The sequence below is a fragment of the Bufo gargarizans genome, chromosome 10 (genome assembly GCF_014858855.1).
Source record: "Bufo gargarizans isolate SCDJY-AF-19 chromosome 10, ASM1485885v1, whole genome shotgun sequence".
In the NCBI taxonomy this organism is placed as follows: domain Eukaryota; kingdom Metazoa; phylum Chordata; class Amphibia; order Anura; family Bufonidae; genus Bufo; species Bufo gargarizans.
Window position 1 is genome coordinate 120,015,751 of NC_058089.1, and position 500,341 is coordinate 120,516,091.

Here is a 500,341-nt window from a genome sequence, read left to right on the forward strand (position 1 = left end):
TCCCTGCTCCACAAAGGAACCTCTCCCTACACTGGCAAAAGACTGAATGTACAATTCCTGCCAGATTGGGTTCTTTTATAGGGTGGGGGTGTGTCCATGTGCTGAAACGTCTCCTGTCCCACCTGATGTATGTGTCATGGCTCAAAGTTCGGCGCAATGCAAAAGAATATGGCGCCGTCGGACATCGCCATATGTTTGTATGTTCAGCTCATGGTGATGGCCACTTTAAGACTGAAATGAGCAGAAATGTATTCAGTGGTGGATATTTTAATCATTTGTCTAATCAATGTATAATGACTGGTCTTTCATAAAAATACAATTAATAATTATTTATTTTTATTAAAGTCTTGAATCGATTTGTATCAAATTAATTAAAAGGTCGGTGCTTCGTCAAAATTTGCTGCATTTTGGATAATCCTGAAATCAGAAAATGAAATCTACACTTAAAGGGGTTGTCACTTCAGCAAATGGCATTTATTATGTAGAGAAAGTTACTGCAAGGCACTTACTAAACTATTGTGATTCTCCATATTGCTTCCTTCGCTGGCTGGATTCATTTTACCTCACATTAATACACAGCTCGTTTCCATGGTTATGACCACCCTGCAATCCATCAGTGGTGGTCGTGCTTGCACACTATAGGAAAAAGTGCCGGCCTTTCTGGCGGCTGAGATCTTGAGAGCACACATAGGCTGGTGCTTTTTCCTATAGTATGCTCGCCCGGCCACCACTGCTGGATTGCAGGGTGGTCGTAACCATGGAAACAAGCAGTGTATAATGTCATAGAAAAATGAATCTAGCCAGCGAAGGAAGAAATATGGACACTCACTATACATTAGTAAGTGCTTTGTAATAACTTTCTCTACATAATAAATGCCATTTGCTTAAGGCCTCGTGCACATGACCGTATGTATTTTGCAGTCCGAATGGAACAGCTGGCCCCTAATAGAACAGTACTATCCTTGTTCATAATGCGGACAATAATAGGACGTGTTCTATTTTTTTGCGGAATGGAAATACAGACATACCGAAAGGGAATGCACACAGAGTAACTTCAGTTTTTTTTTGCAGACCCATTGAAATGAATGGTTCCGTATACGGTCCACAAAAAAAACGGAACGTACACAGAATGAAAATATCAGGACAGAAAAAAAGAGTTGGACGCCACCTACTCTGGATACAATGTAGCAAACTCTAAACAGGAAAGGGCCATGGGCTGGAAATTATATGAGATTAAGGGTGTGTGTTATCAAAGTGGAAAACTGGCTTAGTTGCCCATGGCAACCTATTAGATTCCACCTTTCGTCTTCCAAACCCGCCCTGAAAAATGAAAGGTGGAATATGTTTTGTTGCTATAGACAACTAAGCCAGTTTTCCTTTACACCACTTTGATAAGGGCTCTTTCCCAAGCGGGAATCGCTCTTCGTTTGGGAGAGGGATTGTGTGGTCTAGACTACAGAAGCTCACGAGAAGCTACAAGAGCCGACATGCAGTTCTCTAAGGCTACTTTCACACTAGCGTTTTCCGGTAGCATTTTCTCAATACTGGAGAAAAACGCTTCCATTTTGTCCCCATTCATTGTCAATGAGGACAAAATGGAACTGAACAGAACGGAGTGCTCCAAAATGCATTCCGCTCCCTTTGGTTGCGTTCCCATACCGGAGAAAGCAAACCGCAGAAATCTCAGTCATGGGATGCGGAGCAAAACGGATCCGGCATGACTCACAATGCAAGTCAATGGGGATGAATCCGTTTTCTCAGACACAATAGGAAACAAATCTGTCACCCACTGACTTTCAATGGAGTTCATGACGGATCCGTCTTGGGTATGTTACAGATAATACGGACCGAGATTGTTGTATTATCAGTAATGGAAGCTGGACCAGGCAAAAACGTAAGTATGAAAGCAGCCTTTGCTTAGTGGAGCAGGCAGAAGCGGGAGCCGCACAGAGTACCCATGTGCTATGCCAGGAGCTAGTAATCCTCCGGGGGGCACGGGCAGGAGCAGCAATGTGCGCTCCTGCCTGTACTCCCTGCGCTGCTGTGACCCCATTCATAAATTTCACAGCCCGTACTCTGTACACCGCCGAGCCGTCAGCGGTGCACAGAGCAATGAGTTTTAAGTGCACAGTGAATAGTGTGCTTTAGGGACTAAGAGACTAAGAAAAATCCAATATTAGATAAACTTTGATTAGGGCATTAGGGGCATCATAATACAATTTGTTACAAAAGCTTAGTAACTCTTTATAGAATTTTTTTTTATAAATAGCGCTTTCCCGTTGCGCAGCTGAGAACATCAATCAAGAATAAAATGACTGTAGACAAATAAACCAAATCCTAGAATAGTGCACCAATAATGGTAGTGGGCATACCTTCATTGTTCTCCTATGGAGGATGCAGTAAAAAACAAAACTCTGCAGTTACAAAGTGGCACAGCGATGGATAATTAAGTAAAACATGTGCTGTGCAGTCAACGGGTGATGAGTATTGTGAGGCATAAAACTTTAATGCCATCAATTTGGGTAAGAGAAAGAATAGAGGCCCCGCTAGAGTGTCGCCCGCTGTATTTAGGACATCATGTGTAAGTGCCGCCTGTCAATGCTCTACAAAGAGATGCTCAGGAATTTGCTGTGACAAAAACATATTTCCTTCCTTAGACCAAATGCACTTCTGTTCTCTTTGTGAATAGCCCTGGTGATTTATTACCCTTTCAATATTAGTACTGGCAAAAGTGGCTGAAATTCAAGTGAGAGGTTCTTCTCACTGTTAAGGAAAAAGCAAATAAAAAGATGCAGCAAAACCCCAGGGCGCTAAGATATCTGCAAACAGGTAATGTGAATTATTTTACATTGGATTACTGCTATATTGTCATGGATGAAGTTGCAGATAGCTGGAACTTATAAATAAACGACCGACTGGCTTGATCCCAAGCTAAGCAGCATATAGTGAGCCCTATAAAACCCTAAGAGCTCTCCCTGACTGCTATGCACATGCAAGGGTCTCAATGGTAGACGATTGCATGCCCACGTACCTAAGACTGTGTGACATCTGAAAACCCTATAATAGTGAGGGGCCACGACCACCGGCTCCCTGCACTTAATATGTCAGGGTCACCTAGAATCAAGCCAGCAAGGAAACACAATAAAGGAAAAGACTTATCTTGAGCAAACAGCAGCAGCAGCCTCCAGCAGTGAACACTTCATCCAGGAAGTAGTATAAACCGCAAAGTGAGGCAGTATGGGAGGGAATATAAAGGAAGATGATTAGTCTAAATAAGTGACACCTGGCAGAAGGAAAGGAGATGACAAAGTGTAACCAAAACAAAGAACGTCATACAAGAGGTAGAGAAGAGCGTCTGCCAGACCTTATCACAGAACTGGCGATGACATATATTTACTATACTTATATATTTGAGGTTCTTGGGCAATCACAAGGCACTCTCAACTCGGATACTTAAAGGGGTTGCCTCAATTCAGCAAGTGGCATTTATTATGTATATAAAGCAGGGGCAGACTGGGAACTTAAAGTGGCCCTGAAAAAAAAACTAACTAAAAGGGGCCCCATTTTGTAGGCAGGTCCAAATTAACAGAAGACGGGGAAACACAAGTAGGAGGGGTCAACAATACCATCCCAGCGGAAACAAATAACACAGTGTAGCACAATATATTGCCCCAAAAGCTGTCCCTCTGTGGTGGACATCAATAGCTGCCATCATCTTCTGTCCTCCTCCTCCAATTGTCTATGGAGCAGGGAGCAAGTCTGCCATTGTAACCAGTCTTCACTCAGCAATTTATCAATATCTAATATTTAAATGTCTATTTGGCATTCCTGAAGATCTACTGGAATTTCTGCCTCTCAAATTAACACCAAAATATGGGATTTTTGGATGGTCCTTTGGGAGTTTTGGATCACCAAAACCTAATTTGTACAGACATGTTCAAGGGGATTTCCATCAAAACAAAGACATAAAATGACTGAGAGTCCTGCAAGTTAATCCATGCAGCACCTTAAAAATGAATATGATATCTCCATAACTGCCCATTTTGGTGAAGAGTGACCCAGGGGTGGACATACCACAAGTATCACCTATACATCTGCACAGGGCCCCACCTTGAAAAAAATAATACTGTTCTGTTCTGTCTGTTAGATCACATGTAAGTGTGAATGCTTGTTCTCAACCATGCCTCCATAAAAAAAAATTCTCAAAAGCCATGAGTGAGGTGATCTATGGCTAGCACCATTGGTCATCAAAAATTGGTTTTCAATATAAGGAACCCATATATTGTTACTGCATGAGAACCTTCGCTTGTCATTGCCCAACCTTGTGTAGCTACCTCTCCCTTGAAAGCAAAGAATGCAACCCTTCACCCTTAGTAGGGTTCCCAACGATCAGTAGGGTTCCCAACTAGTGGACCTTGGCTGAAGACTCCAAAGATTGTAGTCTTCCATAGTACTCTGCTTTTGGACTCTCCAGGTGGCATTTGTGAAAATATGCATCAGGCATTCTTATCCTGTTACTATAGTCTTCGACTACTTTCACTTCTCCAACTAGCTGAAACGAAAAGGTGTTTGGAGATACGGAGGTAATGCCATTAGGAAGACAAATATTGTATCATAAATGCTGTCTCTCTAATGTAATCTGTGTATCATGAGTCCCACGGGTGAAATTCTACGGAAAGAATGAAGTCTCCCTGCATAATAATAACGGAATATGTTGCTTTTAATGTCACGACCTTGATTTTTCCCAGTTTCGTCTCTTTCATTTTTCTCTGAAATGCATCCACTTTGGAACATTTACAGTTTGTAATTTTTGTCCCTTTTCTGTAGGCTCGTTTAATGCATCATTAGTTTGTACAAATGCAAAGCCTTATTACTGTCGGAAATAACATTCGGTTATAACGGGAAGGAGAAAAGGGGTCATTTGAGAGACAACCAGCTTGTAACGCTTCTAAGAATGTAATAAGTGTGAGACTATTGTACTAATTCACTTGCAGCTCAAATTATAAGCTCCACTGGGCTCAGAAGCCTTCTGACACAAACCTGCATTTTAATGTCTAGACAGTAACTTCAGCTTCAGAAATAAGTTGTAGATGGGAAGTCTTGGCAACTTTTTAGGTAACTTTAAAAGGAATGTTTTAATATTACTGGGACTGGGAGCTGAGGAGGCCTACATGCTCTTCTACCTTATGCACACACAAGGGCTTTTGGTGGACCCTCATGTAAAGTTGTCCATGGAGCTTTTGACTCTTACCTGGTTGATTAGCTAAACAACTCATTGTGTGGCAACCTCAAGCCCGTGGACCAACAAAAGTTTAAAGCCTCCTGCACAGGGCCAGAATTAAAGCTCTGCTTTGTATCGACTGCTTGCAGACCACTGGCGTACTGTAAAGTTGTCTATACACCTTTAAAAGCTGTTAAAAGGGTGTTCGGCCGACACCTGTTGCTCTCATGGTAAGCCCATGGACCCTAGGCAGTCTAAACCTTCCTGCACAAGGCATTGTTTTGTATGGACTACTTGCAGACCACTGGTGTACAGTTATGGTGCACAAATACTTTCAAAGGCTGTTTAATGAGTTTGGCCGACAGCTGTTCCTCCAATATGCAAGCCCACAGACACAAAAAGTCTAAAGCCTCCTGCACATGGCCAGTATTACAGCGTTGTTTAGTATGGACCGTATAGACAGACCACTGGTGCACAGTAAAAATGCACAAATACCTTCAAAGGCCGTTGAATGAGTGTTCAGCCAACAGCTATTCCTCCAATAGTCTACATTAATTTTTAATGGGAAGAGAGGAGAAAGCCGTTGTCAAATACCGGCAATGGCTCATCTCCTGCCAGAAAGAAAAGGATCAGGTGATGAAATTCAACTTCCTTGATAGTATTTTCCACCAATTTTCATCCCTAGTGGGAGAATTGGGTTTTGTCCACAGGTAACCATGATAAAAATGCTTTAAACCGGTCAATTATTGTGTTCTTGAGATCTGGTGCAAAGTCACCATTTTGACCATTAGAGGGCAAAACTAAGCAACAGAAATGAAGATCCTCGAAATATGTGACACGCACCAAAGGTGAAAATCAATCCAGCGGTTGGGGACATCAATATTAATGACTAAAGTTAAAATTAGAAAGAGAATATTACGGGGGTATTAGTGGCGGAGAAATCGCTAAATACTTTGTGTGTATTATTAAATTGAAGAGGAAATTGATACGGCAAATAGACTTAAAGGAGCGAGCAGAGGAATTAATCTCCTCCCTGAGACCAGGCTGGGTGCACAGTGGCGTTCATCACCGTCACTCAATATCCTTAACCCGATGCTGACAGTGGATATCGGAGCACAGAGGCTGCAGTTAATGCTATTTCCCCAGCGATGGAACATTTTATATCATTACAAGACTCATTGTTTCTTTAGGAAACTTTTTGTACAATAAGTTTTAAGAGAAAATGTATATCTTCTGTTCTTAAGGTGTCTGTACCGTATCCAAAAATTTGAAGAGCGATCCTCATGAGTGTAGGATCAGACTACACACAGGGTTTTTTGTTGTTGTCTGTAACCATGAAGACAGTTTCTTTTTTTCCAAAAATGACTCCACATTAGGTATTGGTTGGGTCTGGTATTGCAATACCACAACCTGTGGACGAAAGGGTCACTCTTTTTGGAAGAAATAGCACTGTTTTTGCAACAAAAAAAGCTGTTGATTTTTGCTAACCTTCTACAAACCCCTTAATAAATATGGAGTTTGCCTTGATAATTGTGGCTTTTAAAAAGGTATGTATGTTTTTGCAACCATGTTTTATTGCCCCAGTACATATAAAATATAAATGAAGCAATTTTGAAAATAATTTTAATGTACAAAAAAAAGTCATTGTGTATGTAGCAGCTATCCAGACAAATGTTTTTGATTATAGTTAAAAGGGAATCTGACACCAGCAATCTCCCTATGCAACTGTTTGCATAGACACATTGCTGTGTTTTTCTTTTGTTGGTCCAAAGCTCCATTCCAGAGTTATGATACTTTTTCTTAATATGCAAATTAGGTATTTGTTGCAACGAGGGTGTCACCGTTGCACTTGGTACAACCAAACTCCATTCCTTTCGGTGGCCAGCATTAACCTACAGATAGTAGATGAGGGATCTTCATGACTGCAGGATCAGACTACACACAGGGTTTGTAGTCTGTCACCATGGAGACACAAAGAAAAACTTTTTTTCCCCCAAAAATGGCTCCTCACTTGTATATGGGTTGTGTCTGGTATTGCAGCACAACTCTTCCTTTGCAGCTTCACTGAAGTGAATCAGGCTGAGCTGGGATACCGCACACAAGCTGCTGACAGGTGTGATGCCGTTTCAGGAAGAAAGCAGACAATTTTTTTCTAATACTCTACAACCCCTTTAATAACAGTTCCGATAAAAAAAAAAAAAGTATATTACGATAGTGAAGTCGCCCAATAAGCAGAAATTACAAGGTAGAATTCTAATATTTTTATTCCATTTCAACCCGAGAATAATGAGGCCAGAGATTTTAAAAAAAAGAAAGAAAAAAGAAAAAAAAAAGACAATCAGACAAATCTGCCTTTTTCATCTTATCTAATTAAAGTTAGTCTTTATTAATCACTTGTGGGACTGGTAACGTCAGTGTTATTCAGAACTCAGAGGAGGGGGACGCCACTTAAGTGCTGAAATTGAATTGAAATTGATATCTAAGCTCTTGGGACCCTACGCACAATCCAAAAATGAAGTTTTCACTGCAGAATTTCATTTACGGAAATTAGATTTTAAAATAAGGATGAGAATGAGCAACGAGTGCCGGGATATGATATGATGGCAGAGGGCACTGGACAAAGTGGAGATTTGGAAAATAATGTGTCCAACGCAAAAACAACAAAACTGGTAAGTGGAAAGACAAATCTGAACATTTATCTGTCTTAATTGGACAGCTAAAGCTAGACTTACACAGAAGATCAATGTCGGACAAACGATTGTTACAGCCGACAGCTGTTTCTCCTAATCCTCCTATTCATATGTAAGGAAAGGTGAGGTGCAAGTGAATAAGGGTATTTTTTCAATTTTAGAACATTCCAGACCTTCAGAAAATTTTCTGGATTCCACAAAACCCTTTTTAAAATACACTTAAAGTTTTCGGAAATGAATAGTATAGATAAATAAGAAACTTTGTAATATATGTTATTAAAGAATTATTCTTCCTCCTGGGCTTCTCAGGGTGCTTTCCTCCTCTTTCTCTTTATTCAACCTCTTATCTCTAGTAGCTCCTGTCTCCATCATCACACACAAAAGTCTATGGAGAGAGGACAAGGAATAAGAAGGCTGCTGCCAGCTAGTAAATGATTTGTTACCTCACTTTAAACACAGGTAGAGCCTTATCTTACTAGATATAATAGAGTCAAAAGTGCCAAGTGTAGCAGAACTAAGAAACTGCAGTTTGTGTGCTTCTCATCCTGCACCTACTCCTCCCCCTCTTAATAGACATCGGTGATAAAAGGATGAACGAGCCTGATAAATGCAGATAAAAGCATTTTCATTAACAAGATATATTACAAAGTTTCTTATAGTCACCTGCAGTGATGGCCAGTTCGCAGTGTTCGCCAGCGAACACATGCGAGCTGCCATCTTAACTCATAAGTCCGGCGATGCACAGGTAACTCCTTACCTGTGCCTGTGCGCGAGCTGATCTGAAACAAATGCAGTTACCGGGAGCAGGCACTTTCAAGAACAGCCAGGTGAAGGCCCCCGGCGGCACTTCCTGCTCCCGGTGACCACATTTGTTTCAGACCGGCTTGCGCACAGGCACAGGTAAGGACTTACCTGTGCATCGCCGGACGGGTGAGTTAAGATGGCAGCTCGCATGTGCTCGCTGGCGAACACTGCGAACTGGCTATCACTGGTCACCTGTACTGTTTGTTCATGGAACATTGCTTTGTAATTGGTGGTACACTTTTTAGGCTTTATCATTTTCAGTTATGAGTGTTGGGTCAACTAAACCTACAAGCGGTTGAAAAACTAGAACTCCCAGCATGTTCAACGGACAGGGAAATCTTTTGTTTTCCCTCCCAGCGTCTGGGGTATCCCTTACCCTTTTAAGAGGTTTTTATGATATATGTCCCTCTGATAGAGAAAGTTGTTGTGACACCAGTTGCATTTCTGCAACGAGGACATGGAGTCCCCTTTAAGTATAGTGGTGTTGTTACCCAGGTGTAGGACTGCAAGAGTGGTGCCATGGCTGCCTAAAGTGTCCCTTATGTGTGGCTTTTGCACTTGTCACGGTGCTCCTACATAGATATCCTTGGATCCCAGACATGGTCGTCCAAAGCAGTGATGCAAGGGGTGATTAACTTGGATGGTGAAGGAATAGTGGAGTCCAGACTTTATTAACATTGAACACGGCTTTACTTGGCATAAACTTGCATCAAGGTACAATCTTCAGGCTTTATCTTGGTTATCAGCAGACTTTGACTTAACTTTTGGCAGGCAAATGCAATCAGCTCTGCTACATCTGAACTCTCTCAGCTCTGCTATGCTGGCTGGATTAAATATGAATTTTTCCTATTCTGCTGTGGGCTGCAACCTAGCTTTCTGTAGTCTGACTCTGTCGTTATCTTGATCTGTATCGTCTTTATCTGTCTTTATTTCAAGGAATCTGTCTTCCTGACTTCAAGCTCACTTAGCTTGGCTTTTAGGTAATGCAATCCCAGGAGGGGACATGCAACCATTAGGAACTCACAGAAAGGGCCTGTCCAGACAGGACAAGGCCTGCTTCCTTCCCCAGCAGGGGATGAGCTGGACCTCAACCTCTCCCCACGAGGAGTAAGCTGGAACTCGCACATAACTTCTCCCCAAGGAGGGGGAGGTTAGACTGCCCTTTACTAGCTAGATTGAACTAACTCCTCCCTCTCTAGAAAGGGCTGGAATGGAACTAGAACATTGTGGTACAATTGTTCAGGTAGTGGGACTGCTACACTCATAAAGCCTATGCACTAAGGGAAAGGGCTGCCAAAAATGACAAGGAAGAGGCACTCCAATACACCCTTTGTTACACATAAAGGAGGGCATCATACACACCCTTGAAAAATTATGATTGATGGCTGCTAATGACCCGCTAAAACATTAGGGGCGAGGGCCTGCTGCTGATCTGACCATCTAAAAAATTAGGGTCGAGGGTCTGCTGCTGAGCTGACCATCTAAAAAATAAGGGGTGAGGGTCTGCTGCTGAGCTGACTATCTAAAACATTATGGGCGAGGGCCTGATGGTGACCCTCTAAAACATTAGGAGTGAGGGCAGCCTAATAAGCATGTTGATATGATGGAGGAGGAGGAGGATGAGAAAAGGAAGATTGAACCATATACCCATTTTGTGGTGGAAGAGGGGTGCATGGGAATAAATGGTATTCAATACACCATAAAAGCCACATTTAGAGTGCCTTTATGGCAGGTGCAATCCAGGCCTTGTTCATTTTGATAAGCGCAAACCTGTCAACATTTTCAGTTGACAGGCGGATGCGCTTATCTTTTATAATGCCACCAGCAGCACTAAATACCCACTCAGACAAAACGCTGGCGGCAGGGCAGGCCAACACCTCCAAGGCTCAGAGTGCCAGTTTGTGCCACGTGTCCAGTTTGGACACCCAGTAGTTGTAAAGCACTGAGGGATCATTGAGGACGCTGACACGGTCTGCTACGTACTCCTTCACCACCTTCCAAATTTTTTCCCTCCTTGTCACAGTAGGCCGCACATCAGGGTGAGGGTGCTGGCGGGGTGTCATTAAACTTTCCCAGACTTTGGAGAGTGTTGCCCTGCCTCTGTTGGAAACTGTTATGTGTTCCCCTCCCCTCCTCGGTTGTCCAAGGAACTACGGACTCTGCCGCCAGCGTTGTCAGCTGGAAATATTTAGAGCAATTTTTCAACAAGGACCTTCTGGTATTGCACCATTTTGCTCGTCCTCTCTACCGGAGGAATGAGAGATGAGAAGTTCTCTTTGTAGCGGTGGTGGAGAAGGGTGAACAACCAGTAATCCGTGTTGTCTAAAATGCGTATAATGCGTGGGTCGCTGGAAAGGCAACCTAACATGAAGTCAGCCATGTGTGCCAGAGTCCCAACAGGCAAGACTTCGCTGTCGTCATTAGGAGGATCACTCTCAATCTCCTCATCCTCTTCTGCCCACCCACGCAGAACACATGGAGTTAAACTTCCATGGGTACTACCCTCTGTAGCGGAGGCAACCGTTTCCTGCTCCTTCTCCCCCTCTTCATCGTCCAATTTGCGCTGAGAAGACGAACTGAGGGTGGTCTGGCTATCACCCTGTGTAATGTCTTCCCCCTTTTCCACCTCTTCCACATGGAAAGCTTTGTCCTTAATTGTGAGCAGCGAGCGTTTGAGTAGACACAGAAGTGGGATGGTTACGCTGATAATAGCGTTATCGCCGCTGACCATTTGTGTTGATTCCTCAAAGTTTCTTAAAGCCTCACAGAGGTCAGATGTCCATGCGCACTTCTCGCTTGTGAATAGCGGAAGCTGACTGGAAAGGCGACAACCATGTTGCAGCTGGTATTCCACTGCTGCCCTCTGCTGCTCACAAAGCCTGGCCAACATGTGGACCTTCGAGTTCCAGCGCGTGCTCACGTCGCACAACAGCTGGTGAGCATTGACAGACCGGCTAAAGCTGTCGATGACTTGTGGAAATGTGCACACACGCGGCGCACCTTCACCAGTAGCTCAGGCAAATTGGGGTAGGTTTTGAGAAACTGCTGAACCAGTAAGTTGAACACGTGCGGTAGGCATGGGATGTGTGTGAGCTTGCCGAGCTCCAAAGCCGCCACCAAGTTACGGCCATTATCAGACACAACCATGCCTGGTTCTAGGTTGAGTAGCGAGAGCCACAGCTCAGTCTGGTCTCCTATCCACTGCCACAGCTCTGCGGCGGAGTGCTGTTTGTCACCTAAGCATCAGTTTCAGTACGGCCTGTTGCAACTTCCCCACTGCAGTGCTACACTGCTAATAGCTACCGACGGATGACTGACTGGTGCTGCATGCGGATAATTCAGAGGTGTAAGTGGAGGAGGAGGCGGAGGAGGAGAAGTGGGGGTTGGAGCTACTAAAGTAGGTGCTGGCGGAAACCCTGATTGACGGAGGGCCCGCAATCCTTGGCGTCCGTAGCGCCTGTGCCATCCCAGGGTACGAGTCGCTCCTGGTCTCCACAACATTCCCCCAGTGTGCTGTCAGGGAAATGTAGCGTCCCTGGCCGAATGCACTTATTCATGTGTCCGTGGTTAAGTGGACCTTCCTAGTAACTGCGTTGGTCAGGGCACGTGTAATGATACGGGACACATGTTGGTGTAAGTCTGGCATGGCACACCTTGAAAAATAGTAGCGGCTGGGTAGTGCGTTATGTGGGACGGCCGCCGACATCAGGCTGCGGAAAGCTTCAGTGTCCACAAGCCTAAATGGCAATTTCCAGGGCCAGTAATTTAGAAAGCAGCGCATTTATTGCTATGGCCTGTGGGTGGGTGGCTGGGTATTTGCGCTTGCGTTGAAATACCTGGGGTAAGGACATTTGGGCGCTGAGCTGGGACACCAAAGTGGATGTGGTTGCTGATGGTGCTAGCGAATGTCCAGGTGCAGAGCAGGAGGCAGGGGACAGGGGATTGGCCAGCATGTAACACCGGGGAAGAGGAGGCAGTGGTGTGACCCGCAGACACAGATTGTGGACCCAGGCATTCGGCCCACCTATTACAATGCTTTGATGCCATGTAGCGGATCATGCTCGTGGTGGTGATGTTTCTAGTGTTCACGCCCCTGCTCACTACAGTTCTTTTGTCGTCTGCACTTTCCTAAAAAAAGTGCCAGACTGCGGAATACCTACCCCTTGGCAAGGGAGATTTCCGCAAGGGGGTGCTCCGTGGAACAGTTTCGGGCCTGTTTGATGTGGCCCGCCTTCTCCCTTTTGCCACCCTACTGCCTCTTACAGCCTGTTATAATGCTGCAGATCCCTCCCCCTCTGTACTGCGGTCCTCGCTCGGATTTCCACCTTCGCATGTTGGGTCAGTGACTTCATCGTCCACCACCTCCTCACTCTGCTCATTCTCCTGACTTGTTGACCTAACCACAACCTCAGTGATTGACAACTATGTCTCATCCTCTTCATCAACCTCTTGAGACAGTAATTGCTGTTAAGTTATTGGCAACTGTGTCTCATCATCATCCACATCATTAAACAGTAATTTCCGTTCCCCAACCGTCATCTTCTTGTGACTGTAAATGCTCAAGAGTTTGGAAATCAGGGCACAAGATCTGTCCCTCTTCAAGTGTGCTTGGTGAGAGGGCCAAATCAAGGAATGGCGAGGAAAAGAGGTCCTCGGAATATCCGAGTGTGAGATCACTTGTTTGGCCAGACTCTCGATGGTGGGAGGAAGGAGTATCAAGACTGGACTTGGTGGAAGACAGGGTGGTACTTAAATGACTGGAAGCATTATCTGCTGCAATCCAACCGACCACCTGGTCGCACTAGTCTGACTTCAAGAATGGTGTCCTGCGCCGCCCTGCAAACTGGGACATGAAGCTAGTTATCATGGATGAGTGTGTTTCTTGTGTTCTGGCAGCAGGCACAGTTTCACCACGCCTAAACAATTGCGCTAAATGTCACAGATATTTAGGATGCGCTAATGTAACACAACAGATGCAGCAGAGGTTGTGTCACTGTCAGCAGCGGCCAAGCAATTGCACGCAATTTAGCGCAGGTTGCGCTTATAATATATATAGCAGCCAGATAAAACAAATAGTCCTTAAAAGGACTTTTGGGTCTAACACCTTGAAACACTAAACAATTCCTGTCCCTACACTATCTGTCCCTTCTGCTGCAGCTCTCCCTGACTAAGACTGAGCCGAACCATGTATAGCACCCGATGATGCGTTCCGGCCAGCCAATCACTGTAATGCCAGTAAATAACATGGTTACGGCATTACAGTGCGTGCCAGTACTCCCCCGCACGTTTATTGGTTGTGTAAGGGTCAGCCCCTAGAATGACCAAGTTGCTAGTGATAATGTTTTACACAGACTGTGATGACTTCTTTCAGCTACAAGAGGCTGCTGTGTCTTTGAGAAAGAAAGAAATGAAGTTGATTGTTCCAGAGGATGTAGGAGGAGTTTCAAGCTCCCGGGCTTTGTCTGGTGTGTCTCTCTTCCTGGCTGGTGGTGAGATGAGAGTCTGGCTGCAGTTGGACAGAACCGCAGAGACTAAAAAGTGATTCTGAGAAGAGCGAGATCGTCCAATTGAGAGACTTGTGACAGGACACGGGGCCCGGCTAACGTGCTATAGGATAGCGGGACTGTGTCAGAGGACGGGGGACTTCTGGCAGAGCTGAACTGATGTGGGTTCCTGTACCTGCAATCTAGAGAGAGAGAGGAAAAGACAACACGCTGGGACAAGCAAGCAACTGTATCATTCCCCGGAAGAAGCCAGCGTGTCTGGCGAAATGGCGTCGGGAGGCGGCGGCTGATTAGCCAGCACACGGCGGGTATTTACTACATTTATGTTTCTCCACATGTCACTTTTGCTCTTTTCCTTGGTTTTGTCCGGGAGCTTTATGCACCTTATAGACAGGTAAATGTGGATGCCTGCTTTTTTCATGCTGTTCACAGTGTCCTGCATGTGCTGACCCCTCAGCCTCCACCTTGGTTTTGTGTCCTCCATTTACTGTACTGTATTGTAATATTTTACCTTGAATAAAGTTTGTATGTACCACTTTCTCACCGAAGTGTGGCGTTGCAATTTGTTTGTGTATCAGGAGCCAGACAACACCTGCCCCCACGTACCAGACCACGACAAGCAACTACCTCATGGGAGAATGTGACATGACTTATCTCTGCCCAGCTACCTACAGAACAGTGAGTGTGCACCAGTGCTACCCTGTGATAGGGCATAGAGCAGGAATCTTTAGTCAGAGCGTTGTAGCAACATGTCCTGAGTAGCAGGGGTCAGACAGGAAAATATCAAAGGAAAGTAGCCTGTATTTTTATGTGTTTGCTGGTTGAAACACATTTAGTATATCACGGATCAGTTACCCTTCCTTTAAATTTGTGTAAACTTGTTAACATTGTTCCTGTCATTTGTCAATTGCGCCCCTGGTGCATCGGCACAAAACTGTTAAACCGGCCGTTATATTTTGTTATTTAATAAAGCCGGTATCTGCTTCAGCCTCCTTGTCTGCTGTACTGTATTTGAACCCTGCCCTGCGGTCTCTTTCTCCCCTGACCGCAACAGCTGCATAGCAGCTAACAAATGTGCGGGGAGGGGACTCGAGCATTGCGCTCGAGCACACGCAGTGTTTGGCCGAACATCGCGATGTGCTGGGCATCGCAATGCTCGAGTGAAAATGGTGTTCGGCCGAGCATGCTCGACGAACACTAGTTAACAGTTGTTTCATAGCAAATACATACACATTATGCAGAACATGGAAACAAATATATATATGAGATGACACAGGATGCACCATTGAAGATAGTGGGGGCCAGACAAATGTGGTAATGCCACTCTAGGGCGTTACACATGCATCGACAGCCTGCAACTTTCAGGGCCTGCTGGGATTTGTAGGATTGTAACAGCTGGGAAGCCACGAGTTGGAGACTACAGATATTAGACAAGTGTAGGAAACAAAAGAACAATCGTCTTTTCCCCATGCCTTGTGTAATTAGCACAAACTGTAACGAGGCATTCATTTATCTGTAAAACATTGGAATGTGTGCGGGGGCGGCAGATATGCGGACAGCCATTATCTTGTATTGCAGCCTGTACTATCTGAACTCCTGTTTCCTCTGACTGCCTGGCGGAGATTGCAAGGTTCACTAACAGATTTGTAATAGGCCGGCGTCTCCTTTAGTTAATTTGCATTGCAAAGCTAATTGATTTTGTTTTCCATGAACGTCTTCAAATCTGATAAGGGCTGGTTTTGTTTTCTGCCACAGACCTCTTGTTCACCTTGTTAGTGAAAGTTAATTATCTGGATCGTCTGCGGTGAAAGTGGAGGGTGCAAGATTAGAAAAAGTTACAGTCAGGGAAGTAGTGAGATATTATTAACGTTAGGTTACAAAAATTTACTAATTTCTCCAGGGAACAGCGCCACACCTGTCCAAAGGGTTGCATCTGGTATTGCAGCCCCTCTACTTACAGTACAAGCCCTAGATAGCTAGACCGCATGCTATTTAAGTGCAGAGATGGACAAACAACAAGGACAGACAAACACAATACCAGAGTCATACGTAAATGGGTCAGAACTAGTGTTGAGCGAACGTGCGATTTGCAAGTTCGGGTTATCTAAGAATTCCGTAATGGATTCTGTTACCATGGACCATAATGGAATTCTATGATGGCATGCACCACGGAAGTCTATAAGAGGCATTCTGTATTGCATTCCATATTGCGGTCCTCCAGGACACGCCCGCTGTGGGCTAAACACAGAGCATTGCGTCCTATTGCTAAGGATGCTGTTATGTCACCAGGGGGCGTGGCTTAGCAGTGCATCTCTCGAGGCTGAGGATTGAGCCGTTGGAACCCGGACAGGTAAGTATGTAACATTAGCTCAGTTGAATGTAATGTTCTCTTTGCGATCTGTTGCTTCATTCCGGAGAAAAAGTATGTTATGGACTATTGAAACAGCATGGATACTTGTTTGTTTTATACACTTGCATCACACTGCTCAGACACCGCTTAGTAGAAAAATCCTGCTTCCCGGATGTACCACCAGGCACGCACACAGCTTTCCCACAATCTTGAAGATGGGAGGGGGGAAGGAGCGCATTCCAAAGCCCTAGGTACATGTCAGTGAGAGGGGGCTGCGGAGCTGCACTCCTAGCTAATTTCTTAAGTCAGTCTGATGAAAAAGAAGTGTAGGATTAACCCATTGAATGCTTGCTATTGCTTCCCAGTAACCAATAAAAATGCACCACATTTAGTCACCTCCCACCGGTATATTCTGTGTGAACGCTTACAATTAAACTAGAGATTTTACTTTGACTCCAATGGGTTTGAGTTGGATTTCTCCATGCACGTTAAAGGGAACCTGTCACCAGGATTTTGCGCATAGAGCTGAGGACATGGGCTGCTAGATGGCCACTAGCACATCTGCAGTACCCAGGTCCCATAGCTCTCTGCGCTTTTATTGTATTAAAAAACTGTTTTGATTGATATGCAAGTGACCTGATATGAGTCCTGTATCCGGAGATGAGTCCAGCGGAAAGGAGCCCAGCACCGCCCCGCGTCCTCCGAATCTTCTCCTTGCTGGCTGACATCACAGAGCTGGAGCGCCGAAATCTCGCGATGCGCGAGCTAGCGCATGCGTAGTTCGTTCCCTGTGCTGATGCCAGTACAGGGAATGAACATGATGCCGACACTGCGCATGTGCTAGCTCGCGCATCGCGAGATTTCGGCGCTCCAGCTCTGTGACGTCAGCCAGCAAGGAGGAGATTGGGAGGACGCGGGGCGGCGCTGGGCTCCTTTCCGCTGGACTCATCTCCGGCTACAGGACTCATATCAGGTCATTTGCATATCAATCAAAACAGTTTTTTAATACAATAAAAGCGCAGAGAGCTATGGGACCTGGGTACTGCAGATGTGCTAGTGGCCATCTAGCAGCCCATGTCCTCAGCTCTATGCGCAAAATCCTGGTGACAGGTTTCCTTTAAGATAATTTTCTACTAATTTGGAGCAGTACATTAACCTACCTGGTACCCTGACCAGATCTAAAACAAGTACAGGACAAAGCAAAAGTCTGGACATACCCTTTTAACTGATGTAATTTGTAGAAAATTGACTTCTAATATGTGAAAGTATCCATTTAGAGGGAGACTGCATTATTTGGTGGAGGAAACTTTGTCAGCACAGATATTTCCAAGGGCTGAGGTAACTGTACACGCGTTCTGTACACTGAAGACCTTTAGGTGGGGCCAGGAAGCTAGAAAGCAGAAACCTCTAGGTATGTAACAAAGAGCTGAGCTCCAATGTGGACATCATCAGGGTAAGATTTGTCTTGTGACTACCACCTCTCTTTGTATCACTTGGCCAGATGCTATGTTGGGAACTGGTCGATGGGGAGCTCGCTCATTTGCTCACGGCCTAGGTGACTGTTACCTACTTTATTCTGTATATAATCTGTTTGTATATATAACTTCTGTACATCTATCTATCTTCATAGTTTGGCAAACTTTTTATACGTCCAAGGCCTGTCAACCCTATCTTATTCCCGGGCCTCAGAATTCATGTTGTTAAAACATCAGGTAAGCCATACTAAGTATTTTTTATGCATACACATGGGGCTTTAAATAACCTCAGAGATAAAAGCCCAATGGCGATGAACTTTTGGAATAAACCCAATCCAGTGCCATCTGTGTCCAGTAGAGTTGAGTGAGCATGCTCAGCCGAACACAAGTTCGGCTCGAGCATCGCCGAATACCTCGTGTGCTCGAGCGCAATGCTTGAGTCAGTGTATTAAAATCCAATTTAGCCTCTATTTCTGAAAAGTTTATGCTGGGATTTGAACTCACAACCTTCTACATTAGAGGCAAGGACTTTAACCACTCAGCTATAAAGCTGAATGATAAACTGTCAGAAAAACCTCATAGTAGTTTGTCATGTCATAAGTATTCCTATACAGCAGAAGTATCATTTCATACAGGTTAACATGTAGCCGTATAGTGTAGTGGTTAAGATTCTTGGCTCTAATGTAAAAGGTTGTGAGTTCAAATCCTGGCAGAAACTTTTCAGAAATAGAAGCTAAATTAGATTTAAATACACTGGGTGTCCCCAAGCACTGACTCCATATATGCACATAGCTATATATGGAGTCAGAGCAGGGACTCCTAATTCGTGGACTCACACTGGGGGATTCCCTCACTGTACAGCGATCTTCTGCATAGACCTCAGTGGGACCCGCCACCCTCCCCTCTTCAGAGCAGGGGGTGCCTGGTTTAATGCTCGGTTTCTTCCATTGTGCTCGGGTGCTCTGTAGAGCACCCGAGCACTTTGTTGCTCGATCAACACTAGTGTCCAGCCACCCTGGTTAAAGATTCTTAGGCACTGGATTGCGTGTAGGAGGTCCTACAGAATGGCCCCCAAGGTCACTGCACTTCATGGCTTTGGATTTTTATCTTTGGGGGTTATTTAAAGTCCCTTTTGTATGCATAAAAAAACAAAAAACAATATGGCCCATCTGAAATTAGCGGTTAAGTGCAGGGAGGGCAGGTCAAAGCCAATCTGTGCACCCTTGCTCCTTCGGCTTTCTCTGCAAGCCCCTCCTTCTCCTTCCAAGCAAGTTGACCATGCATTAACCTGTGACTCTGTCAATTAAGAAAGAGAATGAGGAGCTGGCGGAGGAGCCAAGAATGGCTTGGACCTGCCCTCACTGAACTTAACTGCTCATTTGCATATGGATTAAGAGTGCTTTATCTCCAGAACTGTCACGACCATGTTTATGGCCGTGACTCCTTGGGAGCCGCATACAGTTGCCCGCGGTTTGGGTTATTGTGTCAACCGCAGCTGGAGGCATTTTGCTGTTTGCCTCAGGTGCGGTTGCCGCGGACAACAGGTATGTGTGCGGTTGCCTTGGAGTTGTGTGCGTGTATGTATGCACTTTTGTATGTCTGGTGTGCACTCTGTTTTATGTTTGGTGTGCACTGACATCTTCCCTTCACTGTGGTTGCCCGTGGCAACGTTTGGTTGGATGTGTACATGTGGCGGCAGTGTCCCGGCCTTCGGGCTGACTCCCAGGACATGGTTGCCACCCATGTCGTTGCCTGCGGCAACAGCCACAGTGTGTTCTTGGGTTGGACACTTCTCCTTTAAGTGTTGTTTCCCTTCCCTGGTGCTGGAAGGGTTAACTCCCTTCCCAGTGTGTGTGTGCTCTGGGTGTGTTTGTTGGGTGTGGCTACTTCGGCCTATAAAGCCTCTGTGTTTGGCATGGCTCAGGGGGTTGCTTCAGCCATACTTAGCTGGAGCAGCCTCCTGTGTTTTCCACCTGCCAGTGGGGGCCACCCTTGTGGTCATAAGATTTATGTCACATTAAGTTTATGTCAAGTTTATGTGTGATGTCTATTTGATGTTTTCCTTGTTTTTCTGTGCAGCTATGGATCTGGGTCTCTGTGTGTGGATGCGTTGGGATCTTCAGCTTGCCACCACAGGGATCCAGTCAGCAAGGCTGTGGCAGGTAGGTGGAACTGGTTCAGTTCACCTGCCATATCCATAGATCTGTTTGTGTTTCCCCTTTTCCCTGCAGCTTGGCCAGTGAGACCGCTGTTCCTCCGTGTCCAGAAGGAACAGGCCGTCTTACCCTGACTCCTAGTCCAGGGACCGGTCGGAGGGTGAGTTAGGGATCCGAGGTTCCTGAGCATGGGTCCTCCTACCTTAAAGGTCGGCCCATGCAGCTAGGAGTTAGGGTCAGATTAGGGATGCGATTAGGAGGTGACCTGCTCCCTAATTCTGTCGTCCTGGCCGAGCAGGGGCTAACATCATCTGGCATCGCACGGCTGAGGGTTTTCCCCATCCTCAGCCGTGACAAGAACGAAGCAATGGTTCGCTAAGTGTAACGCAATATTGCATTCAGCTGAGCTAGTCCTACAAGGCACTGTGCTTGGTTTATCAGTGACTTTCCTGCTGACGGACTCCCTGTAATTGCTTAATCTGCTGTGTGCAATAAATATGCAAACATTTTCATAGAAAATTGAAGGAATTGTCCAAGATCAGAAGAACTTAGATGCTTTCTTTCAAAAACAGCCTCACACTTGTCCACAGGTTGTGTCTTGTATTGCAGTCCAACCTCATTCACGTCAATGGAGCTGAGCTTCAATACCAGAGATAAGCAGTTGTACCTGGAGTTTGGCCATGTTTCTCTAATCTTGGACAACCCCTTTGAAGTATATGCACTTTCCCTTTGATTCACTTACTAGAATCGCCTCCTACCAGCCTGGCTACCATGTGCACATGTCTCCACGCAGATCCTCCAGAGCTCAGTTCCTCAACACTTCAGCCTCCTGCTTTTTCGCATCAGACGGATTCGAGTCACTTTGTCTCCACCATAAATAATAAACTCTCTCTTTGCTTCAGATTGCTGCAGGATTTCATGGAATCAATGCTGGGAATTAGAACGGAGAACGCCGTTTGTTTCTTCTTGCTTTCCGTCTCGGTTATCATGTAAATATATTCACTGGGAAGCCGCCAGGGACAGCATCTTTAATACTTATGACTGCAGAAGTGGTAATACATTTTGATTTCCAGAGCATTGCGAGTGCAAGGAGCTGCATACACCCGTGTCCTCTCCTCACGCCGTCGCCCCTCCCACACGTATACCGCTTCCATTTTTAAGAACCTGTAATAAATCTCAGGCAAATTGTCTCATCTTTGACTCAGCGTCTCACAGGCTGACAGCAATTTCACCATTTTCGAGGTGAAATCTATTAAAGCGGTGGAGAAGAGATAACTTTGAATGGCGGAAAAAAACTTTAAATCAGAAGGTTTGCACGGTTGTCATCTTCGCTAATCGCCTCTTGTATGGGCATTAGCAATACAAGTCCTGTTCGTGCAGTTTTCACATTTGAATAGAACTTGGAAGAAAGTTTCAAGGTTACTTTAAAGGTATAGGTCCATCTTTATTTAGCTCCATTGAGGTCCGAGCTGGGTGTTTCCGAAACAGCGCTCTAGATCCTCTGAATAGACTTAAAGCTAAATTGTTAAGTTCTAAGGGGAGCTTTAGGCTCAGTCTATGCATTGTATACAGTTAGCTCCCTCTAGTGGTTGTGGCTGGAAGACAGAATTTCATCACTGAGTTACTGTTTTCTCTATTCACATCCAAAGCTGCTTCTTAAAAATTCTTCTGGTTGTCCTTGAAAACCCACAACAGTTCATCTCCGGGCCACTGTCTTACCTGTGACCCTAGAGCTGATCTCTGTGTAATCACCACCTGATCTCCCAAAATGCAAAGCTTTGGTAACATGAATCCAGCCTACCCCGAACATTAGAACCTCTAATTATGGAAAATTTTAAGAGAACCTCTGCCCTCTCCCGACATGTACGTTTTAGTAACTATTGCATTCCCCATGTAATAACAATTCAGGAGCATCTATTCTTATGACTTACGTTGTATCATTCCTTTATTATTCCTGGTAAAAATTCTGAATCAATTACTAGTAGTTTGCAATAAAGGTCCAGATGGGTATTACCAGTTGGCGGTGTGTCTGACAATACCCAATCAGTGCTGCAGGCACCGCCCCAACTGGTAACACCCATCTGGACCTTTATTGCAAACTGTTAGCAATTAATTCATAAACTTCTAGTAGGAATAATAACGCAATGGCACAACAGTCACAATAGATGCTACAAAATTGTAATTACATGGGGAATACAAGTAGTTACTAAAATAGACATCTCAGGAGAGGTAGCCCCATTAAATCTTGCCTGTTTCCCCCAAGAATTACCCAAAATAAATCAATTGTATGCAAATATTCCCAAGCCCTGTCCCATTTGTTAAACGTGCATAAGAAAAATAGGTGTCATGGAAACCAGCAAAATTCTGATTTTAGCTTTGGGCAGGATTAGAGAAGAATTGTCATGTAACTTAAACTGATCGGTAAATCAAGGTACATATGGTGTTCTCCAGATATTGATGACTTTTACTCAGGATAGGTCATCCATATCAGATTGGTACAGGTCCAACACCTGGCACCCCCATGACCAGTTGTTTCGGGCTGCCACGGTGCCAGAGACAACTACTGTATGGAGCAGAAGCGGAAGGCTCCATATACTGTGCTTTCTCTGGCACCGGCATAATGAAATTCATCTCCTATTCACTTGAATTGGAGCTGAGCTGCAGTACCCTGGCACTGCCACAACCCAGTATACGGCACCGTCTGCCTCCAGCTCTGTACACTGTAGGGTCTCCTGCTCCGAGGCAGCCAAGTACGGCTGATGGTATTGGTGGTGGTGGTGGGGGGCAGGTGGTTCGAGTGAAGGACTCTCGACTATCTGATCTTGATTACCTATCCTGAGAATGGGTCATCTATAGCCTAGAGAACCCCTTGAAAGTCATTTAACAAAAATTATGGTTCAAAAGGAAGGTTTTCAAAAATGATCAGGGACTATCATCCACTAGCATGCAACCTGAAACAGCAAATAGTTCTCTGTGTCAGACTCCACTGTAATTTAGGCATTATTCTCATAAACAAGGAAGATATACAGTGTGAGATGGGGAAACGGCTCTCATTGTCTGAACACTGTTTGTTTAAATGAAGTCAAATTATTTGGACTGACATTCTGCTGTTTGGCCACAAGGAGCCGCTGTTTCCTAAACACAGCTACAGATTGCATATTGTTCCATATTCATGAGAGGTGGACTTACAAGAGCCTAGAGAGGAAGAAAGGGAGCAGCCATCTTAGAGTAAGCTGAGACTGAGAAACTGTGTGAGCAGAGGATCCGTTGACATCCAGGTGTGAGAGCATACCTCAGTGACCAGAGCTGCAGCTAAGTGAAGCTGATCATGTCTAAGACCCTGATCCTGTCCAGAGGAACGAGGATTGCTTCCAGGAACGCTGATGAGAGCTGAGGAGCAAAGCAACATACATTGCGGTACCACATGCTTGTTGGAGAGGTATTTGTTCGGTTCACAGTCACCAGTGGATGCAGAGCAGACACGGGTTGGTAAGATCGTGCACGCACCTCATTACAGTTGGCGCCTAGAATCCTAGAGACTAAGACCAGGCCTGTAGTCAGTTAGATTGGGTCTCTGTTTGTGTCAGGCCACAAGTGTTGCTACAGTTCATTTCAAGGACTCCACATTTTAAAGGGACATTTCACACCAGAGAGTTGATGGGGAATTCTGTAGAGCATTGTAAGATTGTAAGCTGTTGTGCTGCACCGCAAGCTAGCCCGCACCACACACCCAAATAATTATTTTTTATTTTTAGGGTAATAATAGGTAAGGCGTGGCTGTTTAGTTGTGCCCGCCAGTCGGTAAATTACCGCACTTTTCTCTGGCTTCCATCGGAGGGCGCCACGCTGTGCAGCACAAGGGTGTCAGCCTTCGGGCTGGGTGTATGTAAATTTTATGTATGTTCCCAGCATTTGTGGTTGTGTTCATTACCCAGTTCAAGTAAAATACTGTTTTGGCAAAAGCTGGTGTTGGGGTTGCTTTTCTCGTTCGTGACTTCGCTGTATCCTGGGGAGCCCACCCCGGTACACGGCTTACAACAGTACAGGGCTATGGGTTACTTCTACACCATATTAATGCCTAATCTTCCAAACACATGCAGTAACTTTTAATTAAGACTTTTTTCACTCCGAAGGGCTGGGATCGCTTTGCACTTGTCGACCCATCTCATAATGCTTTTACTTCTGAAGCGAATACATCCAGAAGGCATCTTGTTTCCATCAGGTTACAACATAAAGTAATTAGCTTCCAACTCCCAGACACATCTCTTTGTGTCTATTAAGGAGGAATGGAAAATTACAGAGCGATTTCCATATGGTGCTCTGAGCGAGGAGGGGGTGGGTGTGGGGCTCAGGTACGGAAATCTGAAGCTATTTAAGCTTTCGTAGTAGATGATGTTTATGGCCTAGCAGGAACCCAGCTGCTGACCAAGAAGTCTTCTAGTACAGTAGATTAGGGCCTTGGATACAGTTATTAGGCTTATTGATAACTGGGATTTACTTTGCTACACTTTGCATTTTGCAATTACCAGTCATAATTTAGTCGGTGCCACTCTGGACATGTCTCATATTTTATGAGCACAAATAAAGCAAGACCTCAGCTCTGATCTCTAAACACCAGTCACTTCTCATTTAGCAGCAGCAGAGAAACCAACAAGATTTTACCCGATCAAGATAATTGAAGTGGGACAGTTAACCCTTTGTGTTCTCGTATATGATGAGTCAGATGCCAAAGTGAAGCTTGAAGCTCTAGGATAGAGGTAATAGCTACTGTTGCTGAAGTGGATGTAGATCTGCTGGGCCACTGAACAGGGTTGCTTTGGGGCTACTCCACAGGACATTATGTAAGTGGTCTCCTTGGTCTTCACTCTTTAAACTCTATACAGGAATCTGGACGCAAGGGAACCACCAGGTTTCTACCTCTTGGAGTAGTCTCTGGTCAGTGGCTGGTGACCCAAAGGGCCGAGAGACACTGGTGCGAAGCACCAAGGGATTAGGTTACACTGCAGAAAACAAGCCAAGATCAGAGAAGACAGCATTTGCGCAATCCAGTAAACAGTCCAAAGGTCAGGGAAAATAGCACATAATCAGTTCAAGGACCAGGAAGAGGTCAGGTCAGGCAGCAAAGTTTAACAGGCAGGAGTCACTACATGAGCAAACCATAATAGGAAACTAGCAATTTGAACCTATTGCTCAAGCACCCTCCCATAGGGGAGCATGTCATAAATATCCTAGGGAGGCTAGTCATAGACTAGACAGATTAGGCTGCATCTGCTGCCCTTTTAGAGCTGGAGTAAGTCAGCAGATGGGCAGACAGAGACACTGCAGGCGAAGAGCAGTACACAGTCAATGAGCACGGATCACTGGAGTGGGGAATTGGGCAAGTGGTCCTGTGTCCGTGCTCTTCGAAGCAAAGGGGCCTGTGCCAGCCACTAATTGCTGGCATCACATGTATACCTGGATTCACTACTGAAAGCTAACCCTACTTCTTAAAAAATTGACAAAAAGACTCAGGAGCCTAACCCAGCCATAGGAGAGTCCAGGGGCGTAGCTAAAGGCTCATGGGCCCTAGTGCAAGAGTTCGGCTTGGGCCCCCCTTTGTTTTGTGGCCAGGGAAGCACAAACCTTTGTGCTGCTCAAGGCAAAAATTGAAACGGCACCCCCCCATGCCAAATTCTTGACCTCCAGACAGAGGTGTGACTTAACCAGCATGCACTTTCTATAATGCTGGTGTCTTCTTATACCTCTGCACCCCCTATAGCTACGCCCCTGGGAGAGTCCCAGGTCTAGATGTTAGACACAGTCTATTAATAATATGAATAACGGGAAGAATATACTCAGGGAAGAGTACTGCATCTTATTGAAGAGATCCATGGTTGCATGGGGACGTGTTATCAAGGAAATGCTTTATGGGTAAAAATGTATGCAAATTAGGCCATGTCAGCCAAACCAGAGACACTTCCCCAAAAAAAGAGCAACTCATCTGTAGACAGTTGTTTTGGAGTTCTCGTCCCTAATCAGTACAAAGCAGTATACTGGTGGTTGGCAGGATAAGGCGCACTGCTCTAACTGCATTTTAGGCATCTCATCCAGCCAAATCATTAAGGACAAGAACCCTGAAATGGCTGCCTACAGATGGTGTCTCTGGTTTGCCTGATGGGAGTTAATTACCATACTTGTTTCCCGAGGAGGTTTGCCTGAAAAAATAGGTCTCCATACACTGCTGTGTCTGCAGTAAGAAACAATACCTTCTTTCAGCCGTATCAAAGGCATAATCTCATCCAACCAACCAATATCCTGCTGCTGAGAGGTAAGAACCCCGAATAGGTTGCTCTTCTTTAGGGGGGAGGTTTTGCAGACACTTGCTAATTTGGGTAGAGCTTTCCATAGACAAGCCAAGTTCTTTGCCTGCTCCAATAATGGGCGATGATTTGGCTTTCCTAGGGGAATGGAGGTGGTTTCAAGAGCATAGTTGTCTAATGCTCAAAAATGAAGTTATTCATATTGGTCAAAAGCAAGTTATATCAAAGGGGTTGTCTTATGACATCAACTTTTAAACTTTTATAACATGTCAACCAGACTTGATACAAAACTATGAACATTGGGGGTATGACCTCTGGGACCCCTACAGGTGCTGAGAATGAGGGACCCTTTGTCTCTGACCTTGGCTGAAGAGCAGGATGACCATGCCTTTTTCCATAGCCTTAAATGAAGGCACCAAATGGCCCAACACCATCTTAAAATACTATAGGTGAGGTTTGGCTAAAGGGAACCATTAAGAAATATGCTGGACACAGTTATGATTCTGGTGTACCAATTATGGGAGTCCTCCCCTCTCCGTTCACTGAATGACAGACTACTGTTTATGCAGTTAAAGTTAGGGAAAGCAGTGGGGAGCCCTCCTCCCATGAACAACACGCTACTATGTGTTTGGTGTGTTCCTTATTCACGCCTTTTAGCCAAATAGCCCAATGTTTTTGTATGCTATTTTGGCCAATAGTAGACCTTTCTTCTGTGGGTCAGCCTAGCCTACTGGTCGATCTGCATTATTTCCTAGATTAGTTGTCTCCACTCAACATGCTGAAGAGCTACAGATTGCAGACCAGTACCTTATACACAGCATCCACAGTTTCTCTAAAACATCATCCTGGAGCCCTCTATCTGACACCATCATCTACAACTTTGACCATTGCCAACCAACTGTTATGATCTGCAACCAGAACTGTGCAAATATCTTGTACAACATTTGTTACTTGTCATATCATGCAAGAACATGATATAAAACAAAGTTTTGGCAGACAAGACAGCCACTTCCAATTTGGAATACACCCACAAAAACAATCCTATTGAGAGGGTTCATTACAAGTATCTGTAAATGCCATGCAATTAACTGACTAATTACTGGATATGTTGCTTAACTAAGACCCCTGCCAGCTGCCTCCAAAGGGAGCTTGGAATGAATACTTCCAGGTATTACTCTGAGCACGCAATTACACAAATGGATTTGAACTTGAGAAGCTAGTTAGAACTTTGGAGGACCAGTTGATTTGTCTTTACGCCATGGTTTATCCCCATGAACTTTGCAATACATTTATAAGTCTTGGTGTCTCCTCCTTATGGATGACAGACTTACGGCGAGAAATTGTATGAAAACTAGGAGGATGCATTAGAGTGGACAGAAGATATATGTAATTGTTTTCGAATGTAATGTTTTTGAAAGATAAATTCCACCTTGGACAGGCTCTTTAAAAATCAATTTGCACTTGCTTCCTCTGTAAAGATTTATACTAGTGAAAAAAATCCATTAGTATAAAAGTGCTTAAAAACTTGGCACAGTTTCTCTGAAGGCATCAGTTTCTAGGACTAATTGCAACTAATTATTCACTCAGCAGTTGCACGTTGTGCACGGTCCCCAGAGGGTGGAGATGGTTGTCGCTATCTTCAGAGCAGCGTGGATTATACTGTATATATTTGTTTCTAAGTTTTCATGTGCAAACATTGCAGCAATAAACAAATTCTGCCTAGCCATGATAACATCTGGGTAACAGTTTGAAGTTGCTAATTGCAGTTCCAGTGTCGGCCATTAAAATATTAACAGAGATATTTTTATGAGGAAATTATTTAATCTGTTTGGTCTAAATTAGAGGGGAAGTTTAGCCATGTAAGGCACATGCGTCTCTACTGAATTCACCTTGTTAAGTCGTGAGGACCATAATAATCCAGGATTGACTTTTGGAGAAAGCACAGATGGTTGGGGCTACATAAAATTGATTTCAACATTGGGGGTGTATACATTACGGGAGGAACAAGTGAAACCTAAATTCGCACTTCTGTTTCCGCCTACTTGCATGATTGCCCTAAGCCGTGGACCACAACTGTTCGACTGTCCCTGCTTATTTATGTGCTGGGGTTTAGCAGGGAAAAGCAGAGGGAAAAAAACAATAAACAAAGCTATAGGCTGGCACAAAGCCAAAAGAGAACCATGAAGCCAAATCAGAAAGCAGATCACTAAACAATACCAAGCCAATGTCATACACAAGAGGTCAAGTCCAGGTCCAAACACATCAGGCTGAAGCCAGTCCAAGAACCAAGCCAGGGTCAAACCAGGAGATGCAGAAAAGCCAAATCAGAATCCATGAATCAGGGTCAAAAGGAGTACAATACACAATCCAAAGCTCTGTGATTGCCGGTTTAATAACCCCACCCTTCCTGGTCACGCGATGCACTGCTGCGAGTGTCGCATGACCCATGACATCAGAATACCTGAGATCAGACTGTCTACATGGCAACCGTACAAGGGGAATCGCGTCTGTTGGCGTTGGTAGTGACAGTATAGAATTGAACAAGTCTCCTTTCTTGGTGCCAGTTCATGTTGTGAGAGTCCATGCCTCGCAGGAGATAATGTTGATGTGAGTCTTAGATTAGTAACCTCTTAATTTTGATTTTCTGTGGAGAGGTGGATTCAGGAACAGGTTCTTTGTGCTAGAGAAAATTACATGATAAAAAAACGGAGATCTGTAAAGAGCAGGAAGTGGGCAGATCCAGTTTAAAGGCAGGATCCTGTGTTGTATGTGCCAAGCATGGAGCAGAGGAGAGGAGAATAGTGTGGAACTAGCTATAGGATAAGGGCAGCCACCTGGTTCATGCATAGTGAGCTCCAGACCTGTGAACCCTAAGTATTAGTTTCATTTTCCCATCAGTCAGGTCACAAAGGCAGGTCCAAGAGCTGCACGAAGCAGCCAGTTGGTGTGAGAAAGAGTAGAGCTATTGGTGACGTGTGTCTGTAGAGGAGTTCAACAAAAAGCAGGAGGCACAGAGTACATCCACAATATGATTAACCAAGACATCATTGACTATGTTATTATACTTGACTACAAAAGAGTTTGTTGTGTCAAGAAATGCCCCTGAGCAGCGCAGTGCCTTCCAAAGAATGACTTGTGTTCTAAACCTACAACATTTTCAGCCAGTCCTACCCTCTTACATTGCCACCATACTTCATTCTTTGTTTGTGCACCCCAATGCCTCGTAGTAGAAATAGTTTGGGTGAATTTTGGATTGGGTGTACTCTTTCAGGATTCTCATACAAGTTCTTGCCAGCACATCTCATCCTTTGTCTTCTCCATCTCCATCCCGTGTCGAGAAAGGGTTGGTATTGGCCCAGACTTGGTTCTCTCCTTCAATTTAATGTCGGGATACCTCCATGTGCAGTGGAGGATTTCCACACCTCATTCCTCGTCTTGTTCATACCCACCCCTTGTAACAGCGGGTTAATGTGAACCTTGCATTAGGTCTGCTTTTCAAGGATTCTCATACAAGTTCCAGATGCCACCACATCAGATTTCTTGTCTTTTTGACAATGGTTGTGTTTCCTGTTAATTTTAGAGGGTTTGTCCAGGATGTTTCTTTTAAATGGCCCCTCCACACACCCAGAAACACATGCACCGCTGTAGCCAATAACTGGTCACAGCAGCCATGTCCCCAAGGAACACACGGCCCAGCAGTGACATGCAGTTTGGGGACGTGTCACATCTGAGGCCAGTCATTTACTGCAGTGTTGTATGTGACCAAGTCCATGTGGAAATTGACAGATGGGCACCGGAAGTCCAGTGAAGACACCTTGGAGCCACAGACGTGCAATGACACAGAGGGGAGCAGATAAGTATAGATAGGATTTAACAAAAAATTCAAAAAACGTACCAACTATTTAGAAGTGCATTTTTCAGAAAATTGTCATACGGGTTCTTGGCACCACACCTCGTTTTACCTTATTCTCCCCATCTCTTGTGTAAGAGAAGGTTGGTCTAAACTTGGGTTCTTCGCTTTATTTGAATGCTCTAATGTCTGTAAAGATGAGGACTGGCATAGGACCATGCGAACTATGGAGTTAGGCAAGCTTCCATCGAATCTCTCTCCAGTGGCTCCCATGGAAAATGCATAGGCTGCTTATATAACTTCTATACATTTCTTCATGCATTCTAGATGAACAGATATCATTTAACGCACCAAGGGCTGATGGTGGGGAATGCTTTATTATAGACAGATCAACAAGGTTTAATGGTTGCATCAGTCACACGGTCTACAGCAAAATAAACGTTGTAGTCTGGTTAGCCATACCTCACTGATCCCCTGCCACCGCTCTGCTGACCCTTCCTGGGTCCCTTGATGCTGATGGTCTCTTTCGACACAAGAAATCTGAACATTCAGCCAATTAGTGGTCATACGTACCAGTGACTCACATCAACCAGACGTTGGCTGAGTGGTTACACTTCTGTGTCAAGAGGGAATAAGAAGTAGACACTGAAGGGGGACTTACAAAGAGTTGGAACAGGAGGGAAGGAATCAGTAAGGCAACCATGGTTATTTTCTCGGTTTAAGCCTTTTCTAAAACCATATACCAGTCACACAACGCCTTTAAGGCACCTTCTGGATTTAATTGTGTTCTGATGTGAACTACAAGTTTTCTTTTCTGAGATTATACATAGCAATTTAATGGTGTCCAAAGAGCCTTTCCCAATCTCCATCCCCTGGACGGTGTCTGTATGGCAATTTCCACAAGAATGCCCTTTGGTCACTTGTGTAGGACACCAATCACACTGCCACTCCTTGGAATAGATGCTCCGGGTATACAGGGACTGATAAAGATGAGACGCAATGTTTGTTTGGCAGACAATACAACTATTCTGCGTTCTGCAAAACTCCCTCTAGAAAATGTCTTTTGTTCTCGCAGTTTTGTTCATTAAGGAACACGCTTACTCTCCACATTGAAGTTAAATGTTCTGGATCAGGCCATATTGTGAATGGCTCATTTACTTTTTGTTTCTGCTAAAGAAAAACCAGTGATATATCGTTTAATTACATTTCCAGGCTTCAAAGTTCAAACCTAATACAGCCAAGGCAAAAAGCTGAACAACGACTGAACTGGATGATTGTATCAGCTTCTGTTATATGGCGTGTGGCATTGCATCTCACCCCTGACTCCTTTACGTGCCATACATCAAAGGTGCTTGCAGCCAAACTGGCCGTAGACAACAGAGATTGGCATGGATGTAACTTCTAAGATAACAAGCAGTTGCTCTAGGGGGTCTAGCAATTTAGAGGGTTTATCTGCTATGCGATGGGTTCATGATGGAAAGTGAGGTTAGAAATGAAAGCTGATCCCTCAGAAACCAAGCAAATAAGGGAGAGACACCACCGGAACAGCAGAGACGTGGAACAGCGTGCCTCATGATTGAACCCGTAGAAATTAGCGGATTATATAGATTTCCATTGGAACTTCCCATTATGTATTGTCTATAGGGTCCTCGCACAATCTTCCAATATCTGGCACTGGTGGAAACAAGACAATAGGCTTGAGTCTCGTTGAATTTCAATGTACCTGTTAAAAGGAGTTGTCCACTTTGGACAAACTTTTTGCTAGTATTTACTGCAATAATAAGCATTAGCTGGAGACTATAGCTAGCAAGACAACCAACTAAGATAAGTAGGTGGTCTACATTGAGACCATGTTGACTACGCTGCTACTATTACATGAAAAAATGGTAGTAGACAGGGGATAGTTATGCTGGCATCCATTGTCCGCCACTGCTTCACTATCCCGCGTGAGCGTCGCTCCACTTACCTTGGGTGCATTGGGGCTAGTGCTCAGTGAACTTTTCTGCTAGAGTTAATCTTTCACTCTTGCTCTCCATCCAGCTGCTGACTAAGGTGCTGATAAAATCTCCTTTTTATACAGGACTTTTGTTTATATCCCTTTGCCTGAGCGTTAGGTATTCTAGTGTTTGTTGGTCCTAGTGAAGATGTGCTTTTTCATTCTATCTACCTGTTTACAGACTCTGATCCTCTGCTGCCTGCCCTGACCTGGGATTTATTTTACGGATATGCACAAACTATGCCTGCCCTGATCCCGGTATGTCTCCTGACTTCCAATATTGTCTGCTCATTTGGTGCTTTGCACCATTTTGTCTCTGAACCCTGTGGGTCAACTACACCGGGACTATTCCAAAAGGCAGCAACCTGGTTGGTTTCCTGCAGCGAAGTCCAGATCCTGGGGTTAAAGGATGAATACCAGGGGACTGCCAGGATAATGCCCGTAGTTCTAGCCCTAAGCTAAACCAGTTAGTAGGCACAGTGGGTCCATGCCCACTGTCTATTACAGGGTGTTTCATGTTTCTGCACAACTTAACATTCTTGATAGGTAGGCTGAACATGATAAGGGTAGGTGATCCTCCTTCGCACATAGCCATCAAAAGGATTCAGAGGTAAAGTCTGAGACATGATGAGATAGAGTAGAAAAAATCCTTGACCGGCTAAGACTACCAGGCAGTAAAATTAAGGAAGACCATGCTGGTTTATAACACCAGTGCAAGAGATATAGTGACTAAATTATTGAACTTGTTGGATGTATTGTCTTATCAGCAAGACGATAACTTTGCATGCATATATGCAATACAAATATCCATACATCCACTCCAGCGTCATGTGATTAATGCAGGTCTGACCAGAAGTGACAGGACACGAGTTCCTTGGCCTTCACATGACATCAGCAATCACCACATCACACGTGTCAGGATTAGAAGTAGCGCATCTCTTATCTCGTCTTCACCAGAGCAGATGTAATGTCAGAAGAATTTCAGAATTAAGATGCTATATCAGTGCCAATTATGAGGCAGATCTAGCACTTTAATCCCTTTTCAGTTAACATTTTACTAGCACAGACATATTTCATGCCCATCCCGAATAAGAACCCTAATGAAAGAGGCGAATATTCAATTTGTGCTCTTTGACTTGAGAATTAAGACAAAATCCAGTCTTAATGCCACCACCGCTGCGTGTTCGAGATAAGGTCACCCCAGCGGTGACCTTCGACAGGGATTTTGAGTCGCATTTGCCGACTGTAACTTGTTAATAATGGATAAAATGTGATTTCAATAATACATCTGATACATAATTCATCGTTTCTAGCAGAACAGCGTGTACGATCCCCCTCGCACTGATCCGTGTATATGAATATCGCATAATTAAGTCATTTCCTCAGACAGGCATTTTATAATGTAATCAGGATATTAATTAGTGGACATTAAGCAGACAAAACACCAGGAGGATGAAGATCACCCCAGCAGCACGAAGGCAGGTCTGCGCTGTTATCATAGAGCAATGTGAAAAAATATCAGGGCATCTGGGAGATTATGAAAAGTGACGCAGACATTTTACCTTATGCCCCGAGACGCACCCTGATCGGTCATATCTGAATCATTAATAGTCCATAGGACTGCCTTCATACTCCTAAATACAGACACCAGACCAGACCCCCAAGCGGAGAACTACTGTAAAGTAATGCAGACCTGCTTAAGGAGAGAACTTAGACTCCCTAAATAAATACAGACACCAGACAAGACCTCTTACACAAATACAGACCCCCGAGAGACCTAAAGTAGTGCAGACCCACTAAGGTAACTGAAAACTTAGACTCCCTAAATAAATAAAGACACCAGACCAGACCTCTTACACAAATACAGACCCCCGAGCACAGACCCGCTAATGTAGAGAACTAAGACTCCCTCAAATACAGACACCAGACCAGACCTCTTACACAAATACAGACCACCGAGAGACCTAAAGTAGTGCAGACCCACTAAGGTTATAGAGAACTTAGACTCCCTAAATAAATACAGACCCAGAAAGTCTTACTGTACATACCCCAAACCACACCTCGAAAGCAATACAGACCCCAGACCGCATCCCAAAATTAATACAGACCCTAGATCAGACCACCCTAAACAAACACAGACCACAAAGCATCACAGACTCTATACTAGACTCCCTAAAGTAATAGACTCTAGACCATAATAAAAAAAACACAGATTAAAGCCATTCTTGTGTTACACCAGTAGGAACCCACTTAAAAGAGTCCATCCTGATGCAACGAGTGGGCCTGTGCATTTTGATCGAAACGTACACAAAAGAGCCTCCAGTTTATGTATAGATTATGTTTCGTAGCAATAGATCAATGTATACCATGTGGTTATGTGATCGTATCTTTTTTTTCTCCCCCACAGACAATGCAGGCCCCAAACCAGACCCCCTAAGCAAATACAGATCTCTGACCAGGCCCAGTAAACACACGCCCTTTCATAGCAGACTTCCTAAACAAATGCAGACCCCAGACGTAATGCAGAGTAGACCCTCTAAAGTAAAGTTATAGAGAACTCCCTAAAGAAATACAGACCCCCTAAAGTAATACAGATCCCATACCACCCAACCCCCACAAATATAGACCCCAGAGTAGAGATCCAAAAGAAATTTGGAACCCATAATAGAGAAAAAAGTCCCTTAAACTACCCTGATAGCCTAGCCTGCAGTCCTCTCGCCTTGTCCCTGAAAGGCACTGAGTTTTGACCATAGGAGAGGAAGGAAAGACATACAATTGATAGTTCGCAGAGCCCTGCAGTAGCACAGAGTATTTCAGGAGAGAAGTGCACTCATTTCTTCAGAGGCATTGACCTGAAATTTGAAAGGACCAGATTGCAAGTGACAGAAGCAATTTGTTGGCGACAGGAGGGGAAGAAAAGGGAGTGGAAAATGAACCCTACAGGGGCACAGAGTATTTCAGCAGAGGAATACACTGACTTTATGGGAGGCAGTGACCCATTTACTCTCATAATTATGTGTCGCTACACGACAACAATACGTAACAAAGAAACAGTAGATCTTTTGCCAGTCGCCCTGCACTTTGCGAGTGATCCCCGGTGAAATTTCCTTGGCAATGAAACATGCACAATGTCTTAAAGGAAGGGTTCATGAGTTGTAAAGATTTGGTGAACCGCTATATTCAGCCTTCTCCCCTCTCTCTGCTTTTTGTTTGTCTATGCCTCTTGTCACTCTGCCAATAGTCGCGCGGCTGCTTTCAGCTGCTAAGAATTTCTAATGATCTTGCACGGCAGCCATCATTGAATGATAATGCTTTCTGAATAGACGTGCTTCCCCCTAATAAATCATCCTTATCCCAGTCATCTCTATTACATTGCTCCTTGCGTCATTCCTGACAGTGACCGATGGGCCCGATCCTTTATTTTTCCTTAAAATGTTAAAAATTTGCATTTACTCACCGGAAATATTTTTTTTATGAATATCCTGAGTGACTTGATGTCTCGCTGCACTCTTGGATACTAAGCAGTAACCCGTGCGCGTGGATGTCTGTATATCTCAGTAATAAACCTTGCTAAATACAGACCCTTTAGAAAAGGGTTAAAGGGGATGTATCGCTCTGAAAATGCAGTCCAATCGGTAGGCAGCATGTTATAGAGCAGGAGGAGCTGAACAGAATGATATATAGTTTTATGGGGAAAGATTCTGAAGAACTTGTCATTTACTCAGTTAAAACTCTGCTCATTTTGAGTGTAGGCGGCCATATGCAGTGCTGCTGCAGTGTAGGACCTCCCACTGGACTTGAGCACAGGTTTGAATGCATAAATTATTCGTTCTACAGATTTTTTCCTCCATAAAACTATATATCAAACTGCTCAGCTCTTCCTCCTCTATAACATGGTGCCTGCAGATTGGACTGCATTTTCAGAGCGATACATCCCCTTTAACCCTTTTCTAAAGGGTCTGTATTTAGCAACTAGGACTGCATTGTGAATGCTAGGACTGCATTGTGAATGCTAGAAATTCCCTTTAAAGTGAGGATGGTACCAAAAAAGTAGCCTAGACCGTTTCTAGATAACCTAATGTATTTCTTTGGCTTCATTTAACGCCATACCCTCCAAGAAGATTTTTTCGCACACAAATAGCTAATGGAGATTCTAGCGCCAAATTCATATATGGCATCTGCTGTTACCTAGGCCTCATGGTACCAAATATTATCCATCACGACATAGTCGTAAAAGGTAAAGTACCTCATCAAGGGCAAGAAATATAATATCAAGGCTTTGCAAATAAGAATAGCTGGGGCCGAGTGCTTGACTACAGCAAATACATGAGTCATAGACTATGTAACTGCCATAATACGTATCTGGGAGACTATTGGGACTCCAGTGAAACTTCTCTGTTGTTAACCCTATCTGGCCACTGTGTCACACAAAGAGCCAGTCTGTTGTACAATAGTTACTTGGCAACATGTATCCAAATAGTGGTCACCCAGGTCAGAAGTCAGGTGGTTGCTAGGAAACCAGAAATCACATACATATTGAATATTCTAAGAATAAAGATGCACAAATAGGTATTGCCCAAGGAAAGAGAACCATCTTGCTAGCGTCACCTGGTGGATGTGGATCCGTACGAGTCCAAATCTGACTTTTTTTAAAAGCCTTGGGACAAGAAAAGGGAAAATAGCCAAACAAAATGTCAAAAGGCCGCATTTTGGTTCATAGGGAGCCACTTCCACAAGATAGCGCTAACAAGATGGTCTCCATACACTGCTGGTGTCTTTAAGGAGACACTGCCTGAGGATAAAGATGAAAAAGAGAGAAGATATGGGAGAGTTCCATAGGACTGAGTTGCAATACCAGACACAACCCATGTGGCACTTAGTTTTTCTAATCCTGGACAACCCCTTGAAGATGAATTCTCCATGGCCATCTATTTTGGTAGGAATAACTTGGTATAGGGCAGGTGGGACTGGGATATATTAGAAATATACGGCTGCGCTGCCGTCTGGGTGTATTTTTGCTTCCTATAGATTATATTACATTATATATATATATATATTATATTACACCTGTTGGCCTTCTGATTCTGCACGGTGGCGTCTCCCAGTACACAGAGGACAGCACAACATATAATGCAACAGCTCTCTGCCAACCAAATAAAGTACAAAAACATATTGTAATGCTAATGCTATGCTAATAAAGTAGAGATGCTTGGCAAATACATTTTGTGCAATATTATTTGAGCCTGTCTGCCGTACATCAAGGCGATCTCTGCAAGACGGGAACCTAACACTAAGTTCTACCTGACAATGACCATCAAATTCAGGGGGTGTAGGTTCCACATGCATGCTGGGTCCCCTTTGTTTTTTTATCATTTTTGGTGCCAAAATGGCCTCCATTGAATGCAGGGGATGCAAGTACCAACATGCATGCCGAGTCCACTACCCGCTCCATACCTCTCCTGGTGTCAGGGGCTTCCAATGAGTGGGGAGGAGCAGGCTAAGCTTTATACTCATGCTAATTAAAATCAGCCTATGAGGCAGACAGGCTGGTCAGAAGTGCACGACCGACTGGAGTCAGCCACACCTCCAGTGCAAAATGCAAGGGAAACTCAAAAGGGGTTGGTCAGCACATCCCAATGCGCAGGTGCGCGCTGCTATGACTAAAAACACAAAACAACACAACATATAATGCAACAGCTCTCTGTGACTGCAGCTCTGGAGTAGAATACAGAATATAATTCAAGATCAGTACAGGATAAGTAATGTATGCACACAGTCCTCCAGCAGAATAGTGAGCACAGCTCTGGAGTATAATACAGAATATAATTCAAGATCAGTACAGGATAAGTAATGTATGCACACAGTCCTCCAGCAGAATAGTGAGGGCAGCTCTGGAGTAGAATACAGAATATAATTCAAGATCAGTACAGGATAAGTAATGTATGCACACAGTCCTCCAGCAGAATAGTGAGCACAGCTCTGGAGTAGAATACAGAATATAATTCAAGATCAGTACAGGATAAGTAATGTATGCACACAGTCCTCCAGCAGAATAGTGAGTGCAGCTCTGGAGTATAATACAGAATATAATTCAAGATCAGTACAGGATAAGTAATGTATGCACACAGTCCTCCAGCAGAATAGTGAGGGCAGCTCTGGAGTAGAATACAGAATATAATTCAAGATCAGTACAGGATAAGTAATGTATGCACACAGTCCTCCAGCAGAATAGTGAGGGCAGCTCTGGAGTAGAATACAGAATATAATTCAAGATCAGTACAGGATAAGTAATGTATGCACACAGTCCTCCAGCAGAATAGTGAGCACAGCTCTGGAGTAGAATACAGAATATAATTCAAGATCAGTACAGGATAAGTAATGTATGCACACAGTCCTCCAGCAGAATAGTGAACGCAGCTCTGGAGTATCGTTCCATACAGCATTTACCTAAATACAAGTACAATAAAACAAAGAAAAAAAAGTAATATCTTAATGCATCCCTTTAAATCGTCCTTTCTCCCTTCCCTGGAGGCACCAGAATTGTTTATCAAACAGACAAATTAAACTTTATCGGTTTCTTAAATGCCAAGACCTTTAGTGGTGAATGAGATACAACAGTGAAATGACTGCAGCAAGTAAAGCAGAAGTAAAGTGCTGGGATCACTTCTGATTAATCCTGTGAATTCATTCTTAGGTGCACGGCTATGAAAATATTTAACATTAACCTTTCCATTGAACTGCACGGTGTGCTTAGCATGCAGAGCATTATTTGGTGGCTTAGATGGAGGCTCGGCGCGCTGCTCCTCCACTTCATCTCCATCATCAGGCAATCTGCAGATTCATCTCAATGTTAAAAGATAGATTTTAGCATCATTTCTTATATGAGATTCTGTATCTAAGGCCAATAGTACGTATTACTAGACAAGGTTCAATCAGTACGTATTTCGGAGAAGGAGGAAAGCTACAAAGGCCATGGCCACTACGTCTAATATGCTAGTGATTGAGGGATGCATCTCCATGCTCCGAAATATTTAGTTAATGGATAGTATTGAGCAAAGGATCACTAAACACAGAATTTAAAGAAAAGCAAGAACAGCCCACTTAACTTAATATAATTTCCTACAGACCATGAAAATTAAAACAGAAGCGCAGTGTATTAGTTTCTCAGGCGGCAGCCATGTCTTCTCCCCCCTCCCTCATCCTCTCAGAAGCTAGTGCACGTGAGCCAGGAAGTTTAAGAGGAGGGGGCTTGGTTTAGTCATGATATGACAGTGAGCATGTCCATTTTGCTGCAAGGAATCACCTAGTTACTAATAGTACAAAATAGATTTGGCAACAGTAGTGCCAAAGATACCAGCTGTCAAATTTCCATTGTGCCAGCCATAGTTCCAGTAGTCCCAGCGTAGTACAGTGCCTAGAAAAAGTATTCATACCTCTTGAACTTTTCCCCTTTTTTAACATTACAACCACAAACCTAAATCTATTTTATTTGGACTTTATGTGATAGACACAACACAAGGTAGAAAGTATGTGTGAAGAGAAAATAAAAGGATACATGGTTTTCAAAAATTTTAATAAATAAGAATCTGGAAAGTGTGGTGTGCATTTGTATTCAGACCCCCTTAGTCAATACTTTGTAGAACCACCTTTCTCTGCAAGTCTTTTGGGGGATGTCTCTACCAGATTCGCAAATCTAGAGTCTAAACTGTTTGCCCATTTTTCTTTGCAAAATAGCTTGCATTCAGTCAGATTGGATGGAGAACGTCTGTAAACAGCAATTTTCAAGTCTTGCCACAGGTTTTCAATGGGATTTAGGTCTGGACTGTGACATTCTAACACATGAATATGCTAAACCATTCCATTGTAGCTCTGGTTGTATGTTTAGAGTCATTGTCCTGCTGGAAGGTGAACCTCTCGTCCCAGCCTCAAGTCTTTTGCAGCCTCTACCAGGTTTTCCTCCAGAATTGCCCTGTATTTAGCTCCATCCATCTTTCCATCAATTCGACCATCTTCCCTGTTTCTGCTGAATAAAAGCATCCTCCAGCATGATGTTGCCACCACCATGTTTCACGGTGGAGATGATGTGTTCATAGTGATGTGGAGTGTTAGTTCATAGCACCACATAACGTTCTGCATTCAGGCCAAAACATTCTACTTTAGGGCTCATGCACACTGCTGAAGCCCGGCCATGCCCGTATAGTGTCCCGCAAACAGTGCACAGAACGTCCGGCACGCGTTCGTTAGTCTCATCTTATCAGAGCACCTTCTTCGACATGTTTGCTGTGTCCCCTACATGGCTTGTGGCAAAAAGGACTTCTTAGGGCTTGCTTTCAAAAATGGCTTTCTTCTTGCCACTCTCCATAAAGGCCAGATTTGTGGAGGACACGATTTATAGTTGTCCTGTGGACAGATTCTCCCACCTGATCTGTGAATCTCTGCAGCTTCTCCAGAGTGACCATGGGCCTCTTGGCTGCTTCTCTAATTAGTGATCTCCTTGCCTGGGCTGTCAGTTTAGGTGGACAGCCATGTCTTGGTTGGTTTGCAATTGTGCCATACTCCTTTTTTTGGATGATGGATTGAACAGTGCTGCATGAGATGTTCAGAGCTTGGGATATTTGTTTTTATAACCTAACCCTGCTTTACACTTTACACTCCACAACTTTATCCTTGTCCTGTCTGGTGTGTTCCTTGGTTTTCATGATGCTGAATGTTCACCAACAAGCCTCTGAGGCCTTCAGAGAACAGCTGTAGTTATACTGAGAAAAATTTACTATATACTAATAAGGTGACTGCTGAAAGTGATTGGTCACACTGGATCTCATTTAGGGATATCGGTGCAGGGCTGAATACTAGTGTTGGGTGCAAATAATCGTATTGTGAATTTTAATCGCGAATATCACCACTTCGAGAATTCTCGAAAATTTAGAATATAGTGCTATATATTCGTATTTGCAAATGTTCTAGATTTTTGTTCATCAGTAACCTCCCTTCTTGCTTGCGAGCCAATGAGAAGGCTGCAATGTCTTTGTCTGAGCTTAGCTACATCCCTAGCAACCAATAGGAATGTTGCCTACCCCTTACTATATAAGAACCTCCCCAGCAGCCATTTTCTATAGTTTTATGGAGTTCTGAGAGAGAAAGCAGTATCTATGCTGTGCTCTGTGCTTTACTGTTTAATTACATTAGATATTTAGTTAGCTCATGTATATAATACAGATAGTTAGTGGGAGATAGTCAGTGTAGGTTAGATAGTTATATGGTGATAGGTTCCAGTGCAGGGTGTTAGGTAGTGTGATAGGTTCTGCTGTCCATACATACATGCTACAGAAATTGTGCTGTGATGTCACAAGTTCACAACTATACTTAGTGCACCAATCAGCAATAAAGTAGTCAGACCTGCTAAAATGTGAAGTTGCATGTATTGCACATAAATATGTGCATCATTATTTGCCAATTTGCGCAGTCGCAAATATATTGGAGCCCTCTATCTGCATATAAAGCTATTGTAATATTCTGCCGTGCCAACCATTCTCTCCAGTCTCAGGAAACTTCTAGCAGTTTGAAAATGTAGCAACAGTGACCCACGCCTGTTTTGCGCGCGCAATACGCGCATATTACATTGTCGATTTTCACAATCAAGAAAATAATCTATATATATGATGAATATACTCCCAAATATTCACGAAATAGAGAATTCGAATATTGCCACTGCCACTAATCACTACTAAATACAAATGTACGCCGCATTTTCAGATTTTTATTTATAAAAAAATGTGAAAACCATGTATCCTTTTCTTTTCGATTCCCATGTACTTGCTACTTTGTGTTGGTCTATCACATGGATCAGTAACCTTCAGCACTCTACCCGTAGTTCTGAGCGGCAGGGGCAATATTCAAATTAGCGATATTTCGCGAATATTTGTCATATATTCGAGAATTCGTGATCTCCAGTCATTATTTTCTTGATTGCAAAAATTGGCTATCGTAAAATTCGCGATAAAAAGTTGCAATACGAAAATTCACGCTCAACACTACTCCTAAAGTCAAAAATATTGCAGCCTTCTCATTGGCCAACAAGCAAGGATCAGTGAGGGATCATGGGTACTGATGAAAAAAAATCTAGAATATTCGCCATTACGAAGATATAGCACTATATTCTAGATATTCACGAATTCTCGAAATGCCAATATTTGCAATAAAAATTTGTGATTAGAATATTCGAGATCAACACTACACTCTAGCTGCTGTAAAACTACAACTCCCAGCATGCAAACTTACTCAGCTGGTTTAGTAACTCCCATAAAAGTGAAAGGAGGATTCTGGGAGTTGTAGTTTCAGAATAGCTGGAGTGCTGGAGGCTGATCTATCACATAAAATCAGAATCAGAATAAAATATATTTAAGTTGGTCAGTGTAATATGACAAAATATGGAAAAGTTCAAAGGGTATGAAAACTTTGTCAAGACATTGTGTGTAGTACTAGTACCAGCTGTAATACAAGTATTCCATTAGTCTCCAGTGGACCTCCATTACCCAAGAATGATAATATCTGCTACATGGAGGAGCCCTTTTTCCATCTGGTGGCTTAAGATCTGAGAAGTTCATGAGAGCCTAGTCTTGTCCATGGCTGTGTCGCTCATCTACAGCACAGCACATGGTCCCAGATGAGTGGAGTGAACATCTAGTGAACACGGGGAAACACAATTAAAATATCTTTAATGCAGTGATGCAGAAGTGCGGTGTGAGCAAATACTGGGACCAGCGATTCATCTCCATGGAGCATATGTTCTGTCCCAGATCCTTCTCATGTCGGCTTTTAATATTTTTTTTTTACGGAAACAGATGTAAAGAATGTAATGATTTTTATGCAAACGAAGGTGATGTTATTACTTTTGCTATGCTACTAAATGTCCCATGTCGACATAAGGCAGGTGTTTGTACAGGGAAACATGAGCATCAGTGACTAATCGGGAGAGGACCCAAGGGAGCCATGAACACAGCAAAGCTGCATGTAGGGACCAGTACAACAACACATGGAGGTCCTACAGCTCAGTATTATGGACTAGATCCTCTATGTTCACACATACAAATGTAATTTTTGAAAATCATGTTCAGAGAAAGTTGCAGGGAAATCCACAGCTGCAAATCCACACTGAAATTGCACAGAAACTGCAGTAGATTTTCTCCCCCCAAAAAAATTGTAACTTGTCATAAAACTCATTGGGGGATGGAAGCCATACTAGGTTTTGTCATGACACTCTATGAGATTTGTGTACTCGTCTCTACTTACCTTTTATTTCTAACAGCGTACATGTATGTGGTATGAGATCATTATACAGAGCAGGTCACTAGGCTTCAAGTAAATTGCATGGATCGGTAATAGTCTCTACCAAAAGCAGGGTCTGTAACAGGGACCCACAAGCTTCTGCCTAGGGAATATGAAAAATGTCTCTGCTGTGTACATGAGTATTTAGGTAGTAATCCCAGGTTAACCTTTTGTGCTAGGATCCAGAACAAAAGAAATGAGAATAGGACACAGTCGTGGCCGCCATCGGTATAAATAAGCTCTCATCTCTTTGATTTGCTTTCTTATTAGGATGTGCTTTTTTGTTTTTGTTAAATTTTGGTAATTGAATAGACAAATTGCATCATGGTCCTGAATACAACACTGCTGAATGATTTTTATTGCAGAAAGTTATACATAGACTTTGGAGAGGCTCTTAAATTTCTCCCATAATTAGCAAAAATTTCACATATTAGCAAAAGAGGCATCAAGTCACAGCAATGAAAGAGGGCGGTGGAGGGGGAACTGGTCAAGTTGGCGCAAAAGTAGTCCATGGGAGAAATTATGGAACAGGATACTTGCTGTGAGGAACAAAACAAATATCATAATCTTTGCCAGAGTCAAGAGAGTCAATGGAAGCCAAATCAGTAGACAAGTGATAAATCCAGAAACAAGCTGAGAAGTCAAAGTCAGGAGAGAATCAGGGGAAACCAAAATCAGTAGACAAGGGGTAAATCCAGAAACCAGCTGAGAAGTCAAAGCCAGGGGAGAGTTAGGGGAAACCAAATCTGTAGACAAGGGATAAATCCAGAAACCAGCTGAGAAGTCAAAGCCAGGGGAGAGTTAGGGGAAACCAAATCTGTAGACAAGGGATAAATCCAGAAACCAGCTGAGAAGTCAAAGCCAGGAGAGAGGCAGGGGAAACCAAATCAGTAGACAAGGGGTAAATCCAGAAACAAGCTGAGAAGGCAAAGCCAGGAGAGTCATTGGAAACCAAATCAATAAAGGTTTAATACAGAAGCATGCTGAGGAGTCAAAGCCAGGAGAGAGTCAGGGGAAGCCCAATCAGTAGACATGGGGAAAATCTAGAAACAAGCTGAGAAGTCAAAGCCAGGAGAGATTCAGTGGAAGCCAAATCAGTAGACAAGGGGAAAATCTAGAAACAAGCTGAGAAGTCAAAGCCAGGAGAGAGTCAGTGGAAGCCAAATCAGTAGGCAAGGGGAAAATCCAGAAAAAAGATGAGAAGTCAAAGCCAGGAGAGAGTCAGTGGAAGCCAAATCAATAGATATGGGTTTAATCTAGAAACAAGGCAAGTTCAATACCCAAGAAGATCTAACTGGAATGCAATGCTAACTGAACATAGAGTACAAACTGGAGCAAGGAATCAATCAAGTATTATTTCGATCCCACCCTTGAGGTTCTACTGAACCAAACTGACAGCACCATTAGGATCTATTAGTCTAGGTTGTACATCTGGAATATGGCCAGGTAAGCCAACATAAAACTGAGCTAGAAGGGCTCAGCTGCATATAATAAATCACCTAAATTGCCCATCAGAAGTAGTGAGCCATCCTCCTGACTCTCTAGCCATAGCAAAGCTTTCTCTTAACCAGGGCAACGGATCGGTCCTCCTCCCTAGCCCTGAATCTAATTACCCAGTCAAAGTGGCTTGGTGGCGCCCCCTCCTGGCACTCGTCATACAAGATGCATGGTGTGTTATCCCCAGCTATGACCTTGCTTTGCAGGAGGGGATGGGGGTGGATGGGTGAGGGGGTGAGCGTATAACAGAATCCAGAGGTCCCCAGGAAAGGTATTTGCTTAGATAAAACAAGCAAAAAAGAGGTTAACGGCAAGGTTGGAAGAAGTTGAACACCATGTACCTATTCACTAATCGACTCAAGCACTACTCCCACGTAACTTCCTTGCATCTGATGTATTGATTTCTAAGAAATGGAATAGAATGACTGACACCGTGGACTAAAGCGGTTTTCTGGCTATAATTGCTCAATCACGCTTTTACCTCTGACTATTTGCATATTATTCAATTAATATTCTTCCTGGGGATTATCTGCTTTTCTGGCGTCTTGTCATGCATATATCAAGAAGGACTACAATGCTCAACATCACGTCTGATTTAACAATGTGACTAATCCGTGAGTTCCTTAAGGAGGTTTTATAGATCATTTTCAAGAAGGTGAATTATTTGCATCAATTTTTTTATTTTTTTATTTTTATACACCCAGAGTCGTGACTGTATTTTAGGAATTTTCCTAGTTGCAGTTTCTAGAGAATCCTTTAAAAAGAACCTGTCCTCTTTTCTGACATGTCTGCATTAGTAAATAATTGCATTCCTCATCAACTAATAATTTTGGTCTGGAGCATCTTTTCTAATAACGCTACACTGTGCAGTTCCTCTGTTATTCTTCCTGAAAATATATGACTACATTGACAACTGTGTGTCACCAATTGGTGGGGTGTCCCTACAGACATTCACTATATCCAATCTAAGCTGACAGCGACATACACACCCATTTGACAAGGGAATGGTATCATCCAGTTTTCAATTTATTCGTGGATGTCTAGGAGGAATATCAGAGGAACAGCACAACACAGAGTTCTAAGTGACAATAGAGTCATTGTAAATGCAATGCAATGAATAGTTATTATGGGAAATACAAGTATTTACTAAAGCAGATCTGTCGGGGGAGCGGGCTGCTCCTCTGTAAAGAACATAACTAAGAAAAGGCTGAACAGGACTTGTAACACTTTATCTAAAGAGAACCGCGGCTGTGAATACTTTTGCAACCATTGTAATGTTCCAATGTATCAAATATGTAAACACCACAAATTTGTGAACAGTCTTAATTAAAAAATCTACTTTTTTTGTTTACAGCTTTTATGCTGAACAATGCGTCTCCGTGGTTACAGACTACAAACAAACCCTGTGTAGTCTGATGTTGCAGTCATGTGTTATTTCCTTCCGTTTAACCCTCTACTGTCTGTAAGTTGTTAAGAAGAGATCACAGAGGGAGTAACAGATAGACCACCAGCAAAGCCTGCCTAGTCTTACCTTTAATGTTGAGTTTTGGAGTACCGCACACCTGTATAGTTCACTGGTGCCTGCAAGGACTTATTCAGTCACATATAATAATAAAGAAGTTGCAGCACACAGCTTTTATTGTTGCTATTAAGGTTTAATTTCACATTTTTTCTTTCTTTTCACATTTTTTACATGATTAAGGTTCCGGTGCTATATTTCACAGTAATGAGAAGAAAAACGACCAGACGTTTCGGCCTTTTCATGGCCTTCCTCAGTGGTCTAAATCTAAAAGAATAATACATATTTATGTCATATATATATTGGTACCTTTACTACATGAAAAACAATGTTTTAGGAAAGAAATTATATGGATATCCTCATATGCGGTTTAAACATAACAAAAAAATTGTAGAAAACATTATAGAAAAAAATATTATGTACAAAGGGTATAGTATAAAAACAATAGATAGCTTATTGTCGTCTGTGAATACCTCAGATTTATTAGCGATTATAGTCAAAATATTATGCTAGTCTCAATAAGTGGGGTATAGGCTGTGGTGCCTCTCAGTGTCATGGTTGCATTCCTGGTGGTTTTGCCCAATGTAGAACACGTTTGCATTATTGTAGTTGTATACTATATGGAGGATCCACTAAACATCTATTGTTTTTATACTATACCCTTTGTACATAATATTTTTTTCTATAATGTTTTCTACAATTTTTTTGTTATGTTTAAACCGCATATGAGGATATCCATATAATTTCTTTCCTAAAACATTGTTTTTCATGTAGTAAAGGTACCAATATATATATGACATAAATATGTATTCTTTTAGATTTAGACCACTGAGGAAGGCCGTGAAAGGCCGAAACGTTTTTCTTCTCATTACTGTGAAATATAGCACCGGAACCTTAATCATGTAAAAAATGTGAAAAGAAAGAAAAAATGTGAAATTAAACCTTAATAGCAACAAGAAAAGCTGTGTGCTGCAACTTCTTTATTATTAGTCTTACCTTTAGACACGTACGGGCGCACTCATATTCTGTGGATTTTGTTGCAGAAATTTACGCAACTGAAAATCGCTTCCATTCTATTGAATGGGGTGACAAGTACATGGATTTATGCAAGCCTCTATTCAGGTGAATGGAACAAATTTTCAGTCATGGACATTTCTGCAGAAGTCTGCCTAGGAGCTTTATTCACGAAACAGTGCGAGATTTTCTGTGTCAGAGAATTTTCTCTGTACATGGCCCTTTTTTTTTTTTTAAAGAAACCAAGGCCCCTTTCACACGGGCGAGATTTCCGCGCGGGTGCGATGCGTGAGTTGAACGCATTGCACCCGCACTGAATCCTGACCCATTCATTTCTATGGGGCTGTTCACATGAGCGGTGATTTTCACGCATCACTTATGCGTTGCGTGAAAATCGCAGCATGTTCTATATTCAGCGTTTTTCACGTAACGCAGGCCCCATAGAAATGAATGGGGTTGCGTGAAAATCGCAAGCATCCGCAAGCAAGTGCGGATGCGGTGCGATTTCCACACATGGGTTCTAGGTGACAGTCTATTCACTGTATTATTTTCCCTTATAACATGGTTATAAGGGAAAATAATAGCATTCTGAATACAGAATGCATAGTATAATAGTGCTGGGAGGGTTAAACAAAATAAAAAAAGTTAACTCACCTTATCCCCATGATCGCCTAGTTCCCGGTCGGTCTGTTCTTTAGCTGTGGCTAAAGGACCTGTGGTGATGTCAGATCACATGCTCCATCACCATGGTGATGGACCATGTGATTGGAGCATGTGATCTGACATCACCAAAGGTCATTCAGTCCACAGCTAAAGAACAGACCGGGATCTACACGATCATGGGGATAAGGTGAGTTAACTTTTTTTTATTATTTTTAACCCTTCCAGCACTATTATACTAAGCATTCTGTATTCAGAATGCTATTATTTTCCCTTATAACCATGTTATAAGGGAAAATAATACAATATTCAGAACATCAATCCCAAGCCCGAACTTCTGTGAAGAAGTTCGGGTTTGGGTACCAAACATGCGCGATTTTTCTCACGCGAGTGCAAAACGCATGACAATGTTTTGCACTCGCGCGGAAAAATCGCGGGTGTTTCCGCAACGCACCCGCACATTTTTCCGCAACGCCCGTGTGAAACCAGCCCAAGGCAACCAATGCAGCCAGCCACGTGACCATAGTTTATAGACCCCAGATACTATCTCGCCTTTATAACAAGGGGATAGTTGCTAATACTCCTCCTCCCCGCCCCCAATATCCAGGCCAGAATATTCTATAAAAATTAAACTACTGCATTAATATCTTGTTTGGGTTTGGGTTTCTATATCTGAAACAGGAATATAAAATTCATGGAGATCTACCGTTCAATATCATGAATAAAATATAATCCCCAATTTGATAAACCCAGTGGATTTTATTCATCGGACTGGCCATAATTGCAGCAACAGCCCCCTCCCCCGCCCGCACTGTTTGCCTCCAGGCTGTATATGCTATCTCCTTTTAGTAAGACATTCTCTTACACCATTTATGTGTTCACTCATGTTAGCACCTTATTATTTTTTAAACATTCTCCTTTGACTCTTTCAAGATATGAAAGCTCTTAAATTATTAAAAGTGACATTAATGTATTGTGTATGTGTATTACAAAGCTGAGCATGGCAAACAACGCACCTGAATCTATATTCAGTTACAGATTGTGCTATACTCCAGAGCTGCACTCACTGTAGTGCTGGCATAGTCACTGTGTGCATACATTACTTATCCTGTACTGATCCTGAGTTACATCCTGTATTATACTCCACAGCTGCACTCACTATTCTGCTGGTGCAGTCACTGTGTACATACATTACTTATCCTGTCCTGATCCTGAGTTACATCCTGTATTATACTCCAGAGCTGCACTCACTATTCTGCTGGTGCAGTCACTGTGTACATACATTACTTATCCTGTACTGATCCTGAGTTACATCATGTATTATACTCCAGAGCTGCACTCACTATTCTGCTGGTGCAGTCACTGTGTACATACATTACTTATCCTGTACTGATCCTGAGTTACATCATGTATTATACTCCCAAGCTGCACTCACTATTCTGCTGGTGCAGTCACTGTGTACATACATTACTTATCCTGTCCTGATCCTGAGTTACATCCTGTATTATACTCCAGAGATGCACTTACTATTCTGCTGGTGCAGTCACTGTGTACATACATTACTTATCCTGTACTGATCCTGAGTTTTACAGCAAGACACGGAGGCTCCTATTGCTATCTCCTTCTTTACTGTCCACCAATAGCAGCAAAGAAAAAATTTTTACATCACATAACGTAACCATAGTAACATCACCCTCCCCTCACAGTCCATATAACAGACGGCTCCTCCTCTCAATCCTCCTCTTTCTTTGCTGCTGCCACCAAGATAAGTACATGTTTTTTATGGCAGCTCATTTATGTTTAATCTAATTGTGCCTGTTCTATAGTTTTGGCTTATTTTAACGTGTTTGTGATTTTCTGCACGTTCCCTGTGCAGTTATTGTGTTGTGGCCTCTTGAGGGTTTCTTACCCTGGGGCCGTTTTTATTTCTGGAGGTATTTATCCTATTTATCGTTTATGGTTTGATCCCTCGGTCTCCCCCCCTTTTTTGTGCCGCTTGCGGTGTCTCCGTTCTCCCTCTGTTCCCCTTCCAGTGGATTTTTTACCTGTTCGGGCGCATCGTTCCCGCGCTACCGTCTTCTCTATGGCCGCGAGATCTCGCGAGATCTCGGCGGCCATCTTGGTACCCCTTTTCGGCCGCCTCCCGCTTGTTCTCGCGGGATTTCGGCGGCCATTTTGGTTTTAGTTCAGTGCTTGCCGCCGGGTCTCGCGAGACTTCGGCGGCCATTTTCTTTCGTCGCATTCCTCCGGCTGTGCGGTCGCATCGTTCCGGAGCTCCGGTTTGACGGGTGACTAACCCTGCTTCCTTGCCCTGCTGTCGGCCCATTAGCTTGCCTACCCTCAGCTTCTTGCCCCTGCTCCCTCCTATACCCTGAGGCTAGTTAGCGGTCCCTGCAGTCACCCTATATATATATTACTACATCCCTACCATGCCGCTCTCAGACCCTACCCCTGAGGCTGCAGCTCCTTCATCCCCTGTGAGGGATGTTCAGATTATGGATGACACCCAGGCAGTAGCGCTGCAGCGCTCTGTCTCTGCCGCAATTTCTGCTGCGATGGACTCAATGTCCTCTGTGCTGTCGCAGTCGATAGCACAGGCACTGGCTGGCCACCCTGCTTCAGGGCCTGTGCTGCCTGCGGCTCCTTTGGCTCAGCAACCTCCAGTTATGAAACCTCCTGTGCCACAGGACCAATTGACTGGTGCGCCTCCGGCCACCCATGAACACGCGCATAGATTCGCGTAAAAGGGCCTATCCACGCCAGGCAGAACGGGCGCGGTCTTGGAAAAGCGCTAGAGCGCAATTGATTAGCGATTCTGACGCCGAACTTGGGTCAGATGAGGAGGCTTTTGCTGGAGCCAGTGCAGGTTCAGAGGAAGAGGCTCATTCGGGGCCCAGTAACGCCCCTTGCCCTACCCCTTCTACTTCCCAAGTGAAGGATGCCTCTTCTGTATCTGTTCCTGCATCTTCCCTTATTGACCCGTTGGGAGAACCCATGTTTGACCCTGACGTCCTCCACCATCCCAGATCGGCGGAATGGCTTCCTGCAGATCATGTGGGGAAATATCTGGAGTATTGGGTCCGCCGCCCCCTTAGTAAGGAGGCGCGCAATAAGATGAGGGCTGAATGCCCCAGGCCTATCGTGCCTAACAAGGTGTGTGACACACCCGTGGTTGACCCCAAAGTCACCCAATTTCTGGCCAAGTCGGGCTGGAACCCCCGCAAGGGTCTGGACTCAGCTCTCCGTAGCTGTCAGGATAAGCTCCTGGATATCTTTGGTCCCCTGGCCAAGTTGTTTGAATTGGCGGAGAGCGCCAGATCGGATGGGTCCCAGATTGACCCGGAAGAGATGAGGGGCTGGGTTCAGCGTGCGATCTGCATCGCTGGGAATACCAACACATCTCTATCAATAGAGAGACGCAAGTCCATCCTTTTAAGGTGGATCCCAAATTGGCCAACCTGGCTCTTACTGAGTCCGGCGCAGACGCCCAGGGTCATCTGTTCGGCGACTCCTTTATTAAGGACCTGAGCCGCTTCGTAGGTGCTTTTACGGCCCTAGATAAGGCCCAGTCCTCCATTAGGAGAGTGTTTCAGGGACGGGTCTCCACCAGGGCCGGCAGTACTAGGGGCCGTCTGTCCGGCCGTTCCAATTTCCAAGCCCGTAATGCGGGCAGAGGCTCCTACCATCAACGTCCCGCATTTCAGGAACAGAAGTTCCCATCCCCCTTCTTCCCGGCCAGAGGTGGACAATGGCGTGGCAGGTCCTATCGAGGAAATCAATCTTCACGACGCCCTTACGGTAAGTCCTCCCTCCTCGGGGGGTTCTTTGGATCATTGCATAGGGGGCAGACTCCGTCGTTTTTCCCCCGCTTGGGCGGAGATAACGTCCGACCCTTGGGTGTTGTCCACGGTGGAAGGTTTCCACGTGGAACTGGTGGGATCTCCAGACCTTATTGCCCCACCTCCCACCTCCCGTTTCTCCCACCCCGGCACCGCCCAGGTGGATCTGGAGCTCCTTTCCCTCTACCACAAGCGGGCCATCGAAAGGGCCCCGCGGGGTTCACGGGGGGTGCTCAGCTCCATGTTCTTGGTCCAGAAGAAGGGGGGTCAGATGCGCCCGGTCATCAACCTGCGGGCTCTGAATGCGATTGTCCGATATCGCCACTTCAAGATGGAGGGCATCCATCTACTTCGGGATCTTCTCCTGCCGGGCGACTGGTTTGTGAAGCTGGACCTCAAGGACGCTTACTTGACGGTTCCTATTGCCGCTCCTTCCAGGGACTTACTGCGTTTCCTGTGGAACGGGGAGATCTGGCGATTCACGTGTCTCCCGTTTGGCCTGTCCTCGGCCCCGTGGTGTTTTACGAAGTTGATGCGTCCGGTAGTGGCATGGCTCCGCAGTCGCGGGGTCCGCCTCATAATCTACCTGGACGACATGCTTCTCATGCATCAATCGGCCCCGACCTTGCTGGTCCATCTGCGCTGGACGACGGACCTGCTCTCCCGTCTTGGGTTCCTGATCAACCACGAGAAATCGTGTTTGACCCCGTCTCAGAGGATGGAGTTCTTGGGCTTTACGGTGGACTCCGTACTGACCTCCCTCTCTCTACCCACGTCGAAATTAGTCTCCATTCGCAAGGAACTCAGACGTGCCCTCGCCATACCGCAATTATCCCTCCGCCATTTGGCCAGGATCATCGGCCTCCTTGCCTCCTCGATCCAAGCGGTGTTTCCGGCCCCTCTTCATTACAGGGCTCTTCAACGGTTGAAGATCGCGCACCTCCGTGCTGGCGCTTCCTTCGCAGACACTCTGATCCTGGACCCAGAATCAAGGGAGGAGCTCGTGTGGTGGATCGACAACCTGAGGGCGTGGAACGGCAGGGCGATTTTCGGTCTCCAGCCAGAACTCACGATCGAGTCGGACGCCAGTCTCCACGGCTGGGGGGCCCACTGCAATGGAATCTCCACAGGCGGTCGGTGGTCTGTGGACGAGACTCGGCTGCATATCAACGCGTTGGAGCTCCTGGCCGGTTCGTTTGCCATTCGGAGTTTCACCAGTGGTATGGCTCACGCGTGCATTCGTTTGCGGATGGACAATGTCTCTGCCGTGCGATACATCAACCGATTGGGAGGAACACGCTCGGCGACTTTGGCCCGGTTGGCGAAGGACTTCTGGTCGTTTTGTCTCTCCAGGGAGGTCATGGTTCAGGCGGAATATCTCCCTGGCCTTCACAACAGGCCGAGCCGATTGGGGCTCTCGCTACCTGAAGGACAGCAGCGATTGGATGCTGGCGCCAGAGACCTTCTCCGTGTTGTCCGGATACTGGGGTCCGTTTGGGATCGACCTGTTTGCCTCACGCCTCAATACCCAACTCCCGCGTTTTTTCAGCTGGCGTCCGGATCCGGCGGCGGAGGCAGTGGACGCGTTTCTCCAGTCCTGGTCCGGGTTCCTGATGTACGCATTCCCCCGTTCGCGATGATCCCGAGGATGCTGTTGCAGGTGCGTCGTCAGCTGGCCGAGTTGGTGGTGGTGGTCCCCTTTTGGGGGACTCAGGCTTGGTTCCCGTCTCTCCTGGGTCTCCTGATCGATGTTCCTCTTCTTCTTCCGACTCGGGCGGATCTCCTCCAGGACCCTCAGGGTTTTCACCACCCTCTTCTGTCGGACGGGTCCCTGCGCCTGGTGGCATGCCGAATCTCAGGACGCCTGGAGAGGTCGTCGATATTTCTGAAGCAACTAGACGCCTTTTGGACAACGCGTGGGCTCCCGGCACCAGAAAATCTTATCGGGCAGCCTGGCGATCTTGGGCTGTTTGGTGCGTGGAACGGGACTTGGATCCCGTTTCGGCCCCTGTGATTCATCTTTTGGACTTTCTTACTTCTCTTTTCGAGGCGGGGAAGGCCTATCGGACGATTAATTTGTTCAGGTCCGCGATTTCGTCCACGCATCAGGGTTTTGAGGGCGTCCCTGCGGGACAGCATCCTTCTGTGTGCCGTTTGCTTCGCGGTTCCCGCATGTCTCGTCCTCCCCGGCCTCGCTTCACCACGACCTGGGACGTGTCGGTCGTCTTGTCCTTTTTGTCCAACTGGCCTGGTAACCCTGATCTCACTTTGAGGCAGTTGTCGGCCAAGTTATTGGTTCTTTTTTGCCTTATTTCCTGCAAGCGGGTTTCCGATGTTCGAGCGCTTGATCACGACGCCAGGTCCTTTACTCCGGAGGGGGTCACCTTCAATATTTCCAGACGTACGAAGACCAACATTAGGTCGGTGTCTTATCCGTCTTTTCCTTCTTCGCCGGCTCTTTGCCCGGTGGCTTGTTTGAAGGAGTACGAGTCCCGGACGCGTGCTTACCGGTCGTCTTCGGTTCCTCAGCTTTTCTTGTCCATTCGGCATCCGTTTGGTCCTGTCTCCAGCCCTACTTTGGCTCGCTGGATGAAGTGGGTTATGTCGTTGGCAGGAATTGATACTTCCATATTTACTGCTCATTCCGCTAGAGGCGCGTCGGCTACCGCTTTGGCTGTTTCGGGTGCTCGTTTGGAGGATATCCTACGTCTGGCGGACTGGTCTTCGGCGTCAACATTCAGGGAGTATTATTTTAGACCGCCTCCTCATTTGTTTTCTGCTGTTATTGCTCAACTTTAAACTTAGCAATAGGAGCCTCCGTGTCTTGCTGTAAAACTAGGTGATTTTCCTAGTCTATGACGGAAAGTCATGGTTTTATTAAAGACACGGAGGCGAGTATTGCCCGCCCTGGGGTTCCCTCCCTTACTATGTATTTCTGTGGTTTGCAGTATGATTTGCATGCTATGTATGCTGTGTCGACTCGAGATGTTTATTCTGGCAGGATCGCGTTTGACTTGCGATGTTTTATTCTGCCCATTACTTAACCTGTTTATTGCTTTCAGGAGGAAGTTGATTCGCTTCGGGTCTCCATTGACTCTGTTCCAGTTATAGCCATGTTGGCTTTCGTTGAAAAGAAGGATCCGGTGATCCGAGTTGCTGGTTTTCGTTGGGATGTTCCGGTGGTTCCGTGCTGGTCGTTTCCCGTTCCAGGTTCCGGTTTCGTGTTCGGTGGTTCCGGTCATGGTGTCAGGCTCGTAAAGAAAGAGGAGGATTGAGAGGAGGAGCCGTCTGTTATATGGACTGTGAGGGGAGGGTGATGTTACTATGGTTACGTTATGTGATGTAAAAATTTTTCTTTGCTGCTATTGGTGGACAGTAAAGAAGGAGATAGCAATACTCGCCTCCGTGTCTTTAATAAAACCATGACTTTCCGTCATAGACTAGGAAAATCACCTAGTTACATCCTGTATTATACTCCAGAGCTGCACTCACTATTCTGCTGGTGCAGTCACTGTGTACATACATTACTTATCCTGTACTGATCCTGAGTTACATCCTGTATTATACTCCAGAGCTGCACTCACTATTCTGCTGGTGCAGTCACTGTGTACATACATTACTTATCCTGTACTGATCCTGAGTTACATCCTGTATTATACTCCAGAGCTGCACTCTCTATTCTGATGGTGCAGTCGCTGTGTACATACATTACTTATCCTGTACTGATCCTGAGTTACATCCCATATTATACTCTAGAGCTGCACTCACTATTCTGCTGGTGCAATCAATGTGTACATACATTACTTCTCCTGTACTGATCCTGAGTTACATCCCATATTATACTCCAGAGCTGCACTCACTATTCTGCTGGTGCAGTCACTGTGTACATACATTACTTATCCTGTACTGATCCTGAGTTACATCCTGTATTATACTCCAGAGCTGCACTCACTATTCTGCTGGTGCAGTCACTGTGTACATACATTACTTATCCAGAGTTACATCCTATATTATACTCCAGAGCTGCACTCTCTATTCTGATGGTGCAGTCAATGTGTACATACAGTACAGACCAAAATTTCGGACACACCTTCTCATTCAAAGAGTTTTCTTTATTTTCATGACTATGAAAATTGTAGATTCACACTGAAGGCATCAAAACTCTGAATTAACACATTTGGAATAACAAAAAAGTGTGAAGCAACGGAAAATATGTCATATTCTAGGTTCTTCAAAGTAGCCACCTTTTGCTTTGATTACTGCTTTGCACACTCTTGGCATTCTCTTGATGAGCTTCAAGAGGTAGTCACCTGAAATGGTCTTCCAACAGTCTTGAAGGAGTTCCCAGAGATGCTTAGCACTTGTTGGCCCTTTTGCCTTCACTCTGCGGTCCAGCTCACCCCAAACCATCTCGATTGGGTTCAGGTCCGGTGACTGTGGAGGCCAGGTCATCTGGCGCAGCACCCCATCACTCTCCTTCATGGTCAAATAGCCCTTACACAGCCTGGAGGTGTGTTTGGGGTCATTGTCCTGTTGAAAAATAAATGATGGTCCAACTAAACGCAAACCGGATGGAATAGCATGCCGCTGCAAGATGCTGTGGTAGCAATGCTGGTTCAGTATGCCTTCAATTTTGAATAAATCCCCAACAGTGTCACCAGCAAAGCACCCCCGCACCATCACACCTCCTCCTCCATGCTTCACGGTGGGAACCAGGCATGTAGAGTCCATCCGTTCACCTTTTCTGCGTCGCACAAAGACACAGTGGTTGGAACCAAAGATCTCAAATTTGGACTCATCAGACCAAAGCTCAGATTTCCACTGGTCTAATGTCCATTCCTTGTGTTCTCTTCTGCTTGTTGCCTGTCCTTAGCAGTGGTTTCCTAGCAGATATTCTACCATGAAGGCCTGATTCACACAGTCTCCTCCTAACAGTTGTTCTAGAGATGTGTCTGCTGCTAGAACTCTGTGTGGCATTGACCTGGTCTCTAATCTGAGCTGCTGTTAACCTGCGATTTCTGAGGCTGGTGACTCGGATGAACTTATCCTCCGCAGCAGAGGTGACTCTTGGTCTTCCTTTCCTGGGGCGGTCCGCATGTGAGCCAGTTTCTTTGTAGCGCTTGATGGTTTTTGAGACTGCACTTGGGGACACTTTCAAGGTTTTCCCAATTTCTCGGACTGACTGACCTTCATTTCTTAAAGTAATGATGGCCACTCGTTTTTCTTTACTTAGAATTTGTATTATGGCAAGAAAAAAGCAGCTAACAGTCTATTCAGTAGGACTATCAGCTGTGTATCCACCTGACTTCTCCTCAACGCAACTGATGGTCCCAACCCCATTTATAAGGCAAGAAATCCCACTTATTACACCTGACAGGGCACACCTGTGAAGTGAAAACCATTTCAGGTGACTACCTCTTGAAGCTCATTAAGAGAATGCCAAGAGTGTGCAAAGCAGTAATCAAAGCAAAAGGTGGCTACTTTGAAGAACCTAGAATATGACATATTTTCAGTTATTTCACACTTTTTTGTTATGTATATAATTCCACATGTGTTAATTCATAGTTTTGATGCCTTCAGTGTGAATCTACAATTTTCATCGTCATGAAAATAAAGAAAACTCTTTGAATGAGAAGGTGTGTCCAAACTTTTGGTCTGTACTGTACATTACATTACTTATCCTGTGCTGATCCTGAATTACATCCTGTGTTATACTCCAGAGCTGCACTCACTATTCTGCTGGTGGAGTCACTGTGTACATACATTACTTCTCCTATACTGATCCTGAATTACATCCTGTATTATACTCCAGAGCTGCACTCACTATTCTGCTGTTGGAGTCACTGTGTACATACATTACTTCTCCTATACTGATCCTGAATTACATCCTGTATTATACTCCAGAGCTGCACTCACTATTCTGCTGTTGGAGTCACTGTGTACATACATTACTTCTCCTGTACTGATCCTGAGTTACATCCTGTATTATACTCCAGAGCTGCACTCACTATTCTGCTGTTGGAGTCACTGTGTACATACATTACATTACTTATCCTGTACTGATCCTGAGTTACATCCTGTATTATACTCCAGAGCTGCACTCACTATTCTGCTGGTGGAGTCACTGTGTACATACATTACTTCTCCTATGCTGATCCTGAGTTACATCCTGTATTATACTCCAGAGCTGCACTCACTATTCTGCTGGTGGAGTCACTGTGTACATACATTACATTACTTATCCTGTACTGATCCTGAGTTACATCCTGTATTATACTCCAGAGCTGCACTCACTATTCTGCTGTTGGAGTCACTGTGTACATACATTACATTACTTATCCTGTACTGATCCTGAGTTACATCCTGTATTATACTCCAGAGCTGCACTCACTATTCTGCTGTTGGAGTCACTGTGTACATACATTACATTACTTATCCTGTACTGATCCTGAGTTACATCCTGTATTATACTCCAGAGCTGCACTTACTATTCTGCTGGTGCAGTCACTGTGTACATACATTACTTCTCCTATACTGATCCTGAGTTACATCCTGTATTATACTCCAGAGCTGCACTCACTATTCTGCTGTTGGAGACACTGTGGTTTTGTGTGTGGTATTTTGCATTTGTTAGAGTTGGGTTTAGGGTGAAGGTTGTTGGGGTTGTGGACATGGGTTCTGAGTATCATTTCGAAGCTAGGCTGGATTCTGTTAGGAGCCCACACTTTCTAAGCACAACCCAGATCCTCTGAGGTATGTCCTGGGCTATAGGGTGTGCAGTTTTGGGGTTGGTTCTGCTCCGTTAAAGAAGATCATATATAAGGAATGCTCATTTCTGGGGACAGTGTGCCTCTCCAAGATGATAGGTCACAGATGGCCTCGTTCATTAAATCCGAAAACACATTTACCTGACTTATACGCAGATCTGAATGTGAACTTTGCAGCTAATGAATGTTAACTGGAATTCAAATATAGTTTTGCAATTCGATTTCCACTAGATGATGACCTTCATTCAGCATAACATTTGTCCTTCGATTTATCGTAATCCAAAATAAAATAGGTTTCTGATCTGAAGGGACAGGATTGCCCAATTCTCCTCTTGCGGAGTGTTAGGACACGCACATCTGCTGGATACATAGAATGGGAATCTGTCTGGCTAATTATTGTGAATATTTTATATAATTGTACGGCTAAATCCATTAGACATAGCTTTTATCAGGATTATTTTTACTATCTGATTGTATAGAGGAGAACATCACATTGAAAGACAATTAAAGGGGTAGTGCAGATGAGGCTGGCTTTAGATGTGGTGGATTTTCAGGATGGATTCCATAACAGGTTACAGTATGATACAAGTGGATGCAGGTTTTAGTGAAGTGCTCTTGATTTTAATTTCCTGGGCAGTAAACATGCTCCCCATTCACTATAATAAAGAATGACCATGAATATGCATCACATGCTTGGAATGGTTCACCTGGCAGCCCCATTCTTGAGATTTGTGGGGACATCCAACATGCAAGTGTCACGGATGATATTGCAGATAGCTGGAAGTTATGGATAAACATCCAACTGGCTTGATCCCAAACTTAGGAGCATAAAGGTGACCCCTGTAAAACCCTAAGAGCTCACCCTGACTGCTAAGCACATACAAGGGTCTCAGAGGTAGACGATTGCATGCCCTCGTACCTAGACTGTGTGACACCTGAAAACCCTATAATAGTCAGAGGACCCGACCACCGGCTCCTTGCACTTAATACGGAGGGAGTGAGGGTCACCTAGAATCAAGCCAGCAAAGAAACACAATACAAGAAAGGACTTATTTGAACAAGCAGTAACAAAAGTCTCCAGCAGTGATCACTTCAATTCAAGAAGTAGTATAAACCGCAAAGTGAGGCAGTATGGGAGGAAATATAAAGAGGGGCAATTAGTGTGAATAGGTGACAGCTGGGAGAAGGAAAGGAGATGACAAAGTGAAACCAAAACAAAGAACATCATGCAAGAGGTACAGAAGAACGTCTGCCAGACCTTCTCAGAGAGCTGGCGGTGACCGCATGCCATCTCCAGTCCATATACCAGCAATGTAAACCCCTGTCCAAGAGTTAGGCATGTTCAGCTAACTCTTAAATAATCTATAAGGAGCTAGTGGGATTTCATATTGAAACTCAACAGGTGTGGACCCACTGTGTTCCGGAACAGATTGGCTTAGGTCTGCTTGTAAGGGCATTATGCATGTGGCCCCCCTGGTCTTCACTCTATCACCCATATACAAGGAACTGGTCTTCACTGCAGGGAAACCACCAGGCTGCTACCTCTTGGAATAGTCTTCATTCGGTGACAAGTGACCCAGGCAGGTTATGAGACACCGGTGCTTGGCATCAGACAAGCAGAATAGTAGTCAGTGGCCAAGCTGAGATGAGGGCAGGCAGAGTTAGTTCAATCCGTAAAACAGGCCAAGAATCAGGGCAGGTGGCTTAGGGCCAGTAGGATATACAGACAGAGGTCAGGGAGTGTGGAATAGATTGAACATGGTCAAGAGGCAGAGGTCAGGCATGGAAGATCAAATGACACTAAACACCTTTGCAGGAAATAGGCAAGCTAGGAAACTTATCACTCAGGCACCTTCCCTTATCACACAGGCAACTTAAATACCCAGTGAAGGCTAGTCATCGGCTGGGGGCTGAATTAGGATGTGCATGCTGTCCATTTGAAAGGAGGAGAGAGCAAAAACCCTATGGACACAGATAGAAGGAGAGGTAACAGAGGCTTAACATGGAGCAGGCAGAATTACATGTGCTCCAGCGGAATACAGAGACAAAAAGTTACAGAACAGGTGAGAATTCAAGTGGAGTGGGGAAATGCTGGAGATACACATGCACATATGTGTTAAGTTAATACAGATTGCTGAAATGCCTTTTCATAGTCATACCAACATCCAGGCAGAATTTTCTATGAAGAGTCACTCAGCGTGACCAGGTATTCAAGTATTTGCTTTAGGTTCATGTTGATTGGATGTATGTTTACTTAAAACTATTGGGATTTCTTTGTAAGATGCGCAGAACATCCGATAAATGGGGGAAGCAAGGAACACAAACACATCCCATTCTTATCTGTGATAGAATCAGGACGGGAGGCTCCATCCTGCTGATTGCTACTACAAAAATATATTCAACTTTTTTTTTTTCTAAATAGGACCAGACTGATGGATTTGTTTTATGTCTCTTGTCTTGGTGACTTCAGACTTTTTGCTAAACCTGGCTCCCAAAGACCAAGTTGTCTCAAAAGCTTGACATTCGTGATCACTGATCATCATTTCAAGCAGTCATTAAATGGTATCAACTACTGAGAGCTCAGGCTTCATCTTTTCTATCAACTGGATAACATGGTAAAATGGGTATGATGCTGGTGATGCTGGATGACTTTGAAGTGATATAATATCACTGATTACCATCGATGAAATGCAAGGGATTGTGCTCATGAGTCCATGGTGTTATCCAATCTGAAGTATAAAAAAGCAACAACTTGGATTGGGCCACTAAACAGTCTCTATTTGCCCGTGGGGTAGACAGAAAGAAAGAAAAGGTCTTTGTGTACTTTGTAATAAACAGAAGATATGTAACTACTGGCGTGGATTTTCTGGTGGATATAACATATTGCAAATTTAGAAACATTGGGTTCCAGTGTCTGTGGTGGGATACATAGACGACATCTTTTTTCTATACATGGTCTGTATAGCCTTTTTGTCCATTAAAAGGAGAACGTCACCTGCTCACAAATCCAGATGAAAAATCTGCATTTCAGATACCGTACATGTGCGGATAAATCTATGCATAATAGTTAGTTGGCCAAATCCACTGACTAGTGTGTATGGGAGTCACCTGATGGTAGATTAGGGAAAAATGGATTGAGATTTCAACATGACTGACCTTTTGTTCCTACGGTAGAAACAGGGGTTGCTAGACCACACTTTCCATCCTTCTAAATGAAAGGCACATACAGTATGTATGATGCCATCAAATAAGCATTAGGTCAGTCAAATAAGCATCAGGTCAACAGCGTATATACATCTGCTAGGAGAAACTTTAATCTGTGGTGATTACAGGATACAGAACCCCATGTCCAAAGACATTTAAACATTCCCTCTAATCATTACAGCACCTTGGAACCCAGTCAATATACAGTGCATTCAGAAAGTCTTCAGATCCTTTCACTTTTTTTGTGGTGAAATTATAAAAGCTCATTTTTTCCCTATCATTCTGCACTTAGTCCCCCATAATGAGAAAATGAGAACAGAATGTTCAAGATCTTTGCTCATTCAGACCCTTTGTTGAAGCCCCTTTGACAGCTATTACAGCCTCCAGTCTTCTTGGGGATGATGCCACAAGGTCTGAACACCTGGGTTTAGGGATTTTCTACCATTCTTCTCCGCAGATTCTCTCACGTTCTGTCAAGTTGGATGGTGGACAGCCATTTTCAGGTCTCTCCAGAGATGTTTGGATGTTTGTTAACTCTGCTATATCTGTAGTTCAGTTGGGAAGCCAGGTCTAGGAAGAGTCCTGGTTGTTCCCAACTTTTCCATTTAAGAATTATGGAGGCCACTGTGCTCTTGGGAACTTTCAGAGCAGCAGAATTTAGTTTGTCTACAGGCAGTTCTTTCCTTCTTATGACTTGCTTTGATCTCTGATGCAGTGTCAACTGCGAGACCTTATATAGACAGGGCTCTGTTTTTCCAAATCATGTCCAATTAACTGAATTTACGACAGGTTGACTCCTATCGAGGTGTAGAAACATCTCAAAGATTATCAAGAGAATTGGGAGGCCCCAAGAGCTAAATTTCAAGTGTCATAGGAAAGGGTTTGAATACTTATGTCCATGCAAAATTTTAGTTTTTCCTTTTTAATACATATGCACCCATTTCTAACGTTCTGTGAAAAAAGTGAAAGGTTCTAAAGACTTTCTTATTGCACTGTAGATATTCCCCATTGTACAGCGGCACATTTGTACATGGGCTCTGTCTGGCATCACAGCTCCGCTCCATTCACTGCACACTTTTAGGGCACTGCCGTCAATCACATTTCCTGACTTACAGTTTCACCCTCGGCGTGCTGCTTAGCAGTGTAAAGGTGCCTTCACTCGCAGCAGATTTTGCTGCAGAAAGTTTTTGCAACTGAAAATCAGTTCCAGTCACCCGAATAAGGCTTTCAGAAAACCATGTGTTTTCTGCCAAAATAACCCCATTCAGATGAATCTGTTGTAAAAACATTTCGGAAACAAAATCCGCTTAGTGTGTTTGAAGACACCCTACACATTATGGTTGCTGTAGTCCTTCCTCTATAGATCTTCTTGCATACAAAACTCCTCATTTAACTTGCTAAATGGAAAAAAAATTGCGTTTTCCTTCAAGACTCATCTAGTTATTGTGCAGATATTATAAAATGTATGGAAAGTCATCCATATTTAGGTAACATTTTTTAGGAAATGAAAAGAATTAAAAACAAAATATTCCTTTAATATGCTGGCTTCCTCTCCCACTTCTCTACATATTACTACAAGCATAAATCACTTACGACACTCACCGATAAGAGATATATCCCCCGGACAGCTGATCTGATTACAGTGCCAAAGGACAGCTTTGCCTATTTGTAGAGTCACATTTTGTGAATAGGGAACAGTTCTATGGTGATGGGGGAAATGAGGAATTAGAAGGATTACTGACAACTACTTTTAGCAGGTTTTCCCAGCAGAATTGAACATTGTCATGTAAGGTCAGGAATAAATTAGGGATGTAGAACATGGTGAAGGCTGAAGAAGGCTTTTTAACTCTTCTTTGTTCTATTCATTTTTTAACCAAGGTTGATGAAATCAGGAATATTCATTGAATAGCTAAAACCCACAAGTTAGTGGATATCTAGCCTCCCTGGCATGGTATGCCATCTAGTTATAGTAGGACCTATTGGTGAATAGTGTTGATCACGACTATTCGAATTGCGAATTTTTATCGCGAATATAGGTACTTCGAAAATTCGCGAATATTTAGAATATAGTGATATATATTCTAAATTTTGAATATTTGAGATTTTTTATAGCAAATTTTCATAATGCAAATTTTTATCGCAAATTTTTCAATTGCAGAGTAAAAACATGATTCCTCCCTGCTTATTGCTTGTGGGCCAATGAGTCATTGGCCCACAAGCAAGAAGCAGGGAGGAATCATGACTTTAAATGGGAAAAATGATGAATATTCTAAAAAATGAATATATAGCACTATATTGAATATATTTGTTTTTCGAATATTCGTAATATTTTAAAACAAGAATATATAGCAATATAGCGAATATTCCCAAAAAGTGAATTTAGAGCAATTTAGCTAATATAGTGCTATAATCTTCTTTGTCTGATAGTTGTAATTTTTTTCTCATCTGAAGTTCAGGTTGGAAAAAAATTACATCTATTAAAAAAAAAAAAAGATTATAGCACTATATTAGCTAAATTGCTCTATATTCACTTTTTGGGAATATTCACTGTATTGCTATATATTCTTGTTTTAGAATATTACAAATATTTGAAAAAACAAATATATTCGATATAGCACTATGACTTATTGGCCCACAAGCAAGAAGCAGGGAGGAATCATGTTTTTACTCGGCAATTGAAAAATTTACCATAAAAATTAGCATTACGAAAAATCGCATATTACGCGATCATTACATTGTCGATTTTTTCGAGTAAAAAAAAATCGTAGAATATAACGATTATTCGAATTCACAAATATTCTACGAATATTCAACGAAATATTTGAGAAATATCGCGAATTTGAATATGATCCCTGCCGCCCATCACTATTGGTGAACTGTGGTTGAGGTCAAGACCAATCCGAGACAGAAGTGGGGATCTGGTTGGGTACAATAGAGGAAAGAATTTCTCCTTCAGCTCATGAAGTATCTCCTCTCAATTGTACTGTTAGTCACCAATGCTAAGGACTTACAGTATGTGACTCTCCATCCCCCTGCAGAATTTGGAGTAGGTGATCCGCTTTCTATATTCGTACAAAGCCTATGTGATTCTCTCTACAAACAGTCTTCTGGGTGCTTTTCTCCTTAACTACAGAACTCATTGGATGTTTTCTCCCCTCTCCACATTCTAAAATGTTTTGTACAACCTCCTTCCCCTCCCTGCTGCTATTTTTGGGAGAAGATAAAGGAAGAGAAGAAAACAGAGAGTCATCAGAGATAGGAGCAGTGGCTGATTTATTATGCCAGATTCAGGGGCACGCACACACTAGCGGAAGCAAAATGGTAGGAAAAACTTTTGGTCGCTTCATTTTGCACTTAGTTAGCAAATATTGGGGAGTCGCTCCAGCATCTAAACCACATAACTCCATCCATTATTCAGGTGATATAACTGGTTACTCCAGCACTGCTCCCATTACCTTCAATGGGTACTGTCCTGCAGTCACCAGCTCCATCCACTACACAATGGATAGCACTGCGTATTTCCGGTGCTACTTGACTGATATTGATGACTTCTCTCATGGATAGGCCATCAATTTTTTTTAAATCCTGGAGAACACCTTTAAGGTCTTTCACCAAAGGACAAGTCAGAAGATAACAGTGAGGACAGAACCATAGCTAGACTTTATTTCACTTCGAGCAAAGTTCCGGTTTGCTGTCCTAGCCTTGTACCCAAAAAGCCATGGCCACGGCAAAGTGACTTGTTGGCACCCCATTGCCCCCCTAATTGTGCACCTGGAGGGGAATGGTTTCACGATTATTCCCCTCAACCCATGTCTTCCACCTCCCCACCCTGCAGCTTGCTAATCTAGGGCAGTCAGATAGGAGGACTTCTTGCAAGAAATTAATCTCCTGGTCATGAAAATATGAGGGTGGAGGGGAGAGACCGTGGACGAACAATGGAAGAAGCAGGGAAGGACCTTACCTCTGTACAACAAATTGGGGGTCATTTATGAAGCTGAACTAGGCCTATATTAGACGTATTTCAAGCGCAGATAGCGGCACAAAGGTTAGTTGTGTTGCAATGTGCAATATTTCCCCGCTTAGGCCAGGTCTAAAAAAGTGGGCATGGTGTGGTCGGGGAAGGGGATGAGCCGGCTGGCCCGTCTCATTTACCACGCCTGTTTCAGGTGTAGAAAAAGGTCTAAATGTAAGACAGCAAGGAAGCTGTATTACATTTAGAAGCGGCAGAGAATCCGCTAAAGTTATGTAGAGGCATAAATCCGGCAGATCCACTGCCAGGTAGAGGGCTTATTAAGACTGGCGTCTAATAAATGACCCCCAATGTCCATGCAAGGAACATATGAATGCTAGTGATATTGCTCCCTCAATTCCTTCTGAGGCAACGACTTCAGGTTACTACACAACTCGCCTCTGCTCTACCATAGGGACAATTATTAATTCTCAGCAGGAAGAAGATATAAATACAAACAAGTCACAAATAACCATAAAAGATGGAAAAAAAAGAATTGTAAATTCTTTTCCTTTAAAATTTATTTCTGGGCCCGCAATAAAGCAGCGAGGAAATGACAAAATGGCCGCAATACTTTAACTACGTGAATTAAAAAGTAAAGCGAAAAGTTACCGAGTCATTTATAGAAGAAATACAATTTGTCACAAGTGCTAATTAAAAGTGCTTGAATAATAACCTCAGCACAGATTCTAAGAAGTTTATTCCAACATTCAGGATATTTATAACTGGATAGAGCCAAAGTGCACGGCAGCGGGGAATGTATGAGACACAACCACCCTCTGACGCATGTATATGCCAATTAGGATTTCTCTTAAAATGAACCCACCGCCAAACACAGGGCTGGCTCCAGGTTCATGTGGGCCCTTGGGTGATAAATCTCAGTGGGCCCCCTTGTGGCATTTGTCAAATGTCGCCACGGCATCTGAGAGTGTTAAAAAACGGAAGCGCGGGCTTTCTGCTAAGACGCACCTTCCCCCAGCGGAGATCGGGGAATGCACCCTGTTCTAAAAATGAGCCGCAGCCTGTACTAGGCTTCAAGGCTCATTGTTAGTATATTCCAGTTCAGGCCACTAGGTGGCAGCACTAGACTGTGATATAGTGATTTCTATAGAGAATAATGGAGCAATTTCCATTAGGCCTCATGCACACGAACGTATTTTGTTTCCGTGTCCATTCCGTTTTTTTTTTCCGGATAGGATGCAGACCCATTCATTTCAATGGGTCCGCAAAAAATGTGGACAGCACACTGTGTGCTGTCCGCATCAGTATGTCCGTTCTGTAGCCCCGCAAAAAAAATAGAACATGTCCTATTCTTGTCCGTTTTAGGCCTTGTTACAATGTATCCGCAAAAATTTTTTTTTCAAATGGATGGCATACAGATGTCTCTGCTTGCACTTAGTAGGTTAGGGACTGTCACCCAGTTGCGCTCCGTCACCTAGGGCAGGTGGTGCAAGTAGGCAGGGACAGGGGACCGGGTGGCAGCTCAGGGGGTGCACCTCCGCTCTATCTTGATTCCTGTGACTCTCCCCGTGACAGTTAGTGTGTCTATTTTAGCCTCTATTTTTGAAATGATTATGCTGGGATCCAAACTCATAGCCTTCTACATTAAAGTCAAGAACCTTAACCACTGGGCTATAGAGCTTCAGGTTAACCTGCTGTACATATATTATGGCTAAAGACCTCAGTAGTAGTTTCCCACATATTATGCATTCATATATATCAGAAGTATAATTTTATATATATATATATATATATATATATATATACACACAGTACAGACTAAAAGTTTGGACACACCTTCTCATTCAAATAGTTTTCTTTATTTTCATGACTATGAAGGCATCAAAACTATGAATTAACACACGTGGAATTATATACATAACAAACAAGTGTGAAACAACAGATATATCATGTCATATTCTAGGTTCTTCAAAGTAGTCACCTTTTGCTTTGATTACTGCTTTGCACACTCTTGGCATTCTCTTGATGAGCTTCAAGAGGTAGTCACCTGAAATGGTCTTCCAACAGTCTTAAAGGAGTTCCCAGAGATGCTTAGCACTTGTTGGCCCTTTTGCCTTCACTCTGCGGTCCAGCTCACCCCAAACCATCTCGATTGGGTTCAGGTCCGGTGACTGTGGAGGCCAGGTCATCTGGCGCAGCACCCCATCACTCTCCTTCATGGTCAAATAGCCCTTACTTTCAAAGTTTTCCCAATTTTTCGGCTGACTGACTGACCTTCATTTCTTAAAGTAATGATGGCAACTAGTTTTTCTTTACTTAGAATTTGTATTATGGCAAGAAAAAAGCAGCTAACAGTCTATTCAGTGTCAGCTGTGTATCCACCTGACTTCTCCTCAATGCAACTGATGGTCCCAACCCCATTTATAAGGCAAGAAATCCCACTTATTAAACCTGACAGGGCACACCTGTGAAGTGAAAACCATTTCAGGTGACTACCTCTTGAAGCTTATCAAGAGAATGCCAAGAGTGTGCAAAGCAGTAATCAAAGCAAAAGGTGGCTACTTTGAAGAACCTAGAATATAACATATTTTCAGTTGTTTCACACTTTTTTGTTATGTATATAATTCCACATGTGTTAATTCATAGTTTTGATGCCTTCAGTGGAATCTACAATTTTCATAGTCATGAATGAAAATAAAGAAAAAGAAAACTCTTTGAATGAGAAGGTGTGTCCAAACTTTTGGTCTGTACTGTATATATATATATATATATTTAGTAATTACACATTTATTTTGTGCCATACATTTTTTTTACAATTACTAAAAAACAAAAAAACAAAACTAAAAAACTATTATACTTCTGCTGTATAGGAATACCTAATGCATGAGGAACTACTATGAGTTTTTTCTAGTTAGTTTAGCATTGAGCTTCATAGCTCAGTGGTTAATGTTCTTGCCTCTAATGTAGAAGGTTGCGAGTTCAAATCCCAGCAGAAACATTTCAGAAATAGAGGCTAAATTAGACTTAAATACACTGGGTGTCCCCAAGCATACTGATAATGCTTGGGGATACCCCCTTCATGTTCATAGCATATATGGAGTGAGAGCAGGGACCCCTAAGCCAGGAACTAGAGTCCTGACTGTTCAGTAACACTGGGGGATTCCCCGTACAGTGATCTTCAGCATAGACCTGAGTGGGCCCCCTAGGAGCAGTGGGCCAGGGTTTGCCGGGTGCTGATGCGGGCCCTGGCCAAACATCTGTTCTGTTGGATTTACAGATATCAGGTATCAGGCTTTGTGCTGCGTGCGTTTACTGTTACAGTATGGTTTCCACACTGAAGCAACTTGTGATCAGTTATGTAGCCAATCACATTGTCTACAGAAATAGGGATTGTATGAGCCAATAAAATAGCATCACGTAGAAGATCACGTAGCACAAACAGATAGACGTCTAATAGGTAAAAAAAAGGTCTACAGACTATAGTTGTAATTAGATGGAAAACTGGCTTAAGGTCCGTGTCCAGAGAGTTGTGGTCAATGATTCAGAATGGTCCTGGGTGACAGAATTGGTGACCTCAAGGTTCAGTGCTGGGTCCTCTGTTATTTAATTAATTTATTAATGATAACGGATGGGATTAATAGCACCATTTCTATTTTTGCAGATGACACTAAGCTGTGTAGTACTGTGCAGTCTATGGAAGATGTCCATAACCTACAAGCTGACTTGGGCACTCTGAGTGACTGGGCATCAACTTGGCAAATATGAGGTTCAATGTGGATAAATGTAAAGTTATGCATTTTGGTAGTAATAATCTCTGTGCTTCAGATGTCCTAGGGTAGTAATAGCTAACCTATGGCACTCCAGCTGGATCTGGAGAAACTATGACTCTCAGCATACTTCATTCAATTTTATGGAGATTCAAGAACAGCAAAGCAAGTGTACATCTTGGGAGTTGTAGTTTTACCACAGCTGGAATTCCGGAGATTAGCCATCACAGTCCTAGGTGATGTAACACTGGGAGAGTCATTTATAGAGAAGGATTTGGGTATCCTTGTGGATGGTAGATTAAATAACAGCACACAATGTCAATCAGCTGCTTCTAAGGCCACCAGGATATTGTCATGCATTAAACACGGCAGAGACTCGCGGGGCAGGGATGTAATATTACTACTTTACATAGCTTTGGTGCAGCCTCATCTGGAATATGCAGTTCAGTTCTGGGCACCAGTCCATAGAAAGGATGCCCTGGAGCTGGAGAGCGTACAGAGGAGAGCGACTAAACTGATAAGGGGCCTGGAGGGTCTTCGTTATGAAGAAAGATTCAAATAATTTAATTTACTTAGTCTTGAAAAGGCACATGATTAACCTATACAAATATATAAATGGGTCATACAAAAATACGGTGAAAAAATGTTCCAGGTAAAATGCCCTCAAAAGACAAGGGGGCTCTGCCTCCGACTGGAGAAGGAAAAGTTCAGTCTCCAGAAGCGTCAAAGTTTCTTTACTGTAAGAACTGTGAATCTGTGGAATAGATACCTCCGGACGTGGTCACTGCAGGAACAGTGGACAGTTTTCTAAAGGGTTTCTTAAAAATAAAACACATTAATGCTTATGAAAATGTGTAGAAATCTGAGTCTCACTTCCTTCTGGGATTCGTGTCCCCACCTATCCCTTGGTTGAACTTGATGGACTTATGTATTTTTTCAACCGTATTAACTATGTAACTATGATAGTACTGTGGAGTCACATGGTGTACCATTTTAGTCAGTAGCTCTAAAAGGAGTCATGTGTCATACGCTTCAAGACTCCGCATAGCAGACTACACTTTCAGAGCCTTGGATTGGTTGAGACGGATCATGTGACTCTAAAGAACCAAGCAACGCTTTCCTCCTCTTTGGACAAACCCTACATGTTATAGGAGTCCCTTGACAATAAGCTGATCACAAAGTGTCTCTCCACTGGGATCTCCAGTGATCAACTAAATCTGTGGGGAAATCTGGCAGTGTTCAGTGTCTCTGCAGCACCATCACTGGGAAAATGAAGCATTACATGGCGCCCATTTAAATTAATGGGTTGGCTGTATAATCAAGGACAGGAAAGGTCCTCCGGAGCCAGGGACACTCTTTGTCTTAGCAATTCGATCCTGAGCAGAAGATCCCCTTGTATTAATTCAGAATTCCATGAAAGGGTAGACAAAAAATTTGCTTTCTAAACCGGACACCCCCTTTAATGAGCATGATTCTGTTAATTTACCAGACTGATGTCCTTATTTTCATAGGTCTATCATAGAGACAAGTTCCCTTTAAGAAAAGAAGCTACCGTTATGCAGCATGGGTCTCTAGGTAGCGGTATTGTTGTGGTTGCACCTAATGAGTAGAACTATAAACGTTCTTCCATTCACTGGAGATCATGTAAATTTTATGTACGATCAATCAATTTCATCCACAGCATGTTTTATGTTCATCACTGATCATCTCGCTCATTTACACAGAACGATTATCATTACCACCACTTGTAATCTGAAGGATAATCATTGTAAACAGGACTTTAAGCGCACCCCCGGTATAATGAGCACTACAGAAAACTGTGGGATATGTGACTAGATGCCGTCTCTCAATATATACCACAAGACATTTCTGAAGTTAGACCAGAGTATAGAAGGGTTGCAAAGAGCTCATCTCACTCCGGAGAACACTATTACTATGTGCCACACAAAGGGCACTATTAGTGTCGTGGGCACAATGTACAGACACGGATTGGGCAGGTTTACAGGCATTGCTTAAAGGGGCTTTCTAGTTATACAGAAAAAAATAAAAAACACCAGCATCGAACCTTTCTGCTTTAGATAAATAAGATGTTTTGACTCCTCCAGTGTAATTGTGATTTGTGACCCACACCTTGTGTCGACAGCCCTGTGCAAGACTCAGGAGGAGTGTCTGTAACATCAGGTCTGTGCCTCTCCTCACCTCCCAGCAGGACTGGCAGCCTCTTTAGTATCCACTTCAGTGCAGTGAATACTAATGAAGCCGTGTTGGATATTGGTTGGGGGGAAGCACATTTACTTTTAGTAAAGAAATTATTTAACAGCTCTTCATCAGGATTTGAACCACAGACCTTCTGTATAGCAGACAGAAGAACTACCATTAAGCTACAAACCTGCTCTGCTGGAAGGGCTGACTTTTCGGTGCTTAAAAATCTATTTTCTTCACAGGTATGACACTAAATAAATAGTATATTACTGAAATCAAGGGGAAGATTGTGAAATTCAATAATTCGGTATTATATTCTTTTTTGCGAAAATCGGCAATGTAATATTCGCGTAATGCACGCGAAATACCGGCATGGGTCACTTATGCTACATTTTTCAAGCTGGTATAAGTTTCCTGAGACTGGAGAAAATGGTTGGCACGGCAGAACAGTAGAATAGCTTTATATGCAGATAGAGTGCTCCAATATATTTGCGCTTGCGGATTTTCGGCAATTAATGATGCACATATTTTTTCGCAAAACGTGCAACTTGTGACATCACAGCACCATGTATGTAGCATGTATGTATGGACAGTAGGGCTGCAACGATTAATCGATGTAATCGATTATATTCGATAACTGGATTCGTTGTCGACGAATCCAGTTATCGAATAATCGCCGATTCGTTGCTATGCGGGCGGTCGCTGCATCTTTATTTTACCTTTTCACAATGACGCTCCTGTAACAGCCAGGCAGAGCGGACGGCGGCGTAACGTCACTCACTCACGTGACACGCATGCTCCGCCTCCTTCATTCATGAGGTGGGCGGAGCAGGTGCGTCACGTGAGTGAGTGACGTTGCGCCGCCGTCCGCTCTGCCTGGCTGTTACAGGAGCGTCATTGTAAAAAGGTAAAATAAAGATGCAGTGATTAGTCCGACTTATAAGCATCGGGGCCGGGGCTGTTATGGGGAGGGGGGAGGATCTGTCTATGGCACTGCTATGGGGAGGGGGGTCTGTGTATAGCACTGCTATGGGGAGGGGGGAGGATCTGTCTATGGCACTGCTATGGGGAGGAGGGGGGATCTGTGTATAGCACTGCTATGGGGAGGGGGATCTGTGCACTGTTATGGGGAAAGGGATCTGTGCACTGTTATGAGGAAAGGGATCTGTGCACTGTTATGAGGAAAGGGATCTGTGCACTGTTATGCCCATAACAGTGCACATATCCCCCTCTCCATAACAGCGCCACCCACAGATCCCCCTCTCCATAACAGCGCCACCCACAGATCCCCCTCTCCATAACAGCGCCACCCACAGATCCCCCTCTCCATAACAGCGCCACCCACAGATCCCCCTCTCCATAACTGCGCCACCCACAGATCCCCCTCTCCATAACTACGCCACCCACATATCACCCTCTCCATAACAGCGCCACCCACAGATCCCCCTCTCCATAACTGCGCCACCCACAGATCCCCCTCCCCATAACTACGCCGTCCACAGATCCCCCTCTCCATAACTGCGCCGTCCACAGATCCCCCATAAGTGTCGTCCACAGATCCCCCATAAGTGTCGTCCACAGATCCCCCATAAGTGTCGTCCACAGATCCCCCATAAGTGTCGTCCACAGATCCCCCATAAGTGTCGCCCACAGATCCCCCATAATAGTGTCGCCCACAGATCCCCCATAATAGTGTCGCCCACAGATCCCCCATAATAGTGTCGCCCACAGATCCCCCATAATAGTGTCGCCCACAGATCCCCCATAATAGTGTCGCCCACAGATCCCCCATAATAGTGTCGCCCACAGATCCCCCATAATAGTGTCGTCCACAGATCCCCCATAATAGTGTCGTCCACAGATCCCCCATAATAGTGTCGTCCACAGATCCCCCATAATAGTGTCATCCACAATTTGTTTTAATATGGCCTTTGAACATAATTTTTCAAGTAAGATCATATAAACCTCTGTTTTGTAATTTTGTCGTTTTTCCCGATTAATCGATTAATCGTAGAAATTAATCGGCAACTAATCGATTATTCAAATAATCGTTAGCTGCAGCCCTAATGGACAGCGGAACCTATTACACTGCCTAACACCCTGCCCTGGAATCTATCACTGATATAGTGCTAAATATTCGTAATGACGAATATTCGTTTTTGTTTTTTGTTTTTTTAACACAGTACACATCAGGTGATCATTGATCACCTGATGTGCACTGTGTTAAAAAAAAAATTATAATATTCGCGAATTCTCGGAGTGCCGATATTCGCGATAAAAATTTGTTTTTTAAAATATTCGCGCTCAACACTATTCATTAATTCTTATTAGCAATAACTTTGCAGAAAATTGTAACTTTTAACATAAAAGAAAAAGGCTGAAATTAAAAATTCCATTTTAATAACATAACCTTTTGTCACGATAGGTAGGTAAGCGGGGAAATAACCAAACACGGGAAAACAAACTGAACAAACAACTAGGCCCAAAAGCTAGGGAGAAAAGGGTCACCTCCTAGCGATCCCTAAAAGCTTTCCCTAAACTGCTGTGCCCATGTCCATACCCTTAGGGTGGATATGCACATGCCCTCGTGCCTAAACCTGAACACCCTGTGCAAACCCTAAGCATCAGGGAAAAAGGGAAGAGGCAACCTGCTTCTTCAAACCAGGAAAAAGCAAGCATCTCCCTAGAGGCCTAGATAAAACACAAAGGGAAATGAAGAAGAGGACTTATCTTGAGCAGAGGTGGAGCAGACGATCCACCACAAATCAAGAGCTCCCAGGAAAGAACTATAACCCGCACAGGCCACTGGAGGAAGGAGGGATAAATAGCCTCACTAACAATGAAACCCAGTACACCTGAGGGAAGGTGGATCCAGCTCAAACCCAAATCAAAACAAACAAAAAAGTCAGACGTGTGCAGCCAGTCTGACATATCTCCGCACATTCACAGGGCAAGGAGTGACACCTTTATATGCCTGTAAGATTTGAACCCCAGACCTTCTGTACGATAAACTTACCTTACCCACTCAAAAAAAATCTAAAAGCTCTGATGTAAAGCGTCTGTGATGTATCCCTGTAATTATAAGAACTGCTACAATATTTTGAACATATTATTTATGGTGATTGGTGAACAGCATAAATTAAAATGGGGCACATGTTTTGCCTGTATGGAGCCCTGAAGTCCCTGATGGAACTGGATCAAAGCCTGCCTGAAGCCCAACCTAAGACATGACATCATTGCTGACATCACGCCATCAGGGCAGAGTCCAGAAGAATAAACAGAACATTGCGCTGATGTTATTGTGTCTACAAGGCAGAGTCATATAAGCCTTGCCTCAGATGTCGATCAGGATAGGGAAACCAACATCGTGGAAAATGGTATATAACCACGATGGAGTGCAGGAGAACAGGGCATTACAGATAATCACTATTAGTGATAAAGTGTTGCTTCCAGTCAATTGATGCTGAAAATTGCAAAACCGGAATACCCCTTTAAAAAGAAAAAAAAAGTTTATGTTTTTGAGGATGAGTAGAGTACATACATGCAGAATAACTTCCAAATTTCTGCCAAGAAAATAAATGGGGTCGTAAGATTTGATACAATGATAAATTCCGAGGACTAGAAAGGGAAGAGCCAAAGACGTTCCCCATCAGCCATAACGTCACTTGGACTACAGCTAATGCGCTGTTGGTTTAGGCTGGTTTCACACGGGCGTTGCGGGAAAAGATGCAGGTGCGTTGCGGGAACATGCGCGATTTTTCTGCGCGAGTGCAAAACATTGTAATGCGCATGAGAAAAATCGGCATGTTTGGTACCCAAACCCGAACTTCTTCACAGAAGTTCGGGTTTGGGTTAGGTGTTGTGTAGATTGTATTATTTTCCCTTATAACATGGTTATAAGGGAAAATAATAGCATTATTAATACAGAATGCATAGTACAATGGGGCTGGAGGGGTTAAAAAATAAATAAAAAATAATTTAACTCACCTTAATCCACTTGTTCGCGCAGCCCGGCTTCTCTTCTGTCTTCTTCTTTGAGGAATAGGACCTTTGATGACGTCACTGCGCTTATCACATGGTCCATCACATGATATTTTACCACGGTGATGGATCATGTGACGGACCATGTGATGAGCGTAGTGTCGTCACCACAGGTCCTTTTCCTGTGCACAGCAAAGATGAAGACAGAAGAGAAGCCGGGCTGCGCGAACAAGTGGATTAAGGGGAGTTAAATTATTATAAAAAAAATGTAACCCCTCCAGCGCTATTGTACTATGCATTCTGTATTCAGAATGCTAATATTTTCCCTTATAACCATGTTATAAGGGAAAATAATAATGATCAGGTCTCCATCCCGATCGTCTCCTAGCAACCATGCATGAAAATCGCACCGCATCCGCACTTGCTTGCGATTTTCACGCATCCCCTTTCACTTCTATGGGGCCTGCGTTGCGTGAAAAACGCAAAATATAGAACATGCTGCGATTTTCACGCAACGCACAAGTGATGCGTGAAAATCACTGATCATGTGCACAGCCCCATAGAAATGAATGGGTCCGGATTCAGTGCGGGTGCAAATGCGTTCACCTCACGCATTGCACCCGCGCAGAAAACTTGCCCGTGTGAAAGGGGCCTTATGCAGTTTTCTTAACAGCAAGTACAACAACCATTAAGTAGTAACATTTTATGAGCAATGTTATCAGATGGGAAATGGCTGTGACCATATAGATTTGACAAACGGCTTTTCTCATACGGAATTCATAGATGCAGCCTCCTCCTGATACATGAAGATCTACGGCCGGGCTTCTATCCAGCTCCATTTTGGGTAGGACTAGTGAGGGACAATGAGTACTTTATGGGATTCACAAAACAATCGCACAGTTTTATGTTTGGCTGAGAGACATCTGTTCAGCATCTACTGAAATGTAACTTTTTTTTTTTATCTCTTTGCTTTGGGGAAACATTAATACACTGCTATATGGCATCATTTCATTTTTTAAAAGACCCATAAAACAATGTAAAGTGTGAAGTGTTCAGCTTGTGTTATTCCTAACTAAAGGCTATCTTGTGAAACTCAGCGTTCCGGGGCAGAAATATATAACATCTATGCGACAATATACAAGCGAGTCACAAAAGATGTTATCTACAGTATGAAAGTACCTGACAGGGAGACAGCAGGAAATGTTTGAGGACTAAATATTTGCAGCCTCACAATGCATTCCAAATACTTTAGAATGGAATATGTTGTTTTTTTTTTTTACTGTCATGCAGTGCCTTGAAAAAGTATTCACACCGCTTGAATATGTCCAATTTTTTTCACATTACACCCACACACTTTAAGAATTTGGACACCTTGGTAAAAATAAATAAATAAATAAATTACACTAATTTATTTATTTTGTGGACAAAATAATTTCTCCAATTGGTTGTGTTTATTTTTATTTTTCCGTTTTCCTTCTACAGCCTGCTGCTCTCAGTGAGTTTACAGAGGATCTGTCATCTCTTCATCTTGCTCCACACGGGAGCGCGCGCTGTCTCTCTCCTCCTTCAGGGTGGCAGAGTGGTGCAGACTGTCAGCGGTAAGGCCTCTTTCACACGCGCGTCGCGTGTGAGGGCCGGATAGGATGCGGGTGCGTCGCTGGAAAATGCGCGATTTTTCCGCGCGTGTGCAAAGCGTTTTGCACGCGCGTGAGAAAAATCTGCACGTTTGGTACCCAGACCCGAACCTGGACTTCTTCACAGAAGTTCGGGTTTGGGATCAGTGTTGTGTAGATTTTATTATTTTCCCTTATAACATTCTTAATACAGAATGCTAAGTAAAATAGGGATGGAGGGATTAAAAAAAAAAAAAAGAAAACTCACCTCATCCACTTGTTCGCGCAGCCCGGCTTCTCGTCTTCCTTCTTTTTTGATGACCTGGGAGGAAAAGGACCTGTGGTGAAGTCACTGCGCTTATCACATGGTCCATCACATGATCCATCACCCAAAAAAATATGGCTTTCAGAAAATGGAAAAAAAAAAATTGTGTAAATCCCCCCCCCCAATTTTTTTTTACATATTAGGTATCACCGCGTCATTACGACCTGCTCTATTAAAATATCACATTATCTACTCTGTCAGGTAAACATTGTAAAAAACTAAAAATAAAAACTCTGCCAGAACAGCCATTTTTTGGTTACCTTGCCTCACAAAAAGAGTAATATACAGTTAGGTCCATATACAGGGGATATAAAAAGTCTCCACACCACTGTTAAAATGTCAGGTTTCTGTGACGTGAAAAAATGAGACAAAGATAAATAATTTCAGAACTTTTTCCACCTTTAATGTGACCTATAAACTGTACCACTCAATTGAAAAACAAACTGAAATCTTTTAGGTGGAGGGAAGAAAAAATATAAAAATACATTTATATCGTTGCATAAGTGTGTACAGCCTTAAACTAATACTTTGCTGAAGCACCTGTTGATTTTATTACAGCACTCAGTCTTTTTAGGTATGAGTCTATCAGCATGGCACATTTTGACTTGGCAAGATTTGCCCACTCTTCTTTGCAAAAACACTCCAAATCTGTCAGATTGCGAGGGCATCTCCTGGGCACGGCCCTCTTCAGATCACCCCACAGATTTTCAATCGGATTCAGGTCTGGGCTCTGGCTGGGCCATTCCAGAACTGTACTCTTCTTCTGGTGAGGCCATTCCTTTGTGGATTTGGATGTATGCTTTGGGTCATTGTCATGCTGAAAGATGAAGTTCCTCTTCATGTTCAGCTTTCTGAAGGTTTTGTGCCAATATTGACTGGTATTTGGAACTGTTCAGAATTCCCTCTAGCTTAACTAAGGCCCCAGTTCCAGCTGAAGAAGAACAGCCCCTTGGCTGCCACCACCATGCTTAACTGTGGGGATTGGGTTCTTTTGGTGATGTGCAGTGTTGTTTTTGGTGCCAAACATATCTTTTGGAATTATGGCCAAAAAGTTCAACCTTGGTTTCATCAGACCAGAACACCTTTTCCCACATACTTTTGGGAGACTTCAGATGTGTTTTTACAAAATGTAGCCTGGCTTGGATGTTTTTCTTGGTAAGAAAGGGCTTTCGTCTTGCCACTCTACCCCATAGCCCAGACATATGAAGAATACGGGAGATTGTTGTCACATGTACCACACAGCCAGGACTTGCCAGATATTCCTGCAGCTCCTTTAATATTCCTGTAGGCCTCTTGGTCCCTCCCAGACCAGTTTTCTTCTCGTCTTTTCATCAATTTTGGAGGGACGTCCAAGTTCTTGGTAATGTCACTGTTGTGCCATATTTTCTCCACTTGATGATGACGGTCTTCACTGTGTTCCATGGTAATATCTAATGCCTTGGAAATTCTTTTGTACCCTTCTCCTGACTGATACCTTTGATGCTTTGGAAGCTCCCTGTGGACCATGGCTTTTGCTGTGGGATGCGGCTAAGAAAATTTCAGGAAAGACCAACTAGAGCAGCTGAACCTTATTTGGGGTTAATCAGAGGCACTTTACATGATGGCCGGTGTATGCTGACTCCTATTTAACAGGATTGTGACTACTATAATCCTGCTATGTACAAGAATATAACTACTATAATACTGCTCTTATGTACAAGAATATAACTACTATAATACTACTCCTATGTATAAGAATATAACTACTATAATACTGTCTCCTGTGTACAATAATATAACTACTATAATACTGTCTCCTGTGTACAAGAATATAACTACTATAATACTGTCTCCTGTGTACAAGAATATAACTACTATAATACTGCCTCCTATGTACAAGAATATAACTACTATAATACTGCCTCCTCTGTACAAGAATATAACTACTATAATACTGCTCCCATGTACAAGAATATAGCTACTATAATACTGCCTCCTTTGTACAAGAATATAACTGCTATAATACTGCTCCTATGTACAAGAATATAACTGCTATAATACTGCTCCTATGTACAAGAATATAACTGCTATAATACTGCTCCTATGTACAAGAATATAACTGCTATAATACTGCTCCTATGTACAAGAATATAACTGCTATAATACTGCTCCTATGTACAAGAATATAACTACTATAATACTGCTCCTATGTACAAGAATATAACTGCTATAATACTGCCTCCTATATACAAGAATATATCTACTATAATACTGCTCCGATGTACAAGAATATAACTACTATAATACTGCCTCCTATGTACAAGAATATAACTACTATAATACTGCTCCTATGTACAATAATATAACTACTATAATACTGCTCCTATGTACAATAATATAACTACTATAATACTGCCTCCTATGTACAAGAATATAACTACTATAATACTGCTCCTATGTACAATAATATAACTACTATAATACTGCCTCCTATGTACAAGAATATAACTACTATAATACTACTCCTATGTACAAGAATATATCTACTATAATACTGCTCCAATGTACAAGAATATAACTACTATAATACTGCTCCTATGTACAAGAATATAACTACTATAATACTGCCTCCTATGTACAAGAATATAACTACTATAATACTGCCTCCTATGTACAAGAATATAGCTACTATAATACTGCTCCTATGTACAAGAATATAGCTACTATAATACTGCCTCCTATGTACAAGAATATAACTACTATAATACTGCTCCTATGTATAAGAATATAACTACTATAATACTGCTCCTATGTACAAGAATATAACTACTATAATACTGCTCCTATGTACAAGAATATAGCTACTATAATACCGCTCCTATGTACAAGAATATAGCTACTATAATACTGCCTCCTATGTACAAGAATATAACTACTATAATACTGCTCCTATGTATAAGAATATAACTATTATAATACTGCCTCCTATATACAAGAATATATCTACTATAATACTGCTCCGATGTACAAGAATATAACTACTATAATACTGCCTCCTATGTACAAGAATATAACTACTATAATACTGCTCCTATGTACAATAATATAACTACTATAATACTGCTCCTATGTACAATAATATAACTACTATAATACTGCCTCCTATGTACAAGAATATAACTACTATAATACTGCTCCTATGTACAATAATATAACTACTATAATACTGCCTCCTATGTACAAGAATATAACTACTATAATACTGCTCCTATGTACAAGAATATAACTGCTATAATACTGCCTCCTATATACAAGAATATATCTACTATAATACTGCTCCGATGTACAAGAATATAACTACTATAATACTGCCTCCTATGTACAAGAATATAACTACTATAATACTGCTCCTATGTACAATAATATAACTACTATAATACTGCTCCTATGTACAATAATATAACTACTATAATACTGCCTCCTATGTACAAGAATATAACTACTATAATACTGCTCCTATGTACAATAATATAACTACTATAATACTGCCTCCTATGTACAAGAATATAACTACTATAATACTACTCCTATGTACAAGAATATATCTACTATAATACTGCTCCAATGTACAAGAATATAACTACTATAATACTGCTCCTATGTACAAGAATATAACTACTATAATACTGCCTCCTATGTACAAGAATATAACTACTATAATACTGCCTCCTATGTACAAGAATATAGCTACTATAATACTGCTCCTATGTACAAGAATATAGCTACTATAATACTGCCTCCTATGTACAAGAATATAACTACTATAATACTGCTCCTATGTATAAGAATATAACTACTATAATACTGCCTCCTATGTACAAGAATATAACTACTATAATACTGCTCCTATGTACAAGAATATAACTACTATAATACTGCTCCTATGTACAAGAATATAGCTACTATAATACCGCTCCTATGTACAAGAATATAGCTACTATAATACTGCCTCCTATGTACAAGAATATAACTACTATAATACTGCTCCTATGTATAAGAATATAACTATTATAATACTGCCTCCTATGTACAAGAATATAACTACTATAATACTGCTCCTATGTACAAGAATATAACTACTATAATACTGCTCCTATGTACAAGAATATAACTACTATAATACTGCTCCTATGTACAAGAATATAATACTATAATACTGCTCCTATGTACAAGAATATAACTACTATAATACTCCTTCTATGTACAAGAATATAACTACTATAATACTGCTCCTATGTACAAGAATATAGCTACTATAATACTGCCTCCTTTGTACAAGAATATAATTACTATAATACTGCTCCTAAAGATCCAGTCAGATGACTATACTGGAAGAAATCAGGAGAGGTAGTACAAGCCCAGAAGGCTTCTAGAAACACGGCAAGTTGTCACTGTATTGTCAGGTTCAGACCAGACACTTACAAGTGGGAAAGATCAAGGAACATGAATTAAAGGGACAGGTGCTATTACCAGGCTATGCCACATTTAGAGAGGTGACATAGAGAAAGACCAGGCAATAGAGATGAAAACAACGACAGATTGAGCTTGAAGATGGAACCCCTCCAAATAATAGGTCTGTCTGGAGGAATAGGACGCCAGGTGCACAGCTCCTTTAAGATCCTGCGTTCCTGCACAGACCATTCCTCTGCACAGTACATGGGGTGATTAAGCTGATATCGCCCTGTCAGTGGTAATGTATTCACTGTGTTATTAATACTCTGCCCTTTGCGCTAAGTTCGCCCGTACATCTGTTCTCGCCCGCTATACCGCGGTGGCATCACTTCCAGTGAGAAGAGCGTTCATTAATCAGTGAATAAGGGCAATCGTCCTTCTGTGGACGGGAGAGCGGTTTTCATCACACTTTGTCTTGTACACATTTACCATGTGGCGTCCCACGCCGGAACGGAGCCATTTCATAAACAGAAGGGACTCTTAAATGGGACATCAAAACGCGCTACAGATCTGACATTTCGTCACTTCTCCGACAGCTGCTGGAACATTTCCTATGACATGCTGTCCAGCTGCCGGCTTATGCAGAACGACTGCAGCATTTCAAGAAGCAAAAACTTCATGCTGGAAGAAGGAGCCTACGGACACATGCACACAAACTTATTTTTGTTTCTGGGTCCGTTCTGTTTTTTTTTTTTTTTTAGCCCATATGCGCAACCATTCACTTCAATGGGTCTGCAAAAAATGGAAATGACATTAAAGGGGTATTCCCATCTTGAGTTTTCATACTTACCTTCGTCCAGCGCGACATCCACTTCCTGGATTCGGCTGGGCTTGAGTGACGTCTTCTCCCGGCCAGGCCGCGCGAGAAGACTGAAGTGTTTCTCCCGGCCGGGCCGCGCAATGTCCTGAAGGCGCACGCACGCCGCGCATGCGCCATGGTGACTTATTCCTGGCCTGTATAGTACAGAGCTGGCGTGCGCGTTCGTGGCTCTGTACTATACTGGCCAGGAAGAAATCATCATGGCGGATGCACGGCGGCGTGCGCGTTCAGGACATTGCGCGGCCCGGCCGGGAGAAACACTTCAGTCTTCTGCCCAAGCGCGGCCTGGCCGGGAGAAGACGTCACTCAAGCCCAGCCGAATCAGGACATTGCGCGGCCCGGCCGGTATAGAATCCTCAGTCTTCTGCGCAAGCACGGCTCGGCGGGATTCGACAGGAGAGGTGGCCGTAACCAGGGGAGATGAAAGACAACAATCAGTTAAGAGGGGACTTATTTTCTCAAAAAGGGTGGGAATTGGGTAATAAAATGTATTTAGAAAAATGATCACTGTCAAATCATTAACAGATTTAACAGTGATCATTGTGATGGGAAAATTCCTTTAAGGCTGTAATCACACCTGCAGTTTTTTTTTTAGTTAAATCCAGAATTGGATTAAAGGGCACCTGTCAGCAGATGAAACTGTCTGACCTGTTACATGTGCACTTGACAGCTGAAGTTTTAATATGTAACACCCCTTTGGGCCGCCCTCGGTAGGCAGGGTGTATAGTGGGTATCACCCCACTAAGGTGCAGTGCGTGCAGCCAAATCTTGCTTGGAGATCTATAAGATTGCATGAGGGACTTCCTTTTCTGCCAGGGGCCGATTTGGTAAACCCCTGCCCAGCGCAGTACACTTACCCTAGGAAGGAGTTAACTGATCAGATTTATTTGGGAAAAGGTAAACAATTATGAAGAACATAAAGATAATACTGTCACGCTTCGGTGTGGGTGGGAAACACCACACCAAGCATAGGAGGGAAGGGGAAAACAGGGAATCAGGCCTGAGACCTAGGGAAGGAAGATGGACACTCCTAGTGAAAACCCTAACCAAAATCCTGACAGACTACCAGTATAAACAGAACCCAACGGTAGGTGAGTTCATACGCAGGAATACCTAGAGTCCTATCAAGCCCTATAGGACCTTGGTACTAATGGCAGGGACGAGACTACCTGTTCCTCCAAAAGGAAGGGCGAACAGGAGTCTCCTTCAGGCCTAATACAAACAATAGGGAAATGCAACGCACAGAACCCAAACAAAATACAAAAGGGAAAGGAAAGACTTAACTTGAAAAGGAGCAATGGAAGCACCAGGAACTCAGCCAAGATCCAACCACAATCTATCCAAAGGTCCAAACAGAAGCTATAAACAGCACAGCATTGTGGGAGAAGCAACTATAAAAATAGAATGTTAAATGACCCTAATAGCCACGCCTGGAAAAAGAAGGGGCGGCAAGCACTAGAAACAACACAGACGTCATTTGATCCAAACTGAAAACATGTCAGATCAAACCACGTGTTGCCAGTCTCACCGATCTCCTGCCGCAGGAACGTCCGTGACAAATACAATAAAAGGAACAAAGCACAGATTGCAATTCTGTCTAAGAAAAATCCCTAGTGAAGGGGGTGGGCTATCTCCTTTGGAAGATAAAGACAGTATGCAAGTGGGCAAGATCCTTCTGGGATGTAAAGAAGCAACTGAGCCCTTCTTACACACAGGAGCTGTCTGTGCTGTAGGGTTATTACAGCAGCGGAGCTCTCTCTTCTCACACAGGAATCACAGGAGCTGTCTGGGCTGTGCTGTAGGGTTAGTATACAAGTGGAGCTCTCTCTTCTCGTACAGGAATCACAGGAGCTGTCTGTGCTGTGCTGTAGGGTTAGTACAGAAGTGGAGCTCTCTCTTCTCACACAGGAATCACAGGAGCTGTCTGTGCTGTGCTGTAGGGTTAATGCAGAAGTGGAGCTCTCTCTTCTCACACAGGAATAACAGGAGCTGTCTGTGCTGTGCTGCAGGGTTAATGCAGAAGTGGAGCTCTCTCTTCTCACACAGGAATCACAGGAGCGGTCTGTGCTGTGCTGCAGGGTTAATGCAGCAGCGGAGCACTCTCTTCTCGTACAGGAATCACAGGAGCTGTCTGTGCTGTGCTGTAGGGTTAGTACAGAAGTGGAGCTCTCTCTTCTCACACAGGAATCACAGGAGCTGTCTGTGCTGTGCTGTAGGGTTAATGCAGAAGTGGAGCTCTCTCTTCTCACACAGGAATCACAGGAGCGGTCTGTGCTGTGCTGCAGGGTTAATGCAGCAGCGGAGCACTCTCTTCTCACACAGGAATCACAGGAGCTGTCTGTGCTGTGCTGTAGGGTTAGTACAGAAGTGGAGCTCTCTCTTCTCACACAGGAATCACAGGAGCTGTCTGTGCTGTGCTGTAGGGTTAGTACAGAAGTGGAGCTCTCTCTTCTCACACAGGAATCACAGGAGCTGTCTGTGCTGTGCTGTAGGGTTAATGCAGAAGTGGAGCTCTCTCTTCTCACACAGGAATCACAGGAGCGGTCTGTGCTGTGCTGTAGGGTTAGTGCAGAAGTGGAGCTCTCTCTTCTCATACAGGAATAACAGGAGCTGTCTGGGCTGTGTTGCACTGTCAGCGTAGAAGCAGGGCTCACTTCTGTCTGTGGAGATCTCTTAGTCTCTCTCCAGGCAATGCTGCTGTCTCTAAGATGGCTGCTCGTCCTTCCTTAGCCTTTTCCCCTGGTCCCCCTACTATTGGCTGCAGGAAGGAGCAAGTGCTCATGGGATTTGTAGTCCACTTCACCTCAGAAGAATCAGCCCTAATGCTTGCTGCTGTGAGTCCCTGCTTGTAACTGACAGCAGCAGCATCCACTAGACCCACTGCTTTCTCTGCAGGGCTTATAAATGTATGCGAATGAGCCTCTAGGAGCAATGGGGATGGTGCTATTACACCTAGAGGTTCTGTTCTCTCGGCAACTGCCTTCTATTGACAGGGCCAGGCAGTGTAAACGTGATCACGCCTGAAATATAAAGGAAGGACTTCTTCCTGCTGGAGCCATAGCTGGCTTCTGCTCCAAAAATCTACAACATAAACTGCAGTGCCATTGTTCCAAAATTTTAGTACTGAACCCTGAATCCATTATTCCCCTCTCTGATTTTTATGACGTGCGCACATTTTTCAAGTTCAGGACCTGAGACTTACTTCAAAATGTCTGAGGAACACGCAGAGACCAACAACGAGGAAGTCCCCTTATACAAGAACCATCTGTGGGTCCTCTCCTTTCATTGACACACAACCCAAGAACATTTGAACACACTTCTCACCTAGTTCATATCATACTAAAGCAGCTTCTGGCACTCCAGCTCTGGTGCAACTACAACTCCCAGCATGCTCCATTGTGTGTGAATGCTGAGTGCTGACCCATGCCATAGTTACTCGCTCACAATTTAACAGCGCTAACCCCTGACAAGCAGAATACAACCATAGCAAAACCACAGCCGCAAAATTAAACCACACTCCCACTACGAGGAAGGTTACTCCTAATATCCAGACCGCGATGCGGATTGTACACCCCCTCAATAACTTGGATGGTATGGCCCTTACTCTGCTTGGGGACCCCATGCAGCTGAACTTGCTGGACAGGCAGCATGTCTGCCTCTTTGAACACTACACTCTCATAGGTGTTATGAGTCTTAAATTTGCCACAATTGTCTAAACGAGACAATCCTGGCAAATTTGGCTTATTCTGACTCAAAAATGCATAAACCCCACCCACAAGTGGGTGTTTCCAGGCCCGTTTTATTGAGGTTTTTTAGAAGTGCAATATTAATGATGCATCCTCAAGATAGGTTACCAATATCTGATTGGTGGGGGTCCGGTTCATAGCTCCAAGTACAGCGCTGTACATTGCATAGTGGCTGTGTTTGGTATTGCAGCCCAGGCCCTTTCACTTGAATAGGACTGAGAAGCAAATAGGTCATGTGATCGATGAACATGGCATCCCTGTCCTCTTCAAAGAGCTGATCTGTGGGGGTGGTGAGCGTTGGACCCCCACTATTCAGATATTGTTTGGAAGAATGCACTGTAATATTAGAGTAAACGGGGGTGTAGTGAGGGGATGGGGCAGCTGGGGCACATGCCCCAGGTGCAGAGGCTGGGGGGTGCACCCGCCATGAATGGTGAAGCAGGGAGCCGCCCGCTTCCAGCTTCACTGTTCCGCAGCTCCCCAGCAGCCGCACACCGTGCGGCTGGCTGTGTGGGAGGAGCGGTGAAAATCCGGGAATCACAGCACAATGTGTGTGAGCTGATCGTGCTGCTCTTGCAGAACACAGGATGTACTGATCAATAGGGAAACAGATAAGCATTTGTGTGCATTTTTTATGGAGCTGGAGAGGGCACTAGGGGCCAAAGGGGGCCACAAGGTAGGCATAACTATGGCAAAGGGGTGGTGAGGTGGGCACAACTGCGGCGAAAGGGACACAAGGTGGGCACAACTACTGCAAATGGGCCACGAGGTGGGCACACCTACTAGAAATGGGCCAAGAGGTGGGCACAACTACTGCAAACGGGCCACGGGGTGGGCACAACTACGGCGAAGAGGCCAAAAGGTGGGCACAACTATGGCAAAGGGGTTGTGATGTGGGCACAACTGCGGCAAAAGGGACATGAGGTGTGCACAACTACGGCAAACAGGCCACAAGGAGGACACAACTGTGGCGAGGAGGCCACAAGGCGGGCACAACTACTGTGAAGGGGTCACAAGGTGGGCACAACTACGGCGAAGAGCAGGGGCGGACTGGGAACTTAAAGTGGCCCTGGAGAAAAAAACTGGCCCCATGTTGTGGGCGGGTCAGGCAGCGTAGGCAGGGCCAATAATACTGTAGTGCAGAACAAAATTTCACCCCAGCAGAACCAGATACCACATTGCAGCACAAAATATTGCTACCTGCTCCACAGTATGAAACTGTATTATGGTCCTGAGGACGTCAATACATTGAATTCAGGAGGGACCTGCGGCCACTGGCCAGGTGCATAAGTGCCTGATGCCCCTACATTAATTAATGCTGAAAGCATCAGCTCTGTCTGGCGGCCAAGAGGAGGGCTTAGGCAGCGCTCTGGGCATCGGCCCACCTGGAAATTTCCCAGTAGGGTCTATGGCCAGTCCACCCATGGCAAAGAGACCACAAGTTGGGCACAACTACTGCGAAGGGGCCACGAGGTGGGCAGTACTACTGCGAAGGGGCCACAAGGTGGGCAGTACTACTGCAAAGGGGCCACAAGGTGGGCACTACTACTGCAAAGGGGCCACAAGGTGGGCACTACTACTGCAAAGGGGCCACAAGGTGGGCACTACTACTGCAAAGGGGCCACAAGGTGGGCACTACTACTGCAAAGGGGCCACAAGGTGGGCACTACTACTGCAAAGGGGCCACAAGGTGGGCACTACTACTGCAAAGGGGCCACAAGGTGGGCACTACTACTCCAAAGGGGCCACAAGGTGGGCACTACTACTCCAAAGGGGCCACAAGGTGGGCACTACTACTGCAAAGGGGCCACAAGGTGGGCACTACTACTGCAAAGGGGCCACAAGGTGGGCACAACTACTGCAAAGGGGCCACAAGGTGGGCACTACTACTGCAAAGGGGCCACAAGGTGGGCACTACTACTGCAAAGGGGCCACAAGGTGGGCACTACTACTGCAAAGGGGCCACAAGGTGGGCACTACTACTGCAAAGGGGTGTCACAAGTTTGGCACTACTACTGCAAAGGAGTGTCACAAGGTCGGCACTACTACTGTGAGGGGGCACAATGAGGGCATTAGTACAGTGTGGTATCACCACAGTGACCTTTTTCCAGATTTAGTGGACATCACGCCAGCGACACCCTGGATGCCATAAGACCAGTTGGTCCTTTCATTTATTGGGTAAGTGGGACTGGGTGAGTATAGTTATGCATTGGGCAGAGTTAGAGGAATTGCTTAGTGGAAAAACAATTTGCTACGCATGAAGTTCATTATGTAAATTTGAGTGGCAACATGGGTGGTAAATGCCCCCTCGGGCCTTGACACAGCCACCTTCAGAATGGCCCAAGCACTACGGGAAAAGTTCTACAGACCAGGCCGCATGTAGAAAGTGGTGGTCCTTTATTGTCAAAGAGCAGTTGCCGGGGGAATGATCGGGTACTTCCACCACTTTGGGCAAATCTCATTTGGCTCCAGAATAGTCCTTTAAATGTATGAAAGAACCTACTACAGCATTGAATGGACCCCCAGCAATCTTGAGAACATTTCGAGTGACTTTCATCCTATGTGAGATATCTAAAGAAATCAGATCTCTGGCTGGGTTTTGAATATTTTAGCCATAAGGCTATGCTGCTCTAATTTAAATACCATTTCAATAAACATGAGAGATGAGATGAGAGATGCTCCATATGCCTGGTTCTCCATCGGTTCCTCACCAATGACAGGTATCACTCACGGAGCGTCTATCTGCCGTCAGGTCGTCTCCGGGATGGTAATGAGGCGACATCTTGTCATTATTTATTATTCAAAGGAGACAACTAATGAATAGAATTGAAGAATTGATGTCAGTGAAGATATGGCGGCTTCCTCACCACGCAGCCCAGGGAGCGGAAATAAATCAACATATATTAGCCCGGCGCTCGCCCCTTCATCGTCTGGGTCCAAGCAACAGATTACAAAATTATTCTTAATAATCCAAACAGCATCTATTCCTGCTGGGAATGAGGATGCTCTGGTGTGCCCAAGCCAATTGGGTGTCTACCTAAAATTTCCGTACACAGGCCCCTTCTATACAGGCCGAGGTTGGGTCACTGTCGCGACCTGCTATTGACTGCTCCCCCCCCCCCCCCATGTGACTGGAAGATGCAACGGTGGCCGTGCGGGGATCCGGAAGGACGCAGGTGCCAGGCAACTGGTACGTATCATCTATAGGAAGGGCATTGTGGGGGGTATTTGTACTATTGGATAACCCCCTTAAGGCCTCACACACATGAGGATATTTTTGTATCAGTTTCTGATCATTTTTTTTTTACGGATTGCACTCGGAAGGGAATTGTGTTGTCTGCAGGGGTGCACCACCAATGTGGCCAGGTGAGGCATCAGGTAGGGGCAAGAGGAGGGGCAGCCGAAGGGAAAGGATTAGGTTATAAAATTGGCTTTGGGAAGGAAGGGGGGGGCGGCGCCATTTCAGTTTTCGCCTCAGGCAGCAGAAAGGCTAGGCGCACCTTTGGTTGTCCGCGTATGTCCATTCCGCAAAAAGAACATGTCCCGTTCTTGACCACAAAATGCGCACCACTGACTGCCAAAAAAATAAAAATGACGCAACACAGATGTCACATGGACCGCAAAATGGATACAGTTGTGTGCATGAGGCCCAAGGTGTTAGGGGCCCCATTTGCCCATGATCAGACTTGGATCTATTTTTAGGAATCAAGTTGTTCTAGTTAGGGCTCACGCACACAGCAGTAGCCGTTTTTGCGGTCTGCAAATTGCAGAACCGCAAAGCATGGATCGTCCGGCCCATAATAGAATAGTCCTATCCTTGTCTGTAACGTGGCCAAGAATAGGACATGTGCTATTTATTTTTATTTTTTTATGTGGCTGCCACGAAAGGAAGCCCTTACACATACGGACCAGCGCTGGCGATTATTTTCTATATCTATGTGACATTTTTGCTGTTGTCCTGGCAGTGCTGTTTTTGCAATCGTTATTTTGCTTTTGTCGTATGACTGTGTCTTTTTTTTTTTTGTTGACCAGGACTATAGACATTCCCTTTAGGCCCCTTTTACACAAAGCAGCTTCTTGCAGGCTATTAGATTGCAGGTGAGGGACTGAGCTTCTAATTAACAAAATCCGTACCAGGGCCCACAACATCCACCTGCATTCTATTATTGGTGTCTTCGTATGTTCGGTATGGCAGTACTCACGGTTTGTGCTGGGCGTCCCCCCCATCACATGTATCTTGCACAGTCCAGCTCTGCAGCTTGGTATTTCCTGCTCCACTACATGGGGGGTCCGGGGGAGGGGGCCTCTCCAGATGACCAGCGAATGTCCACCTAGTCGTTGGGTCAGATGGAACATTCCCTTCCTTCCCCAGTGGTCATGTTTGGAATAGCACAATCACTTCCTTTCCGGGTGGTGCCAAAACCATGGCTTGGATTGTGTCCCAGTGTGACAAGGCTGGTGCAGGAAAATCTTGAGGTCCTGGTCATCATACAAGGTGCTTACAGCTTCAGTGATGGACCAACAGTGGTGAAACTATGACTCCCAGCATGCTCCATTCATTTCTATGGAGTTCGGAAAACAGCTAAGCAAGTGTACATCTTGGGAGTTGTAGTTTTACCACAGCTGGAGCGCCGGAGGTTCTCCACCACAGATCTAGAGCCTTACATGTATGTTCACACATGGAGGATACACTTGCGTTTTTGCCTGATCCGGCAGGGCTCAGCAAAAACGCTTCCGTTACTGATAATACAACCGTCTGCATCCGCTATGAACGGAACTGGTTGTATTATCTGTAACATAGCCAAGAAGGATCCGTCATGAACTCCATTGAAAGTCAATGGGTGACAGATCCGTTTTCTATTGTGTCTGAGAAAACGGATTCATCCCCATTGACTTGCATTGTGGGTCATGCCAGATCCCATGACGGAAAGAAAACCGCAGCATGCTGCTCTCCGGTATGGGAACGCAACCAAACGGAACGGAATGCATTTTGGAGAATTCTGTTCTGTTCAGTTACGCTTTGTCCCCATTGACAATGATTGGGGACAAAACTGAAGCGGTATTGAGATCCTATGACGGATCTCAATACCGGAAAAGAGAAACGCTAGTGTGAAAGTAACCCTAATTAGAACAAAAGCTCCAAGAATTCCTTTAAAAAAATAAAAAAATAAAAATAAAAAAACACTGGCACTTGCATTTTTTGAAGCAGGAAAAAAAATCCACTGTTAGTTTTATGGGACCAAAACACCACAAAATGAGGGGAAAATGCTAGATCCCGAACAAAAAAACGCCACTGACCTAAACATGCACCTTGGGGTAAAAAAAGAAAAAAAAACACTACTAAAACTGCCTGTTTGCCCATCCATACCCTGAAATTGCCTATATTTTTATTCCTTTTTTTTTATTTTTTATATACGCCAAACGAACATTAGAAGTGAGGTGTGAACAGCTACTAAGGCCTGTTTCACCATTGCGTTGTGAATTCTCTCTGACGAATCTCAATACCGGAATTAAACGGATCCGTTTTGATTTTGCACATCAGGGTGCATCCGTTCCGTTCGGATACGGTTGTGTAAAATCAAAACGGAAAAAAACGGATCCGTTGCTAAATACATTGAAAGTCAATGGGTGACGGATCTGTTTTTTTTTTAAGGCTCCTAAAAAAACGCATCCATCACCATTGACTTACATTGTTTTCAGTCACGGATCAGTTTTTTTTCCGTTTTTATGACCGGACACAAAACCGCAGCTTATGTTTTTTCCCGGAATTGAGATCTGGCACACAACAACAACAACAACAACTCAAGAGTGAAAGTGGCCTAATGCTGATTTGGCAATCAGAAGACCAGGAAAGCTGGGTGACAACCCTTTATGAATAGCGTCATGGAGGACGTATAGGGACGGCTGAACAGAGCGCTCGGTGGAGGAGGCTGAGGCGACGTGGATGTGTCTGCGCTGCTTTGACTAATACATACATAAAAACAACAACAGAAATAAAACGGCATAAATCTGATCATCTCCGACGCCGGGGTGATCAGCTTCGTAATTGTTCCATCAAAATAGTAGACGAGATCCAGATGTGTCCCTAGAAGATCATTATTCTCTTCTACCCGCTAATCATAAATCCCGCGGCCATTACTTGGAGGCAGCTGCCATCAATAACCATGTCCTAATAATGAAGGAAGGAGAAAATCTTTACCCCATTTGTAGCCGCCTATTATTTGCATTGATATTGAACTTTATTTAAAAAGGCGCTATGGTAATTTGCAGCGGAGAAATGAGTGATAGAGAACGCCTGTGAGACGACCGCGAAGTGAGTGATGCCTCCCAACGCGGTGGATAAACTTGTCACTGTTATTAAAGGGGAACTTTTATGAATAAAGTTTTGTCTTTCAAATTGTCCTTAATTCCCTCACTGCTAGTGAATATCAAAACAACATCATCTAGGCCAAGGCTGGCCGACATGCGGCCCTCCAGCTGTTGTAAAACTACAACCCCCACCATGCCCTGCTGTAGGCTGATAGTTGTAGACAGTCTGGACATGCTTGGAGTTGTAGTTTTATAACAGCTGGAGAGCCACAGGTCAACCATCCCTGATCTAGGCCATGGTTTTTAAAGGAACTGAAAACCTCCCCATGACTAGGGTGGCCAGACGTCCGGTTTTAGGCCGGACAGTCCGGTTTTCTGGCTCCCTGTCCTCCGTCCGATGCAGGGCCTGGACGGACACAGGGATGTCCACGCTTGCAGTAGCTCACACTCAGACAGCAGCACTGCGCTGTCTGAGCGTGGGCTGCAGCAACTGATTAAGCTTCACCCCCAGTCAGTCACTAGAGCCGCAGACATGGCTCCCTGTGGCTGACTGAGGGGGAGAGAAGCCCCCAGCTCACCTTCCATTCAGAAACTTCTTCCCTTTCCTCCCCCCATTTTTTTTGCCCGGCCGGAGATGGGGGCGTGGCTTCACGGCGGTGGGTTTACCGGTTTAGGGGCGTGGCCGATGAGGTCCGGATTTCTGAGGCGAAGCCAGTGTCCACCCTATGCATGACACAGGGATTCTGTCTTTAGTGTCATGCTCCGCCCCTTCAGGTCCTGCAGTGGGCATAATATAGAGGGGAAGTGGGGTAGTCTTTGTTGCCCATAGCAACCAATCACAGTGCAGCTTTCATTTTGTATTTAAAAAAAAAAGGAAATCTGTCCTCTAATTGGTTGCTATGGGCAACTAATATAGTTTTGCTTTTAAAAAGTAGTCATGAATCTCCCCCATTGTGTCAGTTTTGCCAAGGGTGTTCCTTAAAGGGGTTTTTGGATATTTTTTTTAACTGATGAACTATCAGGTCATCAGTATCTGATCGGTGGGGGTCCGACACCCAGGACGGCCGCCAATCAGCTATTTGAGAAAGCAGCGGTGCTCATAGTAGATCCAAGGCCTTCTCTCAGCTCACCAAGCACAGCGCCGTCCATTTTATTTGTGGCCGTGCTTGGTATTACAGCTCAGCCCCATTTGCTTGAATGGGGCTGAGCTGTGCCTAAGTCATGTGACCGATGAATGTGACATCACATGGTCTAGGCAAAACTGCGAGAAGGCAGCGGCACTACAGTGAGTCCCTCTGTATTCTCAAACAGTCAATTGGCCGATGTCACAGATGTTGGACCCCCACCAATACGATACTGATGACCTATCCAAAGGATAACCACTTTAAAGGGGTTGTCCCATTACGACAACTTATCTCCTATGCGCAACAGGGGAACATGGGCCCCTATTTATGCTCAACAGCAGACCCTCACCCCTTATGTTTTAGAGGGTCAGATCAGCAGCAGACCCTCACCCCTAATGTTTTAGAGGGTTAGCTCAGCAGCAGACCCTCACCCCTTATGTTTTAGAGGGTTAGCTCAGCAGCAGACCATCACCCCTAATGTTTTAGATGGTCAGATCAGCAGCAGACCCTCACCCCTAATTTTTTTTAGATGGTCAGATCATCAGCAGACCTTCACCCCTAATGTTTTAGATGGTCAGATCAGCAGCAGACCTTCACCCCTAATGTTTGAGATGGTCAGATCAGCAGCAGACCCTCACGCCTAATGTTTTTGAGGGTCAGATCAGCAGGCCCTTGCTCCTAATGTTTTTAAGGGTCACCAGCAGGCCATCAATCATAATTTTTCAAGGCTGTGTATGATGCCCTCCTTTATGTGATATACAGGTTGTATCGGAGTGCCGGTTCCTTGTAATTTTTGGCAGCCCTTTCACTTAGTGCATAGGCTTTATGAGTGTAGGAGTCCCACTACCTGAACAATTGTACCACAATGTGAATGAGGCCCTCCTTTATGTGATATACAGGTTGTATCGGAGTGCCTCTGCCTTGTAATTTTTGGCAGCACTTGCACTTTATATACAAGTAAATATACAGGAAAGAATGTTTCCTAACAATTTTTCCTCTAAAATCGATTTTATCTTCAGTTTTGTGCGTATTATTGTCAGTCTGTAAAAGTGGCGTACTACTCGGACAACATCGTTCCCAGCAGCGACCTGGGAGTCCAAGATGCATCCAGACATCCTCCCCATGCTGTTTCCGAACCATTTCAGTGGTGTTTCCATCAATTTCTGACCTTTTCCTATGAGCCAGACACCCTCCCCTCTTCAGAGCAGGGGGTGCCGGGTTCTCCCATTGACTTCCATTGTGCTCGGGTGCTCTGTAGAGCACCCGAGCATCCTGAAGTGTTCTACTCGAGACCCCGAGCGCTCGATCAACACTAGACAGCACACGTATGCTTTCTGCATCTTATGTCGCCGCATTGAAATGAATGGGTCTACATCTGATATGCAAAAAATGCGGATCAGATGTGGACCGAAACTATGGGTATGTGCATGAGGCCTTAGTCTAAAGTTAGGGGCTGCCCTGTGGTTGCATAGTGAAAGAGAAATCGTGCACCCCTATTTCTGGATGGTTATGTGAAAGTCAGCTAGAGAAGTGCAGTGTGAGGAAAATTGCTTTAAAGAAACATTTTGGTCTTTTAACTGCAGCCATGTAACTTGTGGAAACTGAACATTGTGTAAGAACTGTGCCTAATGTACCTGAACTTTATCAGTAAAGATTTGTTAAACTGTTGACCTGGTGTCATCTTTGCCTGCACCGTCACACTGCCTGGCATACCATGCCTTGCACCTCGCAATTCATCATCATCAAGGGCACCCCGAACCACCATCAGACAGGAGAAACCCCAGAACCATGATGTTCCCGAAAGGAAGAAAGGTGCGCCTTCCTATCACCGCACAGCCTAGTCGAGCGTCAGAGTAAATATCAGCTACATCCACCATTCTTGCTACTATCACCCCTATCCTCTTCTCTCACATCTCCTCCTGTCGCTGCATAGGGCATGTCACAATATTTTAGGCTGGATTCATGCACTGTGGCCACACTTTTCCAAAAATGTAACCTGATTTTGGAAAACCGTGGCAAAATAATGTGCCTGTAAAGCAGCCGCAGCATGTCAACCTAGCCACAGAGTTGGACATGATCAGCCTCTTTGTATTCTTGTTTCCATTCACTGCCAAGAGTACAATTCTTGAAAATGCTCAGAAATTGAAGAGGAAGACCTTGTTGATACAGCAAGTCAATCGGGGCTTGTTTAAAGGGTATTACAACATCATAAAAAGATTTCCCACAGGCTACACATGCTGTAAAATAATAATGACAGGGCTTATACTCACCGATCCCCTGCTGGTGCAGATGGTGCCCGGTTCCCCACTTCCTGCTCCTTTCCTAACATGCCAGGAAATGTCTCGGAATGCCACACAACCAATCACTGGATGACTCGGGACATCGCTGCAGATATTGATTGGCTGAGCAGCATTCATAGCCATTTACTGCCATATCGAAACAGGAACAGGAAGTGGAGTAAAGCAGGGTCCTTGTCACAGTTTAAATGGAAGTAACGGGGGATCAGTGAGGTGAGTAGGGTATATGTTATATCATGTGTTTTTTTGTATGTGTAGCCCATGGGAAAACTTTTTTTTATATGAGTGTATTACCTGTTTGTAGGGGTTGTCAACGTTACTGCTTGGTCACATGCCATCTGGGAACATATCACTGATGAGGCCAGAGTTTGATTGCAGTGGTGCATGTGAACCTGTCCATCTGGGTGTTGACGGCTGAAGGGAGCCGGAATGGAGAGGTGGCGAGCAGGTGAATATGAGTTTTGCTACAGAAGATCTGATATTGGTGGCCTATCTTGAGGGTAGGCCATCATGATTTTTTTGTCATTACAAGATGGAGTGTCAAACCCCTGCTTATCTGATATTGGTGGTATATCTACCATCAACGTAAAAAAAAATTGGACAGCCCTTTTACAAAATAGACCATTGTGGCAAGTGATTGTCTCCAAAGCCACCACCAAAGAGGGTTGCCTCCTGCTGAATTTTTTTGGCCAATTGTATGAGAGCCTGGCCCACTGGAGGATCTTCTGGTGGACCATTCCACCCTCCGACACATATCTCTACCTACCTTCCACATCTCCGAGGCTGGATGTAAGCAATCATCTTCGGCTACTAAAATTACAAAAAAATATAACTCCAAAAATAGCACCTGCTGTGTTTGATATTCATCATGATAAGGATCCATATAAATGTGTGGATCGTTTCCGGCTTAGATTCCAGGATTATATCTTCTAAAGCCGGGGATGAATAGAAAGACGGAAATCCAAACATGCTCAGCTTGTGAAGACACGTTTTATCCACAATGAAACAAAGAAAGGTCATGGCAGGTAACACATCCAGTCACCGTGCGGATGATAAGATGTTGTGCCCAGACAAAAGTAATCTCAAGGCGCACTGAGGCTTAAACATTCGGCTCCCCGCTGCCTGCGCGTTTCAAAGCTCTAGAAGTTTCCAAATGTTACCTTGATTTCAAATAATTCCCAGTCAGGACTGCAAGAGACTAGCTGATAACACAACTTCATTACAAGGGGGGTGAAGGGCAACAGCTGTTTTAGTCTTTACTGGGAGCTTGGATTGTTGGGAGCGAGTCGTGTGTGACAGGAGCCTTCAAGAAATGCTTAGAGAACCTTTCAGGGCTATCTCTGTAGACCATCAGTTAATGTGCCGAGAATCATCTAAATTTAAAGGAATAACCAGGAAAAAACTATTGTACATTGTATTATACCTAGGGCATGGCTTATCTTTAGCAAATCCATGTGTCATGCTTCACCCATCAGACTCTGGACTAGGCATTCCACATTGTATAGGTTTTTCCATTAACAATAAAAGATGTAATAGGGAAAGGGTAGATTTATAGGATGTTCTCAGCTATATTATGTGCTTTAGTCATGTGTGCTGTAAAGAGCTTGACTAAATTGTGAGAACTCTCCATGGGCAAAGTTACTTCAAGGGGTTGTCCAAGCCCTTTCTTTTCAGTTGGCAAGGAACTCATTGTGGACCTGACCCATCATTATCAGCTCTAATTTGTAGAAGAACTGCTTAGACTTGTGATGTATTGACACCAACGGTCTAAGGCCGGATATACGTTCTGCTTTGGCCAATGGAGGTAGGCGCCCGGTTTTACCTTCATGTTCCTCAATTAGGTTATCTAATGTGAACCAATCCTTAACGGGGTTGTCCAGGTTTTTACAACTGACGGCAGGACAGGCCATCATTATCAGATCAACAGCGATCCGACCAGGGGCGTAGCTAAAGGCTCATGGGCCCTGGTGCAAGAGTTAGGCTTGGGCCCCCCTTCCCTCAGTGCTTTGTGTGTCTTCTTATGCAGCACAAGGGTCTTTGGGCCCCCTCAGGCTCCTGGGCCCGGTAGCGACTGCTACCTCTGCACCCCCTATAGCTACGCCCATGGATCCGACACTCTCCGCCACCACCACTGATCAGATGTTTGAGAGTAGCTTTGGTGCTGGAAGTAGGTTTTGGACGGAGCTTGTTACCATTTACTTCAATAGGAGCAGAGCTGTAGTTACCAGCTGTGTCCACTACATGGAGCTGTGTAGTTCCAGCGCCAGAGCTACCGTGAAACAACTTTCATGGACAACCCCTTTGGGGCGCCGATATGTTCCCCTTGCTTTATAATGGGACAGATAGCACTTTTCATATACTAATATTTATACTGTATATAGTATTATGACAGATGGAGCCACAACTTGAAGCTAGACATAGTCCCTCCATCATATCCTATACTGTACCATTTATCATACTATTGTGTACCCCATAGGCGTCAGGACATCTCTTCTTTTCGATCTACGGACTATTTGTTTTCAGCCCCAGTTCAACTCCTCCGTAAACCAGAATCCTACCTCATTTCTTCAGGTGAAACAGTGTTTTTGCGAGGAGTTGAAGATTACAGATAATATTGCCAATTTATTGCTCTAGTAAAAAAGTATGTGCCCCTTACCCAACCCCTGACCAGCCAGCCTTATAAGGAACCTGATCGAGGGGTTAATTAGCAGAGCTTATCTGCGATACCGATGGCAGACTCTTCAATTTCTGCAGCAGCAAAAAAAAAAAAAAAAAAAGCACAAGAGGAGCTCGTTCCAGCCTCAAAATGTCTTTATTAGTCATATATAAAATGGAGCTGTTACTTTTGACCTCTTCCATGCACATTAGGAAAGTTATAAATTATTCTGATTATTTCCAAATCTCTAGTCTTGGAATGAAAAGTTCGTTGGCAATATCGGAGAAATTATGCAGTAAAGTTCTTGGAGATTTCTAAATCAGGAACGCAGTGCATAATTGTAAGAGCTGTAAGTCCTTGTAAAATATACACTGAATTCACATTACGGTGTCTGTATGCTGTCCTATCAAGATTTAAAGGGCACATGTCAGCTGGATCGACACTATTAAACTAGGCATTCTGCCCGGTAGGGTAGATCCTGCTGATTAAAATGATACCTGTCTTTTGAAAATTGGTTGTGGCGTTTCCAAATAAAAAAATAAATAAAAACTTTTATTCTTTGTGCAAATTAGAGCATCGGTGCACTGAGGGGTGGAGCCTAGCCTTTCCAGTCTTGGCCACGCCCCTCAGTGCAATGAAACCCAAATTCTTACGAACAATAAAAGTCTTTTTTTTTTTGGGAATGCCAGAAGTGATTTTCACAAGACAGGTATCGTTTGAATCAGCTGGATCAACACTTTCAGGCAGTATGCCTTGTTTAATAGGACTGATACTGCTGACAGGTGCACTTTAAATTGATTTTATGAGCTTAGACATGGTATCTGCTTTTATTTTTATTCAGAAACAACATCTCACATGTCTAAAGGTTGTGGCTGGTATTATTCTTGGGGAGCCTCTGGTGGAGGATAACTCTTCTCTATTCATTTAGGACACATACATGTTCAACCAAACTGAACATGCGTGTATATGGGAGACATCTACGGTATATGGCCAGCCTTAGTATTTCTCCATAAGCAATACTAAAATAACTCAAAGTATCTCATGCTGCACATAAAAAGGACCCCTTAGCATCCTATCAGTGATCTCCAGGTGGTAATGGTAGATGAGCAGCCAGCAGGTGGCGTCACCTCCCTATGAGGTCCAGCTACGTGATCACAATGTGAAGGTGCGTTGCTGTAACCAACATCTATACAAGCATCTGATTGCTTTCTGATCCCCAATTTACAGATTTACCAATCGTAGAACCTCCAAACGGCAGAACCTGGGACCATCAGAGATCAGGACTAGAGATGGGCAAATTTCAGGTTATGAAATTCGTTCATGCTTCGTTTACTTGTAAAATGATGAATTGCGTTATGGATTACGTTACCACGGACCATAACGCAATTCTATGACGAAATGCCTTTAGAGGCATTCCGTTATTCATTCCGTCATAGTAGAAGTCTATGGGCTGCAAAACGGATCCGTCCCATTTCAGTTATGCAGGGAAGGACTCCCCTGCATAAAGGAAATGGGACAGATCCGTTTGGCAGCCCATAGACTTCTATTATGACGGAATGAATAACGGAATGACTCTAAAGGCATTCCGTCATAGAATTGCGTTATGGTCCGTGGTAACGGAATCCGCAACGCAATTCAGCTTTTTACCAGTAAACAAAGCGTGAACGAATTTCAAAATATAAAATTCGCCCATCTCTAATCAGGACACACATTTCACACGTCGCAAGCACTAATCTGCTACTTCGATGCGCTTTACGGCTTTTATTAGTTGAAGTGAAGCGTTGAGATTTATTGCCCACCAATAAACCAGTGGTCAGGGCGGCATCTGAATGATAATGCACATGAAGGTGACCTCGCAAAATGAGTGTACACTACAATATGTTATGACGTCTGGTAACGTCTGCCATATCTGGAGATTACAGTTACATGGGGCGCAGGAGGCTGAATCAGTTCCAAGGGGTCGTAGACCATGGACATGTATTTAACATTTAACTGCAGATGGATAATTGGGGGAGGATGAGTACCATAGCAGGAAATTCAATGGATGTCCACTAGGAGGGGTCGGTCATGTTCTAACCAGGTTCCATGTCAAAGGGCATTAGAAAAATGGGGCCTGTAGACGGCAAACTGCATGCCTCCTTCCTCATGACTGGCATTGGGATAAAGTCTTACACATTTTTGTGATACCTGCATGCTGCCATGACATTCGGAGAGCACCTTGCACCCTCTTCTATTATCTGCAGGGAGCAGAGGAAGTGAAGTAACACTTTCTAATGGTGCCTGCTAGACACTGGAGGTCAGAGCTGGACTTCACCTATAGCAGTCGCCTGTCCTAGTTCCTTACAGCATCTCCTAGTGCTGAAAAAACTTCCTCGATTTACAAATTGTCTAAAAGCAGGACAATCAGGAGGATAGTAACATTAAACATGTATCACAGCACTACAGGGTAACAAGGTATATAGACACACCAATGGATGACTGGAACAGGATGGTGATGATAATCAGAAGGTGGAGGAGCGTGACATGGACCCATGGTGCCTCATAGTAAAACTTGGGATGAAGTCCTACACCACCATGACCACCTTCGTTGGCATGAATAGGAGAAGCTTAGGATTATGTTGGTTTTCCTAATGCACAGGTATAGTGCAAACAGTGATGCCACAATGGTGACATAATTTGCACAATGATGTCACAGTAAAGCAAAAAGGCTCACAGTCAGGTCACAATAGTGTCATAATGTGCATGGTGATGTACAGAAGGGAATCAGTGATGTCAAAGCACAGAAATAATGCAAAACATAATCCACTCCTCCATTATCCATTCCATATGTCTGACTGGAGTAGGGCCCTCTTAGTTATTGGGGCCCCATAGCAGCTGCTATGCCTGCTACCCTGGTATTTATGCCCAGGGATGGAACAAATGTATGATTATTATGATCAGCTAATGAAGCAGATGTATGGTGTAATGAAAGATGAACAGCTAGTCTAGCTTTCACCAAATCTTTCCCTAGATCTATCCCTGAACAATGACCCACATGCCAAACACAATGACTGTTATAACCAGAGTGTGAGAACCCGCTGCCCCACGTGACCAACTTCCTCTGAGGGCAAAGTCTTAGCACACCCCTTGTTCTTCACACGATACCTCTGATGGTGAGAAGAGACTTTCCCGAAGGGAGTCCTAGTACTACCTCAGAGGGGAATCAGAACATGAAGGAATCGGGACCAGAGTGTGAACCCACTGGACTGACCTCCAAGTGACACAATACACCCAGAGGATGCTGGGACGACAGAGGCTGATCAGACGGAAGCCTAGTCAGGGTACGAAGGCAAAAGTCAGGGCAGGCGGCTGTCACAGTCCCTCAGGTGATAATGGCCAAGGACTGGTGTCCTTGATTTCTCCTTGATTTCTCTTTATTCAGTGTTGATAGGGTTAATGACCACTTCCCTTTTCTCAGCTGTTGCTCAGTGGTCATCACTTCTACCCTTTATAGTCCGACCCAAGCCTTCTGACTATGCGGTAGATAGCTTCATTTGGGTTTGGCTGAGCTGGTGTGAGGTCGGCCATCTCTACAGAAGTTAAGTGTCAGATTTGTTTGTGTTAGTTATATTCCCTGTTGTTGTTCTGGGCCTGAGACAGAGACTTCTATTCGACCATCTGGGGAGGAATAGGTTGTCTCTGGTCCTAACCTTATTCCAGGGCCTTACAGGGAAATAAGGGCCTAGGTTTCCTGCATATGAATATTCCTACCTTCAAGGTCTATTCATATTGATAGGTAGTCAGGGCCCGGATTAGGGTTGTCTAGATGGTGACCTATTTCTTCCCTAGTTTCCAGGCTCAGTTACTGTTTCCCTTCCCTCCTGTGTTCAGTGTTGAGTTTCCCCCCCACACTGATCGTGACAGCGGCAGTCAAGCAAAGTCTGTAAACGTAGATTCGGGTCAGGGCAGACGGCAATCAAGCAAAGTCTGTAAAACGTAATCCAAAGTCCAGAACACCTTATCTCAAACAGGAAACTAGACAAGCTAGGAACCTAAGTTGCTCAGGCGCCTTTCTGTAGAAGGAGGCACCGCTAAATACCTCCTGCAGAACAGCCATAGGCTGGGGAAGATGGGAGATGTGCACAGGCTGCCTCACAAAGGGAGGAGATACACGCCCGCACACACCCTAAATACACACAAGGAACTCTGAACCAGAGTGCTAGACACTTTGCTGCAAAAGTGTGCACACCCTTTAAGCAGATCAAGGCCAACATCTGCATGGAGTTTGGATATTTCTCCCCTTAGTGCAGGGGTAGGCAACCTCCAGCACTGCAGCTGTTGTGAAACTACAACTCTCAACATGCATACTTGATTTGCTCTTCTCAGAACCCTCCTTAGAAATAAATGGAGCATGCTGGGAACTGTAGATTTACAACAGCTGAAGTGCTGAAGGTTGCTGACCGCTGCCCTAGTGGATGTTGGGGATGCACAACGACACTGACTCCCCTGCTCCTCAACCATCCCTGCATTAATTTTATAAAAAGTGTATTATAAATGTAGAAATGCAGAGTTTGTCCTTTGGCACCAACAATCTGGTATTACATAGATATGATTGTCTTCAAGGGTACCATTTTTAACAAACTGGTTCTGTTAAAGTGACATTTTAGAAGTTTGGATCGGTGGGGGCTTCAGTTCTGAGAACCACATGATTGATGGAATAAAGGGGCACTTTAGCTGAGTTCTCTTCCGTCCGGCTCTTCATGGCTCTCCAGAACTGGCGGAGCAGAGCCAACTAGAAATAAAAGGACCCATTTCTTTATGGAATTTAGGGTTCTCATCAACTGGACCCCCACTGATGAAAACGTCTACCCTGCCACCATGACATGTCATGACTAGGATGGTAGGTAGTGGGTACCCTATAGCTAAGGGAGTTAACTGACAAGCCTTGCCCAGCAATGAGGGAGAAGGGCTCAGGCACTTTCATTACACTTAAAGGCATTCCCCTGTGGACTTGCACTAGACATCGAAAAGTCTTGTAGAAATATGAAATATTAACCATAACTTAAGTAAAAAATCTCAGGTTCAGCAGAGAATCACATTATCCCATATCTTTGGAATAAAAAACAGAATAAAACACAGATTAGTAAAAAGAGCAATTAGACGAGTGGTATTCACAACCAGCAAAATCAGACGGCTGTCCATGGTGCCAAAAAGTATCTCCTACCAACCGGGGCAACTGCAACTGCACTAACACTACAATTCTCTGTAGGCGTTGACAGCTTGCATTTGTTGAAGCATGTTGGGAGTTGTAGTTTTACAACAGCTAGGGACAGCTGTTCGATTTCTCTTGTCCACGTCGACTGCTCCTCTTACTGTTGCGATCGGATCAGTCTTGCAGCTTGTCTGTTGCAATCGGATGAGTGATAAGTACATTTAAAAAGGGCTATCCATTCACACATTGGTGGCATATTGCTAGGATATGCCACAAGGTAAGATAGGTGTGAATTAGTGTTGAGCGAGCATGCTCAGCCGAACTGCTTTTCGGCTCGAGCATCGCTATGCTCGGCAGATCCGAGTGCTCAGCCGAATAATTCAGGTGCTCAAATGCAATTTAATACAATGGAAGTCAATGGGAGAACCCCAGGCACCCCCTGCTCGGAAGAGAAGAGGGTGTCTGGTTCATAAAAAAAGAGAAATTGATGGAAACCCCTTTAAAATGGTTTGGAAACAGCATTATGAGGATAGCTGGATGCATCTTAGACTTCTATTATGTACGACATACAATAGACAACAACACAAAGGCTATATGCCAAAAGCCAGGTATGTACCCAATCTATCCATGAGACAGATAACAGCCAGCATAACTTACAATGGCAGCCTTGTGCACTATGAGATATCCCAAACCAGCTTTCATCTGACTGAGAACCAGTTATTTTGCATCTGTTGGATGGCTTGGGTAGACCTGCACACCTAGATCAATATCATTAGGGTGACAAAAAGTTTTCTGATTGTCCTAACATATTATTCAATAACCTTTCTATACAGTTTTGTCATGTAAAAACATATTTGCATAAACATGGGTATATGGGAAGGACATGCAAATGAGCAGAATCTCTCATGAACAGCGCCCTCTATTAGTTGCATAGTGTTATGACAAGACTATTCTCTGAGATCATATTCGCTATATTGTAATATATATTCGTAATATTCTAAAAAATGAATATATAGCAATATAGCAAATATTATGTAATAATTATGTAGTAAGTCAATGATAATATCTGACACTGGAAAAGCTGGGTTATAACTCAGTGTAGATCGCGAGTTATTACCCAGCTTTCCCAGTGTCAGATATATTCACTGAGTTATTACCCAACTTTCCCAGTGTCAGATTTTATCATTGAGTTATTACCCAGATTTCCCAGTGTCAGATATCATCCTAGTGTAGATCGCAAATATTCTAATCGCAAATTTTTATCGCAAATTTTCTATGCAAAAGGCTACACTAATAAGCTTGTCATAAGACTCAGTCTAATATTCTTGTCAGAAGACTATGAAACCAATAGCTGGCGCTATTGAGTTATGAACAGCACCCTCTTTTGGTTTCATAGTCTTCTGACAAGAATATTAGTCTTATATATAAGCAAATCTTCGTGGCACTCTGCCGTCTGTTTGCTGCTGGAAGTCGGGTTCCCACCCCGTCTTGTAATAAATATAGAAACTCCAGCGATTATGATGCAAGAAAAGGATTTTTTTAATTGGTGTCGCTGCTGTATGCAATGTGACGTTTCGGCCACACATTGGCCTTCATCAGACTACAGTAAAAAAAATTATTATATAATCATATAATAGATATATAATTTAAATATACCATGGCAAATGAAAAAATGAAAAAAAAGGGAAAAACATGATACATGATAAATGAGATCCAGAAGATTCTGTAATCATATCCACATGTCAATCAAGAGTCAATCATCAATCATAGATCCAGGAGTACCGGTCGGGTGCCATAATAGAGGTACATCAGCTGGAATCATGTTAAGGGAGATAATGTCCAGATGAAAGAAAGTCCACAACGTACAAAAATAGTCTGTGAATATCAGCAACATCACAGAGGCATTATCATATTCATACATTGTCATTTTCTTACAGTATATTGTCATTTTGTCACCGGCTGAGCTGAGCTGGAGGTCGACTTATCCATATTAGTGGAACATGGATGTAGATGTATAGAATAGGAGGGACAAGTGAGTAGGCGAAAAGGGATGAGCGGATTAATATACAAACTAGCTGATAACAAAAGGACATGTGGAGACAGACAGCCTCCTAGGTCTATATATGGGGGTATACAGCAGGCATGTGTAAGAAACTATCTGTAATGGTGGGTAGAAGCAATTCATACCTTGTGCCTCTTTGTTAAATGAATATCCAAGTTGCGGGTGTCAGGACAGAAGTGTAATAGAACTGAATTGGAAGCGTCTGTGTGGGGAGGGACGCGCGCCCTTATTCAAGGGAGCGCTTCCAGTGTCAGAGGATGTTGCGCATGCGTAGGACACGCTGTTGCATGTCAAGCCTCTCTCTGATTGAGAGCGATGACCAGAGCGCTCCCCGGTCTTAGCGCTGTGAACAAGGCAGGAAGGAAGGGGAATAGTAACAGATAGGACGTACTGGTGCTGTAAACAAGACAAAGAAATAATAGGACATAAAACATAAAACATACCAATAGGATAAAAGGATACTATGGATGACCCCAGAATGTGAAGGGCAGTGATATTAATTCATCTAGAAAGAAAAACGAAATAATAAATTGTGATGGAAGAGTATACATATACATATATACATACATATATACATACACATATGTACACACACACACATATATATATATATATATATATACACACACACATATAGAATATTAGTCTTGTCATAAGACTGTGAAACTAATAGAGGGCGCTGTTCATAACTCAATAGCGCCATCCATTGGTTTTCATAGTCTTATGACAGCTAAAAATCAAGGCAGATTCTGCTCATTTGCATGTCTTTCCCATATGCCCATGTTTATGCAAATTAGTTTTTATATAACAAAACTGTATAGAAAGGTTATTAAATATTATGTTTGGACAATCAGAAAACTTTTTTTCGCCCTAATGATATTGATCTAGGTGTGCAGGTCCACCCAAGCCATCCAACAGATGCAAAATAACTTTGAGGTTTACAGGTTCTCAGTCAGATGAGAGCTGGTTTGGAATATCTCATAGTGCACAAGGCTGCCATTGTAAGGTATGCTGGCTGTTATCTGTCTCATGGTTAGATTGATGGCTTGCACATACCTGGCTTTTGGAATACAGCCTTTGTGTGTTTGTCTATTGTATGTCATACATAATAGGAGTCTAAGACGCATCCAGCTATCCTCTTAATGCTGTTTCCAAACTATTTTGATGGGGTTTCTATCAGTTTCTAACCTTTTCTATGAATCAGACACCCTCTTCTCTTCCGAGCAGGCGCTGCCTGGGGTTCTCCCATTGGCTTTCATTATACTCGTGCCGAGCACACGAATATAGCAATGTGTTCGGGCCGAACACCCAAATACTTTGGTTCTCGATCATCACTAGTGTGAATACCACCTATTGGTAAAGGATGTGATGTTGCCAGAAGCTGGATTTTCAGAAGAGCCTGATACGATCGGGTTCCTGAGACAGTTCCAGGCAAATTTGGAATGATAAGTATATTGCAAACTTTCTTCTCCACGTAATTTAAGGGGTTGGCCCATGTCAGACATTGATGACATATCACTTTTTGATCTCCAGATCTCCTATCTCCAGAGCGAGGCCCTTGAAGTGGAGGCGAGCAAACTGTGCATGCGTGGTGTGCTCTCCATTGATCACTAAGGGAGTTCCAAAAACATTCAGAAGTCCCATAGCAGTGAATTGAGAGCGCACTGGGCAAGCAGGCCACCGCTCCATTCACCAGCCAACTGCCAAAAATTGCTGAGTTTGCACTCGTCTTTTTTCAGAGCCCTCATAGTGGTGAAAAAAGGGTGGCAGTCCATGTGCAACTGTTTTCTGCTCACTTCATGGTCCTAGATCTGGAGATATAAGCAGGTCCTACCAGTGGGGCTCACACCTATCTGTCATTGATGGTATTTCCTAGCGACATGCTATCAATGTCTGAGATGGGCCAGCCCCTTCAAGATGGTTCCAGGAAGATCTCTTTAAAGGAACCATTAGCCTTTAGCACTAAAAATCACAACTAAAACCAAATCAAGGTTAGAAAAAAGTCTGCTCTTTTTTTTTGCACAAACAGCGCCACTCTTATCCATGGCTATGTCTGGTACTGCATCTCTAATTTCACGAATCCAATAGACATTGGGTGGTAATAGCCCCTTTAGCCATTTTGCATTAGTCGTGACAGAACCATGGTTCCGGTACCTCAGCGAATGACCTTGGATGAGTCCCATCACCTTCATTGCTACATCACTAATTCCATGCCTAATAGACATTTCATGCCTATACAGTGAAATCGACAAATGACCGCAGAATCTGAACTCCTTTTGGCGGTATAATTTACTGTCAAGATGAGCTGCAGCCTTGAAAAAGGAAAATGAAAATGTCTCCTAACGTCGGGGTCTTGGAATTAGGAAGCCCAGACGGGATTATTTCACAGAGTCACATTGAGCGGTAAAAACACGCCGCACATTTTACTGTGACCATTTTAATTCCTGAGACTGAAAATGGAAAAAATAAATTAGCCGAACCTAGAGGTACTCAACCAAGCCTAGGTCTCCTGCCCAGTGTGCTGCTGTCAACAATTAATGCACAATTTTCTGCAATTTCGAGGGCCTCTAGAGCCCGCGATGATTAAGGTGCCAATGGTCTGGAACCTTTCAGAATCACTGAATGTCTTGGCAGGTGGTAGATGTAGTGAAGCATATTCAAAATGTGGTAGAAGTTGATAAAATGGCTATTTTCAGCGAGCACAACCTAAATAACAATTGGATTTACAAGTTTTGGAAATCAGTCACAGGCTCAGAACGAATGTTCTCTTCAGGAGCTGCAGAGTCGTGCGCGTGTAGTTGTCAGTGCCAGGATCCTCTGCCATGTTACCCATGCTAACATGCTGCCGTGCTCTATGAGCCATTTGTGGAACATTGGAAATCACTGTAACACAGCTGGAGTCATCGCCGTAGATATGAAGGTCTTAAAGGGGACTTGGTTTAGTCATACCGTTTTTGCATTATTGTAGAGTAAACTATAGGAATAGCATCATTATGTTCTTCATGGGTGGGGCAAGGCAGCTCATGGGTGTGACTATGTGTGACTATGCCATTAGGGGAGTGGTCATTACATTATGGAGAGACCAATCAGTAGTGTTGAGCGAATCAAACCTGAAGAAGTGGAATTTGATCTGAATTTCAGGATAAATTCGATTTGCCCCAAAGCCGAATTTCCTTGTGCTGAGTGGTAGCAAATCAATTTTACCTGAAATAGTGTAAAAAAAACAAAAAATTATACTTGCTCGTAACAAAATTCAGTGCGCGGTGACGTATGACGTCACCACGGTGGTCGGTGTGATGTCATCTCGGGCCGTGCAAGATTTTGTGCCATATCTTTAATCAAGATGGCGGAGGCCAGCCGGTCGCGAGCAAATGGAGGAGGTAAGTATGATTTAATTTATTTCTGGTAATTTTACACTGTCTATGGTGTAGATGTCCAGCTCTCAGGTGGAAGGAATAATATCCTACTTCAGCTTGGATCTGGAGTTAGTTCAATCTCCTCAACGTAAATAGGAAGGTGATCCAGCAGGTAAAATCCAAGATTACTTTATTTCTCCATTTTAAAAGGAATACAGCAAATATTCCCATTTCTAACGCGTTTCAACCAGTTCAGGTCTTAATCATAGATTCTATGACTAAGACCTGAACTGGTCGAAACGCATCAGAAAATCATGGGAATATTTGCTGTATTCTTTTTAAAATGAAGAAATAAAGTCATCTTGGATTTTACTCGCTGGATCACCTTCCCCTTAATTTTACATTGTGTTTTTACTATCAGATGCCGAGATCATGTATGATCTAAGGCAGGGATGGCCAACCTGAGGCTCTCCAGCTGTGCTCTTCATGCTCTTCATGTCGAAGTAATTTGTCTCGAAGCAAATATTTTTTGTAAAATTCGGTGAAGCAGCCGAATCAAATTTTCCAATTCTTCTCTCATCTCTACCAAATTATACAATAAATCAATTTTGTGCTATTTGAGAGGTCAGGCTATGTTCACATTGTAGAGATGAGCAAACTGATTCTAAACAAGTCGGATTCGACACAAATTTTGCAAAAAATTTGTGTTGCATCCGAATCTGAAGTCCTAGGAGACCAAAGAGTATCATACGAAAAAAAATTTAGGCCACATTTTTTAGATTCGGGTAGAATCGATAGGGACTTGAATCAAATCAGTTGACCCATTCAGCCGAACCAAACCTGAATTGGATTTGGCTCTATTTGCTCATCTCTATTCACACATTTAAAAAAAATCTGATATGGATTGGCCAAAATCCAAGGCTTTCTGTTGCCGTATGGGTGAACCACACACCGATTAGTCCCTTTTCATTGGGGCTAATCCATGTGCAGCTAAACAACAGATTTCATGCCGATTCCATGTCAAGAAGTCCCATGTGACTTATTTTTTTAAACTCCAACCCATATTAATTCTTCCATGGATTCCCATCTAATTCAATGGTTTGATGGATGCACACATATTTCACATGGATGTTGGTGTGGACTGGGGGTCAGACTCCACGTTCTTCTGCTTTCTCCGCCAGCCACTCTTTCTCCTTCTCGATCGGCAGGGCCAGGAGAGATGACTATGCAAATGAAGAAGGAAAGGGAGGGGCTAACAGAGGAAGCAGGAAGAGCGAGGGTGCACACAGTGGCTTGCACTTAACTGCTTATTTTCATATGGATTTAATTCGATTTTTCTCCAGAATGAAGCATCAGATTGATAAGCAAAAGGTATCATTACACTCAGCTAAAGCAGCCCTACATGTGCCTGTCAGTGAATTTCCTGCTGGTAAACTCCCTTTAAGCACAGATTTCTCTCATGGATGGAATATGGTAGATACTGTCACATATTTTCAGAATTCAGTATAATAAAAACCCATAGTCTGAAAGGCGATTGCAGGAGGGACGTATACCATAGGAGCATGTACGGATAGGATACACAGCCGGATGATTTCAGCACCATGGACAGCTGTCTGTTTCCTGGCCGCTCTTGAATCTTTGTCTTGGCAGCTGCCTCTTTCTTTGCCGCGGGCAGATCGCTTTACCTGAGCCGGATTCTTGACTATCTCAGTTTCTCTTGTCATATCAAATAAAGGAGAAAAATGCAAGTCAAACAGTGATCGCCCCGTGCGTTATACACAACGCGCAAGCCCGGATAAAAAAAAAGATCTTAAATAATAGCAATCATGGAACTTGGGTTGGAAAGTTGAAGTGTTACAGTATATTTACGGAATCGCTTTAATTGCAGTCACACAATACTTCCTTAAAAGAGCCCTATATGCTGCAATTAGAATGGGATGCAGCCTATCTACGCCTGGTGCCAAGTCTACCTGATCAAGTACAAGGCACGCCTATGCACCTAGGAGAACACTTTCATGACTAGGTGCCCAGGTCCTGCCCTTCTATTGCTCCACTCTTGTCACCTCCTGACACATGATGGGAGCAGGGAGGACGAAACAGAACAGAATGTTGGGGTAGCATTTTCTTCATGGGGATGTCCCATAATCTCCTCTTTGGATTGGATTGGGAGAACCTGGCTGTTTTCTTGCAGAAGGAGCACCACACCTTTCCTGAGGTTGTGTCTGGTGCTGCAGCTCAGTTCCTTTGAAGTTCCTTTGAAGTTAATAGAGCTGAGCTGTAGGCGTAACCCATGGATGGGTAGGAGGAAAGCAGCCATGTTTTTCTAACCCTAGAACCCCCTTTTACAAAGTAGAATCTGATACCGTTCTACAGCCTCGTCTTGTTTCTCCCTCCCTCCCTCCACAAGAGTTAGGTGCAGAATCAGAACAGGACACAGGAAGACTTTCTTTTGAGGGGTTACCCCATGATTAATGGAAAAAAATGAAAATCACATAGCACATGACAATCTCTAACAAAGCCAGAACCAGCCGTGTACCTCACATGGATCCAGGGATCTTCTCATTCATTGCTCTGCTAGATTTATATCCAGCTGACAGTTCAAAGGGAGTGTCTTTTATGCTGCATCTAAGGGGGCGTGTCCATGCTCTTCCTATCACAGCTCAGGGGGCGTGTCCACAGCTCAGGGGGCGTGTCCATGCTCTTCCTATAACAGCTCAGGAGGCAGTTGAAGGATGAAACTGAGCATGTGCGGCCTTCTCAGTGAGCAGGACAAAGAAATAAGAAAAAGAACAAACAGCAGGTGGCGCTCTACAGACACATTTTATTGAATAACTCAGTGGTTATGCTAAATTTTTAATTACATGCAATTACAAAAGTATTCAGATCCAGAAGCTGGTTTGAAAACTGTAGAATATTTGTCATGGGACAACCCCTCTAAAAGGAATTGATCTATGAATTCTGCTGTAACATAAGTACATTTAGGAGAAGACTTATTAGACCTACTTTTTTTAGCCATAAGTCTCATTCACATGTCAGTGTTTTGGTCAGTGATTGTGAGCCTCCACAGACATCAGGTATAAGGAAAAGATCTGCAACTGGTTTAGGCTCAAAATCACTGAAGGAAATCACTGACCGAACACTGACATGTGAATGAGGCTTTACTTTTGTTTGCCACCCTTCCCCAGACTATGCATAGAATGCGTTTTATTCCATGGCATGCACTCCAACCAAAAATTACTCAAGAGCTGATCTCCGGTCTTTATAACAGGGCATCTGGAATGGGGCTGCCTTGAGAGGACAATCCCTGGTACAGTCCAAAACTGTGTATAGTCACCTTCAGTGGACATCCCATATACAACACGTCTCACATTATGTAAGTGAAACAGTGAAATCATGTATAAAAATAAATTGTCTCTCTGTGTTTCCGGGACATCAGTCATGTCCACCCTCCTCCTCATCACTGTCTTGTGTCTGGCTGTAAGACATCTCGCTGCAGCAGTAGCCTCCTCCCCAGCCCTGTCTGAAAGAGGACAAAATGCTCATTCAACGCCATCTCCTTGAGTAAGTTCACCTCTTCAGGAGTATGCAGAAAATACTTCAGGCAAACAGTCAGACATGAGGTCAGTGCACTTTTACTGGGTTATGTGGTAGCCGTGTGCCGAGGTTGGAGTGTCACGGCCTATGGTGTACACCATGACACTGTTGCCATGCTTGCTGTTGCCGGTGGCAACATGTTGTGTCAGTGTCACGGGTTTTGCTGTGTGCGCCGTGACTTGCTGGCCATGCATGCTGTTGTCTGCGGCAACCTGTTGCCTTTTGCTTGTGTGTGCAATTCCCCTTTAAGTAGTGTCTCCCTGCTGTGTGGTGTGTGTTGGGTTAATGCACTGGCTGGAGCAAAATGGTTGGGTGTGGTCTCGGGTCTCTTTATATCTTTTGGTTTGTCTGCCTTGCATGTGAGATGCTTGCTCTGTGCATGGATGAGATCTGAGGACCATCCAAGTTTGACATCGATGTTCTTTGCAATGTCATCTGCGATGTCATACTGTGTGTTTCCTCCTTGTCTTCCTTCCCCTCCTGGTGTGTTGTTTATGGTGTGGGTGTGGGCTTGAGTTGGAGGTTTGTTGTTGTACGTCTTGTTTGTTATTGCATGTCTGGGATGTTGTTAGTGTTTGTCCCTGCATGTCCCTTTGTGTGTTACCTCCGAAAGGGGGCTGGTTTCCCGGAGGGGTGAACCATAAACCTGTATGCAGTGCTGCCTGGAGCTTCCGTGCATCTGGTGTTCGCATGGGGGTCCGGGTAGATGTTTGTGCCATCTTTCCATCTCTTAAGTGTTGGTTGTTGCTAGTGTTCTGTCGTAACACTGTGTACTTACCTGCCGTGCAGTTAATGCATTCAGGCTTTCTCCCTGTCAGCTACTAGGCCTCTGGAGACGCCTTTCATCCGTGGTGTTGGATGAACAGGAGGTCTCTGCCCTGTCACGATGTTGAGAGTTATGCAGGGATTCCTAGACTTCTAGGTTCGTGGTTATAAGCTCTCTTACCATTGAAGGCGGCTCATACAGCCAGGAGACTAGGGCTATTTGAGGGAAGCTTTAGGAGGTGACCAGCTCCCTTTTCCCTGCCTATGGCCCAGTAATTGGTGACATTGTACGGTGGGGGTTTTTCCCCACTCCCTACCGTGACATGGAGGTTGATGGGGGGGGGAGCTTTATTGTCCATTGTAGCTTGCCTGAGATATCGAGTTTACACATGGTAGTGCCTCAGTACTGTCTGCGCAGACATGAACCGTTGCATACAAAGTGATTGAGTGAAGGGCGATGCAGGAGGGGTTGTTTTGGCCGCCCGAGCTATGCACCGCCGCGGCTTACCAATCATATTTACCTTGATTAATCCTTTGACGTTGGCCCAGTGTGAAGTCTTCCGTACACAGGTCCACAGATCATCATGAGGGGGTTTTGCATCTGTGGCTTCATTAGCCTGTTAGATCTGATTAACACGTCTTGTATTATGGTGTCCATTATTCATTTTATCCAATCTGCATTTTTTTTATTTATTTTAATTTTTCTTGATAATTGTATTGTAAATAATGAAAATCAAAGAAGCCGGATTAATTTTCCTGTTCCGTGAACCTTGCAGAGATCTCCATTGACTATTTATAAGACGTTTGTAGCAGAAGATGTTGTATAATATGGTGTTTTAGTCTTTTTCTCTTTTTTTTTAATTTTAATTATCTTTTTATTGTTTTTTTACATAGTGAAAGGACAACATTTGAGCATGAGTAAAAACATTAGTCCAGATTATACAGTAGTGTCTAAAGTGATTAACAAACGAAGGCCTCTTGCACATGACCGTATGGCTTTTTCAGTATTTTGCGGTCCGCAAAAAACGGATCCGCAAAAAATACGGATGACTTCCGTGTGCATTCCGTTTTTTGTGGAACGGAACAGTTGGCCCCTGATAGAACAGTAATATCCTTGTGCGGACAATAATAGGACATGTTCTATCTTTGAATGGAACGGAAAAACGGAAATACGGAAGGCATATGGAGTACTTTCGTTTTTCTTTTTGCGGATCCATTGAAATGAATGGTTACGTATACGGTATGCATAAAACGGAACGTAAACGGAAAAAAAAAACTCGTGTGCAAGAGGCCTAAGTGTGAACATAACATAGTATATACGAGATTAATATTTGGAATTCATGTGTAACAATAGGGATTTCTCCCGTACAAAACCAAATGCGTTGATGTTTAACTAGACAGGTAACGGCATTTGTATATGTCTTCCTCAATTGGACTTATGAATGAGAGAGAAAGTATTGAGTATAGGGAAAATGTAGTGGGAGGGGGGGGGGGGGAAATGCAGAAGAGGGGGGAGAGGGGATGGGGAGGAGTGGGCTACTCCTGGGTGTAGCTTTCAGTTTTCAGTTTGGGGAGGTGTCATCTGTGAAGTTGGTCAAGAAAGGTATTGTCTTGCGGTATGTGATCCATTCGGCCCAGACTTTCTGGAAGGTGTGTGTTCCAGATTCCCATGCTGAGAGCTCCTCCATGTGGTATATGTGGTACATTTTGTGTGGCCATTGCGTGTGTGTGGGAGAAGTCTGTTGATTCCAGTGTTGTGGAGTTTTCTTTTTGTGTGTGGGACATCTTGCAGTCTGATATTTATTAGTATTGAGGCTGGAGTAGGGGTTGTAGGTAAAGAGCATATGGTCTTAATTGCCTCTAAACCAGTGATGGGCAAACTACAGCCCGGCGGACCTTTTTATCCGGCCCACAAAGCTGTCCGGAGGCAGCAAGAGTGGAGATGAGCGCTTCCATTGTGGAAGCGGCGGCGCGATGACATCATTGCGCCGCCTGAGCCGTACAGAGCGGGACACAGGCCGGAAGAGGCATGCATTGCATCACTGACAGCAGCATAAGGTAAGTATATGTGTATATTGTTTTTATTATTTATAGTATACTGTGGCAAGAAGGGGGGTGGGGGGTGGCAGGCGGAGCACTATAAAGTGCCTTTTGCGCTTTTGGCATTAGAAGAATTTTGATATCTCTGACTTTTAGTCTAACCAGACTGTCGGTTACTCTGTAATTCCTCTAGCGCCGTTCTATGGAAACAGTAGGTTTAAAGAGCACACCAAATGCTTGAAATAACTTCTTTATTAACTTCAACTTTTCTTCATAGATAACACTGCCGCCTCCGCAGCAGATAGTCCATGTACATAACACGTGTTGAAAAGATATGACAAAATGGCGGTATGCATAAGATGGTGGTTCAACTGTTCAATCTTGTCATTCAACATAAAATGGTGGATATATTTCTCTCTTGAGTATCTGTACTCTCACTTTAAGTTATTTAAGCACTTTATGATCTCTCTGAGAGGTATATCTGAGGTCTAATAGTTATACTTGCTGAATTTGGTCACAATTTGCAGTATGCAGTTAGCAGTAACTATTTGCGGATTGCTTGAGTATGATCTGGTATGGTTCTATGCAATTTGTATGGAATCGGGTTTGTATACTTTCAATTTGGTGGAACTGTAAGTGAACACACATATAACTGGTTCAGTATATAGTTCTAATCACAATACTAACAATATGAACATTATATAACTATTCTAAATACCTATTTTGGCCTCTTGTTCCCATAAAACTGGACTCTGGAACGGTGTGTCTGTTCAGCTCCTCTCTCTGGTGAGTAATGATTCCAGCTAGGGGAATTCCCCACACAGGCTGTGTGTCAGGCTGGCTGTGATTGGTGAAAACTCTTGCTGTGTGAGAAGCTGACTGTGATTGGTCTAGACCTCTGCCCAGCAGCAACAGATTAACACTATGCTTTCTGTTGTTTCTACTGTGTGACTGAGCTTACCTTACATTAATATAATGAATCTTAAAGGCATATTATCTTTTATGCCTATGTGAACACAATATATAACAGTTATATGACATCCAAAACATGAAGTCACTGTAAATAACTCTGCTTTTGTCTCTCAACACATAAACATAGGAACTGTATTAAGGCTATTGGCAGGTCTAGCTGTATACACATATAAGCTATACTAGCAACCTAGGACAGGCTTTAGCTGGCCAGCTACAGGGGGCCCTATACACTTGCACAATATGGATTGGTACTATGGAGCAGAGGGGAAGCACTATGGGGGGTACTATGGAGAAGAGTGGAAGCACTATAGGGTTCCTATATACTGCCAAAATATGAGGGGACACTATGGAGAAGAGGGGAAGCAATATGGGGGGGGACATTATGGAGAAGAGGGGAAGCACTATGGGTGCCCTATATACTGGCACAATATGTGGGTACTATGGAGAAGAGGGGAAGCACTATGGGGGCCCTATATACTGGCACATTATGGGGGCACTATGGAGAAGAGGGGATGGAGCACTATGGGGGCATCTACTGGGGGCCCTATGTACTGGCACGCATTATTGGGGGCTCAATGGAGAAGTGGGAGGTAAAGGAGCACTATGGGGGCATATACTGAATGCCCGCTGCCCCCATCAACTACAATGGGGTACGGCAGAGATCCGGCCACAATCTTGGAGGAAGGGGGGAGTTATACATACTATGTTATGAAAGAAATACATTGCATAAAAGTTTTGTACAATAACTCTTTTTATGCTTTTCTACCTTGAATTAAACTAAGCCTTTAATGTTACAAAATTAAAATTTAATTTATATGAATTTAATATACATATATTGTGACAGTGAGAGGTTGTGTCTGGCAAGGCAGGTATTTTCCTCCCAGCATGTGCGGCTAGGCTGGTTTCAATCCAGGTAAGGTCAAATACCGGACCGGAGTTTAAGTGCAGCTCTGGGTTTTGGCAGCACCTGGCTGTCCTTAAATAGGCAGCTGGGCTCAGCAGAGACGTCTCTGTTTTTAGGATCTGAGGCTTTGTGCCGTGCTGGAGGGCTGAGAGCCGCACTCCGGGGAAACAGGCCCCCTAAAGCCCGCTGTGGACTACTGGAGACAGAACTGCCAGCAAGGTGACCTGTGTTATATGAACTTTCAATTGTGTGTGAATTAACACCAAGACTGCAAAGTTATGTGCTGTTTTGTGCAATTGCCTCAAGTGTGAATAAACAATAACGTTTTAAGAACTTGTATTCCGCCTCTGTACTGCGCCCACTTACCCTATCTACCAGAGAGAAACCCCACACTAATATATATATATATATATAACACAAAGAAAGGACAGCAGCACTTGTTAGTGAAGTCAGGTGCAGAAATCCTCAAACCTTAGGCAAATCGGTCATCAAAATGGTTGTAGTTTTCCAAAAAAGAGGCAGCACTCCAAGATAAAGGTGGAATGACCCGCTTTATTCCCCCTCTGCAACGTTTCAACTGCTCATTGCAGTCTTTCTCAAGCATAACAATTGGTGTCAAAGTATCCACATTTATACCCACAATGCTTTGTGAGTCAATTAATAAAATGAGTGATAATTACATAATCAATTATGTGAAAAACATAAAAATACATCAAAAGTACATGATTCAATGTGAATTCATTGTATACAGCATATGTCGAAACATTAGTGCACATCCAATGTGAAGCCTTAATTAATGATCTTCCAAAGATCGCAAACATAAATAGCCATGTTCATAAAGTGCCTTGTGCTTTAATTAAAGTGAACACCTGTATGTGCTAAGTGGCGGTCAATCGGCCGCGTAAATTATGAAAGATAAACTTACGCAACGGAGTACTGTGATGGCGTTTGTCTCGGCGTCCCCGGTCCTCCATTGCGCATGCTCGGTGGCCAGGCAACCAGTGCAAACAATCAGGGACACGCCCCCTGGAGTGTGACGGCAGTCACGATGCGCACACCAGCAGCCAGGCCCCTCCCCCGAAGCGTGACAGGTCAGAAGGCGACGCACCTATGCCCAGCCTCCGGATCACATGACAAGTCGCCTGGCAACCGGGAAGCGTCCGCTCCCCCGGCTTGTCATCTGCCTCCAGGGTCGGATAAAGCAATGAGGCCTTTGTAGGGAAATAAAGCATCACATAAGGAATGATCAGGTTGTCAAGTACTAGTAACTAACTGGTATAAATGAATACTGTAAAACCAGGATATCAAGCCGTAAATATCGGAAGACATGAGTCCCTAAAATTTATTTGACTGAAGATGGTGCGGTATAAGTGGTTATGTCACGTGAGTGACCATCCCCACACCCCTATTATGGCTCTAAGGTACAGAGAGTTGTCAACACCCTATATCCTTTTAGCCAACATCCAGCCTTGTATCTCTTCTGTAGCTATAGCAACTTCCATTCACGACTTATCCACTTTTTCTTTCCTTCACAGTGAAATCTGTAATTCCAACCCTATTCACCTAATATGGGACTAAACCGCCATAGACAATAGCAATCATTTTCTGCCGCTGTGGTAATACACTTGAAAAATGGAGAAGAGTTTCTTTCAGATCCGATAAAGTCTGAAAGTAAATAAAAAAGTGGATAAGTCGTGAATGGAAGTTGCTATAGCTACAGAAGAGATACAAGGGTGGATGTTGGCTAAAAGGATATAGGGTGTTGACAACTCTCTGTACCTTAGAGCCATAATAGGGGTGTGGGGATGGTCACTCACGTGACATAACCACTTATACCGCACCCTCTTCAGTCAAATGAATTTTAGGGACTCATGTCTTCCGATATTTACGGCTTGATATCCTGGTTTTACAGTATTCATTTATACCAGTTAGTTACTAGTACTTGACAACCTGATCATTCCCTATGTGATGCTTTATTTCCCTACAAAGGCCTCATTGCTTTATCCGACCCTGGAGGCAAGTGACATGCCGGGGGAGCGGACGCTTCCGGGTTGCCAGGCGACGGCTCATATGACTTGTCATGTGATCCGGAGGCTGGGCATAGGTGCGTCGCCTTCTGACCTGTCACGCTTCGGGGGAGGGGCCTGGCTGCTGGTGTGCGCATCGTGACTGCCGTCACACTCCAGGGGGCGTGTCCCTGATTGTTTGCACTGGTTGCCTGGCTACCGAGCATGCGCAATGGAGGACCGGGGACGCCGAGACAAACGCCATCACAGTACTCCGCTGCGTAAGTTTATCTTTTATAATTTACGCGGCCGATTGACCGCCACTTAGCACATACAGGTGTTCACTTTAATTAAAGCACAAGGCACTTTATGAACATGGCTATTTATGTTTGCGATCTTTGGAAGATCATTAATTAAGGCTTCACATTGGATGTGCACTAATGTTTCGACATATGCTGTATACAATGAATTCACATTGAATCAGGTACTTTTGATGTATTTTTATGTTTTTCACATAATTGATTATGTAATTATCACTCATTTTATTAATTGACTCACAAAGCATTGTGGGTATAAATGTGGATACTTTGACACCAATTGTTATGCTTGAGAAAGACTGCAATGAGCAGTTGAAACGTTGCAGAGGGGGAATAAAGCGGGTCATTCCACCTTTATCTTGGAGTGCTGCCTCTTTTTTGGAAAACTATATATACAGTATATATTATATAAAATTCTAAATTACTTTGTCACTAAATGCATTTCTTTGTAAGTAGAGGGTGCAATGACGTGGAACGGCGATGCTGTGTTAATGTAAAATAAAAAAATATAAATACTTTGGTTGCGACGGGCTGGCCGCCACCATCTTGCTTGAAGGTCCAGGGCGAAATCTCGCACGCCCCGAGAGGATGTCCCAACAGAGTAATGCAGAATTCTGAAAAAAGGTAAGAAAGGACACACCTTTATTGGGGGGTGGCATATTCATGGGTCAACTGTGACTTGAAAGAGAGTCCTAAGAGGGTTTACACCAGCCATAGTAGTACAGTCCTGATCAAAAGTTTAAGACCACTTGAAAAATGGCAAAAAATCCTATGTAGCATGGCTGGATCTTAACAAGGTTCCAAGTAGAGCTTCAACATGCAACAAGAAGAAATGGGAGTGAGACACAACATTTTTTGAGCAATTAATTTAATGAAAACAACGAATAAACTGAAACAGGCTGTTTTTCAGCTGATCAAAAGTTTAGGACCACACCTCCCAAAAAAAACTAAACCCCCCAAAACAGAAATCCAACTTCCAAACATGAACTCAGTAATGAGTAGCTCCTCCGTTCCAAAATTCGTTTTGGCATGCTTGATGCAAGCGTTTCCATGAGGTGAGAGGGAACATTTCTCCGAGTGGTGAAGATGGCCGCACGAAGGCCATCTACTGTCTGGAACTGTTGTCAATTTTTGTAATTTTCCCTTGCCATCCATCCCCAAAGGTTCTCAATTGGATTTAGATCAGGAGAACATGCAGGATGGGCCAAAAGAGTAATGTTATTCTCCTGGAAGAAGTCTCTTGTCCTGTGGGCATTGTGTACTGTAGCGTTGTCCTGTTGAAAAACCCAGTCGTTACCACACAGACGAGGGCCCTCCGTCATGAGGAATGCTCTCTGCAACATCTGGACATAGCCAGCGGCCGTTTGACGCCCCTGCACTTCCTGAAGCTCCATTGTTCCACTGAAGGAAAAAGCACCCCAGACCATTATGGCGCCCCCTCCACTGTGGCACGTAGAAAACATCTCAGGTGGGATCTGCTTGTCATGCCAGTAATGTTGGAAACCATCAGGACCATCAAGGTTACATTTTTTCTCATCAGAGAATAAAACTTTCTTCCACCTTTGAATGTCCCATGTTTGGTGCCCTCTTGCAAAGTCCAAACGAGCAGTTCTGTGGCGTTCAAGGAGACGAGGTCTTTGAAGACGTTTTTTGTTTTTGAAGCCCTTCAGTCTCAGATGCCGTCTGATGGTTATGGGGCTGCAGTCAGCACCAGTAAGGGCCTTATTTGGGTCGAGGATCGTCCAGTGTCTTGACGGACAGCCAATTGGATCCTCCGGCTCAGTGCTGATGAAATATTTTTGGGTCTTCCATTTGACTTTTTTGTTCCATAACCCTCAGGATCATTTAAGAAATTCCAAATGACTGTCTTACTGCGTCCCACCTCAGCAGCGATGGCGCGCTGTGAGAGACCCTGCTTATGCAGTTCAACAACCCGACCACGTTCAAAAAGGGAGAGTGTTTTTGCCTTTGCCATCACAACGTGTGACTACCTGACAGCAACTGACAATGAATCCACATCTTTGCACAGATTTGGACTTTTAAAGGCATGTGGTCCTAAACTATGGATCAGCTGAAAAACAGCCTGTTTCAGTTTTTAATTGAATGCTTAAAAAATGTTCTGTCTCACTCCCATTTCTTCTTGTTGCATGTTGAAGCTCTACTTGGAACCTTGTTAAGATCCAACAATGTAAAATATGATTTTTTGCCATTTTTCAAGTGCTCTTAAACTTTTGATCAGGACTGTAGCTGGAGGGGAATCCCCCTTCATGGGCCCCAAGGCACAGACTTCTTCAGGTACTTACCTGTGTGAGGCTGCAGGTAAATGCCTCTGAGGAGAGCAGTCAGCAGTCCATCAGCTTCTCTCCGATGTATTTCCAACAAGGCTTCAAAATTACTTTAAATGTCACAAATTCCATTCACGCTGCGTCTGCGGCAAGGACGTGGCCTTTACCTCCCAACGCACTTGTTTGCTTTGTACGTGAAACAGAATTCGTGTATATTTACTTGGTGTCACGAACTTGTCTTTTCTGTCAGCGACACAGATTTTATTAACATTCACTAAGAAACACTAATGGTTCATAAATATTTAACTGGAAAATGAAATCAGAGACAGAAAAGTCCAAGGTTTCCCAGTAATCCACCGGGAAATAAATCTATATCTATCTATCTATCTATCTATCTATCTATCTATCTATCTATCTATCTATCTCATATCTATCTATCTCATATCTATCTATCTATCTATCTCATATCTATCTATCTATCTATCTATCTATCTATCTATCTATCTCATATCTATCTATCTCATATCTATCTATCTATCTATCTCATATCTATCTATCTCTTTTATCCTTCCTTTTATCTATCTATCTCATATCTATCTATCTCATATCTATCTATCTATCTATCTATCTATCTATCTCATATCTATCTATCTATCTATCTATCTATCTATCTATCTCATATCTCTCTATCTTTCTATCTACGGTATATTCTATATCTATCGCTCTCATATCTATTATCTCTCTATCGATCGGCTTAGTCTAAGTGCACAATGCTGAGACTTTTCTTGCTCTTTGGCGACCACAGAGACATGAAACCCTTGTGTTGTGTCTTGTAGATATATAAGTCGCCCCCCCGGGATATAATCTGCGGAGGTGTCAGGGAGGCTGAAGTACGGCTTCTCGTCAGGTCAGGCCTTCCCAAGGTCAGTGTTCGGCGAGGCTGTAGAATGTTTGTTTGCAGCATAAATCCTGGGCCCTGACAAACTTTCTGATAGGATGATTTATGATTTGTCTCTACGAGCTTCCCACGACTGTCCCACAATGCCACGCTCCAGCAGGCTGTCACACGTGTCAATGTGATCCTCAGACAATAAGGTGCAAAGTTTCCTTCAGCCTGTGGGAAAGGAACGCGAAAGGAACCGAGAAGCAGAAAGAATTCATCTTGCAGATGGAAAATGCGGCGCAGCAGCTGAGGAGGAATCACGCCCAATGCAAACCTGAAACCGTGTTCTGCAGGGGATGCTATAATTTACTCCTCTTAGTCTCAGTGGAGGATTATTTAACCCCTTTGTGGCTACAGCTGGCTCAGTGCTCAGTTTTCATATACTTTTTTTCCCATTTATGGCTTTGATGGCCACCATTAATGTAAAAGCAGCTGAAGCTTATGTTATACTGTGATCTGTGCTGTTTATTGCGATATATGTAGCAACACATGGATAGAAGGTGTATTAGTGCCTGCCCGGGGGTCGAAAAGCTAAGGGGCAGTTGCTCCTTTGGCTCTTCTTCTACATCTGCAATGGGCGCCCCCCTCAGGACCCTCTATATCGCGTCCCAGGTTTAGTAGGAATGCCGAGTGGCATAGTGCGGCCTAAATGTCTCTTTATGTGTGTCACGGTGCTCCTACCTGGATACGGCTGGACCCCAGGCTTTGGCTCCAAAGCAATAAATAAGGGGAATAATTGAGGGATTTGAAGAAACAACTTGAGCCCAGACCTTGAGATGAAGTTCAATGGCAGCTTTACTTGAATAAACGTTTCTCCAAACAGTTTTCAGGCTTTGTCTTGGTTCCAGCAGGCGTTAGCATTAAACTGGCAGGCAAACTCAACTCTGCTATATCTCTTTCTCTCTGACTCTGCTGTACTGACAGGCTGGCTGTATAACTCAGCTTCTTCTGTATGCTGCACTTCTTCTCTGTAGTCTGACTCTGTAGATAGATCTAATGTTAGGGCCACACGGTCAGGTATCTGCATGAAGTTTTGGAAGCCAAAACTAGGAGTGAATTAAAAAAAGAGGAGAAGTCATATCCTATACTTTCTCTCATTTTATGATTCCTGATTTTGGCCTCCAAAACTGCGACAGGAAACCTGACCATGTGGTCGTACCCTAAGGACTCTTTCACACGAGCGGATGCCGTGCGGGTAATCTGCTGCGTGAAAGAGAACCAAGCCCCGTTCCGGACAGCAGAGACACGGAGCAGTAACATGACTGATAATGCTCCGTGCCTCTCGGTGATACTTTTACAACAAAATCACGGTGACAACTTTTTCTCACTGTGATTTTGTAGTAAAAAGATCACAGAGAAGCACGGAGCATCATCAGTCATGTTAATGCTCCTTGTCTCTGCTGTCCAGAGCGGGGCTAGGCTCTCTTTCACGCAGCGGATTACCTGCACGGCATCCGCTCGTGTGTAAGAGCCCTAAGACAGAAAAACACAGCAGAGCTGGATTGGAACCAGAAGAGCAAAGCTAGATTTGTAGAGCAGACTAGAAGCAGACTTTAATAGGCCCCCTAGGTCGAACAGCATCCTGCAACCACTGAAGAGATAGCATTGCAGTATGTGACAGTATTGTGTACAGAATTACCGCGTAGCTCTATGAAAGTAAATTCTAAACCATCGGCGAGTGATGCGTAGGAGGATGCCTCTGTGCATTACTTAACACTGTAATTATTTCATTCCAGCTCCACTCCAGACAGTGATGGCACATCCTAGCAATATGTTCTCAATATTTTTTTGCATAAATCCAATTTAAAGGAATCTTTCATATTGAACATTGTGTCTGATCCCTGGGCAGCAGGTTATAGAGTAGAAGATTCATATATAGTTTTATGGAAAAAGATTCAGTACAACTTATAATGTATCCATTGACATTCTTGGTCATTCTGGGCTTAGGAGTCCAGTAGGCGGTCCTATCAGTGATTGACAGGTACATACTTATAGAGGAAACACCATCAGTTACTGATAGGACTATACACACTTTGGCTCTGGTGTCTGAGGGCATGAAAGGCTCCTCTGCTACATATGAAGACACCAGAATTATAAATGGCATGTGGTGTGGTTACCTGTTGGGGGCCTTGAGCTTTTAGTTGCCTTCTGGTCATATGGCTAAGATGAATAACTTAAAGGAATTGTCCAGCCTTGAAGCTGATGGAACTCGTGCCTGGTTAAAAAAAATAAAATAAAAAATAAAACACTCACCTATCCATAGCCTCACTGTTCCTGTGAGACTGCCCCAGTCCTGGCCCCTTCTGGTCCCAAAAAATGGCTTAGTCTTGTGACCGTTGTCTTCAGTCACTTGTCTCAGTGGTCACATGTGCTTGGATGGCATGTCACTTCTTGAGGCATGCTAGTGACATGCCCTACAAGAATATGTGGCCGCCGAGTCACAATGGAAGCCAACCGTACATATTAGAAAACAATGGCATCACAATCCTCTACTAAAAGAATATTTCATATAGTATTTGGAGTAAGAGAATGTACCCCAATGTCTGCTGTTGGTTTAAAGGGGTTGTCCGGGTTCAGAGCTGAACAGGACATATCCACATTTTCAGCCCTCTGGCCCCCCTGATATGAGCATCAGAGCATTTTATTCTCCGGTGCCCTCCCTTGCCTTGCGCTGGATTGCGCAGGGCAAGGTTTTTTTTGTTTATGTTTTCAACACTACTAGGAAGAGGCTTCCACCTGGAAGTGTTGCCATTTTACAGGCTAGGGCAGTGCTAAAGCCCACCCATTAGTGCCGGTGACATCACCGGGCTCACTGCTGGGCAGAAGCCTATGCCTAGCAGTCCCTATGGAGACATCACCGGATCTCCTAAAAAAGTCTTTGCCCTGTGCTATTCTGCGCAGGGCAAAGGAGCGCATCGGAGCATGAAATTCTCCAAAGCTCATATCAGGGGGGACTTCCTGGGTAAAAAATGCGGGTACAACCCTTTTAACCAAAGACCAGGCATATATTTAACAAGCCTGATTGTTCTTTCAAATCTTTTCCTCCTCCCACGTCTCACCGCAATTTTGTAGTTCTTGAAGACACTCACTGGTGGAGGCCTCTAGGTGTTGGATCCAGTCAACCCTTTGGTCCACCCCACAATCTGGTCCTTTGCATCAATTCTGAATCATATCAATCTCAACGCACCTCCTGGGTGACATTCTAAAGACGGACGGGGCCAAAAACATTGAGATTAACCCTTATCTCAAAGAGCAGTTAACTCAATGGTGATATCTCCAGCCACATCCTGTAAGTCATGGATGCTCTTCACTTGAGGTTTAAGAAGACTTGTATGATATAATTCTTGGTGACAGCCAGAAGGACAGTTGCATCGATTGTGGCACATGTATTTAATTTCTTCTAAGCCGCGATATTTCGCTGCTTTATGCCAAAGGCTTATTCTTGTCCGGCTTATCGCAGGTAGAACTGAACAATATAATTTACAGCGTATCTTGCAAGTTTAGCAGCAAAAAAAGTCTTCAACAGGCTCCGGTACGCCGCCAAAGGTGTAGTGTTCGTATCTGAAAGTGTTGTGTTTTGCTTCTTTTGCTTTCAATAAACGACGCATCTTTTCTATGTCGTATAATGAATGCGCTATCCGGGGGGTGGATATTGTGTATTAAATGATTTAGGAATTCAGGAAAATTTAAAATTTACAACATGAAAGCTTCACAGCAAATACAGAATGGAGTCTACAAGCAGGGGAATGCATGCCATATGGTCTTATGTGAGGTCTATGGTAAAGGAGAAGGCTAGAGGCAGCCCATGTTGGTCTCATAATCCTGAGTGTAAGTCGCACATACTCAGTCAGCCGACCAACAGCGACTGCCCCTGTAGAAACACAGAAGAATGAAGGCAGAAAATGACCACATGGTCCGTATACCCTGCTCTTATATTTTTTCGTATTTATTTTTCTCTTAGGACAGAAATATGTTTCTCTCAGGCACATTTAAAGAGACATCTGTCAGCAGGATCAACTGTATCAAAACCAGCATACTATCTGGTAGGATTGATCATGCTGAATAAAACGATATCTGCCTTGTGCCATTCCCAAGAAAAAAGACTTTTACTATTTAGGCAGATAAGTGCTCCAGGACTCCGAGGGGGCGGGGTCTAGTTTCTTGGTGCTCCTCAGCTTTCCAGTACTGACCACGCCCTCATTTGTATACAAAATAAAAGCCTGTTTTCTCAGGAACGCTGCAACCAATTTTCACAAGACAGGTGTCATTTTAATTGGCACCAACAGGCCTGTAAGTCGTGTTTAATAGAGTGGATCCTGGAGATACTGAAGACTTTGGAAAAATTTAACTGCAGTGTCTATTGTGTTGACCATTCTCCAGTAAAGGTTCCTTTACACGGGATGATATTACAGCAGATTGTGGGGAAGGAAGCGTTCCTTCCCAACAATCTGCTGATCGATAGAAGAGGAGACCGCTGCATTTACATGCAGCGATCTTCTCCAGAGTATGGGGAGGAGTGATCACTAATGCAATCGGTCTTTACCCTAAGGACTTTGACCTTGTTTGCCGGCAGGAGATCGTGTTTACATGACACAATCTGCTGTCGGTAAACAATCACTTTTGTGTGCGCATAAATGATCGGATTACCCGATGAATGAGCATTTTGATTGTTCATCAGGTAGTCGAAGTAACATTTAAAATACCCGATCATCGCTAACTAGTATGAATGCTTAACCAGTATAAATGTGCCCTTAAAGCTCAATCATTTTTCACTTACAATCGGCTGAGTATATATATGTTTACGATGGGGGGAAGGGAATATGTTACAGCCATGCATCTGTGGGAGTAGCTTGCCTCGTGTGGGATCACAGGATTGCTCATGTTGCAACTGAGCAGCCAGGGCAGAATCTGGTGACCACATACGCACGAGTCGGGTGGTCCTGCCAAAATCAGTCGGTTTAGACCTAATGTGTATAGGTACCTTATTGCATGCAACAGAAAAAGAGGTCAAAACTGCTGACAGTGCTAGAAAGGTTAAAGGGTAGTGATGAGCGAAGTTCTTGAAAGTTCGATTTGGCTGCTTAGCTGAATTTTACAAAAAAGTTCACTTTGTGACAAATTACTTTGTTGCAAAGTAAGGAAGTATTACTTTACTGAGAGAGTAGTGGATGCATGGAATAGCCTTCCTGCAGAAGTGGTAGCTGCAAATACAGTGAAGGAGTTTAAGCATGCATGGGATAAGCATAAGGCCATCCTTCATATAAGATAGGGCCAGGGGCTATCCATAGTATTCAGCATATTGGGCAGACTAGATGGGCCAAATGGTTCTTATCTGCCGACACATTCTATGTTTCTAAAGCACATTTCTTTGTAAGTAGTGGGTGCAATGACGGGAAACTGCGATTGCGGTGCTCCCCATCATTGTGGTCTATAATAAAAATAAATAAAATCATTCTTACCTCATCCATTTGGTCACGAAGAGCCGGCGGTCGCCACCTTGATTGAAGATCCAGCTCGAAATCTCACGCGGCATTGTAATGATATCATGTGTCATGCGTCACTGCGTATGAGATTTCGTGCGGGATCTTCAATCAAGATGGTGGCAGCGAGCTCTTCGCACTCAAATGGATGAGGTGAGTATGATTTTTTGTTTTACCCCATTTCAGGGAAAATCAATTCCGTTACCATGAAGCACGAGGAAATTCGGCTTTGCAGCAAATAGAATTTTCCCTGAAATTCAGATCAAAATCCACTTCAGACAGTTCGATTCGCTCAACATTATTAAAGGGAAAGGATTAAAGAGGACCTTTCACCGCTCCTGACAGGCCTGTTTTAATAGCTTCATGCATTCACCATTTATACATTCCATGCATTCAACAATTCTGGAGAATCTATTCTTATGGCTCTATGTTGTGCCATTCCTTTATTATTTCTACTAGAAGTTATGAATGAATTGCTAGCAGTCTGCAGTAAGGGTACAGGGGGCGGTAACCAGTTGGAGGCGTGTCCCTGCACAGACTGAAAATGGCAACACTAATTGGATAGAGTGAGTCTGTGCAGGGACACCCCTCCAACTGGTTACCGCCCCCTGTACCCTTACTGCAGACTGCTAGCAATTCATTCATAACTTCTAGTAGAAATAATAAAGGAATGGCACAACATACAGACATAAGAATAGATGCTACAGAATTGTTATTACATGGGGGATGCGTGAAGCTATTAAAACAGGCCTGTCAGGAGCAGGGAGAGGTCCTCTTTAACCACCTCCGGACCGCCTAACGCACATGTGCGTTCCGGAGGTGGCAGGCTGGCGCACAGTCACGCATATACGCGTCATCTCGCGATACGCGAGATTTCCTGTGAACGCGCGCACACAGGCGCGCGCGCTCACAGGAACGGAAGGTAAGCGAGTGGATCTCCAGCATGCCAGCGGCGATCGTTCGCTGGCAGGCTGGAGATCCGAATTTTTTAACCCCTAACAGGTATATTAGACGCTGTTTTCATAACAGCGTCTAATATACCTCCTACCTGGTCCTCTGGTGGTCCCTTTTGTTAGGATCGACCACCAGAGGACTCAGGTAGGTCAGTACAGTCGCACCAAACACCACACTACACTACACCCCCCCCGTCACTTATTAACCCCTTATAAACCCCTGATCACCCATGATCACCCCATATAAACTCCCTGATCACCCCCCTGTCATTGATCACCGCCCTGTCATTGATCACCCCCCTGTCAGGCTCCGTTCAGACGTCCGTATGATTTTTACAGATCCACGGATACATGGATCGGATCCGCAAAACGCATACGGACGTCTAAATGGAGCCTTACAGGGGGGTGATCAATGACAGGCGGGTGATCACCCATATACACTCCCTGATCACCCCCTGTCATTGATCACCCCCCTGTCACTGATCACCCCCCTGTAAGGCTCCATTCAGACGTCCGCATGATTTTTACGGATCCATGGATACATGGATCGGATCCGCAAAACACATGCGGACGTCTGAATGGAGCCTTACAGGGGGGTGATCACCCATATACACTCCCTGATCACCCCCTGTCATTGATCACCCCCCTGTAAGGCTCCATTCAGACGTCCGCATGTTTTTTGTGGATCCGATCAATGTATCCATGGATCCGTAAAAAATCATGCGGATGTCTGAATGGAGCCTTACAGGGGGGGTGATCCGTGACAGGGGGCTGATCACCCTGATCACCCCCTGTCATTGATAACCCCCCTGTAAGGCTCCATTCAGACGTCCGCATGTTTTTTGTGGATCCGATCCATGTATCCATGGATCCGTAAAAAATCATGCGGATGTCTGAATGGAGCCTTACAGGGGGGGTGATCCGTGACAGGGGGCTGATCACCCTGATCACCCCCTGTCATTGATAACCCCCCTGTAAGGCTCCATTCAGACGTCCGCATGTTTTTTGTGGATCCGATCCATGTATCCATGGATCCGTAAAAAATCATGCGGATGTCTGAATGGAGCCTTACAGGGGGGGTGATCCGTGACAGGGGGGTGATCACCCTGATTACCCTGATCACCCCCTGTCATTGATAACCCCCCTGTAAGGCTCCATTCAGACGTCCGCATGTTTTTTGTGGATCCGATCCATGTATCCATGGATCCGTAAAAAATCATGCGGATGTCTGAATGGAGCCTTACAGGGGGGGTGATCAGTGACAGGGGGGTGATCACCCTGATCACCCCCTGTCATTGATAACCCCCCTGTAAGGCTCCATTCAGACGTCCGCATGTGTTTTGCGGATCCGATCCATGGATCCGTAAAAATTATACGGACGTCTGAATGGAGCCTTACCAGGGGGGTGATCAATCACAGGGGGGTGATCCGGGAGTCTATATGGGTGATTACCCCCCTGTCATTGATCACCCCCCTGTCATTGATCACCCCCCCCCCCCCCCCCTGTAAGGCTCCATTCAGACATTTTTTTTGGCACAAGTTAGCGGAATTTTTTTTATTGTTTTTGTTTTTTCTTACTAAGTCTCATATTCCACTAACTTGTGTCAAAAAATAAAATCTCACATGGACGCACCATACCCCTCACGGAATCCAAATGCGTAAACATTTTTAGACATTTATATTCCAGACTTCTTCTCACGCTTTAGGGCCCCTAAAAAGCCAGGGCAGTATAAATACCCCACATGTGACCCCATTTCGGAAAGAAGACACCCCAAGGTATTCGCTGAGGGGCATATTGAGTCCATGAAAGATTGAAATTTTTGTCCTAAGTTAGCGGAAAGTGAGACTTTGTGAGAAAAAAACCAAAAAAATCAATTTCCGCTAACATATGCAAAAAATAAAAAATTTCTAGGAACTCGCCAGGCCCCTCATTGAATACCTTGGGGTGTCTTCTTTCCAAAGTGGGGTCACATGTGGGGTATTTATACTGCCCAGGCTTTTTAGGGGCCCGAAAGTGTGAGAAGAAGTCTGGGATCCAAATGTCTAAAAATGCCCTCCTAAAAGGAATTTGGGCCCCTTTGCGCATCTAGGCTGCAAAAAAGTGTGACACATCTGGTATCGCCGTACTCAGGAGAAGTTGGGGAATGTGTTTTGGGGTGTCATTTTACATATACCCATGCTGGGTGAGAGAAATATCTTGGTCAAATGCCAACTTTGTATAAAAAAATAGGAAAAGTTGTCTTTTGCCAAGATATTTCTATCACCCAGCATGGTATATGTAAAATGACACCCCAAAACACATTCCCCAACTTCTCCTGAGTACGGCGATACCAGATGTGTGACACTTTTATGCTGCCAAGGTGGGCAAAGGGGCACATATTCCAAAGTGCACCTTTCGGATTTCACCGGTCATTTTTTACACATTTTGATTGCAAAGTTCTTCTCACACATTTGGGCCCCTAAATTGCCAGGGCAGTATAACTACGCCACAAGTGACCCCATTTTGGAAAGAAGACACCCCAAGGTATTCCGTGAGGGGCATGGCGAGTTCCTAGAATTTTTTATTTTTTGTCACAAGTTAGCGGAAAATGATGATTTTTCTTTTTTTTTCTTTTTTCCTTACAAAGTCTCATATTCCACTAACTTGCGACAAAAAAAAAAAAATTCTAGGAACTCGCCATGCCCCTCACGGAATACCTTGGGGTGTCTTCTTTCCAAAATGGGGTCACTTGTGGCGTAGTTATACTGCCCTGGCAATTTAGGGGCCCAAATGTGTGAGAAGAACTTTGCAATCAAAATGTGTAAAAAATGACCGGTGAAATCCGAAAGGTGCACTTTGGAATATGTGCCCCTTTGCCCACCTTGGCAGCATAAAAGTGTCACACATCTGGTATCGCCGTACTCAGGAGAAGTTGGGGAATGTGTTTTGGGGTGTCATTTTACATATACCCATGCTGGGTGAGAAAAATATCTTGGTCAAATGCCAACTTTGTATAAAAAAATGGGAAAAGTTGTCTTTTGCCAAGATATTTCTCTCACCCAGCATGGGTATATGTAAAATGACACCCCAAAACACATTCCCCAACTTCTCCTGAGTACGGCAATACCAGATGTGTCACACTTTTTTGCTGCCAAGGTGGGCAAAGGGGCACATATTCCAAAGTGCACCTTTCAGATTTTGCAGGCCATTTTTTACAGATTTTGATTGCAAAGTTCTTCTCACACATTTGGGCCCCTAAATTGCCTGGGCAGTATAACTACGCCACAAGTGACCCCATTTTGGAAAGAAGACACCCCAAGGTATTCCGTGAGGGGCATGGCGAGTTCCTAGAATTTTTTATTTTTTGTCGCAAGTTAGTGAAATATGAGACTTTGTAAGGAAAAAAGAGAAAAAAAATAAAAATCATCATTTTCCGCTAACTTGTGACAAAAAATAAAAAGTTCTATGAACTCACTATGCCCATCAGCGAATACCTTAGGGTGTCTACTTTCCGAAATGGGGTCATTTGTGGGGGTTTTCTACTGTTTGGGCATTGTAGAACCTCAGGAATCATGACAGGTGCTCAGAAAGTCAGAGCTGTTTCAAAAAGCGGAAATTCACATTTTTGTACCATAGTTTGTAAATGCTATAACTTTTACCCAAACCATTTTTTTTTTGCCCAAACATTTTTTTTTATCAAAGACATGTAGAACAATAAATTTGGCGAAAAATTTATATATGGATGTCGTTTTTTTTGCAAAATTTTACAGCTGAAAGTGAAAAATGTCATTTTTTTGCAAAAAAATCGTTACATTTTGATTAATAACAAAAAAAGTAAAAATGTCAGCAGCAATAAAATACCACCAAATGAAAGCTCCATTAGTGAGAAGAAAAGGAGGTAAAATTCATTTGGGTGGTAAGTTGCATGACCGAGCGATAAACGGTGAAAGTAGTGTAGTGCCGAAGTGTAAAAAGTGCTCTGGTCATGAAGGGGGTTTCACCTAGCGGGGCTGAAGTGGTTAAACATACCTAGGTTGATGGTCATGCAATTTGCATGCCCGAAGAAATCATGTTTTAATCTTTTCTTTTTTTTTTTTTACACCCTTCCTGGTTTGGAGCCCTTTGTATAAGCTAGAGCAGAGGGTTTCTGGCCCCATCCATGTATAATACATTGCATTCCTTCCAGTGGTCAGCATGTAATACTACATTTCCCCGTGGCCGCTGTGTTGTCAGCTGTATCTTCCCCTTGCTGTATCTGTACCCGTGGCAATTAGCTTGTAGTCTATAAACTGGCATATAGGAGCTAATTTTGCTCTTTTTTTTTGTTGCAAAAAGTCCTATTAAAATATTCACTGAGGTCAGAAATCTGCTGCACAGAACAAACTGCACCCATAGAGCTTGTCGATACAAGTAAAATACCAGCTAAAAGCAAAGGCCAAGCCTCAAATGTTTGGGCACAAAGAATACTTACAAGTGATAGTTATATAACGCTGCTACAGATAAAGCTGTGAAGAATATTCCGGTCATCAGCTGACCCCCATGTTTGTGCGGTAATGACTGATACGTTTGTTTAAGGAGAATTAATTTTAATGGATAATTGTGATTTCAGTCGTTAAACTCGTCTTCAGCAGCTTTTATTACAGGATAAGTGATTCCTATACATACAAAGCTCTTGATTAGCTTCCTATAACACTCCCTCCCCAGTACATTCACGGTGTCCCCATGATCTTCTCCTGAATCCATGGACTTTCTATAAATATGCACAGCGCTTGCTCAGAGAGCCAAACAGTAACAAAAAAAAGCACAGTGATCAGCTCAGCCTCCTGCCCCTTTATTTCACAATCAGTGGTTATCTCAAGACCAGGGTTAGGTAGATGTGAAGAATCAGGACTTCTATTGCTGTGTAGTCGTAGTCACAGCTCTTCTACTTATAGACCATATGGTATAGTGGTGAAGAATCAGGACTGCTGCTGTGTAGTCGTAGTCACAGCTCTTCTACTCACAGACCATATGGTATAGTGGTGAAGAATCAGGACTGCTGCTGTGTAGTCGTAGTCCCAGCTCTTCTACTCACAGACCATATGGTATAGTGGTGAAGAATCAGGACTGCTGCTGTGTAGTCGTAGTCCCAGCTCTTCTACTCACAGACCATTTGGTATAGTAATGAAGAATTAGGACTGTTGCTGTGTAGTCGTAGTCACAGATCTTCTACTCACAGACCATTTGGTATAGTAATGAAGAATTAGGACTGTTGCTGTGTAGTCGTAGTCCCAGATCTTCTACTCACAGACCATATGGTATAGTGGTGAAGAATCAGGACCGCTGCTGTGTAGTCGTAGTCACAGCAGGCCCAAGAATGTCCTAATGTGTAGTGGGTTCAAGGAAGTTGCAAATAAATGAAGCACAGGCCATAGGTCCATAGGTTTGACAACTAACAGTGGGTGAAAATGGCAGTTCGGCAAAGCATCCATTTAGGAGCAGTTCACTGGCTACTTGTGGATATGGAAACAAACTTCTCAGATGAGAGCCAAGCTTCTTCAACATTACAACAGTCCATCTGACATGACAGTGGTGGTGGTCCTCTAGTGGTGGAAACTGCAGTTCTTCCTTGATGCAGGGGTATGTGACTGTATACTACAAAGTCTCCCTAAGATCTGCGTCTGTAGTCCGGGAACATGTATAGTCACATTGTAGGTTTAGACTGAAGGGTCACTTTAAAGCCAACTCAAAAACATCTGTGTGGGATCTCCTCCTTACATGTAGATCTGTCTGATAGGCCGAAGAGCAGAGTGTAGAAGAAGGGAAATAATGAAGTGTATACATTGCCTCTAATAGCTATTGATCGAAACTGCATGTCAGATAAGATCAGTCATTATGCTGAATCGTTCGGACTTCTCTGTCTCGATACTTTAAATAACAAGGAGGTTTTAAATATTTAATCATTCCCGAACATTGCAACCCAATGAGAAGAGGTTTATGCTGAAATGGCAGATTAGGTTCTGCTGCGGTGAAGTCACTGCCCGTAGTAACAGCTGCCATAGAGCCAGTCAATATAGTGCTGGTTACTCATAATTCTTTCATACAGGACTGAGAAGAAATTCCAATTTCCTAACTTAAAGGGATACTGTCACCAGTTTTATGGTGTCCTAACTAAGAGCAACATAAATAAGTGACTGATTCTCTTAGCAAAATGCTGGGTAACTTTCTTTAATTGACCCAGTCAATCTGCCAACATCTTGTATTGAAAAGCTCCAGCTGATAATGATGAGTCCTGAATATTCATGAGCTCCTGACTCTCCCCGCCCACCTGCTGCTGATTGACAGTTATTTTCCATATGAATCAGCAGCAGGTGGGCAGGGGAGTGGCTATAGCTCTGAATTAAAAAAAACGCTGGACTCACTGACATCACGCTGGATTCAAATCAGCTCATTAGCATGCGGCATCTTTGTGTGTATATTATGAGGTAACCATCTGTCACACCAGTAAGTGAATACATCTAAGGTACTTTTTAGTAGTTAATGATTGTATATAATTAGTTAGATTATAATCAAATATCCACATGACAGGTTCCCTTTAAAGAGATTTTGATATTGATGAGCTGTCATGAAAATACATAGGTCATCAAAGTCTGAATGGTGGGGCTCCCCCTGACGTTCAGCTGCTTGAAGAGACTGCGGCACTACCGTGAATACTGTGTCCTCTTCCTAGACCAGTGACGTCACGTACATAGGTCAAGAAGCCTTGGTGCAGCAATTCAAGTGAACAGAACTGAGCTGCAATACCAAGCACAGCCTCTATACAACGGACAGCGCTGTGCTTGGTAAGCTGCAACAAGGCCACGGTGTTCACCGGGACACCCCAGCCTCCTCAAATGACTGATCAGCGGCGTTGCCGAATGTTAGGTCCCTGTGGATCTTTGATTGTTGACTTAACCTGAGGCTAGGTCATCCGTATCAAAATCTGGGAAAACCTCTTTAGGAAATCTGCTTAAAATCAGTTTTGAATACCTTAAGGGGTGTAGTTTCTAAAATGGCATCATTTTTGGGTGGCAGCACAGGGACCCGATGGGGATGTACAAGCTGCTGCAAACCCCCTATATGCTGCGGTCAGCGTGACCGCAGCATACAGGGGGTTAATCCGCCAGCATCAGTGTTTTCACCGATGCTGGCAGATACAGCCGAGCCCCTGCTGCTGATCGTGGCAGTGCGTGTGGGGCAGCGGGTTAACCCTAGGACGAGAATGCTCGTCCTAAGGCGTTAAGTACCGGCCAGTTAGAACGAGCATTCTCGTCCAGGGTCTTTAAGGTGTTAAACAGATGGAACGAAACTGCAGCTGCATCCCTCTCACCTCCCCTATTTTTCCTCTCCTCCCTGTCTTCTGTATTGCTCAATGAGGATTAAAGGGGTTGTTCACCCTCTCGGGCAGACTCCTCCACACCACTAGACATGCGGAGTGAAGTGTACTTATCTGCTCGCTGCCGTTGGATTTTGGCTCCTGTTAGGCCTGGGCCTTCTGCCATACCTCCCGCTGTCATATCTGCATCATCTCCTGCCTCTGTGCCCGCAGCTGTTTCGCCAGATGTACCAGGCGCATGCCTGCCAGCAGCCAGACACGTCCTCCGGCCACGCTGCCTCCGTGCTCTATCCCATGCTGGCATCCCATAGGGGCGTGCGCCCACCGCTTCCTGTCATTTATGCTTCCTGCCTCCCAGCACGGCCCCTGTGTGGGGCTACAAGGTTAATTAGCAGCTTCCTCTTTTAGGAAGTTGCCTGAGCGTTGAGTTACTATCAGTAATAGCAAAGGTGTTCTGATCTGATCGTCTGTGTTTGACCATTCTGTTTACCGCCTGCATTGACTACTGGACCTGTCTGACCCTGAGCCCGTCTGATCCTCTGTACCATCTGATAGCGGCTTCTGACCTGTGGCTTGTCTCTGACCACACTTCAGCTTCTGACAGTCATCATCATCAGCTGCTGCTGCCTTTACTCCAGTCTTCTCTGCAATACCACTTCTCACCACCGTGTCCGCTATTGGACTCAGTTCACACTAACTACGGTTCTTACTGCAACTTCAGCTATTGGAGCGTCACCTGTTGTCTGACTCTGTGAGTCCGCTGTCAACCATATTAGCTGGTCCTGTAGGCAGTGGTTCAGTTTCTCTCTTGCTGCGTTCCATCCTGTCGCCTGTAAGAGGGCTGAATAACACCCTAGGGGTGTGATGACTAACCTCCGGCACTCCAGCTGTGGTAAAACTACAACTCCCAAGATGCACACTTGTTTGGCTGTTCTCAGGATGCCATAGAAATGAATGGAGCATGCTGGGAGTTGTAGTTTCACTATAGCTGGAGCGCAGGAGGTTAGTCATCACCGCCCCTAGGGGTTAGTGGCTGCCATCCCTTGATTCCACTCTTCCAACATACAGTTTGACGCGAGTCACGCGGCTTCTGCATCCAATGACTGACGGCAGTGGTGACATGTCACTTTCTTCTGTGACTCATGGGGATATGTCGCTGATGTGGACAGTCATCTAAGGATGTGACATTAGTAAGCAATCTACTACAAGTAACAGTATAGCCTGTATTAAAGATTCAGGTCTGCAAACACGTATCTTGTTGTACATGTCCTATAGTATATATATATATACAGACTGTATACAATTTTATAGTGGTATATACTGACACAGCTGTGATGAAGTGATGTTCAGACTGCAATGAATACAATGTTGCAGCAGTGCATACTGACACATCCAGAGTGAAGTGATGTTCAGCTAAATATTACAAGAGTAATGTTGTAGCAGTATGTACTGACACACCTGTAATAGGGTGCTGTTCACCATGCATGTATGTACTGACGGATTAGCAATGTTCATTATTCTTCTGCAAAGCTGATCCAGGGGAAGGCAAAAATGCCCATGAGGTAGAAGCCAATTTTCTTCCATTTAGGGAAAAATGGAGGCATTTTTTATCTTTGCATTCTACTCATTTTGGGCTAAGCAACGTTTTTTCAGTTGGTCTTTATAAAAATTTCAACAGTTTCTTTTTCAGCTTTCGGTGCATCCTCTTCTCAGTGAATCCATCAGCGAGCTGCTCTGATGTCCAGATCTGTAGCTCTTATCTGCACTTTCTCAACATCTCATAAATCAGTTTGATAAGAATTTAGCCATGATGAGGTGTCAGGAGTTCAGAGATAAGGGCTACAGGCCGAGCCTTCAGAGCAGCTCTTTGATGGATCCACCGTGAAGCAGAAAGCAGCAGTCTGCAGATGCACCAGAAGTGAAAGCTGTAGAGGAGAAGCCCAAATGAAAAAATGTGTTTTAATCCAAAGCGAGCAGAATGCAATGATTGAAATGGTCTTCAAAGCTGTAACCTGTATGCAAATTTATATTCAACTATACGGTGGGTTCTAATATAAGCTCTTCACAAGGTCATTGTGGAAGCTCCATGCAGACGGAGGGTTCGTTGGAATGAGTTCATGATGGTAAATATCCAGTTCTGGGCTTGTAATTTATGCATCAGCCATTGCTTGCCTGATACTAGGTGTCTGGTGAATAAGTGCTCTTAGCTCTTGTCCATTAGGCAAGATTTATGATCAGCCTGAAGCTTGGCTATCTTAAGAAGCCGGAAATTCATATTCTGCCTTGTCAGAAGTAGTGTTGATCGAGCATGCTCGGCGCATGGCGGCATTCGGCCGAATACCGCATGTGCTCGAGCGCAATGCTCAAGTCTCCTCCCCGCACGTTTGTTGTCTGATACACAGCCAATAAGCGTGCAGGTAAGTACTGTCCTTCCCTGTAATTCTGTAGCCATGTTGGTTACTGGCATTACAGTGATTGGCTGGCCGGAACGCCATGTAGCACCCGATTACATGTGTTCGGCTCAGTGTTAGTCAGGGAGAGCTGTGCTGAGTAAGGAAAAGTGTAGGGAGTGAAAATTATTTTTTTTTAAGTTGAAAAGGATCAGAGACCCAAAAATCCTTTTAAAGACTATTGTTGTGTGTGGCAGCAGCAATATATATTTTTAACGCAACCTGCGCTAAATTGCTAAAACTTTACAGACCCAAAAATCCTTTTAAGGACTATTGTTGTGTGTGGCAGCAATGTCTATTTTTAGCGCATCCTGCTCTAAATAGCGTGCAATAGTTAGGCCGCTGCAGATAGCGACATTGTCTGCACTACATCTCCTGTGTAACGTGTGCACATCCCAAAAATATCAGTGACATCCAGGGTACTTTTTCCGTAGATGTCGTCCGCTGAGGACAGTGACATTAGCTGCGCTACATCTCCTGTGTAACGTGTGCACATCCCAAAAATATCAGTGACATCCAGTGTACTTTTTCCGTAGATGTCGTCCGCTGAGGACAGTGACATTAGCTGCGCTACATCTCCTGTGTAACGTGTGCACATCCAAAAAATATCAGTGACATCCAGTGTACTTTTTCCATACACGGTGTCCGCTGCAGACAGTGACATTACCTTGGGTAAGTCTCCTGTGTGACGTTTCCACATCCCAAATAAATTTTTTAATTTTTTTGCGCATACATTTACAAATCCTACGCTACTGTACGTGTGACACACTTTCAAGCATATATAACATTTAATATGAAGAAGGCGAGCAGTAAAGGACGGGGAAGTGGCCGTGCTGCTGATGGTGCACACAGAGGCCGTGGCCCTGGGCGCGTTGAAACTGTACCTGCTGCCAGAGCACAAGAAAAACAATCATCCACGATACCTAGCTTCATGTCCCAGTTTGCAGGGCGGTGCAGGACAGCGCTCTCAAAGTCAGACCAGTGCGACCAGGTGGTCGGTTGGATTGCAGCAGATAATGCTTCCAGTCGGTTAAGCACCACCCTGTCTTTGACCAAGTCCAGTCTCAGTAGCCAGTAGTCTGGTCAACACAATCCTCACCCTGATCCTCCTACCTCCCACCATGGAGAGTCTTGCCAAACAAGTGATCCCACACTCGGATATTCCGAGGAAGCTCTTTTCATTGCCATTCCTTCATTTGGGCCTCTTGACAAGCCCGCTTGAAGAGGGACATGAGATCTTGTGCCCTGATTCCCAAACTCTTGAGCATCCACAGTCACAAGAAGATGACGGTGGGGAATGGCAATTAGTGTTTCACGAGGTGGATGATGATCATGAGAAACAGTTGCCAATAAGTCAACTGCAATTAGTGTCTCAAGAGGTTAATGATGAGGATGAGACACAGTTGTCAATCACTGAGGTTGTTGTTAGGTCATCAAGTCAGGAGGATGAGCAGAGTGAGGAAGTGAAAGAGGAGGTGGTGGACGATGAAGTCACTGACCCAACCTGGGAAGGTGGCAAGCCAAGCGAGGACAGCAGTACAGAGGGGGAGGGATCCGCAGCACCACAACAGGCTGGAAGAGGCAGTGGGGTGGAAAAAGGGAGAAGGCAGGCTACACCAAACAGGCCCGCAACTGCTCCCTTGAGCATACCCTTGTGGAAATCTCTCTTGCCAAGGGGTAGGTGTTCCACAGACTGGTGCTTTTTTGAAGAAAGTGCGGACGATAAAAGAATTGTAATTTGCAACCTGTGCCATGCAAAATGAGCAGGGGCATGAACACTAGCAACCTCACCACCACCAGCATGATCCCCCCACATGGCATCAAAGTACCATAATAGGTGGGCCGAAAGCCTTTGTCCACAATCTGTGTCTGCGGATCACGCCACTGCCTCCTCTTCCCCTGTGTTATGTGCTGCCAATCCCCTGTCGAAGGCACAGGCCCGGATGCCTCTCGCCTTGCACCTGGACCTTCGCAAGCACCATCAGTGACCACATCCACTTCTGTGTCCCAGCGCAGCGTACAAATGTCCTTACCCCAGGCATTTAAACGCAAGCGCAAATACCCAGCCACCCACCCACAGGCCATAGCACAAAATGTGCAACTTTCCAAATTACTGGCCCTGGAAATGATGCCATTTAGGCTTGTGGACACTGAGGCCTTCCGCAGCCTGATGTCGGCAGAAATGCCTCGTTACGCAGTCCCCAGCCGCCACTATTTTTCAAGGTGTGCAGTGCCCGCCTTACACCAGCATGTGTCCCGTAACATCACCCGTGCCCTGACAAACGCAGTTACTGGGAAGGTCCACTTAACCACTGACACATGGACAAGTGCTTTCGGCCAGGGACGCTATATTTCCCTGACGGCACACTGTGGAGGCCGGGAGCAAATCGTACCCTGGGATGGCACAGGTGCTACCGACGTCAAGGATTGCGGGCCCTACTTCAATCAGGTTTCCGCCACCACCTACGATAATGGATCCAACCCCCACTTCTCCTCCTCCCCCTTCTCCTTCACTTCCACCTCAGAATTATCCTCTTACAGCACCAGTCAGACATCAGTCAGTAGCTGGAAGCAGTGTAGCACTGCAGTGGGGAAGCGGCAACAGGCCGAGCTTAAGCTGATCTGCTTAGGTGACAAACAGCACACCTCTGCAGAGCTGTGGCAGCCCATAAGAGACCAGACTGAGCTGTGGCTCTCGCCACTCAACCTAGTACGAGGCATGGTTGTGTCTGATAATGGCCGTAACTTGGTGGTGGCTTTGGAGCTCGGCAAGCTCAGACACACACCATGCCTAGCCCACATGTTCAACTTAGTGGTTCAGCGGTTTCTCAAAACCTACCCCAATTTGCCTTAGCTACTGGTGAAGGTGCGCCGCGTGTGTGCCCATTTCCGCAAGTCATCGACAGCTTCAGCCGGTCTGTCAATGCTGCAGCAGCGCTTACAATTGCCAGCTCACCGACTGTTGTGCGACATGAGCACGCGCTGGAACTCGATGTTCCACATGTTGGCCAGGCTTTGTGAGCAGCAGAGGGCAGTAGTGGAATAGCAGCTGCAACATGGTTGTCACCTTTCCAGTCAGCTTCTGCTCTTCACAAGCGACGAGTGGGCATGGATGTCTGACCTCTGTGAGGTTTTAAGAAACTTTGAGGAATCAATATAGATGGTGAGCGGCGATAACGCTATTATCAGCGTCACCATCCTGCTTCTGTGTCTACTCAAATGCTCGCTACTCACAATTAAGGACGACACTTTGCATGTGGAAGAGGTGGAAATGGGGGAAGACATTACACAGGGTGATAGCCAGACCACCCTCAGTTCGTTTTCTCAGCTCAAATTGGATGATGATGATGAGGAGGAGGAACAGGAGACGGTTGCCTCCGCTACAGAGGGTAGTACCCATGGAAGTTTATTTCCATCTGTTCAGCGTGGATGGGCAGAAGAGGAGGAAGAGGATGAGGAGATTAAGAGTCATTCTCCTGATGACGACAGCGAAGTCTTGCCTGTTGGGGCTCTAGCACACATGGCTGACTTTATGTTAGGCTGCCATTCCCGTCCCAGGCGTTTTACACATTTTGGACCACACCGATTACTGGTTGTTCACCCTTCTCGACCCCCGCTACAAAGAGAACTTCTTATCTCTCATTCCTCTGGTGGAGAGGATGATAAAAATGGTGCAATACCAGGAGGTCCTTGTGGAAAAATTGCTCCAAGAATTTCCAGCTGACTACGCTGGCGGCAGAGTACGTAGTTCCTTGGGCAACCGAGGAGGGGAGACGAGGGGAACACATAGCCGTTCCAACAGAGGCAGGGCAACACTCTCCAAAGCCTGGGACAGTTTCATAACTCCCCGCCAGCACCCTCACCCTGATGCGCGGCCTAGTGTCACAAGGAGGGAAACATTTTGGAAGATGGTGGAGTATGTAGCAGACCGTGTTAGCATCCTCAATGATCCCTCTGTGCCTTACAACTACTTGGTGTCCAAGCTGGACACGTGGCACGAACTGGCACTCTATGCCTTGGAGGTGCTGGCCTGCCCTGCCGCCAGCGTTTTGTCTGAGCAGGTATTTACTGCTGCTGGGGGCATAATAACTGAGAAGCACATCCACCTGTCAACTGAAAATGCTGACAGGTTAACTCTTATCAAAATGAACAAGGCCTGGATTGCCCCTGACTTCTCTACTCCACCAGAGGAAAGTGGCTGAACATAAAGGCACTTTAAATGTGTTTTTTATAATGTACTGAATACTCTGCATTCCCATGCGCCCCTTCCACCACAAAAAAGGTATATGGTTTACTCTTCCTTTTCTCGTCCTCCTCCTCCTCCTTTTCCATCATATCAACATGCTTATTAGTCTGCCCTCGCTCTTAATGTTGTAGAGGGTCAGCTCACCTGCAGGCCTTCGCATATAATGTTTTAGAGGGTCAGCTCAACAGCAGGCCCTCATCTACAATCTTAGAGGGCCAGCTCACCTGCAGGCCCTCACACGTAATGATTTAGAGGGTCAGCTTACCAGCAGGCCCTCACCTACAATCTTTTAGAGGGTTAGCTCACCTGCAGGCCCTTGCATATAATGTTTAGAGAGTCAGCTCACCAGCAGGCCCTAACCTACAAACTTTTAGAGGGTCAGCTCACCTGCAGACCCTCGCATATAATGTTTTAGAGGGTCAGCTCACCAGCAGGCCCTTGCATATAATGTTTTAGAGGGTCAGCTCACCAGCAGGCCCTCACCTACAATCTTTTTGAGGGTCAGCTCACCTGCAGGCCCTTGCATATAATGTTTTAGAGGGTCAGCTCACCTGCAGGCCCTTGCGTGTAATGTTTTAGAGGGTCAGCTCACCTGCAGACCCTTGCATATAATGTTTTAGAGGGTCAGATCACCAGCAGGCCCTCACCTACAATCTTTTAGAGGGTAAGCTCACCTGCAGGACCTCATAATGTTTTTGAGGGTTAGCTCACTAGCAGGCCCTCAACCATAATGTTTTACAGGGTCAGCTCACCAGCAGGCCCTCACCTACAATCTTTTAGAGAATCAGCTCACCAGCAGGCCCTTGCATGTAATGTTTTTGAGGGTCAGCTCACCTGCAGGTCCTCAACCATTTTGTTTCACAGGGTCAGCTCACCAGCAGGCCCTCACATACAATCTTTTAGAGGGTCAGCTCACCAGCAGGCCCTTGCATATAAAGTTTTTGAGGGTTAGCTCCCCAGCAGGCCCTCAACCATAATGTTTTACAGGGTCAGCTCAGCGGCAGGCCCTTACCTACAAACTTTTAGAGGGTCAGCTCACCAGCAGGCCCTGGCATATAATGTTTTTGAGGGCTAGCTCACCAGCGCGGCCCTCAATCATAATGTTTTACAGGGTCAGCTCACCAGCAGGCCCTCGCCCATAATTCTGTCAATGATTAGCTAAGCAACAGGCACTCTCCCATAATTTTTTCAATGGTCAGCTCAGCAGCAGGCACTCGCCCATAATTTTTTCGATGCTCAGATCAGCAGCAGGCACTCGCCCCTAATGTTTTAGAGAGTCAGCTCTGCAGAAGACCCTCACCCCTAATGTTTTAGATGGTCAGTTCAGCAGCAGGCCCTTACCCGTAATGTTTTAGAGGGTGTGTATGATGCCCTCTTTTATGTGTAATAAAGGGTGTATTGGAGTGCCGGTTCCTCGTAAGTTTTGCCAGACCTTTTCACTTAGTGCATAGGCTTTATGAGTGTAGAAGTGTCACGGCCACGGTTATGGTCGTGACTCCTTGGGAGCCGCATACAGTTGCCCGCGGTTGTGGTTGTTGTGTCAACCGCAGCTGAGGCATAATGTAGTTGGCCTCAGTGCGGTTGCCGCGGACAACAGCTATGTGTGCGGTTCCCGGGGAGTTGTGTGCGTGTGTGGATGCACTTTGTTTGTATGTCTGGTGTGCACTTGTTGTTGATTGGTGCGCACGTACATCTTCCTTTCACTGTGGCTGCCTGTGGCAGCGTCTGGTATGTTGTACATGTGGTGGCAGTGTCCTGGCCTTCGGGCTGTCTTTCTGGACGGCCGCCACCCATGTCGTTGCCAGCGGCAACAGACACAGTGTGATCTGTTGGACACTTCCCCTGTCTGTGACTTTCCCTTCTGTGGTGCTGGAAGGGTTAACTCCCTTCCCAGTGTGTGAGTGATGTCACTGGGTGTGTCTGACTGTGGGTGTGGCGTCTTGGCCTATAAAGCCTGAGTGTTTTGCATGGTTCAGGAGGTTGCTTCAGCCCTGCTAGCTGGAGCAGCCTCCTGTGTATTTGACCTGCCTGTGAGAGCCACCCCTGTGGTCATAAAAATATTTGTTCTTGTTGATGTCTTTATGCGTGTGTGGTTGTATGTTGTTCTGTTGGGACCTTCTTATGTTTGGTGCAGCTCACGGTTCTGGTTTCCTGTCTGCTCAGGGATCCAGTCAGCAAGGCTGTGGCAGGTTGGTGGAACTGGGTGTTCGCCTGCCATTCCCGTGAGGCTGTTCATGCCCCCCTTTTCCCAACAGCTTGGCCATTGAGACTCCTGCTCCTCCGTGCCAAGGAGGAGTAGGTCGTCTTACCCAGCTCCTAGCTCAGGGATCTGCGGAGGGTAAGATAGGGCTCCGAGGTTCCTGCGCATGGGTCCTCCTACCTTAAAGGTCGGCCTATGCAGGTTAGGAGTTAGGGTCAGGGTAGGGATGCGTGAGGAGGTGACCTGCTCCCTATCCTGTTTTCATGGCCGAGTATCCACTACACCACCTGGCATCGCACGGCTGAGGGTTTCCCCCATCCTCAGCCGTGACAAGAAGTCCCACTACCTGAACTATTGTACCACAATCTGAATGAGGCCCTCCTTTATGTGATATACAGGTTGTATCGGAGTGCCTCTTGCTTTTTTGGCAGCACTTGCACTTTATATACAAGTAAATATACAGGAAAGAATGTTTCCTAACAATTTTTCCTCTAAAATTGATTTTTATCTTCGGTTTGGTGCGTATTATTGTCAGTCTGTAAAAGTGGCGTACTACTCGAACAACATCGTTCCCAGCAGCGACCTGGGAGTCCAAGATGCATCCAGACATCCTCCTCATACTGTTCCCGAACCATTCGGTGGTGTTTCCATCAATTTCTGACCTTTTCCTATGAACCAGACACCCTCCCCTCTTCAGAGCAGGGGGTGCCTGGTTTAATGCTTGGGTTCTCCCATTGACTTCCATTGTGCTGGGTGCTCGGTAGAGCACCCGAGCATCCCGAGGTGTTCGACCCGAGCACCTGAACACCCAAGCACTTTGGTGCTCGATCAACACTAGTCAGAAGGTTAGATAGCTATAGAAGGCTATCCCTACCCAATGCTTTATACTGCATCTCTGCTTATTCACACAGTACAAGCCTGGAACTCACTCCCCATAAAGTCTTACACCACTCACCCGCTCCCCTGCTATTGGATTCCAGTGCCCTGGACCTGCCTGAATTCTGCCAGAACTGCCTCTTGCTCCCTCCAGCTCTTAAAGGGCCATCTTGCACACCCTAATCTTTCCCAGTTAATGGCTAATTACCTACGAATGTGCCTGGGGGAAGGTGCCTAAATAATAGTTTCTAGTCTTCTAGTGTCCTGCAAAGGTATGCTTTTTATGCTTGTCTGCCTGTGTAATAACTCCTGCCTATTTAACGAATTTGACCTTACACTGCCTCACCTGACCTCTGCCTGATCTCTGTACTGACCTTCTGCTGTCTGCCCTGACCTCGGACTATTCATCGGATTGCTAGTACTCTTCCTGCTCTGATCCCGGCATGTCCTAGACTACAGTTTAGCCTGATTCTTTGGTGCTCTGTACCATTATCTCTTGACCCCTGTGGGTCAAAAGTCACTTGAACAAAGACTACCAAAATTAGCAGCCTGGTGGTTCCCCTGCAGCAAAAAACGGATCCCTGTATAGGGTTTAAAGGGGGAATACTAGTGGGCCACCTTGATAACGCTCTTGGGAGTAGCCCCAAGTCAAATCTGTTGTAGTGCTACAGGGGATCCAGTGGATCCACACTTCTTATATAACACAAAGTCAGTACTTGAAGAGCTGAATTCCATCAGTAAAAGGACTGGGAGTTTATAAAATAAAAACAACTAAACCAAACACAAGAGCATTCATCTCCCTGTATGATCTGATCTGTGCTCCCGCAGCTTTCTAATGCATCAATAGTAGCAATTGAAGGCTTTGCTAATGTCCAGTATTTTGCATTCGGCTTTCGTCGCCAGATGTCTGCGCATTTGATTTGGACTCCTAGCTGATTTCATGCAAAATCCACAGTAGGAGTGAGCTTCAGGGTAAAATCTAATGAATTCATCTGGCGGAAAAGCTCCTTCTAATACACATAGATCTTTCTAACTATGGCAGGAAAAGGGGATTTTTTGGAAGCTTGGCTCCTTCCTGCGTCTTCTGATTTTAAAACTCTAATGCACAATCTTCAAGCAGAGCATATGTTACTGGCGATGATGTAGCATATTTGCAGTGCTGTGGGAGAGCAAGGGCCCATGCCAACCTTCTAGAGGAAGAGTAGATAGATAGTCAAGATAATCAATTAATTAATTAGATTCACAATCTTACCTAAATATTTAAAAAAATTGGCAGAATCAGAATTTCGTTTGGGTAAAAAATTTTGAGAGAGAGATTTATTTGTTTCAGTCCGGACTAATTGGACCAAAACAAATTTTAGGAAATTTGTTCATCTCTAGTAGATAGCGAATGCACCATTGTCAGCTCTATGGGCAGATGATTAGTAGTCTCAAGCAGGGGTAAAGCATTATGGTAAAAATCCTTTCATCTAGACTCTTGTTTAGCTTGACTGACCACTCATGCTTCTTCAATGGTGGGTGGAAGGATGACCGGTTTCTGGAGACCTCTAAAACTCTTCTTCTTGGTGGATAGACAATACCAGCACTGTTGGGGAACATACTTTCAATATAAAACCATTCCCATGCTGGGATGGATGAGGGTGAAGAACGAAGACCCCTCAATCAATTTACACTCTTTAGTTGGCTTGATCACTATGACTTACATATACACCCTGTTATGGTACCGCAACGTAAACCAGGACACATGGGGCATCAGACAGGTTTAGACATGATGGGAATGGACTTGCCCAAAATCCCAGTATGGTTCACGCATGCTTATGTCCAATATAAAGCAAGACTTGAGTCTAGTACTTTACTAGACCAGATAGACAAGGAGAAATTAGGAGACCTACTTCAAGGAGAAGGAAGAAACTAGCCACGACCCTTCCTAAAATGAGACTGACAGTAAAGATGAGCGAATCACTCAAAGTACGATTTGGGTTTGTTTTTGCTGAATCAGTTGATTAGATTCAGGTCTGGAGCAATTGTGACCGAATCGAAAGTGCTCCAACTGGCCTGAAAACTTGTTCATGACACTTCGTATTAACATTTTTTATTTTTGTAAATTGAAATTTTTCAGGATAGCATATATGCATTACAATGCAGTGATCAAAGGTAATATGTTCATGACACTTTGAGGTCTCCTAGGACTCATATTTTTTTCTCTCTTGTCTCTTACGTTCAGTTTTTTCTTTTACTATTTCCTCTTTCTCCCACCAAAAATTTGGATTTGGATGCACCTCAAATTTTTAAAAAATTCAGGTCATGTCCAATTTATTTAGAAGTGATTTGTTCATCTCTAGTATACAGTAAACTTTACTTTAGCGACCAATGCCAGGAAGCTGCTGCCAAGGCAAGTGAGATCATGGGATGTCTCTAAGGATTCAAAGATGCTCATGACAAGGACGTTCTTTTTCTTCTATATAGATCACTGCATACAGTACCGGGCACCTGTCTAAAGAAGGCTGAATTAGAACAGGTGCAGAAAGGGGCGACCAAGATAATTTAAGGAATGGGTGGATTGCAAAAAATAAGATTTCTATAATTTCCTAAACCTGGCGTTATTCAGCTTAAAAAAAATATCCCAAAAAAAGAAAAAAAAATGGATTTTACAACCACAGGGTATGCTTTGATCTATAACTGCTCCTCAGCACAATTAACTTCGCCTCCCCATAATAAATAGTATACAGCCCCCCTGATATACGTACTGTACATGAGGCATTGGTATACCTTACATTTTGATAAAAAAGCATAAGCCTGCTCAACACGTCAAGGTTGCCTCCTCGAGTGGAACCTAGTCTAATTTGGCCGCGTTGGTGACTTCCGACTCTGCAGCACTGCACCAGCAGAGGGCAGCACCCATTAGTCAAACAGCACCCTTGCTGCTAGACAAAGCCATCCTGGTACTGGGTCCCACCAACCTGCCAGCAGAACACCACCGGAACAATGGCAACCACGCAGAACCATGTGAACAGATGTCAAAAGCTTGGTATACTATATTATTTACGCTGAAGCTATATGAATTGTGCCGAGAAGCAACAAAAGATCAATGCATAGCATGGGGATGTGCGACATGTTGCAGCACTGCATGGCGGCTGTTGTTGCTGCAGTTCTGTGTCTGTGGGTTGGTGCTACCCAATGCCATGGGAGCTTAGTCTGACAGCGGCGGTTCTGTTTGACTGCTGGGTCGCACATCCTGTGTAGTACCCCAGAGTGGCACTACCATTCCTACACCCTGCTACTGTATCTAATGGTTATCAAATAATGTCATCTGTGCATTTAATTCAGGTCCTCCTACACTGTGCATTCATAATATTGCTATGAAACTGTTATCTTCATGTACAGTGCCTGGTTCACCAGTAGGTGGCAGTGTACCTGTCAGAGACAGATCTTTAGATAGAATGGAACTTACCATTCTATTCTTCCCCCTTTTGGGCAGAAGTGGTCTAGTCCTGTTTCGTAACACGTTAAGGGTTGCAGGAATCTATGTTCACTTTAGATTCGATAGTGGAGCTGAGAAGACATGAGAGATGCAGCAGCAAGGGGAAGGGCCCCCTCTTGCAGCAGGAGTCTCTCCAGGGAAGCAGCTCATAGAGCACCATGACTCCTTACAGATTAATAGACAGTATTGAGAGGGGGTCAACAGCTAATGGCAGCCCACTCCAAAGGTGCCAGAACAGTTAGCAAGTCCAGTAATCAGACTGAAGCCGAGGTTAGCACAGCAGAGAAAGATAAAGCAGAATATTCAAATTTGCCTGCCAGTTTACCCCAAAGTCTGCTGGAAGCAAGAGAAAAGATCAAGTATTGTCTGGCTGAAAGTTTATTTAAGTAAAGCTGTTGAGTCTAGATTCCACTTATTCTCCACCTCCTACAACTCTCCCCTTTATTGCTTTAGAGCCTAACCCTGGGGAGCGACGGTATCCAGGTAGGAGCACCGTGACACAACACCAAAATTAACAAGGCCACATCACTACTCGGCATTCCTAAAAACCTGGGACACGATCGACCTTGGGGGGCTGCACGTTGCACCTGCTGGCGTGGTACTGTGGTGGTGGTGGTCGCCATGTGACGCTGCACAAATTTAGAGTAGGTACCCCCTCAGAGAGACAACCTTGGCGTGGTGAGTGGGCCTATGCATTTTTATCAAAACCTATACTAATGCCTGTAGATTAGGGCTTGGTATACTGTTATTTTCACCGAGAAGCGATATGAATTGTTCAGAGAAGCAATGATAGATCAATGCATAGAATAGGAATGTGCAATCCAAGCTTTTTTCTCTTTTTTTTTTGAATTTCAGCTTAAGGGAGATTTTAATATGTATTGAACAGTACAGAGTTCTTACTAATGATTTGTTTACACCTAAACCTGGAACCATGACGAGAGCCCATCCTCTACATTTAAGTGGGATTCTTTCCTGTAAGAGCAGTGAGACTATAGAACTATGGTTGAGGGATCCGGGCTTTCGTAAAGTATATAACATCACAATTTGTGTATCAGATTCTGGAGAGGGGACATTGACACAGAGATTTAATCAGATTTGAAGTTAGAAGGAACTTTTCCTCTAACATCGATCAACTCATAGAGTTTTTTTTTCCCTTTTTTGGTTCAACACGACAGAATCATAGGTTTGACTAGATGGACCTTTGTTGGTTTATCCTTATCAATTACTTAACCTCAAATATCACCATTCTCCTAATATTCCCATCTCATTGAGAAGACCATGGCCTTTGTGTCATCTCTCCAAAGTCAACATTCATCCACTCTCTCCACCTCTACCCAACTGAAAACTCACCCTTCATTACCTTCATTTCATCACTTTGTTCACACATTGAAGAACGAACATTCATTTCAGTTTAAGCTTCCACAATGACTTTTCTTCCCCGTACGGCACCGGAAGGACTTTTTCATCTAGGATCCATCTTGACGTGGACTCTGGAGGGAAATCAAACATCCTCATAGACATAAAGAATTTGCTCATTCAACGGCGGCGGCTAAAAGGAGGTGTAAGGAATTGGTGTCATGTTAAATATTCACGGCAGGAAGGCAGCCAGGTACTGGAAGTGACATGATGAATTTCCCCTTCTCCTGCTGTTTCTATCTCATTAAATAAAGTGATTAAAGAGTTATCAAATTTTAATACTTCAAATTGACTGCAGCAGGCAACTTTCAGTGTACGGCAAATCATCCTTGAAGTTACACCAGCTTTAATTTTATTGAAATGCTGGCATCGACTTTCCAGCAGAGAGAGGAAATATTGAGAAAACATTTCTTAATTACTCCAAATCTATCAAGCGTCTTGTTTTTTATTTATTTTTTGGTTGTATTTTATGTGGCGGGGCGAAAAAACATAATTGCAAAATATATTCCTCATGGCCTGTCAGTGATCCGCGTCCTGTCGTGTGTCCCTGTTACGGAGGATACAGAGGTTGATGTGAAGATCTGCATGTCTTCTGCGTGACTGTCATGTTCTAGTGAGGATCCAACTGACCCCTAGAACATCTCACCACGAAGAATACACCAAAGCCGGCATACACAGAGAAATAACAGTGAGTTGCAACTGGATCTGCAGGTAAGGAACCAGTGGCAAGAAATACCACTGGACCAAGTGCACCGCTTTTACTTGGGGCCAAACCCAGAGAGCAAAAACCCAGTGAGCCCCGATCTTCACAGAGCCTCAGATGATAGGGATGAACTTAGCCGAAGCTCACTGGCTGCACCTCCAGTATGGTCCCAGTGCACTTGGCCACTTACCTGCAGAGACTGCTGGAGAAGGCAACGACTGGAACCCAGGCACACGTACATGAATCCGAACACCGCACAGGACACAGTACAGAATACACACTAAAGCCAGCACACAAAAAGACCTTGATGTCTTACAAGGTGGCCACACAGACTGGGCAGAAGGAAACCCAGGTAAGGTGCAAAGCTCCAGCACCCAACAAGGGCTGGAGAATAACTAACTCCCTGGCAAACAGCAACAGGATTAAATAGCACCTATTGACCACACCAAGACTAAGACCTTAACCCCACAATAACCAGACAGGGAAGGGAGCAAGCATTCAAGGAGCAGTGCACACACAGGCTATCAGAACTACACATTGCAACCAGCATACACTGCATTAACCACAGCCAGTATGCCTGAGCACAAAAATGAGCAACATGGAACCCGTGTCACAGTGAACCACACTGAGACCGTGACAGTGACAATGTATAGACTCCATAGTTACCACATTCACTCTCTATCTGGCTCTGGATTTTTGCTTTATCACCCTCCTCCCCCTCCCCACTGTGTGTGCAACGGGAGCTTACGAATCAAGGAGGAAATGTTGCACTCTCCTTGGTACTGAAACCTGGAAAAAGGGCAATTTCTATAACTGAGTGTGTATATTTTTGTGGATTTGGGGGGTACTATCTCTCCTTGGGGACAGAGCGCTGTAAGAACTTGAGTGCAACAAGTTGTAGAATAACATGATGAAAGAGGCTGTAACAGTGGCTGCTGTGCACTGCTGTTCCCTGCTTACCGCCGCGGTCCTGGGTGCCGTGTTCAGCGGTGATCTGCTGCCCGTGCTTCCCTATTCACCACTGCAGTCCTGGGCTCTGTCCTTGCAGGTACTGTTGTTCTGAGATCTGCTCCATAGTTTCCTCTCAGCCCTGGCCACAGCATGCTTGCTGCTTCTTCCCTGCAGTACTTCCTTAAGGGCCAGTGCACGTCACTTCCTGTGCCTTATGGGTTAGATCTTGTGACCTCGCTGACCAATCCTAGCCCTCCTGCATGTATATAAGTGACTCAGCCCCCTTCCCAGATGCCTGAGTGTCAAGGTCCTACTGTCCTGCAAAGGTTGCTGATTTCTCTGCTTGTGTTCCTCTGTAGCTGACCCGTGCTTGTGTTTCTGGACTCTGCTATCTGTTTGATACCTGCCTGCTTGACTTGACTCTCCTCTTGCCGATCCGGATTGCCTGAATTGTACCTGTGCCGCCTGCCCTGACCTATTGCTTGTTTGAGGTTGCCTCTGCCTAATCCTTCGGTCCTGCACTGTGCTCATGGTTACGACTCGGCCTGCTGACTACGTCTGTACCTCTGGTACCTTGTTCAGGACCAGCTGCCTTGTGTGCCAATCCTCCTCAGGACGTAGCGACCTGGTGTTCCCCTCGGGAAAGTCTGTCCCCACCATCAGGGGTACTGTGAAGATTGAGGGGTTCACTTAGACAATGCAATTAGAGGAGGTAGAACACGTGACACATGCACAGGACCCTCTTGGATATAGGTAAGGATGCAGGTTCAAAACTGTATAATTCACATTTTGCTCTCCAAATCCTCACAGTTGAACACCAGGCCATTTAGTTCCCTTCCTGACCACAGATATTTTCTAAGGACATGCATCTTTGAAAACCATAACTTAATTTCTTTTTTTTTAAATATTGTCATAGTTTTTCGGTGATACATGCGGCTTATTTTATGCCATTTTTATTTTTACTATTTTTTATGTTTGGAACTGGGGAAAATGTAAAAAAAAAAAAAAAGCTGTAAAATGGTCTAGTTTTTTTTCACATTTTTTCAATTTTTTTGCAAATAAAACACTTTCTTTAAAGCAGTTATCCAAGACTGAACTTTTTTAGCAGACCTCTTAACAGTGGTTGGGCCCACGGTGGGGTTTAAACTTTCCTGGTCCCCACCGCTGGATTCCAGCTGTATCACTCCACGGCCACCTCAGCAGGTCTTGGGACTCTGGGAATCAACCTCCTGTTTACAGGCATCATGTGACCACTGCAGCCAATCACTGGCCACAGGGACCTGTCACCCACACGGTATGTCATTGGGTCGTGAATCCAGCAGTGGGAACCAAGTAAGTATCCAGAGTGGCTAATTCATGCAACTTCAAGACTGTATGTATATTGGAAACCTTCTTTTGAAAATAAGTTAGAACTAACTAAGGTGGGTTGATGGGTCCCACTGGCTCCTGGAAAAACTCTTTAAGACCTAGAAGTCGATAGTTATGGAGTAATGGTGAAATAGGGGAGTCTTGACTGAAGATATGCTAGTAGGCTCAAAGACCCTTCTGTCATATAATATGACACATGGTAGGTGGGAACTTTGTTACAAATTTTGCAATGGGGGCCATGAGCTGCCTCTGGGTTCAATAATTAGGAGGATTAAGCTTTATGAATGGGTGTGCAGTCGTTGTGTGACTACCAGTAGATTGGCTACTGTCTTAGGACTCTTGCACACGAACGTTGTGCATCCGTTCCGTGCATTGCGGACAGCAATTTGCGGTCCCCAATGCACGGGCAGCGTCTGTGCGGCGGCAGGGACGGATCGAGACCCATTCACCTTGAATGGGTTCGTGATCAGTCCACACCGCAAAAAAATAGAACAAGTTCTATTTTTTTGCGGTGTGGAGGCACTGGCAGAAACACCACGGAAGCACTCCGTTGTGCTTCCGTGGGGTTCTGATCCATGCGTCTGTTCCGCATCTCCGTAATCGTGGACCCATTTAAGTGAATGGGTCCGCATCCATGATGCAGAGTGCACACGGGCCGGTTCCCGTGTATTGCAGACCCGCCGTATGCAGCCCGCAATACGGACACGGGCACACAACGTTCGTGTGCAAGAGGCCCTAAGGAAGGGATGGCCAACCTGTGGCTCTGCAGCTGTTGTAAAACTAAAACTCTCACCATGCCCTGCTGTAGGCAGTCTGGGCAGGCTGGGAGTTGTAGTTTTGCAACAGCTGGAGAGCCTCAGGTTGGCCATCCCTGCCCTAGGGAGATCTAATATGGCCATATTGTAGATATAACGTAGAAAGAGTTACATTTTCAATGACTGGATAGAAGACAACTCAAGGACTATATATTTCGGAGAGGGGGATGGCATATGATGATAACCTCCATCAGACCTTGTGTCTTACTATACAGGTTCCTATGATTCAAATACATTTTCTGCAGTAGGATCTTATTATCCACTGCCCTATACCATCAAATACATCAGATATTCAGTGGCCCAATGGTGAGGTTTTACATCAAGACCCTTGCTCTCCTGACACTATCCAACAAGCAAGATGATGGAATTATTTCACTGGGTCCGTGACCTCCTGATTGTTATTGGTATTGACGTGGCGGTTCTCGTCTCTCGTAGAATATTGGCAAGTCTTTCCGTTCTAAAGTCTGCTGAATATATCACTGAAATGTGGTCTCCAGGCTCGCTCGGTTTATGCAGTGGCCCAATCTCATTATCCGGGATGTCACTCTGCAAAGAGCAAAACCTTTCTTCGGCTCATGTGGATCCTATCAAGAAGTGACAAAAATACCTTTGAGCCTGATGAGGAATAATAGGTTACAGATGCATTTGACAACATAAGCCTCAGAGCTAATACTGCAATCTCCATGTTGACTTTTAATGTCAGGGACTTTGCTTGTATGATAGGTGAGGATTGTGTTATTAGTATTGGTGGTAATTACTTAGGTGTTTTAGACATTTTTATTTGTGGAAGTACTGTGATGAGGTTGCGCGGGCAATGTTTTTGATATAAGAATATATTGGCGAAAGTCTAATTTTATTATCAGTGTGAGGGTTTAGCCATATATCATCAATTGCATTTTCCATTTTAGTGCACCATTTTTTCTTTGTAAATGTTTGCTTTATATAGCCAATTACATCCACACATTTGGCTCCCCTGTGTAGGATGTTTCTGTGGTACATGTGGTCCACTGCCGGCATCCTACATTGTATGCATTTTTGCTGGGCATTGCTGTTAGCAACAGATCACATGTGCAGGATTTGCTCCCCCGATTATATATGGGGTTTTCAGCATCTTTCTGCCTTTTATGACCACGTTATTCTGTTTGTACATGCATTCCGGGAGGTGTGGCAACTCCAGGTTTGAATGTGCCTTCATTTTGATTTAATGGTAACATTCAGGTGCAACTGTGTGGCCTGCATCACATGAGCCGGTGATAGGTGGGACTCACAGCCTCCTCCCTCCTCCCATTGTATGTGTGATTTCACGCTGGAGGTAACTGGGAGTTGCTGGCTGTGTGTCAGACTCTATGCCCCTATCCGTAATTTCTCATATGGCATAGATGGGCTAGCGTTAGGTGCTGTGCCACTTTGAGAGACCTTGACGGGGTGTGCGGGCTCCGGTATGTTCTTGATATAAGAATATATTGGCGAAAGTCTCATTTTAATATCAGTGTGAGGGTTTAGCCATATATTGTCAATTGCATTTTTCCTTGTAGTGCACCATTTTTTCTTTGTAAATGTTTGAAGTATTGTGATGTGCATAATTTTGGGTTACTTTCATCTTCTTAGGACACCCTTTTTCTATATTCCTCATAAGGGCACATGTAGAGTAACATAGCTAGAGTGTAGAACCTCTCGGAGAAGTGATTTTTGCTCTGGAGGACTCATGTTGTCCGTTTGTGGCACAGATAACTCCAGTGTGCCCATGTAAAGCTTGAAGGCTATGGACACCGTTGTGTGATAAGAAAGCATATTTTCAGTTGGTTTTTATAAAAAAAAAAATATTTGCACCATTTGTCTTCTGCAGCCTCCATATATTTTCATCCATTGCATGCTGCCAAGTCCCGCTCATCGCTCAATGTGATGTCCGTCAAGCTCTCTGACATCTCACTGTTGCTCTTCTCGCTGCTCTTCTGGATGCAAATAAAACTTGGTATCTTTACAGCCAAATAACATAAACTTCAATCAAAAGGATGTCTGCTTAATGAGCTTCCAGGAGAGCAGAGAGACGGTTGATAGACTGAGATGACTAAGAGCTCGTCTGCCAGATTTCAAACTGAATGGGACTGAGCAGCTTGCAGTGTATGAGAATACATGCAGGCTACAGAAGACAAGCAAATAAAATCATTTATAACAAAAAATGTGCATATATGCTTTGTAAGCCCCAAAGGTTTCCTCGGCATCACTGCTGTGTGTGCTAAGTGATTGTTTCATCATTGATAGCAGCTGATTGTTGGGGTTCAAGTAACACAACCCATAGGAGAGGTGTTGCCCAAAGTGAACAATTCCTTTAAAGGACATAAAACTGAACAAATGACCATGTTCCTATCTCTTTGGCTTTTGAGAACCTTCAATAAACACCATTCCTGCTATAATAAGAATTCACAATAGTCAGTAGGACAAGCCATTGGCTACTAAAGGCATTTATTTCAACGACCTGGCATGTACATGAAAAATATTTCATTGGGCACCATGTAATTCCTTGTTTTTCCTGTGGGGGCACTGCCTGGAAATTGAACACTTCTCAACTTTTACACATTACACTGGTTCTCTGTAGCCTGTGATCGGCTTATATTCAGGGGAGGCCCTTCCAACCATATTGACATCAACAAAACATTATTGGCCGTTTGGGAACCTCTACATGGTGCTTATAGACAGTGCTCAGGAAACCCTAATTTGGAGAACTTTATTCCCCTCTCCAGAAAGCAAAAATAATTGATAACAAATCTGAAAAAAACAGGAGCTCATCCATTATATAAAGTCTGTATCTACAGGTACTTAGAGACCCTGCCACCTACCTGCTGTTTATATTTATCAGATCAGATCTCCATCAGGGCTGCCTCTGCTACTCTGCTGCTGCCTGAGCCAATGGCGACAAGGGGTGTATCTCAGACTACCACAGACTCCCTGTAGGCACTGTAGCTAAACTGTAATCACAGATGACAACTCTGTCCTAATAAAGCTAAACTATAAATCAGCCAAGGAGCAAGAATTGAGGAAAATATATAGCAGGTAACCATCCAGGTTAGTACTGACTTTTTGATGTCCTGACTGAACAGTTGCTTTCTTAAAGGGGTTATCCCGGGATTAATGTAAAAAAGATATCGCATATCGCATAGCACATAACAATCTCTTTCTATCAAAGCTAGAACCGGCCCTGTACCTCACATGGATCCAGAGATCTTTCCTTTCATTGCTATAGTTGTGCTGCTAGAAGCTCAGGGGGCGTCTCCTTTTTGCTGCAGCTCTCTCCTTATCACAGCTCAGGGGGCGTCTCCTTTTTGCTGCAGCTCTCTCCTTATCACAGCTTAGGGGGTGTGTCCTTTTGGCATCAGCTGTCTCCCTATCACAGCTCAGGGGGTGTGTCCTTTTGGCGTCAGCTGTCTCCCTATCATAGCTCAGGGGGTGTGTCCGTTCTGATGCAGCTCACTTCCTATAAGGCAAGAGCTACACGGCGACACAGGTTGCACGACACCTGACGTGGCCAGGATCGCTGAGCAGAGGTAATCCCATAGAAATGAATGGGATCACTGTGGCAGTCTCAAGAAATCCAGCCGTGTTGGATTTCTTGGGACTGCCGCGGCGATCACATTCATTTCTATGGGATCACTGCTACTCAGCGATCCTGGCCGCGACAGGTGACGCGTGACCAGTGTCGCCGTGTAGCCCTTACCTAACTGTCACAGTTTCTATCAGAACATATGAGTGATAGCAGTTTACATATGGAACTGACCATGTGTGACCACCTCAGCAAGGGAGACAGAGTAAAAGAACAAATAGCAGGTGACGCTGTACAGATGCCTCTTATTGAAAAACTCAGTGGCTACACTGACTTTTTAATTACATGCAATTATAAAATTATTCAGATCCATGTGCTGGCTTAAAAAATGCTGAATATTTTTCATAGGACAACCCGTTTAATCAACAATACAAAACTTATCAAACTTTCTCTGCTCAATTTTGTGAGGTTTAGAAACACACTGGAATGGCATGGCAAATCTTCTTGACAGGAGTTAGAAAATCACGAGGGAATTTGACGTGGCTACAATTGAATTCAAGGGGAGAATTAAATAGTTGACTTATAATGACCCATTAATGTAAACAAATCTGCTCCATAGAGACTGTCATCCCCAATATCCACATTATCATATGTCACTCGGCAAACAATGGACGTGTCTGCCTGCGGGAGTGATGGGCAGACAATTAATGCCGGTGTGTAGGAAATGAATAGTCGTTAAATATGGATGTTTGTGTCTATTTTCTGAGCAGGAACCTCAGTCCTCACCCTGTGCAGACAGATGCCCCTTCGGGGGGTGATTCTTGGGCATGTGCAGGCAGGGGCACAGAAGGTTAACATCCCCGACCTGTGAGGAGCTCCTTTGTTTTTGTCTACAGTTTAATTACTAGCTATTTTCTGCAGAGAGCTGAGGGATCACAGGGGAGATCTGGAAAATAGGAGCATGGTGGAAACAGAGCACTGTCAATTACACGCGGAATAAATCGAGGATGTATTCGATTGTTTTGAAACGTTGCATTTCCAAAGAAATATTATAGTAGGCTCTGATTTTCTGGTAGAAGAAGCTTGGACTGGTTAATACATTTAGACGCTGGTCATAGGGGTCCTTTTGCCCTCGATCAATTTGTAGCACTCAAGGAACCTGTAGAGAAGAAAAAGCATAACCAGGAGGACATGGACATCAGGGGAACACCATACATCCTCTGTTTAATAGCCTTGGACATCTCAGAGCAATATTAGCTTCTGAGATAGCTGAGTGACCATGAACCAGCAGTACATCTCTCTTAGGGGATGTTATAGGGGTTATAAATAAACCTCTTGAAAAACACTTCAAGAAGACCTCACTTCCATCCATCCCTTGCCACTACTGTTCCGGCACTGCTCCGATCCATGCTGCTCTCCACTTCTTGGCCCGGTTTGACACACAGGAATGCTGGGAAAGGTGTGCTCAGCTCTGATGTGTCAGGCCTGGACAGTAGAGTGCAATGTGGACCAGAGCTGAGCCCAGGTGGTCACATCAGGGAACAGTGAGATGAAAAATGATTCTTTGTTATGTTTAACAGTTTTTGTCCCATTTAAAAAAAAGTTCCTAAAAACAACTCTTTAAAATGTCTATAAAACAGTAGAGGAGGTGACTACATTAATTTCCTCCCATCTACATATTCCTCGACAACTTAATTTTCACAGCAGGCCAACTTCAAGGATTTGCATGGAAATAGAATAAAAGACGATTGCCATTTTCCTGAAACAATAACGCTATTGTCCATAGGCTTTGTCTGATGTGTAGCTCAGCCTCACGCAAATGAATGGGCAGAAGTCAAATTCCAACTACAGCCTATAAAATAGGTCATTTTTTAAATCTTAGACACGACTTTTTAGGTATGTGTCTTGCCTATGGCGATGAACCTCCAAAGACGAGCCCCAGTGCGCTTCTCTATGACTCTTTCCCTGTGTGTGGACACGGACTGTCAATATAACCCAATTACGTGCAAATGTCCTTTAAGAAATACAATTATTTTTGTCAATATTTCCCATATAAAATATCAGGTACATGAAAGGAAACAGCTCATCTATCTAGCTATGCCATGCCCTGGAGACGTTCCTGTCTCCCTTTAGAAGTAGAACGGTCTTTCATGCTCCCGTTCTAGGGTCTCAATACGGTTGAAATGAGATTTAGGGCTACAGTGAACATTCAATAAGTCACTTTCTGACTGTATTGATTTATTTTCAGTCCCAAAAAAATCTATAAAGGCAGCTGTCGTAAATTCTTTATGTTTTTTCACAATTCTCTTTCGAAGGACAGTAAGAGCAGATGAAAGGACTGCGAGGGTTATAATCTTATAATAAATTCACGTGGAATCAGAGTGACGCATCTCACTGCCTGATTGATGTAGCTCGGATGTATGGGGAGGTCTGATACAGGTGCTTGATTTAATGTTAAAGTGTGTATCTTGAGGACTACTTAAATGGAAAATAAATCTATAACAATCTTACCTACCAAACCAGTAATGTAATCAACAGAGTTTGGCTTAGGATTTAACCAAATGGGGCCTTTTGTTTTTACAATTTGGGCTGAAATTCTCTTTAGGATCCATCATTGATGAAGGGTTGGCCAATAAAAAGGGTATGTCACAGAAAGTGGGATACTGCAACAACTCAACAACTGACTAGCCAAGGAACGCTCTGATTTTTTCATCCATTATCCCCGATGAAGGTTTTCACTATTGCATCTACAGGTCATGGAGACACAGAGTAGTCAACTAGGGTTGGCAAATGCACCGTTAACCATGTTAGGCTACAACTTGGTGATATATATATATATGGAATTGTAGGTCAGGGTAGCCGAGGTCAATACTAGGATGGTGGAAAGAGCAGAGCAGAAATAGTAGGGAGGATCAACTTCATAACTAGAAGATGGAGCCAAGATCAAAATCAGGGAGTCCAGTAAGGATGTTACCAGGCATGAGTGCATTGTCATGAGGAAGGATACTGTGTAGCTTAAAGGGGTTCTAAGTTTTAGACAATTTCTACATGGTAGAAGAGTGCTTTGAGTATAATCAGATCACAACTGTTTCCCTGCAGTTTCACATCAGGGCTTTCCAGCGATCATCGGTGATCTGTGGGGTAACATGGTCAGTAATAGTTAAATTTCCTGCAGCACCTCCACAGGTGAAATATAATATTACCTGGTGTCATTCAAAAACAGTGGTTTGTCTGTGTAATGCAGGAAAAGGTAGGTTCTCCAGAGCAAGGGAAGCTTTTTGTAGCCACTTTCCACTGTGGCCAACATACAAGGATCCTGAGCAGAGGAAGCCCGCTAAGAATTCAGAATTTATTAGCAGGGTATATGAGAATGGGTTTTCTAAACCATTTTAAATCAGGTGACCCTTTTAATTTTATAACCTGAAATCAGGAAATAGGGATACTGCTAACCCTCAAGCATTACCTCTCCATGGAGCATTCTCTGCAGTTGGGTTCCAATATCCATGAAGAGTTCTCTGTGGATGTGGTCAGGGCTTTAGTTAGAATTTATGCTGCCCTACGCACATTTAGTGCTCACACCACCCTATTAATTTGGCTATAGCTGCCTTTACTACTTTCATGTCATTGTTTGGATTATGGAATGGTCTGCTGTGTGGCACACAGAGAAATCCTAGTTGGCAAAGTACTGTACATATGGGTCACATACTGGCTTAATCTTTCTCCTCATCTGACTGTTCTGATGTCTCCTTATCACTTACTTTTCTAAACTGCAGCAACAAGTCAGGAGATGTAACCCTTACACTACCTTCCTAAAGAGATTACTATTACATTAGCTGTAGGTAATGTCACGAGACGCCGGGGCGCTCGTTCTCTTCAGCACCGCCGGCGTCCCGTTTCTGTTCAGGAGCGAGGACGCACATAGCGTCCTCGTCTCCTTGGTGATAGGGGGCTGGACGGACTGGCCGCGCATGTCTCCTCCGTGCGGGCGGCGTCCCCAGTTCCCCCAGCAACCAGGCGAGGTCTGAGCACCGAGCTGGGCACTCGGTGCTCAGCTGTACTTCCTGGTGCGGGTCATGTGACGCTGGCCACGTCACATGATCCCAGCTAACTAGTATTTAACAGGCAGCCTGCTGGCCACAGGTTTCCTGTTAATTTAGGTTTCCTGGCGATTTGTTTGTTATCTGCATACCTACTTGATCCTGTTCCCTGACGATCCTTTGCCTGCTCCTCCTGTACTGCGCATCTCTACTGGTATTTTGACCTCAGCTTCCACCTGACTATTCTTTGCAGACTCCTGTTGTGCTTCTCTACTCTCCTGGTATTTGACCCCGGATTCTCCTGACCATTCTTTGCTTATCCCTCTGTACTGCGTTGCTCTCTTGGTTTTGTCCTGGTCCGTTTACTATCCGTTATTTGTCTTTCCCGCACGTATCCTAAGTTAGGGACTGCCGTCCAGTTGTCCCCTGTCATCAGGACTCGTGTGGCAAGTAGGCAGGGCCAGGGGTGAGGGTGGAGCGCAGTGGTCACTATCCTCCCCCCTGTGTGTGTGTGTGTGTGTGGATGTGATCGTTACAGGTAAGCAGTGTGAGGGCTAAGTATCCTCACTTTTAGCTACAATAAACAAAAGTTAATGATAAGGACACATTAGATGAAACAACATATTTCGTTAATTTTCTCTGTGAAGTGCAGACCCACTCCTTTCTAATTTCCTAGGCAGATACCCTCATGTGCCGTGTTGTAAATACATCCCTGGATGTGGTTGACTTCCATTCTCCAAGGAGTCCTATCTATCGTTGTGGCTCACTTCCGTTCTCCATCAAGACCCCGCCATCGTTGTTGTTGGCTTTCACTCACCAAGGATACTGTGATTTGAGGGGCATTCAGTCCACAACTGGATACAGTTAGGGGAGGAGAGCAAATAGACCTTGCTGGAACTTGATGCAGTGAAACAATACTTATTTCAGGAATTCTCTGCACCACAGAACATAATTCAGAGAAGATCTTGTAAGTGGACAACTGCCCCCTCTCCCTCTGTCTGTCCTGCCATTCCTGTTTTTAAGACCTTTGCATCCATCACAGGAAACAAGCTCTTGGAAAACCCTACTGAGAGTCCATTGTAAATAGAATATATAAGATATATTATAAATAAAATGAGCCCTAACGTGGAAACATCTAAAAAAAGTAAAAACAAAACACTCGTAATGAAAACATGTTCTAGAGGAATACCTATAAATATATACCATTTGTTTCCAAAACCTTTAAAGAGGATTACAGAACACGATACCCTGCCAGGCTCCCAGCTTGTTGAGGAGAATCAGCCGGGACATGTCCTACAAGCTTAAGTCTCCTTATTACCCAAGTTCTCTTTTCATCTGTTCCCTATAGATTTTTTTAAGTTAAATTTCATTATTTAGTGTTACATAATTTCTGCCTTTGCTGCAGAACTCACTTTAATTTTGAAAGCACATTTCCACAGAGCTTAGAGTTGTAAATAGACTGGAGAGCTATGACAATAGGGACGTGGCAGGGAAAAAAAAAAGTAATCTGCATAAGTAACACGAATACAAAATGTGCGCACAATAGGCAACATGCTCACAATCTGTGAATGCAACTAAAAGATGTAACTAAATTGAGTCAAATTTCATAGTATTACTAATACCATACTGATGCCATGATGACCAAGACATAGTTTATAGACTGGAGTTCATACAATTTTTCCTCCTTCGTGTACAACTGCCTACAGTTCAGAAGGACTAGGGCAGAAAGTGATTTTTTAAGAATCCTCTCGATGAATCTTATAAATGACCAGACATCAGCCAAAAGTATACTGTATTCAGTAAACAGGCAGGCACTACAATCTCTGTGGTTCTCTCCGTGGTTGTGATAATTAAAGTTTTTTTTTCTATCTGGGACAATGGGGGCATATCGCTAGGATATGCCCCCATTGTCTGAAAGGTGCGGGTCCCAGCAGGGAAGGTTGTAGCTGAAGGACCCCGGGTTTCACTGAGTCAGGCCACCACCAAGAGCTCTCTGAATAGAAGGGCACCGCGCTTGTGCAGCCACCCCTTCCATTCATTACTATTGGCCAACGGAAAGAGCCGAACCAGTGCTTGGCTATTTTCGACGGCCCCAAAGAAAATAAATGGAGGGCGGCTGCACATGCGCAGTGCTCCCTCCACAGCTTCCGGGCCACAACTAGTGATATGCCCCCATTGTTTGAGATGGGAAAACCCTTTTAAATTCTCCATGAAGACCATTTAAGACCATGATTGTGGCTTGCTTGTTTTCTCCATAAAGATATATCCATAGTTGCTGCTTGCTTCAATTGTTCATGGGGACTACTCTGTTGTTCAGTGGGCTCCTGCTCTTTCTTTTCCATTATTGTATTTGGCTTCTGTTATCCGTGGAGACATCTGCAGGATTGTATTTGGCTTCTGTTCTCAATAGAGATATTTACAATAGAGAACATTAATGCTTGTGGTTGGCTTACATTCACCATGGAGACTATTCCATGGTTGTGGTTGGCTTGTGCTCTCCATAGACACCTTTCTATGGTTGTGGTTGACTTATGTTCTCCACAGAGTCCTATCCATGGTTGTTGCTTGCTTCAACTGTCCATGAAGATTCCTCCATTGTTGTGTTGGCTTGTGTTCTTCCTCCCTATGATTTTAGCTGGTTCTGTCGTTCAAGAAGACATCTCCATGACTGTGGTTGACATCTCTTCTCCATGGAGTCTTTTCCACGGTTATATTTATCATGTTCTCCGTAGAGACCTATCCATGGTTGTTGCTTGCTTTCACTCTACATGGAGACCACTCCATTTTTATGTTGGCTTTTGTTCTATATAAAGAGCCCTTCTGTCATGCTCTAGTGTGGGAGGGAAACCCCACACCGAACATAGGAGGGAAAGGGGAAAATAAATAAGACCTGAAAACTAGGGAAGGAATCAAAGCCCCGACTGACTACCAGTATGAACAGACCCCAGAGGAAGGTAAGCTCATACACAGGAATACCTAAAGTCCTATCTCACCCTAAAGGACCCTGGTACTAATGACAGGAATGAGACAACTTGTTCCTCCAAAAGGAAGGATGAACGGGAGTCTCCCTAAGGCCTAATACAAAATGACCAGAAAATGCAACACACAGAAAAGCCAAAATACAAACGGAAAGGTAACATTTAACTTCCAAGAAGTTATGGCAGCACCAGGAACTCAGCCGAGATCCAAACACCAGCTATCCACAGGTCCAACTGAAGCTATAAACCGCACAGCATTGTGGGAGAAACAACTACAAATAGGGAAAGTTAAATGACCACAATAGCAACACCTGGAGGTTAAGGGTGTGGCAAGTACCAGAAACAACACAGACGCCTATTGATCCACAAGATAAACATGTCAAATCAAACCATGCCAGTCTCAAAGATCTCGGTACGTCCATGACATCTTCATGGCTTCTGTTATCAATGGAGACATCTCCATGGCTGCTGTTGTCTTCTGTTTTGTATGGAGTCTCCTCCATGGTTGTATTTAGATCCCATTCTTATTAGAGAACCTTCAATGGTTTCTTCCTTACTCCATTCAGTCAGGTAACTGTGGTAACTGAATCTGCTCTGGCCCAAAAGAGTCTTTTGGAGCATGGGTGACACTAGATGTAAAGACGGACTACAAGGCTTAAACTCCTTCACAGCTGTCCTTTTTTAGAGGGTGATAGGAAATGGGTTTTACACGTACTAAGGCACCTTCTCCATGTGCTTGGTTCTAGAACTAAGGTACAATACTTGCTAATGGCGTCTACTTGGAAATTGGATATTGGAATATCATTTGCTTAAAGCTCCTGGTCAGAACAAACAGGAAAAAAAAAATTTGGGGGTAAAAATAATATTATTTCACATTTTTTTTTTTGTACTCCACATTTTGTGCAAAAGATTCCTAAAAGTTCAGCTACCTGTTAAAGTCCCCAAACAAATCAGAGCAACACCTACTGCATTGGCAGAGATAATTTTAGACCATTGCCTTCAAAAATGAAGGTTGTAAATTTTAAAAGCACAAGGGGTGGAAAATTCGGGTGAGAGAACCATAAATTTCACAGTTTGACAACATAGAGATCAGCCTGTCCCCAATAACCATAATTACACCAAATCAGCATGTTTTTATTTATGTGCCTTTCCGACCTTGGAATAAAATCTCAGCCTTTCTCGCTTGATGCCGCAGCAGGATAATGATCAAAGATGAGCCATCGAGCCCTCCGTGTGACAGCTATGGGCATGATACAGAATGCAGATCTAACTTCTGTGTGCACACGGTGAAAGAAAACTAGACCCATCTGTAAAATCAGAGAACATGCCCTTGTCGCAGCACATGAAGACAGTGGAAGGGGGGGGGGGGGGCTGCTTCATGTCAGAGCGGTGGCTTTAATTATTTTTATTTTAGGAGATCAGCAAATAAAAGCCGCACATTAGTGTAGCTGGAGGGGACGTAGAGGTGGAAATCAAACATGGGCTTCGTTAACTTCGGGAGGGAGGGTAACTTGGGGTAAGAAGTAGTTGTATGTATAAAGGGATATATTTTATAATGTTACCTTTAGTTGGAAGCAGGAGCCGGTGTGCATTCGGTAAGTGACGGTACTACTATTATACATGGGCATTCAACCATTCCAACTACAGGTGGATGGAGGAGACTTTAATGGGAGGGATGTGGCTAATTAGTGGTAGGGTGTGTGGTTTAACATTGGTAAGGGGTGTGGTTTAGCAGTGGTAGGGGAGTGATTTAGCAATGGTAGGGGTGTGGTTTAGCAGGGGGGAGGGGGTGTGGTTTAGCAGTGGTAGGGGGTGTGGTTTAGCATTGGTAGAGGTGTGGTTTAGCAGTGGTAGGGGGTGTGGTTTAGCACTGGTAGGAGAGTGGTTTAGCAGTGATAGGGGTAATGGTTTAGCAGTGATAGGTGGTATGGTTTAACAGTGGTAGGGGGTGTGGTTTAGCAGAAGTAGGGTGTGTGGTTTAACAGTGGTATGGGGTGTGGTTTAGCATTGGTAGGGGTGTGGTTTAGCAGTGGTAGGGGGTGTGGTTTAGCAGTGGTAGGGGAGTGGTTTAGCAGTGATAGGGGTAATGGTTTAGCAGTGATAGGGGGTATGGTTTAACAGTGATAGGGATTGTGATTTAGCAGTGGTAGGGATTGTGATTTAGCAGTGTTAGGGGGTATGGTTTAGCAGTGGTAGGGCGTGTCGTTTAGCAGTGGTAGGGATTGTGATTTAGCAGTGTTAAGGGGTATGGTTTAGCAGTGGTAGGGCGTGTCGTTTAGCAGTGGTGGGGTGTGTGGTTTAACAGTGATAGGGGGTGTGGTTTATCAGTGATAGGGGTTATGGTTTAGCAGTGGTAGGGGGTATAGTTTAGTAGTGATAGGGCGTGTGGTTTAGTAGTGATAGGGATTGTGATTTAACAGTGGTAGGGCGTGTGGTTTATCAGTGGTAGAGGGTGTGGTTTAGCAGTTGCAGGGGTGTGGTTTATCAGTGGTAGAGGGAGTGGTTTAGCAGTGCTGAGGTGGGGTTTAACAGAGCTAGAGGTGTGTTTTAGCAGTGGTGGATGTGTGGTTTATCAGTGGTAGGGGTGTGTGGTTTAATAGTGCTGGGGAGTGGTTTAGCAGTGATAGGGGGTGTGGTTTATCAGTGGCAGGGGTGTGGTTTCTTAGTGCTGGGTGGGGTTTAACAGTTCTATGGGTGTGGTTTATCAGCGATGGGGTGTGGTTAAGGAGTAGTAGGGGTGTGGTTCAGCATTTGAAATGCAGGTGGATGGAGGAGTCTGTATTGGGAGGTATGTCATTTATCATTGCAGGGGGTGTGGTTTTGCAGCTGTAATGAGGGTGTGGCCCATAAGGGAGGATATCATGTGAATATTTTCCATGCAACCAAGGAGGAATAAGTAAAGGCCAGGATGATGATTCCCGAGTGAAAGGACGAGCTTCAAGGGAGGAGGAGTCTGAAAACATTAACAGGGCAATGCTGACATCAGTGATTGGATGCAGCAGCCCCATGCTGTTGATGTGATGTCATCACTGTAGCCTTGGAGGGAAGCTTTTCCCAAATTTGCCCTTTTTTTTGGCAAACCCAGACAACCCCTTTAAGACATTTGCTCCAATCCTGTTGGACGTCATAGTGGCACAATAACTTTCTCTCATCACTTTTCAAAAGCGAATGGGGTTGATCCGAAAGGGCAGAGATACCCGGAACCAAACAGTCTACCTGGATTTGCCTGACGTGTCTAAAGATGCCCTGAATCTACCGGTGATTTATTTAATTTATCAATGCTCAGGCGTATTTTCCACGCTGATTTTCATGCAGAAAATCCATATCGTAATACAGTGCTTGGTAAGTACATGAGATTTTCAAAATCTCAATTACACGGTGTGAAAAGTACACGGTGCAAACGTTGAGACCTGGGGCAAATCTGTGAGAAACACATGGAAAAGTGGGTGGGGCTAGGTATAGACTGGCGGATCTAGGGAGCTGTGACGGCGCCAGCAGAACTTCTTCTTTCCGCAGTCTTGTATATTGCAGTCTTTTTTCTGTTACCGCAGATGAGTATGATATTGAGAGCTGTAACCTGTTTATGCTGCAGTCAGGATGATGGATTGGCAGCGAGATGTCCCTAATTGTTGGGAAATGGATTGGAACATTGAAATCATTTGGCCCAATCACAAAAACGAAGGCATCAGCAAAGAGCGGGAGCTGAACGCGACTCCCCGTCAGGTCCTGCTGGCGGTGGTTGACGCCTGAGTGCCGTGAATTTGTGATGTGTTATTTCCTCTCGTTATCAGGCTATGACTGAGATTTCTCCAGCCGTCTCCTATTACCACCGTGGGGCATGTCTAAAAAATTTTTCCCCCCTCTATAGAGCTAGATACAAACTATATAGTCAATGGTAATGAAACGCCGTACAAGGTCTGTCTGGACTGAACCCATAGAGATGAAATTCATGGATAGGTACAATCAAACCGGGTGTCTACACATATGGGAGCCTCAATATACAGCATGTATTTCATTAAAGGGGCTGTCCAGGATTTAACCATTCATGGCTTACCCTCAGGATAGTTCATCAATATCTGATTGGTGGGGGTCAGACACCTCCACCGATCAGCTGTATCAGAGTACACTAGCTCCGGCATCAGAAGTCTGCACCGGAAGTTCACAGCTCTGGCCATTGTGTAGGGACGGAGCTGGTTACGGCAGAGCTGCTCTCCTTGAAGTGAATGGTAACCAGCTCCATCCACTGCAGAATGGATGGAGTAGTGTAGTTATTGCAGAACACCTGATGGTTGGGGTTGTTGGACCACCTAACTGATCACACAGTGATGGTCTATCCGTGGACTTCCGTATGCATGCGGCCACGCCACAAAATATAGGACATGTCCAATACTTTATACCATAACAAAAACAAAGACAGGTGCACTCTGCGGTCTTACTAACCCTCGTACTGGTGTAAAATTGAGAATTAGCCAAAATATTCTGCTTGGAGGACATGTCTGAGCCCGAGCACCGCGCCAAGGTTTCTCAAGTAGCTGGGGCTATTTGAGAAACCTTGGCGCGGCGCTCGGGCTCAGACATGTCCTCCAAGCAGGATACAGTATGTTGGCTAATTCTCAATTTTACACCAGTATGAGGGTTAGTAAGACCGCAGAGTGCACCTGTCTTTGTTTTTGTTATGTTATTTTGATTGCTTATCACATGATCATCCACACAATCGCTATCCTGTGTAGGATGTCCATTGTGGTACTTGTGGTCCGCTGCAGGCATCCTCCATTGTATGCATTTTTGCTGGGGATTGCCACTAGCAACAGGCCACAAGTGCAGGATCTGCCCCCCCCCCCCCTCCCGGTATAGATGCACCACTGCATGTGGGGTTGAGCACTTCCTGCTTTTTAATACCACTCCAATTTGTATGTCCAGTACTTTGCTGCAACATGCGGACCACGGACCCATTGACGCCAGTGGGTCTGCCTGTGATGTGATGTACACACTGTCAGTATCCATGCTTTGGAGATCTGTAGTTTGCAGACCACAAAACAATTACGGTAGTATGAAGGCCGCCTTAGCAATCTGTTGTTTCAATCCGAAGAAAAAGCACTTTTAATCCATATGCAAATGGTCAGTTAAAGAGGACCTCTCACCACTCCTGCCATGCCTGTTTTATTAGCTCCCTGCATTCCCCGTGTAATAACAGTTCTGCAGCATCTATTCTTATGGCTCTATGTTGTGTCATTCCTTTATTATTTCTACTAGAAGTTATGAATGAATTGCTAGCAGTCTGCAGTAAGGGTACAAAGGGGATGTAACAAGTTGGGGGGTGTCCCTGCACAGACTCACTCTATCCAATCAGTGCTGCCATTGTCAGACTGTGCAGGGACACGTCTCCAACTGGTTACCTCCCCTCTGTACCCTTACTGCAGACTGCTAGCAATTCATTCAGTACTTCTATCAGGAATAATAAAGGAATGGTACAACGTAGAGCCATAAGAATAGATGCTCCAGAATTGTTATTCCATGGTGAATGCATAAAGCTTTTAAAACAGGCGTGTCAGAAGTGGGGAGAGGTCCTCTTTTAGTGCACCAAGGGTGGACCAAAGCCATTCTGTGCAACTTTGCTCCTCCTGCTTCCTCTGCTAGCCCCTCCTTCTCCTTCCAGGATAGATTACTACTCAGGAACCTGGCCCCTTCAATCAAGAAGGAGACTTTGGTCATTTGCTGGTTGATCGTCAGCTTGTGATCAGGAACGAGCGCTGTTAATTTCTGATCATAAGGCCCTTACACTTCTCCTACTCGATGTAATTGCCTTGACAACTTTCTTTGGATCAAATCCTCAGAAATTACTTCATCCATCAAGTCATGGACCTCCATCATTGGAACTGGGTTTAAAGTTTTTCGAAAACCAGATTTATTGCCCCTGGATCTGAATCTCCAGGACTCTAGATGAAGGAGTCCAGGGGAACAGATATCTAAAGTAAGTGTAGAGTTGACTAAGATTAGAAAAGGGTCTCCTCTTTTTTCCAAAAACAGCACCACCCTTATCTATGGTCTATGCCAGGTATTGCAGCTCAGCTCTAGGGTTTTGTCTCTGGTACTGCACATTGCATCATCCATGACTACGTACATGACTCCACATGAATATCACATGAATGAAAGCGGTTTTATGGCATATTTTATGTTGCGGCCAAGAAGGGTCTGAACCACCACAGAAGCCTCTTTATTTTTCCTGCCGACTGTCATTGTATAAAATTAATTTAAGTCACAAGAGATGTTTGCAGCCCCTGTTGGGGAATTGATTTTCCTTTGCACCCCTTGCTGTGAAAATGAAAATGACTTTTCCCCGGGGGCTGTCAACAGATGCAGCTTCAAATGGCTTTAGTTCTGCTGCAGGATCCAAACATAATAAAATAAGTCGCTTTTTAATAAAAATATACTTTTAGGTTATTTCTGGTATACCCTTCTTAAATTGGTAGGATCCTTCAGGGGCTTGAGTTTGGGATGAAAGTGTGGCCTGGAGTGGACTGATAGGGGAATTTTTGCATTTCCTAGATGACAAATGCAAACAAAACTCTCACGTGAAGATCCCTTGGAGCCGTCTTATTGCCTGAAATATTTTTTACACATAGCATTCCTGGAATATATTAACTTGTATTGCGCCACCTATGTGCCAATATTGTGGGTGAATTAAATACATGAAAACTTCAGGATCTAGTGTAGTTTTTGTTAACCCTTAGGCCCCTATCACACGAGTGAGTTTCATGCGCAGGTGCAATGCGTGAAAGGGAACGCACAGCACCCGCACTGAATCCTGACCCATTCATTTCAATGGGGCTGTGTACATGAGGTTTTTTTTCACGCCTCAGTTCTGTGTTTTATGAAAAATGCAGCATGTTCTATATTCAGCGTTTTTCACACAGCCCTGGCTCCATAGAAGTGAATGGGGCTTCAGTGAAAAACGCATTGCATCCGGAAGCAAGTGCGGATGCGCTGCATTTTTCACTGATGGTTGCTAAGAGATGTTGTTTGTAAACCTTCAGGTTTTTTTTATCACGCGCGTGAAAAATGCATCCAAACGCATTGCACCCGCTCGGAAAAAAATTAACAACTGGACGCAATCGCAGACAAAACTGACTGAACTTGCTGGCAAAATTGTCACTGATGTTCCCGCGACAGGTGGCAAGAGATCGGTGAGACTGGCAACATGTGGGTTGATCTGACAGGTTTTCCTTGTGGATCAATAGGCGTCTGTGTTGTGTCTGGTAATGGCCTCACCTCTTGCCCTCAGGTGTGGCTATTAGGGTCATTTAACCTTCCTTATTTATTGTTGCTTCTCCCACAATGCTGTGCGGTTTATAGCTTTAGTTTCAGTTGTGCATAGCTGGTGTGTGGATCTTGGCTGAGTTCCTGGTGCTTCCATTGCTCCTTTGAAGTTAAGTCTTTCCTTTCCCTTTTTGTATTTTGTTTGGGTTCTGTGTGTTGCATTTCCCTATAGTTTGTATTAGGCCTGAAGGAGACTCCTGTTCGTCCTTCCTTTTGAAGGAACAGGTAGTCTCATCCCTGCCATTAGTACCAGGGTCCTATAGGGCTAGATAGGACTCTAGGTGTTCCTGCGCATGAACACACCTACCTCTGGGGTCTGTTCATACTGGTAGCCAGTCAGGATTCTGGTTAGGGTTTTACTAGGAGTGTCCATCTTCCTTTCCTAGTTCTCAGGCCTGATTCCATGTTCCCCCTTCCCTCTTATACTCAGTGAGGTGTTTCCCTCCTACACTGAAGCGTGACAAAAATAGTGTGAGTTTCACTGAATGCACCCTGAAAGCATCCGGAGACAATTCATTCACGTGAAAGAGGCCCTAAAGGGGTATTCCAGAATTAAAATATTCATGGCCTATCCTCAAGATCTGATCTGCAAGGGTCCGAAACCCTGCACCCCTGCCAATCAGCTGTACAATGGAAGCAGACTCCAGAACTACACACCTCCCAGAACTACACACCACCAAAGGCATCCTATTAGACTCCGCCTCAGGATGTAAAGGGTGGATGCCAGATACAGGGGCTCTCCTGCTGTCATGACAAACCATTGGGACCCTGAAATTGCATTGTAGAGTGCTGATCAGGGTGGCAGTGCCTCTGTCAGATCCCTTACAGTGATTGCTATTGACTGCAACGTCTAAGGCGTTAAACAGCCTGGATCAGAGTTATCTTCTATCCTGACCATATCTTCTGGGTGTCAGCTGGAGCAACAGTACAGTAGTTCACATACATGCCCACCCTACTTAAATGCAAAAGCATGCTACGGGTCGGGAAGATATTAAAATCCATCATACAATCAAGACGTACATCGCTTATGTGTTTTGGCCCATTTTTAAAGCGTTGCTTCAATCCTGGTTGTCTAGCACTAGCTGGACTTCCTGTAAATGACCACCGTGTGTGTACATATATTGATATGCATTGAAGTAGTCATAAGAGTGGTAAAAGTACAGGAGAATATTGACCTACGTAAGTGCACACGTACCCCAGACCATGCAGATGCTAGGGGCTCTTGTCAAAGGAAGCTACTCCTAAGGGCATTATCTAAGTGGCCCGCTGGTCTTCAAGCTTTAACTCCTATAAAGAGATATGGACTCCACTGCAGGGCAACTACCAAGCCACTACTTCATGAAATAGTCTCTATTCAGTAAACTGCTGACCCAAAAGGTTCAAGAGACACTGGTGCATTTCACCGAGGGATAAGGTTAAACTGTAGTCAAGGATAAACTGTGTTCAGGTCAAACAGACTTTGTGCAATCCTAAATTAGTCTGAAGATCAGGATGGACAGAAATCAGGCAGAGGTTATGTCAGATAGGGTGAAATCTGGAGTTAAGCCTAAGTTAGTACATGGGAGAACAAAACAATATTGCTCCTTTGCAGGAAACTGGAGAACTAGAACCTGTTGCTCAGGCACCTTCTCACAGGGAAAGGTTCCTTTATTAAATTAAGGTGGCCAGATGTTGGCTGAGGAAGACTGAGGTGAATAGACACGGTCTTCTCAAGAGCCAGAAGAGGCGTGCGTGGGCCCTATGGTGGAAGACAAGTATAGCAGATGAGCAGCAAGTCTCAGAGCTGTGCTGCCTCATTGGCAGTAATTTTTAGACGAGAACACGAGAACGGCGGAGACGAACCACCAGGGAAACAAGGTGAGCTTTCCAGTGTCTGCTGGGAGGGGAGACACGGCAGGAGTGTTGACATAACAGTCACATATTATTTCGCACACATCACGATTTATCCTAATACAGAGTTTTTGGCCTTTTTCTCTATATCTGTTGGACTGACAGGTCTCTGGAGAGTTGAAAGCAGGTTAGCATAATTTTTTTATTCCATTTATCAGTAAGCTGCTTGGCATGGTACTGAAGAATAATACTGTGCATTTATAAAGCGGAACAATGAAAAAAAAGAAAAAGAGGAAAAAAAGATTGGAGCCGGTGATGCGTCTCAAATCCAGCAGAATATTATTTTTCGTTGAATGCTATCTACAGAATCCTTATTAAGTAAAATTTGCTTAAGAGTTTCGGACCTTCATGTTATGTCTTTGGCCCCTGGAATCATTTTCTTTGGTGAGCTCAAGTCCAACAGATAGTCTGTCAGGTGTGACAATCCGGAAGGAACAAAGGAAGACAGATTCAGAATTCATGCCAGGAGTCAAAACCAGGAGCGAAAGTCCAAAGGGAAAGGTGATCTAAGGCCAACACAGGAAGTCAATCGATTTGCCACAAAGCCGAATTTCTTCACGCTTTCATTTTTCCAAAAATGGAGGCTCGAGTTGGCTTAGAAAGAATGGAGAAGAAATACTCACCTCGTCCACTTGCTCGCGCACAGGCAGCCCACTCCTCTCTTGAGTGGAAAAGACCTTCCTAAGGACCTGCTCTCTCTCCCAGCGTGATCACCTACTGTACTACATACCTTTTATATCCAGTGATCTCTCCTCTGATGTAGATGTTCTCTTTCCTCATCTTCTCCATTCGGACCAGACCAACATGATGAATTATTTCAGCCTGGTCTTGTCTCTGCAGAGTTTCCACAAAGGCATCTTAAATTCCTCCCGTTTCCATCTTCCTGTTTTTTGCTGCCGTCTACAATACTGTTCCAGCTGTAATATTAAAATGCCCCAGCAATTCCACCTGTGTTATGTCCCCAGCAGTGCCCCCAGCATTATTATAATGCCCCTAGTAGTGCCCCTGCATTAGTATGTCCACCACCAGTGCCCCCTGTATCATTATAATGCCCCCAGTAGTGCCCCCTGCATTAGTATAAATGGCCACCAGCAGTAACCCCTGCATTAGTGCCTCAATGCCCCCAATAGTGCTCCTTGCATTAGTATGCCCCCTAGCAGTGCCCCAATGCCCGCAGTAGTTCCCTCTGCATTAGTATAATGTCCCTCAGCCCTGTGCCACTGCCCCAATAGTGCCCCCCCCTCCCTGCATTAGAATAATGTCCCCCAACCCAAACAGTGTGCCAGTGCCACCAGTAGTACTGGCTGGGAAATGAAAAAATAAATAAATAAAAGTACTTACTTCAGTAGTGCTCCATGCTGCCTATCCCGCCGGACTGAATTGTATCCCGACGCAGGCTGCGCGATGACGTCATCACGTCCTCCTCCTTCACTGGGACGTGGTGATGTTATTGCACAGCCTAAGATCCAGCACAGGAGGGAGTGAAGTGCCACCGCTTGCGCCAGTATACTTTCTCATAGGCTTTGGGCCTATGAGATTGAACGGTGCGGACAAGAGCCATAGGCGCCCTGCGTTAACTGGCGCTGTCTGACTCTCCTGTCAGGAGGCCCCTCGGGGCCCACTGATGGGCACGGACAACCTACAATTGAGTGTTTTGTGTTTTGGGGAAGACCACCACTGCATATACACCTAGGCCACCTTGTTGCCTCCACAGAGTAAGGATGCGCTGTTAGTGCCCTTCACACAATAATGATGCTCCTTAGTACCCTCCACATTGTTAAGGTGCCTCTTCAGAAAGTAATGATGCCCCCTTAGTGCCCTTCAGACAATATAATGTCATTTAATGTCCCTGACACAGTATAATATCCATTTAGAGTTTGACACATTTTGAGGCCCCTCAACATAGTTTGGTGGCCCCTTACACAGTTTGATGACTTATATGTGCTCCCTCACACACAGTTTGATGCCCCCATACATAGGGATGCCTCCTCAGTACAGATTAAATACTAAGGTAGCCATGATGAATGGAGCAGAGCAGGTGATGATGATGTCACTGCATCGGGCCTGCCTGGTGAGGCCAGCTCAGTGCCGAAACACGCGTCGAGGTTTTTCTTTCACTTAGTGAACCTGACTATCTCCATCATGGGTATAAACATCTGATACACTTGTGCGTTGGCCATATTTATAGTCTTGTTTCATACATGCTACAATAGCTTTAAATTACCGCTACTTTTTTGTGGCCCCCTAAGCCCAGGAGTTTTGTCCTTTTCTTGTTATTGTTTATCCTTTTTTGGGGGCACATCTGTACTGGTTTAGGCTAGCAATACTGTGCCATTTCAGTATTATGACTGTTAAATTTTTCGTGGCCATTTAGTTTCCTTTTTTTGGGGGTTCCTGCCCATTTTATTTAAGCCATTAGAGCTTGTATATATATATTTTTATTATTTTGTTATCTATAATCTTTTTGGGGGCACATCTGTACTGGCTCAGACCAGCAAAATCGTAATCATGGTCCAGTTGTCCAGTTAGTTAGTGGTGTTTCCGTGTACAGTATGTAGCAGTAATATTGGGCTTTTTCCATCTTGCCTTGTCTTTTTTGCAGATATATTTTTAACGTGAGGTGTAGTTTCAATGTGATGGTGGAGCTGGGAGCTGACAGAACCCTGTTTCATTATTGCGTTCAACTGTATTTGCATCCTGAGGTCGAAGATACAACTGAAGTTGTGACGTGCAGCAACCATGCCTGGATCGCAGGACAGAAGCTGACATTTTAGACTACGCTGCTGGATATGGAAAGGTTAGAACTTAGAAGGACCTTGAAGGCATCATCAGAAGAAGCCCAGGAGTAAGTATCCTGCTACAGAGCAACTGGAAGAGAATGATATTATGGTAAAAGACCATGTGATGGACCATGTGATGACCGAAGTGACGTCACCACAGGTCCTGTTACTGCACACAGCTAAGATGAAGACAGAAGGAGATGCCGGCTGCGCGATCAAGTGGACTAAGGTGAGTTAAATTATTATTATTTTTTTAACCCCTCCAGCGCTATTTTACTATGCATTCTGTATTCAGAATGCTATTATTTCCCCTTATAACCATGTTATAAGGGAAAATAATACAATCTACAGAACACCGATCCCAAGCCCGAACTTCTGTGAAGAAGTTCGGGTTTGGGTACCAAACATGCACGATTTTTCTCACGCGAGTGCAAAACGCATTACAATGTTTTGCACTCGCGCGGAAAAATCGGGCGTGTTCCCGCAACGCACCCGCACATTTTCCCGCAACGCCCGTGTGAAAGAGGCCTTTGAGTTGAAGGATGCTTCCATCCAAATCTGCACCAAAAAGCAGCTCAGCTGTTAGGATACATGTCTGACAACATAATGGATCTTAAACTGTTGTCAGTTTCCAAGGACAACCAGCAGAATTTTGAACTCAGCTCTGTACGGTACATGACTAGAAAATAAAGGAGTAAAATAACTTAAAATCAGTACAAAACAAGTAAAGAAAGTTTCTACAAAGTCACTCAACTGTTTATATAGCTTTTAATATTGCAGTAACGCAGCCCGATACGGGGGTGACTGGTGCCGGCAGCCCTTTTGAATTACACATCCTTATTGAGTCTTCAGTGCTTCTCTCTCCGACACTCTCTGTAACGTAAGGAACTGGCAGTGATGAAAATTAGACAAAATAAGACAAAATGGGAGGTTAGCAGCCGTCTATTTCAGGTTGGCAAATGAAGCCTCAGTAATGGATATTGGTTGATTTTCCTTCTGCCGTCTCGACGATATAACTTTATTGGATGTACGAGACAGTAGCTGAAGTGTAAAGATATCAGAGGAATACAGACTTCATTCAATTTTCTCACCGACGCCTGGCAGAATGACTTTGAAATGAGATAGCGGTAGAATCGCACATCCCTGAAGTTGGGAGCAATAAGGATTTTTTTTTCTCTTTTTAATTACACATCTTTTGTATATTCATGGATGTACTTTGAAAGCATTCAACAGCAATACCCTACAGAGATAGGCGAGCGCTCAAACCTACATAATTAAGGCAGGCGCACACTGGATTTTGTTGAATTTTAGTTTTACAACGGGAAAAAAAATGTGTCTTTTTTTAAAGCAAAGAAAATCCTGGTCGGAATTGATGTGTAATAGCACATTGTTGGTGTAGGTGATTATAGTTTTCAGGAGCATTTTGCATTTCAGCACATTTTATATACCTATTAAGCTCACTTATGGCTTTGCAATATAGGGTACAACACCTCCTATGATTTTAGATTCCGAAGACAGTGATGGATTAAAAGCTTCTTAGTCGAGAATGGGAAACTGTAATAGTTTGGCAATGAAAGCATGCTGGGGAAAAGAATGAGGGGATTCATATTGTTTTGGTACAAAAGGCTAGGCTCTGGTTATTCCGCAATACTCAAGCGGAATGTTAGTAATGTGTAGTCCAATACTGAAAACTACTGTAACACACTCAAAATAAATAACCCCTTTAAAAGTTAAAATAAATAAATAAATAATTGAATGCAAATTTGCAAGGTCCAGGAATCCTGCATGGACAAGAAGGGGAAGGAGTGACAACATCCAGCCAGGTGTAAATTCTTTATTAGTACAACAATAAAAAAACATCAATGTTTCGACCAACACAAGGGTCTTTCTTAAGCAAGTAGTTTGTGTACTCCTTAAAGTGTAACATTTCATACTGTGTTTTGATCAGTGGAGATGGGGACCAAAGATAATGAAAGCTGAGGAGGCTCTCAAGCTGGTCATACATATTATATTGCTGTTGGCCAAGTGTCTCTTTGGCTGACAGCTATCTGTTCTGAACATCTGACCCCTTGTTACAGTGGTGGCTCACAGCCGCTGCTGTTCTACTCACCTCACCCACTGTTTTCTTCCCGGTGGGTACGGCCACCGTGTCTACTCTGTCCCTCCACGCAAGCCACGACCTTCTTGCCAGCAAGGCATCTCCCCTTCTGCCCATAGAGCCAGTATGTACGTACTCTAATCTTTGCTAGCAACTGTGTAGTTAAGGCTCCTTCACTTGTGGATGCCTGAGCAATACATTTTCTAGCTTGCTAATATTCTGCCAATGTGTCTGTTCTGTTGTCTGACTGTTTGCTGATGTTTCTGTTTACTGGATTCTGGCCCTCCGCTTCCTGGCCTGACCTGTGCCTGATTTTCTTGTTGACCCTTTGCAGTCTTTCCTGACCTCAGACCATTTACCATATAGCACATAATCTGTCTCTCAGCCTGTCCATCACTACGCATTTTCCTGATCCCTCGGGGCTCAACCCCGTGGGTCAGCTGTCAATCAAACAGAGACTACTAAAAGAGGTAGTCGCCTGGTGGATCCCCTGTAGTAAAGTCCAGATCCCTGTTTAGGGTTTAAAAGGTTAAAGACTGCCAGGATAATGCCCTTAGGAATAACCCTAAGCCAAATCTGTTGTTCCACACCCAATGCCGTAACACAACCCTATGGGGAGAGGGTAGTTACTGTTGTCAGACTCCTCTGGCAATGGCTCCTGCTTCCCCGAGAACAAAATAATCAGGCATGTTGCAGTCCAAATAACCAATCCTTCTTTCTCCGACATCTGCCATCAAGATAGATTAGTGGCATAACTAGAACTGACTGGGCCCAACAGCAATTTTTTGAACAAGTGTCTAGGCACACACTACACTGTGACCTGACGTCAGATCATAGCACACTCCTACACACACTGTGTCCCATCCTGAAGCTCTGTGTTGCAGAAATAACATACTCACCGCTCCCTGGACCCTGAAAATAAATCAATTTGTCCTGCTCCTAGGACCCTTCCTGAGTTTGGGTCCCATAGCAGCTATTTCCCCTGCTTCCATGGTAGTTACGCCTTGAGGTAGATTTGGGAAGCCCCCATTAGATGGTCATCCAGTCCTGCTGAAATCAGAAAGGTTTGGCCAAAATAAATCTAATGTGTATAGACAACTTTATATGGATGATGAACCCCTGGGCAGTGAATAGAAGCTTTCTCCTAGCTCCCCTAGTGTATTTCTCCTTCTACTGGATGTCTGTTGAAAATATAGGAGGTATACTACCTAGTATTTTAAAATAGTCTCGTTTAGGGCTCTTTCACACTTGCGTTGTCCGGATCCGGCGTGTACTCCACTTGCCGGAATTACACGCCGGATCCGGAAAAACGCAAGTGAACTGAAAGCCATGTGATCACGTCATCCATGCGTGTGGGGCGCCCTGACGTCACTCTGAAGCGCCCCGGGAGCCGCACGGATGGTAAGTATGCTGCTCCCCGCTCCCCACTACACTTTACCATGGCTGCCAGGACTTTAGCGTCCTGGCAGCCATGGTAACCATTCAGAAAAAGCTAAACGTCGGATCCGGCAATGCGCCGAAACAACGTTTAGCTTAAGGCCGGATCCGGATTAATGCCTTTCAATGGGCATTCATTCCGGATCCGGCGTTGCGGCAAGTGTTCATAATTTTTGGCCGGAGCAAAAAGCGCAGCATGCTGCAGTATTTTCTCCGGCCAAAAAACGTTCCGGTCCTGAACTGAAGACATCCTGATGCATCCTGAACGGATTTCTCTCCATTCAGAATGCATTAGGATAAAACTGATCAGGATTCTTCCGGCATAGAGCCCCGACGACGGAACTCTATGTTTGAAAAAAGGAACGCAGGCGTGAAAGAGCCCTTACTAGTCCCAAAGACCATTACTTTCAATCCCATTGCTGAGCAATAGGCTTTGGTGGTCCTCATAAAACTTCAGTGATTTCGTCAGTGGTTCATTTTATTATGACTTGACTGCCATGTTTCATGTCTGCCTTGATTTTACTTAAAGGGAACCTGTCATGTGGATATTTGATTATAATCTAGCTAATTATATACAATCATTAACTACTAAAAAGTGCCTTAGATGCTAATATACACACAAAGATGCCACATTCTAATGAGCTGATTTGAGTCCAGCATGAGGTCAGTGAGTCCAGAGTGATGTCATTGAGTCCAGCGTATTTTTACTTCAGAGCTATAGCCACTCCCCTGCCCACCTGCTGCTGATTCATATGGAAAATAACTGTCAATCAGCAGCAGGTAGGGGGGGAGGGAGAGTCCGGAGCTCATAAATATTCATGACTCATCATTATCAGCTGGAGCTTTTTAATGCAAGATGTTGGCAGATTGACTGGGTCAATTAAAGAAAGTGACCCAGCATTTTGCTAAGAGAATCAGTCACTTATTTATGTTGCCCTTAGTTAGGACACCATAAAACTGGTGACAGGTTCCCTTTAATACGGAATCTGCCTGTAAAGCAAGGTTATAATTGGTGCTTCCCCTTTAATTTCATGTAGGTGGTTACACTGGTTAGTGATGTTCGATACCTGGCCGCATTTCTGCAGTATGAAGTAACTGTACCTGCGTGCCAAGCTTTAGGTGGGGCTAGAAGGGGCCAGGAAATTAGAAAACAGCTTTGTAACAGAGAGCAGAGGTGAAACAAACAAAAAACGACAAATGCGATGAGGCGCCAAAAGAACTTCCTTATCAAGGATGCGAGCTGTATACTATATTATAATCAATAGAAAGTGGAAAAATAATATAAAATCACATGAAAGTGGATGGAACTCACTCCACTAGGGAGGCGATCTGCGCGATAAGCTCAAGACACTTGCAGATCCACTCCTAAGTCATCTGTAGTTGTTACAGCACAGATGAAGCCCCAGATATTGAAGAGGGCTCACGTACCATCAGTTGCCTTTTTTTTTTTTTTCTTCCAAAAGAGCTTTACACGTTTCTGGGAGTTATAGAGTCCCTTCCTCAGGAGCATACAAGAAATATAGTGATGTTGTATGCTCCTGAGGAAGGGACTCTATAAGGCTATATTCACACTTGCAGTAGCAGGGTCCGGCAGCCTGTTCTGGCAGGGGAACAGCCTACCAGATCTGTGCTAACGCTAGCCCACCGTGCCGCCGGAGGTCTGGCCGCAGCACGGCAAACATGCCGAGAGGCAGCTGGACAAAAACTATACTATGCTGTGGTTTTTGTCCGGCCAGCCTGTTGGACCCTGCTGCCGCAAATGTGAAAGTAGCCTAAGGCCTCATGCACACGACCGTTGTGTGCATCCGTGGCCGTTGTGCCGTTTTCCGTTTTTTTTCGCGGACCCATTGACTTTCAATGGGTCCGTGGAAAAATCGGAAAATGCACCGTTTTGCAGCCGAGGCCGTGATCCGTGTATCCTGTCCGTCAAAAAAATATGACCTGTCCTATTTTTTTGACGGACAACGGTTCACGGACCCATTCAAGTAAATGGGTCCGTGAAAGAACACGGATGCACACAAGATTGGCATCCGTGTCCGTGATCCGTGGCCGTAGGTTGCTTTCATACAGACGGATCCGAAGATCCGTCTGCATAAAAGCTTTTTCTGATCTAAGTTTTCACTTCGTGAAAACTCATTTCCGACAGTATATTCTAACACAGAAGCGTTCCCATGGTGATGGGGACGCTTCTAGTTAGAATACACTGCAAACTTTGTACAAGACTGCCCCCTGCTGCCTGGCAGCACCCGATCTCTTACAGGGGGATATGATAGCACAATTAACCCCTTCAGGTGCGGCACCTAAAGGGGTTAATTGTACTATCATATTCCCCTGTAAGAGATCAGGGCTGCCAGGCAGCAGGGGGCAGACCCCCCCCCCTCCCCAGTTTGAATATCGTTGGTGGCACAGTGTGCGCCCACCATCGCCCCCCCTCCCTCCCTCTATTGTAATAAATCGTTGGTGGCACAGTGTGCCCCCACCATCGCCCCCCCCTCCCTCTCTCTATTGTATTAAATCGTTGGTGGCACAGTGTGCCCCCACCATCGCCCCCCCTCCCTCCCTCTATTGTATTAAATCGTTGGTGGCACAGTGTGCCAACCACCATCGCCCCCCCCCCTCCCTCTATAGCAGTAACATTGGTGGCAGTGTGCGGTCTCCCATTCCCCCCCCCCATCATTGGTGGCAGCTGAGTTCCGATCGGAGTCCCAGTTTAATCGCTGGGGCTCCGATCGGTAACCATGGCAACCAGGAAGCTACTGCAGCCCTGGTTGCCATGGTTACTTAGCAATAGTACAACAGTAGAAGATTCATACTTACCTGCTTGCTGCTGCGATGTCTGTGAACGGCCGGGAGCTCCTCCTACTGGTAAGTGACAGTTCTTTAGCAATGCGCCGCACAGACCTTTCACTTACCAGTAGGAGGAGCTCCCGGCCGTTCACAGACATCGCAGCAGCAAGCAGGTAAGTATGAATCTTCTACTATTGTACTATTGCTAAGTAACCATGGCAACCAGGGCTGCAGTAGCGTCCTGGTTGCCATGGTTACCGATCGGAGCCCCAGCGATTAAACTGGGACTCCGATCGGAACTCCGCTGCCACCAATGATGGGGGGGGGGGAATGGGAGACCGCACACTGCCACCAATGTTACTGCTATAGAGGGAGGGGGGGGGCGATGGTGGTTGGCACACTGTGCCACCAACGATTTAATACAATAGAGGGAGGGAGGGGGGGCGATGGTGGGCGCACACTGTGCCACCAACGATTTATTACAATAGAGGGAGGGAGGGGGGGCCGATGGTGGGCGCACACTGTGCCACCAACGATATTCAAACTGGGGAGGGGGGGGGCTGCCCCCTGCTGCCTGGCAGCCCTGATCTCTTACAGGGGAATATGATAGTACAATTAACCCCTTTAGGTGCCGCACCTGAAGGGGTTAATTGTGCTATCATATCCCCCTGTAAGAGATCGGGTGCTGCCAGGCAGCAGGGGGCAGTCTTGTACAAAGTTTGTAGTGTATTCTAACCTGAAGCGTCCCCATCACCATGGGAACGCCTCTGTGTTAGAATATACTGTCGGATCTGAGGTTCACGAAGTAGCTCATATCCGACAGTATATTCTAACATAGAGGCGTTCCCATGGTGATGGGGACGCTTCAAGTTAAAATATACCATCGGATTGGAGAAAACTCCAATCCGATGGTATAAAAGAACTCCAGACTTTACATTGAAAGTCAATGGGGACGGATCCGTTTGAAATGGCACCATATTGTGTCAACATCAAACGGATCCGTCCCCATTGACTTGCATTGTAATTCAGGACGGATCCGTTTGGCTCCGCACGGCCAGGCGGACACCAAAACGACTTTTTTTTCATGTCCGTGGATCCTCCAAAAATCAAGGAAGACCCACGGACGAAAAAACGGTCACGGATCACGGACCCACGGACCCCGTTTTTGCGGACCGTGAAAAAAAACTGTCGTGTGCATGAGGCCTAACTCCCCGAAACGTATCAAGCTCTTTCTGTTATACTCCCCCCCCCCCCCCATACTGGGGAGAGTCCTTAGGTGAGTGTCGCCCTTCCAATTATCTCTATTTAATAAACAGAGACTAAAGGATATAAAGGATCTCTATAATTATCACTTTTCAGTAATCTGTTCCTATCCTGTTGGTGCCCTTCTCAGGGAACTGTACATAACTCCTTTTTTCCACTTTTTTTCAGCTCCACTGAAGGCCATCATCAGAGTAAGATGTCTTGGTACCATCACCTCTCTTTGTATCATTATGGGTGTCGGCTGAGCGCCTTAACTATTTGTCCACTTGGACATTGTCCTTGACAATGCCTTTGGTTTGTCTTTAGTTGTTCTTCTTTCAAGACACCCAACAACGTGTAAGTACTCTGCGAGTAACACTAGGATTCCTCAGATGACATAGTTGGATTAATAAAAGTCATGTAGTGACATAGGGGACCCAGATTTGTTAGGTGCAGGGAAATGTTTACATACTTAAAGGGTGTCATCCAATTAACAATATGGCAACAGCACTGTTTAACTCCCTCAAAGATAGTTGGTGCATGTCCCCAAATTATCAGTTCTGCCACAGGATCGGTAATTAAAGTATTTTGACAGGAGACAGCAGTCGCGATGCCGCGTTCATACATGATCGCGGCATCTAAGTGTAAAATTAACAATACGTTTTTTTTTTTCTTAGCAAACTTACCACGTCTATTTGCTCGTGACGGGCCAGCCGCCGCCATCTTGCTTGAAGATCTCGGCCGAAAAACCTGTGCGGCGCAAGATGACGTCATCACGTTGGCTGGCGTGTTGACGTATGATGTCATCATGCCGGCCAGCGTGATAATGTAATCTCGCGCCACACGAGATTTCGGACGAGATCTTCAAGCAAGATGGCTGCTGGCTGCCCGTCGTGAGCAAATAGAGGAGGTAAGTTAGAATTTTTTAGTTTTTTATACTATTTCAGGTTGAATCAATTTGCTGACACGAAGCACGAGGAAATTCGGCTTCTAGGCTAATCAAAATTATCCTGAAATTCGGATCGAATTCCACTTTGTGGGATTCGATTCGCTCATCTCTATCGACTGTGGACAAATCCTTTTTGGTTTAAAGTAGGAATGCCCAACCTGCGTCCCTCCAGCTGTTGCAAAACTACAACTTCCATCATGCCTGGACAACCTACACCTATCAGGGCATGCTGGAAGTTGTAGTTTTGCAACAGCTGGAGGGCCGCAGGTTGGGAATCCTTGGTTTAAAGGATCTCTGGAGAGAAAAAAAAAAGATGATCACAGTGTGTTCCAATGCTCAGACCTCCAGTGTTGGTTGTAATACCTGAGAAAAGCTGGTAGCAAGTGTCCACCACAGGACTAATAAAGTACAATATTTCGAGGCACCCATTAAAACGGATGGGCTGTAACTGTCCATGTAATACATGGACTGGCTGAGTCTCCAATTACAATGAGCAAGTGAAGGTCTTTACAACAATGACATCCTGTGACTTTATAGCTGCTGCAAAACAACATCTCAGTGGGAAAGCCACAGATTGGAGAAGACTGGTCAAGATCATAACCCCATAGAGTTTGAAGATCCTATGCTTTTTATTTTAATCATTTCTTTTACGCACTTATATAGCACTGACATATTCCACAGACATGATCATCACTGTCCCCAATGGAGCTCACAATCTAAGTTCCCTATCAGTATGTCTTTGGAGTCTGGGAGGAACCGGAGAACCCGGAGGAAATCCACACAAACACATGAAGAACATACAAACTCTAGGCAGATGTTGTTCTTGGGTCAGATTTGTTTCATCCTATACCTTCTAAGTTCTACCATCTCTTATGTAAGATTGGCTCCAGTTCTCCTTATTTTTCTTCTGTTACAATAACCTCCTTCCCAGCAGATCGGAAACTCTGCTTAAAACAATATTTGAATCATTTATGCCGTTCCGATGATCATGTATTCCTTTTTTTGTCCTTCCTCATCCTGCTAATTGAATATGGATTTGATAATCCCTCTGCTCCCTAATTTTCAGGTTTTTGTAGGATTTTTTTTAGAGCAATGGAAAGAATATCCACATGATTAATTTACTATGCTCAGTAGACCTCTGATAATGAGGAAGCGCTGGAATCTGATCTTCAATTTATAAACATGCAAATGAGAATAGACTTCAAAAAGGAACTTTTTATGTTTTTTTCAATCCATTCACACCCATTATAAAGTACATTCTGTGAGAGACAAAGACAATAGCATCAACTTTCTGTCTAATAATGTGTGTGTGATCTTCAACTGCTGAGTCCTCCAAGTCTCTCCTTTGGTAATAAGGGTCTTCTACTCTTTGGAGCATTTTGATCAGCTGTAATCCACAGGGAGACCTAGAAGTAAGTGTTCAATTACCCTGCAGCACAAACATGAAGTATAACATGTTGCTTATTGAACTCCAAGGGATGCCCACGTAAAGCCCATCTGTGGTGGGTCCTCCAGAGAGATGATCTTTGTATCTGCTTTACTCGCTGACTAATTGATGGAGGTTCTGTACGAAGTAACCCCTCTATACACTGTGAATGATGTAATCAGGTATTTAAGGTATGGACTTTCTAAAGGGGACAACCTTTCATCCTTCTCCTATCTGTCTCCGTTCTGTGTCCTGTCTTTGTTCATTTGTTGAAGACAACTGTACCAAGAAGAAAAGGCGGGATCTGCTGGTGGCGCTCCTTTCTTTCCCGGAGTGCTGCCATCAGATCCTGCCTTTTCTTCTTGGAACAAGTGTCTTTTGGGTAATTCTGGGCCTACATGGATACCGGTGGGATGGTGAGCAGCAACCAAGGCCTTTTAAACTGATATGCTTGCAGAGCTTTTGCGTGCTCAGCACAACAGCATTAGGTGCATAGCCACTCTCTGAGCCTCTACCCTCTCTATGTAATGGTCCTGTCAATATCGCTGTCCTCTTTTCTCATCAAGCACCTCTGTTCAGCCATTGTCATTTGTAAAGGATCCCCTGGCACCCCGACTGGGTACCTCCATTAAAGGATGCTCCCAGTGCCTCCCGAGGACTCCAAGCACTCCACTCGACACCGATACCACCACAGGAATCAGGAACAGAAACAGCTCTTACAAGAGCTAGGAGTAATAGCCAGTGGAGTATACACGTATAACAATCCCCCCACACATGAGACGAGGCTCTATGTTGAATGAAAAATAGGAACTCTTTATTGAACACACAGCATTGACTTATATGCACATGATGTACTGAGGACATGACATAGCAGCCAATCCTGTACAGTTTAAACACAAAACTAACCCTATTCAACAAACACAATGGCATTGTCTGTGACGCAATTAACAAACACAATGGCATTGTCTGTGACGCAATTAACAAACACAATGGCATTGTCTTTGATGCAATCAACAAAATACAATTACCAAAACACATTGGGCTCTGCCTGTGATACAATTACCAAACATAATGGCCTAACTTAATTACTCACAGACAGAAACCACACATTTTTCCCAAAACACAGAAAGAACCTCAAAACCCCACATATCCCCATAATGTATAGATACATGGATAGCTCTGATCTGGGTGAACAACATATCCAAAAATCACCCAGATCCGAGCAGGGGTTTCCGAATTCCATGTAAGTTACATTTGGCCTGCCCAAAACAGTTCCACAGATTTAAGCTGTGCGGCCGGTCTGTCTTCTCCTTCAAAGTTAGTATGGGCCATAATCCTGAGGCAAGAGGCTGTCAAACAGGCCCCTCCAAAACCCAGTGGTTATTTTCGCCACATCATTTATCAGTTTTGTATATCTGTTCTGATCTGTTCTACTTCTCCCTCTTCTTTTTCCAATCTATGTTACTTCCTTGTCTTGCCTCCAAATTCTCGTCTATCAGTTCCTTCTTTAGCTTCAGTTCCTTCTTTGACCTGTAGTCCTTTATTTTTGCCTTACTTGTCATGTCTCTTCTTTTCTTTCTTCTTCTTCTGCATCCTGTCAAAGACTTTCCTTCATTGATTTCTTCTTTGCTTACCTCCATTTCTTGCCTTGTCCTACCTCTGTTCCTCTCTTGTCCTTCCTCTGTTCCTTCCTTGTCTTACCTCTGTTCCTTCCTTGTCCTTCCTCTGTTCCTTCCTTGTCCTTCCTCTGTTCCTTCCTTGTCCTTCCTCTGTTCCCGATTTTCACCCTTTAACACTTATACAGGGAACTGCTTTTTGCTGCTAGAAGTCCACAAGTTGTGTCTGCAAAGTAGTCACTGACTTGTGGAACAAAAAGGTGAAGAGAATAACCAAACGGAGCCAAACAATCAAAAATGGATAGCATTAGAGAAGTAATACCAAAATCAATCAAGATCCAAAATCAGAGTCTGGGGCAGAGCAGAGTCAAAACCAAGAGAGAGGTACAAGAATGGTAGGCAAAAGGGAAATCAGAAAGTCCAAGGTCAATACCAATCCACAAAAGTTGTCAATAGGTCAGAACTAATGGGGAAGATCCATAACAATAATGTAGCGCTATGACGTGGTACATAATAACTGGCATAGGTGGCAGGGCAAACCAGGCTCAAACAGAATGCTGGGCACTTGAATTGTCCACCTTAACAGTCCCCAGAGATTGGCCAGTCAGTTGGACCTCCTGAATAATGGAATATCCAAGTCCAGGGGTGCACCAGCAATGAGGCCAGGTGAGGCGATAGGCTCAGGCAGCACCAGGTAGGGGCAGGAGGGGGGCAGTGGAAGGACCATGGGCAATGAGCGCTTTCATTGTGGCAAAGGGGTTAGGTTATGAGATAGGCATTGGGGGCGCCATTTCAGTTTTCGCCTCAGGCAGCAGAAAGGCTAGGCGCACCTCTGGCCAAGTCCTTAGATTAGTCTGACTCCATGAGCCAAAGAGAAGACCGGAGTGGTGGCAATTGGTAGGGACAACCATCTCGTGAACCCTGGAAGGTAAGTATGTTTCAAGCTCTTTTTCTTCGGACCTTATCTGACCTCTTTCTGGTCTCCCTGATCTCCTATATGGGAACATCGATTTGATGTGGAGAAAAAGATAAATAGAATTATAAAACATAATGAAATGTCCTTAAACACTTAGCACAAATCCACAAACAAAGATGATGACAGACAAAGAGAAGAGTTGCAAAAGTAGAAAAAATAACGGAAAAAAAACAAACATTTGGTTCCTGGTTTCCAAGAGAGAATGGCATTCAATAATTGCTGAATTCAGGGACATTTGATTTATGATAATACATTTATAGCTTCACATTTCATTTCTTTTTTTTTCCTGGCAGACAATTTGTAAGAAAATAACAGGTGTTACAGGAAAAGCCAGGGCTCTATTTAATAATGTGCTTAGCTGAAATAAAAGACATTATCTCTCATGTGCCGCAAGAGTTTATATAATGCTCGAGCAATCTTCCTGTCTCTACTATCATTATGTATTCCACCAGCTAATTTATGGACTGCAACAGGGGAGGGGGGATAGAAAAAAAAATGTTTTAAAATAAATAATTTATTGTACTTTTCGTGGACTTTTTGGAAAATATTCACTGTAATTAACATATTAATCTCTTACAAATATGAAAAACTTCAAAATAGAAGGTGAGGACGAGCACTCTCACAGTTGGCATACATTTATTAAGGACCTGATATAATTAATCAGCTAAAATGCATAAAACAATAATACAATAAAATAATGTACATCTATTCAGTTAGCCACAATGGGATGCTCACTGATGTCAAGTGATTTGACAGTCTCTGTCCGTCCTGTGGAAAAATATGATGATAAAAGACCTAATTGGCCTAATGTCCACAAAATTCAAGCAAGAGATAATACTTTTAGAGGTGTAGCTCCTCAAGTTTTGCTGTTGTACCAATATGGTAGGTAGTGGCAGATGACAGATGATAGTCCCGTCACATGTGATGTTATTATTGACAGAGAGCTTATTCGCTTTATAATTGTCGGCTTTACAGCCGCTTACCTCCCCTTCGTATGTCCCTTCAGTCCTGCGGTTCGCTTCAGACTGAATGAAACAGGGCTCGTCGGTTGCGGCTTGTTCTGTTGGTATATTTGATAGCCGGATTTACCGGCTGCCGATCGCTTACCTCCAAGGTCTGTAGTATGCAGCAAGCGTGAGAGGCCTCCGGCTGGTAAGAGGCTAGCGTCTCACGTGGTGCTGTTGGTATCCGGGTTTGATACTGGCGGAGTACAAATTACGTCACTTCCTGTGACGTGTTCTCTTCAGTGCATCCGATGTATCCGAAATGAATTTTTCCGATTTCAGAAGGTATACTACCAAAGTTCAATTTGCATGGCCATGCAATAGAAGAAATGCCGACAGGTATACAGCGCAATCCCAGACGCGTTTCGGGAGTTCTCACACTCCCTTCCTCAGTGGTTGCGCCATACCTGTCTCCAGCCCACTTTTATACCTCCCCAGGTCACCTTCAAAATCTGGACCGGAGTTTTGGATAGCACTGTTGTATTCCTGTATATTTTGATATTGGGACTTCTGATTTTCATAAAGTCTTTCGCTGAACTTTTCGCTAACAACCTCAGATTTTCATGTCGATGAGGGTATATTGTCATTTCAATTCTTTAGGTATAATATACACTAGTTGTAATACATATGAGACTAATGTCCCATCACTGCAAACATCCCATTAGAGGCCATAAGTTATAATAGAAACTTGTGCTGCCCACTTCGTTTCCTACATTCACAACATTTTATAATGTATAAAATATATAAAATAGATAATATCTATGAAATATAGCCATAAAGTATATCAATAATGTACATATAATAATAATATATATATAAATGACGGATGTTTAGTATATTATGATTTTATATAACAATATCATGCATATCTTCGCCACAATTTCACCGATATTGGCAACACTTATAAAGCATCTCCAGTTCTAGTGAGGCCATTAGTCACAGGATGGTTTAACCCATTAACACCCAATAGATGAGGATACCTTTATAAAGAAGGACATCTTTACAAGAAACCAAAAAGTTCCAACTCTGAGTTTAGGCCTGATGGTAACAGACTGCCAAATTCATATATTTTACGAGACTCCCTCCTAGACATTTGTTTAATAAAATTGCCTCCTCTCCAGTGCGGGTCCACCTTTTCCAGTGCCGTGAAGACGAGACTGGCCGGATCGCTGTTATGGGCCTCCTTGTAATGTTTAGACAAAGAGTGTTTGTCGTAGCCCTTCTTGATGTTAGATACATGTTCGGCCAGTCTCGTCTTTAATAACCGTTTTGTTCTACCTATATATTGTCTGTTACACGGGCACTGAATCAGGTAGACCACACCGGTAGAGTTGCATGTGAGGCAATCTTTAATGATAAATATCATAATATACTAAACATCCGTCATTTATATATATATTATTATTATATGTACATTATTGATATACTTTATGGCTATATTTCATAGATATTATCTATTTTATATATTTTATACATTATAAAATGTTGTGAATGTAGGAAACGAAGTGGGCAGCACAAGTTTCTATTATAACTTATGGCCTCTAATGGGATGTTTGCAGTGATGGGACATTAGTCTCATATGTATTACAACTAGTGTATATTATACCTAAAGAATTGAAATGACAATATACCCTCATCGACATGAAAATCTGAGGTTGTTAGCGAAAAGTTCAGCGAAAGACTTTATGAAAATCAGAAGTCCCAATATCAAAATATACAGGAATACAACAGTGCTATCCAAAACTCCGGTCCAGATTTTGAAGGTGACCTGGGGAGGTATAAAAGTGGGCTGGAGACAGGTATGGCGCAACCACTGAGGAAGGGAGTGTGAGAACTCCCGAAACGCGTCTGGGATTGCGCTGTATACCTGTCGGCATTTCTTCTATTGCATGGCCATGCAAATTGAACTTTGGTAGTATACCTTCTGAAATCGGAAAAATTCATTTCGGATACATCGGATGCACTGAAAGAGAACACGTCACAGGAAGTGACGTAATTTGTACTCCGCTAGTATCAAACCCGGATACCAATAGCACCACGTGAGACGCTAGCCTCTTACCAGCCGGAGGCTTCTCACGCTTGCTGCATACTAGAGATCTTGGAGGTAAGCGATCGGCAGCCGGTAAATCCGGCCATCAAATATACCAACAGAACAAGCCGCAACCGACTAGCCCTGTTTCACTCAGTCTGAAGCGAACCGCAGGACTGAAGGAACATACGAAGGGGAGGTAAGCGGCTGTAAAGCCGACAATTATAAAGCGAATAAGCTCTCTGTCAATAATAACATCACATGTGACGGGACTATCTGTCATCTGCCATTACCTACCATATTGGTACAACAGCAAAACTTGAGGAGCTACACCTCTAAAAGTATTATCTCTTGCTTGAATTTTGTGGACATTAGGCCAATTAGGTCTTCTATCATCATATTTTTCCACAGGACGGACAGAGACTGTCAAATCACTTGACATCAGTGAGCATCCCATTGTGGCTAACTGAATAGATGTACATTATTTTATTGTATTATTGTTTTATGCATTTTAGCTGATTAATTATATCAGGTCCTTAATAAATGTATGCCAACTGTGAGAGTGCTCGTCCTCACCTTCTATTTTGAAAATATTATCCACATCCGAGAGGTAGGGTGTCCTCTCTTTGGATTTGCAGCACCACATCATATAGCTACATAGAGAGCAGCCACCACCAATTTGATTCTCTCAACTAGTTTTTTCACCCTAGTGAGTGAGCTCCTCCTTGTAGCAATATGGACATTTGGCATCACATTCAAAATAAAAAAACTAAAGCGGATACATTTAAATTTAATGATGTAGATTATGGAACAACAACGAATGATAAGAATATGGCGGATTTATTTAGAGACCTTGAAGGTGTGCTGCAGAAGCAGCTTAGACAACATTGGGAAATAAGATCACTTCAATTTTATATAGAACATCAAAAAGTTCCCAAAGGACTTATGTTATATAAAACTCCAGCCCAAGATTTGGTGAGTGAGATATTTGAGGACGAGTGGAACACACTCCTCCATAATCATTCTATCTCGCTCGTCAAACTAATTATTAAAAGGAGAACAGAGATATTAGGAGATTTGAATAAAAAAATTGAAGGACTAAAAGAACAGATAGACAAACTACCCTAGAAATGAGGATTTTGATACCTGGCAGGAAAGAATATGTAGAGGATTAGACAAAATAGAAAATGAGATCATAAATAAAAAGACCAAGAAACATCTGAATACGTATAAGAACCCACAAACAGAAGAGTTTGGGGATCAATTAGATTCACCACAAAATATAATATCACATAGACAAATAGACACATCAGATAAGACACACAATAACCATGTAGGGTTAGTCAATAATAGATATGAACAACTTTCAGATCAGCCTTTTTTAGATCACACTCCTGCTCACCACAGGACAAAAACAAGATACAGAGAACAAACACCTCCCCACAATCAGGAGTTACACAAACACCGATACAATTTGAGACAGAGATACCATTACACACAACAGAACACCAATCAGTATCACAATGGACAAAGAAAGAAATATCAATCACAACCCACAACAAATCACGGGGAAAATCTAAGATACAATTATCACAGACACGTAGACGAATCCGAAAGACGAGAAGGAGCAAGAGGAAAAGAGCCATCACACACGAGACACAGATAGAGAACGTAACATCAGTCATCAACTTAAGTTCTATTACACTCACTACAGCACAAGCAAAACTACTAGAAAAGGGTTTAAAATTTGCTCCTACTAAAAAGATTGATAAATTTACAACATATATAGGTATACAAAAATATATTAGAAATATCTGTCTTAAAAAACATTTCATAAGGAACCCAATAGTAAGAAGTAAAGTCCAAACAATAGGTGGAACAAATCTCACACAAAGAGATCCTGTAAAGACTGGTTCGGGTCTTAAAAAGAAATCTACCATGTTCCCAAGGAACGAAATAAGCCGAGAAATGGCAGTATTTCAAAAGAATGTGGAGGAAGACATAAGAAAACTCAAAACTAAACCCACTTATCGAGATAATCTAACAAAGCAAGAAGTGTCAGCGTTAAAATCTCTCCAGAGGAAAGAATCAATTACCATACGCCCAGCTGACAAGGGGGGAGCTGTGGTCATATTGGACACCCCAAAATATAACAATGAGTGTCTCAGGCAACTTGGAGATGAGAAAACTTATAAGAAACTGAAAAGTGACCCTCTGAGGGAATTTGATAGAGAGTTGAAAGACTATTGCATACAGGGCCTGGAGCAGAGGTTGATATCCCAACAGGAATTCGAATTCATCTTGGGCACACAGGGAAGACTTCCGGTCTTCTACTGTCTGCCCAAGGTTCATAAGGACCTCGCAAACCCTCCGGGCAGACCTATCGTTTCGGGCATTGAGTCAATTACATCGAACCTGTCTCGATACATTGACACACAGCTGCAACCCATAGTAAAAAGAACTAGGTCATATATAAGAGACACCACTCATATTATTCAAACCCTAGAATCTTTAGATGCCCAACCAGAGTGGATCATGGGGACCCTGGATATACAATCCCTCTATACATCTATCGATCATCAACAGGGATTGATCGCAGTACAACGACAGATGGAAAGAGAGGGAGAGTTGGAAGAGACCTACATTCAGTTTATCATCGATGGTATAAGATACATCCTCAACCACAATTACTTTTGTTTTGGGGGTGTATATTACCTGCAGAAGTGTGGGACTGCCATGGGGACCAGGTTTGCCCCCAGCTATGCCAACCTATTTTTGGCAGAATGGGAACATGAAGTCATCAGACCCAGGCTGGGGGCAAGCCTGGCCCTATGGCGTCGCTACATCGATGATGTGGTGTTCATTTGGAAGGGAGGCAAAGAGGCCCTTGATCTCTTTTTGAAGGAAATTAATGAGAATCAATTAAATTTGGTCTTCAATGCCATGGTCAAGGAGGAGACCGAATTCCTTGACCTGGTGATTAGAAGACAAAACAACCGATTTGTCTGCCATACCTTTTTCAAGCCAACGAATAGAAATAGCTTTATTCAATATTCCAGCTGCCACCTCCCAAGATGGCTTGACAATATCCCGACTGGCCAACTGCGGAGGGTCAGGAGGAATTGCACGGAAGATCTACGTTTTGAGGAGGAGGCAGCTGGAATGTGTCAGCTATTCCGAGATAAAAATTATCCGGATGAAGTAGTTAATAAAGCATTGGAAAAGGTTAGGAAACTGGACAGACAAACCTTTTTTGTCGATCAAATGGATACTAAGAGCAAAATATCCCAAACATCTCAAACATCCCAGATAGGTGATGAGATCAACAATAGAATTATCCTCCCTTTCAACGATGACCACAAGAAAATACAACAAGTGGTAAAGAAACATTGGCACCACATACTGAATGACAGGGTGATAGGCCATCTTTTACCCACACTTCCAAAGGTTATATTCACCAGGGCACCCAATTTGGGCATCACAATAGCCCCCTCTGTGAAATCAATAGATAAAAAAAGATCATTGATGGGAAACTGGATGGATCTAAAAGGCTTCTTTAAATGCGGAAAGTGTATCGCCTGTAAAATTAATAATAAACCCCGTAAGACCATCTCAGTCCCCTCTACACAGAATACATTTATTTGGGACATTAAAGATTGCCTCACATGCAACTCTACCGGTGTGGTCTACCTGATTCAGTGCCCGTGTAACAGACAATATATAGGTAGAACAAAACGGTTATTAAAGACGAGACTGGCCGAACATGTATCTAACATCAAGAAGGGCTACGACAAACACTCTTTGTCTAAACATTACAAGGAGGCCCATAACAGCGATCCGGCCAGTCTCGTCTTCACGGCACTGGAAAAGGTGGACCCGCACTGGAGAGGAGGCAATTTTATTAAACAAATGTCTAGGAGGGAGTCTCGTAAAATATATGAATTTGGCAGTCTGTTACCATCAGGCCTAAACTCAGAGTTGGAACTTTTTGGTTTCTTGTAAAGATAGTCCTTCTTTATAAAGGTATCCTCATCTATTGGGTGTTAATGGGTTAAACCATCCTGTGACTAATGGCCTCACTAGAACTGGAGATGCTTTATAAGTGTTGCCAATATCGGTGAAATTGTGGCGAACATATGCATGACATTGTTATATAAAATCATAATATACTAAACATCCGTCATTTATATATATATTATTATTATATGTACATTATTGATATACTTTATGGCTATATTTCATAGATATATCTATTTTATATATTTTATACATTATAAAATGTTGTGAATGTAGGAAACGAAGTGGGCAGCACAAGTTTCTATTATAACTTATGGCCTCTAATGGGATGTTTGCAGTGATGGGACATTAGTCTCATATGTATTACAACTAGTGTATATTATACCTAAAGAATTGAAATGACAATATACCCTCATCGACATGAAAATCTGAGGTTGTTAGCGAAAAGTTCAGCGAAAGACTTTATGAAAATCAGAAGTCCCAATATCAAAATATACAGGAATACAACAGTGCTATCCAAAACTCCGGTCCAGATTTTGAAGGTGACCTGGGGAGGTATAAAAGTGGGCTGGAGACAGGTATGGCGCAACCACTGAGGAAGGGAGTGTGAGAACTCCCGAAACGCGTCTGGGATTGCGCTGTATACCTGTCGGCATTTCTTCTATTGCATGGCCATGCAAATTGAACTTTGGTAGTATACCTTCTGAAATCGGAAAAATTCATTTCGGATACATCGGATGCACTGAAGAGAACACGTCACAGGAAGTGACGTAATTTGTACTCCGCTAGTATCAAACCCGGATACCAACAGCACCACGTGAGACGCTAGCCTCTTACCAGCCGGAGGCCTCTCACGCTTGCTGCATACTACAGACCTTGGAGGTAAGCGATCGGCAGCCGGTAAATCCGGCTATCAAATATACCAACAGAACAAGCCGCAACCGACGAGCCCTGTTTCATTCAGTCTGAAGCGAACCGCAGGACTGAAGGGACATACGAAGGGGAGGTAAGCGGCTGTAAAGCCGACAATTATAAAGCGAATAAGCTCTCTGTCAATAATAACATCACATGTGACGGGACTATCATCTGTCATCTGCCATTACCTACCATATTGGTACAACAGCAAAACTTGAGGAGCTACACCTCTAAAAGTATTATCTCTTGCTTGAATTTTGTGGACATTAGGCCAATTAGGTCTTCTATCATCATATTTTTCCACAGGACGGACAGAGACTGTCAAATCACTTGACATCAGTGAGCATCCCATTGTGGCTAACTGAATACATTATTTTATTGTATTATTGTTTTATGCATTTTAGCTGATTAATTATATCAGGTCCTTAATAAATGTATGCCAACTGTGAGAGTGCTCGTCCTCACCTTCTATTTTGAAAATATTATCCACATCCGAGAGGTAGGGTGTCCTCTCTTTGGATTTGCAGCACCACATCATATAGCTACATAGAGAGCAGCCACCACCAATTTGATTCTCTCAAATATGAAAAACTGCCCCCGCAATCAGCCTTCCCCGCATTACATTGAGCATCTCCAGTATTTCGTTTTTACCATCTTTCCCCCATACGCACAAGAGAAAAAAAAAATGCAAAAAAAAAAAATGACAAGACGGGCTGCTTAGCATTAGAAATTGACATTTTCGGATTAATTTGATTTTTATTAAACAAGTGTTACGTGTTTTTGGAAATGTGATTTGCATAGCATTAAACGTGGATTGTGTTTAGCCAAGAGGAGAACAGAAAGATAATGGGATTGGAAGATGATTTGTCTCAAAGGTCTACAGCGTTGTGACTATTTAAGCTTAGGGTTGTTAATGTTTTGGTTTATTTTTACTTTTCTTTTAGTGTTTTTGATTATACCGTATTTTGTTCCTATACACCTATATTGATTTTATGTGGTTTATAATTGTATACATTAATGTGGGGATCTGTATAGATTGTTGAAGGGGTTATCCCATGACTAATGTAAAAATGTAAACTAGACATCATATAGTACATGACAATTTCTTTCTAACAAAGCAAGAACCAGCCCTGGACCTCACATGGTTCCAGAGATCGCCACATTCATTGCTCTGATTTATATCAAGCTAACAGCTCAAGGGGAGTGTCTTTTCTGCTGCAGCTCAGGGTGTGTGTCCATGATCTCCCTATTACAGCTCAGGGGGCGTGTCTATGATCTCCCTATCACAGCTCAGGAGGCAGTTGAAGGAAGAAACTGAGCATGTGCGGCCATCTCAGTGAGCAGGTCAAAGAAATTAGAAAAAAAATAAATAAGAGCAGGTGGCGCTATACAGATACATTAAAACTCAGTGGCTATGCTAAATTTTTAATTACATGTAATTACAAAAGTATTCAGATCCAGGTGCTGGTTTAAAAACTGTAGAATTTTTTTTGTGGCACATCCCCTTTAAGGTGGCAGTCTGTACCTGCTATCACTACACTCCTCCTGATGTGCATGGCTGCTACTCTGCCACTCACTGCCTCCATCACATTTGTGTTCTGGTGGCACTGACCTGCCAGCACTCCCCTTTTCCCACCTGGCTGCTGGAGTAGTGCTGCCAGATTTCTTCTCCTTCATGCAGGTGTAGGTGAGGCTTTGTTGTGCATATAGTAGGCCCACACGCCCTCTGGGTTTTAAAGACTAGCATGCACATCCTAATCTTACCCACTGAGGGCTACTGAAGGCATCTTCTCCTGTGGAAAGGTGCCTGAGCAATAGGTACTAGTAAGCTAGCTTTTTGCAAATGTGTGATGGTTACATTCATCTGCCCGTGTACCGACATCTGCCTGTTTCCTGGATTTGACCCTTTTATGCCTGACCTGAACTATGCCTGATCTCCGTTCTGTCCCTGAGCTGCCCACCCTAACCTCAGACTATATATTGGATTACATGAACTCTGCCTGCTCTGACCCTTGGCTTGTTTCCTGACTTTAGATTTGCCCGATTTCTTGGTACTCCACAGCAGTGTCTCTTGGGTCAGCAGTCATCTGAGAAGAGACATATTTCAGGAGGTAATGGCCTGGTGGTTCCTCTGCAGAGGAGATCAGATCTTCGTACAGGGGTTAAACGGTGAAGGCCAGGAGGGCCACTTAAATAATGCCCAAGACAAATCAGATCAAGAGACACAGCAAATCCACATCTGCTTTGTAACAATTATTTTCTTTTGAACAATCCCTTTTAGTAAGAAATGTCCCTGAAAATAATGGAAGAAGGTGGGATTATGCAGCTTTATTGCATGTATCTTAGGGTCTATTCAGAAGTTCGTAAGTGTTTTGCGGTCCGCAAAACACGGATACCGGCCGTGTGCAATCCGCATTTTGTGGACTGCACATGGCCGACCCTATGAAAGAAATGCCTATTCTAGTCTGTGATTGCAGACAAGAATAGGACATATTCTGTCTTTTTTGCGAGACCGTGGAATGGAACATCTTTTTCAGGTCTATTGAAATTAATGGGTCTGCACCCGTTCAGCAAAATTGCGTAAATGATGCAGACCCAGACCTACAGACTTGTGAATGGACCCTTATCCTGAGACATCCTGAAGAAGGTCAAGGATATACCAAAAATATTAAGTCTGCCAATTCAGTGTGACAGTATGTCTAATAAAGAATCAGTAATTGCATAACTAAACATCCAAGTTCTATCACTACGACATTGCGAGGACCTTTGGTAGAAGGCTACCATGAGACAAGCACTTAGAGATGTGCTATCATGAACAATTTGGAGAAGCTGAAATTAAAATGATTACAGGGTGGCACACCCCAACGATCGGCTGTAATCTGTCAGGAGTGCTCAATTTTCCTTCTGCTCCTCTGCAGATAAAATAAGGCTTTACATGAATGGTTCATTGATTTCAGTGGACAACATACAGTATAACACATAGACCTCGTAGGTCTTTCAGCGTGAGAGACACTGTTTGAGGGGAATTGTTTTATAACAGCTGTAGAGTCATTGGCTAGAGATGACTCATAGGGACCAAGCTTTGATCATCCCAAGTGAATGAAGGAAAAATTAAGAGGCCATCCTTCATCTCAGGGAGGAAGAAAATAAGAACCAATTTAAGGTTTCAAGTTCAAGCATCTCTTTGTGCTACAAAAGACAGATAGTTGGGTTGGTGAACAAATAATTGTTTTTGTATGTGATGGTATGATCCAAAATATAAAGTGACTGGATTGTAAAATTTTTCTATAGATAACCTATATTTTGTTTGTATGCCCCAAGAGGAGAACATTGGAATAAAGTCTTCCACAAGTCCTCCAAGGAGTATTGTATTTGTCAAGGTTTTTAACTTTTGACTATTAGTCAAGGAGTATTTTTTTAAATGTTATTTCGATAAACCACCTTCCTTGTTTCCCTCTTGTACAAACAAACATGCTGTTGTAATGAATGGAGCCATGTTCTGGTGCATCTTATCGGAAATAAGTGTTCCATCCAATGTAATTTTTCTCAAGCTTTAGGCTGGCACCTAAATACACTGGAGGCAACTGGGAGTTGTTTGCTGTGAGTCAGACCTTACGCTTCTGTAATTTGCCCACTGGCCCCTGGTACTGCCCATACGGCACAGGTAGGCTAGCGTTAGGCCACATGAGATACCTTGACGTGGTGCGCGGGCTCCGATATGTCCTTCATATAAGGATATATTGGCTAAAGTCTCGTTTTTAACATCAGTGTGAGGATTTAGTCAGATTTTGTTGATTGCATCCACCACAGTAGTGCGCCTATTCTTCTAAATGTTTATTTGATATAGTCAATTACATCCACACATTTTGCTATCTGGTGTAGGATGTCTATGTGGCACTTGTGGTCCGCTGCGGGCATCTTCCATTGGACGCATTGCTTGCTAGGGATCGCCATTAGCCTTAGACCACAAGTGCAGGATTTGCTCCCCTGGTTATAAATGCACAACTGCATATGGGGTTGAGCATTTCCTGCTTTTTGAAACCACGTTATATTATGTTATTTGTATATGTATGTCTGGAGGTGTATAAACTCCAAATTTGAATGTGCCTGATTTTCATCTATAGGCAGCATTCGGTGCACCTGTGAGGCCTGCATCATATCAGTCAGCTCTGTGTGGGACTCACAGACTCCTCCCTCCTCCCACTGCATGTGTGGTTTCACACTGGAGGCAACTGGGAGCTGTTTCCTGTGAGTCGGACCTTACGCTTCTGTAATTTGCCCACTGGCCCCTGGTACTGCCCATATGGCACAGGTAGGTTAGTTTTAGTTCCCGTGCCACCTGAGATACCTTGACGTGGTGCGCGGGCTCTGGTATGGCTTTCATATAAGGATATTATGGCTAAAGTCTCATTTTTAACATCAGTGTGAGGGTTTAGTCAGATTTTGTTGATTGCATCCACCACAGTAGTGCACCAATTCTTCTAAATGTTTATTTGACACCTAATTGTAAACCACTATTATGTTAGGAGACAGTTGTAATTATGATGGTTTAACCTCAAGGTGAACCGAATGTTCTCAAAGTGACAAGTAAAATACAAAGATCTAAAATGTCTCAAGAAAGGACTGTGGGTCTCTCATAAAAAATGTAGACAAGAATTCCTAAATACAGCATTAAACTAGATGTGAAACAGGAGAGACAAAGCCGTGTCATACATACAAATACAGCACATAAAAGACTATCACCGGTGGCTTCTCGAAGAAGAGCTTGAAAGGAATCATGACTCATTGTTGATGCCTTAAGAGTTTGTGATCATTGACATTGAGCCTACAGAAGGTAGACAAGACTTTTGGAGTTCTATATTGGGTTTAATGGGTTTCATTCATTATTTGTGCTGTGTTTTAGAGTGCTGGATGACTGAGGCAGAAATACACAAACGCTTTAGATTTGGACTGCTAAATTTGGGCCCCCTTGGGCACCAAGCTTTTTGTGTTAATGGTACTACTGCACCTCTCATAGCTACCTTCCAAAGTCTTTTCTCTTATGTCTTGTCTATGTTGTCCTTTGGTTCTCGGTTTGCCTCCCTAGGGGTTCACATGACATCACATGTCATATAGCACATAATAATCCCTTTCAAACAGATCTAGAACCAACCCCGTACCTCACATGGGTCCAGAGATCAATTCATTCATTTCTCCAGTTGCTTTGCACAATTTATTTCAAGCTGGCCACTCAGGGGGAATGTCTTTTCTCAGGGAGGGGTGTCTTCTCTCAAGCAGCTAAGGAGGCATGTCCTATCTGCTAAAGCTTTCTCCCTATCACAGTTTGGGGGCATGTCCTTTCTGCTGCAGCTTTTTCCCTGTAGCTGTCACAGCAGATACGGCTGGTGGCAGTTGAAGGATGGGCATGTACAGGAACTGAGCAGAGCTACTGAGGTGAACAGAGAAATGAGGAAAATGTAAAAAAAAATTTTTTATTTTAGACTTGTTACATTTCCCTATGGGTTGGTCTCTTATAGCATCTATGTCTTGTCTTGTTTACCTTATTTATCGATATTGATGTGTTTTTTTGCTTTTGTAAAAAGCTGGCCAAACACGTTAGATCTATGATGATTTCATTAGAACAGGCCGGCTACCTAATGTGTATGGAGGCCTCCCAACTATCCCCTGACTGCAAATATCAGGGAGATAAGGATTAGGCAGATAGATTTCAACTGTCCAATCCTTTTGTTATAACTTCTCTCCTCTGTTATCGCTCTCTGCTCATCCATTCACGTTAAAAGCTATGACACCTTTCGGAGCAATGTTTTTCCTATCATTGCATTTTACTCATTTTTGGCAAAAAAAAAAAAACTTTTTCAATTGGTCTTTATTAAAACATTTTCAGCAGTTTTTGTGATACATGTAGTTAAAAATCAGTAAATTTGCAGACTTTCTCTCCTGAGTTCCATCAGCTGATGGCTCATAAATAACTCTTACCTCTGATCTCCTGACCTCATAAACACTCATAAGCCACATTCTTATTAGTCTGAAAAGACTTAAGTATAATGAGGGTTTTTGAGGTCAGGAAATTCGAGATAAGAGCTCTACATTCCGACTGATGGGAAAGAGAAGTCATACTCTACAGACATACAGACAGACTGATTGTTTTAAGGCTACTTTCACACTAGCGTTTGGGGTTCCGCTTGTGAGATCCGTTTGAGGGCTCTCACAAGCGGCCCCGAACTGATCCGTTCATCCGAAATGCATTCTGAATGGATAAGGATCCGTTCAGAATGCATCAGTTTGGCTCCGTTCCGCCTCCATTCCGCTCTGGAGGCTGACACCAAAACGCAGCTTGCAGTGTTTTGGTGTCCGCCTGGCCGTGCGGAGCTAAACGGATCCGTCCTGACTTACAATGCAAGTCAATGGGGACGGATCCATTTGACGTTGACACAATATGGTGCAATTGCAAACTGATCCGTCCCCCATTGACTTTCAATGTAAAGTCAGGAGTCCCTATTAATATACCATCGGATCTGAGTTTTCTCCAATCCGATGGTATATTTTAACTTGAAGCGTCCCCATCACCATGGGAACGCCTCTATGTTAGAATATACCATCGGATTTGAGTTAGATCGTGAAAACTCAGATCCGACAGTATATTCTAACACAGAGGTGTTCCTATAGTGATGGGGACGCTTCAAGTTAGAATATACTAAAAACTGTGTACATAACTGCCCCCTTCTGCCTGGCACCACCCGATCTGTTACAGGAGGCTGTGATCCGCACAATTAACCCCTCAGGTGCCGCATCTGAGGGGTTAATTGTGTGTATCATAGCCCCCTGTAAGAGATCAGGTGCTGCCAGGCAGCAGGGGCCAGACCCCCCTCCCTCCCCAGTTTTAAATTCATTGGTGGCCAGTGCGGCTTCCCTCCCTCCCCAGTATTAAATTCATTGGTGGCCAGTGCGGCCTCCCTCTCCCCCCCTAATTAAAATCACTCCCCCCATCATTGGTGGCTGCGAAGAGTTCCGATCAGAGTCCCAGTTTAATCGCTGGGGCTCCGATCGGTTACCATGGCAGCCAGGACGCTACTGCAGCCCTGACTGCCATGGTTACTTAGCAATTTTAGAAGCATTATACTTACCTGCGCTGTCTGTGGCCGGCCGGTCGCTCCTCTTACTACATAGTAACATAGTACATAAGGCCGAAAAAAGACATCTGTCCATCCAGTTCGGCCTGTTATCCTGCAAGTTGAGGAAGGAAAAAAGAAATTGCTTATAGCACAGACCTGTCACTTACCAGTAGGAGGAGCGCCTGGCCGGCCACAGACAGCGCAGGTAAGTATAATGCTTCTAAAATTGCTAAGTAACCATGGCAGACAGGACTGCAGTAGCGTCCTGGCTGCCATGGTAACCAATCGGAGCCCCAGCGATTAAACTGGGACTCCGATCGAAGCTCTCCGCTGCCACCAGTGATGGAGGAAAGTGATTTTAATTAGGGGAGGGGAGGCCGCACTGGCCACCAATGAATGTAATACTTGGGAGGGAGAGAGGGGGGGCCACACTGGCCACCAATGAATTTAATACTGGGGAGGGAGGGAGGGCCGCACTGGCCACCAATGAATTTAATACTGGGGAGGGAGGGAGGGGGGGGGCCGCACTAGCCACCAATGAATTTAATACTGGGGAGGGAGGGAGGGGGGGGGGCCGCACTGGCCACCAATGAATTTAAAACTGGGGAGAGAGGGGTGTCTGGCCCCCTGCTGCCTGGCAGCACCTGATCTCTTACAAGGGGCTAAGATACGCACAATTAACCCCTCAGTGTGAAAGTAGCTTTACCCTTGTACAAGTGTCTTGACTTTTTTCGTGTTTTGTTACATTACAGCCTTAAGTTCAATGTTTTCTTAATCTGAATTTTATGTGATGGATCAGAACACAATAGTCTAAGTTGATGAAGTGAAATGAGAAAAATATATAAATACAACTATTGTTTAGAAATAGAAAGCAGAAAATTGGCCTGTGCGAATGTGTTCACTCCCTTTGTTAGGAAGCCAATAAAAATCTCTGGTGCAACCAATTACCTTCAGAAGTCGCATAATTAGTGAAATGATGTCTACCTGTGTGCAATCTAAGTGTCACATGATCTGTCATTACAGATACACACCTTTTTTGAAAGACCCTAGAGGCTGCAACACTTAAGCAAGAGGCATCACTATCCAAACACTGCCATGAAGACCAAGGAACTCTCCAAACAAGTAAGGGATAATGTTGTTGAGAAGTACAAGTCAGGGTTAGGTTATAAAAAAATATTTAAATCTTTGATGATCCCCAGGAGCACCATCAAATCTATCATAACCAAATGGAAAGAACATGGCACAACAGCAAACCTGCCAAGAGACGGCCGCCCACCAAAACTTACGGACCGGGCAAGGAGGGCATTAATCAGAGAGGCAGCACAGAGACCTAAGGTAACCCTGGAGGAGCTGCAGAGTTGCACATCTGTACATAGGACGACAATAAGCCGTACGTTCCATAGAGTTGTGGCCAGAAGAAAGCCATCACTTTCAGCTGAAAACAAAAAGGCACATTGTGAGTTTGCGAAGAGACATGTGGGAGACTTCCAAAATGTATGGAGGAAGGGGCTCTGGTCTGATGAGACTAACATTGAACTTTTCGTCCATCAAAGAAAACGCTATGTCTGCCAACACATCACATCACCCAAAGAACACCATCCCCACAGTGAGACATGGTGGTGGCAGCATCATACTGGGGGGATGGGACTGGGAAACTGGTCAGAGTTGAGGGAAAGATGGATGGTGCTAAATACAGGGATATTCTTCAGCAGAACCTGTCCCACTCTGTGTGTGATCTGAGGCTAGGACGGAGGTTCACCTTCCAGCAGGACAATGACCCCAAACACACGGCTAAAGCAACACTTGAGTGGTTTAAAGGGAAATATGTAAATGTGTTGGAATGGCCGAGTCACAGCCCAGATCTCACTCCAATAGAAAATCTGTGGTCAGATGTAGAGATTGCTCTTCACAAGCGCAAACATCCAACCTGAAGGAGCTGGAGCAGTTTTGCAAGGAGGAATGGGCAAAAATCCCAGTGGTAAGATGTGGGAAGCTCATAGAGACGTATCCAAAGTGACTTGGAGCTGTGATTGCCGCAAAAGGCGGCTCCACAAAGTATTGACTTTAGGGGGGTGAATAGTTATTTTAATAACTTTTTTGCATGGCACTGTATCTCTTTTAATAAAGACCACGTGAAGAAATGATTTTAGCTCAAAATGAGTAAAATTCTATCATTAAAAAAAATTGCCCACCATGATTCTAGTAACCTCCTTGGGTGCCTGGATGTCCATCTCCATCGCCTATTTTGAGGATACAAGGGGAAGGAATATATCCAACTATCTACAAAGTGCCAGTCACTACGTACATAGAAGTTAGAGCTCCGTGTGATGGTCTCTAGATGAGCCCCACGGCTTCCTGGCTATTACTGAGTCAGAGCAAAGCACATCGTTGTCGCAAATTGATATATGTGACTTCACTTCTATGTTCTCCGCACCACAAGCCGTGCACAGCAAGCTCTTAATTAATTTACACTTTTCATCTGTTCACTGAAATGCAGGATCGTGAGTGAAAGACGCTACGATGAAGCGACATGAAATGTGTTCAAAACTGGTTCTAATACATAAGGCAACCTTCTGTGTCCAACCCTACGCTGTTCTTCTTTCCAAGAACCGAGCCTCGTGTCGTCTTCTGATGGGCATAATCAGTGGCTTATATAGTAGTAGAAGGACGGACGGATCGTGGACCCAATTCAAGTGAATGGGTCTGCGATCTGCATGCGGCTGCCCCATGGTCGGTGCCCGTGCATTGCGGGGGACACACGTCCGTGTGAAAGAGGACTAATTAAGAGTTCTGCTGTACATTGCTCGTGTTGAGCTCTTATCTCTGATCTCCTGACCTCATAAACACTAATTATAGCTCAATTACTATCAAAGTATTTAAAAAATATGTCTTAAATACGTGTTTAGAAGTGGCTAGAAGATCAGAGATAAGAGCTACACATCAGATGACGGGATTCAAAGAAAACAGAAACTGACTGATTTTTAACACCTGTATCTCAGAAAAGGCTGAACATTTTTAATAAAGATCAATTGAAAAACAAACATTTTTTAGCCCAAATTGAGTAAAACACAATCTAAAAAAAGCCCCCAAAGGTGTACATAAGCCTTTAGAGGGGAAAGAGTCAGTGGCCCTACGCATAGGGATTCATTTTAAGCACTGGTCTATGGTCTGAATTTAAATAATTAAGAGGTGTGAGTGCGGCAGGTGTCCTCCGTGTGAGCTGTTGGTGTGAATAAAGCTAAAAATGGGTATTATTATTGTGAAAATATGTTGGTTTTAAGTACATTGCATTACTACTTTTTAGGTTGCCATATAGAATCATTTTGCATGCATATAGTAGGGTGCCTTACTGTTCCTTAGGCCTCATGCACACGGCCGTTGCCCGGCTGTGGCCGCAATATGCGGGCACCGGCCGTGTGCTCCCCGACTTGAGTGAGTGCTTCCGTGGGGTTTCTCTCCGTGCCCCCGCACAGCAAAAAAATAGGACATGTTCTATTTTTTTGCGGTGCAGGCGGATCATGGACCCCTATTCTAGTTGAATGGGTCTCGATCTGTCCCGGCTGCCGCACGGACGTTGCCCTTGCATTGGGGACCGCAAATTGTGGCTGAACGGCGGCACAACCGCCGTGCGTATGAGGCCTTATTAGAATACATTCTATGTACTAAAGTCTGTGAACCCCCCTCCCCCCCCACCACCACCTTTACAATGTCCTTTTTGTACAATTTTCAAGTTTGGTAAACAAGATTTATCATGAACCCGGCTTGAAGACCTCCATATCGGGACAGTTTGTGTTTAATTACTGCTTAAAGAAAGCGATAAATGTCAAGCAATTATTTCATTAGCTTCGGGGATATTCAAAAGAAAAAAACTGAGGATATGATTGCCGAACTCCACTGGCTATTTTTCACAAAAACAAGGCTGATGACCCTCGCCCAGACTTTCTGAACAAAGGGAACGGCTCATTGTTTTGCCGGGGAACAGGCGCAGAGAGCCTATTTAACACACACAATATAAGGTTAAAATGAAGCAATTTAAAAAGCCACATTCAGGGAGAAATGACAAGGACTGAAGTACAAGGACTTTGCAGAAGAAAAGGACTCCTGGCTGCTCGATAAATGTCCCTTTCTCTACCTCTTTACAGACGGTGTCTCGCTGCCTGTCTGGCTTATGAAATCTTAAGTGCAAAAGCTGATGTTCTAGTTTCTTCTGATTACGGAGACGTTTTACAGCCAACATCTTGTATTAACTGCTTTTGTCTGGTGTTTTGTGCTATAGTAGGATGTCTGAATATGGAACCTTTTTGATAAACATTATGTAAAATATTTAAAGGATATATGGACGCATTCAATTGCATTTTACTCATTTTAGGCTAAAAAAATCTTTTTTTTCAGTTGGTCTTTATTAAAAATATTCAGCCTTTTCTGAGCTATAGGTGTTCAGGGGAGGATCGGCCATAGACCTTACAGGGAAATTTCCCGGTGGGCCGATGCCCAGGGGGCCGCCTGAGCCCTCCTCACAGCCGGCCAGTGGAAGTTTTTGGGGATGTATTTTGTGCTCCTGGCAGTATTTTGTGATGGACTGTGGTATTTGGCTCTGTTGGGGCGGTATAATGTGCCGCAATACGGTATTGCTGGCCCCGCCTACTTGTGTTGGCCCTGCCTTCCATCAATTTGGACCCAACTACAAAAGGGGGCGACTTTTAGTATTTTTTCCAAGGCCACTTTAAGTTCCCAGTCCGCCCCTGTAGGTGTTAAAATCAGTCTGTTTGCAGGTCACGTTGAGCTCTTATCTCTGATCTTCTAACCTCATAAACACTAGTTTTAGCTCAATTACTATCAAAACTGATAAGAATATGTCTTAAAAAAGTGTTTAGAAGTGGTTAGAAGATAAGAGTTGTCAGAGGACGGGATTTAAAGAAAACAGAAACTGACAGCCTGCAACCAGACTGATTTTTAACACCTGTAACTCAGAAAAGGCTGAACATTTTTAATAAAGATCAATTGAAAAAAAAATTAGCCCAAATCGAGTAAAACACAATCTTAAAAATAAAAAAGCCTTGAATGGTGTAGATAACCTTTAGAGGGGAAAATTCTGACTGGTCAGTAGATGATCCTTCAGTGGCCCCAGGTGTAGAAAACCTCATGTGAAGGTGACAGCGCCACTGGGGTCTATTTCCTATCGGATGATTCACAAATACAGCAACCAAATTGATATTATTATTGGTCCTGTTTGCATAAAACTACAAAAAAGTTTACGATGCAACCAAAAATACAGGTGTGTCCACCATTACCATAGCTTGAATTTGGTAAAGGGGTCCAATTTTCCATGAAATAAATTCAGTACAGTATTACAACATGCTAGAAAAACTGCTAACAGACTGCAATTCACATCAAAACCACTGGGTGGCCACACAACATTGGCTATAGCATAGGCATCTCAGGACACAATATCATGAACAAATTTTATTTTATTTATTTTTTGCTTGTTTTTTGAAAAGCTGGTCATCTCGTGTGACACATCTCAAGACACGATGATCCAAGAGGAAAGCCAAAGATTGGAAGATCTGTAAAATAACATGTGGAACTGCAGACCAACTTTGGGGACTGGGCTTAAACATTTTCTTCTGCGGTCACATTCCAAGCACATCTTCACCTACAGGTCTCCATACACATTAGATAAATGTGTCAAGACCCCCAACCACTGAAGATGTTGTTTAAAGAAGAAACGGGTACTGGATCTATTCTTACGAAATACATAAACTGTCACCAGCAGCTTTCTTCACTTACAGCATTGAGAATACATGCATGCTCAGCCAAACTGAGTATGCCTGTATACAGTAAGTCCAACTGCTAACTGAGGTGTCTGGCCGTCTTATCTAGTCATGCGATCTAACATCATATGGCATGCATTGCATTCTTGGAATAGAAAACCTGCAAATTTCTGAATTTATCTTTGGAGGTGAATGGAGAATAAAACATCATCCTATAGGAGTAAATCAATGTAAGATTAATAAAGCAAATGATTTGCAGTTACTCGAAATGAAATGTTGAAAATGAGCTTTTCCTTTAAGAATGTTATATTCTATCTATATTATATTGTGGCTATTTTTCAGTGCAGAGGCTAAGGGATTATAAAGATGAAGGTAAATTATAGCCTGTCCGCCCGATTGGAAGTGGTGGATGCACATTTGATGGACAGAGCGTTAATCTCCTCTAATTTGATTAGAGACGGCATTATACGATTTGTATATTTCTTTAAATACCCCCTTGAATGATCTCCGTCCATTTCTGCTCTGGTTGGCTGGATGCTCATCGGGCCATGATAATGTGTGAACTGGGAAACATACTGAGCGTGAGATGTGCAAATCGCTGTCATTAGCTATATGCTGCCGCTAATAATACATGAGGATCCGGGGCATATGGGGGATTGGATTTCATGTATTTACAGTCTTTGTATCTGGGTGAGAGCAAACAGGCTACATGCATTTATAGGACACTGCCTGAACTTAAAGCAAGCCCCCTAGTGGTGACCGAAAGAGGCACAACCCACCGGTGACAACTGTAGCGCTGAACACACAATGAAGTAATAGTGGTTGTCAGCAACCATCTCCCCCCCACCATTTAAAGCCGCCCTTCAGGATTCCTGTTACTTAGGGCTCATGCACACGACCGTATGTATTTTGTGATCCGCAAAAAATACGGATTTTGTACTATCGGAGAACGGAATAGAAGAGTCCTATCCTTGTCCGTAATGCAATTTGCGGTTACCCAATGCACGGGCAACATCCGTGCAGATTCCTCAGACGGATCCGGACCCATTTAAGGTGATCTATCCGCACCGCAAAAAACATAGAACATGTTCTATTTTTTTGCGGTGCAGAGGCGCGTAGAGAAACCCCACGGAAGCACTCCGTAGTACTTCTGTGGGGTTCCGTGCCTCTGTTTCCGCACCAACCTACCAGATTGCAGACCCATTCAAGTGAATGGGTTCGCATCCGTGATGCGGGGTGCAGTTGGCCGGTGCCTGCAAAATTAAAAACGGAAAGGACACAGAAACAAAATATGTTTGTGTGCACAAGCCCTTAGGCTTGTAGGTGGCAAATCATCTTTTTCTTATCAGTAGTTATATGCCAGACCAAGTGGACTTTTTGCTAGTCATCCGAGTGGCTCTCTCAATTAGAATGACTTGTATAAGGAATCTCTGGCATTAAATACTGGTGACCCAAAGTTAGTTAATAAATCAACTTTCCTCTATTGCTCTGGACGCCTTGGCCACCCCTGAGATCCAGTGCTGTGACCTGATGTTGCACAGTGTGAGGTCACATAGTGCGCCTATGTCATCACTCGCAGGCCACAGAACAGTGTGCAGTCCCAGCAGAAGAAGACCAGAAAGCGGTGAATACAGAGCCAGCACGAGGAGCGAAGAATTCACAGCTCCCCGCTCCTACTGTACTAACGAGTGCTTCCATAATGGAAGTGCTCATTAGTATTCGCCACTTAAAGGGGTTGTCTCATCATGGACAATAGGGGCATATCGCTAGGATATGCCCCCATTGACTTATAGGTGCGGGTCCCACCGCTGGGACCCGCACCTATATAGAGAACGGAGCCCTATAAGTGAAGGAGTGCGACTGTGAAAATAGCTGGGACCTGGCTCGGCTATTTCCGTCAACCCCATAGAAAAGAAATGGGAGTGTAGGTCGCGCATGCGCGGTACGCTCCCATTCTCTTCTATGGGGAGCCGGCTTGGTGATGGCCGGACCGGAGTCCTCCAGCCACCACCTTGCGGGGTCCCTTTTGTTCTCGATATAGGTGCGGGTCTCAGAGGTGGGACCCACATCTATAAGACACTGGGGGCACATCCTAGCGATATGCCCCCCATTGTCCATGATGATACAACCCCTTTAAGTTACACTGTCGCTTCCCCCCCACTTTGGAGGGGAGGGGGTTTAAAGTGCGCCTTATAGAGCAAAAAATACAGTAACTAAAAGACTTATTTAATATTTATATAATAAAGAAAAATATGTGGTGTCACCTGGAATAGATAGTATCCAGGAAGCAATATTTATACTTTTGACAAGTCTGAATTGATACAAGTATAGTATCAATTTACTAGGATAGTATCTATTTACACTTGTCAAAAGTATAAGTATTGCTTCCTGGATACTATTTATTCCAGGTGACACCACATTTCCTCACAGTCTTTCACTTATCTCTTTTCTTTTCTTATAGCCATTCCTATATGGTTTTCTATGCTTCTTGTTATTTGTATTCTCCAATCAGACGTTGCTCCGCACCCGTTTTTACTTCCAGGTTGTTGCCTATATAACGGCATGAGGATACCATTAGCCTGAAGAACGAGGCGGTCTGTCTCCCAAACCTCTCGCCCTCTGTCCTCTCTGTTTTTAATTTTCTTATGTATTCTATTTATTAAACATTTTGTATCTTTCTCCCCTTCATCACCTTGACACATTGTGACATTTGCACCATTATTTTTTTTTTTGGGGGGGGGGGGGGCACAAATCGGACCTGGCTTAGCAAGTCTGCCGCACTATCTGTACAGCGCGGTGGAATATGTTGGCGATATTCAAGCAAAAGGAAATCAATGCCCCATGTAGGAATACCGTAGAAGTGAAGGTACATAGGATGCACATATTGTATCTTTTAAATACATTTCCTTGGTTTAATAGGCCCCTGCTACAAATGTTGAATCCCCCTCCTCCCTTCTTCACCCTTTCCTTTCAGCCATAAGGACGTTCTCTTTGTGCTGTGCATGAAGGAGAAGCGTTCCCTTATTGCCGCTGATTAGCTGGAGTTGTAAAGGTCATAGCTTGCTCCTGCTCGCCCTGGACCCCCATATATAACAGTCCCTAAATGCCTAATTATGGATTCTAATGATGGCTCCAGCTGACATATACAGAAGTGCCCCTGCCATTTCCATATTAATTGCGCTGTATGTTTTACCGTCCCCTTTATAATTACTTTCTGTCATTATCCCTACTTTTAATGACAATACTTATCCTTCTAATGATAATGCTTATCAAATGAGTGAAGAAGACGGGGAACAGGGTGAAATAAGTGAGGTCGTTAGCGCTCCTCGTATTATGTGGCGCTGCTGGGGTCTGGAGCGACGTGTCCTTGTCCTGTGTCATTGAATAATCTGTTCTTTGGCCTTATGCTGTGTGAGTCATAAATTACAGAGTATCAATGTAAGATGTAGTAACATGCCTTTAATGGCGGAATAATTACGTGGTCTCCATTAGCGGACCTTTCATGTGCAACATTACAGCGCATTGGGGGGCTTCCAGAATCTATAGAGATCCATTGATGTATAATGATGGTCTTCATAGAGATATCAGCTCATCCTCAGGTGGTCCCTGCAAAGGTAAAAGCCTTTAAATGGCTTGTTTCATGGTTGTCTCACTAGGTTATATGGACTTCAAAAGGGGGAGGGGGTGTTCCCCAACTTGGGATCCCCTTTTATGTACCAGAATGGAGAACATAGGCTTCTACAGTGTGAATGCACTTACACATGGCAGCCTGTCAACCACCGTCCCCGTGGTCGGGCGAGGCATGCTGTGCGCCCTCATCATGAATACACTTGGATTCACACTGTGAGGCCGGTGTACTCTTTGTGCTAACCAGTATGGACCCTTACCTAGGGCGGCATATTAATCTGACAGATCTGCTTCAAATAGGACCTCCTACAAATCTATGAATATGTTGACAGATGGGTGTAACTAGTTGGGGGGGGGGGAGGTTCCCTAACAGACTGATACTGTCCAATCAGAGCTACCAGTTTTAGACCAGGTAGGGACACACCCCTAACTGGTAACCCCCAGTCGTCAAAGGCTTTTACCTTTCTAAGAGGAATAACAGAGCCGTGCCATTTATGTGGATGGGGTCCTGGGTGTCTCTCTTCTCCTTCCTGAAGTCCACAATGAGCTCTTTTGTCTTGCTGGTTTTCAGGAGCAGGTTATTGTCAGCGCACCACACAGCTAGGTGCTTTATTCTTCCCTATAGTCAGACTCATCATTGTCGCTGATGAGACTAATCACCGTGGTGTCATCTGCAAACTTGATGATGGAGTTGGATCTATACCTAGGCCTGCAGTCATAGGCAAAAAGGGAGTAGAGGAACGGGCTCAGCACACAGCCCTCTGGAGTAGAGGGACGGGCTTAGCACACAGCCCTGTGGAGTAGAGGAACGGGCTCAGCACACAGCCCTGTGGAGTAGAGGAACGGGCTCAGCACACAGCCCTGTGGAGTAGAGGAACGGGCTCAGCACACAGCCCTATGCAGTAGAGGGACGGGCTCAGCACACAGCCCTGTGGAGTAGAGGAATGGGCTCAGCACACAACCCTGTGGAGTAGAGGAACGGGCTCAGCACACATCCCTGTGGAGTAGAGGAACGGGCTCAGCACACAGCCCTGTGGAGTAGAGGGACGGACTCAGCACACAGCCCTATGGAGTAGAGGAACGGGCTCAGCACACAGCCCTGTGGAGTAGAGGAATGGGCTCAGCACACAACCCTGTGGAGTAGAGGAACGGGCTCAGCACACATCCCTGTGGAGTAGAGGAACGGGCTCAGCACACAGCCCTGTGGAGTAGAGGGATGACTCAGCACACAGCCCTATGGAGTAGAGGAACGGGCTCAGCACACAGCCCTGTGGAGTAGAGGAATGGGCTCAGCACACAGCCCTGTGGAGTAGAGGGATGACTCAGCACACAGCCCTATGGAGTAGAGGGACGGGCTCAGCACACAGCCCTGTGGAGTAGAGGAATGGGCTCAGCACACAGCCCTGTGGAGTAGAGGAACGGGCTCAGCACACATCCCTGTGGAGTAGAGGAACGGGCTCAGCACACAGCCCTGTGGAGTAGAGGGATGGACTCAACACATAGCCCTGTGGAGTAGAGGGACGGACTCAGCACACAGCCCTGTGGAGTAGAGGAACGGGCTCAGCACACATCCCTGTGGAGTAGAGGAACGGGCTCAGCACACAGCCCTGTGGAGTAGAGGGACGGACTCAGCACACAGCCCTGTGGAGTAGAGGAACGGGCTCAGCACACAGCCCTGTGGAGTAGAGGAACGGGCTCAGCACACAGCCCTGTGGAGTAGAGAAACGGGCTCAGCACATAGCCCTGTGGAGTAGAGGGACGGGCTCAGCACACAGCCCTGTGGAGTAGAGGAACGGGCTCAGCACACAGCCCTGTGGAGTAGAGGAACGGGCTCAGCACACAGCCCTGTGCAGTAGAGAAACGGGCTCAGCACATAGCCCTGTGGAGTAGAGGAACAGGCTCAGCACACAGCCCTGTGGAGTAGAGGAATGGGCTCAGCACACAGCCCTATGGAGTAGAGGGACGGGCTCAGCACACAGCCCTGTGGAGTAGAGGAACGGGCTCAGCACACAGCCCTGTGGAGTAGAGGAACGGGCTCAGCACACAGTGATGTGCAGTGCCATTGTTGAGTATGATGGTGGTGGAACAGTTATTTCCTGACCTAACATGTTGGGGTCTGTTGGTCAGAAAGTCCATGATCCAGTTACACACAGGGTTGCTGATTTCAAGATCCACAAGTTTAGTGATCAACTTGGTGGGAATGACTGTATTGAATGCAGAGCTGAAGTCAATAAACAGCATTCTTGCATAAGTATTCTTGTTGTCCAGGTGTGAGAGCGCACAGTGAAGCGCTGTAGATGCAACATCATCTGTACTCCTAATATTATTGCCCTGGTCCAGCAAGCACCAGAAGTGGTGGGATGGAACCCTTGGCCCTGGAACCAGGACACTCTACAAGGTGTCTTTTTAATTAAATATATTTTTTGTTACCTCACATCTGTCCCCCCCGACCCCACCCCCCCTCCTCACTCCCCTTCCCTTAAATGGGATGGTCACTCCTGGGGAATCTTTTCTACAGACTCCTCAGTTACCTGATCCCCACTGCTGGGTCTCCGGTGTCTCAGCGTCAACATCCGGTTTGACGCAGGTCATGTGGTCTCTGCAGCCAATGACTTGCCGTAGTGGTGATGTATCTCTGGGTCACGTGTTGTATGGGTGACAGCATGGACCCAGCAATGGGGATCAGGTAAGTATGATTACCACCGCAGGTCCGTCCATGCTGGGGGTCTGCAGAAAAGGTCCCCAGGAGTGAACAACCTCCTTTTATTCACATCTTCTCCCATCCCCTGGTTGTAGTTGTTGGAGTTGGACTTATGTCTTTCAATTGTACTAACCATGTAACTATGTAACCCCTTTAACTGTCCATGTAGATTGTCTCTATATGTCGGATACAATGTGTTTATGCAGAGTCAGTGACAATTCCTGTATCTGTACCAATGCAGAAAAAATGGCTTCATGTTTTTTAACATTCAAGGCAATACTTAAAGGGGTTGACTGTTATTTGATTGCACAGGCATGGTGTTCATCTGCTTACTGTACATGGATGGTTATTATATATGTGTGCAACTCAAACCATTAAACCCCATAGAGACCGTCGATGACTGCGGGGGGAATACTGATGTGGCTGCCTGAAGGATGACATGTGAGAAATGGGGCGTAGACAAGATATCCCTCTTTCCTGATCCGTGTTCTCATATCCACCATATAAAAGCTGTATGGACAGTAATCCCACCCCAACTGTACAATGCTGCTGGGGGCCCCATGTCCCATTTCAATTAATTAGCACAATCCTCGGGCCCCGGGGGCACTTGTCAAGTATTTTCTGCAAACTCAGATGTGCGGTAGCAGCTTGATGAGCTGTGGTCTTTGGATTTATCAGGAGCAAACATTTAATGATTAACTCCTTCAGGACTGAGGGACTAAACGTACGGATGCTTGGCTGACACAACAGAACCTTGCATCTGAATTTAAAGGGAACACCATGTAGGGTTAGCTCAGCTGAATGTAACGATGCCTTTCACTTAGCGATCTGCTGCTTTCTTCTGGAAAAAAAAGGGCTTTTAATACATATACAAATGAGCAGTTAAGTGCACTGAAGGCGGGACCAAGACACTCTGTGCACCCTTGCCCCTCCTGCTACCTCCTATCAGGCGAGATCACTATGCAGGAACCTGGCGCTGCCAATCAAAAAGCAGAGGGAGGGGCTAGGAGGAGCAAGGGTGCACAGTGGTTTGATCCCACCCTCGGTGCACTTAAATGCTCATTTGTATATGTATTTAGAGGCCAATTTTTGCAGAATAAAGCAGCAGGTCACTAAGCGAAAGGCATCTTGACATTCAGTTAAGCTAGCCCTACAAGGCATAGTGCCTAGTTTAACAGGCATCAGATTCCCTTTTACTACCATATCTTTGTGGGGAGGGGGGATCCAAACAATAGATCCCACCTCCTTGCTGCTGTTGCAGTACCCTCTGATGCCACTAGGGCAGCATAAAGCAGCGGTCAATGGCACAGTGTCATGGACGGTGTACAGGAAATAAGGCAAAGCAACATGTATAAACGACTCGCTGGATCCAAAAACTAAGGAACCAAGGGAGACCCCTGCAGAAGACCTGGCACTTTCCCTGGCTGCTCAGCCTATGCAAAGATCCGAATGGTGGAGGTTTGCATATCCACGAACCTTGACTATAAAGCCCTGAGCACCCTACAATAGTGAGGGGACACGACCACCGGCTCCCTACACAAGATACGGAGGGAGTCAGGGTCACCTGGGATCCAGCAAACAGATATTAACAGATAAAGGTACACTTAGCTTTGAAGCAAACAGGAGGACAGATCAGCGTGCACACACACTCCAGGAAGTAATATAAGCCGCTCAGAAAAGCCTTCTGGGGAAGAATTTAAAGGGAAGCAATTAACACATGACAGCTGAGAGAGGCTGACGAGAGGAGGAGCTGAATACCACAACACAGAAATTCAAGGAGGAGGTTCTGAAAGGCCTCTGTCAGAGCTTCTCAGCTGTCTGGTTGTGACAGTACCCCTCCCTCTACGAGTGGACTCCGGACACTCAGAACCCACCTTCTCAGGATGGGACCTATGGAAAGCCCTGATGAGACGAGAAGCCTTAATGTCCGTCACTGGGACACACATCCTCTCCTCAGGACCATACCCCTCCCACTGAACAAGGTACTGAAGAGAACCGCGGACAAGACGAGAATCCACAATCCTAGATACCTGAAATTCAAGATTCCCATCAACCATAATCGGAGGAGGAGGCAAAGGCGAGGGTACAATGGGTTGAACATAAGGTTTCAATAAGGACTTATGAAAAACATTATGGATCTTCCAAGTCTGAGGAAGATCAAGACGGTATGCAACAGGATTGATGACAGACAGGATTTTGTAAGGCCCAATAAACCTAGGACCCAACTTCCAGGAGGGAACCTTCAATTTGATATTCTTGGTAGACAACCACACCAGATCACCAACATTCAGGTCCGGACCAAGCACACGTCTCTTATCAGCCACACGCTTATATCTCTCACTCATGCTCTTTAGATTATCTTGAATCTTTTGCCAAATAGATGACAAAGACGAGGAGAATCTGTCCTCATCAGGTAAACCAGAAGACCCCTCTCCCGAGAAAGTCCCAAACTGTGGATGAAACCCATATGCACCAAAAAATGGTGACTTATCAGAGGACTCCTGACGACGGTTATTTAAAGCAAACTCAGCAAGGGACAAAAAAGAACACCAATCCTCTTGATTCTCCGCCACAAAACAACGCAGATATGTCTCCAGATTCTGATTGACGCGCTCTGTCTGGCCATTCGACTGCGGGTGGAAAGCAGAAGAGAATGACAACCGAACCCCCAAGCGAGAACAGAAAGCCTTCCAGAATCTGGAAACAAACTGCGTGCCCCTATCAGAGACTATGTCTGAAGGAATACCGTGCAATTTGACAATGTGATCAACAAATGCCTGCGCCAGCGTCTTAGCATTGGGCAAACCAGGAAAAGGGATGAAATGCACCATTTTGCTAAAACGGTCCACCACCACCAGAATCACAGTCTTCCCCGAGGAACGAGGCAGGTCCGTGATAAAGTCCATGGACAGATGTGTCCAAGGACGGGAAGGAATGGGTAAGGGAAGGAGAGGACCTGATGGCCGTGAATGAGGGACTTTGGCACGAGCGCAAGTCTCGCAGGCTGCCACAAAACCCTCAACCGACTTACGAAGCGCAGGCCACCAGAATCTCCGAGCGATGAGATCCAGTGTGGCTCTTACCCCCGGGTGCCCAGCAAGGACCGTATCGTGGTGTTCTTTAAAAATCTTGTGTCTTAAAGCGAGAGGCACAAACAACCTCCCAGGAGGACAAAGATCAGGAGCCTCTGACTGGGCTGCCTGCACCTCTGCCTCCAATTCAGGAAAAGAGCAGAGACCACCACACCTTCAGCCAAAATGGGACCCGGGTCTTCAAAATTCCCGCCTCCCGGAAAACAACGTGACAGGGCATCTGCCTTCACATTCTTAACTCCAGGGCGGAACGTGACAACAAAATTAAACCTAGAAAAGAACAACGACCATCTGGCCTGTCTCGGGTTCAGACGCTTGGCTGACTCCAAGTAGGCCAGATTTTTATGGTCAGTAAATACGGTAATAGGGTGTCTGGCTCCCTCTAGCCAATGGCGCCATTCCTCAAAAGCCAACTTGATGGCCAACAATTCCCTATCTCCCACATCGTAATTTCTCTCTGCGGAGGAGAGTTTTCTTGAGAAAAAGGCACACGGTCGCCAATTGGCAGGAGAGGAACCCTGAGACAAGACCGCCCCCACACCCACCTCAGAAGCATCAATCTCAACTATGAAGGGTAACGAAACATCAGGTTGCACCAAGATGGGAGCGGAAGCAAAACTCTCCTTGATATCAGAAAAAGCCTTACGCGCCTCTACTGACTAAGAAGAAAAATCTACCCCCTTTCTGGTCATATCAGTGAGTGGTTTAACAATAGAAGAATAATTCAAAATGAACTTCCTGTAATAATTGGCAAAGCCCAAAAAACGCATCAGCGCCTTTTGATTCTCAGGAAGCTCCCACTCAAGCACAGCGCGGACCTTCTCGGGGTCCATGCGAAAACCAGAAGCGGAGAGAAGAAACCCCAGAAATTGAATTTCTGGAACCGCAAACACACATTTTTCCAGTTTCGCGTATAATTTATTCTCCCGCAGGATGAGCAAGACCTGACGTAAATGTTCCTTATGAGTTTTGAAATCGGGAGAAAAAATCAAAATGTCATCCAAATACACTAATACAAATTTTCCCATTAAATGATAAAAAATGCTGTTCACGAAATGCTGAAAAATGGCTGGGGCATTCATCAAACCAAAAGGCATAACCAAATTCTCAAAATGGCCCTCAGGGGTATTGAAGGCCGTCTTCCATTCGTCCCCTTCTCTGACCCTGACCAGGTTGTATGCCCCTCTTAAATCTAATTTGGAAAAGACTTTAGCCCCAACAACCTGGTTAAATAGGTCCGGGATCAGAGGAAGCGGATAAGGGTCACGAATTGTGATATTGTTCAGCTCCCTGAAATCCAGACAAGGTCTTAAAGAACCATCTTTTTTCTTAACAAAGAAAAAACCAGCGGCAACAGGTGACTTTGAGGGTCGTATGTGTCCCTTTCTCAGACTCTCAGAGATATAAGCACGCATAGCGATCCTCTCAGGTTGGGAAAGATTGTATAAACGAGATTTAGGCAGCTTGGCGTCTGGGATGAGATTAATAGGGCAATCGTACTCCCTGTGCGGGGGCAAGTCCTGAACTCCACTCTCAGAGAAGACATCCGAAAATTCAGAGAGAAAAGATGGTACAGTCTTAGTAGCAACCTCAGAAACAGATGTCGTGAGGCAATTCTCTCTGCAAAAGTCACTCCAACCATTTATTTGCCTCGCTTGCAATCAATGGTGGGGTTATGCTTAGTGAGCCAGGGTAGCCCCAACACCAGAGGGGTGGGCAAACCGCTAAGGACGAAACATGACACATCCTCAACATGAGCATCACTCACAATTAAACGGATATTGTGAACTATGCCCTTTAATGACTTCTGAGAAAGTGGAGCGGAATCGATAGCAAACACAGGAATATCCTTTCTCAAAGCGCACACCTGGAAACCATGAGTTATCGCAAAGTGATTATCAATGAGATTGACCGCTGCTCCACTATCCACAAAAATCTCACAAAAAATGTTCTTGCTCTCTAGCGCCACCCTAGCCGGCAGGACAAAACGGGAACTACAAGCAAACGGAAAACCTTCAATCTCCGCCTCAACCCTGCCAATAGTAACAGACGGAACATTTTTCAAAGATTTTTTCCTCTTTGTTTCTTTATTATACCCAGAGAACTGTCCTGAATCTCCTAGAGGGACAAATATTTGCCAAATGATTAATACCTCCACAACAAAAACAAACCCTCCCATGCGGGCTGAATCTTCTATTGTCAGAAGCAATCAACCCCAGCTGCATGGGCTCCTGCTCAGAAGGGGCTGACAGCGACTGAGACCCCTGCGCAGAGAATGGGACCGCTGCACAGTCCTGGGACCGAGTATGACAGGAAGGAGAGATCTCTCCTCTCTCTCTAAGACGCCTGTCAATACGAACGGCCTGAGACATAGCAGAGTCCAAAGAAATAGGCCTTTCATGAAAGGCGAATGCATCTTTCAATCCCTCTGAAAGACCATGGCAAAATTGACTTCGGAGTGCAGCATCATTCCAACCAGTATCAGCTGCCCATCTCCGAAATTCTGAGCAGTATATTTCTGCGGATTGTTTACCCTGGCATAAGAGACGTAGTCTAGACTCAGCCAAAGCAATACGATCCGGATCATCATATATCTGACCCAGGGCTAAAAAGAATTCATCCACTGAACGGAGGGGCCGTGCCCCCTCCGGCAGCGAAAAGACCCAGGACTGAGCGTTACCCCTGAGCAGCGATATAATGATCCCCACCCTCCGTTCCTCATCACCAGAATCATGGGGAAGAAGGCGAAAATGGAGTTTGCAAGCCTCTCTAAAACGCACAAAATTCTCACTACCCCCGTAGAACGTATCCGGGAGCGAGATCTTAGGCTCAGAACAAACTCCATAAACGCCAGCTGAACCGGTCACTTGAAGCTGAGAAAAAGTCCTGCGGAGATCAGCTACCTCCAATGAAAGACCCTGAAGGCGTTCAGCCAAAAGTGAAACCGGATCCATGCTTGAGACGGTTATGGCGGCTTATAATGTCATGGACGGTGTACAGGAAATAAGGCAAAGCAACATGTATAAACGACTCGCTGGATCCAAAAACTAAGGAACCAAGGGAGACCCCTGCAGAAGACCTGGCACTTTCCCTGGCTGCTCAGCCTATGCAAAGATCCGAATGGTGGAGGTTTGCATATCCACGAACCTTGACTATAAAGCCCTGAGCACCCTACAATAGTGAGGGGACACGACCACCGGCTCCCTACACAAGATACGGAGGGAGTCAGGGTCACCTGGGATCCAGCAAACAGATATTAACAGATAAAGGTACACTTAGCTTTGAAGCAAACAGGAGGACAGATCAGCATGCACACACACTCCAGGAAGTAATATAAGCCGCTCAGAAAAGCCTTCTGGGGAAGAATTTAAAGGGAAGCAATTAACACATAACAGCTGAGAGAGGCTGACGAGAGGAGGAGCTGAATACCACAACACAGAAATTCAAGGAGGAGGTTCTGAAAGGCCTCTGTCAGAGCTTCTCAGCTGTCTGGTTGTGACACACAGACAGCTAACATAGCCCTGGGGACCTTAGTGCCTAGTCCATGCTTACAGCTATGGACGTAGAGGAAGGGGTAATGGAAGGTATCTGTCACTGGCTTATCCACCAAAGTCACCAACATCAGAAAGTAGAGAGATAAACTTGTGCTTAATTACAAAAATTGTGAAAATGGTGCAATCAAAGAGGGTTTAATGTGCCCCCCCCAATTGCCCCTCCTGGGGAAGCAATCAAAAATTTGGTGTGTGCAGCCACCATTGCCTGTAAGATTGTTAGGCAGAGCCTAGACCTTCGACATTACTGATATGTATATCGCAAGAAAATAACGTACTTTGGCGATACTCTGTCATGAGATATCTATCCTATATGTGTCTATGTACGGCCACCTAGTGGTTGGGCTGTGAAGTGCAGTCTGTCAAGAACTGGACTCTTTAACTGAATTAGAGCTAAGGGGGTTACGCCAATTAAAAATCAGCCATCATATAGTCCATGACAATGTCTGACAAAGCTCAGGGGTGTGCCCTTTCTACTGCAGCTCTCTCTCTGTCACAGCTACCAACAGTAGCTAAGGCTGGTGGCAGTTGAAGAAGGGACTGAGCATGTGCGACCACCTTAGCAAAGTGGACAGAGACAGGAAAGAATAAAAAGCAGGTGGAGCTATACAGATAGATTTAATTGAATGATTCAGTGACTATACTATATTGTTAATTTCATGCAATTTCAAAAGTATTCACATCCAGGTGCTGGTTTAAAAAATGGAGAAGATTTTTTGTGGGACTACACCTCTGTATGTGCGGCCATACGGTGCCTCGTGCTGTCCTCTACTCAGGGGTGCACCTAGCCTTTCTGCTGCCTGAGTCGAAAACTGAAATGGCGCCCCTCTCTTCCATAATCCCAATTTCTTAGCCTAACCCCTTTGCCACAATGAAAATGCTCATTGCCCCTGGCCCTTCTGCTGCCCCCCCCATCTTTCCCATACCTGGTGACGCCTGAGGCGATCGCCTCACCTGGCCTCATTGGTGGTGCACCCCTGCCTCTACTAGCATTGCCTCCGTGTGGATCTGTATAATATTGGAGCCTCGTATTGGCACACTATGCCCCCACACCAGTATTTGGATGCTGGATTGCAAATCCATAAAATTGCAGTATCCTTAAGTCTTTAAGATGACCATAGGCATTAGATTAATATCGGCTGACCATCTGGATTACATGGGTGCCCCTGGAGGGCAGATGTTGGGGGAAAGAAGGGTTGAAATCCAACATGAACCATCTCTTTGTTCTCAGGGCAGATAAGCCTGCAGCCCCTTTCTCCCCCAATGCTATTGAGGACACATGCATGCTTGGTCTGGCTGAGCATGCATGTGTATGGGGGAGGACTAGCTGTCAGACGGGTGCTCTCTGAAATGCATGGTTGGCTTTCGACTTAAAGGCAATGGGAAAATGAATACATTGCCCATGAATTACTGCAGACGTGATGCCTTTCTCTCGCCTGGTATTTACTTCCATAAAACTGCAAGACGTCAATGTTTCGTAATGAAGTACAAATGACTGAGCCGGTCGGGAAAAAAAAATGGCTTTATCTGAGGATAATAAACCTTATTTCGAGTATTTATGCTGCTGAATAATGGAAAACCTCCACCAGCAGTAATTAAGTCACTAAACGGATTCAATTTGGCCGCATTATTAGGAAATATGACTCGGGTTGTGTGATAACTTGAGGATTTACGATAATTGACCCCCTTTTTTCTCGGGAATGATGCGTGAAAGCCATACCAATTAAACGGGAGTGAGCAGGACCTGGAGCGCTGTGTCTACATCCAGGGACATCACGGGAAGGATTTATCTCACTTCTGTCAGGGCCGTAAAGTGCTGAATTGCTAAGTAGCTCATTATAATGAGGCTGCAACATGTTAAATAGCTGGAGTTTGCCATAAACAATTGCGCAAGGATTCTTTCTGCTGAGACTTGGCATTTTTTGGTCATATAGATTCCTACATCTGTCCGGGAAACGCCTAGTAAAATAAATTTATAAGGTGAGTCAACAATCTGGTAGTCAACCTCTTTTCAATTTTGATCTTGTCTAGAAAGCCCAATTTTCATACCTTAGTGAAGTTAATAGAGAAGGTTGCCCATTCAGGACCCTCAACTATTAGCAAGGATGAGAAAAAAGGAGCGGATCTCATTCTCGGAGATGCATGTACTGTAGAGACAACTGACTGACTTCAATGAGAATCATGGTGGGACTGCAGGGAAACTGAAGATTTTCTACCAGGTTCTTCAACAGAATGCAGATGATTGCTAGGGGTCCCTGCAGTGTCATACTCTGTGATCATTGGTGTATGTTATAAGAAGGCTCTTCATGGGCAGGACCACCAGGAATAAAGGTGGTACACATGAGTAAGACAAGTGTCAATGTCAAGGAACAACACCTTGTTGCACTTATAGGTCATATGTTTAGAAAGCTCCTGCATTGTCTCCTTCTGGTTCTCCTAGATCTGGTCTTGTGTAGATTAGGTGCAATTGGAATAGGTGACAAGCAGACTTTAAGGGATTTTCCACCTTTTAGATATTGGTGACCTATCTACTGGATAGCTCATCAGTATCCGATTGGTGGGGTCTGACCACCTGGCACCCCAACTAATTAGTGCTTTGAAGCAGCTGCCAGCACCTGAAACGTAACAATTTAAGTGAAAGTCAAATATTGTGCAGGTGCAATTTTCTGGGGATGCGACTTGTCTGTGGTCTCCAGGAGCACAGTGGCTTGTACTGTCCATTCCTGAACTCTTTCCCACCAATTGCTTCAGTTTCTGGCTGGTTCTAACAGTCTACTGTTGATAAAGGCCAGAGCTGCTCCTCTTGTGGCTCTGTTTCTCCAGGTTCTAGCTCCCCCGAGCTAAACATCTGCTGTTTGCACACATGTGCCCACACTGGAACAGTATTCCCTGTCAACTTCATGCCTGGGCTGAATCTCCTTCCCTGGTCAGGAGTATATTACAGATACACATGCAGTAGCACACAAAGGCAAAAAGAGGATCCTTCTCTGACACTCTTTCAAATTAGTCTGAGGATAACTTCTTGGTTGTGAAGACCATTATTATATTTGTGTAAGGTAACACAATTTGAGTCTGACATTGTCTATGAGCACCACCTAAATAGACAATAAATGCCTGCATACATGGCTATAGTGGAGATCTGCATTACCTGTAGGACCATCTTATACCGACCTTTACATAGAATCTTGGAGAAGGCACTATGGGGTGGACCTGCAGGTCCATGCAACGCGGCATTGTAATGGGCACGAGTCTTAAAGTATTGTTATACAATGAAAATGTGGTAAGTTACAGGTAATAAGAATTGCACTTGCTAATTGTGGTGTTCTCGCGCTGTCATCTGGTAATCCAGAAATGCAGGCAGCAGTTCTGGACATAGCTTTGCCTGGAGCATCTGTAACTTTAAAGGAAAGTCATAGAGGAAAAAAACACATCTGATCAAACCAAGTAGGCAAAAGTCCAGATTTCCTTTATTTCAGCATTTCACAAATAAATTACAAGTTTCTTTGCAACCACATCATGAATCAAAAAATGCTTATTTACACCTCAGGAACAGCAAGCAGTTCAGCAACTAAGGCCTGGAATCGGTGTCAAAACTACATGTGCTTGGAAAAAATATTGACTGTTTTATTGTAAATTATATTAGACCGAAAATAAAAAGTTAAAAAAAGTTTCTCAGAATTTCCAGATTCCTTTAGTATGCCTTCTGACAAGGGAGGCAACCATTTTGTAAGTGTTTCCTATAAGAGAGGATTTATTAGTTACCTAAGGGATCCCCTAAAGAGGAAATGCAACCAAAGGTCATCTTCCAACATGTCATAGACATACGCTAGGCTAGAAGATCACCTTTTCAAATTCCTATAAGGTTGGACCTCCATTCAGCTACTGAGTTCCCAAACCCTTTTGGTGGTGCCAAGATGTTTCCAACACTGGAAATCTCAGACAGAATAATCTTAAGAAAGGTTCAAAATGTTGATTCAAATGTCAGAGATTTCTAGAATTCTCAGTCTCGCTGAAGGAATTTGGGCACTTTTAGAGATCCACATCCTTCTATTCTTGAAAGAGGTGATAGTCTGAGATTCAGGATTCCACCTAGGTGTGTCCATGATATGTCCGAAGATCATTTTCAGCTGGGTTTCATCTTTTGATATTGTGACTAATGAACCAATCAGTGGAATAGTTATTCAACACTAAATCATTGAATGCTGTCCACGTTAGGATAAGAAGACCAACAATGCCATATATCCAGAATAAGATGCCTTAGTTTCTCTACGGATCTAGGTTTTTCAGTTACAGACAAATGCAATTGCACAATTTTCAGATACAGGAATAAATTATGATCTTGTTCAACTGATGAGGAGGTGATGTCTAAAAGATTAATGAGAATCTAGTAACAACCTTACATTAGAACCAGGGAGGTTATACACCAATTGAAAACATAAAAAAAAAATCTGTAACCAAAATATCTAATCTAGATCAGGGCTGCAGGATTCACTGCCTTACCTATAAATGTTCTCAAGAAATAACTTTGGTAAATCCTAGTGGCTCTTACTTTATACAATCACCCCATCTGGCAAAAAACAACCTTGATAGCCTCTTGCCTTCCTATATCTCTAAGTAGCATTCGCACCTCTCTGTGTATTTCAACTTCTAAACATCTAGGTGGCCTCTTGGTGTTTGGAGATATGGTTGCATGGCTGGATAAAACAGCTACTACTAACAAGACTTTTTCATGACGACTTTTTTTTCTGGAAACTTCCTAAAATTCTCACATGCATTTTGTAATTAGGGGGTGCACAGGACCAGGGGGTGCACAGGACCAGCAATAGGGCATACCAAGTTGAGGAATATGACACCAGACTTGATTTGAACCATTCATTTGGTTTTTGCATCACAGTCAACTGGGAGAGAAAAGAAAATGCAAGTTTTATGGCGGATTATGGATTATGGAATATTAATTATTCTTGGGAAATAATAAGAAGTCTTAGATTGTCTTCTTTTGATAAGCAGAACTGTTGGTCGAAAAATCTCATTCTTGACCATGAACATGAACTAGAAGATGCCAAACACCCAGAACCTGTGGAACTTGCACTTTTTAATAGAAGACCATTGATTGGAGGATATCTGTCCCTTTACAATGGACTGATTCCAGTCAAGGTTCTGTTACTATGTATTTCACACACCATATTTACAAAATGAGGCCCAAAACTGAAATATGTTCCTAATTCCTCTACTGCACCCACCAGAAAAAAAAAAATGTACAAGAATATGTTTAACCATTCTGTGACCTCAATTGGTGCAATCCACAATGGGTCAATGTGCCCTAAAAAAAGCTATAACTTATCTGCTTTTATAGAAAAAAAATATAGGAATCATTAAACAGATGTGGATCATATTCCTCCCACATTCCTAACCTCCAAGTTTCTTGATCCTTGGGTACAAAATAACTCTGGGTTATCAAGATAGGGGCATGACCTCATGGGACAAATAGTGTTAATTGCGTGGATGTAGATAAAGTTTAGATAAATCTTTAACATCTAACAGTTCCGATAAATCTTTATCACAGTTTAAGAAAATGGAATGAGAAACATGTTGGTTTCTTGTATCCATTATGTTAGCAAGAATGATCCTACCGTGCTACTACTCCTTCTACTCTTTATGGGTGGTGTATGGCAAAAGAGAGGGTTGGCCAGTGGTCAAGGGTTGGAAACCATAGGTCTATATATCATGACATTAGTCTTGGTAGTTGCCATCAACTTAATGGTCTTCAAGACCACCGATGGATGGATCAGATCGAAGATGCTAGTGTTGAACCCATCATTGACAGGTCACGAGCCAAGAACCAGATCCTTTAAAGTGGAAAGACTGGCTCTTTGTAGAAATATTTTGCAACTCAACGGAAAGCATTGATGCATTCTTTCAAGTATTTGAAGAACACATTGTCCATTTCATATCTAACCGTCTCTAATGTGGATTGGACTGTGATTGGATTGTGTAACCCATTTTCCAAGAAAACCTAACAGACATTTATTCCAGTAGAAGGTTAACCATTCATTACAGCAAATTCTTTTCAGGTGCTTTATTTTAAGATTTAGCCAGCAATCTATAATACACTTTCTACGGGCACTTTGCCAAGATGCGACCTTTCCTCTCGGTGTGTCTTAACGCCATATTAAGCATGCCAGATGCTTTCAGCTTTTTTCACACCTTATGGCTATGGAACCTTTACTATATGTATTTTTTCTTTTTTTCATGAAGAATGCCTTATGTTATTTTACTTCTAGCCGTATTTGTTCTTTTTTCCTACTACCAGCTAACAGCGTGGGATAAATATTGTTTAAGCTTTCTGTAATTTTCTAAATACTCTATATTAATTGCAGAACTTTTTGAGATAGGAAAATATCCTGGATGCCTGGAGCCTCCCTTTCTCTTTTCTATGAGAATGTGGTAAGATCTTGCAATTGGCTCAGAGGTGTTCGTACATTTCAGAAAATCCAATTTCCAATTAGGTGGGGCTTTAGAATTTGGTTGTGTATGAACATAAATATAAGAATAAAAAAAATTTAAAACTCTGAAATTGTTTTTTTTAAAGGCATTTGGATAAACTGATTACAGTAGATTACAAACCATTAGTGATGCTTCTCTACTCTTTTACTGATTATCGTACTTGGAGCTCTACAGCTTAATATGTAAGAACATGAAAACTGATTTTGCCTAGCTTTTATCCTACTGTGTGACTCTTATTGGTTCTTTACCTTTAATTATTACTTTATTAGTTGTATGCAGTGAGTAAAGATGGGTCTACACGGGGCGATGCAGCGGCCGATAGTCAGGAAGGAAGCGTTCCTTCCCGGCAGTCGGCTTCTCGTTCAGTGAAGGAGACTGCACAATTACATGGTCTTTTTTGTGATCCCTCGTCCTGATACAGAATCATGGCTTTGCTGTTTAGACCACACAATCTGCCGCCCAGAGACTATGAATAAAGTGCCTGCACGAGCGGCAGGGTCACCCTATGAACTAGTATCGCTTGTTCATCGGGTGATTGGGGGCACATCCAGACGGGAAAATTGTCAGGAGATGGTGTGAGTTGAGTTAACCTTCATAGCCTGCTCCTCCTGTGCCAAATTCACAAGAAAAAGCTAAGATATGGAGAGTTGTTTGGAGGTAGGGCGATCTCCAACACAGTAGATTGTTCGGGGTGGTAGTCCTCTTACTGTCCACACCAGGTTGAGAGATAGAGAGGGAGGGCTCCCCAAATTATAATAGACCTGAAGACTTTACTGGAGGTATTGAACTTATACCCCTTACAAGCTCTTTTTTTGTTTGTTTTTTTCTTGTTCCAAATGAATAAACAGTAGCTTGTTAGGTTTGACTTATAAGTCGATGACATTGTGTGGCCTCTTCTTTTTAATCAAAGAAAGAGCAACAACTAATAACACCAAAGTCAGAGGTTAAGACAATAAACCCATAATGCACCTCCTCATCTCTCAGCTTCCTGGACCTGCTCCCATTCCAGGAATCTAGCTAGGTGGAGGATGTATCTTGACTGATCATTGCCAGGGGTATCAATAAGTCAACAGGCACAGAAACTGAGTGTTTTTGCCTGGGTGAAGGAAAGTCTAGCCTAGCTCTAAGGTCTTGAACTTGTTCCAATTTGAATGACATAAAAACAACAAAAAGAGCAATAAAGAAAAGCCATGACCTTGTTCTTCCCACCACTTCTATTAAAGAGCGCAGTCTCCAGCTACTGGGAGGATCCCAGTACAGACCAGTAATGTCTCCTGTAATGCAAATTCTAATAAATGCTGACCCCTTTTCCGGTCTGGTTTGCTGGACAGTCCTAGAAAAAAAATGGGACCATTAACTAGTATATAGATGTTGATGATGGCCAGAGGCACCTGTTTCTCACTACCTACAAAATAAAATAAAAGCTGAAGTCGATCCAGGCGGCAGACTCGCTTTGAGCTTTTCATTATAAAATATTCCACCTGCTGTATTCTATATATATATTATCATCTATTTTACAATTTTATAGATATTCAAATAGTAAACTGCGCTCGACAAACTCTACTTTTCCCCGAAGACACAATTGCATATTCTTATAACACCTTCTATGTCACAAGAGTGCACAGACCACTTAGAAATAACATTTTGCAGACCCTGAAGCACCAAGAAGAAGCCAGGCTCTTGGATATCCTCGCAGAGAAAGGCGTTGTTACGATGCAGGAAACTCATCGATGCAACATTTTGAAGCATGTACCATTAAGTGCAATCCCTTCCATTATGACCAACTGGTTTACTAGTACCATCGTCTTCTGCTAAGGAAGGGGTTAATACCCTCTAATTACTTCTGACAGGCTTACAATGTGTTTAAGTGGCATCTTATTACATTTTATTTGCAATGTGGATGTATCCTTAATGCGTTATTTCGCTGTCCCAGCTTTGCATTGCTGCCTTCTTGTCAACTACTGATTGGTAATCTTATTAACATGAACCCATTAAGGAATCCTTCGCTGTACTTCTCTAAAAGTGTTTCGGTTCAATGCACACAACATGCTGCCTCGAAACGCGTCGCTCGCAGCCTACGAGCTGCGTCTGGGTTTAGGGGAGGCAGTCTGTGTTAAAATGAAGCACACGTACACGCAAATCTGACAGACAAACTCTTTTAGGTTCGATAATCGGTACAACAATGTAAAAACAAACTGTGTGTAGGCGCCTATAGGATCAGTGTGTTCCGCCTCGAGCAGTAGTAGTCCTAACAATAGTCTCATCGTCTTTTCGGCAAAAAGAAGAAAAAAAATCTCGTAAGCACTGGTATCTCCGGCAGGGATCCGTTAATACAAAGAATGCAGAATCGTAGGCTGTCAAGGACTGGTGTACCATTTTATAGACTAATTGAGGTTGCAAATTAAAGAGTCTGGAGGAACTGAGGCCTGATCTTGAAGGAACTGTATACTGCAATCTTCGGATAAACATTTTTTTTTTTTTTACTTTCCCCTCTTCGTGTTTCCATGGCGATGTGATAGCCAGTGTTGAAAGTTCCCGGTGCTCACAGACCTATATGAAACCAGAATAAAAAAATGAAAAAAATGACTTGTTATTAAAGATGAAAAGCCTCGAAGTGAATATTTCATAGGTAACAATGTCATTTATCAGCATCGGGCAAGAATGAATTGAATTCAGGCTGCATTTAATCTGAGCCCCGGCAAGAGGTATGAGGTTACATACGAAGATTGTCTTTTCTAGTGGAGAGAAGGGTCGGAACCTTCTCAATGGCAAGTCTGAAGAAATAATGGGGAAGACCTATATAACCTTTACAAGTTAACAGTTGACGTCTTATTGGTTTTGACCAGATCCACATTTAGCACTAGGCATCGTGGGTCCAGAGCCTAGGGCAGCAGCCGCTTAAAATAAAAAATATGCATATCCTTTTTTTTTTTAACCCCTACACTGCTTCCCTTTTTGGGTTAGGGCGAAGGTTGTGGGACACACAGTATGGAGATAAAAGGAGAAGATGCTATCTCTGCTCAAGGAGGTGCCACTAATAACATAGGAAACCAGAGCTTCCACGCTTGGTGTTTGAAACTATAGAAGGACAGCTACATTCTCTAGTTTATTGATTGGGCAGTGTTGTTGATGCACCATATGAATTGTACTGCTTGGATTTGATATGGTACACCAAAAAGTGAGAGAGGTTATCAGTCAACCTACTATCAGCCCTGGTTGAAAGGACAATTCTACTATTCATAATTTCAGGTCTTTGAGCAGCTTGTGTAATGAACAGTCCCACCTAAATAGTATTTATACACATACAAGTAAATGTCCAAGTGTAAATTGTGGGAGATTTGAGACCACCAAATGTTTTTTTCTTCAGGCTTCTGCTTTGTGCTTAGATTTGCCAATCAAGTTCTGAATAGGAACATCTCCAGATGGGACAGATCTTCTGCTTTGGCAATAAGCTCTATTAGTTCCTTCCTATTTATGTTTGGGGGAAGAGAAGTGATATGCTCTGGGCATCAAAAGTTGGTTTATAGAACAGTTGCTATGTCTTACTCCCCCTTACCTGAAGGGAAAAGAGCCTAACTAGAGGAAGTCTAGTCTCAAGATAAGTGCAAAGAAGTCAACCCATTACATTATGTGGGTTCTTTTTGGAGAATCAATGTCTCTTTTAGAAAACAGAATCAGAGACAGACAGAATAATAGCTTTACATCAGTCATTCTGTCTATACTCTGGAGGGAGAACCGAACCTTGATTTTGGTGGGACTGGCCAACCATCTAATGTGTATGGAGAAATACTGGTATGCCCTTGATGACGGATGTAGGGGGAAAGATGGGTTGGACATGAGTTGGGCAGAAGTGTCTTTCAGGATTTACTCTTCCCTCTCCCTTTTCCACAGCCAAGCTAAGCATGCAAGCAGGGGCGGATTGGCCATAGACCCTACAGTGAAATTTCCCAGTGGGCCAAAGCCCCAGGGGCCACCCAAGTCCTCCTCTCTACCGCTGACTGGGTACACAATGAGCTCTCAACAATAACAGTAATTGACGCTGTGAGAATCAGGTACCTATGTACCCAGCCAGAGACTGCACATGCCCTCCCGAATTTAACTGCTGTAGCCTGCACCTCACCTTCTAAGCCCACTGTTCCATAGACAACTGGAGAAGGAGGACAGAAGATAATGGTAGCTATTGATGGCCACCATAGAGGGCCAGCTTTTGGGGCAGTATATTGAGCACTACACTGTGTTATTTGGTTCTGATGGGATGGTATTTTGCACTATGGTATTGTTGACCCTGCCTACTTGTGTTTCCACGCCCTGCCTACAGAATGGGGCCACTTAAATTTTTTTTGCCAGGGCCACTTTAAGTTCCCAGTCCGCCTCTGCATGCAAGTGTATGAGGTGTCAGAATAGTTGTCAGCCAACAACATTCTAAGTTATGTAGCCATTTTTACCTTTCAGGCGAGGTAATGATTGATAAGGGATCTTTCAAAAGCCGGTGGAGCACATTGCCGACATCCTACAAGAAGGGGTTTGTATTTTGTAGGTTGTATGGGTAAAAGGTCCAGAGACACAAAGGGGGTAATTTTTTTAATCTGAAATACGCCTAAATTAGGCACATTTCAGGTGCAGACTTTTCCTCGATCACGCCAGGTCTAAATAAGTGGGGGTGGCATGGGCGGGAAAGGGGACACGCCGGCAGGCCCGTCTAATTTATCATTTTATACGCCTGTTTTACGAGTAGAAAAAGGTCTAAATGTGAGACACCAAGGAAGCTGTCCTACATTTAGAACTGGCGCTGGATGTGCCGAAGTTATGGAGAGGCCGGCGTCTCTTCATAACTCTGTGGATCCACCACCAGCTATAGGCCTTTATTAAGACCAGCGTCTAAAACGCTGGTCTTAATAAATGTGCCCCAAAGACACTACTGGGTCCCATCCATGAAGTTGTCCAGTCATGCTGGATGTTCTGTCTGTAAAATTTCACTAAAGTATTGATAATATCTGCCATGTTTAGCTATAACCTAATGCATCAGGTAAGTACCCTCTGCCCATTGCTCAGAGGCACCGCTATATCATATATTGATCACTCAACGCTTCTCCCAAAAATATATGGATTTCTGTTCCCAAATGTGTGACTTTAACTGTAACCAGTAAATCATCACGGATTGAATGCAAATATTCAGACCTACTGTGGTGAGAATAGACCTGGTTAAAGTCTTGCAGACATTAAATCCCTGACACATTTGTTCGTAACGCAATGGCTGGTGAATATCATGACTCAAGTGTGCACAGTCGGGGGTCTCGAGTTGAAACACATTAGGTAAAAATAAAACTGTCATTGAATAAATACCTTATGCAAAATCCGAGTAACCATTGTGTCAGCTACCGTGGAGTCGTGATGGGATAAAAGGCAAAGTAGTCACTGTTAGATAAATATGTGTAATTGAAGTGATTTTATACAACTTGTGCTGCACCTGAGGGGAGGGAATGCCGCCTGAGTAAGTAGGAGATATTTTGGTCTTGGGGGGGGGGGGGGGGGGCAGAAGAGTTTTCAAAGGGATGGTGGACGTTGCTAGGAATCACTTGAGTGATGTAGCTCCGTGATTTGAGGTAGTGGTGGAGATATGGCATCAGTTGACCCATGTTGAGGAAAAGGATTGTGATTTGGAGAAGAGAAGGGAAAAAAGAGGGATTAAAATTGGAGAAGAATAAAAAGAAGGGATGGGAAAAATTTTTAAAATTGTTTCGGGTCCGATTCCAACAAATTGGTCAAAGAATTAGATTTGGGTCTGAATTGATTCTACCTGAATCAAAAGTTCTCCAATTGGCCTAAAAATTTGTGTTGGACACCCTGAGGTTCTCCTAGGACATATTTGTTACTCTCTTGGCCCTTTTTTTCAAATTTTCTGCTCTCAAATAATGTAAGAATGACACTATATAACTCATAACTGACAGTGGTAACATAGCATGTTCAAAAACACACTGTGTCCTAAGATGTCATGCTTTTAATATTTTTTTTTATGTTGCAAAGATTGTCCCATATTGGGGGCAGAAGCCTGGTAGTGTTTATATACACACAGGATAGTATCAGAAGAGGTAGTAGCTTGATCTAAAACAAAAATGTATACATACATGCCCTAGTATCTGAAGAAGCAGTATACTTAAAGGGGTTGTCTCATTTCAGCAAGTAACATTTATCATGTAGAGATGGTTAATATAAGGCACTTACTAATGTATTGTTATTATCCATATTGCTTCCTTTGCTGGCTGGATTTATTTTTCCATCACATTATACACTTCTCCTTTCCATGGTATGGTTACGACCACCCTGCAATCCAGCAGTGGTGGTCGTGCTTGCAAACTATAAGAAAAAGTGCTGGCCGCTCTGGTGGCCAGGACCGCAAGAGCGCACACAGGCTGGTGCTTTTTCCTATAGCGTGCAAGAATGACCATCACTGATGGATTGGAGGGTGGTCGTAACCATGGAAACAAGAAGTGTATAATGTAATGGAAAAATGAATCCAGCCAGCAAAGGAGGCAATATGGAGAACCACAATACATTAGTAAGTGCCTTGTATTAACTGTGTCCACATAGTAAATGCTACTTGCTGATGTGAGAGGACCCATCTTTAAATGATAGAAAATTGCAACATTTTTTTGGGGTAAAAAAATATGGGCCCCATTAAACATTCCCTTGCTGAGACCACACTCTACACTGGTATTGATGCACTAAAATGTGCTTAATTGGGCACTTATAGATCTTGAAAAAATTGCAACAGGTTTTAGGAAAGAAAAAGATGCAATTGCGCAGCGCACACAGTGAAATCTATGCTGCTGTCGATGCTGGGAAGTATGCATATAAAACACTTATGAGCCGTAGAAGCTTTGCAAGACGTTTTTGGACTAAAGAGGCTGGCTCATGTTCAGAAAAAAGAGTACTGTCTCTTTATATGATATTTGGGCAGTGAGTGCAACACATGAAGAAACACAACTGCCTATATGGTGTGCCTAATGATGATAAAACCAAGCAATTTATTCTACCTAAATATAGGTTCTTCACAATCCCTACACTGTCCCTGCGAGATCCTAAAATAGCTGTGTGTCTAATCGATGTCTGTCAGAGACATGGCAGACAAGTCCCATCACATCAGTGACTGAGCTCATAATGGCGTCAGAGCTAGCACAGAGCCTAGTAGACCAGCCAATATCCTACCTCCTGATTGGCTGTCAGGCTGACTGCAAAGTAGCTTGACGGTCTCCACCAAGTGTCATGTGATCCTCCATGTTCATCTTCCCTGCCCTGTTTCCATCGCTAGCATTAACGATTCGTCCAAAACTTTGGATTCGTTTCGAAGAGTTTTTGTAAAATTGGTGAAAACCCAATTCTTTTGGAATCCATTCGCTCATCTCTATGAGGGAGTAAGAATGGGCTGGCGTAGACTGTAATGGCCACAACCTGGATTTTACAAGCTTTGATCAAGCGTTTTGGGCAGGTTGAGGCTAGAACCCACCATGAGAACAGAGGCAAGGAAGCAACTGAGGTTCTGAAGCTCCCATCTCTGATCACCAAGCTAGTTGGGTTCTAGTCTAGTAGTAGTAGTGCTCAACTCAACTATACCCAAAGAAAGACACCAAAGTGTAAATCCCTGCCACATGCTCCACCACCTCAAAAGGCTTCACACAGTGTATCAGTGGTGTCTAGAGTATCCCTGGTTCATCTTGCACAAGGACCCACTGGCGTTTACATGGGGCATCTTGGAAACAATTTACAACAAAACTATAATGAAGATTTTTTTTGGCTTCCAACAAGCAGAACAATCTATCTCTATTCCCTGTATCTCCCGCTGCCGAGGAGGATAATTAACAGTAATTAATTCAATAAAGCATTTGAAATGAAGGTCATTTGATGACAGAACGTGCCTTGTTCAGAGAACTGCACTTTGTGCTCGGGGACGTCTTATTAATTGGATGGTGAATAAAAAGTTCTTGTTTTCCTCCTGAGAGATGGTGATGGGGTTAACTGGGAAGCAGAGTTCTTGGATCTGTCCTGATTCTGGTGTTAATTGACAGGTTGAAGATTCAGTAGAGAAGGACGCCGGTCTGGTATACACCTTCACATACATAGAGCACAATGCATTATGGGGGCCTTAGAAGTGACATTTGACTCCATTTGAGGGCCCCAATTACTCCATGTCAAGCTTGCTTTAGAGTGGTGCTTCCATAGCTATAATGGAGGTTGACTTTGCTTGTGTGGCCACCTCTTTTGGGACATGGCATCGACGTGCTTGGAAATCTTGGGAACCTAATCCAATAATTATGTCTGAATCAAAATGAAATGGGTTGTTCAACTAGTAAGTACACTTAGCTAAACTTAGGTAGAGAAGGGGGGGTTTGTACTTAAACTCTGAAAGTCCCGACGTTCCAGCACCATGGCTCCCAACCTCCGCTATTTCCAGTCCTCTCTCTGAACTAGAAGTAATGACCTGACTTTACATTCATGTGACTGCTGCATCCAATAACTGGCCTCAGCCGTCACATGTGCAAAAAGGACACATCACTGCAGAGGCTCAGCGGTCACATGCCTGTAATGATTATTTTTCGGTTGGAAATACGTACAGTACAGACCAAAAGTTTGGACACACCTTCTCATTCAAAGAGTTTTCTTTATTTTCATGACTATGAAGGCATCAAAACTATGAATTAACACATGTGGAATTATATACATAACAAACAAGTGTGAAACAACTGAAAATATGTAATATTCTAGGTTCTTCAAAGTAGCCGCCTTTTGCTTTGATTACTGCTTTGCACACTCTTGGCATTCTCTTGATGAGCTTCAAGAGGTAGTCACCTGAAATGGTTTTCACTTCACAGGTGTGCCCTGTCAGGTTTAATAAGTGGGATTTCTTGCCTTATAAATGGGGTTGGGACCATCAGTTGCGTTGTGGAGAAGTCAGGTGGATACATAGCTGATAGTCCTACTGAATAGACTGATAGAATTTGCATTATGGCAAGAAAAAAGCAGCTAACAGTCTATTCAGTAGGACTATCAGCTTTGTATCCACCTGACTTCTCCTCAACGCAACTGATGGTCCCAACCCCATTTATAAGGCAAGAAATCCCACTTATTAAACCTGACAGGGCACACCTGTGAAGTGAAAACCATTTCAGGTGACTACCTCTTGAAGCTCATCAAGAGAATGCCAAGAGTGTGCAAAGCAGTAATCAAAGCAAAAGGTGGCTACTCTGAAGAACCTAGAATATTACATATTTTCAGTTGTTTCACACTTTTTTGTTATGTATATAATTCCACATGTGTTAATTCATAGTTTTGATGCCTTCAGTGTGAATCTACAATTTTCATAGTCATGAAAATAAAGAAAACTCTTTGAATTAGAAGTACTGTATATGCATAAAAAGTACAGGAACACTTTGTTCTCTCGGTAGACGTTTGTTGGGACCTTGATAAGAGTCTTTCTAGATGGGACAATGCCAGGCCATAACCAGTGCCGATAACTCAAGTAGACCAGCACTCCTTTCAATAGCCTTCACATCGGCTGATGGAAACTACACAGGGAATGAATGATCGTCAGTACGATCGCTTGTCCCTTATGCAGTTACGTTGTATCAGCGGCAACTGCCCTGTTTTTCTTGTCTGTACGAAAGATCTGATCATCTGACAAACACAACCACTGCTCTGTTTACACTGGTCGATAATCTGGTATGAGCGCTCCTATGACTGCTCATCTGACTGATCATTGGCCCATTGACAAAGGTCTTAAAGGGATTGTCCATGATTAGAGAAACAAGTCCTCTTTCTTAAAGATACAGCTGCCACTAAGCAAACAATGCAATGGGGACCCCAGAGATATAGCGGCATGAATTTCGACTGCATGTGCACCTGCGGGATATGGATACAGTTGAATACAATGGTGAAGCAGGGAGCCGCCAGCGTCCTGTCCCACTATTCATTCTGTGACTGGCGGTGTTGGGGGACACAGAAAGGTGGACTGTATTGTGTTGGGGTCACATAAGTGGCACCATATTGTGTTGAGGGAACCATATTGTGCTGGGGGAATACCAGTGGGCATTATACTGTGGTCGGGGAACATATGGGGCATTTTTCTGTGTTGGGGCACATAAGTGGGCATTGTATTATATAGGGGGGCATCTAAAAAGTCACTGTAATAGAGGTGCAATGGGGTGGAGTTTAGCCCTGCTATGGGGCAAAGTTTAGCAGCACTACAGGGCAGAGTCAAAGAGTCCGGGGCTCCCAGACATTACTTAGGCTAGGGGCCCAAGAGGCACTGAATCCGTCCCTGTCCATCCGTAGTGGTATTGCAGCTCAGATTAAGTGAATGAGGTTGGGCTGCAATAACACTCGTAGCCTGTGGACAAAAGTGGCGCTGTTTTTGAAAAGAAAGCATCTATGTTGATCCAATTCTGGAAAATCCCTTCAAGTGTCCATTCTGGGCCTGGATTTTTTAAGGAAGGTTGGATTGGGCCTGCTAAGCCTTTCCCCTCCAGTACAGGACGTCTGTATAGCCCTCGGTAGGGATGAGCAAAGTTATGAAAAATTTTATTCAGTCGCTTCGCCGAATTTTGCAGGAAAATTCAATTTGTGGCGAATTACTTTGTCACAAAGCGCATTCCTTTGTATGTAGCGGGTGCAGTTACGGGGAACGGTGATCCCTACTGCCCCCCCCCATCCCCCGTCATTGAACCCCTCAGATGCCACCTTCATCACTGAGCGCGGCATCTGAGGCTACCATTTTGGCCTTTCAGGGGCTAATCAGGTAAAAAAAAAAAGAAAATAAAATACTCTCCTTATCCATTTGTTGCATAGAGGCCGTCGCGGCCATCTTGATGATCACACCGCACAAAATCTTGTACGGTCGCGTTATGACATCATCATGTCATCACGCTAGCTGGCTGTGGTGATATCATCACGGATGACATTACTGTGCCTGCCCAGCGCTCCGGCATGATGATGTCATACGTCACCCCGCGCAAGATTTCACACGGTTTCTGCTATCAAGATGGTCACAAACACCTTGTCGCGAGCAAATGGATGAGTGGAGTATGTTTTTTTTTTTTTTTATGAAGATACTATGAGGCGCCAGGAAGTTCAGCTTTGCGCTGAATCACATTTTTCCGGAAATTCGGATCAAATTCAATTCATTTCGCTTTGATTGGCTCCGGTGTTTCCGGGCATAAAAGGTCTGCAACGAATGTAGATGGTGTCCAAGGAATAATCTGACCCCATGATGCCCTGTCCTGTGGGGCTGATGTTTAGGTCAGGAGACCTAACGCCCACGCACTTTACCTGTACATACTGAAAAGTGCCGCCACTCTTTATTCTGCATGAAATAACGCCATGCTTGGACCCCTGTGAAGTGTCATTGTCAAGCGAGCCCCCACATGAGCGATCCTGACAAGGGCTCCATCTATACAAACATTACCTACTGCGACCGTTTACAGGAGACGGAGCGCTCGGCTCCTTGTCCAGATTACTATGTGCTCGCACTATTGTGCGGTATAATGGTACTTCGGAACAATGACACATATATTTGTTTCTCCCTTATTTTTCCGTCGTCAACAGGCGCATTAAGAGCCTCTGAAGTGCGCTCTACATCATGCATGGATGTGTCAGTACTTGAAAATAATTGCTAAGTGGCAAAGTGAGCAACAAATTTAGGAAAAATATTACTTTCTCTCCACAGAGCGGTAATTCACATGGTTGGCGCTGCCTAAAAGCCCGGATTGTAAGACGCTGACACCGTTGTGTTAGGAGTAGAATAATGACTAACAAATGAATATCTTCGACAGAAAACTTTTCAACCAGTTGGAAACAATCTAAAGAAACGTTACATTTGCCATCAAGCAAATCAGTTAGAACGGGATAAGTAATTCAAATGTATTACAATGTATCCATTGCTTTCATTAAAGTTTTTTTTTCCCCCAGAAATAAAATACTAATGACCTGTCCTTGGGATGACATCAATTTCTGGTCAGTGGGACGGCCCACCAGACTTGATCACTACAGCCTGTTCCTAGGCCAGTGACATGGACCTGAGCTGCAATACCAAGCACAGCCACTGTACACTATACGGCGCTGTGCTGGGTTAGCTGTGAGGAGGCCGCAGCACTCGCCCAAGCACCGCAACCTCTTCAAACAGCTAATTGGTGGTGGTGCCAGGAGTCTGACCCATATTAATCAGAAATTGATCAGTTTGCGACATTTGTTCAACTTTTTAATTTCTTAAATTTGACATTAACAGAACTAGCCACATCCACATTTCAATATTGGGGTTGAGTGGTGTAAGATCACAAATGTTTGCACAACTAAGCCTGCTTTTAGAGGCCAGAGTTCTGGAGTGCAGAATCCCCCCTATCATGTCTTATATTCCAGTGACAAAGCTCTATATGATAATAGGAATAGTAAGAGTGGTAGATGATGAGTTGTACACGGGTGGAGAGAGAACACAGTGCAACCAGTCAGAATGGCGGAAATGACGGCAGCAGAAGACGATTAATTGTGCAGGGGTGGAGAGAAAGAACTGTGTAACCAATCAGATGTTAGGAATGATGACAGAAGAGGATGAGTTGTGCAGGGGTGGAGACAGAACATCGTGTAACCAATCAGATGATAGGAATGATGACAGCAGAAGAGGATGAGTTGTGCAGGGGTGGAGACAGAACACTGTGTAACCAATCAGATGATAGGAATGATGACAGCAGAAGAGGATGAGTTGTGCAGGGGTGGAGACAGAACCCTGTATAACCAATCAGATGATAGGAATGACGACAGCAGAAGATCAGTTGTGCAGGGGTGGAGACAGAACATCGTGTAACCAATCAGATGATAGGAATGATGACAGCAGAAGAGGATGAGTTGTGCAGGGGTGGAGACAGAACACAGTGTAACCAATCAGATGATAGGAATGACAACAGCAGAAGAGGATGAGTTGTGCAGGGGTGGAGACAGAACCCTGTATAACCAATCAGATGATAGGAATGACGACAGCAGAAGAGGATGAGTTGTGCATGGGGTGGAGACAGAACACTGTGCAACCAATCAGATGCTAGGAATGATGACAGCAGAAGATCAGTTGTGCAGGGGTGGAAACAGAACACTGTGTAACCAATCAGATGATAGGAATGATAACAGCAGAAGATTTGTGTAAAATAGCAACGTGTTTCAGGGCTGGACCAACCTCTTCCTCAGGTATCACACAAAAACTGTAGCAGAGGGGCTTTTGGATCTACTCAGGCATCCAGACCCTGGTGTGGCGGCTACCTCTGCACCTTCTATAGCTACAACCCTGGTAAGCAGAATGGAACATGTGATTGATTTGCTATGTGGTCATCATCCTTGACTGTAAAATGACTTGAACCAAATCCACTATCTACAGGTAGATCAGGGAGAACAGAACTGCGGCCCATGCCTGGGCATATTGTCTGGTAAGGTATAACCCAATCTACATAATATGCTGTCGAGCACAAGTGCTCAGACTGAATGGCGGCAGCGGTTTTTGAAGCAAGCCTGGCAAGAAGATAAATGTATTTTACTGGAGCGGAATATCTTTGATGGAAGGTACTTGGCTAATGTCTGTGCCGTTTCTCCTATACCGCTATAGAGTGAAAATTCAATTTATATTAATGAATCTGCACAAGAGCCACTTACACTCTCACCAGTTGTCTTGTGCTTCTTTTGATGTCAGAACTTCTGAAATTTACTCCACAGTTCGAACATCAAAAGAATACAGATCAGCACTAAAAGGCCTTCAAAGGCTCCTAAATAAACGTAGACCTCCTGGTTTTAGCAATAAGGAAAATAAGTTGCTCCTCCTGGGTGCCTGGAGACATGAAGCTCTTCTGAGTTTATAATGGTGGATAGCTGAATCCTATACTTAACCCCATCAGGTCTTCAGCTCCCTCCTTCTAAGGTCTTCATCATGACAGTCCATGCTAAAGATTTTATCATCCTTCAAGCTGACCACACATGGTGGTGTCTCCGTAGCAAGTCCCCCCAATGCTCATCAATGGCGGAGCAGTGGTCCGATCCAGATTTTCCTGATGTTGGATGATCACATTGTGACTTGGGATCACTAGAAGTGTCCTTCAGGTGGCTACACGTGGTGCAGTTCCTGGCCTGACATGGGATCAGAAATGTATCCCCCATCTTATAGAGTGGTGGCTGATGACTAAGAGGTGCAATCTCTTTATGATCGGTGGAGGTCTCATCGTCGGTCCTGAGAATGAAAGGGATATGTGCCAGGGTAGGAGATTGCAACAGGTCCCATTGCGTGTGGGTGCCCAGGCCACGGCTGGGCAGGGACAACCAGCTATACCAGCAGTGTGGCCCCTTTTTTCTCAGGATCAGTAGGAGTCCCATAGGTCGGACCACCATCTTCATAGAGTGATGCTGTATCCTAGCAATATGCTCTTACTTTTTAAGATATTAAATATTTAACATTTTTCAAACCAACGCCTTGTAATTGCATGTAATTAAAAATGTAGCCATTGTTATTCCAAAAAATCTCTCATTATAGCTCCACCTGCTGTTTGTTCCTTTCCGTATTTACCTGTCCACAAGTGAGGTGGTCGGACATGCTCAGTTCCATCCTTCAACTGCCACCAGGCGTATCTACTGTTAGAAGCTGTGACAGTTATAGAGAGAGAGAGCTGCAGCAGAAAGTACACCCTCATGAGCTGTGATAGAGAGAGCTGCAGCAGAAAGGACCTGCTCCTTAAGTGGTGATAGAGAGAGAGAGAGCTGCAGCAGAAAGTACACCCTCATGAGCTGTTAAAGAGAGAGCTGCAGCAGAAAGGACCTGCTCCTTAAGTGGTGATAGAGAGAGAGAGAGAGAGAGAGAGCTGCAGCAGAAAGTACACCCCCATGAGCTATGGAAGAGAGAGCTACAGAGATCCAGTAGAAAGGACATCCCCTGAGCTGTGATAAAGAGAGAGCTGCAGCAGAAAATACATGTCTCCCGAGCTGTGATAGAGAGAGAGAGAGAGATTCGGCTGAAAGGACACACCACTTGAGTTGTGATAGAGAGGGTTTCAGCAGAAAGGATATTCCCCCACAGCTTTGATAGAGAGCTGCAGCATAAAGGAAAAGCTTCCTGAGCTGTCATAGGTAGAGAGATGCAGAAGAAAGGACACACCTCCTACGATGTGATAGGGAGAGAGCTGCAGCGGAAAGGACACGCCTCCTAAGCTGTGATAGGGAGAGAGCTGCAGCTGAAAAGATACGCCTCCTGATCTGTGATAGGGAGAGAGCTGCAGCGGAAAGGAAATGCCTCCTAAGCTGTGATAGGGAGAGAGCTGCAGCGGAAAGGAAATGCCTCCTAAGCTGTGATAGGGAGAGAGCTGCAGCAGAAAGGAAACACCTCCTAAGCTGTGATAGGGAGAGAGCTGCAGCAGAAAGGACACTCCTCCTAAGCTGTGATAGGGAGAGAGCTGCAGCAGAAAGGACACGTCTCCTAAGCTGTGATAGGGAGGGAGCTGCAGCTGAAAAGATACACCTCCTGAGCTGTGATAGGGAGAGAGCTGCAGCGGAAAGGAAACGCCTCCTAAGCTGTGATAGGGAGAGAGCTGCAGCGGAAAGGACACGCCTCCTAAGCTGTGCTAGGGAGAGAGTAGCAGCAGAAACTTAACGCCTCTTGAGTTGTCAGCTCATATTTATTTCAAATAAATCTAGCAGAGCAATGAATGAGAAGATCTCTGGATCCATGTGAGGTACAGCGCTGGTTCTAGCTTTGTTAGAGATTGTCATGTTCTATAGGATGTCTGATTTTCATGTTTTTACATTAATTCTGGAATAACCCCTTTAGGTTTAGTGCCTTGAACATGGACCTTTAGGTGCTCATACACCTTCAATGAAAGTAATTCCTCCTGACTCCCCGAGCCGAGAGAGGCGAGAGCTGCTGCCAGACCTGAAGGATCGGGCACTGAAATTCCACTTGTCCTAATGAAGGGGCCTGTAAACGTTTCATGTGCAGCCTCACGGCCTCGTAAATACTAATCGCTGCGACACACCAGTCAGGTAGTCCGAACTGTTATTTAGCCGATTTAAAGGGATATTGTAGGTGAAAAACATCAGGATTATGTGGATGGAACAAAAAAGCACAGTCGTCTGGGCAGTATAGGTACTACAAGTCCCAGGCCGGCATTAAAGGGGTCGAACAGGGCTAGAGAAACATGGCCGCTTTCTCCTGAACACAGCGCCACATCCCTCCACAGGTTGTGTGCGGTATTGCAGCTCAGCCCTAATCACATACTAAGCAACATTTCATTTGATAAATTAGGAACAAGTCACCCTATCCCCCTAGAACAACCCCCAAATCGGGCAGAGTTTACATAAGCCCTGCCCATTCTCCGCCTGGCACCAGCTGTCACTGGACTGTTGGCAACTAGGTAATCATTCTATAAAGCTGAGCGGTAATACCAGACGCGACCTGTAGGCAGGAGTGGAGCTGTTCCTGGAAGAAAGCAGCTACGTTTTTCCAAACTTGGACAACCCCCTGAAGGATCCGGAGGAAACCCTTTAAACCACCTGTTATGGCAGAAATTTGCTGAAACTTCAGATTCAAAACTTCAAGCAGAAGTCAGGAACATAAAAGTAACTATTAGATACTGTAACTGCCATCAGTTAACTTTATTTCGGAGGCACTGTCCCTTTAAAGATAAGCTCCACCTCTTTCCACCTCCCGTGACCCTGATGATACCCATAGTAATAAGACGGACAGCGCCACTCTTGTACACAGGCTGTGACTGATACTGCAGCCCTGCCAAGTTTACTTAAAGGAGTCCTCTCACTTCAGCAAATAATTTATCATGTAGATACAGTGAATACAAGGCACTAACTAATGTATTGTGATTGTCCATATTGCTTCCTTTTCTATCACATTATACACGGCTAGTTTCCATGGTTACGGCCACCCGGGAATCCATCAGCGGTGGCCGTGCTTGCACTCTGTAGGAAAAAAACGCCGGCCTCTATGGTGGCCGCGACCGTGGGGCCACGCATAGGCTGGCGCTTTTGTCCTATTGTATGAAAGCACGACCACCAATTATGGATTCCAGGATGGTCGTGACTCGTAACCATGGAAACTAGCAGTGTATAATGTGATGGAAAAATGAATCCAGCCAGCAAAGGCAGCAATATGGACAATCACAATGCATTAGTAAGTGCCTTGTATTCACTTTCTCTACATAATAAATGCTATTTGCTGAAGCCAGACAGCCCCTATAAGCCTTATCCACTTTAAATTGCAGTATCAGAAACAGCCCCTGGACAAGAGAGGCACTGTTTAAAAAAAATATACAAAAAAAGATACATTTTGGTATTAAAAGCAGAGACAGGCTGTATGGTCCAGCTCAGAGCTAGTGGCAAAAAGATGGACAATTCCTTGAAGAAAATGTCACATCTTGTCCGTTTTATGTACTCTAAAGTGAGTGGGTGCTGGCATTGTCCCCGGCGGATGATATTATTAATCTCAGATAAATGAAAATAAATAATTAGTTTTGTGTTACACGAGGAATGTTCGTTTTTTTCTCCATTTCCTCGTCCGTCCGGATTATAACGCGTCATTTTGCCTTAAAAAGAGATTAATTTCTTCATGATTATATTATACGAGGGAATGAATGGGAAATGATTTCCTTTAATCATCTTCAGTCGCCTTGTGACAAATCACGCAGAACAGTGTGGGAAGCGGGAATTTTTTTTTTTTAACCCCTTAACGTAAGGCTTAATTGTAACCTAATACCTGTGCGGACGCTAGGGGCCCACAAGGGGCCCCGTGGTGATCTGAGTAAGGCCTCTTGCACACGACTGTGGTTTGGTTCAGCAAAAAATGCGGCTCGGGTGCGGACCCATTCACTTCAATGGGGCCGCAAAAGACGCGAACAGCCCTCCGTGTGCTGTCCGCATCCGTTGCTCCGTTCCGTGGCCCCGCAAAAATTATAGATCATGTCCTATTCTTGTCCGTTTTGCGGACAAGTATAGGCATTCCTTTCCACAAATTGCAGAAGGCACACGGCGGCATCCGCAAAACCTGGCACGTTCGTGTGCAAGAGGCCTAAGGGTGCTGTTTGATTGTCCAGTTGAGGGTGCGGTTGACATGAGACCCCCTATGATTTGGTTGCCCAAGAGCCCACATGGACCCAGCCTGGGGAATATTGTGGGAGGCACTCCGGATCTACAGAGAGGGTTTATAAGGATATGGATCTGCTTTGCACCCGCTGTTTTAGTTAAATCAGTGGAGAACCCATCGATCGACTGTCATCTGTGCGAGAACAGGAAGTGTTCAATCTCCCTGCAGAGCCCCCGCAGGAGAAATTAAGTATTACACCATTCCCATTGATAAGAATAGGGTGACTCTGTAATGCATGGATGCTGTAGGCCGGGTCCTACAGAGTTCTTAATAACTGCCCTTCACTCTGGATAATAGGGGAGGGTTTTGAACAGGGGACCCCTTTATTTTAACCCCTTAGTGACACCCACCAAAGACATGCAATGGATTTCCGCCAACTGGATAATACCCTTACATCTATGGTTTGCGAATGCATATTTTAACTGGCACTCAACTGGACGTAGTGTAGCTACGATCTCACCCATTTAATCCATTAGGCCCCTTAATTCCCGAGAGACCACAGCACCCATGCTAGAAGGGGGGGGGGAGCTCTCTCAAATCTTATTGGCAAAGGATTTCCATGGCAGCCAGGGGATTAAAGAAGCTCCTTGTATCTGCCATGTTTGTACTTTTATAAGGCCCATTTAGAGGCAAGGCTTAATAGGCATTATACATAATACAGCATATTATATAAGTGATTGAAGGATTCCAGGTTCAATCCCCCAACTGGGACTAAAGATTAAAGGTAAAAGAATGACCTTTTTTCTATTACAAAGTCCTTTTTATACTATTATTTAAAGGGGTTATCCTGTGATTAATGTAAAAAATAATAATCAGACATCGTATAGTACAAAGCTAGAACCAGCCCTGTACCTCACACGGATCCAGAGATCTCTGCATTCACTGCTCTGCTAGATTTATATCAAGCTCCCATGTCGATGGGCGTGTCCTTTCTGCTGAAGCTCAGGGGTGTGTGTCCTTTCTCAGGGGGCGTGTCTCAACTCTCCCTATCACAGCTCAGGAGGCAGTTTAAGGATGAAACTGAGCATGTGTGACCACCTCAGTGAGCCGGCCAAAGAAATAAGAAAAAACTAAACAGCAGGTGGCGCTCTACAGATGCATTTTATAGAATAGCTCAGTGCCTATACAAAATTTTTAAGTACACAATGCATACACAAATGTATTCAGATCCAGGTGCTGGTTTGAAAACTGCAGAATATTTTTCGTGAGACGACCCCTTTATTACTTACTTATTCCGCACGGTGATCGGTGAAAAATAAAAATTGCCAGAATCGGTACCACTGATTTGACAGGACCAGGCAGTATAAATGTGATAACGCCTGGCCCTGTCAATCAAAGTGCAGACAGCGCGGCAGTTTCAGAGGGAGCAGAGCCTCTATGTGTAATGGCGACGCCCCCGTTGCTCCTAGAGGCGCATTTGCATATATAAAAGCATCATTGTTCTCAGCAATGCGGGCACATATGAACATGGGACCAACACAGATGCCTTCAGCTGCCAAGCGCACATGTAACAGGTCAGCCAGTGTCATACAAATCTGCTGACTTCAAAAGAAGCATTGCTCACCTCACCGTTTCCTCACCGTTCCGATGCTTCCTGGGTCCTCTGCTGCTCTCTTCTTCTTGCTCCTTCTTGATACACATGAAATGACTGCTCATCGAATGGCAACCTTAAGGGGGTCTCTACTGCGCCGGTCACTGGCTGATTGTGTCAAGAGGGAACAGCAGGGATACAAGAAGCATCGAAACGGGAGAGTTGAGGTGAGCTTTGGCGTAATGATAGCCATAGCACCCATAACACTTGCTATGGGGCTCAGAGGTTGGGGGGGGGGGGGGGCGGGGCAGTCAGATTCAAGAACATCTACCTTTTTCTGGGGAAGAAGAAATGGTGGCTTTTTGCTATGCTGTGGGTTTTTGTGGTGCTATTATACATACCTTTAATTTTTGATACTATTGATGCTATGCTGTTTAAATTTTCTTACGTTAGGCTTATTTTGCTATGGGCTCCTAAATTGGGCTTTCTAATACACCCTTAAGACTTTAAGTAATACAATCTGAATTTGAGTCTAATAGACTGTGGCCCAGTTAGAGAACTCTCCAGAAAGTCTGGCTTATTAATAGTGATCTAGTATTAGAATTTGCGGAGTTTATTGTATGTTGTGCATGTGTCTGAGTTTCCTGCTGTGAAATGAAGCTATCTGTAATAATCTTGCCTCCGATCCGCGGAGTTAATGCCGGTTAAACAAGTGCAGAGTATAATTGTGGTTACATTGCTGAGTTTTTTTTATTATGCTTTGCTTTTCCCTATGCAGTCATTATCTTTTGCTCGGTTTCAGCCGGTGTTTAGTGGTTTGGATGCAGAGAAATTCATTTGCTGTTTTATTAGAAATTCTATATTAGATATTTTGTTCTTGTTAAATAACCTCTGCTGAACGAGGCGTTTGTTAAAAGGGAGATTAGCGGCGGAAGCTTGATGGCTCTTAATCAACAGCTTGTACTCTCCTGTGACCATCGCATATACCTGCATGGCTTGACGACATTAGAGGTGGTCTACAACAGACATAAATAACAAGGAAACAGTCAACAAGGCAGGATCCCTGCATCAGAAAATATGTTATTGCTATCCACATGCCACAGGATAAAAAATATTGAATTATTGAAGTTGTCACAGTGATTGCTAGAGCACACACAATAGGATGACACTTCCTGCAGCTCACTTGCCAGCTTGCTAGCTTTGCTGTATAGACTGGAACACAATGAGCAGAGTCATTTCATTTGCAATAAAGGGTAGATTAATGGGGCTGCCTGGGATTTGAAGAATGAAGCATTTGGTAAATATGAGATTAGCAGAGGACGTCTGAATTATTGAATTATTGCAGATTTCACAGTGATTTCTAAAGCACACCCAATAGGATGTCACTTTCCGTTTATTGTAGCTCACTTGCCAGCTCATGTTAAGGGCTCATGCACCTGAACGTGTGCCGGCAGAGGGATGCAGACCCATTCAACTTCAATTGGTCCGTGATCTGTCCGCTCTGCAAAATAATAGAACATGTTCTTGTCACGGTGGGGAGTGGGGAAAACCCCCCACCGTACAATGTCAAGTATAATGGGGAAGCAGCTTAGGTCAGGACGCTGGAATCAGGGAGCAGGTCACCTCCTAAAGCATCCCTAATCCTCACCCTAACTCCTCACAGTATGAGCGGACCTGGATGGTAGGATAGCTCATACCAGGATACCTTTGACTCTGAGTCGCCCTGAAAATCCCTCACATAGGAGCAGGGGAGAGACGACCTGTTCTTCCCAGACACGGATGAACAAGAGTCTCAAATGGCCTAGCAGCAGGGAAAGGAAAAGACCATATGCAGCAACAGAGACGGCAGGTAAGAATACCAGAAACACACTTACGTGCCGCAGCCACCACGACTGGAACCCGTGCATAAGTACAGGTGCCCACACACCAAATAGGACACCGTACAGACAACACACACACAGGTATCCAGCACTCCTGATACTGCCTGGACCCCCATTCCGCAAGGAGCACGGCAGCCCCAGGCAGAACTGCATACAGACTTATGGTTCACCCCTCCGGGAAACCAGCCCCCTCACGGAGGTACAATACACACAGGGAAAACATCTTGCACACATGCAGGGACAAAAACCAACAACAGCCCAGACATGTAACAACAAACAAGACGTACAACAAACCCTGAACATAAACCCACACCAAACATACAACAAGTGAGGTTGGGTACATAGAGGATACAAGAGAGACAAAGGAATGACATTGCAGATGGAGGTGGCCCTCATTTACTGGGCAGATGGAATAGTCACAGAATGGAGCATAGGGAAAGGAAGGGAAAGGAAAAGACCATATGCAGCAACAGAGACGGCAGGTAAGAACACCAGAAGCACACTTACCTGCCACAGCCACCACGACTGGAACCCATGCATAAGTACAGGTGCCCACACACCAAATAGGACACCATACAGACAACACACACACAGGTATCCAGCACTCCTGATACTGCCTGGACCCCCATGCCGCAAGGAGCACGGCAGCCCCAGGCAGCACTGCATACAGACTTATGGTTCACCCCTCCGGGAAACCAGCCCCCTCACGGAGGTACAACACACACAGGGAAAACGTCTTGCACACATGCAAGGACAAAAACCAACAACAGCCCAGACATGTAACAACAAACAAGACGTACAACAAACCCTGAACATTAACCCACACCAAACATACAACAAGTGAGGTTGGGTACATAGAGGATACAAGGGCGACAAAGGAATGACATTGCAGATGGAGGTGTCCCTCAATCACTGGGCAGATGGAATAGCCACAGAATAGTGCATAGCTTCCAGCCCACAGCAAGGCTAGAGCACACCTAACCGCCAAGCTACAAGCAAAGGCTAAATAGCAAGAAGAGACCACACCCTGATCTAACCAAGTCAGGATATTAACCCCACGCACACCACACAGCAGGGAGACACAACTTAAAGGGGAAGTACACGTGCAAACCACAAACTACACGTTGCCACAAGCAACGAGTCTGCATCGCAACCGCGTCACGGTCAAACACCAATATCACCGTGACAGTTCTATTTTTTTGCTGTGTGGAGACACAGAGAGAAACCCCACGGAAGCACTACGTAGTACTTCGGTGGGGTTCCGTGCCTCCGTTCCACACCGCTCCTTCCGGACTGCAGACCCATTCAAGTGATACGGCATGCACAAGGCCGGTGCCCGTATATTCCCGACCTGCTGTTTGCTGCCCACAATACGGGCACGGCCGGGCAACTAAGGCTCAGCAAAAAGGATCTACAATTAAGGATTCTCCTTCAATGTCGTCTATATGCCCCAACAGGGCATACATTGAGGAGTTGTCTGGATGGGATAACCCCTTAAAGGAGTTATACTCGGTATCCCAAGTGGCCACACGATGCAGTTACATAGGGACCTTCTAAGCAAAGCTATTTGAATTTTTTTTTTTTGTAGAGATATTGTTTACTAACAGATGGAACTTTAAACAATGTTATGAGACTTTTTAGTGGTGTTTGCTAGAAAGGCGGGGCCGTGACAACTTCATAGTTGCAATTATTGAGAAAAAACATTTTGTATCAAATATATGTGTAAGCCTGATGAATATATTGACTGGCTATGGGGGTACTGTCATGGGCAAACAAACATGACATTAGGTTAATTGAATGTCATGGGTAGAGTCACCCTTTAAGGAGGAAAACACTAACAATTGATGTTGCTTTTCTCTCCTTCTTCTTCTTACAGGGAAGGAACATAGGAGGATATTTCCTACAGGGACCAACATTCGTCCTTCGCACAGTTCTGCATCCTCGACACAGTCATAATCATCCTGGAGAATCAGGTCCCCCGTGCGTCTCCCCGTTTCTGCCCTGTAATTTGCACCTTCGGCAGCTCTCCCAGTGACCGGGTTCAGATTTGTAAATAAGGTTCACGTGTGTCACTCAAGAGAGTCTCATATTGGGAAATAGATTGCAGCAGGCACTGGTCTTTCTAATGGAGAGCAGGACACGGTTCCCGAAGGAATTTACTTTCTAATCTTCTATTTTTTCCATTTTGAATTAAACCTGGTTGGCACAAATAGATGAAATGAGTTCCCTCCTGTTACCGGCTGCTCTGGTAACCCCTTCAGTGCTGCTGTCCCTATGCAATGCAGGTGTGACCTCCAACTTTCTAACATACTTTGGTGAGATTTTACATGCAGGGAATTTATAAAGTCAGTTTTGCAAGAACCTGCCTCAACGAGCGCAAAATGTATCAAATATCACACAATGTTTGATACATTTGGTGCACCTTTAGGTGATCTATCTAGTAAAGTCCACTGCAGCTACATCCTTTGGTCTAATACACTTGTAAAAACTTCATGTGCAATATATCTAGAAGCAAAGACCTTTTCTACAAGTCAAATATCGATCATGGCGAGCAAAGAAGAACTTCCCCCTCCGCTTCTGCCAAGTTCTTAAGAACTTTATGTATTGGTTTCTAGAAAGATTGGATGATAACCTGCATCGATTACAGCTAACAAGGGTTGTCATACAGCTTTCCTGGAGTCCTGAAGGGCAAACCTGCTTTATATTGTGTTATACATAACTGCATGTGTAGGAAAATCTGTCATTTAGGAGTCTAGGAAAGCTAAGTGACAACTCCTCAATAATGTAAGTTGTCACGAAACACCAAACCATTTGGGAAATCTGCTAAATATAAGCTGCACTAAACCAGAAAAACTTACACAATAGGCTGTAGATTGTAAACATGAGGACGACGGCCATGCTGATGTGTGGGGCATCTGCTGAACTGCAGTCTACTTTTCCCTTCTTGCAGGAACACACTTGAATCGTGACGTCAGCACTGTATGACAATGGAGGTTTCCCCGAATCTGTCACCACCACCGGGAGAATGTAGTTGGCTTTCTTCAGATTTTGTAGAAGACTGACTTGTGCATGGGTACCTATAAAAGTGCAGAAGCAGATAAGTTAATCAGTATCCTAATCACTATATTTATGTCTACTATGAGAAATAAAATAACTACTATAATACTGCCTCCTATGTACAAGAATATAATTACTATAATACTGCCTCCTATGTACAAGAATATAACTACTATAATACTGCCTCCTATGTACAAGAATATAATTACTATAATACTGCCTCCTATGTACAAGAATATAACTACTATAATACTGCTCCTATGTACAAGAATATAACTACTATAATACTGCTCCTATGTACAAGAATATAACTACTATAATACTGCCTCCTATGTACAAGAATATAACTACTATAATACTGCTCCTGTATACAAGAATATAACTACTATAATACTGTCTCCTATGTACAAGAATATAACTACTATAATACTGCTCCTATGTACAAGAATATAACTACTATAATACTGCTCCTATGTACAAGAATATAACTACTATAATACTGCTCCTATGTACAAGAATATAACTACTATAATACTGCTCCTATGTACAAGAATATAACTACTATAATACTGCTCCTATGTACAAGAATATAACTACTATAATACTGCTCCTATGTACAGGAATATAACTACTATAATACTGCTCCTGTGTACAAGAATATAACTACTATAATACTGCTCCTATGTCCAAGAATATAACTACTATAATACTGCTCCTATGTACAATAATATAACTACTATAATACTGCTCCTATGTACAAGAATATAACTACTATAATACTGCCTCCTATGTACAAGAATATAACTACTATAATACTGCTCCTATGTACAAGAATATAACTACTATAATACTGCTCCTCTGTACAAGAATATAACTATTATAATACTGCCTCCTATGTACAAGAATATAACTACTATAATACTGCCTCCTATGTACAAGAATATAACTACTATAATACTGCTCCTATGTACAAGAATATAACTACTATAATACTGCTACTATGTACAAGAATATAACTACTATAATACTGCACCTATGTATAAGAATATAACTACTATAATACTGCTTCTATGTTCAAGAATATAACTACTATAATACTGCTCCTATGTACAATAATATAACTACTATAATACTGCTCCTATGTACAAGAATATAACTACTATAATACTGCTCCTATGTACAATAATATAACTACTATAATACTGCTCCTATGTACAAGAATATAACTGCTATAATACTGCTCCTATGTACAGGAATATAACTACTATAATACTGCTCCTATGTACAAGAATATAACTACTATAATACTGCTCCTATGTACAAGAATATAACTACTATAATACTGCTCCTATGTACAAGAATATAACTACTATAATACTGCCTCCTATGTACAAGAATATAACTACTATAATACTGCTCCTATGTACAAGAATATAACTACTATAATACTGCCTCCTATGTACAAGAATATAACTACTATAATACTGCTCCTATGTACAAGAATATAACTACTATAATACTGCCTCCTATGTACAAGAATATAACTACTATAATACTGCTCCTATGTACAAGAATATAACTACTATAATACTGCTCCTATGTACAAGAATATAACTACTATATTACTGCCTCCTATGTACAGGAATATAACTACTATAATACTGCTCCTATGTACAAGAATATAACTACTATAATACTGCTCCTATGTACAAGAATATAACTACTATAATACTGCTCCTATGTACAAGAATATAACTACTATAATACTGCACCTATGTGCAATAATATACAGTAACTACTGTAATCCTAATACATTGTCACAGACAGTCTCGGGCATGCACTAACTAATGTTCTCATTCCCTTTTTAAGATTCGGTCAGGGCAACTTTTTGAAAAATGTAAAATGCTCCATCATGGGATGTCAAAATCATAAATCCCTGTGACTTTCTACATGTGTAACTTGTCCAATAACCACAACTTCAAAATGGAAGCTCTAAAAGACTTCTGATAAGATTCCGTCTGGTTCAACTTTTTATTACTGAAGCTCTCCTGCATCTCTTATCTGAAGACTTTCCTCTCCTGTTCTCTGCCATATTTTAAAAGATACAAAGGAAGACGTTAAATTGACAGAAGTGCACAATGAATCTCCAAGACTGATCACAAAAATTCTCGAGCCAGGGCCCTTTATTCTGCCAAGAACACCTTCACCTCTTTCGGGAGATGACAAAACAAGAGTTCATCTCAGTCTAGCTTTTCTCTTTGTCTTCCTCATGGAAGATTTTTAATTGACGTGAGTTTCTGCGACTTATCTTAAAACTCAAGTGGGAACGAGACTTCTTAAAAAAAAAGAAAAAGGAGATAGATCCGAAAATAGGCTATAGCCAGACTGCTTTATATAACGAGGTGGCAACTCCCAAGATATAAAAGTGTTCTGACTAAAGTTCTTGAAGATGGATTAGAAATGACTAATATTGCTGCGCTCAGACCATGGCGAATATCGAATTCTACTTTACATTGTAAATCACACCATGGCTCATTTCACCTGTAATATATCATTCGACACAGGCCAAACGAAGGATCTGGCCGTGTCGTCCTGGAAAAAAAAAACTCAGAAAGGAAGACATGGATGGACTCTGTACTGCAATATAGGACGATGCATCTAATAATCCAGAGTTTATTGTGAATTCAGATTTCATTGAAGTATGTCCTTAGGAGGCATTATCTTTAGGGTACTACTTACATTGTGTGGGAGTTGAGGATCATCATCTATAAGCCAGAGCTGCTCTGGTGGACATAGTACGTCCATGCGTTAGACCGACAGACCATTTATTTCAATGAGAAATGTGTAATACTTCATTTCTCCTGTGGTGGTGCTGCAGGGATTTAGACATCTGCTGCTGGGTGACATCACTGATTGCAGTTGCGGGAAAACCAGTCGTAAGTTTGTCATCAGGGACCATTTTGGTAAAAAGATCCAAGGTGGACAAATCCTGTGACTTTAATGTTGATGTCCTACTCTCAAAGGAGTTTTTTGGGTATAATTACTATGTAACGCCCACATCCTTCTTCCTGAAATGGTATAGTTATACTTACTATACCTGTTCCCCACTGCTCTGGTTCTCCGCGCTGCCCCTGACTGTGTGCATCTGGTGCAGCATGGGCATGATCACGTGCTCCGCTGCAGCCAATAACTGGTTTCAGTGGTGATGTGGCACATCATTGCTAAAAGCCAGTCATTGGCTGCAGCGGAACATGTGACCATGCTCATGTAGCGCCAGATGTTCCAGGGAGTGGAAAGGAAGGAGGTGGTTCTAGAGGGTCTACAATAACCTCCTTCCCTTCCAAGTGTATACAGGGTGTGGACACACCTCGATATCCGTGCTCAGAGTCGGTGGTTATCTAATGGAAGCTGGACATCCTCCACATGTGACCGGAATATGGGCACAGTGGAGGCAGTGTGGAGGACCAGAACACTGGAGAGCAGGTACCGTAAGAGGCAGGGTACGGGCATGACATAAAAAAATTTATTACTTGAAAACCCCTTTAAAATTGGCGATAAATTTAAGATCGGAGGGGGGAACCACCCCTGCCATGATCACCAATTAATTGTTTGGCACTTGGGTTACTCTCCTTTCCCTGCATTGAGTTTCTCTGTGAACTTCCTCAGCCTAACCTAAACATCCTTCTTGTGTAGTGATAAGTAATAGAACTGGGGGAGGAGAGGTAAGCAGCTGTATATTCGTACTCAGAGTTTTACAGTAATATCATGAGGGGGAGAGGGGAGGAGGCAATAGGGGGTAATATCTATGATTGGATCAAAGCACACAGAACATCATGGCAGGAAGAGCACCCCCAGTCAGGAAGCATAGGGTGAGAATAGGCAAAGTACACAGATTATACTCACTATTGAGTTGTGTGATTTTCCAGGTTTTATCTGACATGGATTGTTTCCCCAATTCAAACTTAAATGGGTCGGAGTTCGGATGAAGGTCTTTATCCCATGCTCCTAGAGTGATGAGGTCTTTCGAGTCTTCGCAAATTTTTGCTGAGGTTGTGTAGATATACGGCGCATTGTCATTAACATCTTCTAATGTAATTTGTAAGGTTCCTGTACCGGTGGCTGGAGGGGTACCTGGAGAAACACAAATGGTAGAATTTCATTGGTTTCTAGAATATGCAGTCATCATTGAATTGTTCAAAAGAAAAATACATTTCTGAAAAAAACACCATTATTGTCTAGGTGCTGTGTCCAGCTTTAATCCTTGTAAATACAAATATGACCATTTGTGGCAAACTGCCAATGATCTGGACATCGATGAAAACAAAATGACTTCAGTCCATTTTGACTATTTGTTTGGGACCCTCAATTCTATCTGAACATGGAAATCCCAACTGAGTTGCCATAGAATATGTCAAAAACATCTGACAGATCTGGAAGCTACCTGGAGAAGGCATGGTAACCCTCATCATATTTGTGTTTGGTGGTTCCCCCGTTTTTTAAAACTTGTGTTGAACTCAGTGGGCCGATGTCAGTGAGATCATCGTCAACCTCATGTGCAAACAGAGAGACCTGCTTCGAGTGCTTTCTAGTCAGCAAGATGGTCCAGAAACCGAGAGAATCTCGTGAACTAGAGTATGTGAACTGTGAGGACATCTTTCTTGAAGTTAAGGAGAGACTTCTTGACCTGACATACAGTCAGAGAAGACTTCTGTCCTGGGAAATGACTGTATTTTTTTTTGGAGCCCTCGAGATTGTTAGCACATTCATGTTACATAACAACTGAAGTGAAGGTTTGTCTGGCCATTAAAAAATATGGTAACCTTCATTGTGTAGAATTGAACTAGGCTTGTGAATGAGGTCTGAGATCTCTCTAGATTGCAGCATGGAGATCATGCAATGGACATGCTGCATGCTTTTTGTTGTTGGAGAATGGAAGTCCATGAAAATTAGCAGAGCAGTGGCCATGAGGACTCACAGAGGACCACAGAGTTTTGCATCAAAGTGATTTATCTCCATGGATTGAATAGGTGATGCAAGATGATGGAAGAGACCTCCTTCAGAGATCCACAACGGAACACTACAGTAGGCTGTGTAGCCTACGGTCACTTTGGCTCCACCTGGATTTCTGGGAACTCCTGCAGAGGGTAAGTAGTGCACTGTAGAGTCATTCTTCATGTTTTCAACGAAGCTTTTGTACTGTAACATCTGCATCATGTAATGCATAGTTTAGTCTGTGGAGGCGCTGTGGGGAAACTGAACACTTACTGCAAGATTTACTGACAGATTACATCTGATTGCTGGGTGTTCAAGCAGAGGAAGGCTTTCTGATCAGCTCATTGTGAAGGGTCCCTCAAACAAGTAGGGACCCTAAAACTAGAATTCCTCCTTAAAGGCTACGTACACCTTTGGGGACAATTTTTTTTATTGCATTGTACTAATTTTGAGCTACAACTATTTTTGTTATTGGTCTTTATTAAAAATATGGTACCGTATCCCTTTTCTGTGCATCATAACTGACATGCTCTAGTAGCACCCTTTGGATTTCCTGTCTTTTCCTTCAGTCCAGGAGCAGACGGGCTCCTTATCTCTGCTCTCTGACCTTATAAACACTCATTAAACCCCAATCCTTATCTTACTGATAATAATGTGGCTTAAATAAGTCTTTATGACCTCTTAGTAGTTTAGAAATAAGGGTTATTAGATGACAGGCACAAAGTAAAAGTACCAGTTACACAGTTAGAAAAAAACAATTAACCATTTTTGACAGAAAAGCTCAATATTCTTTTTTTTAATAAAGGCCAATTGAAAAGTTGTTTTTTAGCCAAATATGTGTAACATGGAATCATAAAAAAAAAATGTACATAGCCTTTAATGAGAATCAGGCAATATTGAATATTCTCTATTATCGGAACTACTTTTATTGGAAGATCTCAGACCCCAGCCAAACTTACACTGAGGGTCCCAGTATCAGCCACTCTGGATAGGCAGAAGACTGGTCTCCATACTGTTTTCAGATGCTCAGTAGCGATAGCATCTACAGGAAATTGCATCTTTGATTGCAGTCTATAAAGATCGGATTGAGGCGGCATTAAGCAAGTGCGTAAAAAAAAAAAAGTTATGATGATATGTCAAGTGACACCCCATCCATTTCAACCAGCCGAGCAGACAACGCAGACTGCTGCCTATTGTGTCTGAAACTTCCCGAGCCTCTTTAATGAAAAATAAATTATTTTTCACTTTTGATTGGCCTAATTGAATTTGTAATATAAATCCAACACATTCTTGGATCTTGATGTATTATTAAGAAAAGTCGTGAGACGGAATGGTTGAAAACACAATGGCGTATTTGAAATATGATCACAAAAGTCGCCTTTCATGCATTTAATTAAATCGCTGTCTTTAATTCTGAATGCATTATTTCCAGGCCGGACTGATAGTGTCTGAAAGTGTCTTTATCTTATTTTTTTTCTTCTAGTCACTGATATTAAAGTGAGGGGAAAAAAAGGATTTTTGAATTAAGAAACTGTCGACTATTAGACCTGATTATTTTTTTTCCAGTGTTGATAATGTGTTATTTTCCCGGCCATGTAAATGTATCTCTGTATTACTAAGGGACCAGAAATCTAATAGAAACATAATGAGAAAGTCAATTAATGTCTTCTACTTCTAACCATTATCTTCTCTCTATTAAGGCTGGCTGGACGCAGCTACGTGCTACCGCTCTATATGGGAGGGGGTCAAGCAACTGGATAGATTTGGACGATTTTAGCAATACCTGTAGCTAAGGGTATATATGAAGCAACATGCCTTCCCTACACCCCCCTCCCTGCAGGTGCTGGTTTATACCATGACCCTTTTGCAAGCAACATGGATCGGCCTGTTGCTTCAAGTTCATCTAGTTACTAACTTGGAGCTGTTGCAATGAATCTGATTGGGGTGGAGTGCTATTGCTGAGCCTCTTTATATATGTGTTGATACATGCTTAATTTATGTGGTTTTGCAACCGTCTGGTTACTGTGCAATTCAGCCCTACTGTAAGATCTGGAGGTATCTGAGTATCATGAGCCACCATTAGGACATGGGAAAGGTGACTGCTATATGCACTGTAGGTAAATTCAGTTCTGTAAATAGGAAATATCACAATTTGTTGCTCATCCTTCCCAAGCGTTTTGCATCCTTTCTAAACAGTCTACTGCCAATTGTCCCCTTACTTGGTGGCTAACATTTCTCCAGTTGTAAAGAAGAAAGAACCTTGGACAGAATTTTCCTAAAATGCATCCCACGGGCTCAATAACAACGGTAGCTTTCTATTGCTCCATGGGGGGGGGGGGGGGGTGTAGGACAGTCCTAGAGCAGATGTTTAGGGCTACCCACTGATGTAAATAGTACTTAATGTTATCATTAGGGAAGAGCGGCATAGGGAATATTCGTTTTAGCAATATTTCACAAATTTTTCACATAATATTCGCAATAAATTCATGAATTTTAGAATTTGTGATCTCCAGTCATTATTTTTCACGATTGCGCAAATCGGCACTAATGATGCGCATATTTTTTGTGCAATACATGCAACTTCACGTTTTATCAGGTCTGAGTAGATATTACTGATTGGTGCACTAAGTATTGTCACACAACATCACAGCACTATGTCTGTAGCATGTATGTATGGACAGCAGAGAAACAGTAATCCCTATCACACTACCTAACACCCTGCACTGAAACCTATTAGCTCCACTATATCACTATCTAACCTAACTATCTGTATTATATATATATAAGCTAACTAACTATCTAATGTAATTGAATAGGGATCCAGATGAAAGCACAGCAATGACACTGCTCTCTCTCTCAGAACTGCAAAAAACGGCAGATAATGGCTGCTGGGGAGTTTCCTATATAGTAAGGGGTCGGCAACTTTCCTATTGGTCGCTATGGATGTTACTAAGCTCTGACAAAGGTATTGCAGCCTTCTCATTGGCCCACAAAAAGGGAGGTTACTGCTGGAAAAAAATCTAGAATATTCGCGATTACGAATATATGGTACTATATTTGAAATTTTTCGCGAATTCTCGAAGTGCCGATATTCGCAGTTAGAATATTCGAGATCAACACTAGTTATCACACCTCACTTGTGTGACCAAAAGAACCAGTGGACTCCGTAGTGGCTGTAGCCACGTCAACTCTTTGAGATGTGATATTTTTTATTTTATTTTACTCACTTTTTTGGTGTTATTTTTATTTTATTTATTTTTTAACATTTATTGTCTTATTTTATAGTCTATCCTTTAACACTTATATCATTATTATTATGTTAGTTCCAGCTGCCGCCTCCTGGAACCGTTACCTGACATTTGTCTGTCAGCTAAAACCTGGTGCTATGAATATGCTATGAAGCTGGCTCTAGAGGCCTAGACAGATGGAGAGATGGGCAGCCATTGACTAGTTAAAGCCCTGTTACCTCTAGACCTCTAGACGACACTTATGGATGATCCGCTACCCATGGGCCCATGCTGTGTGCTTGTTGCCGCTGGACAGCTCCTGCACAGAGTCCTGTAGTTGACATTCCCTGGGGAACTACTACTGCGTACCTAACAGCTTGAGAGACTCAGACTGGTGACCACTGCTGTAGTCCATCTTGGCTTCATTCCAGGTGATGTTGAGGTCAATATTTTTGTTGGCCTCTTATTTTAATAATAAAATCAGTAAGTAATAAAGTGGCATCCCCTTTTGCAATATTACGGAATATCCGGAAAGTGGGTATTCTAGGACTGAGCACCACCTGGCAGTCCCAGCGGGTGTCTGTTTCTTTACAATCTGTATCACTAATGTTTAAAAATAAGTTATCCTTTCAAGGTTAGTCCCCGCAGCCTCATACTTTTCATTCTGCATGCCGCCTTAGGGTGCATCTATATTGCACAATATTACAAAATATTACAATGATTTTCGTGGAAAGTTCCTCCTATAAAATGTGGTCCAGTTTTTTTGTAGACATGACATTGGGGTCATTTGGGGGTACAACGTGGCTCCATTATGGATCCATACAACTGAGAGATGAAATATGGATATGTGCTGAGAAAATGACATCAGAAACGGACCTATTGCTTAGATCCAATTTTTATGTTAAACATATTTTAAATAATTTTGGTGATTATTTTTTAAAAATGTCCCATGTTACTACGGTAACTGTATAAAAAAAGAAAAAGAAGAAAAGAAATTACTGGAACTGATCACTCGGCTGACACTTCCCTGCAGTCATCTCATCATCATCACAGACAGGATTACAATGGAGCCACCATTCACAATAGATCAGTGTTTCCCAACCAGTGTGCCTCCAGCTGTTGCAAAACTACAACTCCCAGCATGCCCGCATAGCCAAAGGCTGTCCGGGCATGCTGGGAGTTGTAGTTTTGCAACAGCTGGAGGCACACTGGTTGGGAAACACTGCAATAGATGATGGTCACAGCTCCCCTCCTCCCCCTCCCTGCACAATGGCTTCTGCACAGGTCACAGAGCATGCCCACACTGCTCTACTACATAAGTCATCTCCAGTCACAAGTTCCTATGGTCCATGTGGCTGCTGTAAAGCATATCTCTGATGCTGTTATGGCACCGCCTTTAGGGAGTGCAGTCGGTGTAATCATTTAAAGGGATCTGCCTAGAAAAGCACAAGATTATGACACATCTCCTCGGCAGATGAAGGGTTAGATAAACACCTGCCGATAACGTTCCTGGCCCCATACAATTATAAATCTGCTTGTAGTAAATATATAGCGCTGCTGGTATTGTAATCGTGTCCTCGCACGTGGCAATTTAAATAGGAAATCTTCAGATCTGGTAATAAGCGCTGGAGCACAGCCACTGTATTAAATACTGATTTCATCACTTTAATTTTTAATCAAGACTGTGTGATGACATATTAAAGTAATATTTTGCCGGCAATTTATGAGATTTAAATAGCAAAAAAGAGCTGCATCTGGAGCGGGATTCTTAATTATTGCAGTGGCGAGCGCGAGCAAAGGACATTAATTGTACTGCCATCAAAACTAATTGTCTGTTTTCTACAAAAACAGGTAGAAGCAGAATGTGCCAATTAATCTGTGTTTAGAGCACTAAAAATCCAGGACATGTTGGAATGAATCAGGCGGCGTGACATTGGCGCTGCTTTTACCCCAGCTAATACCGCCATGCATATTATAGGTAATGCTGTGCTCTGAAATAATAAAATGATAGGGGTTTTTAGAGGACTTTTATAATAAAGGTGAACAAACTCATTGAATAATGTAAGGGGGAAGGCTATAGTGGAATATATTAACCGTATGGTATGGTTAATGTACGGCATTATGCTCCTGGAATTGTATGGACCAGGCTGCTGTGCTGAGCCCGACCCATACGCGGCGGGTACCGGCTTTATATTGCAGCAGGCAACCCGGTTCAACAGTGATCACGGCATCAGTGAGGTTAGGCAGAGGGATACGGCCCCCTTTGCCTTCCAATTGGAGCCAGCGCAGTGAAATCATGGGTTCCGATCGGTTACCATAAGAGCCTGGGCCCTGCTGAAGGTTCTCAAGCCTACCGTGGTAAGCTGACTGCTAAGCTGTGCATGAGGCACTGCTCAGCAGGGAGAGCATCAAAATCCCATTCACCGTAATAGATCTCTAGTGTGGTGAAAGGGACAAGGGATCAAAACGTCCCAGGTTCTAGTCCTCCTAACGGGGCTAAAAGTTGTTGTTTTAAATAAAAATTTAAGTCACTGTTCCCAATGTTACATATAGAAATATAAAAAAATATAAAAAATAAACACACAGGTATCAGGTATTGTGGCATTCAAAAATGCCAGAACTATTAAAATATTTTTAAAATGTTCCTGCGTGGTATACGCCGTAATGAAAAAAAAAACAATACAAACATACGATTCACCATTTTTTAGTCAACGTGTCCCCCCAAAAAGTTGGATAATAGTGATCAAAAGCTGTAGCCCAAAAATTGTACCAATAAAAACTACAGTTTGTCTTGCAAAAAAACAAGCCCTTCTACAGCTCTGCAGACTGAAATATAAATAAGTTATGGCTGTCCTGAGTTTGGACTGCTTTTCATTATATGGGTATGTAATTTCATAGTGTGAGGCTGCTCTTTGCTCTGTAAACCAATGTCTTTGTGATATAATTTAGTTACTCTTGTATTTGTTGCAGGGATCGATCCCTGTGGTTTTTTGATTCTATCTGTTTAGATACAGCTGTTTAGGTGATCGATTCCTGTGTGTACGTATGTGTATAGGCATATGTACCCATACATGGCTCTATTCTTAGGGCACTGGCAGATATGTACATATATGTTCACGCATGTCTATGGGACTTGGTTTTGTATCTCTATTTTTATAATGGATGATAATATGCACATACGCACTTTTTTGCTGAGATTGAGGCATTAGTCCTTTTTTACAAGTGGATGGGACTTTGTGTTTGTCCAGTTGCTATATACGAGTGTATGTCCCAACTTGATCCACTGGCAGTCTTTTTTCCGGAGATGTGATACATCACATATAAATTAACTTTTTATGTATTGTCTAATAAAGTATATGTATATTTTGCTACTATACCCGTCTAGTCTCAGTTTATCCTTTGTTCGTGTATGCTTATGTACACTGAGTGGGTACGTCACTATAGGGTATTTTCCATCACATACTATCACTAAATGTGAACGCAAATCTGTGTGCATTCTGTGACTGTTGTATTCCCCCTATATAAAAATGGCCCTAGTAAGCCCCCAGCCCCTGACTTCCAGGTGATCACTATATAGATCTATGTGTTTTTGACTCATTATAACAGTATATTATAAGTATATTGCACCCCTCTGTGTATCACACCTATCGATAGCACACCTATACCAGTCCTTAAAATGACTTTTGTGGCCCTACTAGCTAGCGTTTGGTGTCCCTATCAGCCTGTCCCTGCTCCACACAGCAACCTCTCCCTACACTGGCAAAAGACTGAATGTAAAATGGCGGCCAGATCAGGTTTACTAATAAGGTAGGGGGTATGTCCATGTGCTGAAACGTCTTCATTGGCTGTCCTGTACCACCTGATGTGTCATGGGTCAAAGTTGTTCACAATGTAAAAGAATATGGCGGGCGCAAATTTCTCCATATGTTCGCATGTTCAGAGAATCGCGAACACGCAAAGTTCGCCGTGAAACGACCGCCGGGCGAACCTCAAAGCCATCTCTAATTACATGGTCATCATTTTCTTTGGTCACTGCACAATAAAATCTTGCTGCTTTTCCACCAAAAACAGATAATTGTCACGGGGTCTACTTTTGCACCTCTGGGCAAGGGGAAGTAGGACCACAGGCTTTCTCTATCAGTTCATGGAGGAATCAGGACTCACAGGCTTTCTCTATGAGTTGATGGGGGAAGAAGGACTCACAGGCTTTCTCTATGAGTTGGTGAGGTATGTAGGACTCACAGACATTCTCTATGAGTTCAGGGGGAAGCAGGAATTATAGTATTTATCTATGTGAGGGTAGGAATGTAGGACTCACAAGCTTTCTCTATGAGTTGGTGAGGATTGTAGGACTCAGGTTCTCTCTATGAGTGTGGAGGGGATTGTAGGACTCACAGCTTCTCTCTATGAGTGTGGAGGGGATTGTAGGACTCAGGTTCTCTCTATGAGTGTGGAGGGGATTGTAAGACTCACAGATTCTCTCTATGAGTGTGGAGGGTATTGTAGGACTTACAGTTTCTCTCTATGAGTGTGGAGGGGATTGTAGGACTCACAGGTTCTCTCTGAGTGTGGAGGGGATTGTAGGACTCACAGCTTCTCTCTATGAGTGTGGAGGGGATTGTAGGACTCACAGGTTCTCTCTGAGTGTGGAGGGGATTGTAGGACTCACAGCTTCTCTCTATGAGTGTGGAGGGGATTGTAGGACTCACAGGTTCTCTCTATGAGTGTGGAGGGGATTGTAGGACTCAGAGGCTTTCTCTATGAGTGGGTGGGGATTGTAGGACTCAGAGGCTTTCTCTATGAGTGGGTGGGGATTGTAGGACTCACAGGCTTTCTCTATGAGTGTGTAGGGGATTGTAGGACTCACAGCTTCTCTCTATGAATGTGGAGGGGATTGTAGGACTTACAGTTTCTCTCTGTGAGTGTGGAGGGGATTGTAGGACTCACAGGTTCTCTCTATCAGTGTGGAGGGGATTGTGGGTCTGACAGCTTCTCTCTATCAGTGTGGAGGGGATTGTAGGACTCACAGTTTCTCTCTATTAGTGTGGAGGGGATTGTAGGACTCACAGGTTCTCTTTATGAGTCTGGAGGTGATTGTAGGACTCACAGGTTCTCTCTATGAGTCTGAAGGGGATTGTAGGACTCACAGGTTTTCTCTGCAAATCCGGACAGCATTTGTACCTGTAAATACTGAATCAAATCATAGAAAACTATATCCCCAAGTTCAGAATCTCCCACTCTGTGTTATACTGTCCACATATAGAAGACCTGACAGACATGCTGCTCTGTTATTGCTACTTTAAGCAAAAGCCTTGAGCCCATATTACTTAGAAGACAAGTGATTTGTCATAAATGATCCTTTCCTGTTTTGATGTCACAATTCAGAAATAGGTTATTGAAACCACCAAAGACATTGCTTCCATCCATGCAGATGGTGAGGACATCTACTTGAACTTCTCTGTGCATTTGATTATTTTACATTAGTGACGTCAATGAGCCTGGATCTACGATGGTACCAGGCATGGGCTCGAAGTCCGGGCAGCTCTCAGTCTATTGGTCCCCCATAGAAACCACTACAATGAGAAGCCATACTTATAGGTACTTTGTATCCTACATCTTCTTGCTGATCACGAACCTGCTCCTTCTATGTTCAGTAAATCTCTGACTTGATTCTTGTTGTTCTTTTGACCCTGCCCCTGATATTGTAGGGCTATGAGTCCCGATATGTCCTTCTCTTACTATGCTCTGGTGAGCCACCAGTTGTTTCAGTGTGATTTAACTAGTGCAGATTCAGCTTTCCCGAAAGAGAAGCCAAGCAGTGAGATTGAGGTCAGAATGCCGTGGCAGCACAATATAGAAAGTATTGATGAATATCACCGCAGCTTACAGCAACTTGCTCCATCATGCAAATTTACGAACATAGGCAAAGACATTTGTATGCAAATAATACAAAGCTGCGCATCTGCAAAACTCAGACAGGCCCTCTGAGACCAAGCGTGACCCTGGTGAAATTACTTGACTTGAATTAATGATGCTGCAGATATGCGAGCCAAAATATGAAGAAAGTATCAACTGAAAATAAACAAAATAGCAAGTGCGGAAGATACAGTCTGAGCGCAAATCTTAAAGGGCCCTTTTTAAGAAGATGCCATTGAGCTCCAAGAAGCTGATTGGCTGGGAAGCTGTGCCTTAAGGGGGCGGTCATCGTCATCCCTGCTCTGAAGAAGGGGGAGCAGGTTGGAGCTAGGAGCTCATGAATATGAGGACTCCCAGACTCCTGCATGGTACTGAGAGGACTCAAGCTGCTTAGTAGTGATTTTAGCAAAACCACTAGACCAATACACAAAACTGAACATTTTAACCAGGGACTCTGTCAGCAGTTTATGCTGCCTTCAGAAAGAATATCAGATAGATAACATGTCCTTTGAGTTTCATTTTCAGGTACTGGACTTTTAACTGTGACTCTGTGGTTGCAAAATCGCCAGTTAGGTTCTTCTTACACGGGCCGATGCTGGGCTGTGAGCAGTGATAGAGAGAGCAGCAACCTCTAAATTCAGCAAAGTCCAGGTCAAGCTGGCAAGCTGGGGGTCCTTCCAGTGCACACCATTAAGAGAGGCAGTGACCTGGTGGTTCTGCAAAGTGTTGCAGACTGCTTTCAATGTATTGGACTGCTTTGTTGCTTGGGTGAGAAAGTCCTCAGTGATTGACAATGATTCAGAGAAGTCGTTGAGTGGCTCCGGATGACTTACAGTGTGTGTAATGTGCCATGGGTTGAGTTAAAGTAGACAAGCTACAGCTGCTTTGTGTTTCCATGTTACCTTGACAATAACCACTTGTGCCCACCAGAGAACTGTACCACTAAGCTATATTTCTTACACAGAACAGTAACCACTAAGCAATGTTCCTGCAAAAGACCTATAACTACCAAGTTGTGTACTCGTCAGAGAAAAGCACCAAGGGATAGTCCTCTGCGAGAACTGTAACCACTAACCCATATGCCTGCCAGACGACTGTAACCATTAAGCGCTGTGCCTACCACAGAACTGTAATCACTAAGGAGTATTCCAGGCTACTCTAACCATAAAGCTCTGTACCCTTCTGTGAGTATAGCTGATAAGCAAAGTGCCAGTGTTTCTAACCTTTAAGTAGATCTCAATGACTTTGACATGGGCCAAGACAACTGGGTCAATTCATCTCCAAAATGCCAGGTCCTGTGGGGTTTTCACATTATATTATAGAATGATTGTTACCTACCAAGAATGGTAGGAAGGACAACTGGTGAACCAAAAACAGGGTCTTACGCAAACAAGGCTCACTAATATGCATGGGGAGTGAAAGCTAGCCCGACTGGTCTGATTCTACAGAAGAACTTCTGTAGAGAAAATTGCTTAAAAAAATGAAGGTTAGCTATGTTAGAAAGGTGTCAGGGCACACAGGACATCACAGCTTGCTGTGTATGGGGCTGTGTAGCCACATATCGGTCACAGTGCCTAGGCTGACCCTTGACCATCACTGAAGGCACCTACCATAGGCACATGAGCATCAGTACTGTGGTATTAGAAGAAGGTGGCATGGTCTAATCACGTTTAGGTTGTGTGAGTGGTTGGGTGTGCAATCTTCACTCAACTGGGAAGAGGTTGCACCAGGATGCACTAAGAGAAAAGGCAAACCTACGGAGGTAGTGTTCTATTGGGATACCTTGAGTTATTACATTTATGTGGATGTGACACGTCCCACCTACCTAAACACTGTACAGACAAACAGCCTCCTTAATGGCAGTGGTGCCTTTCAATAGCAGTGGCCTCTTTCATCAGGTTGATACCCCAACTACACTGTATATATTGTTCAGGAATGGTCTGAGGAACATGACAAAGAGTTTAAGGTGATGATTTGGCCTCCAGTGTCCCCAAGTCTCAATCCCATGACTGAAATATGGAGGCCGCACCAAGCAACTTACAGGATCTGCTGCTAACGACTTGGTGCCAGATCCCATAGGAAACCTCCAGAGCTCTTATAGAGTCTATGTGTCAACAGGACAGAGCTATTTTGGTGCCACACACTATTGGACTGGATTTAATGTTATGGTTGATTGAGGCACGTACAGTATGTAAGTATAAGGATCTCAGCAATGGACACACGTTATATAAAATAGCGATCTGCATTGCAAAGGGTGAAATCTGTGGCAGAAATCGAGGTGCTCCGGGAGCCTTGTAACAGGTTTTGCATTCAGCTCAGGAGCTTCAGGTTACTCTTCTGTGCTGATAACAGAGAACAATAGACTGCATCCAACGGAACAGAAAATAGAGATAAAATAGACTTCAACAGCAATCTTTATTTGAAAGCATGAGATTACATGATGCATTCGACCATCTGTAACCCTGGGCCTCCATCTTTTCATGTAGCAGATGTGGACAGGCTCTCCACTGTGCAGATGCAGGAGGATTGAAGTTCAAAACCTTTCATTATAAAATTTGAAGCTAGAGTTTTTCATGCACAAGTGGCACTTCAGGAAAGGTCACCTATGAAACCTGTGCACTACCCGGCAATGTATGGGGTATACATGGTCTTATTAAGTACTTCATTGTGCAGTCTACAATTTAACCATTCTGCTTCTGGAGGGTGTGCTGCAAGGTAACAACTAGACTGAACGGGTTGTCTCAGCATGGTACCCCATGTCCATATGCCCTATTAGGATGGCGCCCATTCTTGGGTTCCCATGCATTTTGTACATGGATGGACCTACATTTGAACAGCACCATGTAATGCTACATGAGTGCCTAGATGTGGCTTCCCTTCATGAGGACAGTTGATCATGAGGTGAGAGAAGCCAGATCTATTTAAAAAAGGGCTCTCTACAGGCCTAGCAGGAATGGGAGCGCCGGGAACAAAAGCAACGGCATGGAAACAACAGGACATTTTAAAGGCTCTCTTCTAAACTGTAAAAAAAAAATTGTGAATTATAACTTTATGGGAGTTGTCCAACCTCCCTGGCGGACTTGTGGGGGGAAACATACTTGCTTGTTCCCTGCTGCTCCTCCGGGTCATTGTGCTTACTTCTCAGCTTCTGAAATGGATGGGGCCATGTCTGCCTATGACTAGCCACAGCAGTAATGTGCTCCCAAAGCGTCATGTCACTCGGTCACATTCCATCTGTGGGACATATCACTGACTGGTTGCAGCAGGACATGTGACCCCGGTGCATTCTGGATGTTACCATCTGCAGACTGATGAGGGGTGAAAGAGCCACAACTGAGCAGCGGGGCCAATGAAAACCAATTGAAGAAGTTGGCTTAACACAACTAGTTTAGTTAACGCATCTAGTTAAGCATTTGTATTAACTCTATTACATCTGTACCAAAGTTTGAATTATGTATAATGCTTGTACAATCGTAATCGCGAAGGGACTGTTATGTCTGGGCTTCCCTAAAGTCTCTTTCAGCCATTTTATTCCCTGTTTCAGCAGCACAACTAGATGCATTTCTCTCACAAGCAGTGGATGTCTCCCTGTTCTTGAATATGCCAGTACTGTACATAGTGACCTCACTTCCCTTACATCCCTCTATGTTTGTCTTCTTCTAGGGGGCTCAGAAACCTGACAAGGAGGATATCTCAAACTTACAGACAGACGAGGCTCCTGTGATGTTCAGAAGCTATATAGAAACAGTTCTTCTGTCAGGCTCAGGATGTCAGCTAGCTCTGAAATGCCCCCCATTTCCTGTGAGACGGTTTCAGAGTTGCCAGGGGACAGATTTTGCCTTAAAAATGTCAATTCCCCTTTGCACACTGCCATAGAGAAGCACACAGGATGCTCAGTACTCACCGTTGTCTATTGCTAGGATCAGGGAGGTGTAAGTGCTGTTGTGAACAAATGAGGATTCCCGATCGAGTGGGGCCGTTGTGTTGACTGTTCCATTCACTGGGTTAATGGAGAGCCAGCCTGCATCATCCTTTAGCATGGAGAACCTGCAATAACACAACAGAAGACACATTTATACATCTCTACTGATGCAAGACATTATCTCTAAGTAGCAATAATTTTGTAAATTTCTTTTGACCCAAAACTAGAAGTACAGTAGCTCCAGTAGGATTGAGAAGTAGAAGACATTCTTTTATATTTCCGAAACCACTTCTAGCTTTAGCTCCAAAAGCTGTTGCAACATGGTCTGAATAATTCCACCTTAGAAAGGGCTCCCCGAGCCTCCAAATATTTTGGTAAAAGCATAAAATGAAGCCTTAGTTACAGGTCCAATATCTGCACAGTTCCTATGCTCCTCACCTGGCTTTGATTCCTGCAATGGGGATGCAACTGGTGAGGCCGTCACTGCAATCAATTATTGGCCTCAGAAGTCCCGTGGGATAGTCTAGGACATTATTGCAACAGAGAGACCTCCTGTACCTGACTACCCCACCTGGACCACTGAGGCCACATAAAGTGGTCACTGCAATGCACGGAAGCAGATGCACCAGAATGGTAGAGCATTGGACAGGAAAGTAAGGCTTCTTCTTTGGCTATTTTATAATTATCCCTGTCTGTATCTAAATTAACCTTCTGACTACCTTCTGTCCTTATAAGATCCGCCATATAATCATGTTCCTTGATTACAAAATCTGTGCACCACTGCATGCGAAAAGAGCATAGAAGATGATCTTTATCCTTGAAAAGCCCACCAAATAGACACAATCGGTTCCAAGATGGAGGATAAAGGACGTGGGGAGCAGCAGTGGTTAATTCATGCCTGCTTGGCTCCACTTATAGCTCTGTCCTCATCTCACTTTTCCACATGGCACTGAGCTCCCACATGCGGGTAGTAAAAAGGAAATGCATTCCTGAAAACGCACTTGCTTCCATAAAACCAGACGGGATTATTAGGTAGTAAAAACAAGACACTAGAGGTAATGATTATAATATAAAACCACAAGCCATTCATCACGGGGCCGCACAATGTAACATAGCAACCTTATAACTGATTATATTATATGCGACCATGGCAATCGGACTCCATAAATCCTCATGCACTGGGCAAACCACAATTACCTAGAGTAAGAAAAGGTTAAATAACTTTCATAAGGCACTGTTAAAAGAGTTAACTGTTAATTGTTCAATTGTCAGTGATGAAGGTCGAAATGGTCTACATGTATCTACCAAAGATGAGCGAACGTCCTAAAATTCGATTTGGGGCTGGATCAGTTATCTCATTTCATTCAGGTCTGACTAAATACTACCTGACAAGGTCTCTGATTGTCAGGACATCTCGCTCACTATTCTCCTGAAGCAAAATTCAAAATGTTAAATTCTGTCGAACCCGAATGTCGTGAAAAAAATTGTCAAATTTTAGAATTGATTTGCTCATCCCTAGTATCTATGTATCCAGCCAACCAAAAAATGTATCTAGTTAGATATCTTAAATCACCACAATGACCACAGATGAATCCAACAACTTGACCAATGTTTCGGGAAATGTGACCAAATTAGAGGAACATCTGACGTTGCAAAATTAGTTGACAAAGTGGTTATGGGTTGAACCAACACCTAAACTCTACTCATCAGATGTTCATAGGAGCCGCCATATTCTTTTATAGTCAAAAAACGGTCAGCTACAGGACATGGCACCTGTAGGCAGAAGTGAGTCATGGAAACATGAGGGTCAAACCATAAAACAAAACCTTGAATGATGTCCAGAACCACTCCTTGTTGCAAAGAACTAAGTCTCTTTATTGAAATAACTAAGTGAGCATGCTTGACCATTTCCAGAAGTCCCATAGCAGTGAATGGAGAGCAAGCTAGAAAAGTCAGTGCTCAGCTATTTTCAGAACTCCCATAGCGGTGAATGGAGGGTGGCCACACATGCACAGCTGACTATAGAGGAGCCAGTATGGATAAGTTGCAGCATGGACCTATGCAGTGTTGCATTTTGCTTAGTAAGACCCGGTTCACACTGATCTCAGGGTTCTGTTCAATCAGGTTTGAATTGCTCATTACCTACAGATCCTATTATAGGTCAATGGAAATCCATTAGGCTCAACTGTAACATGGAACCCTCCCAACAGTCAAGGAATCCTAGTAGGTCTACAATCAGCACTAAAACAACTGAAAATAGTGATAAAGAATGTGATGCCAGATGTCAATGATCGGCATGTAGAAGCTCCTCATAATGGAATGAAAGATATGGATAATCAGCTTTGTAAGCGGTATTGAACCGGTTTGTATAAGATCGGAACGCCGTCGGCTAGGCTTCAGCCATAAGGTCGGAGAGAAAGCTCCAGACAGCCAGGCATGAGACCAAAAGAATCATGAATTTACATTTTAGAGAAAAGAAGACTGCCAGGCACATCCTACTTGAAGCCATCCGACGTAGCCAATAGTTTAGAAAAAGGAGGGAGGACAAAAGACAGCAAAGTGAACCATATTGAAAATGTTCAATTCACCAGCGATGGGCCGCCAAATTATTGTTGAATTAAAGGCATTTGCCAAGTTAATTAGTCATTTTCAGCAGCATGTGGGAAGCAGATCCAGACAAATTCATTGTGAGGTTTTTTTTTTTTTCCCCATTGAGAGAAGAAGATTCAGTTCATGGTCACTCGAAGACGTAAACACAAAAGATGAGCTGCAATAAAAGTGTTGAAGAGTTGAAGTCGAAAAGAGGTTCAGAATTTGATTGAATACGGTATGATAAGCCCTTAAAATGTTACCCCTGCTCATGCAAGGTGGCCTCATGAAAAGCATTAACACTATGAAGTCAACTTTTTGGTCAAGGCGAGGGGATAATGCACAAAAATGTCACACTTGCCATGACCACCAGGTGTGGGGGCATACTAAAAGAGAGAGGGCACTATAGCAAGGCATAACATGGAGATCATAGTACAAAGTTTTTCTACCCATGACAGAGGGGTTAGGTGTTTGTGTTGCCCTCCATGCTTTTTTTTATGGAGTTTGGACCAATTCCTCCTCTTGCTTGCATTACCATAAACATATAACTAGCTAACTTGGGCCTTCTTTTTTCCCCAATGTGCTTTAGAAGTCCTATAGTCTGCCTCTATTGTATGGATTCTGTAAGCAGGCTTGGTTTGTACTGTAATTAAACAGATGTGCGCGCCATCGGGTAATTCTGCGAGAACCAAAGGGTAAAAAAATGATAAATTGTAAGGCTCACCTTGTAGGGTTGTGCTAATGTTAGGCACAACTCTAATATATGCTCATCAGGAGGAACCTGAAAACCTGGAAATGGTCTGCAGCCACGGGATCAGAGGGGATCTTCTTATCGGAGATGCCTGGGATCCCCAAGAAGGTGAGTGGATATCAGGGAGGAAAACACTTGGGATGGATGCAAAGCAATTGGATGTCATCTTGATACCAGTGATGTCATCACTAACATATTGACATTTGGTTGCCAGGGATGTGGTCAGTGATAGATTGGTCTCTTGTTCTCAGTGTGATGTCATCAGTGATAGATTGGTATTGGGTTAACAGAGATGTCATCAGCGACACATTGGCAACTTCTTATCAGCGATGTCATCAGGCATTTTGTTACCAGTGATGTCATTATTGATATACTGGCATCTTGTACCAGTGAGGTCATCAGTGACACGTTTGCCGCTTGTTACTAATGATGCCTTTAAAGACATGTTAGCATCTTGTGCTCAGTGATGTCATCAATAATAGTGTTGATCACGAATATTCGAATTTCAAATTTTTATCGCGAATATAGGTACTTCGAAAATTCGCAAATATTTCGAATATAGTTATATATATTCGTAATTTCGAGAAAAAAAATCAATTTTTTTTTATTCGATTTTTTTATTTTAAATTAGTACACATGATCCCTCCCTGCTTCTAGCTTGTGGGCCAATAAGAAGGCTGCAATATACTTGACTTTAGGAGTAGTAGTGTTTGCGAATTTTGCTCTATATTCGCTTTTTTTCGAATATTCACTATATTGCTATATATTCTTGTTTTAGAATATTACGAATATTCAGAAAACAAAATTATAGCAATATAGCGAACAAAAAAAAACTAATATAGAGCAATTTAGTTAATATAGTGCTATAATCTTTTTTTTTTATAGTTGTAATTTTTTTCAAATCTGAACTTCAGATGAGAAAAAAATTACAACTATTAGACAAAGAAGATTATAGCTCTATATTAGCTAAATTGTTCTATATTCGTTTTTTTTGAATATTCGCTATATTGCTATATATTCTTGTTTTAGAATATTACGAATATTCGAAAAAACAAAGTTATAGCAATATAGCGAATATTCGGAAAAAAAATCGAATATAGAGCAATTTATCTAATATGGTGCTATAATCTTTGTCTAATAGTTGTAAGTTGAAAAATTCGCAATAAAAAAAATTAGAATCCGAAAATTCGAATTACGAAAATTCGCATAGTACACAATCATTACCTTGCCGATTTTTCGAGTGAAAAAAATCGTAGAATATAACGAATATTTAAATTTGCAAATATTCAACGAATATTTTGCTAAATATTCTCGAAATGTCGCGAATTCGAATATGACCCCTGGCGCTCATCACTAATCAATAACAGACCGGCATTTATTTACAGTGATCCATCAGCATCGTATCACTAACCTCTTATTACTCACTGATGCGTTGGCTTGTCACTTGTTCACAGTGATGTTATAATTAGCACCTTTTTTATCAGTTATGTCATCAGGGATTAACTAACATCTTGTTGCCAGTGATGTCATCAGTAACACCTTGGCAACCTGTTACCAGCAATGTCATGAAAGATGCGTTAACATCTTATTACTGTAATGATATTGTCAATAACACAATGGTATCTTGTTACAAGCGATGTCATCAATACCACGTTGGAACCTTTGATGTCATTAGTATACCAGTGATGTCATTAATAAACTCCCGTCAAATAGCCCTCAAAATGGCTGTCATGCCGCTAAGTGGCGCGTCTCCTCAACATCTTATGCACGCGGTATTATGATCTGTTTTCCTTCTCTTTTGGCAGACGACATTTGACTGCAGATTCTTAGAATGACAATAATTATTCTTTTTTTTTTTTTTGCTGTGATTTAAACACTGAGAATTATCATTCGCTTTGTAGCAGATTTATCTTCAAAGAGTCCTAAAACAATGCTCAATTATTCACTCAGATCCCATCCTTGAGAGAAAAAACAGGCGACTAATGAAATCATAACAATGGTAAACATCCCCCTGTCATGCTCCTCCGCTATCACCGAGCAACGCAAAAACCGCAGTCGCATTTGCCAAAATCCCATTCGTTACAATGTCATTGTTTGTCAGGGTTACACGGTTTATTCCACAACAACATAATATCCATTTACTGTTTTACAATTCAATGCAGTCTCTCATTTATATCAATCCTGTATTAGTACAGTGCACTGTGGATAATAGGTAGCGCGTCTCCGGCAATTTTACTGGAGCATAAAAAAGTAACTGGGAAATGATAAAGTCTGTTCTTTGGTTTGTTCTTTATCCAAAAAAAGCATTAAAGGAGACACCTCAGATTTTTTTTTTATTGCAAAAATTAGTATTTCAATTTCTTTATTAAAGGGTAACGGTCATATTTTTTTTATTTGCCAGTTTATTAGAGCTAGCCATGTATACCCAAGTTAGTCTGTCAATGATTGTCAAAAGATCGGTAATTACCTTATAATAACAGCTTTCATTAATGTCCTCTGTCCCTTTCCATTGCTTCCTTTAAAAGACCATTACTAGGGCTCATCTGTCTCCCAACTTAATGTAAACAGAAGACAGAGGGGCGGTCCTTCACACTGCATGCCTGCATTAGGCTTCAGAGTGAGGAGGCGTGTCTCTCAGTAATCCAATCTGATTGGCTGGCAGGGAGCTGCTGGCTACAGCAAGTGTGTATGGGAAGTGAGGGAAAGCAGTTTTGGCCTCAGAGAACTGGCAGAGGAGCCATCTTCAGAAGGTCCTCATATTGTAAATGTTTAAACAGCTGTAACTAAGGGACAAACTCAATAAAAACAGTGGTAAGTGAAGAAACGAAAGATTGCTTTATGCATAATGCTGCTGCAGCAGTAACATATGCCAAAATGGATTTTTTGATGAAAACATGACAGTTACCCTTTAAATTATTTTCAATCTCTTTATTAAAAATTCTTAATATTTCTTCTACAGTTTTCAGTTTCAGTGTGTCAAAAAAAAATTAGCTGCTCTTATGGCTCGATCTGTAGCCCTTATCTCTAGTTCCCTGACAGTTCCTAAACTCATTTGACGCATATTTGTATCAGTTTGATCATAATTTAGCTTAAAGGGGTTGTTCGCCTTCGGGAGCCTTTCAGCCAGACTCCCCCTCCCTACGTAAACATACATGTCGCTGGACCTGCAGAGAGAGGCATGTGTGTACCTGCCTCCTGCCACAAGGCTCCTTCTTACCCCCACTAAAGCACTGTGGTCCTGCCGGTTAACATCCAGTTTGACGATGGTCTCGTGTACTGCTGCAACCCATGACCTATTAATGTGATGGACAGTCAATGGCTGCAGCAGCGCATGTAACCAGATGTTGAAATCTAACTAGGGATGAGCGAACCTGAACTGCAAAGTTTGGGTCCATACCAAACTTTGTAAGTTCGGGTACCCGGACCCGAACTCAGACTTTTTCACTGAAGTCCGGGTTCAGGTTCGGTGTTCAGGTGATTTTTCCGTTATAACTTGGCTATAGCAGAAAATAATAGCATTCTTAATACAGAATGCAAAAGAATATGGCCATTTTGGGGTAAAAAACAAACAACAAACAACAACTCACCTCATCCACTTGATTGCGCTGCCGCAGAGTCTTCAATGTTCTTTCAGCAGAACATGCCAAAGGACCCACAATGACTTCAATGCAGTTCGGGCTCAAGTTCAGGTCCCGAACCCAAACTTTGACCTGAAGCAGGGGCGTTGCTAGGTTAAAACATTTGGGGCCTGGGCCCCTTATGTTTTCTCCCAGGCCCCGAATGTATTGCCTGCCGGCTAGATACAACTGTATTGCCATCCGCAGGACGGACAATACAATTGAATCTAATGCCCTGCAAGAGCTGAAGGACCTGTGAAGACATCACAGGTCATGTGATCAGTGCTAAATGCAGTATCTTAAAAGGACCTGCGATGATGTCACCGTCATGAGACCAGTGCAGGAGAGGACGACTCAGCAGTGAAGAGAAGTCCTGGGAAGGTGCTGTGGTGAGGTCTGCTACATGAGGAGAGGTAAGTGAAGGGGTAGATTACTCAGTGTGAGAGGCAGAGCAATGTTGGTAGTTGTAGTTATTTAACTGGGACTGTATGTTAAGGCTGAAGGGAGGCAAGTTATTTACATGAGACAGTGGGGTAGAATGATGTTATTTACACGGGACTGAAAGTTGAAGGCGGCTGTGGGATGGAGTGATATTATTTACATGGGACTGAATGTTGAGGGGTAATGTGATTCACATGGGACTGCATGTTGGAGGTGGCTGGGGAGGGGGTGATTTTTATTTACATGGGACTGTATGTTGAAAGTGACTGGGGGAGGGGGTTATGTTCTTTACATGAGACTGTATGTTGAAGGTGGCTGGTTAGGGGGTAATGTTATTTACGTGGGACTGTATATTGAGGGGGGCAGGAGAGATGGTGTGATGTTATTTATATGGGAGTGTATTTTAGAGGGGGCTGTAGATAGAAAGGGATGTTATTTGCATGGGACTGTATATTGGAGGGGGCTGGAGAGATGGTGTGATGATATTTACATGGCACTCTATTGCGGAGAAGGGAAATAATTTTATTTATACGGGACTGTATGGAGGAGGGACTGAGGAATTATAATTTTGGAGGACCGTAAACGGAGGAATATAACTACAGGGGCACTGCAGGGGGCATTATAAATACTGGGAGGGCTTCAGGGCAAGCACTATAACAGTAGGGGGCGATATAAATACTAGGGCACTTCAGTGTGAGCATTATAACAGTAGGGGTCATTATAAATACTGGGAGGGCTTCAGGGCGAGCATTATAACAGTAGGGGTCATTAAAAATACTGGGGGCACTGTGGGGGCATTTTAAATCCAGGAGACATTAGGCGTTCTTATTACTACTGGGGGCTCTATAGGAGGGACTTATAGATCTGCATTATTTCTACTATGAGCACTATGGGGGTCTTATTACTACTGAGGGGTCAGTAGATAGCTTTATTACCACTGGAGGAACAATAGGGGGGCCTTATTTCTACAGGGGGCTCTGTAAGGGCATTATTAATATTGGAGGGCTCTTCAACTAATACGGGCACACCTGGGGAGCATTATCAAAGTTGGGGGCACTGTAGGGGGCAGTATTACTAATGAGGGCATTCTAGAAGGGAATTACTATTGGTGGGAGGAACTGGATGTGAGAGGTACTTGCTGCTGTATAGCTGTATAGCTATAGCGGGCTTAGGGGTCGGTTGGTCAACTTAGAAAATTGGGCCATATGCATTGAGGCTTGGGCCCCGGATCTTTTGAGACCCTAGCAATGCCCCTGACCTGAAGTTCGGGCTCTACGAGTTCACTCATCCCTAACTCTAACCTATCTGATCCTTGTCTTCCCCAATATCATCAATCTAGGGAAATTAGGAGGTACCCAAATTGTCTACCAGTCCTACTGTAAATGGCTGGTTAGGCTGAAGTAATGTAATATTAATGGGGGCTTCCAAAGCAGGCCACTATTTCCAACAACTGCTAAGTAGGAAGACATCTAAGATGGGTACCAAGCCCTTTGCAGTGCTGGGGCTGAGGTTCCTTGGGCTTAGCAGAGAAGATGATTCTGTTGGTCCACCACATATATAAAACATGTCCATGTTCTCTATTAATCACATTGTAATCTTTGCTTTTATTATTGCATGTCTAAATCTGTAACAAACAGTAAGGGGCTCCAAAGTCACCACCCAAATGGGCTGTTGTCTGTTTGACCTGTATTATTGTGCCAGAGTCTCTGGTGTGCCAGTCTGACTCTAGTCCTAAAACAATCTGATGTTACAGCACAAATTAGAACATGATTAGTAGATTAGGTATGGGCAGGCAGTATTTGGTAAAATCTGTAAACATTGCTAATGCACCTTTGCATCTGCAGCACCTCTCCCCCACCAGGTTGGAACTTTTTGGCGGATAGAGAAGGCAGAGCAAAATACAGCTGGAAGGTCCATCAGGGTCCTCACAGAATAGAAGTAGTCATTATTAAAATATCCTATATCTTTGCTGCCCATGCGCCAGGAATTAATATAAAAAGTTACATTCTTTTTGTTTTACTGATAGCACAAGAAAGGTATTCTCATTTCCTGCGCAGATCTATACACAATGCTTGCAGATAACATATACGACGGACTTGGTTGATTAAAGGCATTTGTTCCTGTGCCGATCCAAGCAAAAACAGACAAAGGAAAAGGTATAAAACACAACGTTCGCCCATTTTAACGTAATGCAACTCAAAAGATTGAGTGTTTTCTTACTAAATAAAGTAGAAATGTGTCGGCTCGGGACTGGAGACAATTCACGATAAAATAACTGGTTCTTCTTATCGGCAAAGTCCAAAGGCAGATCATTGCTGATAGCTGCTATTATTTGCAGCCTGGCTGAAATGAAAGTGCTCGCTTGGAAATTATTTCCAATTGTAAAAAAGAAAAGACACCATTGTTTTGGAATTTATAGTCTATGATGTGCTTTACTATGTGGTAAACCATGGATTTCGATTTAAGTGACCCAAATTTTACCAAGTTGGCCACTTCCAAAGTTATATTTACTTGCATCCCCTCCTCCCCCAGAAATCCATAAAAACATGGCTGCAGGTTCTGGTCCTGGGCAGCACTTGACATGATCCTCTCTGTGAATGGGTAGTGTAGATGAAATCCCTCTGGGCAAACATCTTTAGTTTCTGCCCGGAGGGTCACTTGAACCTGTTTTCTTGCCTCGCACATGAATCAAACCACATGGGCAATTGCAAGAAGTCATCCAAACATCACTTCCATCACTTGTTCCAAAACAATAGAGCTTTAATATGGAGCTGCTCATCTCATACAGTATGTTGTAGTCTCTACTTTTTGGGGGTGAAGGCTTGCTACTATACTACAGGTCAGACACTGATATTTGGGGTGCCCTATGGTCAATGGCTTTATTCATTCAAAGAGTGTTTAATAGCGTTGAGGTTCAACTTCAGGATCTAAGCTTTGATGGAGATGTGGTCATGAATTTGAGCAGGTCAATCAAGATCCTCTCCACAAAACTTGACCACTTTTATATGGAAGTCACTTGAGCGTGAGAGCACGGTCATGATAAAACCAGAAAGAGTCATCCCCATTGATAGCTACCACAGGGTCACAGTAATTATGTGGCTGAACATTTACATACAGGTGTGTCCACACTTACCTTCCCTCTAATTTCTCTCAATGCAAATTCAATTCAATATCAGGACCATCATAGCAATAGCAAAACTATCGACAGGACACACTTCACATCACAATCACTGGGTGGTCACGTGTAGACACATATAGCATAATCACCTCCTGAAAATCATGTTTTTTTTTTCAAGGTCATCTTGGGATATGTTGAGTCAAGAGGAAAGGTAAGGAAGGACACAAGGACCTTTGCAGATAAAATGACAAGAGGTCCTAGTCCACAAAAGGTCTTCACTACTTTTGACCAGGACCCAGTGTGGCAAGCAGCATTGTTTATGCAGAAGGGGTTGTGACTTTTTGAAGGAACCCATCGACCTTTTTGTACATCCATACTGCTCTATCAATCATATATTTTATATCTTACTTTCCCTGAAGCAGGAAACTCTGTTCTCCTACTTTCATGATTGAAAATCCAGATTTTGCAGATCACTGAGGGAGAGGATTTTTCAACAGGATGGAAATAAATAGGAACTAGAAAACGCGAATTACATTTGCCAGTTGGATCGATAGAAATTCAGAATGATAGCTGGTTGCACATCCAAAAATCAGGATGAAAGCAGCAGGGAAAGCACTTACTAAAGCAGCTGCAAGTAGACACATTCAGCAGTTGTATCTTTTGCTCTTTATAGCCCCAGGAAAATGCTCCTAGCCATAATTCCCTGCGCAGGGCGACCATTAAAGAGAATTGGAAGGACAGAAGAGGGCTAGCTAGGAAAGGAGCCCAGGAAATGAAGACTTAGATGTGCAAACCTTCAATAATCATGTCCAGAGATGAATAGTGTGAGGACACGATGTACAAGGGGCAGTGCTGGAATAAATTAGGTGAGCAGTCTACTTCTTTTTTAACATCATAATGGATTTGTGTGTGGAATTGGATTCACTTCTTAGAGGGCTTGGAGGTCAGTTTTTGCTCATACAGAGTTCCAGATCCCCTGCATGCACATAAGGATAAAATTCTGGCTACCTGCAGCCACCACCAGAGGGAGCTTAGGAGTTAACTCCATTAAATTCAATGATAAGAGCATTCAGCAGGATTCCTATAGACCAGGGATGCCCAACCTGCGGTCCTCCAGCTGCACAACTCCCACCATGCCCTGCTGTAGGCTGTATGCTGGGAATTGTAGTTTTGCAACAATAGACCATACAATTGTGATATTACTATAATTATCAATATTATTTCTTATAATAAAGAAATTTTTACTCAAGTGTGACAATATAGTAGGAGGAGACTGGTGAGCATGTGCTGCAGATGCCAACGAGAGCATCAAGAGGCCTTGGTAGTTAGATAAGGACTAAGTTTGAATTGGCCAAGTGTGTCCTCAATGGGGAGAGGCACGGAAGTTGCTAGCGGACACCTGTGTCCCCATCCAGATTACTTATCTCCCAAGAACAAAAGGATCAGACAGTTGAAATCCAACAATCTGACCCTTCTGTTCCCAACATCGCCCTTTCAGGTATAGTCGAGAAGCTCCAATACATGCATGGGGTCATGCTAAGATCATCTGACATGTGTAAAGCCTTGCTAGTTAAAGGGGTTCTCCGGCCTTGGACGCCTGTGACTGCTGATACCTGTGATTGATAACAGCAGTCACCGGACCAAGCCGATTCCTGGACCGGGAATGGAGTAGAAGCAGGACCATAAATAGGTGAGTGGGGGTTTTAGGGTAAGAGGCACAGGTTAGGAACCTGTCTTGGTGCTGACAACCCCTTTAAGTCTAGCTACTAGGTGGTGAGCACTCCCTTCCACTTAGAAGGGTACCTTTACAATAAGCTGATCAGAGACTGTCCCCAGCGATCAGCTGTAATCTGTGGAGAACCTGGAAGTAAATATTCAATTTCCCTGCAGCACCACCACAGGAGAAATGAAGAACTACACTGTGTCCATTCCAATCTATGGATTGTCCATGTAATGCAGGACAGGACAGGTCCTACAGAGCGAGAGGTGTTCTTTGTAGCTGTTCTCCACCAAGACATTAGGATCCTGAACCGAGGACCCCCTGTATGAATGAGTATATGAAAATGCGTTATCTAAATTAGACAACCCCTTTAAGAGGTGACCGGTGGTTGTTTTATTTTTCCTGCAGTGGATGACTAATCATGGGCGACAATTAATTGCTATCTGCTGCTGAATATTATTATCAGAAGCACCAGGCAGCCATTACTGCTCTATATCAAGACTCCGCGCCTATCACTGGGTCATTTCCTCCGCGGCCTGTTAAAGGAATATAAATGAAATTAAGTCGGCGCCAGCTATAGAATCTGGGAGGCTGGAGAATTCTTCCCAAAAAAAAAAAAAATGACTCGGCTGCTCAGTTAATGAAGTTTAAATCAGGTTATGGCCCTAAGGCAGGCGGCACGTGTAATCGGCAACGTCCCTATAAGAATGAACCCTCTGTGAAAGAGTCGCTTTGCTCTAGAATTGACTAGGATATGACTATTCACATGTGTGCAACATTACCAGAGATCCTCCGAACCCTCTAACAATTGATATCTTATGGGGCTCTGCACCATGGTATAAAAAAGCTATAAACCCAGTAATATGACCGTATAATAGCATCATGGCCCTGCCTAGTGCTGCTGCCTTTTCAAGATATTACTTACCAGTGCATATTGCCAAGTAATTAATCAAATTCTGGTTGTCTGCTGCCACCACTAGGGGGAGCTTTGTAGTATTTGCATAATAATATATCTAACTCAATTTTAGGTGTAGATCTTGTGGGATGATTTCCGTCATTTGGAGTAAGAAGCTAGAAGCTCGCCATATTGTGTCTTCTCCTTCCCTACATACATGTGTACAAATGAACTCACACCAGACAAACATTTTTTAGGGCATTAAAGTCAGGGCATCTGTCAGCAGTTTTGTCCCTATGACACTGGCTCACCTGTTACATGTGCGCTTGGCAGCTGAAGGCATCTGTGTCGGTCCCGTGTTCCTATGTGGCCGCATTGCTGAGATTGATGATGTTTTATTATATGTAAATGAGCCTCTAAGAGCAACTTTGATTGACTCAATATTTTCACTGCTTGGACCTGTGAATTAAAGTGCAGAGGACGCAGAGCGGGCTGAGCCTCTAGGTGTAACGGCAACGCCCCCGTTGCTCCTAGAGGCTCATTTACATATATTAAAACTTATTTTTTCTCAGCAATGTGGCCACATATGAACATGGGAACCAACACAGATGTCTTCAGCTGGCAGGTTATCCCATAGGGGGAAACTAACTGATCGGTAGGGGTCTGACTGCTGGGACACCCAACGATCAGAAGAACGGGGGTCCTGTTCCACATAAGCCTTGCTGCCCCGTTCACTGTCTATGGGACTGGCGGAGATAGGCGACTACCGTTCTTCGTGGTTCCATAGAGAATAAAGGAAGCATCAGGGGGCATCTGCAGCCTGCAGCTCCATCAGGATAGGGGAACAGGACGCACGTTCTCAGAATCAGTGGGGGTAGCAATGTCAGACCCCTGCCCACCAATCAGTTATATAGGAGATAAACTTGACACAAACTCTTTAATTTGTTTCCCCTGCTGCCACCACTAGAGAGCGCTCCTTGCATCCTGATGTATACAGCTTCCATAGCTATATAAATCCTTATGCAGTGAGCTCCCCCTAGTGTTGACCTAGCTATTTAATTAGGATCATGACATTTTTATCCATTCCATCTTGTTAGGATATGTCTTAATGCGTCGGGCCCGCGCAAGCGCTACGTTGCGTTGTGTCCCATTGGCATTTCTGCGATCTAAATATCGTGGCTATTCCTGGGATATCACGTCACTTTATGGGCGGTCATGTGACCGCCGCGTCATTGCGGAGATGGTACAATGCTCTGCATTTCCCCGTTTCCCTCATACTCCTTGATCTTCTCCCCACCCCTTGCATTCTATTTCAGCGCCATATGTCCAGATGCCATTTATTTCTTAATTATGGTGTGGGGCTCATGATGATGGGCTGGCCGATGCATTTAATGTGTGTCCCTCGGAGATGACGCCACCCCCAGGCGAAGGTCCGCTGAAACGCGCGTCGATATATATACTATTATTTTGGATAGTTTTTTTTACCCCATGGAGCATTGCCTGAAAAAATATGTCCATACGACGCTGTGCGGACCCCTGTTCTTGTGATCACTCAGGGACCCTGAGGGATCAAACACTCCCTGTGGAATAACCCCTTTCATGCTGGGCTACCTCCCAAAATGAGCCCCAGTGTAATTGCACATTCTACGGTATTTATGCCATTGAGAATGACAGTAATATAATATTCCCGAATGAACATTATCCATGGGAAAGCATGTTATCCAGGAGCTCAGATACATTGTTCCCATCCTCGTTGTTCGCCTTCGTTCTGTTTCCATCTTGCAGCCACCAGGGTTTCTCTTCAAAGCCGCACTTTTGTCTTTCTTGACAACAACATCGAGAGAGCAGATTGTTAAAGTGATGCAGCAAATCTTTAGGTATCACCCCCAGCAAGAGAGTTGACACAGTTCGCAGCACGCACGCCCCCCGGTGCATGCTGGGAGCCTCCCAACACTCCAGCAGGATGCCAGATTGCGTTGTTGCCAGTCGGCGTGAACGCGGCGAGCTCCGGAACTTATGAGACAGGTTATCCCGCACGTTGACGAGACGATCCCACATCCAGTAATACAAAGGGCTCGTAGGCGGAGGCGACACCCGTACACTCGAAAAATTAGCCTAGCGTAAACCGTACAGGGAAATTCAGACGGATTTTCCTGCAGCGTCTTCATTTTGATCACGAAAGTGGCTTCTTGTGAACATGACAGATGCAAATGCTGAATACATTAGACCGTGACACACATTGCAGATTAGTATTTGGAGCATGGCGGAGACACTTGTTTTCTGAATTACAATTTACATGTTGTTAAAATCAGCTAAAAAAAAAATATATAAATTAAAAATAAATGAAAGCGCGGAGGTCAAAGTTCATTTCCGTTATACTGGCTCTTTAAAGGCGTCCATTTGGTGAGTTCATCAATGTTTAGGCCTTGAGTATTAAAGCTTTAATCAGTGCATCATGAAAAGTTCTGCAAATGTCGAATAATACTTTGTGTGTGTTTCAAGATCTCTGCTTGCTGTCAGTCCATGGAGGCGTCCTTATTTACATCCAGAGACACAAAATCCTAGAGATCTAATATTTCTCTGAAGTGTTGGTTTGCTACAACTGTATCCAGTCCAGGCTGATACCTGGTACCTACTCTGATACATTGTATCTAACTTGCAGGACACCAGACATTTGTGTTGTTGATTAGTGTTTAGTTTATGGAAGAAAGAGCCCAGACACCTGCAATGGTAGCAAACCCTCAGCTCTGGTCCAGTCTCTGGATGTAAACATAAATGCTGTAATTCACTGACAGCAAACGGTGATCATGAGATCAAAGAGGAACTAAAAGGGTATTCAGTGACAAGTTATCTCCTATACGCTGGATCGGTGAGGGTCCCATCGTTCAGATCAGAATGGCGGTCCCATGTCTTCGCTATTCCCATAAAGATGAAAGGAGTGGAGCCCCCTATTGGACCTAGTTAACACCACCATACTCCCGACCACCTGGGACTTGACCCTTTTTGGCCCTCTCTCCTCTCCAAGACCCTTGTTTGTAGGGTCTGAGAGGAGATAAGATCCCTGCATAGCTTTTCATCACCCATTGGTTTGCAGCCAATCCAGGCTTGGCCCCTCTTTCCAGGGGCCCCATGGTCTACCTCTATGGCTCTTATGCCCCCAGTCAGTGAGTTGTGTGTCAGACCCGCAGGGCACAAATACCCGTAATGTAGCGGTGATGTTGAGGAGACTGCGACACTTCACAATGTAGGACAACATTCTCTCACTATAAGGCTCCATTCACACATCCGCAATTTTGTTCCGCACTTTGCGGACCATACACGGAATAGTGGATCCTCACCTCCAGGTGCGCACTTCCGTTCCACAAAAAATAGAACATGTCCTATTCTTGTCCGCAATTGCGGACAAGAACAGGCATATTCTATTAGTGACGGCAATGTGCGGTCCGCAAAATGCGGAACGCACATTGCCACTTTCAGTGTTTTGCGGCTCCGTGGATCCGCAAAACACGTTGCGGACGTGTGAATGGAGCCTAAGCCCTCTTTCACACTACTGTATGGCTTTTTCAGTGTTTTGCGGTCCGTTTTTAACTGATCCGTTGTTCCGTTTTTTGCTTCCGTTGTGTTTTCTTTCTGTTCCGTTTTTCCGTTCCGTTTTTCCGTATGACATATACAGTATACAATAATTACATAGAAAAAATTGTGTTCGGCATAACATTTTCAATAGATGGTTCCACAAAAATGGAACGGATACGGAAGACTTAGGCCTCATGCACACGACAGTTTTTTTTATCGGTCCGCAAAATGTGGTTCTGTTGTTCCGTGATCTGTGTCCGTTTTTGTTTCCGTGCGTCTTCCTTTATTTTTGTAGGATCACCAGACATGAAGGAAAGTAAAAAAAAGTCTAAGTCAAGTTTGCTATGCAAATGATAGGAGAAAACCAGACGCGGACGACCATCTTGTGTGCCTCCGCGTTTTTTCACTTCAAAGGAGTGGAGCCCCCTATTGGACCTAGTTAACACCACCATACTCCTGGTCACCTAGGACTTGGTCCTTTTTGGCCCTATCTCCTCTCCAAGACCCTTGTTTGTAAGGTCTGAGAGTAGAAGAGCTCCCTGCATAGCTTTTCATCACCCATAATACAGAAATTTAATGGAGGGTTTGTTATGTGTCTAACCCTCTCGCCCATAAATAGCACGCCCATATGTGGGTGTTACAATCCGCCCCTGACTAAACGAATAGGCGAAACCTGGGTCGGGCGGATCCATGAGTCTGGATGTTTGCTCAAAGGTTGTTTAGTCATCTCCTTTGTGAGCATAATACAACTTTTAAAGACTATTTTTCTGGTGGATCTATGTGCACAAAATTCTAACCCCCGCAGAAGGATCGTTTGTGATAGGGCTATCCCTGCTGGAACTCGGATGTTTGGTTTCATGAGAAGAGCCTGATATTTCCTGACCTCACTTGTTAGTCATTATCTACACTTGGCAGCGCGATTACCTTCATAAAATAAATACTGTTGAATGTGAACTGTGCCCACTTCACACGGAGATCAGCAGTGCCAAAAAGAAACCATCTCAACGTAAAAGAGAACTTTTTTTATTTATTTTTATCACAGTGAGGATCTGACAATACCCCCCCCCCCCCAAATTACAAACAGGCAGTGACCTGCACCAAACACAGTCGGACAGCAGGATCCCATGTAACCAGCGGACTCTAAAGAAAGGGAGTTCAATGTTTTAGTGATTTTAAAAAGTCACACATTTCACCTTTATATTAACTGCTGACTTGAGAAATGGGTATAAATATCCAGATACCAGGAGATTCATACAATACTCTGTCTCAGTATACAGGACAAAAAGAGATCTTCAGTTCTACTACTGCAAATAACCAGACTATCCCTTTCCAACTAAGAATATAACTACTATAATACTGCCTCCTATATACAAGAATATAACTACTATAATACTGCCTCCTATGTACAAGAATATAACTACTATAATACTGCTCCTATGCACAGGAATATAACTACTATAATACTGCCTCCTATGTACAAGAATATAACTATAATACTGCTCCTATGTACAAGAATATAACTACTATAATACTGCCTCCTATGTACAAGAATATAACTGCTATAATACTGCTCCTATGTACAAGAATATAACTACTATAATACTGCTCCTATGTACAAGAATATAACTACTATAATACTGCCTCCTATGTACAAGAATATAACTACTATAATACTGCTCCTATGTACAAGAATATAACTACTATAATACTGCTCCTATGTACAAGAATATAACTACTATAATACTACCTCCTATGTACAAGAATATATCTACTATAATACTGCTCCTATGTACAAGAATATAACTACTATAATACTGCTCCTATGTACAAGAATATAACTACTATAATACTGCTCCTATGTACAAGAATGTAACTACTATAATACTGCTCCTATGTACAAGAATATAACTACTATAATACTGCTCCTATGTACAAGAATGTAACTACTATAATACTGCCTCCTATGTACAAGAATATAACTACTATAATACTGCCTCCTATGTACAAGAATATAACTACTATAATACTGCCTCCTATGTACAAGAATATAACTACTATAATACTGCCCCTATGTACAAGAATATAACTACTATAATACTGCTCCTATGTACAAGAATATAACTACTATAATACTGCCCCTATGTACAAGAATATAACTACTATAATACTGCTCCTATGTACAAGAATATAACTACTATAATACTGCTCCTATGTACAAGAATATAACTACTATAATACTGTTCCTATGTACAAGAATATAACTACTATAATACTGCCTCCTATGTACAAGGATATAACTACTATAATACTGCTCCTATATACAAGAATATAACTACTATAATACTGCTCCTATGTACAAGAATACAACTACTATAATACTGCTCCTATGTACAAGAATATAACTACTATAATACTGTTCCTATGTACAAGAATATAACTACTATAATACTGCTCCTATTTGCAAGAATGAAGTTAAGAGGCAGTTATAACCCTGATGTTCCTTCAAGTTCTAGAAATCAATTATGTTACTGTTGTGTCATCAGGGATGTCTCCTTTTTGCAGGTCTTGGTCCCTCACTGTCATTGCTCCTCGCACTTGCAGTACATGTAAAGGAAAGGTGCGAAAACATATTTCCATTTTATAGCCATGGAATTGCTTTGAGCCACAGTTGTCAATCACTGCAGTTCCCCACGTGGTCACCTACAAATGTTTCTTCTGTTAAAACAGGATTTAATATACGTTTTTCTCCCATTATAATTACGCAGTCTAAAACCGTAATGTTTCCTGATGCTGGGCACTGTAAAACAACACTGGGGGAGAGAGAGGTCTGCCCATAATATTGCGGCATAACGGTGTAACCGGCCGCACAACAATCTGCGTCAGCCAATGGCCACACAAGGTTGTGGTAAAATCAAGCAGCCAATGGCTCTGTTGGTGGGCATGGTTTGGCCGAGTGCATCCTAATCTATAAGCAATAGAATGACTCTTTTATGTATTATATTTGTACTGTATATATATTTATATATTTTTTTTAAATCTTTTTTTTTTACTTACTTTTTTAATATATTTCTGCTACATAATATGTCCCCACAAGAGGTCACAAACAGACCTTGGGGAACACCGTCACTTTTAAAAATGTTTCACTTTTTCCTTTTTATTTCTTACTTTTCTTTGTATTTTATTCATATTTTCTTGTTTTATTTTTTAATATATGGTTTATTATTATTACTTATTTTTTAAATATATTTTTGCTACATATTATGTCCCACAAGAGGTCATAAAAAAACTGTTAGAGGACAATGAACACTTTTCCTTTTTTATATATTTTTTTATTTGTATTTTATAATTTTTTTATTTCATTTTCCTTTTATTTGTATTTTTTATTTTTTTGAATTTTCTATTATTTTTTTAAATATCCTTTAAGGGGTCATAAAAAGACGGGACAGAGAACACTCTTTTATTTAGCCCTTTTCCCTTTGTATTGTATTTCATTTTGTAATAATTTTCTATTTGTTGTGCCACATAATACTTTATTTTTATTTTCTCTTATTTATATTTTTATTTATTTTTCAATTTTTAAAAAAATCATTTTCTAACTAATTTTTTTAATATATGTTTTTACCACATAATTTGTCCCCAAGAGGTCACTGAAAGACCTTTTGGAGACAATAAGTCACTTTTTTTGCACTATTTCCATTGTAACTGGAGCATCCAAAGGAGCCCAAGTTAAGGGGAAACCAGCCTGCTGGGGGGGCTTTGTACCTGGTCAGAGCTGATCAGGGTCTACTGAACCTGCAGCCCTGCGCTCCTCTGCCCACGAGACACCCTGCGATCTCGTGATCGCCAGGTCCACACTGCAGAGTGCTCATAGAGGAGAAGACAGAAGCACTGATAAAGAGCTTCTGTCTTCTCCTCGGTTTCCCCGCTCTCACTAATTGCCGGGGACCCTTTCCGCTCCTGCTACAGTGCAGGAGTAAAACCTGTGATCGCAGGATCAGCTGTGTTTCTGCCCAGCAGGACGGGGGACGCAAACCATGGCTCTGGGGGATGCAGGTTGTGCACCCCTGCTTTAGGGCACAGCAGAACAGGAACACAACTTGTTGACTATGTTGACTTAGTTATGTCCATGGATGACCCATCAGAAGATCAGAGGAAGATCCCACGTGCTCCTACTAATATGCCCAGTCACAGCAAGTCTCAGAGGTTTAGCAGGGATCAAACCAACTTGCGAATATGTAGCTGCGGGGGTTTATACAATTTTTTAGAACTTACTGATAAAAACAGATACCCTCTTAATGATGGACAATCGATAGCAATCATTTGTTTCTTTTATGACATGCCAGAGTAGCATACTAATCTCTCTCTAATCTGCCCAAAATGAATCACAACAAGTTTGGGTTCATTTGGGAGAGGAATTTTTGTGAACCTGGTTTGTTACAAATCGATTCACTATTCCTTACTTTCGATCAAACCACCTTCAATTGCTAAGAGTGAGGTCTCATTTTCAAGTTGGCTATGAATATAAGTATACACCATTTCTGACTGTCCCACCTACTTCTAGAGAATGTCTGCTCGTGCATTAACTCTTTTATCCGGAACAAGGACTTGGACTTTCTTTTTCTCAATGATAGATGGCGGAAGAGGCTTTGACAACTTCTAATTTAATTAAGTATTCCACTAAATGTAAACATTTATAACTCTTGAAAATGATTAGATACTCAGAATAAGGGACTCGTTCTAGACTGGAGAGTTGGCCAAAACTTGGACAAAGGACTTGGATTTCCTTGGTGTTCCAAAGCTTGAGCCCTTATTTGTCTTGCTTAATACAGAACTAGCATCTTCTGCATTGCTTTACAAACTTTGACATCAGTCACCATTCCAAGAGGGGCTTATAGTCTTAACTCTCTATCATTGTGCCTTTGGAGTTTGGGAGTAAATCCACAAGAACATGGGGAGAACATGCAAACTCCATGCCGATGTTACACTTGGTCAGGTTTTAACCCAGAACCCCAGTGTTGCAAGACAACGGTGCTAACCACTGAGTATCTAGATGACAGAGGACAATTCTTCCAATAAAATGTATCAATGTCTAAAGGTAGCCATACACCTTCAATAAATGTTGGCTAAGGACTCATTCAGACAACAGAAAATCCTCTGATTCCCCTGCACATAGGCACTCTCAGTTCTGCCAAGCATTTATGTATTCTCAAAGGGGAGAGGAGAGTAATCTCCTGCCAAAAATCTCTGGAGCCCACTTATCATTCATAAGAATAAAGGATCAGTCATGTTGCAAGTTGGTTAAGTTGGTGGAAAAGTTGTTACTCTTCCATACACATTAGATAATTGCGCAGATGTCACTGTCTGCCCTGTGAGAGATCTGAGAAGATGGGATAGACTTGCAGCACGTGAGTCTATCTGACAGGTCTTTCTGTGTTTTCTTTCTGTTTGTTGTTGTCGGCAGGATCCCACCTCTCCACAGGTTCTGCTAGTTAGCTGTTTAAGAGGCTCTATTTAAGTCCGCCTCTTACTGCTGACTCTATACTGGTTGTTTGTGGATCTTCTACTTCCCGCTCGTCTCAAGCTAAGTCCTCTGTTTTCTCCTTTGTGCATGTGTTGGTGCTAGGTCTCAGGGAGACGCTGGTCCCTTCACGGTAGAAGGTACCGGCTGTCTCATTCCTCTCTCCCTAAGTTTGCTACGGTGTCAGAAAGGCTTAGGTTCCAGCGTATGAGTTCATTCACCATCAGGACTTGCTCATACTGTCAGCAGTCAGGGAGAGGCTCAGGAATTGTTAGGAGGTTACCATTCCCTCCTCCCTAGCTTTGGGGCCCAGTCTATTTTCCTGTTGCTGTTTGTTTTTTTGGTGTTCCTCTTATCCCCACCTGCTTTGTAACCGGACCTACGAAATTGGTGGGGTCGACTTATTTTGCTGTTATGTGTATCGACATCTTAAGCATTCCGTAGTTACGTAGTGACTGAGGATGACACAAGACCAATGTTCTCCAACTCCACCTATGGTTATTAATTGCAAGAACTGGTTGGGTAAACTCTAGAATGAGGTGACAACGCTCCGTTCCCCTCTGATGGACAGGATATACACAGGGGCTCCGATAACTATTCCAGGGGAATGACACTTCCTTCAAATGCCATAAAAATCCATTTTATATTACAATAGAGGAATTATAGGTTCCTCTCGTCAAAGATAAAGATGTAATAAGTTTTACTGATAATCTTCCTGCCTATTATCACTTGGTAGAAGCAAATAACTGTATGAGGCAGGAGCTTCTTCTCCTTCACAGTGAATGCCGATTCTCCGTCCTGGTCATTAGTATTCAGGAATTATCTGCACTGATAAAAATGCCAGACGATCCATCTCATAAATATGACACAACATTACTGTCGTCAAACGGCTATCAAAATGGAGCGGCAAAGTACAGACGTAACGTGAAACCTGACGGGTATCTGGTCCAGGATAAGACGGGCAATGAATTCTCCAAGGGCCTTTTATATAATAACATGAGTCAGACTCCACTCAGTATGGAGTTATGTCATATGTCATCGTGCCTTGTACGTGTCATCTTATTAATTTTCCTCTCATATATGTGCCATTCTATAATTTCATAAACATTATGTCCGCTCCTTCCAGTCTGTGATCTCTCCCTTCTCCTCATCTCCATTATAACACTCCACCTGTGACAGGCACTCCTGGCCACTACCTCTTACAAGACGAGCACGCTCTTCTCCTAGTTATTACGAATTGGATGTAGATCTGCTGGGTCACTTAACAGATTGAGCTACTATTAAGGGTGTTATTTGCCCCCCTAGTATTCACTATTTTTATCCCCTGTACAGGAATCTGGACTTTGCTGCAGGGGAACCCCCAGGATGCTACCTCCTCGAGTAGTCTCTGAATGACTGACTGCTGATCCTTAGGGGTCAGAGAAACTAGTGTGGTGCACCAAGGTTTCAGGCAAAATTGTAGTCAGGGGGGAGACAATGTCAGAGCGGGCAGCATACAAGCAATCAAGTAAACAGTCTAAAGTCAGGGCAGACGCCTCAGGATCAGTACTGAGATCAGACAAGTGTCAGGGCAGCCAGCGAAGGGTCAAATACAGGGGTCGGAACACACATGCTTGACAATATTTTAGTTGGTAAATTAAGGGCATGTAAGTTCCCACCAGAAACATCCCATGCCTTATTTAAGCTTTGCCCATTTTTGGCCTGGGACACCTCAAATTTACAGGGACTGTTTCTGAAATTTAGGGACAGTGCCTACATAGCCAGTACAGTTATAAACGTGTGGTATATGGAACGGGCAAGCAAGTATGGAACAGGCAATCTAACTGCACACCTTTCCAGGAAACTAGCATACTTGAACCTATTGCTCAGGCACTCTCCCACAGTGGAAGGTGCCTAAAACACCCCAGGGTAGCCATCCATAGGCTGGGGAAAGATTAGGGTATATTTGCGCTGACGCTTTAAGAGATGGGGGAGCGAGCGTACGCACCCTACTGGCAGATGACATGCAATGAGCGTCCATGCCCACTGGAAAGAGAGGTTAGGCGGTGTGCACAGACTGCCGGTATAACACCGCCGCTGTCATCGTGCTGTATCTCCTTACTCTTCACAATTCATCTCCATGAGTTAGGGGGCTGCTTCATGATGCTTCATTAAAGTAGACTGCAAGGCAATGATTATGGAGGATTATCTTGCCTTAAAGCCCACCCATCCATGATGTAAATGTAGATCACGGGGCAGGAATCGGCTAATGTTTTCCCACCGATGATGTCATGGCGCTGGGATGCCAGAACATATTTGATAGAATGGAGCGGTGTGGACAGGAGTGCTGCTGTGAAGCTCGGTTCTAGAGGTTGGACCCCCACCAGTAGTAATGTTATAAGATTATCCTAATTATATGCAGTAACATGAGGACCCCTCATATTGTCAGTTCAATTTACCGCCTCCAGTCTGTCAGTAAATCCTATTGCGGAGGATAATTTCAGCCCTTTACAACCCTACGTACGTTCCCGGAGAGCGTCCGTTTCCATATAATGAGACATCATGGTCTTTAAGATACAAGAGCCTCCTATGAATGTCAATGAATTCCCCGCTCTGACCACACATAACTCATCTGCATTTTATGTCACGCGGAAAACTCCCCTTGAAAGCGCTCAATGTCATTCAACCACATTTGGCGCGGCGTCAGCGAGTTATGGTTGATCTACAATTACTTCTTGGAATAAACAGTAATCCAAGCTGCTGCAGATCTGGGTCTCCGCGAGGCTGTGACAGCGACATACAACATCCATTAATAAAGCCCAACAACATACAACCCTAATTAATAAAATGAGCACCGTAGCTTTAAGACCCGTTCTCTAACGTAGATGTCAGTTCTTTTCGCACATCCCCAGCCCCTCCCCCACCTGCACCCTATGTACGATTTCTCGCTTGAGGTTGAGTTGCTTACGGTTTATAGTAATTCTGTCCTTGCTGTTACAGAAATTAGATCCATTCATATGCATTGAATGGTGAATGAGATGGGTCCGCTGGACCGTTCCTTTCCCCGCCCACAATTTTAGACCTGGTGTGAGCGGGTCGAAATCGCAGATAGCGGCGCAAATATCCGTTGCATTGCCTTCTGCGCCTAAAATATGCCTAATTTAGGCATGTTTCAGCTTCGTAAATGACCCCCATAGTGTCACGGCCATGGCCATGGTCGTGACTCCTGAACCGCTTGCTGTTGCCTGCGGTTTGGTTGCTTGTTCAATCATAGGTGAGGGCCGCTAGTTTGTTGCCTCACTTGTGGTTGCCGCTGGCAACATTAGGTATGTGGTAGTAGAGCAGCTGGAGCTGGTTGCTAGGCTGCTCGCTGTCATAGCAGGCGGTTGTCTCTGGCAACTTGTGTGATAGGTGTGCACTTTCCATGTTTGGTGTGCTCGGGGTTGTTTGTGTGTTCACTTCCCCTTTAAGTTGCTGTCTTCCCTTGTCTAATGTTTGTGTGGACAGCGTTTCTTAGCATGGGTTCCAGTCAGCAAGGCTGTGGCAGGTTAGTGTATAACTTCTTGGTTCACCTGTCATATTCATAGGTCTGTTCCCCTTCTCCCTGCTGCTTGGCCAGTGAGACTCCTGTTCCTCCGTGCCTAGGAGGAATAGGTCGTCTTACCCTCCTTCTAGTTCAGGGCCAGCCTGAGGGCTTCTAGGGACTTTTAGATTCCAGAGTATGAGCCCTCCTACCATTGGGGTCGGCTCATACGGCTAGGAGACAGGGTCAGTGTTAGGGACGCAATAGGAGGTGACCTGCTCCCTAATTCTGTTGTCCTGGCCGAGTAGCGACCAACATCATCTGGCATCGCACGGCTGAGGGTTTTCCCCATCATCAGTCGCGACACATAGTTTTCACATTTAAATAAATGGATGGCCATGTGATAAGATGATTCATTGAGTCCTCTGCAGTGACAATCACACTTGCAGTGGATCCCTGTGCTTGCCAGTATAAAGGGTTGAGCATCTATGCTATCTATATGTCCCAATAGGGTATAAAGAAACAACTTATCCTAAGGGATGACTCCTTTACAATGGTTTTTCAGGACTTAAAGTGTACCTCTGATTATAGAATTGTTTTCATAAATCATAAGAAACTGTTTAATATATCTTAGTAAAGGAAATGCCTCTTTCTTCACCTATCAAGCTCCTTTCCTCCTCCCCCCAATATATAAACCGATAACTTACACTGAATTTACTGGTTAAATCCATCTGCTTCTTAACTTCACAGAGGGATCAGGTTACAGTTGCCATAGACATCTATGGAGGGGGCAGAGAAAATACCAGGAGCAGAAGACTTGTTGCTATGATGTCTCCCATACACAGCACACATAGAGAAGAGGAGATCCGGCTACCTTATCACTCTGTAGCATCCTCTCATAAGCAGCATCAGCATAGGGCAGCGATGGCTAACCTCCGGCACTCCAGCTGTGGTGAAACTATGAGTCTCAGCATGCTCCATTCATTTATATGGGGTTCTAAGAACAGCCAAGCAAGAGGGCATCTTGGGAGTCGTAGTTTTACCACTGCTGGAGTGCTGGAGGTTAGTCATCACAGGCATAGGGGATATTATAAAGCAACAGTGAGTAGTGTAGATGTAAATCCAGCACTGGAGTGTGATAGAAGACCTACAAATGCCAGCAGTATCTCTTCCTCCTCACCACTTCCATTTAGCATAGACTTCTATGTAACAAAACTCCTCAGGTAGCTGATAATCCATCTCATCTTTCAAGATGGAATCAATCTGTAAGTTGAGGATGAATGGTCAGTTCAGGGGGAAGGTGGGGAAGGGAAGAAGAATATAGTTTATGAGTGGAGAAAGAGGCATTTTTCTCTATTAAGATATATAACAAAGTTTCTCATCTTTTCTTGCATGTTGAGTTATGGAAAGTTGTTTATAATCCGAGGAGGCTTTCCTACAATAGGCAATCCATGTTGGATCATAGGGAAACCAACCACTGGGATCCTGGCATTTAGTACAATGTAGGGACTGCATTGCCCGATGGTCCTAGAGTTGGATCATCACAGATCAAACCTAGATCAAACACAACTGAGCTACAAACTTGGATATGACAGAGGTTAACCCCAATATCTATATGGACCCCATACATATCATTCTTGTAGAAAACTGAGATACGTGAAGCTATTTGCAGACTCCTCATACTATACATATTTCTCCCTTTAAGGCTACATTCAGACGACCATAGTGTTTTGCAATTTGCACACCACACATGGTCTATGATAGAAATGCCTATTGTGGGCAAGAATAGGACATGCTCTATCTTTTTTGCGGAACGGAATAATGGATACTGATAGCACACGGCGTGATGTCTACATCTTTTGTGGGTCTGCAACCGTTCCACAAAATTGAGGACCGATTCACAGTTGTGTGAATGAGCCCTATATAGCAGTTTTTTAGGGTCAAAAATTGCTAAAAAATAGATTTTTGGGGAGCTATGATTGGCAAAATGTGAAATATTTAGTAAGATTATCCATCTTCCATGAATATAATAATTTTCTCCCAGCATTTGCATAGACAATGGACTTTCTATCCTCCCTGTAATCTGTTCAGGCCGAGGCTCCTGTACAAACGGCAGTCGTAAACTGTACTGCAGGCGCCCGGGATTGGTAATTTAAGCCATTTTTCAGCTGTCCACAATATGGATATACACCGTTAAAAATATTAGCTTAGCTATAATTATCCCTTGGGTATAACCGAGGGCCTGATGAGACAAGGGTGAGTTCTTAGCACCGATAATTATGCTCATGTTTAATTAAGATCTACACTTCTTCATATAGTTTGCCATACTTGGCCTCTCTTAATTTCCCAGAGTGTAGGATTTTATTAAACATAGTCCTATCGGCTCCGGCTGACATCCAGATGTAAAGCTGCTAATTAAACTTTCAGAAGTGGTGGAGATGCTCCCAGTATTAAAACCCTTAAATCTGCCCCTCTACGTGGCGGCAAAGGTATAATTATTACATGACGAGTAAGGAAAACATTGTCTATGACTACATTATAGAGGCTGAGAGGACGGGGGCGCGGGTTCTAAAAATATGACGCTAGACGGAGCGGGGAAGGCAGGGGGCATATCCATAACTAGACGGCCGCAGTATATTAGGAGTCACTGTCCTCATTTGCATAAAATGACGGGGAGGCCATAAAAAGCCAGGCAGCTACGAAATGAATTCAGTTTCTGCAAATATTATGGACATACTTTAAAAACTAGGTTTCAGGCACACAAAGGGAATCTCCCTGACATTACTCTAAAAACTAGTCACTGCAAGGTGGTAAAGAAGAAAAATTCCAGTTAACCAACCAGCCTCATAGGAGCAGTATTATAGTAGTTATATTCTTGTACATAGGAGCAGTATTATAGTAGTTATATTCTTGTACATAGGAGCAGTATTATAGTAGTTATATTCTTGTACATAGGAGCAGTATTATAGTAGTTATATTCTTGTACATAGGAGCCGTATTATAGTAGTTATATTCTTGTACATAGGAGGCAGTATTATAGTAGTTATATTCTTGTACAAAGGAGGCAGTATTATAGTAGTTATATTCTTGTACATAGGAGCAGTATTATAGTAGTTATATTCTTGTACATAGGAGCAGTATTATAGTAGTTATATTCTTGTACATAGGAGGCAGTATTATAGTAGTTATATTCTTGTACATAGGAGCAGTATTATAGTAGTTATATTCTTGTACATAGGAGCAGTATTATAGTAGTTATATTCTTGTACATAGGAGCAGTATTATAGTAGTTATATTCTTGTACATAGGAGGCAGTATTATAGTAGTTATATTCTTGTACATAGGAGGCAGTATTATAGTAGTTATATTCTTGTACATAGGAGCAGTATTATAGTAGTTATATTCTTGTACATAGGAGGCAGTATTATAGTAGTTATATTCTTGTACATAGGAGGCAGTATTATAGCTAGTTATATTCTTGTACATAGGAGCAGTATTATAGTAGTTATATTCTTGTACATAGGAGCAGTATTATAGTAGTTATATTCTTGTACATAGGAGGCAGTATTATAGTAGTTATATTCTTGTACATAGGAGCAGTATTATAGTAGTTATATTCTTGTACATAGGAGCAGTATTATAGTAGTTATATTCTTGTACATAGGAGCAGTATTATAGTAGTTATATTCTTGTACATAGGAGGCAGTATTATAGTAGTTATATTCTTGTACATAGGAGCAGTATTATAGTAGTTATATTCTTGTACATAGGAGCAGTATTATAGTAGTTATATTCTTGTACATAGGAGCAGTATTATAGTAGTTATATTCTTGTACATAGGAGGCAGTATTATAGTAGTTATATTCTTGTACATAGGAGCAGTATTATAGTAGTTATATTCTTGTACATAGGAGCAGTATTATAGTAGTTATATTCTTGTACATAGGAGGCAGTATTATAGTAGTTATATTCTTGTACATAGGAGGCAGTATTATAGTAGTTATATTCTTGTACATAGGAGGCAGTATTATAGTAGTTATATTCTTGTACATAGGAGGCAGTATTATAGTAGTTATATTCTTGTACATAGGAGCAGTATGATAGTAGTTATATCTTGTACATAGGAGCAGTATTATAGTAGTTATATTCTTGTACATAGGAGCAGTATTATAGTAGTTATATTCTTGTACATAGGAGGCAGTATTATAGTAGTTATATTCTTGTACATAGGAGCAGTATTATAGTAGTTATATTCTTGTACATAGGAGCAGTATTATAGTAGTTATATTCTTGTACATAGGAGCAGTATTATAGTAGCTATATTCTTGTACATAGGAGCAGTATTATAGTAGCTATATTCTTGTACATATGAACAGTATTATAGTAGTTATATTCTTGTACATATGAGAAGTATTATAGTAAGTATATTTTTGTGCATAAGATGATCCCAACTAAGTTATATTCTTGTACATAGGAGGCAGTATTATAGTAGTTATATTCATGTACATAGGAGCAGTATTAGAGTAGTTATATTCTTGTACATAGGAACAGTATTATAGTTATTATATTCTGTACATAGGAGCAGTATTATAGTAGTTATATTCTTGTACATAGGAGCAGTATTATAGTAGTTATATTTTTGTACATAGGAGGCAGTATTATAGTAGTTATATTCTTGTACATAGGAGCAGTATTATAGTAATTATATTCTGTACATAGGAGGCAGTATTATAGTAGTTATATTCTTGTACATAGGAGGCAGTATTATAGTAGTTATATTCTGTACATAGGAGGCAGTATTATAGTAGTTATATTCTTGTACATAGGAGCAGTATTATAGTAGTTATATTCTTGTACATAGGAGCAGTATTATAGTAGTTATATTCTTGTACATAGGAGCAGTATTATAGTAGTTATATTCTTGTACATAGGAGCAGTATTATAGTAGTTATATTCTTGTAGATAGGAGCAGTATTATAGTAGTTATATTCCTGTACATAGGAGCAGTATTATAGTAGTTATATTCTTTGTACATAGGAGCAGTATTATAGTAGTTATATTCTTGTACATAGGAGCAGTATTATAGTAGTTATATTCTTGTACATAGGAGGCAGTATTATAGTAGTTATATTCTTGTACATAGGAGCAGTATTATAGTAGTTATATTCTTGTACATAGGAGCAGTATTATAGTAGTTATATTCTTGTATATAGGAGCAGTATTATAGTAGTTATATTCTTGTACATAGGGGCGGTATTATAGTAGTTATATTCTTGTACATAGGAGGCAGTATTATAATAGTTATATTCTTGTACATAGGAGGCAGTATTATAGTAGTTATATTCTTGTACATAGAAGCAGTATTATAGTAGTTATATTCTTGTACATAGAAGCAGCATTATAGTAGTTATATTCTTGTACAGAGGAGCAGTATTATAGTAGTTATATTCGTGTACATAGGAGGCAGTATTATAGTAGTTATATTCTTGTACATAGAAGCAGTATTATAGTAGTTATATTCTTGTATATAGGAGCAGTATTATAGTAGTTATATTCTTGTACATAGGAGGCAGTATTATAATAGTTATATTCTTGTACATAGGAGGTAGTATGATAGTAGTTATATTCTTTTACTTCGGAGCATTATTATAGTAGTTTTATTCTTGTACATATGAGGCGGTATTATAGTAGTTATATTCTTGTACATAGGAGGCAGTATTATAGTAGATATATTTTTGTATATAGGACAGTAGCATACATAGAGAAGTAAGGGCCCCATAACAAGGATCAAACCAGGCCCCCCACACAGGACAGCAAAGTTTCCACCTAAAACCCCTTCAGAGACCCTTGGGACATTTTTGCACTGCCTCATTTGCTACAAGTTCATCCTTTAGACGGTAGAGTCCTGACCAAGTTTTCACCTGCAGTAGAAGAGAATATAATCACAACTAAGACTGGGCCCCCTCTTGCCCTGGGCCCCATAGCAGTCGCATGGTCTGCTGCTATGGTAGTTATGCCCCTGATATAGGATCAGTATTATAGTAGTTATATTCTTGTACATAGGAGGCAGTATTATAGTAGTTACATTCTTGTACATAGAAGGAGTATTATAGTAGTTATATTCTTGTACATAGGAGCAGTATTATAGTAGTTATATTCTTGTACATAGGAGCAGTATTATAGTAGTTATATTCTTGTACATAGGAGGCAGTATTATAGTAGTTATATTCTTGTACATAGGAGCAGTATTATAGTAGTTATATTCTTGTACATAGGAGCAGTATTATAGTAGTTATATTCTTGTACATAGGAGCAGTATTATAGTAGTTATATTCTTGTACATAGGAGCAGTATTATAGTAGTTATATTCTTGTACATAGGAGCATATATTTTTGTGCATAAGATGCAGTTTTGTAGTATTTGTATATTTTTACAGGGGTATATTTACAGTAATTGCCAATAGTTGGTGCTGATAGAAGAAGACGTATGTTCCACAATTCCTCGGAGGAATTTTCTAAAAAGTGTATTAATAGTGGGCAACAATATGTTTAAAAGAAAACCCCTTCTATGATAAAAAAAATTATATAAATTTTCTCCATCCTGAGGCATAATAAAATTGGCATTCATAGTAAAAATCTTAGCAATACTTATATTTACTGTTTCATTGAAGTAAATGTCAGTTATGAATGTATTGTAACATCAGACACTATAGGGCAGTCAGTAGGCTTCCTGAAGATATAGCAGTAGATATACATTTATTTTAATGCGCCATCATGTATGCAGGCTAAAGGAAGAAAGGAGAAAATGGGCCAACGGCATAGTAAAGAAGAAAGCAGATTATCTAGGAAGAGAACCATAGCCTGAAGCTGCTTCTTCCCATTCCTCCCTATGGATTAAAGTATGAAGAAAAAATACTGGAAGAGACAAGCTGAGAATAAATCTGCCGCTATGATACGAGCAATCCAGAGCTGCTTTTATAGTTAATTCCTGCAGATTCAGTGCTCAGGACAAACTGCTACCTGCATGACAGAGGATATTAGTGTTATTCGGCAAGGAAGCTGTCACATTGGTTTCCACCAAGTGAGGACGGGTTCCAGGTGTCAGTTTGTGATGGCACTTATCCCGGTAGGTTGACAAAGTCTACTGCAGATGCATAGCTTGAAGATTTACCGCAGAGGCGTGCTGTACGGCTGATGGGTCCCAATGCAGAGGCGTGCTGTACGGCTGATGGGTCCCAATGCAGAGGCGTGATGTACGGCTGATGGGTTCCATTGCAGAGGCGTGATGTACAGCTGATGGGTCCCAATGCAGAGGCGTGATGTACGGCTGATGGGTCCCAATGCAGAGGCATGATGTATGGCTGATGGGTCACAATGCAGAGGCGTGATGTACAGTTGATGCAAGGTCTGCTTTCCAACTATTATCTATATTCTCAAGTTCCCTTATGGTGTTGAGGGGTTTCTTGGGCCCAGAACAAGGGTGTAACTACAACTTGTACAGTCATATCCCCTGCTCAATTGCAAAACTCGGACATTTGCACATGAAGACATTGCACTATTTGATGTACAGTACAGACCAAAAGTTTGGACACACCTTCTCATTTAAAGAGTTTTCTTTATTTTCATGACTATGAAAATTGTAGATTCACACTGAAGGCATCAAAATTATGAATGAACACATGTGGAATTATATACATAACAAAAAAGTGTGAAACAACTGAAAATATGTCATATTCTAGGTTCTTCAAAGTAGCCACCTTTTGCTTTGATTACTGCTTTGCACACTCTTGGCATTCTCTTAGTGAGCTTCAAGAGGTAGTCACCTGAAATGGCCTCCCAACAGTCTTGAAGGAGTTCCCAGAGATGCTTAGCACTTGTTGGCCCTTTTGCCTTCACTCTGCGGTCCAGCTCACCCCAAACCATCTTGATTGGGTTCAGGTCCGGTGACTGTGGAGGCCAGGTGATCTGGCGCAGCACCCCATCACTCTCCTTCATGGTCAAATAGCCCTTACACAGCCTGGAGGTGTGTTTGGGGTCATTGTTCTGTTGAAAAATAAATGATGGTCCAACTAGACGCAAACCGGATGGAATAGCATGCCGCTGCAAGATGCTGTGGTAGCCATGCTGGTTCAGTATGCCTTCAATTTAGAATAAATCCCCAACAGTGTCACCAGCAAAGCCCCCCCACACCATCACACCTCCTCCTCCATGCTTCACGGTGGGAACCAGGCATGTAGAGTCCATCCGTTCACCTTTTCTGCGTAGCACAAAGACACGGTGGTTGGAACCAAAGATCTCAAATTTGGACTCATCAGACCAAAGCACAGATTTCCACTGGTATAATGTCCATTCCTTGTGTTCTTTAGCCCAAACAAGTCTCTTCTGCTTGTTGCCTGTCCTTAGCAGTGGTTTCCTAGCAGATATTCTACCATGAAGGCCTGATTCACACAGTCTCCTCTTACCAGTTGTTCTAGAGATGTGTCTGCTGCTAGAACTCTGTGTGGCATTGACCTGGTCTCTAATCTGAGCTGCTGTTAACCTGTGATTTCTGAGGCTGGTGACTCGGATGAACTTATCCTCCGCAGCAGAGGCGACTCTTGGTCTTCCTTTCCTGGGGCGGTCCGCATGTAAGCCAGTTTCTTTGTAGCGCTTGATGGTTTTTGTGACTGCACTTGGGGACACTTTCAAAGTTTTCCCAATTTTTCGGACTGACTGACCTTCATTTCTTAAAGTATTGATGGCCACTAGTTTTTCTCTACTTAGCTGCTTTTTTCTTGCCATAATACAAATTCTAACAGTCTATTCAGTAGGACTATCAGCTGTGTATCCACCTGACTTCTCCACAACGCAACTGATGGTCCCAACCCCATTTATAAGGCAAGAAATCCCACTTATTAAACCTGACAGGGCACACCTGTGAAGTGAAAACCATTTCAGGTGACTACCTCTTGAAGCTCATCAAGAGAATGCCAAGAGTGTGCAAAGCAGTAATCAAAGCAAAAGGTGGCTACTTTGAAGAACCTAGAATATGACATATTTTCAGTTGTTTCACACTTTTTTGTTATGTATATAATTCCACATGTGTTAATTCATAGTTTTGATGCCTTGAGTGTGAATCTACAATTTTCATAGTCATGAAAATAAAGAAAACTCTTTGAATGAGAAGGTGTGTCCAAACTTTTGGTCTGTACTGTATATCAAACTGGAGCATAAACTTAAAAAAACTGAAAGCCTAACTTTTGGGAGATGAATATACCCAGTGCATAAAAAGTCCTGTTGTCACCTTAAAGGCATTGTTTGGTATTTAAAATGGGTTAAGAATAGGCTACAAACAGTTTGAAGAAGCAATATTCACCTTACTGATCGCCCGATGCTTCCTTTGCAAACCTTGTCTGGTCTCGCATTCTTTGCCCCTGTAAAATGGTGGAAGTGTCCACTCAGCCCATTACTGGCTTATGCAGGCAACAGCCATGTGACCACCTACTGTGTGTTGAGAGAAACCAGGAGGAATAGTCCAGTGGGGAACCAGTGAGGTGAGTAATGCTTCTTTTATCATTTTAACCCATTTTGAGGTTGTGAGAGGTTGAATATTTTGGTTTGTTAAGTAGTGACTTCCGGGGAGTGGGACAAGATTAGGTGTGAGGGAATAGGGTCACTGAGGCCAGTAGTGGGGCGAGAGGAATAGAGGAGCCTGGAGAGCCTTTCCTCTGTTACAGGGTCAAATGATAAGAGTGAGCATGCAGAGGTGTGGGCAGAAAGGGGAATGATGGGACTAGTAGACTGTGAGATGATTATCTGACAGATGATGTTGTCTTTGAAGTAGATGGCCAGGTCTTCATTAGTGAGATCTGTTACAGTTGCCTGCACTTTAGGAGTGAGGAGGGCATGGAAAGTGTCAAAGAGGCATTTAGGAATATTGGACAGTGAGAAAATGAGAGTAGTAAAATAGGGAAGAACAGAGTTATAGGATGAAATCCACTGATATACGTCATTTCTTCCAAAGACGTTTGGCTAATCACTAGATTACTGTCACGATCAGTGGGGGGGGGGGGGGATGGGGCACTCCACACTGAACACAGGAGGGAAGGAGAACAGTAACTGGACCTGGAAACTAGGGAAGAAACAGGTCACCTCCTAGACAACCCTAATCCGGGTCCTGACTACCTATCAATATGAATAGACCTTGAAGGTAAGAATATTCATATGCAGGATACCTAGTCCCTGTTTTCCCTATAATGCCCTAAAATAAGTATAGGACCAGAGACAACCCAGACCTCCCCAGATGGACGAATGGAAGTCTCTGTCTCAGGCCCAGATACAACAACAGGGAATATAACAAATACAAACAAACGCGACACTTCTGTAGAGATGGAAGAACAGGAACACCACAGAGGATCTCACACCAGCTCAGCCAAACCCAAATTAAGCTATCAACCGCATAGTCAGAAGAGTGGGGTGAGACTATAAAGGGTAGAAGTGATGACCACTGAGCAACAGCTGAGAAAAGAGAAGTGGTCATTAACCATATCAATACTGAATCAAGAGAAATCAAGGAGGCTGTTAGATTCCTCCACGCTTAGCCAATCTCCTTGATTTCCTGAGATCAGTCACCTGAGGGACCCTGACAATTACACCCATTTTTGCCATTTTTTTTTAGATTGGTAAGTTAGTAGCATATAGAGGATTATTAGTTTTACAATACAAAATCACTTAAAAAAAATTATAATTACGGAGGTTTCGGCATTCAGCGACGGATTTTTGCAGTGGTAGCCATTTGTAGTGTTCAACACAGAGTACACCTGTCACTGCGCATTCACATAAGTAGATTCAATGTTATGCACATGAAACAATCTGGAGTTAAAAATGATTTAGCACAGGAGAAATATTAATAATCAAATCATAATAAAATAAAATTAAAATACCTAGGGCCAAATTACAAAAAGATTTATTGTAATTCACATTAGTTTTTAATTAAGGATAATAAACCATAAATTATGAACATAAAAAGAAACCCACTGCTGCTGCTTAAAAATGGCTGGAAATTCATGTATTTACTAGGAAGAGGACCACCCCCATTATTACATTTATAATGGGCTCTTCCTGCTCAGTATACGCCCCCGAGTAACAGATCATAGCGATTATTATGCTTTACTTTGTGCAAGAACTGTATTTAGCTCTGTAATACTAAAGGGTTGATATCAATACATCTAGGACATGGTCTCATTTACTCCAGAAATCTCCAGGATTGTGCCCCTTTAATAATGTGTTAGTGTTCTTGTCTATGGTTTCGTCACAGAAGATACATTGTTTCGCTTTGTCGTATTCACAAATGAATAAAAGGGGTTTTGTGGAGTTGTTCTCTACACAGGTTCATTACAGAGCTGCAGAATAATAGATTACGAGTCTATGTGACAGAAACGTTAATGCAGGGGGATTAAAAAATTATAATAATGAACCTGACAATCTCCCTCCCGAGTCTTAGATTAGGGAATAATAATTGTAAGTCACTAAATTAGCTTTTTAATAGATTTTTTTTATTCTTAAATATATGTATACAGTAGCGCTTAATAACATGCTCAAGTCCCCAAAGAAACCTGAAAAATTCAATCTATATGGCCAAGCTTTCTGACAGCAGATATTTTTAAAACCAATTTTATAAGACAGAAGTTACATGAAATATTTACCGAAGACTCTGTGATTTATTTAATATAAAAAAATCCCAAGCTTTATAAATATCACATTGCTTAAAAAATAAAAATCGAAATCTAAATGATCAAACAAAAAAGAATTGGCATGCACAGACTCGAAAATTTCAAAGATTTAATCAAATTCATCCATGACATATTATAATTATTCTGTCCACCTCAAACTTAAAGGGGATGTCTGAACAATCATTTAAAGGGGTTGATCACACAGAAACATTCTACATTTTTCAAACCAGCACCTGGATCTGAATACTTTTGTAATTGCACGTCATTGTCAATTGAGTTTTTCAATAAAATGCTTTTTTTTTGTATAGCACCACCTGCTGTTTGTTCTTTTTCTCATCTCTCTGTCCACCTCACTAAGGTGGTCACGCAAGCTTAGTTTCATCCTCCTACCACCTCTAGCTACTCTTAGAAGCTGTGACAGTTACAGGATACACCCCTGAGCTGCCAGATTGAAGAAAATCTAGCAACTAAAGCGATGAATGGGTAGAGCTCTGGATCCATATGAGGAACAGGTTCTAGCTTTGTAAGATATTTTCATGTAATGTCTGATTTTCATTTTTTACATTAATCAAAGGATAACACCATTAATTTAAAGGGTTATAGTGGCATACAAAAACACTACAATAAATACAAAAAACAATACAAAAAAGTGATAAAGTCACTACTTTATCAACCCTTGCCACTCCCGCTCATGAGTCTCCACGAGTTTCTACAAGAAATGATCATTCAGCCAAATCAATGGTCTCAGAGATATTTTGTATAAGAAGGTTTATCATGGTAATCAGCCTTGTCCTTGGCAAAGGACAAATACCTGGACCACATGAGTTACCGTAGGTGGTGTATGAAAGTCAACCAAGACCACAGTGGTGCCACCACCAAAATATATTTTGTTTGAGATCAATTGTTAGAAGAACATGTAAAAAAATGACCATAAATAATCTCTATCTCCCGCATTTTGTCCAAACACAAATATGTTTTGCTGGTCTTGGCCTCGCTATTTTTGACAACTGCGACCCACAACAACAATGGGTCTGACTCTAAACCAAACTTACATTCTATCTGTTTGAAAGAGAATGCCCAAAAAATTCCAACACTAAACATGTCAAAAGAGCCTACATCACAGGTCTAGTAGAAGTTGACCTCCATGGTCCAAACAAGTCAGAGGTATAGAGAACCAAATGCTCATGTGTACCATCAAGTACTCCATGATCATTTGACCCCTAGGAGATACCTATAACCAAGTCCTCCAATCAAACAAGTGAATATTACAACTGTTGAGTAGGATTTTTGTAAAAGCTTGAATTGACAAAACAATGGATGGCATACAAACTGAAAGTACTGTAAAATACCGGCCAAATTTAGCAAATTCTCCCAACTGGATCTTACACTAAATGACCAGACCAAAGCTTCATCTCATCTTCTGCATCTTATGAGAAATTCTTGGCTTTGAGATAACAAAATTATACTTGAGAATTAAATGAACAGCATCAACTTGTATGGAGGCAAACAAAATATAAGGGACTGGTTTGAGGATCTTGAAGACCCAAGTAGAAACCTTCGATTTGGTTCTTCAGGCTTCTCAATTGCCTCAAGGTGACATTCTCTAGAGAAAATAACTAGCTGGCAAGAACTGATAAGTGCATTACAGTATAAATAATCATAATCTCATTAAGACAAATGGGATCCTAAGAAAGGTACCATTTTTGATACTCTCATACAGCAAAATGGTATGGTCCATCCTTGACCATACTGATGATAGCTCAAAACTAGATCCAGATACTTCTAATGTGAACTTACCGTATAGTTTGGTGCTGGAGAGTGTCTGGATCGGTGGCGCTTACTGTAAACAACATAGATCCAATGGGAATGTTTTCTTGTGTTGACACTTTCATTGGATCAGGCTGAAAAACTGGACCCTCATTCACATCGATCACATTGATCTGAACTGTGGCTGTAGAGCTTGCTCCATAACCAATGTCTGGGATGAGAGGATCTTCATTCTCAACTTTGATCATCAGAGTGTGAAATGCCAGAATTTCACAGTCCAATGGCTGCAATTCAGAAAAAAAAACCATTATTTTAGTTATGCATTATAAACAACGTATTATATAATATGTCTGCACTTTCCCTTCTGGTCTAGGTGATGTCATCTTGACTGTACCTGTCAATCAAATTGCATCACTTCCTGTCTGGTCATGGCTTCTAACAGATCTAACTGGCATGGTCACAGACAACAATTCATATAGATGACTGGAAGAGAACTGGCCAGGGAGATTCCTCCTAGGACCCAAGAATCCAAAGCAATTAGGGACCGTGGCTCCCAGTCCCGGAATAAGTTGGGAGGACAGTTGAGTGAACGAGGGGATAGAAATAAGAAAATGTTGCATGATGAATACAGCTTGAGTCTTTATTAGATGGATAAATGGAAATTTTTGTAGAGGAATGGGGCTTTAAATGGGTTGTCTCATCTCATCTTAGACATTAGTGGCATATAGCTAGGATAGGCCACCAATGTCAGATAGGTGCAGGTCCCAGAACGAGATCCCTAAAGTAAGAGGAGAGTACCCCCTAATTAATTTCTATGGGGCTTCTGGATATTTTTGGAACTCACAGAGAAAAAGAGTGCAGGGCATTCACTTTCGAGGTTCCCTGAGGTGAGAGCCGCACATTTCTGACATATCTTAGAGACATGCCACTTATGTCTAAGATGAGACAACCCCTATCTTCTTATACATCTTTGACCTATACCATAAAGCTACATCAGCATGAGCTCCAGAATGAAGGCTCCAATATACTCAAGATTCCCAAGACATCTGTCCCTGTCGGTTAGCAGGCAGGTGGGTGCTTCTTCATCTGTGGGGACAGCACCTCACAGGTGAAGAACTCTTGCTAATGAGCTGAATCGATTTGCTCATTCCTACCCTAAAGATCACATCATGTATTATACTGATCTTCTCATATGGGGAAGAAGTACCTCTGGTTCCCCTCAGGCTCCGGTACAAGGCGTAACAGTAACCTCTGCTCTCCCACAATCACACCCCTGCATGTAAAGGACTAGAGTATTTCTCACTGCTCTTTTACAGCTCTTTATAACAATGCTGATTGGACCTTTCCACAAAATTCTTGCCTGCGAGAAATCATCTCCAGTTTGTAAAAAATCCCAAGGTTGATAGATGCTGTTAGGTCCACGAGCCACACTTCGAAGATTGTATCATGTGCCTGATTTGTGTTCGTCCTTCACATTTATGAAAACCTAACTCAATATTGCACCGATTATAGCGCAGAACTGTGCATGAGCAGCAATATACCGGATCATTTTTATCCCAGCTTGTAGGACAAATACAAACAAAGCTTTATTAAAAATGAATGAGCTTTCAATGAAAGCTGGGAATTTTCACATATTTTGCATAATCTGTCAATGGAACAAGTCCCGTTTTTAATGCACTGCTGTTTGTCAGTGTCATAGCCGAGGGGGCTGCGGGCGGCATGATCCTACAGCTCTAGACCAGCAGGCGGGGGCTCCTGTATCACACAGCTTAGGCTAAATACAAAACACTGTCTGATTTGGAAAGATGGATGTAAAAGACATGCATTCATACATTCATAACTAGAGACTTTGTAGTCATTCATCACCAAGACTATCCTGTCATCTTCAGGGAACACTTTGCTTTAAAAGTTTTATTTTACTTAATTTTTTTTTTAACTGGAAACTTGCAGAAAAGACAGGGTTGCATAACTCTTATATAGTATGTAGTCTGCCTTTGGGCAAAGTTTTACAGTTTATCTCTAAACATAATTTACATAAAAGTTAAGTCCCTTTAGAAACACATTATTGATCCTGGATGACTGTTTGCATTATACTCCAGAGCTGTGCTCACTATTCTGCTGGTGGAGTCACTGTGTACATACATTACTTGTCCTGTACTGATCCTGAGTTACATCCTGTATTATACTCCAGAGCTGCACTCACTATTCTGCTGGTGGAGTCACTGTGTACATACATTACTTATCCTGTACTGATCCTGAGTTACATCCTGTATTATACTCCAGAGCTGCGCTCACTATTCTGCTGGTGCAATCACTGTGTACATACATTACTTATCCTGTACTGATCCTGAGTTACATCCTGTATTATACTCCAGAGCTGCACTCACTATTCTGCTGGTGCAGTCACTGTGTACATACATTACATTACTTATCCTGTACTGATCCTGAGTTACATCCTGTATTGTACTGCAGAGCTACACTCACTATTCTGCTGTGCAGTCACTGATTACATACATTACTTATCCTGTACTGATCCTGAGTTACATCCTGTATTATATTCCAGAGCTGCACTCACTATTCTGCTGTGCAGTCACTGATTACATACATTACTTATCCTGTACTGATCCTGAGTTACATCCTGTATTATACTCCAGAGCTGCACTCACTATTCTACTGGTGGAGTCACTGTGTACATACATTACTTCTTCTGTACTGATCCTGAGTAGGGATGAGCGAACTCGAACTGTATAGTTCGGGTTCGTACCGAATTTTGGGGTGTCCGTGACACGGACCCGAACCCGGACATTTTCGTAAAAGTCCGGGTTCGGGTTCGGTGTTCGTCGCTTTCTTCGCGCTTTTGTGACGCTTTCTTGGCGCTTTTTGAAAGGCTGCAAAGCAGCCAATCAACAAGCGTCATACTACTTGCCCCAAGAGGCCATCACAGCCATGCCTACTATTGGCATGGCTGTGATTGGCCAGAGCACCATGTGACCCAGCCTCTATTTAAGCTGGAGTCACATAGCGCCGCCCGTCACTCTGCTCTGATTAGCGTAGGGAGAGGTTGCGGCTGCGACAGTAGGGCGAGATTAGGCAGATTAACTCCTCCAAAGGACTTGATTAACTGATCGATCTGCAGCTGTGGATCATTGAGCTGCTGATCCTCAATTGCTCACTGTTTTTAGGCTGCACAGACCGTTTGTCAGTCTCATTTTTCTGGGGTGATCGGCGGCCATTTTGTGTCTTGTGGTGCGCCAGCACAAGCTGCGACCAAGTGCATTTAACCCTCAATGGTGTGGTTGTTTTTTGGCTAAAGCCTACATCAGGGTGAAGCTGTCACACCAAGTGCATTTAACCAGCAATAGTCTGTTCATTTTTTGGCCATATACTAAATCAGGGGCAAGCTGCGCCTGTCACCAAGTGCATTTAACCCTCAATGGTGTGGTTGTTTTTTGGCTAAAGCCTACATCAGGGTGAAGCTGTCACACCAAGTGCATTTAACTAGCAATAGTCTGTTTATTTTTTGGCCATATCCCAGTCTAATTCTGTCACTAAATCCATACCGGTCACCCAGCGCCTAAATACTAGGCCTCAAATTTATATCCCGCTAAATCTGTCCTTAGTGCTGTAGCTGGGCGAGTTATTTAGTGTCCGTTCAAGCACATTTCTTGTTCTGGGTTGAAATACAATTCCCAATTTAGCAATTTCATAATTTAGTGGTTTCTGCTATATCAGAGCTATTTGAAATCTATCCCTAAAAGGGTATATAATATTCAAGGTGCACATTGGGTCATTCAGAATAACTTCACACACACCCGCTACTGTGTATTTCCAAGTCTAATTCTGTCACTAAACCCATACCTGTCACGCAGCGCCTAAATACTAGGCCTCAAATTTAAATAGCAAAGGATTTGGCGGCTCACTCACTGTTTACCTATGGAATAGGTGCTCTACCACACAGCACTCCCTATTGCTGATAAAATGCAGTTAACGAAAATAGAATTATGGCGTCACTCAATATCGGGCAACAATCAGACAACAGCATAGATCTGAAAATATTATTTTATATTCGCACTTGTTGCGTAAAAATCACCATAAAAATCACAATAAAATACAGTAAAATTGCAATAAAATTATAATATATAACCATATGAAGACATATAGAGCGTGATCCCTTCTAAAAACGCTAATTAGTCTATCCGGCTTTGATGTGCGGTTTTCCTGATAGCCACCAGGGTAAAAGCAAGGGAAGAGTTGCGTTGTAGAAAAGTCACAATGAGTTTTTTGTATTAGTACAATATTGTTTGGGAGTTTTAAATGTACTTTACCGCTCTTGTAGGTTGGATTTCCTGTGAGATGCAGTCGCTCTATGAGCTGCGTGGAAATGTAAGTCCGATCTCTTTAGATTAAAACACCCGGCTGTTTTAGCGATAGTCTTTGTTACTTTGGCCTTCCAGGACCTGCTTGTGGCGTCCCACGTGGTACTGCTGGATAGGTCACGTGACTTCCGATTCCAGGCGGGGTTTTCAAATCTGTTCAGTATCCGATCATAGATGTTAAATGCTTTCTTTTCTTGTCCCTCACTGTCTGCAAACCAAACGCGTTTCGGGGTACAGCAGCCCCTTCCTCAGTGGTACAGACAATGAGTTTGAGAGGTCATTTTTATATCGTCCTTAATTGGTCAATTGCATGCTGGGACAGTGAGGGGCATGGAAGATCCGGATATGGATTTTCATCTTATAGGGATCCAATTATAAACTCAAATGCTCAAAATATGATGTAATACAGATCCATATGTCCTTAACATTGGTAATATATATCTTTTCAATTGCTTTTACCTTGATTAAAATCTGCAGCTTTAATTTGAATTAACAATAATAAAAAATATGAATAAAAATATAAATTAAACGCTTTAAGTGTACTGGTAATATAGTCCAATTCACCAAAAACGCACCTACGATTCCAATGCGTTTATAATATGACATAAAAATTTATAAAAACTTTATATATTAACCAGGACAATATCCAAAAACCGATGATGGTGAACTAATGTATCGAGAATGAAGTCTCAATTCTCCATATGGGATGATCATCTTACATCCCCCATAGATAAATGGAGACCTATGTTTTATTAAATTGAAATATTAAATTGAAATAAATGGGTATTTTTCATTATTTTTCGCTTAAACGGTCTCAACATTATATATCCTCATCCAAAACTTCAAACTGACCCAAAAACGCACCTGCGGTTTCGGTGCGTTTTTGGTGCGTTTTTTCTAAAATTTGATAAAATTTAATAAAATTTAATAAAATTCAAAGTTTAAGTCGAAGATGATGAGGGGAAGTACTTTTCGTGTTTCTTTTTCGTATATATACTATTTATGTTGTGGATAGGGATGCGAGCCTGCCAGGAAGGGGAGATCTGGGTGCCAGTAACACGGCCAGACGCCAGATGTCTCATTCATGACAGACCAACATCCCCCTATAGAAATCCAAAAAGTTCCATGTCTGCATTTAGACCCCTTGGGATGAGTGAATCAAACTCGAAAATCCTCTTTGATTCATTCCTAGACATTCTGAGGATATGGTTTCCTCCTCTCCACGGATGTTCTACTTTTTCTATTGCCATGTATATTAGGCTAGATGGATCACTTCTATGATGGTCCCTATAATGTTTGGATAAGGAGTGTAATTCGTATCCTTTCTTTATATTATTTACGTGTTCTGATATCCTTTTCTTTAGAGTACGTTTCGTGCGTCCAATGTACTGTTTTTGACATGGGCACTCAATCAGATAAATCACGTTTGTCGAATCACATGTTAAGCCCTCTCTAATCTCCAGAGAAAAAGAATTTTGAGTCGAGCTTACCTTCAAAGTCTTTTTTGGGAACGAAGTAATTCTGCAATTGGAGCACCGTCCACATCTATAAAAACCCTTGAAGGATAACCAGTTTTGTTTCTGCATCCCGGATTCTTTATTTTTTGTGTTTTTTATAGAGGGCGCTACCTTCAATCCCAAATTTGAGGCCCTAGTGTAGGTAATCTGTGGTTTATTATTAAGTATGGATCCAATGATTTTATCTCCTAGCAGATGGTGCCAATACTTCCCAAACGGTAAAGTACATTTAAAACTCCCAAACAATATTGTACTAATACAAAAAACTCATTGTGACTTTTCTACAACGCAACTCTTCCCTTGCTTTTACCCTGGTGGCTATCAGGAAAACCGCACATCAAAGCCGGATAGACTAATTAGCGTTTTTAGAAGGGATCACGCTCTATATGTCTTCATATGGTTATATATTATAATTTTATTGCAATTTTACTGTATTTTATTGTGATTTTTATGGTGATTTTTACGCAACAAGTGCGAATATAAAATAATATTTTCAGATCTATGCTGTTGTCTGATTGTTGCCCGATATTGAGTGACGCCATAATTCTATTTTCGTTAGGCCTCAAATTTATATCCAGCTAAATCTGTCCCTAGTGCTGTAGCTGGGCGAGTTATTTAGTGTCCGTTCAAGCACATTTCTTGTTCTGGGTTGAAATACAATTCCCAATTTAGCAATTTCATAATTTAGTGGTTTCTGCTATATCAGAGCTATTTGAAATCTATCCCTAAAAGGGTATATAATATTCAAGGTGCACATAGGGTCATTCAGAATAACTTCACACACACGCTTCTGTGCATTTCCAAGTCTAATTCTGTCACTAAATCCATACCGGTCACCCAGCGCCTAAATACTAGGCCTCAAATTTATATCCCGCTGAATTTGAATACAATACATTGGGCCAAATAATATATTTGTTGTTGTGGTGAACCATAACAATGAGAAAAACATCTAGTAAGGGACGCGGACGTGGACATGGTCGTGGTGGTGTTAGTGGACCCTCTGGTGCTGGGAGAGGACGTGGCCGTTCTGCCACATCCACACGTCCTAGTGTACCAACTACCTCAGGTCCCAGTAGCCGCCAGAATTTACAGCGATATATGGTGGGGCCCAATGCCGTTCTAAGGATGGTAAGGCCTGAGCAGGTACAGGCATTAGTCAATTGGGTGGCCGACAGTGGATCCAGCACGTTCACATTATCTCCCACCCAGTCTTCTGCAGAAAGCGCACAGATGGCGCCTGAAAACCAACCCCATCAGTCTGTCACATCACCCCCATGCATACCAGGGAAACTGTCTCAGCCTCAAGTTATGCAGCAGTCTCTTATGCTGTTTGAAGACTCCGCTGGCAGGGTTTCCCAAGGGCATCCACCTAGCCCTTCCCCAGCGGTGAAAGACATAGAATGCACTGACGCACAACCACTTATGTTTCCTGATGATGAGGACATGGGAATACCACCTCAGCATGTCTCTGATGATGACGAAACACAGGTGCCAACTGCTGCGTCTTTCTGCAGTGTGCAAACTGAACAGGAGGTCAGGGATCAAGACTGGGTGGAAGACGATGCAGGGGACGATGAGGTCCTAGACCCCACATGGAATGAAGGTCGTGCCACTGACTTTCACAGTTCGGAGGAAGAGGCAGTGGTGAGACCGAGCCAACAGCGTAGCAAAAGAGGGAGCAGTGGGCAAAAGCAGAACACCCGCCGCCAAGAGACTCCGCCTGCTACTGACCGCCGCCATCTGGGACCGAGCACCCCAAAGGCAGCTTCAAGGAGTTCCCTGGCATGGCACTTCTTCAAACAATGTGCTGACGACAAGACCCGAGTGGTTTGCACGCTGTGCCATCAGAGCCTGAAGCGAGGCATTAACGTTCTGAACCTTAGCACAACCTGCATGACCAGGCACCTGCATGCAAAGCATGAACTGCAGTGGAGTAAACACCTTAAAACCAAGGAAGTCACTCAGGCTCCCCCTGCTACCTCTTCTGCTGCTGCCGCCTCGGCCTATTCTGCTGCTGCCGCCTCGGCCTCTTCCTCCGCCTCTGGAGGAACGTTGGCACCTGCCGCCCAGCAAACAGGGGATGTACCACCAACACCACCACCACCACCTCCGTCACCAAGCGTCTCAACCATGTCACACGCCAGCGTTCAGCTCTCCATCTCACAAACATTTGATAGAAAGCGTAAATTCCCACCTAGCCACCCTCGATCCCTGGCCCTGAATGCCAGCATTTCTAAACTACTGGCCTATGAAATGCTGTCATTTAGGCTGGTGGACACAGACAGCTTCAAACAGCTCATGTCGCTTGCTGTCCCACAGTATGTTGTTCCCAGCCGGCACTACTTCTCCAAGAGAGCCGTGCCTTCCCTGCACAACCAAGTATCCGATAAAATCAAGTGTGCACTGCGCAACGCCATCTGTAGCAAGGTCCACCTAACCACAGATACGTGGACCAGTAAGCACGGCCAGGGACGCTATATCTCCCTAACTGCACACTGGGTAAATGTAGTGGCAGCTGGGCCCCAGGCGGAGAGCTGTTTGGCGCACGTCCTTCCGCCGCCAAGGATCGCAGGGCAACATTCTTTGCCTCCTGTTGCCACCTCCTCCTTCTCGGCTTCCTCCTCCTCTTCTTCCACCTGCTCATCCAGTCAGCCACACACCTTCACCACCAACTTCAGCACAGCCCGGGGTAAACGTCAGCAGGCCATTCTGAAACTCATATGTTTGGGGGACAGGCCCCACACCGCACAGGAGTTGTGGCGGGGTATAGAACAACAGACCGACGAGTGGTTGCTGCCGGTGAGCCTCAAGCCCGGCCTGGTGGTGTGTGATAATGGGCGAAATCTCGTTGCAGCTCTGGGACTAGCCAATTTGACGCACATCCCTTGCTTGGCGCATGTGCTGAATTTGGTGGTGCAGAAGTTCATTCACAACTACCCCGACATGTCAGAGCTGCTGCATAAAGTGCGGGCCGTCTGTTCGCGCTTCCGGCGTTCACATCCTGCTGCTGCTCGCCTGTCTGCGCTACAGCGTAACTTCGGCCTTCCCGCTCACCGCCTCATATGCGACGTGCCCACCAGGTGGAACTCCACCTTGCACATGCTGGACAGACTGTGCGAGCAGCAGCAGGCCATAGTGGAGTTTCAGCTGCAGCACGCACGGGTCAGTCGCACTACAGAACAGCACCACTTCACCACCAATGACTGGGCCTCCATGCGAGACCTGTGTGCCCTGTTGCGCTGTTTCGAGTACTCCACCAACATGGCCAGTGGCGATGACACCGTTATCAGCGTTACAATACCACTTCTATGTCTCCTTGAGAAAACACTTAGGGCGATGATGGAAGAGGAGGTGGCCCAGGAGGAGGAGGAGGAGGAGGAGGAAGAGGGGTCATTTTTAGCACTTTCAGGCCAGTCTCTTCGAAGTGACTCAGAGGGAGGTTTTTGGCAACAGCAGAGGCCAGGTACAAATGTGGCCAGCCAGGGCCCACTACTGGAGGACGAGGAGGACGAGGATGAGGAGGAGGTGGAGGAGGATGAGGATGAAGCATGGTCACAGCGGGGTGGCACCCAACGCAGCTCGGGTCCATCACTGGTGCGTGGCTGGGGGGAAAGGCAGGACGATGACGATACGCCTCCCACAGAGGACAGCTTGTCCTTACCCCTGGGCAGCCTGGCACACATGAGCGACTACATGCTGCAGTGCCTGCGCAACGACAGCAGAGTTGCCCACATTTTAACCTGTGCGGACTACTGGGTTGCCACCCTGCTGGATCCACGCTACAAAGACAATGTGCCCACCTTACTTCCTGCACTGGAGCGTGATAGGAAGATGCGCGAGTACAAGCGCACGTTGGTAGACGCGCTACTGAGAGCATTCCCAAATGTCACAGGGGAACAAGTGGAAGCCCAAGGCCAAGGCAGAGGAGGAGCAAGAGGTCGCCAAGGCAGCTGTGTCACGGCCAGCTCCTCTGAGGGCAGGGTTAGCATGGCAGAGATGTGGAAAACTTTTGTCAACACGCCACAGCTAACTGCACCACCACCTGATACGCAACGTGTTAGCAGGAGGCAACATTTCACTAACATGGTGGAACAGTACATGTGCACACCCCTCCACGTACTGACTGATGGTTCGGCCCCATTCAACTTCTGGGTCTCTAATTTGTCCACGTGGCCAGAGCTAGCCTTTTATGCCTTGGAGGTGCTGGCCTGCCCGGCGGCCAGCGTTTTGTCTGAACGTGTATTCAGCACGGCAGGGGGCGTCATTACAGACAAACGCAGCCGCCTGTCTACAGCCAATGTGGACAAGCTGACGTTCATAAAATGAACCAGGCATGGATCCCACAGGATCTGTCCGTCCCTTGTCCAGATTAGACATTAACTACCTCCCCTTAACCATATATTATTGGACTCCAGGGCACTTCCTCATTCAATCCTATTTTTATTTTCATTTTACCATTATATTGCGAGGCTACCCAAAGTTGAATGAACCTCTCCTCTGTCTGGGTGCCGGGGCCTAAATTTATGAAAATGGACTCTTACAGTGGTGGGTGACGTGAAGCCTGATTCTCTGCTATGATATGAAGACTGATTCTCTGCTGACATGAAGCCAGATCCTCTGTTACGGGACCTCTCTCCTCTGCCTGTGTGCTGGGCCTAAATTTATGAAAATGGACTCTTACAGTGGTGGGTGACGTGAAGCCTGATTCTCTGCTATGATATGAAGACTGATTCTCTGCTGACATGAAGCCAGATTGTCTGTTACGGGACCTCTCTCCTCTGCCTGGGTGCTGGGTAGTGTTGAGCGCGAATATTCGAAAAGCAAATTTTTTTCGCGAATATCGCAACTTCGCGATTTCGCGAATATTTCGAATATAGTGCTATATATTCGTAAAAACGAATATTCGTTTTTTGTTTTTTTCCCCCCCCCCACAAAATTACAGTACACATATAATTGATTGTTTCCCAAAGGTCCAACAGCTCAGATCTTACTCACATTGCCTAGAAAGTGATTGAGGCGCGAATCTTCGTAAGGCGATTTTATTAGCGCACATGCGAATATCGGCACGTCCCAGAACAGAGGCAAAGGGCTTTGCATTCATACATTAGTGAATTGAGTTGCGAATCTTCGTAAGGCGATTTTATTAGCGCACATGCGAATATCGGCACGTCCCAGAACAGAGGCAAAGGGCTTTGCATTCATACATTAGTGAATTGAGTTGCGAATCTTCGTAAGGCGATTTTATTAGCGCACATGCGAATATCTACACTTGTCCCAGAACAGAGGCAAAGGGCTTTGCATTCATACATTAGTGATTGAATTGAGCTGCGAATCTTCGTAAGGCGATTTTATTAACGCAAATGCAAATATCTACACTTGTCCCCAGAACAGAGAGGCAAAGGCCTGTGCATTCATATAGTATAGCACCATATTCGCGAATACGTAGAACTTCGTAAAATTCGATTTACGAATATTCGTATTTTTTATTTTACTTTCCACCTTACAGATTACATTGATCTGTACTCTGTCAACTACTGTCATCACCCCCCACTGTATCTCGATTGATTCCCAAAAGTCTCACATTCCCTAGAAAGTGATTGAGGTGTGAATCTTCGTAAGGCGATTTTATTAGCGCACATGCGAATATCTACACTTGTCCCAGAACAGAGGCAAAGGGCATTGCATTCATACATTAGTGATTGAATTGAGTTGCGAATCTTCGTAAGGCGATTTCATTAGCGCACATGTGAATTTTGCATAGCATATGTATTATGCGATGCGAAAATTCGAATTATCGCATATGCGAAATAATAACGAATTTGAATAATCGCGAATATTTTACGAATATTCTTTCGAATATTCACAAAATTTCGCGAATTCGAATATGGGACATGCCGCTCAACACTAGTGCTGGGCCTAAATTTATGACAATGGACTGTTGCAGTGGTGGGTGACGTGAAGCCTGATTCTCTGCTATGACATGCAGACTGATTCTCTGCTGACATGAAGCCAGATTGTCTGTTACGGGACCTCTCTCCTCTGCCTGGGTGCTGGGCCTAAATATATGCCAATGGACTGTTGCAGTGGTGGCTGACGTGAAGCCTCATTCTCTGCTATGACATGCAGACTAATTCTCTGCTGACATGAAGACAGATTCTCTGTTACGGGACCTCTCTCCTCTGCCTGGGTTCCGGGGCCTAAATATCTGAGAATGGACTGTTCCAGTGGTGGGTGACGGGAAGCCAGATTCTCTGCTATGGGACCTCTCTCCAATAGATTTTGGTTCATTTTTATTTATTTAATTTTTATTTTTATTCATTTCCCTATCCACATTTGTTTGCAGGGGATTTACCTACATGTTGCTGCCTTTTGCAGCCCTCTAGCCCTTTCCTGGGCTGTTTTACAGCCTTTTTAGTGCCGAAAAGTTCGGGTCCCCATTGACTTCAATGGGGTTCGGGTTCGGGACGAAGTTCGGATCGGGTTCGGATCCCGAACCCGAACATTTTCGGGAAGTTCGGCCGAACTTCTCGAACCCGAACATCCAGGTGTTCGCTCAACTCTAATCCTGAGTTACATCTGTATTATACTCCAGAGCTGCACTCACTATGCTGCCGGTGCAGTCACTGTGTACATACATTACTTATCCTGTACTGATCCTGAGTTACATCCTGTATTATACTCCAGAGCTGCACTCACTATTCTGCTGGTGCAGTCGCTGTGTACATACATTATTTATCCTGTACTGATCCTGAGTTACATCCTGTATTATACTCCAGAGCTGCACTCACTATTCTGCTGGTGCAGTCACTGTGCACATACATTACATTGCTTATCCTGTACTGATCCTGAGTTACATCCTGTATTGTACTCCAGAGCTGCACTCACTATGCTGCCGGTGCAGTCACTGTGTACATACATTACTTATCCTGTACTGATCCTGAGTTACATCCTGTATTATACTCCAGAGCTGCACTCACTATTCTGCTGGTGCAGTCACTGTGTACATACATTACTTATCCTGTACTGATCCTGAGTTACATCCTGTATTATACTCCAGAGCTACACTCACTATTCTGCTGGTGCAGTCACTGTGTACATACATTACTTATCCTGTACTGATCCTGAGTTACATCCTGTATTATACTCCAGAGCTGCACTCACTATTCTGCTGGTGCAGTCACTGTGCACATACATTACATTGCTTATCCTGTACTGATCCTGAGTTACATCCTGTATTGTACTGCAGAGCTGCACTCACTATTCTGCTGCACTGATTACTTATGTGAAGTTTGAACAGGTGCAGTGAGCAGACGTCTCTCTAACACTATATTTGATATTTTTTATATATATAATGTATTATGTTTTGGATACATACTAGACACATTAGCACGGTGCGTAGTTGACCTACAACAGTAGAAAACTTCAGAATTGTCACTTAGCGCATTTCATTATAGTTCACGACACAGTAATAGGCATTTTCACGCAGATTCTATATTTGACACGCCAAATAACGGCCTTCAGAAAATAATTACCAGGTTCCCTTGAAAGGAAAACGAAAGCTCAGAAATAATTTCCGATCACTCAGTGGCAGCTCCAAATAAGTTTTTGGGTAAAATAAGTTAAATTGTTGTCACTTATGAGGAACAGATTTTTTTTAAATATAACATCTGGATCATTTGCTGCTGCAATTAGAAACTCCAATTTCGGCTGGTTTGACACTAGCGCTACAATTTTCCGTCAGGCAGTTCCGTATCTGGCATGGCCGGATACTACCTTACCCTGCAGAAGCCCTTTGGCTATAATGGGACTCAGCGGGGATCTGGCCGGTTCCATTATTAGTGTCGGGATTCGTCCGGACAAAGAAAACTGCTTACATTGGTATTTGTCAGGCCAAATCTCGGCACTAATACTGGAAACAGGCCGGGTCCCAAGAACAAGTCTGCTTTTTTCTAAAAACAGTGCCACACTTGTCTACAGGCTGTACGTGCTATTGCAGCTTTTTTCCATTCATTTCAGTAGAGCTGCAATGGTGTGTAATGGTGTTTCTACAAAAAAGCAGCCTAATTCTGGACAACCCCTTAAAAGAATCTGACTGCTTTCTTCTAAAAACAGTGCCACACTTGTCCATAGGCTATGCCTGGTATTGCAGCTCAGTGAAGAGAATGCAATACCACTAACAACCTGTAGATACATGTGGCGCTGTTTCTGGAATAAATTAGCCGCGTTTTTCTAACCTTGAGCAAACTCCCTTAAAGTGTTCTTCTGGACAACAAAATCGATGGCCAAACCTTAGTTTAGGTCATCAATATCAGTTGATTTGTGCCTTCTTCATAGTTTACAGGCGCTGCCCTGTACTTTTTACAAATCAGTTTAATTCAAGTGAATGAGACTGGAGGGCAACCTGCAATAGCAGGTACAACCGCCAGGCCCCCTCAATCACCTCGCTGATGAGGGTGACAAGAGTTGGACCTCCAGCCATCCAATACCAATGGCCTCTGATGGAATGATGGATTGGACCACCACTGGTCTGGTGTATGTAGTGAGTCTTGAAGGATGGCGGAGGCTTACCTTAACCACGGAAAGCATCCCCTCATTTGTGTTGGGATTGGTATGAATTTCGAAACTCTGCCCGGGGTTTCCATTAATGATAGTGTAGACGGCTTTCCACGCTCCAGTGTTGGGGTCATCCTTGTCATTGACAGTCAGGTTAACCATGACGCCGGTTACTCCTTCTTTTACTGTAGCCTGAAACTAAACAGAAACACAAGATGTTACAGCAAACAAAATAAAATCTGCATTCATTATATAAAACCCCGCAGCCAAGGGAAGGATCTGCTTTATGTCAAGGAACTCATTACCGTCACCTAAAACAACAAATTTGTTTAGAGAACATAGCGGAGATATTATTCCTGAACAACAGCTTCTTGTGATAGATGGAAGGAAGAAAATTGATCTATCTATCTATCTATCTATCTATCTATCTATCTATCTATCTATCTATCTATCATTGAGATGACCAAACCAATTCTATTGATTCAGAATTCATCCCAAATTTCCCAAAACATTTGGATTCTAATTTCTTGTGAGTATATCACGTAAGCCAGATCTCCTTCTAAAAGGACAAACGTACAGGGTGTCCTAATATTACACTTCTCAGAATGAGACATGCAAGTCATTTTTCCTTTCAAAAGGGGCAAGAGTACTAGAGTGTTTCAAGAGAAAATTGCCCCAGTTAGCTGAGTGGCCTTGGGGGTACTCTTAGAGGGGGTGCTTTTTCTCATTAGGGAGACCAATAAGTATGTATGAGGAGTATTGTAGTATATATCTCTCTCTCCATGTTCTTATTCATGCGGCTATGAGTGAGCATCAGTAAACATTCTTTCAGTGAGCATCATGATCATCCTTATTGGTCTGGATCAAGTTCTTCCTGGGTTCTTCTGGGCACTCTGGTTTCCTCACTTCAAAACCATCCTAGTAGGTCAGCAGGGTTCCTTTAACGTCAGTCATTCATCTAAATATGTCCATATAAGAAATAGCAAACAAAGCCAAACCCACAGGTTTTGGTGAGACTGGCTTTTGTGGCTTATCATTTTATCTGCATGGAGGTGTGCCAACAGATGATGTCAGGAGAAGGAAGGGTCGGGCATGTTGAATTTTAATGCCCAATCCTTTTGTTCTCAAGGCAGATAAGCCACCGCCAGAGCTGTTTGTCCCCCCTCCCCACTAAAAACACTGAGCTGAGCATGCGCGTGAGCAGGGAGGTCAGGAATAACGGCTGCTGGACAAACGGGCATCCGTTTTCCTTAGAAAAGCAGTTTAGATTGATATCAATGGTCTTTGTCCAATGGCTCGGTATAGTATTTAGTCTAGTCACTGAATGCTGGACTCCTGTGGTTGCGGGTCAGGGGCGCTCCCTTTAAAACTGATGTGGGTTACATTCTCCGGTAAATGTTAATTACGCCTTTGATTTCTTCACCCAGATACATTTGATTAAACTCAAACATATGGGTTATAACTGTGAAATACACCATTTTAGGAATAACAATAAAACGTATTGCTAAGTACGTTCGGAAAGAGACGGCTTTTAAATTATACTCCTCTTTTTGTGTGGAATATAATTATGTGCAGGAGAGGTAGTAGTTCTGATAATTTACAGATGCTTCCAGCAGTGAAATGAATATGAAACAGTTTCAGTCGTGTTTCCAGGAAGATCTCATTGGCATCTCATTAGGAAAGGATGTGGCTGCAGAGCATCGCAACCTAGATCAGAAAACGCCAGGTAATAATGACACAATCTGCTGGAAAAAGGCCTGTGAAAGTGAATCCAGCAACATACGTACCCATATTGGGTAATCTGTCAGTGTCTCTGGAGACGCCATGCTTGTTTCATGTTACTATTTGGTGTCTTTATCTGCTTTTGCTCCCGGTAAATAAATAAAATGCTGTTTCCTGTGGTCTTCTTGCATGGTGCAGGAGAAACTGAAATATATCTCTGCAGCTTGCTTGTGCATGCATGACCCACTCTACTAGAACAAAAAAACATGTACAAAGGGGCCCATACACAATAGACAAAGCTCATCTGAATCTGCTGATTGATATGGACGCAATACCTAGTTTGTATGGGAGCCATCTGACTCCAAAAGTGTCTGGCAGCAGTTTATTCCATCCCCTTGCCCCGGTAACATAAGTATATGTATGTAGCTAAGTGTGCAAGTGTGTGAAGGACAAATATGACCTTGGCCGACAATTAATGTGTAGAGGCACCACAACCCTCCCAACAGTCACATCAAAATGACAAAAATGCTCCTGGAAATGTCACTTTTGTATTGTAGATTTTGATTGATGGTTGAAGAGGGATTTATAACATAGACGTCCATGTAACAAGTAAAACAGAGAGACAAATCCTTTTTTTTTTTTTCTTCCTGCAGTCATCACCCCCCGCCCCCTTTTTCTCCAGACTACTTTAAGCTGGGGAGAACCTACAGAATCAAATCTAAGCTTTCAAACAAGACCAAGGTCACAGTGCTAGGTGAGATACTAGGAGAGATAAAGCTATTAGAAATTGGGTCAGGGATGGAAGCTGCAGGTAAATACAGCTGTTACTGGAACACATTTCTAATGGTTGTAACTTGCAATGTATCAGGGCTAGTAACAATACAATGGTATTGTTTAAAAGATTAGATTATCAGCTTTAAAACAAGACCAACATTGTAGGCCAATAACAGCCTGAGAAATAGCCCTCAGAACTGCCTGTATTTTTGCAGCCACACAGTCCCCGAACAGTGTTCATTTATAACAGTATTGTCCTTTTCTGCCTGCACAAGCCCTGTTCAGGATGATCAGTGGAGGGGGCTTAAAGAGGTTCTGTGGTTCTTTTTTTTTTTTTAAAGGGGCAGAATGACTTATAAAGTATAAAACTTAATAACCATCTCACCAATCAACCATTGCACTAATTCTGATGCTTCCCAGGTCCGGTCAGGTCAATACTTCCTGGTCCCTCTCTACATTGAGACGTGACTACTCAGCCAATCACTGACTGTAATAGATGATGATATTGACTTACCTGCCATTAACAACATCCAGACCATAAGAACCTGTGGACTGTATATGGCCTCTATGGGAGAGTGTTGTGCGCATTCTCTGCTAACTATGCCGAGGTCATTGTGCAGGGAGGGGGGGAATGTAAGCTGTTATCATCACCTATCGTGACTAGTGGAACCTGTATTCTCTATATATGCGTTACTTGTCATTTCAATCATGCATAGTGATAATAATGAGATGACTACTAGGAAGTGATCTCTACAGGACAGAAAGTGTTAAATCAGTGGCCAGAGTGAAACCTGCAAGATTTCAGTATTCATTTTAATAGAGATAATGAAATAGAAGATGAAGGAGACACCAGAACTTCTTAAAAGATAACTTTTAAGAAGCTTTGACATAAAAGATGTAAATAGCAAGTTATTTTCTGATGACACATTCCCTTTGCATTGTAACAAATATCTGATTATTAGCAAGTCCCTAAACATATGTAGAGTAGGGAAGGTCCTTGAGGAGCTGGGTGCCCAAAAAACTATTTTCCTTGGTTAGGGAACAGGGCTAGACCAGTGAGTGACCTTAACCAAGTGAAGGAAAGCCAAGCACTTTGTCGTAACTTGCTGACCTGACAATTTTTGCTATTGCTGCTGTAGTAATCAGATTTTTGTAAGAGAACCTATGGGCATTGTGGACTCTCTCAATGCATGACATGGTGAGTCCCATTATTGGAATGTCAGCAGAATGATTGTTTGGCCGTATTTCCTAATAAATTAAATAGAATTGTTCAGCTTTGGTGAACTTTATTACTTACTTTCGAAAATTTACAATGAAACTTTTTTGATAATTATCTGTCAGCCCTGAGAATGTTTCATTTGCACTCTGCACACAGTAAAGTCATGAAGACTGAGAGGTTCCATCAGGGTTTAAAATAACTAATTAAACGTGTCTCAGAATTAATTGATTTTTGTACAGACAAAACCCCCAAGTGGATAGTTATTTAACGAGAAAAAAAATTAATTCTGAGATTTACTTACAAAACAAAGAGCTCTCAATGTAGCTTGTCAGGTGGTTGGGGGAATCTAGCTCAATATCTATAATAAAATGCAATTTTACTGGTCAAAATTGTATATTTTTTTAAAAACTTGCCTGCTATATATGCTGATCCTAATATGGAGCTGCACAGCCTCTAAAGGCTCCGTTCCAAGGTACCTAGTTGTTAATATCAGTGGGGCACAAAAAGATTTTTTTACATATGGAATATACGGTAGGTGAAATTGTAAGCATACAAAGGTAGAATATTGGCCCCATGCACCTCTATGGGTGCACTCTTACAGAATATTAAACTTTTTGAATTTAATGGCTGAAATTTTTAAGCTTGCTACACCCCACCCCAAAAGCCGTGCCACCAGCTCTACACCTCCCTTCCAAAATTTGGAATAGATATGAGCTTAGTGGATTACCCTGAGGGATACAAGGTGATGACCACAAAAAACCTTAAGCTAACAGTTGTGATATTTATACCCTTAGAAATGTGAACATAACCCTACCACCATAAACCTAGCTACCTTATACAACATCCAAAACTCATGTGGAAACTATGTATCTGTTCTGAACATTTTTTAGTTAGTACTCATCCAGAGCGACACAGCTGTATTTGAAATTCTAAAGTATTCAGACTTCAAATCTCTAACATTCCCTGCTGGCTCGGTGTCTGTTCAGACCATGATCTTGTCTTCCTTACAAAAAGCACTGTACAGTAATATGATTAGAGAAGCTAAGGGTGCTCATATATGTTAGGTAAATGTCATCTTTACCCACTGATTTCAGCAGGATCGGCGGAGCATTGTGCATGGTGGTCACCAGACTCTCCCCCAATGTTGGGAGGAGGAAGGACGTTCTTCCCATTAGAAGCACATGGGTGCTCGCTCTAGGGAGTCTGAATAGTTTTCAGATGAATAAGCATATGTTCTACAGCCATCTAAAGTGTAAAGTGTATGGCCAGCTTAAAGGGTGTTCCAAGTTTTTAAAAGGATATGGGATAACTAACTGATTGGGGGGCATTCGACTGGTGGGAACCCTACTAATTCCAAATATAGGGGTCTCGTTCCCTCATCCTGATGAAGCGGTAGGTTGAGGTTGCGCCCTCCAACCCTATTCCTTCTCTAGGAGACTGCTGGAAATAGCCTAGCACTTTTTTGCGCTATCTCCAGCAGTTCCATAGAGAATGTTCAACCTACCGTTCCATCAGGACAGGGGAATGGGACCACCATTCTTGGAATGAGTGGGGGTCTCACAGATTGAACCCCATTGATCAGTTAGTTATCCCCTATTCTGTGTGTAAAGAATAATTTGAAAACTTGGTGAAGCTCCTTAAACTGCTCCCTGCATTCTGGAGGACAAAAAAACTCTGCTGAATTTTGAATGCTGCTCTGGGGTAACTCTATATATATAAGTATTATGTTATTGAAAGTAAGCTATTTGAGAAAAAGTTATACATAAAATAATTTCTGCCACTCTCTTTTCCAGTGCAAATCAACCTATTCTTATTACCAGTATGACCTGGTCTACCATACAATCGTCTTATACCGAGGGCTCCTTTACTGAAAGCATTATTACAATGAGGCGCTACATAACAATCCCCCACCTAGTAGGATCAGAAGGTCTTTTGCTGAAGCCGAGAACAGTGGAAGAGTAATGTACTGGATAATAATTACGACCTACTGGTGGGACGTGGCCGTCAAATGAAGCCATTTATGAGTTACCTTCTAAGAATTTGCAAATCAGTTGAGAGAAAATATATGTTGGGGATTCTGCTTTTACATCAAGTCCAGTGGAAGTATAAGGGCTAATGGACCAGATAAGAGAACAATTTCCCGCTGTAGCAACATGTAGACCACCTGTTTCTGTAATGAAAGACCTGTTCTCCTCCTCTACTCCATTAATCTTTTATTGTGTAATGCAACAACACGAAAAGGCAATAAGGACGCAGAAAAGAACCTTGTTAGGAATTTATTTTTTTCTTCGAAAGTAACCTACACTTTTCTTACTTAATTAGATCTCTAAGGGCAAATTAGGAAAGTGGAATCTAAATAAAAAAAACTGCCCCAAGACAGACATAACTTTCAGTGTATTTCACTTGCTTTTATGAAACCAAAGAAAAACTGGATAATACATGATATCTACTGAGATGATTCCACTGTTCGTTCTTTCAGTAGACATTTTTCTGGCCTGGAGCAGTTACAGTTGGTAATTTAATTGATTTATTTTATTTTTGATATCTATTCCTCAAATATTCCATAACTCTCTTCAATCCATGATCCTAAATTGTGAGCTTCTGAATCTAACTTCCATTCTTCAAACATGTCAAGCCAAACATTTATCACATTGGTCTTCAACTTGTGGATCTTCAAGTGTTGCCTAACTGGGTGTTGTAGTTTTGCAACAGTTGGCGAGCCATAAGATCACTGATGTATACACTGGTAGTTATACTATAAGAAGAAAGTAGATTTTTCTGCCTTTGAAATGTGGGCTATGTGGAAGCGGTCCACACAAACGCGGACAACAGAAGGACCTATGGTAATGTAGCTACTTCCTGCACAGCTACAGTATTTCACAAAAGTGAGCACACCTCCCAAATTTTTGTCAATATTTTATTATATCTTTTTATAGGAGAACACTGAAGATCTGACCCTTTGATACAATGTACAGTAGTCAGTGTACGACTTGTATAACAGTGTAAATTGGGTGTGCCCTCAAAATAACTCAACAGACAGCCATTACTGTCTAAACCGCTGGCAACAATAATGAGTACACCCCATGAAATTGGTCTGCATGGCTGTCATCCCAGAAGGAAGCCTCTCCTAAAGATAATGCAGAATAAAGACCACAGTTTGCTGAAGACAAGCAGACTAAGGACATGGATTACTGGAACCACGTCCTGTAGTCTGATGAGACCAAGATCAACTTATTTGGTTCAGATGGGGTGAAGCATGTGTGGTGGCAACCAGGTGAGGAGTACAAAGACCAGTGTGTCTTGCCTATAGTCAATTATGGTGGTGGGAGTGTCATGGTTTGGGGCTGCCTGAGTGCTGCTGGCCCTTGGGGAGCTACAGTTCATTGAGGGAACCATGAATGCCAACATGTCCTGTGACATACTGAAGCAGAGCACGATCCCCTCCCTTCAGAAACTGGGCCGCAGGGCAATATTTTAACACAATAACAACCCCAAACACCTCCAAGACGACCTCTGCCTTGCTAAAGAAACTGAGGTTAAAGGTGCTGGAGTAGCCAAGCATGTCTCCAGACCTAAACCCTATTGAGCATCTGTGGGGCATCCTCAAAACACAAGTTGGAGGAGTGCAAGGTCTCTGACATCCACCAGCTCCGTGATGTCCTCATGGAGGATGGAAGAGGATTCCAGTGGCCACCTGTGAAGCTGTAGTGACCTCCATGCCCAAGAGAGTTAAGGCAGTGCTGGAAAATAATGATGGCCACACAAAATATTGACACTTTGGACACAATTTAGCAAATTTTAACTAGGGGTGTACTGATTTTTTTTTGCCAGCGGTTTAGACATTAATGGCTGTGTGTTGAGTTATTTTGAAGGCACACCAAATTTACACTGTTATACAAGCCGTACACTGACTACTTTACATTGTATCAAAGTGTCAGATCTTCAGTCGTGCAGTGACAAACTTTTTTTTAAAGAAGATGAGTCTGGGGCGTCGGAGCTTAGTCTACTCTCCTATCCTTTTTGAAAACACATGCATGCTTGGATCAGCCAAGCCATGAGTGAACGTGTATGGGGGACTCAGGAAGGAGAGCTGTTGGGTGACTAAGTCTTGAAGGTAAATGGACACCATAAAGTTTGGCATTATGGATGTTGTTTGGACAGTAAGTCATCTTACCCCACATTGTTCCTCCTCTTCTCCCCCAATCCCAACCATTCTTATGTTTGCTATGAATACTGCATTTTTCACCCCATCCTAATTCAATTGTAGTGCAAGTGTAATATAGGTCCAGCTGACCATTCTACCACATATGTACAGTAGGATATCATGACACCATCATCTCTTCTAAAGGCTCACTTCTTCACCGCCTCTCATTAGCCCTTTAGTCATCAGCCTACTTCTTATCCCAACCCTTCAGTGAATTGTACTTTGAGTATTCTAACTACGTGATCGCTAATGTGAAATTATATAACTCCTTAGAATCAATTATCCAACATCCCACAATAAAGAAGACCATGCAGAGTCAATAACATAAACTGGACTAGTCTTCTCTGGACCAAAAGGTGGACCAAATATGCACCATCAGCCATGCACCAAAACTATAAAGTCATCATGGCCTATTCAGTATTCACCCATGAAAACCCCAAACAGTTATCCTAAACTGTGGGTCATATATCAAATACAGTTGCAAGAAAAAGTATGTGAACCCTTTGGAATGATATGGATTTCTGCACAAATTGGTCATAAAATGTGATCTGATCTTCATCTAAGTCACTACAATAGACAATCACAGTCTGCTTAAACTAATAACACACAAAGAATTAAATGTTACCATGTTTTTATTGAACACACCATGTAAACATTCACAGTGCAGGTGGAAAAAGTATGTGAACCCTTGGATTTAATAACTGGTTGAACCTCCTTTGGCAGCAATAACTTCAACCAAACGTTTCCTGTAGTTGCAGATCAGACGTGCACAACGGTCAGGAGTAATTCTTGACCATTCCTCTTTACAGAACTGTTTCAGTTCAGCAATATTCTTGGGATGAATCGCTTTCTTGAGGTCATGCCACAGCATCTCAATCGGGTTGAGGTCAGGACTCTGACTGGGCCGCTCCAGAAGGCGTATTTTCTTCTGTTTAAGCCATTCTGTTGTAGATTTACTTCTATGCTTTGGGTCGTTGTCCTATTGCAACACCCATCTTCTGTGGAGCTTCAGCTGGTGGACAGATGACCTTAAGTTTTCCTGCAAAATGTCTTGATAAACTTGGGAATTCATTTTTCCTATGATGATAGCAATCCGCCCAGGCCCTGACGCAGCAAAGCAGCCTCAAACCATTTTGCCCCCACCACCACACTTCACAGTTGGGATGAGGTTTTGATCTTGGTGTGCTGTGCCTCTTTTTCTCCACACATAGTGTTGTGTGTTTCTTCCAAACAACTCCACTTTGGTTTCATCTGTCCACAGAATATTTTGCCAGTACTGCTGTGGAACATCCAGGTGCTCTTGTGCAAACTGTAAACGTGTAGCAATGTTATTTTTGGAAAGCAGTGGCTTCCTCTGTGGTACTCTCCCATGAAATTCATTCTTGTTTAGTGTTTTACATATCGTAGATTCGCTAACAGGGATGTCAGCATATGCCAGAGACTTTTGTAAGTCTTTAGCTGACACTCTAGGATTCTTCTTCACCTCATTGAGCAGTCTGCGCTGTGCTCTTGCAGTCATCTTTACAGGACGGCCGCTCCTTGGGAGAGCAGCAGCAGTGCTGAACTTTCTCCATTTATAGACAGTTTGTCTTACTGTATATATATATATATATATATATATATATATCAGGCCATCACATAATGCACAACTCTGAAACCCCATGCCCCATGCCAATGAGATACAAATCAGTAACAAGTTTATCAAATGATACAATTAAAAACATGAAGGGGGAAATAACTCTATCACGAGGATCAATATATTAATATATATATTAATTTCGTCATTTAATGAAGTGCTTACTGATTTGTATCTAATTGTCATGGAGTGTCTTTGTTTACAGGAATGAAGAGAAATCCAAGCCACAATCTATTGCTCACAGAGAAGCCAGCTTTTTGACGCCATTGGCATGTAACCAGTCTATATTACTACCGCAATGAAAAGGAGTAAATTGACATCATGGGGTTTTCTATTTAAAAGCCCATTGTTAGTCATCATTGTCTTCGATGCTACATATGAACACATTACGTTATTAGCCCTCCACAATGAACATCATCAGTCTTATTTATTTCCTTTTAATCATTATCTAAAGAAACAATTATCTCCATTTCGTCAGGTGCCTCAGCCGGCTCAATATGGAAATGTTCTTCTGAGTTACCGCAATTCTACAGGAAATCAATTACTGAAAAATTTCTCAGTAAACGTGTGGGAAGAAATTAATAGCCAGGGAAATGAATTCTACCTAAAGAGCAGGTCCTTCAGGCACTGCAGATGGTGCTACGTCTCTCATGTCTTGGACCGTGTCAGGAGGTAGTCCAGTCAGATGGTGGGGTTGTAGATTCTGTCCGGTCTTCTCCTGCCTCACAGTCACTAGAGGTTTGAGGCTAGAACTAGATATGTTCACCCTTTTCTAACTTCTTTACGGGCTTTAAATTCCACACCATATACATTTGATGCGTTGTGTAGTAGCATAAACCAACGGAGTAACGCCAAATCAAATTTTTTTCTCCAAAAGGGGTCATCCTGAACCACACATTTTGGGATCTCTTGACCCAAGAGAGAAGGCAAGGAAGGAAAATCTGTGACATCTGGATGTCCACAAACCATGAACCAACCTCAGGGTTTTACAAAAGGGAAAAAGTTGAGGCCATCTTGTGATGATGGATGAACGCTCACATCCAGCAAGCTCACATCCCTCTTATGGCTCATAGGCTGTGATCAAAGTCCTGGTAGGACCGAAATGTTGACCTTGCCTATACTAATGTGTATACTAACTGGATGTATACTGTAAGTAAAAAATGTTGCATCTGAATTGAGTGTCGTGGTATACTGGCATACTGGGACCACTACCCTACCACTGAGCACCATAATGCACAACTAAAAAGTGTGGATTGGCAACCATTATCTCTTTTGCAAGAATTCTGATTTTAGCATGGCCACCAAGCAAAGTCACCAAAGAGTCCTAACCTTAAAGGGAAATCCAGGCATCTGATATTGATGACCTGTCTTCAGTATAGGTCATTGATACCCAATTGTTGAGGGTCTGACACCCTGCGCCCCCACAGATCAGCTGTTACCTGCAGACTCTGGTGTTGGAACTAGCACTGCGAGTGGAGAGAAAATGCAGCTCCCATCAAGGTGTAGTGGCCGTGCCGGGTATATGCACCACAGCTAACACTGAAGTGAATGGAAGCTGAGCTGTAGTGACCTACACGTTGAATGGAGCTGTCTGATTCCTGCTCTATTCACAGTGCCAGTTCCAGACCCGGGGGATGCAGTGAATAGCTGACCGCGGGGGAGTCGGACCCTCGCCGATTGGCTATTAATGACTCATCCTGGGGATAGGTCATTAATATTGGGAGACTGGAAAAGCCCATTAAGATGGACACATACTAGAGCAGTGATCTCCATCCTGCGGGGTCTCAAGCTGGGAGTTGCGAGAGCCGCAGGTGAGGATCACTGCACTATAGATTGCAGATGCCATTTTCTGAATAACTTTAGTATCCATTTGAACTCAGCTATGCTGTTAGGGGTATGTCTGACAGAAAGCAGAGTTGTGAATGCAGCTCTGAAGTATAATTATTATAATTATTACGGGGGAATAATGCAAGATACTGTCAGCAGAATTTAGTGGTAGAGTGATCTGCTCACTGGCCCCAATTAAACCTAATGTGTGTCATCAGAATAGTGAGTGCAGCTCTGGAGTATAATACAGGATGTAACCCATGATCAGTACAGGATAAGTAATGTATGTACACAGTGACTGCACCAGCAGAATAGTGAGTGCAGCTCTGGAGTATAATACAGGATGTAACTCAGGATCAGTACAGGATAAGTAATGTATGTGCACAGTGACTGCACCAGCAGAATAGTGAGTGCAGCTCTGGGGTATAATACAGGATGTAACTCAGGATCAGTACAGGATAAGTAATGTATGTACACAGTGACTCCACCAGCAGAATAATTAGTGCAGTTATGGAGTATAATACAGGATGTAACTCAGGATCAGTACAGGATAAGTAATGTATGTACACAGTGACTGCACCAGCAGAATAGTGAGTGCAGCTCTGGGGTATAATACAGGATGTAACTCAGGATCAGTACAGGATAAGTAATGTATGTACACAGTGACTGCACCAGCAGAATAGTGAGTGCAGCTCTGGAGGATAATACAGGATGTAACTCAGGATCAGTGCAGGATAAGTAATGTATGTACACAGTGACTGTACCAGCAGAATAGTGAGTGCAGCTCTGGGGTATAATACAGGATGTAACTCATGATCAGTACAGGATAAGTAATGTAATGTATGTACACAGTGACTCCACCAGCAGAATAGTGAGTGCAGCTCTGGAGTATAATACAGGATGTAACTCAGGATCAGTACAGGATAAGTAATGTATGTACACAGTGACTGCACCAGCAGAATGGTGAGTGCAGCTCTGGAGTATAATACAGGATGTAACTCATGATCAGTACAGGATTAGTAATGTATGTACACAGTGACTGTACCAGCAGAATAGTGAGTGCAGCTCTGGGGTATAATACAGGATGTAACTCATGATCAGTACAGGATAAGTAATGTAATGTATGTACACAGTGACTCCACCAGCAGAATAGTGAGTGCAGCTCTGGAGTATAATACAGGATGTAACTCAGGATCAGTACAGGATAAGTAATGTATGTACACAGTGACCGCACCAGCAGAATAGTGAGTGCAGCTCTGGAGTATAATACAGGATGTAACTCAGGATCAGTACAGGATAAGTAATGTATGTACACAGTGACTGCACCAGCAGAATAGTGAGTCCAGCTCTGGAGTATAATACAGGATGTAACTCATGATCAGTACAGGATAAGTAATGTATGTACACAGTGACTCCACCAGCAGAATAGTGAGTATAGCTCTGGAGTATAATACAGGATGTAACTAAGGATCAGTACAGGATAAGTAATGTATGTACACAGTGACTCCACCAGCAGAATAGTGAGTGCAGCTCTGGAGTATAATACAGGATGTAACTCAGGATCAGTACAGGATAAGTAATGTATGTACACAGTGACTGCACCAGCAGAATAGTGAGTGCAGCTCTGGAGTATAATACAGGATGTAACTCAGGATCAGTACAGGATTAGTAATGTATGTACACAGTGACTGCACCAGCAGAATAGTGAGTGCAGCTCTGGAGTATAATACAGGATGTAACTCAGGATCAGTACAGGATAAGTAATGTATGTACACAGTGACTCCACCAGCAGAATAGTGAGTGCAGCTCTGGAGTATAATACAGGATGTAGGATTAATATAGGATGAGTAGTTTTGACACAACTTTTATGCAGATTATAGCAGTTTCTTAAATATAGTAGTTAACAAAATCTATGTATGTCAACTTTTTTTTTTTGTTTGTCATAAAATAATAGACCTCAGGATTTCACACTTTCAGGACATGAAGTGAAGCTGTACAAGAAGCACATTTTGAGGGCAGGAAGCATCACGTTTACTATAACTACTTAGATGAGGCGTGAACTTTTCGTATTTGCATGTATTAGATCTCTCAGTGCTCCGACCTTTGCCATAATTTTAAATTCCAATTTGTCCTGGCAATTACTGCGGAGACTATACAGTTCAGGTAGCAATCTTTAGCCAATGGCAGGGTTGTAAGGCCACGAACACTCAGAGACAGTGGTTATAGACTTCTGCACGGGGTGCTGGCTACTTGGCCGTGTTTCACAGACAGTTGACCCCCGTTCTGCTATCCGGCCAGGCTGACGTACTTTCTAATTGAGTTGATTTTTTAACCACAGATTCACCCTCTGCTGCAGAGCGATTGAATGCCGCGCTTCATCAGGCAGAAGAGACAATGACTGCTCTGCTATCCCAAGAGGTTTTGCACATGGTGCCTTCTTCTGTCCTGAACATGGGTGCCCAGTGAAGCAGCAGGACACCTTTGTCATAAATTCCAGTATTGAGGGGTTAAAAAATTGCTTATTATCACTACATTTCTCAGCAGAACTGTTTTTCTATTGCACCTTTATATCTCAATATTCTGCAGGTGCTACGCTTGGAGAAGGGATAACAATTTGGAGATTCTCCATGCTTTTCTTTGGGGCTCAGTCACACGACCATAATTATGTGTCTGTATCAGTTCCTCAATCTTGTGGACCGATCCATTTCAATGGGGTCGCAAAAGATGCATCTGTACTACCGTTCCGCATCCCAGCAAAAAACATAGATCATGTGCTATTTTTCTCTGCAATTGCGGAGAAGAATACGTTTTTCGATCATAAGGCTGTCCGTGTGCGTTCTGCAAAATGCGAACACACATGGTGGGTATGCATGTTTTTGTGGATCTGCAATTTGTGGACCACAAAACACATGGTCGTCTGAATGATGCCTTATGCTGAAAGTCTCCAGTTGAATTCCGGAGTCTTCTGAATGCTTCCTCATCAGTGAAGAACTCAGGAACTTGTCCAAAAGCCTGATTAAGACAGAATGTATTCTGGGGTTCGAAGAGTTTGAGTACAGAATCAGTTTATTGAATTTACAAAGACATAACTTAAAGGCAACTGTAAACCCTATTAAACCAGGTATACTGATTGGTAGGGGTGATCCTGCCGATTAAAACGATGCCTGTCTTGTGAAAATCGGCTGCAGCATTCCAGAGATACAGACTTCTATTATTTAAGCAAATGAGAGTGTCAGTGACAGAAGGGGTGGGGCCTAGACCCTCAGCTTTCCAATTCTGGCCCCGCCCCTTTGCATCGGAGCCCTTGTTTGCTTAAATAAAAAAAAGCATTTTTTCTGTGGAACACCACAACCGATTTTCATAAAACAGGTATCATTTTAATCAGTAGGATTAATCCTACCAGGCGGTGTGCATGGTTTAACAAGGTTTATCCTGCTGATAAGTGCTCTTTAAGTTATACCTCTTTACAAAGTACATTTATTATACTCTACTCAAAGCCTTCAGATCTCAGAATGCACTCTCTCTTGGTCAGGCTTCTCAATGAATTCCTGAGCTCTATTCTGATGAGGAAGCATTGGAACCCATTTAAAAGTATCATTTTAATCCACAAGATCAGCCCTACTGGCCCTAGTGCCCTACCAGGCACTATGCATGCTTCCTATGATTGACCATGCTGACAAATGCAACAGGATCACAAGGTTGCATTGCAAACTTGATTGTGAAAAATCCAAACCTGCTGAAACAAATCCCAGCATACTCCTTTCACTTCTGTCAGAGTTCTTCGAAAGGCTAAGCAAGTATGCAAAGTTTCACCACAGCTGGAGGTTGCTGATCCCTGGCATAGGAGCTTGATATCCAATCTGCAGCACACCATGCCCTCATGCGAAAGCTATACCTTGACCTACCCAAGACTACTTCTAGACTTTTTGCTACAGGTTTTTAGGGCAGTTGGGAGTCGTATTTTTGCAGCAGGACATTGTTGAAGCCTCTTTCTTCTGCCATCGTCCATTATCTGATGATGTTCCCACCAGCAAATAGAAAGTAGAAAACGCTGGAAACACGCTTGTCAATGTCACATTGACATCCTCCCCCCAACGAGTCCCATTCTACACGGTGCCCTTTGTTAATAGGATCTCAGCAGAATTCTGTTTTCATACCGGGCTGTGCAGTCCCTGCGGGGAATACTGAAGCGATTGATGCACAGTAGACTTTTCATTCTCCTACGGGGTCAGGTTTTACGTTCACAGTTTCTTCAGATGTGTTTGCTGCTACAACATCACATACTGTCTGCTCCATCAATAACGCTTTCCAGCCTGTTGTCTCACTACATATTGCCCTGATCTTCATTCTTATTAAGTACGAGATACAAGTCATCGCATGCAAAGGGAACACCAATGGAATCAAGACTACTCGGGAAATAAGGAGAGTGTGGGGGAAGGCGAGGAAGGCTACTGTACATCAGTTTACTGCTAAAGTCCACGTTAAAGGGATTATGTCGTTTCTTAAAGATAAATAAATATAAAAGAGCATCAAATGTTCTTTAAAAATCCTCCCTGATCCAGTATAGAAGCTCCAGTGGTTCCCTGGTTTTTGTTTACAAGCGGTTGGCATATAACCACTATAACCAGTTCTTGGTCTCGATCCTTACATGCTATAATACTGCCATCATGGCTCACATTGCTGAGCGGTGATGCCACATGTGACCACTGAGCCCACTGTCTGGGTACAACGGAAGTGCCGACCACTTGTAAAGAAAGAAAAAAGGAAGCGCCGCAGGATCTACATTGGATTGAAGAGGTGAGTAGCATCTGTTGATGTAATACTTTTTTTAAGAACCTGGTTAACTCCCTCACATAGGTTCTGTTTTACCAAATCTTTCAAAATCTTACATTGCTTGCTATGAGTAGAGGTGGCTCTAAGATCCAGGAAAGGATCGTCTGGTGTTTATTCCCCTTTCTGCCCCTTTCCATGAGGCTAATTCTGTACCACCATGCATGGTTGCTAAAAAAAAAGCAGTTGTTGAGAGGAGTTCTCCACTGGTTCCTTCCTAAAAGCAAAGGGGATGGGAGCAGCCCTTCTCTTTAAAAAGCATCTGTCAGCAGGGTCAACGCTATTAAACTAGGCACACTATATGGTTGGGTGGATCCTGATGAGTAAAATAATACCTCATTTACTGTATGTTCCTGCATTGTGCTCAGCTCTACAGTGCAAGGGGCAAACACAAGCACATTGGGGCACTTGAGTTCCTTGGTTTTTCAAAAAGTTGCTTGGGGATATATTAGACTTGTAAAGCATTTGAAAATACAAAACCTGCTAACACGAAAAGAGAAAAAAATATCCCTACATGTAATATGTAAGGTAAAAGTCCAAGTACTATACCAAAACAGGCATTTCATATTAACTGAAGCAGCTCTCTCTGCCTCTCTCCTAGTGGGAAGTCACAGCATAATTCTAGTATCACTTGAAATTACAGAATTACATCCAGCCAATTAGCCACCCGTAAAAATAACCCCTTGCTCAAAGGTGCAGGCCTGAGCCCCTCAGAGCACCTGAGCTCTTAGAACCATTGGGCCAGGCATCTTGTTTGGCCCTGGAATCTTGCAGTTGCACCATAGCCAACACTATTGGCAAATGAGCTGTGCGTCTGCCTCTGCCACCCTAGCAGTGTAGGTGACTTCTGCTCATGTGCCTATGATGTCCTCCTCCATGCTACATCGAGTGTCTTTTCCTGCGGGTAGAGAATGATGTTATCAGCACAAGTGCAGAAGTCATCAGTACTGTAAGTGAACAAGAGGCAGATGCACTGCTCCAGAGGCATTACTAGGCCAGGATAGATGCATGGCTCTGTCAATCAAGGGGATGAGGAGGTATCTGTAAGTGCAGACTGGAGGGGCTCTCGTGCTTGGAGGGACTTGGACCTACGCTGTGCTGCAAGAGGTTGCTAACGTGTGGCTAATTGACTGGATGTAATTCTGTTTTAGAGTGATGCTAGAAACTACGCTGTGACTTCCCACTGGGAGAGAGGCAGAGAGAGCTGATTCAAAATACTTGCTTTGGCACAGTCCTGAGAATTTTCCTCATACATCTTACACATCTGTTAGCAGGTTTTGCATTTACAAGCATATTCCAAATTGAACAAATAACTTTTTGTATCTGCTTTGCACTAGTTTTATCCTGGAGCAATAAAATCCAGAGACATAACCACATGTGGAGAGCAGGTGCAATCACATCATAGTCTTCAAACAGAATTCTGCTGACTGTGTCCTTGTACTCTTATAGTATAAAATACGCCTAAAAAGCAATGCAAGCATTTCTATAAATAGGAGGGAGAGCGTGGATTCGTAAACCACCAGCTCACAAGTTCTGGGGTTGTGTTCCTGCCCTTATCAATGTTTCATGTAGTTATGAGAAATGACGACTGTAAGGAAACAAGCCGGTAATTGTTTTCTTTCCAAGTTCTTCTCCATGCACATCTCTGCTCCATAACTTTATTAGACTCCTAGGCTTGTTCATCATGACACGGACTGATGCACGAGCTGTCTGCCCAAATCTGCTGAACTATTTGGTTTCCACCAGAAACTAGATTAAAAAACAATAGACATTTTGCAAACTGCAGTCTGGCGGCCCAGAAGTGCTAAGATACGAGTCAAGTGTATATAATGTAGGACTATATCACCAACAAGTGTGTGCTCCTCAGGAGACTCTGATCATGTCCTCTACCTTTCATGTTCAAGATGTTGGGCACTGAACATAATGGAGGACATTTACTAATCCATAGAGGACATTTACTCATTCTGTCTAATATTTAGACCAGCCAGTCTGTACATTTGCCAAATTTATTATAGCGGCTGACCATGTATGATAAATTTGAAGCATCTTGCTAGATGCGTTAGACACTTACATCACCTATTTGCTGGCTTACATTACCCCTATATTTGTCACATTTTAAGCCACGCCCTTCCTGCCAAGCCACACCCCCTTCCGTCTGGACCACTTCCTGTCTAGTAAGGCGCAAATGTCTAAAACACATAGTAAATAATATGGTCCGAGCCATGTACCAGTTTTTGCTGTGTGGTGTCCAGTTTGAAGCCCCTTCCAGTGTATTTAGCCATGTCTGATACCTACACCGGACACCAAATCAACTGGATTTTTCCCCTTCGAAATGGGAAGTGGCCATTACACTTTAGGAGAGATACTGTAAGTGCCCTGTGTAATACCCCCTGTGCCACATTGCAAAAGGCAGTTTGTCACCAGGAAATCTGCTGATAAACCAGGCACCGTTCCAAATGAGAAGTTAAGTGCATTGAGGTCAGGGCCAAGCCACTCTGTGCACCCTTGCTCCTCCTGCTTCCTCTGCCAGGCCCTGCCCTTCCTTCTTGATTGACAGGGTCAGGTTTCTGCATTGTTGGCAACGTGACCTATTTTGGAGGATGACCAGATTTATACAAGCAAAGCAATTGGTGGTGGCTGGGACTGGAAACACAGAAGGAGTGAGCTGGTTGGGCTTGGCTCTGGTTGGGCTACTTCTGCAATTCCCACACATGTTAATGGAGTCACGCACATGGCAGTTTGGTTACATTAGAGGGCAACCAGAACATTTTCGCCAGGTGCTGAGTACCAGGGGAGTCGCAACAAGCAACTTGACCTTTGCATTGGGTGAATGTAAGCCTAGCTATGGCTTTGGGTTATATATTTCTTCTTCTCCCATTGTTGGCCATATTAGGGTCATGGAAGCCTAATTCTCCACCAAACATGAGGTTCCCCTATTCATAAAACATTGTTTGGAATACCTCTTTATGACTGCATATCTCTTCGGCCAAGATGGAGGGTGTCAACAGAAAAAGGCTCACTGAGTATTAGCACAAGAAAACCTCTGCAGCGATGAGAAGTTTTCCATCTTCCCAAGAGCCAAAATAACCCTGGTTTAGTAGACAAAGACTTCACACGGAGCCCAGAAGACTCCACAAATCACAGCATAGTGATTAATACCATGAGAACCCATGGCGTGATTGATATCTGAAGAGCCAGAGCTCCCGGGCAGCTCCCGAGCCCAGATTTCTTTAGTAAGGCCTTGTACCTTTTTGTCTCCGGTGAAAAGTGGTTGTCTTCTGCAAATGAATATAGCTTTATATGGTTCATAGCCTCGTCTGAGCAATGCAAAGCCTTTCAGACGATCTCTCAGGCAGGAAAAATAAGGCAGCGCTCATATTCCAGCCCAAAACGATTTTTATTTACTTTACTTTTTTATTTTGTATTATTTTTATTGGAAGCTTTATTGACCCGTGTGGCTGCTGTCACTCTGTATCTATGAAAACAGCATCTAGTTATCTGGAACACAATGTTGAAGGTTTGTGTTTATTGCAGCGGGTGGAGGATAAATATATCATCTATCTATCTGTCTATCTCATATCTATCTATCTATCTCATATCTATCTATCTATCTATCTATCTACTACCGATATACCGATTTATCTAATACCTATCCATCTATGCATCTATCACCTAATTTCTGTCTCTCTGTTCCACCACCAAGGCTCCCATCCCTACTACTTTGGGTCCCCGGTGTACCGGAAGCGTGACATCCCATCCGTGGTCATGTGCACTGCTGAAGCCATTCACTGTGACATATTCCCAAGTGGCACATGATCACAGAGGCTTAGTCATGTGCTGCTTGGGGACATGTCCGTTGGGTGTGTGGCTTTTCTAGCCATAGCTAAAATTGGTTTTGGGGTCAGACAACGCTTTTAAGAGCTATGGATGAGTTGACTGCCATTTTCTGTGTCTACGTACTGTACCCGGCGGCTCCACAGCTTGGGCACTGCAGTAAAGAATGATGCAGTTTAGTGTTTTCGATGCAGTACACGTTAGAAATTTCACCAGAAAGTGTCCAAACCCTTAAATGTATTGACCAAAGAAAAGACCAATGTATGTTAGAAGACGTGGTACTAAACAAGCACTTACCTCTTTTTTGGTAAATTCAGGTGGATGGTCATTTTTATCATCAATGACGATGGTAGCTGTGGCTGTACCAATCAATCCCACATCCATGCCGGCCATGTCCTTAGCCTCTACTATCAGCTCATACTGAGGAGCTATCAATGTCTGTAAGAAAATAAGACATAAGAAATGAGAATGGCTGCATCTAATGATTTAGTCCAAATACACTATAGGGCCCCAATGTAAAATCCATAACATGGCTCCCACCCATCATGCGCCATGTCTAATACTTCTGTGTCAAACTGAACTTTGGGTCACCTCAGGTATCAGGGTACAGCTGATACCTCTGGATCCCCTATTAATACTTTCCTGTAGGTTTCTGTGATTCTAGGGAAAAAAACATGAACACACCTACACAACATAGTATAAATCCATATCTGAGAGGACAATCGTTTAAGTTCAGAAGGACTTTGCCACAAGTCATCATTTAATATCTTAATGCTTAGCTAAAATTAACCAGGAAAAAAATCATGTCTACAGGGGAACCACCAGGCTTACTACCTCCTGGAGTATCTCTCAAGAGACACCAATGTGGAGCACCAAGGGATCAGGCAAAACCATACTAAGGTCAAGGTAAGGTCAAAGTAAGGTCAAGATGAGGCAGGTAGAATAAGTGCAATCTGATAAATAGTCCATGGCAAAGGGTCATTACAGAGATTAGGCAGAGGTCAATGCAGGCAGCAAAGGGTCAAATCCAGGAAACAGGCAGAAGTCAGTACATGGGCAGATGAACGTATAACGGCACACTTTTGAAGGAAACTAGCAGACCAGAACCTATTGCTCAGGCACCCACCCACAGTGAGTTAAGTACCCATGGCTGGCAGGCCATAGCCTGGATAAAATTTAGGTGCCAGCAAGAAGCAGGCAACAGCCAGAATGGAAGAACAGCCAAGCAGCTCCAGTGGCCTGGCCCAACAGGAAGAAGCATATGATGGCCAGAAATGTTTCGACTTAATCTTTCCCTATGGGGGTAGCTCGTTGGAATTGTTATGAGTTACACAATAGGAAGACATTGCATATGAATGAAACATAGCACATTAACGTTTCAGCATCTTCTCCACGACTGAGCAAGTGCTATGAAATGTCAACATCCTAAGCTCAACATGATCAATCAAGCCAGGGGGCAAAGGATTGATCTCAAGCGAAAAAACACCATGAGTAACCTTTCTCTATGCGGTAACAATGTAAAATACTGTCAGATCATGGGAATGATGAAAGCAGCAGAAAAAGAGTGTGTTGATCTTGTGGGGAGGAAGGTACCTCTTAACTCATGTATTGATGATAGCAAGGATACGGCTTTGAATGAGAAGGGCATGATTTGAGAAGGAAATTAAAGATAGGTAAGAGGTCACTAACACTGATGAAGAAAGGTATAAAGAGGCACAGTATATTTTAGAAGTAGAGTGTTTTGAACTTGTCGGGAGAAAGTGACCCGTTCACAGTGAGGACAAGATTTTTGAATGAGAAAGAAAGTGCTATGGTGTAGAAAGGTTAGTGAGATATGTATGATGTCACTGATAGTAGGAGCAAGGTATAAATCAGCACAATATATTTCCAGAGAGGAGTGTGTTGCTTTTGTGGGGAGAAAGTGACCTGTTCAATCATGTAATGATGATAGTTAGGATAGGGGCTTAAATGAAATGAGCAGTGCTATGATGTGAGAATGTTCTTGAGGATAGGTAGGAGGTCACTAATAGTGATGGGGAAAGGTAAAGATCAACAACATATACTTCAGAAAAGGAGGGTTTTGGTCTTGTTGGGAGAAAGTTACCTCTCCACACACGTAATGATGATCGTGAGGATAGGATGTTAAAAAGGTTGGTAAGGATATGTATGATGTCACTGCTGGTTGTAGAGGCAAGATATAAAGCTGCACAGTATATTTCTGGAGAGGAGTGTGTTGTCTTTGTGGGTAGAAAGTGACCAGTCCACTCATGTAATGATAATAGTAAGGACAGGGTTTTGAATTAAAAGGCCAATGACATTATGTGAGATGGTTGGTGAGATGAGTATGATGTCACTGATAGAGGTGGGGGCAAGCTATGAAGCAGCACAGTATATTTCTGGAGAGGAGTGAGTTGTCTTTGTGGGTAGAAAGTGACCAGTCCACTCATGTAATGATAATGACATTATGTGAGATGGTTGGTGAGACGAGTATGATGTCACTGATAGAGGTGGGGGCAAAGTATGAAGCAGCACAGTATATTTCTGGAGAGGAGTGAGTTGTCTTTGTGGGTAGAAAGTGACCAGTCCACTCATGTAATGATAATGACATTATGTGAGATGGTTGGTGAGACGAGTATGATGTCACTGATAGAGGTGGGGGCAAGCTATGAAGCAGCACAGTATATTTCTGGAGAGGAGTGAGTTGTCTTTGTGGGTAGAAAGTGACCAGTCCACTCATGTAATGATAATGACATTATGTGAGATGGTTGGTGAGACGAGTATGATGTCACTGATAGAGGTGGGGGCAAGCTATGAAGCAGCACAGTATATTTCTGGAGAGGAGTGAGTTGTCTTTGTGGGTAGAAAGTGACCAGTCCACTCATGTAATGATAATGACATTATGTGAGATGGTTGGTGAGACGAGTATGATGTCACTGATAGAGGTGGGGGCAAGGTATGAAGCAGCACAGTATACTTTAGAAGAGAAGTGTGACTTGTCCACTCATGTGATTATTTTAGTGAGGACAAGACTGCACGTAACAAGGAGAAGAGTATTGGCAAGAGGGCAATAGGTAGAAGTGGGAGGGCACCGCGTGCTAGTAGGAATTTTTCTAGCAGCACAGAGTATTTCAGGGTGTGTTCTGATATTATGAGAGACTGAGCATTGTAACAATGCTGTATAGAACAGGGTAGTTGTTATCATCATGTCAACAGTGGAATGGAGTCAAATCAGGAGCCACAGACCGCAAGCCGGCACGTCTACATCCTCTGCTACTGCCAGACATGACTGCTGCTGCCTGAGGCTATATGCAATCATATGGCTCTCCTAGTAGTTTCATCCTTAAAGTTATTTGAGAAACAGGTATAATTTGGGGAGAAAAATAAAGTTATATGGAAACAGTTTATGCTCAGTAACCATAAAAAAATCTGCCACTTCAGCTATTCCAAAACATTAGTTTCCAAATTACAAAGGGAACATCAAGGATACATTAGTCCTATTCCTCAGCAGGGGACACGATGCCCGCCGAGTAGGCACGGATATTTAGTCGAGAAAAGAAAATTCCAGAGCCTAAAAAATAACAACTATGGTAGAATAAAGCTGCGCCTCCTCAGTGGCTGTTTTCACCGTCTTTTGTCTCTAACAGATTGCAGCTTTCTTCATAGAAGGGTGGTTTTCAATATAAAGAGTTCTGTGCCAATTTACCAGCTAATGTTGTTTTAAGCAGAACAGTCCATAAGTAACTGAACAGAGAAGCTGCGATTGTTCCTGTGCAGGTGCAAGAAAGATTCAGGGAGGTAGAATTAAATGTCAGAAGAAACTCTAAAAATAGATATAATGTACTGCTACATAACCGAGATGAAACCGACAAAGAGGTTTATATTTCAAGACTGATTTAAAAACTTCAAATCTATCCATATGGAGAGGTATTATAGTAGTTATATTATTGTACACAGGAGGCAGTATTAGAGTAATTATATTCCTGTACATAGGAAGGCAGTATTATAGTAGTTATATTCTTGTACATAGGAGCAGTATTATAGTAGTTATATTCTTGTATATAGGAGCAGTATTATAGTAGTTATATTCTTGTACATAGGAGCAGTATTATAGTAGTTATATTCTTGTACATAGGAGACAGGATTATATTAGTTATATTCTTGTACATAGGAGGCAGTATTATAGTAGTTATATTCTTGTACATAGGAGCAGTATTATAGTAGTTATATTCTTGTACATAGGAGCAGTATTATAGTAGTTATATTCTTGTACATAGGAGCAGTATTATAGTAGTTATATTCTTATACATAGGAGCAGTATTATAGTAGTTATATTCCTGTACATAGGAGCAGTATTATAGTAGTTATATTATTGTACACAGGAGGCAGTATTAGAGTAATTATATTCCTGTACATAGGAAGGCAGTATTATAGTAGTTATATTCTTGTACATAGGAGCAGTATTATAGTAGTTATATTCTTGTACATAGGAGCAGTATCATAGTAGTTATATTCTTGTACATAGGAGCAGTATTATAGTAGTTATATTCTTGTACATAGGAGCAGTATTATAGTAGTTATATTCTTGTACATAGGAGGCAGTATTATAGTAGTTATATTCCTGTACATAGGAGCAGTATTATAGTAGTTATATTCTTGTACATAGGAGCAGTATTATAGTAGTTATATTCTTATACATAGGAGCAGTATTATAGTAGTTATATTCTTGTACATAGGAGCAGTATTATAGTAGTTATATTCTTGTATATAGGAGCAGTATTATAGTAGTTATATTCTTGTACATAGGAGCAGTATTATAGTAGTTATATTCTTATACATAGGGGCAGTATTATAGTAGTTATATTCTTGTACATAGGAGCAGTATTATAGTAGTTATATTCTTGTATATAGGAGCAGTATTATAGTAGTTATATTCTTGTACATAGGAGCAGTATTATAGTAGTTATATTCTTATACATAGGAGCAGTATTATAGTAGTTATATTCTTGTACATAGGAGCAGTATTATAGTAGTTATGTTCTTGTACATAGGAGGCAGTATTATAGTAGTTATATTCTTGTACATAGGAGGCTGTATTATAGTATAGAAAAGGAGCTATTGTAGTAGTTGTATTCTTGTACATCAGGGTTATTATAGCAGTTATATACTTTTACATGAGGGGCAGTAGACACTATATATTTATATATATATATATATATATATATATATATATATACACACAAACACACAATTATATATATATATACAGTGCTGCCCATAATTATTCATACCCCCTGGCAAATTTTGACTTAAAGTTACTTTTATTCAACCAGCAAGTAATTTTTTGACGGGAAATGACATAGGTGTTTCCCAAAAGATAATACGACGATGTACAAAAGGCATTATTTTGGAAAAAAAAAATTCTTTTATTTACATATGAGTAGAGTTGAGCGAACACCTGGATGTTCGGGTTCGAGAAGTTCGGCCGAACATCCCGGAAATGTTCGGGTTCGGGATCCGAACCCGATCCGAACTTCGTCCCGAACCCGAACCCCATTGAAGTCAATGGGGACCCGAACTTTTCGGCACTAAAAAGGCTGTAAAACAGCCCAGGAAAGAGCTAGAGGGCTGCAAAAGGCAGCAACATGTAGGTAAATCCCCTGCAAACAAATGTGGATAGGGAAATGAATTAAAATAAAAATTAAATAAATAAAAATTAACCAAAATCAATTGGAGAGAGGTTCCATAGCAGAGAATCTGGCTTCCCGTCACCCACCACTGGAACAGTCCATTCTCAGATATTTAGGCCCCGGCACCCAGGCAGAGGAGAGAGGTCCCGTAACAGAGAATCTGTCTTCATGTCAGCAGAGAATTAGTCTGCATGTCATAGCAGAGAATGAGGCTTCACGTCAGCCACCACTGCAACAGTCCATTGGCATATATTTAGGCCCAGCACACACACAGGCAGAGGAGAGAGGTCCCGTAACAGAGAATCTGGCTTCATGTCAGCAGAGAGAGAATCAGTCTGCATGTCATAGCAGAGAATGAGGCTTCACGTCAGCCACCACTGCAACAGTCCATTGTCATAAATTTAGGCCCAGCACTAGTGTTGAGCGGCATGTCCCATATTCGAATTCGCGAAATTTTGTGAATATTCAAAAGAATATTCGTAAAATATTCGCGATTATTCAAATTCGTTATTATTTCGCATATGCGATAATTCGAATTATCGCATAATACATATGCTATGCAAAATTCACATGTGCGCTAATGAAATCGCCTTACGAAGATTCGCAACTCAATTCAATCACTAATGTATGAATGCAATGCCCTTTGCCTCTGTTCTGGGACAAGTGTAGATATTCGCATGTGCGCTAATAAAATCGCCTTACGAAGATTCGCACCTCAATCACTTTCTAGGGAATGTGAGACTTTTGGGAATCAATCGAGATACAGTGGGGGGTGATGACAGTAGTTGACAGAGTACAGATCAATGTAATCTGTAAGGTGGAAAGTAAAATAAAAAATACGAATATTCGTAAATCGAATTTTACGAAGTTCTACGTATTCGCGAATATGGTGCTATACTATATGAATGCACAGGCCTTTGCCTCTCTGTTCTGGGGACAAGTGTAGATATTTGCATTTGCGTTAATAAAATCGCCTTACGAAGATTCGCAGCTCAATTCAATCACTAATGTATGAATGCAAAGCCCTTTGCCTCTGTTCTGGGACAAGTGTAGATATTCGCATGTGCGCTAATAAAATCGCCTTACGAAGATTCGCAACTCAATTCACTAATGTATGAATGCAAAGCCCTTTGCCTCTGTTCTGGGACGTGCCGATATTCGCATGTGCGCTAATAAACTCGCCTTACGAAGATTCGCAACTCAATTCACTAATGTATGAATGCAAAGCCCTTTGCCTCTGTTCTGGGACGTGCCGATATTCGCATGTGCGCTAATAAAATCGCCTTACGAAGATTCGCAACTCAATTCACTAATGTATGAATGCAAAGCCCTTTGCCTCTGTTCTGGGACGTGCCGATATTCGCATGTGCGCTAATAACATCGCCTTACGAAGATTCGCGCCTCAATCACTTTCTAGGCAATGTGAGTAAGATCTGAGCTGTTGGACCTTTGGGAAACAATCAATTATATGTGTACTGTAATTTTGTGGGGGGGGGAAAAAACAAAAAACAAATATTCGTTTTTACGAATATATAGCACTATATTCAAAATATTCGCGAAATCGCGAAGTTGCGATATTCGCGAAAAAAATTTGCTTTTCGAATATTCGCGCTCAACACTACCCAGCACCCAGGCAGAGGAGAGAGGTCCCGTAACAGACAATCTGGCTTCATGTCAGCAGAGAATCAGTCTGCATGTCATAGCAGAGAATGAGGCTTCACGTCAGCCACCACTGCAACAGTCCATTGGCATATATTTAGGCCCAGCACCCAGGCAGAGGAGAGAGGTCCCGTAACAGACAATCTGGCTTCATGTCAGCAGAGAATCAGTCTTCATATCATAGCAGAGAATCAGGCTTCACGTCACCCACCACTGTAAGAGTCCATTTTCATAAATTTAGGCCCAGCACACAGGCAGAGGAGAGAGGTCCCGTAACAGAGGATCTGGCTTCATGTCAGCAGAGAATCAGTCTGCATGTTATAGCAGAGAATCAGGCTTCACGTCACCCAACATTGGAACAGTCCATTGGCATATATTTAGGCCCCGGCACCCAGACAGAGGAGAGGTTCATTCAACTTTGGGTAGCCTCGCAATATAATGGTAAAATGAAAATAAAAATAGGATTGAATGAGGAAGTGCCCTGGAGTCCAATAATATATGGTTAAGGGGAGGTAGTTAATGTCTAATCTGGACAAGGGACGGACAGATCCTGTGGGATCCATGCCTGGTTCATTTTTATGAACGTCAGCTTGTCCACATTGGCTGTAGACAGGCGGCTGCGTTTGAGGCCTAGTATTTAGGCGCTGGGTGACCGGTATGGATTTAGTGACAGAATTAGACTTGGAAATGCACAGTAGCGTGTGTGTGAAGTTATTCTGAATGACCCTATGTGCACCTTCAATATTATATACCCTTTTAGGGATAGATTTCAAATAGCTCTGATATAGCAGAAACCACTAAATTATGAAATTGCTAAATTGGGAATTGTATTTCAACCCAGAACAAGAAATGTGCTTGAACGGACACTAAATAACTCGCCCAGCTACAGCACTAACGACAGATTTAGCTGGATATGAATTTGAGGCCTAGTATTTAGGCGCTGGGTGACAGGTATGGGTTTAGTGACAGAATTAGACTTGGAAATGCACAGTAGCGGGTGTGTGAAGTTATTCTGAATGACCCTATGTGCACCTTGAATATTATATACCCTTTTAGGGATAGATTTCAAATAGCTCTGATACAGCAGAAACCACTAAATTTTTAAATTGCTAAATTGGGAATTGTATTTCAACCCAGAACAAAAAATGTGCTTTGACGGACACTAAATAACTTTCCCAGCCACAACAGGACAGCGTTAACGAGAGATTTAGCAGGATATAAATTTGAGGCCTAGTATTTAGGCGCTGGGTGACAGGTATGGGTTTAGTGACAGAATTAGACTTGGAAATACACAGTAGCGGGTGTGTGTGAAGTTATTCTGAATGACCCTATGTGCACCTTGAATATTATATACCCTTTTAGGGATAGATTTCAAATAGCTCTGATATAGCAGAAACCACTAAATTATGAAATTGCTAAATTGGGAATTGTACTTCAACCCAGAACAAAAAATGTGCTTTGACGGACACTAAATATCTTGCCCAGCAACAACAGTACAGCGGTGGGTAACGAGAGATTTAGAGGGAATTAAATTTGAGGCCTAGTATTTAGGCGCTGGGTCACCGGTATGGATTTAGTGACAGAATTAGACTTGGAAATACACAGTAGCGGGTGTGTGTGAAGTTATTCTGAATGACCCTATGTGCACCTTCAATATTATATACCCTTTTTGGGATAGATTTCAAATAGCTCTGATATAGCAGGAACCACTAAATTATGAAATTGCTAAATTGGGAATTGTACTTCAACCCAGAACAAAAAATGTGCTTTGACGGGCACTAAATAACTTTCCCAGCTACAACAGGACAACGGTAACGAGAGATTTAGAGGGATTTAAATTTGAGGCCTAGTATTTAGGCGCTGGGTGACAGGTATGGGTTTAGTGACAGAATTAGACTTGGAAATACACAGTAGCGGGTGTGTGTGAAGTTATTCTGAATGACCCTATGTGCACCTTCAATATTATATACCCTTTTTGGGATAGATTTCAAATAGCTCTGATATAGCAGGAACCACTAAATTATGAAATTGCTAAATTGGGAATTGTACTTCAACCCAGAACAAAAAATGTGCTTTGACGGGCACTAAATAACTTTCCCAGCTACAACAGGACAACGGTAACGAGAGATTTAGAGGGATTTAAATTTGAGGCCTAGTATTTAGGCGCTGGGTGACAGGTATGGGTTTAGTGACAGAATTAGACTTGGAAATACACAGTAGCGGGTGTGTGTGAAGTTATTCTGAATGACCCTATGTGCACCTTCAATATTATATACCCTTTTTGGGATAGATTTCAAATAGCTCTGATATAGCAGGAACCACTAAATTATGAAATTGCTAAATTGGGAATTGTATTTCAACCCAGAACAAGAAATGTGCTTGAACGGACACTAAATAACTCGCCCAGCTACAGCACTAGGGACAGATTTAGCTGGATATAAATTTGAGGCCTAGTATTTAGGCGCTGGGTGACCGGTATGGATTTAGTGACAGAATTAGACTGGGATATGGCCAAAAAATGAACAGACTATTGCTGGTTAAATGCACTTGGTGTGACAGCTTCACCCTGATGTAGGCTTTAGCCAAAAAACAACCACACCATTGAGGGTTAAATGCACTTGGTGACAGGCGCAGCTTGCCCCTGATTTTGTATATGGCCAAAAAATGAACAGACTATTGCTGGTTAAATGCACTTGGTGTGACAGCTTCACCCTGATGTAGGCTTTAGCCAAAAAACAACCACACCATTGAGGGTTAAATGCACTTGGTGACAGGCGCAGCTTGCCCCTGATTTTGTATATGGCCAAAAAATGAACAGACTATTGCTGGTTAAATGCACTTGGTGTGACAGCTTCACCCTGATGTAGGCTTTAGCCAAAAAACAACCACACCATTGAGGGTTAAATGCACTTGGTGACAGGCGCAGCTTGCCCCTGATTTTGTATATGGCCAAAAAATGAACAGACTATTGCTGGTTAAATGCACTTGGTGTGACAGCTTCACCCTGATGTAGGCTTTAGCCAAAAAACAACCACACCATTGAGGGTTAAATGCACTTGGTCGCAGCTTGTGCTGGCGCACCACAAGACACAAAATGGCCGCCGATCACCCCAGAAAAATGAGACTGACAAACGGTCTGTGCAGCCTAAAAACAGTGAGCAATTGAGTATCAGCAGCTCAATGGTCCACAGCTGCAGATCGATCAGTTAATCAAGTCCTTTGGAGGAGTTAATCTGCCTAATCTCGCCCTACTGTCGCAGCCGCAACCTCTCCCTACGCTAATCAGAGCAGAGTGACGGGCGGCGCTATGTGACTCCAGCTTAAATAGAGGCTGGGTCACATGGTGCTCTGGCCAATCACAGCCATGCCAATAGTAGGCATGGCTGTGATGGCCTCTTGGGGCAAGTAGTATGACGCTTGTTGATTGGCTGCTTTGCAGCCTTTCAAAAAGCGCCAAGAAAGCGTCACAAAAGCGCGAAGAAAGCGACGAACACCGAACCCGAACCCGGACTTTTACGAAAATGTCCGGGTTCGGGTCCGTGTCACGGACACCCCAAAATTCGGTACGAACCCGAACTATACAGTTCGAGTTCGCTCATCCCTACATATGAGCCAAAAATACAAGATGTTCCGCACCGTGGAAAATCTCAGAGGACGTGGTCGGAAGCCAAAAGTGACACCTGTGCTGCCAGGAGGATAGTTAGAGAGGTGAAAAAGAATCCAAGGATCACCACCAAGACCATCCTGGTGAATCTGGGCTCTGCTGGTGGCAATGTCTCAAGGCAGACAATCCAACGGACACTGCACAATGCAGACCAAGGAGGACGCCACTTCTCCAGATAAGGCACACAAAAGCTCGCTTGGCCTTTGCAGAAGCTCATCTGGACAAAGAAGAAGACTTCTGGTCTTCTGTGTTATGGTCAGATAAAACAAAAATTTAATTGTTTGGTCACAATGATGTTTCCTTCATTTGGCGTAAAAAAAAGGAGTAGCCTTCAACCCAAAGAACACCATCCCCACTGTCAAACATGGTGGTGGGAACCTAATGCTTTGGGGGTGTTTTTCAGCCAATGGACCAGGGAACCTAATCACAGTAAACAGCACCATGAAAAAAGAGCAATACATGAGGATTCTCACCGACAACATCAGGGAGTCTGCAGAGAAACTTGGCCTTGGGCACCAGTGGACTTTTAAGCATGACAATGACCCAAAACACACAGCAAAAGTGGTGAAGAAATGGTTAGCAGACAACAACATTAACGTTTTGGAGTGGCCCAGCCAGAGTCCAGACTGGAATCCAATTGAGAATCTGTGGAGGGAGCTAAAGACCAGGGTGATGGCAAGAAGACCCTCCAATCTGAAAGATGTGGAGCTCATTGCTAAAGATGAATGGGCAAAAATACCTGTGGAGACCTTCAAAAAGCTGGTCTGCAATTATAGGAAGCGTCTGATTGCTGTAATAGCCAATAAAGGCTTTTCTATTGATTATTGAGAAGGGTATGAATAATTTTGGACTGGACACTTTTTGCTCAAATGTAAATAAAAGCTGAGAAATGTTTTTTTTTCCCACAATAATGCATCTTGTACGTCGTCTTATTATCTTTTGGGAGACACCGATGTCATTTCCCGTGAAAAAATTACTTGCTTCTTGAATAAAAGTAACTTTAAGTCAAAATTTGCCAGGAGTATGAATAATTATGGGCAGCACTGTATATATATATATATACGGTATATACACACACACGCATAACAAAAACCAAAAACGCGTGCCCCTGTTTCTGAAAAACAATTGATATTTATTATGACTGATATTTCAAAATTATGCTAAAACATCTGCTTTGTTAAACTACAAGTCAGTTTTGTATTTCGGGACCTTGGACAGAGCTAGAGAAACCACAATTACAACAGATTAATAGATAAAGTGAAGAGACCTAAAAGGAAGAGGCTATGTGTGGATGATTAGCACGAAATAAGAAAGATTTAGGTGTCATTCTGCTGTGGGCCGGCTCATTTCTATTATAAATAATGATTCTGACCCATTAACGAGTAATTCTCATTAACAAGATGGTATTTTGAGTAGTATAGTGTCTTTTAAAAGGACAAAAAAAATATGTAACCAAGCAATGAACTATGACTGTGGTCTTGAAAGTCAAGCTATAGTCAGCACTCTTAAGAAACGTGAGACGATAATGCAATATTCTGCAAATAAAATATGGCGGTTGGACGGGTCTTTTATGGCTTACATAGAATAGATAACTTTGAAATGAATTGGATTTGCTTTTGGAGCTTCATCAGTGTTTTTTGCTCATTTAATACATTTACATGAATGATTGGAAGAAGCAGTATATGTGCTCATACATGTGGAATTCAAAAACTAAAAACATCAGGCAAAGTTATAATTTTAGCAATCAGAAGACCACAAAAGAACTGGACTGAATATGGTGGACATTTTGGGCTCTTACTTGGATTACACAGAGCTTATTATACACCTATACTTACCTATACTATACCCCTATGCTTAAGGTATACAAATATATAAAAAATGAGTGAAGAAAAATCTTTTAGATAGTCCAAAAGGCCTAATACGGATCTATGGAGTCATCCGTCATCTTCACCTGATATCACCATTTACTATACTTATGATGACGCGTGTGTGGACCCACTGTGTCTCTTCAACAGATTTTACTTGAAGCTACTTCTAATTGCATCACCTAAATGGATCCCCATGTGTTCACCCTTAAACCTTTATACAGGGATCTGGACTCCTTTGCGTAGGAACCGCCAGGCTGCTACCTCTTGGAGTAGTCTTGGTTCAAGTGAATGCTGACCCCACAGGCATCAGGAGAAACAGGGCACCAAGGGATCAGGCAAAAATCATAGTCAGGGACAGGCCAAGGTCAAGGCAGGAAGAGTACCTGCAATCTGGAAAACAGGGTGAAGTCAGGGCGGGCAACTCAGAGTCAGAACAGAAGACAGTATAGAATAGGAATGTCCCACGGCGCAAATACCACCCAGCGGTTGGATTAGATTAAGGGTTCTTTTTATTGAGCAAGCGGTACAACGCGTTTCGGGGATATACCCCTCTTTCAGGTACAAATGACTTGCATCAGAACAGAACAGAAGGCAGGCAGAGGTCAGGTACATGGAACAAGCAAATGAACACGGCATTACCAGAAAACAAACACAATAGCACGCACAGGGTTAGGTGCCTAAAGTACCCCAGGGTAACCAGCCATTGGCTGGGGAAGATTAGGATGGACGTTGGCATGCTCTATCGGCAGAGAGAGGCATTGCCGGCAGAAGGCAGGCCTCAGCCTGTATTGTAAGAGCATTTCTTCTCTGGCGCCTGGGACCACCGGCAGGAATAGGGTCCCTGCAGCTATGGAACGAGTCGGCAGCTGTGCCCGCCAGCATGAGAGGAGTGGCAGTGGGCACAGACTGCCGCCATAAGAATTCTGATGGTGATATGGATTGTGCTATCAGAGAAATAAATAATAGTTATCTATTAGGGTAATACACTGGACAATATAACAAGTCAATCAGAAATTGTTAAAAGGACTTTACACGGATACACAAACTGCATGGGGCATGAATGGCTATTAGTACGATTGATCATTCCCCATAGCGTATTGTGATCAGCACTCCCCCTGTTTACATGGAAGACGTGCGACCGACAAATGATGACTGATCGTTCCCTATCATTAGCCCATGTAACAGGTCTTTTAGGCTTTACTAAGAGTGCATGTGTGTAGCTCAACCCCTTTAAGATTGGGCTTAGGGTGGGATTCTAAGTAACTTTACAGGCATGACCTCAGAAACTATACGTTAATCATGGTTACCTGCTGGTTATTTTACCCAAATCCTGTGGTTTGACTGCCTTTCAGCTCCGCTCCGCTAGGGCAGAGCTGTGATCGGTGGCTACAATTTAGTTACACCCCCTGGCTAATCATTGGCTCGGGTTACAGTTCTCTCCATCCCCGTGAGGTTCTGCCTCCTTGGATTGTCTGCTGATTATAAAGATAAGTCCATCAGAAGGTCAACTAGAAGTCATACATGTTCTGAGAAGAATAAGCCTTAGTAATGGGGAGGATGGAGGGTCACTTTAAGAACATAGTGATTTTTTTTATTTATTTTTTTCATCATAGGGGGATCTCCATTTATTCCATTTAGCTTAGTGTTGATTAAATAAGCAGAAAGGCAAAACTTTAGGACTAAGTTTATCTTGGGCCCTTAGGAGCCCAAATGAGGGAGGGGTATCAATAGTTAAACTCTTGAAGTTTTTACTTTCCTCTTGAGTAGTTATGATAATAACTTTAAAGAGGTTCTCCCATGAAAAACAATGAAAAACAGATATCATATAGCACATGCCGGACTCTTTCTAACAAACTTAGAACGAGCCCTGCACCTCACGTGGATCCAGAGAGATCCAGAGAACTCTCCCTATTTATTGCTGCAATTGCTCTGCTGGATTTATTTCAAGGTGGGAGCTGAGGGAGCTTGCCATTTCTCATGGCGTGTGACCCTTCTGCCGCAGCTGGTGGCAGTTGAAAGATGGACTTGAGCAGGTGCTTCCATCTGAGAGAGCAGGACAGAGAAATTATTGAAAGAGCAAACAGTAGGTGGCGCTATACGATAGAGGCTATGCTAAATTTTTAATTACATCCAGGTGCTGGTTTGAAAAATGTCAAATATTTTTAGTAGGACAACCCCTTTAAGTTTTATGTTTCCTCTCCATAAATGGAGAGGTAATTGCCTTCCATTCCATGATAGATACTTGTAAAGTACTGAGATATTGTAACATCTGCTCCTCAGAAGCAATATATACTCCCGTACATTGTCCAGAAATTCTGCCTCGGATGCTGTAATTTCCTTGGCGTAATGCAGAGGAAAAAAGATTGTTATTCACAGCACTGAGATATATAAATGTTAATCATAGTAGTTAAAACATATATCCCATCCGTCTAGCGCATGAACTGCAGAATGCAGACACATAAAATACAATCCTTCAATTTGCAGAAAATGAGGCAGCGTGAGGCAGACATAAAACCCATGCTTTTCCATACTTCACATGAAATGTGCACGATTTCTAGATGGACAGAAACACAATAGCTCTCCTCTCCTCCAAATTCATAATCCAACCCTTGCACCCTGCTGAGTTTCCGCTGTTTAATTGTGCAAAATCCAAGCAACAGGGTGTTATCCGCTGGTCATCCCCAGGTTTGGAGTCAGCTGGAGACCATTGTACCAGCAGAAAATAAATAGCCAAGCAAAGAAATAATAGACAATTACGTATTAAACGTCGGAGGTTGTGTACCTTGGAAAAAAAAATCCCTTTCTACTGGTTGGAAGAACCTTGTGCTAGACTCTCTTCACCAGAAGACCGTCATTAAACAACAAAGGAGTAGGGAATCGGCCAACGGTTATGGAATGGCTTTGGGGGCCAAAATCCAACACAGTAATGGAAAGTCCTCTTTCGCCTTTGCGGTGGGACCACTTTAACGAACGGCAGCCCACCCAACCTGCAGGTTGTTATGGATACTGCGGAAATATGGCAGGCACAAGAGTCTTGAAGCAAACTTGACTTTACTGTATATATTTACATTGAGCATCTTCGACTGAATGGGAGCTGAGCTGCAGTACTTTGGCACGACCACCACACAGTTGACGGACCCATTTGCTTTCAGCTTCTTCCACTGTTTTCAGCACTGTTGGCTGGCAAAAAGAACTGATCAGTCCCCCCCTCCCCCTATGATCTGGTATTCATAACCTATCCTGAGGAAGTGCTGGAAAACCCCCTTTAAAGATGAAGCACCAAGCCCTGCTAACCCAGTATGGTTGGTTGTGATGATGTACAGTGGCTGCTTTTGGAATGGCCCCATCTCTACGCTGGATCTTCCGTACACCGTACAGGTGTCATAACGTGTTGCTGCTCTCTGTAGGGGATGACAAGGTTTTGTGCACCCCAATGGGAAAAAAGTTCAGAGAGTCACAGTCTACAATCTACAGGAAATGAGTGTGCGTCTTTACTGAAGGAACTTAACAGCAAAACAATACAGGCAAGGCACTGAGCAGGTTTGACTAAGCTCTTATCTGGCAGAAGAAGGTTCCATGATGAGGAAAGGCCTGAGCTAGCTGTTCCTCTCTAGCTCAGAAGGCTGGTACCCTGGCCAAAGGCTGGTGGCCCAAAGTCTATGGCTTATTCGTCCAGCTGGTTCTCTGATCACAGGGCTGGTGACCCAGGATCTGTGGCAGAGTATCCCCATCTCAGTGTCTTCTTCTGCTCACTCATGCAGACCGGCAGAGTCTCTTCTACTAAACACTGGTCCCTATCTGCAGAAAACTAGGGGCTCTGACTGCTGTCTTTATGTAGAGTTTCTAGCTAAAATAAAACATTCTGGTGGAGAAACACAGACTAAACAAAAATATTGTTACAATTTTAGTCTGTCATAGACTTGTATACAGTTTCAATGCAAGTCTATGGGAATGAATACGTTGTTTTTCCAGAATTAAACAAGTCCTTAGACATAAAAAACTGATCTAAACCAGACAGTCAGAAGGTCAGTATGTCTGTATGCCTCCATAATTTTGCATAGGTAGAAAGTCATAAAATCTCTCAATATTAGCTGGTTGTGCATTAACCCTTCTACAGTGCAGTGCAAATATAGTGTAATAACAGCGAAATTGAAGAGGATATATTGCAATAAAGTAAACCGTCAATGTGCAATAATGTAGGGAGACATTTACTTTGTATGATAACAATAAGGACAAATGTCCAAAAATGTCCATGGTCCAAAGTACCCTTGCTCGAGGCCAGGGCACTACAGATGTTAAAGAGAATATAACATTTATACTCTCCTATAGAAAGCAATGGGGAATGGAAGAATCTCCACCACACCTGTAGAGCAAATCATCAATGAGGACTTTCAGGTTAAAAATAACCCAAAAAGGACGTCAACCCGGCATCAAGTGATCTTATAGGGAGGTTGGGATATTCTGACCCTCATAGACCCTGTTGTGGCCAGACATTTATATTGCTTTAGTACCTGAACCCACTGTAGGCTCCCTTTATAAGCCAGTCTGACCGCATTTAGAAGAGGTTAAGCTCTTCTTTGCACCTCTATATTTTTGCTGGAGGGGATTATTTTTTACATCAGTCTTTCTCGCCATGTTTAAACCCAGGTAGCTTTAGAAACAAGGCTTCCTGTTGTGTCTGAAATGAATCGGCAAATAATGCTTCTCCCGTGGACAAGTGAAGGAAATCAAAAGGCTGTAGCTTTGTTGTTATTGAGATATCGTTCTTGAATATAAATTGAACTAATTTTAAATCAGAGGGAAAATCAAGCAAAAAGATTTTCAATTGTCCTATTGCTCCCTTGGAAATGTAAGAAAGGTATTTTAAACAAGGAGAATGTGATAATGGTACAGCAGGAATATTCTGTGATAAAAAGAAATGGGTAAAATACTGCTCCATCGCCGGCTTCCTTCAGCTGAATGGATATTCGGATTGCTGGCTGAAGCAACATCTGCAGGTCTGACAACAATTTTCTTGTACTCGGTGTACTGTCTGGGGAACAAAGTTATCTCTGGTATTTTGCTAACACTATGTACTTATCACAGTCTACAAAAATGTACATCGAATTTCCACTTTGAAGGCACACCGAGTCCTAAGAGTATCACGAACCATTGGGTGTGAACCCACTGTGCCACGTGTCCTACCTCCTCTAAGGGCATTGTCTAAGTGAACCCCTCAATTTTCACAGTATCCTTGATGGTGGGGATATTTATACAATTATACAGCACTCCGTTTGATTGATGTGATGATTAGTGAATTTTATTCAGCCGGACATAATGATGCACAATGTACAGTTATGACAACGTTTCGGGATAAATGAGAGCCCTTCATCAGGCCGAAAAAAGGACCACACAAGGGACGCCGGTGCTGTGGGTTCACATCAATCAAACAGAGTGCTGTCTAATTGTATAAATACTACAAGTGGGGTTCCTGAGGTGGAGCGAGGAACATATTTGTGATGTGCACCCCCAAAACAAGCCAGACTACTGTTGAGTGCTGTGACCACTTGAAATTACACTTGATGGTGGGGATAGACTTTCCCGAGGGGAACACCAGGTCGCTACCTCTTGAGGAGGATAGGAACACGAGGCAGGTGTTCCAGGCGGACCAGGAGGTACCTGAGAAAGGTACCAGAGGTACAGGCATCGTCAGCAGGCTGAGTCGTTACCAGGAGCAACAGTGCAGGACTGAAGATTAGGCAGAGGCGAAGTCAGACAGGCAATAGGTCAGGACAGGCGGCACAGGTACAGGTCAGGCAATCCAGTCGGCAACAGGAGAGTCAAGGCAAGCAGGCAGGGATCAAACAGGTAGCAGAGTCCAGGAATACAAGTACGAGTCAGGAACACAGGAACACAAACAGATATCAGGAACCTTAGCAAAACACAAGGACCTTGACACTGAGGCATCTGGGAAGGGGGCTGAGCCACTTCTATATGTGCAGGAGGGCTAAGATTGGTTGGCAAGGTCACATGATCCAACCTATAAAACACACAAAGTGACGCGCGCCAGCCCTTAACGAAGTGCTGCAGGAAACAAAAAGCAAGCATGCTGTGGCCAGGGCTAAAGGAAACCCTGGCAGCAGATCACCGCTGAACACGGCGCCCGGGCGCCGAGGCGGTAAGCAGGGGAACAGCGGCGCACAGCAGTCGCTGCTACAAAGAGCAATTTATGATGTAATCATTGGTAGAAATGCCAGCACATAGCTATAGTGGAACTATTATTTTTTCTTGGCACTAATGAGATTGAAGGTAACCACCAAAGAGAAGGACCATTTTATTAGTGCGTGGCACTAGTTTTACAGACTAGTGATGGCAGCGCTGCATTACGAGTCCTAGAATGTGGCAATAATTCCCCAATTCAATACAAGGATGATGCATGGAGATGGAGGCCAGGGATCTCAGTGTTCCCCAACCTATGGTTCTCCACTTAATGCAAAACTAAAAGTCCAATCATGACCTGAAAGCCAAAAGAAGATAATGTTTCTCTGGATCCCTGAACTATTCATTTGTGAACCACAAGTTAATTCATTGTCTATGTATGACAGGGCACTACAACTTCTAGCATGTACTACGTTCATTTTTGGTCACCAAAGGAAAATCTGGTCAAGGGGAGAAGACAACTAGTGGTCATGACTTCATTAGTTCTGTAGAAGTTTAGAAACACCTTGATGGTACCAGTCTCTTCTACCAGTTCCCAGGTCCAGCAGTAACAAATGGGTCTGACACCAGACTGCTGAGTCAAAAAAGTTTCATTACATTAAAAAACAACTAAATATTGGAATGGATTTCAGGGGGCAACCAATGTCCTCAGAGAGATTCTCACTCTCCTTTCCTTAAATTAATGGTTGTAAATTCCTAATTTCTTTATCTAAAGACCCATGTAACCTGGAATGAGCCTAAATCAGGTTGTGTGGTGGTGCATTGCCTAGATTTTTTTCATTCTCATCCAAGTTTTGATATTTCCATTGAGCAAATGTTTTTTTCCATAGACCTGGTGACCCTGGAGTCAACTGCTTCAGGTCATAAGAGAAAATGTTTGAGAAACTCACCGATTTTGACAGGACCAGCCAACTATTTTACAGATGTAGCAGGGGTAACACACAAACTCTTAACTCAAATTTCTTAACTCATCGCGTTATCTTGAAACAAAAGCCATTGAAAATCAATTGCATAATGCACTTAGTTGCATTTAGTTAAGATAATGCATCTCATAAAGCAAGTGTGTTAACCCTGCTACATTCGTAAGTGTATGGAGGCCTTTGAGCATTGACTACAAGAGGACAAGAGCAACAGAAATGTTTGGTCAATGCATATATCTAAGCTGGGCATGTAAATTTCAACCCCCAATGCTTTTGTTCTCAGGGGTGTCTGCCAGCAGCTTATTCCTTTCTCCACCTTTGAGAACACATACCAAGTAAAGTTTGTAGGCATATGGAGAAGTCGAGAGGAATAGGTTCGTCTGATAGCTATTTAAGAGGAATGGGCAGTTTTTGTTTGAAAGCAGCAAATATTTCCAAAGTGGAATAAAACCATCAATGTGCTTACTATGATAGGTTTCCTTTTCTCCGTCAATGGTCTCAGTAATGCTGAACCAAGCAGATGGCTCAAAATATCCAATCTGTGGCTTTCCCGCTATAGATTAAGAGACCAACTTCTTATTCAAAATATTTTCAAAAGATAGCTTCCAAGCAATGAATCACATTGGATGGGGAAAAGGTCAGGAAGGATTCACAAGGGAAGAAAGCATCTTATCACCGGCATATACCTTGTCTGTGCTTTGTGCTCATTGCATGATGGTTCTCAGCTGAATACCTGGACAATGACTCAACAATAGGGATGAGCGAACTCGAACTGTATAGTTCGGGTTCGTACCGAATTTTGGGGTGTCCGTGACACGGACCCGAACCCGGACATTTTCGTAAAAGTCCGGGTTCGGGTTCGGTGTTCGTCGCTTTCTTCGCGCTTTTGTGACGCTTTCTTGGCGCTTTTTGAAAGGCTGCAAAGCAGCCAATCAACAAGCGTCATACTACTTGCCCCAAGAGGCCATCACAGCCATGCCTACTATTGGCATGGCTGTGATTGGCCAAAGCACCATGTGACCCAGCCTCTATTTAAGCTGGAGTCACATAGCGCCGCCCGTCACTCTGCTCTGATTAGCGTAGGGAGAGGTTGCGGCTGCGACAGTAGGGCGAGATTAGGCAGATTAACTCCTCCAAAGGACTTGATTAACTGATCGATCTGCAGCTGTGGATCATTGAGCTGCTGATCCTCAATTGCTCACTGTTTTTAGGCTGCCCAGACCGTTTGTCAGTCACATTTTTCTGGGGTGATCGGCGGCCATTTTGTGTCTTGTGGTGCGCCAGCACAAGCTGCGACCAAGTGCATTTAACCCTCAATGGTGTGGTTGTTTTTTGGCTAAAGCCTACATCAGGGTGAAGCTGTCACACCAAGTGCATTTAACCAGCAATAGTCTGTTCATTTTTTGGCCATATACAAAATCAGGGGCAAGCTGCGCCCGTCACCAAGTGCATTTAACCCTCAATGGTGTGGTTGTTTTTTGGCTAAAGCCTACATCAGGGTGAAGCTGTCACACCAAGTGCATTTAACCAGCAATAGTCTGTTCATTTTTTGGCCATATACTAAATCAGGGGCAAGCTGCGCCTGTCACCAAGTGCATTTAACCCTCAATGGTGTGGTTGTTTTTTGGCTAAAGCCTACATCAGGGTGAAGCTGTCACACCAAGTGCATTTAACCAGCAATAGTCTGTTTATTTTTTGGCCATATCCCAGTCTAATTCTGTCACTAAATCCATACCGGTCACCCAGCGCCTAAATACTAGGCCTCAAATTTATATCCCGCTAAATCTGTCCTTAGTGCTGTAGCTGGGCGAGTTATTTAGTGTCCGTTCAAGCACATTTCTTGTTCTGGGTTGAAATACAATTCCCAATTTAGCAATTTCATAATTTAGTGGTTTCTGCTATATCAGAGCTATTTGAAATCTATCCCTAAAAGGGTATATAATATTCAAGGTGCACATTGGGTCATTCAGAATAACTTCACACACACCCGCTACTGTGTATTTCCAAGTCTAATTCTGGCACTAAACCCATACCTGTCACCCAGCGCCTAAATACTAGGCCTCAAATTTATATCCAGCTAAATCTGTCCCTAGTGCTGTAGCTGGGCGAGTTATTTAGTGTCCGTTCAAGCACATTTCTTGTTCTGGGTTGAAATACAATTCCCAATTTAGCAATTTCATAATTTAGTGGTTTCTGCTATATCAGAGCTATTTGAAATCTATCCCTAAAAGGGTATATAATATTCAAGGTGCACATTGGGTCATTCAGAATAACTTCACACACACCCGCTACTGTGTATTTCCAAGTCTAATTCTGGCACTAAACCCATACCTGTCACCCAGCGCCTAAATACTAGGCCTCAAATTTATATCCCGCTAAATCTGTCCTTAGTGCTGTAGCTGGGCGAGTTATTTAGTGTCCGTTCAAGCACATTTCTTGTTCTGGGTTGAAATACAATTCCCAATTTAGCAATTTCATAATTTAGTGGTTTCTGCTATATCAGAGCTATTTGAAATCTATCCCTAAAAGGGTATATAATATTCAAGGTGCACATTGGGTCATTCAGAATAACTTCACACACACCCGCTACTGTGTATTTCCAAGTCTAATTCTGGCACTAAACCCATACCTGTCACCCAGCGCCTAAATACTAGGCCTCAAATTTATATCCCGCTAAATCTGTCCTTAGTGCTGTAGCTGGGCGAGTTATTTAGTGTCCGTTCAAGCACATTTCTTGTTCTGGGTTGAAATACAATTCCCAATTTAGCAATTTCATAATTTAGTGGTTTCTGCTATATCAGAGCTATTTGAAATCTATCCCTAAAAGGGTATATAATATTCAAGGTGCACATTGGGTCATTCAGAATAACTTCACACACACCCGCTACTGTGTATTTCCAAGTCTAATTCTGGCACTAAACCCATACCTGTCACCCAGCGCCTAAATACTAGGCCTCAAATTTATATCCCGCTAAATCTGTCCCTAGTGCTGTAGCTGGGCGAGTTATTTAGTGTCCGTTCAAGCACATTTCTTGTTCTGGGTTGAAATACAATTCCCAATTTAGCAATTTCATAATTTAGTGGTTTCTGCTATATCAGAGCTATTTGAAATCTATCCCTAAAAGGGTATATAATATTCAAGGTGCACATTGGGTCATTCAGAATAACTTCACACACACCCGCTACTGTGCATTTCCAAATCTAATTCTGTCACTAAACCCATACCTGTCACCCAGCGCCTAAATACTAGGCCTCAAATTTATATCCCGCTAAATCTCTCGTTACCGCTGTCCTGTTGTGGCTGGGAAAGTTATTTAGTGTCCGTCAAAGCACATTTTTTGTTCTGGGTTGAAATACAATTCCCAATTTAGCAATTTCATAATTTAGTGGTTTCTGCTATATCAGAGCTATTTGAAATCTATCCCTAAAAGGGTAGATCATATTGAAGGTGCACATAGGGTCATTCAGAATAACTTCACACACACGCTTCTGTGCATTTCCAAGTCTAATTCTGTCACTAAATCCATACCGGTCACCCAGCGCCTAAATACTAGGCCTCAAATTTATATCCCGCTGAATTTGAATACAATACATTGGGCCAAATAATATATTTGTTGTTGTGGTGAACCATAACAATGAGAAAAACATCTAGTAAGGGACGCGGACGTGGACATGGTCGTGGTGGTGTTAGTGGACCCTCTGGTGCTGGGAGAGGACGTGGCCGTTCTGCCACATCCACACGTCCTAGTGTACCAACTACCTCAGGTCCCAGTAGCCGCCAGAATTTACAGCGATATATGGTGGGGCCCAATGCCGTTCTAAGGATGGTAAGGCCTGAGCAGGTACAGGCATTAGTCAATTGGGTGGCCGACAGTGGATCCAGCACGTTCACATTATCTCCCACCCAGTCTTCTGCAGAAAGCGCACAGATGGCGCCTGAAAACCAACCCCATCAGTCTGTCACATCACCCCCATGCATACCAGGGAAACTGTCTCAGCCTCAAGTTATGCAGCAGTCTCTTATGCTGTTTGAAGACTCCGCTGGCAGGGTTTCCCAAGGGCATCCACCTAGCCCTTCCCCAGCGGTGAAAGACATAGAATGCACTGACGCACAACCACTTATGTTTCCTGATGATGAGGACATGGGAATACCACCTCAGCATGTCTCTGATGATGACGAAACACAGGTGCCAACTGCTGCGTCTTTCTGCAGTGTGCAGACTGAACAGGAGGTCAGGGATCAAGACTGGGTGGAAGACGATGCAGGGGACGATGAGGTCCTAGACCCCACATGGAATGAAGGTCGTGCCACTGACTTTCACAGTTCGGAGGAAGAGGCAGTGGTGAGACCGAGCCAACAGCGTAGCAAAAGAGGGAGCAGTGGGCAAAAGCAGAACACCCGCCGCCAAGAGACTCCGCCTGCTACTGACCGCCGCCATCTGGGACCGAGCACCCCAAAGGCAGCTTCAAGGAGTTCCCTGGCATGGCACTTCTTCAAACAATGTGCTGACGACAAGACCCGAGTGGTTTGCACGCTGTGCCATCAGAGCCTGAAGCGAGGCATTAACGTTCTGAACCTGAGCACAACCTGCATGACCAGGCACCTGCATGCAAAGCATGAACTGCAGTGGAGTAAACACCTTAAAACCAAGGAAGTCACTCAGGCTCCCCCTGCTACCTCTTCTGCTGCTGCCGCCTCGGCCTATTCTGCTGCTGCCGCCTCGGCCTCTTCCTCCGCCTCTGGAGGAACGTTGGCACCTGCCGCCCAGCAAACAGGGGATGTACCACCAACACCACCACCACCACCTCCGTCACCAAGCGTCTCAACCATGTCACACGCCAGCGTTCAGCTCTCCATCTCACAAACATTTGATAGAAAGCGTAAATTCCCACCTAGCCACCCTCGATCCCTGGCCCTGAATGCCAGCATTTCTAAACTACTGGCCTATGAAATGCTGTCATTTAGGCTGGTGGACACAGACAGCTTCAAACAGCTCATGTCGCTTGCTGTCCCACAGTATGTTGTTCCCAGCCGGCACTACTTCTCCAAGAGAGCCGTGCCTTCCCTGCACAACCAAGTATCCCATAAAATCAAGTGTGCACTGCGCAACGCCATCTGTGGCAAGGTCCACCTAACCACAGATACGTGGACCAGTAAGCACGGCCAGGGACGCTATATCTCCCTAACTGCACACTGGGTAAATGTAGTGGCAGCTGGGCCCCAGGCGGAGAGCTGTTTGGCGCACGTCCTTCCGCCGCCAAGGATCGCAGGGCAACATTCTTTGCCTCCTGTTGCCACCTCCTCCTTCTCGGCTTCCTCCTCCTCTTCTTCCACCTGCTCATCCAGTCAGCCACACACCTTCACCACCAACTTCAGCACAGCCCGGGGTAAACGTCAGCAGGCCATTCTGAAACTCATATGTTTGGGGGACAGGCCCCACACCGCACAGGAGTTGTGGCGGGGTATAGAACAACAGACCGACGAGTGGTTGCTGCCGGTGAGCCTCAAGCCCGGCCTGGTGGTGTGTGATAATGGGCGAAATCTCGTTGCAGCTCTGGGACTAGCCAATTTGACGCACATCCCTTGCTTGGCGCATGTGCTGAATTTGGTGGTGCAGAAGTTCATTCACAACTACCCCGACATGTCAGAGCTGCTGCATAAAGTGCGGGCCGTCTGTTCGCGCTTCCGGCGTTCACATCCTGCTGCTGCTCGCCTGTCTGCGCTACAGCGTAACTTCGGCCTTCCCGCTCACCGCCTCATATGCGACGTGCCCACCAGGTGGAACTCCACCTTGCACATGCTGGACAGACTGTGCGAGCAGCAGCAGGCCATAGTGGAGTTTCAGCTGCAGCACGCACGGGTCAGTCGCACTACAGAACAGCACCACTTCACCAGCAATGACTGGGCCTCCATGCGAGACCTGTGTGCCCTGTTGCGCTGTTTCGAGTACTCCACCAACATGGCCAGTGGCGATGACACCGTTATCAGCGTTACAATACCACTTCTATGTCTCCTTGAGAAAACACTTAGGGCGATGATGGAAGAGGAGGTGGCCCAGGAGGAGGAGGAGGAGGAGGAGGAAGAGGGGTCATTTTTAGCACTTTCAGGCCAGTCTCTTCGAAGTGACTCAGAGGGAGGTTTTTGGCAACAGCAGAGGCCAGGTACAAATGTGGCCAGCCAGGGCCCACTACTGGAGGACGAGGAGGACGAGGATGAGGAGGAGGTGGAGGAGGATGAGGATGAAGCATGGTCACAGCGGGGTGGCACCCAACGCAGCTCGGGTCCATCACTGGTGCGTGGCTGGGGGGAAAGGCAGGACGATGACGATACGCCTCCCACAGAGGACAGCTTGTCCTTATCCCTGGGCAGCCTGGCACACATGAGCGACTACATGCTGCAGTGCCTGCGCAACGACAGCAGAGTTGCCCACATTTTAACCTGTGCGGACTACTGGGTTGCCACCCTGCTGGATCCACGCTACAAAGACAATGTGCCCACCTTACTTCCTGCACTGGAGCGTGATAGGAAGATGCGCGAGTACAAGCGCACGTTGGTAGACGCGCTACTGAGAGCATTCCCAAATGTCACAGGGGAACAAGTGGAAGCCCAAGGCCAAGGCAGAGGAGGAGCAAGAGGTCGCCAAGGCAGCTGTGTCACGGCCAGCTCCTCTGAGGGCAGGGTTAGCATGGCAGAGATGTGGAAAACTTTTGTCAACACGCCACAGCTAACTGCACCACCACCTGATACGCAACGTGTTAGCAGGAGGCAACATTTCACTAACATGGTGGAACAGTACGTGTGCACACCCCTCCACGTACTGACTGATGGTTCGGCCCCATTCAACTTCTGGGTCTCTAAATTGTCCACGTGGCCAGAGCTAGCCTTTTATGCCTTGGAGGTGCTGGCCTGCCCGGCAGCCAGCGTTTTGTCTGAACGTGTATTCAGCACGGCAGGGGGCGTCATTACAGACAAACGCAGCCGCCTGTCTACAGCCAATGTGGACAAGCTGACGTTCATAAAAATGAACCAGGCATGGATCCCACAGGACCTGTCCGTCCCTTGTCCAGATTAGACATTAACTACCTCCCCATAACCATATATTATTGGACTCCAGGGCACTTCCTCATTCAATCCTATTTTTATTTTCATTTTACCATTATATTGCGAGGCTACCCAAAGTTGAATGAACCTCTCCTCTGCCTGTGTGCTAGGCCTAAATATATGCCAATGGACTGTTGCAGTGGTGGCTGACATGAAGCCTGATTCTCTGCTATGACATGCAGACTAATTCTCTGCTGACATGAAGCCAGATTGTCTGTTACGGGACCTCTCTCCTCTGCCTGGGTGCTGGGCCTAAATTTATGACAATGGACTGTTGCAGTGGTGGCTGACGTGAAGCCTCATTCTCTGCTATGACATGCAGACTGATTCTCTGCTGACATGAAGCCAGATTGTCTGTTACGGGACCTCTCTGCTCTGCCTGTGTGCTAGGCCTAAATATATGCCAATGGACTGTTGCAGTGGTGGGTGACATGAAGCCTGATTCTCTGCTATGACATGCAGACTAATTCTCTGCTGACATGAAGCCAGATTGTCTGTTACGGGACCTCTCTCCTCTGCCTGGGTGCTGGGCCTAAATTTATGACAATGGACTGTTGCAGTGGTGGCTGACGTGAAGCCTCATTCTCTGCTATGACATGCAGACTGATTCTCTGCTGACATGAAGCCAGATTGTCTGTTACGGGACCTCTCTGCTCTGCCTGTGTGCTAGGCCTAAATATATGCCAATGGACTGTTGCAGTGGTGGCTGACATGAAGCCTGATTCTCTGCTATGACATGCAGACTAATTCTCTGCTGACATGAAGCCAGATTGTCTGTTACGGGACCTCTCTCCTCTGCCTGGGTGCTGGGCCTAAATTTATGACAATGGACTGTTGCAGTGGTGGGTGACGTGAAGCCTCATTCTCTGCTATGACATGCAGACTGATTCTCTGCTGTCATGAAGCCAGATTGTCTGTTACGGGACCTCTCTGCTCTGCCTGTGTGCTAGGCCTAAATATATGCCAATGGACTGTTGCAGTGGTGGCTGACATGAAGCCTGATTCTCTGCTATGACATGCAGACTAATTCTCTGCTGACATGAAGCCAGATCCTCTTTTACGGGACCTCTCTCCTCTGCCTGGGTGCTGGGCCTAAATTTATGACAATGGACTGTTGCAGTGGTGGCTGACGTGAAGCCTCATTCTCTGCTATGACATGCAGACTGATTCTCTTCTGACATGAAGCCAGATCCTCTGTTACGGGACCTCTCTCCTCTGCCTGGGTGCTGGGCCTAAATTTATGACAATGGACTGTTGCAGTGGTGGCTGACGTGAAGCCTGATTCTCTGCTATGACATGCAGACTGATTCTCTGCTGTCATGAAGCCAGATTGTCTGTTACGGGACCTCTCTGCTCTGCCTGTGTGCTAGGCCTAAATATATGCCAATGGACTGTTGCAGTGGTGGGTGACGTGAAGCCTGATTCTCTGCTATGATATGAAGACTGATTCTCTGCTGACATGAAGCCAGATTGTCTGTTACGGGACCTTTCTCCTCTGCCTGGGTTCTGGGCCTAAATTTATGAAAATTGACTCTTACAGTGGTGGGTGACGTGAAGCCTGATTCTCTGCTATGATATGAAGACTGATTCTCTGCTGACATGAAGCCAGATTCTCTGTTACGGGACCTCTCTCCTCTGCCTGGGTGCTGGGCCTAAATTTATGACAATGGACTGTTGCAGTGGTGGCTGACGTGAAGCCTGATTCTCTGCTATGACATGCAGACTGATTCTCTGCTGACATGAAGCCAGATTCTCTGTTACGGGACCTCTCTCCTCTGCCTGTGTGTGTGCTGGGCCTAAATATATGCCAATGGACTGTTGCAGTGGTGGCTGACGTGAAGCCTCATTCTCTGCTATGACATGCAGACTAATTCTCTGCTGACATGAAGACAGATTCTCTGTTACGGGACCTCCCTCCTCTGCCTGGGTGCTGGGCCTAAATATATGCCAATGGACTGTTGCAGTGGTGGCTGACGTGAAGCCTCATTCTCTGCTATGACATGCAGACTAATTCTCTGCTGACATGAAGACAGATTCTCTGTTACGGGACCTCCCTCCTCTGCCTGGGTGCTGGGCCTAAATATATGCCAATGGACTGTTGCAGTGGTGGCTGACGTGAAGCCTCATTCTCTGCTATGACATGCAGACTGATTCTCTGCTGACATGAAGCCAGATTCTCTGTTACGGGACCTCTCTCCTCTGCCTGTGTGTGTGCTGGGCCTAAATATATGCCAATGGACTGTTGCAGTGGTGGCTGACGTGAAGCCTCATTCTCTGCTATGACATGCAGACTAATTCTCTGCTGACATGAAGACAGATTCTCTGTTACGGGACCTCTCTCCTCTGCCTGGGTGCCGGGGCCTAAATATCTGAGAATGGACTGTTCCAGTGGTGGGTGACGGGAAGCCAGATTCTCTGCTATGGAACCTCTCTCCAATTGATTTTGGTTAATTTTTATTTATTTAATTTTTATTTTAATTCATTTCCCTATCCACATTTGTTTGCAGGGGATTTACCTACATGTTGCTGCCTTTTGCAGCCCTCTAGCTCTTTCCTGGGCTGTTTTACAGCCTTTTTAGTGCCGAAAAGTTCGGGTCCCCATTGACTTCAATGGGGTTCGGGTTCGGGACGAAGTTCGGATCGGGTTCGGATCCCGAACCCGAACATTTCCGGGATGTTCGGCCGAACTTCTCGAACCCGAACATCCAGGTGTTCGCTCAACTCTACTCAACAATGGAGAACACTAGTATAGTAACAGGGCATTGATTATAAGATAGCACCGGTATCTGAAGGGTGTCAGCTATCTATCTATCCATCTATCTATCTACAGACAATAGAATGTAAAAATTGTAAGGGACAGGTGCCAGCGGCTGTAGGAAAAATCCCAATTCCTGGAAATAGAGTGCAAAGATTCCACGGCACTCTAACAAGTAAAAAGTATTCTGTGTTTATTCACCAATCAGCAACGTTTCGGTCCTCTTTCTGGAACCTTTCTCAAGCACTGCTACTTTGGAGTGCCGTGAAATCTTTGCACTATCTATCTATCTATCTATCTCATATCTATCTAATATCTATCTATCTCCTATCTATCAATCAATAAAGCTTTATTGGTAGGTCTAAAATTATACATTAGTATTGCCAAAGCATGTGGGAAATAGGTTGGGAAATGGGGACACACCAGGGGTCGGTGTATAGGAGTCTGTGGCATATCATGACAGCGGAGGGAAGGGGTGCAGACACACCCCGGGTCAGGGTATCGGAGTCCATGGCATATCAGGCTCCTCTCAATCTGTGGCAGGCACTGATATATTGTGCTGCTATGTCCACAGTGTTCTCTTCCTCTCCCAGCAGTATGGGCAGCTTCTCTTCCTCCTCCATGGAGCTGAAGTCTGGGCAGAGATCAGACAGTCTCCTAAAGTGGATGTCCCTCACTGCTGAGTATTTTGGACAGTATATCAAGAAGTGGGCCTCATCCTCCACCGCCTCCAGGTGGCACTGCTGGCACAGTCTGCTCTGTCTAGGCATGTAGCTTGTCGATGCAGTCAGGATTCTATGGCCAGGCTGTGGGCTCTCAGTCATGTAGCTGCTCAGGATTTTCCGGTCTCTGGGGTTCCCTAGTTTCTCCAGATATGGGGCCAGTTTGTAGTCTCTCTGCAGGCTCTGGTACACCGTCAGCTTCTGGGATGCTCTGACCTCCTTCCTCCATTCACTGACTGTATTCCTCTTGTCTCTTGTTTACTGTGTTCCTGATACCGGCTTTTGTGAGGTGGTGTGGGGTGATTTTCTGGTCGGGCTGGGTTTCAGTAAGTTGATTTTGGGGCTTTGCCTTGCCTGGGATACCTTGGTGTAGCAAGGCTTTATGGTGATGGGAGCCTTCACTACTACCATGTAGATGGCCCCAGAATGATAGCGCCCTCTTCTGGATTGTAAAGTGTAGAGGGAATCTGCCCAGCTCCCCTCGACAGGCACTGTTAGAGGTGCTCCGATGGACCTGGAGGAGATGCTTACAGAATTCCAGGTGGAATATTTCTGTTGGGCTGGAATCCATCTTGACCAGTCGGGGTACGTGTGAGGGCCCCAGACTTCACTGCCATACAGGAGGATTGGTGCAATGATGGAGTCAAAGATTTTAAGCCAGACCCTCACGGGTGCTTTGAGGTGGTACAGTCGTCTTCTGATGTTGTAGAAGGTCTTGCATGCTTTGTCTTTCAGCTCCTCAATGGCTGATTTGAAGCCCCCAGTTTGGTCAATTATCAGGCCCAGGTAGGTGTACCTGTTGGTGGCTGTAAGAGGGCGGTTGTGTAGCGTGAAGGTAGGGGGCCTGGCTGACTTTGTTTTCCTTCTCTGGAACACCATAGTGTTGGTCTTTTTTAAATTGATGGGAAGGGCCCATGTGGTGCTGAATTTCTCCAGCAATGACTAGCTGGTCTTGGAGACCTTTCTTAGTTGGTGATAGTAGGAGAAGGTCATCTGCATACAGGAGAAATTTCACCTCAGTGTCATGGAGCATGATACCTGGTGTTGAGGAAGACTCCAGAGCCGCTGTCAGCTCATTGATGTAAATGTTAAAGAGAGTTGGACTGAGGTTGCAGCCCTGTCTGACTCCTCGGCTGGAAGTAAGCCGTTCTTTTCCCATTTACCTTCACGCTGCATCGGTTCTCGGTGTAGGAGCTTTTGATGATGTCATATGTCTTTCCTCCTATTCCGCTCTCCAATAGCCTCAGGAACAATCCTGGGTGCCACACCGAGTCAAAGGCCTTTTTGAAGTCCACGAAACAAGTGTATATCTTTCCCTGCTTTGTGCTGTGGACATGACTCTGGATGAGGCGGTGCAGGGTGTAGACGTGGTCTGTGGTGCGGTGGTTTGGCATGAACCCTGCTTGGCTTTTACTGAGTACATTGTGCTGGATGAGAAAGCCGAGGATTCTCTGGTTCAGGATACTGTTAAATAGTTTCCCCAGATTGCTGCTGACACATATCCCTCGGTAGTTGGCCGGGTCATACCTGTCTCCGCTCTTGTATATTGGGGTTATGACACCTTGGTTCCAGGCTTGGGGAAGTAGCCAGCGCTTAGCACAATGTTGTACAGTTTTGCTATGGCTGCCTGTATTGCTGGTGGGCTGTACTTAATTATTTTGGGTGGGATACCATCTGTGACGCTGGCTTTCTTACCTCTTATGGTTGATATTCTCTCTGATATCTCCTGCAGTGTTATGAGTGAGTCTAGCGGGTTTTGGAAATCTTTAAGTATCTCTTTCATGCTCTTCAGTTTTGACCTAGTTTGTTCTTGGTCTGGGTTACGTTCTTCTTTTGGGATGTCTCTGTAGAGGTCTCTAAAATACTGGAGCCAGATGTTGCCATTCTGAATATGGAGGTTGTTTTTCTTCTCATTTGTGCCCAGGTGGTTCCATAGTTCCCAGAAGGAGTTATCTTGGAGTGCATCTTGAAGCTGTGTAAGTTTGGTTGAGGTATATTCTTGCTTTTTTCTTCTGAGGAGGGTTTTGTATTGCCTCTGCTTTGTGTTGTAGACTTCCTGTAGGTTGGTGTTGTTGGGATCTCTATGCTTTTTATTTGAGGCTAATCTTAAGGTCTTCTGTACAACTCTGCACTCCTCATCAAACCAAGTGTTGGGGTTATGTCCTTTTTACTTCAGGTGGCTATTAGTGTTGGTCGAGCACCAAAGTGCTTGTGTAAAACACTGTCCGATGCTCGGGAGCTCTATGGATGTCAATGGGAGAACCTGAGCATTAAATCAGGCACCCCCTGCTCTGAAGAGGGAGGGTGTCAGGACTCTAGTTCGGCTTAGGAGTCCCTGCTGTGACTCCATATATGGAGTCAGTGCTTGGGGACACCCCAGTGTATTTAAATCTAATTTGGCCTCTATTTCTGAAAAGTTTCTGGCGGGATTCAAACTGACGACCTTCTACGTTACAGACAAGAATCGTAACCACTACACTATAGAACTGCATGGCCTGTTACTTCAAAAAAATATATAAAATGTATAAAAAAATGAGACTTCTGCTGTATAGGAATACTTACTAGTAGTAAGTATTCCTATACAGCAGGAGTCTCTTTTTTTTTTATTTATTCTTTTAAAGTTGCTAGTCATGCAGCTCTATAGTGTAGTGGTTAAGATTCTGGGCTGTAATGTAGAAGGTTGTGAGTTTGAATTCCATCAGAAACTCTTTAGCAATAGGGGCTAAACTTAATTTAAACATATATCTAAGTTTTTATCGATAATATATTTATATATATATAATTATATATTTAGAATATATAATATATTATAATATTTGTAAATATATTATGGCTAAAGCATCAGTAGTAGTTTCCCACATATTAGGCATTCATCTATATCAGAAATATGATTTTATATAAATATATATTAGTAATTACAATTTTTTTACAATTACTAAAACAAATATAAAATATATAAATCATATTTAGCCTCTCTTTCTAAAAAGCTTCAGATGGGATTCGAACTCACAACCTTCTACATTACAGCCCAGAATATTAACCGCTACACTGTAGTGCAGCATTGGCAGTTGCAAAAAATAAAATAAAAGAGACTTCTGCTGTATAGAAATACTGGCCATGCAGCTCTATGATGTAGTAGTTAACATTCTTGGCTTTAATGTAGAAAGTTGTGAGTTTGAATGCCTCCAGAAACTTTTCAGAAATAGAGGATAAATTAGATTTAAATACACTGACTTGAGCATCGCGCTCGAGCACACGCGATATTCGGCTGAGCATAGTGATGCTCGAGCTGAACTGGTGTTTGGCCAAGCATGCTCGCCCAACACCAGTGGCTATGCTTTTTCAGGTCAGCCATTTTTGCCATGGTGTAAAATATATTATTAAGATCTCTTACAGCTTGATCGACTTTTTCTATGTTTATCTCAAACACCTTGTTGTTGAAGTAGTAGAGCATCCCTTGGATTTCTGGTATATTGTGCACCTCTTTATATTTGTCAGCCGATATCTTGGACCACTTATAAGATGGAGGTAGTGTGAAGAGCCCGGCCTGCTGAGGTATTTGTCCTGGTGGTTTCGACTTAATATATAGGGATGTTTGGTTGTGATCAGACAAGTGCGATTGTGGGCTGACTATGAAGGCCGCAATGTTTGCGGGGTCCATGTCTGTGATGGCGTAGTCCACTACGCTGCTACCCACATGAGAGTTTAATGTAGTCCTTCCTAGAGAGTCTCCCTTGGTGCGACCGTTCAGGATGTGGAATCCTAGACTTCGGCAAAGATTCACATTTTTTTTTACACTTTTAGTTATCGTGATGTCGTAACTGTTCCTCTCTGTATGTACTGAGCTGTCGCTGTCGGTCTGTACTCCATATATATAGATGTTTGCATCTGTGGTCAGTTAGTCTCTTTCCCTGCCTGTTCTGGCATTGAGGTCTCCCATGATAAGGACTTTGCCCAGGGTTTTATAGCGGGTGGCTTCCCTTTGCAGGATAGTAGTGGGACTCAGGTGGTGGTGCGTAGGCCGCAAAGAGGTAGATGTCGGACTGGGAGGTGAGGATGGAGCGGTCTATTCTATTCTATTCACTGGTCTGAACTGCTCATGGAGCTCCACTTTATACCACACTAGTGTTCCTCCCGAACAGTGGCCAAGTTTGTTGGTTTTATTTTGCAGGGACAAGACAGAGATTTCCCTGTATCCAGTGGGTGCCAGGGACTCGCTCTCTGCCTTAGTCCATGTTTCCAGAAGGATTTGAATGTCGATGTTTCTCAAACTCTGGGTAAAGTCTGGATCATTTACTTTACATCCAAAGGCTGACGTGTTCAGACCTTGGATGTTCCAGCTGCTGATTATAAAGGATGTCATAGCGGGTCCTTATACCTTGTAATCTATCTCTCTCTCTCTGTCTCTACACTAGAGCAGTCCCGGCATTTATGGACTGTATATGTAGCGGTACGTTGTGTGGTGCTGAATGCAGCGTTGTTGTTCTGGGGCTTCTTTTTCTTTATGTTTGGCTTTAGCTTCCCCTGAGCCCCCGCCGCCGGTAAATGAAGCTCTCAGAACCTCCAGAAGGGAGATCAGCGTGCTATTATAAAGCTCTGCTGCCTCAAATGTCTTCTATTATTTCAGCTACAAATTGTCACCTTCAAGTGAAAGAAATACAAAGCGGTGGTAATGGAATAACCGCAGAACTCTCTAGATAACGTGTAATAGAATACGTGAGAGAAGGAGAGCGGCAGACGGGTGCAGGAAGACGCCAAGGGTTCAAGGACACAGCCCTCGAGTGGAGGGACGGTCCCTACTTGTGACCCAGGTCCCTCTGTCCCTCCTTGCTCCTTAAATGTCCCTCTTTTTGACCCGAGGTCTAGATTTGCAGTATTACATTTACAATATTGATCCAGAAAGTGTCGTCGGGTTCCTCTCTGTATATTACAGACCGCCTTGTATATTATTTCATTATTGGATGCAGTTTGGATGTTAGACATTTCTATATTCAGATTATTGTGTAAATGAAAACGACTGAATTGTATAAATATTAGAAATGTACAGGAAAAATGGACCTTACACACAATGAATCTTTAGGGCACGGTCACACGGTCAGTTTTGGAAGCCAAAATCAAGAGCGAATTGAAAAAAGAGGAGACGTTGTATCCGTCCTGTAGACTTTCTCTCATTTTGTGATACGTTCCTGATTCCTGAGCCTGTGACCGCACCCTACGTGTCCCACCTACATGACACGTGATCAGATACACTGTATGTACACACATTATAGACATCTAGACATGAGTGTAGACAGGAAGACACATGCAGGGGCGTAACTAGAAATTACTGCCCCCCCCCCCCTCCCCTCCAGCAACTTCTTGCACCCCCTCCTCCCGTGCAACCCTCACACCTGCGGCTAGTCAGGATGGCTCTCCCAGATTAGGGCCGGCATCCCTCTGTTTCCTACACGTATATACCGTATGTGATGTCGCTGTATATACTGTCACTGTTAGGGATGAGCGAATCAACTTCGGAGGAAACATCCGAAGTTGATTCGCATAAAACTTCGTTCTAATACTGTACTGAGCAGAAGCTTCATACAGTCGTGTACAGTGATCCCTCAAGATACAATGGCCTCAGAATACAATATTTCCAGCATACACTGGTCTTTTCTGACCCATCGTAAGTTGAAACGAGACTCAACATGCAATGTCTCAGACTCAGATCCAACCAATCAAGGTCACTTCTCTGGTAAAATTAGCTGGATGTGTTGCTAGTTATCAGCTTTTCCTGACTGTTATATGTAAGGGATTGTTTTATATGTTTTAGTTATCTGCTTATTTTTCTTAGATCTTCATTTTCTCTTATCTTGGTTGAAATTTTCGAGCCTTGGAACCGATTATTCAACTTACAATGGTTTCAACATATAATGGTCATCCTGGAACCAATTAATATTGTACCTTGAGGGACCACTGTATTGGCACCGATGAGCCGTAGTTATTGCTTCGTAATAATTTTATAAATTATTTTGTACTGTAAAAAAACATTTCCCAAACTCAGGTTTCCCAAGGTACCATCTACCATCGTCGATGGTAGATATGTGTCACTGAGGTACCTGGCCTCGGTGAAGTAGGAGCCAGTAATTCAGGTGTCAGCGGCAGTAGCTGGTTGACACTTTGTTATTTAGCATTGCTGTGAATAGCTGATCCGGGACGGCTCTTACTGGGAGTAGTCATAGTACTGGGTGGGTGACTACTCCCCACATTTCAGGCTGGGTTTCGACTGGCCTATAAAAAACAGCCAGCAGTGTCAGGTGGGGGTGATGACCTCTCTGACTGTAGAGCTGTGTGGGATCAGAGTCTGAGCTGGAGTTGCAGTGCCTGAAAGACTGAGGACAAGGCGAGGTCCACATACACCCCCCTTGGGGTTACGGTAGTGTGCAAAACCATACCTGTGTTGTGCTATAGATAAGGGACTTTGTTATTTCTTTAGGTCGGTTGGAGCAAGCCAGTCCCTGACGTTTACTGCCTTATTGTTTTGTCAAGAATAAAAGACAACCGTTGCTTTGCTTTCACTGTTAAAGAGCTGCTGTGCACTTATCTGAAGGCTACCATTGGGGCAGATCCCTACAACACACATACATACATATAGACACATGGACATCTAGACATAAGTGCAGACAGAAAGCACCTGTACACTGCTTCTCTCCAATAGAGAAACATCACATATACACATACAGTACACACATATCTACAGACAGGCATCCAGATATAAGTGCAGACATACTGTATGTATACATACTGTAATAACACATATACATATACAGTACACACACACACACACAGGCATCCATATATAAGTGCAGACACATACGTCAGGGCTCACGTCTGCACCCGGCAAAGCAGGGCAAGTGCTGGGGACAACTCAGATCGCTGAACAGTGGGGAATCCCAAAGAGTCGGGACTCTTTCTGGCTTAGGAGTCTCTGCTCTGACTCCATATATAGAATCAGTGCTATGACCATGAAGAGGGGTATCCCCATGCATTGTCAGTATGGGGACCCCCTGTCTATTTAAGTCTAATTACCCTCTCTTTCTAAAATGTTTCTGCTGGGATTTGAACTCACAACCTTCTACATTAAAGGCAAGAAACTTATCCACTGAGCTATTGAGCTCAATGCTAAACTGTGACAGGAAAAGCTTCATAGTAGTTTCTTATGTGTCACTATACAGCAGAAGTATCAATATATATTTTTTTGTAATTGTGAAAAATGTATGGCACAAAATAAATGTGTACTACTACTGAGGTTTCTAGCCATAATATAGTTGCAGCCGGTTAACATGAAGCTCTATAGCTCAGTGGTTGAGGTTCTTGACTTTAAGATAGAAGGCTGTGAGTTCAAATCCCAGCAGAATCATTTAAAAAATAGAGGCTAAATAAAACTTAAATAGACACAGCAGCCTTTCTAATTTGTGTAACCATAATTTTTTTGGGGGAAAGGTGGCAACCCTAACAGAACCCCTGCTCCCCCCATAACTTTTTTTTATAGCTATGTCTACGGAGAAGTTGTGGGGGCTCATTTGAGGGAAATCTGTCTTTTTTGGACAATACCATTTTGGGGTGTGTATGACTTGATCACTTTTCATTAAATTTTCTTGGGAAATAAAGTGATGAAAAAACGGCAAATCAGCCTTTTTTACAACTTATACAGAATAATGCCAATTGCTCCATTATTCTCTATAGAAATCACACAGTCTAGTGCTGCCACCTAGTGGCCTGAACTGGGATATGCTAACAATGAGCCTGGAAGCCCAGTACAGGCTGTGGCTCATTTTTAGAACAGGGCGCTTTTTCCCGATCTCCGCTGGGGGAAGGCGCGTCTGAGCAGGAAGCTTGCGCTTCCAATTTTTTTAACACTCTCAGATGCCGTGGTGACATTTGAGAAATGCCACAAGGGGGCCCTCTGAGATTTATTGTCCAAGGGCCCACATGAACCTGGAGCCGCCCTGATATACATACTGCAATAACGCACACAGTCACATCATAGACATCCAGGTACAAGTATAGACACGCACACAGTCACATCATAGACATCCAGATACAAGTGTAGACACACACACAGTCACATCATAGACATCCAGATACAAGTATAGACACGCAGACAGTCACATCATAGACATCCAGACACAAGTATAGACACGCAGACAGTCACATCATAGACATCCAGACACAAGTATAGACACGCAGACAGTCACATCATAGACATCCAGACACAAGTATAGACAGTCACATCATAGACATCCAGATACAAGTATAGACACGCAGACAGTCACATCATAGACATCCAGACACAAGTATAGACACGCACACAGTCACATCATAGACATCCAGATACAAGTATAGACACGCACACAGTCACATCATAGACATCCAGATACAAGTATAGACACGCACACAGTCACATCATAGACATCCAGACACAAGTATAGACACGCACACAGTCACATCATAGACATCCAGATACAAGTATAGACAGTCACATCATAGACATCCAGACACAAGTATAGACACGCAGACAGTCACATCATAGACATCCAGACACAAGTATAGACACGCAGACAGTCACATCATAGACATCCAGACACAAGTATAGACAGTCACATCATAGACATCCAGATACAAGTATAGACACGCACACAGTCACATCATAGACATCCAGACACAGGTATAGACACGCAGACAGTCACATCATAGACATCCAGACACAAGTATAGACACGCACACAGTCACATCATAGACATCCAGATACAAGTGTAGACACGCACACAGTCACATCATAGACATCCAGATACAAGTGTAGACACGCACACAGTCACATCATAGACATCCAGGTACAAGTGTAGACACGCACACAGTCACATCATAGACATCCAGATACAAGTATAGACACGCACACAGTCACATCATAGACATCCAGATACAAGTATAGACAGGCACACAGTCACATCATAGACATCCAGATACAAGTATAGACACGCACACAGTCACATCATAGACATCCAGATACAAGTATAGACACGCACACAGTCACATCATAGACATCCAGGTACAAGTGTAGACACGCACACAGTCACATCATAGACATCCAGGTACAAGTATAGACACGCACACAGTCACATCATAGACATCCAGATACAAGTATAGACATCCAGATACAAGTATAGACACGCACACAGTCACATCATAGACATCCAGATACAAGTATAGACAGGGAAGCAACGCCATCAGCAGGTCTAAATCCATCTTCAGGCGCCGGTGGAAGGTCAGACCTCTCAGCCCGTCTCTGCTCCCCCTGTACAGCACAACATGAACCATCAGCCCACATTGTACGGTATTTTTTATTACTTGCTAGATTGCATTTGACAATTGTTGCCAAGGTGACTAGTTTTATTTTTATCATTTTTTAATATGCGATGTGCCTTCCTGGATTTGCTTGTTAAACAACTGTCTTCAAATTGGATTAGAACCCTCGGATGTAGCGTCTCCAGAGCGCCGCGCGACTCCGGGAAACGACAGGAGTACAGAGTGACTCTGAACACACCGCACAAAGATCTCACTTGTTTTGATGCGCAAGTTTCTGCCAAAATTTGCTACGGCTAAAATCCCAGTGTAGAAAGCTCATGAAAGGGGGATCGTTGGTATTGTTCGGCTTAACAGCTGTGTTGCATACAGATATTTATAGCCAGAGGCGAGACCGCTTTATGGGTCACCTCCTGGGATTGAGATGAGAAGACTTGCAATCTTTTCGACAAAATACACTGAATGCTTATCATGGCGAATAAGGAACGCCGATACTGTATTACGTTTGCTGTCGCCCATTCGATTGGAATGATTCCTGAACGCTCGCATTCTCGTCTTCCGAGATAAAGTCGAGCCGGCAGCTGTTTGCAGACAGTGAGATCTCCATATGCATCGGGATTCAGGATATTCACTCAGGGCGTCTTTGTGTTCGCCAGTATAAGGGACGTTACCGCTAAAGTGCACTGAGATTCCGTAACGCATGGATGGAGCAGAGCTGGCTTTGTTCTATCAGTATGGCATCGCTATAGTTTTCCACATCCACACAGGTATATATTATATATGTCATGTGTAATCGGTGGTTTTCCACGTACACACATATACAGCACTAGCGATGAGCGAACCTCGTGTTTTTCGAAGTTCGGCGAAGTTCGGTTTTCTGGCAATTCCGTTATGGATTCTGCTACCATGGGCCACAACGGAATTCTACCTTTAAGAGGCATTCCGTTTTGCATTAAGTCAAAATGGTTTCCGTTATGCAGGAGTCCTCTGTTTTCCACAAACACATCCAGTATACTTCTCGTGTAGCCTGTGGTTTCACACGTGCACATCACGTGTAATCGGGGGTTTCCACATACACACCATGATGTATAATCTGGTTTTCTACTCAGACATGCAGTGACTCGCTGGTTCACTGCTGAAAAGATAAGGCTGCTGTGGTCTACTGTTAAAGGGTTAATGCTATCGTTCACACTTTAAAAGCTGCTGAAACGTTCACTCTGATGCCAACTACGCACATTCAGTGGTACAGACAGGGGTGGACTGGTAATGTACCTTACACCAGTGGGCCACCTGCAGGGTTCAAACTCACAACCTTCTGTGGGAGAGAAATAAGGCTTAGCAGTCGGGCTACAAAGCACATTCTTGATTTTCCGGAAAAAAAATTCTACCTTAAAACTTTCATTAGTATGACTGTACATTGCACTGGTAACTACAGATATATATACCTCTATATACCAGGACATTGGATTAACAATATGTCTAATTTATTTGATAATAACAAAAATGTCATGGAGCAAAATAAATTATAATAAACACATTAAAATAAATAAATATATATATATGCTTCCTCATTAGATACTTTTATCACACTCCCAGGAATTTCACTGAAACAGGTGAGCTCCTTTATTTTTTTTCCACAGTTTGCTATAACAAAAGACCCTTCAAACACAGACACTGTCCAAAGTGGAGAAACGCCTTTAAGTAAACAATTTTTTGTTTTAAAAAAAATTCTTTACAGTGATGGTTTTACTTTGACGTACATATGAAATTTCCTCTTCATGGAACCAGAAACCTTCGGTGAGGACACCATTGTGAGGCCGCGAAAAGAAGAAATTTCTGTGTCTGTTGTCCATATCCTAATCCTCATGTACAGAAGAAATAATTGGACAAATAGCCAACATATGACAGTAGAAGCTTTAGGAAATTTAGAGTGACATTGGCCTGGATCTTGAGGGAAACGGCAAAGATGTACTTATAGGAAGTGTTGGCGGGGGGAAAAGTCTTAGAGAAAATAAATATATATATATAAACACCTTTAGCGAGAGAGAAACAATCAGCCGATAGCCTGCGTTCCTCTGATTGTTCACAATCGGGGGTCACAGCAATCTTTTGACTCCTGTCTCTCAAGCTGGGTTCTTGTTTGTTTTCCATAATGAAATGATAGACAGGAAAAATGGACTGAGCACATGCAGTCAGCCCTGCCCGGCTATTTCCGTAGAAATCCATGAAAACAGGCTGGATACGGAGGCCAGCGTGGGAGTGTTTACTAAATTGAGGATTCCGGTGGATGGGAGCACATTCGCAACATCTGTCTTCCTAAATTATTCTCATTAAGCAGCTATAATTAAGCAATGCGTAGAGAATTTGCTGAGGACGTATTGTCTATGTGTATGGAGGCAAGAATTATGCATGTAAATATTGATCCAGAGAGTTATTGCGCTAATCGTATTAAAACTGGAGCATCGCTGATGAATGAACTCCTTGGCCGTACACTGATGCCTAAAAGGGGCAGTACAGGGTTAGAAGAACATGGCTGCTTTCTTTCAGTACCACTTCTGGTACGTTTTGGGGTTCACTGGCTGTGATCTGGATGGTGACCGTAATACTCCCTAACAGCTACATTTAGAATATATTATACTAATATTACAAGGCTTGGGATCTAGACATAGAAGGGGAAAAGATGGGAAGGAAACAAATATCCTACTGTCCATGTCCATCCATGGAGGAAGATGAAGACTGTTAAAGTAAAACCTCAATGGTATTGGATAACCTAGGGCATAGATTCTAAGGAACCCTTCTTATCAATCCCCTTTACTGGTTGATTGTGGGTTGTAGCCCCTGGATTAGTCATGGTGGCTGAGGACAATGGATTAGTCATGGTGGCTGAGGACAATGGATTAGTCATGGTGGCAGAAGACGATGGGCACCAAAGTGGCAGAAGGAAAGGGAAGGTGGGAAGCAGGAGCAATGCAGTAGACTATGGAGAGAGAGAAAATGTTGGGATAAAGTACAAGAAATGTAGGAAGGGGTGTAGCTATAGCAGGTGAAGAGGTAGAAGTTAAACTAGAGTCATGTTGCCTGATGGGCCAAAAGACCCCTTTGCCAAATAAAAGGATGCCATTATTAAAATTCGTAAGTGGGGGATCTACCAGTGGCTTATTTTCCTCCGCCCATTCTGAACACATGCAAGCAGGGGCGTAACTACCATAGCGGTAGACCATGTTACTGCTGTGGGGCCCAGGGCATGAGGGGGCCCAGTCTTAGTTGGGATTATTTCCTCTTCTACTGGAGGTGAAAACTTGGTCAGGACTCTACCCCGAGGCCGTGGAAAAGGGTTTAGGCAGAAACCCTACTGTCCTGTGTGGGGGGCCTGGTTTATCCTTGCTATGGGGCCCTTGCTTCTCTATGTACACCACTGCATGTGGGGGAGTTGAAAGAGACATCTGTTGTCCAAATGGACATTCAGTCCACAGCTATCTGAATTGTATGGCCAGCTTTAGTCTTTGCTGAAACCCATATCGAGCCAAACGAGAGGCACCAAGCTTTAGGCAATACTGTTTCTGGTTTTGGATACAGTATCTCTTTGAGTAGGTTGTTTGGCCAATATCCTACTCTTTTTTTTTTAAGGATCTTTATGGGTTGACTTATAGAATATCTACCAACTGGTGGTACTGAGTTCATATTATTTATTGATCTGGAGTCTTTGAGTCCACATTGGTGGACATGGACAACTTGGTGAAACCTAAAGAGGAATCTTATCACTCGTTCTACAGAGGCTCGGCAGTAGCTTTGATCACTAAGTATTATAAGCAGGTTTTAATGTAATTGACTGATGGGTTGGTAATACTGGGCGCATAGCTTATAAAAGAGACTATTAATAAGAAGTTAAAGAGAGATGTGGAAACTGCTGGGAGATGTTAACACTCACATTTATTTTCTGTGAAATATATCTTCATTCATCACTGACGTTTAAGCGGATTACATGCCGGAGTCCTGGCTGAAGTCCAGTGAAATAAACATATTGTTTGAGCTTTTCAAGCAGCCAAAGTCTATGAAAGTAATAATATGTAACAGATAGGAGAGAATGGAATGCAGGCAACTTATCATCCAGAAAAGGAAGAGTATGTCATACAATCAAGAGGCATACCATAAAGGCACACAATATGGCTGCCGTGGGGCCCCATTCAACCATCACCACTTCATCACGTGTTCACCAAAGCTTATGAATTCGCAAGGCTAAGCCCCACAGTGATGTCACAGTACAGAAACAATACACACAGTGATGTCAGAGAACAGAGATAATAAACACAGTGATGTCACAGTACAGAAACAATACACACAGTGATGTCACAGTACAGAGATAATACACAGAGTGATGTCACAGTACAGGGATAATACACACAGTGATGTCACAATACAGGGTAATAAACACGGTGATGTCACAGTACAGGGATAATACCCAGAGTGATGTCACAGTACAGAGATAATACACAGAGTGATGTCACAGTACAGGGATAATACACACAGTGATGTCACAGTACAGAGATAATACACAGAGTGATGTCACAGTACAGGGTAATAAACACAGTGATGTCACAGTACAGAGATAATACATAGAGTGATGTCACAGTACAGGGATAATACACAGAGTGATGTCACAGTACAAGGATAACACACACAGTGATGTCACAGTACAGAGATAATACACACAGTGATGTCACATTACAGAGATTATACACAGAGTGATGTCACAGTACAGAGATAATACACAGAGTGATGTCACAGTACAGAGATAATACACACAGTGATGTCACAGTACAGAGATAATACCCAGAGTGATGTCACAGTACAGGGATAATACACACAGTAATGTCACAGTACAGGTATAATAAACACAGTGATGTCACAGTACAGGAATAATAAACACATCAATGTCACAGTACAGGGATAATACACACAGTGATGTCACAATACAGAGATTATACCAAGAGTGATGTCACAGTACAGGGATAATACACACAGTGATGTCACAGTACAGGGATAATACACACAGTGATATCACAGTACAGAGATAATATACAGTAATGTCACAGTACAGAGATAATACACAGTGATGTCACAGTACAGGGATAATACACACAGTGATGTCACAGTACAGGGATAATACACACAGTGATGTCACAGTACAGGTATAATAAACACAGTGGTGTCACAGTACAGGGATAATACACACAGTGATGTCACAGTACAGAATAATACACAGTGATGTCACAGTACAGGTATAATAAACACAGTGGTGTCACAGTACAGGGATAATACACACAGTGGTGTCACAGTACAGGGATAATACATACAGTGATGTCACAGTACAGAGATAATACACACAGTGATGTCACAGTACAGAGATAATAAACACAGTGGTGTAACAGTACAGGGATAATACATACAGTGATGTCACAGTACAGGGATAATACACACAGTGATGTCACAGTACAGAGATAATAAACACAGTGGTGTCACAGTACAGGGATAATACATACAGTGATGTCACAGTACAGAGATAATACACAGTGATGTCACAGTACAGAGATAATAAACACAGTGGTGTAACAGTACAGGGATAATACATACAGTGATGTCACAGTACAGGGATAATACACACAGTGATGTCACAGTACAGAGATAATAAACACAGTGATGTCACAGTACAGGGATAATACACACGGTGATGTCACAGTACAGGTATAATAAACACAGTGGTGTCACAGTACAGGGATAATACACACAGTGATGTCACAGTACAGAGATAATAAACACAGTGATGTCACAGTACAGAGATAATAAACACAGTGATGTCACAGTACAGGGAAAATACACACAGTGAGGTCACAGTTGAAGAGTAATTACGGCAGTGATGTCACAGTACAGAGATAACCACAGTAGTGTAATAATAGTTGTGAAGTCATAGTGTAAGGACAGTGCACACAGTCATATCCTAGGACATTATGTAATAAATACATGATGTCATACAGATAATAACCATAGTGATGTCACAGTACAGGCATAATCTACTCAGTTACATGGGATTTATATGAGCAGTGATGTCACATGTATAATGCACACATGATGTCACAGCATGACAGGAATAATGCATTAGATAATTCCTCAGAGAAGGTATAATGCCCACAGTGGGGGTAGCCATGATTCTCCATAGAGTAAATTCCACTAACGTACATCTGATTGGACCTGGGCGCCCCTAATTGTCGAGCCCTATAGCAGCCTCTACGACTAGTACTCAGGCAGCTACTCCCACGATGCTCTAACTTCTACAAAGTTTTCCAGGCGTGGACGCTCCTCGTTTTGTAGCATCAGAAAGTTTTTGGGGGGTTTATTCAGAGATGGCACAGAAGCTGCATTAGCATTCGTTCTAAATATTTCATGTGACCAGTCACCTTGTGAAATCCATTTGCAGCAAAAAAGCGGAGCGATCGTGGGCAAAGCGCACAAAGACAGGATATTCTCTCCACTGAACAAACAAAATTATCGATTGAAAAAGGAAAAGGTCAAGAAGAAAGGGAAGAAGATGTAGCGGTAGAATTAGGGCAGCCCCCAAGCTAAGCGCCCGGGAGCTTAACTCAGATCAATCACTTTACACATTTAAGAGCTAGAGAGATTTCAATGTCATGATCAGGGGAGGCTGTGACCTGCCGAAATGAGCTCGGCATTTCATCCTCCGTGTCGACACATGTTCAGAACTTTCCAAAAGGGGGTAAAAACATTCATTGTAAAACATCCTTTGGTAGTGCTCTAAATGTGATAGATCAGAGGCACTATGATTGCAGTCTTCAGTCAGGGGCGTAGCTATAGGGGGTGCAGAGGTAGCAGTTGCTACCGGGTCCAGGAGCCTAAGGGGGCCCAAAGACCCTTGTGCCACATAAGAAGACACCGGTATTATAGAAAGTGCATGCAGGTCAAGTTACACCTCTGGCTGGAAGAAAGGGGCTAGGTCAAGAATTTGGCATGGGGGGGCATTTCAATTTTTGCCCCAGGCAGCACGAAGGCTTTGTGCTTCCCTGTTTCTGACCACAAAGCTGTGAGGGAAGTGGGGCCCAAGATGAACTCTTGTACCAGGGCCCATGAGCCTATAGCTACACCCATGTTCTCAGTATATTAGACTGGGCTGTTAAAATGTTGTATGTACTGGAAGGTTATATGGTTTTTGCAACTCACTAGTTCTATAGGTTAAAGAGATATTCCCATCAGGACATTTATGGGATTTCGATAGGATATTGTCACAGCGGGCATGCACTCAGACTCACAGATAACCCACCAACCAGGCTCTGGGCGAGAGACAGGTGAAGGGTCACCTCCAAGCTAATCCCTGACCTCTTTCCCTGCACTGCTTAGCCCACATGCAAACCTTAAAGGTAGGTATGATGTGTCCCCGTGCCTGGGTTTAAAAAAAACTAAATTCCCTGAGATGGTGAAGAGGGGAAAAAGGAGCAGCCTGCTCGCACAGAACCTGGATGGGAGAGATGACACAAAACAACCAAACTTGAAATCACACTTATCTTTCTGAGCTGGAACAGACAACCTTCCTTCCTAGCTTCCAAGACCACAATGATTCTTATAATCCGCTCAGAGCACTGGGCTGGTGTGCTATTTAAACTAATGACCCCACCCAGTGCACCTGATGAGAAGCGGATCCAGCACAGCTCCAAAACAAACACTAAACTCGTGCTGCTATCCTGGCCGACCTCCGCACATCGTCAGAGTGGGGCATGACAGATATGCCATAAATGTCACATAGGTGCAATTCCCTTCTCTGGGACCCAATCCAATCTCAAGAATGGTGCAACGTCATGAATGGAGAGCAAGTCAAGCATTTTCTGCTTTGGGATTTCCAGTTATAGCCAAGTGCTGGCTTGGCTATCTTCAGAAGTCCCATAGCGGTGATCGAAGAGGTGGCTGGGCTGCGCTTGAGAGTGGCCCTGTCCATTTACTGCTAGGAGACTTCCAAAAAAAGCTAGTATAGCGTTGAATGGAGATGGGACACTGTCCAAGTGCAGCGTGTTCTTCATTCACATTGGAGCCAATTTTTCAGATAACAGCTGATCCCAGAGGTAGGACCCACACCTATCGGGCATTTATGGCACAGCCCATCGACATGCCTTAAATGTCCAAGGGATTGTCCCAAGATCAACCCATCACCTATTAACAGGATAGGTGTTAAGACTCTAATCAAAGGGGAAGGGGTGTCCAACTGTTGAGACCTTCACAGATTATGAGAATGGGGGGCCCAAATCTGCAATGTAAAAGGAGTTGAGGCTGAGTGTACTTGCTGCCATTCCAATGAAAGTGTGTGAGAGTGATGGAGACAGCAAAGTACAGCACTTGGCTACTGCGTCTTCATTAGTCCTGTAGACTTGGAACAGAGAGGGAGTGTGCATGCTTGACCGTCACTCCATTCAAATGGGGAACGCAGGATCCCAACAATGGGACCCCAGCAATGAGACAATCCTGAGAATAGGTAGTAAGTGTTGCTCATTGGACAACCCATTAAACAAGATATGGTTAATGACCAGAAGAAATAGAGAATGGTGACGTTTAAAGTGAATCCATATCTTCAACACTATGTTGTGTCCCTGTAGGTACTGCACCTATTACTCTCCTAACATAGTGTTATTGTGGTTGGGTTTGTGGTACAGAGATCTACGTAAATCCATTGCATGGACATGACGTTAAAGGGGTTGGCCTAAGAGCAATATTTAAAACCTATCCACATGAGTCTATGATTTTCCTGGGACTGGAACGCACAACCTTCGACTTCTTTTGCAATCCAGTAGAAGTGAATGGAGTGGTCATCAAGCACACCATAGCTCTATTCACAAAGGGGACTCAGGGACCTATGTTCCCATGATTGATCAGTCGGACTCTCAATGATCATAGATTTATCACCTCTTTTAAATGATAAAATTATGTCTCCCTGTAGCCACCACAAGGGGAAACATAGACACTCACTGCATACTGTGCGACCTGGTTCCCATACGGTTTGATAAATGACTCAATCCATTCCTGGTCCACTCTATTCATGGCCACCACCATCTTAGACATTCCTATGTAGAGCTCTGTAGGAAAATCTTAGACATGACCCCCTACACAGCACTGATAATGTAGGCTCCTTGTCTATCAGAGGGAAGTAAAGGGGGGGGGATCTCAAAGTTTCCTAAAGCACTTTGTGTGGGATGAGATGGTGGTGGTCACATTCAAAGGAATCCAATGGGGGACCAGAAAAGAAGAACTGAGGCCGCATGGGCGGAACACAGCGTATCAGGAATGTTGACTAGAGAGGGGTTGTTGATCCAGGGAGTTATTCTGATTGCCTTATTGGAGTCGGGAAGGAATTTTTAATTCCCCTAAAGTGGGGAAAATTAGCGTCTACCTCACAGTTTTTGTTTTTTTGCCTTCTTCTGGATCAACTTGCAGGATGACAGGCTGAACTGGATAGACAAATGTCTTTTTTCGGCTTATGTACTATGTTACTAATGTTACTATATTAAAGGGCCACTTACATAAAAAAAAAAATTTGTAGAATTTTGGGATGTTTTTTTTTCTTCTTTTGGCTTCCAAGACAAGTGAAAGAACCTCCTTTATAGATCAGATTATCACCGTCAGTTTACTGCTGCTGGGAAGAGACGGTGTTATCTGCAGGGGAATCCTCATGATAATAGTGGGTGTAGAATTGGTAAAACACTATTACATTGGTTAGTGTAATATGTGATGCTTTATTTGAATCACTAGAGGGGGATGATTCTCTTTGGAATTAGTAATTGAGAGAGTTAAGCAAGACTGTTTGCCGTGCTAAAAATCAGGACGTAGAATATAAGGAGTGACTTAAAAATTTTTTATCCAGAAAACCTTTTTTTTTTTAAACATTACATAGAATTATTACATATAGGCTGCTAATATGTGATAAACATATTTTTTTTATGGAAGTGTCCCTTTAAGTGTTTTTCTTCCAAAAACAGTGCCACTCTAGTCCGTGGGCTGTGTCTGGTATTGCTCATCCTTCTTTAAAGGGGTTATCCCATGACTAATGTAAAAAATGAGAATCAGACATCATATAGTTCATGACGGCCTCTTTCTAACAAAGCCAGAACCAGCCCTGCATCCCACATGGATCCAGAGATCTCCCTATTCATTGTTCTGCTCGATTTATATCAAGCTGGCAGCTCAAGGGGAGTCTGCTGCAGCTAAGGGGGCATGTCATTCTGCTGCAGCTAAGGGGGCGTGTCATTATGCTGCAGCTAAGGGGGCGTGTCATTCTGCTGCAGCTAAGGGGGCATGTCATTCTGCTGCAGCTGGGGGGGCGTGTCTATGCTCTCCCTATCGGAACTCAGAAGGCAGTTTACAGATGAAACTGAGCATGTGCGACCATCTCTGTGAGCAGGACAAAGAAATCAGAGAAAAAACAAACAGCAGGTGGTGCTATACAGATACATTTTGATACATTACATTTTGAATAACTCAATGGTTATGCAATTTTTTTTTATTACATGCAATTACAAAAGTATTCAGTTCCAGGTGTGAAAACTGTAGAATATTTTTCGTGGGACAACCCCTTTAAGTGAACAGACCCTCTAGGAAATGCAATGGCTACACTTATCTTCATGTCTATGGCCGCCACCAGTCTACCATACAGTAGGTCAACTCTTGGCCCAAGTCAACAGATCCACTCGGAAAATTCTCTTGTGTCTTTCCCATCCAACGATCTAAAGGGAAGAAACAAACAAGCCGCTCTTTATCCCCCCCCCCCCCACCCCCCTCATCTCTTGCAGCTCCGTTACAGAACTGTGCGTGCAATCAGAACTAATTTCCAATTAAAATACTTTGTTGTGATAACAGAAAATTAATTTAAATGTTAGTCGAGGGATGGGAGGAAGATCAGCAATGTCATGTTTTATTTCTTCCAGCCCTTGAAGTGCCACTTTAATTCTCTGGTGGAAAGGACTGGCACGCAGATAATATCATTAAAACCCAGTAATGGCATTCTTAAATATACATGACAAATGTTTATTGAATTTTTGTATCTGGCGCTGACGAGACTTCTCATCGCTACGCACTGACTGGGAAACCAAGACGAGCCAATTGTATCTTCCAAAGCAAAGTGTGAGCGGTACAAGCCCTTGACTTGTCATAGACTGTATTGCACCCTCTAAGTCTTGTCTTATTGACGACCAGTTTTGCAAAAAATGGCAGCTCCAAAGACCCCGGTTAATAAAAGGGTGGTTGTCTTTGGAGAACTCCTTGTCACATGAAGGATCTCTTGCAGGAGAAACGGGATAATAGACAGTCTGTTGTGAAGCATGGATATGTTGGTTGATCTGGAGCACTTTGCAGGTAGAATATGGCAATATAAGGAGAGGGGATGTCAAAACCCCTTTAAAAAGGGTTATTCCCATCTCGCCATTTATAACATATCCACAAGAAGTAGCCAGACGTCTGTTATGGTGACTGATTTAGGACGGGTTCTGATTGGGGTTCATTAACATTGGGCGTCTGATCTAAGGTATGTTTAGGGCTCTGATTAACATCAGGGGTCTGATCTGAGGTTTAATTAATATTGGGCGTCTGAGCTGAGGTCTAAATAACACTGGGGTTCTGATCTGAGGTCTTATTAACATTCGGGGTATGATCTGAGGTCTGAATGGGGGTCTTATTAACTGGGAAATCTGATCTGAGGTCTGAATGGTGGTCTTATGAACACTGGGAATCTGATTGTGGTTAATTTGCATTAGTGTTCATTAACATTGGGGGTCTTATCTAAGGTCTGAATGGGGGTCTTATTAACATTGGGGGTCTGAGCTCAGGTCTGAATAATACTGGGGTTCTGATCTGAGGTCTTATTAACACTGGGAGTATGATCTGAGGTCTAAATGGTGGCCTTATGAACACTGGGAGTCTGACTGGGGTTCATTAACATTGAGCGTCTGATCTGAGGTATAAATGGGGGTCTTCGTAACACTGGGAGTCTGATCTGAGGTCTGTTTAGGTCTCTGATTAACATCAGGGGTCTGATCCGAGGTTTAATTAATATTGGGCGTCTGAGCTGAGGTCTGAATAACACTGGGGTTCTGATCTGAGGTCTTATTAACATTCGGGTTATGATCTGAGGTCTGAATGGGGGCCTTATTAACCGGGGAATCTGATCTGAGGTCTGAATGGTGGTCTTATAAACACTAGGAGTCTGATTGGGGTTCATTAACATTAGGGTTCATTAACATTGGGGGTCTTATCTGAGGTCTGAATGGGGGTTTTAGTAACACTGGGAGTATGATCTGAGGTCTGAATGGGGGCCTTATTAACCGGGGAATCTGATCTGAGGTCTGAATGGTGGTCTTATAAACACTGGGAGTCTGATTGGGGTTCATTAACATTAGGGTTCATTAACATTGGGGGTCTTATCTGAGGTCTGAATGGGGGTTTTAGTAACACTGGGAGTATGATCTGAGGTCTGAATGGTGGCCTTATGAACACTGGGAGTCTGACTGGGGTTCATTAACATTGGGCGTCTGATCTGAGGTATGAATGGACACTATTCTGGAGATGTTCTTCACTAATGGAGTAAAGATGTCTCAGGCTGATGTATCTGGAGTTTTCCAAGGTTTCACAGGACACAACTCAAGCATCTTGTTTGTCAGACCTTCTCTCTGTAAATTACTCTTATACTGGGCAGGGGTCATATTTTTCTTAACAAACATAAGCTCCTTGGTAACGATGTGACATTTAATGTAGCTGTGTACTGTAAACAATTACCACATGAAGAAGGTAATTTAATCAAGTTGGAAATGTAAAATACTGAATGCATTCCTAATGAGATACATTTTGAGAACTGTGAGTAGGAGGAAGAAGTATAAACCCCGGGATCCCCCCAGGTGCGTTCAGATGGAAGCACGTCCTATGCTGACCACATGCAGACACCGTAAAACAGCTATGATTGGAGGAACTGTAATAATGATTGCAGATAATGAAATGCTACAATTAACCTTTTCCTGTATTGATGTAAAACCACAGACTGGATGTAATATGGAAAATGATTGCCGAAAATCGTAAAACAATTTAAACTGAAGAAACGTCAAGTGTTTGCACCATATATCCCATACCCGCAGGATAGGAGATAAGTATCTGATCGTTAAACCTACTTATCTCAAGAATGGGGGTTCCAGTTCTCCTGACATGAGTGGACTGGCTGTGCATCCTGTGTGCTCGGGGGTGCACCTAGCCTTTCTGCTGCCTGGGGCGAAAACTAAAATGACGCCCCCCTCAATGCCAAATTCTGAACCTAACCCCTTCCCTTCAGCCTTACGGTTGGAAAACATTACATATAGTGCTAGAAAACATACAGGTTAATATAGCGATATGCAGAGATGAAGGCTTCCACAATGAAATCGCTCATTGTCCAAGGCCTTTCCGCTGCCCCCTACTTGTCTCTACCTGGTGCTGCCTGAGTTGCCTCACCTCGCCTCATTGGCGGTGCACCCCTGTGTGTGTGCTACCCACTATTTTAAATATATATGCATTAACCCAAATTCATCGAAATTGGGGAAGACAAGCCTTTGCTTTATTTCCAGAACCACGGCCTCTGATGTCTATGGGACAGGTCTGATATTTGCATTTTCCGTTGTACTGAGATCAGTTGCAATATCAGAAGAGTTCCATGGCCAAAAGTGGTGCAGGGGTTTAACCTGCTCCATCAGGCTTTGGTGGTCCCACATTTGGACCCCATTTGGAGATGACATTGTAGTCAATCACTTCCAGCTAAGGTCTGTATTTTATGGAATGAGTCATTAGATGAGCAAAGTTTTCAAAAATTCGATTCGGCTGCTTCGCCGGATTTCACAAAGAAATTCTTTTTGCGATGAATTACATAGTCACAAAGCGCATTTATTTGCAAGTAGCGGGCGCAATGACGGGGGACGGTGATTGCGCTGCCCCCCCATCATTGAACTCCTCATACGCCGTGTTTATTGCTAAGAATAAAAATGAGGGCTTTCGGGGGTGACATCATCACGCTGGCTGGTGTGGTGATATCATACGTCACTGCCCACAAGATTTTGCGCGGGATCTTCAATCAAGATTGCTTCAGAAGCCTCTTCATGCTCAGATGGATGAGGTGAGTAGGTGAGTATGTTTTTTTGTTTTGTTTTTAACGCCATTTCGGGGAAAATTGATTACTTACAACGAAGCACGAAGAAATTTCACTTCGTGTACTTCGATTCGCTCAACCCTAACAGCGATATCTGCGAAAATTGCAACTCAATGAATAGGACACATGTTCTGTACAGATGGAATCATCTCTGTTTTGGTATCCAAAGAACTCCACTCCAGCTCTGTCCCTGCCTTATGTACTGATCTGGTCACTGCTTTTTAGTAGACTGCCTCTGCTTGCTACACCGACTTGTTTGGCTTCTCTTCCATAAAGAAAACCATAGTTATTTTCTGATTAAATCCCTACCCTATTGTCAGTTTTTGAGCGCTAAGCGCATTGTTAGTAATCCGAATTTTGACTAACATGGCAGGTTCCTTCAGGCAACGTTTTTGGATACACAGATCATGAGAGTGGAGGAACTGAACAGGGATCAACTTTTGACAGCTAATAAAAACTCTATAAACACAAGACCAACAGAATACCCCTGGTCACTACATACCCACAGGATAGTTATCGTGTTAGGGACATTATCAGTGAACACTGGCCCATTTTAAAATGTGGCCTAGAGTGGATGTATGTAAAGCTGCACCACTCATGTCCTATAGACGTTCTAAAACTCTAAAGGACAAATTTGTCCACGCCGATGTGGGCCCACTCAGGAAAGTTGGACAGAGCTTTCTAAAAACCCCTAAAAAGGGATGCTATCCGTGCTCGAACTGCATCAATTGTAGACAGATCTGCAAAGGAGGAAATGTCACATCCTAAAACCAATAAACACATATAAAAAGATTTTTTATTTGACGTGTGATTCCACATATGTCGTATATGTATTATGGTAAATAGAAAAAAGGACCGGCCCTCCAAATTGCTGGTGAGGTGAATTTTATTGGTCACATATTACAGTAGTGACGCGTTTCGGCACTTGTAGTGCCTTTCTCAAACTTGTGAATACCGTATTTTTCGTCCTATAAGACGCACCGGCCCATAAGACGCACCTAGGTTTTTGAGGAGGAAAATGAGAGAAAAACAAATTTTTAACCAAAAGGTGTGCTTTTGGTGGGTTTTGAACTAATGGTGGTCTGTGGATGACACTATTATGGGGGATCTGTGGATGACGCCCTGTTATGAGGGATCTGTGGATGGCACTGTTATGGGGGATCTGTGGAAGGCACTGTTATGGGGATCTGTGGATGGCAGTTTTAAGGGGGATTTGTGGATGGCACTGTTATAGGGGGGGATCTGTGGTGGACACACTGTTATGGAGGACCTGTGGAGGACACTGTTATGGGGGGATCTGTGGATGGCACTGTTATGGGAGTCTGTGGATGGCACTGTTATGGGGGTCTGTGGATGGCACTGTTATGGGGCATCTGTGGATGACACTGTTATGGGGGCATCTGGGGATGGCACTATTATGGGGGCATCTGGGGACGGCACTTTTATGGGGGGCATCTGGGGATGGCACTATTACAGGGGGCATCTGGGGATGGCACTATTATGGGGGGCATCTGGGGATGGCACTATTATGGGGGCATCTGGGGATGGCATGACACTGCTATGGGGGGATCTGTGGATGACACATAGCATCTTATGCTATGTGTCATCCACAGATCCCCCCCATAACAGTGTCCCTGTGTAGTGAATGACCCCCATGACCAGGGGGTCGGGGTCGGCATCTTGTTTTGTAACGGCAGCGGGGCCCGATGCAGTTACTGTATTCTACTACACCGGGCCCCGCTCACTGTAGTAATCATATAGGCAATGTTAGGCTGTAAATGCATTCATCCAGACTGTAGTACGGTACTTACTACTAACTTCCATAGCAGGCAGGAGGCTGGGCAAGCGGGCGGCGTAACTCACTACGTTACGCTTCATTCATAAAGTGGGCGGATGTATCAGTGTAAAATTGCAGCATTCGCCCCATAAGACGCAGTGCTATATTCCCCCCACTTTTAGGGGGGGAAAAGTGCGTCTTATAGGTAAGTGGCAATGACTCAATCATTGCCACTTAATCACAAGCTTGAGAAAAGCACTACAAGTGCCGAAACGCGTCACTACCGTAATATGTGGCCAATAAAATTCACCAGCAATTTGGAGTGCCGGTCCTTTTTTCTATTTTTCTTTGGGATTCCGGCCCACTGACCGGGCACCCGCCTAACACAGTGCCGACCGACGTGGATTGAACATGTGTATTATGGAGTCCTTGTTTGCTTTTATATGTAGGGGAGACAACATTAGATTTTAAGACCATATTCCCGTGTCACGTAGAGGCGGGAACAGGGGATTAGCCTTTAAAAAAAAAAGTGAAATCTTTTGGATTATGAAATTAAATGCAATCAAACCGACGGGATTGAACGTTGATTTTAGACCGTGGATTTGTACATAGGCTGTGCCGCCTTGCAGGTTCCTGGAACTCTGCTACGTCTTCTTGCGAGTATTTATATGGGGTGCAACTTAGATTTTTAATTGTTCTCCTCATCTGTCTTGCAGATAACACATCATTGATCTCTTTTTTTGTTTTTTGTCTTTTTGCCCCTATGTATAGTTTATCAGTAATTTGCTGCATTATTGTGCTTCTTATCTATATATGGACTTTCAGAAGATTTGTTGCCATATTTGCATATGGGGGTACAGATACCAGTGCCCCACGTTTGGGAGCTCAGGACACCCTCGTTAGTCCCCTTTATTGGAGATGTGAGAGGGTACTTTGGAATCCAGTCTGAATGTCATCATTTGGACTGGTTCCGATATCTCCATTCTCAGAGCTCTGACACATTACCTGTGAGGTGGGGAGCGGCTGGCACGGTTGGGTACAAACACGGAACAACCAGTGCTGCTTTCGAACGCCCCTGGTGGGCATATATTTATATGTGACTCCATCTACACAGCCTCTATCATCTGCTGCCCATTATGGAATTAGTTATATCAGGAAACCATTTTTTTTAAATTGCAATGGGAGGAATTAGCAACAAAATGGATTAGATCGGCGGCTCTAAATGAATGGATCTTATCATTCCTGAGGTTCTGCATGAGCGACGGGTCATGTGGCCACGTGAGTGACGCTTACAGGGGCCGTTCATGTGATCGCGATACTTCCAGTCACCTGACCCGGAGGACACGTGATCGGATGTACAATATTGTGCGAGGATCCATGCGCTTCAATGAATGCAGAAGCAATCTCGCTTCTTTACCACGCCAGCATCTCGTGGGAATCATGGATCCGAACCAGGTCATCAGTGTTCAATGTATGATTTTATGTATTGTTTTATTGCCGCACCCGTACACCATTTATAGACTTATCTACACTTTAACATGAATTATGGCCTTTTTTTTTATATATGTATTATATTATTTTGGATTCACAATTATGCACTATACTATGATATTTTCTTATCATGTTTTGTATTGATATACAGGTAAAAGTAAAAAAATTAGAATATTGTGCAAAAGTCCATTTATTTCAGTAATGCAACTTAAAATTAGTATTTTGTGAAATGGTTCAATATTCTAGGCTCAAAGTGTCGCACTCTAGTCAGATAATGAATCCATACCCCCTGAGCAAAGGGGACCTGAGATTGTGACTTTGGGGTTTCATAAGCTGTAAAACCATAATCATCCAAATTATACCAAATAAAGGCTCGAAATATCTCGCTTTGCATGTAATGAGTCTCATATGTTAGTTTCACCTTTTAAGTTGCATTACTGAAGTAAATGAACTTTGCACCATATTCTAATTTTTCTAACCTGTACACTGTATTTATGGATTTTATGAACTTTTTTTAAAATCTAAATTATGTAATTGATTGATGGATATTGATCTCCCTTTATATATGCTATATGCACCCATTGTTTGTATCACTGCTTGAGAAAGGTTCCAGGGCGTGAACCGAAACGTTGCTACTAGTGAATAAACCGACACTTTTTTACTGAAGGAAGTGCCGTGGATATCTGATTATTTATCTTAGAGAAAACTATAGTTATTTTGTAACAGCTATTGAGGTGTTAAGTGCAACAAAGTAACAAAAGTGAGCACATGGCTGAATCTCCAGACACATAGATCAAGACACGTTCCTACAGTAGACACCCGGGTTGAATGATTTAATAATCTGCCTTTTTATAGCACTGGAAATGAATTGCTTTCAGTCTGCGGAACAGGTGCAAATGTCTCACTTCCTAACAATAATAATTACCTGGACTGTAATGAATATGTTATATTCAGCCGATAACATCCAATTATTTCGATCTCAATCGTAGAAAACCAGGTGCTGATTCAGCAGAGAACATGGACAATAGTGGTGAGATTAAAAAAAGATAAAAAAAAAAAAAAAAGACAATCTCCCCGCTGTGTTCAAGTGAAACAAATGAAGACGTTATGACTGTGGCTGTGGAACCACTGTGACAATAAACTGATTAGACTTTGGACTTAACCTAAAGGTTTTGTCCTGGCAGTCCCCTGGTATTCACCACTGTCAGGGATCTAGACTTCAGTGCAGGGGAACCACCAGGCCGCTACCTCCTAGAGTAGTCTTTGTGTGATTGACAGTTAACCCATGAGAGTAAAGTTTTACTGCTGCAGGGTACTAAGGAGTCAGACAACATCATAGCCAGGGACAAGCTGAGATCAGGGCTGATAGAATGCGTACAATACGATAAAAACAGTCTCAAGTCAGAGCAAGCAGTTAGGGGCAGTACAAAGGTTAGGCACAAGTAAGGTCAGCAGTATCCAGTAAATAGGCAGCAAGTCAGTGCACAGGCAGAGAACAGAATACAGCACATTTTTGCAGGTAACTATCAAGCTAGGCAACCTATTGCTCAGGTACCTTCCCACAAGAGTCACCATTGCAAGGCAATGATTGGTCAGGCAACATCATAGTCAGGAACAGGGACAATACTGTAAAGAGTCAAAAGTCATGGCAGGCACCGAAGGGTCAATATGGAGATCAGGCATAAGTCAGGTCAGGCAGCAGAGGCTCAAAATCCAGTAAACAGAGTTGCCAGCCATGGCTGGTGAGGATCAGGGTGTGCATGCATTGGTCCTTAAAGGGGTTGTCTCACTTCCGTAAGCTGCAGTTATCATGTAGAGAAAGTTAGTATAGGTCACTTACTAATATATTGTTATTATCCATATTGCCTCCTCCTTTGCTGGCGGGTTTCATTTTTCCATCACATTATACACTGCTCGTTTCCATGGTTACAGACCACCCTGCAATCCATCAGTGGTGGTCGTGCTTGCACAATATGTGGTGGCCGGGATCATGGGAATGCATATAGGCTAGTGCTTTTTCCTATATTGTGCAAGCACGACCACCACTGATGGATTGCAGGGTGGAAACGAGCAGTGTATAATGTGATGGAAAAATGAAACCCGCCAGCAATAAGGAACCAATATGGAGAATCACAATAAATTAGTAAGTGGCTTATATTAACTTTCTCTACATGATAACTGCAATTTACAGAAGTGAGACAACCCCTTTAAGGGCCAATGCCTGCCCACCCTGATCCTCACCAGCCATGGCTGGCAACTTTGGTTTTCTTAGGGCACTTTCCCTGGATTCTGTTTACTGGATTCTGAACCTCTGCTGCTTGACCTGACTTCTCCCTGATCTCCATATTGACACTTCGGTACTGAAATGAAACAAACAGAGCATGCACATGCCCTACGAGCATTGAAGCAGCAAGCAGGCCACCATGTAATTCATGGTGGGATTCACTCTGGCACATAAAGGGGGCTTCTAAGTGGAGGATTTCCCTCTGTGGCACTGATTTGTTCTATTAGAGCATGTAGACAATGGATGACATGGTGAGACGTAGTATTTAAGCTGACAGACTGTAGGACATTCACATAACTATATGGGTGCATGGGAACGCTTGCACCAGGTCCCTGTTACTTGAGAAGCCCAAAAGAACCCGCTGCCTCAGATGAGGAAAGGACCAGTACTATGAATGATAATTAATGGGTGGAGGAGGGGGCACCGAGGGGGGCGGCTGTAATAGATTTTGCATTAACACCCTGGAGCTTCAGGTTACGCCTAGAGTCCTAATTTACGTTTAACTGGTCATGGTCACAGGAAAGTCACATTTCCTTGGATCCAGGTCAGTCATTTTAGAACAATTCTTCATCTAAGAGCCTTTCTGATTATTGCACTGCATTTGTGAGCTGCATTTCTTCAAATCACTTTGTCTTTTAACTTTTCGTTTTGATAAGAAGAAAAAAATAATTATTGTAAAAATCTGTGTTCAGATGAGTGCAGCAAGGAAGAAGCAGGTCTCCTTCCACCAAATAGACAATAAACTTGCACCTCTCTTAAAGACTTCATGAAAATAATTCCAAAAAATAGACATCCAGACCAAGAAACTTGCTTTATCTGGATCTATCTTCTAAAATTTGGGAAACTCTCTATGCCTCTAAAGGGGGAAAAAAAGTGACAGTGCCCAACTCGAGTTTCGCTCTCACTTTCAGGGAAACTCAAGTTAGGGGTTGAAAGCTGTTTTTATCAGATATGTGGTTATATTCACTTTAATTAGTGAGTGTAATAAACCCTGCAGGTTTTCAACCTTGAACTGATGGTGCTTCATTATTGGTCTCATGTCACTGCTTTCCTCTAGAGGGATAGCATTGCTGCGGGGCTTCTACATATCATTCTAAGACCTCATGCACAAGGCCGTTGTGTGCTCGTGGCCTTATTGCGGTATGCATACGGTGGGTCCGCAATACACGGGCACCGGCTGTGTGCACCCCGCTGTGTGCACCCATTTACTTGAACATGTTCTATTTTTTTGCGAAGCGGACGGATCACGGACCCATTCTAGGTGAATGGGTCTCGATCCGTCCCGGCTGCCGCGCGGATGCAAATTGCAGTCCCCAATGCACAGAACTGACGCACAACGACCATATGCATGAGGCCTAAGGAGAAGTAACCATCAGCAACAAAGTGGATGAATTTTTTGGTATATTTTTAGAACCTTTTTTGCTTCTAATTCTTCTTTGCTACAGACCAACAATTCCTTGCTGCAACGTAGACACTTCAGTTAAAATTTTAAGCGCCCCTTGGTCACCATTATGGGTTGCATCCCTAATACATTTGTCCACGTAGAAACGTAGACCAGTTTCTGCCAACCATGTTCGCCCTTACCTTACGACTCTAATTTATCACAATACAAGTTGAATACATTATTGCAATCAGCGGGCAACACCTTTGACAGACTTCACATGTCAAACACTTGGTCACAAAATCGGTGACTTTTCCCTGCTCACGCCACTTTCCCGACAGGTCTAAAAAAGGGGGGCTTGGGACGGGCGGAGAAGAGGGAGCGACAACAGACCCGTCTCACTCATCATTTTGTACACCAGTTTTTAGCGTACAAAATTACTTGAATCTACACCAGCATGGGAGCTGGCATAGATTTTAGATTGCATCATGTCCTGCTGGAGGAACCGACAAAGTTATGTAGAAACCGGCGCCTCCACATAACTTTGGCGCTTCCTCCAGCAACACAGGCACAATTAGGACCAGCGTCTAAATCGCCGGTCTTAATAAATGACTCCCAACAGGGTATCACAAAAACCAAGTTTTTTGACCCCTTAAGGACCTCCGCCATATATGTACGACGGAAGTCTGGTAACTAAAGATGGCGCCCGCTCGCATGTGCAGTTGGCGCCATAGCCGCCGGGTTTCTGCTATTTTAAATCGCATACATTTTACCCATCAGATGCCGTGGTGAAATGTGACCACTGCATCTGATCATTTCGGAAGCATAAGTTGCGCGCTTCCGCTCCGGTAACATCGCTCCCTGGTCGAGATCGGGGAACCTGTTACATTGCCGTAATAGCCCGAAGCCTCAAGCAGGCTTTAGTGCCTATTTCAGGAATATACCAATACAGGCCACTAGGTGTTATATTCCAAATGCAGTGTTCAATGATGGCTATATAGCCATCAATGAACACAATGGGCAATCTTATGATTGCCAGTTATTGTCACCCAAGGTGACTTAAAAAAAGTTTTTAAAAAAAGTAAAAAAGATTTTACAAATATAAAAAATAAAAATAAAATTAAAGTTCAAATCACCCCCCTTTCCTTAAAAAATAAAAATAAATCCTTAACCACTAAAAAGTTAAACATAATGAGCATAATGCCCATAGAATTAAAATATAACAATATTATTGGCATACAGAAAATGGCATAACGGGAAAAGAAATAAAAACTGCCAATTTGCCATTTTTTTTCACTTTTATATAAAGTGTTAAAAAAAAATCGCACACACTTAAAATTTGTATCACTGAAAAGAACAGATCGTTCCACTGAAAATGAGCCCTCACACAGCCCCGTAAACATAACTACAAAAAAGTTATAGGGGTCAGAATATGGTTATCATTATACAAGTATCGTTGTAAATGTACTGATCTGGAGAATAAAGATAACAGGTCAATTTTACTGTATAGTGCACAGTGTAAAACAAATTAAAAAATAAAAACCTTTATCAGAATTGCATTTTTTCCCATATGTACCCCATTATTTTTTTTTTTTTTATGCAATGGTAAATGGTGGCATTAGAAAGTAAGACTTGTCCCGCAAAAAATTAGCCTTCATAAAGCTATGTGAATGGAAAAATAAAAAAGTTAGGACTATGGGAAGGCGGGGAGTGAAAAATAAAAACTCAAAAATGGAAAATCCCAGGGTCCTCAAGGGTTTAAAAGATGGGAATCTCATGCCTCTCATCTCTGGATATGTTGAACCAAGAAGAAAGCTAAGGAAGGACACATCTGTACCATCAAATTGTATCATGTTACAGTTGCCTGGTGCTCAGTATATATACTGTACAGTACTTATAAAGTCCATGGGATTGTAAAAGAAAAAAAATATATACATTTGGAAAATGTAATATTTGTAAAATCTTCCCAGGAGCTATGCTGGATTTTATGATTTAATTATATAATGTTTCCTGAATTACTCATTGTCCAACGCCTGGAAGAAGCCGCAAGCCAAAACCGTCATGATGCATTACGCCAGTCGTCAACCACTCGTTATTTGAATAAGAATATGTCTGCTATTACGGTCAGTCTCCAGCTATAATAGGCTGGCTGAAAAATAATTAATTAGTTTACATGCAAACAGAGATAAAGCTCAGAAGAACGACGGCTGCAAAAAGTCAGTGCTGAGTCCATTTCAAAATGATAATGTCTTTGGAATGAGAAGACTATTTGCATGCTGATGGCTGCCATCAAATAGAAATCACACACAAAGAAGGACCATGTTCTGTGATCAGGATGAGAAAACTGTTTTATAACAGAGAACTGAGAATATTATGTAAGGGAATCTTCTAATGCCTCCCGAATTCAGAGTGGGAGAGGACTCTGGGGCGACACCAGCCCTTCTAAATCCCGAGAGGGTATGTAAAAATGCTGCCACTTCTCCAAAGTTGACATGTAGTACACCATACCAATGTTTTCAGGTGTAGCTTTTATGGCATATATTCTATAGATAATGCTCATGTAGATGATTTGGGGTCTTTGGGTAGAGGGCTATAGATGGTCCTCATTAAGGAACTGTGCAAACATCAGACCATTCTGGATTGGGTTAAGCAGAGAGTACTGGCTTAACTGGGTGAGAGGCCTAGGTCAGGATTTAGGGGGTTTGAGGTCTTTCACCAAGTTAGGCCGGACCTCTCTGCTCTGCACTGATGAGGGGCAATCACCCTGAAATAGATGTCTGCAGATGAGGTGCTGGCTTAATTATTATCCATGTCATGTCTCAAGGTCTATTGAAAGGGTCAAACATTGACCTGTAGGAAAGATACCTTACATCTGGTGGCATCAGAGGAAGCATTTGCTAAGAGCTAATTTGCATACCTTCATCCCAGAATTCCAGAGGAGCATGTATGGCCTATAAGACTCTTCATGGCGATTAAGGTACTCTCCGTGAGGAGATATAGAATCCTCCAAATCCTGACTTATGTCCAAGTTATGTCTCAAGGCCTAGTTAAAAGGGTCAAACATTGAGTTACAAGATAGCTGCCTTACATCTGGTGGCAACAGTGGCAGAGCTTGCTAGGACCTCATTTGCAAACTTGCTTTATATAGCAACTATACCTACAATAAAGTATGTAAATATGACACGACTTAGTCAAGGTCACAATTTAATATACAATATCTGTCACCGCCAGATCTCTGAGAAGTTCTGACAGACGTTCTTCAGTACCTCCTGCATGATGTACTTTTGTTTTGGTTTCGCTTTGACATCTTTTCTCCCTCTTCCAGCTGTCATCTATTAGCAGTGATTGCCTCCCTTTATATCCCCTCCCATACTGCCTCACTTTGCGGTTTATACTACTTCCTGGATTGTGTTCACTGCTAGATGCTACTACTGCTGGTTCCTCAGTTAAGTCTATTTCTGTATTTGTGTTTTCCTGTTGGCTTGAATCTAGATGACCCTGACTCCCTCCGTATTAAGTGCAGGGAGCCGGTGGTCGTGTCCCCTCACTATAATAGGGTTTGCAGGTGTCACTCAGTCTAGGTACGTGGACATGCAACTTTCTATCATAAAGATATTTGCATGGGCTGAGCAGTCAGGGAGAGCTCTAGGGCTTTGATAGGGCTCACACATTTGTTCCTTAGTTTGGGATCAAGTCAGTCGGATCTTTATTTGTTACTTCTTGTTTTCTGCAACACCATCTGTGACATTATCTCTTTCCATTAACTATGAAGAGAGAACTACAGGGAAGACACAACCTCTGTCCTCCCTGCATTTTCCTGTATTCAGTCCACAAATTGACAGGACTCTGATGACAAGATGGATTATCTATGGAAAGCACTCTCAGTATCCCTTTCTGCCACAGAAAACCCCAAGACTGGCCCACCAGAGTACCAGAGAATCCTCCGATAGGCCCAGGCTCTAATACCATAATGGGTCCCAAAGATCCAGAAGAAAAATACCTATTTCGCTACCTTTGGAGCCAATTAATTACAACTAGGGTCTACTACTGTGACTCCAAAATGCATTAGTGTGCCTTCTTCATATGCAGAAGTTTTTATCTGAAGAAATTTTCTGCAACGGAAAATCAGCTCCCTTCACCTGAATGGGACTTGCAGAAATCCATGTTTGCCACCAAAACAACCCTATTTATTTGAATGGAACTGATTTTTAGTGGCATAAATTGTCTGCAAAGAAATCTGCCATGTGTGAAGGCACCCTAAACTTAATTGATGATATAGGGAATAGGCCTCGAAAATTCCCTCTGGTGGAACCCAGGAACCTCAGTCCGTAACTGCCACACGATGAAAATGGCACCAGTCATAAGCAGATGAAGCTCTAATGGTCATTAAATAATAGATGATAGCAGATCAGTAACTGTAACAAACCTGTGTAGTCCATAACTGAAGCCCAAGTTCATTTACACAATGTTTTACTTGAATCACTGCAACTGTTCCATACAGAACTTTAATCTGCAGTTCCGTCACCTCTGACGGTGAGAATCGCACAGGACACACCGCTATTTTTGCTAACAAAGTAATAGAAACCTCGGCAAAGCTCAGACTCCATTATAATTCAAAGTGATTCAGAGGACACCATTTGGAGTTGCTGTACGATAGATCTGGCATAAAATCAGAGATGGAAGTGATGACGTTCCATCCAGAGCTTTCTTCAGCAGTTCCGTCACCTTTAAAGGCGAGAATAGCACAAGACACACCATTATTTTTGCTATCAAAGTAATAGAAACCTTGGCAGAAATCAGAAAGACTCCATTATAAGTCAAGGTGGTCCTGAGGATGTCATTTGGATTTGTTGTACAATAGATCTTGCACAAAGTTAGAAATGGAAGCTACAGCGTTCTATCCAGATCTTTCATCAGCAGTTCTGTAACCTCTGATGGCCAGAATAACACAAGGCACACTGCTATCAAAGTGACAGAAACCTCGGCAGAACTCAGACTCCATTATTAGTCAATGTGATCCTTAGGACACCATTTGGATCTGTCTTACGAAAGATTTGGCACAATGTTAGAAATGGAAGCTACATTCTATCCAGAGCTTTTATCAGCAGTTTTGTCACCTCTGACGGCAAGAATAACACAAGGCACACTGTTATTTTTTCTATCGAAGTGATAGAAACCTCAGCAGAACTCAGACGGACTCCATTATAAGTCAAGGTGGACCTTGGGAAGCCATTTGAATCTGTTGTACGGTAGATCTGGTACCAATACAAGAAATGGAAGCTACAGTACGACGTTCTATCCAGAGCTTTCGTCAGCAGTTTCATCACCTCTCATGGCCAGAATAACACTGGGTTTCTATTGAAGTTATAGAAACCTGAGCAGAACTCAGACGGACTCCATTATAAGTCAAGGTGGTCCCCAGGATGCCATTTGGATCTGTTGTACAATAGATCTGGTTCCAATATTAGAAATGGAAGCTAAAACGTTCTATCCAGAGCTTTCATCAGCAGTTCTGTAACCTTTGATGGCCAGAATAACACAAGGCACACTGCTATCAAAGTGATAGAAACCTCGGCAGAACTCAGACTCCATTATTAGTCAACGTGGTCCTTAGGACACCATTTGGATTTGTCTTACGATAGATTTGGCACAACGTTAGAAATGGAAGCTATGATGTTCCATCCAGAGCTTTTATCAGCAGTTCTGTAACCTCTGCTAGCCAGATAACACAAGGCACACTTCTATTAAAGTGATAGAAACCTTGACAGAACTCAGACTCCATTATTGGTCAATGTGATCCTTAGGACACCATTTGGATTTGTCTTACGATAGATTTGCCACAACGTTAGAAATAGAAGCTACAACGTTCTATCCAGAGCTTCCATCAGCAGTTTTGTCACCTCTGACGGCAAGAATAACACAAGGCACACTGTTATTTTTTCTATTGAAGTGATAGAAACCTCGGCAGAACTAAGACGGCCTCCATTACAAGTCAAGGTGGTCCCTGGAAAGCCATTTGGATCTGTTGTACGATAGATCTGGTACCAATATTAGAAATGGAAGCTACAACGTTCTATCCAGAGCTTTCATCAGCAGTTCTATCCCCTTTGACTGCGAGAACAGCACAGGTTTTCTTTGAAAGTGATAGAAACCTGAGCAGAACTCAGACGGACTCCATAATAAGTCAATGATGTCCAGAGGACACCATTTGGATGTGTCATACGATAGATCTGGCACCACATTAGAAACGAAAGCTACAAAGTAAATTTGAACTGAGACGAAAAAAAAGTTCCATCTGCTTACAGATGCCTGACGCTTGTCAGAATAATTCTATAGATTCCAGCGGGGGTCCTAACAATATGAATTCCACAAGAAAGAAATGAGTCAATGCGCTCCTTGCTGAGCCATCCCTGTAAATATGAATATTTCAAAGGTAAAACGCACGTACAAAATGCGAGATCGCTCGCTGTAAAGATTAATATCTTTTCATTAAAAAAGGAGAAGGTGCGGAGGGTTGAACATTTGCATATAGATGGAGCAAAAGTAATAAGTGTATTGACTGCTTAAAGATGCTTATTACAACACAAAAAAAGAGGAATGAAACAGAACCTGAGCTCTTATTCTGTCCATATGTCAGGACGGAGAACCGAAACAATCCCATCGCTTGTGTTTCATTTCGGTGGCCCGCTAGGAAGGAAAGTTTTATCTACGAAGAACAATACAGTTCTGAGATGGAAAGTGAATCTCAGCTGCATGTTCAGCCCTGAAGCCTTGTATCTGTTCAGTACATTGGCAGGCTGGTGTTTAACATGAGAAGGAACTACTAGGGTCTAATTAGTGAGGACAACAGGTCGCCGCCCTTCAGGACAAATCCACAGAGGCAGCGGAGAGTCTGCTATTTTCATAAATGTTCATTTACTTCCATTAGCTGTCCTAAGACATGTCTCAAGGCAGGCCAATGTAATTCTGTATATACTTGTATACCGTTTTAAAGATTCATTTTACACTTGTGCCGTATTCCTCTGGGGATGTAAACCATGCTTGAATTGTCTCAAACTACATTGAAATTTCCAATGGCTTTTCTTTTTTTTTTGGTAGCCCAACCTATACAAATGTTCCCTTATGTCTCACACGTTTCTTATGCCTATGAAGAACTGAATTCTTCTCATAACATGATACAGTATTTTCACTGTCTCTGGAAAATGTAGACAGATGTGGGTCAACTTTTGTCTATGGCCAGAAAACCCTTTGTCAATAACATCTATGGTCTTCACTCAGACCTTTTGACAATATGACTTGGTTGTGGTCTCCAGAACCTTTGCCAATTCGTATATGGTTTCTAGAAACCCTTTGCCAACAAGTGTGTATAGTCTTTGCAATAAGTTGATGGTCTCTAGACCCTTTGACAAGTAATGGTATTTGTGGTCTCCAGATCCTTTGAAATAATTTCACAGTCTCGAGATCTTCTGCCATTACATTTGTGTGGTCTCCGGTACTGTATACATATGTGACATGAGGATGGTTTCTGCTGCAGATTTGATGTGGATTTTAGCTTGTTCATCGCAACGAGTACAATTTTCAGCATAAATTTACATTTCTATGGCCTTCAAATCCACACTGCAGCTCAGCTTAAAATGCAGCGTGCGGGTGGTACATCTTAAAATTTCTGCTTTACTGCTACTGTAAAACACTGCAGATTTGGAAAATTAACTACATTTTGGTCCCGTGTGGATGTACCCAAAAGGAGCAACAAGGAAGTTAAAGTACTAAGCTGCTGAAGAAACTAGATAGATAGACAGATAGATAGAGATACAACAGAGTTAACTGGCTGTGATAACTCACCAAGAATAGTTAACTCTGCTACATCCGTAGATAGATATGAGACAGATAGATAGATAAATAGGAGGACCAGGATGATCCACCTCTATGACACGTTCTCCACTGAAGAATATGAAGATCTATGTAAGGTGTAAGAAGTGACTACAAAAAAAACGACTCCAACTGCACAACTTCTGGATGATGGGGTAGTAGTCACTGTCTCCCAACATCAGTCCTGAAAATGATTTACAATATCAAGTTGTAGCAGATCAGATTCATTTTGCCGTTTGACTGATTTCATTTGCAGATGCCGGTAGGTGCTGATTCTCAAATACATCTTAATGGAAATCTTAATTAATGCAATTACACCATCAATCTCTGGCACTGAATACATTATGACGGGAATGCCATCTCTTCGCTTCCCTCATTTGTAAGGCACATTCCAGACAATAGCTCTTGTGAGAAGTCAATAAATCTGTTACTTACTTCACGATCAAGCAGAGCCGGCGACACCACGGTGACAATATCCCCCTTTTCCGGGTCGATGTAGAACATGTTTGGTGACGGTTTATCGGGTGTCTGCTTGAGAATGTTGTAACGGAGGACGGCGTTGTCTGTTGTGGGATCATCTGCATCGAATGCCAGCATGTTCATCACGATGGTTCCTAGAAACAGGAAAAACATGAATTTTATAAATTACTAAATAAGTAAAACAAAACAAAAAAAAGCAAAACATACTTTTGCTCATGGCCCGTAGATCAAAGTCAACCATAGAAGAACATAAATCAAGACATAGTCCCCTCTGAATGCTGCCCATGTGTCCAGGACAACCTTTTTCCTTTGCCACGTCTACGTCTAGACGAGCAGGACAATTGGGTTGGTCTCCCCTCGTCTTTCTACTATATTACGCTATCCATGCTAATGGAGAAAAAAACTTCATATCACCAAATGAAATGGAAATTTGGCCAATCTATGTACTCCTCTTTATGGACCTTTATAAGCAACAGAAATACCCCAATCACACGTAGACCATTGCCCAACCGATGAAACCACGAATACAACTGGCTTTAGGTCTTGAGACAGTATCAGACTGACAGCAAGTGTCTTCTATGTCAACATGTCTGGTGGACTCAAGAAAGACTCCTCACTTGACCCTGAAGCTCATATCAGTCCCACCATGATTGATTGATGAAAGTCAGATCAAACCAAAGGACATAATCGACTTTTTGGGAAAGATTATGTATAACTGTACAGTAAAGAATGTATGCTTGCATTCTTAGCTTTTTGCCTTCTAGGTAATCTGGAACTACAAGTCAAAAGTCAAAGAAGTGCCAAGGCCGGCTTACCTTAAAGAAGGGGAGAATGCAGTGCCCCACTGCAGACTAGTGGTACACTGCAAAGCACAAAAAAATGTATTTTCCTGTGTAACATATGTATTTGTTATATTTTGTACTGATAAGCCATATCCACAGCCAGCACTAGATGGGGCAGGTATCACCCTCTCTATGTAGAGAGGAGGAACATTCTAGAAACACGTTAGTCTAGTGCAGAGTATAGAAGAGTATACATGCAGCTTACATTGGAGCTAGTGTCCACTGAAGAAGCAGGCCAGATGGAAGAAGGGAGTGTACAGTCAAAGTCATTAGAGAATTGCTGTTGTATGAAGACCACTAAGTCTCCATCGCCATATGTGGAAGAGTTTGCCTCCAGTGCTTTAATACACGCCGCAGTTTGATCACCTGTGTGAGTACATTGCCCACATTCCACAGTGAAAAACTTAGGTGCAGTTCTTACTCTGACATTTAGGGTCTGCCCTTTGGGTTGCATTGATTTACAAGAAGTATTACATCTCAAGCCTGGAGGCTGAAAAACAAGTCAGCTAGAGATGTGCAGCATAAGGATGCATGCTCTAGACCGACATTTTGGCCTGCTTAGCCGTGAAACCTGTAACATCTGTAGAAAGTGCATTTTGTGTAACAACTTCCAGTCCATGCATGCTAAGAACTGTCCTGGTGTGTTTGCATTTGAAGTCTTTAGTAAAGAACTGTTCTGCACACTACTGCCTCATCATTGCTTTCTGCACTGCTACACCACACCAACATCCACAGGTGCACCAAGGGAATCTGCCTTGTACCCAAAACCATCAACACCAAGGACACCTCAACCGTTATCAGGCAGAAGAATCCCAAAAAGAGAAGAACTGTGTGCCCATTACATCACTGCACAGTCCACGGAGGCAAGAGTATAAACACTGCTACCACCATTCTTGCCACTAATACGCCTGTCCACCTCCTCTGCTTTTCTCCCCTGAAGCTTGATGCACAACCCAAGTCAAGGCTTTTAGGCCTAAGCTATTTTTGAAGAGTTATAATCTATAAAACCACTGCAAATGGCGTTGTCTTGTGGTGGACCTTTGGTTGTAAATTTTTGTTTTATTAAGGAAAATAACAAAAGGCATTGTAAACATTGTGGTGGACCTTTGGAGCCCACTACTGTATCAGAGCCTGGTCAACCTGAGGATCTTCTGGTACTCTGGTTGATATAGTAGGTTATACACATAAGATTATTATAAGTCAGACTCAGAATATGAAGGATCAATCACTGCCGATCATATCATACCAATCTAGTCTCAGCCAACAATAGCTGAACATTTTCAACCTGACAGTTCACACTCACAGAAGTCGACTCTGGGCCATCACAAAAGGACATTTTTGTAAGATTTTAACATGACAATCAAAATTATATATAGACGACCAATCTAACCCTGTAGACGCCTTAACTTCATGTATATGACTCTCTTCAACAACATCCATCTGATACTGTAGGATGTGAGCGATGTAACCTTAAGACTCCTTGCCAGGAGATGACTGATTAGCCTTGCCAAAGCTTCCAATTTTAAGTCAAAGGGACCCATGTTGCCCGTCATTGATACAGGACTCATGATTTCACCAGTAGACCACCTTACTGGGAAGCACAATGGCAACCTACATGGCTCCAAGAAGAAGAGTGTTGAGCGTTGGCATTCTCCTTGACTGTGTCCTGCTGGATAATGGCCTTTTATGATGGTTATTTGGCCATGAAGAGGCATGTTAATTATACGTTTATTTCAGAAGGTTTACAGGACAGCGGCGCAGTGTGTTGCGGTGTACACAGATACAACACATTTATTTAACGAGCCTGATTAATATGCAAACATACATTTGCATAAAGTCTCACATTAGCCTCATGTAGGGCTCGGAATAAGGCTCCTGTTGTTTGCTGCTTTGACTCGTTCTGGGCTTCATTAGGAATGGATGGAGCCGCTGTGCTGCCGGTGATCCCGGTGATCTGTGCATAATTATTACTGCCCTCTGGTGTCGCCGCACATATGGACTGCCAGACATAGGGATTATACTGTGATGAGCACCGCTGATATGCGTTCACAGCTCCTCAGGCTGATAAATGCACAGAGGTGGATATAATCCACATAGAGACCTCGGAGGAGTCGGGAATTGTTTTCATATTTATCATCGTTAATTAAGGAGTAAAGTGATAAGTATCACCTTTTACAGAAGGATATGTGCGGGGTGCTTTTCCTTTCCGGTTTTGAGATCCGTCATAGGACCTCAGTATCGGAGGAAAACGCTTCAGTTTTTTCCCTATTCATTGTCAATGGGGGAAAAACTGAACTAAATGGAACGGCGTGCACCAGAATGCGTTCCGTTCCACCTGGTTGCGTCCCCGAGCCGGACAGAAAACAAGCAGTAAGTCAAGGTTGCCAGATCCGTTGGTGCTGGATCCATTTTCTCAGACACAAAAGAAAACGGATTCGTCCCCCATTGACTTGGTTTTGTGCCGGATCAGTCATGGCTATTTTAGAGATAATACAACTGGATCTGTTCAGAACGGACGCAGCCGGTTGTATTATCTTAGCAGAAGCCTTGTTGATGTGATGATCTATGATGGATTCAGAAAAACTGCAGATAGTCGATTGATGCTCAACCCAATATACTCCTATGGGACTGTACCTGTTGTCCATGCAAAACATCTGCGAGTAGCACCAGCCTCGGATTTCTACCACAGATTTACATGTGTCATGTTTCTGCATGCGGATGTAGCTCCGTTCAATGGGATTAATACGCAAGTGGCAAGAATGGACACGCCAACTGGGTCTTTTCAAATCCGAGCTGTAATAACTACTTCGAAGCGGTTTGAAAAGTGAAAAACATGAAGGAATCCTCGTAAAAGATCTGCTGTGAGAACACATCCTGCAGGACATTTTCACAGAGGTTCCTCCACAATAATAACTAATAGGGTGTCACATTAGCAGTCTGTGCCCCCTGCTGCCCCATGCCCCCACCGCCCCTAGGGTTTATCCATCCTTTATGTCTTATTCTGATATTCTCTGCAGCACTGTCAGGGTTAATGCCCATTGGTTTTTACATGCACCTGCTTGACCAATTGGCTAATATATATTGCTATATATTCTGGGTGCTGCGTCCCATCCCTTGGCCTGAGCAACAGGTTCGTGTGGTTGTTTCAGTCTTCTGGATCCTGTGAAAGAGCTATAATCCATGAGTCTGTCTGTAGGCTATATCTGTTTGTCTGCCTTCTGACCTGACCTGTGCCTGTTTTTTGAATCAGATAATCACACAAAACAAAAAGTAACAGACTGAGGTCACGGTATATACACCCTGGTGGCTGTCTCATTCTCTGCTGTGCCATCGTTTCACCATCTTCCTAGATCCTGCAAAGGTGCTATATTTTGCATGTCTGCCCGTGTACTTACTTCTCCCTGATTCCCATTTAATGAGTCTCTTCCACCCGACCTGACCTGTACCTGATCTACGTACTGACCCTGTGCTGCTCTGCCTTGACCTCTGGACTGTTTCTCGGATTGACATGAACTCTGCCTGCCGTGACCTCAGCCTGTTACTGATTACTGCCTAATCCTTCAGTGCTTCGCAGGTGTCTCTCAGCTCTGCGGGTCAGCTACTCCAGGAGGTGGCGGCCTGTTGGCTCCCCTACAGCAAAGTCTAGATCCCTGTATTGGGGTTCTAGAGTGAATAACTGGGGACTGCCAGGATAACACCCTTAGCATTAGCCCAAATTCACACTGGCTGGTTGACGCAGTGGTTACACACCCCTTGAATGTAACCGTTCTATTTATCTACAGCGCTTCCACAGGGAAAAAGGAAGTATAGCATGTTGCCCAATAACATCAATGGACTATCTATGTAATGATGGGTCCTCCAGAGCAAGAGAAACAGTTTGGAGCCGCTCTACACTTCACTAATTGGTTAAGATCTTGTTCACTAATTGGTTAAGATCTTGAATGGGAAAAAATTTATCAGAGCTGAATTTGTAATAAACATTTTTTTTGGTACAATAATAGCTTAACTCTGCTTGTTCAGATTGGCTGCTGTGTTATAGCACAAGCCCACCACAAGGTAACCCTTATTAAGTCAGAATTCACAGTGATTGAGAATACAGATGTAGTAGAGTTAACACACACGCTTTATGAGACGTGTTATCTAAACTAAAATGTGTTAATCAAACACCTTCAATGGCTTTTGTTTCAAGATGACGCGATGAGTTAAGAAATTTGAGTTAAGAGTTTGCGTGTTAACCCCTGCTTCATCTGTAGGTTTTCTAAACCAGTCAACGGGTGAACTGAAGGTTATTAATGGGTTAAACTTTGCCAAATAACTTGACTTCCTTGCAACTTATGGATGAGACAGGAAGACACTGTATTACCATCTCGCTGTAGATTCCTTCACAACAACAAAAAAAAAAGCGTATAAAAACAGCGGTTGAAAGAATGGCGCAGAGCGCTTGATGTCGCCTTTAAAGGTGAGCTCCGCGTAGTACTCCCAATCCCCGGAAGGCAGCAGATGTCCTCTTTTATAAAGACATCTGTTGTGTGAGAAAGTCAGCGCATTTCCAGCCGCATAAATCATAGACAATATTTTACTCTTTAAAGTAAATGTGAAAAAAATGCGAATACGTAAATCACGCACGCTGTCACGAGCGTCACAAAATTAAAACACACAGATTTCAATTACCGACACTCGACATATGCGCCGAAGATGTTCGGTTATATCAGCTAATCAGGGACGATTCTCATTCTGCGCTCCTCCCGACCGACTCATCTGATGCCTGGCAGCCATATTGCCGTTTATTATACCGTCGTGCAGACAGCAATTGCCTGTCTGCCCCGCGGCTGTCTATAAGCAATTGACAGTGGGGAGCTTCTTTGCAGGATGTAACAGAAAATTGCTTGCAGGGTAATCCCTCTTCCTATTCCGAACCTCGCCAAATTCTGGATTCTACCCTGACTTGTTCATTCTATCTGTTCCCGGGAAAGCTGGGTGACGACCAATATGGCAGATTTTACATGGAGCTATAACGGCTCCCAGGCAGGGAGTGCGGGGCTGGTAGACACTTTACGTCTTAATTTTGACAATTTACAATGTGATTAGAATGATGACATTAAGAACGGTTGTATTATTTGGTCACTGCATTTCGGTATTATTAGAGCACTGCATGGGGAACACTGGATTATGATGTCATTTGTTCATTGTATGGTCAGTGTAGGAAGATATTATTTGGTCACTATATGGTGGTATTATTTAAGTGCGTTATGATGCTATTATTTGAGCGTTATATGAACATATTACTCACTGTATGGAGGTATTATTTGAACATTGTATGAAGAGGCTAATTAGTCACTGTAGGTGTATTAGCTGAGAACTGTATGGTGCTAATATATGGTCACTGTATGAAGATATTATTTGAGTATGGTATGATGCTATTGTTTGAGCACTATATGATGCTATTAATTAGCCACTGTTTGATAGTATTGTTTGATTACTGTATGAAAATACTATTTAGTCACTGTAGGTGGTATTAGTTGAGAACGGCATGCAGTTATTATTTGGTCACTAAATTATGATATTATTTGGCTACTCTATGGTGGTATTGTTTGAGAACTGTATGGTTGTATGGTGCAATTACTTGTTCACAGTATGATGGTATTATTTGGCCAGTGTATGATAGTATTATTTGGTCACTATATGGTGGTATTCTTTGAGTACTGTATAGTGCTATTTTTTGAGCACTGTATGATAATATTATATGGTCACTGTATGATGATATATGGTCACTGTATGATGATATGTGGTCACTGTATGATAATATTATGTGGTCACTGTATGATGATAATATTATGTGGTCACTGTATGATGATATATGGTCACTGTATGATGATATGTGGTCACTGTATGATAATATTATGTGGTCACTGTATGATGATAATATTATGTGGTCACTGTATGATGTTATATGGTCACTGTATGATGATATATGGTCACTGTATGATAATATTATGTGGTCACTGTATGATGATAATATTATGTGGTCACTGTATGATAATATTATGTGGTCACTGTATGATGATATATGGTCACTGTATGATAATATTATGTGGTCACTGTATGATGATATATGGTCACTGTATGATAATATATGGTCACTGTATGATAATATTATGTGGTCACTGTATGATGATATATGGTCACTCTATGATGGTATTATTTCAGCACTGTAGTGGTATTATTTGATCATTGTACAGTAGTAGTATATGATCATGGTATTATTTCGTCACTGCATGGTAGTATTATTTGATCATTTTACGGTCCTATCTTTGAGCACTGCATGGTTATATTATTTGAGCACTGTATTATAGCACTATTATTTTAATGATGGTTTTATTTGATGACTGGATGGCGGTATTAAGGTAGGCTTTGCGTAAGACTGCAACTTATACACTGTATTATAGCATTATTATTTTATTTGATGACTGGATGGCGGTATTAAGGTAGGCTTTGCGTAAGACTTCAACTTAGGCACGGTATAGTGTTTGGTGACGGCGACATTTAGGCAACTGTATTGAAGTCCCGAGTGACAAATCTGCTTAGTATGGGAGTGTTGAGGGGGGGGGGGGGGAGACTATCACTGCAAAGGACAGATTTTAAGAGTCCAAGAGTCTAGAAAATGTTTGCAACAAGCAGCACTATAAAGAGTTTCTGACAACCAGTGCTATAATGGTGGCTATATTGGTTGTCATGTCCTAGAATCAGACAATAATCTAGCAATATCTGAAGAAAATGCTTCACTTGACACATTTTCACAGTATTTACTGTTTCTTGTTACTTTAGGCAGGAAATGCTCTCAAATCAAAGTTTATGCACTAATTTGCCTGCGTGCACTGCCCTGGCACTGCCTGCAGGGGTCGCTGCTACTGCGCCACCGAACATTGAAAATCTCCAAGCGGGCAAATTGCAGAAAATGTATTCCGCTCCTGTGCCCAGTTTGCTACTTAGAATTGAAGCGAAATGCATAAAGCGGTCTGTGTGCTGTAACAATGTAATGAGAGGCTAACATGACAGCAGGATACAGCCGAGTATGATATTATAATTACCGCAAATAGAACAAACAATACCGAAATCAGTGCCCCCAGCGGATTAAGAAGGAGCAGCCATTCATGAACATTTCACAGTACCCCGCCAGCCGTCCAGAGAAAAGTGAAACTTTTCATATGTGACATAAAAATAATGGAAAAATCACAAAATAAATTGGGAAATTTAGCAAAAACATACAGTATCATTCAATAAAGAAAACAGTAAAACAGACATGTCAGGGGAGGTGACAGCAACTGTAACATCCGATGTTGGGGGGGCGGCAGGGGGGGATATGAAACCCCCCATATGCAGTAGATGATTGGTCAGTCTGACAAAAATCTGTGGCTTCAACTGACATACCTCTATGCTTAAAGGGGCTATCCTGGATCAGAAAAACATGGCTGATTTCTTCTAGAAACAGTTCCGCACCTATCCATGAGTTGTGCTCCACCTATCCATGGTGCTGTTTTTCTTGATCCTGGACAACCCCTTTAAGAAGGATCTGTATAATGATCATGTAATATTTGTTCAACGAATTTCTGAATAACAAAGTGATTAAATAAATAAAATAATAATAACAATAAAAAATTTAAAAAAAATTCACTTCCATGGAGCTCCTCCTATCCTGCGCTGCCACTTCACCCTCCCCACCGGGCTGCAGCGGTGACCGATGCCGTTTACAGGACACGACTACTGCAGCCAATCACTGGCCTCAGCGGTCTCTTGCAGTCAGTCTGTGATTGGCTGCAGCAGTCACATGCGGTAAGTGGGCACGTCACCGCTGCAACCTGGTGTGGAGGATGAAGCAGTGGCTGTGGATCAGTGGAGGCTTGTAAATGTTAGTTTTTTTTAAAATATGAAATATATATTTTAACAGCCCCAAAAACCTGAACTAGGACGACCCCTTTAAGTTCAGACCTTCACGTACATCCATGAGACTGGCTGTGAGAGCGCGCCTGCAGCACCCGAGACAGCCTGAGAATCTCCTCTCATTCTGCGGCTCGGAGACGCTGCTGCAATTAAGATATCAGGCGGAAACATATCGACTATATTTTAATAACCGCCGTGTTCCCGTTTTCCGATCTATACGTAATATCTAAAGGATTGATTTATTTGGCGGGCTGGGCGAGACTCGTCTGCCGCTTGGAGTTAATTTGGGGGTTTTCAATGTCTGATATTTTTGAGTGCCGTGAGAAAAACGTCGAGAGGAGACGAACTAAGAAAGAGGGGTGAGAGCGGGACAAAGGGGTCGGTAATGGGCGCAGGGTGAAGCCGAGGTGACGTCAGGTGTCACATTTATTACACAGCTGCAGGCGGAACATAAAACCGTACCATGTGCCATCCACAATACTGGCGCCTCCTGTGCGGGACGTGTGCATGCACGTGTTCATGTTTGAACTTATGTATTTGTCTGTTTATGTTTTTTTTTGTGCAAACGAACTTGCAAGCCTGATCACGTGCATACGTGTGTGATGATTTGTGTGTGTATGTACTGGTCTGAATCTATTTGTCTATATACAGTAAATTCATTTACAAGCCTGAATACGCGTGCATCTGGTATGTATGTGTGCGTGTATGCATGTGGTTATTTATGTGGATGTGCATGCATACCAGCCATTAACCTCCAATGTAGTAGTGCACACAGTATGCATGTGTGCATGTGATTATTTGTGTGCATGCTAGGCCGGACAGTCCGGTTTTCTGGCTCCGTGTCCTCCTTTTCTGCGCCATTACGCACAGACCGCAGCATTGTGCTGTCGGAGCCGTGAGCTGTAGGCACAAACGGACTGGGGCTTCTCTCACCCCCAGTCAGTCACTAGAGCCGGCAGACATGCCATTCTATGGCTGACTGAGGGTGAGGGAAGCACTCCGCCTGCCCACAGCTTGGAAACTAGGGAAGAAACAGGTCACCTCCTAAACGACCCTAACCAGGGCCCTAACGACATATCAATATAAATAGACCTTGAAGGTAGGAATATTCATATACAGGATACCTAGGCCCTGATTTCCCTATAAGACCCTAGAATGAGGTTAGGACCAGAGACAACCCATTCCTCCCCAGATAGACGAATGGAAGTCTCTGTCTCAGGCCCAGATACAAACAGGGAATATAACAAACACAAAACAATAAAAAAAGACAAGACTTATCTGAAAGTAGAAAACTGGCAACTCCAGACGCACCACAGAGTACAACCGACCAGCTAGTTAGAAGGCAGGAAGAAAATCTATAATCGCACCTCCAAGAGTGAGAAGCGGCTACTTATGGGAAAGGAAAATCACCAACAAGCAACACCTGAAGCAAAGGGAGTGGCATTCACCAAAACACAGACACAATAAGATCCACAGGGAACGTGTCAATTTAACCCACGAGTTGCCAGTCTCTACGATCTCCTGGTACCTGTCCGTGACACCCACCCTCCGTGTATACAGACCATATGCATTTTCACTTTCTCATTGCACATTGGGGACTTCTCACCGGTACAGTTTAAAGGGGTTATCGAGGAAATTATAATGATGACCTAGCCAATGCCATTATCACATCGGTGGGATTCCATGTCCTGGCACCGCCCACGATCAGTTGTTCCGGGGAGCCGCCACGCTCATCAGAGCAGCTTACCAAGAACAGCGCCATACATAGTGTAGTGGCTGTAGTTGGTTTCGCAGATCAGCCCCATTCAATCCTGGATCGAAAATTAAAAAAATGTTTAATATGGCGCCAATATACTAGTCACAAGTTACAGTCTCCAACTTCAGCCAGGGTTTTCTGCCACAGGCCCACAAGTGCCTAATTGTGGTAGAGACCATGGCGGGAAGGGGGAGGGGGTAACCAGCAGGGGTGCACCACCAATGAGGCCAGGTGAGGCGATTGCCTCAGGCGGCAAGACCTAGAGACAAGTGGGGGCGGTGACAGGGCTGTGAGTATATCTCTCTATATTCAACTGTATCACAGTATATCCTAAAAAGTAGGGCTGGAGGAGTTGGGCGCCGTTTCAATTTTTGGGTCAGGCAGCAGAAAGGCTAGGTGCACCCCTGGCAGCCAGGGTACTTCGATGCACAGCGAGGGCAGTGACCTCATTAAAGCGCATTCGCTGCGGTCATACCTTGCATACTGTACACTGTCATCCGGGGAAGGAGACAAAACCTTCCAAAAATATATTCCCTAAGAGCAGATGAAGCAAAGACGTCACCGTCTGGAAGAACATCATCGAAATATTTCCAAAGGTTTAAGCTCAATTTGCAAAAGATCGACAGAAGGTGCGGCGCCTAAATACACGGTTCAGGAAAACACTGGCAATTATTTTAATAACCGCCACGTATTTCGGAAGGTGAGAGAAAAAGACGGAGAAGATTTCAGATGGGTTCAGACGAGAAACAATTGTTATATAGATGACTGGCAGAGGCGTAGGCGTCTTTTAACTCATCGAGGGAAGTGGTCTCCAGCCTGCGGCTCTCCAGCTGTTACACAGCTATATCGTCCAACGTGCTTCGACAGACACAGGCTGTTAGGTCATGCTGGGAGTTGTAGTTTTGTATCAGGTTGGAGACCTCTGGATAGGATGCAAAACAGTGCCACCTATTGGTGGATACTCTGTAATTGAATGAGTATTGATGACCTATCCTTAGGAAATATCTGATTGGTGCGGATCTGACTCCTGCTTTGGAATAGCACAGCGCCGCACACTGAGTAGTGGCTGTGAGTGGTACTGCAATGCTGCTGCCAATTACTTGAAAGGAGACCTGTCACCTCTCCTGACATGTCTGTTTTAGTAAGTAATTGCAGTTGCATCCCTCATATAGTAACAATTCTGAAAGATCTATTCATATGGCTCTAACATGTGCCATTCCTCTATTACTCCTGCTTGAAGTTATGAATGAATTGCTAGCAGTTTGCAATGAAGGTCCAGATGGGTCTTACTAGTGGTAGATGTATCCCTGCACAGTCTGACTCTATCCAATCAGTGCTGTCAGCGTTAGACTGTGTAGGGACACCCCCCAACTGGTAACACCCATCTGGACCTTTATTGCAAACTGCTAGCAACTGATTCATAAACCTCCAGCAGGTATAATAGAGGAATGGCACATCACCGACCTGTAAGAATAGTTGCTCCAGAATTGTTATGACAAGGGGGATGCAAGTACTTACTAAAATAAAAGGTCAGGAGAGGTGAAAGGTAAGGGAGCAGCGCTGCAATACCATTCACAGCCACTACTCATTGTAAGGCGCTGTGCTGTTCCAGTCAGACCCCCATCAATAGGATTACAGTGAATGGAAAACCCCATTGACATCCGACACATTGAATATTTTTTGGGATTGTGGCTGCAAAATCCGGATCTCCCCGATTCAGGAGAAACAAGAATAGACGACCATAAAGTTCCATGGTGATCTCAGTTCAGGTCACGCGGACCACGCAGGGTATTGCCGTGATAATACAGACACTAATACGGATATTTTGTGGGGCTTGGATGCGGACCCATTCACTTCAATGGGGCCACAAAAGATGCGGACAGAACACACCGTTCCGTGGCCCCGCAAAAAATAAATAAATAGAACACGTCCTATTCTTGCCAGTTTTGCGGACAAGAATAGGCATTTCTATTATGGGCGGCACATTCCGTTACGCAATTTGCGTAATGCACACTGCCGGCATCTGTGTTTTGCGGTCGCGTGCATGAGGCCTTATACAAATAATTTTCTCACTTCTGGAGGTGATCAATGTCATGTTTTGTGCCAAAGACAAACCCAGCTCTGCTGCATCTGACTAACCGTGCTGATCCACCCTACTAAATCTCTCTTGCTAATCCTATATTCTGAAGTAGATACAACCAGCAACTTAACTGCGCCAAATGTGTGCCGGGGAATAAAGATTGTGTCCGACCCAAGTCAAAGTCTCGAGACATATTCGAAATGTCAGGGGACGCGGGGGAAGATACGTCTCCTGCTATTGCAGGAAATTGTATTTTACGGATCTCCCGGGGTCGGGGTACGCGGCTTGTAAATTCCTGAGAAATCCTTCCTTCTCAGGAATATAAAGAAATACATTGATAGAAGATGCTTTCCGTGCGCTGCGTTACTGGTTTGTGTGGAGCCCGCTGGGGTCCTCTGCCGCACGCCACACAACGTAATATTAACCAAACCCAGGGCGCGAGATCTCCCAGATTTCATACGTATTCATAGAGGAGAACGGGGAACGGGCGTCTCCTTTATGTGACAACTGTGCAGGGATGAGCGGAGCCATAGTCACTGTATTGTCCCCAGGAGATTTTAGACCCCATTGTGATCCCAAGTGTTGGGGTTCTCTCAGTCTGGAACCCCAAAAGTAGTCATACCGTTTCCGGAGATCCCCAATGTTGGAATATTACTACTCAAGAATGTGTCATTATCCTGTACCCCAAGTGTCAGCGTGTCATTATCCTGTACCCCGAGTGTCAGTGTCATTATCCTGTACCCCAAGTGTCAGTGTCATTATCCTGTACCCCAAGTGTCAGTGTGTCATTATCCTGTACCCCGAGTGTCAGTGTCATTATCCTGTACCCCGAGTGTCAGTGTCATTATCCTGTACCCCAAGTGTCAGTGTCATTATCCTGTACCCCAAGTGTCAGTGTCCTTATCCTGTACCCCAAGTGTCAGCGTGTCATTATCCTGTCCCCAAGTGTCAGTGTCATTGTACTGTACCCCGAGTGTCAGTGTCATTATCCTGTACCCCGAGTGTCAGTGTCATTATCCTGTACCCCAAGTGTCAGTGTCATTATCCTGTACTCCAAGTGTCAGTGTCATTATCCTGTACCCCAAGTGTCAGTGTCCTTATCCTGTACCCCAAGTGTCAGTGTCCTTATCCTGTACCCCGAGTGTCAGTGTCATTATCCTGTACCCCAAGTGTCAGTGTCATTATCCTGTACCCCAAGTGTCAGTGTCCTTATCCTGTACCCCAAGTGTCAGTGTCCTTATCCTGTACCCCAAGTGTCAGAGTCATTATCCTGTACCCCAAGTGTCGGTGTCATTATCCTGTACCCCAAGTGTCAGTGTCATTGTCCTGTATCCCAAGTGTCAGTGTCATTATCCTGTACCCCAAGTGTCAGAGTCATTATCCTGTTCTCCAAGTATCAGTGTCATTATCCTGTACCCCAAGTGTCAGTGTAATTATCCTGCACCCCAAGTATCAGTGTCATTGTCATGTACCCCAAGTATCAGTGTCATTGTCCTGAACCCCAAGTGTCAGTGTCATTATCCTGTACCCCAAGTGTCAGTGTCATTATCCTGTACCCCAAGTGTCAGTGTCATTGTCCTATACCCCAAGTGTCAGTGTCATTTTCCTGTACCCCAAGTGTCAGTGTCATTATCCTGTACCCCAAGTGTCAGTGTCATTGTCCTATACCCCAAGTGTCAGTGTCATTTTCCTGTACCCCAAGTGTCAGTGTCATTGTCCTGTACCCCAAGTGTCAGTGTCCTTATCCTGTACCCCAAGTGTCAGTGTCATTATCCTGTACCCCAAGTGTCAGTGTCCTTATTTTGTACCAAAAGTGTCAGAGTCATTATCCTGTACCCCAAGTGTCGGTGTCATTATCCTGTACCCCAAGTGTCAGTGTCATTATCCTGTACCCCAAGTGTCAGAGTCATTATCCTGTACCCCGAGTGTCAGTGTCATTGTCCTGTACCCCAAGTGTCAGTGTCATTATCCTGCACCCCAAGTGTCAGTGTCATTGTCCTGTACCCCAAGTGTCAGTGTCATTATCCTGCACCCCAAGTGTCAGTGTCATTGTCCTGTACCCCAAGTGTCAGTGTCCTTGTCATGTACCCCAAGTATCAGTGTCATTGTCCTGAACCCCAAGTGTCAGTGTCATTATCCTGTTCCCCAAGTGTCAGTGTCATTGTCCTGTACCCCAAGTATCAGTGTCATTGTCATGTACCCCAAGTATCAGTGTCATTGTCCTGAACCCCAAGTGTCAGTGTCATTATCCTGCACCCCAAGTGTCAGTGTCATTGTCCTGTACCCCAAGTGTCAGTGTCATTGTCCTGTACCCCAAGTGTCAGTGTCCTTGTCATGTACCCCAAGTATCAGTGTCATTGTCCTGAACCCCAAGTGTCAGTGTCATTATCCTGTTCCCCAAGTGTCAGTGTCATTGTCCTGTACCCCAAGTATCAGTGTCATTGTCATGTACCCTAAGTATCAGTGTCATTGTCCTGAACCCCAAGTTTCAGTGTCATTATCCTGTACCCCAAGTGTCAGAGTCATTATCCTGTACCCCAAGTGTCAGTGTCATTATCCTGTACCCCAAGTGTCAGTGTCCTTATCCTGTACCCCAAGTGTCGGTGTCATTGTCCTGTACCCCAAGTATCAGTGTCATTGTCCTGAACCCCAAGTGTCAGTGTCATTATCCTGTTCCCCAAGTGTCAGTGTCATTATCCTGTACCCCAAGTGTCAGAGTCATTATCCTGTTCCCCAAGTGTCAGTGTCATTATCCTGTACCCCAAGTGTCAGTGTCATTATCCTGTTCCCCAAGTGTCAGTGTCATTGTCCTGTACCCCAAGTATCAGTGTCATTGTCATGTACCCTAAGTATCAGTGTCATTGTCCTGAACCCCAAGTGTCAGAGTCATTATCCTGTACCCCGAGTGTCAGTGTCATTGTCCTGTACCCCAAGTATCAGTGTCATTGTCCTGAACCCCAAGTGTCAGTGTCATTATCCTGTTCCCCAAGTGTCAGTGTCATTATCCTGTACCCCAAGTGTCAGAGTCATTATCCTGTACCCCAAGTGTCAGTAACATTGTCCTGTACCCCAAGTATCAGTGTCATTGTCCTGTACCCCAAGTATCAGTGTCATTGTCCTGTACCCCAAGTATCAGTGTCATTGTCCTGTACCCCAAGTGTCAGTGTCATTGTCCTGTACCCCAAGTGTCAGTGTCATTATACTGTACCCCAAGTATTGGTGTCATTATCCTGTACCCCAAGTGTCGGTGTCATTATACTGTACCCCAAGTATCGGTGCCATTATCCTTTACCCCAAGTGTCGAAAATCGGCAATCGGAAAATTCCCGATAAAAATTTGAAAATTCGCGATCAACACTACTCCTAAAGTCAAAGATATTGCAGCCTTCTCATTGGCCCACAAGCAAGAAGCAGTGAGGGATCATGGGTACTGATGAAAAAAATCTAGAATATTCGCGATTACGAAGATATAGCACTATATTCTAGATATTTGCAAATTCTCGAAGTGCCAATATTCGTGATAAAAATTTTAGACTTTCTCTCTTCGCGATCAACACTAATTACATATCTAAGATCTCAGCATTGCCATTAGCGGACACTAGGGGCAGTACTGAGCGGTGCACGCGCTCTGTGCAGTAAGGCTGTCCCTTCAAGTGACATTAAGGACTCAATTATAAATGACTTACACGGGCATTACAATTTGCTGCTTCTTTAACATGGTACTTAATTATGTAGTGCACAACCAATTATGGGCAGAGCGTTAGAATTATCCGGCACTATCTGTACATTAGTTCTGGGCAAGATTAAAGGTTTATTTTCATTTATGGCTTGGAGTTGGCTACATTTGCTTTCCAATGGGAAAATAACATTATTTGACTTTTCTAAAGCTTTCAAGCCTTTTGGCAGCAAATGATTTCGCGTAGATGTTAATATAGGCAGCATATTCACAAGTAGTGGTATCTCACTGCTTACAAAGGCCAGTAGTTAGCTTCTTGTAAGTAAAGCAGAGCTTTATACAGTAATTGGGAATAAAAAACTATTGACATGGCTCTATGGAGTCTTATTCTTCCCTTATAAACCTTTCAATATGACCTTGAGAAGCTGCCAATATGTGTCTTGAGATGCTCCACTGGGGAAGGACATCAAGCATAGCTTGAGTAGCTGACATGTTAGGAACTAAATCCAAGCAGTATGTCTCTTCAGCTCCTGGGTTGGGTAGCTCTGTCCCATAAAAACCAATGGGACATGCCTTGAGTTGACCTGTCACAATAAACCCAATGGAGCATGTCTTGAGTTCCTAAGTTGAGTTGCCCTATTACAATGGCCACAGTGGAATGTGACTTACCATATTCCAATATGCCCATGGAGTGAATCTTGAGTTCCTAATTCTAGTAGCTTCCCCTAAACCCAATGTGATCGTTCTTGAGTAGCTTTGGTCCCTTAAACCTGTTGTGATGTATCTTGAGTAGCTCTGATCCCCTAAACTCAATATGATGTATCTTAAGTAGCTCTAGTTCCCTAAACTCAATATGATGTGTCTTGAGTAGCTCCGATCCCCTAAACTCAATATGATATGTCTTGAGTAGCTCCAATCCCCTAAACTCAATATGATGTGTCTTGAGTAGCTCTGGTCCCCTAAACCCAATATGATATGTCTTGAGTAGCTCTGGGAGCCTAAACCTAAAATGATGTGTCTTAAGTAGCACTGATTCCCTATGCTCAATGTTATGTGTCTTAAATAGCTCTGGTCCCCTCTACCCAATGTCATATGCCTTGAGTGGAGTTGTTTTGGTCCTCTAAACCATACCTGTACTATAGCTAAACATTTTTGGTCATCAGACCTTCATCAAACCATCAGATTGCCCTTATTTTACATGAAGGGCAGTAGTACTGGAAAGTTTTGCTGATACTTGTGTCTGATATTTACTCCAGGTCTCTTTGTGACATAAGGGCAATCTGATGGTCTAATGAAGGTCTGATGACCAAAAATGTTTACCTACAGATTTGCTCCTATAAACCCAATGAGGTGTGCCTTGAGTTTTTTAGCTCCACCTGACCCATGTATCTTGATTTGAGTTTTCCATTCCACTAAAACCAATGCAATATGTCTTGAGATGAGTATCCCTGCTCCACCCAACCCAGAACAACATGCCCTGAGTTGTCTGTGAGGTGATGAAATCATCTACTCATTGAAATGTTGCCTCGGCTCATGTGATACTGAACCAGCAGACTTTAGCTACCCAGGATAAATGACCTCTACAGATCGTCCTCCATGTGTCATACTGCATCTAATTCCTTATTCCGACGCCGTACATCCTGGAACTTCAGGCATTAAAATGTATGCACTAGTCATTACAAACACCACGCCAATCAAATGTCACATGCATAGGCCTATAATGCCATTGCTGGTTAAAAGTCATGCATCTTTATGATGTCACCCTCATGACCATGATGCTTGATGATATAAAGGGCCCTGTTTTGGTAAATAGCAGCAGTGATGTCACTTTAAGAGTCATGCTTACTGTGCGGTTAAACAAAACAGCTTGTGATGTTGATGGGAATATATCAAGTTAATGTCTTCCTCTTGACAATGAAACACTGAACGAGGAGCTTCTCACCCAGAGCAGCGAGTGCTTCAGTGCATGTTAAGCACAGTTAATGCAATGTAGAATTTCCACCGGAAAAATAAAGCCCCTAGTCACACAGCAGAATAATCCCTCTTCTACTTGAACTCATACTGAGGAGAAGAGCAGCAAAGTGCGCGGCTTCTGCTCCTACATATCAAAGTGACGAGCAGAATGCCACCGATTCCTCAAGAGATTATTGTAATGGACTCTTATTTACAATTAACGTCTACCTCCCCTGCACTCATTGCATACACATGGTTTAATTAGTATTACACGTGTTTGTAGGGTTTGTCTTTCTTTTTATGGCTTTCAAGATGTTCTTGTTGCATAGTAACCAATCGATTTTCTCTCTAGGTGACCTTCTGGTAGTTACGTGCACTCTAGTGGTCACAGGGGCAAAATCATGTCACCGAGTTTGTAAGGTGGTGTTGCTGGTCTACTTCACGATTAATTGCCATATTTTTTGCCCCATAAGATGCATTTTTTCCCCCCAAAAGTGGGGGGAAAATGCCCCTGCATCTTATGGGGCGAATACTAATGAGCGCTTCCATTATGGAAGCGCTCATTAGTACCAGAGGACCAGGAAGCGGTGAAGGCTCTGTACTCACCGCTTACTGGTCCTTGGCTGTCGGCTGTGAAGGTTGCGCACAGCGTGAGGGCGCTCTGTGACATCACGCTGTGTGCGCAGCCGACAGCAGGAGGAAGCAGATTGCAGGCGGTGAGGAGCGTCGTCGTCCAGGAGCAGGAGAGGGAAGTGGGTTTTTATTTCAGAAAACATGGCAATATGGGGCTGCTGGGGGCTGATCTGAGGCAATGCGGGCTAATATGAGGCAATGGGGGCTGCTAGAGAGCTGATATGAGGCAATGGGGGCTCTTATCTGAGGTCTGATTAGGGGTCATTCAGATTGAGGTCTGATGGGTGGTCTGACCTGAAGTCTAATTAAAAATATTTTTTTCTTATTGTCCTCCTCTAAAACCTAGGTGCGTCTTATAGGGCGAAAAATATGGTAATTTCAATTAATGGAACACTAAGTTTAGAAATTAGATAGTCTTGTCCCCAACCTTTGTCAGTCGACAGGACTTTCTGCATGTTCCTGAAACAAACAATTCTTGTAGAAATCCTGCAGAGAACACAAGGCTAATCTCCTGTTGATCTGGTCCATTTCTGCCTGAAGAACCACTGAGGGGTCTTTGTCCTACGACAGACAAGGCAGAGAGGATGGAGGCTCCTGCTGCAGCCAGCTGTCTTACAGCTAGACACCAGACAGTGAGGAGGAGGTGGAGAACATGACTCCTGAGACACATGATCACGTCTGGTATGGCAGGTACCAGACGTGTGGCGCAGAGGGAAGGGAAACCGGGTGTCCTAACACAAGGGAGAGGGAGGAGTGGTGACCCCTAACTCACCTAGCACTGGCACCTGGCTACCCTGATGTCCCACTCACCCGTACCGCCGTTCACGTGCCTCGTCCGTGACTTACCCTGGAAGAAGCCCTAGGATGTGAGTAGGGCAGTGGGAGCACTAGTCCTCACCACTGACACCTAGGGTAACAACAGGGAGTGGACAAACAACACAAGCGCCAGATATAACCCCGAAGGGAGACAACAAACTGAAGAGGACCGGAGATCCAACTGCACTGATTCCAACTGCTCCACAGCAACACCACCTGAGGTCAGAATAGATAACCTAAAAGTAAGGTCTATATCTGGCAACAAGGGAAGCAGGAAGAGACAATATATAGTGTCCATGAGTGGCAGACCAAGAAACAGCTGAAAGGAAAACTACCGATACCTAGATAGGACAAAAAGGATCGCAAACCAAAACAGGAAAACCTGGACCGAAATCCATTCCCACAACTAGGTCATGGAGCGAACCCTTGAAATTGGGTGAGTAGCCACCCGCTGCGACCTTCTGACCACAGGCACCACAGGGTAAACGATAGGTCGTGACACCCTCGTAACACATAGAGCACTTGCAATGTAAGACGAAGAAGAGGAAGAGATTAAGAGTGGAAGTGACAAGACTTTTGTATCTTTTCTATGTTTAATATTTCAGGGTGGACATATTTTTATGGTTTGATGTTCCTTTAAATCAGGTTCATTCTGAAGACAGGTCTTAGGGACTTGTGATAGCTCTTTAATGTCCCCTCACCTCCTTGTGCTTTGTCAGTAAAGACAAGCAGCAGTAAAAAGGTCAGAAGATTAGGTTGTCCTCTGGACAAGACAGGACAGACCACACAGCAATGAAAACATCTCACCTGTCCCACTTTCCTCCGTGCCTCTAAATAGGACATACTGTACATTTCAATTAGGAGTTCCAATTTCTATCCTAAAATGAGGTAGGAGGCAGCACAGAATGCCTCCTGTTTGCTTTCCTGCTGATAGCTTCTGCCTGATATAGGATACACTATACATCTGTTTTGCAAACCAGACCTCATTATCTCTTGCAGTGTCTGTTAAGTACACTCTGCAGCATCCGTTTTCCTAAAAGCTGCCTCCTATTTGCAAGTAAAGTAGGGGTCTTGTCAGAGATACATTAAGCCGCAAATAACCGTATACATTCCTTAAAATGTCAGAAAAAAAAAAGAAAAAGATTGGATTTCGGAGCTGGTGTCAGGAAATAAACCCCATGATCACCGGAGAGGAGAAATGAATTCATTTTCCAACATGTGCGGATGTGTTTGTTTAGGGGAGCACAAAGCTAATTTGTTGCCTTTGATCTCGTCTATTTGTTTGTGCGGGTTAATGAAAAGACAATTAGTTTTCTTCTTCATGATGTGTTTTCAGATAAGAAAGGCGACTTTACTGTACTTTTTTTTTTTGGAATGGGGGATGCAAAATAGGTATAAATATGCAAAAAAATCCTCCAAAGTCTCTCTGTTTGTGGAAAACATATTGTGGTAATTTGAAAGGCTTATACAACAGGAATACTAATGTGGCTGAGACAAAGCAGGCTGGAAAAATGAGAGATTGAATGCCAGGTAAAATCCAGGGCAGTCTGGTGCTCTTGTCAGCTAGCAATCTAAAGAGATACGTAAAGGGAATGTAGACTATTGCTATGGCTTGTAAAAAAAAAAAATATATATATATAAAAAAATCATTGTATCAATTTGTGTCTACAGTTCCTAAGTAGATCCGTGTGTCTCCATGGTGAGAGACTACAATGTACCTTCCTTCTGATAACCTACTGTATAGATAGTAGAAGAGTAACAACAGGATCTGACTACACACAGGGTTTATTTGTAGTCTGTCACCATGGAGACAAAGCTTCTATATACACACAACGGAAGGGGGGTTTAATCAAGACTGTTTACTTTTTAAGTATTTTTTATTTTAGATGTATTTGATGTAAACATTGTTGCACAAATCTACATACTTTTTAATGTCAAAGATTTTCTCCTCCTTTAAGGGGTTTTCTCATCTTAGACAATAGGGGCATATCGCTAGGATATGCCCCCATTGTCTTATACGTGCGGGTCCCATCTATCTCGAGAACGGATCCACGGAAGTGAAGGAGAGCGCACTGCGCAGCCGCCCTCCATTCATTTCTATGGGGCTCGTCTATTGCCGTCTGCCCCATAGAAATGAATGGGAGCATGGGCCGCGCATGCGCGGCACACTCCCATTCACTTCTATGGGAGAGGTGGGGATTAGCGCTGGGGTCCTCCAGCCACAGCGCTCCCCGCTCCATTCTTGATATAGGTGTGGTCCCAGCGGTGGGACCCGCACCTATCAGACAATGGGGGCATATTCTAGCGATATGCCCCCATTGTCTAAGATGGGAATACCCCTTTAAGGGAAGTTCATGGAATCCACACCTGATCTTATCAAATCCTGACACCTTCACCATTTATAGCAAATCCACACGAAAGATCATACAGTAAATGGCTGATAGATGGGGTTTCACTTTTGGGATCCTGACCTATTAGGAGAACATGGGCGCTCTGACCGCTGATTCATATGGTGAGATCTCCATCATCAGCCATCAATGGAGAGATGACCGTGTATGTGCTTCTCTCCATTGAAGTTCATAGGAGTTGAGAAAACAGCCTTACAATGTTGTTTTTTATAACATTTTCTTTCAACATGAGTATTTGCTGTAAACCTCAGCTAACCTTACTCTTACTGTCACCCACTACTACTGGCCAGAGAAGGAAACGCTAATTAGTTCATTGCAAATTGGATACTTTAGTTAATTGTGAGCCCCAAAGCTATGAGAATAAAACGATACCTTGTGTTTATCTGTAGATTGCAATAAAGTGGCATTTAGGACAAGTGTCCCTGAGGTGCAGATGTTCAGTGGCCAAATCGGGGCTAGTGAGGCCTTAGGCTTGGTAACTGGTTTAGGTTTGGATGCAATCTCCAGCTGCCACGTTACTGTCCATTCATCAGATAGTTAACCCCTCGAATATCACATTACAATCCAATAAGAAAACATTAGCTTGTTCCGTCCTCAAGCAAGAGGCAAGAACAGAGATTTTTAGATTAGTCACTTAGTAATAACCCAAATAAATAACATTTTAAAACACATATACACAGGAATGATCCAGACAAGACTGATACTTATATGTAACTAATAGAAGCCCATCAATATCAATGGTAACTTTTAGTTCTATCAGTTTTCTACAAAGACACATTGACTACCTCATAGCATGCATGCAATCTAGGCATCCCAAACAAAAGACTTTCCTTCGATCATCTTCCAGTAATGAGACCCACAAGAAAAGCTGGAATGCGTTCACGAAGCAACTAAACTACACCAGCCTGGCCCATGCCACTTAAAGCTCCTTGAGACAAAGGCCAAACGTGCTGTGAAAACACTTTCAAGAGAGGTAGTCGTCTCTAAGAAGTGGCTTAATGTATAAAGGATAAAAGGAAATAGAAAATTTATCACAGAAACATTGTATGGACCAGGGATGGCCTTGTCAAAAAGATGGTCTTTTAGAGACATTTTCCTATATGTCATAAGGTTCCAATCAGGGCTTTCATTAATAATCTCTAAATTATGACCTTAAGGTTGAAGATATTGATTTTTAGAAAACTCAAACTGAAGTTGCTGAGAATAATTTTTGGTCATGAAAGAATGAGGGCAGAGGAATAAATTGAAGCTCCTGAGACCAAGTGCAAAACCTCTAAACCATGTGCTACTATATACTGTTGCCTTCTGACATGTCATGGTGGCTTTGTTCTCCTCAAGCACCTGATCTTGGGTGTGACTGCTACCTCCAGACACCTTATAGCTAAACTCCTGAATGTAGGTGCATAAAAGTGGTCAATTATGGTTAAGGATAGAGGAAGATCTAAGTCATAGTCTCTCCATTTCAACAATTTTGTGGTACAATATGCAAGAGGCCTCCAGGAGATACCTTGGGGACAGATTTAAAGAGGGCCCCTACCTTTACCATGGGTATTGTCAGCCTACTCTCCTTCTTCACATTAAAGTCAATGACAGGAAACAAGAGAACTGGCCCAATGGTCATGTTATCTCCTTTAAGACATAGGCTTGTAGTCTCTTTTAAGGAGGTGGTGCAATAGAGGGACCCAAAACCAGGTGGCAGGAGAATTTTGACTTGTGTTATATGACCTTCTAGAACAAAGAAAAGAACAAGTTGGACATTTGTCCGCTCATGGGAACATCTCACAAAGCAAACGTCAAATCCCTACCAGGCCAAAGCTAGTTGAAAGAAACCAGAGCGCAGCTCACAGGTGATGTATTTAAAATGGAACAATTTAATACTCATTGGATTAGTTTATTGTCCCGACTAATGAAAGGAATGTAATTCAACAAAATGAATAGGATTTTTATCCCATCGTTAGAATTAAAAGAAGAAAATATACTCCCTAATGTGAGAAAGTTGACTGGCTCAATTTATTTGTATCTGCATGACTCCAAATGGGTAGACGTCTAGAAGTAAGAAATACACTTATTTTAAAGGAACAATCCCACGTAGCTGCTCATAAGACAGGCATATGCTTAAAAAAGGATTAGCTGTATAATTGGCTTCCCCTAAACCTATTTAATTGTGCCAGTGGAAATATTTGCAGGTTTTTTTTTTTTAGATTAATTTCAAGCTTTTATTTTTTTTTCCACAGTTCATTTAGATTCAAAGTAGCTTTAGAAAAACATGAAACAGCTTTGGAATTTGTATAGTTATGTTCTAATGATTAGAGATGAACGAATTTCTTAAAAGTTCAATTCGACTGATTTGCCGAATTCCACAAAAAAATTTGCTTTGTGACGAATTATTTCATCACGAAGTGCATTTTTTTGTAAGTAGCGATTGCAATGACAATGATTTGCGATAGCGCTGTCCCTGTCATTGTACCCCTCAGATGCCACGTTCATACACGATCGTGGCATCTGAGTGTAAAATTAACAATAAAAAAAAATTAAATCAAAGTTACCGCCTCCATTTGCTCGCGACGGGCCGGCCGCCGCCATCTTGCTTGAAGATCTGAGCCGAAATCCTGTGCGGTGCGAGATTATGTCATCACAACGGCTGGTGTGGTGACGTATGACGTCATCACGCCGGCCGGCGTGATGATATAATCTCACGCCGCACGGGATTTCGGCCGAGATCTTCAAGCAAGATAGAGGTAAGTTTGAATTTTTTAGTTTTTTATATTATTTCAGGTTAAAGCGATTCGCTGAAATGAAATATGAGGAAATTTGGCTTCTAGCCGAATCGAATTTATCCTGAAATTCGGATAAGTCATTAGGTTTCCTTATAAAATTATGGCTGATATTAAAAATGAAATTTGCCTACAACTATCGTAGATATCTCAGAAGTAAGTTAGGGGTACTAATAATTTTGAAAATTAATGGGTGATTCCAGGGTTGAACTGGCCTACTACATACAATACCAGAGTAGTGGAATAGTAGAGATGAGGTTGTCCTACCATCATCCTACAAAAGGGAATACATACCCCCCTCCCCAATACCATCTGGTCATTGTTTTCCCAAAAAAATAAATCTTGGGACCTATGTATCATATCATGATACCAGTTGTACACAGTCCCATCCCGTTATTCTGACCACTTCCTACTTTCGAGGTCAGTAATATGTAGCTCAGGAAGAAGCTAGGTGAGAAACATTAGAGAACTAACACCCTGCAGCCATCGTTGGAAGAACACAAGCTGGTGGGGGCAGCTTTAAGGTCTAGGGAATGTTTTAGTGGCATTCTCTGGACCACTCATCCATGTGGAAGGCACTCTCAACTGATTTGGATATAAATCACATACACCTCGTCAGAGAAGGAGGAACATCCCTCGGCTCAAGGAACCAGCCAGAAGATCTGTAAGTATTGTGAACTTGAATTTTTAATTTGCAGATAAATACAACGCATTTCGGCGAAGTATCTTCCCTTCATCAGGTAAAACTGCATGGGAGATACTTCCCCGAAACGTGTTGTATTTATCTGCAAATTAAACAATCAAGTTCACAATACTTACGGATCTTCTGGCTGGTTTCTTTCACCAAGGCATGTTCCTCCTTCTCTGACAACTTCTAGTCTTCTTGGGGAATCCAGGCATCCTTGATAAGAAGACATCCATCCTTGGCTGCATACCAACCGTTTCTGGGATTCCAGTTCACCCTCTGATGAGTCTTCTCTAGAGTTGTGCCTATTGTTAAGTGAGCCTCCAATTGGAGTTCAATTACTTACTATATCTGTACGTTATCACCCTATGGTGCGCCTCTTTTTGTCACAACCAGACAGCTGAGAAGCTCTGACAGAGGCCTTTCAGAACCTCCCCCTTGAGTTCTGTGTTGTGGTATTCAGCTCCTCCTCTCGTTAGTCTCTCTCAGCTGTCATGTGTTGGACTAATTGCTTCCCTTTAAATTCTTCCCCAGAAGGCTTTTCTGGGCGGCTTATATTTCTTCCTGGAGTATGTGTGCATGCCCATCTGGTCCTCCTCTCCTCTACAAAGTTAAGTGTTAACTGTTATCTGTTATTTTCTGTTTGTTGGATCCCAGGTGACCCTGACTCCCTCCGTGTCTGGTGTAGGGAGCCGATGGTCGTGTCCCCTCACTATTGTAGGGTGCTCAGGGCTTATATAGTCAAGGTACGTGGATATGCATACCTCCACCATTCGGATCTATGCATAGGCTGAGCAGCCAGGGAAAGGGCCAGGTCTTCTACAGGGGTCTCCCTTTTGTTCCTTAGCTTTTGGATCCAGCGAGTCATTTATGCATGTTGTTTTGCATTGTTTCCTGTACACATTCCGTGACATTATAAGCCGCCATAAAGCATCTTGTCTCAAGCATGGATCCGGTTTCACTTTTGGCTGAACGCCTTCAGGGTCTTTCATTGGAGGTAGCTGATCTCCGCAGGACTTGTTCTCAGCTTCAAGTGACCGGTTCAGCTGGCGTTTATGGAGTTTGTTCTGAGCCTAAGATCTCGCTCCCGGATACGTTCTCCGGGGGTAGTGAGAATTTTGTGCGTTTTAGAGAGGCTTGCAAACTTCATTTTCGCCTTCTTCCCCATTCTTCTGGTGATGAGGAACGGAGGGTGGGGATCATTATATCGCTGCTCAGGGGTAACGCTCAGTCCTGGGCCTTTTCGCTGCCGGAGGGGGCACGGCCCCTCCGTTCAGTGGAGGAATTCTTTTTAGCCCTGGGTCAGATATATGATGATCCGGATCGTATTGCTCTGGCGGAGTCTAGACTACGTCTCCTATGCCAGGGTAAACAATCCGCAGAAATATACTGCTTAGAATTTCGGAGATGGGCAGCTGATACTGGTTGGAATAATGCTGCACTCCGAAGTCAATTTTGCCATGGTCTTTCAGAGGGATTGAAAGATGCATTTGCCTTTCATGAAAGGCCTATTTCTTTGGACTCTGCTATGTCTCAGGCCGTTCGTATTGACAGGCGTCTTAGAGAGAGAGGAGAGATCTCTCCTTCCTGTCATACTCGGTCCCAGGACTGTGCAGCGGTCCCATTCTGTGCGCAGGGGTCTCAGTCGCTGTCAGCCCCTTCTGAGCAGGAGCCCATGCAGCTGGGGTTGATTGCTTCTGACAATAGAAGATTCAGCTCGCATGGGAGGGTTTGTTTTTGTTGTGGAGGTATTAATCATTTGGCAAATATTTGTCCCTCTAGGAGATTCAGGCAGTTCTCTGGGTATAATAAAGAAACAAAGAGGAAAAAATCTTTTAAAAATGTTCCGTCTGTTACTATTGGCAGGGTTGAGGCGGAAATTGAAGGTTTTCCGTTTGCTTGTAGTTCCCGTTTTGTCCTGCCGGCTAGGGTGGCGCTAGAGAGCAAGAACATTTTTTGTGAGATTTTTGTGGATAGTGGAGCAGAGGTCAATCTCATTGATAATCACTTTGCGATAACTCATGGTTTCCAGGTGTGCACTTTGGGAAAGGATATCCCTGTTTTTGCTATCGATTCCGCTCCACTTTCTCAAAAATCATTAAAGGGCATAGTTCACAATATCCGTTTAATTGTGAGTGATGCTCATGTTGAGGATGTGTCATGTTTCGTCCTTAGCGGTTTACCCACCCCTCTGGTGTTGGGGCTGCCCTGGCTCACTAAGCATAACCCCACCATTGATTGGCAAGCGAGGCAAATAAATGGTTGGAATGACTTTTGCAGAGAGAATTGCCTCATGACATCTGTTTCTGAGGTTGCTACTAAGACTGTACCATCTTTTCTCTCTGAATTTTCGGATGTCTTCTCTGAGAGTGGAGTTCAGGATTTGCCCCCGCACAGGGAGTACGATTGCCCTATTAATCTCATCCCAGACGCCAAGCTGCCTAAATCTCGTTTATACAATCTTTCCCAACCTGAAAGGGTCGCTATGCGTGCTTATATCTCTGAGAGTCTGAGAAAGGGACACATACGACCCTCGAAGTCACCGGTTCCCACAGTTTTTTTTTTTGTCAAGAAAAAAGATGGTTCTTTAAGACCTTGTCTGGATTTCAGGGAGCTGAACAATATCACAATTCGTGACCCTTATCCGCTTCCTCTGATCCCGGACCTATTTAACCAGGTTGTTGGGGCTAAAGTCTTTTCCAAATTAGATTTAAGAGGGGCATACAACCTGGTCAGGGTCAGAGAAGGGGACGAATGGAAGACGGCCTTCAATACCCCTGAGGGCCATTTTGAAAATTTGGTTATGCCTTTTGGTTTGATGAATGCCCCAGCCGTTTTTCAGCATTTCGTGAACAGCATTTTTTATCATTTGATGGGAAAATTTGTATTGGTGTATTTGGATGACATTTTGATTTTTTCTCCCGATTTCAAAACTCATAAGGAACATTTACGTCAGGTCTTGCTCATCCTGCGGGAGAATAAATTATATGCGAAACTGGAAAAATGTGTGTTTGCGGTTCCAGAAATGGTTTTCGCATGGACCCCGAGAAGGTCCGCGCTGTGCTTGAGTGGGAGCTTCCTGAGAATCAAAAGGCGCTGATGCGATTTTTGGGCTTTGCCAATTATTACAGGAAGTTAATTTAGAATTATTCTTCTATTGTTAAACCACTCACTGATATGACCAGAAAGGGGGTAGATTTTTCTTCTTGGTCAGTAGAGGCGCGTAAGGCTTTTTCTGATATCAAGGAGAGTTTTGCTTCCGCTCCCATCTTGGTGCAACCCGATGTTTCTTTACCCTTCATAGTTGAGGTTGATGCTTCTGAGGTGGGTGTGGGGGCGGTCTTGTCTCAGGGTTCCTCTCCTGCCAAATGGCGACCGTGTGCCTTTTTCTCGAAGAAACTCTCCTCCGCAGAGAGAAATTACGATGTGGGAGATAGGGAATTCTTGGCCATCAAGTTGGCTTTTGAGGAATGGCGCCATTGGCTAGAGGGAGCCAGACACCCTATTACCGTATTTACTGACCATAAAAATCTGGCCTACTTGGAGTCAGCCAAGCGTCTGAACCCGAGACAGGCCAGATGGTCGTTGTAGCGGATTGTATTTAGCCTGGCCTGTTTGGATCATGTAGGACGACATTCGGTTGATTGTATGGCTATGTATTGTAAACTGTAATGTTTACTGTGTTGGATGCATTGCTTTTCTGTGCCTCCTCCCCTCCCCCTTTTTATTTCCTGTCCCATTCTTTTCCCAGCAGGGTGTGGTCTCAGGGACACTGGGAGACCAGTAATCTAGCTGTTCTGTCCCTCCTCCATCTCCCATCAGCCCTTGCTATTGTCTGTCCCCACCCTTCCTTGTACCATGGTCATCTATGTGCCCCATTGTATGTAAATAAGGCTGTTGGGGGGTTTAAAGTGTGTGCCATGTCCAAATAAAGTTAGTTCTGCTCCTGATGCTGTGTGTCGTCCAGTCATTGGGATTGCTGTTGGGATATTATTGGACTATTTTGCCTGCTGGAATTACTACTCTATGGATTTATGATACTTGTTCCTGAGCCTCACTGGGATCTTAGGTGGAGATTGGCTGTGGAATATCAGCTCTCCGCTACATTGGTTGGCAGCGCTGGGATCCAGACTCACAGAGGAACAAGGATTAATGGAGATTGATTACTCCACTTTAAAACGATCCACACTTAAAGATCTTCTGGAAGCAAGAGGTATTTCAGCCAGCAACAAAACAAAGGCAACACTTATCTCTGAAATAATGGCAGAAATCCGAACAGAGGATGATTCGGTCACTGCACAGAGGGACGAGACAGACGGAACAGAGCAAGCAGAGTTCCAAAGGCAGCTCTTATTCAGATTGTCATTTTATGGGGAGAACCCACCAGTGGAAATTATCTCCAAGACAATGACAGAGGTTCAAGAATTTATAACGCGGCAAAGGAGACCACAAACACCAAGCCCAGCAGTGTCTATGGTGCAAGAGGGTAAGCCAAAAATTCCATACCAGGCATTTAAAATGTATGTAGAAGCGGAGGAAGATATAGATGCATTCCTCCAAGACTTTGAAAGACTATGCACGTTACATAAAATACATATGGAAGATTGGGTACCCATCTTAGCAGGACGGTTAACTGGGAGGGCAGCTGAAGCCTACCGTACGATACCAGATACGGAAATTAGGAATTACAGCCGTGTCAAAGAGGTTATCCTGGCCCGATATGCTATGACACCAGAGGCATACCGGAGACGGTTCAGGGAATTGAAAAAAGCTGAAAAAGACTCGCATGCAGAATGGGCTTGCCGTTTACAAAGGGCAGCCCTCGGATGGGTACAGGCGAACCAGGCACAGGTCCATGGAGGACCTATTACAAATGCTGCTACTAGAACAGTTCTATGATGGGATACCCGCAGACCTGCAGGAATGGGTGAGAGACCGTAACCCCACGTCTATCACAGAAGCAGCTAAAAAGGCCGATGACTATATGGATGCCCGCAGGCAGCACAAGCTTGTGGGTGTTAAACCAGCTGTGCGACCTCTAGGGGGAAACCAATTTTCAGCTAGCACCAACACACCACTGAGACCGCTACCCCCACCAGCTCCTACAGCGGCTCAACCGAGGTTTCGCCCACCCTCCTCTGTGCAATGCCACCAGTGCCAGAGGTGGGGACACTACAAGCGGAAATGCCCGGAGCTTAGAGACCGATCCACCTGGATTCGACCAGGACCACCACCGAGAGCAGCAGCACACCACTATCAGGAGGAGACACCCACCGCTTATGGCTCTGCAGTTCCAGTCACCACTATAGAACAGTGGGAAGTACTCCACGAAGCCAACCCACTACAAGCACAGGCGGATAATCGGCAGCACCACAGGCAAACAGTATACCTGGAGGGGAAACCTTTGCAGGGACTCAGAGATTCGGGAGCAACCATAACCTTGGTCCAAAGCCACTTGGTCGCGGACAAAGCTAAAACCAATAAGACTGTGGCTGTCAGGGTTGCTGGGGGAGCCGTATATCGGCTGAATACAGCAAGGGTTCATTTGCATTGGGGTGCGGGGTCAGGGACTGTGGAGGTGGGGTTGATGCCCCAATTACCCGCAGAGGTGATACTGGGAAATGACCTGGGAAAGCTCACATCTGCATTTGAGCCACAAACCACAACCACTGAGGAAGCACATCCAGTGGTCACCAGGCAACAGGCCCGCACCCAGGACTACAACACACTGCCGGAGGTCCAGGTAAGACAACCTTCCCCTTCCCTAGACTGTGTCCCTTGGGCCCCTCCTGACGAATTTGCGGCAGAGGTGATCACTGACCCTACTCTACAGGTATATAGAGACAAAGTCACCTCTGACCAACCGGGGGCGGAGGGGGAAAGATTTGTATGGGATAGGCAGCTATTATACAGGGAGTCAGACAAGCAGGTAGCTGGGTCAGACCCGATCGTTATGAGACAGCTAGTTGTACCACAGAGGTACCGAGCCGAACTGCTCCGGATAGCGCACGATATTCCGTTATCCGGACATTTGGGGGTCAGTCGTACTAGATATCGGCTGACCCAAAGTTTCTTTTGGCCAGGAATTAGCCAGGGAGTACGCAAATATTGCAGCACCTGTGATACGTGCCAGAGGGTAGGGAAGAGGGGGGACCGGCGGAAAGCAAAGTTACACCCGCTACCTATAATTGAGGAACCGTTCCATAGAATAGCCGTAGATATAGTAGGTCCCCTCCGGAAACCTACCCCCTCTGGCAAGAGGTATATTTTGACGGTGGTGGATTACGCCACTCGCTACCCAGAGGCCGTAGCCTTGACAAACATCCATGCAGAAACCGTGGCAGAGGCCCTGATGCAGATTTTCTCCCGGATGGGATTACCCAGGGAGATCATCTCGGATCAGGGTACTCAATTCACTGCAGAGGTCACCCAGCACCTCTGGAAATTTTGCAAAATCAGACCTATAATCAGTGCCCCCTACCATCCTCAGACCAACGGGCTCTGCGAGCGGTTCAATGGCACCTTAAAACAAATGCTCCGAACCTTTGCTGAGACCCACCGAGACTGGGAACGATTCCTGCCTCACCTCCTCTTTGCTTACCGGGAGGTGCCGCAGGAATCCACAGGATTCTCCCCATTCGAATTGTTGTTCGGGAGGAGAGTAAGGGGACCGCTGGACTTAATTAGGGAGCATTGGGAGGGAGACAGGAGCGCAGACGGCACCCCCATTGTACCATATGTGTTGGCGCTCCGAGATCGCTTGGAAGCTCTAACCAAGACGGTAAAGGAAAACCTCCAGGCGGCTCAGACGCGCCAGCGCACATGGTACGATCGGGGCGCCAGGGACCGTAGCTTCCAGGTTGGGCAGAAAGTTTTAATTTTGAAACCTGTCCGACATGATAAGTTACAGGCCGCCTGGCAAGGCCCTTATAAAGTAGTGGAACAGAGATGTGACACCACTTATATAATTGGCCCCTGCGCAGGGACCGGAGGGCGACGAATGCTCCATGTGAACATGATGAAGCCCTACCAGGAACGCTCAGAAGAGGTGACCGCTATTTGTGCACCCAGCTCTGAAGAGTTTGACAGTCTTCCCCTGCCGGATCTACTGGGGGACGGTCAGCTGTCTGGGGATTTAGGAGAAGTTGTACTGGGGGACCGGCTGAGCCCACAGGAACGTACCGAGGTACAACAGCTGCTAAGAGAGAAGCAGGAGACCTTCTCCAATGTGCCTGGGTACACTCCTCTGGCCACTCACAGAGTAGAAACCCCAGGGCAACTACCCATGCGCCAGACCCCGTACCGCATCCCTGAAGCGGTGCGAGAGAATATGCGTAAGGAGATCGACGAGATGCTCCAGCTGGGGGTGATTGAGCCCTCAGACAGCCCATGGGCATCTCCGGTAGTCCTCGTACCAAAGCGGGACGGTACAACCCGCTTCTGCGTAGACTACCGGAGGTTGAATGAAAAGACTGTATCAGACGCTTATCCGATGCCCAGGATAGATGAACTGCTAGACCGGATGGCCAGAGGCCAATACCTCACTACTATTGATCTGTGTAAGGGGTACTGGCAGATACCCCTGGCTCCGGACGCCATCCCTAAGTCAGCCTTTGTCACCCCATTCGGCCTATACCACTTTAAGGTTATGCCATTTGGGATGAAAAACGCTCCGGCTACGTTCCAGCGGATGGTGGACCGACTTCTAGATGGGTTCCAGGACTACACCTGTGCCTACCTCGACGATATTGCAATTTTTAGCAATACCTGGCAGGAGCACTTAACCCATATAGGAGCGGTTCTAGACAGGATTAGGGAGGCCGGTTTGACGTTGAAACCGGCCAAATGCAGTATAGGAATGGCCGAGGTACAGTACCTGGGCCATCGAGTGGGTTGTGGGAAACAGAAGCCAGAACCAGCCAAAGTAGAGGCTGTAGCCCAATGGCCTACCCCTAGGACTAAGACTCAGGTGTTGGCATTTCTAGGGACAGCAGGATATTACAGAAAGTTTGTCCCCAATTATAGCGCCCTGGCCAAACCCCTTACTGACCTGACCCGTAAGAACCTTCCCCGCCAAGTAACCTGGACCCCGGAGTGTGAGCAGGCCTTCCAACATCTGAAAAATGCACTTATTAATGCCCCTGTCTTGGCAGCTCCCAATCCAACTAAACGTTTTCTTGTTCACACAGACGCTTCTATGTTTGGATTGGGGGCAGTGCTGAGCCAAGTTGGGGCCGATGGCGGAGAACACCCCGTGGCTTACATCAGTCGCAAACTGTTACCCAGAGAAGTAAGCTACGCCGCCATCGAGAAGGAATGCCTGGCTGTGGTGTGGGCCCTAAAGAAGTTACAGCCGTATTTATATGGACAGGCTTTTTCCCTGCTCACGGATCACAACCCGTTAGTATGGCTGAACCGGGTGGCTGGGGACAATGCCAGGCTGCTGCGCTGGAGTTTGGCGCTGCAGCCTTTTGACTTTAATATTCAGTACCGCCCGGGCAAACAAAATGGAAACGCTGACGGGTTGTCGAGACAAACTGATTTGGAGAAATGATCCGTGAGCACCCCGGACATCCCCAAGCCGATCCGTGCTGGATCAGACTGTGTATGCCGGCTTGTGGGCAAGGGGGAGCAGTGTAGCGGATTGTATTTAGCCTGGCCTGTTTGGATCATGTAGGACGACATTCGGTTGATTGTATGGCTATGTATTGTAAATAGGGATGAGCGAACTCGAACTGTATAGTTCGGGTTCGTACCGAATTTTGGGGTGTCCGTGACACGGACCCGAACCCGGACATTTTCGTAAAAGTCCGGGTTCGGGTTCGGTGTTCGTCGCTTTCTTCGCGCTTTTGTGACGCTTTCTTGGCGCTTTTTGAAAGGCTGCAAAGCAGCCAATCAACAAGCGTCATACTACTTGCCCCAAGAGGCCATCACAGCCATGCCTACTATTGGCATGGCTGTGATTGGCCAGAGCACCATGTGACCCAGCCTCTATTTAAGCTGGAGTCACATAGCGCCGCCCGTCACTCTGCTCTGATTAGCGTAGGGAGAGGTTGCGGCTGCGACAGTAGGGCGAGATTAGGCAGATTAACTCCTCCAAAGGACTTGATTAACTGATCGATCTGCAGCTGTGGATCATTGAGCTGCTGATCCTCAATTGCTCACTGTTTTTAGGCTGCACAGACCGTTTGTCAGTCTCATTTTTCTGGGGTGATCGGCGGCCATTTTGTGTCTTGTGGTGCGCCAGCACAAGCTGCGACCAAGTGCATTTAACCCTCAATGGTGTGGTTGTTTTTTGGCTAAAGCCTACATCAGGGTGAAGCTGTCACACCAAGTGCATTTAACCAGCAATAGTCTGTTCATTTTTTGGCCATATACAAAATCAGGGGCAAGCTGCGCCTGTCACCAAGTGCATTTAACCCTCAATGGTGTGGTTGTTTTTTGGCTAAAGCCTACATCAGGGTGAAGCTGTGACACCAAGTGCATTTAACCAGCAATAGTCTGTTCATTTTTTGGCCATATACAAAATCAGGGGCAAGCTGCGCCTGTCACCAAGTGCATTTAACCCTCAATGGTGTGGTTGTTTTTTGGCTAAAGCCTACATCAGGGTGAAGCTGTCACACCAAGTGCATTTAACCAGCAATAGTCTGTTCATTTTTTGGCCATATACAAAATCAGGGGCAAGCTGCGCCTGTCACCAAGTGCATTTAACCCTCAATGGTGTGGTTGTTTTTTGGCTAAAGCCTACATCAGGGTGAAGCTGTCACACCAAGTGCATTTAACCAGCAATAGTCTGTTTATTTTTTGGCCATATCCCAGTCTAATTCTGTCACTAAATCCATACCGGTCACCCAGCGCCTAAATACTAGGCCTCAAATTTATATCCAGCTAAATCTGTCCCTAGTGCTGTAGCTGGGCGAGTTATTTAGTGTCCGTTCAAGCACATTTCTTGTTCTGGGTTGAAATACAATTCCCAATTTAGCAATTTCATAATTTAGTGGTTCCTGCTATATCAGAGCTATTTGAAATCTATCCCAAAAAGGGTATATAATATTGAAGGTGCACATTGGGTCATTCAGAATAACTTCACACACACCCGCTACTGTGTATTTCCAAGTCTAATTCTGTCACTAAACCCATACCGGTGACCCAGCGCCTAAATACTAGGCCTCAAATTTAAATCCCTCTAAATCTCTCGTTACCGCTGTACTGTTGTTGCTGGGCAAGATATTTAGTGTCCGTCAAAGCACATTTTTTGTTCTGGGTTGAAGTACAATTCCCAATTTAGCAATTTCATAATTTAGTGGTTTCTGCTATATCAGAGCTATTTGAAATCTATCCCTAAAAGGGTATATAATATTGAAGGTGCACATAGGGTCATTCAGAATAACTTCACACACACGCTTCTGTGCATTTCCAAGTCTAATTCTGTCACTAAATCCATACCGGTGACCCAGCGCCTAAATACTAGGCCTCAAATTTAAATCCCTCTAAATCTCTCGTTACCCACCGCTGTACTGTTGTTGCTGGGCAAGATATTTAGTGTCCGTCAAAGCACATTTTTTGTTCTGGGTTGAAGTACAATTCCCAATTTAGCAATTTCATAATTTAGTGGTTTCTGCTATATCAGAGCTATTTGAAATCTATCCCTAAAAGGGTATATAATATTGAAGGTGCACATAGGGTCATTCAGAATAACTTCACACACACGCTTCTGTGCATTTCCAAGTCTAATTCTGTCACTAAATCCATACCGGTCACCCAGCGCCTAAATACTAGGCCTCAAATTTAAATCCCTCTAAATCTCTCGTTACCCACCGCTGTACTGTTGTTGCTGGGCAAGATATTTAGTGTCCGTCAAAGCACATTTTTTGTTCTGGGTTGAAGTACAATTCCCAATTTAGCAATTTCATAATTTAGTGGTTTCTGCTATATCAGAGCTATTTGAAATCTATCCCTAAAAGGGTATATAATATTGAAGGTGCACATAGGGTCATTCAGAATAACTTCACACACACGCTTCTGTGCATTTCCAAGTCTAATTCTGTCACTAAATCCATACCGGTGACCCAGCGCCTAAATACTAGGCCTCAAATTTAAATCCCTCTAAATCTCTCGTTACCCACCGCTGTACTGTTGTTGCTGGGCAAGATATTTAGTGTCCGTCAAAGCACATTTTTTGTTCTGGGTTGAAGTACAATTCCCAATTTAGCAATTTCATAATTTAGTGGTTTCTGCTATATCAGAGCTATTTGAAATCTATCCCTAAAAGGGTATATAATATTGAAGGTGCACATAGGGTCATTCAGAATAACTTCACACACACGCTTCTGTGCATTTCCAAGTCTAATTCTGTCACTAAATCCATACCGGTGACCCAGCGCCTAAATACTAGGCCTCAAATTTAAATCCCTCTAAATCTCTCGTTACCCACCGCTGTACTGTTGTTGCTGGGCAAGATATTTAGTGTCCGTCAAAGCACATTTTTTGTTCTGGGTTGAAGTACAATTCCCAATTTAGCAATTTCATAATTTAGTGGTTTCTGCTATATCAGAGCTATTTGAAATCTATCCCTAAAAGGGTATATAATATTGAAGGTGCACATAGGGTCATTCAGAATAACTTCACACACACGCTTCTGTGCATTTCCAAGTCTAATTCTGTCACTAAATCCATACCGGTGACCCAGCGCCTAAATACTAGGCCTCAAATTTAAATCCCTCTAAATCTCTCGTTACCCACCGCTGTACTGTTGTTGCTGGGCAAGATATTTAGTGTCCGTCAAAGCACATTTTTTGTTCTGGGTTGAAGTACAATTCCCAATTTAGCAATTTCATAATTTAGTGGTTCCTGCTATATCAGAGCTATTTGAAATCTATCCCTAAAAGGGTATATAATATTGAAGGTGCACATAGGGTCATTCAGAATAACTTCACACACACGCTTCTGTGCATTTCCAAGTCTAATTCTGTCACTAAATCCATACCGGTGACCCAGCGCCTAAATACTAGGCCTCAAATTTAAATCCCTCTAAATCTCTCGTTACCCACCGCTGTACTGTTGTTGCTGGGCAAGATATTTAGTGTCCGTCAAAGCACATTTTTTGTTCTGGGTTGAAGTACAATTCCCAATTTAGCAATTTCATAATTTAGTGGTTTCTGCTATATCAGAGCTATTTGAAATCTATCCCTAAAAGGGTATATAATATTGAAGGTGCACATAGGGTCATTCAGAATAACTTCACACACACGCTTCTGTGCATTTCCAAGTCTAATTCTGTCACTAAATCCATACCGGTGACCCAGCGCCTAAATACTAGGCCTCAAATTTAAATCCCTCTAAATCTCTCGTTACCCACCGCTGTACTGTTGTTGCTGGGCAAGATATTTAGTGTCCGTCAAAGCACATTTTTTGTTCTGGGTTGAAGTACAATTCCCAATTTAGCAATTTCATAATTTAGTGGTTTCTGCTATATCAGAGCTATTTGAAATCTATCCCTAAAAGGGTATATAATATTGAAGGTGCACATAGGGTCATTCAGAATAACTTCACACACACGCTTCTGTGCATTTCCAAGTCTAATTCTGTCACTAAATCCATACCGGTGACCCAGCGCCTAAATACTAGGCCTCAAATTTAAATCCCTCTAAATCTCTCGTTACCGCTGTCCTGTTGTAGCTGGGAAAGTTATTTAGTGCCCGTCAAAGCACATTTTTTGTTCTGGGTTGAAGTACAATTCCCAATTTAGCAATTTCATAATTTAGTGGTTCCTGCTATATCAGAGCTATTTGAAATCTATCCCAAAAAGGGTATATAATATTCAAGGTGCACATTGGGTCATTCAGAATAACTTCACACACACGCTTCTGTGCATTTCCAAGTCTAATTCTGTCACTAAATCCATACCGGTCACCCAGCGCCTAAATACTAGGCCTCAAATTTATATCCCGCTGAATTTGAATACAATACATTGGGCCAAATAATATATTTGTTGTTGTGGTGAACCATAACAATGAGAAAAACATCTAGTAAGGGACGCGGACGTGGACATGGTCGTGGTGGTGTTAGTGGACCCTCTGGTGCTGGGAGAGGACGTGGCCGTTCTGCCACATCCACACGTCCTAGTGTACCAACTACCTCAGGTCCCAGTAGCCGCCAGAATTTACAGCGATATATGGTGGGGCCCAATGCCGTTCTAAGGATGGTAAGGCCTGAGCAGGTACAGGCATTAGTCAATTGGGTGGCCGACAGTGGATCCAGCACGTTCACATTATCTCCCACCCAGTCTTCTGCAGAAAGCGCACAGATGGCGCCTGAAAACCAACCCCATCAGTCTGTCACATCACCCCCATGCATACCAGGGAAACTGTCTCAGCCTCAAGTTATGCAGCAGTCTCTTATGCTGTTTGAAGACTCCGCTGGCAGGGTTTCCCAAGGGCATCCACCTAGCCCTTCCCCAGCGGTGAAAGACATAGAATGCACTGACGCACAACCACTTATGTTTCCTGATGATGAGGACATGGGAATACCACCTCAGCATGTCTCTGATGATGACGAAACACAGGTGCCAACTGCTGCGTCTTTCTGCAGTGTGCAGACTGAACAGGAGGTCAGGGATCAAGACTGGGTGGAAGACGATGCAGGGGACGATGAGGTCCTAGACCCCACATGGAATGAAGGTCGTGCCACTGACTTTCACAGTTCGGAGGAAGAGGCAGTGGTGAGACCGAGCCAACAGCGTAGCAAAAGAGGGAGCAGTGGGCAAAAGCAGAACACCCGCCGCCAAGAGACTCCGCCTGCTACTGACCGCCGCCATCTGGGACCGAGCACCCCAAAGGCAGCTTCAAGGAGTTCCCTGGCATGGCACTTCTTCAAACAATGTGCTGACGACAAGACCCGAGTGGTTTGCACGCTGTGCCATCAGAGCCTGAAGCGAGGCATTAACGTTCTGAACCTGAGCACAACCTGCATGACCAGGCACCTGCATGCAAAGCATGAACTGCAGTGGAGTAAACACCTTAAAACCAAGGAAGTCACTCAGGCTCCCCCTGCTACCTCTTCTGCTGCTGCCGCCTCGGCCTATTCTGCTGCTGCCGCCTCGGCCTCTTCCTCCGCCTCTGGAGGAACGTTGGCACCTGCCGCCCAGCAAACAGGGGATGTACCACCAACACCACCACCACCACCTCCGTCACCAAGCGTCTCAACCATGTCACACGCCAGCGTTCAGCTCTCCATCTCACAAACATTTGATAGAAAGCGTAAATTCCCACCTAGCCACCCTCGATCCCTGGCCCTGAATGCCAGCATTTCTAAACTACTGGCCTATGAAATGCTGTCATTTAGGCTGGTGGACACAGACAGCTTCAAACAGCTCATGTCGCTTGCTGTCCCACAGTATGTTGTTCCCAGCCGGCACTACTTCTCCAAGAGAGCCGTGCCTTCCCTGCACAACCAAGTATCCGATAAAATCAAGTGTGCACTGCGCAACGCCATCTGTAGCAAGGTCCACCTAACCACAGATACGTGGACCAGTAAGCACGGCCAGGGACGCTATATCTCCCTAACTGCACACTGGGTAAATGTAGTGGCAGCTGGGCCCCAGGCGGAGAGCTGTTTGGCGCACGTCCTTGCCGCCGCCAAGGATCGCAGGGCAACATTCTTTGCCTCCTGTTGCCACCTCCTCCTTCTCGGCTTCCTCCTCCTCTTCTTCCACCTGCTCATCCAGTCAGCCACACACCTTCACCACCAACTTCAGCACAGCCCGGGGTAAACGTCAGCAGGCCATTCTGAAACTCATATGTTTGGGGGACAGGCCCCACACCGCACAGGAGTTGTGGCGGGGTATTGAACAACAGACCGACGAGTGGTTGCTGCCGGTGAGCCTCAAGCCCGGCCTGGTGGTGTGTGATAATGGGCGAAATCTCGTTGCAGCTCTGGGACTAGCCAGTTTGACGCACATCCCTTGCTTGGCGCATGTGCTGAATTTGGTGGTGCAGAAGTTCATTCACAACTACCCCGACATGTCAGAGCTGCTGCATAAAGTGCGGGCCGTCTGTTCGCGCTTCCGGCGTTCACATCCTGCCGCTGCTCGCCTGTCTGCGCTACAGCGTAACTTCGGCCTTCCCGCTCACCGCCTCATATGCGACGTGCCCACCAGGTGGAACTCCACCTTGCACATGCTGGACAGACTGTGCGAGCAGCAGCAGGCCATAGTGGAGTTTCAGCTGCAGCACGCACGGGTCAGTCGCACTACAGAACAGCACCACTTCACCACCAATGACTGGGCCTCCATGCGAGACCTGTGTGCCCTGTTGCGCTGTTTCGAGTACTCCACCAACATGGCCAGTGGCGATGACACCGTTATCAGCGTTACAATACCACTTCTATGTCTCCTTGAGAAAACACTTAGGGCGATGATGGAACAGGAGGTGGCCCAGGAGGAGGAGGAGGAGGATGAGGAAGAGGGGTCATTTTTAGCACTTTCAGGCCAGTCTCTTCGAAGTGACTCAGAGGGAGGTTTTTTGCAACAGCAGAGGCCAGGTACAAATGTGGCCAGCCAGGGCCCACTACTGGAGGACGAGGAGGACGAGGATGAGGAGGAGGTGGAGGAGGATGAGGATGAAGCATGGTCACAGCGGGGTGGCACCCAACGCAGCTCGGGTCCATCACTGGTGCGTGGCTGGGGGGAAAGGCAGGACGATGACGATACGCCTCCCACAGAGGACAGCTTGTCCTTACCCCTGGGCAGCCTGGCACACATGAGCGACTACATGCTGCAGTGCCTGCGCAACGACAGCAGAGTTGCCCACATTTTAACCTGTGCGGACTACTGGGTTGCCACCCTGCTGGATCCACGCTACAAAGACAATGTGCCCACCTTACTTCCTGCACTGGAGCGTGATAGGAAGATGCGCGAGTACAAGCGCACGTTGGTAGACGCGCTACTGAGAGCATTCCCAAATGTCACAGGGGAACAAGTGGAAGCCCAAGGCCAAGGCAGAGGAGGAGCAAGAGGTCGCCAAGGCAGCTGTGTCACGGCCAGCTCCTCTGAGGGCAGGGTTAGCATGGCAGAGATGTGGAAAACTTTTGTCAACACGCCACAGCTAACTGCACCACCACCTGATACGCAACGTGTTAGCAGGAGGCAACATTTCACTAACATGGTGGAACAGTACGTGTGCACACCCCTCCACGTACTGACTGATGGTTCGGCCCCATTCAACTTCTGGGTCTCTAAATTGTCCACGTGGCCAGAGCTAGCCTTTTATGCCTTGGAGGTGCTGGCCTGCCCGGCAGCCAGCGTTTTGTCTGAACGTGTATTCAGCACGGCAGGGGGCGTCATTACAGACAAACGCAGCCGCCTGTCTACAGCCAATGTGGACAAGCTGACGTTCATAAAAATGAACCAGGCATGGATCCCACAGGACCTGTCCGTCCCTTGTCCAGATTAGACATTAACTACCTCCCCATAACCATATATTATTGGACTCCAGGGCACTTCCTCATTCAATCCTATTTTTATTTTCATTTTACCATTATATTGCGATGCTACCCAAAGTTGAATGAACCTCTCCTCTGCCTGTGTGCTAGGCCTAAATATATGCCAATGGACTGTTGCAGTGGTGGCTGACATGAAGCCTGATTCTCTGCTATGACATGCAGACTAATTCTCTGCTGACATGAAGCCAGATTGTCTGTTACGGGACCTCTCTCCTCTGCCTGGGTGCTGGGCCTAAATTTATGACAATGGACTGTTGCAGTGGTGGCTGACGTGAAGCCTGATTCTCTGCTATGACATGCAGACTGATTCTCTGCTGACATGAAGCCAGATCCTCTGTTACGGGACCTCTCTCCTCTGCCTGGGTGCTGGGCCTAAATTTATGACAATGGACTGTTGCAGTGGTGGCTGACGTGAAGCCTGATTCTCTGCTATGACATGCAGACTGATTCTCTGCTGACATGAAGCCAGATCCTCTGTTACGGGACCTCTCTCCTCTGCCTGGGTGCTGGGCCTAAATTTATGACAATGGACTGTTGCAGTGGTGGCTGACGTGAAGCCTGATTCTCTGCTATGACATGCAGACTGATTCTCTGCTGACATGAAGCCAGATCCTCTGTTACGGGACCTCTCTCCTCTGCCTGGGTGCTGGGCCTAAATTTATGACAATGGACTGTTGCAGTGGTGGCTGACGTGAAGCCTGATTCTCTGCTATGACATGCAGACTGATTCTCTGCTGACATGAAGCCAGATCCTCTTTTACGGGACCTCTCTCCTCTGCCTGGGTGCTGGGCCTAAATTTATGACAATGGACTGTTGCAGTGGTGGCTGACGTGAAGCCTGATTCTCTGCTATGACATGCAGACTGATTCTCTGCTGACATGAAGCCAGATCCTCTTTTACGGGACCTCTCCCCTCTGCCTGGGTGCTGGGCCTAAATTTATGACAATGGACTGTTGCAGTGGTGGCTGACGTGAAGCCTCATTCTCTGCTATGACATGCAGACTGATTCTCTGCTGACATGAAGCCAGATCCTCTGTTACGGGACCTCTCTCCTCTGCCTGGGTGCTGGGCCTGAATATATGCCAATGGACTGTTGCAGTGGTGGGTGACGTGAAGCCTCATTCTCTGCTATGACATGCAGACTAATTCTCTGCTGACATGAAGCCAGATTGTCTGTTACGGGACCTCTCTCCTCTGCCTGTGTGTGTGCTGGGCCTAAATATATGCCAATGGACTGTTGCAGTGGTGGCTGACGTGAAGCCTCATTCTCTGCTATGACATGCAGACTGATTCTCTGCTGACATGAAGCCAGATCCTCTGTTACGGGACCTCTCCTCTGCCTGGGTGCTGGGCCTAAATTTATGACAATGGACTGTTGCAGTGGTGGCTGACGTGAAGCCTGATTCTCTGCTATGACATGCAGACTGATTCTCTGCTGTCATGAAGCCAGATTGTCTGTTACGGGACCTTTCTCCTCTACCTGGGTTCTGGGCCTAAATTTATGAAAATTGACTCTTACAGTGGTGGGTGACGTGAAGCCTGATTCTCTGCTATGATATGAAGACTGATTCTCTGCTGACATGAAGCCAGATTGTCTGTTACGGGACCTTTCTCCTCTGCCTGGGTTCTGGGCCTAAATTTATGAAAATTGACTCTTACAGTGGTGGGTGACGTGAAGCCTGATTCTCTGCTATGATATGAAGACTGATTCTCTGCTGACATGAAGCCAGATTGTCTGTTACGGGACCTTTCTCCTCTGCCTGGGTTCTGGGCCTAAATTTATGAAAATTGACTCTTACAGTGGTGGGTGACGTGAAGCCTGATTCTCTGCTATGATATGAAGACTGATTCTCTGCTGACATGAAGCCAGATTGTCTGTTACGGGACCTTTCTCCTCTGCCTGGGTTCTGGGCCTAAATTTATGAAAATTGACTCTTACAGTGGTGGGTGACGTGAAGCCTGATTCTCTGCTATGATATGAAGACTGATTCTCTGCTGACATGAAGCCAGATTGTCTGTTACGGGACCTTTCTCCTCTGCCTGGGTTCTGGGCCTAAATTTATGAAAATTGACTCTTACAGTGGTGGGTGACGTGAAGCCTGATTCTCTGCTATGATATGAAGACTGATTCTCTGCTGACATGAAGCCAGATTGTCTGTTACGGGACCTTTCTCCTCTGCCTGGGTTCTGGGCCTAAATTTATGAAAATTGACTCTTACAGTGGTGGGTGACGTGAAGCCTGATTCTCTGCTATGATATGAAGACTGATTCTCTGCTGACATGAAGCCAGATTGTCTGTTACGGGACCTTTCTCCTCTGCCTGGGTTCTGGGCCTAAATTTATGAAAATTGACTCTTACAGTGGTGGGTGACGTGAAGCCTGATTCTCTGCTATGATATGAAGACTGATTCTCTGCTGACATGAAGCCAGATTGTCTGTTACGGGACCTTTCTCCTCTGCCTGGGTTCTGGGCCTAAATTTATGAAAATTGACTCTTACAGTGGTGGGTGACGTGAAGCCTGATTCTCTGCTATGATATGAAGACTGATTCTCTGCTGACATGAAGCCAGATTGTCTGTTACGGGACCTTTCTCCTCTGCCTGGGTTCTGGGCCTAAATTTATGAAAATTGACTCTTACAGTGGTGGGTGACGTGAAGCCTGATTCTCTGCTATGATATGAAGACTGATTCTCTGCTGACATGAAGCCAGATTCTCTGTTACGGGACCTCTCTCCTCTGCCTGGGTGCTGGGCCTAAATTTATGACAATGGACTGTTGCAGTGGTGGCTGACGTGAAGCCTGATTCTCTGCTATGACATGCAGACTGATTCTCTGCTGACATGAAGCCAGATTCTCTGTTACGGGACCTCTCTCCTCTGCCTGTGTGTGTGCTGGGCCTAAATATATGCCAATGGACTGTTGCAGTGGTGGCTGACGTGAAGCCTCATTCTCTGCTATGACATGCAGACTAATTCTCTGCTGACATGAAGACAGATTCTCTGTTACGGGACCTCTCTCCTCTGCCTGGGTGCCGGGGCCTAAATATCTGAGAATGGACTGTTCCAGTGGTGGGTGACGGGAAGCCAGATTCTCTGCTATGGAACCTCTCTCCAATTGATTTTGGTTAATTTTTATTTATTTAATTTTTATTTTAATTCATTTCCCTATCCACATTTGTTTGCAGGGGATTTACCTACATGTTGCTGCCTTTTGCAGCCCTCTAGCTCTTTCCTGGGCTGTTTTACAGCCTTTTTAGTGCCGAAAAGTTCGGGTCCCCATTGACTTCAATGGGGTTCGGGTTCGGGACGAAGTTCGGATCGGGTTCGGATCCCGAACCCGAACATTTCCGGGATGTTCGGCCGAACTTCTCGAACCCGAACATCCAGGTGTTCGCTCAACTCTAATTGTAAACTGTAATGTTTACTGTGTTGGATGCATTGCTTTTCTGTGCCTCCTCCCCTCCCCCTTTTTATTTCCTGTCCCATTCTTTTCCCAGCAGGGTGTGGTCTCAGGGACACTGGGAGACCAGTAATCTAGCTGCTCTGTCCCTCCTCCATCTCCCATCAGCCCTTGCTATTGTCTGTCCCCACCCTTCCTTGTACCATGGTCATCTATGTGCCCCATTGTATGTAAATAAGGCTGTTGGGGGGTTTAAAGTGTGTGCCATGTCCAAATAAAGTTAGTTCTGCTCCTGATGCTGTGTGTCGTCCAGTCATTGGGATTGCTGGTGGGATATTATTGGACTATTTTGCCTGCTGGAATTACTACTCTATGGATTTATGATACTTGTTCCTGAGCCTCACTGGGATCTTAGGTGGAGATTGGCTGTGGAATATCAGCTCTCCGCTACAGTCGTTGTTCTTTTCTAGGTTTAATTTTGTTGTCACGTTCCGCCCTGGAGTTAAGAATGTGAAGGCAGATGCCCTGTCACGTTGTTTTCCGGGAGGCGGGAATTTTGAAGACCCGGGTCCCATTTTGGCTGAAGGTGTGGTGGTCTCTGCTCTTTTTCCTGAATTGGAGGCAGAGGTTCAGGCAGCCCAGTCAGAGGCTCCTGATCTTTGTCCTCCTGGGAGGTTGTTTGTGCCTCTCGCTTTAAGACACAAGATTTTTAAAGAACACCACGATACGGTCCTTGCTGGGCACCCGGGGGTAAGAGCCACACTGGATCTCATCGCTCGGAGATTCTGGTGGCCTGCGCTTCGTAAGTCGGTTGAGGGTTTTGTAGCAGCCTGCGAGACTTGCGCTCGTGCCAAAGTCCCTCATTCACGGCCATCAGGTCCTCTCCTTCCCTTACCCATTCCTTCCCGTCCTTGGACACATCTGTCCATGGACTTCATAACGGACCTGCCTCGTTCCTCGGGGAAGACTGTGATTCTGGTGGTGGTGGACCGTTTTAGCAAAATGGTGCATTTCATCCCTTTTCCTGGTTTGCCCAATGCTAAGACGCTGGCGCAGGCATTTGTTGATCACATTGTCAAATTGCACGGTATTCCTTCAGACATAGTCTCTGATAGGGGCACGCAGTTTGTTTCCAGATTCTGGAAGGCTTACTGTTCTCGCTTGGGGGTTCGGTTGTCATTCTCTTCTGCTTTCCACCCGCAGTCGAATGGCCAGACAGAGCGCGTCAATCAGAATCTGGAGACATATCTGCGTTGTTTTGTGGCGGAGAATCAAGAGGATTGGTGTTCTTTTTTGTCCCTTGCTGAGTTTGCTTTAAATAACCGTCGTCAGGAGTCCTCTGATAAGTCACCATTTTTTGGTGCATATGGGTTTCATCCACAGTTTGGGACTTTCTCGGGAGAGGGGTCTTCTGGTTTACCTGATGAGGACAGATTCTCCTCGTCTTTGTCATCTATTTGGCAAAAGATTCAAGATAATCTAAAGAGCATGAGTGAGAGATATAAGCGTGTGGCTGATAAGAGACGTGTGCTTGGTCCGGACCTGAATGTTGGTGATCTGGTGTGGTTGTCTACCAAGAATATCAAATTGAAGGTTCCCTCCTGGAAGTTGGGTCCTAGGTTTATTGGGCCTTACAAAATCCTGTCTGTCATCAATCCTGTTGCATACCGTCTTGATCTTCCTCAGACTTGGAAGATCCATAATGTTTTTCATAAGTCCTTATTGAAACCTTATGTTCAACCCATTGTACCCTCGCCTTTGCCTCCTCCTCCGATTATGGTTGATGGGAATCTTGAATTTCAGGTCTCTAGGATTGTGGATTCTCGTCTTGTCCGTGGTTCTCTTCAGTACCTTGTTCAGTGGGAGGGGTATGGTCCTGAGGAGAGGATGTGGGTCCCAGTGACGGACATTAAGGCCTCTCGTCTCATCAGGGCTTTCCATAGGTCCCATCCTGAGAAGGTGGGTTCTGAGTGTCCGGAGTCCACTCGTAGAGGGAGGGGTACTGTCACAACCAGACAGCTGAGAAGCTCTGACAGAGGCCTTTCAGAACCTCCCCCTTGAGTTTCTGTGTTGTGGTATTCAGCTCCTCCTCTCGTTAGTCTCTCTCAGCTGTCATGTGTTGGACTAATTGCTTCCCTTTAAATTCTTCCCCAGAAGGCTTTTCTGGGCGGCTTATATTTCTTCCTGGAGTATGTGTGCATGCCCATCTGGTCCTCCTCTCCTCTACAAAGTTAAGTGTTAACTGTTATCTGTTATTTTCTGTTTGTTGGATCCCAGGTGACCCTGACTCCCTCCGTGTCTGGTGTAGGGAGCCGGTGGTCGTGTCCCCTCACTATTGTAGGGTGCTCAGGGCTTATATAGTCAAGGTACGTGGATATGCATACCTCCACCATTCGGATCTATGCATAGGCTGAGCAGCCAGGGAAAGGGCCAGGTCTTCTACAGGGGTCTCCCTTTTGTTCCTTAGCTTTTGGATCCAGCGAGTCATTTATGCATGTTGTTTTGCATTGTTTCCTGTACACATTCCGTGACACTTTTGTGTTCATCAGCAAACATTGCCTGTGATATTGACACGGCTATAATTGTCCAACATTAGTTGGAAGAGCATGACCAAGACCTCCAAGAATGACCCTGGCCCCAATTTTCCCAGACTTGAACCCAATTGAGCTTCTGTGGGACCACCTCGATATTCACGTTTCCTCTATGGATCCTCCCCCATAACTCCTCCAGTAGCTGTGGGATGCTCTTCAGTCGGCATGGCTCCAGAGACCTGTGACAACCTACCAGGACCTTATGGAGTCACTCCTGGCCTGTCTGGTGGCTGTCCGAGCAGTTACTCTGGATATTAGCTGGTGGTCAGAATATTGGGACTCGACTGTGTATGTGTCAATGATGATTACATACTAGAGGGTGAACCTGTCATGTATTTTCCGCCATTTTTCATTCACGGATCTAGCTATAAGAGGACCCTGATACCTGAATGAGGCCCAAAGACCACTTTGTCAATACAAAGACATCACTTTTATAAAGGGCATGTGGCAGGGAGGGGCCCTGTACATTTTCACAGGGTCTGTAGAGATTCAGGTTACCCTTCTGAATCCATTGAAGTTTATCGAATGAACCATCATGCAACATTTTATAGACTGCGCCAAACTTTTTTCTCATACAACTAGCTCTGTAAATTCATGACTCAACAGAGTTCTCTGAATCTCACTAGATTCTCTTAGAAAATAAGAATCAATTATAGCGAACTGTTCAGTGTGTCCTGTCCCGTCATCTATATGGAGATGAAATTATCCTGTCAGCTAATCTTCCTGCTGTAGAAAAGGATAAGGCGGTGTAATGTCCTGCGCCGTCCCGTGATTTACCGCAGATGCCTCTTGCTAAATCCTTAAGAGATTAGAAGGCCATTATATCTGCATCTGTGGGTAATTTATGTCTCCATAAGATCACATAATATCCCCAGAAGTCCAAGTCAGATGAACCTTCCAATACTCAACATGCAGCACGGTCCGCAGTGCACATCTGTTACCGTACGCACAAGGTGAAACGCGCCATTTACATTAATGTCACTTACAGTAGACTTCTGCTGTGTGGTTTTAACTGTCAAGACGCCTTCCGTTATCTAAGGCACATTAATCATATGGCTGAAGTTGTTAAGAAGTTAAAACTGCAAAAAACAAAGGAACACTCCGGGGAGGACATTACACATTGTATTATAGCTAGTGCAGAGCTGGGGGGGGGTGAGCAAGACCCAGGGAGTCAAAGACCACTGAAGCGGTCCCTCCTTTGTCATCACTGTCTAAACTGGAGAATTTCTTTAGATACAGAAGTAGGGTTGAGCGAACCCTAACTGCAAAGTTCGGGTTTGTACTTTTTCACTGAAGTTCGGTGTTCGGGTGATTTTATTATTTTTATCTTAAGATAGAATGCTAACTAAAATGGCAATTGAGGGGTTAAAAATAATTTAAAAAAAACTCACCTCATCCACTCTTCTTTCTGCAGGACCTGCAAAAGGACATGCGATGGTGATCAAGTTGACGTCATCGTAGGTCCTTTTGCAGGTCCTGCAGAATGAAGAAAGAAGAGGATACCGGCTGCACGATCAAGTGGATGAGGTAAGTTTTTAAAAAACATTTTTTAACCCCTAAATGGCCATTTTAATTATCATTCTGTCTTAAGAATGCTATTATTTTCCATTATTACCATGAAAATAATAAAATCACCCAAACACCGAACTCGAACCCGAACTTCAGTGAAAAAGTCCATGTTGTATATAGAAACAGTATTATAGTTATATTCTTGTACATAGGAGCAGTATTATAGTAGTTATATTCTTGTACATAGGAGCAGTATTATAGTAGTTATATTCTTGTACATAGGAGGCAGTATTATAGTAGTTATATTCTTGTATATAGGAGCAGTATTATAGTAGTTATATTCTTGTACATAGGAGCAGTATTATAGTAGTTATATTCTTGTACATAGGAGCAGTATTATAGTAGTTATATTCTTGTACATAGGAGGCAGTATTATAGTAGTTATATTCTTGTACATAGGAGGCAGTATTATAGTAGTTATATTCTTGTACATAGGAGCAGTATTATAGTAGTTATATTCTTGTACATAGGAGCAGTATTATAGTAGTTATATTCTTGTACATAGGAGGCAGTATTATAGTAGTTATATTCCTTGTACATAGGAGGAAGTATTATAGTAGTTATATTCTTGTACATAGGGAGGCAGTATTATAGTAGTATATTCTTGTACATAGGAGGCAGTATTACAGTAGTATATTCTTGTACATAGGAGGCAGTATTATAGTAGTTATATTCTTGTACATAGGAGGCAGTATTATAGTAGTTATATTCTTGTACATAGGAGGCAGTATTATAGTAGTTATATTCTGTACATAGAGGCAGTATTATAGTAGTTATATTCTTGTACATAGGAGCAGTATTATAGTAGTTATATTCTTGTACATAGGAGCAGTATTATTAGTTATATTATGTACATAGGAGCAGTATTATAGTAAGTTATATTCTTGTACATAGGAGCAGTATTATAGTAGTTATATTCTTGTACATAGGAGCAGTATTATAGTAGTTATATTCTTGTACATAGGAGCAGTATTATAGTAGTTATATTCTTGTACATAGGAGGCAGTATTATAGTAGTTATATTCTTGTACATAGGAGCAGTATTATAGTAGTTATATTCTTGTACATAGGAGCAGTATTATAGTAGTTATATTCTTGTACATAGGAGCAGTATTATAGTAGTTATATTCTTGTACATAGGAGGCAGTATTATAGTAGTTATATTCTTGTACATAGGAGGCAGTATTATAGTAGTTATATTCTTGTACATAGGAGGCAGTATATAGTAGTTATATTCTTGTACATAGGAGGCAGTATTATAGTAGTTATATTCTTGTACATAGGAGCAGTATTATAGTAGTTATATTCTTGTACATAGGAGCAGTATTATAGTAGTTATATTCTTGTACATAGGAGGCAGTATTATAGTAGTTATATTCTTGTACATAGGAGCAGTATTATAGTAGTTATATTCTTGTACATAGGGAGCAGTATTATAGTAGTATATTCGTGCATAGGAGCAGTATAGTAGTTATATTCTTGTACATAGGAGCAGTATTATAGTAGTTATATTCTTGTACATAGGAGGCAGTAGTATAGTAGTTATATTCTTGTACATAGGAGCAGTATTATAGTAGTTAGTATTCTTGTACATAGAGCAGTATTATAGTAGTTATATTCTTGTACATAGGAGGCAGTATTATAGTAGTTATATTCTTGTACATAGGAGCAGTATTATAGTAGTTATATTCTTGTACATAGGAGCAGTATTATAGTAGTTATATTCTTGTACATAGGAGCAGTATTATAGTAGTTATATTCTTGTACATAGGAGCAGTATTATAGTAGTTATATTCTTGTACATAGGAGCAGTATTATAGTAGTTATATTCTTGTACATAGGAGCAGTATTATAGTAGTTATATTCTTGTACATAGGAGCAGTATTATAGTAGTTATATTCTTGTACATAGGAGGCAGTATTATAGTAGTTATATTCTTGTACATAGGAGCAGTATTATAGTAGTTATATTCTTGTACATAGGAGCAGTATTATAGTAGTTATATTCTTGTACATAGGAGCAGTATTATAGTAGTTATATTCTTGTACATAGGAGGCAGTATTATAGTAGTTATATTCTTGTACATAGGAGCAGTATTATAGTAGTTATATTCTTGTACATAGGAGGCAGTATATAGTAGTTATATTCTTGTACATAGGAGCAGTATTATAGTAGTTATATTCTTGTACATAGGAGGCAGTATTATAGTAGTTATATTCTTGTACATAGGAGCAGTATTATAGTAGTTATATTCTTGTACATAGGAGCAGTATTATAGTAGTTATATTCTTGTACATAGGAGCAGTATTATAGTAGTTATATTCTTGTACATAGGAGGCAGTATTATAGTAGTTATATTCTTGTACATAGGAGCAGTATTATAGTAGTTATATTCTTGTACATAGGAGCAGTATTATAGTAGTTATATTCTTGTTAATAGGAGGCAGTATTATAGTAGTTATATTCTTGTACATAGGAGGCAGTATTATAGTAGTTATATTCTTGTACATAGGAGCAGTATTATAGTAGTTATATTCTTGTACATAGGAGCAGTATTATAGTAGTTATATTCTTGTACATAGGAGCAGTATTATAGTAGTTATATTCTTGTACATAGGAGCAGTATTATAGTAGTTATATTCTTGTACATAGGAGCAGTATTATAGTAGTTATATTCTTGTACATAGGAGCAGTATTATAGTAGTTATATTCTTGTACATAGGAGCAGTATTATAGTAGTTATATTCTTGTACATAGGAGCAGTATTATAGTAGTTATATTCTTGTACATAGGAGCAGTATTATAGTAGTTATATTCTTGTACATAGGAGCAGTATTATAGTAGTTATATTCTTGTACATAGGAGCAGTATTATAGTAGTTATATTCTTGTACATAGGAGGCAGTATTATAGTAGTTATATTCTTGTACATAGGAGCAGTATTATAGTAGTTATATTCTTGTACATAGGAGCAGTATTATAGTAGTTATATTCTTGTACATAGGAGCAGTATTATAGTAGTTATATTCTTGTACATAGGAGGCAGTATTATAGTAGTTATATTCTTGTACATAGGAGCAGTATTATAGTAGTTATATTCTTGTACATAGGAGCAGTATTATAGTAGTTATATTCTTGTACATAGGAGCAGTATTATAGTAGTTATATTCTTGTACATAGGAGGCAGTATTATAGTAGTTATATTCTTGTACATAGGAGGCAGTATTATAGTAGTTATATTCTTGTACATAGGAGCAGTATTATAGTAGTTATATTCTTGTACATAGGAGCAGTATTATAGTAGTTATATTCTTGTACATAGGAGCAGTATTATAGTAGTTATATTCTTGTACATAGGAGCAGTATTATAGTAGTTATATTCTTGTACATAGGAGCAGTATTATAGTAGTTATATTCTTGTACATAGGAGCAGTATTATAGTAGTTATATTCTTGTACATAGGAGCAGTATTATAGTAGTTATATTCTTGTACATAGGAGCAGTATTATAGTAGTTATATTCTTGTACATAGGAGCAGTATTATAGTAGTTATATTCTTGTACATAGGAGCAGTATTATAGTAGTTATATTCTTGTACATAGGAGCAGTATTATAGTAGTTATATTCTTGTACATAGGAGGCAGTATTATAGTAGTTATATTCTTGTACATAGGAGGCAGTATTATAGTAGTTATATTCTTGTACATAGGAGCAGTATTATAGTAGTTATATTCTTGTACATAGGAGCAGTATTATAGTAGTTATATTCTTGTAACATAGGAGCAGTATTATATAGTTATATTCTTGTACATAGGAGCAGTATTATAGTAGTTATATTCTTGTACATAGGAGCAGTATTATAGTAGTTATATTCTTGTACATAGGAGCAGTATTATAGTAGTTATATTCTTGTACATAGGAGCAGTATTATAGTAGTTATATTCTTGTACATAGGAGCAGTATTATAGTAGTTATATTCTTGTACATAGGAGCAGTATTATAGTAGTTATATTCTTGTACATAGGAGGCAGTATAATAGTAGTTATATTATTGTACATAGGAGCAGTATTATAGTAGTTATATTCTTGTACATAGGAGGCAGTATTATAGTAGTTATATCTTGTACATAGGAGCAGTATTATAGTAGTTATATTCTTGTACATAGGAGCAGTATTATAGTAGTTATATTCTTGTACATAGGAGCAGTATTATAGTAGTTATATTCTTGTACATAGGAGCAGTATTATAGTAGTTATATTCTTGTACATAGGAGCAGTATTATAGTAGTTATATTCTTGTACATAGGAGCAGTATTATAGTAGTTCTATTCTTGTACATAGGAGCAGTATTATAGTAGTTATATTCTTGTACATAGGAGCAGTATTATAGTAGTTATATTCTTGTACATAGGAGCAGTATTATAGTAGTTATATTCTTGTACAGAGGAGCAGTATTATAGTAGTTATATTCTTGTACATAGGAGCAGTATTATAGTAGTTATATTCTTGTACATAGGAGCAGTATTATAGTAGTTATATTCTTGTACATAGGAGCAGTATTATAGTAGTTATATTCTTGTACATAGGAGCAGTATTATAGTATTCTTGTAATAGAGTTTATTCTTGTACATAGGAGCAGTATTATAGTAGTTATATTCTTGTACATAGGAGCAGTATTATAGTAGTTATATTCCTGTACATAGGAGCAGTATTATAGTAGTTATATTCTTGTACATAGGAGCAGTATTATAGTAGTTATATTCTTGTACATAGGAGCAGTATTATAGTAGTTATATTCTTGTACATAGGAGCAGTATATAGTAGTTATATTCTTGTACAAGGAGCAGTATTATAGTAGTTATATTCTTGTACATAGGAGCAGTATTATAGTAGTTATATTCTTGTACATAGGAGCAGTATTATAGTAGTATATTCTTGTACATAGGAGCAGTATTATAGTAGTTATATTCTTGTACATAGGAGCAGTATTATAGTAGTTATATTCTTGTACATAGGAGCAGTATTATAGTAGTTATATTCTTGTACATAGGAGCAGTATTATAGTAGTTATATTCTTGTACATAGGAGCAGTATTATAGTAGTTATATTCTTGTACATAGGAGGCAGTATTATAGTAGTTATATTCTTGTACATAGGAGCAGTATTATAGTAGTTATATTCTTGTACATAGGGCAGTATTATAGTAGTTATTCTTGTACATAGGAGCAGTATTATAGTAGTTATACCTGACGTACTATATTCTTGTACATAGGAGCAGTATTATAGTAGTTATATTCTGTACATAGGAGCAGTATATAGTAGTTATATTCTTGTACATAGGAGCAGTATTATAGTAGTTATATTCTTGTACATAGGAGCAGTATTATAGTAGTTATATTCTTGTACATAGGAGCAGTATTATAGTAGTTATATTCTTGTACATAGGAGCAGTATTATAGTAGTTATATTCTTGTACATAGGAGCAGTATTATAGTAGTTATATTCTTGTACATAGGAGGCAGTATTATAGTAGTTATATTCTTGTACATAGGAGCAGTATTATAGTAGTTATATTCTTGTACATAGGAGCAGTATTATAGTAGTTATATTCTTGTACATAGGAGCAGTATTATAGTAGTTATATTCTTGTACATAGGAGCAGTATTATAGTAGTTATATTCTTGTACATAGGAGCAGTATTATAGTAGTTATATTCTTGTACATAGGAGCAGTATTATAGTAGTTATATTCTTGTACATAGGAGCAGTATTATAGTAGTTATATTCTTGTACATAGGAGCAGTATTATAGTAGTTATATTCTTGTACATAGGAGGCAGTATTATAGTAGTTATATTCTTGTACATAGGAGCAGTATTATAGTAGTATATTCTTGTACATAGGAGCAGTATTATAGTAGTTATATTCTTGTACATAGGAGCAGTATTATAGTAGTTATATTCTTGTACATAGGAGCAGTATTATAGTAGTTATATTCTTGTACATAGGAGCAGTATTATAGTAGTTATATTCTTGTACATAGGAGCAGTATTATAGTAGTTATATTCTTGTACATAGGAGCAGTATTATAGTAGTTATATTCTTGTACATAGGAGGCAGTATTATAGTAGTTATATTCTTGTACATAGGAGCAGTATTATAGTAGTTATATTCTTGTACATAGGAGGCAGTATTATAGTAGTTATATTCTTGTACATAGGAGGCAGTATTATAGTAGTTATATTCTTGTACATAGGAGCAGTATTATAGTAGTTATATTCTTGTACATAGGAGCAGTATTATAGTAGTTATATTCTTGTACATAGGAGCAGTATTATAGTAGTTATATTCTTGTACATAGGAGGCAGTATTATAGTAGTTATATTCTGTACATAGGAGCAGTATTATAGTAGTTATATTCTTGTACATAGAGCAGTATTATAGTAGTTATATTCTGTACATAGGAGCAGTATATAGTAGTTATATTCTTGTACATAGGAGCAGTATTTATAGTAGTTATAGTGCTTGTACATAGGGAGACAGTATTACCTAGTAGTTATATTATTGTAGTACATAGGAGCAGCTATTATAGTAGTTATACTTCTTGTACATAGGAGCAGTATTATAGTAGTTATATTCTTGTACATAGGGAGGCAGTATTATAGTATTATATTCTTGTACATAGGAGCATTAGTAGTTATATTCTCGTACAATAGGAGGCAGTATTATAGTAGTTATATTCTTGTACATAGGAAGGGCAGTAGTATTATAGTAGTTATATTGTTGTACATAGGAGCATATTATAGTAGTTTATTTCTTTGTACATAGGAGCAGTATTATAGTAGCTATATTCCTTGTACATAGGAGGCAGTATTATAGTAGTTATATTCTTGTACATAGTAGCAGTATATCGTATTATATTCTTGGTACATAGGACAGTCTTATAGTAGTTATATTCTTGTACATAGGAGCAGTATTATAGTAGTTATATTCTTGTACATAGAGCAGTATTATAGTAGTTATATTCTTGTACATAGGAGCAGTATTATAAGTAGTTATATTCTTGTACATAGGGAGCAGTATTATAGTAGTTATATTCTTGTACATAGAGCAGTATTATAGTAGTTTATTCTTGTACATAGGGTAGCAGTATTATAGTAGTTAATTCTTGTACATAGGAGCAGTATTATAGTAGTTATATTCTTGTACATAGGAGGCAGTATTATAGCAGTTATGTCTTTGGACATAGGAGGCAGTAATTATAGTAGTTATATTCTTGTACATAGGAGGCAGTATTATAGTAGTGTATTTCTTGTACATAGGAGCAGTATTATAGTAGTTTAGATTCGGTACATAGGAGGCAGTATTATAGCTAGTTATATTCTTGTACATAGGATGCAGTATTATATAGTTATATTCTTGTACATAGGAGGCAGTATATAGTAGTTATATTCTTGTACATAGGAGCAGTATTATAGTAGTTATATTCTTGTACATAGGAGCAGTATTATAGTAGTTATACTCTTGTACATAGGAGGCAGTATTATAGTAGTTATATTCTTGTACATAGGAGCAGTATTATAGTAGTTATATTCCTGTACATAGGAGGTAGTATTATACTAGTTATATTCTTGTACATGGGAGGCAGTATTATAGTAGTCATATTCTTGTACATAGGAGGCAGTATTATACTAGTTATATTCTTGTACATGGGAGGCAGTATTATAGTAGTCATATTCTTGTACATAGGAGGCAGTATTATAGTAGTTATATTCTTGTACATAGGAGGCAGTATTATAGTAGTTATATTCTTGTACATAGGATCAGTATTATAGTAGTTATATTCCTGTACATAGGAGCAGTATAGTAGTTATATTCTTGTACATAGAAGCAGTATTATAGTAGTTATATTCTTGTGCATAGGAGACAGTATTAAAGTAGTTATATTATTGTACATAGGAGCAGCATTATAGTAGTTATATTCTTGTACATAGAAGCAGTATTATAGTAGTTATATTCTTGTACATAGGAGCAGTATTATAGTAGTTATATTCTTGTACATAGGAGCATTATAGTAGTTATATTCTCGTACATAGGAGGCAGTATTATAGTAGTTATATTCTTGTACATAGGAGGCAGTATTATAGTAGTTATATTCTTGTACATAGAAGGCAGTATTATAGTAGTTATATTCTTGTACATAGGAGCAGTATTATAGTAGCTATATTCTTGTACATAGGAGGCAGTATTATAGTAGTTATATTCTTGTACATAGGAGCAGTATTATAGTAGTTATATTCTTGTACATAGGAGCAGTATTATAGTAGTTATATTCTTGTACATAGGAGCAGTATTATAGTAGTTATATTCTTGTACATAGGAGCAGTATTATAGTAGTTATATTCTTGCACATAGGAGCAGTATTATAGTAGTTATATTCTTGTACATAGGAGCAGTATTATAGTAGTTATATTCTTGTGCATAGGATCAGTATTATGGTAGTTATGTTCTTGTACATAGGAGCAGTATTATAGTAGTTATGTTCTTGTACATAGGAGCAGTATTATAGTAGTAATATTCTTGTGCATAGGATCAGTATTATAGTAGTTATGTTCTTGTACATAGGAGCAGTATTATAGTAGTTATATTCTTGTACATAGGAGCAGTATTATAGTAGTTATATTCTTGTACATAGGAGCAGTATTATAGTAGTTATATTCTTGTGCATAGGATCAGTATTATGGTAGTTATGTTCTTGTACATAGGGGGCAGTATTATAGTAACTGGCTTGTTTTGCTCTGTTTATGCTTATGATTTTGTTCTGCCATTTCAGATTGTAGTTTAGTAATGTTATATACTGCACATATGCTCAACATTTTAAAATCCTGACTCCTATTGTATTTAGTCACATAGTTTGAGTTTCTCCTGGAAATGTGTCACCTCTGCTTTGATAGAGTAATTCTCTCCTTCATATGACATAGCCTGATCAATGAACGGGCTGCTGCACTATGTTTTTCAGATACAACTTTCTTATATCAGAAAATCTCACAATAACAAGACAAAATGGATCCTTGGGAACTCAGAATAAGACACTATTCACGCAGCGTCTTAAGCTACAGGTGCGCGCCATTATCTAGTAAACCTTGTCAGGATATTATTCAGTCGCAGTGCAGAAAACATTTATAAATTAGTGAACAGGAAAAAAATGTGAACAGACGGCTTCGTCCCTTCTACCTTTTCCCTAGGAAAACTCAGCAACGAAAATGAAGCAGCAATATGTCTCAGATCCTGTCATGGGAAAGCCTGCAGCTAATCAGATGTGTGTCCTCACCTTTCGGGCACAGCAAGGTAGGGGAGGAGGGAGGTGAATGTCCCCAGGATGACTACAGATGAAGTATGATTAAAATAAAATGTACTGCAGATATAAAAAGATGCTTCATTAAAGGAAGGCGATGTAATTTACAATGACATATATTGGATATTTGTATGGAAGCTGGCGGGAACGGATGCCGTTGTGTTCTATAAATGGTAAAAAAGAAAAAAATACTCCAGGGATATCTGAAGTTTTCTCTTAGAATTGTTCATTATGGACTCTTTTATGTGTAATCACTGCAGAGTTTGGATAGTGAGAAACACAAAGCTAAATCTGTATCTGTACCATGTGCTACTTATTGTACTGGTGTAGCAGAGGCATCAATGCAGACGTGTGACTGCTGTGCTTTCACTCCCTATGGAGATGCTGCTTGGGAGAGGTGACCATTTTGCATCTCTTTGCTTGTGAGACCAATATGGTACTTTTTTTTCCCCTCCGGCAGTATAGCCTCTTTGCTTATACTACTCGGATAGTCCCTTTCTACTCCACCATCAAATTTCCAGTTTTACACAGTGTAGTCCTTTTTTTTACTACTAGTGAGGTGCCTTCCTATGTCACCAGTTTACACTCCTTTTTACACCAGTGTAGTTCTTTTTTATGCCAACAGTGTATCCAGCATCATTGGTGTCGTCACTTTTCTTCTCTGTTGTAGTTATTTTTCTATACAATCATTGCAGTTCTTTTTCTACTCCACCAGTGTAGTCCCTTTCTATTCCATTGTAGTTCTTTTTCTACTCCACCAGTGTAGTCCCTTTTCTACACCATTGTAGTTATTTTTCTACTCCACCAGTGTAGTCACTTTCTATTCCATTGTAGTTCTTTTTCTACTCCACCAGTGTAGTCCCTTTTCTACACCATTGCAGTTCTTTTTCTACTCTATAAGTGTAGTCCCTTTCTATACCATTGTAGTTTATTTTCTACACCATCAGTGCAGTCCCATTTCTACACTATTGTAGTTCTTTTTCTACTCCACCAGTGTAGTCACTTTTTTATACCATTGTCGTTCTTTTTCTACTCCACCAGTGTGGTCTCTTTTCTACACCATTTCAGTTCTTTTTCTACTCCACCAGTGTAGTCCTTTTTCTATTCCATTGTAGTTTATTTTCTATACCATCAGTGTAATCCCTTTTCTACACCATTGTTGCTCTTTTTCTACTCCACCAGTGTGGTATCTTTTCTACACCATTGTAGTTATTTTTCTACTCCACCATTGTAGTCCTTTTTCTATTCCATTGTAGTTTATTTTCTATACCATCAGTGTAATCCCTTTTCTACACCATTGTAGCTCTTTTTCTACTCCACCAGTGTGGTATCTTTTCTACACCATTGTAGTTTATTTTCTACACCATCAGTGTAGTCCCTTTTCTACACTATTGTAGTTCTTTTTCTACTCCATTATTGTAGTCCCTTTTTATACCATTGCAGTTCTTTTTCTACTCCACCAGTGTAGTCCCTTTTCTACACCATTGTAGAAAAACATTGCCAACATAGTCCTGCTTTTGATATTCTCAGTGAATTCCCTTTTCTAAATCACCAGTGTAGTCCCTTTATTCTGACATTCTAATCTGTTTTCTATGCCTTTAGTGTAGCCTCTTTGTTACACCATCATTGCAGACCATTTTAATGCCAAAAGTGTGGTTTATTTTTAACAGTGTAGTCCTGCTTAGTCTATATATAATGTTTGTATCTATTGGGTTAGTGCATTATTTTCTGTTATTTTTTTATTAATGTAGCCATGCACATCTGCATATTCATTTATTAATATCATGCAGGATGTTTTTTTTAAATCTTTTTCTGTGATTTTCTTTTTATTTACTCCACTATTGCTGTCGTTTATTCTCCAAAGGTGTAGACCATTTTTACATCACCAACAGAGTCCCTCTGTTGAAACCACTAGTACACCAGTGTAGGTCCTTTTCTAAACCACCAATGTAGTCCCCTTCTTTCTAATCTCTTTTCTATGCCTTTAGTGTAGTCTCTTTTAAACACCACCATTTTATTCCACATTGATATTCTGTATCTGCAGTCTCTTTTTTTATAGCACAATACTAACCAACACAACAGGGTTAAAGAGGTTGTCCCATGAAAAAAACATATCCCCTATCTACAGTATCTGACTGGAGGGTGCCCAACCTCTGCAACCCCATTTATAAGGAGAACTGTGGCCCAAGTTCCTCTGTTTGAATGGAATGGCTGTCACCCATCTCTACTGCCTTTCCATTCACCTCTATGGCTGGTTAGAAGGGCTCACCTATCTCTAGCAGTCACATATAGTTGGATGGAGCGGCGCATGTGTAACTGCCACTCCATTCATCCTTGGGAACACGGCACCCATTCTTGTGAGTGACTGGGGCCCCAGCAGTTGAACCCCCCGTCATTCAGACCCTTAAACCTTAGCCTATGAATTGTTTTGCCGAAGACAATCTCTTTAAACCCAATTCCAGAGAATGAGCTGTAATACCAGTACACCCCACGAACAAGAGTGCACAAAAAGCAGACTCTATTTTTCAACCTTGACCAAACCCTCTTCTATAAATCTACCAGAAATGATCAAATCATCTGAATACAACACAATGCATGCTGTTTGCAAGCTCGATAAATGTCCTTGCTCTCGGTAGAAATTCCTGGTTTCTTTTTTAGCCTTTTATTATTTTTTTTCAACATAAATTGGCATTAAATTGGAATGATTAAACCAGCGTTTACAGCACTGAAGTTTATTCTCCAACCAGCAATTCAATCTGATGGCCTCGGTTTACTTAACTATTACACAAAGTACTTTTAGAGATATTTTCTGAGTGGGCTCATAGGGGCTTATAGTCATAAAACAAATATCTGTGCTTTTGTCGGGTAAAAAGACTTTTGAAAATGAATTAAACGTAGAGCCAAAAGAAAATAACCACTTCACCTACACATTGGGCAATTAGCGTCTGCTCTACGGTGTTCAACAAAATTCCTGTCAGAGAGGGAAATGTTTTAGAGATCTAATATCTGCTCAGATTGCGGTTGAAGTTACGCTCAGCAAAACGGAAAGGCAGAAGTAATAGCGCCCTGTGAGAAAAGTGCCTAATAAAGCCTGTCTCGGACAATTATATTGTACTTTAGGTTCATAACCCCTGGAAAGTACTGTCTTGGAAGAAACTATTATAGCATTTCTCCATTACTCCAATACCTGGCTATCCCAAATTTTTTTTTAAAAACCATCTCAAAGACTATTGCAATTACAAAAAAAATAAAAAAATTCCTTCATACCAACATTTGAAGAGCAAATTTTTGACACAAAGAAACTTTCTCAAACTTGAGGAAATTATACGGCATTGTGTCAACCAACAGATTTGACTTTGGGCTAATCCTAAGGGTATTGTCCTGGCTGTCCCCTGGTATTCACCCTTTAGCCCATGTACAGGGATCTTGTAATGACCGGCGTCACGCACAGGGAGGGAAAAGGGAAAGCCCTGCCCATAGGAGAGGGAAAGGTGGTGACCCCTGACTCACCTTGCGGCTGGCACCTGACTGCCCTGACGTCCCTAGACGGGTTCCTCACCCGTGCGGCGATCACGTGCCTAAACCCTGGCTTTCCCTAAAATAAGCCCTAGATAGTGAACGGGCCAGTGGGATCGCTAGTCCGCACCACTGACACTAAGAGGGAAACACCAGGGAGAGGACAGACAATACAGACAAACACATAAACCCAGGTGGGCGACCACAGCAGACCACAAAGGTCCAACAGGGATCCGGAGGGAAACGTTCTGGACCAACAACCAGAGAACGGAGCAACACAGCTCCAGTGGGTCAGTATAGAAGTCCAGGCAGGAAGCTCTATATCTGGCAACCAGAGAAGTGTGAGAGGGGAATATAAGGAGGTTGGGAGTGCTGGACAAGGAACAGCTGAGGAGAAGGAGCTACGGAACCCTGAGTTAGCCAAAAAGGGTTGCAAAGCAAACCCAGAAAGCTACCATAAGGAAACAGCCCTATCTTACATAGCCAACCGGGTATAACGGGGTCAGGCGTGGTTCTTGACACCCTCGTGACAGATCTGGACTTCATTGTAGGGGCACCACCAGGCTGATACCTCCTAGAGAAGTCTCTGTGGGATTGACTGGTGACCCATGGAGGTCAGAGGCACCGTTGTAGAGCACCAAGGGATCAGGCAAAGTCATGGTCAGGGACAGGTTTAGGTCAGGATGGCAGAGTACATGCTATTCGGTAAGTGATCTGAGGTCAAGTCAAGGGTCAAGAGGAACTTTATTGTCATTCCACTGTGCAAACAGCACAAAAGAACAAAATTACATGCATACAGTTAATTGTAATAAGGACCCCACCCAAAAATTATACTTAGTAATTAACCATACGCCTTAGCAATTCATTACATTATTTAAAAGTCTAATAGGGGTAAAAACTATTTCTGCAATGATTCGTATTACATTGCAAACTCCTGTCAGGGCAGAAAACAAAGGGTCAATACAGAGGTCAGGCACAGGTCAGGTCAGGCAGCAGAAGATCAGACTCCGGTAAAGAGATAGAAAGTTGGTACATGAGCAGATAACAGAACAGACACATTAGCATAGTAACACGCTAGAAAACCTATTCCTCAGGCATCCCCCAGAGGGGAAGGTGGCTTGAGTACCCAAAGGTTGTCAGCTATTGGCAGGTGAAGATTAGGGTGGTCCTTTAAAAATCGGAGGGAACCCACCCTTAACAGGCAGAGAAGGAGAGGCCTTGCTAACAAGCAAGCCACAGCCGGCATTTAGGCATGGAGTAGACCTGGCAGCCTGACCTACTAGAAAGAAGACAGCAAGAGGTGGTCCTGGGCTGCCTAGTGAGGTAACAGGAAACCAGAGCATCCAGGAAAAAAGCCACCCAAATAGATGAATATGCAAGCTCCATACCAATCTAGCTGTGGTTACTTTGGAATATACCTTATAACCTAAGTCCAACATGTTTTGACTGCATTAGTTAATATTTCTATCTCAACACTTACCTGGCAAGAAGCAAAACTCTTCGACAAAATTTAGCACAAACACATTACATGTATCACGCATGATAGAAAGAGAACAGATTGTAATACATAACATCTGCCTTGTTACAGTACCGAGAACGACAATCATCAGCTTATTAGGAGGCACATGGAGAATCTGCTGAGAAGAATAATCATGCCAGAGGCTCTAACCCCCGTATCTCAAAATATCCTAAGAAAACGAAGAGGACATCTGGTAGCCAAATTAATGAAGTGGAGTAATACTCAATACTCGATACTCTTATTAACGTGAACCTTCACTTTTGTGGTGGATCAAAATGTTGGTAAGTAGATGCTATAAACTGGAACATTAAGCAAGTATGACTGCTCAAAAGTTTATGGAAAACCCTGACCCTGGGGTCAGTTTAAGTCTCCCCTGTCACCAAAGTTGCAGTTCACTGCTCAATATATAAATGCTCCTGCCCATCCCAAATGTCCACAGTACTGAAGAGGGTTGATAGTTGCCAATGATCAATGGCATAATTATTCCTGCCCACCAGCAAGCACAATTATGGATCTTGTTGATGGCTTCCACCTGGATTGGAGCATGCAGATTTCTGTTTCATACCACATTTTTGGTGGTGCATGGACCTAAATGAGCATTTGACATGTAGACCATGCACACTCTGCCATACCTACAGTATGTTCACGTATTAGATCAAGTCTGAGCAATCTGCACTGTATGATGAGGACAAACTGGCTAAGCAAATACCACCAGTACATTTTCTGATGGTTAAAAAACATTAGACGATGAGACACTGACTAACATGGCAGCCAGATAAGTGGCATCACTATGGAGTTTAGAGGTTTTATGGTTAGCATTCTCTTATGGCACCAGGGTCAAGGGCTTGACTACAACAAGTGCAACGTATCCATTGATTTGTATGTTCCTTATATCAAACCCTGATGAATAATGATCTCTGATGAATAATTCACTTTTTATTTCACAGGTTGAGAATATTCTATTCATCCATTTCTTATGCTGGCCTTGACACCTCCAATGACAAGTGAACCTTGTCTGGGGGCACCAGAAAATATATCAGAAAGAGACCTGTGAAAAGAGACCCCTGAAGAAGGAGGATCAAAAAACCCTGAAGAAGGAGGATCAAAAAACCTCCGAAACGCGTTGGGCTATTTTAGTGTAAATAAACTGCATTGACCAGAAGCCTTGCCATCAATTGTTATCATCTGACATGAGATCCCGGCGAGGGGGGTAGTCGGTCACGGGTGTCTTGAGTTTTATCCTGTGACTGCCCCCCCCTGTGAAGTGAGTACCACAACTCTCATCAACAGGAATCTCTTCCATGGAGAGTACTTCATTTTAATTATTATAATTATTTTAATTATTTCAACATTACCCTTCGGTATAAGGGGACATTATCCATTTTCACCTATTTTCTCTACATCTTTGGGAGTGGCGCCTTCTATAGTGTTTCCTGTTTTTTGAATCACGTCCGGTGGGATCCATCTGATATATTTCTTTCTGATATATTTTCTGGTGCCCCCAGACAAGGTTCACTTGTCATTGGTATCTGTCTATAGGGACTGAAAAGTTTTTCATTTTCCCTATAACACTTGCGCAGCCTTCATCTAAATAGTTATCCAATAGGCACATAGTTTTGGGGTGCTATTGTATTTTGGTCTATTTCATAATCTTTCTTCCATTTATACCTACATCTCTTCCATCCCTCTGGCGCCTTCTTTCCCAGGACCTCCTGTCCTGGTGAAACGACTCAACTTTGCAGGTACCTGATATTATGTTGTCTGTAGATCCTGAGAAACTGGGCTGGGTCTACCAAAAGTATCTCCTATTTTTGTCCACCTTTAGTTTAAGATGTTTTTTCTCTTTTTTGCTTCCCAAAAGTGACATCATCGTTGGCCGCCATTAAATCCTCTGTAGTAGTTGTCTCTGACCCTGGGATGACTCCTATAGGACCAACTTGTCTAGGTCTGAAGCATTATTAGGAAGTGTGGTGCATCTATGCAGTTTTTGAAAAACTTAGTGACAACCTCTATTATATGCAGCTGCCATTATTGTGAGGCCACTGCATAGGTTGTAACCTAGATTTTATATAAATGTAGCTGTTAGGGGATGATGAGGGTTATAATATTGCACCAGGTTCAGGGGCGTAGCGTGGGGGGGGGGCCAGGGGGGCCGTTGCCCCGGGCGCAAATTTGCTGGGGGCGCCAGGCGGCAAACACTTCAATGAGGGTCATGGGAGCCTATGGCTCCCGTCCCCTCCGTTCTTCCTCATAGGTTTCAGGCTAGTGGCCTGAAGCCTATGAGGCAGTAGAGCGAGCGTAGTGTCAAGAATGTAGTTGATCCTGGGAGGTATGATGTCAAGGGAAGAGGCGGAGTCTCGTCATCCAGGGGGTGTGGTCTAACGATGTGCGGGAGATTCTACAGAGCAGGAGCAGAGTCTGCAGGTAAGTATGTGGAGGAGAATAGTGACTGTTATTTTTACTTGGGGGGCTTTTTGCAGGGGCTGAAGGGAGAAGGAATCATCTTTGTATTGGAGACTGTATGTTAGAGTGGTCTGAAGAGAAGGTAGGGGGGGTGATATTATTTACATGGGACTGTATGCTGGAGAGGCTGAATGCGGGGGGGTGATACTATTTTACATGGGACTGTATGCTGGAGGGGCAAAGGCAGGGAAGTGATGTGTCTTACATGGGACTGTATGCTGGAGGGGCTGAAGACAGAGGGGGGGTTGTATCTTACATGGGACTGTATGCTGGAGGAGCTAAAGGCAGGGGGAGTGATGTATTTTACATTGGACTGTATGCTGGAGGGGCTGAAGGCAGGACGAGTGATGCATTTTACATGGGACTGTGCAAGAAGGGCTGGAAGGCAGGGGTGTGATGTATCTTACATGGGACTGTATGCTGGAGGGGCTGAAGGCAGACGGCAAAGAGAGGGAGTGTGATATTATTTACATAGGACTGTTTGTTGGAGGGGCTGAAGGTGGGGAGTGATGTATTTTACATGAGATGGTATGCTGGGGGGACTAAAGGCAGGAGAGTTATGTGTCTTACATGGGACTGTATGCTGGAGGGGCTGAAGGCAGGGGGAAGGTTGTATCTTACATGGGACTGTATGCTGAAGGGGCTGAAGGGGGGGCATAATTATTACTATAATACTACAGAGGGGGTCATTATAATATTTATAATATTAATATAGAGGAGGAAATAATATTAATACAGAAGGGCCAGTATATATTATAATTATACAGAGGGCATTATAGTTATGGGTACTACGGGGGAGATCTGTTATCTGAGGATGATAGTAAAGTGAGAAATCCCAAACATTTTCTGTTAAACTCTACAGAGATGAGACGCGACTGAAAGAAGGTGTCATGACGGTCCTATCTCCGAATGAAAATGCTGAGGAAAGTCTACATCACAGGAGAGGTCACTGGATGTAACAGGTATGGTGCGGTATTCTCCTGTATGTTATGTCCATACAAATATCTGTTTGGGGGGGTGGATATAGACGCCTGGCCCCAGACTTCAGGTCACACTGTGTATGTTCTGAATTCTGGGGCCTCACACCCATCTACTACATTATCTGTACTCAGAGTTATCCCTGTGTTATCTGTGGTGTTACATAGGACTGCAGGTGACATCTACTGCATTATTTGTTAAAAGGGGCGTGGTCACAGGTTGGGGGCGCAATACTTGGCTTGCCCCGGGTGCTGGCAACCTACGCTACGCCACTGATCAGGTTGGATATCGGAGGTTGGGAGAGTCAGCAGCTCATGAATATGAAGACTCCCAAGCTCCCAGCTCAGGCTGGAACTGCTCAATACAGATTTAGGCCAAAAAAATGGTTCTGTTCAAGACAGTGACATTTTGATCAGGGTATCTGATACCAGTTTATGCTGCCCTCAGATAGACTGCTATAAAAATGGTGGAAGATTCCCTTTGAACAATAAATCATTATCTGATGGCACAATCCATTAGAAATTGTTATTTTTTTTATTAAACTTTATATAATTTTTGGATGCGTTTCTTTTTCATTTCAATGGTACTAGGTTGTGCTTCTGTAGCAGCCAACACAAATGATACAATGTCGTATATAGATAGTTAATCCATTTTCAGTTCACTGCTGCTGTGAGGGAAAAATGTTGTCAGCCAGGTAATCCTCATGATAATAGTAGGTGTAAAATTGGGATGGCAGTACGACAGCTCGAATGTTCTTTTAAATAGGCCTAGATAAAGATGCCCTGAGAAGAGCACAGGAATGGAAGTAAATCCGATCCTGGCAATTATAATGGTTTTTCAGCTCTACATTACTGCCAGGACCCACTGCAGATGGCCTGGGCACAGCTCATGTCATCCTCTGGACGTACTATTACTTTCTATTGAGGTAAGAGCACCGCATGAGCACCACAATCAGGGTGAAATAGAGCATCCATTATTTGACTTATATAACCATATCCCACACAGAATCAATTAGTTGGTTAGTGGGGGTACCTTATCAAGGTCCTCTCTATAACCCACAGAAGAGAGGAGCTGAATAGGTTGCAGGACTCAACATGTTCAACTGATCAAGGAACCTGTTCAGTCAAAATGAAGTGTCCAAAATGGACGACCCATTTAACTGGCTATAGACTAGATCGTATTTGGTTTGAAGCAAGTACTAAGCTCAAATACATAGAATGAATATTATAAATGAATCTACATCATCTCCAGACAATGTCCCACTCCATAAGAGGTTCAGTAAGTAGAACCAATAAGTTAAAATGGGTTTTCTGAGATTTCATTACTGATGACCTCTGGATGGGTATCTGTGTGGATCTGACCGGTGGTTTGAGAAGGGACTGGCGCTCCTGTGAGCATCATGACCTTCTCACAGCTCACCAAGCACAGCGCTGTACATAGTATATCGGCTGTGCTTGGTATCACTCTCAGACCCATTTGCCTCAATGGGGGTGAGCAGCTCCTAGGTCACATGACCAATAAACATGTCGTTAGCGGCCTAGGAAAAGCTGAGAGAAGGCTGCTGTGCTACTGAGATTGCCAGTGCCTTCCTGAACAGCTGATTGGTGAGTGTCCCAGGTGTCGGACCTCAAAAAATTAGATACTGATGACCCATCCAAAGGTCATCACTATTAAAATCTCAGAAAACCATTTTAACAGTGCATAAGGCATGCAGATACATAATCCACTGCAAGTAATAGCAATAGTTGACAAATCTGAACTGTAACGTTCACCAACAATTTGCAAAATTCGTACAAAATTGGCAAGAAATTAAGCAATAAATAGTGGTACACTCACCTGTCGGAGACCCTTCTAGAACATGTCCAACATATGGGCCTTCTTTGAAGATTGGTCGGTTGTCATTCTGATCGATGACCATGACCTCCAAATCAACAGGTCCCTCAATGGTTTTTCCACTCTCGTCTGTGGTTTCCACTAGTAACTGGAGAAAGAGAATAGAAAATCAATTTTCCGGCAGTATCAAACCAGTCATTAAATAGCCACCCTGTCAGTCCAAGAGCAATCTTTTTCCCGTTGAAGGCAAAGCCCGTCAATTATCGTCCCATTACACAACTTTAAGGGTAGTTTTAACTGGTTGAAAAGCAACTCTTCGACTCTTGGCCAAAAAGATCCATTCCTTGTTGACCTGAGGACACACCATTGTTCAGAAATTGTTGAACCAAGTTTTTTTTTGTTAACTTGCTAATAATTTAATTTGTTTTCTTCACGTTCCGAGGGTCCGTGGCCTTTATGTCCAGATTCGGTTGACCAAGTGTATTTTATGAATATGAGCCTATTTGCATAAACTATACTATGTTGACCACCCTGGAAAGGTTTATCTTGGCTGACAAACAAGGACATTGATAGCCATTCAAATGACAGCAGGTCCATCCTCTGCAGTCAGGAACATTCAAACAGATCACATTTTTATTGGCCTCTTTTATTGAAGTCTCCACTCTAAGCCTCTACTCTTCATCGTAGCCCGGTTCCTCCTACTTTTCCCTAGAAAGTTTCTTGCCTTAACGTCTTTGAAATTCCTGAACTGTATGGCGTTCATTTATTGAGACCAGTGTTTTAGATGCAGGTCTTAATAAGCCCTTGTCCTGGCGGTGGATCCACGAAGAGATGAAGAGGCATTGGCCTTTACATAACTTCGGCGTATCCAGTTCCTGTCTAAATGTATACCAGCTTCCTAAATGTCTTATATTTAGACCATTTTCTACACCTAAAACAGGCATAGAAAATGATGATTGACATGGGCCTCTTCCCCGCCCACGCCATGCCCACTTTTTTAGACCTGGTATGATTGTGAAAAAGTCGCAGATTGCCGTGCAAATAACCTTTGCCTTGCAATCTGTGCCAGAAGTATGCCTAATATAGGCGTATTTCTGATCGTAAATGTTTATCCATCTCAACAACTAGACTCATCAAACATTTGTCATAAATGTACAGTACACCAATGAGCCAAAACAACAAACCACTTCTAGATGAACTGAATAATATGGATTATCTAGTGACAATGGCACCTGTTGAGACGTGGGATATTAGGCATCAAGTGAAAACTCAGTTCTTGAAGTTGGTGTGTTGGAGGCTGAACAAATGGACAAGAATTAGGATTAAAGCTGAGAGAATCGATTTGTTAAACTCAAAACTCGACACAATTATTTTTTTTTTTATTTGCATTCGGTAGAATCAGAATTTCTTGAAATTAATTTGGGTAGTTTTTGTTCAAAGACAGAAAGAGATTTTCCAGGCATTTAACGCACTCTCGATTTTGGTAGAATCGATTCTGATCCAAATGGTATTTCTTGGCCGATTTGGTTGAATCTGACTAAAACAAATTTTAATAAATTAGAGTATCTCTAATTTAGGATCTGAGTGACTTTGACAAATTGTGATGGCTAGACGAGTGGGTCAAAGCATCTACAAAATGGCTGGTCTTGTGGGATATTCTTAGTATGCAGTGGTTAATACCTACTAGATATAAGCAAATTTGTTTCAGGTTCAATTTGATAAATTTAAAAAAAAGTTTAATTGGGGTACAAATAGATTCTACCTAAATCAAATATGCTCCAATTATCTTGAAAGTTAAAATATAACTCTCTATGGTCTCATAAGACGTTTCTGGAAACACTCTAAGACCACAGAGAGACCGTTTTAAGAGTGAGAGAGCAAGAGACTAGTATGTTACTCTGAGTTTTAGAGCAATATATATGCATTAACTGGGGGGGGGGTAGTTTTTCTGATAACAGAGAACGCTGAGTATGTGTGCAGAGTATGGTACGTCAAGCAATCCCCCTCTGGGTTTCTGGGAAACATATATGAAAATTAGCACATCTTACATCACTTTACATCAAATAGGCTTAAGAAAGCTAATTTGAATATCTTTCCCAGAAACCTAGAGAGGCGTTGCCTGGCCTACAATACTCTGCACATGTACTATTACTCCGTAATCAGAAAGCGTGCCCCTCAGACAAATTCAAATACTGTATATTGCTCAGAAACCCAGAGTACTATTCTCTCTGTCCCTCTCTATATTCTCCTAGAGAATGTTATACACCATACTCTGTGGTCTTAGAGTGTTTCCAGAAAAAAATATAAGTCCTAGGAGACCAGAGGACGTTATATACCAACTTTCAAGGCAATTGGAGCATATTTAATTTGGGTAGAATTGATTTGTGCCCAAATTGAACTTTTTCAAAAATTCTGAGGAATTTCAACAAATGTGCTCATCTAACCCCCCTTCATGACAACAGTAGCACAATAGGTTCTCTGCTAGAGTGCTTTTAGAAGACTCGATGCAGATGCTATATAAAGCATGTTTACTACCTGCTGTAATGTACCGGTATATATTTTTGATCTGTCACATCTAAACATCAATTCAAAGTAAATGCTGTTTATGGTTAAACTCTCAAAACAACAATTTGCTGACGAGGAAGGAAAAAAGCAATTGTCTCCTTGCTGCCGTCTTATGCTAGTTAATTAGCCTTGTGTTTTATTGATCATTTTAATTGCATTTGTTAATTAACAAGCTCTTTAAAAAAGAGACTTAATGCACAGTGGCCGAGAGTGCTGACATAATGTCCCTCTGGGATGATCATCGAGAGGCTTCCAAGCACAGGATGTGATACATATTGACGTCACGCAATACATTACTCAAGGGTAACAGATTGTGTGAGACAAGTACTTGGAGACTCAAGACTTTGTCACATTGGGTTAGCCAGTTCTTGGTAATAAACTCATCATAGATCAATTCATATGTCTACTACAGACTTGAACTGCTGACCAGAAGAGATCTGGAGAAAATGGACTGTGTATCAGACCAGGGTTTCTCGGGTCCACAAGATAACATTATTCTCTAAGCCCACCCGTTATCAATGCAGAATATGTGCACGTACACTTTTAGTGGAAAATAATTGGTTCCAAAATCTGCTTCAAGTTGGGTGGTCTTCTTTAAGACCTTTAAGGTCCATGTTTGTGTCAGAGCTTGACCCTATTATTGTGTACTGAGGCTCAAAGCAACTACAAATTACAGAAATAGCCAAACATCATAAAGGTTGAACAGGGACCTAGCTAGAACTGACTGGGCCCCACAGCAAATTTTCATACACCACCATCCCCCCCAACCCCACTTCTTTGCAAACCCCCACCTCCGGTGCAAACCTTACTCATGCGGCTATTTTGTGACTTTTTTTAATTATTTTGCTGTCATATTTAACATGACTTTATTGTTTTTTTAACATTTACAGCTACTGACAAGAGTTTAAGGCCTCGTGAAAATGGCCGTGCTCGTATTGGGGCCCGCAAACAGCGGGTCCGCAATATATGGGCACCGGCCGTGTGCACACTATGGAGTGCTTCTGTGGGCTTTCTCTCCGTGCCTCTGCACTGCAAAAAAAAAGTAGAACTATTTTTTTGCAGTGTGGACGGATCACGGACCCATTAAAGTTGCATGGGTCTGCATCCCTCTGCGGCAACTGCACGGATGGTGCCTTTGCATTGGGGACAGCAAATTTGCACGGAATGGCTGGCACACATGTCCATGAGACCTAATAGACACGTTTGCTTTACCGTTAACCACAAGCATTTTAGCTTCAAATACCTTAGGTTACGGCCAAATGGTCAGGTTTCTTGATGCAGTTTTGAAAGAAAGTATAAAAGGAAAGACAGTCTACAGGACATATATGACTTTTTGAATTAAACTATTGGTTTTGGATTCCAAAACTTCTTTCAGGAACCTGACCATGTGGCCGTACCCTAAACTTTACAGAATTTTTATTTCTTAGTTCTTTTTCTTAGTTCCACTAAATAATGTGAGGGGAACAGGTCAAGAGTAAACCCTCAAAATGGTCTACCATGTTCAAATACAAAGAATATTTCATTGTCAGCACAATAAGTGGCTAATCACTGAACTTTTACCCTGCCGTCAGCAAAGGATTAGTGAATTCAACTGCAATATATTTCTTATCAAGCTGTCACCGTAGACAACTCTAATAAAGCTCTTCCTTTCCAGTCAAGACATTTTCTCTTAAAAAAAGCAAATCGGACATTCTGCATCTCAGCCTCGATCAACAGTGCCTGACAAATGGCATCAACGACTGAAGAATCCCTCTCGAAATGATACAGCCATGATACGTCTCTTTCTTTACAACATACCCTTGCCATATATACATATATATAAGACACAACTTTAAAGTTGGACAGTTAAAGCAGAATGTATGCACATGGTGCAAAGTATTCACGCTGTATAATACGTAGTATGGTGCAATCTGAGGTGACCAAAAAATATCAAAATTCACCAAAATAGTGTGCACCCATTTATACGATCCATAAGCAACCCAATGTTTCGGAAATCACTCATAGATCTGACCTACAGGAAAACCCAATGAATTGGCCTTCGCTCACTTGAACATTATGGACAAGATGAAAAGGAGTTTCTCACTACAGTCAGTTACAGGATATTCATGTCCTATCAGTTGGTGACCAATTTTGGGGGAACAGAAGTGTCGAGTCCCTAGCTTCCATCAGAGAGATACTCATGACCATCCAACAGTGGACAGGGCAACACCATACTTAAAAATGCCCACAAATTCCTACATATGTCATGACCATTTGGACAATAATTGGGGAATCCCATAATCCCATGGGATTTAAAAAAAAGGGCTTGGAACAGTGTAAAATAAAATAAATCACGCTCACCTAACTGATCTTTTGCCGCTCCCATTCTGATACTTCTCTTCCACCAGTCTAAGGGTCCATTCACACATCCGTATAATGGGTCCGGATCTGTTCCGCAACGTTGTGGAACGAATCCAGACTCATTTACTCTCTATGGGGCTGGAAGAGATGCGGACAATTTTTTTTACATTCTATTCCTTTCCGCAATACACTACAGACATGTGAATGGACCCTAAACTTCATAGTTCTTCTTGACACACAAGGCCAGTGTTTGGTTGAGCAGTGTTGAGAGGGGCCAGGGGGTAGAGACCAGCAAGCTAGAAAGAGTAGCTCTTGATCGACATGATCGGCCACTCATTTACTCAATTTAAAGAGTTTCTCTGGGATTTTCATATTGATGGCCTATCCTCAGGATAGGTCATCCATATCAGATTGGCAGGGGTCCAATTCCCAGCACCCCTGACGATGAGCTGTTTGACGAAGCGGAGGCCCTCATCGTAACTCCATTGTATAGTGGCTGTTTTCTTGGTATTGCAACTCAGCCCCATTTATTTGAATGTGACTGAGCTACACCTAGGCCATGTGACCAAAGTATGTGATGTCACATGGCCTGGAAAGAGGCCTAAGCGCTAGCGGAGCACAGCGGCCACTTCATACAGCTGATCAGTGGAGGTGTTGGGAGTTGAACTCCCATTGATCTGGTTTATGACCTGTCCTGAGCATATGCCATCAATATCAAAATCCAGGAGAGACATTTTAACGTAGTAATACCTCTCCAAAGCGCCACCCGCAACTGGGGCCACGTGCGCTTCAATGTAATGTCATTTCCTATATATACTGTGCATACTGGCCTCTTCTACATGGGCAACCATCTAGAAGACCATTTTAGACACAGCCCAGCTGATATTCTAGACCCTTGCTCTTCAGATTCCCATTGTTGTCCTCATTGATGAAACTATTAGCACTTGTTAGTCATGATTCAATGGTAAAAGGCACAATCCTGTCATCCTCGCTATATGTAGGAGGAAGCCCTGAGCTCAGCATTCAGGGAATAGCAATAGAAAATTATTCTGTTTTCTGCATCCAATGACTGCAGAAGCTAATTTCCTTTGCAGAGAGATAATTAGAAGGTGTCTTTGACTGCCATTTGGGTGACAGCGCTTTCATTTTCCTACATTTTCATAATTTGACAAAGGCCACTATGGGTTCAAAGCCGTCATCCAGAGTTGTTTGTCTCAAGCTTTGTATTCGATGACCCCTTGTAATGAAAATTTTGGTTTTTATATTTTTTACATTATTCTCCTTCTATCAATAAAGCAATTTGTAACATATAAAAAAAGTCTAACGACTATAAATCATCTCCTCAATGTATTTATTATTCATGTTCCGTCATATAGGTATAGGAAGGATAATTATTTTCATGTCACCAGGAGATGGAATATTCATTAATTTGCTACCTTTCTAACAGACCAATTAAAAACTAGTGACAATGACAGACCACAATAGATATTGCATTTTAACTTTGGGACCATATTTAATTTATTACATTCAACTCATTTTGGGCTAAAATAGTTTTTAAAATTGGTCTTTATTAAAAAATTTCAACTGTTTTTCCTCTACAGATTTCATTTTCGGTGCCTCTCCAGTCTGTTGCTTCCCCCTTCTTGGTGACTACACCAGACAGCTTGATTTTTAGCCCTTATCTGTCCTTTCCTGACAGCTCCTAAACAATCATTGTAGCAATCAATTTAGCTTAGATGAGTGTTTAAGAGCTGTCAGGAGTTTGGAGATTGGGCGAAGGGGAAAGCAGCAGTCTGTAGACACACTGAAAGTGTATGCTGTAGAGGAGAAACTGTGGAATTATTTTTTTAAATAAAGACCAATTGAAAGATTGATTTACCCCAAAGTGAATAGAATGCAAAAAAAACGCCCCCAATGGTGTCCATACACTTTAATCCCTCAAGGACCCGGCCAATTTTCACAGTTTCTGCTCTGGTTATTCATTTGTAATGCTGCGGCCACGCTCCCTGTTTAGTTCCATTAAATGGAGCTAAACCTCAAAGGTGTCCATGCCATACCCTCTCCAAGAATAGACATATACATTCTTGGTGCAGACTGAAAAACTGCACTTGAAAAATCCTCAGCCACATGATACTGAGCTGGGAGGCGGTTTCAGCGCTGATTCGGCATAGTTTTTGGCCCCGAATCTGTGCTGAAACCCATGCCAAAAATCAGTTGTGTGAACAAACCCTTTGCTATGGCAGTAGGTATGGAACCACTGTGTCAACCAACATATTTGGCTTTGGGCTAATCCTAAGGCTGTTTTCCCGACATTTCCTAGTTTTCACCCTTTAACCCCTGTGCAGGGATCTGGAATTCGCTGCAGGGGAACTACCAGGCTGCAGGGGAACTACCAGGCTGCAGGGGGAGACAGGGGACTGGAACAGGCGAGTGGAGCAGCTGCTCTAACACCCTTATCTTTTTTCAGTCCACTCCTGGCTTTAGTTTCGAAAACTGCTTCAAAAAACCTAAACGTGGAAATCCAGTCAAAAGAGTTTGAAGGTTGTGTCAAGGACAAATAATTAGAATTATTAATTACTGTAAAGTCATGATGGGTAGATGACTTCACAGTGAGGCTGAGGAGCTGCCGGCTTTGGGAGCAAGTTTTCCCTTTTGATGAGAGAAAAAAAATGTTCTTTTCTCTTTACAGTCTACAAAAATGCAAAAAATCCAACCAAAATGAGACGATCAAAGACTCTTTAATCATTTATCATTTGTGGCTGATTCCAATTTTCTGTCAATGGAAAACAGCATGCATCTAGCTGCTGCAAATTACTGCAAAGTTCTGGGGCTGCTGAGAAAAAGTTACATCTTGGCAAGAAAACGGAGGCCGACTGAAGTCTGAACTGCTGTACCGGTAATTGCAAAGTGGTTTGTGTGTGCTCCTGGTTTGAAAAACAATTGTGGTGGTTAAGATGTTCTGAGGAAAGAGATTAAACACGGAGGGCACTTTATAAACCGCACATGAATGGCTTCAAACGAGCAGTGTCATTCCTGCCATTTTAAGATGCTCGCGGTAGGCTCCGACTCACTTCCATGATGATTTAGAGGAACATTTGTTCTTTTAATAAAGAATATAAAAATATACTGACGATCAAAATATGGTCTGGGAGTCTGGTAATCTGTGGTGGACAAAAACATCAATTGAACTGAGATGTTTGGTGGTGATAATGAGGATGACATGCTCAATTTTTCTAGTTGCTTTTTATGTGCAATCATTCTTTTCTTGCTGTAATCACCCCTTCATGCATTGAGTTTCTAACGAGATGGTGATGGGCTTCTGGTAAAGCACAGAAGTGAAACGGAACAAGCAGAGCTGTAACTGGAAGCTACTGGGCTCCAACTGAAAATCTGTAGAGGAGGGTTTGTGTCCTTCAGGCACAGATCTTGACAGGTCTTTTAAAGTACCTGGAAGCAGACCACGCTCCTTATGGGACAGCATGAGAATTTTTTACTACCTCAGACTCTTCATTAGAAACTGATTTTTAGGTACACACACACATACAACTTGGCCGGGCCACATGCAGTAGCTAGCTGTCTGCTAAACTCTTGTTTGGCCAACAGAGGGAAGGCAAACAAAAGAGACTTTGCAAATTGTCTGTGTCCCTCTAGTCATACTCAAGTTAACACAAGCTAATTATGTCCCCTCTTAGTCGCCTCTTCTCAGGACTGAATAAATGGAACTATTTTAGTATGTCCTCATAACTAAGACTTTCCATACCCATTGTCAGTTTAGTTGCTGTAATTTGAACCTTCTCCAGCTCCAGGGCATCCTTTCGATGGATGAACTGCTTCCAGGTGGGCTGCATCAAAGCTTTCTAAAGTGGTAATATTACATCCCTGTCCATGCCTCGTTTAATATATGACAATATCCTTCAAGCCTTAGAAGTAGAGTTGAGCGAACACCTGGATGTTCGGGTTCGAGAAGTTCGGCCGAACATCCCGGAAATGTTCGGGTTCGGGATCCGAACCCGATCCGAACTTCGTCCCGAACCCGAACCCCATTGAAGTCAATGGGGACCCGAACTTTTCGGCACTAAAAAGGCTGTAAAACAGCCCAGGAAAGAGCTAGAGGGCTGCAAAAGGCAGCAACATGTAGGTAAATCCCCTGCAAACAAATGTGGATAGGGAAATGAATTAAAATAAAAATTAAATAAATAAAAATTAACCAAAATCAATTGGAGAGAGGTTCCATAGCAGAGAATCTGGCTTCCCGTCACCCACCACTGGAACAGTCCATTCTCAGATATTTAGGCCCCGGCACCCAGGCAGAGGAGAGAGGTCCCGTAACAGAGAATCTGTCTTCATGTCAGCAGAGAATTAGTCTGCATGTCATAGCAGAGAATGAGGCTTCACGTCAGCCACCACTGCAACAGTCCATTGGCATATATTTAGGCCCAGCACCCAGGCAGAGGAGGGAGGTCCCGTAACAGAGAATCTGTCTTCATGTCAGCAGAGAATTAGTCTGCATGTCATAGCAGAGAATGAGGCTTCACGTCAGCCACCACTGCAACAGTCCATTGGCATATATTTAGGCCCAGCACACACACAGGCAGAGGAGAGAGGTCCCGTAACAGAGAATCTGGCTTCATGTCAGCAGAGAATCAGTCTGCATGTCATAGCAGAGAATGAGGCTTCACGTCAGCCACCACTGCAACAGTCCATTGGCATATATTTAGGCCCAGCACACACACAGGCAGAGGAGAGAGGTCCCGTAACAGAGAATCTGGCTTCATGTCAGCAGAGAATCAGTCTGCATGTCATAGCAGAGAATGAGGCTTCACGTCAGCCACCACTGCAACAGTCCATTGGCATATATTTAGGCCCAGCACCCAGGCAGAGGAGGGAGGTCCCGTAACAGAGAATCTGTCTTCATGTCAGCAGAGAATTAGTCTGCATGTCATAGCAGAGAATCAGGCTTCACGTCAGCCACCACTGCAACAGTCCATTGGCATATATTTAGGCCCAGCACACACACAGGCAGAGGAGAGAGGTCCCGTAACAGAGAATCTGGCTTCATGTCAGCAGAGAATCAGTCTGCATGTCATAGCAGAGAATGAGGCTTCACGTCACCCACCACTGCAACAGTCCATTGGCATATATTTAGGCCTAGCACACAGGCAGAGCAGAGAGGTCCCGTAACAGACAATCTGGCTTCATGTCAGCAGAGAATCAGTCTGCATGTCATAGCAGAGAATGAGGCTTCACGTCACCCACCACTGCAACAGTCCATTGGCATATATTTAGGCCTAGCACACAGGCAGAGCAGAGAGGTCCCGTAACAGACAATCTGGCTTCATGACAGCAGAGAATTAGTCTGCATGTCATAGCAGAGAATGAGGCTTCACGTCAGCCACCACTGCAACAGTCCATTGGCATATATTTAGGCCCAGCACCCAGGCAGAGGAGAGAGGTCCCGTAACAGACAATCTGGCTTCATGTCAGCAGAGAATTAGTCTGCATGTCATAGCAGAGAATCAGGCTTCACGTCAGCCACCACTGCAACAGTCCATTGTCATAAATTTAGGCCCAGCACCCAGGCAGAGGAGAGAGGTCCCGTAACAGACAATCTGGCTTCATGTCAGCAGAGAATTAGTCTGCATGTCATAGCAGAGAATGAGGCTTCACGTCAGCCACCACTGCAACAGTCCATTGGCATATATTTAGGCCTAGCACACAGGCAGAGCAGAGAGGTCCCGTAACAGACAATCTGGCTTCATGACAGCAGAGAATCAGTCTGCATGTCATAGCAGAGAATCAGGCTTCACGTCAGCCACCACTGCAACAGTCCATTGTCATAAATTTAGGCCCAGCACCCAGGCAGAGGAGAGAGGTCCCGTAACAGAGAATCTGGCTTCATGTCAGCAGAGAATCAGTCTTCATATCATAGCAGAGAATCAGGCTTCACGTCACCCACCACTGTAAGAGTCAATTTTCATAAATTTAGGCCCAGAACCCAGGCAGAGGAGAAAGGTCCCGTAACAGACAATCTGGCTTCATGTCAGCAGAGAATCAGTCTTCATATCATAGCCTAGAATCAGGCTTCACGTCACCCACCACTGTAAGAGTCAATTTTCATAAATTTAGGCCCAGAACCCAGGCAGAGGAGAAAGGTCCCGTAACAGACAATCTGGCTTCATGTCAGCAGAGAATCAGTCTTCATATCATAGCAGAGAATCAGGCTTCACGTCACCCACCACTGCAACAGTCAATTGTCATAAATTTAGGCCCAGCACCCAGGCAGAGGAGAGAGCTCCCGTAACAGAGGATCTGGCTTCATGTCAGCAGAGAATCAGTCTGCATGTCATAGCAGAGAATGAGGCTTCACGTCACCCACCACTGCAACAGTCCATTGGCATATATTTAGGCCTAGCACACAGGCAGAGCAGAGAGGTCCCGTAACAGACAATCTGGCTTCATGTCAGCAGAGAATCAGTCTGCATGTCATAGCAGAGAATGAGGCTTCACGTCACCCACCACTGCAACAGTCCATTGGCATATATTTAGGCCTAGCACACAGGCAGAGCAGAGAGGTCCCGTAACAGACGATCTGGCTTCATGTCAGCAGAGAATCAGTCTGCATGTCATAGCAGAGAATCAGGCTTCACGTCAGCCACCACTGCAACAGTCCATGGTCATAAATTTAGGCCCAGCACCCAGGCAGAGGAGAGAGGTCCCGTAACAGACAATCTGGCTTCATGTCAGCAGAGAATTAGTCTGCATGTCATAGCAGAGAATCAGGCTTCATGTCAGCCACCACTGCAACAGTCCATTGGCATATATTTAGGCCTAGCACACAGGCAGAGGAGAGGTTCATTCAACTTTGGGTAGCATCGCAATATAATGGTAAAATGAAAATAAAAATAGGATTGAATGAGGAAGTGCCCTGGAGTCCAATAATATATGGTTATGGGGAGGTAGTTAATGTCTAATCTGGACAAGGGACGGACAGGTCCTGTGGGATCCATGCCTGGTTCATTTTTATGAACGTCAGCTTGTCCACATTGGCTGTAGACAGGCGGCTGCGTTTGTCTGTAATGACGCCCCCTGCCGTGCTGAATACACGTTCAGACAAAACGCTGGCTGCCGGGCAGGCCAGCACCTCCAAGGCATAAAAGGCTAGCTCTGGCCACGTGGACAATTTAGAGACCCAGAAGTTGAATGGGGCCGAACCATCAGTCAGTACGTGGAGGGGTGTGCACACGTACTGTTCCACCATGTTAGTGAAATGTTGCCTCCTGCTAACACGTTGCGTATCAGGTGGTGGTGCAGTTAGCTGTGGCGTGTTGACAAAAGTTTTCCACATCTCTGCCATGCTAACCCTGCCCTCAGAGGAGCTGGCCGTGACACAGCTGCCTTGGCGACCTCTTGCTCCTCCTCTGCCTTGGCCTTGGGCTTCCACTTGTTCCCCTGTGACATTTGGGAATGCTCTCAGTAGCGCGTCTACCAACGTGCGCTTGTACTCGCGCATCTTCCTATCACGCTCCAGTGCAGGAAGTAAGGTGGGCACATTGTCTTTGTAGCGTGGATCCAGCAGGGTGGCAACCCAGTAGTCCGCACAGGTTAAAATGTGGGCAACTCTGCTGTCGTTGCGCAGGCACTGCAGCATGTAGTCGCTCATGTGTGCCAGGCTGCCCAGGGGTAAGGACAAGCTGTCCTCTGTGGGAGGCGTATCGTCATCGTCCTGCCTTTCCCCCCAGCCACGCACCAGTGATGGACCCGAGCTGCGTTGGGTGCCACCCCGCTGTGACCATGCTTCATCCTCATCCTCCTCCACCTCCTCCTCATCCTCGTCCTCCTCGTCCTCCAGTAGTGGGCCCTGGCTGGCCACATTTGTACCTGGCCTCTGCTGTTGCAAAAAACCTCCCTCTGAGTCACTTCGAAGAGACTGGCCTGAAAGTGCTAAAAATGACCCCTCTTCCTCATCCTCCTCCTCCTCCTCCTGGGCCACCTCCTGTTCCATCATCGCCCTAAGTGTTTTCTCAAGGAGACATAGAAGTGGTATTGTAACGCTGATAACGGTGTCATCGCCACTGGCCATGTTGGTGGAGTACTCGAAACAGCGCAACAGGGCACACAGGTCTCGCATGGAGGCCCAGTCATTGGTGGTGAAGTGGTGCTGTTCTGTAGTGCGACTGACCCGTGCGTGCTGCAGCTGAAACTCCACTATGGCCTGCTGCTGCTCGCACAGTCTGTCCAGCATGTGCAAGGTGGAGTTCCACCTGGTGGGCACGTCGCATATGAGGCGGTGAGCGGGAAGGCCGAAGTTACGCTGTAGCGCAGACAGGCGAGCAGCGGCAGGATGTGAACGCCGGAAGCGCGAACAGACGGCCCGCACTTTATGCAGCAGCTCTGACATGTCGGGGTAGTTGTGAATGAACTTCTGCACCACCAAATTCAGCACATGCGCCAAGCAAGGGATGTGCGTCAAATTGGCTAGTCCCAGAGCTGCAACGAGATTTCGCCCATTATCACACACCACCAGGCCGGGCTTGAGGCTCACCGGCAGCAACCACTCGTCGGTCTGTTGTTCAATACCCCGCCACAACTCCTGTGCGGTGTGGGGCCTGTCCCCCAAACATATGAGTTTCAGAATGGCCTGCTGACGTTTACCCCGGGCTGTGCTGAAGTTGGTGGTGAAGGTGTGTGGCTGACTGGATGAGCAGGTGGAAGAAGAGGAGGAGGAAGCCGAGAAGGAGGAGGTGGCAACAGGAGGCAAAGAATGTTGCCCTGCGATCCTTGGCGGCGGCAGGACGTGCGCCAAACA

At 43.5% G+C, this 500,341-nt stretch overlaps 2 protein-coding genes across 2 annotated transcripts; one reads left to right on the top strand and one right to left on the bottom strand.

Moving 5' to 3' along the window:
* Positions 1 to 228,514: 228,514 nt before the first annotated feature.
* Positions 228,515 to 486,775, bottom strand: CDH13 (cadherin 13). The gene is made up of 9 exons (XM_044270012.1): positions 486,634 to 486,775; positions 417,306 to 417,484; positions 348,246 to 348,386; positions 327,918 to 328,100; positions 313,487 to 313,740; positions 274,238 to 274,380; positions 260,102 to 260,329; positions 256,000 to 256,218; positions 228,515 to 234,123 (listed from the first exon to the last, which is right to left on the bottom strand). The coding sequence occupies exons 1-9, from the start codon at positions 486,713 to 486,715 to the stop codon at positions 234,116 to 234,118; spliced, it is 1,437 nt and encodes a 478-aa protein (XP_044125947.1). The 5' UTR covers positions 486,716 to 486,775; the 3' UTR covers positions 228,515 to 234,115.
* On the top strand, positions 446,900 to 451,599 carry LOC122920484. Its single transcript, XM_044270013.1, has 2 exons — positions 446,900 to 447,396; positions 451,100 to 451,599. The coding sequence occupies exons 1-2, from the start codon at positions 447,063 to 447,065 to the stop codon at positions 451,462 to 451,464; spliced, it is 699 nt and encodes a 232-aa protein (XP_044125948.1). The 5' UTR covers positions 446,900 to 447,062; the 3' UTR covers positions 451,465 to 451,599.
* Positions 486,776 to 500,341: the final 13,566 nt, after the last annotated feature.

Coding starts and splice junctions, on each gene's coding strand:
- LOC122920484 (XM_044270013.1), top strand. CDS start 447,063: ATGGAGATTGATTACTCCACTTTAAAACGATCCACACTTAAAGATCTT. Junction 447,397..451,099: donor AGTGTCTATGGTGCAAGAGG/GTAAGCCAAAAA, acceptor TTGTTCACACAG/ACGCTTCTATGTTTGGATTG.
- CDH13 (XM_044270012.1), bottom strand. CDS start 486,715: ATGGTCATCGATCAGAATGACAACCGACCAATCTTCAAAGAAGGCCCA. Junction 417,485..486,633: donor TCTAGAAGGGTCTCCGACAG/GTGAGTGTACCA, acceptor TCCTGTTTCTAG/GAACCATCGTGATGAACATG. Junction 274,381..313,486: donor CTCCAGCACCAAACTATACG/GTAAGTTCACAT, acceptor GTGTTATTGCAG/GTTCTCCATGCTAAAGGATG.